General features: G+C 44.8%; 8 protein-coding genes and 1 long non-coding RNA gene across 28 annotated transcripts; 2 read left to right on the top strand and 7 right to left on the bottom strand.

Annotated features, from left to right (window-relative positions):
* Nucleotides 1–64,730: 64,730 nt before the first annotated feature.
* TVP23C (trans-golgi network vesicle protein 23 homolog C) lies at nucleotides 64,731–74,919 on the bottom strand. 2 transcript variants are annotated; one of them, XM_077327546.1, is made up of 8 exons: nucleotides 74,772–74,788; nucleotides 74,360–74,486; nucleotides 71,515–71,597; nucleotides 70,252–70,396; nucleotides 68,545–68,634; nucleotides 67,831–67,962; nucleotides 67,602–67,730; nucleotides 64,731–66,874 (listed from the first exon to the last, which is right to left on the bottom strand). In XM_077327546.1, the coding sequence occupies exons 5-8, from the start codon at nucleotides 68,614–68,616 to the stop codon at nucleotides 66,842–66,844; spliced, it is 366 nt and encodes a 121-aa protein (XP_077183661.1). In that variant the 5' UTR covers nucleotides 68,617–68,634; nucleotides 70,252–70,396; nucleotides 71,515–71,597; nucleotides 74,360–74,486; nucleotides 74,772–74,788; the 3' UTR covers nucleotides 64,731–66,841. The 2 variants fall into 2 exon arrangements, with proteins under 2 accessions (XP_077183661.1, XP_077183660.1); XM_077327545.1 differs by lacking the exon at nucleotides 74,360–74,486 and having other exon boundaries at nucleotides 74,772–74,919.
* Nucleotides 74,920–76,225: 1,306 nt separating this feature from the next.
* Nucleotides 76,226–114,314, bottom strand: FBXW10B (F-box and WD repeat domain containing 10B). Its single transcript, XM_077327530.1, has 14 exons — nucleotides 113,623–114,314; nucleotides 109,263–109,400; nucleotides 108,232–108,426; nucleotides 108,019–108,146; nucleotides 106,277–106,399; nucleotides 103,665–103,774; nucleotides 99,645–99,848; nucleotides 96,014–96,135; nucleotides 93,062–93,210; nucleotides 90,651–90,793; nucleotides 86,348–86,506; nucleotides 81,409–81,671; nucleotides 79,319–79,486; nucleotides 76,226–77,535 (listed from the first exon to the last, which is right to left on the bottom strand). Exons 1-14 carry the CDS (start codon nucleotides 114,161–114,163, stop codon nucleotides 76,655–76,657), a joined length of 3,324 nt encoding a protein of 1,107 aa, XP_077183645.1. The 5' UTR covers nucleotides 114,164–114,314; the 3' UTR covers nucleotides 76,226–76,654.
* Nucleotides 114,315–131,822: 17,508 nt separating this feature from the next.
* On the bottom strand, nucleotides 131,823–182,300 carry LOC143832720 (cytochrome P450 2C11-like). Of its 4 annotated transcripts, none has more exons than XM_077327542.1 (10): nucleotides 182,238–182,300; nucleotides 153,853–153,957; nucleotides 149,031–149,193; nucleotides 147,478–147,627; nucleotides 145,166–145,326; nucleotides 139,000–139,176; nucleotides 137,499–137,640; nucleotides 135,759–135,946; nucleotides 134,936–135,077; nucleotides 131,823–132,124 (listed from the first exon to the last, which is right to left on the bottom strand). In XM_077327542.1, exons 1-10 carry the CDS (start codon nucleotides 182,283–182,285, stop codon nucleotides 131,937–131,939), a joined length of 1,464 nt encoding a protein of 487 aa, XP_077183657.1. In that variant the 5' UTR covers nucleotides 182,286–182,300; the 3' UTR covers nucleotides 131,823–131,936. The 4 variants fall into 4 exon arrangements, with proteins under 4 accessions (XP_077183657.1, XP_077183659.1, XP_077183658.1 ...); XM_077327544.1 differs by lacking the exon at nucleotides 182,238–182,300 and adding an exon at nucleotides 157,946–157,960; XM_077327543.1 differs by lacking the exon at nucleotides 182,238–182,300 and adding an exon at nucleotides 154,156–154,174.
* Nucleotides 182,301–182,443: 143 nt separating this feature from the next.
* Nucleotides 182,444–310,893, top strand: ARHGAP44 (Rho GTPase activating protein 44). 9 transcript variants are annotated; one of them, XM_077327535.1, is made up of 23 exons: nucleotides 182,444–182,970; nucleotides 266,385–266,424; nucleotides 269,028–269,132; nucleotides 269,451–269,527; nucleotides 270,033–270,144; nucleotides 271,734–271,810; nucleotides 274,724–274,841; nucleotides 275,564–275,632; nucleotides 275,761–275,842; nucleotides 279,792–279,919; nucleotides 280,092–280,203; nucleotides 282,525–282,606; nucleotides 284,030–284,110; nucleotides 285,341–285,454; nucleotides 287,549–287,640; nucleotides 287,732–287,912; nucleotides 297,443–297,460; nucleotides 298,459–298,680; nucleotides 301,964–302,422; nucleotides 303,914–304,062; nucleotides 304,604–304,981; nucleotides 306,745–306,796; nucleotides 309,031–309,169. In XM_077327535.1, exons 1-22 carry the CDS (start codon nucleotides 182,918–182,920, stop codon nucleotides 306,750–306,752), a joined length of 2,757 nt encoding a protein of 918 aa, XP_077183650.1. In that variant the 5' UTR covers nucleotides 182,444–182,917; the 3' UTR covers nucleotides 306,753–306,796; nucleotides 309,031–309,169. The 9 variants fall into 9 exon arrangements, with proteins under 9 accessions (XP_077183650.1, XP_077183648.1, XP_077183647.1 ...); XM_077327533.1 differs by lacking the exon at nucleotides 306,745–306,796 and having other exon boundaries at nucleotides 269,454–269,527; nucleotides 309,031–310,893; XM_077327532.1 differs by lacking the exon at nucleotides 306,745–306,796 and having other exon boundaries at nucleotides 309,031–310,893.
* A 1,812-nt stretch (nucleotides 310,894–312,705) lies between these two features.
* LOC143832716 (testis-expressed protein 47-like) lies at nucleotides 312,706–333,441 on the bottom strand. Of its 4 annotated transcripts, none has more exons than XM_077327527.1 (7): nucleotides 333,139–333,441; nucleotides 324,620–324,692; nucleotides 322,946–323,052; nucleotides 320,112–320,173; nucleotides 318,717–318,921; nucleotides 317,338–317,494; nucleotides 312,706–313,510 (listed from the first exon to the last, which is right to left on the bottom strand). In XM_077327527.1, the coding sequence occupies exons 1-7, from the start codon at nucleotides 333,424–333,426 to the stop codon at nucleotides 313,464–313,466; spliced, it is 939 nt and encodes a 312-aa protein (XP_077183642.1). In that variant the 5' UTR covers nucleotides 333,427–333,441; the 3' UTR covers nucleotides 312,706–313,463. The 4 variants fall into 4 exon arrangements, with proteins under 4 accessions (XP_077183642.1, XP_077183644.1, XP_077183641.1 ...); XM_077327529.1 differs by lacking the exon at nucleotides 333,139–333,441 and adding an exon at nucleotides 330,376–330,668 and having other exon boundaries at nucleotides 312,707–313,510; XM_077327526.1 differs by lacking the exon at nucleotides 312,706–313,510 and having other exon boundaries at nucleotides 315,858–317,494.
* A 1,222-nt stretch (nucleotides 333,442–334,663) lies between these two features.
* Nucleotides 334,664–484,554, bottom strand: USP43 (ubiquitin specific peptidase 43). Of its 2 annotated transcripts, XM_077327524.1 has the most exons (16): nucleotides 483,587–484,554; nucleotides 460,360–460,500; nucleotides 425,189–425,295; nucleotides 399,003–399,095; nucleotides 393,415–393,550; nucleotides 388,822–388,966; nucleotides 370,803–370,965; nucleotides 360,466–360,577; nucleotides 350,366–350,428; nucleotides 347,841–347,944; nucleotides 342,985–343,062; nucleotides 341,873–342,002; nucleotides 341,284–341,611; nucleotides 340,085–340,243; nucleotides 336,823–336,981; nucleotides 334,664–336,167 (listed from the first exon to the last, which is right to left on the bottom strand). In XM_077327524.1, exons 1-16 carry the CDS (start codon nucleotides 484,139–484,141, stop codon nucleotides 335,152–335,154), a joined length of 3,489 nt encoding a protein of 1,162 aa, XP_077183639.1. In that variant the 5' UTR covers nucleotides 484,142–484,554; the 3' UTR covers nucleotides 334,664–335,151. The 2 variants fall into 2 exon arrangements, with proteins under 2 accessions (XP_077183639.1, XP_077183640.1); XM_077327525.1 differs by lacking the exon at nucleotides 350,366–350,428 and having other exon boundaries at nucleotides 483,587–484,551.
* LOC143832715 (uncharacterized) lies at nucleotides 448,709–452,780 on the top strand. The gene is made up of 3 exons (XR_013229376.1): nucleotides 448,709–448,931; nucleotides 450,702–450,839; nucleotides 451,172–452,780. It is a non-coding gene; the product is annotated as an uncharacterized LOC143832715 (long non-coding RNA).
* A 26,695-nt stretch (nucleotides 484,555–511,249) lies between the features above and the next one.
* Nucleotides 511,250–552,486, bottom strand: CFAP52 (cilia and flagella associated protein 52). Of its 2 annotated transcripts, none has more exons than XM_077327518.1 (14): nucleotides 552,345–552,486; nucleotides 550,211–550,410; nucleotides 549,260–549,396; nucleotides 546,727–546,855; nucleotides 545,316–545,415; nucleotides 544,928–545,044; nucleotides 531,725–531,825; nucleotides 530,504–530,674; nucleotides 520,934–521,082; nucleotides 520,267–520,412; nucleotides 517,248–517,399; nucleotides 516,281–516,383; nucleotides 516,007–516,118; nucleotides 511,250–514,914 (listed from the first exon to the last, which is right to left on the bottom strand). In XM_077327518.1, the coding sequence occupies exons 1-14, from the start codon at nucleotides 552,481–552,483 to the stop codon at nucleotides 514,739–514,741; spliced, it is 1,932 nt and encodes a 643-aa protein (XP_077183633.1). In that variant the 5' UTR covers nucleotides 552,484–552,486; the 3' UTR covers nucleotides 511,250–514,738. The 2 variants fall into 2 exon arrangements, with proteins under 2 accessions (XP_077183633.1, XP_077183635.1); XM_077327520.1 differs by lacking the exon at nucleotides 552,345–552,486 and adding an exon at nucleotides 550,787–550,934.
* A 3,780-nt stretch (nucleotides 552,487–556,266) lies between these two features.
* On the bottom strand, nucleotides 556,267–573,468 carry LOC143832713 (TBC1 domain family member 24-like). 3 transcript variants are annotated; one of them, XM_077327522.1, is made up of 8 exons: nucleotides 573,269–573,468; nucleotides 567,335–568,370; nucleotides 566,263–566,421; nucleotides 564,121–564,184; nucleotides 562,768–562,863; nucleotides 561,117–561,378; nucleotides 560,746–560,852; nucleotides 556,267–560,618 (listed from the first exon to the last, which is right to left on the bottom strand). In XM_077327522.1, the coding sequence occupies exons 1-8, from the start codon at nucleotides 573,399–573,401 to the stop codon at nucleotides 560,589–560,591; spliced, it is 1,887 nt and encodes a 628-aa protein (XP_077183637.1). In that variant the 5' UTR covers nucleotides 573,402–573,468; the 3' UTR covers nucleotides 556,267–560,588. The 3 variants fall into 3 exon arrangements, with proteins under 3 accessions (XP_077183637.1, XP_077183636.1, XP_077183638.1); XM_077327521.1 differs by having other exon boundaries at nucleotides 556,267–560,852; nucleotides 573,269–573,467; XM_077327523.1 differs by lacking the exon at nucleotides 573,269–573,468 and adding an exon at nucleotides 568,722–568,742 and having other exon boundaries at nucleotides 556,267–560,852.
* Nucleotides 573,469–576,716: the final 3,248 nt, after the last annotated feature.

Below are 576,716 nucleotides of genomic sequence, written 5' to 3'. Positions count from 1 at the left end.
CTTAATATCAGTTTTGACAAGACCAAACTACTAGTCTTTTCTAAATCCTGGAAGTGCTCGACTTCGAGAACTGAGGGCAGATAAATTGAACAGGTTACATCCTTGAGATATTTGGGGCTTCTTTTTCAATACGACTTAAAATGGTCTATTTATTGTAACATCAGCCTTAGCCTAGCCAACAATAAGTCCCAGGCCAACAGTCATTTCCACTACCAGAAGGGCAACCAATAGGTGCTTGTGGTTCTTCGGGTTTTCCAAGTCTCCACAATAACTCGACTTCTCTATGGGATCCCTTTATGGATCCAGTCTCTTAATAAAGAGGTTGACTGTGTGGCTGCGACCCTTTACCATAGGATTTTAGGCTTGCCTAATTCTGTAACCTATTTTACTTTATGTGCTGAGTTGGGCCTCCATACTATTGAAGCTTGAGTTTGGACTATATCCATTAAATATTGGCCCCATCTATTTTTAATCTACCTTTAAACATCCTCCTTGTACTTCTTCCACCTGCCCATTATAATGTGAAATGGTCTCAGGCCATGGTCTCTAAAATTAAATCTGTAGGTATTGACCTAGATTCCTTAGCCAACTCTGGAGAGGACCATATATTCCAAACCATTCAATGAAGAATCCAGGATATTGACCACCAGGTAATCTATGCTGGGGAAGGTGGGTCATGTTCTCCATGATCTCTTGATCTCTCTTATATCCTAACTCTATGGCACATTATTTTTCCAGTCTAATAATACCATCATGTGGCAGAGTGTTTAAGTTAGTTAGACTAAATGTATTTCCCTCTGCAGTAGTTGAAGGCAGGTATAGCAGAATTCCCCATAATTACACTTGCAGGTATTGTCGTATAGAACAGGGCTCAATTTGCCATATTATTTTCATAGAATCATAGAGTTGGAAGGGGCCATACAGGCCATCTAGTCCAACCCCCTGCTCAACGCAGGATTAGCCCTAAGCATCCTAAAGCATCCAAGAAAAGTGTGTATCCGACCTTTGCTCGAAGACTGCCAGTGAGGAGGAGCTCACCACCTCCTTAGATAGCCTATTCCACTGCTGAACTACTCTGACTGTGAAAAACGTTTTCCTGATATCTAGCCTATATCGTTGTACTTGAAGTTTAAACCCATTACTGCGTGTCCTCTCCTCTGCAGCCAGCAGCAACAGCATCCTGCCCTCCTCCAAGTGACAACCTTTCAAATACTTAAAGAGGGCTATCATGTCCCCTCTCAACCTCCTTTTCTCCAGGCTGAACATTCCCAAGTCCCTCAACCTATCTTCATAGGGCTTGGTCCCTTGGCCCCAGATCATCTTCGTCGCTCTCCTCTGTACCCTTTCAATTTTATCGACGTCCTTCTTGAAGTGAGGCCTCCAGAACTGCACACAGTACTCCAGGTGTGGTCTGACCAGTGCCGTATACAATGGGACTATGACATCTTGTGATTTTGATGTGATGCCTCTGTTGATACAGCCCAAAATGGCATTTGCCTTTTTTACCGCTGCATCACACTGCCTGCTCATGTTTAGTTTACAATCCACAAGTACCCCAAGGTCTCGTTCACACACAGTGCTACCTAGAAGCGTATCCCCCATCCAGTAGGCATGCTTTTCATTTTTCTGACCCAGATGCAGAACTTTACACTTATCTTTATTAAATTGCATCTTGTTCTCATTTGCCCATTTTTCCATTGTGTTCAGATCTCGTTGAACTCCGTCTCTATCTTCCGGAGTATTTGCCAGTCCTCCCAATTTGGTGTCATCTGCAAACTTCATGAGTAGTCCCTCCACCCCCTCATCTAGATCATTAATAAATATGTTAAAAAGTACCGGGCCGAGCACCGAGCCCTGAGATACCCCGCTACTCACCTCTCTCCAGTCTGATGAAACATCATTGACAACAACTCTTTGAGTGCGGTTCTCTAACCAATTCCCTATCCACCTGACTATCTGAAAATCCAGATTGCAGTCCTTCAATTTATCCATCAGAACATCATGGGGAACCTTGTCAAAAGCTTTACTAAAATCCAAGTAAATGACATCGACCAAATTTCCCCGATCCAGCAAACCTGTTACTTGGTCAAAAAAGGAAACTAGGTTGGTCTGGCAGGACCTGTTGGAGACAAATCCATGCTGACTTCCTTGGATCACCAAATTGTCCTCCAGATGTTTGCAGATCGCTCCCTTTAATATCTGCTCCATTATCTTCCCCACAACAGAGGTCAGACTCACTGGTCTGTAGTTTCCCGGGTCATCCTTCCTCCCTTTTTTGAAGATCGGAATAACATTTGCTCTCTTCCAGTCCTCCGGGACATCTCCAGTCCTTAAAGAGGTTCCGAAGATGATGAACAAGGCCTGTGCAAGTTCTCTGGAAAGTTCTTTGAGTACTCTCGGGTGCATTTCATCCGGACCAGGGGATTTTAACTCATCCAGTGCAGCTAAATGCCTCTCGACAACCTCTCTATCCATGTTAACCTGCCACCCAGACACTGTCCTTTGGCTATGGCCATCTCTAGATGTGCCTAAATACTTTGACCTGTGGGAAAAAACAGATGTAAAATAGGCACTAAGCCTTTCTGCTTTCTCTGCATCTTCCGTTAGAGTTTGTCCATCCGCACCCAACAGTGGGCCTATTGCCTCCTTTACTTTACGTTTGCTCCTCACATAACTGAAAAATCTTTTCTTGTTACAATGGGCTTCCCTGGCCAATCTTAGCTCACTCTCAGCTTTGGCCTTTCTGATGATTGATCTACAGTGCATAGTAACCTGTAGGTACTCTTCTTTAGAGCTCTGTCCTTCCCTCCATTTCCTGAACATTTTCCTTTTCTTTCTTAGTTCCTCTTGAAGTTCTCTGTTCATCCAAATAGGCTTCTTAGAGCTCCTGCAGTTTTTTCGTCTTTCTGGGATAGTCATTGAGCATGCAATAGCTCTTGTTTGAGTAGAACCCACCCTTCACATGCTCCCTTCCCTTCCAACATTCTCGTCCATGGTATGACACTCATCATGTCTCTGAGTTTATTAAAGTTTGCCCTACGAAAATCCAACATCCGCGTCTGGCTACAAGCTTCCTTGGCTCCCCATCTTGCGATTTTGCGATGTAATGTGTATTAACAGTGTATTAACAGTGTCGTGATCTGATTTCCCCACTTTTACCTTTCCCTAATGTTGCCGATGCATGGTCTCCTAATTTGCTGTTAGCTGATAAATGCTCAGAGACCACTGAACTGCTTGCCAAGTTTTTATCTATAGTTATGGTTAAAGTAGAAAAGGGTTCAGGTTCTGAGGCTTTTGTACCTACTTTTTCCTGCTCATGTGCAATTTTTATTGTTTTAAATTTCTGTGTTATCATAATATTGTTTATGTTCATTGTATCTTGCATGCCATTAAAGGGTCTGAATTGTATTGTATTGTATATTGTATTGTATTATATTTATATAAGATTTTTAGCCCGCCTCTCTCCAGAGACTCAAGGCAGGTTACATCAGACATTAAAAAAATCTTTAAAACCTCAACCCCATAAAACCAGACATAACCCCAGCACAAAAGACAGTTAGATCCCTCCCCCCACCTGCAGCCATCCATCACGGGGTTCACTCAATGGTACAGCGTCGTCTGAGGGGGGCCCCTAGATCTGAGTCCCAGCCTCAACCAAAGACCTGGCAGAAGAGCTCCATTTTGCAGGCCCTGCAGAAGTTTGACAGCTCTGTCAGGGCCCTCAGCTATATTCTATAGTTTATTTTTATTGTATTTATTACATTTATATACTGCCCTCCCCTAAGGCTAATTTAATATGAAAATAAACTAACATCATAACCTGTCTGTGCTTCTGTCTGTGCCAATAAATCCTTCATTGGATTAGGCATTGTCATTTCAAAGCTTCTGCAAACAATAAGTGTGTTGAAGATGCTGCCAAATTAGAAGCAGTCTGAAAGAATACAAATTATTTCCTAGTAGAAATACTGGAAGACTCATTGAGAGGATGTGGGAGGTTTCCCTGAACTGAAATCAATCTGTCAAAGCAAACAATGATGTACTTTTGGCATCTTCAGGGTGAGAAAAAAACAGATGCCGTTTGTCAATCCAGATTAAATCATATTTTGGCAGACTCATGGCTCACTCAGGGACTGTGTATGTATAATCCTGTGCACTGTTACTTCAGAAGTTACAAACAATTGGCAGGGAGTTCACCAGGGAAGTAAGACATCCAAAAGTCCATGCCATTGAGTCTCTCCCAGTACTGGGTGTCATTCACTTGAGATCCAAGGCTCTGAGTCAACTTGCCCCTCCTTGTGCAGGGAGCCAGGTGGAAGGCTGCCATTTCAAGTGCCAGAATACTGGGGTGTTTTCTCTCTTCCTTGCTTTCATGTAGCCTCTTCCCTTTGCGTAGGCCTGTGGGACATGGTGCATCCCATGGACATAGGCACTCATTCCTCCCCTTTGCTGTGTTTGCTAGCCATTCTTTATATTCTGTCTGATCAAAAAGCTCAAAGGAGACATTTAACATGTGTCATCAAAGCAACCAAAACAACAGCATGAAAATAAAACAAACTAAAAACTTTAAGAAACCCACCCACACATGTTTTTAATTGAAAAAAAGATACCTATAAAACTTTTGATGGCATATCTTATTAAACTATAATGTAAACATTTTAAAGTGTCCTAAAAGTTCTCCTTAAAATGTAGGCCCCTCTGGGTGATGTAATCCACAGCAAAGGAGTTCCCCCAGAAGAGGCCAAATTTTGTGTGGCAAAACAAATCTTACCTTCCTCCATGAGGCAAAAGGTTGAACTAGATAATCTATCAATAGTCCCTAAATGAAATGTGAATCTCTGATCTTGAAAGTTTGCTTTTGTGGGATTCTCAGAAACAGGAAACATTGAAAACTAAATGAATGTTTATAAGTAAACACTGTACCCTTGGGGAAACCAGCAAAGTTGTGACACAGCAAGTACTAGCAGGGGAGATTCAGATAACAAAAGAAAACACAGCAACTTTTTCCACACGATCACTGAAGGCTGGGCCAGCACTTGTCTGGTATCCCTGTTTCCAGATGATATCGTCAGCGGCCCAACCCTGCCCTGGGCCTAGCCCAATTCAGGCCCTCCGTTACCCCGCAGCAAGGGAACAAGGATATCTCTATGTTCCCTTATTTCCCCCAGGCGCCAACAGGGCCAATCTCAGGACAGGTCTGTGTGGATGGGGAAGAGTTGGGCCTTCCAAGCCTGGCTCTTCCCCCACCTATGGCATCCCAGGAGAGACAAAAAAATGCCCCAGTTGGCTCCACAGTACTTTGCAGCAGCATGGAGCTGCCTGGGGCATTACAAAAGTTTCACAAAAGTCGAATTGCATTGTAACACAATCCCACCTTCTTGAAAATACTACATATAAACAAACGTTGCACCGTCTGCCTCTTCTGGAGGCTGTAATCTGGGGCAGACCAGGTCCAGCAGGAAAACATTTCCCCATCTGGACCCAGTAAAATGTAGGGCAAACTGCCCTATTGTAAATAACCAGCGGCAGCCCAGTGTGGTGCCGTCAGTGCGGAATAGGTGAGCATGGAGCATTCCCAGCCATCATTAAAGCAGATTACTGTAGGGATGCCAGTCCCCAGGTGGGAACTGAGGATCCCCCAGGTGGGACTGGATCCCTCCAGTCAACAAAAGTTCTTTTCCCTGGGAAAAAAACGGCTACTTTGGAAGGTGAACTCCATAGCAGTATACTCCATTGAGGTCCCTCCCCATCCCAAATCTTGCCCACACCCCACTTCACCCCCAAAGTCTGCAGGTATTTCTCAACCCAGAGATTGCAACCCTAGGGCAAGGGCAAATGCAGCATCAGATCTTTATGCCCAGGCAGAAGTAATCTAGACATGATGGGTTTATTTGGAGAATGAGCATGCTCTCTGCAAAGCAATACCATGATAAAATTTTAGAATTTTAAGGACTAGTATCAACCTAAATTTTTCAGATGCAGGTGAAAAGACTAGATGTGCAAACTAAAATACACAGACTTAACATTCTACAGACTGAATTATGAGTTTTAAACATATTTGACTGATTTTTCTGATTGGTTACAATTGTCTAATTTAGTTCATAACAAAATGTGAAATATTGGGATAGGGTCAGCATGTTGGGGAGAAGAACAGATCTTGCATGGTTATGAAACCAGAAGCATACATGAGAAAGGCCAAGGAAGCACATATAGTTTTAAGGAGCTCATTTATGTAAATTATGTCAATAACCTATATAATGTAAAGGTATCTCCTCTAATTAGCAACAGCTCTGTTGCTGCTTAGACAAAGTTTTGTTTTCTAGCTCTACTTCTTTAAGTGTAGATGGCAGGGATTGAACCTTGGATTATCTCTGGGCAAAACACATGTTTTATCATTCAGTCATGTTCTCTTTCCCACTTAGAGCTTTTCTAGCTGTGTGTATTCAGTAGTATGAATTTACTGCAGGACTGCATAAAGTTTATTTTGCCTGCAACTGACTTGCAGAATATATGCTGACAACATCTGGGACACGGTCAAGGTACCAACAGATGTTTGGGACCAGACTACCATTGGGAGGTTTGGCTAATATTTAGCAGAATTTTGCCCCATCATGGAAGTGAGTACAGTAAATAAATTTCCTGAGAAGTATATTGCAAATAATAATAAACTTACATTTATTCAAGTAAATCCAGTTCACATTCAAGTTGCATTCAAAAGAAAAGAAAGAAGCCTAATCTAAAAAGTGCATTCCCTCCAAATGACCAAGTAATCCAGTATCATGTGTGTGGGAATATGAGTGCATTGTTTATACAGAAGAGACAGCAGAGACATTTGTCTCCATAAAAAGTCATGTGCAGAATTTGAGAGGACAAAGAGAGAGAGGAGGGGTCAGAGGTTCTAGGTTAAGACAAATACCTTTCCCACATGGGGAATTTGGCCTAGGCCAGTGTTCATCTCGTTGCAGGACTATTGCCAGTTTTCTGATGATGTCAGCACTGGACCAGTCTGGGCCCGGAGCTAGCCTGACTCAGGCCATTGCCCTGTGTCAAGGGAATGTCGATTCTTCCGCGTTCCCTTCCTTGCTGCAAGCGCCATTGGGGCCTTTGCTGGGCCAGGGCCACCTGGCAGGGAAGATTCGGGCCATCCTGGCCAACTCCTCCCCACTCTCACCAGACCTACAGCAACCCAGAAGAGTCAAAAAATGCCCCAAGTGGCTTCACAGTGCTGCGCAGCATCGAGGAGCCCCCTGGGACATTGTTTTTATTTTTAGGAGGTGGGATTGCATTATAATGCAATCTCATGTTTCTTAAAAATACAAAGGAATGCTCCTGGCAGTGGAGCTGCACAGTGGAACCTTGCTGGCTGCCTCATCTGGAGGCACAAATTTGGGGTGGCCCAGGTCCGGCACTGAAAATGCTCCCCTATACAGACCTGGGAAGAAGTGAGGCAACCTGCTCCAGCAGAAATACTTGGCAGCAGCCTGGCGTGGCATGGCTGGTCTGGAAAAGGTCAAAGAGAGGTATCTCATTTAAGGAAATAAGACCTATATAGAGTTAATGTGGTCCACACACACACATCCAAGCATGCTGAGTCACTCATTCCAACAACTATACCTTATGATTTTTGACATTTTACATTGGTGACCCAGACACGTTTAAAATCAAAATGTGACACTGGCCCTTGAAGTGAAAAATGTTGTGCTAATCCCGTACAGTTATTATGGTTATCATCTGTTCTAAAACTGCATGAGTCATAGAGCCTCCTATGTGGGCAAAGGAATAGAAATTCTGTTTGCTTTTCCAGAATAATTTGGAAATTCCCTAATCTTCTTTTTCTTCTTGCTGGTAACATTGTTTTATGTTGTTTTCAAATTATAGTCCCTTATAAAAGGAAAATGAAACTGGCTTTAGGAACTAAGGTGCCCCATTCCATCTGATATATAATTTTACCTCAGAGCTTTGACTCCTGGGAATTTAACCATAAGAAACAGAACTTTATTAATTTGTGTTTTTAGATAAAGATTCAAAATAATAATCAAGTGTGAGGCAGATGATTTCCTCCAATTGTTTGTTAAATTTTAAATAGATGTACTTTATTACTATGGGAAAACCTCACGGCCTTGAAGTAATCTGCAGTGTTAGAACTGGTTCTGGAAGACTTTTCCCCCTCAAGTATATAACGTTTCCTTCCTGGCTAGAGAAAGGTCCTCCTTTGACACAATTCCTCTGTGTAAGCCCTTTTTCACAGTTCTAAACCTACACAGAAAGCTGTCCTGCTCTTCTCTGCATTCAGATTCCTAGCTCTTTCAGAACGTGGGATTGGAATCCTTCTTTCCCCAGGAGACTATTCCCCTCTAGGTAATAGAGTTTGGTCCTTTCTCAAAACTCCCTCTCAATTTGCCCTTGATTGATCTCTTGAGCTCTTTAGAACACTTAGGTCCCCTTCTCCTGAATTCCGCCCTTCTTTCACTTTTTTTGGGAGATCTTTCCCTCCACTCCTTTTTGTGTCTCCCACCCCCTTCTTATCCTGTCACTCAAGCACACAGACTGCCATAAAACAGCAGCCCAGACTTACTGGGGCTGCCGTTGATGAAGCAACGAGGCAGGAAGAGACGGCGCTCAGAGCTAACACGCTGCATCAGGGAAAAGAGGGGAGGGTGGTATGTGGCGCTATAAAAGGCAGCAGGTGTGCCTCTTCATCAAAAAAAGAAGAAGAAAGGGAAGAGTACAAGGGGAGAGGAGGGGCCAGGATGCGGCAAGCGAAGAGGGCACGTCGCAGAGCTGCTCTGCGCTCCAGAAATGTGGGGAAACGGGGGCGCAGCAGCCCCAGGTGCGGAGGTCTGGGCCTCTCGGGGGCGGCAGGCCAGCACGATTCACACCCAACAGGCCGAGGGCAGAAGGGGCCTCAGCAGGGGACAAGGGTGCCAGCTCTCGGGCACACAGACACCAAGGTGGAAGGGGAAGGTGAGGGGTTCAGCCCCAAGGGGAAGGAGGCCACCAGAAAGGGGCCCTGGAGGGGAGCCCCAACAGGGAGGCTGGGTCATCAGCCGGCGGGCCCTCACGGGAACAGATCCCTCAGGGAAAGGATATGGAAGCGTACTGGGAGGGCTATGCAAGAGCAATGGCCCAGTGGGTGAGGCCTAGCTGCTCTCTGAGCTCCTTCAGTGACTAAAGCTTGCTAGCAGTGTCTTCCAGTTCAGAAAGTGCAAGTGAGGAAGACTCGACACCAGACAGGGTGCCGGCAGGCCATGGGCACAGGAGAAAATGGCACCAGGCATGTAAATGCCACTGCAGAAGGGGGTGCACCCACACATTGGGTGAGTTCATCAGGGAGCGGCAGTGATGAAGCACATAGAGAGGGCCAGTATTGGTTGGAGGGGGCATTCATGCCAAGCCTCCCCACATGGCTGCACAGCCAGCAGGCCAAGGCAAAACGCCTGGTGGAGGCAGGATCAGTGGCAGGGGGGATCAAGGAACTTCATGGAAAATACCTTGACATGGATGCTCCCCCTGGGATACATCTACCGCATAAGCTAAGGGAGAGGGCCCTGGAGGGCTATTTTGTGCATCTGTTCCTGTTCATAAAAACAGGAAAAGGGGGGGACACGGGTAAGAAGGAGTGGAAGAAATGTGAGGTGCCACAGTGAGTCCGCACTTTTTCCAATTGGCTAAGGGGTTTTGCAGAATTCGTGGCTGTAATAACGGCTGCATACCCGGACAGGGGATAGCATTTGGCCAGACACCTGTCGCATGTTCTGGAGGCCCGGGAATGTGGGGGCGAGGAAGCAGCCCTTGACTATGATCGGGAATTCAGGGAGATGGCCTCCTATAACCTGCTCTCAGGAGTCAGGGTTGCCACAGATTGAAGTCAGCCAGGGCCATGCCGCAGGTACTGCAGGAAAAATTGGCAAAGGAATGCACAGCCAGGAGAATAGCTGGGCCATTTCCCAGCCCCCTGCTGTCCAACCTCCGGGTGTCGCCACTGGAAGTGGTGCCTAATAAGGCCCCAAGGCAATACAGGCTTATACATCACCTGTCTTACCCAGCAGGCTCTTCCTTGAATGATTTCATTCCCGCCAAACTGTGCACAGTAAGGTATGCCTCTTTTGACCAGGCAGTGGCTATGGTGAGGGACTGCAGTCCTGGGGTCTTAATGGCGAAGTGCGATGTACAGTCTGCCTTCCGCCTTCTGTCAGTACATCCCAAGGATTTCTGACTCCTGGGACTAAAATGGCAAGGGTACTGGTATGTGGACAAGGCAATGCACATGGGCTGCTCAGTGGCGTGTGCAGCCTTTGAGGCATTCAGCACATTTCTAGAGTAGCCAGTGAAGGACAGACATGGCTTTACGACTGCCACACATTATTCGGATGATTTTCTTTTGCATGCCCTGGCGGGACGAGCGAATGTGCTAATCGCCTCCAGGCCTCTCAAGCTTTGGCTACAGAATTAGGAGTTCCCATGGCGGAGGAAAAAACTGAGGGGCTGGCCACCCATTGGCATATTTAGGCATACAGATCAACTCCATGCAGGGCACTTCCAGGCTCCCGGAGGACAAACTACAGTCCCTCCGGCAGCTATTGGAGACCATGCTGCAGCAGCAAAAATGCACATTGAAGGAGTTGCAATCTCTCCTGGGGCATCTGAACTTTGCCTGCAGGGTGGTGGCCCCTGGCAGGGCCTTCAGCGCCAGGCTGACTAGGGCCACCGCCAGGGCCAAGGTGGCCTGCCATCATATCAGGCTCACCAGTCCTCTCAAGGAGGATCTCACGGTGTGGTTGAATTATTTGCAGCATTACAATGGGGTTTCGATCTGGGTGACAACCCTCTGCTTGCAAGACACTCTATAGGTACAATCGGAGGCAGCGGGCAGCATGGGCTTTGGAGTCTTTTACAGGGGAAAGTGGTGTGCCAGGCAGTGGCCAGAGGACTGGGCAGAGGGGATCCGGAAGGACCTCACTTTCTTAGAGCTGTTCCCGCTCTTGATAGCCGTGGAGATATGGCAGGCTGAATTCAGCAACTGCAGAGTTTTATTCTGGTGTGACAACCAGGTGGCTATGCAGGTAGTTAACAAGCAGACGTTCAGGTCTGAACGGGTCATGTGGTTGATGAGGCGACTGGTTCTCACCTGCCTGTCAGTGAACATTTGCTTCAGGGCAAAACACATGGCGGGGGTAGATAATGAGTTAGCGGATGCTTTATCTCGTTCCCAGAATGAAAGATTTTGGCGGCTTGCCCCATGGGTGAACAAGGAGCCAGAGGACTTCCCAGAAGAGCTCTGGACGCTTGGGAAGGAGTGATCCTCCAGGGAGTGATGGAATCACTAGCTCCATCCACCCTCAGGGCATACGAGAGGGCAGCTGGGAATATTGGGAGTTCGTTCGCAAGATAGGGCTTCAGACACATTGGCCAATGCCTGAACAATTAGTGTTGCACTACCTGGCTCATTTGAAGGGGAAGGGCATATCGCCCGGGACAATGAGAGTGCAACTGGCTGGCTTATCATTTGCCAGCAAATTAAGAGGAGCTTGGGACCCTGGCACATCTTTCCTGACCAAAAGGGCATTCGAAGATTGGAAGTGGGGGGGCCTTCCATGGAGGGACTTACGGCGGCCTATAACAAGGCATTTATTGAAGTGTTTGTTGGGACAGTTAGGTACAGTTTGTTTTGATGACTATGAGAAAATTATGGCCGGGGCAACTTTCACCCTAGCCTTCTATGGGGCCCTGAGGTGCGGAGAATTCCTGGCTCAGTCACAGTCTGCCAGAACGGGCTACCCATTAGAACTGGGGGATTTGGTTTTGGAGGAGGATGGATTAACTGTTGATGTCTGCCACTCCAAGACGGATCAGAAGGGAAAAGGTGTAGTACTCCAGCTTCAAAAACGGGAGCCCGGAGACCCATGCCCATTCAGGCATATACGGGCATTTTTTGCCAGGCATCCTGAGTTGCTAGGTGCCTTGTTCATCCACAAGGATGGGACACGCCTTTCATGTTTCCAGTTTGTGGCCATACTGCGTGCTTGCCTATGAAGGTTGGGGCTGCCGGATGCCAGCTATGGGGTCCATTCCTTTCGGATAGGGGCAGCTACGCAAACCTACGTAGAAGGGGTGTCCGCAAAAGGAATCATGCGCATGGGTCGCTGGAGGTCCAGGGCATACAGGACCTATGTGAGGCCGGAGCTGGATATTAACAGTTTTGTTTTGTGACAGAATTGGAAAGATTCTCAGTTCGCATTTTCGGGCACAGTTACATCCGCATGGTGTTAGGGCCACGCTTGTTGAATGGTTGAAGGGGTTGGCAGTGTTGGCAGGAACAGGACTGAAGAGTTCAGTTCTGGTGGCAGGAGGCAAGGAAAAGGAGCCTGAATTGGATGAGGGAGAGACAAAAGTTAACAACTAGGTCTCCCCTGGTTTGGCAGGAGCCTCAGAATGAGGCAACAAAAGGAGTAAGGACTACCCGGATGGGGAGACCCGAAGAAGCAAACAGGTAGACTGTAGTGGGATAAGGAAGGTCCACACCTTCCAAGGCACTTCAGGGTACCAAATTGGGGTACTCAACAGCAAGGGTTCCCGTGACCCAGCCGGGGTCTGGCCGGGAAAGCTCAGGGCGTTGCTTGAGTAACTGGCGGGTCGAATGACCCTAGAAAATGGATTCAGGCTCCTAATTCCTTTGCATGCCAACACTTTGTTGTTAAAAGTTATAATAAAAACTGTGGCCTTTTTGCCAAATGTTTCAAAACAATGGTGTGCAAGCCTGCAAATCAATTAACCTTCATAGGCAGGGATCTGCATTGACACCTTGAATTTTCTTGGTTTCCTTTTACCATTTCTACTTAGCTTTGTCACACCTTCATACTATCCCTTTTCATGATTTAAGCCTTAAAGAAACATTGCCTACAGATTTTCAGATATGGGCGATAGAAAATTATTTGTTTTCTGGGTCAAATTCAAGATGCTGTTTTTTACTTTTAAAGCCCCAAGCTGGCTGGAACCATAATACTTGAGGGTCTGCTTCCCCTTTTACAACCCCCCCCCCCTTCAATGGCTGTGGACATCATTGCACGGCTTATTAGTTATGTCGCTGAGCCCTTAAGCTGCACATTTGGCATCCACCAAGCTAAGTGTCAGACGCACAGGAAACTCACAACAAAACTTATTCCAAAAGAAAATAGTTTTATTGATTAGCACTATACGCATTGGACTGAAAGTCAAATCTGACTCGAAGCCAGATTTGCCTCAGCTTATCAATACATTTCTCCCGCCCAAAACTTGACAGTTCCCAAGGAGGGGGGTTAGTGAGGAAAGACATATGTGAAACAAAAACAGGATTCCAAACTCCCATCCTTGAGAGAGGTGACAACAACCCTGTGAGCCCATAACAAGATAAGGTTAACATAACATCACTATTCTATTTTATTGCTTACAAACTACAAGGCCGGGGCTAGCAGGCGCCAGGCTCAATCAAGCAGTATAACTGACATGGAGGAACTCAGGCTAATTTATGACAGAGATTCTACAATCCTGACATCCCTCCGCATTAAAACTAACTTCACTCCCCCACCTAGCCGGCATCTACCGGACGAGGACAATCAGGAAATGCTCGGTGAAAAGCCCGGAGAAGGCGGGGTGCTTTCACATTCCCAGCCTCAACCCACTCTTTGTCCCCAGAGGGGAAATCTTTCCAATCGACCAGATATTGAAGGCGACCCTTATGCAAACGAGAGTCTAAAATTTGGTTGACTTCATAGTGGGTGTCTTTGTCGATGTAAATCGGCACAGGCGTAGCTGGAGGAGGGTGCCACTCGTCCGGGGCCGGAGCTCTTCGCAGCAGGCTGGAATGAAAAACCGAATGTACATTCCTATAAGTCTTTGGTAAAGCTAGCTCAACAGTCACATTATTAATCAGTTTTACCACTTTAAATGGTCCCACATATTTTGGGCCAAGTTTTTTGGATTTCTGTTGGCACCTCAGGTTCTTAGTAGACAAATAGGCCAGGTCTCCCACTTTCCATTCAGGTGCAGGTACTCTCTTTTTATCAGCTTGAGCTTTATAGGCTTGTTTTGCCTCCTTGAGGCTAGCAACAATTTCTGGCCAACCTGTACTGATGGTTGCTGCCCATTTATTTATGTCAGGAGCCTCAGTGGAGCTGAGCTCCCAGGTGGGGGCTGCCACCAAATCAGTTCCATACACCACCTTGAAGGGTGATACCCCTGTTGAGGCGTGGACTCCATTGTTGTAGGCAAATTCAGCGAGTGGCAATAAGGAGACCCAGTTATCCTGCTGGTGGTTGATAAAACAACGCAAATATTGTTCCAGGATTTGGTTTACCCTTTCGGTCTGGCCATTTGATTCAGGGTGATAGCCCGAAGTAAGGGCTTGCTCCACTCCCAATAGTCTTAAGAGTTCTCTCCAAAACTTGGAAACGAACTGGGGGCCCCGATCCGTCAGAACACGTGTCGGGATCCCGTGCAGACGTACCACGTGTTTAATGAAAAGAGAAGCCAATTTAGGTGCTGAAGGCACACCCGTGCAGGGAATGAAGTGAGCCTGTTTAGAAAAAGCATCCACTACTACCCATATTACGGTGTTCCCGTGGCTGGGAGGGAGGTCTGTGATAAAGTCCATAGTAACATCTGACCATGGGCGAGAGGGGGTGGGCTGTGGCTGTAATAGTCCCTTTTTCTTGCCCCCAGCCGGTTTTGAGGCAATACAAATGGGGCACCCCTGTACATATTTTTCCACATCTTTGCGCAGAGATGGCCACCAATACTGTCTCCTGACTAGGTGCAGAGTTTTTACGAAACCAAAATGTCCAGCAGTTTTTGCATCGTGGCAAAGTTTCAAAACTTTTCCCCTGACCGAAACAGGAACAAAGAGTCTCTCCCCCTTAAAAAAGAGCCCCCCCTTCTCCGTCAGATCAGGGCGGAGGGAGCAAAACTCCGGATCTTGTGACATCTCCTTCTGGACCCAGCCCCCTGGGATGGGCGTAACAGTCTTTGTGTGGCTACGCGTCACGGCGGCCATCCCCAGTTGGGCGGGGGTGAAAACGGTATCTACCAATGGGTCTCGTTTGCTGTTATACTGGGGCAGGCGTGACAATGCGTCTGCCAAAAAGTTCATTTTGCCCGGCAGGTGCTTTAGGGAGAAGTTGAAACGGGCAAAAAACTCCGCCCATCTCATCTGCTTGGCGGAAAGCGAGCGGGGCTGCTTGAGTGCTTGAAGGTTTTTATGATCTGTCCAGACTACGAACGGGATCGCGGACCCCTCCAGCCAATGCCTCCAGGTGGAAAGGGCCAATTTTACAGCAGCTGCTTCTTTTTCCCAAATTGCCCAGTTTCGGTCTGCCCCCGAAAATTTATTTGAAAGATAGGCCAGCGGGTGTAATTTCCCGTCCTCCCCCTCTTGGAGGATCACGGCCCCCATTGCTACGTCCGAGGAGTCTACTTGTACAGTAAATTGCTTAGAAGGGTCAGCATGGGCCAATACTGGTTCGGATGTAAACAGCGATTTTAGTTTGTCAAAAGCGTCTTGACAGGGGGGGGTCCAAAGCAGGGGCGCCCCCGGGCGGCTCGCCGTTTTACCCCCTTGTTTGGTCTTTAACAAGTCAGTGAGGGGCAACGCCACCTTGGCAAAGTTGGGGATAAAAGTCCTGTAAAAATTAGCGAACCCCAGGAAGCTTTGCAGCTGCTTCCTGGTGCGGGGAGGTTCCCAAGCCAGCAAATCACGCACCTTGCCAGGGTCCATCTCAATCCCCGCCTGGGAGACTCGGAAACCCAAAAACTCCACCGCATCGCGGTGGAACTCACATTTAGACAGTTTAGCAAACAATTGGTGCTTCCGCAAGCGGCTGAGCACTTCGCGGACCAGGTTAGCGTGACTCTCGACATCCTCTGAATACACAAGAATATCATCAATGTACACCAACACCCCCTGGTACAATAAATCATGCATAATGTCATTTATCATATTCATGAACACGCCCGGAGCGCCGGCGAGGCCGAACGGCATTATGGTGTACTCAAACTGCCCTAGGGGAGTATTAAAAGCCGTTAAATATTCGTGCCCCTTCTTGATCCGGACTCGGTAATAGGCTTCCCTCAAATCCAGTTTCGTGAAGATCCGCGCCTTCCCCAGGTGGCCCAATAAGTCTTTTATCAGGGGGAGCGGGTAGGCGTTGCAGGTGGAAACCGCATTCAACCCACGGTAGTCAGTACACAAGCGCAGCGAACCATCCTTCTTTTTTACGAAAAGGACCGGGGCCGCCAAGGAAGATGTGGCCGGTCTAATAAAACCCCTTGCCAGGTTTTTGTCCAAAAATTCCCTAAGCTCCGCCATCTCCCGCGGGCTCATGGAATAAAGTTTGGCTTTGGGGAGAGGTTCCCCTTTCTTTAATTCGATGGCACAGTCAGTTTTACGGTGGGGGGGAAGTTGGTTGCACTCCACCTCCGCGAACACATCAGCAAAGTCCCGATACTCGGGAGGGAGCGCCGCCCCCCCTGATCCCAAGGCGGCCACAATCCCCGCACTTGGAGGATCCCGCGGTCGAGCGTGCTGCTCGCAGGCGGGAGAGGTAAATTCCACAGTTCCTTCTTTCCATTTCACTAGGGGGTCATGTTCCCTCAGCCAATCCAACCCTAACACGCAAGGGAAAGCCGAGTGAGGGGCTACCAAAGGTTGGATTCGCTCCCAATGTTTTTTTATGTCCAAGTCCATGGGGCGCGTCTTTGCCGTGGCTTCCCCTCCGGGAGCACATTTCCCGTCTAATTGGGTGATTGGCAAGGGTTCCTTCAGTGGCACCTTTCCCACCCCCAAAGTCTCGGCCAGTGCCGGGCTCACTAGGGATTGGGTACACCCCGAGTCCACGATACACCGGACCCCCACTGTTTTCCCGGACTTGGGGTTGGAGAGATTGGCAGGTAGGAGTAGCAAGGGGGAATCACTCACCACGCGTTTGCCCCTGTTGGCGGCCTGCTGGCGGGGCGCCTTTACAGCAGACCGTCCTCGTTTCCCGACTGCTCCTCAGCTTGATCCTCGTCCTCCAGCTCGCTTCCCTCCTCCGAGTCGTCCACTGCCGGCACGGCAGCCACGGGCACCAGAAGAGACTTGGCGCTTTTCTTCTGAGTGGATTTCTTGGCCGGCTGGGCTTTCGGCGGAGGGCTGCTCACGGCCCTAGGGGTCGACGCCGCTTTCTTCGGGCAGTGTGCGAGGAAGTGCCCCGCTTGGCCGCAGCCCAAGCACAGCCCCTTTTCCATGCGCCGGGTGCGCTCAGACGGCTCCAACTTGGCTCGGGGCTTGGCTTTCGCCGGGGTGGAAGTTTTCGCCACGGTTTTGCCTGCCAAAACCTGAACCATCGAGGCGCGCTCCAATCGATTTTCCATCTCTCCAGCCAGTTGGACCCACCCCTCGACGGTAAGCGGGTCTTCCAGGAGGAGGCATTTATCTGCCAGGGTAGGATTGAGGCCCCCCACAAACGCCAGCACGCGTTGGGGTTCTGTCCAGTCCGGTACAGAGGAAGCCAGCTCTTTAAATTCCCTGGCGTACTCGACCACTGACAACTTCCCTTGCCGGTGGGCCCTGAGTTTTTTCTCCGCAGTCTCCCGTTCGAACGGCTCCACGTACATCTGGCGCAGGGCCCGCATAAAGTGGTTGTAGTCGCGGATGGCCTGGGGGTGGTAGCGGTACAAGTCCACGAACCATCTGGCAGCTTTGCCTTCTAGGGCTTGACCCACGAAACGCACCCGCTCAGCGTCGTCCTGGAAAGTGAACCCCATGTCCATCATGTAGGCCTGGAGGTGCACCAGAAATGTGGGAAAATCGGAGGGGTCCCCAGCAAATTTAGCCTTAAATTTATAGGTGTTCCGCAACTCCACTCCACGGAGGAGGGCGGGTAGGCGCCCTGGGCCCCAATCCGCCGGTGCCGGGGCCTGGGCCAGAGGTCTTGCGCCACGGCCGATGCCTCGTCCTAGCCCCGCTGCCACTCTTGCTCGTTCCGCTACCCGCGCCGCCTCTGCTGCCCGCGCGGCCGCCACCGCTGCTTCGCGCGCCGCTGCTGCTGCCGCCGCCTCGGCTCCCGCAACGTCCGCCGCCGCCGCCGCTGCCGCTGCTGCTGCTCCCTCGCCGCCATCCGCGCCGTCCCCTCCGGCTCCATCGCCACCCGCGCCGCCGTCGTCCTCTCGCTCCTCGTCCTCGTCTTCTCCTTCCCTCTGCGCTCTCGCCCGAGCCGCCGCCTCCGCCTCGATCTCTAGCTGCGCTCTGGCCCTGGCTACCGCCTCAGCATCTACCGCTGCTTGCGTGTCCGCCATGCCGTGTTCCCGCAGTGCAAGCCCACCGCTCGCTCTTCGCAGACTGGTATCGTGCGCACCACCACCGAGCACTTCCTTTAGCAGGCGTTGTGTTCGGCGTTTCTCCTCCGGATCCAGCCGACCCGAAAGATTCTGCAGCCAGTTAGTCACCCTGTCCAGCTTGTACTGCAAGTCCTGTGTCTCACCCACAGGCTCCAGCGCGTAGCTAGGCAGTCCCAGGTGCTCCGGCCACCGTTCATCCCCAGTAGGGCGGTCGTATTTTGACAATCGCCTGCGCTGGGTGACGTGTCGTTCCAAAAATTCCTCGGGCCCCGGGGTTGTCCCCGAGAGTGCCCGCATCATGCCCGAGCTGTGCGGCCCAGCACCAGCGCCGTCGCCCTGGGAGAGGTCCCAATCCAGGCCCTCTCCCTGCTCGGAAAAAGTATGTCCCTCGCCCTGCATTTTGCAGGTGAAAGGAGTTGTGAGATTTGACTTGATGTCAGACGCACAGGAAACTCACAACAAAACTTATTCCAAAAGAAAATAGTTTTATTGATTAGCACTATACGCATTGGACTGAAAGTCAAATCTGACTCGAAGCCAGATTTGCCTCAGCTTATCAATACATTTCTCCCGCCCAAAACTTGACAGTTCCCAAGGAGGGGGGTTAGTGAGGAAAGACATATGTGAAACAAAAACAGGATTCCAAACTCCCATCCTTGAGAGAGGTGACAACAACCCTGTGAGCCCATAACAAGATAAGGTTAACATAACATCACTATTCTATTTTATTGCTTACAAACTACAAGGCCGGGGCTAGCAGGCGCCAGGCTCAATCAAGCAGTATAACTGACATGGAGGAACTCAGGCTAATTTATGACAGAGATTCTACAATCCTGACACTAAGGGCTTTCTCAGTTGCAGCCTTATGCTGCTGGAATGCCCTCTTATTTCACATTCAGGCCCTGCAGAACCTCCCTAGGGCCTACAAGGGTGAACATTTCTGTCAGGCCTTTCCTAGGCAGAGTCTGCACTTACTTTCTTTATTCCATTGTAAATCCTGTTGAATTCAGATCGCTTTGAACTCGGGTCTTCCTCTCCCCCCCCCCCATTGAAACAGGAAAGTCTTCTGCACGTGGTTAGGGTAGTTCAGAAGGGGGGGGAGCCAAGCCTCTTTCTTTCTTTTCTTGAAGGGGGGGGAGAGGAGCCAGGCAGGGAGCCTCTTTCTTTTCTTGGAGGGGTGGGGGAGAAGATTGAAAAAGGCAGAGGAGGGAGAAAAACCCCAGGACTGACAGACGTTGAGAGGAATTAGGGGCTTCTCCTTTAAGGCAAGCTTGTCACATGACCAGGTGTGGCCTATCGGAGGTTCTCTACCACGGAGCTTGGTTTCCCAATCCGGATTCGAAAACTATTGAGCATTAAAAGCACTCTAAGATATCGCACAATAAAGGTAGGGTCACTCCGGATCAATCCTTCTTGCTTCAGAAGGAAAATTTAAATTTCCCAAAATCCAAACGGAAATCGCATTCTGTGTAGAGGGCAGGGACTGAATCGACCTGGGATTGGAATAAAAGCTCTGTGCAGTTTACACCCTAGTTAAGTGTATTTTGGGGGTCTAATGCTGGATCCGCTGCTATCAGTTGTAAACTGTTTGCTTTTTATATTCTGTATTTTAAATTTTAAATTTTATATTGTTTTATCTATATTTATTGTCTCTGTTTTTATACTGCTGTTAACTGCTCTGAGCCTCACTTTGTGGGGTATTATTATTATTATTATTATTATTATTATTATTAATAATAATTAGATTTATTTCCTGCCACTCCCCTTAGACTCGTGGTGGGTCACAATAGTCCTATCTCCAGTAAAATACCCATTAGGGGCGGTATATAAATTGGAAGAATAAATAAATATATTTTAACGCTAAACTGCCTTGTTGAGAAAGGGTTGGGCAGGCTTGGAACACTACTTGTCTTTGTACCGCTTACTTTATTTAAAGCTATACAAGCATAGCTTAAGCGGAAGCAAGGAAGCATTCTTCCAAAAGAGTTTTACTGCAAGGCTGAATATCCAGTTCCAGCTAATTCCCGCTGGAAACTTTCAGTTCTCTCCCTCTGTCTCTCGCTATCTGCCAACTGCTGGTTCTTGCTCATTCATGCACACAAATACATCTACCCCTCCTTTCTCTTATTTTAAGTTGGATTGGTCTACTTCAAAACCACAGAAAGATTCTCAGCCATCACCAGGAGACTGTCTTCATGTTATTGGCTGTTGCTAATGAAAATCAACCAACCGTTTTGGACTATTAAGCATCAATCCACTTAACAGAGGGTTCCATCATGATTGACCGGTTCCTGGGATTCTTGAAGCACCATCATTTCTGATGCTATGCCACACTGAAGAATTGCTCAGATGAACCCCTAAAGCCTGTGTCTTTTAGAAGACCAGGCTTTAGGGGTTTTTTTGTTTTTTGTTTGTTTGTTTGTTTTTGTTTTTTAGGGTAATGATTAATTTTGGGGATGAACTCATTTCAAGAATAAGGGAAACCAGCATTGCAAACTAGTGTTGCTTGTCTGAATTCTGCTGGGATCTGCAGTCTCACAGGGATAAGCAGTACCATTAAATGCTGAAGGGCTGCCAAGTGCTTCTTTGACTTCCAGCATTCCTGGAAATGAATAAGCTTTTTCCTTCTCTCCTGAGTGCTATGAACTGCAGAGACATTTGTTCCTTCTTTTGTTCTGGACTGAGGAAACAAAATAGTGCAAAACAATACAAGGCATTATAAATGAATTGCAGATTTGGGACATGGTGAGGACACAAGTGTGTGTGACTACTGTTCTGGGAAGGGGAACATTCCCATACGCTGGGCTCTTTGGCAAGATGTCTGCGTATTTGGAGGATATGTTAATAAGTGATTTGTCCTGAGATCACCATCAGTGTATCTCAGACCTCTATGTGTGACTGCCTGAAGGCTTCCCCTCCCCTTTCTTCCTCTCTTGGGTGTTGTCCCTTTCCCCCCAAATGCCTTTATGCTGTATGTCACTAAAGAACAACTGTTACATCATGAATCAGACACCCCAGTGTCCAGATCCTGGGCTGTTCCAGAGGAAATTCCAACATGTAGAGCACACTAGGGATGTTTGACTCATATCTTAACTCAGATTTATTCCATGGTGTTTCACCGTCTCCTGTGCTGGACTGTGAAAGAATTCTGTTGTGTCAACTTCAGTTTCCAAAAAAAGGGGGTACTTTGCCAAGTACCCAGCATATGGGAGTGCCCGTACTTCTCAGAACAGAAGTCATATGTGGCATCTGAATGTGGAAAGTCTGATGTGTGAAACAATCTTTGTACATGTTCTATTCTCCAGAATCTAATAGACATACCCTGTCCACTGGGCAAACATTAATTAATGAACCCACAATGAAAACAACCAAAAATACAGGGATTAAAGCAAATGCTACTTATTATTTATTATTATTTGTTTAAAACATTTTTATCCTATCTTTCCACCCTAATAGGACTCTGAATATATATATTCTTCAAACTATAAAGGGACTTCCTCGTCTTTTATGTCCCTCAAAATGACTAATGCTCCAGCAGTCAAAGTCTGCTAAAGGTTCCCAGCCCCAGAGAAGTAAAGCTGGCCTCAGCCAGAGCCATGGTCTTTTCAGCCCCGACACCAGCCTAGTGGAACACTCTCCTGGAGGAGATCAGGGCCCTGCGGGACTTTAAACAGTTCCGCAGGGCCTGTAAGAGTTGTTCTGCCTGGCCTAAGGTTGACACAGAATCCACCAATCAACCTGGCCTCCCTATGCTTTTATGGGTATTATGAATGCATATTAGTAGAGACATCATATACCATCAGAAATATTATTGAAATCAGAGTTTAGCACTTTATGCCCCTCCCCCATCTGTTGGAAAAGGTCAGCTGTCCCTAGGTTTAAGGGGGTAGAACCATAGGAATGGGTTTAACTGATATAAAAAATGTTGATTTCTTAATTTTAGACTTATTACGTTAAATTTTGATTATATTTTACCAATTTTACCATATTGATGAATTGTGGTGTAAACTGCCCTGAGCCTTTCAGACAGGTGGTGTAAAAATGGAATAAATATATATATAAACATGTGTATACATAAACAACAGCAACTGGGAAGACAAACAAATGGTGGTACCTCCATTTGTTGTATGCACTGTTCTGTCAGTGTTCATGTTCAGACTGAGCCAGGAGTTATATACACTACTATTGAAAGTATAATTTTGCATTCTGCAGCATACATTCCATCCAGCAGATATTGCATACCAGTCTGAGAGCTAAGTCGAGATCATGAACTTGGTGATAGATTATCTCCATATGTGGTATAAGAACCTCAGTTGTGGCAGTATTTTGGTAAATGGTGACTCTTTCAGTTCAGTGATCTGGCCTCTTATATTGAACAGGGCACTCAAAATTCTAAGGGTTGCTAAGTCAATCTTTATTTTCTAGCCACATTTCAGAGAGCATCAGAAGTGTGCAGCCCTGTGTAACCATATCTGTAGGATTCTCACAATGTGCTTTTAAGCTCTGGCAGTTGAATGTCAGTGAACTCCTGTATTGCATATTGCATCATGACTGGAGGATTAGTAGCCAGTCATGAAAGTATATTTTGTGGTTCCACAGTTGACAGAGCATTTCTGAGGCCTTGATGGAATATGTTGTCCCCACGTTTATAAATCATAAAGAATCCTTCAATGGCAGTAACTCTGGACAATGCAATGTAGGTGAGAGACTGCTCATGCCCCTTTTCATATTCATAGACTATTGTATCGAATGTGACTCCTTGCGATTTGTGTATGGTTAGTGCACATGCAGGCACAAATGGGAAGTGGTGCTGTTTTACTATTATTGTCTTGCTATTATTTAAGGGTATGGAAGCCATTCTTTTGGCTTTGGCACAAGATCAGTAGGAATGTTGTTTCTTCTGGCAAAATGTTGTATTACCCTTCTTGCCATAAGGCCATTTCTGTTGTTAGTTCCTGGAAACTTCATCCAAAGTCGTTTTGGTAGTCCAATTCTAGGTGATTCAAGTATCCAAGAGTGCCATTGGCCAAGCTGTCAGCATGTTGATATTTGTGGTGATCATTTTAGGTTTGCCAAGTGCCAGTGGAAGTTCATATGGCAATATGCACAACAGGCAGCCTGTGAAGTTTTTGATGAGAATAAGCTATCTGTTCAGCTTCTGTGCATCCACTAAATACGTCAGTTGAGACGGATATCAATTCTGCATCCTGTAGTGCCATTGAATTGTATTTACTGGCAGATGTGTTGTGTAGCAACAGTCATATGGCAATGGGGCATTCATGTTGAGCTCTCTAAACTGTCACAAAATGGGATTTGATCAATCTCTGTTCAGAATCAGCTAAATGCTCCCCATTACCAATCTTAGTGGGTGCATTTGAGAATTTGAGGTATAACTGGCTCACCGCTTTAGTTACTGGATAGAGTTGGGCTGGCAAGACATTGTTTGATTTGACAGTAAATAGGCATAGCAGTTGGAACAAATCTCCGACCATGATAATATTCAAGCCACCGAAATTATGACTCCCCTGTAATCTGCTTCAGTCTCCCATCCACTTGTTTCAAAAGCTCAGCATCGATCATACTCAAGTCATCAATGATGAGAACTTTAACATATTTAAGCTAAGTCCTGTACTGTTGAATGGCTTCATGTGAAAGTGGCAATGGTTTTGCAAGGGATAGTTTTAGAGTAATGTGCACGGTTGTGCCATTGATAGCAACTGCTGCCTTTCCTGTGGATGCACCGCAGATGTACGCATTGCAATAGCCATCAGTGGGAGTAAATCAATGGTTTATTTCCAATAGGTATTCCCCTGGTTTTCTAGCATCTAATAGGATCAAATATGTAACAGCTCCAGCCACCTATCTATATAACCTTGGGAACAGTACACAGAAAAGAGCTTTTACTCTTGATGCTCAGCCTTGTCTATAGCAGTACTAGACGGCCCTCCCTCAGATACTATGCCCCTACCCCAGAAATCAGGTTGAAACAAGGGAATGTGTTCTATTCCACTGCCCCTTATATGATACGTTATGTGACAAAACAATATGGATAACATTGGAGAGATAGTCAGGCCTAGCAGCAGAAGAAAAGGTAAAAAAAAAAACCCTTAAATGATGAGAACCCCCAGACCACCCTATGTACTGCCAAATTTTGTGCTGCCACCATTAAATTGTGTAAAACTTTTATAGGAAAATGAATTAATTTGCATTTTTTATAATAGCCATATGTTTATAACATAACATTGATCATTATTTAAATTGTTATTTTGTGATTCTAACATTTTATCTTGTGTTTTTGATCAACATTTGTTTTGATATCCAGACATTTATTGTACTGGTTGAAAAGACTGTAAATAAAATATTGTATTTCCAATAGGAGATCAATTACAAATGTTTTGCCACAGCCTGCCGGGCCAGTAAGGAAAATCTGCAAAGGATTAAATAAAGTTAATTATGTGTGAATCACATGCATTGCCAAGACTTTCTGGCGTTCATTTGCAATGTGCATTGAGGAGTTGAAATCTTCTTTATGACATTTTCACGATTTTTGGCAATTGCACAGAGAGAATTTAGGGTAGCTGTGGGTATGCCAAAATTCATTCCAGATGATGGATTGGTGTAAAACTCTGCAAAGGGAACGAATTTGCACCCACATCTTGTAATGAGTTCACCAAGATCTTGAGGAACCTGTTCATCTTCATTGCCTGCCTTGGCACACATCTGTCTGCATATTTTGAAAGGTGATGTCAAGACTGGATGCAAATTCTCACTGTCTTTGGAGTATGAATTCTTTGTTCTCATCATAAATCTAGAGATATCTCACTTCTGCCCAAATGTCAGTCTCCCCATTTCAGAAAGGAATGTGCAATATCACCATTTCATGTCTATATCCATCATTTTCTGCTGCCCTATCATAATGTGTGTACTGATGTACTCTTGGGAAAAAACATAGTTTCCACTGGCCAGCAGCATGTGAATGTGTTGGAATTGTGTAATGTGCAGCAATTTGCACGAGTATCTTATCCTCTACCTCGGCAAGATGGTGCTTGTTTTTATCAAACCATGAGTCTTTTCATATATCAGTTGAAATCTGTCCAATGTCTTCTATATTTTATGAATTCTTTGACGCTCGACCAGCCAGCATACAGCCAGATATTGTATAATGGCAGAACTCTTTGACATTGGTAATCGTAGCAATTGATGAGCTGCTCCTTGATTTGTTAACTCCACAAAATTGAGCAAATCAACACTCAATTTCCTTTTAATTTCAATTATAGCAAATTCAGGGTGTTCATCATCTCAATAATTTGGCACTGTAAATTACTTATGCAATAATTTGTCTTATTGACATATTCAGCTATGTAACTGGCACATGAGTATTCCTCAATAATGAATTGGATTTCCATATTTGAGCCCAAGAGACTCAATATGATGAGATTGAAAGGATTCGTCCATTTTTCAGATGGCAGTCAACATAAGGACACTTCAGGTCTTGTGATGCTGGCATGCACCACATTCTCATAGTATTGCTCCACATTTATTTATTTGGATTTCTATACCACCCATTTCAGCTCTGGGCGGTTTACACAGAACATTATAACTTACATGGAACATTTATGGCATTGACAGCAAAGAACATGTCTATAGGGGTATAGTCATTTTCTTGCAAATTGACCTAGTACCTGTCCTATGCAGTTGCATATTTTTGACAGGTGTCTGCAGTTGGCATTGGCAACAAGATTGTCATCTTTTTCATAGGCATAAATGGTGCACCAAATCGACAAACCTGCTTGTATTCATGGCCTATCTTTTTGTAACATGTAAAAGTGTGCTTATGCTGTTGGTGTTTTATGATGATTCTCTGTAGCATCTTTGCTGTAAGCTGATATCAATTTATAAATAAGATTACAAGTGGTTTGTCTTTGTTCATCAATAGCATCCAATAGTGCCGCTTCAAGCCACAGCGGTATATTTACATATGGACTGCCATGGTTGAAATTCAATATGCTTGAAGAAATTTTCCATATGATGATGACTAGCAAATCAGCAATGACTGTAGCAATGTCATTGTCACATTTACGGATTTGTTGAAATGATTTGAACAAGTTACAGAATCTTTGTTCACCAAAGCAGATTTCAGATGCGTTTGAGACAAACCTTCCTCAGTCAGCTCTACATCTGTTGGATTTCAAAGCTTGTGTAACATTTTCATCAGTTTTGGCCATCCAATCTCATCTGTACTCATGGTGAGGAAAAGCATAGGCTATCCGAGTTGTCTTATCATACCAAACAGATCACATTTGTGTTGTGACCAGTAATGCATAGAGTCTGGAACGGATGTTAAGATTGCCAAATCGTTTTCTATGCAGCTGTTGATGGAATCCCCTGATTCAATATGTTCTCTAGTTAATGTAGTGTCTCTACCAATATGCTTAAATGCCACAGTAAGTGTATTGTGAACTCACAATCTCATAATCTTCACTGCCATGTAAAGTAAGTGTTGCAGCATGAAGGCTCGACAATCAGCTTCTTGAAATTCACCAGTAGCCATTTGAAATGGTGATACTTTTAATCTTTCTTTAAAGACATGGAATTGTCCCAGGTATATGGATGGAAATGATAATTCCTCAGTGTGTTCATCAAATAACAAACTGTGGGTGAGATTGCTCACCCTGTGCTATTTGCGAGTAATTTTCTTCATTCCATAATAACGTCTTTTGTTGATAATGCAGACTATCTTTGATAGGAATGGTCTCGCTCACATAATCCAGATTAAATTCTGAAGTAGCGTACTTTCTCAAAATTCACTGTGGCATTGAATAGTTGGTATAATGATGTGTCCACCAAATATTTCAACCATTCTTTTACAACTTTCTTTTGAACATATCACATCAAAAACCTAAATTTATTAATCTTTTAACGTTTGATGTGGACATTTATGCAATAATCATCATCTAGCTGGCGGGGTAGTATGCTGACCATTGTATCACCTTAACCGAGTATTCCATATTGCCCGTGCCTAAAGCGGAGACAACAGATCTGCATGAAAGGCAATCTGAGAGAAATCAATTGCTCTGTAATGAGATCAAGCTTAGGCAAGTGTTCTGGTTTTGAAGAATACACAAAGCTGTTTAACTTGGATAGAAATGAAATATTTCCGACCTTCAATGACACTGAGCATAACAAGCACACTTCGATGTATATTCTTGAATATTTGAAATATCTTTAAATTCTTAAAACAGCAAACAGATGATCACAGACAAAGCAGATGATGCCAAATTCATCAGAAGTGAAGTGTTTATGAAACTCTCAGCAAACACAGGCAAATGTATCAGAACTGCTTTGCCTTGGCTGAATTATTATTACATTTTATATTGTTGGAATGATTCTGTTAGATGGCTCAGTAGCCTCATTCCAAAGTCTCTGGTGATGCAATCTCTCTTGTTGAAGTCAATTGGGCTGGTCTCTCTGGATTGGCATGAAGTCTTTTCAACTGTAATCTGCTTCTCTACATCGATGTGAGTGCTGGGACACATGGAACGTCTACAGATGCTGCAGCACACCTCTGTTGGCATTCTTTCTGATGTTGCACGGGCATCTTTGGCATTGTGACACTGAAAATTGTAACTTTGCAGCAGAAGCCTTGTCTTGAAAACCACAGGGCATGAAGGAATGAGAGACTTCCTGTCATCTGAGAACTTGGAAACTGACTGATGAAGCTGGTGCTTTCATGCAGGGATGAGAAACAACTAATTATATTTTCCATCAATATACATGTATTTGTAAGCAATTAATTGAAATCCCAACTTAGAGCAGTTTGACTGTCTGTTTAATCCTTTCCTCTCCCCCATACTCTATGAGTGGCTGGGGGGAATCTGGCAAGCATAGTCGCCTATGGCTTGATAATATCCAGACTGCATTGCATTCTGTGGAATACTCACCTCAAAGACAGTGCTGAAGCTGTTGATGTGGAATAGATGTATAGGCCATTTTTCAGCTTGACGCTCCTGGATTCCTTTCTGCCTCTAGGAAAACAGAAGATGGAGGTGCCTAGGTTTGATTTTCAACAGGACTTTATTTATCCAAGTTGGGGGGAAATGTGTTTGGCAGGAACCTGGGGAAATTCATCAGAAGAGATTTAAACTGAAGCCACCAGGGGAAGGAGATGTCCAGTAGTCAACTTGGAAAGGCCAGGTCAAATGGAACCAAGGGTGAGAGGTTTCAGGTGCCTATATACCAACGCCCAAAGCATGGGTAATAAAAGGGAAGAGTAATAAAAGGGAAGAGACAGAGTTTGGGTGGGCATTTCAGAGACTTGGTGGAATGATTCTCATGAGTGGAATGCAGTAGTGGATGGGCATGAATTGTTCCCAAAAAACCAGAAAAAGTTGAAGAGGAGGAAGAGTAGCGCTGTATGGGAGGAGAGGGCTTGCCTGTCAAGAAATACTAGAGCAACACTCCAGTTGAAACTATATAAGTGAAAATATGACAGGGAAAAAGAAAGACTGCCTGACTAAGGTGAGGACATGGATGCTGCCCTCCTTGAGCAGCTTGATAGAATATCCAGACAACAGGACCTTGTAATCAACTTCGATTTCCCTGATGTGTACTGGGAAACAAATTTTGCTAGGCATCCAGAGTGATGCAACTTTCAGACCTGCCTGGCCAACAATTTCAGTTATGAAATGATGGAAGACCTGCAAGAGGTTTGGCCATTCTTGACTTAATACTGACTAAAAGGCAACAGTTGGTGGATGGGGTGAAGGAGCAGAGTTTAATGAGATTTGAACATGCTGGGAAAGTGGTCAAAGGAGAACAAGATGCAATTCAGTAAGGAGAAGTGCAGAATTGTACATCTGCGTCATAAAAAGGAGGAGCATGCATACTGGATGGGAGATATACTTCTGGGTAGCAGTGTGTACAAACAAGATCTTGGGGTTCCTGTGAACTGTAAGCTAAATATGAGCAGATGGTGTGATGTGTGAGTCTCCCCCAGGAGCCCTGGACTAAGCAAGAGCCCCTCCCCTTCTACTCTTCCATTGCCAGCCTCTCTGTGTCTGTGTAATAAGAGATATTTTCATATCAATAGAATCTCTATATTAGTTGCATAATCTGTGACAACAGAAAGAAGGCAAACAGGGCTGATAATACCATCCAATATGTTAAATAATTGGAAACAGATGCACACAGGCAATCTGGTGACCTTGCTAACATTTGTTTGAATGAAATTGTTCATTTTTTTCCACCACAAACGGAACAAATAACTATTTAAAATGGCACAATTAAATGGCTTACTATTTATTAGATCCTGGCTTTTCCATCAGGAAATTGGAGTTGGTATAATTAATGGGATTATGTCTAATGTGCAGTTATGACTTGGGGGAGTACATCTGAACCTCACTCATATTCTTGAGTGATTAAACATTCCTTTTCAAGTGAAGTATGTGCACTGTCTGAGGAATGGCAAGGCCATGGGAAGGCCCCAAGCAGTTAAGAAAGCTGATAGCCACCAGTTATACTAATAACCCAAATGTCACCTTAGTCACATTACAAAGTGGAGACTGGGACGAACAGGCCAAAAATAAAAGGGACAGAAGAGCAATATGAGCCTTTGCCAATAGTCAGCTCTAAAATAGATGGGGATGTGATTATGTGCAGAAAGGGTCTGCCCTAATTACTTTGGTGTCATGGCTGATCTAAGTTATTATACAATAATTACTCTTTCTTACATGTGTGCAAAGTTCATTCGCTTCCCTATAAAAAATCCACACAAGATTATCACAGCAGAAGGTGCCCAATATGGTGAAGGGTGAACTATGTGCCAATACTATCTGGCACTAAACTCCTCTCTTCTTGTTTTGATATTGTGATACAATAATATAGTGCTCCTGGAGCAAAGTAGAAGCTGAGTGAAAGAAAATCTGCAAAACCCCAGTGCAAACACCCCCCAAATCTTTCTCCATCTTCCACCTTGGCAAGTCAGTCAGTCAGTCAGTCAGTAACCTTTTATTGGCGTAAAAAGTATAAGACATATAAAAATACGGTTTAAAATTTTAACAAAATTATAAAATGGGGTTACATGACCAAACAGATCTTAAAATGATTAAATAAACTATAAGAGATAAAATACAAGGTAGGCAGCATATTATAAAAGCATCTTAGTTAAAACTCTGGCAACTAAAATGGTTATCTCTGGGTCTTTGTCAGAGAGCAGAAATTGCAAGGTCATAGATTTACTTACAGAAGGCTTGTTTCCCAGCAAGGCAACAAAGCTGTCATCCCGACACTGCTCATATAAGGGGCAGTCTAACAGAATGTGTGAGACAGAGTCAGGGCAACCAGAACCACACGGACAGAGTCTCGCATGGTATGGGATATGGTGGAATCTTCCCTCTAAGACCTTTGAGGGGAAAGCATTCATTCGTGCGAGGAGAAAAGCTCTTCTCAGGGGTGGGACATCAAGGAGATGCAAATATGAAGGCATAATATTTCTCTGCATAATGATGCCAAAGAATGCTGGTGAGCAGACTCGAGGCTGGGTAGGTATGAGTTCCTGCTGCTCATGGTCTAAAATTCTCTGTTTAATAATCCGGAAGATACATTTTTCTTCCAGAGGTAGAAGGGAGTTCAGATCAATGCCAATGGAGACTAATTTTTGTTCAATAGCCTGGAACCATTGAAATTTAAGAGGGTCACTTTTTAGACAAGTTAAAAGGCTGCCAGTTTCTATTCTAAAAAACAGTCTGACCCAAAATTTAAAAGTAGCTATCCAGGCCCTTGTCTCTACCCTAATTTGGCCAAATTCTGCGCAAATGGCATGGTAGGAGACACAGTTGGGAACCCCTGCAATTTGCCTATAGAAAGCAGATTGAACACCCTCAATAGATTTATTAAAGGCAGGAACCCATAAGGGGCATCCAAACAGGAGCTGGGACATTACTTTGGCATTAAAAATTTTAATTGCTGCAGGGATAAATTGGTTACCTTTCACAGAGAAAAAGAACTGTTTTATCAAAGAAGATGAGGATTTGGCCAGATTGATAGCTCGTTGGCAGTGGGAGCTCCATTTCTGGTTATACTGGAAGGTAACACCTAGATACTTAAATGTTTTGACTTGTTCTATTGAAGTGCCTCCAATAGACCAAGTCATTGCATGCCAGCTCTTAGAGAAAACCAAAACTTTTGTTTTACCATAGTTAATTACTAACTTATTATCTTGGCAATATTGGTAAAAGGTGGATAAGTATCGTTGTAAGCCAACCCTTGTATATGAGAGTATTGTAGTATCGTCGGCATACAACAACAAAGGAATATGCTGGGAACCAAGTTTTGGGGGATGACCATTAATTGGTTCCAGTTTTAACGCTAAATCATTAATGAATAAATTGAACAACAAGGGGGCCAGAATACAGCCTTGCTTAACTCCAATGGTCATTGGAATCTTGGAGGTTAAGTCTCCCTTTGAAGAATACCGGACTTGGCAGGAGGTGGACACATAAAGTTTTTGGATGAGAAACACAAGTCTCGGTTCCATACCCATTGATCGCAATTTATTCCAGAGCATATCCCTATCTATCTTATCAAAGGCACTTTTAAGATCTATAAAAGCTGTGTATAGCCTCTTACCATTTTGGGACGTATATTTCTCGGCCAGGCATGAAAGAGTTAAACAATGATCTATAGTAGAGTTACCCTGCAAGAAACCAATCTGTTCAGGACCTATAATTCTTTGAGAGCGAGCCCAATCAGTTAGGCGCCGTTCGAGATGTTTTGCATAAATCTTACCTATAATTGATAATAAACTAATAGGTCTAAAATTATTAGGGTCATTATGGTCACCCTTTTTAAACATGGGAATAATGATTGAATTCAACCAAGAACTTGGGACAATCCCATGTAAGTCAATTAAGGTAAATAAGTTGGCCAAGGGAGGAGCCCACCATTTAGGGTTGTTTTTTAGAAGTTCAGCTGAAAGGGCATCCTGGCCTGGGGCTTTGCCTATCTTAAGGCTCAGAATTAGTTCCTCTACTTCGTCAGGCAAAACTGGGGACCATCTAGGGACATTAGTTGGGATGGAGTCATTCAGCAGATTTTCTGGAGCTGCTGGGACATTAAATAGAGCAGAAAAATGATCAACCCAAACTTGGGGGGCAATAATAAGTTCTAAATTATCAGTCTTCCCCCTCAAGGGTCCTCTTACAGCTGACCAGAATGCTTTGGAATTTTTGGATTTAACAATGTCAAATAGGCGGGCCCAATTATCGTGAGAGTAAAGCCGTTTTTTCTCTCGGATAAGACAATTATACTTCTCGGCCTTTTGGCTAAGATCAAGTGTAGTGTACCTTGGCAAGTCATGAAATCATTCCAGTCCCCAGCACAAGTACCCTGAGGTTGAGGGCTAGTGCTGTGGTGGCTAAAAGTGTCCAGCTATTCTCTGGAAGACACATGTTCAAATCCCCACTCATGCCATGGAAGCTTGCTGAGTGGGCCAGGCATACACTCTCAGCCTAACCCACCTCACAGGGTTGTTGTGAAGATAAAATGGAAGAGAAAATTACATAAGCCAATTTGGCTTTCCACTGGAGAGAAAGGCAGGGGATACATGAATTAAATAGTGTTTTCTATGTATAACCAAATGAAATTTTAACAGTGATTGGCTTGGTGATTTAACTCATGACTTGATTATATGTTACACTGCCACCAGGTTGTATCTGGACCCTGCAAGGACTTTGAGCCAGACTTGCACAGTGAATTCCCTTCTAGGAAGTCAATTCCCTAGCACAAAGGGAGCTAATATGGATTAGAATTGTGGTTCATTAGGAGAAATTCCTAAACTAAAAAGGCCCCAGGGCAGTATGTGCCTAATGGGGAAAACCTAGGTGTACCCTGTTATGAAACCCCAACCAAGCAAAAAGTGCTTCCCAGTGCCATCCGTTTTAGGTTAGGAAAGCAGCATAGATGGAAGACTTAAGTAACCTCTCTGCATCTGCTGCAATCCTGAACCACACTGGGCCTCCATGCTCCTGGAGACTGAGTCCTTGGCTGGAAAATTGTAGTACACACCTGGCTGAACGATCTCATGCCAAACCCAATGTAATCCAAGAATTATGTAATTTATGGTTGACACACTGATGAAGTTCACAAGCCTTTGGCAGGTAACCATTCAGTTAGCCTTGACTAAATATTTTTGGCTGTTGATTAAACTGGAAAATTTGATCACAAAAATTCATCTCATGAAATGGAAAAGATTAGAACTTGCCTAGAAGGACAGCAAGATCATTACATTTTTAAAAGGTTTAGAATCAACAAAATTACATAATTTGCAGACTTGGATAATTTTGGCGGAATCTAAATGTGCAAAGGGGTTGCGAAGAACCAGAATGCTTAAAAGAATAACATGGTTTTACTTAGAAGAGCACCAATTTTGTATAGAAAGATAGATCTGACTGTCTAACTGTTCTATTGTCTTCATTCAGTCTGATGTGTTCAATCTGGAGGCAAGCAGGGAGCAAGTGTGCTCAAAGGAGCAGTACATTGCCAATTGAGTCAATCAAGACACTGGAGGAAAGCATTTGAAAAATATCAGGAAATTCCTGATCTAAACATGCAAACTACACATCTTCTCTAAAGCTCCCTGTAGATTTTTAAAAATATATTGTTGAATCCTTTTTCTGGATAGCTTTAAACTGCTGACGTGGACTATCTGGTTGCTCTACAGGCACAGATGCTACAATCCTGAGCTCACTGATGGAATCACACTTAGAGACACATTAGGCTAGTTCTGGGAAGAACTAAGCATTTGGCATCCTTCACAAGCATCACAATATTTTCAAATGCTTTTATTAATGTCTAACCAATAAAACATAGGAACATTTTGTGCCAGAGTCCTCTGAGGAAGGGTGTGTGCGCAGGAAAGCTTATACCTTGAATAAAACTTTGTTGGTCTTAAAGGAGCCACTGAAATTAAACTTAGCTCTGTGTGGTTACAGGAAAGCTACCACTTGTTTTTGCCTTCTATGTGGCCTCCTCTTCATGATAATGAACAAGAGCAGCACTGATTCCTTTGTGCATATAAGCTTTACAAAGTAAGGCATCTCCATTGATACACATTCTACAGCCCAGATACATAAAATTACTGACAATTCCAGAGCTGAATTCTCCTCTCCTAAGGTCTCCTCTATAGATTTTATTCCCTGGATATTTATTGGGTGTCTGTTTATTCTCTCAAACTTATATTTCAATTTTTGGCTTTCAGATTTCAGTCATGAAATTTGAACATGGGATCCTATGGTCAAATATTGCCATTGAGAATTTGAGAATTAATGAGATTGTGAAATGTTGTAAGACTTCCTATGCTAGAAACATCTGCTAGAGAATGTTTACACTTCTCAACAAAATCAACCAGCAACATATATGCCATAAATCTAACTCGTATGACTATCCATAGGAAATCTCTGATCTTACTTGTCAAAGCCTCAGTTCTTGGGTGCTGCCTCAACAACTGTCCTCGGAACACGTCTGGAGGCTCTTGATACACACACTCACATATACACATAGCATTACATGCCACTGCCAAGTGCCAAAGACAGGTGGTTCTAAAGCAAACATAAGAGCTTCCAAATGGGATGACATTATGCTGCTAACATATGTGAATTCCTGTGGAAACTAACAAGCTAATGGAATCCAACGTAAACAGAGCCCAGCAGGGATGGAGTCCCAGCTATAGTTGGTTATGAGACATAAGGCACTAGACCATGACTGTTTACCTGGTAGATGTAACCGCCTTTCATCAAACAAAGTTAGAAATTGTCACTGTGGTTCCATTTTGGCAAAAAGGCAACACATTTAGGTAGTAATATGATACTCTGTAAGCAGACTGTAACAGTTTGTCAAAGCAAAGGTGCTACTGAAATCCTGAAGTGGGTTTACGCAAATGATATAGTGTCCCTCCTGGATAAATGAATATTAAAAAACGGATTGCTTTACTTTTGAGGGAAAAAACAGCCAACTTAACTCAAAGAACCATTTTATTAACTGGATCATCTTGTTAATAGAATGGGTTTTCCAATGGAAGTTCTCTTTATATATTAAATTTCTGTCCCGCCCCTCCAAGGAACTCCAATCATATATGGTCCCCTTCTCCTCCACTGTAGCTTTGTATCATCTTCCCTATGATCCACTCTCAATTCTCCAGGGCATTTCCCAGCCAAAAGTTGGCAATCCTACTAGCACATCAGGTTGATACAGGAATTCCCAGATTTGTTGAACATGTAGGCATAATTGGAACAGAGATACCACATTCAAAACAGGGGATCCCTTGAAACCCCAGATGTAACATCCATCTGTTCTAGGAATCACTGGAAACTCAATGGTTTAGCAGTCCCCCCTCATGCCCTGCTGGCTGTTTTGGATTGCTGAGAAAGTTTAAAGGCAGCATCAAAACATGGCTGTTACGAGTAAGTGGGACCAATAGCAGAAATCCTGTCACTGGGCATAGCCAATCACAAAATGGTTAGCATGGATAGCAGATTGAGGTATTTGCTTTCAAAGACATATGTTGTTTGATTTCAGTTTTCAAAGAAAGTATGAACTTTTTCTGTGTAGCCTCATGGAGAAGTTATCAGACCCAAAGGTCTGTATTGATGGCCAAGTCAAGGGCCTCAAGCTATGATGTGACTTTTCCAAGGTAAACTCAGTGTTTTGCTGGCCAGTCAGCTGGAAGGGAATGATCTTGGATTTTATCTACAAAAACAAGAAGTGAGAATCTGTAGGTGCTATGTTGCTTACAAGTATGAGATTTGGAATCACCAGAATAGAGCATTATAGATCCAGTGCTTTCATGAAACTCACTGAGAGGTATCGAATTAGTCATTGGCCTTTTATGCATTGGTGTTTTCCCACACTTTCACAGTACATATCTGTCAGAGATTTTTTTTTTCCATTCTGCATTTCCCTTTACTTTCACCACACACCTCTGTCAGGTTTTACTTGTTCTGCATTGATTTTCCTCCCTTCAGTGTTCAATTAACTTTCTGGTCAATGTTTACCCAGGGTTTCTGAGAGAGCTTTTGTGACAGTTTTCCCCATGGTTTTGCTTCAATTCTTGACTTCAGGGATTCATATGCTGGGAGGGGGACACAGGATTGATGTGTGGACAAAATGATAATTGCATACATCACTATAAGAAACACCCCAGAAGAACAATGATATAAAAATAAAGAAATTATGAAAATATGTTCATTTTGAAATCCAAATATACTGAACATATTTGGAGGATCCTTGGGGGATAATTGTTTAACATTTAGAATTAAAGAGATCTTATATATGTAAAGCCACTCCTCAAAAGGAGTAAATCTGCTCTGTTTCCCTTGAAAATTAAAGATAAGAAGGCTATGTTTGGTATTTATTATTCCCCTGCATTTATTGAAAGCCTCTTGCTTGGTTGTAGTTGCTCATTCAACATGGAAATATTTTTAGAATTGCAGGCAAAGCAGTGGGCTGTGTTTTCAACAGATGCAACCTTGTCTCAGTTGAGAAGCATGATGTCAATTTTATTGCGTTCCCCAATAATCTCTCTCTCAGACCAGAATATCAGCATTAGCAGCACGTCAGGGCTCACTTAAAAGCTGTTGATGCACTTCATGCTGGCATGCATCCACTGGGCCCCTGAGATTCCTCTGGCGCTCATTCTGAGGTCCATACACTTGCCAGCGCTTCTCTTTCCATGAGCTCACACAATAAACATTTCCACACACCCTTCCTCCTAATGCAGCATTCAGCAAATCCAGGCAGAAAGGGGCTCTTTTTCATTGACTGATGTGGAAGGATGGCCGATAGATTAGGCAAGGCTGTACTTCCTGCCTAGTTAATGTGCTAGTCCACTCTGGAGGTCAATCAAACTTTAGCCTAGGGTTACCACTCTGATTCAATTTTGCTGCTTAAGTGTGAATGGATGCCAGAATGGCATCTTCATCCTCTAATAGATCGTTTCAAAGATGACTTCAGAGTGGGAATTAATTTATAACATACACACAGAGCTATTAAATGCAGCAAGGTGTTGAAGGCATGATGCTTGTCTCAAAAATAATACAAAACTGATTAAGAAGGCCAAGAGAATTGTTATAAAACTAAACAACATTCCCCTCTGGAAAAATGGGCTCCTTTTTTTATCATATGTTGATTCTGGTAAGAAAACTGGCACATACACCAAGAAGCTTTTTCTCTGTGTGGGAGTATATACAACAATCTTCCTAAAAGTTATTAAAACACTGTCATTTTATGACATAAATAATATACTGGTTGTTAGCTAGTTCTTGCTACATTCTGTAGAACTGTTGAAATATATCATTTTGTGACTGAGAAATGTAATCATCTTTTGTCAACTTGTATTAAAGTTTATTATGGGAGGGGGGGATTGAAGAACTTTTATTTAAAAAGAGAGAGGCTGCCTATATACATGGGTAGGAAAAGCCACACACACCCCCCCCCACGGTGCAAGCCATAGCAAGCGGAAGTGAGACACACAGGGATGACATTCACATGCCCGTCCCCACACCGCTTGCTGCTGGCATCGGCCCCTCTACACTCACGTACTGTTTATCTATCCAGACAGTAGTGACAACCAGATGACAATCTTGCCAGCGGCACCCCGCCCACGCAACCCCGCAACTCAGCAAACCCGACCCCACACAAACAGCTGAGCCTTGGCTGAGGTTTTTTTTAAGTCATGTTAAATGCAGGACTGCCTGAGCTGAGTATTGCCAATTGAGGGCTGAGCTAACCTCTCTTCCCTGAATTGAGTGCAGGCACAGTTTTCACAGGGGCTCTGCCTGCAGCTAGTTTAAGTCATTGTTTAAGTCCAGCTTAATAGGAAAAGCCCTAGAAGCCCCCCCCACACACACACACACACACACACACACCAAACATACACACACTACTTAGAAAGGACACAGGGTTGGGTAGAAAACCCCAAATAAAGCAGGAGGATATGGGGTGGGGGGAATCCTTATTGGGACAGTGAGGGGAATATTTAGCTGCAGATAATGTTTTGTTGTCTTTTATGTCTATACTATAGTGACCAGATATACAGCTTTTGGCGGGACCACCCCAACTTTGGGGCACCTGCCCTGCGTCCCTCGGTGTTCTCCAAATGTCCCAATTCAGCTCAAGCGGATCCTTCCCATAATTCACCGAGAAGGCAGGGCTGGGCGAAGACCAACACAGGCAGGGCAGGGCGAAGGGATGGCCAGGAAGGGTCCCTCCAACTCTCCTCACAGGTGTCCTGGGACGGGGATGGGAGCAAGGCGCTGGGCGGGCAGTGCGCTCCTTGCTCGCTCGTTCCTTGCCTGCTGGGCTGGCTATGTCCGGAGAGTGTGTTGCTTGTGCCGACTGTCACTGGAGCGCAGCCTGGATGTGCTGCTCCGCACACCCTGCCCGCCACTTTCCTTCCCTGGCCCTGCTGCCAAACACGTGCGCCGCGGCGGTTCCTCACACGGAGGTAAGCCCAGCCGAAGCAGGACGACGCCAGGGTACTCGCTGGGAAGGGAGCAGGTTTCCTTTCCTCTCCCCACAACAGACACCCTGTGAGGTGGGTGAGGCTGAGAGAGCCCTGATATTACTGCTCTGTCAGAACAGCTCTATCAGTGCTGTGGGGAGCCCCCGGTCACCCAGCTGGCAGCATGTGGGGGAGTGCAGAATTGAACCCGGCGTGTCAGATTAGAAGTCCACACTCCTAACCACTACATCAAACTTAGAAAAGGTGACCATATTAGACCAAGTAGTATTATAGAGGGGTGAGAAAGAAATGGAAGTAATAAAATACTATAGTTTGTGAGCAAAAAGTTTTGGAACTGTGGAAGAGTGGTGGTTTTAGCCGGTGCTGGGCCTCTCAAACACCACTTTGTAGAGGTAAACTGTGAATTACGGAACCCTGTGATTACAACTCGCTTCACACAGACTATCTCCCATTAGGTTTCCAGCAGGCTGAATGCCAAACTCTTGTCAAGAGCAAAGAACATACCCATACCCAGATGTTAATAATTTGGAATATCCAGCTTCCTATGAAGGAGCCACTCCATCACTCTGTCCAGCATAATTTGTGTAAATTGTCTGCGAGCACCGAGTCATGTCTGACCCTTGGGTTGACGCCCTCTAGCGTTTTCATGGCAGACTCAATATGGGGTGATTTGCCAGTGCCTTCCCCAGTCATTACCGTTTACCCCCCAGCAAACTGGGTATTCATTTTACCAACCTCGGAAGGATGGAAGGCTGAGTCAACCTTGAGCCGGCTGCTGGGATTGAACTCCCAACCTCATGGGCAGATCTTTCAGACTGCATGTCTGCTGCCTTACCACTCTGCGCCACAAGAGGCTCTTATGGAAGCTATAGGATAGCACAAATACAGAAGCATAAATTCTGATTCATCGCTCCAGATTGCATAGTTGTGTTTTGCCTTGTTGCAACCCAAAGCTCTGCCATACCACACTCAGTGACTCCCAAATCATGCAGATCAATCCATCCAACATAACTGTATTTAGGGATGGCTTGGAGTTTGCCTTCTCACCTGCCTCACCGTCTCTACAGTCCAGCTGTGAACACTTACCAGTTGTTGACTGCACAGTCTACAAATTCTCTATAAAGCTCATTGGGTGGCCTTGATCAAGTGGTTGAGCTAAAACATCATTGGGTCTCTTAGCTTCCGAAACCACTACACCACATTGTAAGAAGAAATCCATTCCATAGGATAAATCTGCTACAGCAATACAAGATTTCTCTTATCTCTGATGGCCATAGAGCAGAAAAGCAGATATACATTTTGTAAATACAGTAAATAATAAATGTCACTTTCAGTACTCAGGCCCATTCTGCACGATGGCAACTCTACCGGGCCACTGCCAGTGCGTTGTTGTGGAGCTACATGCTCCTCAGTAGTCTATATCCCCATGGGGGATATATTTCAGCACTAGATCTGCACTGGTGCAGAAATGTGCCCCACGGAGGACACAACGGGCCACCTGGTGATCCGCAGGAATGTGTCCCCTGGGAAGCACAGCGGTGGCGGAATTGTTCTGCCATGTGACCGGGGGAGGGGGCAGTTATTTCACAGGAAGGTGGGATTGTGTGGAACACAATCCCACCTTCCTGCCAAATAAAAAAAAAGTGTACATCAACTAGGAATCTTATCCTTTAACTTTAGGCGAGAGGCTGTATTTTTCCTGTGGTTTGAAATGATCAATGTAACAATTTTAACAAAGAGCCATGTGAATGTTTAGCTTATCTGTCTTTATAGATAAAACTGGCAAGCTAAACTCTCATATAGTTCTTAGTGCTATATGATAAATAAATATATGCTATCTTCATTTCAGAATGGAAAACTGGCTTTACATGATTAAATTCAGATTTGAAAATTGATTCAGGAGGGTAACTATGTTGGCCAGAAACAACACAAAAAAGGTCTCACGTGGAGGCCGGCCTCCCTGGCTGGGGCACAGGAGGAGAACTGGCTGCTTCGGGATTGCCAGCACGAGTGGCCAGGAGACCCTCTCCCCTGCAGCGCCACGTCCAGAGCCAAGGGAGAGAGATGGACGTTGCTCTTTTGTTGGGGGGAGGTGCCAAGCAGCAGAACTGGTGGACAGACAGCCTGGATTTGGGGTATGGCATGCTATCACAGCCGCCCAGGTGTTGGAGGGGAAATAAAAAAGGCACACAAGCATTCTCCGAGGAGGAGAGGGAGAGAGCGAATGAGGGCAGCCCACCACCGTCCCCAGGCTGCGAGAGAGAGAGAGAGAAAGAGAGAGAGACAGAGACAGAGACAGAGAGAGAGAGAGAGAGAGACAGAGAGAGAGAGAGACAGAGAGAGAGAGAGAGACAGAGAGCAAGGGGCATGCTTGTGGTCTGCCTGCCTGCCAGCAAGAAGTGGCTCCTTCTCGACCCAGCCCCAGCTCTTCCCTACCAGCTGAAGCGGAGGCATCCTCCCCACCCCAGCACCCATGCTGGCATCTGCCTGGGAGGGTCTGCGGCTCATCCCTTCATGTCTCTCTCTCTTTCTCCCTTGCTGTGAGCCCCTGGTCCTTACCATGGGGTTTGTATTGGTTGAGTTTGCCATGTCCCATGAACCCCCCCCCCCGGGCAGGGCACTCTCCCTCACACCCACCCTCCCAGCAGCAGCAGAGTGGGCAGCAGCCGCGACACCCTGCCCCACCCCCCGCAGGCAACGGCCAAGTGCCGCCATCCCTGTCCTCCACAGGCAAGCAGGCAGGAAGGCAGGCAGTCTCTCCTGCCTGCCAGTCGGCCGGCCGCCAGACAGGGAAAGCAAATCAGCCAGCCTGGCCTCACGTGTGACCAGAAATCTGGGGCGGCAGCAGCAGCAGGCGGGCCCTCCTCCTTTCCCCTCCCTCCCCAACAGGCCTTAGGGTGGCAGCAGGCCAGGAAGAGCCCAACGGACGAGTCCAGGACAGGTCCAGGAAGGCGCGGAGGAAAAAGCCGCCCGAGCAGAGCTGGCTGGGAAGCCCCGCCCCAGAGCCTGGGCACCTGCGCGGGGGCCTCCTGAGCCAGGGCTACCTGCTGGGCAGCCAAAATAAATAAATAAATACATTTTAAATTTAAATATTTTTTTTGTAAAAATGGAGAACGCTGCGGGGCACACAGTAAGGACCAGGGGCTCAGGAGGGAGGGCGGGGGGAGGTGGGAGGTGACATTGGCTGCAGCAAGGAGGAAACAGAAAGAGAAATAGACATGAAGGGATGAGCCGCAGACCCTCCCTGGACACACGGAAAACGCCATGGGACATGGGGCAAATGCCCCAAATGCGGGACTGTCCCACCAAAGGCGGGACTGATGGTCACTTTAGAAAAGGGGAACCCCAGGAAAGGGAGGGAGAATGGCAATTGGCAGGTGTCTATTCTTCCAAGGGCACACCAGGCAGTAAATTGCCCCTGTGGAGGCCACACACTGAGCAGTGGGTGACACAGAGTCAAGACCTCTGGTCTGAAAAGGAAGGCTTGGAGTCCTGACCCTCTCAGTGGGCAATTCCATATGGAGATCAGTGATTTTAGTGATTACCTGAGACCGCGGGAAGAGAGAGAGAGGCCTCTTCAGGAACTCAGAACCTCCTGAACTTTGCAGGATAGAATAGGCCCTGCAAACTGAAGCAGGCCAATCCCACCACAGACGTTTTGACTATTCACTTTCAATAAAAAATATTCTGCCTAACTTAAAAGCACTCTTATTAATTTACGTTCCAGGCCTGAGAACCTTGGTGTTCAGGAAATATTCTCAGCTAACCCATGGCCAAAATTAAGATGCTTCTCCAACAGATATAATTTCAAAGTACAATTGCCATTTTAGACAAAAAAGTTGTGCTTAGAGGTTTGGAGCAAAAATTAATGATGCAAGAAAATATTCTGCATGCATTGCTGATTCTTGAGTTCATTTTAATGAAATTTCTTAGAAAGGCAAAACTATTTTCTTTTGACAGAGTTATTTACCATGGGATGGCTGTCTATCCCTTTCATTTCTTAGAACTGCTGCTCCCCTAGGTTCAAGGGACTAATAATGATATGTGATGTCTGATAACACAAAGAATAAACATGAGGGAAGAACTAGTCTAAAAAAGGAAAGGGAACTCAAGAAAGGATCCTCCCTGATCTACTAAAGTGTGGATATATGGAAATTTGATTCTAGGAACTTCAGAAGATGAGGAATGCTGGTATATTATTTTGAAGACAAGAAAAATAATGAATAAAGAAACTCATTTTGAGGAGGATGTAAATTCTTCAAAACAGTCAATCAAGTTAATGTTAATTAACAGTCCCTACTCCGAAATCACCCCCTTCAAGGATCGCTGCCTTGTTGTGGCAAGGGGGCTTGCGTAGTTCAGTGAAGCTATGAGCTATACCGTGCAGGGCCACCCAAGATGGACAGGTCATAGCTGAGAGCTCTGACAAAAGGTGATCCACTGGAGAAGGAAATGGCAAACCACTCCAGTATCTTTGCCATGAAAACTCTATGGACAGTTCCAATAGGCATAATGATATGACGCCGGAAGATGAGCCCCTCAGGTCGGAAGGTGTCCAATATGCTACTGGGGATGAGCAGACGGCTAGTACGAGTAGCGCCAGAATGAATGAAGCGACTGGGCCAAAGCCGAAAGGACGCTCAATTGTGGAAGTAACTGGTGGCGAAAAGAGTCCGATGCTGTAAAGATTTTTATTCCATAGGAACCTGGAACGTCAGATCCATGAATCAAGGTAAGCTGGACGTGGTCAAACAAGAAATGACAAGACTGAACATCGACATTTTAGGAATCAGTGAACTAAAATGGACAGGAATGGGTGAATTTAATTCAGATGACCATCAGGTATACTACTGTGGACAAGAATCTCGCAGAAGAAATGGAGTAGCCTTCATCATCAATAAGAGAGTAGGAAAAGCAGTCATGGGATACAATCCCCAAAATGACAGAATGATCTCAGTTCGAATCCAAGGCAAACCATTCAACATCACAGTGATCCAGGTCTATGCCCCAACCACTGCTGCTGAAGAGGATGAAGTTGATCAGTTCTATGAAGCCCTACAACACCTTCTAGAAGCAACGCCAAAAAATGATGTGCTTATCATCATGGGGGATTGGAATGCTAAAGTAGGAAGCCAAAAGATAACCAGGATAACAGGCAAGTTTGGCCTTGGAGTACAAAATGAAGCAGGGCACAGGCTGGTAGAATTTTGTCAAGAGAATACAATGGTCATAGCAAACACTCTTTTCCAACAACCCAAGAGACGACTCTACACATGGACATCACCAGACGGTCAACACAGAAATCAGATTGACTATGTGCTCTGCAGCCAAAGATGGAAAAGTTCTATCCAGTCAATAAAAACAAGACCAGGAGCTGATTGTGGTTCAGATCATGAGCTTCTTGTTGCAAAATTTAGGCTTAAATTGAAGAAAGTAGGTAAAAGCACTAGGCCACTCAGGTATGAACTAAATCATATCCCTGACGAATACACAGTAGAGGTGACAAATAGATTTAAGGAATTAGATCTGATAGACAGAGTGCCTGAAGAACTATGGACGGAGGTTCGCAACGTTGTACAAGAGGTAGCAACTAAAACCATCCCAAAGAAAAAGAAATGCAAGAAATCAAAATGGCTGTCTGAGGAAGCTTTACAAATAGCTAAGGAGAGAAGGGAAGTGAAAGGCAAGGGAGAAAGAGAAAGATACACCCAATTGAATGCAGAATTCCAGAGAAAAGCTAGAAGAGATAAGAATGCCTTCTTAAATGAACAGTGCAAACAAATAGAAGAAAACAATAGAATGGGGAGGACCAGAGATCTTTTCAAGAAAATTGGAGATATGATGAGAACGTTTCATGCAAAGTTGGGTATGATAAGGGACCAAAATGGTAGGGACCTCACAGAAGCAGAAGAGATTAAACAAAGGTGGCAAAATTATACAGAACAACTATACAAGAGCGAGCTTAACATCCCTGATGACTACAGTGGGGTAGTTACTGACCTGGAGCCAGACATCCTGGAATGTGAAGTCAAATGGGCCTTAGGAAGTCTGAGCAACAATAAAGCTAGTGGTGGTGACAGCATTCCAGCAAATTTGGAAAACTCAACAATGGCCACAGGATTGGAAAAGGTCAGTTTACATTCCAATCCCAAAGAAGGCCAATGCCAAAGAATGTTCAAACTACCGCACCATTGCACTAATTTCTCATGCTAGCAAAGTTATGCTCAAAATCCTACAAGCTAGGCTCCAGCAATATGTGGACCGAGAACTTCCAGAAGTACAGGCAGGATTTCGAAGAGGCAGAGGAACTAGAGATCAAATTGCCAACATACGCTGGATCATGGAGAAAGCTAGGGAGTACCAGAAGAACGTCTACTTCTGCTTCATTGACTATGCTAAAGCCTTTGATTGTGTGGAGCACAACAAATTGTGGCAAGTTCTTAAAGAGATGGGAATACCAGAGCATCTTATTTGTCTCTTGAGAAACCTATATGCAGGTCAAGAAGCAACAGTGAGAACTGAACATGGAATCACTGACTGGTTCAAAATTGAGAAAGGAGTTCGGCAAGGCTGTATACTGTCGCCTTGCCTATTTAACTTGTATGAAGAGCACATCATGAGAAATGCGGGATTAGAGGAGTCTCAAATTGGGATCAAGATTGCAGGGAGAAATATCAACAACCTCAGATATGTAGATGATACCACTCTAATGGCAGAAAGTGAAGAGGAACTAAAGAGCCTGTTGATGCGGGTGAAGGAGGAGAGTGCAAAAGTTGGCTTGAAACTCAACATCAAGAAAACAAAGATCATGGCATCTGTCCCTCTCAGTTCCTGGCAAATAGATGGGGAAGAAATGGAGATAGTGACAGATTTTATTTTCCTGGGCTCCAAGATCACTGCAGATGGGGACTGCAGCAAAGAAATTAAAAGACGCTTGCTCCTGGGGAGGAAAGCTATGGCAAATCTAGACAGCATCCTAAAAAGCAGAGACATCACCCTGCCAACAAAAGTGCGTTTAGTCAAGGCTATGGTATTCCCAGTTGCAATGTATGGCTGCGAAAGTTGGACCATAAGGAAGGCCGAGCGTCAAAGAATTGAGGCTTTTGAACTCTGGTGCTGGAGAAGACTCTTGCGAGTCCCTTGGACTGCAAGGCGAACAAACCGGTCAATCCTAGAGGAGATCAACCCTGACTGCTCTTTAGAAAGCCAGATCCTGAAGATGAAACTCAAATACTTTGGCCACCTCATGAGAAGGAAGGACTCCCTGGAGAAGAACCTAATGTTGGGAGCGATCGAGGGCAAAAGAAGAAGGGGACGACAGAGAATGAGGTGGCTGGATGGAGTCACTGAAGCAGTAGGTGCAAACTTAAATGGACTCCGGGGAATGGTAGAGGACAGGAAGGCCTGGAGGATCATTGTCCATTGGGTCGCGATGGGTCGGACACGACTTCGCACATAACAACAACATTCCGAAATCAACTCAAATACTTTGGCCACCTCATGAGAAGGAAGGAGATGAGCCTAATGCTGGGAGCGATTGAGGGCAAAAGAAGTAAGGGACAACAGAGAATGAGGTGGCTGGATGGAGTCACTGAAGCAGTAGGTGCGAACTTAAATGGACTCTGGGGAATGGTAGAGGACAGGAAAACCTGGAGGATCATTGTCCATGGGGCCGCAATTCGTCTTTGCACGTAACACGACTTTGCACCTAACAACAACAACATTCCAAAATCATTATTGGATTACCATCAGGAATTTACTGAGCTTTCCCTTTTTTATCCTTTTCCAGATTCTACCTCCCTTTCCACAAACTTCTGGTTCTATTCATTGTGGCATAATTGAAATCCAGAGAACCTTCTATCAATTAATTTCTCTGCAACCATCGTGAATGAAAAGCCATTGTTCAAGGTCCTGTTGGATTAGATGAAGAGACAGTGTTGAACAACTAATTAATGATGAGTTATTTTCTGTTATGTATTGTTTTGATTTTGAAGACTCAGTGTTACCAGACTCCTCCCACCAAGAAAAAAGTAAATTCTCACTACCGGGAACACACTGTTCTTACTGAGTTGAAATTCAAGCTAAACAGAAAAGTAAGGAGAATGGACTGAACAGTTTTATCTTTCTCTTTCTCCTCTTTTTAGCAAAATGGGGAGGGCACAAGTGTTCAAGGGGAGGAAAGGGGAATGCTTCTGTCTACTGGGCCAGTACTAACCATCAATACTGCATTGCATGACACATAAAGTTGGCCATTTGCTTCAGATGCATATTGTGTTTCTCCCAAATTCAGTGACAGCAGTGGGAAGCCTTTAATTGTTCTCAATGATGCTGCCACACAGCTACATCTAATTGGCCATTTGACATCATCGCACTGGCTATGTTGCCCTGGATCACAAAACAATCAGGAAAAAGCCAAAACAGCTGCTGGCAGAGGCTCAGTACATGTGCAAAAACCTTAATCTTTTGGTGAGGTTTAAAAAACACTATGGGTCCTCAAAGCCTTTTCACCAAATTTGCTCACCTGCAAAGTGGTGCATGAACTAAAACATCAATTCATTATGATCTGAATACATTATATATCTAATATTATATATAGTTGTGAGAACTACTGTGAAGGATCAGAGAATCGAAGAGCCTTTATGTTTGGGGATCGTGGTCTACGGCTATGCACAGTTTCTATACATGCAGTTCAGGAAACACTGATGATTTACTTCCTGTAATTTTAATGATTTAGTTCCCAAAATATTTCCAGGTTCTCTTTGTTTTCTCTGCTAAACAGCCCTGTTTTCAAATGACCAGGACAGAACAGAGTGTTACTTCTAATTGTGCAAAGAAAGGATAGAGCAGTTAGATGTGTGTGGTATGCAACAGAAGGGAGTTGAGAATCAGGAAATGGCATGGAAACAAGAGACACCATTACATGTTCTCTCTGAAAGAGCATAGTTCACGCATTGCAAGGTCAGTGATTTTGTTCCTTGGCAGAGACAAACCCATTTCCAGGAAGCATGATTCACCTTTGGAGTGGAAACATATTTAAAGAATTTGTGTTGATAAATGGCTTGCATAAGAAATACCTTCCTTTAGCCATATCCCGATACTACCTTGGCATGCCAAGGAATGGCAGTCAAGTATCTTTCTTCCCATCCAGTTCCTTTGTCAGCTTGATCCTCAGGCAGAGATCCCAAACTGGCATTCTGGTTGCAATTGCTACAATGCACTTTGTGTTCTGGCTAAGTGTTTATTTGCCCCAGAGTTTTAAGTCTTGTTTTAGATCGCACATAGCTGACAGGTGTGGTTTGAGGAGACCTTGTTGAAGCCACACAGGTCTGGGGCTGGTCAGTGCCTGGATGCAAGGTATCTGGGAAGCCACATGCCAGCTGCCTTGAGACTCTTGATGGAAGAAGGGTAACATAGGTAAAGGTAAAGGTATCCCCTGTGCAAAGCACCGAGTCATGTCTGACCCTTGGGGTGACGCCCTCCAGCGTTTTCACGGCAGACTCAATACAGTGTGGTTTGCCAGTGCCTTCCCCAGTCATGACCGTTTACCCCCCAGCAGCAAGCTGGGTACTCATTTTACCGACCTCGGAAGGATGGAAGGCTGAGTCAACCTTGTTTCATCATAATTTTTTTTTTATTTTCATAAAGATAGAAATATCATCATTTGAGAATATACGACCCCACATTGACTCCACAGTGATATAAACTTTTGCCCAAAACTCTAAGAGCCATGAGTCTAAGAGCCATCCACATTTCCACTACATTAAAAAAAAAAAAGGCCTGTTTAGATATACAAAAGAAAAGTTATTATTAATCAACTTACTTGAGAGATCGTAGACCTCACATTAACTGCTTGATACAATCTAAGAGCTATCCTAGCAGATATTTCTAGGTTTGAGTTAGATGCTTAACATTAAACATTTCTTATAACACAGTATAAGTTTTGGCCCTGTATCAATACCCTGATGAAGGGAGAGGAAAGTAGGGCTTTGCCTTAAAGATGTACAAAGAAAAAAAAATTGCAAAAGGATTTCATAATTTCTCCTTATCCTTAATACAGATACATCTACAAACCATTTATACTTGGCCCATTCTAAGAGCCATCCTGACAGGTATAAGTTGAGAGCTTTGCATTTTCTACAGATCAATATGAGCTTTGGCCCTATAACAATACACCAATAAAAAATAATAATAAAAGCCCCATTTTATATTTCCAACGCTAACGATTATATTACCTATATGCCTACTAAGAAAAAGAAACAAGAGAGAAAAAAGGCACTGCTTCCCCTTTTTCATAAAAATAGCAATGTAGGATACAGTATATGTTGTTAATACAGAGAATAATAAGATTTCCAGGTTTAGATTAAATGCTTAACATTAAACATAGAACAATATAAGCTTTCAGTCTTCTATAGCTTCTCCTTATCCTTGGTTCTGATACATCTACAAAACAATTTATGCTTGACCCATTCTAAGAACCATCCTGACAGATATATTTTCAGATTTAAGTTGAAAGCTTAACATTAAACATTTTCTACAAGTCAGTGTAGGCTTTAGTCCTAGGACAATTCACTAATAGAAGAAAGAAAAAATAAGGGGGGAGAACCCCATTTTACATTTTCAGCACTAATGATTATATTACCTATATGCCTATAAAAGAAAAGAGACAAAAAAAAAAAAACAAGAGAGAAAGAGACACTGCTTCCCCTTTTTCATAAAAATGGAAATATAGAATACAGTATAACATTAAACATAAAACAATATGAGCTTTCGGTCTTCTTAAGGGGGTCTCATCTCGAGGCTTGCTACATCTTGTCGTTCCCGTAAAATTATATTCTGTCCCATTGGCCTTTGGCGTAGAAAGTGCAGTTGTATTCTTTCCCGCAGAATATGCATCGATAAATCTTGAGGCCGTTGCACCTCCTGGACTCCAGTATCAATACAATTTTTTCCCCAGAGTGATCCTTTAAATCGGTTACTTTCACTGCAGATCCATATTTCTTTTGATTGATTTTTGTACACTGTTGCTTTGAGATGGCTGTATGTCTTTTTAAAAAGGGTGTCCTTATCTGGGCTGCAGAACTCCGGCATCCCATTTTCCGTCTCCAGAATTTCAGATTTCTCTTCTACTGTTGGTTTTCCACCTTGTTTAGAGCTGTCATCAGCCACTGTTATTGATCCATTATTCCTGTTAAAGACGTCTTCCTTGGCATCTTGGATCTCCTTGAAGATATGAATTTCAGATTTCTCTTCTGCTGTTGGTTTTCCACCTTGTTTAAAGCTGTCATCAGTCACTGTTATTGATCCATCATTCCTATTGAAGACTTCTTCCTTGCCATCTTGGATCTCCTTGGAGATATTTTTGATCAATCCATCTAAAAATACTTTGTAATCTTGGGTTTGTATCTCTATTAGATGAGCCAATCTTTTTAACATAGACATGATTTTGACTTTAAAAAAAACCGGCCCCAAACAATTTTACAAGTGGCCAGTAGAGGTCCTCTGTTTTATCCTCTAATGTTCCGGCACAGGCATGTGACGTATTGAAGCCAGTTAAGGCAGGGATTCTCATACTGGCACAAAGTTCTCGTGAGATTTTCCCATTCAGTGCTCTTATCTCTTATCTCCGAAAACCAAAACAATTACAATAAGAGCTTTTGCCAATTAATTCGAGTTGATTTGAGTCCTTCTTCTGCTTAGTTAGGAGAATTAGCCTGCCTCTTAACGAGGTGGCTTCGGGCAGAGCAGAGTAGGAGGAGGGGGGAAACAAAGGGCTTTGATGCAGGAAGAGAGACGGAGAAAAAAAAAGCGAGAGATACTTGCAGTAAATGATGTTTTGGAACTCAGCCGAAGTCCTCCCCTCAGTTCAAAGCGTTCATTTGTGGTAAATCATCATGTAGGGTTGAAGCAGATACTTTAAGATTAAAGAAAGAAAAGAAAGTCCGAGGTAGAAAATGGCAGTCGTCCTCTGGACCTGGAACGCTGACAGCCTATAATCCAGGGAGATATACTCCCTAAAGGATTGGAGACGGCCCCAAGAACTTCCTGGGTAGAAAGGTGAGGTGGGGTTTGCGTACCCCTCCTCTTTTCTGCCAATTGCTTGCACAATTGACCCCTGTCAGGCTTCAGAGATAGCAGAGCAGATGCCCTGCCACCCTCTCAGGACGACATCTTTAGCCACCAGGCTGAGTCAACCTTGAGCCGGCTGCTGGGATTGAACTCCCAGCCTCATGGGCAAAGTTTTCAGACAGCTGCCTTACCACTCTGCGCCACAAGAGGCAGGAAATAAAAAATACATTAGTCATTCCTCATAATAGTATTATTAACTAGTAATAAACTCTGTGGCAACCTTGAAGGTAACGGGCACTAGCCAGTGGTTGGTGTGTCTTGCCAATTTAGAGTGGAGACTCTGAGGCAGTCATCCACTGAAATTTAGGAATGCCAGGGATCCCCTGGAGTTGCAGGCCTTCTTCAGGCAACATAGATTAATCCCCCTGGAGAAAATGGCTGCTTTGGAAGGTAGACTCTGGGGCACTGCTACTGGCCTCCCACCTACGCCCCTCCTCGCCCCTGGACAGGTGTCCCAGAGGTCTCACCTGCAGCCTACCTTTGAAGACCTACTTTTGTGGCTCATGGCCACTCCACGGCAAGCCAGCAGGCCTCACAGTCAGGGTCTTCTGGTTTCCCAGGAGGCATTGAGCAACAGGGCACTCCACAAAAGGGGGGGTATAGCCATTGCGATCGCAGGTCAAAGCAGCCCAGCTGCCCATGGCCTGACCCCAGAGCGGCTGCCCATGGCCTGCCTGGGACACTGACACTGCTGCCCCAGCCAGCCTCTTTCAGGGGATGTCTGGCCTCCTGCTCCAGCTCCCCAAAGAAGGCTCGCCATAGCAGTAGCATCTTCTCAGGTAGACCATGGTCAGCCATTCCAGAGAAAGGCAGTGAACATTCAGGCCACTTTGGGGCACTGTCACCACCCCAGCCAGCCTCCTTCAGTCAGCAGCAGCAGATCCAGGGTGTGGCTGGCCTCCTCCCTGGGTTCCCAAAAGGGAAGGGCAGCATAGCAGTCATGGTGGCAGCCCAAAAGCAGCCTGGCTGCCCGTGGTTCACCTGGGACAGTGGTGTCACCACCCCAACCAGCCTTCCATAGGCAGCGGCAGCTGTTCTAGGGGGCAGCTGGCCTTCCCCTTGGGTTCCAAAAGGCCGGCCGGCCACAGTGGTGGCAACATCGCAGGCTCCAGGGACAGGCCGCTGGCAGCCAGGCCATTTTGGAGTGCTGCCGCTGCAGCTGGCCTCCTTCGGTGCTTCCTCTGGTGAAGAAGTGACCCACACGGCCAGTCTCGGGGGCCTGGACACAGCCTCCTACAGGCAGGTCACTCAGGGAGAGCAGCACAGCCACATGGCCCTCTGTTGGAACGGGGTGTGTTTTAACAGGGAAAAAGCAGTTCAGGTTGGTCAGCAGTTGCCAGGCAGAGTCCTCAGACTGCCTTTTTCATATTGGTGGGACACCCCCCGCTCCCCACTGAGGGGCAATAGCCTCCAGTTTTAAGGAGTGCGTCATTGCAGCCACAAACCAGGTATTATTAGGGGGGATATTGTCAGAAAAACATAACCAGACAGAAACATTAATTAAAAATTAAATTTATTATTATTGAAAAGATATATATTTGAATTTCTCACTTTTTCCTCTTCATCAAGTTCTTGTCATAATTCTCAACATCTCATCATCACATCTTTATAATATTTTTACTATTTTATTGTTTAACAAAAGCATACTGGTGCATTATTGCTGTATCGGCAGTTTCATTATTGCTACTTATTCCATTATATATCAAAGTATTTTCACAAATCCAAAATAGATATTAAAACAGAGAAATTATTATCCAGCACATATCAAATATCAAGGAAAAATGCAATAAAAACTATAAACTGTTGTAATACAATTTCTCAATCTGAAAAATATTTTTAAGTTATTTCTCATTGTATATCTAGCTTCTACATTCACAATCTCCCTCTTCAAATTTCAAAGTTGATTTATTTTTCAACTATGATGACAATTTCACCATTGCAGCATATTCAGCCATTTTATCATTCCCATTTTCTAAACTTGGACAAACAACATTTTCCCATCACACAACATAAGTCGTTCTAGCTGCAGTCACCATATATTCAGATATCTCTTTCAAGACTCTTGTTAGTTCATTAGGTAATAGTCTCAATAACATATTCCCTTGGGTCCATAGCAAAACTGAATTTTAATATTTTTTGCTTTCTTCCAAAGACATCGAAAATTACATATTCTCCCATGTAAAAATGCCACTAGACTTGCATAGACCTGAAGACCTTGTTGACATCACAAGTGTGTCATTCATAAGAATGGCTGCAAAACAGAAGCTGACGGCAAGCAAGAGGAACAGCTCAATTTGCATTAGGAATGCCAGAAAGCATGGCTACAGGGAGGGGGAGGGATATAGCTGGGCAAGATAAGTGGTGATGACAAGCCAGTAGTTCTCCACACACAGAGATTTGGCTGCCTTGCAAGCAAACAACACCTTACTCATTAAAAAAATTCTAGTCCCAGTTGCCTAATTGCTGGATGCACAGGAGATGCTGGGTTTTCTTCAGCCAAGGGATGTGCCACCTGGGAGGAATACAGTCGGACAGAACACCCAGCCACTCCAACTCAAAGGCTGCACAGGCAAAGACTGATTCTTAAGGAAGCCGTGTGAATGTTTCATTAAATGCACACATTCTTAGCTCTTCTTAGAAAACATCAGGAGATCCCTTTGGGCTTTGCTCAATGGAGATGCTCCATTTTCAGGCTGGCCTCTGTGGCTGCAACTGCAGGTGTAAAGACTCCCTAAGGACAGACTGATGGGCCATTAACTGTTCAAGAACCACCATCGTCTTCCAAGAAGAGAGGCAAAAACTGACAACCTGGCTGTAAAGACTGCATGCTTGGATAGAATGATCATAACACCCCTCAAAATTGAATAATGAATCATATGCCATTGAGTCCCAACCAACACATGGCAACCCCATCCATGGGGCACTCAAGGCAAGAGTTAAGCACAAGTGGTTTAGTTTGCCAGAATAGCAACCTCAGTTGCTTGGGAGGTCTTCCATCCAAGTACTACGCTTGGCTGGATCCTGCTTAGCATACCAGCTCTGATGAGCTCAAACTAGAGATGCCAGACCAATGCTTTGGGGTTTTCAGAAATAGGGGGGAAATCCCTGCCAAAAGTTGCTATTGCAGCAATCCTTGCCCCCCAGACCTCCCACACATGCACTCACCGGAACCAGGAAGAAGTGTCATGAGCACTCTAGGGTCATTGAGGAGTGATGCTCTGGGTTTTGGGCAGCACTCTATTGTTTGAGACTGATTTTTTAACATAGAGTTTTCCCAAAAGCCAGAACAATCCCCCCAACATGCCAACGTCACTTCCAGGAAATGTCAACATACTGGCTGCTTTTCTGGGTTCAGGTAAGTGCGGAGGAGTGAGGAGCCTGCCCCCCCCCCCACTGACAGTGCAGGGGCTCCTGGCAACTTTATCTCAGGCTAAGCTGGGCTATTCAGGCATCTCCTACAATCATTAAGTATTGTGAAGGCCCTAAGAGCAATTTTGAAAAATTGCCAGTCCTGAAGAGGTTATCCTGAATGGTTATGGAAGACAAGCACAAGGCTGTGCATTTTAAAGGTGTGCTACATTTTTTTCTATCTCAAAATTTCAAAGAAACTTGTTGTAATAAACACACACACACACATACTCACGCACCTTTTGTTCTGAAATTCTACCAAAATTGATATGGCATCAGTTTTCCCATTTTGAACGTCCTGATAGTTTCAGTGTTGCTATAAATGGTGCACATGAGCAAAGCTACCAGTGCAGGTCCTGGTCAATCTTTGGAGGGGAGACGGGGGGGGGGGGTCACAATGCAGGCAAGAAAGGCATGTGATTTGCCCCCATAGGAAGTATGAGCAGCCTTCTGCCCATGTTGGATAATGCACTTTCATTGTGATTTGGCAGCTGGATTTTCTTGTGCGAAGTAGGAAAATATACTTCCAAAGAGCATTGATAGTGTGCGGGATGGGCAGACAGAACCCAGAAGCTTGAGGGTGGACCAGGGGAAATTTCCTCACCAGGAAAACTGGAAGAGACTTTAGAAGACTGATGTGTACAAAAGTCTGTTTCCATGCACTTCTGCTGAATTAGATGGATTTCATAGAGCAGGCCCTCGAAGGTCACCAAGCTGTGCTTGTAAAAATGGAGGCACGTGGGTAGAAGACGGATCCCTGCCTCACAATTAGATCTAGCACAAAAAGGGGCTGTAAAATCTGGCAGAGCAGAACTCTAGTCTGCAATGTTTAGCAGGAGGCGTTAAGCAGGGAGTCACAGGCTTTGCAGAAACTGGAGGCTTCAGGCCTCACTGCAGCTCCAAACGTCTCCCAAATGGAGTCAGGCCTTGGGCCTGTCTCCTTCCCCATTACGAGAGAGCCTGGTTCCCACTTGCTTCTTCCCACTCAGCTAGCGACTCCAGCTCGTCATTAAGGGTGAAATCATATTCCTGCTACATCCTCCATCTCAGCGTGGATGGCCCAAGGGAAGCAGTTGGTGGGAGGCGATAGGAAGATTCTTGCTCGGTTTGTCAGCCATTTCCTGTCACGGAGGAGGCCCAAAGCGACTGGCCTGGAGGCGACACCCAGCTCTCAGACGACTTCTACTTGGATGCCTTCTCCTCCCTTCATTTTCCTCCCAAGAAACTGAAGCTGTGACTGGCAGGTTGCTGGATTCTTACGCTTCTCATACCAAATTGATTCCTGGAGCCATTTCAAAGAAGGGGAAAAGACTTCCCAGAAGACTTCCCTTGCCAGACGTTTGTTCATTTTGCACTGCTAGCAATGGCAAAAGAAAGAAGAGCCGGGGCTCCCTCTGCTGGTGACATTAAAAAGTGCTGTCTGATGGTAACGTCAGCTTCTGTAAACAGCTGCCAAAGGGAAGAAATTGCCCTTGCTCTGCTGGGATTTTGGAATAAATTGTACCCATTTTTCTAAGGCCTTAAAAGATGTTTCCCTGCTCTACTGTCAGCTTATATTTTTGAAAATCTGAATTGTCTAACATACACAGCAAGACACATATATAACTCATATCCAAGTGAGCATTTATTTATTTATTTATTATTAGATTTCTATACCGCCATTCGCTGTAGCCTCACGGCGGTTTACACATACAATTCTAAAACAATAAAACCCCAATAAAATCCCCATTAAAATAACAATCACATACTAACCAACTATGCAATGGTGACCATAATCTCTAATTATCCCTCTTTGTTCAGGGTGGGGCACTGATCTCAATCTAATATTAGTCTGATGTTAATCTAATGTAATGAGAGCTGGGGCCGACATGAATTTGGGAACCAGTTGGAAACCCCCTCCCCCGGGACTCAACCATACGCCTGGCGGAAGAGCTTACAGGCCTGCGGAATACTGGTAACTCCGGCAGGGCCTTTAGCTCTTCCGAGAGCTCATTCCACCAGGTTGGGGCCAGGACAACTATTAAATTCATACCCGCAGAGTGAAGGGCCCTGCAGGGAGCATAAGCAAGCAAGCGGTCCCACAGATAGGCAGGATCCAGACCACATATGGCCTTAAAGGTTAATACCAATACTTTGAACCTGACCCGGAAACAGACAGGTAACCAGTGCAGTTGACAAAGCACCGACTGGATATGGGCCCTCCAAGATGTCCCAGTGAGGACCCTCGCAGCTGCATTTTGTACCAGCTGCAACTTCCGGATCAAGGACAAGGGTAGGCCGGTGTAGAGCAAGTTACAGTAATCTAATCTGGAAGTGACCATTGCATCGATCACAGTGGCCAGGTGTTCTGAGGACAGGTAGGGCGCTAGTAGCCGGGCTTGGCAAAGATGGGGAAAAGCTGTCCTGGCTACTTTCGTGACCTGAGCCTCCATTGAGAGGGAGGCATCAAAAGTCACCGCCAAATTCCTGGCAACTGGTGCAGGTGTTAATTGCACCCCATCCAGGCATGGGTGGTGCGCTTCCTGGTCCTGCCCTCTTCTCCCTAGCCACAGGACCTCCATCTTGGAGGGGTTGAGTTTCAGACAACTCTGCCTGAACCATCCAGCCACCGCTTTCAAACAACTGGCAAATGTATGGGGGGGGGGAAGTCTGGCCGTCCGTCCATTAGGAGGTAGAGCTGGGTGTCATCCGCATATTGGTGACATCCCGGCCCATAGCAACATTTAAAGTCCTTGGCCAGTATGCAGGATCTGTCCTGCCACTGGATTGTTTGAATGGTCATTAGTTTAAACCTGGGAACTTGCCCAGCTTTGGCGTGAACCCTGGACTGGATATACGTTTGGGTGGTGGACTGTTGAGTTCAGTTCTTGGGCATGATCTAAATAGAGCTGATGTTTCACTCCACAAGTGACTCCACACCTTAGTGAACCCACTATTCAATATTCTGAATCGACAGTTATGTTTTTTCACAGCATCCTACTGCTTGTCTGGCTTCTTCTTCTGCATATCTCAATGTCTGATTAAAAACACTAGCCTTGTCACATACTTGCAGAACGCTGGTGTGGTATAGTAGTTAAGAGTGGCAGCCTCTAATCAGGAGAACTGAGTTTGATACCCCGTTCCTCCACATGCAGCCAGCTGGGTAACCTTAGGCCAATCACAGTTCTCTCAGGGCCATCTACCCCAAGGGTGCCTTTGTGGGGAGGAAGGGAAGGCCACTTTGAGACTCCTTAGGGTATAGAAAAGCCAGGTATAAAACAAAGTCTTCTTCTATTCCATACCTTTACTATTTCCTTTCCTATGTATTTCTCAGCTTACCCATTTAAAAGTGATGCTGGTGGACAAGAACTTAACTGTGTGAATTTGCACATAACCAATGTGTGCAATGGTGATCCAATGAATGGTTGCTAGGCCCCTCCTGACAACCAGAGAGGGAGGGGGGGGGCTTACCAAGAGTGGGAGGGAGACCCAGCCCACTTTGCAGCAATACGTCTATATCACTTCCAGTGTGACCCAGAAGTGATGTCATCATACAGCACTCTGGTATTTGGGCAAAAACTCCATAGTAAATTTAGCTTCTACCATAGAGTTTTTGCCCAAATACTAGAACACCGATACCATTGCCATCATAATCACATTTCTTCTGGGTCACAGTGAAAGTAATACAAACATGTTGTAGCAACATTGGCTGGTACTCTCTCTTTTTTTTACTAAATCCTCCTATGGCGGGGACAGTGTTACCTGGTGGCAGGAGATACCTGCCTCTCTACCCAGGGGTCTGGGAACCCTAGGTGAAAACCCAGCTTTAGCAAAACTCTGGTCATGTGCAAGAGTGAATGAATAAAATCTTCCTATGCACCAAAATTTCATTTAAATCAGATATGATTTTTAGCCTGACAGAAACAGTCAGGGTCTATATATATTATTGATATTTTTTTTAAATCCGATTCTTCTCCTAAGGAGTTCAAAGCCACATGTATTATTCTTATCTCCATTTTTTCCTTGGGTTGCCAACCTTCATCTGGCTGCATATGGAAGAGTGGTTGACTTTGGGCTAGTCACAGTCCTATTAGAGTTGTTCTCATACAGTAGTTCTGTCAGAGCTCTCTCAGCATCACCTGGCTGTTGTGGGGACAGGAAGACAATTATAAGCCACCTTTGAGACTCCTTCAGGCAGTGAAAAGCAGGATATAAAAACCAACTCTTCTACCCAAAAGAGTCTTTGTTCGCCTTCCCTTCCTCTCCCCATAACAGACACCTTGTGAGGCAGGTGGGGCCCAGAGAGCTCTGAGAGAATTGTGACTGGCGCAAGGTCATCCAGCTCACTGCACATGGAGGAATGGGGAATCAACCCTGGCTCTCCAGATTAGAGGCTGCTGCTCTTAAACACTGCAGCACACTGACTCTCCAAATAAAAAATTCTGTGTACACATATTTCCCCCCAAATGATGTCAGAGTAATGGTTCTCTCTCCCATTTGGTTCTTCCAGTAATGCTATAAAGTAGGTTAGGTTGAGAATGAATAATTGCCCCAAGGTCACCAGTGAGCTTCACGACTGAGTGAAGATGAACCCAGGGCTTCCAGTTTAACACCACAGTGGCTCCTTGGTTTATTTTATTTTATGTAAGAAATAGAACCACCAGAATAGATAACTGCAGGTTATTGATTGATATGTCTCATGCTGACTTAATGGGTTTCACTAAAAGTTGTCACAATTCAAACTCCTAACCCTTCAATCAAGTTGGACCTCTGAGAAAATAGCTTGGCAAATCCCCTTGCACGTCACTTTGGGAGGCAACATCCTTTCTAGGTGAACCCACAACTCCTGTTTCCTGTTACCCAAGAAACCTGAGACAAACTTTAAAGAAGAAATGTTTAATAGTGGCCCACATGGAAATTAGACAAAGGTCACTATACTGACTCATTCAAGAATCACATTAGGGAAGTTCTGACGGGGAAGTCAGGAACATGAATATGTACAAAGGGTATAAAAAGCACCAAAGTGTTTTGGATCTATATTTAGATGACATTAATAGGCTTTTACTGATCCTGAGGAAATTAATTGCAATTTTTCAGATACTGGACAAGTTGATATTCAGTTTTTCAGTCCTGGCCCCAGCCTGGTGGAACACTCTGCCAAATGATATCAGGGCCCTGTGGAAACTTTAACAGGGCCTATGGCTGAGGCCTAGAAATAACTTGGTAATTTCTTGGCCTCCTTGTCTATCACCCCTCCAGCTAAATTCAATCTGAACAAATGTTATTATTTCTGCCCCCTTTTTTCACTTGAGGAAGAGGAATTAAAAAAAGGGTCATTTAGGAGAAGGAAGACAGGCCTTATTACCAAGGATGAGTATAAACAAATAACCAATGATTTTAAATGCTAAACATAGGGAAAAAGTGTTCTTTAGTTATATTTCAAGGAAGAAGTAGAGTAGGGACTCTGTAGGACCACTGTGAGGGCAAGAAAGTAAAATTATAACAGACTAGTAATCAAGCCCACTGTAATTAAAATACAGCGGGCGCTAGCCAAGGGAGCCCCCGGCAGTCGCGCACAGTGCAGCTGCCGGGGGCTCCCTTGGGCGGCGGCCTGCCGGGCAGGGAGCAACTGCGAACCGCGCAGAGTGGAGCGCAGCTTGCAGTTGTTTCCTTGTCGGCAGGGCGGGAATCGGCCGGGCAAATTGGCCCGGCTGATGGTCTGTCCGGAGGAAGGGGCCAATTGGCACCCTTCCTCATCCCGGACAGAGCCCGCCCTAACTCCTCCCACTAAGCCCTTATGGCTTTATTTAGTCCGCGGTGCCGCGGGCTGTGTTAAGATGATGAAGAGAGGGCTGAACTGCTTAACTCCTATTTCTCCTCAGTCTTCTCTTGTGAGGGAAATAGTGCTCAATGTGGCAAAAACATGTTGCCACATTGGGCAATGGGATGGGAATGGTGAAGCCACAGGATCACTGTGGAGGCAGTCCATGAGCACCTAGTTTCTTTAAATGAAATGATAAAGTTCCACATGATATTCTTGTTGACAAGTGGGTAAAATGCGGTATGGATCCTAATTCTGTCAGGTGGAATGATAACTGGTTGACAGATCATACCCAAAGAGTATTGTTAATGGTTCAGCATCCTCTTGGAGAAGAGTGACAAGTGGAGTGCCCAAGGGATCTGTCCTGGGGCCTGTGTTGTTCAACATATATATAAATGATTTCGATGAGGGATTAGAGGGGGCACTTACTAAATTTGCAGACAAAACTAAACTAGAAGGGGTAGCAAACACAACAGAAGACTGAATCAGAATAAAGGATGATCTTGATAAGCTCGAGAACTGGGCTAAACTAAATAAAATTGAATTTTCTATAGGGATAAATGTAAAGTAAGAAAACCATTTACATAAATATAGAATGGGGGAGACTTGCCTTGGCAGTAGTATGTGCGAAAAGGATCTAGGAGTCTTAGTAGACCATAAATTGAACATGAGTCAGCAGTGTAACCCAGTGGCTAAAAAGGCAAATAGGGTTTTGGGCTGTATGCCACTTTTCTCTACCCAAAGGAATCGCAAAGCAGCATACATTCGCCTTCCCTTTCCACTCCCCTCAACAGACACCCTGTGAGGTAAGTGAGGCTGAGAGAGCCCTGATATTACAGCTTGGTCAGAACAGCTTTATCAGTGCTGTGACAAGCCCAAGGTCACCCAGCTGGCTGCATGTGGGGGAGTGTGGAATCAAACCCAGCTTGCCAGATTAGAAGTCCGCACTAACCATTACACCAAGCTGGCTCTGACATTACACAACAGGACTGACATTACCCGAACTCTGTTGTGAGAAGTGTCTTTTTTTCATTTTTAAATTGAGTACCATGTCTTCTTTTGATCTGTAGTACTTGATTACTTTTGTGTTCTTTAGATCAGTGGTCCCCAACCTTTTTGTCACCGGGGACCGGTCAACGCTTGACAATTTTACTGAGGCCCGGGGAGGGGGGGTAGACTTTTGCTGAGGGACGTCACCACCACCTGAGCCTCGGCTCCACTTGCTTTCCCGCCGGCGCCCCTTACTTCCTGCCACCCACTGGGCGCCCCTGACTTCCTGCCACCCTCTGTCTGCAGCAGCTGCACAGTGCCATGCCTACGGGGAGCCCCAACCATGGTGGCCACTGGAGAGCAGTGTGGCAGGGCAGTCCCCGAGGCAGCAGCCGAGGTGGAGGACAAGGAAAAGCCCAGTACTGCGGCCCAGTACCGAGTGATCCACAGACCAGTACTAGTCTCTGGACCAGGGGTTGGGGACAGCTGTTTTAGATGATACAACTGTTGCTGTCTCTTTAAGAATTTCAGTAGTGACTCACAGTAGTTATTTAAGATTTAGATTGTGAGTCCCCTCTTTGGAAGACCGATAAGCATTATGGAAGTTTAGTTCCAACAGCTTGGTCCCCCAAGGGAACAGATTATCATAAACAATATTATTCCTGTGAGGTATGTATGCTTTGTAATTCATATACTATTTTTGGTGAATTCATTCATATTACTAACAGATCATTTATTTCTTGCAGAATGTCTATAACCAAATTATGAATGGTTATACTTGTACTTTACTAGATTAATATGGTGAGTTGAAAATACTGTGTGTATCTGTTCCAGAATAGATTTTGTTGGGGTGCATATGTAGTAATTGACAAAAGTACATTTATATTATAGCTTTATTGAGACTTTGCTAGTGAGGAAGATTTCCTTGAAACAATTAAAGAATTTGTAGATCTTTCTGGTTGGACTGGGGGGAAAATCATTTATTTGGTTATTTCCATTTTATGTTGATTGCCTTTGTGCTCAGGCTATTTTCTGTTGGATGCTTAGCAAGTTAATGGGCCATGGTATTGTTGGTTGTACCCACCAGGGGTAGCCTGGTTGACCTGCCAGAATTACAAATGATCTTCTGCATACAGATGCCAGTTTTCCTATAGAGAATGGATGCCTTGGAGGGTGGAGGCTTTATAGCCTGCTGAGGGCCTTCCCCTCCCTTGGTTTCACCCCTTCTGTGCTGGCACCTCTAAGCCTCATTCGGATAGGCTCTAAATTCACAAGAACATGCAATCATCATGACCAGGTTATCTTAAGGATTTTTAATTTATTTATCATCTAACATGTAGATAATGTAGCCAGGAGATTCTAAAATTGTCTGGCAGCCAGGCAAGAGAGGTCTGGAGGTGGTTTGCCATTGCCTGTCCCTTCCCCATGACCCTGGAGTTCCTTGGAGGGTGGCCCTTCCAAGCGTCACTCAGGGCTGACCCTGCTTAGCTTCCGAGATCTGACTGGATTGGGCTTGCCTGGTTTATCCAGGTCCAGCTATCTTAAGGCTGTTGCCACACAGTGAGACTTCTCAGCATTGCTTCCAATACCACTGAAAATGTAGACTCATGCACATTGGTGATGGAGCTCCCCCATGTAGGAGTTTTCTGTGTCCTTGTTTTGTCAAGCTGCTACAGTCGTTTGCTCGGCCTTTTCTTTCCTTTTTTCCATTTCTTCTTTCACACATGCTCTGCATTGACTTCCTCTTGCATCTCAGGGGTATAGGCATCATAGCTGCTGTGGTGACCCTTTTTCTGTTCTTTTCTTCATATGTGCACCCTAGCACTGTAATTGCTCTACTGAAAACTGAAACAGATAACCAGCAAAAGATAGCTTGAGGCTGCACTATAGCCTACACTGTAACTAGCTGTCTTGTAAATTCCCTTAAGGAAAAAAAATTCAGAGGAATTAAAATCTGGGGGAGGGTCAGATAATTGGGAATTATTACAGCATTTGGTACAATTACTGCTTTTTGTTTTTAAAAATCCACAGAAAGCCCTAAGGTGGCATGGCAGGGGGGGGGGGAATGCACTTTCGAGGGATTTCCTCTCAGACAAATCTTGGAGAAAAGGGTAGGGGGATTTCATTGCTGCATGTGGCGTTGACAGATGGAAGACAACAGGAGACTTCCCAGTAGGAAAACACATCCTGACCTATTCCTTCCAGACAGGTGAGGTGCTAATGCCTTGGGGACTGCATCCTTTGCAAAAAAAAAATGAGATGGAGGCAGGTTTGGGAAAGAGCACACTGGAAAAAAAGGGGGGGGGGGTGGAAAGAGAATGTTCAAAGCCTAGCATTGCACAGAAACTCCCAAAAGGGTGGGAGGGGGGGGGGAGAAAAAGACAGCTCTCCAGCTTGGAAGCCAAGATGGAGACAAACTTCCATGTGGATGCCTGCTTGTTTACTACTGAATTCATTTTATCCCCTTTCCAAATACACTTGTTATACAAAAAAGGTTTAAAAGGTTTACAGTACTAAGATAGGCTGATTCAGCATCAACATAATAAATAAATCTATTTATTTATTCTTGCAATCTACCCCAACTAGAGATATCAAAAAATGAAAGGTGCCAGAAGATACATTCTAAGGGGCAACACACGATACCCATTGGATTCTAGCTGAGGATTTTAAACCTTGCTGACGCCTTCCTACTTCATCAGCTTTCAGAAATCACTCAGCATAGGCCACAACACTGGAGCAGGCAACTCTGTGCATACAATGTTTGTGTCAATTTGGGCCACAGGCAGTACGCCAGAAAGCTCTATACAGCCTTGTCCAGAGAGTACAGATCAACACTTGAATATACTCTAATGTATCGGATTCAGCTGTGGTTATGAATTCAGCCGAATGGGATAAGCCAAGCACCACTCAAATTTCTGATGGTCAGAAGGCCAAGCACAAGCTGCAGGAATGCGAATAGTGTGTACAGTGCTTATAGCAGCACACTGCCATCTAGTGGATCTTATGGAGATCTTGGGAGGCAGCTGAAACAAATTGCGGGGCCAAGGCCATCCAGCCTGTGGAGAGGGGAATCAAACTCAGTTCTCCAAATTAGAGGAAGTCTAAACTGGAGAGCCAAATCTTGCCCCTGTGCTGAGAAGCTCCAAGTCCGAATGCCACAGGGATGCTTTCTGCCTCATTAGTAGCAGACTTTTCAGGGTTAGTCAAACTGCGGCCCTCCATCTGTCCATGGACTACAATTCCCATGAACCCCTGCCAGCATTCACTGGCAGGGGCCTATGGGAATTGTAGTTCATGGACAGATGGAGGGCCGCAGTTTGACTACCCCACTTTAACAGTCTGGCTGACACTGTGTGAACTGATCCTTCTCAAGCATCAGGATTAACAAAGGACTCAGCTACATTGTAAAGATAAATAAGCCTGTATGACCCTGTAGATGTAGGAAATCTGATTCTTTTATACAGGACAGTTGATAAGAATCTATAAAAACCAATGGAAGCTAGCAAAACAAATCATATAGACAAAGAACGAGGACCATAGGAGATGTGGTTTGAAACAGGATTTGTTAATTAGCACACAAGACATTCCATATCACTGCCGACAAACAATGCCTGCAGGCCAATCAAAAAATTCCATTACACAACTCTAAAAAAATATATTTCTCTGAAAAACATCTTAATTTGAGGGATTTCACAAATATGTGCAATGCAGAGCAGAGCGATTTACGCGAATACACTGTTTTAGTATCCACTGAAAAGAAAAACCCAGCTTTCCATTATTCAGATATCCAAACACAAATGTAAATGATTGACAGTCCCTCATACTGAAGTTCGTCAGCTACAAACAAAGTATTCTTTTCTACATAAAAGGTCAGCCATCATTAGGCAGCGTTTCGATTCATTTGTCTTTACAACTACAGCATCTCTCTGCTACCTTTCCTTCCTGGAAATTAAGTACAATTCTCCTAAACTCCATTTAGACACACACAAGTCATTCATACACAAACTGAAAGTTTGGGAACAGGATTGCACCCTCCCAAGTAGCAACATCAATCAGCCGAACACGGAGTGTGAACACAGCCCTGCTAGACGTAGGGCCAATCTGCTTAGAATGAGCTCATCAAGCAACCCTTTGCTGACTGTGGCAGCAAAAAGGAGGGATTTTTCAGTGACGTGCTGAAATCCCAGTTCGGGCTGAACTAGTCCATGATGCTCCTGCTTCTTTACATAACTCTCTCAGGCGGACAGTAGTATTCACCGACCCTGAAGTTTAAAACTTCCTTTTGAATTAATTTTTAAAATACAGTTCTGGCCATGACAGTAGCATCTTAGGGCCTATTCTGAGAGAACTCTGGTTTGTTCATTCTAAGCATGATGCAGCATAAAATTATGCTTTATGCACTTCTAAGTGCACATAGTGTGAACTGTATAAATACATGTGGCTCGAACTACACCCTACCCACACACACGAGAGAGGGATGGAGTATCACACAGGCAGAGCAGATGTTTGTATGTCAGACAAAGCATGTGTTCATATAAAACAGTTCTGTGGATTGGATCTAGCCGGCCTTTTCCCTCAGTCTCATCCAATTCCCATCCATACCACATGTCTCATCTCACATGATTATTGCTCATGCAGGTCCCATTATTCCCAGCATAGCCTTTTTGGGTAGTCGAAAAAGATCTTTCATTTCTTTTTCCACTAGAAAAGCTGGTAGAATCCAAGCCCATGGACAAGAGCCAAGCTCATTCCTGAGTTCCACTGTACGTGCTGTGGGCCATGTGTGAACGGCTTCTTAGAATTATTGTGTGTCTATAACAGAAGCAGGAAAGATGCTCCCAGTCATGCAAACAGATATACTATTCCAAATCACAGATCATGACACCTGTTGATTCTCTCCAATGTCTAAGTCAAAGCACACTCCTAAAAGGGATGGTTAACTAGTCTGCATTACCATTTGTCACTTTCTACAGCAAACTGTATCATAAATACGGTATCTACTTTCACTGATAGCCCAAGAAAAGGACTGTTTCCGTTTGTGGCTCAACACACTAAAGCTCCCAGTGCTCCCAATAAGTTTCTAAACAACCTCACAAGGAAGGGTGAGTAGGGGGTGGGGTTAGATCCATTTCTTAGAAAACACACGGAGGGGGGAATCATAGCAGGTCTGACAAGCAGGAGAGTAACAGTCTTTACACAATGTCCATTGTGCAAGTTAGAATATTTGAGTCCTTCCATTTCAACTGTGGACCTGGAAGCCTTACAAAGCCTCCTTTTGATTTCTAGCCCTTTAGCTGAATTTTTCAAATGTTCTTCTCCATCCCATCCATTCATAGCACTAGGACTTTGAGATATAATGCCACAACTATACCAAAGGATATAGTTTCCTTCCACATAGTTTCCTTTATGCTATGGCATAAACAGCCAGTTTCAAGGAATTTTACTGGTGCCACCTGGCCTAAAGACTCCAGCACCTCTACAGATGACAGGAAGGGCTTTCCAAACAAGACCTGTAAGGAACAAGCAGCAACCTGCACTCTATAAGATTATTTAATTACAAAATAATAATAAACATAAGTTGTAAATCTCAAAGAGCCAAGGAAATATCTCCCATCCTCTAGAAGCAACCAAAACAAAAATAGAGCACTTTATGGTCTTCAAGATACAGTCTGCTCTTCTTTGGCCACAGTCTGCAAAAGAAAGCAATGTAGTGTCAGTTCATAAGACCTAAGAAGAGCCCTGCAAGATCAGTCCAATGGGTCACCCAGTCCAGCCACTGTCACCTGCTCACCCAGTTTGTGAAAGTTCTATTGAAACTCTTCACAGGCAGCCTTGGTTTTCACCAACATGAATAATTTTGTGTCACCTGAAAATTTGCCCACGACACTACTCACCTCCAGTTCCAGATAAGTTATAAATAAATTAAATAGTACTGGCCCCAATACCGATCCTTGTGGGACCCTGCTGCTAACTTTCCTCCATCGTAAGAATTGTCTGTTGATTCCTACTTTTTGCTTCCTGTCATTTGACCAGTTTTTAATCCATAACAGAAGCCACCTCTTATCCCATGGGTGCTAAGTTTCGTCAGGAGTCTTTGGTGAAGTACCTTGTAAAAACATTTAAAAGTCCAGGTATACAATGTCTACTGTGCCATTGTTGTCTACATGCTTGTTCACTTTTTCAAAAGGTTGGTGAGGCAGGACTTCCCCTTTGCAGAAGGCCATACTGATTGTCCTCCACATGCCTAATAGCACTGGGCTGAGTAAGTGACTAAGTTTTTGACTACCAAATTGCTGGATCTTTCTTATTGTTATTATTGGTTTGATGAAGGAAGGAAAAAAATATCAGATGCATAAATGCACACATAACACACAGTGATAACAGGAAAAGGGGTTATATAAACCAAACTGGAAGTACCTGCTGCAAGAACTGCCTGCCTAGGTAAGAAGTTGCCAAGCTGGTCAGATTCTTTCTGCTGCCCACTTTGCACCGGATGTAGCCGTAAAGATTAGCTCCTTGTAAAGTAACACCCAGGATCACGACTGCCTATGAAAGACATAAAACAGACCTGAAACCTCACTGCAATCTGCATCCACAGGGACTAATCTAGCCCACCATTTACCAGGCAACCATTGGCTCAACTCACCAACCACTTCACTTTGAAGGAAAACAAAGCGCTGAAAGCAAAGATGACCCACAGCAAAGGACATGAGATCAGACCTAACCAGAAGATTGTGGACTCTGCTTCAGAGGTAACTTTCTTCCTTGGAGCAGATGCCTAAGAATGTAAAGAAATAAAATTGTGGTGAGCTCCCCCTCACTGGCAGTCTTCAAGCAAAGGTTGGATACACACTTTTCTTGGATGCTTTAGGATGCTTAGGGCTGATCCTGCGTTGAGCAGGAGGTTGGACTAGATGGTCTGTATGGCCCCTTCCAACTCTATAATTCTATGCTGTTAGTCATTCAGTTGGCAATCCTATGGATTCAGCTGCCTCCACATTTTTCAATCTCGCACCACTTCTTTTAGTTGTATAATACTCTGGTCAGTGTCCATTTTGATCATGTCTAACCACCGTGTTCTTTGTCAACCTAGTTTCGTTTTACTACTGACCAGTCCTAGCATAATTGTTCTCTCTATTGAGTTGGATCACATGATATGGCCAAAGTGAGTGAGTCAGAATGCTGTCATTTTGCCTTCTAGTGATATATCAAGCTTTATGAGCTCCAGTATCTTCTTGTTTGTGACTTTGTGCAGTATTAAAAGCCCAAGAATTGAACATAATATGATTTCCTACAAGGATCTCATCATTGTGGTTTTCTAAGCAAGGAAGCAAGTCACTAATAATAGGGAGATCTTTACCTTCCTGGCTTCAAACACCCAGTGGCTTTTGCCGTCATCATCAACCTGGTTCCACCAACGGAGGCCAACCATCAGCCTCCCTGTGACGTTCTAGACGGAGAGATGGATATGATGTGAACGTATAGCCATACAGAAGCAACCACACAATTTTCTAAACTGAAACACTAATGTCCAATTACCACATGTCCTCTCCACATATCACCAACAAAGTGAGTTAATGTGGAAAACTATTACACTAGTATCAAAAACAGCTTGGCTATTGTCTTCCCAAAAAGGAAATTTCAGGCACTTGTACAAAAGATCCATCCAGGTATTTTATGGAGTGTATACTGCATGAGAAACCTGGTGCAGATACTCTGACAGCACTGTCAACATGCTCAAGAGAGAGAATACATGCATCTGCAAATATGACCAAATAGACAAAGAAAATTAATAAATGTGTTACTATATTTGAATGTTTCCAGTTCATTCAAAAACAGAGCACCTGTGCCCAAATATGAGATAAATTTCTGCATCATACAACACTTTGAAACCAAAATCCTGTTAAGCTAATAGATATTAAATTTAGAATTATAATAGTTATTTACACAGTTATTTCAATTAAGAGAAAAACTTGAATGTCAGAACTCATAATGTAATAAAAAGATCACGTGTGAGGCAAATTATATAGACGGTGAGTTTTTGGGAGGACAACCTGCGTGTGCACTTTTGAAAACAAGAGAGTCCATTGTTCAAGCTACATCAACCCCTGGAATGCACCGCACTACTCCAGGAAACATAATTCTCAAAGGCAGAGAAATTTTCCAAGTACCAGGAGAAGCTGCAGCCAGATGTGTGGACATAAGTATCTCTGTGCAACGATCATAACCATGAGGAACATCACACAGTCCTGTCATTCAGTCTGCAGTCTTTTCAAAGGACTGATGCTTCTCAACATGAGGAACATGTTTTATCATTCTTACTGTCTTATTAAAGTTTTGTATTCTGACTGTTGCACACTGCCCTGAGCCTGTCTGAAGAAGGTGGTCTATAAATCAAATAAATAATAATATTACATTGCTCAGGATTCCGGGGCATGATCCGAAACTTTCAAACCATGGTGCTCTAATACCAGCCTGCTATAGCTAATATTTATAACAGAGACTGCAGATTATTGCCTAAATTCACGAATGGCAGAAGATAACTAATTACAAATCAGCAGGTTTCATCTATTTCTAGAGAAGCTGAGTAAAGATGCAGTACACATACTCAGAAAGAAATCTTAGTGAAATCGAGATGAAGGGACTGCAAGAGTCACCCCCTCTCTTTATCTTAGTCACTGAACTTAAAAAGTGAATCTCAGCATTTGAACCTGTGTCCCAACAATATATGTTCTTAAGTTCCTCTGTTATTATTTATTAGGTTTATATACTGCCCTCCCTTGACGCTCAGGGTAGCTTACCTAGAACATAGGGGCAAGTACAGTGTAATTCAATAACTTTGAGTAGAACACAATAGTAACAGTGGTATCAGTAACTAGTGATAGCAATTCCAATAATATTTCCATATATGGTGACAGTTAACCTGTTCACTATGATCCCATAAGGCTGGTTGGTTCGGGATTCAGTTCATGGGGAGATTTCTGGGGGCCCAATAGATGTTGTTGGTTCAGTCGACCTCAACCAAATGCCTGTCAAAGGTCCACCGTGTATTGAAGGAATGATTTACCTTCACCGCCCAGAAGTCACATGATAGAAGGAGGATGATGGTCACCACACACGCAATGTAGCTGTTGCTGAACAATTCGCAGAGTAAATAGACAATCACTGCACTGACCCGGAAGAACAAATGGAAAAAGGAGGCTATTGGATGTCTGTGAAAGACATAGGAAGACAGCAACTTAGTTCTTGATTCCCATGTTTACTCATCCAAACAGCTTAAAATAAGGCTACTGCTTCATCATAATTCCGTGCACAGAGGCTCTTCATCAAGACAGCAGTACTCAGGCCAAGTAGAAAAAGAAATTCAGGCTGTAAGACAAATCCTTCTGGCAACATTTCCTTCCCAAGTTAAAACTTTGCTGTACCATGGCACATGCCTCTTTCCTTCTAACACAGTTAAAGCACATAGATGAATCATTCATGTGCTACACAGCCCAAGATGTATCATTTCTCATCACCAAAAGGGCACAGAATGCACACAATTAAGGCATCATCTTCTCCAACAGCACTCGTTGCTATTTCACCAGGAGTGGATCAAAGTCTTGAAGATCACACTGCTTCCATGCTAATCTGCACCTGAAGAAGCCATGCACCAGCCTTCAAGAACAAACTGTTGATTTCCCATGTACCTCACACAGTGTGTACTAAAACAACAGTGAACAGTGATTCTGTGCAAAAGCAGAGGACGCTATTTCAGATCACCAATTTTCACAATGTCTTTTCCATCTAAGCCACATCTACATGTTTTCTCCACTGATCACCTATTCTGCATTTATATGAAGTGGAAATTTATCAGGAAACATTACTTGCAGATTATAGACCAGAAGAATTATCTAGCCTTCACACAGTACCTTAATACTTTAATTTCGATTCATGAAAATTTTATGTGTATGTGTATAATTATTGAAATGTAATTGCATATTTCCTCTTATAGTCTGCAAAACAAGATGTACAAGGCAGTCACTGGCAGTCTTCAAGCAAAGGTTATACACACTTTTCTTGGATGCTTTAGGATGCTTAGGGCTGATCCTGCGTAGAGCAGGGGGTTGGACTAGATGGCCTGTATGGCCCCTTCCAACTCTATGATTCTATGATTCTATGATTCTAAGGTGCCTCCAGACAAATCCTGCATTTCCCTGAAATCATTACACTCCTACAAAAACAATGAAATGATACAAAAAATGCAATTATGAACTTCTTATAGCCTTAAGTAGGCAGCCTGAGGCAACTGAGCTATAGCATACACTTGGCCCTATTATCAATCACTTACTTGATTTTTGATTTCTTGGGTCTCTTGGGTATTTCATCATCAGCATCAAAGAGTGACACATCTTCTGTATCATCATTACTGTCCTGAAAAGGCAAAGGGACAGGGTAATAGAAGACAGGGATTGTTCCTTTGTTTGAAATTTTGCACCACAAAAATCAAATAAATGAAGTTTCAAGAAACCATTAAAACAATCTATAGATTTAAAGAGCCATGATTTTCTCTGTGCTGTAACAATAATCATTAATAATAATAGTAATTATTATATTTTATTTTTATAGCCTGCCCTTCCAAGTAATACACAAATGAATTTGCAAAGGAGACATTAGCCAACTGATTAAAACAGGAGTTAACAATCTTAAACAGCAGATTTAACCAACTACAGTTTTACTTGCAAGAACAGGCTAAATATTAATGAGGCTGAAACTTCAAGGCACAATTGCTTATTTTAAGGCTATTTTTTGATCCTGCTTACAGTTTAAAATATCACATTTCCTTCAATAAGTATTTAACTCACTGGCCAATTAATCAATTAAACTACAATTTCAGAATCTTATACATAAAATGTGATTCATACTTCTGACAACATACTGAAGGTTCCAAAGACTCCTTTTGGTGGAATCTCCCCTCCCCCAGGACCAACTGCTGCTCTTGCTCAGGATTCCACTCCTCCCTTCAGGCCTTCTGTGAAGGAAGCCTCTAACAGCCCCTGACTGAGGGGAGGGATACATTTCTAATACCAATGCAGGGGAGTCTAAGGGCATGCATGTGCATTCCTTCCGGCAGGGGGGGGGACTTTCCCGTTCTGCCTAATCGCTGGCTGACAGGGAGGCCACTGAATAACCCCTTCTCACTTAAAATACTGCTGTGGCCAGTCTCACTGCTCAAGGGCAGATGCAGCCAAGCCATGCATGTCTCTTCTCCACCAATCTCTGAATGTTTGAGGCCTACCACTCAAGTTTGTTGTGCAGCTGAAACTGTTGCAGAGGTTCTTTTGCCTCTTGTTTAATCTGCACAACAAACATATGCAGAAAGCCTCACGTTTTATCTCCACAACAACCTGCATGTGAGGCCTTAAATGTTTCTTCTGCACAACAGCCCTGTCCATCCCCCAAAGCAGCCATTTTCACCTGGGGAACTGATCTTTATCATCTGGAGATGAGCTGTAATTCCAGGAACTCCCCAGGCCCCACCTGGAGGTTGGCTAGCCCTGGGTTGGAAATATTCCTGGAGGTTTGGAGGAGGGCCTTAAAATGGTACAATGCCTCAGAGTTCACCCTCCAAAGTAGCCATTTTTGCCTGCAGAGCAGATCATTATAATCTAGAGATGAGCAGCAATAGTAGAGATGACAGTAGAGGCTTGCAGGCTGAGATTGGTACGGGTGTGTCCTGCCTGGGCTGCTTCAGCCAGCCCTTACCAGTGACTGTTTGTATTTGGGGGCAGAGGCAGACAGACGAGTGAGTCTGGAAAGCACAGGAAGATCTAAATAAAGAATATTTATATACTGAAACTGTAAATGGTAAACAAGTAAATGGCTGGAGAGACATAGGAACTGATGTAATTTTTCTGAAGCTTGGCCTGGTAAATAAAATTCAGTATTTGCCAGGAAGGTCCTACAAAATCAAAAGCATTGGTCTAGAATTTCAAGTGGAGTTAGTTTTACAGGAAAGTAGACAGTGAGACTTTGGGGAGGAACTAGGTGATCCACTTTTATCAAGCAATGACTTAGCCTTGCGGGCAACAGGGACTGCAATTGCCAGCAGTAGGCCTCAGGCATCAGAAGGGTAGAATCAACAGCCAAACAACAGACTGTGCTAGCCAAGGGGTGTCTGTGGCCCCGTGCATTCCTTTTGAAGGGACACATATGAGGGGGGGTGAGCTTTCCCTTCAGCCTAACTGCATGGAGATGAGCTATACTTCCAGGGAATCCTCAGACCCCACCTGGAGGCTGGCTTCCCTAAACCTCAGTGGAGTACAATGCTACAGAGTCACCCCTTCGAAGCAATCATTTGCCTGGGGGGCTAATCGTTATAGTCTGAAGGTGAGCAGCTATTCCACAAGATCTACAGCCCCCACCTGGAGGTTGGCTGTCCCTGGTCTGGAAATATTCCTTGAGGTTTGATGGTGGGGCATCAAAAGGGTATAATGCATCCGCAGCCACCTAACCAGCCACATAGCACCCCCTAATCTATTTCAGGTCAAGAAAACATTGCAGAGTGGAGATAAGGTTGCCAGATTGGTTCATGTGTTGGAATTCCACACTCCCTAGGTGTGCATAAACCTGACTAGGGTCAATACTACTGTGTACAGAGAGACCTCCTCTTAGGGTTGGCAGTTTCTATGTGAGGAACTAAACTCACACCAAACCATGAGCTAGCGCATCCATTGTATTGCAGAACGCAACAGGCTTTACTACTAGCCAATTATAAATTCTTTACAGCAGAAGAGAAACAGCCTTAAATACTTCATTGGCTTTATGAGACATCTTTGTCCCAAAGTCACTCAGACTTCACTTGGTATGGATAAAGAATAAATTTAGTGTTCCCAGTTATATGATGGGTAAAAATCTTAATTATTAGCATCATTACATATCTCAGCAAAAATTTGGGGAAATTTTATTACTAAAACTGGTGGCTGGACTCTGTTCGTTTGAGTATTTAACAATGCCTTATTGCCAAGCAGCCCTCAAAGGTCCCAGATAGAAGTTTTTTGTGTTTCCTGGTCGTTCAAATAATTGTGTCTCATGGCCCACTTTCTATATTTTATGGCACTCCGACTCAGCTCAATTCAAAGGCACCCCGACCCAGCTCATGCCAAATGTCTACCTAATGAATACCAATCACGCACCTGAGAGAAACTCGTCCACAAAAGCTTAATGTAGTGGGGGAGTAGTCTTTGAAGTTCCAGAAGAGCCCTGCTTATTTTGCCTGCTGCAGACACACTAAGCTACTCTTCCAGTCTAGTTCTGTAGAAGCTTTTAAACAACGAGAGCTAAAATGAGTAGAAGCAACCAAGACAAAGGAAGGGCACCAGGGCCAGAGGGAGAAGCGATGACCGGACTCTCCCCTCTGCCGCAACTTCTGCTGCCCTGTTCAAGAGCCGCCGCCGCCGCCTCCCACCACCTTGTTTCTTTCTTTCGCTCTCTCCCTCCCATCCCTTCGAGCTACCGCAACCCGCCGCCCTCCCCAGCATTTGGCTGCACCCTCTGGCCCAGCAACAGGTAGGAAAACATCACCCGCTTCTACCCATCCGTGCCCACCTGCCGCAACATTGCTTCCGCCACGTCACAACACCGTTTACGCTCCTCAGCTGTCTACGTCATCACCAAGCGACAGGCGCGCTGAGTGGGGAAGAGAAACAAACTGGACTTCCGGTCCAATAAATGGAAACGGCTAGCGGCGCCCCTGATTCTCTCGGACTCTCTAGCCTCTAATGGCTTTATGGTACAAACTCCCGTTTCAGGCATTTTGTTTGAGGCCGGAAGTGTGCCGCAGACTGCGACGGGGTGTGCCTCTCCCTCGTTCTCTCTCTGTGCTTTGTGTTGATTGGATGTCCGTTAATTCTGTTCTGAACAGGAAATGTCACAGAAGACAAAGCCAAAATCCGTGGTATTATTGCAATATGCTAAAAAGTCTACGTTCTGAAGTCCATACTCGTCCATGTGTCACTTTTTTGTTTATTTAGGTTTGATGGCTGTTTTTCATAAATTTTTGCAAAATTACAAATTAACGATCCTTCCTCTGCTAGAAGACAAACTGGTGTTATTTTCACTGTTCAGATGGGTGCCATACAAACCAATTATCTGACTCAATGTATCTCCATTTTTTGCAAACAGAATTTGATTGAATAATATGTTGTATATTTACCATTTAAAGTAGGATCTTTTGCTATTATAGTCCAATAGTTAACTTTTCTCTGTATTCTTGCAGTGAGCTAAAAGAATACAGCAAGGAATCATAAGATACTGGAGTAATTCCAGGCAAACCAGAGTTTTAGTCTAACTGATCAATGGCCAGTATTATGGGCAAAAGACCAAAACATCTGGGACAGAAAATATGAATTAAGCTAAAGTAAGTATATCACAGTGAACAAGACCTTCAGAAGACCACTGCCCTAGTCCATCAGTTGTAATTATTCATTTTGTCCTGCATTTTACTGATCACCACCCCCTGCTAACCTGAAGTACACAATTAGGACTGAGCCCTGTGAAATTAACAGGATTTACTTCTAGGCAAGCATGGATAGAATTTGACTGTTTGGTCTCTTTTTGTCCCACACTGCAAAAGGATGGTGCAATAACCTATGCCTCTTCCCCCCCCCCCCCAGGTAAAAATGAATTTGAAATATTTTAAATTTTCAAAGATAATCCGCATCCAAGCCTGTTGTCCCAAGGGGAAGAGAGACAAGTCTTGGTTTCTTTGGAATTTTCTGGCAACCAAATTGTAGATAGGAAATCAGTGCAAGATATATGTATACTGAGCAAGAAGACAAGAAATCCCCTGCCAGCCAGTCACAAAATGGAAAGCCTATTTTGAAGAGATGAATTTAATGATGCTGTGGTTAAGTGCTACAAAGGAGCTATACTGTGTGTGATGTCCATTTTCTGCTCTTTTTTAAATGTGTTTGACAGGTGAGAACAATACTTTGCAATCGGGGTAAGTGAGTCACCCAAGAAGGCTCAGTCCAAAACACAAACCAGAGAAAACCGTAGTAACTGAAGCATGTCTTTATTCTATGAAAATGTACCTATTGGTGATGCATTCAACCCCTTGGAAGCTTATCACAAGATTGCAGAGCCTTGGCATTTGTATTAAGGTTTGGTCTGGATTAAAAGCCTTTGAGAGTACACGACTCACTGGAGAAAAGCTTGCTGTACCGTTGCCATATCATGCTAAGAAGCCTCTTGCAAGTGACCAGGAGCAATTTTAAATATGCATGCATTTGTCTGGGGAAGGAAGCGGCCTCTGTGGGAAAGCACCTGCCTTATCAGCTGTACCAGTGTATGTATAACTGTGTACAATTTGTCGCGAAAGAAGGAGGCAGCAGAGGATAAAGCATCAACCAGCCCCAAACCCACCTGGTATCGTTTTTCCCCTTTGTGTTTGCTTGAAAGAAATAGCAGGTGTCATTGAAGAGCTGAGTTCAGATGAAAACATTCTGTCCAAGTTCAGGGGCAGCAGTTTTGCCTTTCATGGTGAAGCCATCTATTGGAAGACCTTTAATTTTCCTTAACCAGGCAATCTTGCACTCTTTTTGTCGGTCTGCTATAACTTTCGTCTTGTTGGCTTGATACTCAAGTACCTTAGCTTCTTCATGCTCTTTCATTTTCTGTGGTGCCAAGAGCTTGAATCCAACATCAAGACGGTATGGGTTTGGCACGTAAGTATAGAAATCGTTTTTTCTTTGTGAGACTGATTCAGTATCAGGTTGGGCAATCTTCATTGGGGGTACTTTGAGGGATTCTTTGGAGCTTGTAAAGAAACCAATGAGTGGCTGTCCCCCTACTGGTGGAGATGGTATCCTGGCATGGCCAGAACGTGCCTTTGTCTCTCCTACCAAATTACTGCATGACTTGGACTGTGTAATAGAAGGAACAGGAATGAGGGACTTCACGTTTTCCCCAAGCAGGGAGTTCTTTAAGTTGAGCTGTAGTGTTTTAGTTTCATAGGGGGTGGAAATCCTGTTGATACCTAGAGTGCCACTTGCAGCCTTCAGTTGTTGCAGTTGAGTTGATGGAGCCATGTCTTGAGGCTTTGGGCTTTTGGGAGCCAGAGTTGTCTTTGGCTGCTCTTTCCGAAGCTGAGTAGGCCCCCAGGCATCTTTTATTTGCATGTTGTATGCCATGTTGGCAGTAACAGGGTCAGCCTTGCAGCCATGATGCATTGTGCTGATCGTGAGCAATACCTGGTCTTTAGCTATGGGGCCACAAGCAATCCGATTCTTCAGGTACTTTTGCAGAGCCTCGGAATTATGGGCAACAAAAGAGCTGAGAGAGACTGTATTCTGGTGTCCTGTTTCATCATCTTTTCCCGATAAATAAAAAAAATGAAAGAACAGACATGGTTACACCCTTTGAGAGGTTATCACAAGGTAAATGCAGTGCAGATGAGACAGTCAAAAATTATCCCTAACAAAACAAGTACGGTTTCATCTTTTTTCTTCCCCATATTTTTATTTAACTATACATATATGAAAAGACAATAGATTAGAAGCTGATGCAAACAACAAAGTCTCTAATCATAAAACTGTATTTAAAATAAATTCAAATAGTAGTAATATATTTTAAAATATATTAACAAGAAAAACAGTAAAAGACACAGAAAATACTGAATTTTACTACTTGTAGAAAAATATTAATACTGTTGTTGAACAATAAAACTTGATATAAAATAATTAAAACATTATTATTTAGAAATTCCATCTCACCCTGATAATCCACTTCAAAGTGTGTGCATGGGCAGACTTTAGTTCTTATTGTTGTTAGGTGCAAAGTCGTGTCCGACCCATCGCGACCCCATGGACAATGATCCTCCAGACCTTCCTGTCCTCTACCATTCCCCGGAGTCCATTTAAGTTTGCACCTACTGCTTCAGTGACTCCATCCAGCCACCTCATTCTCTGTCGTCCCCTTCTTCTTTTGCCCTCAATCGCTCCCAGCATTAGGCTTTTCTCCAGGGAGTCCTTCCTTCTCATGAGGTGGCCAAAGTATTTCAGTTTCATCTTCAGGATCTGGCCTTCTAAGGAGCAGGCAGGGCTGATCTCCTCTTATTTCTTATATTTTAGGCTAATGAGAGTTTCTTAAGGTTTTCTCAGTGACTTAACTTCACTACAGTTCTGCGGGGCATTTGGTTGAGGTTGTCCAGAACCAGTAACACTGTTGGGCTCCTGAACCTCCCTCCCAGGAATCCATGTACCTGAACTGAACCATGAACCTGTTTGATTGTTATCCCGTTAAATTGTTATTCTCTGTTGTTATTATTACTATTGCTGTATTTTACTTGACACAAACGAGTTTAATGTATTGTTTTTGAACCACCCTGAGCCTCAGGAGAGGGTGGTATACAAATGCAATAAATAAATAAATACATTTTATTGAGAGACTTTTATTCCAGTGGTTTCCCCCAAACACTTCAGTACATGTTATGTGAATGTTTTCTAACTCTTCAGTTTTACATATGGCTGGTATAATCTTTCCAGTACCCCGACCACTTCTATTGAAACACCAGTACTCATCTTGTTTTCAACTGACTCTTAAAGTCTCTAAATGCAGCTTCTAACCACACCGTACCAGCAATCTCTGCAGTCTTCAGAGCTAACTCCCTGTTTGACTGGGTAAGGAAATTCTCTCACTAGAAGATCTATCCCCGTTCTTTGGCCTGAACAGGAGTCTTTGCCTACTTCCCAAATTTCCTTGCTGAATTTCCACAATTCTCCTGTGTTATACTACTCTGTCAGGGCTGAATTTTGAAACTGTCAGTACTCGTCTCTTCTCAGCTAGGGCTGAAATCTATCAAACTGAATTCTCAACACTCAGTTCAGAAGTCTTTCTTTGGTCAGCTGCTGCAAACCAGTCAGTTCTCTTGGAACAGCCTGTCACTCAAGGCTTTCTGGCTCTGCAAACAATTAACTCTTAGTCATTTAGTTGCTTATTCAGCACTTCTTAAAAGTGCAGTCTGTCACAACATTATTCCATTGCACATATATATACATATATATATTAAACTACCAGTATATATATTAAACTATATATTAAACTACCAGGGAAATCTGTGTAGTTGTTAATTTGCATATGCCAGTGCTTCTTACCAGAAGAGCCTTTCAGAGTTGACACAGATTCAGAGTCCTTTAAGTCATTCTTCTGCTTTGCTTTCTTGGCATAATAAAAGAGCCTATTTCTCTCAGTTTGTGAAATGTCCTGGGATCCTATAAGCCTGGTCCTGAACTGAGGTACTGTCGTCATTTTATAACAAAGCTCTGGAAGGAAACACAATAGTCCAAAAACATGCTTATTGTGAGTAATGCCTATTGAGCTTCTGAGTGAAAAGACATTGAATAGGCTGTACAGTTACAGCCTTTACATAATGTCATAGTTGTATTTTATAGAATAGAACTTGAATTAAAGACCGTTGTAGCTGATACAACGGGCGCTAGCAGGGAGAGAGAGGGAAATAGCAAAGAGAGAGGGAGGTAGAAAGGAAGAGACTGATTAAGATAGAGAGAGCTTGGCATTGGGAAGAGGAAGGGGAGGGGTTGTCCAGTCTGTAAGGGCATGAGGTTGAATGTGTGTGTTGTGTCTGGGGTTGTGGTGGCATGGTGACAAATGAGGGTATGGGTGTGGAGAGATGGGTGTCAAAAACCTGTGTTTTGGAATGTTAGTTGAGTGTGGGAGAGGACTGACCTTTGGGAATTGTGGCATATTAATTACAGATGAGCTTTCCAGAGCCATGTCTTCAGATATGTGAAGGGGAAATCAGATTGGAGACTCTTCTTAGGGGGAGACTGCATGGCAACCGATTTCTCCCAGCTCTGTATTCAACCTCATTTCCCTTCTTGTGTGAATTATGTCACAGACACCAAAATGTCCCCCTGCCCTAATCCACATGGGGCAGTCACAGTACACAGGTGTCCGCCCTGCTCCTTCTGTCTCAATTTTTTTACTTTTGATATAATGTTATGCGCATGCTTGCTTCTTTCACTGTTGCTCCTTAGAAGAAGACCTGGATTTTTGTACCCTGCTGTTTACTACCCCAAGGAGTCTCAACGCGGTTTACAAACATATTTTCCCTCTCCTCAAAATAGACAACCCGTGAGGGATGTGTGGCTGTGAGAGGTCTGAGAGAACTGGGAATGGGTCGCAGTCACCCAGCAAGCCTCAGGTGTCTCAAAGCAATTTCCAATTGCCTTCCCTTTCCCCATAACAGACACCCTGTGAGCAACAGGACATATTTAAAGACCTCAGATGGAACACATAGAAGAAGAAGGAGAAGAAGAAGGAGAAGGAGAAGGAGAAGGAGAAGGAGAAGGAGAAGGAGAAGGAGAAGGAGGAGTTGGTTCTTATATGCCGCTTTTCCCTACCCAAAGGAGGCTCAAAGCGGCTTACAGTCGCCTTCCCATTCCTCTCCCCACAACAGACACCCTGTGGGGTGGGTGAGGCTGAGAGAGCCCTGATATCACTGCTCGGTCAGAACAGTTTTATCAAAGCTGTGGCGAGCCCAAGGTCACCCAGCTGGTTGCATGTGGGGGAGTGTAGAATCGAACCTGGCATGCCAGATTAGAAGTCCGCACTCCTAACCACTACACCAAACTGGCTCACATATGAAGATGCCTCACAGTGAGTCAGACCATTGGTTTCTCTAGGTCAGTATTGTTCACTCTGACTGGCAGTGACTGTCCAGAGTCTCAGGCACAAGTTTTTCCCATCATGCAGTCCCTGATCCTTTCTGTTGGGGATGCCAGCGGTTTTAATCTGGGGAAGATGCTCTTCCATTAAGCCACAGCTTCTGTTGCTACTTAACCAGGAATGATTGTGTCAAAAATTTAATCAGATAATTAAACTAACCCTTTTAACCTCTTTTCAAGTATGTTTATTTGTATATTATATTTGATACATTGAGTATATCTGGCTGTGGCACTATCAATGAAAAAATGTACAGCTGTGCAGAAACCATCATCAGCTGGACAGAATGGAAATGGTGGATAGTCACAATTATCCCAATATTTTATTGAAGGTCAAAGGACGCAGATCAAATGCAGTCTCATATCAGAACAGAGGATTAATAACATGAATCTGAATAACAGATCTATGATGAACTGGGATATGCCATTCAAACAGTGTGTTTGGAAGTATTACAAGCTTCCAACTTCAGGGATTTAAGCTTAGTGGGGTTAAGCAGTACCTGGAATGCCACTGGGGCCTGTTGGCTTGCGAGTGATACAGTAAGAAAGCATCGTCTCCTCAGGTTTATAAAGCTTCCAGTTCTTCTTTTGGGCTTGTTTCTTCCATTCTGGGAGTGAGTAGGGAGATGGCGAAATTCTGAGTGGTAAGTCCTCAGTTTTGCTCCTTTTTTTTTTAAGTACTCTGTCTGTACTCAATGTGTAGTCCCATTCCACCTTCTCAAACTGGAACAAAACAACAGTGCCTTTTGCATTGATCAGCAGTCTAGAAGAGAGAGAGTATAATTAAAATAAACTCTGGCCACCAGAGGTAAAACCTGCAAGTATTAGTGGTTCAGGAGTGTTACTTTAGATCCAGCATTAAAACAGCTGCTTTATCGGGAGGGAAAAGTAGTAAGAGGTTTGCTGCCACTATGCTTTTTCACTGCAAGTAATTATCAAATATTTTAACGTAGGTCATCTAAGACCATTATTTGCTTCAGATAATGTACTATCATATTTACGATATTCATCACAATCTGTAAATCAGGGGATTATTGTAAGAATAACAAAGTTGCTGGAATTGGGAAGCTAATGAGAGATGCTTGAAGAGGCTATCAATATTGTTAAAGGGACAAGGATGGATATTTGTAATAATTAGCATAGCTGTCCATGAGATTATTATTATTATTATTATTTATTATTTATTTGATTTGTATGACCGCCGCTCTCGGAAACCGGCTCGCGGCGGTTCACAACATTTTAATACAATACAATATATTAATCATTAAAATTCCCCATTAAAACCCCATTAAAACAATGACTAAGTCACAATGATGGCGATTAAAACTATTCCCGTACAGGCCCACTGGATGAGCAGAAGGGAACGGAGGATAATTGGGCATAGGATGGAACACTCTGGGGAACCAGGTCAGTTTAGTACTGGTCTCCCCCCTCCGGGGAGAGGGGTCCGATCTTAGCCCCGGGCCATCACCCGGCCTTAGACAAACGCCTGGCGGAAGAGCTCCGTTTTGCAGGCTCTGCGGAACTCAGAGAGCTCCGACAGGGCCCGCAGCTCTTCAGGGAGCTCATTCCACCAGGTAGGGGCCAGGACCGAAAAGGCCCTGGCCCTTGTCGAGGCCAGGCGTGCCTCCCGGGGTCCTGGGATCATCAGCAGATTCTTACCCGCAGAGCGAAGTGCCCTGCGGGGGGCATAAGGAGATAGGCGGTCCCTCAAGTATGCAGGACCCAAGCCGCGTATAGTCTTAAAGGTTAGTACCAAAACCTTGTACCTGATCCGGAAACAAACTGGCAACCAGTGCAGCTGCTTCAGCAGAGGCTGAACATGGGACCTCCAAGATGATTTAGTGAGGACCCGTGCAGCTGCATTCTGTACCAGCTGTAACTTCCGGGTTAGAGACAAGGGTAGGCCCGCGTAGAGCGAGTTACAGAAGTCTAATCTAGAAGTAACCGTTGCGTGGATCACAGTGGCCAGGTGTTCCGGGGGCAGGTAGGGCGCTAGTAGCCGAGCTTGGCGTAGATGGAGAAACGCCGTCCGGGCTACCTTAGTGACCTGGGCCTCCATGGAAAGTGAGGCATCCAGAATCACTCCCAAATTCCTGGCTTGGGGCACAGATGACAGTTGTACCCCGTCCAGGCAGGGAAGACGCGCTTCCTGTTCCTGCTCCCTTCGGCCTAGCCAAAGGACCTCCGTCTTGGAGGGGTTGAGTCTCAGGCGGCTCTTCCTGATCCATCCAGCCACTGCTTCCAAACAACTGGCGAATTTTTCTGGGGGGAGATCTGGCCGGCCATCCATCAAGAGATAGAGCTGGGTATCATCAGCGTACTGGTGACACCCAAGCCCATAACTCCGTACCAGCTGAGCCAGGGGACGCATATAGATATTAAATAACGTGGGGGAGAGCACCGCTCCCTGTGGCACCCCACATGGGAGTGCAAAGGAGTCGGATAACTCCTCCCCCACAGCGACCCTCTGTGATCTGTTCTCTAGAAAGGAGGATAGCCATTTAAGAGCCACCCTTCCAATCCCAGTATCAGCGAGGCGGTGAACCAAGAGCTCGTGGTCAACCACATCAAATGCGGCTGACAGGTCTAATAGCACGAGAATGGCCGACCCGCCCCGGTCCAGCTGGCGCCGGAGATCATCTGTCAGGGCGACCAGCACAGTCTCCACCCCATGGCCAGGACGGAAGCCAGACTGGTATGGATCAAGGGCCGAAGTTTCCTCCAAAAATGCTAGGAGCTGGTCCGCGGCGGCCCTCTCAACCACCTTGCCCAGGAATGCAAGATGCGATACCGGGCGGTAGCTGGCGGGGTCCCGCGGATTCAGCGATGGTTTTTTCAGAAGAGGGCGAACCACTGCCTCCTTGAGCCGCTGAGGGAATTCTCCCGATGTAAGGGAGAGGTTTATAATCTCCCTCAGGGGAACACCTATCCGTGGGTCGCTGATCTTAAGCAACCACGACGGACAGGGATCAAGGGGGCAAGTGGTCGCCCTCATCGACCCTAGCAATTTGTCCACTTCGGATAAAGAGAGCCGCCTGAAGCCATCAAACCTGATCCCCCGTAACGGCCACGGAGCTTCTAGTTCACGAACTGTATCAACTGTGGCAGTAAGGTCACGACGGAGCGACAAGATCTTATCCGCAAAATAGCTCGCAAAAGCCTCGCAGCCTAGTTCCAATTGACTACTATTTTGATGCCCTCCTTCGAGGGCGGTAAGGGTCCGAACTATCCTAAATAATTGGGCTGGGCGAGAGCTAGCGGACGCGATTTCCGCAGCAAAGTAGTCACATTTTGCCGCTTTCACCGCCATCTCATACGCCCTCATAAGCGTGCGATGAGATGTTCTTGTAGCTTCGTCGCGGGTCTTCCGCCACACTCGCTCTAGCCGTCTCACCTCCCTCTTCCTCTCCCGAAGCTCCGCGGTAAACCACGGGGCCTGCTTGAGGCGAGGGCGGAGAGGGCGCTCAGGAGCTATCTCGTCAATGGCGGCCAACAGGCGGGACTGCCAGTCCTCCACCAAGGCCTCCAACGAGACACCGGAGGGCATCGGGTCCCGCAGAGCATTCAGGAATCCTTCGGATTCCATAAGTCTCCGTGGGCGGACTAAAATGCGTCCGTCACCCAAACAGGGGAGGGGTGGCATCCGTAGGCGAGCCTTCAGGGTATGGTGGTCAGACCACGGAACGATGTTGTTAGCCACCAGATCGATCTCAACACCAGCACCAAAGATCAGATCCAGGGTGTGGCCAGCCTGATGAGTGGGACCAGCAACAAATTGCGAGAACCCCAGTGTCGCCATGGCCGACACCAGGTCCAGGCCAAGTCCTGGAGCCGACGAATCCGCATGGACGTTAAAGTCCCCCAAAATTAATAATTTGGGGAACTGCAATGTCCAGGCGGCCGCCGCCTCCAGCAGGCCCAGCAGGGCATCGGGCGGCGCAGTGGGTGAACGGTACACCGCCCAGATGGCCACGTTCTCGACCGATTCCCACGTCAGGCCGACACATTCAACTCCTGGGATCGATGGTGCTGGGAGAGCCCTGAAGGCATAGCTGTCCCGGACTAGGATCGCCACCCCACCCCCCCTACCATGGAGCCGGGGCTGATGGAGGACCGAGAAGCCGGGTGGCGCAAGATCTTTAAGGGCGACTGTTTCACCTTCGCGCACCCAGCTCTCGGTGATGCACGCCAGGTCTACCCCATGCCCTGCGAAATAGTCCCGCAGGGTTGAGGATTTGTTCTTGATCGACCTGGCGTTGCATAGCATCAGCACCGGCTCCGCCCTAGCCCTCTCTCCTACAGATTTGGGGATGGGACGGAGGTTTGAAGGACAGCGAGCACATCGACCAGGCCACCTACCGTGTTTCCACGGTCGGGGCCTTTCTGGACCTGCGTGTGCCGCTCTCCCCCTATTATTGAACCTCCTCCCACCGCCATACCTCCCTTGGCCCAGAAGTGCTGGAATAATTCTCCCAGGTTGGGTTATAACCCCCTCTCCCCTTCCATGCCCACTCTGTCGTTCCTGTCTGGCAGACCATGCCATGTCTAGCCACGTCCAGTAGTGCCCTGTATATTGGCCCCAACCTTATCTAATTGCTGCAATACTTTGGGTAGAGCGGCTGTAGCTCCTCCCTCTCACTGGCCCTAACCAATCTAACTAATCTAATTTAACCTAGCTGCTACCAATTCCCTCCCTAACCCACCCTAACCTCACCCTCCCTACACAGCCCCCTACAAAAATCCCCCCTAGCCCACCCAACCCAACCTGACACCTAACAGCTGGTCTAACCTCACAGAGGAGAGGATCTGCCAGATCCCGCCTTTCGGGGCTCTCTAGCTTCCCCTCTCCCCCACAACTCCACTTAAGGCCACTCCAGCCGCCCTAATAATTTTCTCCCAGCATCTCCCACAGCTCCAACCACAGCTATCAGATTTTTTGGCTGTACTAGTTCTTCTTTATCCCAGAAGGATCTTTGTCGCCACAAGAGGGCGCCAAGGAACAAGTTCTTCCTCAGTTCCTCTCGGTCTATGACGCAGCAAGCTGAACTCTGGCAATCTACCAGTTCAGGCAGAAGAGACTCCGCCCAGATGGCCACGTTCTCGACCGATTCCCACGTCAGGCCACGTCAGATGTATCAGGTAAGGGGGGTGGATCAATCTTTATTAAAATATTTAAGTGAAGAGGCTCTCAGCTCAGAACTTCATATTCAAGGAAAAAGTCCGAAGCCTTAACATTCTGAAAGCAAAGATATGCAGAACCCTGCTAAAACTATTGATACTCTTAGCAAAATTCTTCTGAAATTTCTCAGGAGTTTTGTCCAGGAAATAAAGTGAAAATTTGTCAAACATGTGACGCGACTTGATATAGACAGCAAGAAACTATGGGTGTTTTTTTTAATTGTTATCTAGAACAGTAGCATGCTGGCTGCAGCTTACCTGTTTTCAACAATACAGAAGGACACCACAGGGTCACCTCTGCTATTGGCTCTCATAATTCTCAGACAGGCCCCACTGAGGAAGTTAAATATACGTATCTTCCCATCGGCACAGCCACTGATGACTCTGAGATACAGAAATCCCAGATAAAGCACCTCCCTACAAACAAAGGAAGTATTTTAAGGATGATTCTTGTTTCACAATGCTGTTGACACAATAAAACCTAAATGGTCCTCGGACAGAAATAGGCATGACTCAAAAGTACCAGTTTCCTGTTTTTGGGTTATTTTTAATGCATTTTTGTCACTACTACAACTGTTTCTATTTTTTCATATACGTAAGAGTATAAGACATCGGGAAAACCAAGAAAACTATCACTGTCCTACAATCTGGGGTCCCTGATAGGGTGAGGGTGGCATCCTCTTTAGAAGTTACTAGGAGGGGCTATGAGCTATTTCCAAGGGCTTTTAATGGGACCTAGGCTGCAAGAATTTTCTTATGTTCATTGGGTTTTATGGTATGTTTTAAATCACAGAATTGTAAACCAACTGAAAACAAGGGAAAGGCAGGATATAACTATTTTATTAAATGTAATGATATCCCTTAACTCAGTATTCAAACAAACAGACTAGATAATTAGTTATTCATCAAAAAGTCTCAGTGTTGTATATTGCTCAGAAATAAAGTATTAAGCTATTTTTTTTACCCCCCCTCATATATTACTGTAAGTACTTAGTACTTACACAACCTGTATTTTGATGGTATCCTCGTGACTGAACCTCATTGTTGGATGAATTTGGATACAGGGGGTGCCAGATGTCTTTAATTGTAGGGGGTGGTCTTTCTCTCAGATATAGCTCCAGAAGATGCTAAGCAATATGGTACAGTCACCAACCTCCAAGTGAGGCCTGGAGATCTAGAATTCCAATGGATCTCCAGATTACAAAGATCATGGGATTTTAGTAAAGCTTTTGACAAGGTTCCCCACGATGTTCCGATGGATAAATTGAAGGACTGCAATCTGGAATTTCAGATAGTTAGGTGGATAGGGAATTGGTTAGAGAACCACACTCAAAGAGTTGTTGTCAATGGTGTTTCATCAGACTGGAGGGAGGTGAGTAGCGGGGTACCTCAGGGCTTGGGGCTCAGACCGGTACTTTTTAACATATTTATTAATGATCTAGATGAGGGGGTAGAGGGACTACTCATCAAGTTTGCAGATGACACCAAATTGGGAGGACTGGCAAATACTCCAGAAGATAGAGACAGAGTTCAACGAGATCTGAACACAATGGAAAAATGGGCAAATGAGAACAAGATGCAATTTAATAAAGATAAGTGTAAAGTTCTGCATCTGGGTCAGAAAAATGAAAAGCATGCCTACTGGATGGGGGATATGCTTCTAGGTAATACTGTGTGTGAACGAGACCTTGGGGTACTTGTAGATTGTAAGCTAAACATGAGCAGGCAGTGTGATGCAGCGGTAAAAAAGGCAAATGCCATTTTGGGCTGTATCAACAGGGGCATCACATCAAAATCACAAGATGTCATAGTCCCATAGTGATCAGACCACACCTGGAGTACTGTGTGCAGTTCTGGAGGCCTCACTTCAAGAAGGATGTGGATAAAATTGAAAGGGTTCAGAGGACAGCGATGAGGATGATCTGGGGCTAAGGGACCAAGCCCTATGAAGATAGGTTGAGGGACTTGGGAATGTTCAGCCCAGAAAAAAGGAGGTTGAGAGGGGACATGATAGCCCTCTTTAAGTATTTGAAAGATTGTCACTTGGAGGAGGGCAGAATGCTGTTTCCGTTGGCTGCAGAGGAAAGGACCTGCAGTAATAGGTTTAAACTACAAATTCAATGATATAGGCTAGATATCAGGAAAAAAATGTTCACAGAGTAGTTTAGCAGTGGAATAGGCTGCCTAAGGAGGCGGTGAGCTCCCCCTCACTGGCAGTCTTCAAGCAAAGGTTGGATACACACTTTTCTTGGATGCTTTAGGATGCTTTGGGCTGATCCTGCATTGAGCAGGGGGTTGGACTAGATGGCCTGTATGGCCCCTTCCAACTCTATGATTCTGTGATTCATTTCCCCTGGAGAAAATGGCTGCTATGGAGGGTAGACTCTGTAGCATTATACACATTGAGGCCCCTCCTCTCCCCAGGCTCCTCCCCCAAATCTCCAGGAATGTCCCAACCCAGAGTTGGTATGGGTGTATAATTTTCAGTTCCTGCATGCACAATACCCTTTTCTGTTCCATCGTTCTGTGGAAGAAATCCAGCTGACTTTAAGCTTCCCATCTCGTGTCTCCCACCAGCTACACTGGCTTACCCAAGGCCTGCCAACAATGCAGCCCGTTGTCTGCATTTTTTATCAGCTCCTCTGCCTCCATTAACAATACTGGATGAGGCCTACTGCTAAAATAATACTCTGGAATTCAACTGTTCCTCAGGATCCTCTTACGGTTTTCAGCTTTTGCTGGGCACACGCAGGCATGCTCTTAACCCCACTTTCTCTATTGGATCTAATCCAAGAAGCAGGAGCTGTTTGTCCACATAGGTCTTTTCCCACAGTTCACAGAACGTCTAGGAAACTTTCTCTTGGTTGGCTGAAGAAAGTTCCTGTCACGTTGCTCAGTTCTGTCAACAGGAAATCTGCTGCTACAGCAACCATTGGCAAAATCTAACTTGAGTTGCCAGCCAGGCAGATTTCTACCAGATCAAGCAGAAAACTAACTTGCTCTAGCAAATCGATATTGGTATTTGCAAGGCCAGGGCTGCCATTTTCTGGCTGGGAGTGAGGGGTCTATTGCCACAGCTTTCATTTACTACCTAGGGTTGCTGTTTCACATTGGAGGAAACTGGGGGATTTGGAGGATGGACCCTGAGGAGGGCAGGGTTTGGGAAGGGGAAAGACTTAAATGGAATATAATGCCATAATCTTCCAAATCAGCCAACTTCTCCAAGTGAACCGATCTTTGTTAAACAAAGATCAGTGGTAATCTTATTAGATCTTCAGATACCACTTGGAGATTGGCAACCCTATATCAACCACTGCTCATATCCACCACTGCTTAGAACAATGGCAGGAGAAAGAGGTTACAAAACTTGCTGTCATGCCAAGGATGTGATGCCTGCACACTGGAAAAACCAGAAACAATGTCACAGAGACCCAAGAAGTAAGCAATTGAAGGAAAAAGCTGGACTCTCAAAGGCCCATTATGCACGGCCGCTGAAACGGCGATTTCGGGTCACATGGAAAACGCGGAGGGGGAAGACATGAAGCACACCAGTTATGCACGGGACGGGGCACGACGGTGGCAAAACCCAGAGTAACTGATTATGCACGCGGCGATCCCGGCACCGCTTCTGGTTGCGCCCCGGTTACCCGGAAGCTGCGCTTTCTTCCGCATTTCACTAACGCGGCTTTTTCGATGGCATGCACCGACGCTGCGGCCGGTTGCAGCCGGCTCCGTGCGTTATCGGTGATTTTAGTCGCTGCCATTCCACCCCGAATGTGCATTATTCCCCCCGTGCATAATGGGTCAAAGCTTTGCTGAAGGGCTGCACAGAAAGGCAACCTGAAGCTGAGCCTCTGAACTTCAAAGGGACTGCAGTTGAAATCCAGCAAACAGCTGAAATGCGGGAGTAAGCTACTCCAGCCTCTCTGCTATTTTTCTGATCTACCTGCTAATTCATGAATATATTCAAGATTTGAGGGAGATTTTTTTTCTCATATACCTTTAGGATGCCAAAATATACCTGAAAAATACTGATAGGGTATTTTCCACATATATTTTAAGATTTGGTAAATCCAATTGTATACCCCTAGAAACCACCATGCTACACTGGCTCTCCTGAAGAAGACAAACAGATTATTAAATTATTGTAGAAGAAGGTTTTTATACCCCGCTTTTCGTTACCAGGAATCTCAAAGTGGCTCACAATTGCTTTCCCTTCCTCTCCCCACAACAGAAACCCTGTGAGATAGGTGGGGGTGAGAGCTCAGACAGGACTGCACTGTGAGAACAGAACTATCAGGACTGTGAATAGCCCAAGGTCACCCAGCTGGCTGTATGTGGAGAGGTGGGGAATCACTACACCAAACAGAATTCTACGCGCAGCAGACATTTTCACACATATCTCCAGCAAGAATCAGATTTTTGCAACTTCCCCCCACCCCCTTGTAGACAGTATCCTCGCTGCATTACAACATCAGTATATATCACTGATTAAAAACATTAGAAGACACTGATGCAATTATTGTCTACAGGCCTTAAGAGTGCAATGAAAAATACTTACATGGGGTGTCGGAAGGCAATCAGACATCTTTTGTGTTTTCCTACCATGCTCCATCCCAGGACATAGCCATCATTACTTCCTGTCACAAGATGCCAGCTATCAAATGATAGGCACCTCACAGGGCCTAGGTGTCCTTCTAAAGTCTGGGAGAGGGGGGAAGAAATTGTCATTTTGTTTGCTATTTAGGTGTTTCCGGACATCATAGTCTTAAGCTAAGTTGTGCACTTCATCATTGTGGCTAAAATTTCAAAAATAAAGAATGATATGATGTCTAAAATAAGGAATACATGTCCTGCTTGCAAGTCTTCTACAGGCATCTGGATGGCCATTGTGTGAAATAGGATGCTGGACTAGATGGACCATAGATCTAATCACTTAAGACTGTTCTTATGTTACATATTAAAAAATATGAAAACAAAGGTCACAAAAATATCCTTCAGTATTTCAGAGGTCATGAATTAGTGCCAGAGCAAGTGCAAGTCACTATAACGGTCCAAGAACATAACAGTTGTGCCCTTTTCAAGTGCATGTCTCAGATGCTAGTCAAGGCAGATTGGGGTAAACAAATTCATCATTGCTCGATACCTCCTCATTCCTCTTACTGCAGAATTTTTAATCTACTGATTTTCATCTGTGTTCTCCTAGAATCCTCTGTCTTTGTAATCTACTCATGTCAAGAAATTACAAACCTGTCAACCTGTTACAGAAAAGATTGTGGAAAGCATTATTAAAGCAAGGCATAAGAACAAATTTTGCTGAAGAATAATCACTATGGTTTTTGCAAAGAGATGTTTTACCTCACCAGGTGTTCGGAATTCTTGGAAAGTATTATCACCTCTATAGATAAAGATGATCACATTGACATATATGGTTTTTAAAACTTTTGACCAAGTCTCTCACCAAAGATTCCAAGAGTTCTCATTTTTATTTGTTAACAAATGATCACCTAATGACTGGAATTTTGCGGATTTCCTTTCACTGACTATCCATACAGTCAGCAAATGCTGAAAATGCTTGATATTCTCCCTAATTTATGCATTTATTTCAGCAAGGGGAGATCCTGATCATCTTCAGTAAAAGTAGTTCTTTTCCACAAGGAAGGAGAAAAAGTTGACCAGGCTTCTTCCTCCCCTAGTTTTCTCTAGCTTCCCATATTGCTCTGATCCAACAAGGCAATTCTTACATAAGTGTGTCACACCACAGTTTGCAAGGAGTCTAAAAGGCCTTTACCAAATATTGGCTCAAATTTTGTTCAGTGCAAGTGCTCCTACAAATCCTGCTCCCAGTGGACTTCTTGAAATACCTGGGAAGACACAGCTTTGACTAAATAGTCTGGATTCAACCTAAACTGAACGTAGTTCTAAGACAAGAGAACTGAGGAATTTGGCAGAGTGAATTGAGTAGTGGATGGAAACTCCCAATCAGGCCAAAGGGGAGGAGAGAAATCTTCTAGGGAGAGAAGAAAAATCCCTGCCCACATAAATGGGAAGTTAGCTGTGAAGATTTCACTGGTCTGGTGTGGAAAGATATTGCTGTGGACATCTCAGAGTTAGTGGGAAACAGGCATTTCTAAGGAAGGGAGATTGGGGTACTGACAGACAGTAAAGAAACCTCAGTGTGAGGAAGTATGTAGGGGACTCATATTAGTGGGCTTAAAAGCTCAAGTGGGATTTTCAAAAGGTTAGGAAATCTGAAGGAACCTGAAAGACTTGTCATTCAGAAAGTATTTGTGGGAATTCCTAGAAACACTAATTTCCATATATTAGTTTTTTAGTAAGTTAAATTGGGCATAGTTGATCATAAATATCAATTAGTGCTGTCCGGTTCCCACCCACCAGTTAACTGGGAGGAAATGGGGGATAGGGTTGCCAGATCAAGATTGGGAAACCCCTGGAGATTTGGGGGTGTAGCTTGGGGAGGACAGGAACTTCAGTGGGATACAATGCCACCCTCCAAAGCAGCCATTTTCTACAGGAGAACTGATCTCTATTGTCTGGAGATGAGTTGTAATTCCAAGGGATCCCCAGGTCCTACCTGGAGGCTGGCATGCCTAACTGCGCAACTTCTTGCCTCAGAAAATAAATTATTTCTTGTTCTCATCCTGTACATTGAGGGCAGACAAGGTTATAACTAGGTTTTACAAAGACAGGGGTGAGGGTACCTCAGAAACACAGTCATTCTCTTACCCCATGGGTGGTGAACTTTAAAGACACCAAGCACCCGCAAGCCAATATATATATTTTTCTGGCCTCTCTGTGCCTGGTATGTGTGTGTGTGAGGGGGGGGGGGCGGGAATGTAGTGTGGGTTGTAGTTACCAAGTATTCCTAAAATCTTATATGCTGCCATAATGGTACTGTACTGAATGGGGGCTTTTCACACCAAAGCTGACATTGTTACATTAGAACCATACCTTGATCAGTACGCATGTTTTAGCATGCCATACTTTTACCAGGCCTCTGTCACAGGAACTCACAACATGCATGTCATTCATTTTAGCAGCCCAAACAATACCTTTGTGCCTGAAGGTCCTAATGCATTCCCCAGTCTCTATATCCCACACTGTTGGAAAAAGATGAACATACAAAAACCTTGCTGTTAATTTATCACAGGTCTTCACATCAAGAAAGATTGAATGCATATTCAAAAAGGTGATGTTATAGCTGGTTGCAGCTGTATTCTAATCTTCTTTTGAGAGTGCAACATATTCTCAATCTATTCTGAACTGATTAAAGGTTTTAAGGGGGGGTGTTATAGAAATATCTAAATAGCAGAGATCCTTGCATGAGAGCCTTTACACAGACATTCAGCATCTACAGTTGGAACAGAATGCTGCAGCCAGACCACTATCAGTGTCTGCATTTCACTCCATTTCTATAGATGCTCCATTGGTTACCATCAGTTACTGGGTCCAATTCCAGGTGCTTACTATCACCTACAAAGGCCTTAAAAGTACTAGACCCACGTATCTGCAGGACCACCTCTCCTGTTATGTATCACTCCAACAGCAAAATCAACTGTTCCCCATTTATTTGCATTCTGTGTGGTCTCTCCAGCAATGTGGAATGGTCTGCCTGAGGCTATTAGGTAGGTCCCCATACTTGTAATATTTTGCAAAACAGAACTGTCAAAAGAGCAAAACTGTAGTGCAATGATTCCTCTCAGAAGATGACTTTATTAAGCATAAAGTCTTTCCCATACGGATTGTCTTGCTACCTTGAACATCTCCCCCTCACACCCCCTCCTACAATTGCAACCTATTTGCATTTTTTAAAAATCTTACTGGGCATCTTTGCAGTTAGAGTCAAATGCTATTAAATCTTGTAATTGGTTTACTACTGCTGCCACTACTACTACTAATAATAATCTGAAGATCTAGGCAAATTTTCTGAGGTGAAATTCTTCCTTTTTGCGAATATGATAGGTAAATAAAATATAAGAATATGAATGATTCTCCAGCTGCAGAATTACCTGGTTAAAAATAATGTAAAAGAAGAAGAGGCGTTAGTTCTTATATGCCACTTTTCTCTATCCAAAGGAGTCTCAAAGCAGCTTACAGTCGCCTTCCCTTTCCCCTCCCCACAAAAGACATGCTGTGAGGTAGGTGAGGATGAGGGAGCCCTGATATCATTGCTCGGTCAGAACAGTTTTATCAGTGCTGTGGCGAGCCCAAGGTCACCCATCTGGTTGCATGTGGGGGAGTGTAGAATCGAATCCAGCATGCCAGATTAGAAGTCCACACTCCTAACCACTACACCAAGCTGGCTCTCACCAAACTGTATAAATTGACTTACCATTATATGAGGTTTAATCAAAGTTTATTGGCATTTCCTCAGTCTTTTGGCCTTCCTCAGTCTTTTAGCCTTACAAATAGATCATTCCCTATATACATAACTGTACCTTTGTAGTATTCAGAAACTAGTGGGGGAACATTTCAGTCTCCCTGGACACCCTATTCCTGACCTGCTCCATTGTGAAACTGCTGGGTTAGGATTCCTTATGAAGTTTCACATTCTCCTACCTCCTCCTCCACATTCACTCCTTGAAGAGGGACTTGTGTTTTTTCACCCATTACATAACTTAATTAGAATAGTGTAACTATTTCAGGGGCTATATATTTTTCTTGATGAGATTTCATAACTACTTTCCACTCTGCTTCTGCTTGGCCATTTTACTGTTTGTTTTTTATAGCACTGCCTAAACTAGCAGGGGTAGTCAAACTGCGGCCCTCCAGTGAATGCTGGCAGGGGCTCATGGGAACTGTAGTTCGTGGACATCTGGAGGGCCGCAGTTTGACTACCCCGGCCTAAAGTGTGTGAATAGTGAAGACCCGGGCCATTCCGCACACCTGCCAATGTAGCTAAATGTAAGCACTATTGTAAAGCACTACAATTAATAGTGGCAGATCTTGACAACGCACACAGCCATTTTTAGCGGAAAAAAATGCTCTCCCACTAGCGCTGTTTTCGTTACCCACAAGTTTCCAGTCTCGCCGGAATCACAACAAAGGAGGCGATATTTTGTTTGCGCTTCTTTCCGCCCCTGGCCATCAATCAAACAGAACAGCCAATGAACTGTTGTATTTGTGCTCCTGAGAAGCCCCTTTCCCTCTAAAAACTGTTTTTAAAAAAACCCAAAACACCAGTAGCAACAAATAATTGTTCATTCGATGTTTTAGAAAGACCTTTTTCACTGGCGTAGGAGCTGGCGCTTAATCGTTTACACACTCTTCAAGTTAAAAAAAAAATTCACCCCAATGGGTGCAATTTCTGGCCGAAATTACAGGCAGTGTCAAACAGGGGGCTGTATTGTGCTCAGAAAGTTTAAAGACAATTGCAGAAGGGAGCTTTGTTTTACTGTTAAGCACTTCTGAATTGCTTGTGGAGGGACTTCAGCCGAAAAAGTCTCACTTATTCGTTGCTTTTGCCAGTTTAAGGTGGGGGGGATTGTGATCGCGTCTCCGAAAGCTCAGGGGCGAGACTTAGGGAGGGACATTCTTTCTACCGCTATATTGAGAATGCACGTGTCTTTTTTGGAGTGTTGCAGGTTGTTCTCAGGAGCAAAGCGTTTTTTTTAGGGGGAATCCACTTTTTGCGATTTCCCAAAAAGCGCTACATCAAAGTGCTTTTTGCGGGAGTATTGCAGGAGTGTTGCGGATTGTGTATGACATTATGCATAATGTTAAAAAAATAGCGTTACACAACAGTTAGACTTCATTCCGCAACATTAACGGAATGGCAGCCACTCAAGGCATATGAAGTAGCTCATGGAAGTTTTCTGCTGGAATAAAATCATGTCAGCTTTTTAAGAGGCAATGTAAGTTCTATTCATTTTCCTGCAACATATGGATACCCTTCTAGCTTACTTTTTGCAGTGCAGTCTTTTGCTCCAGAAACAAATTTGTTCTTGTGCAAATCCAAGCAAATGATGGTCCCTGTGTGACCATTAAACATTTTCATACATGCTCCAGTGTTGATATTCCACATCCTAAAAATTACAGATTAAGAGAGTGTGAAAAACAACAACCACAACCAAAAAAGCCTGAAAGTTAGTAAACTGTTCACTGTTGACATCTACGGATGCTGACAGATACATCAGGATTTCACCAGTCACTGACTGATAGCTAAACATTCTTCAGAGTACCGGTGTTTGTTGTTATAAATGGATTAAACAATTCAGGTAACTTCTCCTATACAAATTGGCTTGATTGTTAAAATTCTATCAGACAAACCTGAAAGTTTGTCTAATACTGACAAAATAGTCCTATCCCATAGCTCATTATAGAGAGGGCAATAGAAAAAATGCTCCATGGGTTGCCTGAACTGTATGGTCTACTTTGATGCCACAGTTTCCCTTATCTATTATATAACATCTAGGAATGAGATTTTGTGGGGATATAATGCGACAAAGAGATAGCTTAAAATGTCATCAGTAAAATGTGCTATGTTGGAATGGGCATGAACTAGCTGATGAACTAAAGTTCATCACATTTTGTGAAATAATGTTCACAAACTGAAGAACCACCATGAGCTTTGATGAATTATGATAAGGTGACCAGATTGTCCCATTGTTGGAGGGACATCTGGGGGTACCTGGCAAATTGTACTTATGTTGAAATTTATATATATATATATATATATATATATATATATATAATAATACTATTTTTGCATTCTATGAAACTTTTATTGCTCCATATAGACCTAATTTTTAATCAAGAACACCCCCCCCTGTCAATGGTGTCCCGCTTCACCAATGTTAAAATCTGATCACCTTAAATTATGATGCAGTTTGTGAAGAGCACAAAGTGTCTGCTCTTCACAAAAAAGCAGCTGTTTGGTTAATATTTCTTTCTGCTCCTCATGAAAAACTGCAGGGAGCAGGGTTTAAACAGCTTTGAGTCTGCACTTGGCTATTCAAGAAAGCCCCTTTGAACAGTTGACACATGAGAACGGTATGCTCTGCACATCTATGGCCTTTCTTGGGCTGCATGAGTGGCCCAAGGAAGTCCTTTTAAACAGTTGGCTGGTGTCAAGCAGGTTAGCTGTTTAAATGGGAAACAGTTGAGCCGGGGGGGGAGGGGGGACTCTGTTCCTATGACTCAGGAATCACGGTGCTAGAAAGCCCTGTACAATCAATCCATACAAATTCAACAAAAATGTTTGCAAAAAGATATTCAAAATAATTTGAGAATTTTTAGTCACAATGCACATAAAGTGATAATAAATGAAGTCTTATCTTAAATGTCACCCTGTAATCCACACAAAGATCCGTTACGCTTTGTTTTGCCAGACTTTTGCTTCTTCACTAGACTCAAGAAATCAAACAGGAACAATGCCTGTGGTGCCCAAAAGCAAGGACCTCACAACAACAATGTTCCAGAAGAATTCTTCATAATTTTTGGTAAACTTTACCATGGATAATTCCTAAGCACCTAGGAAGAGAGATGTTTTTTTGACATTCAAAATATTTGAATATGAAAAACTAGAGGCAAAGCCCATTGCATGCAGGAATGGGCACTAGCAGTGAGCATGAGGTGGACCTGCTGGTGATCAGGGCAGGCTCCCATGGTGCCCTGGAGTGGCCTCAACATGCCTTTCCCCATTCAGTCTCAGGAGAGTGGCCGGGAGGGAGGGCTCAGCTGAGACCTGGGGCAGAGTAGAGGCTGGGCTCACTGTTGAGGTCTGGTGAGCAGGCTTCCTCCCCTAGTCTTGGGCAGGTGGGAAGGAGGGCTCAGCTGAGGCCTGGGGTGGAGCAGATCAAGTGGGCCAGCTCTCTCCCACCCCCGGTTGCGAGCAGGCCAAAGAAAAGGCTCAGCTGAGGTCTGTGGCAGAGGGGAAGCTGGCGAGAAGGCTGGCTCTCCCCCCCCCCAACTAAGGTAAGCAAGAGAGAGGGCAGGAAAAGAGCAGGGTGGCCTAGCCAGGGGAGCCAGACCAGTGAGGCTGGCACAACGCCCATACCACTGCAGAGAAACTTGGACACACTCCCCAAGGAGAGCTGGGAGCATGGCAGCCCAGCCACGAGGACTGGGCCACGAGGACTGGGCAGCCTCCTCCCCCCTTCCCTGCTTTCTTGCTGCCTGCTCTTCCTCTTCCCAAGTGCGAGAAACCAGTAGTAAAGAGGAGGAGAATGGAGGCAGGGAAGACTCACAATTGGCCTTCAGTGGAGGAGTACCCACTCCCTATTTGGGCCATATCCCCCACTGAAGGACAATAGAGTAGGGTGTGTGTCATCCATAAGACAATCTAATATTATTATTGTTGCTATAGATTCTTCTAGGTCACTGTAGTTGTGTGGAAAGACTCAGCAACAGTGCAACCGCAACATAGGCATCCGGCCTGAACACTTCCACCACAGCCAATATGGAGAAGGACACCCATTCAGTTTTCAGAACTCCTACCTTCCCTGTCTAGGGCCTTGACTGGCAGCAAAAGTGTTACCAACATACACCCATCCATTTACTTGTTTGTTTATTTTATTACTACATTTATATTCCGCCATTCCAAACACAACTGGTTCACGGTGGATCACAACAATCTTATAAAACAGTAAAAGTCTTAAAAAACCCTCATACCCTCCCCAACCAACCCCAATGGCCCCAACTACCTACCCACCTACCTTACCTCACTCCCCCTACCATATGTCCAAGAAGATGGTAATATGGCTTACCAAAAAAAAGGCCTATATCTTCCTTGTTCTTCCTCCCCCTGGCCTCAACCAAAGGCCTGGCAGAACAGTTCCATCTTGCAGGCCCTGTGGAACGTTGCCAGCTCCTGCAGCTCTGAACTATGTAATCCCCTCCATGAAAAAGTGTGGTTTTTTAGATTAAAAAACTCTAGGAGAGGCCTAAACTCACAGCTCCCATGCTCACAACTAGCATCCAAACTATTAGGCCAAGAAAGTAGGTCAAAGGGAGGCAGTAGGCACGCCACTGCAATCCTGACATCACCAACATCCACATGGAGCCAGGCTATTGCACAGATGGGCATGGTTCACTGGGAAGGTGCTGGAGTACATCACAGATGGGGAGAAAGAGATGTCTGGTCTCATCAGCCCACATATTAATCGGAACAGAGTTGTAGAACATCCCAGAATTTAATAAACAGCAAATTATGAAGAAGTCCAGTAAACTGTGTTATAAATTCTCTCCATCCAGCATGACACCTCTGCATTTGTGAGCTTTTCTCAGGAGCTATGGGGAGTTCAGGTCTAGATCCAGGGTTTTGCTGTGCTCCATTGTACTCAAGCCACTTAACCAACACTCTCATTGTCCACAGATGTGTTTCTACTCACTATTTAAATGCATATGCTAAATAGTCTATTCTCAGTACCTTCATAAATCAAGGGACAGAATACCAATAAAGTTAAATACGTGAACATACCACAAATATCAAATTCATAAGTTGCACTGATTTCAGTGAAACCTTTTTTCTAAAGAATTATTTCCAGGTATTTACAAGCACTGGAAAAACACTTGTAGCACCTGCACAGCTTACCTGATACTGAGATCATAGCTGCCACTTAGGAGGATCCCTTTCTGTTCATTGAAGTATAGGGCATGGATCCTACCAGCGTGGCCAGAAAGGACAGGAGGAACACGCTTCACTTCATTCACATCCATAAAACGAATTTTGCGGTCCACAGAACCAAAGGCCACCAGTTTCCCACCACTGTAGTGGATCACCCTACCTGGATCCTCACTGAGAGAAGAAGCAGAAGCTTCATTGGGGAGAAAGGCAGGATATAAATAAAGCAAATAAATAAATAAATAAAATAATGGATGTCAATTAAAACAGCATTTTCAAAATTGTTTTGTTTCCTATCACAAAAATATTTGTATTCTTGTATTTATGTTGCAAAGAGCATAATCTGGCAATGGGCCAGCAGTGGGACCCACTAAGGCTTGCAGGCATTTGAGGCAAACAGTCACAGTGACCCACCTAGAACAAAACAGGGAGGGTGGGGCTTCAGAGTCTGTGTTAAGTACTCAGGTTTGGCCACCAGGTGGAGCCTGTCACTCTGTCCAGTCCCACTGGAAAGAAGGCGCAACCCAGGAGGGAACTGCAAGCTCACATAGTGCTCCAGGAGACTTCCCAGATAAGTGAAAGATTGATGGGCATGAGACACCCCTGGGAGGGGAGTGGAAGGGGGGCCTATTTAAGGAGGATCTTAATTAGTAGGTCAGGAAAGATGGAGAAAACTTGCTCAGGCAGCATGTGAGAACAGCAAGTACAGAAAAGAGGAGGAATCGGGTGGTGCAACAACCCCCCTTCTTTAATCACAGACCTTGCAGATCCTCTGCTGCAGCGATTGGGGTGCCAATCTCCAGGTGAGACCCGGGGATTCGCAGGAATTGAAGCTCATCTCCAGACTAAAAAGATCAGTTTATAACAAAAGAGGGGAAACAAACACAACCCAAAATATTCCAAATTTGTCCAGACAACAAGCTAGACAAATAAAATTAATTAAATATTTATTATATAGTGTGCACACCTATAAAATTGAAATCATTAGGTGTCTGTATATCAGACTGTAAAATTTACAAACATAATAGAAGAGCATGTCCTATGAGCCACACAAAACCAGATCAGAAGATGTGGGCCTAACGCTAATACATTTAAAAGTTAAGTAAGATTAAGTTCATGAAATTTGACTCAGTTAAAAATCGGCTGTTTAATATCTTTTATGTAGCGGTATGATATGAGAAAGGCAGAATGTTTTAAGTCAAGTTGTATTCGAATTTGAAGAATTCATGTTGAGTCCTGTTAAGAATGGTTGTAGAGAGAAAATGCAAAAATCAATACCATAATGAAAGTTTTGATTATAATTTGTATTTTATTCACTTAAAAACATTTTTAAAAACATTAATAAAGTTTTAGTATATCTATGCCAATTTAAACAATAATAATTTGTTTTTCCCCCCTGGTTTCATTTTTAAAATTTCAGAGAACACCTAGTTGTGAAAAATATATAGGGCCATTTCGCACGGCTTCAAAATAGCACAATGGTTGCTATTTGGAAACGCTACTAATTTGCCATAACCCACGACGTCGTAGACAATCTGCAACAATCCTGAAACCGACCCGCAAAAAGCGCTTCGTTGTAGCGCTTTCAGGGGAATCCAGAAAAGTGGATTCACCCTCCGGATAGCGATACACTCCTGCAACCAATCTGCAACAGTAGCGCTAAAGACCTGTGCGTTACCACTGTTGCTGGTTCTTCAAAGTCCCTCCCCCTGGCTCTCTCCTCCAAACTTCCGGCGAAGCGATCGCCATTTTTTTTCTCCGAGCGAGCGGGGATAAACGCACCAGCGAGCCTCTTTCTGTTTAGAGGCTTCCCTGGCTTCAGTCCTTCACCTTTAGTCACTAAGCACAAACCACTGAAAAGCCCGTTTGCTGAAATAAAGTCCCTTTATTTTTTACAAATAAATTCAGCCGAAAATCGGGCCCGTGAGAGGGGGGGGAGATTTTTTTTTTATCACTCGAGGCAGCGTGCAAACGATCATACAATCAAACGACAGCTCACATTAGGCACCTGGATGGGTCTCTCCGTAGCAACGAATCTACCTAGATTCGTTGCTATGGGTCGTTTTTTTCTTTTTTAAACCTTTCTTAAAGGGAAAGGGGCTGTTTGGGAGCATGCTAACGGCTGCCCATTGGCTGCTTGACGGCCAGGGGCGGGACGAGCTTGGCAATAGCGCTTCCTTTCTAGCGATTTCTGCCGAGACCGGAAGCCTGTGGGAAACGCTAAAAAACGCAACTGATTCCACTACAAAGGCAGGTATGCATAACGACGAATTCCACTATTTTAAATGGCGATTTTTCATTCCGCAAACAATTTGCAACAAAGATCCCCGTGCGAAAAGGCCCATAATATTCTCTTAACTAGCAAGAAAGCCCATTGCATTGGATGCAAGGACCCAGGGGATACTAGCAGGTGCAAATCTCTCTCTCTCTCTCTCTCTCTCTCTCTCTCTCTCTCTCTCTCTCTCTCTCTCTCTCTCTCTGTCTCTCTCTCCCTCTCTGTCTGTCTGTCTGTCTGTCTGTCTGTCTCTCTCCCCATCGCAGCATGAGCCATAGCAGGTAATCAGGGCTTATTTGTAGCAGGGAAACAGGGCCCATTCAGTTTGGCAGGGTTCTCTGTCTCTCTGTCTCTTCTGCTGGAGGGAGGGCAGGAGCTGTAGGGGCAGGGCCAATCAGGATGCAGGCAGCTTTGCTGGCTGCACCCTGATTGTCCCTATTCCAACTCGGACACCCCGGACACGTTCTACCCCACAGGCTGTTTCACAAATATTAAGAGGAATAATGTATAAGGATGTGTGTTCTGTATATGTAATATATTTTGACCAGTGAAGAAGGCTGTATAGACATCTGATTTCATGTGGTTCATAGGAAATTCTCATCTACAAGGAATGTGGATGATATTCAGACACAGATATTCAAATTTACAGATGTGCACACTATATAATAAATATTTAATTTGTTATTTTATTTTATTTGTTATTTTATTTGTTGTAGCTTTACCCTCTGGATAAAATGGCTGCTTTGGAGGTTGGACTCCATAGCATTATACTGCACTGAGGTCCGTCCCAATCCCACATCCCACGCACTCCCATCTCCAGGTATTTCTCAGCGCAGAGCTGGCAACCCTATGCAGGGGAAATCATGTCAGAACAGAGACCATGTCACCTTAATGAAGGGTAGCATCACATCCCCACTTTTTCATCATGAAAGCCTCTGAAAACTAACCCTTTATGTGCTGGGGAAAATGGAAAACAAATGCATTCTTCTTTCAACATGGAATTAGCTTTTAAGAGAGTTTAAAAAAATTATTTATTGCATATGTGTCTGTATTCATATCAATGGGAACACTGTTATATGATTGCAATTATATAGAAGCTTGTCTGTCAAGGACTAGAGCCAGGACTTTCTCAGTCTTGACCCCCACCTGGTGGATCGAATTCCCAAACAACATCAGGGCCCTGCTAGAACTAAAACAATTCCGCAGGGCCTGCAAAAATGAGCTCTTCCACCAGGCATCTGGCCGAGACAAGTAAACAAGCCACCAGTCATCAACCTGAAGCCCCCCCCCCCCGTCATCTGCACAGACAGAAAAACATAACCACAGTACAGACAAACTGTTGACTGTTGATTGCTAAATTACACTATTTCATTACAAGTTCTCACTGTTAAATATGTTTATATTTGAATCAAGATGTTTATTGTACTGTATTTTTATGAAAGTTACAATGTAAATTGCCCTGAGGTGAAAAGGAGGGCAGTATGTGTGTGTGTGTGTTGTGTGTGGGTGCGCGTGTATGTATATATATTTAAAATATTTCATTTATGGCTGTAGCTGAATTAAATTGTAATATATTCATCATGCTTGAAATCATTTACTCTTTTCTTATATAAAATCCAATATCAACTTCCTCAAATAGTCCTAATGGAACCAGAAAATAACAATGAAGGGAATTGGTTCATTCCTAGGAAAAACGTGTTGTGCTGTATACATACCTTTCTATCAGAACACGTACATTGTAGCGGCTACAGAAGACATTCCTTTCTTCCAGCACAACATTATCCATTAGCTGGCCATGATATGCTTTTTGCATGTATTCAGCCTCCTTAGGACCAAGGGAAGATTAATGGCAAATGGTGATGAGAACAAGAATGCCACACATCAAATTGCATGCCTTCCTACTAGAGCTGGCAAAAGGCTTCATCCTGCCTAGGGTTGTTTCCTGCCTCCAGGGAGCCATACCTGCCAGCAGTCCAGCAACTGATGTGAGAAAGAAAAACTTCCAGGAAAAGTGGGAAGTGGCTTTAGTCTTCTGCAGGGATTACCAAAATCTTTATGGTTTACCACTAAGTTTCCAGAGATTCTTAAAGAGGTGTAATGTTACTTCTGAGTTTTCCCCAAAAATGATGTCACATATTTGTTTATAGCTGCCTCCCACATCCCTCAGCCTCCCATATCCATAGCAAGCCTGGCCCTGTAGCCCTAATTTTCCCACCTCAAAGAAGAAGAAAAAATAGAGCTGGCTTTTATACCCGACTTTTCACTGCCTGAAGGAGTCTCAAACCAGTTTACAATTGTCTTCCCTTCCTCTCCACACAACAGACAAGCTGTGAGATAGATGATGCTGAGAGTGCTCTGACAGGACTGCTCGATCCGAACAGCACTGTCAGGGCTGTGATGAGCCCAAGGCCACCCAGCTAGCTGCTTGTGGAGAAGTGGGGAATCAAACTTGCTTTGCCAGATTAGAAGCTACTGCTTTTAACCACTGCACCACACTGGCTCTCATAAGAACATAACAAGCCTTCCTGGATTAGAGCAGTTGTCCACCACCCTGAGACACCAAATGAGGAGTGGCATAAAAGTTGAACAAATAAATAAAACAAATAAATGTAGTCCATCATCTTTTTTCACCAGTTGCTGTGGAGGGCCAATAGTCATGGCATAGAAGCCTTCCTCTGTTGTTTCCCCCAAGCACTAGTGTCCTTCCTTCCTTCCTTCCTTCCTTCCTTCCTTCCTTCCTTCCTTCCTTCCTTCCTTTCTTCCTTCCTTCCACTGAATTATGGAGATTCCATTCAATTTCCATTGATGGGCCTATCCTCCATAAATCTATCTTACCTTTAGCTTTCCAGAATGAAACCCACTCCAGCCAGCATGCAATGTGTGCTGGGACACTCCAGGTCAATGTAGCTAGAAAATCATAGCCAGTTTAACACTCTAGCACATGCAACAGGCCCTGCACTTTCAGGGGCCTCTCAAGGTGTCTCCCCCGCCCCAGGTCATTTACCTCCCAGTGCTAAGGTCACGGAAGATAAAAGAAACTAATTTCTACAGTGGCTAATAGGAGACAATGCAAATAGACAGCCTGCTGAGCGTGCTACTTTCTGCTTCAGATTAGATATGGTAGCCGTGGGCCGGGAATTTTGGTTTCTTTGTTGCTGTGCATGGGAGATCTTAGACTGGCTCCAGCTTCTTTCCCCAATGCACACCTTTTCCCTCCCCAAGCTGCTTGCAGACAGTGCTGCATACACTCACACATTTATTATTGGTGCTGTCCTAGGGAGCACTAATGAGAGCTGCAAGTTTGCTACCCACATGCCAGACACCTTCCTCACTGCAAGAAATCTCTGTTCTAGCTTAGGAAACAAGCAGTCTTGCATGAGAGCAAGAATCTTCCTTCGGGTGGTGCTGTCTTGTCTTACTTCCTTCAGTGCTCTGCTGTGTATTTCAGCAGTAAGTAATGGCTACTGTAATGCATCTAGGGAGTAGGGCCTGAACAAAAGTGATATGCTCAATTGCTGGGGGGAGGGCAGGATAAATGTCTCCCCACCCCCAGCATATGTTTCGGGGAATCACTGTGTTGGAGGATTTCCTTCCTTCCATTTTTTTCATCTAAATCTGCCAAAGAATGGAATGGAATAGCTTCATTCCAAAGTGCCTCTCTTATACTGAAAAGGGATTATTTGGCTTTGAGAGAACGTCTTTGATGGCAAAGCTCAAAGTGAATCATTCTTTTCTGTATCTGATGAAGTGTGCATGCATATGAAAGTTTCTACCTTGAATAAAATGTCGTTGGTCTTAAAAGGTGCCATTGGACCTTTGACCTAGCTTGTTCTACCACATGGCTCTGTGGTGAAGGATGCAGTGTGATCCTAAGTATGTTTACCTATGCATTCATTGGTGCCTACTGCAAGTTAGTTTGGGTTGGGTTGTTTGTCTTAAAGCTGTAAGTGGATTGAACTTAGGAAAATAAATGTCTGCAGACAGAGTTGGATGATGGGCCTTCGCTCATAAAGTCATCATGAGTTAGAAATGATTTGACAGAACTTAACAACAACAAGTAACAAGGGCCCTGCTCTGGCTCTAGTGCTATGGGCCCAACAAATCCCCAAACTGGGCTTACAGAAAATAGTTTCTGCAAACTTGATCTATTTTTCCTTTGTTACAGGAATGGAAGAAGCACCACTTGAAGCTGACGCAGCTCCCCATTTCCATATTCAATCCATGGATTTTATCTGGGAGTCATCCACAGAGACTCAGCCACTGATGTCAGATAATCAAGCCCACTACCTACTCAATTCCGGTATCATGCCAAACACCCACAATGCACCTGAGGTGGCAGCTGATCCTTACGTCCTAGCACTGGAATAATTTCACCATCTTGGTTTATCTGTGGAATGGCAACCTTGACCACTTTGGCGTAATTGGCAATTGCTCCTTTAGGACATAATCCCTGCAACCAATAAAAGTGATTAGGATAAGTGAGAATGACAGTCCCCAGGTAACTCAGTGAACCTTGTGGTGAAGTAAGAATTCAAACCTGGGTCTCCCCAGTTCCACTACAACATTCTGACCCATACACACTATATTATGCCTCTGAAAAAATGGGCTTATACATAAGTTTAAATTTAAACCAGGGCTTTTAAGAAGCTGATGCAATCTGTTTGTATCTACTTGTGTGGATGTGAGTGAAGGAGCATTAATCTGGAAAGCCTGAATGAAAAAGTTAAATTATTTCTTCTTTCTTGCTGCATGGATGGGAAAAAAAATTGTGCTGGCCTTGATTTGTGTACCACATTCTACCCTGCACTGCAGCTATTGTTGGAGTTCACTGCAGTCTGGCCTCCTCAACTTCCAGCAGCCTGCCTCTGAAAGAAGAAATAAGGATTCTTCCCCCTGACAGTACAACCTACCCTGATATACATTACAACTGATACTGGTTGTCCCGGGACCCCGGGACGTACGCCTGGCCTCGGACCTGGCCCCAACCTGGTGAAATGAGCTCCCGGAAGAGCTAAGGGCCCTGCCGGAGTTACCAGCTTTCCGCAGGGCCTGTAAGACAGAGCTCTTCTGCCAGGTGTATGGTTGAGGCTGGGGCAAAGTCCCAGGGGAGGGGTTTTCCAACTGGTTCCCAAATTCATCTCGGCCCCGGCTCTCATTACGTCAGACTAATATTAGATTGAGATCAGTGCCCCACCCTGAACAAGGAGGGATTATTAGAGATTATGGTCGCCATTGCATAGTTGGTTATTATGTGATTGTTATTTGAATGGGGATTTTATTGGGGTTATATAGTTTTAGAACTGTATGTGCAAACTGCCGCGAGGCTACAGTGAGCGGCGGTATAGAAATCTAATAATAAATAGATAAACTAAGGTTTGTGCTTCTGTACTTCTTGGCTTCTGCATGTGAGGACAGGATCATTCTCAGTCCCTGCTTAGGAACTTGAGTTCATGGACTCCTAGAGTTGGAAGGAGCCATACATCTAGTCCAACCCCCTGTTCAATGCAGAAACAATCTAAAGCATCCATGGTAAGTATCTGCCCAGCTGCTGCTTAAAGACTGCCAATTCCACTGCTGAATGTGAAAATTGTTTTCCTGATATCTAGCTGGTAGCATTCTACATGTTGTTAAACCCATTATGGCAGGTTCTATCCTCTGCTGCCAACAGGAACCACTCTCAGACCTCCTCCAAGTGACAACTTTACAATTATTTAAAGAGCCCAATCATGTCCCCTCTCAAACTCTTCTTCTCCAGTATCCCAGTTATGCCAGCTTGTACCACCTGAAGCTTCAGGTCTAACAAAATAGCATAAAAACACTTGAGGTAAAAAGAATGCTTTATGGGAAAATGTGATTCCAGAAAACTTGTCATGATGCCTTTGAAAGCTATGGCACTCTCTTGGTGATCATGTGTAAGTTGTTTGTTTCATGCATATGCCATTGCATTAAATACCTTTTGCGACATTGCTTATAAATTCATATATCATATACATCTGTCCAAATGGCAAACATGAGGCAGAAGTGATTTCTCCAAATGCTGTATATAACTAGGAAAAAGGAGAGAAGTACCTGAAAGAAGACAATCTCCGTTCGGAGGATACGATGGCCTGTAATGTCCTTCCTAATCTCTTTGACCAGAAAGGCCCAGTGGGGACTCACATAGCAACAATGGGTAAGTGACTTTTGGTCCAGCATTCCTAGACCAACACAAGGAAAACCTGGTTAATTCATTGCAGCAGGAAGGAAGCATTAGATAGCTGTGGGAGGGAAGGAGATCCTTACTCAAAATGCGCTTAGACAGGTGGATAGGCAGACAGCGAATGAGGTCTAAGCGTAGAATAACCTTCTTGGAAGAAGGAGGCCAACTGGTGATGTCCAATGTGGCCAACCAGTGGCTGATTTTATCCTCACTCTCAGATTTCTCTCCAGATGATAGATCGGATTCATTTGACCAAACCCTTTTCACACGTGGACGACCTGTGGTAGGGAGAAGGAAGTCAGTAGGACATGAAGAGATGGCTATAAAAAGGGCAGAGCATTTGTTCCCAAATTGGGAGCAGTAGCCCAAGAATCTAGAAAGGGATCATTTTCATGAGTCTTTCCTCTGCCTCAGAGTTTGCACATCCCTCGATAAGTTTGTCAGAAAGTATATGTTTTAAATATATGCTGCGAATACACAACAAGAGTTTTAATCCCACTGTCTCACCACATGTTCCTGTTCTTGCTGACCCGACTCTTCCCTACCATTACAATGGTCTAGAAATTCCACAAGATAACTAACAAAAGCAAAGAGTGTGGGAACCATGCTGGACATGGACCTAAGATAGGCTTGGCCATGAACTCACCATGTAGCATTAGACAAAGAATGACCAGTGGTGTACAAAGCCTACTTGGTGCTTGGGACAGATAATTTTTTAGCCCTCCTGTATTTTTTTAGCCATCAAATCACAGCTGACTTACAGTGATGCCTAAAGGTTTTCAAGGCAAGAGGTGTTTGGAGGTTGTTTGCCATTGGCCTTCCTTAGCTTCTGATATAACTGGAGTTATCCAGATCAGGGCCCCACTTCTATACAACAAAATTATTTTCAGTCATAATTTTGTATGTTTTTGATCTTGAAATTGTAAATCACCTTGAGCCACAAGGGAAAGTAGGGCAATAAAAGCAACAAACAATCCAAATATATGTTGCAAACTACTTTGGCAGAGGACAAAGCAACAATTTAGATAGTCGCAATGGTCTTACAGAGTGATTTTACAATGATTTTATTAAGGAATCTGCATATTTGAAAGTGCCAGATGTAAACAAATAATACCCAAAAGGCTGGTACTCTCTAGCGAAAGAAAGCTTCCAAATTCTGAAGAACTGCTGGGAGATGGAAGACAGTTTGGACCATGGGAGCCAGTTTTTTGTTGCTCTTGCACAGAAGGCTCTTCTTTGTCTTTACCTTCATCTTAAAAAGAGAGATATTACAAATATGGGAAGAGGAAATGGTAAATAAAAGCACAGTAACACCCACACCCCCCCCCAAAAAAAAGTTCTATAGAAAGGAAGAAAATAGTCTCATATTAGGGAAGGGCTGTGGTTCAGTGCTACAACTCCTGCGTGGCTTGCAGAAGGTCCCAGGTCCAATCCCTTATCTCCAGCTAAAAGATCTGGTAGTAGGTGTTTAGAAAGACCTCTGCCTGAGACCCTGGAGAGCTGCTGCCAGTCTGCATAAACAATATTGACAATATTGACTTAGATGGACCAAGGTCTGATTCAGTACAGTATATATATGTGTTCTGTGTTCACTCTCTCCTGAACAATCAGGGTGTTTGAGTTTCATACATTTCAGGAAATATTAATCTGAGCCGTGGTCATTGCTGGTCTAAAGTCATGTGCATTTGTGCAGCTCCACAGTTGTGTTCTGTGACTTTCAGTGGGCTATTGCACTCCAATATTGACATAGAGGTAGGGCAGCTTACCATTCTGTGGATTGCACTAGAGAACTATATCCTTGGGATGAATTTATTTGTTCATGATAGTTTTATGTGTTCAGGTATAACATTTCACGGGTCCTTACAGCCTTGTCTTGCCTCCCATCAGTCATAGAAACATCTGGTGTGAGGTTTCATCAGATTTGACTAATGCCTCTCTACTCTTTTATTGAAAGCTTCCTAGGAAGAAGATCCCACAATCTCCTTTGGTTCCTTATTCTACTTCTGAAATGCTCTTAATTTCCTAAATAAACACATTGCTTCTTTGGTGGAGGTGAAACAATACTCCCAAGCACAGTAGTGCACTCATTGACCACACCTTGGCTACTGCCTTGCTTGTCCTCCCTCTTGTTTAAGGTGACCAGATTTTAACATTGGTAAAGCGGGACACCATTGGGGGAGGGGGGTTCTTGATTAAAAATTTGGTCTATATGGAGCAACAAAAAGTTTCATAGAACGCATAGAATGCAAAAATAGTATTGTAATATATATTTATTAATTTCAACATAAGTACAATTTTCCAGGTACCCCCAGATGTCCCTCCAAAAGTGGGACAATCTGGTCACCTTGTTGCAAATACACTCTTGTAAACCTCAGTGTGAGCCTCTTGTGGCGCAGAGTGGTAAGGCAGCCATCTGAAAGCTTTGCCCATGAGGCTGGGAGTTCAATCCCAGCAGCCGGCTCAAGGTTGACTCAGCCTTCCATCCTTCCGAGGTCGGTAAAATGAGTACCCAGCTTGCTGGGGGGTAAATGGTAATGACTGGGGAAGGCACTGGCAAACCACCCCATATTGAGTCTGCCATGAAAACGCTAGAGGGCGTCACCCCAAGGGTCAGACATGACTCGGTGCTTGCACAGGGGAAACCTTTACCTTTACCTTTAAACCTCAGTGTATCTTTCCTGAAACATTATTTCCCTGTAGATGAAAAACATGCAGTTGCTTTGATAGTTATCGATCACGCAACTGTGTTTTTCACTTTATAGGAAAACAGTGGGCCATTCCGCACCGGGATCCATGTTGCAAATTGTTTGCTGAACGAAAAATCGCCATTTTAAATAGTGGAATTCGTCATTATGCATACCTGCCTTTGTAGTGGAATCCAGTTGCGTTTCTATCGTTTCCCACAGGGTTCCGGTCTCGGCAAAAATCACTAGAAAGGAAGCGCTATTGCTGAGCTGTGTCCCGCCCCTGGCCGTCAAGCAGCCAATGGGCTGCCGTTATCATGCTCCCAAACAGCCCCTTTCCCTTTAAGGAAGGTTTAAAAAAAACAACAACATACACCTGTTGCAACGAATATGTGTTGATTCATTGCAACGGAGAGACCCATCCAGCTAGCAGGTGATGTTTAAGCTGCCGTTTCATCGTTGCCACACTCCCCCCGAGTGAAAAAAAAATCCCCCCCCCCTCACGGGCGCGATTTTCGGCCGAAAACAGTGTGAAAAATAAAGTGAAAATAAACCAGCAAACGGGCCTCTGCGATGCTTGTGCTTGGTGACTTTAAACAGAGGAACTGCAGCCGGGGAAGCCTCACTGGGTAAACGAAGGCTTGCCGGTGCGTTGATCTCCACTCGCTCGGAGAAAAAAAAATGGCGATCACTTCGCCGGAAGATCAGAGCAGAGAGTCAGGGGGAGGACTTTGCAGAAACCGCAACAATGGTAACGCACAGAACCTTCCCGCTAGTGTTGCAGATTGGTTGCAGGAGTGTAGCGCTTTCCGGAGGGTGAATCCACTTTTTGGGATTTCCCTGAAACGAAGCGCTTTTTGCGGATCGGTTTCAGGAGTGTTGCAGATTGTTAACGACGTTGTGCATAACGGCAAAACTGTAGCAATTTCAATTAGTAACCATTGTGCTATTTTGGACGAATGCGGAACGGCCCTATGTTTCAGGAAAGATACACTGAGGTTTACAAGAGTGTGTTTGGAGACACACACACACTTTTTATTGTCCTCATGGTTTTGCTGCTGATCCTTTCCAACTTGATTTTTTCCCTTAAACTTTGATGCCTGGAGTTAGATAGTTAGATCTACTTAGGACTTAATAGGTTAAGTAGAATCATAGAATCATAGAGTTGGAAGGGACCTCCAGGATCATCTAGTCCAACCCCCTGCAAAATGCAGGAAACTCACAACTACCTGCCTATCCACAGTGACCCCAATTCCATGCCCAGATGATGCCCTCCCCCCAAAAAAGCAGAATCCCTGATACTCACCTTCCCTCATAGCTCATAGAACCTTCAGTATGAGTTCAGACTCAGAAACGTGCATAAGTCTCATGCACATAAATGAAAAAGTAGATGTCCAGATGATTCCCCCTCCCCCAAAAAAACAGAATCCCTAGTACCATTAACTTTTGAGGTGGAAAATTATGCTACTAAGAATATAGCCTAAAATGGAATAATTCTGGGCCTCTACCACAAAACTGACCATTCTTCAGGTAAATCCATTCTAATCCCTAAACCTAAGTTCCACTTCCGAGTCCAACTTGTTATAACTGTGCATGATATGACTTTTCATACTGCAGTTATAAGTATAGTTCACACATAGCCCCATCTTTTAGCTGCACAGAAGCCTTAGCATGGAAGTGAACCCTGGGCTCATGCCGTCCCATCATGAGTTGAACTTTCAGGGCTGTCCAGGGAAAAAATTCCTATTTCTGTAGCTCATGTACTCCTTTTTCATGGAGGATCATTTATGTTTATGAGACTTACACATGTTTATGAGTCTGAATTCATACTTAAGGTTCTATGAGGGAAGGTGAGACTTCTCTGAATCTCACACATACTGCAATTCTGGAGAAGCCTTGGAGATACATCTGATTGCCCTGATTGGGGAGCCATAAAAGGGCTTTGTTCATTGCATTGAAAATCTGCAACCAATTCAGTAGAAGTTAAAGAAACAAACTGGCCTTAACCAGAGCCATGTCCTTTTTGGTACTGGATGCAAAACAACGCTGTTCCACCAACTGTATGATTGAGGCCTAAAGATAACATCAAAATACTGCTGGCCTCCCTGCCCAAATGCAACAAAACAAAAGCATTAAAGATTGTACTCATCTTTCCATTCCTCAGGATAGGAGACAAATTATGGAGACTGGTATCAATTATTGTTTAAATAATAAATTGTATTTCAAATTGAATAGTAAATTTTACATTTGTTATATGCTTATATTGTATTTTTTAACTTGTGTAAGCTACCCTGAGCCTTATGGAATGGGGAGCAAATAAATAAATACTAGAAAGACTTAACATCATTACTTTCTGAAGTTAATAATGCAATCCTAATTAGAGTTACATTTTTAAGCCCACTGCCTCCAAAGGAATTGCACAAATTACACTTTTTTAGATACACTGAAGAAACATTTCTCCCCTGGGGAATAAGCCCTACTGAATAACACGAGACTTACTTCTGAAGAGACTTGCTTATAAGTCCTAAGTGACTAGCTACTAAACACCTTACTCTGCAGTAAAAGTTAGAAATGCCCTGGGCCTCCAGACCTCTGACTTAAAAAGCTATACATCTTTTGACTACGATGGTTAACTGCATGCTATAAACCTGTCCCACTTTATCTCTCTAGAGATAAGAGCAGTCATAAAGGATAAGAGCATTCATAAAGGAAAGTGTACTACTTCTCCATGTATTATTTTGTTAAATGCTAGAAACAGCACTCCCTCCCCCCTGCCCCTTGCATTGTTACCGATTGTCAAAGTTTTGGAGATCTTAGCTTCTTTGACCAAGAGAATCCGGATCAGACTAGCAGCCATAAGCAGCAACTCTGAGTTGCACATCTGCAGCAAGAGCAGCATGTAGTTTGCTTTGCTCCAGAAGCTGGCATTTGAGAACCATTTCCAGAGGTCTGACATGGACTGATGCAGTGTCCGTGGATTCAGTGCCTTATTTAAGCTGGAAGATGTTTGGAAGCTGGAAGTGATGGAAGAACGACTATAAACAAAGTCCTTGCTGTAGGTGGACTTCAAGAGGTTCCAGGTATATTTCAGCAGGTCATGATTTTTGAATCTTCTTATGATTCCCACTACAAATTGTCGCTGAGTAGCAGAGCTGGCTCTCATAAACCATTCTCGAGTAGCAAAAGCCTTCCAGGACAAGACGCACGATTTGCAGCTTTGGCAAACAGGAACCAATTCTGTTTGCTTCTCACACCGTAGGTCAGGACTGTAGTCTAGTTTATACTCCAAGAGTTCTGGTAAGATTGACTCTGTCTTCTCTGAAATCTTCATTGTGCCAGCCCCTGTTTTGGGGGGGTGGGGACAGTGAGAGACACAGAGCTTCCTAGTTATGCCCGTTTACACTGTTCAGTGGTAAATCTCCTTCCAGAGAACAGACCAGGGTATGTAACAAGGAGTGGAGATACACACTACAACCCTTCTGTTTGTAGAATGCTCTCTTTTCAGAACACCTTGGAGATACTGTTGCTACTGTAATTCTCCTACAATGTGCTCAAGAGCAAAACTGTAACGACCATAATGTATTGTTTCTAATAGACAAACCACACAATTCTAAGCCATCGATGTAGGATTTCTCTGCAAAAGTTCTATTTCTGCATCAAAATTTGAGTAGAAAGACCAGCCCCGGTTTAAGGAGTCAGGGGGCTCATAGCACCAGAGCCAGTTTAAGGATTTGCAGGGCCTTAGCAGAGCACATCTGGCACTGTTACTTTTGCTGCATAAGTAGCAGAGGAGCACCCTTCCCAGGGATAGATAGTTGGACCTTCAGAAGCAACGGATCGCTTATTTTTTGATTCTTGTGATCCACAAGCCACAAAAGTATGAAGACCCCCCCCCCAAGAATCACAGTGCAAAGGCCCCCTAACCATACAGCATTGTGGGGTCCCTGGAATTACAGGTCCTGTCACAAGTGCTACATTTGCTACTAGAATAAACCACCTCTGGGAAAGACAGGTAAGGAGAAAAGATTCCTCTTGTTCAGCATAACTGCTTAGTAAGTTTATTTTTAAATCTAATATTGGGGTGCCAGTTCTGGCTTGAGAAATCCTTGAAGATTTGGAGCCTAGGAGGATTGGGGAGACAAGAGACCTTAGGATTAAAATGCCTTAAAGGTCAGTCCCAGAGCAGATGTTTTCTCCAGGGGAACTGAACGATTTCTGTTATCTTGAGATCAGGTGGAATTCCTGAAGATCCCTAGCCCCCCCCCCCCCTTAGAGGCTGGTAACTTGTATATGTGTAACTTGTGTATGTGTGAGTGCGATCGAAGCAGTCTGAAGTGCACAAGCACAATTCAAACACAATGTTTTATGGGCTAACCACCCAAACCTGTCCTTAGGATACATTTTTGGGGTATTTAAATGCCACACTGGACCCCATTTTTTGTGGGCTGTTCTTGTATCCACAACATGTTATGCTACTTCATATGGCTACTTCCCTCTTCATGGACATCTGAACATCATGGAAGATAGCTATCAATCTTTTCTGACTCAAAAATCAATCTTCTTTCACACTATCTCAAGTCTTTGCTTCTTATTGTATGCTCGTTAAGTTTTAAATGCATGAATATCTGTTAGGAACTTTTGTTGTTGATTTTTTTAAATTCAGAAAAACAATACAGAATATAGAAAAAGACACTACATATTTCATTTACAGCACTATGAATATTAAGCTGATATGTCACAATATATCTTGTATATTTTTCCACAGTGTCTGTTGTCATCCCTTGTTAGTATTACCGTCATTTACATAACAAAACAAAATCAGAGTCCAGTGGCACCTTTAAGACCAACAAAAATTTATTCAAGGTGTGAGCTTTCGAGTGCAAGCACTCTTTCTCAGACTATGAACTATCATGACAGTGGGAATATATAAGCAAAAGTTAATCCTGTTAAATTAGTAAATTGTGTCACAACATCCAAATACAACCACAATAGTTGTTACATATAGCTCTCAGTTCAAGACAGTACAACACATAATCAGTGACTTACAAGCTCTATTGGATAATGTCAGTTCACTTTCCCAAGCACTGGCGGGTAAACCTTTTCTTTCACATAGACAGCCCCCCAATCTTAAACAACTCCTCACCCACAGCAATGCAACATCTAATGTGAACATGGGCACTGGTACTAAAACTTGCAACAAACCCAGATGCCAACTTTGCTACCATATACACTCCAGTGCCACAATTACTGGACCTAACAACATCACCTACACCATCAAAGGCTTATACACTTGTTCTTTTTCAATCATCGTATATGCCATCAAGTGCCAATAATGCCCCTCTGTTCTCTACATAGGGCAAACTACAGATCAAACCCTCTGCCAAAGGATCAATGGACACAAGTCTGACATCAAAACCCACAAAACTGAAAAATCTGTAGGGGAACACTTCAGCCTTCTAGGACATTCAATAAGGGACCTGAAAGTAGTTTTATTGCAAAGGAACTTCAAGAACCGGCTAGAAAGGGAGATTGCAGAAATGCAAGTTATTACAACACTCAAAACAATGACATACTCTGGGCTCAACAAGGACATAGTTTTTTTATCTCACTATGCATGCTAACCTTGTTTAACTTGTGTATCCACATTCCTCACAATTTATTTTAATTGGGTCAATGTGACGGTTAGTAATATATAATGTAATTTTGAATTTAACTCTCTGGTCTCAGGACAAGATAACTGCCAGCTCAGCTTCTACTTGTAAGAATGTTTCACAACTGGATGGAGACAGATGGAGCAAGCAACAAATGGTAAAGTGTAAGCCATTAGTCACTAACATAGACAGTTTTATTTCTCCTACTAGTAAAAAAGCCCATTGTATGAAGAAGACAATGGGCGCTAGCAGGTGGGGACCAGAGCGAGCGGCAGGCGAGGGACAGAGCGAGGGACAGGCTACCTGAAAGAGGAGGCGGGAGTCCCAGGTGTGGTGCGCTGGGCTGTGGCGGCTCCTCTGCATTTTTTTGTTCTTCTGCGGCTTTCCCGGCGGCTCCATTGTGTTCTGGGGCCATGAGGGCAGGGAGCACCCAGCAGCTGTGCTGTGGGCGGCTGCCGGGGCTCCCAGGGCGCCGGCTTGAAGCGGCGAAAGGCTCCTACAGGGTTTTTTTTCTGCTGGCTCTCGGCTTGGAGCTGCGAAAGGCTCCTACAGGGTTTTTTTTTCTGCTGGCTCTCGGCTTGGGGCTGCGAAAGGCTCCTACAGGGTTTTTTTTCTGCTGGCTCTTGGCTTGGAGCTGCGAAAGGCTCCTACAGGGTTTTTTTTTCTGCTGGCTCTCGGCTTGGGGCTGCGAAAGGCTCCTACAGGGTTTTTTTTCTGCTGGCTCTCGGCTTGGAGCTGCGAAAGGCTCCTACAGGGTTTTTTTTTCTGCTGGCTCTCGGCTTGGGGCTGCGAAAGGCTCCTACAGGGTTTTTTTTTCTGCTGGCTCTCGGCTTGGGGCTGCGAAAGGCTCCTACAGGGTTTTTTTTTCTGCTGGCTCTCGGCTTGGAGCTGCGAAAGGCTCCTACAGGGTTAATGTTTTTCTGCTGGCTCTCGAGGGCGTGCCGGCTTGGGGCTGCGAAAGGCTCCTACACGTTTTTTTTTCTGCTGGCTCTCGGCTTGGAGCTGCGAAAGGCTCCTACAGGATTTTTTTTTCTGCTGGCTCTCGGCTTGGGGCTGCGAAAGGCTCCTACAGGGTTTTTTTTTCTGCTGGCTCTCGGCTTGGGGCTGCGAAAGGCTCCTACAGGGTTAATGTTTTTCTGCTGGCTCTCGTGGGCGTGCCGGCTTGGGGCTGCGAAAGGCTCCTACAGGGTTTTTTTCTGCTGGCTCTCGGCTTGGGGCTGCGAAAGGCTCCTACAGGGTTTTTTTTCCTGCTGGCTCTCGGCTTGGAGCTGCGAAAGGCTCCTACAGGGTTTTTTTTTCTGCTGGCTCTCGGCTTGGGGCTGCGAAAGGCTCCTACAGGGTTTTTTTTTCTGCTGGCTCTCGTGGGCGTGCCGGCTTGGAGCTGCGAAAGGCTCCTACAGGGGTGTTTTTTTTTTCTTTTCAGCTTCTCGCCGGCTGGAGTCTCGTCAGGCCGGGAGCAACTGCGAGCCGCGCTGCGCGCGGCTCGCAGTTGCTGGGGCTGGGAATCGGAGGCTTCCCTCCCCCCCCCCACCCATCCACCCCCCCGAGGCTCTCTGGAGCCTTCTGCCGCCGGCCGCAGCGGGCTCACAGCGTCTACGACGCTGTGAGCCCGCTGCGGCCGGCGGCAGAAGGCTTCCCTTCCCCCCCCCCATCCACCCCCCCGAGGCTCTCTGGAGCCTTCTCTCGGCCGGCGGAGCGGGCTCGCAGCGTCCACAACGCTGCGAGGCCGCTCCGCCGGCCGAGAGAAGGCTTCCCGGCCCACCCCCCAGCCGAGGCTCTCACCAGGCGGGCCGCCATTTTCCGAGCGAGTGAAGCAGGCAATGGGGAGCCGCACTTCGCGCGGCTCCCCATTGTCTGCTTGGGGCGGGATTGACACTCGGAGGGGCCAATCAGGAGCCGCTTCGCGGCTCCTGATTGGCCCCCCCCGAGTTTTTATCCCGGACCGGTCCCGCCCTAACTCCTCCCCACTACCCCTTACTCCTTTATACAGTCCGTGGCGCCCGTGGCGCCACGGGCTGTTTACAGATGTCTTTGTGAACTACAACTGAATTCAAGGGGATTTATTGCCTGTTTTAGCAAAGCATTATCATATGGCTGTATTTGGATGTTGTGACACAGTTTACTAATTTAACAGGATTAACTTTTGCTTATATATTCCCACTGTCATGATGGTCAGTTCATAGTCTGAGGAAGAGTGCTTGCACTCAAAAGTTCACACCTTGAATAAATCTTTGTTGGTCTTAAAGGTGCCACTGAATTCTGATTTTGTTTTGTTGTGCTTCTTCAGACCAACACGGCTACCCACTTGAATCTATCTTATTGGTTTTCAGTTTTGCTTCAAGAATTACAGGTTTTAAATTGGCTTCTTGAAGTTCTTTCTTTTCTTGATCTTGTATTTTGTCAAATTCTCCCTGTTTTTCCTTAATATCTGTTTGGTCTTTGTTCAGCTGGTCAATATCTTGTTCAGTTTCTTGAAATTTCTTGGTTAAATCTTGTAATACTGTGGCCAGGCCTATCCCATGAGGGTGTTATGAAGATAAAATGGAAGATAATGCTGCTTTAGGTCTAGAGTTTGCAGAAAAGCAGGGCATCAATTCCTGCCACTATCCCTCCTAAGACTGAGGCCAACTGGGAAATGATCCAGTGAGATTAATGGCCAGACCTTCCCTGTCTTCTTGATTCCCCGTGGCAGTTTTCTGTTTACTTGAGTGTAAACACTGGTAACAATTTTTTTGGCCTTGGCTCCAGACTGGTGGAATCAGTTGCCAGCTGAGATCTGGAATTATGCAAGTTCTGCAGGGACTGCATGATGGCACTCTTCCACCAGGGATGTGGCTGAGGCGAGAACAAGTAAATCAAGTCACATGGGCCTCCATTCCTTCCCACTGCAGAACAAAATCCCGCCACTGCACACAAGGAGAAGAAAAGGGGAAACGAAGCATTTCAGCAAATGTATTGTTTTATTGTTGTTTATTTTATTTTAAACTGAATTTTAATATGTGGTAATCTGCCCTGAGCCTGTTTGCACAGAGGGATAGTATATAAATGAACGAATGAGTGGATAAATGAAGAAATAAATAAATATTTTAGTCCAATGCCACTTTTAAGATCAACACAGATGTAAGCTTTCCTGAGACCCCTTACAGGAATTCCTCTCTTTCACTTTTATGAAGAAGAAGAAGAAAAAGAAGAAGAAGAAGAGTTGGTTCTTATATGCCGCTTTTCCCTACCCGAAGGAGGCTCAAAGCGGCTTACAGTCGCCTTCCCATTCCTCTCCCCACAACAGACACCTGTGGGGTGGGTGAGGCTGAGAGAGCGCTGATATCACTGCCCGGTCAGAACAGTTTTATCAGTGCCATGGCGAGCCCAAGGTCACCCAGCTGGTTGCATGTGGGGGAGCGCAGAATCGAACCCGGCATGCCAGATTAGAAGTCCGCACTCCTAACCACTACACCAAACTGGTTTAGTTTGTTAACAAAGTTAGATACCACAGGGTACTCGAGCATAGTGGTTCTTAACCACTTTGGGATGGTGACAGAGAGGTCCAAACACATTTTTAAAAACCTCTACATTCCTAAAAATAGAAGAAGAAATGGATCATTTTTCCTCATGGAGAAAATTAGTAAAGAAGGTTTAATTCTTGTTATCTAGAAAATAATCTGGAAAGGACTAATACAAATCACACCTTCCAACACAAAATTTCACATACTGTTGAAATGTTGTTTTGGAAGGTAGGATTAAATGCTCTTTACTGAAAGAGTCGATGACAAAATGCAGTAAAGGTTTTGGGTATAAATGGAGCAATGGGAAAGTATATGGAAGAAAGGTTTTAAATTTAAAGTAACTTCTAAGGGAAACAGTTATAGAATGAAGTTTACATGGTATATGATACCAGAGAAATTGAATATAATATATTACAATAGAAATGTTGGAAATGTGAACAATAGCCAGAAACATTTATCATATGTGGGAGACTTGTGCAAGAGCTCAAAAATTTTGGACACAAATACATAGTTAGATGCAAAAAATGTTAAAAACTAATACACAAATGAGACCAGAAGCATTTTTGTTGGTTTTAATGGACAATGATTTGGAAGGCAGGAATGGTACTTTGTTTAGATATATGACAATGGCTGCAAGAATTTTATCTGCTCAGAACTGGATAACTACACATCTGCCAAGAGTAGAGGATTGGATTGTTAAATAGTCAGAATTGGCCAAAATGACGAAGCTCAGAGCAATGGTTAGAGAAAAAAAATATCTCTGGTTACGAAGCACTGGAAAACATTTATTGACTTTTTATATGAAAGAGAAAGGATTGGATATTGACCTACTTTCAGTTTAAATACGATGAACGATATATATGACATCAAGAAAGTAGGATGCAGAAGTAACTAATAACAATAGTAATAAAAATGAAACTTTGTAGTGTAATGTAAGTGATGTAGGATGCCTGTTCTTTGTTCTATTCTAACTGCTTTTTGTATTTATAATCTGTGTAAAATAAAAAAAATATAACTGCAGCACAAAATTTTAAGAAACAGCTACTAGATAGGTCACGTGTCTGTTGCGGCCCAATGCAGTCACACACACACACAAACATATTGTACTTAACTTCTATCTTAAGTCCCATCTTCAGCCCGTAAGTCGACTTACAAATGATACGATTCTTCTCACAAAACAGATAAAAATCAACTAAGCAAGTAATAAGGGCCTAGGATAAAGTAGTAAAAGGACATACGTATTCAGAATCCATATTTGCTAAGGGGCAGACACAATGAATAAAGGAGAGAGTAACTTGCACAACCCTTGTCCATCATCTTCGAGACCTCTTTAAGGACTGGAGATGTCCTGGAGCAGTGGTCCCCAACCTTGACAATTTTACTGAGGCCCAGTGGGGGTGGGGTAGTTCTCTACTCTCAACCACTGCCCTAACACTCTCTGATTGCTGTGGTAATGTTTAAACATCCCTTCAAAATAAGATACAGACATGCCACAACAATGAACATAAGGAACATTTTATTTTCATGGAAATTCTAACTCATGACAATGACAAATCAATGGGAACCCTGAGCTTGTTTCTCTGCAACGAGATAGTCCCATCTGGGAGTGATGGGAGACAATGACACCCGAAGTGTGTTGTAAAGGGCCGGGGGGGAGGGATGAAGTAAAGGACCGGGGGGGGGGAGAAGGTGTCCTTCGCGGCCCACCTCCAATTAGTCGATGGACCACATGTGGTCCACGGCCCACAGGTTGGGGATCGCTATCCTGGAGGACTGGAAGAGAGCAAATATTATTCCGATCTTCAAAAAAGGGAGGAAGGATGACCCGGGAAACTACAGACCAGTGAGTCTGACCTCTGTGGTGAGTAAGATAATGGAGCATATATTAAAGGGAGCGATCTGCAAACATCTGGAGGACAATTTGGTGATCCAAGGAAGTCAGCATGGATTTGTCTCCAACAGGTCCTGTCAGACCAACCTGGTTTCCTTTTTTGACCAAATGACAGGTTTGCTGGATCGTGGAAATTCGGTTGATGTCGTTTTCTTGGATTTTAGTAACGCTTTTGATAAGGTTCCCCATGATTTTCTGATGGATAAATTGACGGACTGCAATCTGGATTTTCCGATAGTTAGGTGGATAGGGAATTGGTTAGAGAACCACACTCAAAGAGTTGTTGTTGTCAATGGTGTTTCATCAGACTGGAGGGAGGTGAGTAGCGGGGTACTTCAGGGCTCGGTGCTCAGTCCGGTACTTTTTATCATATTTATTAATGATCTAGATGAGGGGTGGAAGGACTACTCATCAAGTTTGCAGATGACAACAAATTGGGAGGACTGGCAAATACTCCAGAATATAGAGACAGAGTTCAACAAGATCTGAACACAATGGAAAAATGGGCAAATGAGAACAAGATGCAATTTAATAAAGATAAGTGTAAAGTTCTGCATCTGGGTCATAAAAATGAAAAGCATACCTACTGGATGGGGGATACGCTTTTAGGTAACACTGTGTGTGAACGAGACCTTGGGGTACTTGTGGATTGTAAGCTAAACATGAGCAGGCAGTGTGATGCAACGGTAAAAAAGGCAAATACCATTTTGGGCTGTATCAACAGAGGCATCACATCAAAATCACAAGATGTCATAGTCCCATTGTATACGGCACTGGTCAGACCACACCTGGAGTACTGTGTGCAGTTCTGGAGGCCTCACTTCAAGAAGGATGTAGATAAAATTGAAAGGGTACAGAGGAGAGCGACGAGGATGATCTGGGGCCAAGGGACCAAGCCCTATGAAGATAGGTTGAGGGACTTGGGAATGTTCAGCCTGGAGAAAAGGAGGTTGAAAGGTGACATGATAGCCCTCTTTAAGTATTTGAAAGGTTGTCATTTGGAGGAGGGCAGGATGCTGTTCCCATTGGCTGCAGAGGAAAGGACACGCAGTAATGGGTTTAAAATACAAGTACAATGATATAGGCTAGATATCAGGAAAAATATTTTCACAGTCAGAGTAGTTCAGCAGTGGAATAGGCTACCTAAGGAGGTGGTGAACTCCCCCTCACTGGCAGTCTTCAAGCAAAGGTTGGATACACACTTTTCTTGGATGCTTCAGGACAGTGATCCCCAACCCCTGGTCCGGGCAGCAGCCAGGCTCCTCCTTGTCCTCCTCCATGGCTGCTGCCCTGCCACTCTGCCGCCGGCCCACCTTTGGTGCTCTACAATGGCTGCCATGCCTTGGGTTCCCCCTCAGCATGGCACTGTGCAGCTGCTGCTGGCAGCGCCCCACAGTGGGCGGCGGGAAGCCAGGGGCACCGGCAGGAAAGCAAGCAGAGCAGGGGCTCAGGCGGCAGCAGCGACATCCCTCAGCAAAAGACTACCCCTCCCCCAGGCCTCAGTAAAATTGTCAAGCATTAACCGGACCCCGGTGATAAAAAGGTTGGTGACCACTGCTTTAGGATGCTTTGGCCTGATCCTGCGTTGAGCAGGGGGTTGGACTAGATGGCCTATATGGCCCCTTCCAACTCTATGATTCTATGATTCTAACAAACCTGACTGCCTTCCATGAGCCATCCTTTCATCCAAAGGTAAATGTTCTTTCCTCTGCACCACATGGAGGCTGTCAAAGGGGACCATGAGAGAGAACCTTACCTTCTTATAGCTGCTGTGCAGAGGAAGAACATCTTTCTGTAAAGCATTGCCCAGGAAGAGCCAAGGGGTGGGTCCTGGAGGCAGCTGGCTCTGCTTCTTGTACACCTGGAAGGAAATGAAACATAAAGGCAACAGCACACAGAGAAGGAGAAGAAGTCCGGCCCCTGTCACCAGCTCCATCTTCGTCTGTGCTTTTGTTTTAGGCTGAGGCCTGAGTTGCTACCGCAGAAAGACTAGTTAGGAAATAAGAACTGCCTGCTGGAGATGCAACAGGACCCCAACTCCAGTCTCTCTTCAACTTGCCTCACTCCTCCCTTGGGAGGAAACGGATCTTTGTCCTCTGTAATCAAAGGCAATACAAACAGTATGTTTACTCTGACCCCAGATACACAAAAAATATTGATATTTCTGCTATTGAACGCTTCAGAAACATGGTGTGTTGATAGTGTACGCAAAGGTATTTTAAGTATGAAACTGATGTAGCATTTCCATTTTTAGGGATTGCCCAAATTCACAGATGTGGGTAAAGAATGCCCTACTGGCTATGTGTCAACTTGTCTTTCCAGCAGCAAGGCTGGGCCCATCAGCACAGGCAGACTTTGCTCTGGGGGATCCAGAGCAACTAGCCTGACGGGAAGCTGGCTGACCACCCAACTTCATCCACCACCACCACCACCAACAACTGAGGTGAAAGAGTAAGGACAGCCATCTCTAGCTGATGCACAAGCCTGCTCCCTCTAGGGCTTGTTACCAATCACAAGAGCACCACCCCTAGCAGCTCACATGAGAGCCACCCCTTACTTGAGCCTGGGATGGCCTCCGAACATGACAGCGGGGAGCAGCTGGGGCTCAGTGTTTCTGTGGCCATCATTTGGACTTTTTCTGCTAAGAATGCTCTTGGTCTACAAAAGCCAACACCATTCTCTCTTGGACAGGAGGATCTAGTCCTTCTACAGCATAAGTCTTCTTAACTAGCATTATCTCCATCTTGTCAGTATTCAGCGCCAAGAGACAAAACGGGTATATTTGGAAGCTTAGATATCAAAATATACGGCTGGATCCCATCTGCATAATGAGTTATTGTTTATTAACAACCAGAGAGCAAAATATGAAATGTGAATAAGCCATAGTGATCGATGCCAGAGAAGGGCAGGTATACAATTCAGGGGAATATTTGTTCAAGGGATGAGCCCGTATTGAGTTTGTGTTTTTAGTTCAAGTCTCTAACAGTCTGAATTCCTCACCTTATAGGACAAACTAACCTTGTCACACATATACTGTTTTCTTTCTTTGAAACCAGCTAACATTTATCAAGACAAATGCAGCATATATTTTTACATCGTCAGTTTGCTTTTAAGGAACCAAGACTTTTGATGCTGTGCGATTTAACAAACTGAGTCCCATTATGCACAGTGGCTGCTACATCGGGCAGCTGCCATGCTGTTGTGGCGGGGTAGGATCCCCCGTCGTTCCCCGTGTACGCAAGGGAGCGTGGCGTACGGGGCTACCCCAGTATAGCGTGTGCAAATGCGCTGTGCGCCGGGGCCAGGAAGCCCAGGATCCTGCCGGGCATGGTAAGTGGCAGCGGCCAGGGGGGGAGGAGTGGGGGGGGCCGGGCCCCCTCCACATGCTATGGGGCATGCGGTGTCCCTACAAGGACACCATAGGTCTGGGCCGGGTGGGCCGAAAGGCCCGGAGCTGGCAATTATGCACAGCGCAGGCCGCCCCAGCCCCTGCAGGTGCCCACAGTATCCAGGAAACTGCAGAAGTTCCCACGTTTCGATAATGTGGGCCTTCCGTGGCCCTGGGCCGGGCATGTCCACGCTGGTGTGGGGGCTTGCATAATCGGGGATTTTCCCCAATGCCCTGATGCCACCAGCACGTGTATTCTGGCCCATGCATAATGGGTCTAACATATTTATTTTCCCCAAAGAATATGTCAAGTAACAGTTTGTTGAAGCTGGGACTTCAGTATAGAAGTCAGTAATATGATCAACAAAATAATAAAGTGACATTCACCCAAACTAAAGTATTTCTGGACCCATGAATGATTGTGGGATAAGGACAGAGAAACACAGACTGCAGGGTATTCACTGTTTGTGTCTATCAACAGGAATTTTAGAAGTCCAGCAAATATTAACTTGACCTTCCTGTAGGAGTAACTATTACATCATTTATTATCCCTGCTGATTTTGTAAGCTACTCAAGAGTTCATGCAATTTTCAGCTGTCAGTCAACTAGATTTCCTCAAATATATTTTAATCTTGGACAGTTAATTGAAGCAGTTACACAAAGGTCCCTGTTAATTAACAGGTCCCTGTTAATTTTTCCAATGAACACAGTTGGCATATTAGCAGAAGCAGTTTATTGCAGTAGCAATATGAAGCTCCTGATTATTCTTTCTTGCTGAAACTAAATTGATAGACAATACATTGATCCATACTAAAGCCAGGCATACCCAGCAACATTCCAAACTCCCCCTCCCAAGAGGAAGGTAGCAATAGACTACACAGCAAAATAATAGAGATAGTGAGAGTTTCGGAGGCTTCCTCCCCCCCCCCCCCCATGACCAGGCATTTCAGGAACCATACATTGACAGGGGCACTGACAGATTACAATTGATACCTTGGCAATACTTTAGAATTAACAGTCCCAAATGACCATGGCAAGAGGCTGACAAGCAGGCAGATCCTAAAGCTCCTTTTAAAATAGAATTAAGACAGGCTTTCTTGCTAGATCAGGTAAAACTCATATGCTGACTGCCTTATTTGCACTTGTGTTGATTAACTCATATTTAGTTAAGAACCAAAAACTTATCTAGGTCATTATTCTCATCTATCATGATTATGAACGAAGAGATTTTAAAAGGGAAGACGGAGATTTCCCCATAAATATGCACTACTATGATAAGGAAATCAGAATTACCTGGATAGAAGTCTCTAAAGATTAGGAGAGATTGGTGGGGACATAACTTGAGCTATTTAATAATGAAAAACCTGAAACCTGATTTGCTTTTTAAACTATTACAGACTATAATACAATTAAGCAATGTTGTGGACCTTGGTAATTGTAGCATTTTTATAGTAAGTGAGCCATGTTACAAGCCCTACAAAGGAACACAGACACAGACTTCTTAGGAATGGAATAGGCCACAGCTTTTATTGTTATGCACTTGAGCATTGATGAAATCCGGGTTGATCCTACCCCCTTGCGGCTAGCCGACTGCAAAAGGAGCCCCCCACACCTGCAGACCATCCCATGGGGACTGAGTGATGCACCAGTCAAGTTCCTCCTAACGAATAGGCCTGCTGGGTAATGGAGGGTGGCATGAGGAAAGAGCCCTGTGGGCATCAGCCTCTATTAGGGCTCCCCCAGCCACCCCCAATGTGAGGCAACAGCCTCGCCAGGCCCCCAATCTGGCAGAACCCGGCATGCAGGCATGGGCTGTGCCCCAAAGGATCCAACCACCCAGCATAACCACCAGCTGTGGCAGATTGAGTTCAAAATGCAAAGAAGTACAAAGAAGAGAAGGCAAAAAGTAGGGTGGGAGGATGGGAAGCAGCAAGGACAGGTGGGAAGGTGTGAAGACCTCTCCTATATGGGCATCTGCAGAGGCCTTTGCCATCCCAGCTCACCTCCCACTCAGGATGCCAGGCCAATGGGCACCACGTGGCCCAGCTAGCCTGCTGAGCCCAGTCAGAGGCTACTGTGCCTGCTTCTTTTCTTGGCCTGGAGAGCCCTGCTGCTGGAATCTGTGGCTGCAGGGAGGAAGGTGGCAGCCACGTTTATAGTTCATAGATCCATGTTCACTCCTTACTTGTTTACATTATCAGATTTAAAGGTTGATAATCATCCTCTAATAGATAAATCCTGGGGAACTATGCTGCTAAACATTGTGCATGGGCAAATCCTTTTGAAATTTTCTTTCTTTCTTTCTTTCTTTCTTTCTTTCTTTCTTTCTTTCTTTCTTTCTTTCTTTCTTTCTTTCTTTCTTTCTTTCTTTCTTTCTTTCTTATGGTTTTAGTGGAGGTGGTAGAAACCCTAGACAGAGGCCCCTCCAGGAGTGAGGAATCCTGAGGAGTGGGCAAGGTAGAATAGGGCTTGTGGAGCTAAAGCAGGCCTGTTCCATCAGCAAATTGATAGCATCTCAGCCCAAATCTCCAAGCTACCTGGGTGAGGTAATTCAGTATCTACATATAGATACTGAACAGCAATGAATGAATGGCTCCCTGCAGAACCCCATATACCAGATGTGCCCTCCCCCCGTGCTACACTCTGTCACTGACCTGAGAGAAAAGATTGCAGCCATTTGAGGGTGGCTCCTTGTATCCCCATGCCAGCTAGGTGATGGGCTAATAGCCCTTTATCAAAAATGTCAAATGCTTCTCTCAAAAGGGCCTATCCTTGTCCCTGACTTGGAAACTAAAATTGGTACAGAATGCAGCTGCTTGGGTCCTCACTAGGTCATCTTGGAGGGCCCATGTCCAGCCATTGCTGAGGGAGCTGCATTGGTTACCAGTTCCTTTCCAAATCTAGTTCAAGGTATTGTTCTTGACCTTTAAGGTTATACTGTATTTGCCGGTGTATAAGACGACTGGGCGTATAAGACGACCCCCAACATTTCCACTCAAAATATAGAGTTTGTTACATTACATCACAGTACTATGGGCCACTATGGGCAGCTATGTCTATCCCAACTGAAGTGCACCCGGCGTATAGGACGACCCCCCCCACACTTGGAGGCATGTTTTTCAGGAGGAAAAAGTAGTCTTATATGCCAGCAAATACTGTACATAGCCTGGGTCCTGACTATCTGCAAGACCCTCTATCTCCTTATGTCCCCCACAGGACATTACATTCTGTGGGTATGCATCTGTTGAGAATCCTGGGTCCCAGGAGGCCTGCTTGGCCTTGACCAGGGCCAGGGCCTTTTTGGTCCTGGCCCCCACCTGGTGGGATGAGATCCTGGAAGAGCTGAGGCCCCTGTTGGAGTTCTCTGGGTTCCGCAGGGCCTGCAATATGGAGCTTGTCCACCAGGTTTTTGGTTGAGGCTGGGCTGATCACCAGGTTAATAAGATTGGATCCTCCCCCACCCTTATGACATCTAGATCCCCCGGGGCCTACCGTCACTCTATAACTAACTGACACTGCCGGGAATGAAGAAGTTGAGGAATATGGGTATAGTTAGGGTTTGTGATGCCTGCCATCTTGTTATTTTAAATCAGTATAACTGGTTTTTGTATTATATTTATCAGCAGGAGAGTATCTGGTAGTCTTATGTTTTTACTTGTTATGAACTGCCACGAGCCAGCTGGTCTGAGAGTTGGTGGTGTACAAATTTAATAAATAAATAAATAACAACATTAGTGACTAAATTACACTTGGTGATGCTAATATTTGTAGACCTCTTTATAGTGGATACCATAGAAACATTTGGAGATTGAACCACATGCATATTACCATAGGATTAAGGTCATATCCTTCTGATATATGATAAGAATTCATTTAAGGAGGACTTATTATTAAAGGTTAAAGAGTATCTTACATCACTGACAAAGATACCAAAAATGAAAAAATACCTAGGAGTTTGTTTTGATGTTTTGGAAGTTTGAGGAATTGTTTATAGTGAAATAAACTGTTATTTGCCATCTCCAGCTTGAAAATCATTTCATTTGCTTGTATTACAGCTGATGGGTCTTCACCTGTTGTGTCTTTCTTAATGCAGATCTGCATGTCAAAGAATATTTCATTCTTCTCTGCCTATTTAGTTTAAATAGCATGAAAGTGTGTTAAGGACTTTTGTTTTGTTTTTCAATAAGAATACTTTTTAAAGTTTGCCTCTGCCTAAGATTTATGGGATACTTGCCCTGTACATGTAAATGGAAAAACTTGATTGTTTACCCCTCTCGCTCAACATATCTCTAGGAATTGTAAATTCTCCCAATATACATTTGGAAGTTTAAGTAACGATGGAATTTAAGGCATGCTGCTGTCCAGATAACCTTTTAAAAACTCAAACTATTTCAGGGTTCATAATCAGATTAATAATTTTCCAAATGATTGAGCTAAGAACTAGTATGTTGTTGGTACAGCAGGTGGGCCTTTTGTTTTCTCTGCTGGTTGTGATCCACAGAAGAAGAGTTAGTTTTAATAACCTGCTTTTCACTGCTTTTAGGAGTCTCAAAGTGGCTTACAATCATCTTCACTTCTTCTCCCACAACAGACACCCTGTGAGGTAGGTGAGGCTGCCAGAGCTCTGACAGGACTGCTTGGTCAGGGGTAGTCAAACTGTGGCCCTCCAGATGTCCATGGACTACAGTTCCCATTAGCCCCTGCCAGCTGGAGGGCCGCAGTTTGATTACCCCTCAGAACAGTGGTGACAAGTCCAAGGTGAACCAGCTGACAGCATGTGGAGTAGTGGAGAATCAAACCTGGCTCGCCAGATTAGTAGCCACCAGTCTTAACCATAATACCACGTAGACATCTCAGACTGGGACTGGGATAACTCAGTACTGGGAGACAATGAGCCAATCACATCCCCTCACTGAATGTTTTTCATGGGATTGTTAATGGAATAAGACAGTAATAGGAGGGTCATGCATAGCCATTTGAATACCTGGAAGTAAAGATGCAAAGAAATCCTAGCTTTGCCGTACAATTCAATTTGTCTCTCATTCAAATACACAAAGAAACCAAACTATCTAAATATTTCACTCAGAGGCCTACATTTATGAGACATTTGTCTTCTTTATTGAAACTATGGCTGATAATGAGGAGAGGAGCACCACAGCTATTCTACTACCACCTCTCATTCCTATAAATATCTATTTGTTCTGGATTTTTTGTTTATTTGTCTGTTTTTGATAATGAGCATTCATGAAAGTTGTTGTGATGTTGCAGACTGTCCATAGGTAGGATAATAGTATTTGTAACACTGCAACTGAGAAGGCTTATTGGGAATTGGTACGTTGCTACAGCTGGTGGTTGCCATGAAAGCTTAAGCATTCTAGAGTATGTGAGTCAGCCAGGAAATGGCTTTTGCTTAGTGTTCGTGGTCACTCGTAAGAGGCAACATATTGACCCCTATGCTGCTTCATGAAAAACTGGACTTTCTCCAAAAAACACACTTCATTTCTCCTGTTTTGATGTAAGGACTGCCAGTGTGATGGAGTAGCATGCTGGTTGGTTTTGAGAACCACTCTTCGTTGATTGAAGGCAGTGGGGCCTCCTTCTGAGTGAGCACGGTTAGAGCTGTGCTATTATAATGACCACACTTAGCCAAATACAATAGAAGGTACTGAGCCTCTCTAATTTTTGAAACTGAGTCTTCTAAGAGCAGATCCCAGGCAGAAGTAGGTGAACACTGTGAAAGAGGCAAGGAGTTGAAGAAACAGCTTCCTCTTCTTTCATCAACTAATCCAAGTTCAGAGGTTCTGCCCTACTTAGGCCTTAGGGGCAGATTAGCTATGGATGGCCTGGCAAAGCCTCGCAACCCCCCCCCTCCACTAGGTCAACCCAATCCAATGAGAAGGGTAGGTACTAGCCAGAGGTGCAGGGGGGAGGGCTCACACACTCTTGACTCACCTTGCTTGGCATCTTGGGAATAGTGTACACTAAGTCATTCAACTCCCAGTGAAACAGGTGAGGAACTGGGGCAGTGACACTGGTGGGTATAGTGGGGCTGTGTCTGTCCTTCAATTTGTCCAGGCCACTTTCCAGGATCCCAGACCCAGCCCTCACCTTCCGCTGAGGGTGACTCAGCAGGGAAAAGAAAGCCCCGAATGCCAAACACTGCCCAGAGGGGGAGGCTTTGCCACATGGTCAGAGGCTTGAGCCTTTGCTCTCACTGCCTCTGCAAGCTTCTAACATGCACTGCACAGTATGCTGGGAAAGGCCACTTGAACCCCCACCTCATGTTGTTCCTCCAGCTCCCGAAAATGTTGGCAGAGGCAGCAGTGACATGGAATTGTGGCAGATACAGCAAATGACAAACATCCCAGCATGTACCAATCAAGTCCACCCCACCAGTCCTGCCCACCCTGCACCAGGACTCCTGGGCAGAAGGTTCCCCAAACAAAATTCATTATGCTTTTAAAAACAGCACTGGAAAAGCAAAAGAATTCAAACACACACTTGGAATACTCCAAGGCAATGGTATAATCTGAGCTGATAATACACACATACCCAACTCTGAGTCTGAGGCACTTTATTATCAGTTTTCACATGAATTCCCATGAATATTTTTAAACTTAATAGTTTTACCACTCTTCTTACACCACATCAGTATTTTCTCTGCCACAAAATCATATAGAACGTTTAATGGCGTGCATTTGGGGGTATACACCCCCACCTTTGTACTTCATGTATGAAGACAATATGTCCTTCTCTGGATCCTCTGTAGCCAGCCGGAAGGTGAAGTTTTGGAGCAGAACACTAAAGAACAGGAAGAGTTCCATCCGAGCCAGTGCTTCCCCTGGACATGCCCGCTTTCCTGGGGGAGAGGGGAGAGAAATATATATTAGGTAATGGAGCTGGCGAGGGGGCATGGATTCACAACCAAAAGGAATGAAGCCTACATTTCATAAAAAGAGTGATGAAAGTGACCTTCAGCTGAAGTACAGCTCTCCGCATGCATGAGTTTGAAGCACATCATAGTTTTTATATACCGCCTTTCCCAAATGGGCTCATGCCGGTTTACAACAGTAAAAGAATAAAAACACAATAAGCCCCCATAATTTCCCTTAATAATATTACTACTACTAGTTTGGTGTAGTGGTTAGGAGTGTGGACTTCTAATCTGGCATGCTAGGTTCGATTCCGCTCTCCCCCACATGCAGCCAGCTGGGTGACCTTGGGCTCGCCACGGCACTGATAAAACTGTTCTGACCGAGCAGTGATATCAGTGCTCTCTCAGCCTCACCCACCCCACAGGGTGTCTGTTGTGGGGAGAGGAATGGGAAGGCGACTGTAAGCCGCTTTGAGCCTCCTTCGGGTAGGGAAAGGCGGCATATAAGAACCAACGCTTCTTCTTCTTCTTCTTCTTCTTACTACTACTACTACTAAGGCAGCAGGCAAAAAATGCCTGGCAGAATAGCTCAATGTTGCAGGACCTGTAGAACTTGGACAGCTCCACCAGGGCCCTCAGCTCTCCCAGGAGCTTATTCCACCAGGCAGGGGCCAGGGCTGAAAAGGCTCTGGCCCTGGTCAAGTCCAGGCAACATCCTGTAGACCATCCTGTAGACCCCCAATCTATTAGCAGTCACAGATCACAAGGCCCCACATGGGGCATAAGAAGTTAGGTGGTCCCTCAAATACACTGGGCCCAGAACACAACCAAAACCTTGATCTTGATCTGGTATTCAACTGATAACCAATGCAACTGCCTTAATGCAGGCAGAATGTGGGTTTTCCAAGGTGACCTAGTGAGGACACTAGCCTCTGCATTTTGTACCACCTGTAATTTCAAGGACAAGGGCAGGCCCACGTAGAGTGAATTACAGCCTGGAGGTAACTGTTGCATGAATCACGGGGCTAGGTGCTCCTATGACAGGGCGCTAGTAGCCTTGCCTGGTGAAGATGGAAAAATGCCAGCTGAGCTACTCTAGTGACCTGGGCCTCCATAGATAGGGAGGCATCCAGGATCACCCCAAATTCTTGGTGGTGTGCAAGATCTCCAATTGCATACCATCCAGGGAGAGTAAAGAGGCTTCCTAATCTGGCCCATTCCTACTGAAACGAAGGGCCTCCATCTTGGAGTAGTTGAGTTTCAGCCAGCTTTGCTTGAGTCAGACTGTCACTGCTTCCAAACATCTGACAAATGTATCTGGGGGAGAGTTAGGGAGGCTGCATCAACAGATAAGAGTTGGATATCATCAGTGTACTGATGACAACCCAGCCTGAAGCTCCAGACCAGTGGGAACAAGAGGGCGCATAGAGATGTGAAATAACATGGGGGAGAGTATCATCCCCTGTAACACCACGGGGAAGTTGGAAACCCTCTGTGGCTATCCTCTGTGTATGGTTCTGGAGAAAGCACAGCTCTTGAAGGGCTGTCCCCTAAATCCCAGCCTCAGCAAGGCAGCAGGATAACAACTCATGGTTGACAACAGGTCGAGCAGCATGAGGATGGCTGGCCCACCATGATCCAGCTGGTGCCGGAGATCATCAATCAGGGCAACCAACACCATCTCCACCCCTTAGCGAGGATGGAAGCCAGACTGGAATGGGTCAAGAGCAGAAGTTGCTTCCAAGAATGCAAGGAGCTGATCCATCATGGCCCTTTCTTACTCAGAAACGCTAAATGTGAGACAGGGTGGTAATTGGTCACAGGGATCAAGTGGTGGTTTCTTCAGCAATGGGTGAACTACCACCTCCTTAAGGCCCTCTGGGAATTCCCCTGAAGTAAGGGAGAGGTTGAAAGTCTCCTGAAGCAGCTACCCTATCCACCTGTCCCTTGTTCTCAGGAGCCAGGAATAGCAGTGATGCAGAGGACAGGTGGACAGAGGACCCAAGCTAGCAACTTGCCCACTTCAGCCAACAAAAGCCATCTGAAGCCATCAAACAAATCTCCACAAGATGGCCAAGAGGCCTCAAGTTCCTTTTTTGTATCAAGCAACCTAGCTACTAAGATTTCCTATCAACCCAAAAGTAAACAAAACAATCTATTTAGATTTCCAAAGAGGGATCTTTGCAAAATAAGGATAGTCACCTTCCCTTTCCCAGGCACTAGCCTGGGCTTGTTCTGGGCCTGTCCCTATTCAGGCCCTCCATTGCCTCAAGGCAATGGAACACGGATATATCTGCATTCCCTTTTTTGCTCCAGATGTCAATGGGGACCTAGATCAGGGGTTGAACAAACAGCAAGACATTTATTCATAACAAAAATCCTGGAATATCTCAAGAATGTTGAACTTTTGAAATGTGCACCTTCTAAACATACTTTTGGATAAAATTTCCCCTTTGAAACCTTCTATCATGCATGCATTTGGACTGTGGATATATGCAGATGCTTTTCTACCCCCCCCCCCCAAAAAAAAAACTTTACGCGACTGTGAAGAAATATGAATGTTTTAGTACTTCCCTTCAGTCCTTTACTCTTAACATGTTGCCTAACAATGAGGCCCAGAAGTCTGCATAGGCAAAGAGAGGAATGAAACAGCTGTTCCCAGCAGGTGCTAGCTGGCAGAATCCTGAGACAGGGTAACCCATAGCTTGTGACAGCACAGGATCACAGCTCCCTCCATCTCACACATACAACCCAGGATTCCAGCACACACTACGGAAGAAAGATCACTGCAGTTACCTGCTGAAAAAGGCATGAAGGCATCTCTCTTCCTGAACTCGCCCTTCTCATCCAAGAAATGTCCTGGGTTAAATTCCTCTGGGGTCTCCCATTGGAGCGGGTCAAAGTGAACAGATGCAATCAGTGGGATGACCATGGTAGACTTCAGGGAGATGAGACAGAGACAGATGGTATTATTTGCTTCCATTTGATGACTTTAAGAGAACCATTTTATAGAGGCAAAAAGGTGAAAGAACATTGACTGTTCTATGCCATAAAATGTGTGAGTCTGATGCCACCTTTAAGACCAGCATTTGTTTTAACAACATTCAAGGTATAATCTGTCATGTGCATGCCCACTTCTTCCGATACATTTCATATACATCTAGAAGTATGGACTGGTAAATTCCATTCCCCTTGTATCTGAAGAAGTGTGTATGCACATAAAAGCTTATGCCTCAAACAAAACTTTCTTAGTCTTAAAGGTGCCACCACCTCTCGCTCTGTATCAAGATTCCAAAGAGCATGAGATATCATGTAATTTTTCAGGCTATCAAATCTCTACAACTATAGAGAAACTGTCAACAGGTACCCATAGATATACAATTTTTGTCTAGTTTTATCTAGACAACCTTGCTTATCTAAACTACTAAACATACTCAAACTGACTCCCTTGGAATGCTATTAAACAAAAGCTATACTATCAAACACCTAAGTTTCTTCTTGGTAATGACAGGAAACAGACAGAAATCCTGCCTCACTAGTTTCCTTGGCTTTCCCACTACATTAGAACTTCTGGTTCAATGACATGGTGATAAATTATTCATTTCTCAAGTCCTCATACCTGGGGGATGGTGAAGCCTCTGAATGCTGTGTGACAGGTCATTGCCCGTGGGATGTTCTCAAGAGTCTGATTTTCATAACGCTGAACCTCATGGATGACTGCATTGGTGAAGGGCAGCCTCAAACGATCTTCCATGCCAGGGGTACGATTGGCACCTACCACCTCATCAATCTCTTCTTGGACTTTTGCTATAATGAGTAACATTCAAAAGGTGTATTGCTCAAAAACCAAGCTCCCTTCTGCCATATCTAACATATCTAACTTTGGACTTTTCCCATTTCTAAAGCAAAAGGTCAATTTTTCTCTTAAATACACACAACTGGCATAAAATGCATCCTTTGAAGTCTTCATAGTTGATTTACAGTATGGCCTATGTGGTGTAGCCTGGAGATCCTAGGGTTGTCTGGCAGCCAGGCATTGCCATTGCTTGCCTCTGCCTCATGACCCTAGTGTTCCTTGGAGGTTTCCCATCCAAATACTAGTCAGGGTCAACTTGCTTAGCTTACCTTCCAAGATCTGGCTTGCCTGGGCTAGCCAGGTCAGGGCTTTGAAATGAAGATGGAATTGTGGCAGGAAAATTGTGCTTCCCAAAGAGGAGTTGTTTGAAGCACCAAAACATTTTTTCAGCTTTTTAGCTGAGGAAAAGATCAGGGATATACTGCAGAGGTTTACAAAATTATAAATTTTGATAACATCAAATTGGAGAACTGATGCAGTTGGAAATCACTAGAACTGGGGGTCACCTAATGAAATGTATTGGCAAATGGTTCAGGACAGACAACTGAACGCACTTTTTATAGAATGCACAATTAGCAGTTCACTGTCACCAGATTCCTATTAACTTAGAAACCCTTGGCCCTGTTTAGAAAGCCTGGACAACTTCATAGATTATCATTCACCATTATCAATCAGTTTTGGTCTGACCCAGCAAGGTTCAGTTGATCTTACATACAAATATGTACCACATTTTAAACAGTTCAACCATTCCCACCCACTGATTCCTCTGCTGTTCATTTCCCACTGTCATAGGGCCTCACAAAATAATATATATCACATATATCAGCTGCCCTCTTGTGATATGTTTCCATGGATCAGGGTAGGAAACCACACAGTAAAGGCAATCCTGTATGGCAGCTATCCCCAACCCCCGGTCCAGGGACCAGTACCGGTTCGTGCATCAGTCGGTACCGGACCATGGCTCCTCCTCGTCCTCCTCCCCGGCTGCTGCCTCGGGGGCTGCCCTGCCACTCTGCCGCCGGCTCACCTTTGGTGCTCTCCAGCAGAGCTGCCATGGCTCCCCCTTGGCATGGCACTGCACAGCTGCTGCTGGCAGTGACCCCCAGTGGGTGGCGGGAAGTCAGGGGCACCGGTGGGAAAGCAAGTGGAGCAGGGGCTCAGGCGGCGAAGTCCCTCGGCATAAGTTACCCCCCCCCCCGGGGCCTCAGTAAAATAGTCAAGCGTTGACCAGTCCCTGGTGATAAAAAGGTTGGGGACCACTGCTATATGGTTCCTTTAATACAGTGGCCATTAATAACAGTCTCCTGGAAACCCTCAAATGGAGCTAAGTAAATGAGGAAGGTGCAGCATCTCAGAGCTCATATAGATGAAGAGTTCTCAAAAAAAATCTCTGTAAGGTTCCCTTTGATACTCCTGGCTCGGCAGTCTTTTCAGATCTTTGTATATTTGAGATATAGCCCAAAGCACTCCCAACAGCTTTGTGGTTTTCTGGAGTCTATATACCTTGAATGTGAGGGAGTTTGGCCATCAAAAAGAGGGAATAGAGCAAGGCCTTGCTTGTGGTCCCTGTCCCAGCTGTGAAAAGGCTAAAAACAGAGCCAACAATGTCTTCAGGCTTTAAAACGTTCTCAGCAGAGTGTTGTTCCTGTAAAATTAGAGATGAAAGAGGATTTAAAAAAATAATTAAGCAGAGATTGGGTATGGAAAGACAAATATAGTTGTTCATGGATTCTGTAACAAAGGAAATATAACAGTTGCATTAGGAAATCAAGTTAATAGTGGTTTCCCATAATTACGTTTAAAAATACATATTTGCCAGTAGCTTCCAGTTCTAAAGGACAGTAACCTGATTTCATTTTAATACTTGCATTATTGGACTTCTTCCTGAGTATAGAGAAACCCTTGAAATATTTGTATCATAGAGTCTGTTGGTTTTCCAACAGCATATAATGTACAAAATTGCATCAGCAGTTTATTCATATTTTGGTATTTAATTTATTTCATATATTTATGAAATGCCGCCATCCCAGCCCTAGCCTGGCACAGTGTCCCGGAAGGCCCATGGTAAGGGTATGTGGAATCTTCCGTGTTCCCTGGGATGCTGTGGGTGCCAGTGGGGGATAGGTTGGGCCAGCACCATGCATAATCAGCAGGGACACCGCACACCCCTGTCAGCTCTGCAGAGCCATGGAGCTGGCTGGAGACTCCCCCCACCCCCACCTTGGTGGGAGAGCAGCATGCTGCTCCCTGCTATCATGAGGTGGGGACCCCATGCGCCCCGCTCCCCCCTGCTGCTCCTGCCACCAGGCTGCATATTGGGCTTTCCAGCCCCGGCATTTTGAGCATGCACAAAAAATGCCGGGGCAGTTCGCAAATGCTGAGGGATTGCCCCCCCCCCCCCCCGTGCACACACAGAAAGTGCCAGGGTATGCTGTCCCGGGTCTTTGTCTGTGCTATACTATGCTATTTTGCTTTCCATGCTTTCATAGGTGATAACAGGGAATGGGTGAGCTTTGTTTGGGGAGTGGGTGAGCACCTGGTGCCTTGGGAACAAGCAACCAGAGTGGGAGGGGGATGGGTCTGATTCTAAAGCAGGGAACCTTTGATCTAGCAGTTCTGTCAAAGCCCTGAAGTATGCCTGTACCAATCAATAAAGACTTCTTGGCTGCTACAGGGGTCTTATCATTGGGAATGTTGATGTTACATAATATTCTAAGATGATAATTGACTTTTAGGGAGAAACTCAACCTGACCATATAATATATATTTGGTATAATTGGTAATAATGCAATTTCAAGATAACAGTCAGCAACATTACAACTAAAGCTAGTATAGCCATGTGCATAGGTTGCTGAAAAAGAGCACATAAGATAGTGGATGGGAAACTCTTTTTCCTCCACCCCCTTTTGATTTTTTAGCATCCAGCATGATGACGACTTCCAGGAAACACCTTTGACATCACTAAAAGTTGGAAAAAATTGAGAAAATGTTACTAATCCCTTACCTTCTCCACCTTGATCAAGAAGCAGTCAATATAGTCACGGGGGTTCTGAGGGTCCAAAGTTTGCTTGTGGGCCTCGACCCTCTCACGGAAGGAAGCAAATATTTTTTCACAATCTAATGCAAGGTTCTTATGAGGTCCAGGTAGGAGGTCCATTATTTTGGGGAAACTGTTATACATCTACAATGGAGATAAAACATATAGTTAAAATGTTGCATGTGTGTCTCCTTGGACATGCCTGAGGAGATTGTGGCTGGAATCTGGAAAAACAAAAGTTCAAAGACCACCTTTTTAACTGACTTCAGGAAGGAAAGTACATGGAGCTGGGGAACATAAAATTCAATACAGCCCATACCAAAGAGTCAATGGTTTCAAGATTCCAAGGCTTTTAAATGGGGAAAGGGGGTAACATGGTAATTAATGTGTCATAGGGCAAGACGTATGTGTGTGTTGAATTCTGTCAAGTCACTTAAGCAACCATATTAATTAATGACCTCCACAATTTCCTATCATTAACAACCCTGCTTGGATCCTGGACCCTGAGGGCCATGGCTTCATTAATTGAGTCAATCCACCTCATGCTTTTCCTGCTGCCTTCATTATTGTCTTTTCCAATGCATCTTGTCTTCTAAAAATGTGACCCAAATCCGATAGTCCACCTTCATCTACATCTAAGCCAGCTTTTCTTAAGATACATTTTGCATATAGATTGAACAGAGAGATAAAATACATCCTTGTTTGACACCTTTGCTAATTAGAAACCATTCTGTTTATAATCTGGTTGAACAGTAGCCTCTTGTCCAGAGTATAGGATGTACCTCAAGACAATCATATGTTTCAGGATACCCATTGCTTTTAAAATTAACCATTATTTAATGATCCACACAGTCAAAAGCTTTTCTGTAATCTATGAAACATAAGCCAATTTTCTTCTGAAATACACTCGTATCTTCCAGTAAGCAATGTAAATTTGAAATGTGATCCTTAGTTCTGCTTTCTTATCTGAATCTAGCATGAACATCTGGCAATTTTCATTCCATATATGGTAACAGTCATTAACTGACTGGTGAAATGGCTGGCAGCCATTTCAGTCTAACAGCAGGGCAGGTGCTAGGGGGAGAAAGTTTCAGTCCACGAGAGAACTACTGTGCTGTGATTGGTGGCTTGCTGTGGTCAGCAAACCAAGGAGTGGAAGGAGAATTTCATATTGCCTTCCCTTGCAGCGTCATCAAGAGGCAAAAAGCCTTGACAGGTCAGAGGGAAAATGTGGTGGGGGGGTCTCCCCAAGAGGAGGGCTGCAAACATGAGAATAACCATCCCACGTTTGAAAGCAGGAAGCCACTCACATTTTATCCGTCTGTGTGGAAATGGTCTAAGTGTAGTTTAGTAAAATAAGAGATTAGCAGTAATGTTACAGTAGGAGGCTGAGTTAGGGAAAGCCTGACCTACAACAGATTAGGCCAATGATATAGTTGGTGGGAACCAAGTTCAAGCAACCTAAATCTAAGCATGTCTGGGTCAGGTAATTGCCTCCAGTTTGCAAGACCTCCTAGGAATGTAAGGATCTAGCACTGAATTTTGTAAGAGAAGAAAGACTGGGAAAATCAATCTCCCATTTAAGGCAATGCAAGGCCAAGCTCAACATGGATGGACCTGTTTGACTTCAAGTTGGAGTAAGGCATTTGAATTGGAGAATTTGGAGCCTGAACCACCCCACCCATGCATGCGCACTGAAGTTCTAAAGTCCCCCCGGACACTATTTCATCATATTTCTTCTGCCTAGACAACAGCAGCTGAAGTTGTACACCATGGTATAATAATGCCCACCTTGAGAATGAAAGGGAAAAAAAATCTTAGAACAATTATTTCTGCTCTTTTTATGAATGGATGGAATTTGTGAAAGGAGACAGCAACTACAAGCTGCTCACATAGTACAGAGACCCAAAGTAAGAAAGGGGAGGAGTTCATAGTCCAGAGCTCTGCAACTTGGAATAAAGAGAATACAACCAGTCCTGAAGAGGATAAGGAGGTTGACCACAATAGGGAGCCTCTGCAGGCAATTCGGAAAAAGACTGAACGGCAAAGGGCGAGGCAGTTCTCGGGGCCTTTGGAGCTCCAGAATAGATTTCAGGCCCTTGCAGAGGAGGTGCAAGGGTCAACAAGGGAAGAGGTCCGAAAAACAAACTCTAAGACAAAGGGAAGAGGCCACGGGGACAGAAGGAAATGGAGTTGAGAAGAAGAAAAAAAGGAGAGTACTGGTAATTGGAGACTCCCTGCTAAGAGGAATGGATCGCCATGTGGCTGGGCCCGACCCCCTAACCCGAGAGGTGTGTTGCTTGCCAGGGGCGAAAATTAAAGATGTTTCAGAAAGGCTGCCCAAACTCCTAAAATCTACGGATCGCTACCCATTTGTGATGGTCCATGTGGGAACGAATGACATGTCCCTGAATACCATCGCTCCTATTAAAAAAGTCTATCAAGATCTGGGGAGGAAGCTCAAGCAAATGGGGGCACAAGTGGTATTCTCTTCAATCTTGCCTGTCAAGGGAAGAGGAATGCGTCGGGAGAGGAAGATAATGGAGGTGAATCACTGGCTGCGTAGTTGGTGCCGGCAGGAGAGATTTGGTTTCTGGGACCATGGGATAGGCTTTCTTGAGGAAGGCCTACTAGCACCTGATGGACTGCACTTGTCGAAACTGGGGAAGAATGTGTTTGGCAGGAACCTGGGGAGATTCATCAGGAGAGCTTTAAACTAAAGCCACGAGGGGAAGGAGACGATCAACATAGGGAGTGTATGGAAGGAAAACGATCGGAGGCAGCCCAACCGGCAAGGCCAGCTCATAGGGAACCAAAAGTAAAAGGATTCAGATGTCTTTATACTAACGCCCAAAGCATGGGCAATAAAAAGGAAGAGCTGGAACTTCTCATGCTGATGGAAAGGTATGATCTAGTAGGCATCACAGAAACTCGGTGGAATGATTCTCATGACTGGAATGTAATGGTGGATGGATATGAACTGTTCAGAAAAAAACAGAATAGATCGAAGAGGTGGAGGAGTGGCACTGTATGTGAGGAAAGGGCTTACCTGTCAGGAAATTCTAGTGAAGGAGAGCATATCGACAGTGGAAAGCATCTTGGTGAAAATAAGCGAGGGGAAAACAAACAGTGTGGTGGTTGGTGTCTGCTACCGACCGCCTGATCAACGAGAGGATGTGGATGCTGCACTTTGTGAGCAGCTTGAGAAAATATCCAAGCTTCAGGACCTTGTCATCATGGGTGACTTCAATTTCCCAGATGTGTGCTGGGAAACAAACTCTGCGAAGCGTCCTCAGTCATGCAACTTTCTGACCTGCCTGGCTGACAATTTCATTTATCAAATGGTAGATGAACCCACAAGAGGTTCAGCCATACTGGACTTAATACTGACCAACAGGCAAGAGTTGATGGATGAGGTGAAGGAGGTGGGGACCCTAGGGGGAAGTGACCATGTCCTCATAGAATACCTTTTGAGATGGGGAGCCAAGGAAGCTTGTAGCCAGACGCGGATGTTGGATTTTCGTAGGGCAAACTTTAATAAACTCAGAGACATGATGAGTGTCATACCATGGACGAGAATGCTGGAAGGGAAGGGAGCATGTGAAGGGTGGGCGCTACTCAAACAAGAGCTATTGCATGCTCAATCAATGACTATCCCAGAAAGATGAAAACACTGCAGGAGCTCTAAGAAGCCTATTTGGATGAACAGAGAACTTCAAGAGGAACTAAGAAAGAAAAGGAAAATGTTCAGGAAATGGAGGGAAGGACAGAGCTCTAAAGAAGAGTACCTACAGGTTACTAGGCACTGTAGATCAATCATCAGAAAGGCCAAAGCTGAGAGTGAGCTAAGATTGGCCAGGGAAGCCCATTGTAACAAGAAAAGATTTTTCAGTTATGTGAGGAGCAAACGTAAAGTAAAGGAGGCAATAGGCCCACTGTTGGGTGCAGATGGGCAAACTCTAACGAAAGATGCAGAGAAAGCAGAAAGGCTTAGTGCCTATTTTACATCTGTTTTTTCCCACAGGTCAAAAGTGTTTAGGCACATCTAGAGATGGCCGTAGCCGAAGGATAGTGTCTGGGTGGCAGGTTAACATGGATAGAGAGGTTGTCGAGAGGCATTTAGCTGCACTGGATGAGTTCAAATCCCCTGGTCCGGATGAAATGCACCCGAGAGTACTCAAAGAACTTTCCAGAGAACTTGCACATCCCTTGTCCATCATCTTCGGAACCTCTTTAAGGACTGGAGATGTCCCGGAGGACTGGAAAAGAGCAAACGTTATTCCGATCTTCAAAAAAGGGAGGAAGGATGACCCAGGAAACTACAGACCAGTGAGTCTGACCTCTGTTGTGGGGAAGATAATGGAGCAGATATTAAAGGGAGTGATCTGCAAACATCTGGAGGACAATTTGGTGATCCAAGGAAGTCAGCATGGATTTGTCTCCAACAGGTCCTGCCAGACCAACCTAGTTTCCTTTTTTGACCAAGTAACAGGTTTGCTGGATCGGGGAAATTCGGTTGATGTCATTTACTTGGATTTTAGTAAAGCTTTTGACAAGGTTCCCCATGATGTTCTGATGGATAAGTTGAAGGACTGCAATCTGGATTTTCAGATAGTTAGGTGGATAGGGAATTGGTTAGAGAACCGCACTCAAAGAGTTGTTGTCAATGGTGTTTCATCAGACTGGAAAGAGGTGAGTAGCGGGGTACCTCAGGGCTCGGTGCTCGGCCCGGTACTTTTTAACATATTTATTAATGATCTAGATGAGGGGGTGGAGGGACTATTCATCAAGTTTGCAGATGACACCAAATTGAGAGGACTGGCAAATACTCCGGAAGATAGAGACAGAGTTCAACGAGATCTGAACACAATGGAAAAATGGGCAAATGAGAACAAGATGCAATTTAATAAAGATAAGTGTAAAGTTCTGCATCAGGGTCAGAAAAATGAAAAGCATGCCTACTGGATGGGTGATACGCTTCTAGGTAGCACTGTGTGTGAACGAGACCTTGGGGTCCTTGTGGATTGTAAACTAAACATGAGCAGGCAGTGTGATGCAGCGGTAAAAAAGGCAAATGCCATTTTGGGCTGTATCAACAGAGGCATCACATCAAAATCACAAGATGTCATAGTCCCATTGTATACGGCACTGGTCAGACCACACCTGGAGTACTGTGTGCAGTTCTGGAGGCCTCACTTCAAGAAGGACGTAGATAAAATTGAAAGGGTATAGAGGAGAGCGACGAAGATGATCTGGGGCCAAGGGACCAAGCCCTATGAAGATAGGTTGAGGGACTTGGGAATGTTCAGCCTGGAGAAAAGAAGGTTGAGAGGGGACATGATAGCCCTCTTTAAGTATTTGAAAAGTTGTCACTTGGAGGAGGGCAGGATGCTGTTTCTGCTGGCTGCAGAGGAGAGGACACGCAGTAATGGGTTTAAACTTCAAGTACAACGATATAGGCTAGATATCAGGAAAACGTTTTTCACAGTCAGAGTAGTTCAGCAGTGGAATAGGCTGCCTAGGGAAGTGGTGAGCTCCCCCTCACTGGAAGTCCTCAAGCAAAGGTTGGATACACACTTTTCTTGGATGCTTTAGGATGCTTAGGGCTAATCCTGCGTTGAGCAGGGGGTTGGACTAGATGGCCTGTATGGCCCCAACTCTATGATTCTATGATTCTATGAGACTGTCCCAGCTCATGTTGATATATGAGAAAGAAATGGAAGAGCTCATTCCTTTTGGTTTGATAATATATCTGATGGAACTTAGGATATAATATTTGATTACTTTCATCCTCTTAGTGGTTCATTCCAAGGGAAACAATAGTATTCCAGCCATGGAACTAAGGCTGATTGGGACAGCTGCACATGGTTAGAGCATGTTGTGCCATGAAGTTCAACAGATGGCTTTGGGGTCCATAGTCTGGAAAAGATATCTCAGCCAGAAATCTTCCTTCAGAAAGAGATTTGGGAATGAAAATCATTCACCTCTCAATCAAACATATAATTAGAACAGATTTTGAGATTCCTCATCCAGGCACCATGAAGCCCACAAGTATTTAAATTATTTTAATGCATAAGTGGACTCCATGAAAACATTTTAGATAAGAAAAAAGACTACTGAAGATGCAACTTACCACTGCAAAGGGAGAATGAAAAAAGTTCATGAAGTTATCAATAATGTGCACATGCTCTTGGAAGACTGGATCTCTGTAGTCAAACCGAGTCCCAAAAACAACAGAGCAGATCACATTAGAAACAGCAGCGAAGATGCTTCTTGTTGGATTAAAAGCCTTTCCTGTAGGGGACCAAAATGACACAAAAGGAATTCACATGGGATAATACAGTAATCAAAGAAGAAAAATGTGTGATTCTAAAACCATATTGTTAAGAATAAGACTGCCAAATTCGCTTTGCTTGTGGTTTCTATAAATTACTTAAGATGTGAATCTAAAGCCCATAAAGAAAAAAATGTTTTTTTTTTCTTTTTCCTTAACACTGCACACACAACAAATATCTTAAACTGTATCAGCTAATTGTATCAGAAAACCACAGCCACTTGGGGCAGATGGTCATGGGGCTTGTTTTGTTTTTTGTTTTTAAGAATTGGGTGGAACCAGCTTCAATCTGCTATTGGCTTATTGTAGAATATTCTTAATTAAAGGACCATGTGAATAAATGGTCCTCTCAAACTATTTAGCTATTATTAAATATAATCTACATTATTTTGTTAGGGAAAAATGCATATTTAACATATAACATGGGACAAGATAGCTTGAATTAAAAATACACTCTAACCCCTCCTGCTTAACTTCTAAGACAGGATGTGCTAACAAAGGAACATTCAAACTACAAACAGAAGAATGAATGGGAAAGTCTCAGTTAAGACAAAAGCTAGTCAGAACCAGCCATAAAAAGGGAACACAGTAATTTGGAAGATTCCTAGTTACAAGTTCAAAAGGAAATGCTTAACTAGAAAATGCTTAACTTAGCTTATACGATTTATATTAAAACCTCCTTATAGAATCATAGAATCATAGAGTTGGAAGGGGCCATACAGGCCATCTAGTCCAACCCCCTGGCTCAACACAGGATCAGCCCTAAGCATCCTAAAGCATCCAAGAAAAGGGTGTATCCAACCTTTGCTTGAAGACTGCCAGTGAGGTGGAGCTCACCACCTTCTTAGGCAGCCTATTCCACTGCTGAACTTATCATGTTTCCATTTTTTTTTAAAGATTGCAAATAGGCAGTCGGAAAGATTGTGACCTAAATATTACTCAGTCTCACGGCAGTGTTTAACACAGTAGATCGTTGAAACTGGGATTCAAGGGATAGCCCTTCAATGGTTCATCTCTTTCCTCCAGGGTCACAGAGGGTAGCAATAGGAGAGAACCAGTAGTATTGCTGGCAACTCTACTGTGGGGTGCCACAAGGAGCAGTTCTTTCCCTAGTCCTATTTAACATCTTTATGTATCTTTATGTATCAGCCGCATTTAATGTGGCTGACAATGAGTTGTTGGCTGCCTCACCAGGGCTGGGATATTTGGGACAGCCCTTCAGTGGCTGATCTCCTTTCTCCAGAACCGGACACAGAGGGTTCAGTGGAAGTCGAGCTATCATGTCCCTTTCAACTCCCTCGTGCAATTGCCCACCCTGGCCAGGGTGCAACTCACCATCTCGCCCAAGGCCAGGAACTAGGACATGATTATGGATGCTTCCCTATCAATGGAGACCCATGGCATGAGGGTAGCCAGCCTAGCATTTTTCCATCTTCGCCAGGCAAAGTTACTAGCACCGTATCTGTCCTCAGATCATTTGGCCACAGTGTTCCATGCAATGGTTACCTCCAGGACTGACTTCTATAATTTGCTCTATGCTGGCCTTCCCTTGGGCTTGACCCAGACATTGCAGTTGGTGCAAAATGCAGCTGCTAGAGTCCTCACAGGTACACCATGGAGGGCCCATGCCTAGTCAGTGCTGAGGCAGCAACATTGGTTGCCAGTTGCGGCCTGGATCAGATTCAAGGTTTTTATATTGACCTTTAAGGCTATCTGCAGTTTGGACCCCACATATCTGTGGGACCCTCTACCCTCCTATGCCCCCCCCCCCAGGGCTCTTCACTCTATGGGTGAAAATTTGCTGGTGATCCCTGGCCCATGAGAGGTATGCCTGGCCTTGACATGGGCCAGGCCCTTTTTGGTCCTAGCTTTCACTTGGTAGAATGAGCTCCCAGAAGAACTGAGACCCCGTTGGAGCTTTCTCATTTCTGCTGGGCCTGCAAGGCGGAGCTCTTCCACCAGATCTTTGGGCAAGCTCAGGGCAATTAGACCTAACTTAGATATCTGTGAAACAGACTTCCTAGTGGCCACTATATTACTGGATCCATTTCTGATGCCCACTTCCTGCCCAAGAACAATGTTTTCTGTTTCTTTACAGTAAGTAGGAGCACCTTGCTTTGCTGAAATTTCCTCAACCAGGCAAACGGCCTCCGCCTGGACCCTCTCAGACATGGTTTTCTTTCCCATCCCAAAGTCTCGCAGAGTGGTAAGAATGAACCGGCGATGTTCCTTCCATTTCACATCTTTTGTTTTGGATACTTCTGAAATGATATAATTAGAAATGGATTTGTCTGTTCACAATACGTAAAAATATCTACCCAAAATGTCTTGATAAGTAATGAATTCTAGTGCTTCCCCACTTCAAACTTTTATTTTCAGGGGTGGCATCAAGAAGCCGTGGCTGGAACTTTGTGGCCTCTGTGGCTGGAAAGCAGAGCAGCAGAGGAATGCGTGGTCCCCAGTGGTCAGCCCATGTGGCTTGTGCAGGGGAGGGGTCTGTGGCGATGGAAGGATAGCTTGGCATGGGGGCAGGTGGCCTTGAGTGAAAGGACCTCTCATTCCACACCTATGAAACTGGCACTACCACTGGGATCTTGTCCCATTTGTTCCATATGGCTTTCCTCCCAGTCTCCTTTTGCTTCAGTTTTGATGGGTCATGTTTAATATTTTCTCTGCATTGTTATTGTCACAGCTTCGGGCGGTTTGGGCATTGGGGTAGATCTTCTTGGCTATGGAGGCAATGCCAGAATGCCTGCATTCTGGAGACTCCCTTAGGGGTCTTGGGGTGGAGCCCATTCAGTAGCATGCCCCACTTGGGGCTGCCAGGTGGCAAAATGAACCATGCGGGCATCCTGTAGTTCCTTGGGGTATGCCACCCAGCAGGAAAGCTGGAGCATGGGGTTCATCAGCTGGAAGGTGTCTTGTCCAATGCAGGATCCAACCCCATGTGGTACAAATGCTCCTGCAGTGTAGTCAATAAAGCTATGGCCTTTTTACCTCCAAGGTTATCAATGTTATTCTCCACCTGCAGTCCTCCACACTTATGCCCCTGGGTCTATAAGTCATTTCCCTGCTAATAAGTATGCTGAGAATAAAAGACACCAAACTGAGAATCACAGCACATGTTGCTCCACAGTCAGTTTACACAAATGGAAGGGAAAGGGGATTTTTTTGCCTTTTTTTCCACTTCCATCACAGACCCCTACTTTCCTTCTTGTGTTTTTTCCTGAGGGTCCCAAGTCTTCCAGAGGAGAATGGCAGGAATGGTTCATTCCATGCACAAAATTAACTTCAGGGGACTGGGACTGAATTTTGATTTTAACTCATTGTCTTCCATGTCCCTTCCTCCATGACACATTAAGGTGGTAATGGCATTTCCATATATCATAGTCAGAGGAAGGGAGGTCAGTGCAGTATTATTCTTTCTGATGTTAAACAGGTTCTATTTCTCATTGAGCTACACCCCTAGCCAGTAGGTAGGACAAACTCCTTCTTTTAAGGATGGTAAAGTTTTAATTTGGTTCTTTTTACTATGGTACATGAAACTGAGAAATCTGATTTTTCTAGGAAATGAGTTTTTCCCCCTTACTAGAGTATTACAGTTAAAAATTGCATGGTATATGAAAACAGCTGTTTAAAAAGAAAAAGAAAGGATAGTACCCACCACTTCTCTTGAATATTTGGTCAGTAACTGGGATGGGAGGTCGCCCACCAAACTCTTCAGAGTGATCCACCAAAGCATCTTTCACCACATCATAGCTACAGAGCACAATAACAGGCTTTGGTCCCCTCCAGATAGTGAAAACAGGGCCGTATTTCTTCATGAGCTGAAGACCAAATCCGAAAGATTGTTAGTCTTAAGGCAAGGAGCTCAGTTCAGAAGAAGTAGAAGAAGAAGATTTGGTTCTTATATTCTAACTGAGCAATGATATCAGGGCTCTCTCAGCCTCATCTACCTCACAGGATGTCTGTTGTGGGGACAGGAAAGGGAAGGCAATTGTAAGCCGCTTTGAGCCTCCTTCTGGTAGAGAAAAGCGGCATATAAGAACCAACTGTTTTTCTAACCTACCTCACATGGTCACTGTGAGGATAAAATGGAGGAGAGGACAGTGATATAAGACATTTTAGGACCACATTGGGGAGAAAGGTCACACAGAGAAGGTGGGAAATATCCGTTTTGTTATCAAATGGGAGGACAGAACTGGTGTGGTACAAAGACATGTCTTGGGTAAACTCTGTATGGAAGAGAACTATAAATCACATAGCAAAGCTATTATGAATGTATGTATTATGAATCTGTTTTGTGTGAAGAATTTAAATTTTTTAAAATCTATAAACGGGGGGAACAACTGGTTTGATATAGTGGTTAGACGCTCAGGCTAGGATCAGGGAAACACAGGCTTGACTACCTAGTCTGCCATGAAAGCTTGCTGGGAGGCTTTACGCCAGCCACACACTGTCGGCCAGGCCTATCTCATGAGGGTGTTATGAAGATAAAATGGAAGATAATGCTGCTTTAGGTCTAGAGTTTGCAGAAAAGCAGGGCATCAATTCCCTTAGGTCTAGAGTTTGCAGAAAAGCAGGGCATCAATTCCCTAAATTAAATATATATATATTTCAAGATCGGGGCAGATAAAAGGTTGACTAGTGGACAGAAAAAAAGGAAGCAGGGAAAGGAGAGGATATGGAGGCTGCCTGGAGGAAGAAAAAAGGAAACAATGTGGGGGATAAATGGAGTTCTTATATGGTCCTCACTGTACAAATGGGCTATGCTAAGTCCACCAACCAGAACTGTGCAGTTTCCCAGGAAGAGGCTGACAGAGGAAAGGAAGGAAAGCCAAAAGTGAGGTAGGTGTACAAAATGTGATATTGTTGAGTCTTACATGTGCTATGTAAGCCATCAACCCCTCCAGAGTTGAGTGGATGTGGCTAAGGATCCCCTTCCCCACTTCTGCCTTTCAGGGCTTGTCTGTTCCCCATATTTACTGAACTGAACATAAGAAGACCTATAAAAATGGGAACATTTTAAATGGACAAAACTGGAACGTGTATGTGAATGTAAGACTAATTCCCACTTTTTTATGGCATACCTGGTGGGAAAACATTGGAGATAACCCTGTACCTTTCAGCAGACTCAGAAAATTCATATCTCCTCAGTACTGCAAAAGTGCCTGACAGGCTCAATATTAACTATCTGGTACTAGCATGAAAAGAGCCTCTTGTGGTGCAGAGTGGTAAGGCAGCAGACATGCAGTCTGAAAGCTCTGCCCATGAGGCTGGGAGTTCGATCCCAGCAGCCGGCTCAAGGTTGACTCAGCCTTCCATCCTTCCAAGGTCGGTAAATGAGTACCCAGCTTGCTGGGGGGTAAACGGTAATGACTGGGGAAGGCACTGGCAAACCACCCCGTACTGAGTCTGCCATGAAAACGCTAGAGGGCATCACCCAAAGGGTCAGACATGACCCAGTGCTTGCACAGGGGATACCTTTACCTTTTTACCTTTTACCAGCATGAAACACATGACAAAACTTGCATCTCCCGATCCAGCCCTGGAACTTCCGGGAAATGTAGTCTTGGTTGAAGTAAGAGGCAGAGGAGGCATGCAGGTTCAAAATCCTATGTAGACTCCTTCCTGCACCTTATCTTGGGAATCCCCTCCCCTGAGTCAGCAGAAAAACAGCCAGGCTTGCTGATTCCTTAGGCTCTTCAGTTTGTGAGGGGCTTAACCTTTGCCTTTTAAACCCATTCTAACCAACCCCTGTGCATAAACACACACTATCAGGGCTGCAGACTTTATGAAATGAAAGGGTAGGAGAAATGTATTGTCTTACTCTCACTTCTGAATGCAGCACTGCCATCAAGAAGAAAGAATTCTTCTCTTAGCATTTTCATTCACAGATTCCTGGCAGGCCTAGCCCAGGCTAGCCTGATCTTGCCAGGCCTTGGAAGCTATGCAGGGTTGACGCTAGCTAATGGGAGACCTCCAAGGAACACCAGAGTCCTGATGTAGAACCAGGAAATGGCAAACCACCTCTGAATATCTCTTGCCTTGAAAACCCTACCAGTTGCCATAAGTCAGCTGTGATTTGATGACAAAGAACAACAAACCAGGAAGTAATGGCCATTCTCTTCAATGGGAATTAAAAAGGTAAAGGTATCCCCTGTGCAAGCACCGGGTCCTGTCTGACTCTTGGGGTGATGCCCTCTAGCGTTTTCATGGCAGACTCAATACGGGGTGGCCTTGCCAGTGCCTTCCCCAGTCATTACCGTTTACCCCCCAGCAGCAAACGTACCGACCTCGGAAGGATGGAAGGCTGAGTCAACCTAGAGCTGACTGCTGGGATTGAACTCCCAACTTCATGGACAGACAGCTTCAGACAGTATTTCTGCCGCTTACCACTCTGGGCCACAAGAGGCTCTTTCAATGGGAATTCCAAGTAATTGGCTACAATCCTAAACGCAGCCCTTTCACTAGGGAAGCAGGAGCTTTGGGACCAGTTTAAAAACACTGGATTTCTGCCTAAGTAACCTGGGCCAGAGAAACAGTGGAGCAATCTGAAAAGGAGTCTGCCCTTTCAGGCCAGGGCCGCTTCCCCTTGGCTGGCCTCTTGGCTTGGCTGGTCTCTCCTTCTACTCTGCAAAGGAGGGTTTCTGCCTGCTTGGACTGATGATCCCTCCAGGCTGCCACCAGCCCACCTAGGACTGAGGCCAACTGGGAGATGACCTTAAAGGCCAGACCTCCCCTGTTCTCTTGATTTCTAGTGGCAGTTTCCTGTTCCACTTGAATGCAAGTGATGAGAACATATAAAGTCCACTTGGCTTGTAATAATGATAAATGAATAGCTAAATTGGACACAGCATAAGACATCAAAAAGGAAAACATTTGCTTGATTCAAAACTGCACAAACTTTTGCTGTACCCAGAGAAGGTAACTGTCTTCGTTAATTTACAACAGAAAATAACAAAACTACAGCCTTACTCAGAGGCTCTGCTCTCTTTTTGAGGGTTGTGAAACAAGCTTTACCATGCTTGTCTTCTTGCTCAGAAGAAATCTTTTGTGCCCCCTCCCTCCCCCCTTCCCCATACCTAACTGTAGCCAGACAGGTAGTAAAAAGTACCTTGGTATTATTCTCTTAAAATCTTTGTCTTTTTATTTCATCAACACCCCCCCCCCCCCCCGAGGCAGGCGCGTAGACTGTAAACCTCCGTCTCCCAGGCAATGAGGACGGAGGTTGAGGGAATGCAGATGCAAAAGAATGTATATAAGCAGAAGATGCCTGTATAAACTGAGCACCCTATGCTGACATGCTCCCATATTAAATGCCTTGGAGTTTCAGTGCTCCAGCTGTAGGGGTGTGGCCCTTTGACTTGTGCATACCAGGGTCATTCTTAACACAAGCTTTGGTAACTTAAGCCTTTGCAGGGTTTCCTTCCTTCCTTTTTTGAAGTTAGTTCCTAACCATTTCTGTATAGCAACTCAGAAGTCCAAATTTATTTGGTACGGTGACCCAGCCAAGGCTGGCTGAAAGTGCCCTGGACTGTAACCTTGGCACCCATCTAATTCAGCAGTCCCATTTCTATAGTGGCTTAGCAGGTGTTTTTGAGAAGCCAGCAACATCACTCAAAGGGTGTAGCTGCCCCAGTATGAACCCCAAGCAAGAGGCATTCTGACATCGACAACCTTTGCCTTGGGAGCCTCTGATAATTCTTTCTTTCTTCTATGAAACTCACTCTCACAAAGCCTTTGTCAGCCTTTTGACTGTGGAACAGCCTCTGAAATAAGTGTTCAGGCTTTGAGGAGCCCTGGAAGGGTAACCTTTAGCAAGGCCTGACCCATTACTTTCTTCCATAGGCATCGCTACCCATTTTTGGGTCCTGGTCCACTGGTTGGGAAAAACTCCTATAGTTATGGGTGGGTAGGCAGGTTTGGGCAGACATTGCCTTCCCCTAAGCATCAGCAGAATTATGTAATTTTGTTGAAGATCCCTTCCTGCCCCTCCTGTTGTCCAATTTCTCTATTAATCAAAATGGAAGAAATGGATAATTGGTCTTCATGGAGAACACTGGAACAAGGGACTAAGATAATTCTTATTAGCGAGAAAATAATCGGGAAAGAGCTGGTACAAATCACACCTTCCAATAGAAAATTTCAAGAAATATATATGTAAATAAAATATATATGATACATATAATTTTTGTGATTGCACTTGCCTTCGATCTTACACCCTACTAGAGCCACAAGTAGATTGATGAATGATGCAGTTTCTCACAAAACAGATAAAAAGCAAATAATAAGGACCTGGGATAAAGTAGTAAAAGGACATACATATTCAGAATCCATGTTTGCTAATGGGCAGACACAATGAATAAAGGAGAGAGAAACTAATCTGACTGCCTTCCATGAGCCATCCTTTCATCCAAAGGTAAATGTTCTTTCCTCTGCACCACATGGAGGCTGTCAAAGGAGACCATGAGAGAGAGCCTTACCTTCTTATAGCTGCTGTGCAGAGGAAGAACATCTTTCTGTAAAGCATTGCCCAGGAAGAGCCAAGGGGTGGGTCCTGGAGGCAGCTGGCTCTGCTTCTTGTACACCTGGAAGGAAATGAAACATAAAGGCAACAGCACACAGAGAAGGAGAAGAAGTCCGGCCCCTGTCACCAGCTCCATCTTCGTCTGTGCTTTTGTTTTAGGCTGAGGCCTGAGTTGCTACCGCAGAAAGACTAGTTAGGAAATAAGAACTGCCCGCTGGAGATGCAACAGGACCCCAACTCCAGCCTCTCTTCAACTTGCCTCACACCTCCCTTGGGAGGAAACTGATCTTTGTCCTCTGTAATCAAGGGTGATAAAACCAGTGCTTGCACTCTGATCCAGGCTGCAAACAAACTATTGACCTTTCTGCTACTGAACTATCAGAAAGGTGGTTCATTATGAGCAATGGTTATCAGAGTGATTTGGAACCATGATTTGGAACCATGAAATATGCTGTATACCAAGAAGGAGGCAATGCCACAGGTCAGTAACACAGTAACTTTATTAACATGTACACTCTGTAGCAATTGGCAAGGATGCAATTGTAACTGGCAATTGGCAAGGATGCAATTATATAGCTTGCTTTTCCACTTAAAATTCTTCCTGCTCACAGAAAGGAAACCACTCAGCTAACCTTTAACATTCAAACAGTGAATAAAGGTAAAGGTAAAGGTATCCCCTGTGCAAGCACCGAGTCATGTCTGACCCCTGGGGTGACGCCCTCTAGCGTTTTCATGGCAGACTCAATACGGGGTGGTTTGCCAGTGCCTTCCCCAGTCATTACCGTTTACCCCCCAGCAAGCTGGGTACTCATTTTACCGACCTCGGAAGGATGGAAGGCTGAGTCAACCTTGAGCCGGCTGCTGGGATTGAACTCCCAACCTCATGGGCAGACAGCTCCAGACAGCATATCGCTGCCTTACCACTCTGCGCCACAAGAGGCTCATACAAACAGTGAATACACTACTATATATATATAATTTCACAGTAGATGAGTTATTACTATTTATAGAAGGACTTGCTTGTTTTTGGATGCTTCCTCTTCTGAACTCACATCCTTTAAAATTCATATAGTGGCATTTGAATGTTCTGTTATTGTGCTTTTCTCTCACCAAAATTGTGAGCCTTACATAATCAAAGAAACATGTTGCTTAGGACATGACTCTAATTAAGAGAAATGTGTAGTCAGCAATTTATAAATGAAGTGTCAGCCCCAACATTTCTCATTAATAAACCCTCAAAATATTATGAAGATAAACAAAATTATTTCTGATATTCAAGAGCAGCTGAAACCCTTCTGATCTGATTATTTATTGAGCCACTTATGGATCTCCTTTTCTTTCTTTGGCAATTGGAGGTAGAAGAAGCTGCAAGGGGAGAGAGTGATTCAGGAGAAATATGTAAGTCAGGATCATTGTCCTATCAACAGTGGCATACCTAGACTATTTGGGGCCCAGGGCAGATAATTTTTTAACATGACTTCATCTGTTTGGGGGATTTTTTTGCTTTCGTCACAACTGACTTATGGTGACCTGGACCATTTATGCACTGGGAACTTCACTGCCTCAGCTCTCATGCAGGAGTACACATTGGGGGCGGATGAGGTGCACCAGGCCAAATGCTCCCCCATGTGGGTGCAGGAAGAGGTGGGGCAACCTGCCACAATTAAAACTCCAGCCTGCAGCCAGGCATGAAACCTTCAGTGCATAAACGGTCCTGTAGAGCTTTTAAGACAAGAGAAGTTTATGTATTTTATTTATTTATTTATATTTACATTTGTTTACTGCCCTTCCAGGCCATTTTACATCAATAACAAACCAACTCCACCCCCTCTCCCCCTCTGCAGGTGGTTCTGCTTAGCTTCTGATGAGAACAAGCTAGGGTGGGGCTATCCAGTTTAGGTCCCCTTCTCTAATATATATCAGTAATAATCATGAAATAAAATGAATAATAATAATGGCCAAACTCGATTCAGGTGAGTGGTTGTGTTGATTTGAAGCAGCAGAACCCACTTTGATTTTAAAGGTGCCACAGCTGATGCACAAGCTTGCTCCCTCCATGGTTTGTTACCAAGCACAAGTATACCACACTTGAGGGCCACTCCTCACTTGGGCCTGGGATGGCCTCAGAACATGACAGCAGGGAGCAGCTGGGGCTCAGTGATTCTGGGGCCATAATCTGGACTTTTTCGGCTGAGAATGCTCCTGGTCTGCAAAAGCCCTCTCCACTTCCTCTAGGACTAGTGAACCCAATCCCTCTACAGCATCAGCCTTCTTGACCAGCATTGTCTACACCTTGTTGGGATTCAGCTTCGGCACCAGTTCAGAGCCAAGATTGGTATATCTGGATGCTTAGATGTCAAAATATACAACTGGATCTCATCTGCATATTTATTAACAACTCATTATAGATGGGAAGAAAACATGTGAAATGTGAATGAGCCATAATGTTTCCATGGCAGGGGAAGGCAAGTAAAAATATAGAGGAACATTTGATCGAGAGATGAGCCATCACTGCTCTTGTGTTTTTAAGTCTCCAAAGGTCTGACTTCTTTGCCTCATAGTGCAAACTTTCAACTAGCTTTTTTAACACACTTTTCTTAAACTATATTAGCCAGCATTTCATATTGCACTTGTAGCATACCATAGATAAGGTAGTAGTATTCTTAAAAGTATATTAAGAGAGTACAGATTGCTTTTCTGTTGGTTCAGAATTAGTACAGTAGGCTAAAATTAATTTTCTTGTCAAATCAAATGCAGCATATGTTTTTTTAATTAACATTGTCAGTTTGCTTTTAAGGAACCCCAAGATTTCTGTTGCTTTATGATTTAGTAGACTAACATATTTGTTTCCCACAAAAAATGTATTTTCCATGAAAATGTGTCAAGTAGCAGCTTGTTGTTGAAGCTGGAACCTCAGTACAGAAGTCAATAATGTGATCAACAAGATAATAAAGTGGCAATCTCACGAACTAAAGTATTTCAAGACCCATGAATTAATGGGGGATACGGACAGAGAAACACACACACTACAAGGTACTTTCAACAGGAATGAATTCGATTTGCAAAGGACCCAAAATATATGTTATTAAACATAGTACCAAAGAGTATTGAAATGTACAGTGAACTTGTTAAATATAAAGTAACAGCTGCTGGGTTGTTATATGCATCAAGATGGAAAAAAGAATCCTTACCAGATTTTACAGAATGGCTAAATAAATTGATGGAATATGGGTCATTGGCAAAAATTGATGCAGAACAGATCAAAATTAGATTTTAATAGAAAATTGATTCCAATATTATATTATATTGATAAAATAAGATGAAAAGAAATAATTGATTTATATGAGGTATATGGAAATGATGGAAATATGTAAGCTTGGGGAGGAAATACAATAGGTATTTTGCGTTATTATCAAGGAGGCAAAAGGGGGGACATGTATTGTGAAATGTCAACTTAATATTCATAGTTCTGTAAATGAACTATATAGTGTATTCTTTCTGTATTCCATACTTTGTAGTGTCTTTTTATTTTCTGAATAAATACTTCTTTAAAAAAGAGAAAAAGTCCAGTAAATATTTACCTGACCATCATTCATTCGTTCGTTCGTTCGTACATTGTCATGGATCAGCATCTGACCTGACCATTCTGCAGCAGTAGCTATTACATCATTAATTTTCCCCTGCTGATTTTGCAACTGAGAGTTCAAGCACTCTTCAGTTGTCAGTGAACTGTATTTGCTCAAAGTTACTTTAATCTTGGACAGTTAACTGAAGCAATTACAAAAAGGTTAGCTTAACTGCCTTTCAATAGAGGTTAGAATTGAGAATGGTGTTCATGTTGCTAAATAATTTCTATTTATGCTGACTGCCTTATTTGCACGTGTTGATTATCTCATATTTAGTTAAGAACCAATAATTTACCTAGATAATAACCACATGGTTATGAGAGATTTATGTTCCATAAATATGCACTACTATGTTAAGCAAATCAGGTTTCTCTGGATGGAAGTCTCTGGATGGAAGCAGATTAGGGCTGATTCTGCACTTACTTTGTTTTTTTTCCACTGTGGATCCTCCTGAATCCAGATCGATTTCAACTTGGTCTTCCTCCACCCCCCCCCCCATTGAAACAGAAAAGTGTTCTGCACGAGGTTAGGGAGGGTCAGAAGGGGAAGGGGGGGCCAAGCCCAGACGGAGCCTCTTTCTTTGCTTTTCTTGAAGGAGGGGGGAGAGGATTGAAGACAACAAAGGAGGGAGAAAAAAAAAGAGTTTCTGGGGAGAGAAAATTACCACTTCCCCTTTAAGAAAAGCTTACTGCCGAAGAAGGCGGAGCCATGGCACTTGGATAGCTCGAATACTTCGAGCTCCTGTTCCACTGAGGGTCAATTGCTGCTGTGATTGACAGAATCGGGTTTTGGGTACGCTAACCCACCTACAATCTTCTCAGAAATTCCTTGTGAATCTCTGGGGCCTCTCTGTTCCGCAGGGAAATTAATCTCCCACTGGAACGTAAGCTCAGTGTGCACAGGGTCCAGCAAGCGCCGTCCGCCATTTTAATATCCTTTCCTCCTTTTTCAACTCTGCAATCTACAAAGCTTATTTTAATCTACAAAGCTAATTGGATACCTCCCAGCAAGACCTTCGACTCACCACAACTCCGGAGTGAAAACATCTGGCAGACATCAGATCGAGCCTACAAACAGTGAGTGGGGTTTCCCCCGGCACCCTTTTCCCTGGAATGAACTCTCGGCGTGGAGAGTTGCTTTCGCTAATCCAAACAAGCTAGAGTGACAGGAAGACGATTTATACAACTGAGGGGGTGGAGACTGCCAAATTCCAAGATATTGAGTCATTAATCAACGCAGAGATGCAAGTGCTCTTCTGCTTTCCGTCTCTACTGTTTCCCCCGCTTCTGGCTCTGCTTGATGCCACCTCATTATGAGGCAGGCTAATTTTCTTTTCTAAGCAGAAGAAGGACTTAAATTAACTCAAACTAATAAGTAACAGCTCTTATTGCATCTGTTTTTGTCTTCGGAGATAAGAGAGATTAGAGCCGTGAATCTCGCGAGAACTAAGCTCCAGAGACATTGCTTTATCAAAACAGACTGTTGCTTTCGTTAGGACTCTGTAGGACCTCTACTGGTTATTTGCAAAATTGCAAATATATTTTGGAAACAACATATGCATAATTGATTAAGTCTAACAAAATTCCAAGCCTGGAACATGTTTTCGCTTAAAAAATTTGCATATCTTCTAGAGAAACAAACACAAGACCTGAAAGAATCTATAAATGGCTCGCTTAAAAATATGCTCATGGAGTCTAAAGGCATTAAGGAAGTAGTTTCTAATAGGAATGATGAACCAATAGTAGTGGCTGATGATAGCTCTAAACAAGGTGGAAAATTACCAGCAGAAGAGGAATCTGAAATTATGGAGATGGAAAAGGGGATGTCAGAGTCTTGCAGCTCAGATAAGGACACCCTACCTGAGAAGATATACAGCCACTCCAAAGCAACAGTACACAAGAATCAATTAAAAGACATATGGATCTGCGGTGAAAGCAATCGATTGAAAGGAGCTTCTTGGAAAAACATCTGTACTGATATTGGGGTCCAGGAGGTACAACTGTTTCAAGATTTATCGATGTATACTCCGAGGGAAAGACTACAACTGTACTTTCCCAGCCAAAGACCAACAGGACAGAACATTAGTCAATGGGAGCCACAAGACGTAACAAGCCTCAATATGAGACCCCCTTAAGAAGCTTGGGGAATGGAAATGTAACACAGTGGTTGAAATTCTTTTCCTCTTTTCCCTCCTTTCCGTAGCTATATAGGCAATATAACTAGTTAAGTAGTTAATCTGGGGTCTAAGATCTTCTAAGTAAGCTGAATTTGTATTATTAAATCTAATTTCGTAGTGTCTACCAGCCCAAAATTAAAGCATAACTAAAAGGAGACACCTAATGGAATGGGTTTACATTATAGTGTGGGGTTTTAGATTTCCTATGATAGCTGAATTTGAATTATCTAACATATCTCTGTAGTGACTTTCAGCCTAAACTTAAAGCATAACTAAAAGGAGGTTCCTAACTGAGGAGGTGTAAATGTAACTAACGAAGAATTTACTCTACTAATTAATGAAGACTCCACTTTATTATTTCTGGTATTAACAATGTACACTTATATAACTTAATAACCTTAGCAACCCATAAACATATATTTGTTTCTCTTTCCATACAACTAAGCAGGCTTGTTTTTTTTCCTTTTTCCCTTTCCCTAGTGGAAATGTGGAGGGCTCTAGGACCACGTTAAGTATAAACTGTTTATGATTGTTAAAATTGTCAGAAACTATGCAAACAAATGCTGAAATGATGGTAACAAAGTAGACTTCTTTTTTTAAATGTGGTGCAAACGTGAAAAAGTCTATAAAAAGTCTATAAGCTTTGGGTAAAAGTCCATAATATTGTAGCCAGTCTTATAATCTTAAATGAAGAGAAGAGGGTTTTTAAGATTGAAACGGGGAACCAAAATGTTTTTCCGCAGTGCTTCCCAACCCACATACAGAGCTTCTTCTTCTATGCGACGACAGCAGCAAGACTAGAATTGGCCAAGAAATGGAAAACGCAAGAACTACCCTCGACAGAAGACTGGCTGAATAAACTAGCTGATGTTGCCAAGATGGCCAAACTGACACTAATAGTTAACGGAAGAATAGAAGAGGCCTTTCAAGAACAATGGGGCCCTTACCCGAACTATTTACAAAGGGGATTAAAATGGGGAACCAAGTGTATCAAATGAAGAGCATAACTCTCCTTTTCTGTATTAACAATGTAGATTGCATGTATCTCACTGTCTTCAACTCTGGAAAATAAAATAAAAACTCTCTATAAAAAAAAAGAAAAGCTTACTGCCTGTGTACTTCTCTACCATAGGAGCCAGCCCTGACTAATCAGGGCTTCTCTACCACGGCAAACATGCTTTCTCAATACAATTCTGAAAATATTGAGGGTTATTTCTACTCCTAAATATTGCGGGGAAAAGCTAGGGTCACTCCAGATCAATCATGATTGTTTCAGAGGGAAATTTTAGATCAGACAAGATCAAAATGGAAATCACATTCTGTGTAGATGGCAGGGACTGAATTGACCTGGGATTGGAATAAAAGCTCCGTGCAGCTTACACCCAGGAGAGATTGCTGGGGACATAATTTGGGTTTTTTGATAATCTCTAAAAGTGGTGAGACAAAAACCTAAAAACTGATTTGCTATTTAAATTATTACAGGCTATAATATAATTAAGCAATGCTGGGAACCTTGTAATTTTAGCACTTTTAAAACAGTAATTGTAGGGTTAATTTGTACATCTTTGTATTTCCTAGAGTAAAAAAGAGAATAATTTATTTTCTCAATAAAAGATATACTGTAATAATCTTTATTTTTCAATTTCTTTTTCTGAAAACCTGAATACAGGTTTTCAAAATGGTTTCCTGGTTATAGTTCACAGCTGGTTATAGTAATAGAACTGAATTTGCTTCTTATTTGTATTATCAGATTTAAAGATTAATAATCATCCTTTAATTGATAAATCCTGGAGGAATATGTTGCTAACTAGCTTGAAATTGTTTAGATTCTCTAATTGGATGCAGGAATGGAACCTCTCATTACACTCCAGTTCCCTGCCATGCGACATATTTACTTTACAGTTTGGGTTAGACATGTCCATTCGGTTTATCCAAGCCAAAAAGAATACTGAAAAAATACCTGAGCAGTATCTTTTCAGTATTTCTAAACCACAGATTCTCCAATCTATCTCAGCTACCAGTATAGCGGACCCAAATAAATTATTATTTTGGCTTTTACTTGGGCATATTCAGCAGCTATACTGCTGAAATGGCTGCTGCCCATTTAAACTTAACCATTTGACCAGTCTGCTGATCAGTTATTGAGTTTAAATGCATATACCTAGTTTGGGTATTCTATTCAAGGAAAGAGAAAACAAAAGAAGGGGAAAATAGCAAAAAGGAAAATTTAACTGCTTTCCTCCAACTGATATTTCTAACAGATGAAACTCTGCTGGGGCAAAGTTAATAATTTTAAAGGATAAGAAGCTGGCTCACAAACACAGGCCACCCCAATGCATAACAATCATATTGGGTTAGCTAAGGATAAGAAACATGAGCCTCTTGTGGCGCAGAGTGGTAAGTCAGCAGACATGCAGTATGAAAGCTCTGCCCATGAGGTTGGGAGTTCAATCCCAGCAGCCGGCTCAAGGTTGACTTAGGCTTCCATCCTTCCAAGGTCGGTAAAATGAGTATCCAGCTTGCTGGGGGGTAAACGGTAATGACTAGGGAAGGCACTGGCAAACCACCCCGTATTGAGTCTGCCATGAAAATGCTAGAGGGCGTCACCACAAGGGTCAGACATGACCTGGTGCTTGCACAGGGGATATCTTTACCTTTACCTTTAAGGATAAGAAACGTGATTGGTTTTGTTCCTGTTATCAATATTTTCTTAGTCACAACATTTTGCAAACTGTGGAATAAGAACAATATGTTTTCCCAGTTATGATGATCTAAGTACACTGTGTGTGACCCATGTCCCATTCCCATGTTCATTATGTTTTCTTTAAAGAGTTCTCCCTACTTGCAGCAGCCCAGCAACCCACACACCTACTACTTTGTGTGGGTCACATGAGCCCAGAAATGATGTTCCCATGTAGGGTCTAATAAAATCAGCAGCATTAATCCAGCATTCTCTGGACATCATCTGTGAGAGCAATCAGAGATGTCTCCACCCAATGGCCAGGCAAGAAGCCATATTGGAAAAGATTAAGGGTCAATATTTCCTCACTCTTCGTGGCCTTCACTGCCATTTTATATGTATTCATAAGCTTTGTAGACATTAATGAGGCTTCATCGTGGATTTTCTGCCAAATTTGCTCTAGCCATCTCAGTTTCCATTTCTGCTTGTCCTGAACACATGCCTGTAGAGATAGTTTCTTGTTCTTTGACAGTGAAAGCCTAAAAGAGCTTTGCTGGGAGTAAGACACATTGCATTCTGAGTGGGTCTATTTAGGAATGCTCTCTAGGACTCATATGCTACATCTTCTTTGTGCTGAACGTTTAGGTCTATTTCCTCATCTGAAATGTTTACAGTGGTGGAATTTTGCAAGAATACTGAGTTTTTCTCAGGTTATTTTTCAGTGTTGTGACAAAAGTGAACTGATGATAAGCTTTGGTTGCTTCCCACACACCTCCCTAAGACCCATTATGCACGGGGGTTTTAGCGTGCGTTCAGGGTGGAATGGCGGCGACTAAAATCACCGATAACGCATGGAGTCGGCTGCAACCGGCCGCAGATTCAGTGCACGCCGCCAAAAAAGTCGTGTTAGCAGAACGCGGAAGAAAGCGCAGCTTCCCGGGCGACCAGGGCACAACCGGAAGCGGCGCCGAATTGACCGCGTGCATAATCGGGGAGGCCGGAGGGTCGGAGGCGGCGTGACCGCTCAAGCGGCTGCCGGAACAAACGGCGGCGCAAGCCTGGGGGAACCCAAGGGAACACGGACGGAAAGGCGGATGGAGAGCTCACAGTGGAGGGGGGCGAGGGGATCGCAGCGGCTAAGGATGGCAGAGAAGCTGGCCACCCACCTCCCACCCATTCCCAAACACACACCCCAACCACAAACGAGAACGGAGGCGAGGTCTCTAAGAAAATACAAAAACTTTATAAAACAGTGTGAATGAACAAAGCACAAATATACAATACAAAGCTTAAAGTAGGGGAAACAATATAAAGGGGCAGAGGAACCAGGGCAGCAAAGAAGGGGAGAGGCGAACTGGGAGTAAACTAAGGGGAAGGGGAAACATGCTCCCACCCCCTCCGTGCCTGCTTCCCCTTGGCTCCGCATCAATGCCTTGACACCCACCTCTCCAGGTTTTGCCACCGTTGCGCCCCGTCCCGTGCATAACCGGTTTGCTTCGCGTCTTCCCCCTCCGCGTTTTCCATGTGACCCGAAATCGCTGTTTCGGCGGCTGTGCATAATGGGCCTAAGAAATCTCCAGATCTTTATATTTATTATTTATTTTTAGATTTCTATACTGCCACTCTCAGTTGACTCGCGGTGGTTTACAATAAAATCATAAAAACACAGTTAAGCCCCTAAAATCACCCCTTAATACAATTAACAAGATGGCAGTCATTAGGAATTCCAAAACCAAGAGTCGACTGAAAATGGCGCCATAAAAAGCTGGACTTCTGTTCAGCTCTTAAGCCATGCCGAGGGTCAGGAGCTTCTGCACCTGGCTGACCTGAGCAGATACGCAAATCTGCTCGCCGGTCGCCCCAGGAACCGGGAACGGCATCCTGAGGGTCCTACAGATCCGTGGGGAGGTAGGGGGACCGAACTCCCCGGATTAATAGCGGCGTGTGCTCAAGGTCACGATGGCGCCTTTGTCGCAAACAACTTTACAAGCTTGAAACGACCAGCTGACCTCACATTCTTCCCAGACCATCTTTTACCAGATTGACAGGAGCGTTGAAAGAAGCTGAAGATTACAACAGTAAGGATTGAAAGCTTTCTGGCTTTTCTTTTTCTTCTCCCACAAGCTCTTTCTTCCCCCCCCCCCCTCAACCAATTCACAAGTGAATTCCCTCTTTCGTCGAGTGAGAGACTCCCAGCTAATTATACCCACTAACCAAACAAAGAGAGAGATTTGAAGATTTGTTGGTGAAAGTTCAGTGGGGGAATTTGACTTGATACGGAGATCGACAAACTGATAATTTGGGATCGCTCGTGCTCCCACGAGACCTCACGAGACTTTCTGTTTATAGTTTGTGACTGCCTAGAACTATGGAAGAATTAACTAAGGCACAGCTTTTCCATTTGTTATGCGAAGGAAACTCAAAGATACTGAAAGCAGTCAATAAGCTGGAAAAGGAAATCCGTGGGACTAAGGGGGAGCTTTTGGACGGAGCCCATGGTCCGGAGAGACCAGCTGATGACGTAGCTCAGCTAACAATAAATCAAACGAAACTTCAATGTCTGGAAGTTAATCAACTGGAGGGAGAGATAGCCAGAGCTGTAAAAACCCAAAGTACCTTTGAAGAACCTGGGAAAACAGATTCAAGGAAGGAAAGCACCGAAAACCTGGAAGTCTATTCAGAGCAGGAAATGATTTGGATCAGCAAAATAAAAAGAGTCTATTCAAAAGCGACAGCAACCAGGAAGCTATCAGGAGATATTCCTGCACGACCAGAGGAAGAGATCCAGATTGATAAAATATTCAGAGCCTACTCAAAGGCGACTGTAAGCAAGAATCAAGTAAGAGATTTCTTTGGCCCTGACAGAAGGACAATCAGAAACACTCTACTATGGAAAAAAACACAATTTCATTTTCTGCAACCACCTGAAGGATGGGTTGAATAATGGAGTATTCTCCTGGCTTCCTGTGGGAAAGACAGCAGCAGTAACTTTTAGGACAGGACCAATATATGAAGGGAACTGACTTTATATCATTTAAGACAATAATAGAATATATCCTTATAATAGATTATACTCTCATATGTATCAACAACTACTTTGCTAAGAAAGATGGTAATAACTTCTAGATCAGGATTAATATGCGATGGGAATTGAATATGTATGTCAATATGTATGCTAAAAGAGGATGACAAACCATACTTCATAGGCATTAACAAGACGGCAGTAGTAACTCTTGGGTCAGGGCCAATTTATGAAGGAGACTGACCTAATATCATTTAAGATAATAACAGAATGTATTCTTATAACAGATCATACTCTCATATGTATTAACAATCACTTGGCTAAGAAAAATGCTAAAAACTTCTAGATAAGGAATAATATTTGATGGGAACTGAATATGTATGTTAAAAGAGGTGGCAAACCATATCAGCTGGTCGCTTTTTCTTCTCAATTTCTCTGTAAATGCTTTATATAATAATAAATAATAAAATTATTTTAAAAAAAGGAATTCCAAAACCTCACCCCCCCACACACACACCCCTGGTTCTGCACATGGGTCAAAGCTCTTTCCCTGGGAGTGAGGGATCTGGCCTAACACACACATTAGGGATCCACCGATGGAAACTCCATCATATACCTGGCAAAAGAGCTCTGTCTTTCAGGCCCTGCGGAACACTGACAACTCCAACAGTGTCCTTAGCTCTTCCAGGAAATCATTCCACCAGATTGGGGCCAGAGCTGAAAAGGTTTGGTTTGCCCCCTTTATACTACTAATCTCTGATACTTTGCTCCTGTTCACAGAGCCTGTATCCAAGCTGAAGATATTTGCTCAAGTATAATAAAGATAACTTTCAGATTGTTTCAAATCCCCCAAATTGTTTCACATCATGTGTGGGCAAACCTTCAGCAATTGTGTATTGGGTCTGCATTGTCTCATATGGAGTTCAACCCTCTCTGCATTAACTGTTTCTCCTCCACCCCCTCTTTCCTTGCATTCTCAAAAAGCCACATAGTAACACTACAGAAGTAATAGTGACACCAGAAAGATTTCTTTATCTTTATTTCCTTTCCTCCATTGGGACACGTAGAATGCTGGAACAGCAGCCTCCAAAGAGCAAGGAGTAATAACAAGGATAGTTCTCTATGGTTTTTGACTGTGATAGAATAGAAAAAACACTGCTAATTTGAAGATTATCACTTTTAGAAAGCTTGTGGCTGAGTCCCTCATTTCAAAGTCAATGATTATCCAATACAGACATTTTGTCTTCAGTTTAGTTTTATCAGTACTGAAGATTCCTGATAAAAATTATAAGGCTTGTGACCTTTCATTTATTCTTGAAAGCTTGTATTAAGTAGACATCATAGGTGTTGTGCTTGAAATTAATTAAACCTATTCAAGCCATAATAAAAGAGTACCATGGACAGCTACTTGCACTGGATGAAAAAGAACAGCTCTTGGGTATGGATTCACTGCCATAGCAATTACAATTTCTTTGTTATTCTACTGCTAACGCATTTTCTGATCTTGGCTGTTTGTCCCACCATTTCATTCAGTCAAACAAGCAAAACAGAGACCACAACACAAGAGGTTCCTGGAGTGTATGCATATGTATTCAAAAAGCAGCCTCATAATAGATGAAACTGAGAGGTTCCTTGCTGTGAAGTGTCAAGAGAATTATCTTTCTTCAGGTAAAATTCCATATTCAAGATTTTTTTCCTCAGCTCAATGAGCACCAGGTGTTATCAAGAGAGTGAGAACTGTCCTCCCTGCACTGACCATTACCAGACCAGGGTTGTTCACAGGTATCTAAGAGGCCTGCTAATTAACTCACTGGGAGGAGACAGACTTTACTTGTCTTCCAGAAAGTTCTCCCGTGATAGTATCCTTGGTTGTAGGAGACAAGTAGAATAGTGGTCTATGTTTTCTGTAAATGCAGACCATACTGATAGGTCTCATCTTCCATTTGTATGTGCATCAAAAACAAGTGTACATACAGATTTAGCAAGCACAAGAGATTGGTGACAACCAAGGACCACATCACCTCTGTGAGTTTCAAAGCATTTCAAAATGCATAGGTATTCAATATGCACAGATATGTCCATTCATTTGTAAATCAAGATGACGATGCTTTTCATACTAAATAAGAGCATGTGGATGAGAGCAACCATCCTTGCCTTACCTACCTGATTCAAAAGAATCAAAATTACGGCTTTTAGAAAAAAGCAATAGCCAATTCAATTTTCTTTTTTGTGTGTGTCTATAGTAGAGAGTACAGTAACCTTTGAAAATGCAGGTGTTTGCCATTCTTGTCCAAGACAATGTCCACAGGCCATACTGGTGTAAGGGCAGGAGGATGCAATGGCTGCATTATTAATCTGGCTAGTGGTCTGAGGTTTAACAGCATATCTCTACCTTAATCTGAGGGTCTGATTATATAAATTTCAGGCATTTTGAAAGGAGTAGAGGTGCCAAGTCCATTCTGGCCATTTTGAGGGGCAGTGAAGAGAGGGGAAAACAATAAAGGACCAAGATATCCCGTATGGTTTGATTGTTGATCTCCAGTTGTTTGTTAATCCCCTAAATTCAATGAGGATTTTTATGTTGATCTATTATTTGTTAAATGAGGAAGAGTAGAGATCTGCTGCCCTCCAGTGCTCATTTTCTGAAAAAGGCTCCTGCAAACTGAGATTGGTCCAGATGTATTCCATCAGGGTAGATGTTATATACCCGCAACAGCTGCATCTCATCCCATAGAGACAGAAGTTGTTTTCAGACATATTTCTAGCACTCTGATCATGTATGCTGGGAGAGAGAGCTATGCACAATCATTTCCATACATACAATCACCATTTTGTTTGCAATGGGCAATTTACATATTCTGGAGCTTCGGCACATGTGAATGCATCCCCCTTTAGAGCTTGTGCTTAAAAGCCTGGTGCTGCCTATTGTGGCTGCCTGCTGGATCACCACCATTATGTACAGGTGAAAGAGTTGGAAACATCTGAGCAGTTAAAACAACAGCTAAGCTAACTATCTGCCCATTGTGCAGGTATTTGAAGCCTACAAAGGTGTAAGCCAGCATGGCTAGTAGTCAAGAGTGGCTGCTTCTAACATGGGGAACTGTGTTTGATTCCCCACTCCTCCATATGCAGGCAGCTAGGTGACCTTAGGCTAGTTACTAATCTGAGAGCTCTCTCAGCTCCACATACTTCACAAGGTGTGTGTTGCAGGGAGAGAAAGGGAAAGTGATGGGGAGATTGCAGAGAAACTGCATACATTCTTTTCATCAGTTTTCAGTGTGGAAAATGTAAAGCAGTTCCCCTGTCCCAAGCCATTGTTTGGGGGGAGGATGTAGAAATAACATAGTCAAAGAATATGAGTGATTATGTGGAAGAGCTTAATGAACACATTTAAAATGAATAAGCCACTGGGTTCGGATGGCCACCCCTTAGGGTTCTAAATCTAATGAAAAATTGCGGCTCTCCCAGAAAAATATTGCCATCCCTTCTAGAGAACTAGGAAATAGTGGTAACACCTTTTTAAAGAAAAGGAACATGAAGCAGATTCAAGAAATTATAACTGTGTTATTATAATGAATTATATTATAACATTATAACTGCTCTGAGTGAGGCAGCTCCTTGCTGCTAGCAAAGCACTGTGGAGTCAAACAGGGCATTTTCTGTCCCTGCCGGTACACCGTAGGCGGTGGAGGATCCAGGTCTTCCCCAGCTCTTCTCTGTGTGCCCAACATGTGTTGCCAATGGCACCTACTGCAAAAAACGGAAGGTGGAAACATCTGCATTCCCTTGCCACAGGGCACTGGAGGCCCTAAAGCATGCCAGGGCCAGGAGGGGGCCAGGCTGGCACTGGCAACATGTGTAAGTGGGGATTAGCCCCACTGCCATGCAAGCAGGGCCTGGCCTTTTCCTCCCCATGGGGAATTGGTCAGTTTCTTTCACCAGAACCTCCTGAGTAAGCTTTAATAGTCAAAGGATAAGAAGCTTAAAAGTTAGTTTGTCTTGGTGATTAGTTGAGAAGCATGCATTACAGCTGCTCTCAGGATCTCTTGAAAAGCAGATGTCATATGTTTAGTGTTGCATTTATGTATGTATTCATGTGCTATCTATTTGCCATTTCCATATTGCTGTACCTTGCTGTGCTTAAGTAAGGAATGGGGACAACTGGGAAATGTCTTAACTTTTCAACCACAGGGAAGCTCTGCAGTACATTTCCAAAGACCCTCCTTTGAATCTGCTGGTTATCTCCTGACTTTAAGTGACAAGGACTGCACTCTTGGTATTTCTTAGGCAGTCTGCTTTACTTTGTTTTGTCAGGCTTGTAGTATGACAATATTAAGTTATAGTTTTGGTAAAGAACATCATTAACCTGCTTTGCTAATCCTTTCAATAAAGAGATTTCTTCAACCAAGACAGTGCTTATTGGGGAAACCGACTGGGCACTGACAGCAGACCAATTATGGTCAGATAAGGAGTATCTATTTGCTCCAAAATCATCCTCTATGAGAAGAGGAGTCTTTTACTCACACCATGAGAAGGACAAGGCAGAGATGTCTCCAGCTTTTAAATTCTCTGTTGGTAACATCAGGATCTTAACAAGAGGATTGGTATGGTATATCACTTCACTCTGTCTGGATGTCTTTTATTCCTTATTTGCTTTTTAAGGGGGGAAACTTGCTTTGCTTACCTTTTTTCTTTTCTGAGCAAACTGAAATCTAGTAAAAAAATTTCAAAATCTGAATGATGTGACCAGAACAAGCTGCTGAAATTTGTGAGTGAACTCCATATATTTTAAAGCATCTACTGAAAACTGTATCTTTAAAAATCTCTCTTAAACTATTAGAACTTAGCCAAATATAAATTAACTAGATATTAAACCCTCTGTAGGCAAAATACAGCGAGCACTAGCGGGGTGGGAAAGAAAGAGAGGAAGGAAGAGGGAGAGAAAGAGGCTGAAAAATAGAGGCAGATACGGGAGAGAGAGAAATTAAGGAAGGAAGGAAGGAGGAAGGGAGGAAGAAGGAAAGAAGGACAAAGAGAATGCTAGGAGGAAGGACGAAAGGGAGGGAGGCAGGTAGGAGGTAGCTTGAAGGAAACGGGGCAGGGGTTGGAGGAAGGAGCCGGGCCTGCTCCTTTCACCATGTGGAAACCATTCCCTACCCCCTGATCACCCCTAGGGTACTCACCAGCGGCGAAGGCTCTTCACTTGCTGCGGCGACTCCCCGGCTGGCCCAGGCAAGGCCGGACCAACCAGCCAATGGGGAGCGACGCTTTGCGCGGCTCCCCATTGGCTGTTGGCCCTGGATTGACACTCGGAGGGCCCGATCAGGAGCCACTTCGCTTTACCCTCCGAGTTTTTATCCCGGACAGGGATTTCTTAAGTGCCACTGTTGTGTCACTGAACTAATTAAAGACTAAAGACTGACTGAATAGTATATATTTCCAAGTCTTTTAAGAATTTTAAAAAACTTTCTTAAGTTCTTGAATCTTAGCCAACTATTAATTACAACCCTGAAACTTGGAAATGTATATTAAGGCACATTAGATTAATTGCATAAAATTTCTAACTAACTGAAAATGTATTGTTTTGAAAGTTATTCATTATGGTTCTGGAATATGATTTAAATATTAGATCTGGTCTAAACTGGTCTGAACTGTTTATGTATTCCTGTTTTCAGCTCCCATTTAAGTGCTGCCATGTACTGTCTCTGCATTAAAAATGCCATCAAAAGCTTCAAAAGCTATCAAGTAAATAAGTCCTTTTTCATTTAACAATACAACAAGCATTTTTTAAATAACTGGATGAGCTTCATTAAGATGGATAATATTGATATTTGACAAATTTTCAGCAATTTTGGCTGCACAATTAAACACCTTTGCAACACAAACAAGAATATCATAAACTCTGTGCTCAGTTACAGCAAATGATGCAAAATCCCCATGATAACCAAAAACAGGACGTCATACAAGAATCACTGGAAAATCAAAGGACTTTGAACTTAGAAGGGAAACTGATGGCACAAACCCTTTTATGATCTGCAAACACCAAGTACTATACACCAAATCCAGGATGGAGAGACAACTGACAGAATGGATTCAATTGCTGAGGGAAAGACAGAATGCTGTGACTTCCAAACTGAAATTGAGAACATTTCATCCCATCAAGGGATTCAGGATGGGAAATAAAAGAAAATTTGTGATCCATGAACCTGAGAGAGACTTTTTTTTTTAACTACAAGAAGATGACAGAAATTCTACATGGGAATACACAATCAGACATGGAAGATACAGAAACACTTCCATATAGAAATGAGCAAATAATGGATTCATCTTCAAGGGGGTAGACATTTTTCTGGATAAAGGATGAACATAATATATTTAGTAGGGACAGATGACATTGAAAGTTATGATATCATTACTGATATATATTTAAAATACTGAAATATTGGAAAGTTAAGCTTATATAAGAATTTGGGGGGAAGGGGGATGAATGATTAATATTGGGAAATATCCAGGGGAAAATATATGTTAAGTATAATAGAGTTAGAAATATTTGAAAAGAAATTGTCTAACAATGGCAGAGATGATATTTTAACAAAGACAGATGATAGTTTTTGGGGGGTTTAGATGGGGAAAGTATTTTAATGTTACATTTTTGAAAAAAGTTAATATAAAGATTTAAAGATTGGTAACCTAATGTCTTTTTTAATTTAGATATGATATATAGCAAAAGGCCAAAATAGTTCAGCTCTAGGCATTTGCTGTAAAATATTGTGACAGTTAATGCTATAATGTAAACTTTATTTTATATTTTCACTATGAAACTATATATCTAAAAGAAAAGAAAAGCTAGGTATATGAAATCTGATGCAAAAACTATATTAAGTGGAGAGAAAAACTGAGTACAAGAGGGAGTATTTTGTTTTGTTTTTTAGTAAAGAGGTGTGTAATATCAAATAATTTTGATGATTGATGGCACTTTTGTTCCTTTTTCAGATGGATTTTCCCCTTTTCCTTTCCATGTCCACACCTCCTGCACCTTCTGATGAACCTGGGGACATGCTGGAGGCTGTGGCGGACTCAGATGCTGAGCCTGGATGGAGTGCACCACCCTCTGGGCCACTGGAGCCTGATGCCAATGGCTCTGGCTGGAGACTGGGACCAGCCAGACCCTCAAGACAAGGAGCAGCCTGGTCCCAGCCAGGGCCTAGTCTGCACACAATAGATAATGCACTTTCAATGCACTTTAGAAGTAGATTTTCCTGTTCTGCACAGGAAAATCCAGCTGCCAAAGCACATTGAAAGTGCATTATCCGATGTGTGCAGACTAGGCCCAGGAGTCAACTCAGCTCTTCATGCCTGTACCGCTGGGGCTATGGCAGCAGCGTCCCTCTAGCCCTGAAGAGTCACCAGAATGCTGAAGGCATGAAGTGTATGAGAAAAGGCAAAATAACAATGTATGTATTATAATCCAGTATTTTTTAATCTTTTCACATCTCCACCACATATGAAAAAAAAAACCCATTGCATCATTACATCTCCAACATTTTCCATCATGATCATTTGACATAAATTAATGGAAGAAATGTTGTGTTGTAAATTTCCATTGCATCCTGAATGTATGTTATTGAGTGTAATATCAGAAGGAATACCTATTAAGGCAAAATAATTCCTTTTTTATACCACCACAGCTGCAAGATTCCTAGCCATTCAAGGATGGGGTAAAAAGGACTTACCTGCTACATCAGATTGGATAGAGAAGACTGGTGACCTATGTAAGATGGCAAAATTAACTAGTTTGGTTAACCGTGGGCCATCTGAAGAATTTAAAGACCATTGGCATTATTATATGGAATAGATTAATAAGTAGTCCTCTATGGAAGGTACAAGATAGGGCAAATCTGCTGAAGACAGAATTTGGAGTAAAGATTGAATGATTGTTATGAGGCATATTTACATTATATTTTCAGTAACTGCTTTCTTCTTTTATTTCTATTTCTATTTTGTAAAAATCCAATAAAATAATCAAAAGAAGAAAATGCAAAATACCATAAATTAATTTTACACCATTAAGGTTTTTTTCGGGGGGGGGGGAGTAGACCATGTATGAGGAAAGGTAGAATATTTGAAGCTCAGATTTGAGCAGAATTTAAAGAATTCAAATAATTGTTACTAAGTGATAACATAAATGGATGTAAATCGAGAACATATCAATTCTATAATGCAAGTCTTATTATAAATTGTATCTTTATTTCTTCTCCCTTTCTCTCAAAATAAAAAAATACATTAAAAACTTATTTTGTAAAGTACAAGGAATTAGGGATAAATGTACAGTTCCCATAAAGGAGGAAAGTAAGCATGGGAATTTTCAGAGGAACAAGAACTAGATTAGTGCTATTTATTTTGCTAATAAATTGCCTGGAATCAGGGGTGAGCAACAAAGTTTCCAGGTTTGCAAGTGACACCAGATTATTCAGGATGGTGAGAATTAAACCAGGTTGTAAAAAAGGATCCCCAAGATCTTTCCTAAAAGATTTCTCCAAACTGGGTTAGGACACCCCTTTTCCACTCATATAGTTTGCCTACCACCTTCTACAATCTCTTTTATTCAGGTTATGGGTAAGTACGTAAGTTAAGATGTCACACTGGCCATCTTTGTCTCCAAGAGCCAGCTTGATGTAGTGGTTAAGCATGGTGGCCTCTAATCTGGAAAACTGGGTTTGATTCCCCACTTCTGCACAAGAGCAATCCCCCCGTATTGGTGCACTTAAAGGAATAAACAATACAAAAATTTTGCCTCCTGAGTAGATCCAAATTTCACACACCTTTACATCCTGGTTTCCAGATCCTCTTTTATTGTGATTTTTTTTCCCTTTCAGATCTTATCTCACAGTTTTCCAATGAGAAATTCGTGAATCTGAATTTGGTTTCCTACTATGCCACCATTTTGTGTCATCAATGAAGAATGGTTACCCTGTTTGCTTCCCTACTATCTCCACCCATGATGTCCCTCAGACAGCTGCCATTTTTAATATATTTTTTCCATTAACAAATAGTATATATCTGTGTTATAACATCGGGACAAAATGGGCAGTGAGGTTTCATTTAGCCTTCTCCATTCAATTTACTTGTCCATGAAGTTCCTTTCCTTTTTGTGGTGTGGGTAGGTTTTTATGTCTTGTGCTTGTGTTGTTTCTTCCTTCTCTACCACTTCTCTTTCCCTAGAGCTCCCTGTGTGTTTTCTTTTTTTCTTTTACAGTAAGGTGACCAGATTTTAACATCGGTAAAGCGGGACACCATTGATTGGGGTGGGGGGGGGGTTCTTGATTAAAAATTTAGTCTATATGGAGCAACAAAAAATGTCATAGAACACATAGAACACATAAATAGTATTTTAATATATATATATTTTAAAATTTCAGCATTACAATTTGCCAGGTGCCCCCAGATGTCCCTCCAAAAGTGGGACAATCTGGTCACCTTATTTTACAGTGTGATGCCATAACATTACTGCATATACCAAAAAAGAAAAAAAGAGGGTGGTTCGCTACATAACGCACATTTAGCATGCTTCATGATCATTGCATGACGGTGCTATGTATTGGTGTATCCAGTCCGATTATCACCAGCCATTTTCTTATTTGGCGACTAAGGAGTGGGGGACCTTTGAAATAGTGTTAACCATGTTGTTTCCCACAATACATCCAGCCTTTTTATAATGTTTTGATGCTATACTATTACTGCATATGCAAAACAAAGGCAGTTCAATCACTGATGAAGTCCATGATGATATGGCTGCACAATCCCTTATCAAAGGAAGTGTGAGACACATGGGATGGGTCAGATCTGAATTCAATAAAAAAATTCTGGGAATGACTGAAGATGGCGCCATAAAAAAGCTGGACTTCTGTTCAGCTCTTAAGCCATGCCGAGGGTCAGGAGCTTCTGCACCTGGCTGACCTGAGCAGATACGCAAATCTGCTCACCGGTCGCCCCAGGAACCGGGAACGGCATCCTGAGGGTCCTACAGATCCGTGGGGAGGTAGGGGGACCGAACTCCCCGGATTAATAGCGGCGTGTGTTCAAGGTCACGATGGCGCCCTTGTCGCAAACAACTTTACAAGCTTGAAACGACCAGTTGACCTCACATTCTTCCCAGACCATCTTTTACCAGATTGACAGAAGCACTGACAGAAGCTGGAATCTGCAACAGTAAGAATTGAAAGCTTTCTGGCTTTTCTCCTCCCACAAGCTTTCCCCCCCTCAACCAATTTACAAGTGAATTCGCTCTTTGGTCGAGTGAGAGACTCCCAGCTAATTATACCCACTAACCAAACAAAGAGAGAGCTTTGAAGATTTGTTGGTGAAAGTTCAGTGGGGGAATTTGACTTGATACGGAGATTGACAAACTGATAATTTGGGATTGCTCGTGCTCCCGCGAGACCTCACGAGACTTTCTGTTTATAGTTTGTGACTGCCTAGAACTATGGAAGAATTAACTAAGGCACAGCTTTTCCATTTGTTATGCGAAGGAAACTCAAAGATACTGAAAGCAGTCAATAAGCTGGAAAAGGAAATCCGTGGGACTAAGGGGGAGCTTTTGGACGGAGCCCATGGTCCGGAGAGACCAGCTGATGACGTAGCTCAGCTAACAATAAATCAAACGAAACCTCAATGTCTGGAAGTTAATCAACTGGAGAGAGAGAGAGCCAGAGATGTAAAAACCCAAAGTACCTTTGAAGAACCTGGGAAAACAGATTCAAGGAAGGAAAGCACCGAAAACCTGGAAGTCTATTCAGAGCAGGAAATGATTTGGATCAGCAAAATAAAAAGAGTCTATTCAAAAGCAACAGCAACCAGGAAGCTATCAGGAGATATTCCTGCACGACCAGAGGAAGAGATCCAGATTGATAAAGTATTCAGAGTCTACTCAAAGGTGACTGCAAGCAAGAATCAAGTAAGAGATTTCTTTGGCCCTGACAGAAGGACAATCAGAAACACTCTACTATGGAAAAAAACACAATTTCATTTTCTGCGACCACCTGAAGGATGGGTTGAACAATGGAGTATTCTCCTGGCTTCCTGTGGGAAAGACAGCAGCAGTAACCTTTAGGACAGGACCAATATATGAAGGGAACGGATTTTATATCATTTAAGATAATAATAGAATATATCCTTATAATAGATTATACTCTCATATGTATCAACAACTACTTTGCTAAGAAAGATGGTAATAACTCCTAGATCAGGATTAATATGCGATGGGAATTGAATATGTATGTCAATATATATGCTAAAAGAGGATGACAAACCATACTTCATAGGCATTAACAAGACGGCAGTAGTAACTCTTGGGTCAGGGCCAATTTATGAAGGAGACTGACCTAATATCATTTAAGATAATAACAGAATGTATTCTTATAACAGATCATACTCTCATATGTATTAACAATCACTTGGCTAAGAAAAATGCTAAAAACTTCTAGATAAGGAATAATATTTGATGGGAACTGAATATGTATGTTAAAAGAGGTGGCAAACCATATCAGCTGGTCGCTTTTTCTTCTCAATTTCTCTGTAAATGCTTTATATAATAATAAATAATAAAATTATATTAAAAAAAATAAAAAAAAATTCTGAAATAAATTATCTTTTGCAGAAGGGATACCACAAAGTTGAAGCGCTTGTGGCACCCCTTCAACTTGTCAAGAAACACAAACAACATTGAGGGATAGGTATTTGAATAAGTATCTGTGTGAAATCTTAACTTTCACATGTGTGGATAGTGTCTAAACTGGTAATGATGGACTAAGAAAAAGGTCTTGGGGGTTTTCATCTGAATATCATTGCTGGGAGTGGGACCACAACAGGGCAGAATTTAGCCTCTGAGTCTAATTTGCAAACTTGGCAGGAGCATCAAATGACCATCATATGAAAGATAACATGGTACCAGATGAACTAATGGTCTGATCCAGCCCAGCTACCATTATATCCTTCCCAAACTAACTCAAGACTCCAGGGAAGTTAGAAAGCAGCCTGCAGCAGCAGAAAAAAGACGATTATTTCCCATCTTTTCAGCCTGCAGTCCCCAATTGTGCATGTAAAGCATTGCCACCCTGAAATGCTTCTTTCAGTACATGCATGTTCTGCTAGTTTTGCTTCATGTGTTATGTGTAATTAGCATATCTTTTAAAACCCTTTAAAACATGTAAATTTGAACAGCAGAAAAATAGAAACCATGCATATGAGAAGTCGAAAGGAACAGAATGTGCTTGAAAATGCAAAGCACAGCTGGTAAGTCACCTAGGATAAACAGAAGGGGGGGAAAAGTTGGTGTGCCTTATAAAGATTTACCAGCAGGATACTGCCAGTCACTTAGGGCACAACAAAAAAAGTGCAGCCACAATGCTACTTTGCATTTCTACTAGGCATGTGCAAGCCACATACAGACATACTTTCTGTATTCAGTTTCTCATACCTCTGAGGTACAAAAGACAGCTCTTCTTCTATTGTGACAAGCACTATCCGTATACAAATTACTTCAGACTTCTTCCCTTACTAGTATAAGAACCTAAAGTGAGGTAAAATGCTGTTAAACTTGCTTGGCAGATGAGCAATTAAGTCCAAAATGATGATGGGTCCCAAAATTTTCCATGACCGAGACAAAGATAAACAAGGAATATTTGTGTAAAAAAGTAAAAACAGCACAAATCAAGTTATCAGAACTGGCTCCCAATTCCTGATGATCTGTGGATCCCTTTACTACCTTTGGGTAGCTGCACCATTAATGTTCAGGCCAAGTGGGTTTAGTAACATTACAGAATCTTTGACCATTACCAATCTGTCTTCCAGAGGCTGGTTTAGGAATGTAGGCAGTGATGGAATAGGAAAAATTATTTTCTAATGTGTGTGTGTGTGTGTTTTTAAGATTTGTTTCCTGCATTTGATATGGTTGATCATACCATCTTGTTGAAAATGATGTTCACTTCTATTCCTTAGTTTCAGTCTTTTCTCTCTGCATGATAGCAGTAAGTTTCCTGCAAAGAGATTGGTTCAGCACCAGGAGAAATGCCATGCAATGCTCTTCAGGATTCAGTGGAAGAAGAGGAATTGGTTTTTATACCCTGCTTTTCACCTAAAGGAGTCTTCAAGCAGCTTACAATCACCTTCCTTTCCCCTTACCACAACAGACACCTTGTGAGATAAGTGGGGCTGAGACAGCACTGACAGAACTGCTCTGTAAGAACAGCTCCAACAGGACTGTGATTAGCCCAAGGTCACCCAGCTGGCTGCATGTGAAGGAGGAGTGGGGAACCAGTCTCTCCAGATAAGAAGCTGCCACTCTTAATCACCTCACCAGGCTGCATTACTAACAACTGACTCCCAACAATGGTGGGATTTTTAACATGTGTTCTTTTTCCTATTGGATGGTTGCTTAAGAAAGTTTGAGACAAATGGCACCTTAAGACCTCAAAGGGTGAGCTTTCCTGTGCACTTCCTCAGACAATGAAATGGAAATCACCAGATGACACATAAGAAGAGAGTAAATTAATTAGCAAAGAGCATCATGAAAATATTCAACAAATATATGCAGTATAATTTAGATGCTCAAGCACCTCATTAGAATAACAAGCTAAGTTTATAAGGTTGCTTGTACATCCATATTCTGTGGCTATTCCCGCATGAGAAAAATGTTCCAGGACAGCCTTGGCATGTTGCTGGCATACAGAACCCCCCCCCACCCCATGTTTGTAAAACAATAAAAGGTTTGTTAAGGTTTTACTTGCATTTTGCATTTATTTCTGGAGCAAAGTGAAATGTGGTGATAGAATTCTGCCCACATAGTTGGGGCAAGAAAGGTTTGGGCAATCACAAGAGGAGACTAACTCAAAGTGCATGTTTGAGATGTCTGGGTGGGGAAGAATTAATTTTATTAAAAAGGGGATTGCGAGGCAATTCTTATTAAAACTGAATAATGTTTATTTTGCAAAACCAAAAAGGGAACGAAAACCCAACCTTAACAAAGTCAGGAACTCAAAAGTTGAGCTATAAAACAATATAAAATTTTAACAATTATCACAACACCGCCCGCGGTGCTGCGTGCGCCGCGGACTAAATAATTCAGTAAGGGGTTCTGGGGCGGGATGTGTCCGGGATGAGGAAGGGTCCAGATTGGACCCTTCTTCTGGACAGACAATTGGAGGGACCAATTGGCAGGCGCGAAGTGCCTGCCAACTGGTCCCTCTGATTCCCAGCCCCAGCCGACGCGTCAGCCAAAGCGCCTCCAACGCATCAGGCCGCCTGCAAGGGAGCCCCCGGCAGCCGCGCTCTGCGTGGCTGCCGCGGGCTCCCTGCTCGGCGGCCTGACGCGGCGAGAGGCGCAAAGCGCCTCTTGCCGCGTCAGGCCGCCGCCCGAGGGAGCCGCCGCCGCCGCAAGACCGCTGCCCGGGGGAGGCCCCGCCGACAGCCCACCGCCATGGAACACCCGCAAGACAGTAAGTACCTAGCGCCCGCTGTATTAGTCATACAGCGGGCTTGATTACTAGTTAAAAATAAAGTAAAAACTATATTAAAAGGCTATACAGATCTAATTGCATATGAACAATATTGTTGTTATTGTTGATTAATTGGTTGTTATTTACTGTAATTTTACGTTATTGTTATGGATTTTAAGGGAGGGGGTTTTATGTGGGCCGCCTCGAGCCTTCGGGAGGAGGCGGGATATAAATAAACAAACAAACAAACAAATAAATAATAGTTAGGAGCAGCACCTTCAAAGATACATAATATCTAGGAACACCACTCTCAGCTACTGTATTACTCTGCAAAGAGAATACATCTCATGGGTGTCAGAAAAGAACATGAGATGCACCCTCTTTGCAGAGTAATACAGTAGCTGAGAGTGGTCTTCCTTGATATTACATTTCTAGATATTACATTTCTTAGAAAGTCGTGCTCCAAAAAGAAACATCATACCAGTATTAGTTGGGGCTACACCTAATAGATTTCCCTTCAACACCCAGCTATACTTCATAATTGGTTTTAGATATAAGTGCATTATTTAATAATACTGACCACTGAGGAAGACCCAGTAGGGTCGAAATGTGTTTGTTGGTTGCCTGGTGCTGCAGTTTCCCTCTTAGAATGGAAACAATCTCGGCAAAGTTGCCTCTGGACATCCTGAAGTTAAGGATCCATTCGTCATCATTCCAGGTGGCCAGGATGAAGTTATCCCACTAGTTGGTGGTTCTCTTGTCCATCTACATCTGCTTTAGGAAACATACCTCCATGAGATCAAACCACCTTTGCCTTGCTGCACTCTGAAACCTTTGCAAAATCCTAATGGACTGGCAAAGCTGGAGATGAATCTATGAGGCTTCCAGCTTTGTAACAGCAGGAGCATCCTCACATAGAACAAAGCCGTGTCCTCTCTGATTCAAAGTATGGTGGCAAAAATTCTTTGCATGATGCATGCCACCCAAGCCAGTGCGTGACGAGGAGATTCTTCATTGTTAGTATGCTCCGGAAATGGTCACTCTCCAGAAACAACGGCCGAAAGGTGTGCAGCATGGCGGGCTTATACTGGTAGCATTTGGGGGTGTCATGGGTGGGTATGTACACTTGATGAAACAGCAAGCAGAAAAAGGAAAATTAATCAGCGTGGCTTAACACCATAAAAAGGTAAAGGTATCCCCTGTGCAAGCACCGAGTCATGTATGGCCCTTGGGGTGACTACCTCTAGTGTTCTCATGGCAGACTCAAAAAAAAATTAAATTTGGAGCTTGATGGGCCTTTAAAGACCCCCAAACCTCCACTGAGAAGGGATTGGTTGTCTCAAGTGATTGACAGACCAAGGAATGGCAAGTAAAGAGTGTGACTTCTGCCTTTTCCACCCACTAGACAGGAAGGGTAAAGGTGTGACGCGGCAACAAAAAGTAGTGGGAAGGCTTTACAGTCTGGATGGCTGAAATAGCACAATTTACTACCTGCAATTACAGGTAGGAGATGACACACAATTTTATTTATTTTATACTTCAACCGCCACTCATTGCCATCTTGTGGCGGTTTACAATATAAAAACCAATAAAATCACAATGAAAACCCATAAATCCTCTAATAAAATTATAAGGATAATAAGCATAAAGGTAAAGGTATCCCCTGTGCAAGCACTGAGTCATGTCTGACCCTTGGGGTGACGCCCTCTAGCGTTTTCATGGCAGACTCAATACGGGGTGGTTTGCCAGTGCCTTCCCCAGTCATTACTGTTTACCCCCCAGCAGCAAGCTGGGTACTCATTTTACCGACCTCGGAAGGATGGAAGGCTGAGTTAACCTTGAGCCGGCTGCTGGGATCGAACTCCCAACCTCATGGGCAGACAGCTTCAAACAGCATTTCTGCTGCCTTACCACTCTGCGCCACAAGAGGCTCTTACCATAATAGACTTTACTAAATCTCTCAGCCCCAGCTCTGCTATTCCAGCCTCAGGATCAATACAGCGTCCCCAGATGGTATAAACCTGGGGGTTGATCTCAACACATGACTAGGGCAGGACCCATAGTTGATAACTCTGGTTACTCCCCCCCCCCCCACCAAATGCCTGGAAGAAGTGGGGTCTTGCAGGCCCTGCAGAACCTAGATAGCTCTGTCAGGGACCTCAGCCCAGGCAAATGTCCCGGGGGCTTGGGAAAAGCAGCAAATTCATACCCACAGAGTGAAGAGCCCTGCATATACTTTTGCCCTCTGTGCTAAAACGGCCTGTGGAACTGCATGGCCTTACTATAGGGTCGCATTTTCAGTTCCATTGGGAAGCCGCTTCAAACATAGCCTCTTCACTCTTGACCTTTAAAGGCTGCCGTGGAGGCCTTCGGGGCCTGGAAGGAATCCCCATCTATCGCAGCATCACCGATACGAATCCTCGCTTCCCCCGCCCGGGGCTTTCGTCCCGACGAGGCCCTAAAGGCGCGGCGCTGCCTCCCATCCTCAGCGCACGGCCGGACCGGCCTGCGAGGTGCTCCGCAGCGCCCTCTCCCTTCGCCCGTCGGAAAGAGGCCGGCCGGAGGAGGGACTACAGCTCCCACAGCGCCCCAGGCCGGGCAGCCGCAGTGAGAGCCGCCGCTGACTCGGCTCCAGCCTGCAAAAACGCAGCGGGTCGGCATCGCGCTAATCAAGGAGGGAAGCAACGCCGAGCATGGCTGGCCCAGCGAGGGCCGGCGGGATGCGCTGAGCCGTCGGGGCCGGGCGTGCTCGCTCGGTGGTGGTGGTGGTGGTGGTGGCGGCGGCGCGAGCGACAAGGCGGCAGCAGCAGCAGCGCGCCCGGAGGATGCAGGAGGCAGCGAGGTTGCTGATTGGGGGCTGCCGCCCTCCCTCTCCCGCTCTGCGGTTCTAGACTCCTCCGCCCCCACCCCCCTTCTCCTCCTTGCAGAAGAAGGGCCATGTAACCGCCCCCCTCCTCCCCGGGATAGCCACCGATTCCCCCCTCCCCCCAACTCGGCGCTGTGCTCCTCGGCCAAGGGCGCAACCATGAAGAAGCAATTCAACCGCATGCGGCAGCTCGCCAACCAGACCGTGGGCAGGTAAGCCGGGTGGCGGTGGCCATGGGGAAGTGGCTTGGCATCTCTCCGGACCAGCCCTCCTTTCCCTGCGGCCGACGCCAGCGGCCCCGGGGCGAGGAGAGACACGGAGCACCTTTCGCGCCGATCCTTCGTCAATGGAAGGCTACGCCTGTTCCGCTCCCCTGGTTACATCCCTTGGTTTGCTCAGGTTCCCCCTCCCCCTCCTTGATCAAACCTTAAATACGCCTCGCTTCTGGCTCTCCGTGTCCCTGTTTCGCGCTGTCTCCCCACCACCACCACGCGATCAGACGCTCCTGTAGTTACACTAGGAGCAAGTTAGTAGTAACGCCTTGGTGCTCCTATTAGGACAGTCCGTGTTTTGGAAATGGGGAGCCTTCCTTCTCCCAGCGCTCTGGGACTGAGCCTTGCAGACCTCTGCTTGCCAGTTGGCCTTTGGCTGATCTGTTCGCAGTGTGTTCCTGCTGGGCACCTGCTAGGTTTTCGCCTCTAGCTTATCATAAATAGTTGCTGGCAGGAAGGACAGGTAGACGCATTAACCCAAAGCAACCAGGGAAGGGAGGTCATGACATCAGGGGGAGGGGGTTCTGATGTGAGGTTGGGAGGAGTAGTTTTCCAGTCCATTCCTCCAGTTTGAGAATCCCCATCTCCTTTCCTTAGGGCAGTTGACTTTTTGGTGAAGGAAGCAGGATGGCCACAGCATTTAGCTCTCACATTTGAGAAAACTGAGTGAGATTTGCAGGGCAATCCTAAACAGTGTTATGCTCTTCTCAAGCCCATTGAAGTCAGTGGGTTTAGAAGGGTGTGACACTGTCTTTTGCTGGGGCAAGGGGGGGGGGGCTGCTTTCCTATTCCTTGTGCAAAAGCAGAGGTGAAAGCAGTCTTGCTTCTTTGAGGATGAGCAGTTTTCAATTCTAAAAGACAGACAGTGATTTCTGGCCAGCCTTCTTGTGAACATTGGCTGTTTGGCAATGCAATGTTGGGGTCCCAGAGGTGAGCTTGTGGGGGGTGGCTTTTGTGCTGCGATGGGCATGGGGGGCTCTGGCTCCTGAACCCCCTTTCCAGCCTCCTGGGACTGGGAAGCCCTGCAGGACTCTCTCTTCTGCATTTGGTGTGGCTTCCAGGATCCGTTTGGAGTGGCGATAGCAGCCTGCAGGCTCTGCCGTACTGTATGGGCCTGTCTCTACACCTCGCTTTATTACAGTTGTATAATAATTCTCAGAGGGTTGTGGGTTTTTTGTTTTTGTTTTTTGCAGCTTGTAATCTATGCGGTGTTATGGCAGGAGGTAGGATGAAGGATTGGCGGAGCAGAGAGGAGTCATGTGGCTTTCAGGGAACGTTGGAACCTGGGAGGGAATTACAGCTGAGTCTTTGCAGTGAATTGGTTTGATTTGTGCTTCCCTTCTGATGGCTTTAATGGGGGATTGTAGGGGGCTAGCAGAGGAGCCTGACATCATTCATTCCTGCCAATCAATGAAGGTGATGGGTGTCAGCTGTGAGCATCAGTTGGCTCTGCAAGCCAGGCTGACTGATAATGGAAGAGCTTGTCTCACAAAAGGCTATCTTTAGATCTTGTTCCCAGGTCCAAATTCAGGATTCTTGGGGCCTGTAGTACTACAGCCAGTTTAAGGAACTGCAGGGTCAGAGCCCAGCACAGCTGATGCTGTTGCTTGTGCCACATCCTTTGGAAGCAACCGACAGCTTTATTTTGCTAAAGAGTATTATCCTGAACTTAAACTTCCTTTGCTTAAAAAGAAAATAACCTAAAAATAACCATACAGCTCCGTGGGGCTTGTTCCTCCTCTGAAGCTTGCAGATCGCCTAGCCCTCTTTCTGATTAGTTGTCTCAAACCTCTGGGGGGAGGGGGCTGAACTTTGCCAGCTTTGGGTTTCATTGGGCCCCTACTGTGTTAGCTGCTCTAAGTCAGTGTGCCTAAAACTGTCCCCTGCCACACAACACACACAAAGAGTTGTGTGGCTGTTTTATATCCCACAAAAATGACTGTCGGACCCTGAAACCATGTTGGGGGCTTGGCTTCTCCTCCTTTCTCAGTACTCTGCTGCTGAAGAGGCCATCTGCTATGTTTGTCAATGGATGTTGAAAGCCATGTGCATGTATGGAGGAAGCTGTTTAGTCTTCCCTGACCCCCTTCTGGTGGCAGGGGGGACTTGGTTTCACTGCTGCAGGGTCTGTGGATGGCATCCTGAAGCCCATAGGGAATAATAGCAGCCAATTTGCACAACAAATGACCTAGATTGTGAGGGAGGGATTGAGGTAGGGAGCTGCAACAGTGCAATATGGAAGGGTCATATGACAGAGCATAACATTCTTGTTTGTTGTGCTTTGAGACCCTCCCAGAAACTGATTGTGAGCCAGACATATATAGCTACTTATTTTGCAAATGTTAATTATGCATCATGACCATGTTTCGATAGGACTAGCATGATCCCTGGAGGTGTTAGGCCCTGCTTAAACATATTACATGTTTCCATTGTGGGTTTTTTGTCTAATTTTCAGCATGTGCAGGAGCTCCATGGGTGTAAGCAGATGAATAGAAATTAATTGTAGTCACCCAGTATTTATTATATGACATGTGTGTGTTATGTAGCCAAGAGATCCCAAGATTGTCTGTCTGCCAGGCAAAAGATGTTCAGAGGTGGTCTGCCATTGCCTGTCCTCCTGTCATGGCCCTGGTGTTCCTTGGAGGCTGCCTTTCCAAGTGTTAGCCAGGGCCTACCCTGCTTAGCTACTGAGATCTGACTGGATCAGGATTGCTTGTGTAGTAATCCAGTGTGTCCATATTAGTCATGCCTCTGCTTTGCATGGTGGTCAGTTTTACAGGGAGAAATGTTGGGAAGTATAAAGTGAAAGCAGGGATAGTTCCTGGTTTTGGGTGGTCCTGGGCAGAAAGTACACAGGGGCTGTGTGCCCACCTCTGTGCATCACCAGCCTCCGATTTACAGCATTCTTCTCACCCACTCCCTTGCATGCCCTGCACGTGCCTGTGCATCCTTCCTCTGCTTACTTACAAGCTCTTCTACTTCATGTGCTCAGAGCTAGCCACAGTCCCTTTCCTCAGTGGTGCCAGGCAGTGTGTGGCTGCCAATAGCACCGTATACTGTGTGTCCATTTGCAGCACTGGGCAGTTCACACAGCTGAGTGCCTGGGTCACAAAGTGCTTCCAAGTGGATGGGGGACAGGTGCTTGGGCAGGTGGCAAGACAGGTATGTGGGCAGAGAGTTGGGAACAGTAGGCCCTGCTGGAATATGGAGCTCTGGCCTGATCCTGGTCCTGAACTGAAAAAGAGATGCAGTCAAGAAACTCTCAGTGCAATTGAAAGAAGAGTTATACCCTTCTAAAATCACTTATGTCAATAAGTTTAGAAGGATGCAGCTCTGTTTAAGATTCCACTGCTGATTGGTTTAACGTCAGAGTTTCAGAATCCCAACTCAGCTCTTTAAAGTCAGAATGTGGGATTAGGAATCACAAGATTCAGAACATCAGTGTGTTTTGGTGTTTCTCCTGGCTTTAATTCCTAAAGAAATCACTGAATTTTTCAGCTGCGAGAGCTACCAGCTTACCAGTATAATGGAAGGGACAGATATAGCCTGTTCATTTGTGTGCCTGTCAATTATTGGTTCCTTTGGTGCTGTACTTCTTTTAGGATAGGATAGGATAGGATAGGATGTATCTCAAACATCATGCCTTATCTAGGTTTCTGCAGTTTCGGATATCAAAGATTAGCTTTATTGGAGCTTGACCATATGGCAATACTATCTTCATAGGGGCTTGCTCTGCCATTCAGTTTCCTTTGCTGAAATCAGCACATTTTGTGTTTGGCTTCCTCGGAATTTGTAGTAGATACCCTTTTGCCCTTTAGTCTGCTTGGAATTCAGAAGCTCTGAAAAGCAGCTGTGGGGGGAAAGGGGGGAGAGATGTGGCAGCTTGGCATGTGCTGGAGGCAAAATTGGAGACCAGCAGGCCTGTAGCCAGAAAAATTTTGTTAGGGGGGCAAAGTTTTTGGTAAGGGGGCAGTTTAGCAGAGTGGAGAGAAGCCCTTCATGTTTATTCTAGTTGCACATATAACCTGTGCTATAGGCCTTTTGGTTCCAGGGGTTCTGTGGAGCTGTATGGTTAGGGTTTTTATCACAGTCAGAGTAGTTCAGCAGTGGAATTGACTGCCAAAAGAGGTGGTGATCTCCCCCTCACTGGCAGTCTTCAAGCAGCGGCTGGACAGATTCTTATCCTGGATGCTTTAGGCCAGTGGTCCCCAACCTTTTTGTCACCGGGGACCGGTCAACGCTTGACAATTTTATTGAGGCCTGTGGGCGGGGTAAGTCTACTCTCCTCTCGACCACTGCCCTAATGCTCTCTGACTCTGGTCGCTATGGTAACGTTTAAACATCCCTTCAAAATAAGATACAGATACACACACACACAAAAAAACAAATATAAAGAACATTTTATTTTCATGAAAATTTTAACTTGCAATAACAACAAATCAATGGGAGCTTGTTACTCTGCAACGAGACAGCCCCATGTGGGAGTGATGGGAGACAATGACACCCGAAGTGTGTTGCTTATGTCCACTCTACTCCGTTGTTTTGGTTTGGTTGCTGTCACTGCAGAAAACCATGCTTCACACAGATAGGGTGTCAGTGGCAGAGTGGCAGGGCAGCCCCCAAGGCAGCAGCTGGGGAGGAGGACGAGGAGGAGCCACGACCCGGTACCGACTGATCCACGGACGGGGGGTTGGAGACCGCTGCTTTAGGCTGAGCCTGCACTGAGCAGAGGGTTGTACTAGATGCCTATATGGCCCCTTCCAAATTCATGATACTGTGACCAGATATACCCATAGAAGCTTATGGTGGGTAGACCAGCTCTCCTGGAGGCTGGGTTTGCCCATAAAAGCCCATGGCAAGTAGACCAGCTCTCCCAGAGGCCAGGTGTATACATAAACCTATGGCAGAAAGACCAGTTCTCCTGGAGCACAAGTAACACTGCCAGTGCTCTGAGGCTATGGGCCCCAAGAATTCTTCAACCAGGGAAAAAGAACACAGAAAAAGAATCCCAACTTCTCTTCTTAGTCTGGTAAGAGCTGTCAAACACAGCTGGAGTGTAGTTAAGTGGGAAGGAGGGAGTTAGAAAGAAGGGGGTGGTTGGGTAGGTAACAGGGTCTCTCACCAAGTCCTTCTAAAGTTAGGCTGGGGAGGATCAGCATTTAAAAATCCCTCCATTAGGTGGTCCTGCTAGGAAGGAGGTGCTTCTCCCCCCCCACCCCCGCAATTGCCAAACCTCTTCCTTGGACAGATTTCCTGGAGGGAGCAAAAGGGGCTGCACCACCAAGCCTCTCCTTGCTTTTCTGCGAAATCCACGCTGTTGAGCCACAAAGTCTTTGTGCCCCTAGGGCCTTTTCCTTTCCTTGGCAGAGCTTAGGGAAACTGAGCGAGCAGAACTGTTTGCAGGTAGATCAGCCCTTCTCAATTTTTTTACTGTTGAGAACTCCCTGAAAAATTCTTCAGGCTTCAAGAAAACCCAGAATATGGTTTATTAATTTAGCTGTATCTATGCCCACCAGAACCCCCTCCCCTCCCCACCTTTCCAGGCCCATCATTGGCCGTTTTAGGAGAGGGAGGCAGGTTGACATAGCCATATATGATCATATCACCTGATAAATGTTTAACAAATTTTAAAAATATATTTAAATTAATTAACCATTGGAGAAACCATCAAGAAACCCCAGGCTTTCATGATGCCCTAGTTGAGAAAGCCTGTGGTAGATGGACCCACAATACCCAGGAATACTTCAAAGTATACACTTCTGAAACAGAGACCATAGTCATGCTCCCTTGGAGGTCTGCCCCACTGGCTGCATGTGCAGCACATGGTAAGAAGGAAAGAGCAGCCTCTGAATCACCTTTCCTGTGGAGGGCAGGAGGAGGCAACAGCCAGTCAGATCTGGTGAGGAGGGCTGGAGAGTGCAGGACACGGAGGAAGGAATGGCATTAGCCAGGCAGTTCCAGGCACTGGCTGGGCAAAGGAGGGTAGAAGAACCGGTGGCAAGCAATGAGGCTTCAGGTCAACAGGTGAGAATAAGTGCAGACTGCTGCAGCATAGAGAGCATGCGGTTCCAGTGCACTCACTTCCTTGCTCCCACTGCTGCTGGGTCTCCGCCTCCATAGACCGCGTGTTTGCACAGCAAAGCTGCCTTCCGTCCCCACTAGTTTCCTCTGTTCTCCTTGCCCTCGGCTGATCCTGGGTGGGCACAAGAACTGAAGGATGGGCACCGTCCCTTCCTGCCCATCCATGACTAAGCCCTAGAGACCCATGGTGCCATCCTAAGCAGAGTTACGTTCTTTTAAATTTATTGATTCCAGTGCATGTAGAAGGATATCATTCTGTTTAGGATTGCCTTGGAAGGCATGGCCACAAAGAGGCAGTTGAGTGGCCATGCAGAAACTGAGCACTTTTGTCCAGAGGTTAAGATTCCCAAATACTTATTCGGCTCCCGACTCCATCCATAAGTACAAGAGGATCCTTCTATATGTATTTATTTATGTATTCGATTTCTTTATTTAAGGTGCTTGTCAATTTAGCTTCCATGGCTTAATGGTGTGATTGTCCGTTAACACAGTTAGGCATTACATGGGTATTCACACAGTAGCTGTGATCAAAGCTACCTTAGAGTTCCTCTTAACCAGGGTTTTGGAGCTGGTTTCAAATTCTAGTTGGCTCCTTAGCAATGAACATCATTGTCCCAGTAACACACCAGTGTAGCAAAGAGTGCTTCAGAAGGCTTGAGCCAGGAAATCCCAGGGCCCACCTTACTGTCTTCCAGTTGCCTTGTAGGCAAGCAGCAAGTTTCCATTTTCCCTGTTTTCACTGACTAATGGTGGCTCTTGTTGATGCAGACTGGTGGGCTAGAAAGAACTTTGTTTTGAGCTGGACTGGTAGGTTTTGTGCTGTTGTTGTGAGTCAGGAAAAAAAACCTAGTTCATTTATAATACTTGGAAAGGGGATGTCTGGCTGCTAAAGCTGGGATTACAGATTCATAAGGCACCCATTGTAGAGAAGAAGAGCTAAGGCAAAACTGATGTGTTGGAGATCTGAGCCATGCAGAAGTTGCCGTTCAGCACATGGTTTGCCTGCTCTGGTGTTCAGGATTAGTGTCTGTAATCAAGGCTCTGAAGTGCTGCCCAGTGAATGAACTGGATCTAGCCAGGTTTGCCCATGTGCTTTCTTCGTTTTCATCTTTTGGCACTTGTTCAATGGGAAGTCGTTTTCTGGAATGACCTTTTCTGTGTCTTTATGGCAGCCTAGATTGGCATGTAGACAAGAAGACTCTTCCGTCAAAATGGCCTCCTGCTAGGCTTTTGTAGACCTGAAGTTTGAGAGGAAACCTTGTGCACATAAATGTAGTAAGTTGGCACATGCCTGGCACTCGCAGAAAACATTGGCCTGTGTCCTAATTCTCCCAGGCACAAATCATAAAGCTTTCCTCCTGCTTTGAGAGCTTCCTCCAAAGGAAGAGCCAGTTAAGTTCAAGGAGGCTCCTGGCTGGCAGGATTGGGTCTGGCCAGATCTTGGCTACCATCCTGTGGGAGCACCATGAGCAGGTGTTGTCCTGTCTTTCCATGCTTTCTCTGGTGAGAGCATTTGGCCATTCATTGTCCTTTCTATCGAAAACCTCTGGCTACAATGAGGCCAAAGATGTGGGCATATGTTGATAGCACAGATTGTTCCTGTATCACGGTACAGAGTATCTCATCTTTCTATACCCCCTGCATCCATGTATTTCCAAAAAAATAATAACTAAAGACTCTCCCATTGAATGTTTCAAAGGCTGTAGTTGTATACTAGGCAGACATCTCCAATGAGCTATGAATTAAGAGGCATTGGGTGAATATTTGTTTCCTTGGGCTCAGCTCTCTCCCGGGAATGAGAAACTGAACATTTGCATTTTTAACTTCTTGACAGTGAACATTGTTTCTTCCCCCATCCTGGCACCTTCATTATCTCAGTGAGGAAGAGAACCCTCCAGTACCAGAAGCAAGGCTGGGAGGATAGGCAGTGTCACTCACACACCGGTGGAGAGACGCTTTCCTTCCGCTTGCATTTCCTGGGAACTCTGTGAAGTCTGCAGATGAAACGTCATTTGGGCTGGAAAAAAGGGATTGAGAGAGAGATGGAGGCAGAGGAGGCTGGGTTGAATTAATTCACATCCTTTCAGCTATGTGGTGTCCCAGAAAACAAGTTCATCCTTCTGGAAGGCTGGTAAATGTCTCCCCCTCCACTGCACTGGATGCGGAGAATAAACTAAAATAAGGCACAATGGTCCTTGAGTTTGTTTAGAGGTTCTAGCAGGGAAGCACATACCCTTGGCTGAAGAATAGTACACGCCTTCCTGGTCATTGTCTTCTGCCAAGCGTGCAGCTTTGGGAGGGATGTATATGGAGCAGCAAGGGAGGTAGGGGACAGCCACCCAGCCAGCCAGATCATCCTCACATCCTAAGCCACATCTGCAAAGGAGAATATGTAGAGGGGCTAAAATGTGTCATATGGAACAAGTAGTCATGATGAAAATTAACAATGTGGTGGTAAAGCAGATTGGTTAAAATATTTGAACTGACAACTATTTTGAAGTGTTTTTGTTAAGATTTTGGTGAAGAGGAGCTTATTACTTATCTTTCTCTGTAATATATATTATGTAATCCACAGTCATTTTTAAATGTTTTGTGACATATATAATCCCGCTCTTTTCTATTTGTCTACCTTAAAAAAATTTTTTTAATCTATTTTAAAAAGCGCACAATGCGTCATCTCCATTGCAAGCTGAATGTCCAATATGTTATCATGGAAATATGCTTGTCAGTTCCTTACTAGCCTCTGACCTTTCCTGTATAAATAGAGGTGGAAATTGCAACAAAGCAGGCCCTGGAAAGAAACCAGCCTCCCCTTGGTGGCGCTTGAATCTCTTTTCCAGTCCTGGTGAAATAGAAACCGTGGCTGGAATTGGTTGCAGTTAACGCTGCCGCCAGCCATGGTGTTTGGCGTACGGTTGCCAACATCCTGGATGCAAAGCAAGCACCCTGCCTCTTAATTAGAGGTTTAATGTGTGGAAGTGGCATGGTGAAGCATGGCATGGGATAAGTAGTATTGTCTGCTAAATAACATCCCATGAAATCTCTGTTAAAGGAGCAGGACAACTTTTGACCAAGCGGTGATGCTTGGCACCACAGTTTCATGAGAAGGTTTGCTTGGCACTTTGAGCTGGGAGCATATGACCCCACAGTCTGTTCTTTGTTTCTTAACGATGGTCAAGTGGGCTCTTGCATTCTGCTAGCACTGCAGTCCTCAGAGCACTTGAGGAATAAGCATCATCGAACAGGATTGAGTAGACTATGCCTATTCCCAGAATACCTCTGCGTACCCAGTGTTTGGATTAACATGGAGCTGGGACTAAGTTTTCCTTCCAGACAGTGGGACGTTTAGCCTTGGCCTGATGCATCTGAATGCAGCTACACCATGTAGATTTTGAAAAGTCATCAAGATTGATTTGATTCTCTGGAACTAGATTTGACGTGGCTTAGTTCCTTTGTTCCTACATTTCTCTGTTTTGTTTTCTAATAGAATTATTGTACACAAGAGGAGGGGGGGGGGAAATCTGAATTGATATGTTTGTAAAATAATTCACAAGAAGGAAATGGGGAGAAAGGTCAGCCAGTCAGAAAGGAAAGGTCTCTTAAGGAAGCAGAACAGAGGCCCCTGCTGCACCATTAAGTCAATCAATGCTCGAAAGTCTACCCAGCCAAAAAATGATTGGCCAATCTCCTGATACCTGGCCAGCTTTACCTTTGAAGAAGGCTGTCTGAATGTAGTACATTGGGGAGAAGGGGGGGGGTATGCTGTTTCTGCCCGGTGGATGGTTGGTTGCTATGGATTCTTATCTGTGTGCTGCTCACCCCTTCTTAATTCGCTGTTGTTTCTCCCTTTGTCATGGGTTGCTCAAGAATTGTGCTCCTTTCTACTTCGGCAAGCATCTCGTGTTTTACAGTGTTTACTATCGTAACTGAAACTGGTTAAGCCAAACATTCAAAAGTTTGCTGCCTGGAGATTATAGGATATACGTATATTTATTAATTATATTTATATACTCCCCTCCCCAGACGCTCAGGTACCACCTGTGTAGAATTTCAAGCTCCTGGCTCCACTTTTCCTTGATAGATGATGATGATTATTGGATTTATTTCCCACCACTCCCTAAAAGGCTCGTGGCAGGTAACAGACATCATTAACCCCATTAAAAACGTTAAGGTTCCAAACATGGCGGAAGAAAAAAAGAATCCCATTCCCATTCCCACCCTCACTACCAAAGCGGTAGAGGGTATGGAGGGGAGTGATGTATACTTCCAATCCTGGGGGGGGGGGGCGGATGGTGATGACTCTAGTTTGCTAACCCCCAGCCTCAACCATAGACCTGGTGGAAGAGCTCCGTGTTACAGGCCCTCCCTCCCTACAGATCCCACTCCCCCAGTTGTTTCTTAAAATCGTATTACTGTATCTATTGGGACTAGAACTTGGTTTGCTAGATATTCTGCACTCTAGTCTGTATATCTCATTGCTTCCATTGCTGGGGGGGAAATTTGCTGTCTGTGGGACTAACAGTTATCTCTCCAATAATGAACCAGTTCATGTATAATAGCAAATAATGGTTTGTGTTGATTTGAATGAGCACCTTTTCCTCTCCCTCTCTGTTTCAGGAGTCTCACAGCTTGAAGATTCATTCAAACCAGGGAACATGATTTGCCCGCCAAATGAAAACTAATGGTCTGCTGTAAAAGAGAGGGAATTTTCAGTGGTTTAAATTATACAGGGTTCCCATTCCTTCCCTGAGGTTCCTGTGCTGAGCAAACAGTGAAAATATACTGACACAGGGTAGGGCAGCCAGAAATATTCAAGAAAAAAAGAAAACAGACAACTAGGGCAGCGCTCAGTCACAAAAGGGAAAGAAAAATGGAGGGAAAATTTTGCCTCTGAGGGAGGAAAGTAGACAGGGATGTCATAACCCCTGACACCTGAACCCAAAACATGCTGTGACATACATAGATGTGGTTGGTCCAAGCTAAGTCCACCCATGGCACATGCAACACCATATGTTGAAGAAGTGACTAGAAGCCTTAAAAAGGATGTGGTAGGTGGCACAAGACCCTTGAGGCAGAAATAGATGTGGTGGATCAAAGTTCTGACAAAGAAATAGACATGGTGGATGTGGTGGACTAGTCCTGCTCTGGTCTGTGGGTTCTGTTCCACCCTGCCCTCTTGGGCTTTCACAACACCTGGACTTTTTTCTCTCTCTCTGTTTGGCCACTGCCACCACATGACCTTTGTAGGAATTGCCCACCATAATAGTCAGGACTCCCAGCTTCCCCTCCGAGTTGTGAGGCATTGTTTCTGTGTCTCCCAGTACCCAAACTGGCCAACTGACTGCCCTCCCGTTTCTCCTGATGCTTTTTTTCAAATAGTGTGTCCAAGATGATGGAAGTTTATGGGGCACAGAGAACCAATATAAGAATCCAAAGTTATAAAACATTTATTAAAGGAAAAGTGTTTGCAAACATACATTTAGAAAAGCACCTGACTGAGCAAAGGATTCAAAAGAAAAGGGAAGGATGAAATTCCTCCGTCCCTGCCTTTACACATTCCCCATCAGTTCTTAGATTATGAGGCAGGCTCCTTCACTTAGAAAATTACAGATTTTTACAGGAGTTCCATTGCCTTCAGGGGTATAGTCAAGCACATAGCCACCTCCTCCAGACCTCATTTAAGAGATCTGTCTGTTTCAACAGAATCAGCATCAAAGAGACCCTCCCTCTTTGTTTTAAGGAGTTTCATCATATCTGTTTCTCTACCAACTGGCCAGGTCAGGCTGGATCAACAAAGCTTTTCTCCAGGAGTTTCTAAAGTCCTTCTGGTACTTAAAGGTAAAGGTATCCCCTGTGCAAGCACTGGGTCATGTCTGACCCTTGGGGTGATGCCCTCTAGCGTTTTCCTGGCAGACTCAATACAGGGTGGTTTGCCAGTGCCTTCCCCAGTCATTACTGTTTACCCCCCAGCAAGCTGGGTACTCATTTTACCGACCTCGGAAGGATGGAAGGCTGAGTCAACCTTGAGCCGGCTGCTGGGATCGAACTCCCAGCCTTATGGGCAGAGCTTTCAGACTGCATGTCTGCTGCCTTACCACTCTGCGACACAAGAGGCTCTTTCTGGTACTTAACACCTCCAAATCTCTGTTCTCTGGTTGACCATCCCATTGTCTATCTAGTTCAATTAGCATTTCTTAAGAGTAGCTGAGGTGGTGCTGGAAAGCCATTCACCCTTTCTGCTTGTGCTTTGCCCAGAGAGAAAAACTTTTTAAAATTCCTGGTGAAGGCTTTACTAAGTTCAGACCTCCACCTCAAAATACATCTCTTCACAGTGAGTCAAAGTCCTGAGATGGAAGTAGACAGGGAGGGTAAAAGCCCTGAGAAGGTAGATATTGCAGCTCAAAAGCCCTGAGTCCAAACCTCAAAGCATGCAATGACATATGTTGGAGCCTGAGAAGGCAATGGATATGGTTGGTGGCTTGAAACTGACCTTCAGGAAGGCCAACTCATCCAACCCGGCTGTGTCCAAGTGGAAATGGTGGAGGCTGAGAAGGTCTCCCACGTGGAAGAACACCTGCTCACACAGCACACTAATGAGAAGGCAGGAGAGGAGATTCACAGGCACACAACAGAGGACAGTCTTGTTTGACCAGTATTCAAGGGGATCAGTTGAGGCAGGTTTTGTTGTTGTTGTTTTTAGGTGCGAAGTCGTGTCTGACCCATCGTGACCCCATGGACAATGATCCTCCAGGCCTTCCTGTCCTCTACCATTCCCTGGAGTCCATTTAAGTTTGCACCTACTGCTTCAGTTACTCCATCCAGCCACCTCATTCTCTGTCATCCCCTTCTTCTTTTTCCCTCGATCGCTCCCAGCATTAGGCTCTTCTCCAGGGAGGCTTAGGAGACTCTTATTTATTTATTTTTATATTTATATACCGCTGCTCTCAAACGTCTAACAGCGGTTTACAGAATTCATAAAACAATAATATCCCATAAAACCCATTAAGTGTAATTAAAACACAATATCACAGTGGTGGATAATGAATATATAACCCCTCCCCCGTCCAGCAAAAGTCTATTACTCTCTATCTCTGAGCGAGGGACTTAGTTGGTTTCAGCTAGAGATCCACAGCTGACAACTCTGGGAGCCACTCTGGGAGCTACTCCTTCACTATCACCTCTGCTGAATCCTTTACCACAAGACACTTTGCCTCCCCGTCACCACCACTGACCTCCCAGTTCACCATTGAAGGGGCTTCTGGGCGGATTTGGTGTTGCACAAGGAGTGGGCAGCCAGGCACTGGCAGGTGTCCAGCAGGGACTGCCACTTGAAGCTGGCATTATCCCAAACTGGGCCTCACAATGTTCCCCAGTGCCAGAATATCTTTCTCAACCAGGTGCAGAGTGTGCACTAGGCAGAAGCATGCAGCCCTCATGCTGCCAGCATGTTGGTGCTAGTGTCCATGACCATATGGCCACTTCTTGGAAGATTGGCCTGCCTTGAGGTGGTCCCAACTATGGTACATGGTGAGCCTTTCTTGGAGTGGCCTCCTGCTAAGTCTAGACTGGAGATGACCATCACATTGATCACTATGGCTAGATGTTCCAGGGCCAGGAAGGATGCTAGTAGCTTGGCTACCTTTGTTACCTGAGTCTCCATGGAGTGGGTCATAGGGACCATCTATGCTGGCTCCCAATCAGCTTTTAAGCCGGATTCAAGGCACTCAAAACCCTCTACATCTTGGCACCATCCTACCCCCATATGAACATCTCACATTCCAGTCATCTTCAGAGGCCCTGCTTCAGGTGCTCCTGCCATCTGAGGCTAAATATGTGGCAATCCAAGAAAGGGCTATCTCAAATTTTGTGAGTTTCATCTGACTCTATGATTGTTTTCCACTAGTAGGTAAGGATTTTTGTTTTGTTTGACATTCTCTCACTATTACTAATCTTCCATCTTTGTATGTTTTTCAAGTATTTATGTTATTTTTAGGTGTCTTAAATATTTTATATGCAGTGTATTTTATTGTAAATATATGCTTTAATAATGTATGGGAAATGTTCAATGAAGGTTCCTTCCCCATACATTGATTCAGGGGCCATGAACTGGGTCAAAGTAGTGATGAATTTTGGCCCATGAGCTGGCTCATGGCCATCCATAATAATGGAAATGCCACATTTTGCAATGAGTGAAGTTTCCAGATGGCTTCTAATGGAGAGGAGTAGTAATTTAGCTTTGTTTTCAAAGCAGGTTTTTTCCCGTAGAGGAACAAATATGAAACCTGCATTCCAGCTTTTCAGTGCATGTTTCCATACAGGCAAGTGGTAATAAACCAGAGCTCCACTGTACACATGTGCATGTGAAAGAAAACTGCATGAGCTTTTATTATAGTTCATTCATTTATTAACGGTCATTGATCAGTATCAGAACATAGGTAAAACCACAGCTTTTATTATAAGTCATATTATCTGCAAGTAGACTTGTATTCTGATTGGAAGTGCTTTCTGCATAAGAATTTTGTAAAGTATGAATGCCCTTTAATCTACAAACATAGAGAGACTAGGTATTTCATTAGTTGATCAGGCTCTCACATGTGTTCTTGGAATGGTGGTCGTTTGTGTCAAGGGCTTTTTTTACTGAGCACAGAGTGACATTTTGGCTCTCTGGGGATTTTCCTGATTCTGGCTGCTTACATTACTATGTCCTGGTCTCTGTCACAGCATCAAGGCAGTTCAGTATTTAGTAATATTGTTAAGAGTAAGTCCTTTATAGCAGGGGTAGTCAACCTGTGGTCCTCCAGATGTTCATGAACTACAATTCCCATGAGCCCCTGCCAGAGTTTGCTGGCAGGGGCTCATGGGAATTGTAGTTCATGCACATCTGGAGGACCACAGGTTGACTACCCCTGTTTTATAGTGCTTTAGGATTAAAATAACAGATCCCTCTATTTTTGATTTAGGCTATCACACTTGCTTGTCTTTTTTTGTTCCCAAAAGAGCCATGTGCTCTTGTTGCTGTTGGGTATCTAAAAAACTCTTTGATGAAAAATAAATTCTTAAGCAGGGCTGATTTGCCCATAAACCGAACCTACCACCTAGGTCTCCAGAGTCTTCAGAATGTAGCGAACGACTTCGTTAAGAATAGATTCAAATGAGTAGCCGTGTTGGTCTGAAGTAGCCCAATAAAATCAGAGTCCAGTAGCACCTTTAAGACCAACAAAGATTTATTCAAGGTGAGAGCTTTCGAGTGCAAGCACCCTTTGTCAGATTAATAACTGACCATCATAACAGTAGGAATATATAAGCAAAAGTTAATCCTGTTACATTAGTAAACGGTGTCACAGCATCCACACACAGCCACACTCGAAAGCTCACGCCTTAAATAAATCTTTGTTGGTCTTAAAGGTGTTACTGGACTCTGATTTTTTTATGTTAAGAATAGTCTTCTTAACCAAAACTGCCAAATAGAAATTATGCATGGCTTTGGATGGTTTGTGAAATTTACAAGAGTAATTTTATATTATGTATATTGCAGCAAACTTAATTTTCTTAATTTAATGCATTTTTATCCTGACTGTGTATCAGAGACATTCAATGTGCCTAAGAGAAATTTAAAGTTATAATTGCTGAAAGTGGCAACAAAACCGCTAATTAATGGGAAATTATGAATACTAACAATGTAACAAGACAAATAAATAGCACGCTTAGATATTTTCCACATGGGGGATTAGGCCCAGGCTGGCATTTATCTGGTTGCAGGGCTAATCCCTGCTTCCAGATTATGTCAGCACTAGCCCATGGCCAGCCTGACTCAGGCAATCAGTTGTGCCATGGAAGGAAATGCGAATTCATCCCATGTTCCTTTCTGTACTGCAAGCGCTATTGGGGGCTATGTCGGGCCGGGCCTGTCTGGCAGGGAAGACTTGGGCCATCTAGGCTCAGTTCCTCCCCCCACCTTGGGCCAACTACAGTGTCCCAGAAGGACACTGTGCAGTGCCGCCAAGCCACATGGGACATTTTTTTGTTTTGTTTAGGAATGCAATATTGCTACCGCGTTCCTAAACAGAAACACACACACGCACCATGATTACAACAAAACAATCAAGTTGATCTAAACTTTGAGGGAACAAGAAAGTTTTATCTTGCTACCCAGGCTCATGGTGGTTGGCTGTGGGGAGGCAGTTTCATAAACAGAAGTGCTGCCAAATGCTAGAGATCTGTCTCTAGCATCATCCCTTTGCTTCTGGAGGTGAAAAAACAAAAACAGGGCATCAGCTGAAATCTTTACTGATGGCAAATTTCATAGGAATGCTAGTGGCTTTTTAGATATCCTGGCCCCAGGCCATTTAGGGCAGCTGTCCCCAACCCCCAGTCTGGAGACCGGGACCGGCCAGTGGATCAGTCGGTACCAGGCTGCAGGTCCTCCTTGTCGTCCTCCCCGGCTGCTGCCTCGGGGGCTGCCCTGCCACTCTTCCGCCAGCTCATCTTTGGTGCTCTCCAGCGGCTACCATGGCTGGGGCTCCCCCTCGCCGTAGCACTGTGCAGCTGCTGCTGGCAGCGCCTCCCAGTGGGCAGCGGGAAGTCAGGGGCGCCGGCAGGAAAGCAAGCAGAGCAGGGGCTCAGGCAGCGGCGACGTCCCTCAACAAAAGACTAGCCCCCCTCCCCAGGACTCAGTAAAATTGTCAAGCATTGACTGGTCCCCAGTGATAAAAGGTTGGGGACCCCTGATTTAGGGCTTTAAAAGGTGGTAACCACTAACTAGCACTTTGAATTGTGCTCAGAGATGAATGGAGAGTTCTGTGGCAAAGGCGGCCATTTCTAAGGTTGCCACCCATCTAACCTAAGATGTCTGGGGTACCTGAAGGACCCAGTGTCAGATGTGATCATGAGAAGGAGGTCCTTTGGGTATGCAGGTCCCAAGCCTTATAGGCCTTTAAAGGTCAATACCTTGAATTGGGCCTGGAAGCAAATTGGGAGATGGGCCAAGATTGGAGTGAGTGATATGATCCCTGTAGGTGGAGAAATATGGTCAATTGTCATCAGATATCCATTCCAAATGACTTCTTCCATCAGTTCAATGCATTTTTTAAAGTATGGGGAACTGAACAGAACCCTAGAGAACAAATGCCAAGGGTTTGATCTTCTGATACTGATTAGCATGAGAAAACTGGAAGCACCTGGAATGTAGCACTCCCAACTCCTGTTTCATTGAACTAAGTCAAATACATAATATAATATCATTGAAAGCTTGCCTAGGGTCCAAAAGAACCAGCAGGGCTGTTCTCCCCTTGGCTGCCAAGGCAACGTCAATTCCAAGGCTGGGTTTAAGCAGAAAGCTGACTTGAAATGGGTCTAGATAATATATCTCATCTGAGAAATCCTCTGAGATCCAGGTATGGGCTGAAATTTCTAGATAAAGATTCAGTATATATGCCTACACATATTGGGACAATGATGTGCTGTGTCTATTGAATAAATGCAGTTGTAGTATATGTGCTTCCTCTAAGGACTTGTCAAGTCACTCACAGGTTAAGCCATGAAAATAAATGAGTCATATTGTCAAACAGGGTTTGTGTGCTTGGTTAGGATATGTGGACTTTTCACTTAATCAAGAGGATTTCTCTGTCAAAGGTGGATGGAATACCTTTAGTTGAATGAGAAAAGTGTATTTAAAAAGCCTCTTGTCACCTTCAGTGCATTCTTCATTCAACCATGTCCTCTTTCAAAACACGCTTCTTAATTTTAACGGCGTATTTGGATCTTTCATCTTAGGGTAGCAGGGCTTCTTCTAGCCATGAGAGTGGGGTCATCTGTCAGCTGAAATGGAACCCCAGCTTCCCTTTTCTAAATAAAAAAGAAGCATACAAAATTGCTGATGAAATATTAATGAGAGAGTTCTGCTTTTGCAGTTGCACATAAAACACAAACATTCTCTGTCTGCCTGGGGAAATGGCAGATGCAGTGAGCAGTTACAAATTAGCAGCTCCTTTGTGTGAGTGTGTTTGTGTGTGTGTGTGGGGGGGGAAGGACAGAAAGTAAACAGGAACCCCTCAGGGATACTTTCAGGCAAAGAGCTTTCCCAAGGAACTGTGACAGGAAACCCACCCTAATTTGGAGGATGCCCTGAATGCAGTCTAGATTTCTGATCAGAGTGAAACTAGAAATGCCTTTGGAGAACAAGAGGAAGAAACTCCTAGGGCAAAGATGCATTTTGTTGCAACAGATTGCCAGAGCTGTTGGAGGTTGGTTCTTGCAGAGGGTTTAATGGCTGGACCATTGTAGATGTGCCGTGTGCTATATACATTACCATGTAGTACAAGGAAGCTGTTGTGCAGCATCAGTAAAAAGAAGGGTGACTCCCTGCAGTAATAAAATTCTTGGGGTGTGAAGAATACAATCCAAGCTGTTCTTCCTTTCCCTTACTAAATCACTTACCACAGCTTTTGGTTAGGCCAAAGTGAATGAACCATTATTTACTCTTACCATTGTGTAAGATGAATATATCATTTAATTAAAATGCCATAGGCTGCAAGATGCTAAGATTTATTTTTGCGGGGTAAAATGTCATGATTTGTCCTACATTTTGTTTTAAAGGCCAGGAGGAGAGGCAGGATATTTATTAGATATTTCTACACATTTGGGGGACCCCTAGGTTTGGTTTGCAGAAAAATCTAATGTCTTAAGAAAAAAATATTCGAGGCATCGAAGGAGCCTGAGAGCTGTGGCAGATCCAGCAAGAAAGTTGGGGGAGGCCCCTTGCAGGTCTCGTGTCCCACTCTTGACTTTCTACCTGTTTCTCAACTGTGGTCATCATCTGCAGATAGTTAAATCCACAGATCTGGGCTGCACTTGATCTAAGCAGATGGTTCTGCAAACTTGGGTGATTCCACAGGTTTGCAGAAAAATCTGAAGTCTTTAGATAAAAAACCACTGGGAGGTTGAAATTTCCCCCAAAGTTAACTAGCATTCTTTACACAAGCACAGAGAATTCTGTCTCCTACCTTCAGTATGCTGGCTGGTTGCAGCAGTGGAGCGTAGTAGCCATAACTTACATCTGCTGTGGTAGAGTCCAAGGGCCACAGCAGCTGCCTCAGAGCCTGGGAGTCGTTGATGGTCTGGTAGTGGGGAAGCTCAGGAGTTGCTCTTGGCCTAGCAAAAAGAAAAGGGGGGGGGGAGGAGAATTGGATTCCAACACACACACAAGGTTTGCGTGCCCACACTTGTAAATATTTTAATAAGTTAAATAAGTCTAGCACCGGATCTAGGCTAAAAAATGGGTCTGGAAATTCTGTGTAGGGCAAATCTGGGTTCCTAACGCATTCATTCATTCCATTCATTCATTCATTCATTCATCCATTTCTCTATCATCTGCCATGTGTGTACTATAGGGAGGAGACCCCACGATTGTAGGATTTTCTGGCCGTTAGGAAAAGACATTTGGAGGTGGTTTCCCCTAGCCTGCCTTCGTGTAAAGCCCTCGTTTCCCTTGGAGATCTCCCATCCAAATATTAACCAAGGCCGACCTGGCTTAGTTTCTGAGAGATCGGGTGTGCCTGGGCTATCTGGGTCAGGGCTCCTAAGCCATAATAGCCAGTTGGAATTTCTAGCCATCTGAGTGGTAGCAGCTGGGCATCCATTCTGACAAGGGGAAAGAATGGCTTATTCCTCTGATTTCTTATTAGCTTTTCTCAGAAGCATCAATGAGTTGCAGTTGCCAGCAAGCAGTGCACACTTTTGTAAAGACCGTTGGCATGATTTTAAATTTTATCTTCTTGGAAAGTAGGCAGTCCAAATGGGGCCCTTTCCAATATGAACATGAGGGCTGAGCTGAACTTCATTTGGAGGATTGATTCCCCAATCCTCCACATGCAGCCAGATGGGTGGCCTTGGATCAGTCACCCTTCTCTCAGCCCTACCTACCTCACAGGGTGTCTGTTGTAGAGAGAGGAAGGGAAGGCAATTGTAAGCTGCTTTGATACTCCTTTGGGTAGTGAAAAGCGGGATACCAAAAAACCACACAACAAAAAACAGCTCAGCTCTTCAAATCTTAGGCAGAGCCCCTTTTAGATACTCTTGTCTTACCTCTTTGCAGTCCACAAGACTGGTAAAAGATCTGATAGAGGCATTCTCAGTCCCTTGTATCACCAATTTAATAACACTTGAGATTGTCCCGAGGGCAGTTATTAGGTTGTGTCTATTGTCATGGTGAATAAATAGATCGAACACATATAGCTGTCCGATGCTGAATCAAACCATTGGTCCATCTGTTGGATTATCAAGAGGAATCCATATCCATGGTTCCTCTACATATTTGTGAAACAGCTGGGGGGGTGGAACGTGTCCAGCTGTCCAGATTGGAATAGGGCCAATCAGTGGGCAGCCAGCAACGCTGGCCCTGCTCCTACATCTCCTGCCCTCCCTCCCTGGAACAGCCTGGGGGGTGGAACGTGTGAAACAGCCTGGGGGGTGGAACGTGTCCAGCTGTCCAGATTGGAATAGGGCCCTGATTGGCCCTGCTCCTACATCTCCTGCCCTCCCTCCCTGGATGCTAGCCACATTCCTCTCAAACGCACGAGAGTCAGAGAGAGACACACAGAGCCCTGCCAGACCAAACACGAGCCCTCATTCCCTCCTATCGCTCCTGCTGCAAGGGAGGCAGACAGAGAGACAGACAGAGCTGCCCTAAGCTCCTGACCAGCCCTGCTTCCCTCGTAAGAATGATCCCTAATTACCTGCTATGGCTCCTGCTGCCATGGAGAGACAGACACAGAGAGAGACGCCCCTGCGACAGAGGTAGAGAGACACAGAGCTGCCCCAAACTGCACACCAGTCCTGCTTCCCTCCTACAAACCAGCCCTAATTACCTGCTTTGCCTCCTGCTGCGAGGCACACCCAGGGACACACTGGGAGAGGGAGAGACATCTGTACCTCTCGGTGTCCCCTGGGTCCTAGTGCCCATTGCATTCCTGGTTGCAATGGGCTTTCTTGCTAGTATTCCCATAGTGCCCCCCGCAGGGTGTTATGCTTAGAGGGGACTAATTCATTTGTGGTTCCTGGCCCCCGGGAGGTGCGTCTGGCCTCAACCAGGGCAGCTCTCTCGGGCCTAAGGCAAAGGTGTTTCACATAACTTTCTACCTGGTCCTTTCAGCTGGAGGTTCTGAACTTGGGGCCTTCTCCATGCAAAGCAGATGTTTAGCCACTGAGGCATATTCTGTCCCAGATTCTTTGTGTCATGCCCTGGCTGTTGCTGTTCTTCTGTGCTTCAAATGTGTGATTTTTGGCCTTTGTCTCTGTCAGACACACTGCTGTTGTATACTTATATGAATTTTTGGCATATTTGACAAGGTATGTGGTCTGTACTTGGGAGCCCATACTGTTCAGCATGTAGGCGAATCAATGAAGGATGGAAGTGGGGGATTGACCATACATAGCGGATTAACATGGCTGCACATTAAACACGTCTCAGAAGCTTCCTGATCCATCACTGAGCTTGTATCGTACTAACTTGGAAAGTATACTTCATTGTAATTTATATATGCAATCTGGTTCTCCTCTTATTTTCAGGTTTCAGACTCTGTCTTGAATGTATCCACTGCAGAGCTGAGGGCCCCTCCTGTGTTTTCTTCCATTTCCATCTATGCAAGTGACTTTGCTCAACTCATCTCACCAACTGCAATGCAGCTATTAATTTCAGGTCACGCATGTCTGCATAGGGCCGTAGATCAGCCAGAGCTGCTTTGCCAAATGCTGCATACGTATCAAGGAGCATGGAGTCACTCCTCTAAATGAATCATTCACTTCCATTATTGATGGGGAGGAACCATGGCATAAATCCTGTACTGGGGACAGAGGAACAGCCTGCAGCAGTGGGCTTTCATAATGGTGATAGTGGGCTGGTAGTGTGTGTGTGTGTGTGTGTGTGTGTGTGTGTGAGAGAGAGTAATCATTCCTATTAGCAGGGCCATTTGGTGAAGCCAAAGGGATTACAGAGATGGCCCTATGGGATGTGGATAATTGGGAGGGGGCTGGTAGTTTTTTTATTAATCAGAGAAATTCACCCTCAAGTAAGTATTCTGTTCCCAAAGGCAGCTGTGATTTGTGTTGATGGCCTGTTGTCTTGTAACAATGGGGGGAGAAATTAAGACCCACCTTGACTTCAGTGGTTCTGAGCATGTGCTTGGTGTTAAAATACTTGAGGCGCAATAGCAATTGTAGTGCCTCCAGTACTAACTGGAAGCACAGATTGTCCTTTCTTACAGAAGTGAGCACTACGATTGGTTGTTGTACAGGCGCCCTCTAGAGAAATCGTAGATGTAATGCTGCAGTCATGGAGGCCAGCAATGAAATGGAGCTGCAACTACATCTGGCAAACTTCGAGGTAGTGGGCAGCAGACTATAAGGTGAACCCACTAAAGCCAGAGGTGACAGAAGTGGTTCAGGTTTTGTTCGATAGAGGTCTGAGACAGAACACCTTGGAGGGGCAGGTCACTGCAATTAACGAGACTCTAGGCCACAGTAGGTGCAGGAGTCTTGAGTTCAAGCAGATATGTCAAGAGATTCATCAAGGGTTTCACAGTTGGTTCCCCCAGTGAAGCACCATTTCCCTTCTTGGAAGCTTTCTGCAATCATGAAGGCACTCCTGCACTCACTGTTTGAACCTCTAAGGGTAGCTGAACTAAAGTGTCTGTTTTGGAAGGTGATCTTCCTACTGGCAGTGACCTTGGAAAGTAGAGTGTACAAGATTGCAGCACTGTCCTCATGAAAGGAGCTGTGCATCTTTTGAAAATATTCTATGGCACTATTCATGGATTTTGCCTTCATCCTCAAAGGGAATTCACATAAGCCAGCGTCTGACCCACATAAGCCAGAGTCTGTCCCATAGGCTTGCACACTTTGGAGCGCTGGCTATCTTGGAAGCCCAAGGTGGCCAGCACTGCGGTGCAGAGGCGAGAGGTGGTGTTGGCACACTAGCTGGCACCTGCACGCAGGCCCAGAAATCTGTGCCTGTGTGTGGGCACCAGCTGGCATGCCACCGGCACCGGTGACCCTCTCCTCCATGCTACGGTGCTGGCTGCCTTGGGTTTCTGTGATTGCTGAAGCGGTCGGAGTGCGCAACCCTCGTGGCCGTGGCAGAGACCCTCTTGGACTCCCATCTCTTTAAGTCTTTCTGACCACAGGTCTTTCTGACCCAACATACCTTTAAGTCTGTTAAAATTGGCTTTCCTGAAGTCCAGTCTATGCGACCTACTATGCAAAGGTTTTCTCTTTCCCACAATTGAAAATTCCAAAAACACATGGTCACTGCTACCAAGTGTGCCCACTACTTTCACCTCATCCACCAGTTCTGTTCTTCCCCATTAAGGCCACTTAAAATAATTTGAATATGAATAGCCCTACCTGAGCCAGTAGAGGCATGACCTAGCCATCTGTGCATGACTTTGCCCCACTGAAGAAAAGAAACTTTCCGGTAAGGCCAATGTTTCATTTACAATGCTGTTAACAATGGCCACAAGGACTCTTTGCAGTAGTGCACACAAGTTCGTATTCTGCTTGGTTTTTTTAATGGGGAGAGGGCTGGCTTTTCAACGTCGCTGTAGGATTAAGGCCACTCTAAATGGCATTGGTGAATTAGTAGTAAGAATTCTTGGGAAGAACACCAAGTGAAACCTAGTCTAAGGCCTTTTAAATTTTTGTTGTATATATTGACAGTGTTGCTGCTTTTAACATTATTACTTGTTTCACCTTGTTAACTAGGGTTTTTGTTAGTTTTAAAAATTGCATTGAGGACCATGTGTAGAACAATGGGAGAATTTTTAAAAATCGCATATTGATTATTCCTTGTGGAGCAAATAATGTGTTCTATCCAAAGATTGCAAAGGAAATCCATGCTTTTGTGATTTTCTGTTTTTATACTGTGGAAAGGCATGAATGGGAGCTGTGAAGACTTGGTGCCAACACTACTCCAGCCCTTATGCTGATGAAAGTAGCCTGGTTGTACCCTTTGTCATGCCAGCTTGCATTCTGGCTGCTGAGGTCATTGTTTGGCTTGTTTTGGTTTCACCCTGAAGCTTGCTGCAAATCTTGTGGAGCATCTGTGCAGCAGTATGAAGCTGATGTCTGGCTGCCTCAGAAAAATTGTCGTCATTGTGACAGTACAACTTAGCTTTTTAAATTCTTTCTGTTTTTTTTTTTTAAAGGATACCATGAATGCGGCTATTTGCCATACATCAGTCACTGTGGAGATGCAAGTGAAAGTGATGTGAGCTATTGGGGGTGGCAGGAAACAGGCAGAGTTTTCAAGAGCCGAGCTCTTGGTTTTGAGACCCGCCTTTATTTTCCAGGGAACCGGTACCTCTTTGAGGGTTTTATGTGCCTAATATATGGACAGGCTGGTTATGCTGCATATGGTCCCTTTCTCTCTCTCTGAATTTTCTTTCTCTTCTTTCTTCTTCCTTTTCTGTTGGCTTGCTTTTGTGTATTTGTGATTTGTAATGACTCACAAGGAAAGCTGTGTTAGATTTTGGTAATAAGGCACTATCTTTTCTGGAAGAAAGCTGGAAAAGTGAAGCCATATTCAGCTAAAACCATACTTGGCTCGTCCACCTAAGATGAGGCATGGCTTGCGCCAACTGTGTCTAGAATTTCCTGGAGTGTATTCTGGGTGACAGAGCTGATTCCTTAATGTCTGGAAATTGTTTTATCTTTTTTTGTTGTTCTCCCCCTGCCCCTCCTTGCTTGCTGTCAGACAGATATACTCCTTTGGTCCCAGAGAATGTCACATTCCTGAAATAAATATGAGTATTAGCTGATGTCTACTTGAAATTTATCATCCTCATTTCTATAGGTTTTCATATTGCCAGCCTGAGTTCTAAGAATTGTGATTTTTAGTTTCCTTATGTTTATTTTCTTGCCATAAACAGCAACTTAAGATGACTTACAGTCAGCAACATTAACATTTTTAAAAATCACAACATTAAACAATTAGCAATGGCTTATCCATCAAAAATATAATGTGCCTATTCAAAGACCCACCTGAAAAAGGGCACAGTCTTACACTGCCTACAGAGTGGTGCTGAAGTAGGGGGGGGGGCTTCACCCCTTCCAGCTAATCCTTCGAAAAGTCTCTATTGCTGCTGTAAAGGAGCAAGATTTGTGGCCAGATGGAAGGCTCTAATAGCTCCAGCAGAAGGATATTTTTGGATGGTGTCCATGTTGGTTTGAAGTAGAACTGTTAGACTTGAATCCAGTAGCACTTTAAAGGCCAAAAAGATTCATTTCTGAGCCAAAGGAACTTTCATGAATTGTTGAAGGCTTTCATGGCCAGAGTCAGCTGGCTGTTCTGGGTTTTCTGGGCTGTTCTCATATAACAGTTCTGCTAGAGCTCTCTCAGTCCCATCCACCTCACAGGTTGTCTGCTGTGAGGAAAGGAAGGGAAGGCGATACTAAGCTGCTTTGAGACTCCTTCAGGAACTGAAAGTTGGGGTATAAAAACCAACTCTTCTTCTAGGACACAGCAAGATGGGAATCTCTCCATGCCAGAGTATGGGAGTGTGTGAACAATTACTGGGCATTTTATTTATTTCTCAGGGGGTAACTTACAGCATTTTGTTCTTATCTTGGAGTCTCCCAGGGGCTCTACCTAATGAACTCCAGACACAGGAAGAACACTTCCTAATGGATTTGCTAATGAATCCCAGCCACTCAGGAAAAGAGCTTCCTAGTTCCTATCCAGATTCCAAGGTTAGAAGCAATATATGTTACAAACCCAAGCCCCCCAAAGAAGTAAATAAAATACCCAGAAACTATTCACACTATACCAGTGTTTCTTAACTTTTTTACCATTGAGAAACCCCTGAAACATTGTTCAGGCTTTCGAGAAACCCCAGAAGTGGCACGATCTTGCAGAATAAGGTATCATTGTGTACATGCCCACTGGGAGGTATCATTGTGTACATGCCCACGGGGCCTGTCCCCTTCCCACTCCCTCCAGGTCTATCATGGGCTCTTTTGAGAGTGGCAGGGTGGTTCAGCATGACCATAAGCAGCTGTCAAATGATTTGAGGAATAAAAAAAGTCATTTAGGAAATGGAAGGAAGGCCTTATTACCAAGGATGAGTATAAACAAATAACTAAGGGGAGTTTTAGAAAAGCTAAAGCTCAATATGAGCTTAGTCTAATGAGAAATGCTAAACATGGCAAAAACTTCTTTAGTTATATTTCAAGGAAGAATAAGAGTAGGAACTCTGCAGAGCCTCTGCAAGGAAAAGAAAGAGAAATTATAACAGATGATGATGAAAAGAGGGATTAACTGCTTAACTCCTATTTCTCCTCATTTTTCTCTTGTGAGGGAAATAGTGCTCAATGTGGCAAAAACGTATCACAACAGGGGATATGGGAATGGTGACCTAGGATTACTGTGGGGGCAGTCTATAAACACCTAGTTTCTTTAAATGAAAAAGTCTTCTGGGCCAGATGAATTGCATCCAAGGGTACTAAAAGAACTTGCAGATGTCACCTCTGAACCATTATTTTCGACACTTCTTGGAGAACAGGTGAGGTGCCAGATGATTGGAGGCAAACAAATGTTGTCTCCATCTTCAATAAAGGGAAAAAAGGACGATCCGGGTAACTACCGAGTCGTCAGCTTGACATCTGTAGCTGGCAAAATTTTGGAACATAACATCAAACAGTTGGTCCTTGATCAGCTGGAACAGAGAGCTGTGATTTCTAAGACTCAGCACGGGTTTCTCAAGAACAAGTCATGTCAGACCAACCTTATCTCTTTTTTTTGGAGAAAGTGACTACCTTGCTGGATCAGGGGAATGCCATGAACATAGTTTATCTGGATTTCAATAAAGCTTTTGATAAGGTTCCACATGATATTCTTGTTGACAAGTTGGTAAAATGTGGTATAGATCCTGATTCTGTAAAGTGGATCAATAACTGGTTAACAGATCGTTCCCAGAGGGTACTTGTTAATGGTTCAGCATCTTCTTGGAGAAGAGTGACAAGTGGAGTACCTCAAGGATCTGTCCTGGGGCCTGTGTTGTTCAACATATTGATAAATTATTTGGATGAGGGATTAGAGGGGTTACTTATTACATTTGCAGATGATACTAAACTGGGAGGGATAGTTTAGAAGACAGAATCAGAATACAGGATGATCTTGATAGGCTCAAGTGGGCTAAAATGAATATAATGAAATTCAATAGGGACAAATGTAAAGTTCTGCATTTAGGCAGAAAAAGTATATACACCAATATAGGATATAGATATAGAATAAGTATATAGGATATAGAAAAAGTATATACACCAATATAGGATGTGAAAAGGATCTTAGGAGTCTTAGTAGACCACACATTGAACATAAGTCAGCAGTGTGACTCGGTGGCTAAAAAGGCGCAAATGAAATAGGATGCTGTCTAGATTTGCCATAGCTTTCCTCCCTAGGAGCAAGCGTCTTTTAATTTCTTTGCTGCAGTCCCCATCTGCAGTGATCTTGAAGCCATCAACATTTTCTTGAGGTTGAGTTTCAAGCCAACTTTTGCACTCTCCTCCTTCACCCCGCATCAAGAGGCTCTTTAGTTCCTTGGCTCTTTAGTTCCTCTTCGCTTTCTGCCATTAGAGTGGTATCATCTGCATATCTGAGGTTGTTGATATTTCTCCCTGCAATCTTGATCCCAATTTGTGACTCCTCTAACCCCGCCTTTCTCATGATGTGCTCCACATACAAGTTAAATAGGCAAGGTAATAGTATATAGCCTTGCCGAACTCCTTTCTCAATTTTGAACCAATCAGTGATTCCATGCCCGGTTCTCACTGTTGCTTCTTGACCTGCATATATGTTTCTCAAGATACAGATAAGAAGCTCTGGTATTCCCATCTCTTTAAGAACTTGCCACAATTTGTTGTGTTCCACAAAATCAAAGGCTTTAGCATAGTCAATGAAGCAGAAGTAGATGTTTTCTGGAACTCCCTAACTTTCTCCATGATCCAGCGTATGTTGGCAATTTGATCTCTAGTTCCTCTGCCTCTTCGAAATCCTGCCTGTACTTCTGGAAGTTCTTTGTCCGCATATTGCTGGAGCCTAGCTTGTAGGATTTTGAGCATAACTTTGCTAGCATGAGAAATGAGTGCAGTGTTGCGGTAGTTTGAACATTCTTTGGCATTGCCCTTCTTTGGGATTGGAATGTAAACTGACCTTTTCCAATCCTGTGGCCACTGTTGAGTTTTTCTGTTGAGTGATTCTGTATCACCCAATAAATGATTAACAAAATTTAAAAAATATATTAAAAATTAACTCCCACCTAAACAGGAAACTTTTCCAGGACCATCAAGAAACCACAGGTTTTCATTATGGCATGGAGAGATTCTCTCTGTACTGTGTCCTGTCTCTGAAGATGCCCATCACAATTACTGTGAACTGTGAGGGATTAAAATTACCAGATCACAGCCACACAGCCTGGAAAACCCATAACAGCCAGGCACTTTGAATCTCCAAAACCTAGACTCTTAAAAACTTGATGTTTTCTAAGTTGCTACTGGACTCAAACCTAACCAATAGGAAGAGACTCCTATGTAGTGAGTAGACTGGTTGCTCGAGGAGGCAAGTCCCAAACAATATGGGGTTTAGAAGGTCAATACCATCGACATGAATGGAATTCAGAGGAAAATGAGCAGTGAAGCTGCATTAGGATGGACATAATATGCTCCCATCTTTGGCCTTTTGCTAACTGACCCTCACAACAACCCTGTGAAAAAGGCTAGGCTGAGTGAGCATGTTGGCAAGCTTCCATGGTGGAACTGAGATTTAAACCTGGGTTTTGCAGATCCTAGTCCAATACCTTAATCTGGGCACAAGAATGTGACTTTGAATGTGAACTTTGTGCTTTAATTCATTACATCTGGCAGCATAGTGCTTTGGAGGCAAAGGCTCAGTTTTGCTGACTTTGACTTAATGGGAGGATAGATAGAAAACCTTTGGTTGCTGTTGTGCATAAAAATTTTAAAACTGCCGGCAACATCCCTGGCAGTGCCTTGCTAGAAATGCACTTTCATAGCTGTGTCCCCCTGGTTTATGAGGAGCAATTTATGACTGCCATGTATATTTTATGCAGCTTTAGTGCTTTTCCTCATATGAAATGTATGTCACAAGGAAGGGCTAAAATGTTTCCGTGCATCAGCAGAGCAGATTCCCATAAGCCAGTTTGTACCAGGCACTCTGCAATGGCCATTTAGTAGTCTAGATACTTTTTCTTTAGAGGTCTGCCATAGTAACCACTGCAGGTGGCCATTCTGTCAAACAGTAGCTTTACCAGCTGCTTCAGGGGTTAAAAGCATTTTTAATGCTGAGTAAAACAGGCTTGTTTGGGAAGATTCTCCATTTCCCCCCAGTGTATTGTTACTGTCCAAAAGATGGATAAGTGTTGCCTTCCTCTACTACTAATGCTTATCCCAGCTTGTTGAATGGGAATGTTGGCCAGGCTCCTTCCATTGTTGTTTTATAATTTGTTCTCCATGATGGCTCAAAAACTTGGGAGTTCCTTCTCATATGTCCCAAGAGGTACACTTCTCTGTGCAAAGAGGAAGGCACTTGCAAGCCTCCATCTTTGATTTTGGTTCACTGTAAACAAGAATGTCAGTACTTGGCTCGTGGTTAATCCTCTCAGTGACCCTCCACACCTGCATGTATTGTCTTCCCTTAAAGTCCCTTCCTGAAGATGTCATCCCTGCCTGAAACTTCTTCCTGCCCTTAGTTGCAAGTACATCAAAATCCCATTAAGAAAGGGGCTGCCATGCCTAGGAATCCTTCCTGGCCGAAAATGCATATGTGGCTAACAACTAGGATCTACCTGAAGTATTATAACTCTGGAGGTTTCCCAATAAACCATAAAGATTTCTTGATCACCCATTATCAAAGTCTGTTTCTTTAGTACTGCCCAATTAATCACCTCAAGGCTTTGTTACAAGGCTTCTATGCCTTGCTACAAAACCCCAAATTGGTTATAAAAAGAATAGCCAACTCCATTATTGTGTTTGGGATTCCATGTATGAAACCTGACTTGTAGGTAGGTTGCCATTTCTTGTGAACCTCTTTCATGTCCAATGATAATTATACCTGTCATTGACCCAAATCTTAATCCTTTTTCACACCTTATCACTTCTTTTGCTTAATCCTTATATATTGTTGTTGTTAGGTGCGAAGTTGTGTCCGACCCATCGCGACCCCATGGACAATGATCCTCCAGGCCTTCCTGTCCTCTACCATTCCCCGGAGTCCATTTAAGTTTGTACCTACTGCTTCAGTTACTCCATCCAGCCACCTCATTCTCTGTCGTCCTCTTCTTCTTTTGCCCTCGATCGCTCCCAGCATTAGGCTCTTCTCCAGGGAGTCCTTCCTTCTCATGAGGTGGCCGAAGTATTTAAGTTTCATCTTCAGGATCTGGCCTTCTAAGGAGCAGTCAGGGCTGATCTCCTGTAGGATTGACCGGTTTGTTCGCCTTGCAGTCCAAGGGACTCGCAAGAGTCTTCTCCAGCACCAGAGTTCAAAAGCCTCAGTTCTTTGACGCTCGGCCTTCCTTATGGTCCAACTTTCACAGCCATACATTGCAACTGGGAATACCATAGCCTTGACTAAATGCACTTTTGTTGGCAGGGTGATGTCTCTGCTTTTTAGGATGCTGTCTAGATTTGCCACAGCTTTCCTCCCCAGGAGTAAGCGTCTTTTAATTTCTTTGCTGCAGTCCCCATCTGCAGTGATCTTGGAGCCCAGGAAAATAAAATCTGTCACTACCTCCATTTCTTCCCCATCTATTTGTCAGGAATTGAGAGGGCCAGATGCCATGATCTTAGTTTTCTTGATGTTGAGTTTCAAGCCAACTTTTGCACTCTCCTCCTTTACCTGCATCAACAGGCTCTTTAGTTCCTCTTCACTTTCTGCCATTAGAGTGGTATCATCTGCATATCTGAGGTTGTTGATATTTCTCCCTGCAATCTTGATCCCAATTTGTGACTCCTCTAATCCCGCCTTTCTCATGATGTGCTCCGCATACAAGTTAAATAGGCAAGGCGTCAGTATACAACTCCTTTCTCAAATTCTTATATGTATGTTAGCTTAAATTGTGTTTCTGTTGTTAGGGAACATTTTTAAAAATTAAAATTCCTTTTATTAATTTCTAAGTACTGATTCTGCTGAGATTTTTGGCCAAGGATTCCCCCCCACACACACACACTTAAAAAGTTGGAAAATCTCATTTGTTGCCACTTCTCATTTGAACTCAAAGAACTGATTAGTTCTTTTAGTAAAGAATTATCATACTACATAATTTGGATAATTTGGATATTATGACACAGTTTACTAATTTGCTACTAACTTACTTTTTCCTTATAGCTGTACTCTTATGATCCTTGTTCCATTGTCTGAGGAAGAGTGCATTCACTTTGAAAGCTCATCCTTATCCATTGTTCCTCTTAATATTTGTGAAACAGCCTGGGGGTAGAGAGTGTCCTGGGCGTCTGAGATGGTATAGCACCAATCAGGGTGCAGCCAGCTTGACTGCACCCTGATTGGCCCTACCCCTACAGTTCACGCCCTCCGTCCCTGGAAGCTAGCCACTTTGCTCTCAGATGCCCGGAGCCAGCAGCAGGTAAGGTGAGAGGGCCCTGGGGAAAGGGTGGTGGTAGAGGGGGGGAGCCCTTTTATTATTATTATTATTATTATTGAATTTATTTCCCGCCACTCCCTTGCGGCTCGTGGCGGGTTACAACAGTATAAACCCCATAAAATACATTAAAACCAATTAACATGTCAATATTAATGACTACCTGGCAAGAGCGGCTAATCAACTACCCATTCCCCCTTAGCAAGTGGAGAGGGGATACTGATGGTACTCATGTCTGATCCCAATCCTCAGGTCCCGGGGGGGCGTAGGTGTTAAGCCTGGTCTCAACCGTAAACCTGGCGGAAGAGCTCCGTCTTGCAGGCCCTGCGGAACGATGGAAGGTCCCGCAGGGCCCGCAGTTCTCCCGGGAGCTCATTCCACCAGGCAGGGGCCAGGACCGAGAAGGCCCTGGCCCTGGTCGAGGCCAGGCGTGCTTCCCTAGGGCCGGGGATGACCAATAGATTTTCTCCCGCAGAACGTAAAGCTCTACGGGGGGCATAGGGCGATAAGCAGTCCCTCAGGTATGTGGGTCCCAACTCGCGTAGAGCCTTGAAGGTTAAAACCAAAACCTTGAACCGGATCCGGGCAGCAATTGGCAACCAGTGCAGCTGCCTCAGCACTGGCTGGATATGGGCCCTCCAAGGTGTACCAGTGAGGACCCTGGCAGCTGCGTTCTGCACTAGCTGAAGTTTCCGGATCAAGGACAAGGGAAGGCCCGCGTAGAGCGAGTTACAGAAATCTATTCTGGAGGTGACCGTTGCATGGATCACCGAGGCCAGGTGTTCGGGGGACAGGTAGGGCGCTAGTAGTCGGGCCTGGCGAAGTTGGAAGAATGCCTGGCCTGCTACTCTTTTGATCTGTGCCTCCAAAGTTCGGGAGGCATCAATGATCACGCCCAAATTCCTGGCCTGGGACGCGATGGTAAGATGCGCCCCTCCCAGGGTGGGCAAGCGCGCTTCCTGATCCTGCCCCCTGCGTCCCAGCCACAGGACCTCCGTCTTGGAGGTGTTGAGTTTCAGACGACTCTGCTCGAACCATTCTGTCACCGCTTCCAAACATCTGGCAAATGGTTCCGGGGGAGAGTCCGGGCGGCCGTCCATGAGGAGATAGAGCTGGGTGTCATCAGCGTACTGGTGGCAACCCAGTCCAAAACTCCGCACCAGCTGGGCCAGAGGGCGCATAAAGACGTTAAATAATGTGGGGGAGAGGACCGCGCCCTGTGGGACTCCACATGGAAGTCTGTAGGAGCGCGAGAACTCATCCCCCACTGCTACCCTCTGGGTCCGGTCCTGGAGAAAGGAGCGTATCCAGCGTAAAGCTGTGCCCCGTATCCCCGTTTCGGCGAGGCGGTGGACCAACAATTCGTGGTCCACAGTGTCAAAAGCGGCCGACAGGTCCAGAAGAACCAGCACTGCCGACCCGCCTCTATCCAGCTGGCGACGGAGATCATCCAGCAGGGCGACCAGCACCGTCTCCGCCCCGTGGCCAGGTCGGAAGCCAGACTGATATGGATCGAGTGCCGAAGTTTCTTCCAAGAATGCCAGGAGCTGGTCTGCCGCGGCCCTTTCGACCACCTTGCCCAGGAACGCTAAGTGCGATACTGGGCGGTAGCTGTCTGGGTCTCGCGGGTCCAGCATAGATCTTTTCAGGAGAGGGCGGACCACTGCCTCCCTTAACTGCTCAGGGAACTCCCCGGAATCCAGGGAGAGATTGACAATATCCCTGAGCTGGCCTCCTATCTTCTGGCCCCCTCCTTTGAGGAGCCATGACGGACAGGGGTCGAGGGGGCACGTGGTCGCCCTGACCGAACCTAGCAACTCGTCCACTTCGGGTAGAGAGAGCCGTCTGAAGCCATCGAACGTCACCTCCAAAGGCGGCCAACAGGTCTCCAGTTCATTTACTGTATTAACTGTGGCGGGAAGAGCGCGGCAGAGCGACGAGACTTTGTCCACAAAATGGCTCATTAAAGCCTCATAGCCTAGTTCTAATTTTCTACTATTTTGGCGCCCCTCAAGGGCGGTAAGGGATCTAACTGTTCTAAATAGTTGGGCCGGGCGAGAGCTCGCGGACGCGATTTCCGCGGCAAAAAATTCCCGTTTTGCCACTTTCACCGCCATCTCATACGCCCTCATAAGCGTGCGATGAGATGTTCTCGTAGCTTCGTCGCGAGTCTTCCGCCACACTCGCTCTAGTCGTCTCACTTCCCTTTTTCTCTCCCGAAGCTCCCTGTTATACCAGGGTGCCCGTTTGAGTCGAGGGCAGAGAAGACGTTTAGGGGCGATCTCATCTATGGCAGCCGATAGGCGGGACTGCCAGTCCTCCACCAGGGCCGCCAGTGAGTCGCCAGGAGGCATCGGGTCCCACAGAGCATTCCGGAATCCTATTGGATCCATAAGTCTCCGCGGGCGGACTAAAATGCGCCCGCCGCCCAACTGGGGGGGGGTGGTATCCTGAGCCGGGCCCGCAGGGCATAGTGGTCTGACCACGGCACAGCCAAAGCTGTATCCAGATCCACTTCTATCCCAGCGCCGAAAATCAGGTCGAGTGTGTGTCCGGCATGATGGGTGGGCCCAGCAACAAATTGCGAAAGTCCTAGTGTTGCCATGGATGACACCAGGTCTCCGCCATGGACTGGAGAGGGCGCATCCGCGTGGACATTGAAGTCACCCAGGATCAGAAGCCTGGGGTACTGCAACGCCCAGGCGGCCGCCGCCTCCAGCAGGCGGGGGCAGGACATCTGGCGGCACGTTGGGCGGCCGGTATACCAACCAGATAGCCAAACTCTCGCCCGAGTCCCATCCAATACCGACACACTCCACCCCCTCGATTTCCGGCGCCGGGAGAGCCCTGTGGGTGAGAACCTCCCGGACCACAATGGCCACCCCCCCTCCCCTTTTGTGGGTCCGAGATTGGTGGAGGACCGAGTAACCTGGTGGGGCTAGTTCTCTCAGGGCCACTGTCTCACCTTCCCTCACCCAGGTCTCGGTCACGCAAGCAAGGTCCGCCTTCGACTCTGCAATAAAATGTTGCAGAGTCGAGGCTTTGTTCTTAATCGACCTTGCATTGCACAAGACCAATGTCGGATCCTTTACCCTAGCCTCCACCCTCACATTCCTGGGGATGGGCCGGAGGTTAGAAGGGGATCGAGCACACCCAGGGCGCCGACCATGTCTCCATGACCGGGCCCTATACAGGACACCAGTGCTCCCACCCCTTCTCTTGTCCAACCTCCTCCCCTCGCTATAGCGCCCCTGGCCCATGATCGTCGAGATCCCGGCCCCAGCATAACCCCCCCCCTCTCAGTTTGGGCCTCCATCTCCATACCCCTTGCTCCCAGAGAGATAATCAATTAATCTCCTATCTGTACTCCCACCCGGCTGCACTAATCCCACCCTAACCACACCCTACCCTATTTTACTAACCTCCCAACCCTCCCTCCCCCACCCTATTCTACCTAGCAGCTGGTGGGACCAAGCTATACTGCAGGGTGGGATCCCGCCTGCAAGGGGTTCTCCCAGCCCTTTAGTTCACTTCCCAACACTGCTAAGTTTCCCTAGCATCTAATCTCTCTGGTCGAAACCCTATCCTTAACCCCACTAACCCACCCTATTACCAAGAAGGGGGGGCTACCCCAGACAGCCACAGGTAGAGAAAGGACAAAACCAGAAAAAATAAAAAATAAAAATAAGGCCCCTAATGAGTTCCTCCCAGCCTGCTAATGATCTCCCAATGATCTCCCACCCACCCTGCTGATGAGCTCCTCCTGCCTGCTAACCAGTGCCTCCCAGCCTGCTGATGAGCACCTCCCAGCCTGCTAATGACCTCCCACCTGGCCTGCCAACTGCCTCCTAAGGAGCTCTGTCCCCAGCTTCACAAGTTGTCCAGCCCCCACCCGGCTGCGAGCTGCTCAAGCTACCTTGAGCTGCGTGGCTGGGTGGGGGCAGGGCAAGGCTCTTTCAAAGCCCATTCTTAGGAACGGGCTTTGCAGCTAGTACCTTGAATAAATCTTTGTTGGCCTTAAAGGTGCTACTAGACTCAAATTTTGTTGTGCTACTTCAGACTAACATGGCTACCTACCTGAATCTATCTTGGTTGAGTATCTGTCCAGGTTCTGGGATTGGTTAAGTGCTATCAGAAGGTTGTCTTGTGATCTTTGAGGCGTTTGTTTCATCTTGGAATTTCAAATAAGCTTGTGGCTGCTCGATTTTATTTGCTATAGCTCTGTAGATTTTTTAATTTTGACCAGAATTGTTCTTTAACTTCTGACAAAGACAGCAAACCTAAAAGAAAATAGTCCTTGCTATTTTGAAGGGTGTAGCTGCCCTCAACATGTTTATTGCTTGATTGAAACTTTACTGTATTCTGTGCCCCTAGGTTTACTCATCCCATCTGCAATCCACAACATATGTGCTTGATTTATGCTATTCTTTCCTCAGCCTTTAACAGAGTATCCATTTCCTGCCAGCCTTCCCACCCTTTAACCCTCTTAAGGTCATAGACCTTTTCATTGGTCACAGACTTTTTCATTTAAAAAAAAATTGATTTGAATCTTGGGATTAAAAGTATCTCATGAGAATATATGAGACAGAGGCTTTGGGAGAGGGGATAATTTTGTTTGACGTTGTAGCTTTGGCAGAGTTTTATTTCCTTACATGTTGTGCAGATTCTAAAGGTTGCTGTGACATTTTTAGATTCTTAGGTCTGTGGAGACTTGTGCTGGTAGTTCACTTTGCCTGATTTTGTAAGATTGCACATGTATCAGATGTAGCTATGAAGTTGTGGCTTATAATTTGAAGTGTGCCAGTTATTAGGACACTATATATGGGTCCCAGATTTTGGTACACGGCCTCTAAGTATACATGAATACTATCTTCTGTGTTGGCATGTTTTGCACCTGAGCAAGTATATACTAAATTCTTAAAAATGCACTTTTTCCTAGCATAAGAACTTACAAAAAAACATTGAAAGTGCTCATAGAATGTTTCTTTTACTAAGCGAGCCCCAGGCACACATGCCTTGGTAACGCGGTAGTCAGGCATCAGCAACCTGATACAATGTCTGATTTTTCCATTATTGGGTTGGCGATTATTGGGTTGTGTCACATTTTAATGCTTCCTGATAGCTTCCTAATTCTTATAACTTTCATCTGATAATTATTGGAAAAATCTCAAATTGGGTTTGGAGGCCTTTGTTCTCTGCAGCTTGCCCAGGAAACGGGAAGGATGAAAAAGGGATCTGGGGCATATTCAGGAGAAGGGGTCCCTTGACTGATCGGTCTATCCTGTGTAGGAGTTTCCTTCCCACTGCTTCTCATATATTCCTGGCTGTAAAAACAAAACAAAGTTACTTTGGAGGCCCTGCCTGAAATTTGATTGGAATATGGAGATCATGGTGAGGATCTTGGGATTCTATAATAGACTCTCTCCAAGACTGCAGGCTAGTTGGTTTCATTTTGATTATTAGTAGGAACTAGGTTTTTCCCCATGAGGGCTGGTTAGGATGAGGAGGGGAAGCTGATTTGCTTTTAATTCAGTATTGTTCACTTATTTAGGGCATTGAATGCCATTTAGTTAAAAAGCAACTGTTCCAGAAAATCCTCCATTCCCTTTTCCCAAAGAAACAGTGGGGGTAAAAGAATTAGTGTGGGCACCTTCTTCAGGGGTTCATAAATTTGGACTTCTTTGTCAAATGTACTTCAAACTGTAAGAGGAAGGGTTACTGAAGTGGGAGGACTAGGTTTGCTGAAAATTTGCTGCATTTGGTATAAAAAATAATCACTGTGGATAGCCTACCATTATCTTCTTTTGAAAATAAGGGGCAAACATATTATCTGACATTTATGAAAACTGATTTTTTTCTCTGACGTGACCTTTCATTATGACAATAAAATCCCAATACATAAAAAAATGACAATACTGTCCTTCCTGAAATTATGATGCAGAAATGAAAATATAATTTTTTAAGTGCACACCTGTAACATCTAGGTTAGGTGACTAAAATGTTGACCTTGTGGGGCTGCTGTTGAAGACTGTCTGGAAAAATTCTTCAGTGTTAAGTTGAACTTGCCATTATGAGCATATAGAACCATGCTGTGTCAGTTGTTCTAGTTTGCACTTTGTTTCTAAGCTCAGACCAAAGCACTGGTTTTGTATGGACAAGCACAAACTGCAGACATATGGTTCAGTTCGTGGTTTGTGGTCAAACCATGAGCCTAACTGCTTCACTTTCTGAGGAACCAGTTGGGTTTGTGCTTTGTGACTCCAGCAAACCTCATTTAAAGAGACCAGAGTCCTTTTAAATTTAGTTTTCAAAAAACAGCAAGAACAGCTGAGTAGTGGGAGTGCTCCCAGCTGCTTAGCACTTTTGGACCTTCTTGTGCAGATCTTTAAAGTTTCAAGGAACTGCACCGAAAAAACAGGAAATGGGGAGCAGCCTGTCTGAAGTTGGGTGCTACTTCAACAGGGGAAGCCCCCACCCCATCCCCAGCAATCAAGGAGAGCCCAGGTGCTCACCCACCATTGCCACCACTGCCAAACACTTGTAGTTCCTGGACTGGAGCTGCCTCCTTCCCTAATAGCACCCCCACCCCCACCCTGGGCTCCTGGTGTAAGCCTGGCAGCTGTAGTGCCCCCACAGTACTGCTGCCATTGTGTGGTTCACCACAGCAGTTTCCTCTGCTGATTGCCTCAACTGACAGCCTCCTCTTCCACTGGCTTCCTGGGTGAGTTCCCAAAGGAGGTCTGGGAGAGGGGCATCCTCAGGCACTGGGGAGGAGGATGAATGAGCACCCAGGCTCTCCTTGATTGCTGGGTGATGGACAAGGATTTCTCCTGCCAAAACGGTGCCCAACTTCAGATAAGGTGCTCCCCATTTCCCAGATTTCTTGTGCAATCCTTTTATAGTTTAAAGGCATACACAAGAAAGTCCAAGATGACTGAAAGGCAGGGAACGCTCCCAGACACTTAGCTGTTTTTGCAGCTTTTTGGTGAATTAGAAAGCAAAGGTTTTTAAGGCAGGGGTAATCAACCTGTGGTCCTCCAGTTCAGTCCAGTTCAATTCAGTTCCCAAACCACAAACGGCAAAATTTGTCACACGTTTTGTTTCATGGTTCAGTTCGTATCCATCCCTACTGTAAAGCTCTAAAAGGCTCCACCCATGATAAGCCAGCTGGGGATTTGAGATCTGCTGCTGGTGTCCCTCTTCAAGACCTTTGCTGCCTTCAAGGTGAAGCTCAGATGGAATATCCATTTGACTAACTAGTGCTGAGAATCCTAATCCAGTTATCTGCGCTAGCAACTTGTAGCAATGATCCTCCTAACCTAAGAACCCTCAAAAGCCACTGGATCCCACAGAGCTATCTTGGCTTCTTATTTCCATCAGAAAGAACATAGCAGCAGATGAGAGTAGGAGATGAGATGAAGAGCAGAGGTGGTGTGGGGGTGGCAACGAATGTCTCCAAAATGAGAGAACATTCTTGTTCCTAAGCTATCTACAAATATAGCTCCTAATAAAAACAAGCAAACACCTCTTCATTTGGAATTGCTGCCTTGGCAATGAGCTTGCTGCAAGTCCTGTTACTGAGTCCTCAAAGGGTGCCACTGGTCGAAATCCCGAGTCCTGCAGATCACAGCAGCAAGAGAAGCTTCTGGGATGGTGGTGTATTAATTCAAGCCAAGATTGTGGGTGCAAAAAGCTCCGAGAAGATGGAATATGCTTGGACTGCACTCCATAGAGAATTGAACTTAACTGTTCAGCCATTGATATAGCCACTGCATGATACCAGGTCTGTTGCAATAACCTGTGAACCATGAAAATGTGGATAGGAATGTGGCTCCCTGACAGAGCACCATTGCTTTGCATGCAGAAGGTCTCAGGTTTGATATCCAGCATCTTCAGTTGACAGGATCAAGTAGTGGGTCAGGTGAAAGACCTGTGGAGAGAATCTGCCAGTCAGAGTAGACAGTAGTGGCTTTGGTCGAGCAAGGTCTGGTATATAGGCAGCTTCAGGTGTTCATGTGCACTTAGCAGAAATTCAAGATGGAATAATTGCTCAATAAAGTTCCAGTTATTTCACACCTTTGAAATTAAAACAGTGGCAAAATTATATTTTAAAATTGGGATCATAACAAATAGCTGTGGTCTCTCCAGGCAAATTTCAGTGAAATGCTGATGGATTTTTTTTTAAATTTCTGGCATCTCTCTTTGAGAACAGATTTTTATTCTCAGGCTTCCCCCCCCCCTTTAGATCTAGGCAATTATCATGCTCAATTATCACCCACAGACACTTGTTTTCTATGCAAACATTCTGGGGGGGGGGAAGAGTATACAATGAATTAAAATCAAATGAGTCATTGCCCCAGTAACTGTTCAGTTGGCACCAGCTTCATGATAACTAGATTTTTTTTACCAGAAGAAATCAGCACCAATCAAGCCAATTACTGATATTTAAAAAGAAACATTACTTGATCTTCCTACATATTAATCAAACAGTGACCCTGAAAGATCTGGAGCTGATGTTCTCATTTCCCAGACTTGTCTGTCTGTACATTCTAAAGATAAACTCCTCAGATGCACTTGCCAGTCTGTGGGAACAGATATTCTTTGGATGCCCTGGTGGTGTACAAAAGGTACATGGGATTGATCAGCCATGTACAGGTGGTTTATGCAGGGTCAGTCGAATGACCCAACAGGCCTGAATCATATTCTTCTCTCCATTTACTCTGAACAAGATTAGCTAAAGACATATGAAGAAGAAGAGCTGGTTTCATCGCCAGTTTGGTGTAGTGGTTAGGAGTGTGGACTTCTAATCTGGCATGCCAGTTTCGATTCTGCGCTCCCCCACATGCAACCAGCTGGGTGACCTTGGGCTCACCACGGCACTGATAAAACTGTTCTGACCGGGCAGTGATATCAGGGCTCTCTCAGCCTCACCCACCCCACAGGGTGTCTGTTGTGGGGAGAGGAATGGGAAGGTGACTGTAAGCTGCTTTGAGCCTCCTTCGGGTAGGGAAAAGCGGCATATAAGAACCAACTCTTCTTCTTCTTCTTCTTCTACTTGAAGGGGCCTCAAAGCAGCTAACAATCGCTTTCCCTTCCTCTCCCTGCAACAGACACCCTGTGAGGTAGGTGAAGCTGAGAGGGCTCTGAGAGAACTGCAACTGGCCAAAGGTCACCCATCTGGCTGCATGTGAAGGAAGAGTAGGGGATCAAACACAGTTCTCCAGATTAGAGGCCACCGCTCTTAGCCACTGCACTACTCTGGCTCTCTATGAAGGTTTATGTAAGTCCTGCTGACAGCAGTGGGATTTATTCTGTAGTAAATAAATATCCGTAGGACGAGGCTTTTCATTCTAAGTATAAGAATGGAGGATTTTATGTAAGTGAAATTGTGCATGGATTTGTTTAAAAAAAAACTTTAAACATTTGTTTGGATGTGTGCAAAAACTCAGCAGACCAAAGATAGGTAACTGATCTGGCTGAGTATCACTGGCGTCATTCTAAGCTGCCTTCACAGTTAGATGCCGTTGTTATAGGAGGATTCCAAGGACAATCATTGTGACATTGGGCAAAATATTAGATCTCAAGAGAGCGTGGTGTAAAATGAATGTAAAATAGATGGCTGACAACTTACAATTGTTAGAGAGCCTCTGTGTTCTTCCTCCTTCCCTGTGCATCCTCTTGGTCTTTTTGGCTATAAATCATTGTGGAATTCATCACATAAGAGGATATTCTAGATCTATTCCATTTTACAGATCAGAACCATGAATACTGAGAGAGATCTTGCCAAGGATATCCGTGCTGGAGAGTTAGTAAGCAAAACCCAAACTAGCCAGGATAATCCATAGCAGAGTAATTGTTAAGCCTAATAGAAACCCAGCCAGAAAGCAAGGAAGAAAAGCATGATGAAGAGATAACTACCCAGGGATATTATTGAGAGGGAAATTTCTTTCAGTTGCCTCTTAGTCCTGTGGTTAAAGAAATAGCTGACTTAAGCTTCACACCCTGTCTAAGGTCATGCATCTAGTCTGGGTTGCAACACAGACATGGGATTGCTGACAAAATGGTGACTTTAAGAATGAAACTAGATAATAGTCGGTGGGGAACAATTAACAATGCCCAAGCACTCACACTAATATTAAGCAAATAGATTCAGATGGTTAGCTGTGTTGGTCTGAATCAATCGAACAAAGTTTGAGGCCGGTGGCACCTTCAAGACCAACAATGTTTAATTCTGCAGGGCCTGCAAGACAGAGCTCTTCTGCCAGGTCGATGGTTGAGGCCAGTACTGAGAGAAGATCAGATGGGCCCCCCTGAAAACCTGCAGTTTTGGAATAGCATCCTGGTAGTGGCCGGGTGATGCAGTCCCTCTGGCGTACCTAGCGGCAGTCATACCGTTGTAGACATACTTGTTTAGTAGGGGGTAGGGTAAGGCTGATGGATATCTTGTAATCAGGGAAGTCTGGGCTCACCTGGGTTCCAATCCAGAGTTTTGTTAATTTGAACTACTTGCACCCAAGCCAGCAAAAAACAATAGAATCAAAAGCTTTCATCGCAGGAATGCAGCTAAAATTATTGCAGGGTGATAAATAGGAGCTGGGATAACTTTGTTTTTAGCAAGTGGGGGTATAGAGATGCCTGATTAAGGATTCTTTTTATGGGGGGGGGTGTCCTTATAAATAAATGAGCTGTTTTGAGCATAATTGATCTTCCCCCAAGGAAATTTTTCAAGAATAAGTCACCTAGTACCAGCTTGTGACTCATGTTCTTGTGTCTTCACAGATTTGCTCCTCTCCCTGTCTTCTTTTATTTTTGCTTTAAGAATAGCAAACCTACAAGCAGTGTGGAGGAATAATGCATGTAGGCGGCGGTCTGGAGATTGTGGGGGTATTTAGAAGGGCACTCTAGTAGCACCTAGTAAACATGTCCAGCAGACTCCACTTGAGTGCTATAGCTATGTAAATGAAAGCATCCCCAGAACCGATCTTACACCCTGTCCTGTGAGAGACGAGCACAGAAAACTGAGCTGAGCCTGTATATTTTTTTTCCTTCCCAATTCAGCTAAACAACCTTTGCAACTCGTGTGTGCTGTAAGAGGTTTCACGGTGATATCCTAGCAATATCTGCAATGTGTGTGGCTTTTGAAAATGTCCTTTCAAGCTCTGTAGCTCATGGCTATTCCCCATGTTGTGCAAAGAGAAATTATTTCCCCCTGTTGTGATGCAGTTGTAGTGACATCCTGTCAGACTGGCTTAGTGTCATGCTGAAAGCGCTATGACATTCTGTCCTGCTTTCAGATGCATCTTTCCCTCCAGGCACATCGAAGCTGATATATCTAAGGAAAAGTGCCGGGCTTCGTTCTCCGCATCACAGCAGCAGGCTGTGGTTGGAAACGATGCTGCTTTGCATTTGGTAAAATTCAAGGGGGGGTCTCATGATCAAGGCAGCAGCTCCACCTCCTCTCCAGAGTGCGAAACCATCCATTGGCTATTCTGGGGGCAGGGGAATAAATTTCTTGCAATGCAGTACAGTTCTTCTCATCCTACTGCCCTGATTTGCAAGAAGCTGTCAGCTTATGCATTGGTCAGGGCGAGGGGCGGGGGTGGATTTCGGTCTATTGCCGATGAGTGCTTGGGGAGTTTATGCTTGTTCTGTCTTATTTCCTGAGCTCCTGAAATTGATCTTTGAATTTTACTCCTAACTTTTGAGCTGAGTGGATTTCACGCCAGTGTGGCTGATACTAAATGACAATTCCAGTTCTGTGGCATCCAGTGACATTTAAAGCAATGTAGCTGAGAACAAACTGGAGGGGGTGGGAGCAGAGGAAACACAACGTTACGCCATTTTAGTAATAGTAAACTGGGAAGGTTTCCCAGTTTTTGAATCCTCTGATAGTATGGTTTGAATGGCTTTGTATGTCAGAAAAGAATATTGTTTCTTCCTCTTTGGGTTACCCCCCTCCCTTCCAGGATTATTTTCAAGAATGTCTATTTCCTCTGTTCGTATGGCCAGAACTTCTGGAAAGCTCCCCGGCAATTCTGTGCCTTGTGAGGCTTTATGATTTGAAAACACATTTCTAATGGCACAACTGCTGTTCTGGTAGTGAACATTTCATTACCTCATCAACATGCTCAAGTTAATTGGCAGGTTTGAGGAAAGTTATTGTGGTCTCTCTAATGGGCCTGCACCATGCAGGCATGTGCAGGAGGAGGCTGATTCAGTCTCTGAATATCAGAATGCAGGTTGAACTGAGGTACCAACCTGACCCACATATTGGTTGTCAGCTACTTCCCACAGCCCCTTCAATTGCGGCTGGCATAAAATTTCAGACAGGTTGCAGTGATTTGCAGCCACACAAGCCTTGTCGTTAAGCATATTGCCACCTTGGCCCAGTTTTGTCTCTGGCATGCTGCCACAATGTTCCGAGTCCAAGTTGTGAGGGTAGCACAGCCTTTCTCTACATTTTTACCATTGAGAAACCCCTAAAACATTCTTCAGGCTTCAAGAAACCCCAGAAGTGGCATGATTGTGAAGAATATGGTTGGGAAGCACAGGTGTGGGGGGGGGGGCGAGAAACAGGTCGACATGATCATATCTGGTAATATCACCTGATAAATGTTTAGCAGATTTTAAAAATATATTAAAAATTAATTCCCTCCCACCCATTCAGGACACCCTTCCAGGACCATCAAGAAACCACAGGGTTTCATGAAACCCAGGCTGAGAAAGCCTGGTGTAATATCTGAACAAATACCTTCTCAAGGGCTGGTATGGTTAGAAGTTAGCAAGGACATGCAGGAGCATGTTACTTCTACTGGCTGAGGGTCATTGTGGGTCAGTCTGTGGGGGAATGGAAAATAGGTCATATTCTCCTTGAAGGGTGAATGCAAGTGAATTAGAAAGAGCTGAAATAATTCCAGTTGATTTTCATATTCATGGGCAGACATACCACCTTCAGCCATAAAAGTAATTTCCCTAGTTAAGAAGAGGTTCTTCTCTGGTTGTGCTGATTCTGTCTATCCTTTTGAATTTCTTTATTAGTTATATTCATGCACCTAATTACTCTACAATGCTGGAAAGATATTGTGCATTGGTGATTCCTGGATTCCCTGCTTGAGAGTAAAATTTTGGGAAGTTGTAGCTGTAATTGACTTCTTTGTATTCAACGTCTGTCAGTTCCAAGGCTCTAGATAAGCAAGGTGCTGATCTACAACTGTAATTTGAACCTCGCCAGTTCCCACCTGCTGCCTTATTAAGCAGAGAGCTTCTTTAGGCTTAGAATAGAGTACTTTTGCATGATTGTATGAGGGTTTCCCTTTTGAGGTGTGTGAATATGTTTGTAGCCTAAGAAACAACCATTTATAATGTAAATTCTGGTCTATAGAAACCTGACTTATAAATTCAAATGATTCTATGGGTGTGTGCTTTCTTCAACTGTATTCACATACATTCGTAAAGATTTTCATTTCTGTGTTTTTGCTATAGAGAAATGGGCTGCTTTACAGTGGGTATACATGACCTCTGTTTCTGAAACTGGTGACGGTGAAAATGCGTAAGATGATTAAACTTAAGCAGATCACGATAAATCCAGTAGTGTGGATGTACAACTGAAATCATAGTTTTCTTTAGGTCATGTTACTTTTCTGTCTTTTTCTTCTATTTTTCTGCATATCTGACCTCCTTCTGTTTAATCGCTGTTTCTTTGATCTGTCCTCAGCAATTCAGATGTAAATTTTATCAACGCCCTGTCAAACAGCTGTGCAAAGATTTGTACAGGAGCCACCAGTCTTTTGGAAGCATGATCATAAGTAATATCTCTTGCCTCCATGACACTTCTGCAAGAAGCTCACCCTATCTTTCAATGTCAGATACCCCAAAAGGAAAGAAAACTCTCAGATCAACTAAAAAAAAAAGGACTGAAACCATTCCTCATTTGAGTCAAGCACTGTAAAAGCAGATTCATTCTTACAATTCCTCTCATTGATCTAGTTGTTCTTGGAAACCAGTGAAGTTCTTTGAGATCTTGTCTGTTCTAAGATGGTGTTTTCTGATTTTTATATCTGAAATGCTTTAGCAATGATTGTCTAGTCCTGTCTAAAATTCATTGTGTTAGAAAATTCTAATTGTTACAATTAAACAAAAAGAAGCAGAGATAGAGAGAAAGGGGACTGAGATCTTGGCAAAGGGAATATTATCTCTTGTTCCTATATATGAAAGCCTTTCTCGTTGGAGGTTGGAACATCTGGGAAATTATAGTTTTGTTCCCAGTGTAATAGGATTTCAGGGACCATGGCATCTCAGATGATCTAATCACCACCATAATGGTTCATGTACATAGTTCTCCCCTCACAAGAATCTTACAAGGTGGGTAATGCAGAAGAGAGAGTATTTGATTGGGCTGGGATCACTGTATATGGTTCATTGGTTATGTGAGTATTTAAACCCATATCTTTCAGATTCTAGTGCTAAAACTCCCCCTCCACACTGTTTTCAGGTGTTTTTCATTTATGTGGGAGAAAGCAAGGGGCCTAATCATTATCACCATTAGTGTGTAGGGGGTAGAACTGTTCTTTATCTACTCACACTTGCTTGGAAGAGCAAGATCAGCATTTGCCACAACTGTGGACAGATCTTTTCTGCCCTGGAAAGACCATAGTCGGCTAAAAATGTGAAGCTGGTAAAAGGCACTCTTGGTCACAGGTGCCTCACCTACTTATCCAGCAGTAGGCCTGGATCCCAGAGCTATGGACTTATTGATGTGGAAATATTCTTAGCCATGCCCTCGGGGGAACTGCAATGAAAATCCTTATGGAAATGACATTAATCCCCCCCCCACTGCTGACCTACCGGGCCACACCTACTCGGCCAAGTTGTGCCGAGACAGGGGTGTGCAAGCCAGAAACCAGAGTCCAGTCCAGGAGGTCAGGAGCCAGAGATACAGTTCACACATTAGGCGGGACAGGGAGTGCAGTCAAGCCAAGCCGGGATCAAGAGCCAAATGGAAACAGTCAAAGCCAAATCATAGTCAGTCATCACTGGAAGCTGAGGGACTGGAGCTGGGAGCCAAAGCTGGGAGTTTGGAGCCAGGAGTGTCATCAAGGAGTCAGACTGAGATCAGGAAACCGGGAGTCAGTCAGGCAGAGCTTCGACATGGCAAGACAGGCAGGTAAATGCATGCATTGCACCCAGAAAGTACCTTGCCTCAAGGCTCTTCTGAAATACAGCTGAGCACTCACCCAGAGGGCTTGCAGCTGATCCTAAACTTGTCATAGGAAGGAGGTGCAGCTGAGCTCTATCAACCCTGACAGCAAGCTGACAGGTGTGTCAGTCTTCTGACAGCTGTCAGGGTAGTTCGCCTCCTCTGACAGTGCCGTTCGGGGGTCACTGGGATCTTAGTTTGAGAGTGGCAGAAACATATGCAGAAACATAGGGCTGGGGGGGCAGTCCGACTGGGACCAAGTTGGCCATCCTCTGGGGCATTGGGCTGGCCCTGATCCCCAACCTGAGCTTCACTGGCCATATCTCCAGGTGGTGCCACTGGAGTGCCCTCTGGAGGCTCAGCCGGAAATGCAGCAGGTTTGGGCATGATACCCCCGCACCCCCTGCTGCAACAGAGCACCACCCACTGAAGGTGGCCAAGACCCACAAGCAGGACAAGAAGGAGGCTTGTCGCTTTGGTGGTGGGACCTGCTGACTGGGCGGAGCCTCCTTTCCTTTCCCACTGCCATTGCTGCCCTGTGCCCAGGCTTGGCTTCTACCTTGTTGTATGGCTGCCCCTCCCTGCTCACCTCACAGGGAGGCACTTATCCTGACCATCACGGAAGGAGCTACTCACTCAGCTGCACTCAGCTACGGTGCTGGAAGGCATCTATTGCCACAAGGGGAGTGCAGCTTGATCTAGAATAAGTAACACCTTAAATTCTGGGTCAGACATTCTTTCCACCAGTATCATTTTTCTCTTGTCAGGATTAAACATAACCTTTATTAGCCAACATCTGATACAAAATTGCCTCCAGGCACCATTTCTGCAGTCTCCCTGGGGTCAGCCACAAGTCTAAATAGAGTTGTCATCCACGTATAGGTGACAACCAGGTGGTTTAATGTCAGTGTTAAAGAGTATAGGGGACAAAATGGAACCTTGTGGGACCCCACATGCCAAAAGGTTGAGCAGCAGTCCCCCAACACTACCTTCTGAAACTTACCCTTCAGATAGGAAGGGCACAGCCACTCTAGCCATCTCCCTTGTTTTTTTCATCACCTGTCAATAAACCAAGGGGCTTCCTAGTCTCTGTCATTTGACAGAGGGTCCCTAGGAGTGATTGTATCAACTGCCTATGTCATTTGTTCATTCCAGAGGTCAGCCAAGACAGTGAAAGGAGTACCACCTGTATCAAAAGGAAAATCCCCTAGAGCAGGGTTGGCCAAACTGTAGGTCTCGAGATGTCCATGGACTACAGTTCCTACAAGCCCCTACCAGCATATGGGCTCATTAAAAATTTAAATATTTATTCTTCAAATCAGGCACTGAGAGGACTTCTACAAGAGTGGTATTTTGAAGAATAAGTATTTTAATTGGAGGGGTCCAAGAGATATCTTTGGATACTTTTCATTAGCACCTCCATTCATATTGTTTACCGCCTTATAGTCCCCATTACATCACATGAGTGCATTTAAATATTAGATCACTGAAGAAGATCTCAAGGGGGTTCAGTGAACATTGCATTTTATTTGTAAGCAGGCTATTGCTGTCTGGGAGTATGTTGGAGGCTGCTGACACTGTTTTGTTCTGAAGTTAGTCTTGAGAGCTGTAACACATCGTGCTGATATTTTTTCGAACAGAAAGTATGTTGCCTCTGATTTCTAATATAGTGACAATTGGGGTTCAGACCAGCCTGCTGATCTGGAAACCCTTAGGGGGTAAACATTTGTTTACTCAGGTGTGGAAAAAGAACATAATGCACATGCTAAAAAGCACTTGCCTGTTGCAAGTTCATCCAAGGATGAAAAGTTCTAGCACTCTCCTTGCTGACCAAGCTTGCCCCTTTGCAAAGGGGAACCAAACCAAACCTTTATTTGGCTAAATAGATACAGAAACACATGCCAGATAGATAGATATACAGACACATGCCATATAGACCCAGTCAGAATTGTTGGAATACGTGAGATCTGCAGTGTGCATAATTCAATAGCATGAAAAGAATGTCCTGCAGGGGGTATCAGAGAAAATGTATATTTAGCATAGTTAGAATAGAAGTGTTTTTGAATTTTTCAAATACTGCCTTACAGTGTCCTGCTCGGCTCATGGGGGATTTCCAGCTTCTTTGATCATGCTTCCTCCCTGTTTGCCTCCAGAACAGACAGAATGGTTGCAGACAATAGTTAGATGGTTAGAACTCTCTTCTCTCCACTTTCTGTGCATAGTTGATTCTTTTCACAATAAAAACCTCTTTTATTCTTTAAGCAGCCTGGTGCTGTGTTCCTCTTTGCAAATTCAAACCCTGCCAACAAGAATAGGGGATTACCAGTCTCTTTGCTGATAGGCTCCTAAAAAAAAACCCCATATATTTTAAATATCTTCTCTGAATCCATTCACATGTAAATGGATATGTGTATGTACCCTTGATATCTCCTGCAGGGATGGAAGAGAGACCAAAAAGGCAGACTCAAAAGCAGTGGTATCTGGGGCCGCAGCTGCTCGTTAGGTGACTCACAGTGAGGGAACATCAGAAGATAATTCCAGAGGCATGTTTAACGTACTAATGAAATTCTGACAGACTTGGGGTGGGGGAATAAATCCTAACAACACAGGCGAGCAACCTAGCAACGGTATGATACACCAAAGGAAATGGGAGCAGTAAATTCATACTGGGAGGGGGGGGAAAGCAAATGGTTTCCCTCTGAAAACAGCACGGAGGAAATGAAGCAAGACGCTGTCCCTTCTACTCTTCTGGGTTTGTTACAGAAGCAGCATTATGTTGTGCATAAATATAGCAACAGCATTGCCGTCTAATGGCCAATTCAGAGAGTCCTTTCTGCAGAGAACGGTAATACTGAACAGCCAGATTCCTTACTGCTTCTGTATTTCTTGAGCTTGTTTGTGGAGTGTGTGTCAGGCCGGAAGGAAACTGTTTAGAAGGATGGCTTCCTGGATGTGAACTGCATTAGGAACAACTGGAGAAGCCTGCAGTGACCTCTTGTGGTGCATTCTGACCTGCTCCCCACTGGTGAAAGCAAGGATGGGGTCCAGATGGCATATGAAGGTGAGGTTGTTTCCTCATAAGCATGGGATGTCCTGGAACCCACAGTCACTAGGTGACAGGAGAGATTTCTTCAGTATAGCGAGGAACCCATTCGTTTGTCACACTGTTTTAGTTGTCAGGTTTAGAACCTGCTGCAAGGAAATGTTAAGGGGAAGAGGCTCACTGTGCTACTGGCTTTTCTCTAACGCCATGTGTCTCCCTCCTCTGCAGAAGCCTATGCATCAACTCCAGTCCAGCTGTTCTATGATTGCTTCCTACTCCATAAGCGATCAATGAATTTGGCCCTTGATGAATTTGGCCCTCGATGCTGCCTGAATTTGGTCAGGCACCATCAATGTCCTCACTTGTGTGTTGCTGTAGCTAGAATTACCTACCATTGTTTGCTGTGTGCAGAACTGTAAAGAGGTCTCCATTCAGGGGCTGAGAGGTCAGAGGTGGCTTATGGAGTGGCAGAGCACTCTGGAAGGGGCAGTAACTACCGGCAGAACAAGGGACAAGAGCAAAACAACATAGCAAAAATTCACAGCTTGTGCTTGACCGAATACCTGCCTTAAAAACCAGCTTGGTGGTAGCTTCTAATCTGGAGAACTGGGTTTGATTCCCCACATCTGCTCTGCGTGCAGCCAGCAGCTGGGTGATCTTGGGCCAGTTACAATCCTCTCAGAGCTCTCTCAGCCTCACTTACCTCGCAGGGTGTTTGCTGTGGGGGGAGGAAGGGAAGGCAATTGTAAGCCACGGATGGTACCAAGCCGAGTTGCAAAAGAAGGAGGGTGATCATTCCGCTGAGGTGACCAGAACTGGGAAAGCAGGGAGATCAGGCAAGAAACCACATGGAAATTCAAATAAATGGAATCAATAATGCTACCATGTCCAGGGCAGCCGGTGTGCCAGCAATAAGGAACCAAAGTGCTGGTGACAAGTGGGTTACTGGTCAAAAAATTAAACTTATGATACCAAAATCACAAATTTGGAGCGCCACCTGGAATGTATGAACTGGACATTATGTTGGACAAAAGGAAATCATAGCTATGGAATTGTCAAAATGCAAAATTTCAATTGCCACACTATCTGAACTGCACCTCACTGGTCCTGGAATGCTAACCACCAAAACACCGCTGATTGATGAAACAATGACACTATTTTACTCCGGGAGAGAAAAGCAAGAAATTGGAGTTGGCTTTATGGTGGACAGACAGGCGGCTAGGAGCATAATTGCCTTCCAACCAATATCAGATCGCCTGGCAGTCTTTACCATCAACAGCACAATCAAGACTCATATCCTGTTCACCTATGCCCCTACTGAAACCAGCACAGATGCAGGATGTAGTAGATTCAATCCCACAGACAGATTTGACTATCCTGGCTGGAGATTTCAATGCCCATATCGGTACTGACAGGTCCGGTTGGGAGGAAATAATGGGCAAATTTGGCAAAGGGAAGATAAATGGCAATGGACTGCACCTCATGTCTTTTGCTGCATCAGATAATTTTGTCATTGGGAACAGCCACTTTCATCATCCCACAAAACACCAACTAACATGAGAAATCCATCAGGCAAGGACTCAGCAATACTGGGCTATATCCTGGTCATCTCCAGGTTCTGTTCATCACTTAAAGATGTCTGGGCCATGAGAGGACATGACTGTGGATCTGATCACTACCTTGTATGAGCCAAGGTACAACTGCGACTACAACGAGCAAAATGCAGCAAGGCACATACACCAGCCATAATGAATTGGGCATGCCTGTGAGAGCCTGCACTCAGACAAAAAAATCAGATTGCTTTATCAAATAAATTTGCACTTCTTGAACCATTTTGACTATGTCCACTACCTTCTCTATGGAAGGTACTAGAAACTGAAAACATGCCCCCAAATATAATCATCCTCCTCCAAACAGCATATGATGCTTCAACAAGCCAAGTGCGAATTTGAAATGAGCTATCAGAGGAGTTCACCACCCAGACTGGAGTGTGTCAAGGAGATGTGGCCTCTCCCCTAATTTTTAACATCATAGTTGATGCCATTATGAGAAAAGTATTCAAGAATAGTCATGGAGTTCAGTATGGCCAAAACAACTTCCTGACAGATCTAATGTTTGCAGATGATAGTGCCATATTTGCTGATACAGATGCAGAGGTTACTAACGTTATATTGTCTGCATTGCCCAATCTTACGGCTTAAAAATAAACGTGGACAAAACCAAAGTCACAACCACAGATGGATCACCAACAAATGTATACCTCAATGGAACCCAAACTGAGCAAGTTAAAGAATTTAAATACTTAGCCTCTTTGGTGCAGGAAAAGAAAATGTCATCTACCACTGAAGCCCACAACATCAGCATTTGCCGCATTCAGATGGTGCCAGTGGAAGAAGACAAGCATCTCTCTCACAAAGCAAAAGTTCATCTCTTCTGGACACTATTCCTGCCAATCCTCCTATATGAATCCGAAACATGGACTTTACTAAAACGTGACATAAATAAACTTGAGACCTCTCCAAATACGATGTCTGTAGCAGATTCTGGGTATCTTTCTATATGATCATAATCAAAATGAGACAATTTGGACAAAATGTGACAACCAGCTGCAAATTAAAACGCAAATCCAAAAGCGCAGACTGCAATGGTTTGGCCATGTCTGCAGAATGAACACCAGCAGACTGCCTCATAAACTCCTCTGGTGAGAACAACCAACTGAATGGATGATCCAACAACTGGTGCCAAAGAAAATATGGCTTAAACAGATAGAGGAAGACCTTTGAAACCAGCAATTGAGTATCCCCATGGCCAAAACTACTGCCACCAATCGCCAAGAGTGGAAACGTATTATAAATAAGGCAAAAAATCCAGCGGCACCTACAGCAATGTATTGGCTGAGAGGATAACCTGTTCCACCAATCGCCGGCTAAAGGATAAAAATAATAAGCCGTTTTGCAACTCCTTCAGGTGGTAAAAAGCAGGGTACCAAAAAAACAAAACAGCTTTTCTTCAATGCTCATCTGCTATCAAAGGGCCTGTGGTGGGCTGTGGTGCTGCCTAGATGGACATCCTCCTACTAGTGATCAACACCTCCCTGTTTTAAAGGAAAGAAGTGAGTGGCATTGCTAAGGAACCAGACAAAATGCTATCTTATGGTATCCAACTCCATTGCTTAGATCCCTTGGAACATAGAAGCCAAATCATGATGGACAGAGACTACAAATGCAAAGGAAAAGCAAACTATTCTATAGAAAGCCAAATTGTAAAATCACAATCCTCCACTTAAGCTTTCCACTGCTGTCTGATGGGAGCTCTGCTTTCAAAAGCATTATTTGTTTACTGAATCTGTGATTCTGCATCAAGTCTTCTTTCTGTCTCAGGCTTGGATGAAATTATTCCTTCATGTCAAGAGTGACACGAGGCATTATCTTGACAAGCAAATATTCTGAACCAGTCATTTGCCAAGAGAACAGAAAGGAAAGGATGATGCAGGGCAGGTCTTGCAGACAAATGGGGGAATGCTTAACACACCTGCGGGTTCTTCGCCACAGATCTTGCCCTCCTCCTTCAAAGCCTGTCTCACTTCCATTTTGGGAACTTAACAGGGAAAGGGGGAACTCTGTAAATAATTGGGAGCACCTAAGAAGGGCCCTGCTAGATCGGACCAGTCATCCATCTAGTCCTGTGTCCTATCTCACACAGTGGCTAGCCATTTGATCTGCATGGCCAACAACAGGTCATTGAGGCCAAGATCCTCCCCTCTTGCTACCACCTGGCACCATTATTCAGACCTTTACTGCCTCTGAATGTGTAGGCTCCCTTTAGCCACCTTTTGCAGGGAAGAATCAGAGGATAAGGAAATGGTTTGTTGCTTCCCATCCATGCTATGATTTGGTCCCAGCCCTTGGATTAGCACTGGGGACTTTTGTTCCTTAAATAAAGTATAGTTCCGCTCAAGTTTATTCCATGCTGCTCTTGTTGTTTATCCCTGTGAATTGTAGAAGAATTTGCTCCACAAGTCATTTCTACTTATTTTGGACAGGAATGCAGAAAGGTTTATGGTTTGGGGTGCACTGTGTGTATTCTTCATAATCCTTTCATTTGCTGCTCAGTCTGCTTTGGCTGCAGTGCCTGGAGTGGGGAGAGACGAAAGAAAGCCTCCTTCATTGGTTTATTCCTCTTTAAGAGCATGGGAACTTGGATATACAGTACAAACACAGTACATTTTTAAGGTACAGACTGTTGACTTGCAGGGTTCTTGACAGACCCAAGGGCACAGCTCTTTGCCAGCTGCATGTGTAGGAAAGGAGCTCTGGTGATAGAGATGAGCCTCATTTAGAGGCATCTACTCTGCAGGCAGGAGCAATCAATGAGCCTTTAATGCTCCTGACTTCATGTTGTTGAGGATTTGGCAGCTCTCCCATTAATCTTGTCCAGTCAGTCCTCTTGATGTTATGCTTTTAGGCATTCAGGCTTCCCCTTGAGACTGACGATTAGTTTCTTTGGGCAGAAGTCAAGGGAAGCAATGAGGATAATATGCCAATGGTCAGGCCCACCCAAACACTTGGCAGCTGCCTTTGTATACCTGGATATTGTATTACTGTAGAGGGAAAGTTGCAGGCATCTGACTTGCATAACATCTGCTGTGGATTCTTAGATAAAGCTGGCAGTTGCTAGACTTCTACAAGGAAACTTGTGCCCTGCATGCAAATCAAAAGGCAATTCCACAGGCCAGGGAGAGATCTCTACTTTCTGTTTAATAGAGCTGGTACCTTGCCCCCCCCCCCTTTATGTGAAATGCACACAGCTCAAAAATACAAGTATTAGTCCCACAGTGTCACGTGTCATTCTTTTCTCATTTTTAAAGCCAAATTTTATTTTATTTTATTTTATTTTGGCTTTTAGGCCGCCCCTTTCCGAATGGTCTCAGGGTGGCTTACAACAAAGCATTTAAAAAGTCCTAGTACAAACGCTTATCAAACCTAAAAATTTCCTGCTAAAATTTTTTACACTGCATTTCACTATATTTTTTTAAAGATGGCGGCCAGAGCAGTCAGCCATGCTAACTACTCTGATTTAAAAATTACAAGTTATTTTACAAGTTATCACAAGTTATTCACAAGTTATTTTATATTTGGATTGGATTGGATATGTTAGTCTCTCTCTCTCACTAAGATATAAGGTATTCATATACAAGTTTGTTGGTGATACCATTTCCCTTGTCCCAACCTGGATAATGAAATGGACCAGGCTGGCTACGAAGAAATGTGGCATAACATATGGAACGACTTCCAATTATGTGTGAGACGACTGATCTCCCAGTTAACTATTGAGACAAGGCCTGAGGCCTGCCTCTTCCTTTGTGCCATCTTACGTTATCATGCACTTTCTCCCATAGAGCCTTCCCTTCACCAAGTCTTCTTATTTCTCAGTGTTGGCTCCAGTTCCATGGGCTGGTTTGTCTGAGGAAGCAGGGAGGTTTGCCTGCACTGGCAGCCTTTATTTAGAGCCAGTGTTCTATTTCCTGTTGTATAAATTTTAGGGTTGCATTATTTCAGTGTTGTGTTTTGTAGGATGGTCCTGTGATTACAAAAACTACTTTAGGGGCAAGAAAATGCAAGACAAAGGCTTTGAAAACAGAAATATTCATGTTTTAGTTTACAGGACTGTTATTCCTTTGATCTGATGTATATACCCCCAACTGGCCAAGCCCTCTTCTGCTGCTCCAGCCATTTCACCAGCTCTGTTCCATGTTTAAACATCCTGCCTTTGAGCCTCTTGATGCAAGTGGCAGGATGATCCCTTCATTGCCAGTCTTACCCTATCTCATTCCAGAGGCCCCTGTGCTCTCCACGTCTGTCACTTCTTTTCTTCAGCAGATGCCTTTGTCTGCATATTGGCTTATGCTATGAGAGGTCAGATAGCTAACATATGTTCACCAGAGTCAGAAAATATGCAACATCAGGGTGTTTTTTTTTAAACTGTTAATGCTAAGTAACTGCGTGTATTAAATGATCACCAGGGAGTTGATAATAACAAAGCTTATACTATTTGCAAACAAGTTGATGTGGGCCTATTAATTGATGGATGGGTTTGCCATGCAGTTTAGATGTACTGTGACAGAAGAAGTGCCTGAGCTGACACTTCTTTAAGTTGAATTATGGACCTAATGTTAAACAAATGCAGATTATTTAAACCTGGTTCATGAGATCCCTGAAACACTTCCAGGTCAATTCTAAGCAAAGTTAAACCCTCCTAATTGGTGTCAGTGGTCTTAGGAGGGTTATAAATCTATATAGAACTGCATGGACTTTTATCCTTGTAGTGGTTTGTTTCTTGGAGAGCCAGCAATGTGGAGAGATACTTTAGAAATCCACCTGCCAATAGGTTGTGTTGTATTCACTAAGAACGACATCACCTACCTGCCCTGAAGTGCTGAAGCAGTTGTTTTATTTGGGGTTTTTTGTTCTAGCTAAATGAGACATTCCTGGCAAATAGATGGGGAAGAAATGGAGATAGTGACAGATTTTATTTTCCTGGGATCCAAGATCACTGCAGATGGGGACTGCAGCAAAGAAATTAAAAGACGCTTGCTCCTGGGGAGGAAAGCTATGGCAAATCTAGACAGCATCCTAAAAAGCAGAGACATCACCCTGCCAACAAAAGTGCACTTAGCCAAGGCTATGGTATTCCCAGTTGCAATTTATGGCTGTGAAAGTTGGACCATAAGGAAGGCAGAGTGTCAAAGAATTGAGGCTTTTGAACTCTGCAAGTCCCTTGGACTGCAAGGCGAACAAACTGGTCGGTCCTAGAGGAGATCAGCCCTGACTGCTCCTAAAGATTCTGCCGGATTCTGAAGATGAAACTCAAATACTTTGGCCACCTCATGAGAAGGAAGGACTCCCTGGAGAAGAGCCTAATGCTGGGAGCGATTGAGGGCAAAAGAAGAAGGGGACGACAGAGAATGAGGTGGCTGGATGGAGTCACTGAAGCAGATTTTTGTGTATATTTTTGGTATCTTCTTTTCAATATTTTGTTGAACACCGTGGCATGTGCTCACTGACTACCATTTTTGTGTGTGTCACCTCACCATTTAGTCTTGATATAGTTTACCTCAGGAGAAAACAGATGATTCTTCAGTATTTATGGGACACAGAGATTCCATAGTCCCTTAAAGAAGGCAAAGAACTGTAACAAGAAGATTGGCTTTGCTCTGTCTTTTGAACATTTTATGTATTAACATTCCAATTAATAGTAACCTTGTTGTGCAGAAAGTGGTGTGCTGCTTTTCCTCTGCCTGACTTAATTGATCTCTCTTTCTGCCCCGTCCACATAAGCATTCATACAGCTCATTTTCTTAAGCCATCTATCTGGGTGCCTCCTGTATCACTCATTGCTTGCCTTTAATCCCAGCTGGCATTTAGAACATGCTGCTAGATTAAGCTCATTTGCATACAAGTAGGTTAGCTGGCCATTCTCAAACCCACTGAAAATTCAGCTGTTGTTCTAGAACAGACTCTTCCCCCTCCCCCCCCCCCCGTGCTTGGCATCATCACTTGGCTGCCTCCCCTTCCCCTGTAAGCCAAGTGACACAATGACTGGCGCTAGTAAAATGGCGTGCAGCTTGGCAGTTGCGGCACAGTGACGATGGATGTTGTAGAACTCATGCCTTTGTCATTGCATGCTCTCAAGTATTTGTTTTCAGATAAGGCAGAATTTGCTTGATGACAGTACCACAAAGCCAAGTTCTGCCATCCTGCTTAAAATGTCATTATCTGCTTGTGTAATAACATATTGTACCACATTCTTCTCTCATTGTGCTGAGTGCTCAGATATAATGAAAGCCACAGAGTTCTCGTTTTTAAAATCTGTTTGCCTCTGGAGCCTTTTTCCAGTGGCCTCAGGGTGAGGTTCCCAGGTGGGATTTCTTCCCTCTCCTTATTTAATTGTCTCAATAATCCTCTGCAAGAGGCTTCCATCCCAGTACTGAACTGCTTCAGAATTGCTTTGGTGTGACAACAAAACTGTTGTGTTGACTGTTTTTTAGGCCTGGTATATCTTTGTGGTCCTCTGACCACTTTCATTTAGGGCCTTTCTGTTGTTACCGCGTAGAGGCAGCCTTGACAATGGTTCGAGCATATGGTTAGCTGCGTAGTCCCTAAGTGCTCACCAGAGCTGAAATATGAAGTCGAAGATAAGAGGAAGTGGAAAGCTGGACAGCTCCCTGGCGGTCCCTAGTAGGGTAAAGCACGGAGCATCTTATTGTGTTCTCAATCAGCAGGGAAATAAGAACTATTTCATGGGTAGTAGCTCACATACTTTCTTCTGTTTGCTTCATTTATACTCTGCTTTTCTTCCCATTGGGGACCCAAGGCAACTTATTACTTTCTTCTTGGCCTCCACCTTATCCTAGCCCTGATACAGCAGCAGAATAAGATCTGATATTACAGCATGTTGCCAGGAAATAACCAGAAGCAACACACTGAATTATTGCCATTGGTGATTATTCTCCATTCAACAGAGTATGTATTATGTTTCCAGAAGGCTGCAGAAACTATGGAAGAAGAAAAAATACCCCTGGCATATGGCCATTTGAATATAATATAATGAAATATGGCCAAAACCGAAAACTACATGTTCTACCTCTGAGGTAGAGGACATTGCTCTTCTCAGCAGTCTTCCTTGTGCCATGCCCTGGGGGTGTCTTGCCCAGGAGGGAGGGGTCAGTCTCCCCTGGCAACAAGAAATCATCTTCCTCTTGTAGGCACGGCATTTTTGCAGGTGCAGCAGATGCACAGACTGCGAGGCACCTGCAGAGCTTTTTTTATTCACCTTGTGTATGTATCCATTCTTCTGGTGTTTTTCGTCCTACTATAGAGGTAATAGCTTAGTACTTCAGGCTTCAGTAATCCCCAGAAGTGGTGTGATCATGCAGAATTGGGTTGGGAAGCATAGCTGTGGACATGCCCACACAGGACCCCTCACCTTCCCACCCCTCCAGGCCCATTGCTGTCCATTGGGGGGGGGGGGACAGGTTGGCATGACCATATGTGGTCATATCACCTGATAAATGCTTGACAATTTTTAAAATATATATATTAAAATTTAATTAACTCCCACCCATTCAGGAAACCCTTCCAGGGCTGTCAAAAAACCACAAGGTTTCACAAAACCCTGATTGAGAAACCTAAAAGAGTTGTAACTCCTGGGTCTAGCTGGCAACAGACTGCAAGCAAAACATATTTCTGACTGAATCAATATATTTTTTTAGGCTAATACCTACTGCTTCTAATTCAAGGACAACTTTCTACTTCCAGCATTACTTTCTTTGCATCATTACTCATTCACAATCTATCCAAATCACCTTTGAGCCAGTGATTCCTACCAGTATGTAACCCAAGTACATTTGCCTTCCATGTGGAAAATATTCTGGGCTTCAAAAAGTACTGCTCTTCAGTGCCATTTTTCTTGTTGCATTTTCCTACAGCCTCCATTTCCTTCCCTGCTTCTCCAGATTTCTGCTGTATGCAATAGTGTTTCACAGCTGTGAACCTCCCATAAAGATAGATTCCAGTGGGTAGCCGTGTTGGTCTGAAGCAGCACAAGAAAACAAAATCAGAGTCCAGTGGCACCTTTAAGACCAACAAAGATTTATTCAAGGTGTGAGCTTTCAAGTGCAAGCACTCTTCCTCAGACTATGAACTGACCATCATGACAGTTATATATAAGCAAAAGTTGATCACTGGCATAGACAGTTTTATTTCTCCAATGTTTTTGTGAACTACAACTGAATTTGAGGGGTCTGATTGGCTGGTTTAGCAAAGAATTATCATATGGCTGTATTTGGATGCTGTGACACAGTTTACTAATGTGATAGGATTAACTTTTGCTTATATATCCCCACTGTCATGATGGTAGTTCTTAGTCTGACAAAGAGTGCTTGCACTTGAAAGCTCACGCCTTGAATAAATCTTTGTTGGTCTTAAAGGTGCCACTGGACTCTGATTTTGTTTTACAGTTGTGAACATCAGGGTTTTAACTGATGATATGGTGGTAGTGTTATGTAAACCTTGATTGGTTTGATCTCTAAGCCAACCCAGTACTTTACAAATTTAATGAATATGGATTTTAAATGTAGTAAGTTCAGCGTCCATGAAGGAAATAGGAAAAGAACATTAAGTATTTAAATACTCTTCAAGTATTTAAAAGGGTGCCATATAGAGGATGGAGCAGAATTGTTCTCTCTTGCCCTGGAGGGACAGAGCAGAATGAATGGGATGAAATAAATTCAAAAGAAATTCCATCTAAACATCCAGAAGAAGTTCCTGACAGAGCGGTTTCTCAATGGAACAGGTTTCCTCGGGAGGTAGTGGTTTCTCCATCTTTGGAAATTTTTAAACAGAGGCTAGATAGCCATCTGACAGAGAGGCTAATTCTGTGAAGGCAAAGGGTTGGCAGATTATAGTAGATGAGCGATTGGGATGTGAGTCTCCTGCATACTGCAGGGGGTTGGACTAGATGGCCCATGAGGTCCCTTCCAATTCTATGATTCTATGATTAACTTTTATCTATCTCCAGGGATAAGGGAATATGGCGATTTTTTAAAGACACAGAAATTGTTTACAGGTATAACTCTGTTTTGCTGGACCCATTATAGTCTCCTGAGACAGGACTTCCAGAGTCTGAACAGGACTCTGGAGACGCAAGCCTTATCCAACTAAAAAAGAAGATATTCTCTTTTCCTCTCCCTCCCATGTGTCTCTTTCAGCCTTCTTGATTGGCTGCTAGTTGCATTGCTCACATACCAAACAGGACTAAAGGGGGTTGTTGTTGGTGCCCCCCTCAAATGGGCAGGACATTTGTCTATCCATCCATTTATCTCTGCATTCCCAGCTTAATTCTTTTTTAAAAAATTAAAGGTTTCTAGCACTTCTGGTTGCTAGGATATATTCTATTTCCGCTTCTATTTCTGCAACAAAAAGTGCTTGAGGTTTTTAAAAATATGAAAGCTGGGGATCCAGAGAACCTAAGAGATAGTTGTAATGTGGCAATGCTATACTAATCTAGCTATCATCATCATCATTATTTAATTAGATTTATTTACTGCCACTATCAGCAAGCCATCTCATGGTGGGATACATAGTAAAAAACACACATAAAATACAAGAATTATAATGCCCCATTCAAATACCCCGGCAGCAAAAAAACTATCCTCCCACTGTCACACAACTCCCTCCCTCTCGGTGCCACCTTAGGGGAACCAATGAATGCTGGCAATCTACCACAAGGCAATGGTCTGGTGCTTATCTCTCCTGGAGGGGCCCATCTGATTGTCCATGCCCTGACCTCAACCGTAGACCTGGCAGAAGAGCTCCATTTTACAGGCCCTGCAGAACGTAAACAGCTCCTGCAGGGCCCTCAGCTTTTTTGGGAGGTCTTTCCACCAGCTTGGGGACAGGAATGAAAAGGACCATCATAGACCATAGAGACTATATTTTGGGGTTCTGTTTGTGTATAGGAAGGAGAATGGTTGAAGGGTCAGGTCACAGAAGACAGTTGCCATATTGGATGCCTCTGTAAATCACTTTGTTTGAAAGCTGTAATCCCATAGCTCACACTTCCAGTGCCAACTGTTTACTGTGGTGTTTGTCTTCTGGACATTTGTGCCTCTCCAGAACAAATTGCCTGGCCCACTTACTAATTCACTGAACATAAACAGCTTACTGTGTGATAGCAACCACCATAGGGAGCAACTTGAGAGTGACACTGTCAATCAACAGGCAGTCATGTGAGGACCCTTTTTCCTCACAAGCCCTACCTGCCGCATGTTGGAAGAGGCATCTTAATAAGCCCCCTCACAGCACTGTCCGCTAGTCTTCCATCTGAGCTAACAAATGTTTGGAGGGGGGAACCTATGAAACCTATGAATATATGTTGTTAAGCATCTGTCCAGAGAATCTACCACATCAGGCGGAGACCTTCTTTTATGCAACGACTTCGGTGAGAATGATTCTGGCAAAAGTATGGAAAGTTCCAACATTACCATTATTATCTGACTAGATATTAAGCCCGCTGTGGGCAAAATACAGCGGGCCCTAGCATGATGGGTGGGTGGAGGGATGGGGCGAAGGAAGGAGGAAAAGGAGAGAGACAGAAAGACAGAAAGAAAGGGAGGAAGATAGAGACAGAAGAAGAGGGAGAGAAACAGGTAGCCAGAAAGAGGCAGATGGAAGAGAGGGAGGAAGGGAGAAAGGGAAAAACAAAGGGAATGCTGGGAGGAAGGAAAGGGCAAAGGGAATGCTGGGAGGAAGGGAGGAACAGAGGAAGGTAGGTGGCTTTGGGACCTTCTGCTGGGCCCAGGGGCAGGCTCGGCTGCCCCAGGGCCCAGCAGAAGGCTTGGGAAGGCGGCGGCAGGCTTTGAGGCCTACTGCCGGGCCGAGGAGCAGTCTCGGCTGCTCCAGGGCCTGGCAGAAGGCTCGGGACGGGGGCGGTGGGCTCCGCGGCCTACTGCCAGGCCTAGGAGCAGGCTCGGCTGCTCCAGGGCCTGGCAGAAGGCTCGGGAATTCGGGAGTGGGCTTTGTGGACTTCTGGCAGGCCCAAGGGCAGGCGAGCATGCCCCAGGGCCCGACAGAAGGCTCCCTGGGCGAGGGGAAGCCGGCTGGAGGACTTACCGCTGGGGAAGGCTTCTTCCTCTGAGCGGCAACTCCCCGGCTGGCCCAGGCGAGGCTGGGCCAACCAGCCAATGGGGAGCCGCGCTTTGTGAGGCTCCCCATTGGCTGCTTGGCCCTCGAGTGACACTCGGAGGGCCCAATCAGGAGCCGCTTCGCGGCTCCTGATTGGGCCCTCCGTGTTTTTATCCCGGACAGGGCCCGCCCTAACTCCTCCCCACTTGCCCTTACTCCTTTATTCCTTTATTCCTCCCACTCCTCCGGAGTGGGGGGAGGGTTAAAGATTGGTTTGATTAGCTGGCAGAACTTTCCAAAATGGCCAAACTCACCAGCCAAGTTAATGGGAGAACAACTCAGGCATTTCAAGAGCAATGGGGCTTCTATACAGACTTCTTTGATAGACAAAGTAAACAACGGGGTGAGGGAACTAAAACTCTTACCTCCTTCGGGGTTTATTATGTCATATCTATTTTCTGTCTTTTTTGTATTATATCATAAAACTGAATAAAAGAACACTTTAAAAAACGTTTGTGGGGGAGGCAGTATGATATAGCCCAATCTTGTCAGAGTGTGGAGGCTCAGCAAGGTCAGTACTTGGACGGGAGATCACCAAGGAAGGTTCTGCAGGGGAAGGCTGTGGCAAATCACCTCTGCCTTGATAGAGCATTATTGGGGCCACTGTTAAGTCAGCTGTCTTGACAGTATTCTGTACACACACAGAAGTATACAAATTGTTTAGAGTGTTCTCAGAGATACAGAGCCATCACAACCCCGGCCCACAGGTTGTGGATCGCTACTCTAAATACTTCAAAATACATTTTTGAGGGTTAAAATCACATCTGTATAGTAAGGGTTTAAAATTCATAATGGGGGACTACTTTCCTTGTGTAGGACATTAACAGAAAGGGTTCCCAGAGGCAAAGAAACTACAAGAAGGCATTATGACATCTTGAGTTTAGGAAAGAAAGGTTGAGACTCAAGTACATATGGCAGCGGTCCCCAACCCCCGGTCTGGAGACCAGGAACAGTCCGTAGATCAGCCGGTACCAGGCAGCGGCGGCTCCTCGTCCTCCTCCCCGGCTGCTGACTCGGGGGATGCTCTGTCACTGTGCCGCCAGCTCACCTTTGGTGCTCTCCAGCAGCTGCCATGGCTAGGGCTCCCCGTCAGCATGGCACTGCGCAGCTGCTGCTGGCAGGAACCCCCTAGCGGGTCGTAGGAAATTAGGGGTGCTGGCGGCAGCAACGTCCCTCGGCAAAAGACTTACCCCCCAGGGCCTCAGTAAAATTGTCAAGTGTTGACCGGTCCCTGGTGATAAAAAGGTTGGGGACCACTGACATAAGGCATTAGTGCAAGAAGTAAATAAATAAAACAGGACCCTGAACGTAAGAGAACAAAGGTGGAAGAGTAGGTGCACTTGGGGAAAAGACTGGGCTAATTTAAAGTATTTAAGAGATCAAGTTGTTATGTGTACTGTGTGGGGAAAGGGAGATGGCGTGGCTGATGAACTGGAACAAAATGTGCAGTGGCCTATAAAGTGAGAAAATAATGGGGGGTGATGTCATGGAGTGGAAGAAAGGAAGAGGAGGCAGTCTGTGCAATTTGAGGGCAATCTGGCTGTGATATCTGTCACCCCATTGATTGCCGTGGCTGATCTGGCTGACACTAGATGAGTGCCCCCTTTCTCCCTTACCTCTCCACGTTCATATATCCATAAACTGTACACTTGGTGGAAAAGACCAGCTATTGCATATAGGTAGGTCTTCCTGCTTGGTGTAGTGAAGAGCAGTAGCCTCTAATATGGAGAACTGGGCTTGATTCCTTACTCCTCCATAGGCAGCCAGCTGGATGACATTGGGCCAGTCAGGGTTCTCTCCAATCTCTCTCAGCATCACCTACCTCACAGGGTGTCTGTTATGGGGAGAACAACAAAATCTGAGTCCAATATGAAAGTGTAAGCCACTTAGAGATTCTTTCAGGTAGTAAAAAGCAGGATACAAAAGAAACAGCTCAGCTTTCTTCTTCAGTGTCCAGGTAGCACCTGGAGATCTCTCACTATTGCAATTCATCCCCAGGTGACCAAGATCAATTCCTCTGAATAAAATGGCTCATTTGAAGGGTGGACTCTATGGTGTTATACCTGGCTGAAGTCCCTCCCTCCCCAAACCCTGCTCTCCTCAGGCTCCACCCCCCCCCCCCCAAATCTCCAGCTCTTTCCCAACTGAGACCTGGTAACTCTACAGGTAGGAAAATACCATGTTTTGGAAGAATCTTTGAGAAAGTTGGGAAGACCCTATAGCAGCCTTTCTCAACTTTTTAACAATTGAGAAACACCTGAAACATTCTTCAGGCTTCAGGAAACCCCAGAAGTGGCACGTTCATGCAGAATATGGTTAGGAAGCATAGCTGTGTACATGCCCACCTGGGGCACCTCCCCACCCCCTCCAGGCCCTTGATTGGCCATTTTGGGGGGGGGGGGTCAACATGACCAGATATGGTCATATCACCAATAAACTTTCAACAAATTATAAAAATATATTAAAATTAATTGACTCCCACCCATTCGGAAAACCCTTCCAGAGCTGTCATGAAACCCCATCCCATGGTTTCATGAAACGCTGGTTGAGAAAGCCTGCCCTATGGGGAAGTCTGGTGGAGAAAGTAGGTCAGAAAGTCAAAGAACCCTGACCCAACCAGGGGGAAGGGGGGATTTTGCTTGTTGCAGCAGATAACCCAGCAATCTGAAGGAGGCGAAAGACCAAAAAATGGGGTGGGATCACTAAATACATTTTGATTTCAGTTAACCATTCAGTTACTTGACTGCATGCTTCTGAGGATTCTGTTTTATGTCCAGTGAGAGGATATTACTTGTCCTTCTGTTAATATTTCACAAACATGAACGGAAAGTGAATCAGGGAAGGACAAAAGCCCCTCATTCCTTCCCTCTGCTTCTAATCACTTGCAATTATTTTTGGAAATAGGAAAGGGAAGAAAAATAATGGCTTATGTTTTGGATTCCTGATCAAGTTCATTGACCATTCACATTTGATTGCATTGCAAAACCCAGGCTGCCTTGGTGATCTGAACCCATCTCTTAATTAAGAGTGCTAATCGTACTCCACAGGTGTGGTGGAAAGGCTTTGTTGGAGCCCTGTGTACTGTATTCCTTCTCCTGTTGTTGCTTGTTATTGTATTATTGATGAGCTTTTGTATTTAAGGCTGATTTCGAAATAATGGTCTTATATGACTAAGTAGCTGCAAGTGGAGGAGTGCCATTTAATTTGGTTTTTTAAAGCAGCGGTCCCCAACCTTTTTATGGTTGAGGACCGTCTCCAGGGGTGGGGAAGAGCTGGCGGCCCGGGCGCCACGCATGCGCATTAGTGCCCCCTGTTGGTGAAAACGGGCATGTGCGGAGCTGCTGCGCACACATGTTTTCACCACCAGGGGCACTAACGCGCACACGTGGCAGCTCCGTGCATGTGTGTTTTGTGTCTGTCGGCATGCCAGCGGTCGCACCTGCCTCTCCCCCCCCCCCCTTGCAGCAAGAAGCTAGCCAGGCCACGAGCGAAGCGGCTGCTTTGGCGGCCACAAGCGAAGTGGCCTGGTTAGCTTCTCACTGCGGGGGGGGGGGGGGGGAGAGGCAGGTGTGGCCGCCAGAGGCCAGCTAATGAGGCCTTTGCGGTCCACCAGCGGTTGACGACCCCCGTTTTAAAGGATTTGATATCAGCTGTAGTGTAGGGCTAGGCACAAACTTCACCAAACAAACCCAAATGGGCCCCACAATAACCAAAGTGGTCCAGAAAGTTCAGTTCTCCCTTTCTCCCAGCCACGGTCCTGGAAGTGACTTACCTTTCACTTTCCTCCTGGCAGTGACTTGCTGGGGCCAGGAAAAAGTAGGGGATCACCCAAGAAAGCACTTCTCTCAGCCACAACTTGCTGCAGCCAGGAGAAAAGGGGTTGGGATCACCCAGGAAGGGGCTTCGTTTAACCTTTTATCTCCCCCCCCCACCCCTTTCAAAGCAACAGGGAGCAAAACCAAAGGGATAAATGGTTCACAGCCAGCCATTTAAACCTAACAGCAGAGCAGCACGAGGTCTGCTGCTCTGCTGTTAGGTTTAAATTGCTGGACCCAAACAGCTAAACTAGCCCAAAGTCTGGTAAATGTTCAGGGGAGGTGCTTTTCCTGAACATAAGTTCCCAAGCTTTGGACCCACCCAAGTTAGCCCCAATTTTTTGGCCTGTGAGCGAGTTCTTGCCTATCCCTACTGTGGTGCTCTCTAGCAGACATTGTACAGTGGCTTTCTAATTTGCAGAACAGTAATGCAGCTGGTTCAAGGTTGACTCAGCTTGCTGGGGGGGGGGGGGTAAAACAGTAATGACTGGGGAAGGCACTGGCAAGGCCACCCTGTATTGAGTCTGTCATGAAAACGCTGGAGGGCATCACCCCAAGGGTCAGGCATGACTCAGTGCTTGCACAGGAGATACCTTTACCTTTAATGCAGATGGATAGCTTGGCCATACTTCAGCAATAGTCCTTGTTAAAGGAATCCTAAAAATGTAAGTGATCTACCTAAACCTACCTAAATTTGAGGCAGGATTACTCACCCCAAAAGCACCCTCCACATGTGACAGTACAATCTTTTATTTCAAACCTACCCAAAACATTGCAGTCTACAACCTCTTTTTGCTGTGCTACTCTTACTGCTTGTTTTCGCCCTAGCTCTGAACCCCATTCTATCTTCTGACAATTTAAATCTGCTGCCCCTTCTCCTGTCCTTGGCAGACGATGGTTTGATATTTCGGTGCTGCCCCCAGCCCAGATCTGCCTCCTATGGCCTTTTGTTTTTCTTATGGCTGATCACATCCCTGTCTGCACTGTGACTGGCCTTCCACATCTGTTCTCATCCATGCTGTCTTGTCTCATTTTAAATTTCTCGAGATTTCTTTAATGTGGTACCCAGCAATAAATATTACTTGCTCTGTGTTATTTAGCAGTGCTAAGCAGTAACGAGAAATGCTGAACTTAATCCTTGCATAATCCACAGGGAAAAGAGCGTTTTCTTGGAGCCAGGAAATCCTCTGAACTGCATCCTGCTCTGTGCTGGTAACTGCTAGACTTGTCTGTTTGTTTCATTATTAATTACAAAGATTTGTTTATGATAATGTTGTAATTGATATGAAAATGAAACAGTTTCCTTAACTAAACATCCAGTCATGAAAAAGCCAATGGTTTTCCTTTATTTTGTTCTTCTTCTTTTGTTATTGCAGCATTTCTTTTGCTTGACTCTAATGCAGTGGTCCCCAATCTTTGTATCACCGGGGACCGGTCAACGCTTGATAATTTTACTGAGGCTTGGGAGGGGGGTAGTCTTTTACCGAGGGCCATCACCGCTGCCTGAGGCCTTGCTCCGCTTGCTTTCCCACTGGCACTCCTGACTTCCCACTGCCTGCTAGGGGGCGCTGCCAGTAGCAGCTGTGCAGTGCCACGCCGAGGGGGAGCCCCAGCCATGGTGGCCACTGGAGAGCACTAAAAGTGAGCTGGCGGCAGAGTGACAGGTATCCCCTGAGGCAGCAGCCGGGGAGGAGGACGAGGAGAAGCTGCGGCCCGGTACCGAATGATCTACGGACCGGTCCCGGACCGGGGATTGGGGACCACTGCTCTAATACTTTCACTTTTACAAGGCAGCCTGTGATTTCCTCAAAGAAATACGGGTTCTGTTCCTTTACATGGTGTGAGTGTGTGTGTGCACAGGGGAAGCTCTGGGCTTTCTTGATTAACTACATGCTGTAGGCACTAGGATTGTATGTGTAAGGTATTACAGTCCTCAAGGATTTGGGGTGAAACTTTTTGTCTTCAATTCTTGCCCCAGTGCCTGGCCTTGCTGTGTCAATTTCCCCTTGCACACTATGCTCCCCTGCTGTCCTCCCGGCTTTATCCCTCTACCTAAAGGGAGGCTGCCTGCCCAGATGTCTTGCCATCCTTGAACCGCTAAATGCCCTTGCCTTGTCAGTCTGCCTCGACAGACAGAAGGAAATACTGCTTTGTGCAGTGAGTGATTAAAATGTGGAATTGGCTGCCAGGGGATGTTGTGATGTGCAACCTGAGGCCGTTTTGGCCCCTTAGGGACTCACCTCAGACCCAGCCATCAGTAACATGGTTCTGAGAGGTACAAGTCAAGCTCTCAAATATGCTACCCTTGTTTGGGGAAAAACTGATCCCTAGGGGTGCGCTGTTGCTATTGCCTCATTGTGGTGTGGTGTCCCAAGCCACAACATGGTTTAGTTGGGCTGCACAAGAGCCAGCATGGTGTAGCGATAAAGAGCGGCGGCTTCTAATCTTGTGAGCTGGGTTTGGTTCTTATAAGATGAGCATGTGAATGAGCCTATGGTGGTGTATTTTGCTTGAAATATTAGACATACCTTCCTTAGCACAAAGACTTTTTGCAGACTTGCTTAATATGCAGTCTCCTAAGACCATTTAATATCTGGTACTTCTCTGAAATTCCCATGACATGGTAGAAATTCCTTTTTTCCCTAAAGACCACATCATGACCTGATCTTGGCCAGGTTTCAGTCAGTAATTTTGGGGCACTGGCTCTATCAGAATTTCTTTGACTCATAATTGAAATGCCATTTGGTTTACTGCTCCCAGCATCTACAATTTGTGTGCCCAGTTAAAGGCTCTTTTGCTTAAAGACAGAAAAGATTCAGCCTGTGAAAACAATGCAGCAGTGGTCATGATACTGGCATATCAGTATCACAAAATCAGATGCTGATTTTTAAGGGTATTTGTTAACATAAACCCATGTTTAGAGATCATAGATTCCTCGCACCAGAGCTAGAAATTGAAATGTCATGGCTTTTGCTCATTATTCTTTGAGGCCTCATTAGCAAAGAAAGCGAAAGTACTTTAGTAGCTTAATGCAAAGCTTTTGGTACATTAAAGCGGTTATTAGAACCGCATCTCTACTTTGTCTGTGTGATCTGTGATTACACAGAGAGCACAAAGTGAGAAGAGCAGTTATAATGCCCATTATTCATCAGTGGGAAAGCACATCCTGGCCACTGATGCATTTTTTGATAAATTAGTGAGCAATGTGGTCAGTATAGCTAATGCCATCGGCTGAACAAAACTAGGGGATGCTAACCTGGGTTGCAGTATGTGCGTGGGATGGCAAAGATTTCTGTGTTAAGTTTGAGTGACATAGCCAAGCTGTATGAATTGTAACTAGTTCCATATGTAAAGACATGCTGGAGGGCTTTGCTGGAAAGTAACCTCCAAATCTCTTCAGTCTGTGCTGCAGGCCAGATGGCAATGCTCACATGTCAGCAGTTGGTCCATCATAGATTTGAAAGACCTGGCCTTGATTTACTTTACCATTCTCCAGAATGACAGCCTAGAGGAATGAGAGATGCTTCTTTTACCTGTTGTATGCTTCTGAATTCTTGACTAGCAAGAAGGTTTGCAGTCAAACGAGGCGACCCTCTTAATATTCCTAGGGAGTCGCGTGTTCCTTGAGAAAACCTGGAGCAGGCTGTTTTAATATTCCCTCTGGCAGGTAGAACGGAAGATTATAGTAGCAAAAAGGATTCAGTCCTGTGGTTGATATGCAAATTTCCACAGACATTTCAGCTTTCTTCTGTGTTGATCTTTTTTAAAGGGCTTGGGAGAGGACTGTACGAGGAGTTGTCATGGAGCCCTGGCTACATATACCTTTTGGCTTTCTATTTTTGGCCCCCCTGGATTCTGTCTGCTGAATTTCCTTTCAAAGTCCATCCTTCTTTTCTTCCCATCATTGCAAATAAGTGTTCTCTCCTGGGTAACCGATACTAGTTGAACATTTTGCCACTTAGCAAACATGGCCTCCATTTGCATGTGCGTCACTCGGAGGGCTAATTCTGCCTGCTCATTAAGCACAACGTTTCAAAGCATGAATGGCTCTGAGCTCATTTGCTGTGAGGCTTTGGCCATACAACATTTCATGTGATTGAGCTTCTGTTTATATAAGTGTTTTCATTTTGGGATGCATGGCAAACTCCATGTCTCCTGGCAAGTTAGAGGGAATTAGGACTGGATAGTACTGTGGCTTGTGTATTTAAGCAGTTTATGTACTGTCTCTGCAAGTTTGTTTGAGGTGGTTTACTATAAGAACTAAAAGAGCCTCTTGTGGCGCAAAGTGGTAAGGCAGCAGACATGCAGTCTGAAAGCTTTGCCCATGAGGCTGGGAGTTCAATCTCAGCAGCCGGCTCAAGGTTGACACAGCCTTCCATCCTTCCGAGGTTGGTAAAATGAGTACCCAGCTTGGTGGGGGGTAAACGGTAATGACTGGGGAAGGCACTGGCAAACCAGCCCATATTGAGTCTGCCATGAAACCGCTAGAGAGCATCACCCAAAGGGTCAGACATGACTTGGTGCTTGCACAGGGGATACCTTTCCTTTTTTACTATAAGAACAATACCGTAAAATGAATTATTTTTAAAAAATATATCACCCATATAAAAAGAAGCAGTCAAAATAATACGTAAAAACAGCATGCTACGACCACTGAGTTTCCTGAAAAATATCCACGAACAGGTCTTGGATTAGTTAAAAGCCTAGGTAAAAAGAAATATTTGGACCTTGTGCTGAAAGACAATAGCCTTGTCCACAGGTTACAGGTGAACACATATACATCCTAGCTGCACTTGTTTGTAAGAAAGAGCCAGCTCACATTCACTGTTAGACCAGGGGTCAGTTTCTGGATAAATTTGGGGGTAAAATGACAATTACTCATTATGCATACAAAGAACCATCACTGGTACAGCATACATGGATTCTATATGCATTCATTATAATTTGTGAATAGGGATAGGATGGAAGGTGTCAGATGAGAGTGCAATTCAAGGGCAAGATGCCAGCACCGGAAACTTTATTTCTTTAGAAAATGTATATGCCTCCAGGGTATCTTACCAGTAAGATGATACAAGGCCTTTAAAACTCAGCCATTAAAAAACAAGACAGACACCATTAAAAACCAGTCAGGGCATTAACAGTAGCATCAAATGTGCACTGAGCATTCTAAAATGATGCAGATAAAATGATCCTTCAGCCAGAAGCCAATCATAAAACCTCTGAGAGGCTTAAGTAAAAAGGAATGTTTTAGCTCGGTGTCCAAATGAAAGCAAGGTAGATGCTAGGCAAGCTTCCCAGCGGTGGGCACTCGAAAGGCAAGGCGTCACCACAGAAAAGCCTTGTGTCTGGTTGCAGCCTGCCCTACCTCAGCAGGTTTGGGCACAGAAAGAAAGGCTCAGTGAGTTGGACAGTCATGGAGGAGCTGGTCTAGGAGGGACCTGAGGAATTACAGCTAATCTCCAGACTAGAGATCCATTCTGCTGAAGGAAATGGTTGCTTTATCTCTATGACATTGTACCCTATTGAGGTCCCAGTCTCCCACAGTCTCCATGTCCAAATCTTCAGGTGTTTCCCAGCCTGGATCTGGCATCACTACTCTCCCATCTCCTTCTGGTGGCCAGGGGGGACCTAGCAACCCTAAGCTAACCAGTGTCATGGCTTTAAGAACCAGCATTTTGAATAGTGTCCAGGAGCCACTGGGTAATCAGTGCAGATTTTTCAGCAGAGGAGTGATACAATCCTCAAGCAGTAGCCTGGCCATCATATTCTGGACCAAGTGAGGTTCTTAGGTTTTCAATTTAAGTCTATTAGAAAACCTGAGGAATATCATGGAACTATGAAAAAATTCTAATGAAATACATTTTTGTCTTTTGGGATGAGTAAAATGTGCTAAAATAGCATAGCTTGCAGCAGTTTAGAATTTTCTCTTGGTTTAGTATTGGGTGCATTTGCAGTTGTGCTTGCATTTATTTATTATTTAATTTATATACCACCATTCTCAGAAATTCTGGCTCATGGCAGTTTACAACATCCTTAACACGCCCGCGGTGCCACAGGCACCATGGACTAAACAATTAGTTAAGCCCTTGGGGGGAGGGCTTTGTCCATGATGAGGAAGGGGCCTGATTGGCCCCTTCCTCTGGACAGACCATCGGCCGGGCCAATCCCCAGCCTGCTGACCGTGCGGCTCGCAGTTGCTCCCTTGATGGCGGCCTGAAGTGGCGAGAGGCGCGAAGCGCCTCTTGCCGCGTCAGGCCGCCCACAAAGGGAACCGCCGGGGGCTCCCTGCCCGACGGCCTGATGCGGCGAGAGGCGGGAAGCGCCTCTCGCCGCGTCAGGCCCCCGACAAAGGGAGCCCCCGGCAGCCGTGCTCCGCGCAACTGCCGGGGGCTCCCTGGTCTAGCGCCCGCTGTATTTAGATTACAGCCGGCTTGATTACTAGTATACAATAAAACAATAAAACAGCAGTACATAAAACAAAAATATATGTTAATATTGCACAAATATTATAAGATGCCGGTCAATAATTAACTCTCCCAAACCTCTCATGCAGTTGAATCAGTGGCTGGAATAACTGGAGATGGAAAACACCAGGGGTAGTTCAATTGATGGTTCCCTGCTGGTCTAATACCTAGACATGGGAACTAGGGGGAGGGGTCCAATTTCCCCCAGTACTTATCACACTCAGCCTAAACTAAATACCTGGTGGAAGAGCTCTGTCTTGCAGGCCCTGTGGAACCATGACAGTAAATCCTATAAGTATGCCACTTAATGCATTTTATATGCTTAAATTGTAAATTATGCATTTTATGAAGTTTAAGAAGCAAAATAGGTTTACACTTGATACAAAAAATATTGTATAGGTTTGAAGTTCATAGAATCATAGAGTTGGAAGAGACTTCCAGGGATATCTAGTCTAACCTGCAGAATGCAGGAAATTCACAACTACCTGCCCACCCACAGTGACCCCAATTCCATGCCCAGATGATGCCCCCCCCCCCCAAAAAAAAAGAACTCCAGAATCCCTGGTCAGTCTGGTCTGGAAGAAGTTCACCTTCTGACTCCAAAGTGGTATTCAGCATTTTCCTGGGTATGCAAGGAAGGGTCACAATCGCCTAGCTCAGACACAGTCCCTTTTGCCCACCTACTTACAATCTGCCTAAGTTCACAGAATCAGCATTTCTGTCAGATGGATATCTAGCCTCTGCTTTAAAACTTTCAAAGAAGGAGAACCCACCACCTCTCGAGGAAGTCTGTTCCACTGAGGAACCGCTCTAACAGTAAAGAACTTCTTCTGGATGTTAAGCCAAAAATTCTTTTGAATTAATTTCATCCCATGGGTCCTGGTTCAACCCTCTGGGGCAACATAAAACAGCTCTGCTTCATCTTGTATTTGACAGCCCTTCAAGTACTTGAAGATGGCTTTCATATCACCTCTCATGAATCTTCTCTCCAGGCTAAACAGACCAAGCTCCCTTAACCTTGCCTCATATTTCTTGGTTTCCAAACCCCTCACCATTTCCATTGCCGTCCTCTGGACTCACTCCAGTTTGTCTACATCTTCAGTTGTGGTGCCCAAAACTGAACACAGTACTCTAAGTGAGGTCTAAACAGGACAGAGTAAAATGGTACCATCACCTCAGTGAACTGGACACTATACTCCGTTTGATACAGCCCCAAATCCCTTTTTAGCCACTGAGTCACACTGCTGACTCATGTTCAGTGTATGGTCTACTAAGACTCCTAGATCCTTTTTGCACATACTACTGCCACAACAAGTCTTCCCCATCCTATAATGATGCATTTGATTTTTTTTTTTAGTTTACCCTTTTGTGTTTTTGTTTTGTTTAAACTGTCTTCAAACTTTCTGGAAATGTCTTACATCTTTAGTTATAGGCGCAATCATTTAATGTATATAGTATCAAGTGCTGTATTGCATGTGTGAATCAACCTTCATAGATAAAGAATGCCTTGGACAGCACTTTCATATTGCTTCACCACAGCTCACTTGAAAAAATCCTTTGTTGTGAACATAATCTGCTGCCAATCATCGTGCAGAGAAATCAAGTGATATACATGCATGTGTGAACTGTCCTCCTGAGAATGATCTGGACAGAGGGCTGAATAGTACCACACTGTATACTCCTTCTTGGCTTGTTCAGTCCCAGAGCCTGGTAAGTTCCGCTGGTTTCTTAGAACCTTAAAATAGGGGGAAAGGCTCAAAATCAGGGAATACACTAGTCCCCTACAATATCATGTGGAAGAATTTCTTAATAGTACCTTTGGACATTATGTTGCTTATGCACTCTTGGGGAGCTATCATACAGTTACTTACCCATTCCTAGAGAAAGCCTTGCAAAATTATTTTGGGCCATCATTGTTGTTTTACGAAAAGGTGAAGTGACAGGACATGCAGGTATTTACAATCACTTTCTTCATCAGTCTCCCATCCTTGGTACAAAATGGATGTCTGCTGGTGGAGGCACTGGCTATGTGCCAGGCAGATGAGTTAATCTGCCAGGAAGGCAATTTAAGTTTATACTCTCTCACTGTCACCCTTCTTACAAGTGCTTCTGCACTATGCATAAAAGCATTGCATGCTCAGGGCTTTCAAGTCATAAATAGCAAATCTAAGAACTTGTATGTATGTGAATCATGTGGGTTGTTTACTCCTTACTGCAAATATAGTTCCTCGATGAGTAACTGATTTTATCATATTTGGAACATTGCATTATTAACTCAATTAACTCTAATAATCAGTTGAATTCAGATAAATTTAGTAAAAACTCAGTAATGCTTGTTATCTTCTGGAATGGCAAGTTGAAGCAAAATGCTTCTGATGTGAACTGTTGTTAGTTGTAATTTGTTTTCCATTTCCTTTGTGGTTTGTTTTATAACATGTATATCTCTTGATATCTGAATAAAAATGAAGCTGCCTTGAGACCTCTGGGGAATAGTGGGGGAAATCTAAAAAGAAAAGATTAAAGAACCAGACTATGCTTAAAAAACAGAAGAAATGACAGTTTACAACCTGACATGTCGTAAACACTTTACCCCACATTTGAGGGCCCTCAGGAATAGTCTTTGCACACTTCCAGGAGGCCAAGAATGAAATGGCCAGCTGGGTCTGGAGGAGGGTTACCAGTCATGGTCTGGTGACCATCAGGAGGGACATGGGGTGCAGCTATCAGTGGTTTTATGGCATGACTTCACTAATAGGGAAAAACCAGAAGTAACAGCATGCCAGTCTTGAAACCATAGAGTTTTGGGGAATTCCTAGAGTGACATTGCATCAGTTTAGAGTTTTCCCCAGATGTGATGTATTGTTGCTGCACCAGTGGTGATTGATTTTTTTTCCTACCTGCTGCCAGCATGGTGGCCAGCAATGGGAAATCCCCTGCCCCCAACTGAAGCCTAGTATCCTTAGTCTGGAGAAAATGCCCAAATTTGGGTATCACATCAAAGAAAACCTCCTGTGTGCACTCAGCAGCCTCATATATGTGAGGTTTGCAGGTGGAGAAGTCCAACTCCAACACATCTCACACTGCATACATGCCCATGTTGGTGTAGACACCTCCTCAGTAATTCAAGTTTGTTTAGGACAGGAGTCTCCAATAGACATGTCTAAAAATAAAATCCGGACCAATTCTACAAGCAGCCAAAGAGGGTGCCCCATCTGAACTCCATTGTTTCCAAAGGTGAGACAAGAGCAAAAAATCTTTTCTTCACCGTTCTTGAACTTGGGAGGTTCTTTTTGAGGAGAAAGGAGATCATTTCAGGGCTGTCCCCCGTATCCCAGTGTCGGCAAGGTGCTGAGCTAAGATCTCATGATTGGCTGTGACAAACACTGCTGACAGGTCTAATAGTACCAGTAGCACTTCCCTGCCTTGGTCCAGCCAGCAGTGAAGGTCGTCAATCAGGGCAACTAGTGCTGTCTCTACCCCATGGCCAGGCCAGAAACCCAACTGAAATGGGTCAAGGGTTGAAGTTTCTTCCAGGAATGCTGATACTTGGTCCACAACTGCCTTTTCAACCAACTTCCCTAGAAACACTAGGTGCGAGATGGGGTGGTAGTTGTTAAGTTCCTGTGGATTCAGGGATGGTTATTTGAGCAATGGACGTACCACTGCCTCTTGTAATACTTCCAGGAATTCTCCTGTTGAAAGGGAAAGATTGATTATTTGCCAGAGGGTGGCCCCTATTATTATATCTGTTGTTTTTAGCAGCCATGATGGACATGGGTCTAGTGGGCAAGTGGTTGGTCTCATTGCTGTTAGCACCCTGTCGTCTAAGTTGTCTGAAGTAACTCTCCAAAGATGGCCAAGGAGCTTCTAGTTAACTCTCTGTATCCAAAGTTGGAGGGAGGTCATGGAGGATAGTCGAGATTTTATCTGCAAAGTACAGACATGATGCATGTCAAGTAAAAGTTGTATTTCACTGACTTTGCCGCTGTCTCATAGGCTCTTAACTGCATTCTATAAGATGTTCTCGATTCTTCAGCATGGGTCTTCCTCCAAACTCGCTCTACTTGTCTCAGTTCCCGCTTCTTCCTGCAGAGCTCCTTGGTATACCAGGGGCCCAGCTCAAGACGGGGGAGGAGAGGACATATAATTGATGGTGGTCAGACTTCTGTCAAGCTAGTCACTGACCAGTCCATCTAGAGAAGTGCCGGAAGGCATTGGGTCCCACAGAGCATTCGGGAATATAGTTGGATCCATAAGTATCTGAAGTTGAGCTGAAATGTGCATCCCAACTGAGGGGGAGGTGACAACCTAAGGCGGGTCTTCAGGGTATAGTGGTCCAACCATTGCACAGCAGTAGCCATGACTGGATCTACTCTGAACCCTGCACCAAAAATGAGGCCCAGGGTGTGATCTGCCTGGTGGGTAGGGCCAACAATGAATTGCGAGATCCGGCCCATTGCCAGAGGGTGGCAGTTCCACATGGACATTAAAGTCCCCCAGAATCAATAATCTAGGGAACTGTAATATCCAGGCAATGACAGGCAGGGCATCTGGAAGTGCATTGGGCGCATGGTACACCTGCCAGATGGCACTACTCCTCCCCGCCCCTATGACTGATGGTGGATGGAGAACCCAGTAGAGGCTAGTTCTTTCAGGATGATTGTTTTGCCATCCCTAATCCAGATTTCCGTCACACACACCAGGTCTACCCCCTGCTCTGCAAAGTAATACCTGATAATGTGTGCAGTGTGTGTGTGTGTGTGTGGGGGGGAGCTTAGGATATCTTTTATTACTCAGAAGTTACACTCAAAGAAAAATTCGGTGACTCCCTTCCACCCACACCACATCTTAAGGTTTAAAAGGTTAAGACTAACGTATTGGATTTTATCTGAAACAAGTTAGAAGCTAATATAATTATCTAATGTAGGAGATATAAGATTTCTTCTGTATTTCCCAGTTAGCAATTTGGCTACTGCATTCTACACCAGCAGAAGTTTCTGAGTCATTTGAAAAAGCCAGCCCAGCATGTTTTGATGGTCTAACCTTAATTTTACTGTGTTGTGTAATCTGCAGTTTGAGGCAGACAAGTCAATGTAGTAAAGATGGATGGAGGGAGGGAGGGAGGGATGGAAGATAAGGCTCTCACTGTGAAATGTCTGAGTTCAATTTCTGTTGAGGTCAAGAGCTTCTGTAAACAGAGGAATGAAATCTTTGAAAGCTTCCACTTGTGGATGATTTCCCTTTTAAAGTCAAAAACTACAGACAAATACAGCTCTCAATAAGAATTTTATTTTTAAAATGCTTTTCTGTAACAGCCTGCCATTCAGGCTGGAATTCAAATACATAGAAACTTCATGATTCATGATTAGCATTCCTTCTATATTGGTTTCCTGATGCTTTGCAATCACAGCTTTTGAACTCATATGATAACTTAAAAAAAATTAGAATTGGCAGTCTTTGGGGGATAATAGTCCTAATGTCCATTAGACTAGAGAGTGGAGGAGAGAGCGAGAGAGCAAGTTATTACTTATTGAGAGATGCCAGTTTGGCAAACATCAATGTGACAGTTCTTCTGTTTTGAACAAGAGAGCCTACTTATCACAGCTGTGCAAGACAGAACTGACACAAGGTATTTAGAAAGCTTTTAGATGGTTAATGGGTCTTTATGCAGAGATGATTTCAAAAGCTGTCGATTTTATAGTTAAAGAAAAAGTTGTAACGACCTAAGAAAAGAAAGATCTGTTGGGAAAACATTGTTTTTGGTCTAAAGATGAAAAGGAGAGCTTGAGAAGCTATATTAGTATGACTCATTACTAAAAAGAGATGAAGAGGCCAGCAATAATTTGGCAACAGTAATCTGGAGTGTTAGATGGTATAAGTTACAGTGGGCTACAAGAAAGGGAAAGATGGAGAAGGGTCCATTCTTCCCCCAGCATTTGTGAACTCTTTCAGGAGTTCCAGTTCCAGTTCTATCGTAACAAGTAGAAGGTGATGCAATTTCCACCAAACTAGCAATGGAATACAACCTTTTTAGGCTATTTTGAGAGCCTGAATGAAATTGTACTGTTCTTTCCCTCTGTGGCAACTCTCATGATTGTTTAGCATAAGATAAATTATTGGTGTTTATTAGAGCAGAAACCAAGTTGATGTTTAAAATGGATATTGTTAAGAGATTGATTCAAAGGTCAAGTTTATTCTAAAAATACAAGATTAAATTCTGTATCCATCTTTAAACTTTGAAATTTATGTTTGCCCTCAGAACTGGTTTTCATTTATTACCTCTGACATTCAAATAACATTATTTTTCGTGTCGCATCCTATCCGTGAAAAATTGCTATTCAGTTCAATAGATTTTATTTCAGATTTGAAATATTTGCACGGATTGTGTAGATCAGGAGTCCCCAATCTTTTTGAGCCTGCAGGTCCTTTTCGAATTCTAACATACAGCAATAGGTACAATTAGAAAATGACTGCCATAGTGGGTGGAGCCGACAACAAAATTTTGGCATTTGAGGTTATATATAACTCTAATTGTAACTTTTCAACAATTCAGGCAGTAGGTCTGTTGCCTTTTACTCTTCACAGCCAATCAAAAGACCTGATGGGCAAAAGCCTCACCTAGTCCTGCCCACTTTCTTAAAAGCACTTGGTGAGTGTCAGGATAGATGTTGACAGGTGGGGGGGGGGGCTGTCATGAATGCTCTAGTTTGAGAGTATTTCTCAAGATATGGGTTAGACCCAGTTTCTGATCAATCCAGCCTTGGAAAGTGAGGGAAGTGGAGGTATCCAAATCAGCATGTAGCAACCCAAGAGAAGTCTGTTACTAGCTCTGGCCAGTAGCCAGACCTGATCTGAAAGGTTTATGGGCCCATTTGTATGAAGAGACTTTTTTGTCTGTTTGTCTGGACTGGCTACAACTCCCACATATCATGCGGAATTTGGTAGTGAAGCAGAGGGGGGGGGGGGAGGCAGAATGATACAGCTGAATTTCATCAGATCTCAGGTGAGATGGGTCAGTATTGATTCCGCATAGGAAGGCAATGGCAAACCACCTCTTCATATTACTTGCCTTGAAAGCCCTTTCCTGGAGTCATCATAAGGTGGCTGGACTAGGTGATCCAGCAAGATTCCTCTCCCAGCCTGAAGCCTAAATAGGCTGAGAGGGACTACCCTACTCTGGAAGGAGTACCTGGGACTCATCTTGTCCAGTGTTGGGGTAAGAATCCTGCAAAGGATTACATCCATGGTCTGGCCCAGGAGATGGAGCATAAGTTGTAATCCTGGCACTGCATCTCTGCTGGACCCTCTTTTGCCTCTGCAGATCCTGCTGAGTAGATGCAGATCCTACTGGCCTTGTGGACTGGGTCTTGGGATGGTGCTTAGTTGCCCCAGAACATGAGGGGATAGAGGGAAATTCTGGTGGAGGAGCTACAACTGCAAGCTCCCCAAGGGAAGTCTCTGGAACAGAGAGGCCAGGGTCAACTACCATGCTGGGGTCTCCCAGAGTTTCCCGTTTCCCCCAGGCCATGTTTCTGAATCTTCCTCTGAGGCATCTTTTGGAGCTCAGTGGGGAAATTGAGACTGTCCTTGGGCGACCTAAGCCCTTTCAGACAGTTGCTTTTTGTAATTCCTGTTCTATAATGCCATGTTCTGCATTGCTTATGATGGATCATGTCTGATATGTTTTTCTTTTTGCATTTTTTCTAATTGTCATTCCAATCCTATTGCATTATTTATTGGCTGCCTTATGTGGTTTAATTGCATTGTTTTATATTGTGCGATCTGTTTCCACTCTCAGTGAAAAAGGCAGTGATAAATAACGCAAATATATTTTTCATTTTCCCACAAAGATTTTAACCTAATAAAATATCACTTGGATCTTGAAATGAAACAAGTTTTAAGAGGTCAAAAGAAATGTTTACAACTCTGTCATTTTCTAAATTTGACATAGTTCACCCAGCAACCCAAATGTCACAGTCCACATGTTGTTAGTGCTCTGGAAGCACTGCTACGTGGCTGCAGTCCCACACAGGGCCCTCATGTTTGCAAGCCACTTACATTGTGTCCTGCTATGTTTGTATGGATAGTGCCTGCACCCTCCGCATGTTTTCCTTGAGGCTGCCGGTGCTACCATGGAGGCTGTATGAATTGTCAGACTGATCCATTTGGCAAGCAGTTGGCAAAAGTGGTGTGGAATTTGTGTGGAATTTGTGTTACGTGGGAAAGTTTCCAGAGCCCTCTTGGCATAGAGGCTTATAACACTCGGATCCCCGTAAGGATCCAAAGCAATTCCTTTCATGACATTCTCATATCCAGCCCCAGTGACATGTCAATCCCTCAAACCAGGGATTCCCAACCAGGGAGCTGTGGAGCCCCAAGGGTCTGTTGGAGATCCAGAGGGGGTCCATGGCATTGCCTCTCCTGGCGCTTCCATTGAGTTCTCTCTTGGTTTCTGTGCATGGGAGGGGGCAGAGCCTGCATGTATACTGCTGCCTTAAACCAGATCCTGCCTCCCCCCCTCTCAGTCCTCCTCAAGATTGCTTGCTAATGCAGGTGTTGATGTCACTCCCGGGCATAACAGGCAGGCATGGCCAGCCGACATCACTTTCGGGGTTCCTCGAAGACTGAAAACTGATTTCAGGGCTCCTCCATGGTCAAAAGGTTGAAAAAGGCTGCCTTAAACAGTGAATCACAATAGGTCACTCAAAAGGTTAAACTTCTTCTCTTAATACTTTCCTGTTAGAAGCTGTTGGGGGATTTTTCAAGTTTGCTGAAGCTCTTAAAACTGTTCTGCTCCAATTGGTAGTACGATTTCTCTTCACTGATTTGAGATGTGCTAGTATCCAAACTGTCGTGTGAGTGGATTAGGAGAGCTTATTTTGGGTACCATTCCTCTTCTCCTAAGGTGACCAGATTGTCCCACTTTTGGAGGGACATCTGGGGGACCCTGGCAAATTATACTTATGTTGAAATTTAAATATATATATTACAATACTATTTTTGCATTCTATGCATTCTATGAAAATTCTTGTTGCTCCAGTCTGGATTTTCAGATAGCTAGGTGGATAGGGAATTGTTTAGAGAACCACACTCAAAGAGTTGTTGTCAATGATGTTTCATCAGACTGGAGGGAGGTGAGTAGCGGGGTACCTCAGGGTTCGGTGCTCGGCCCGGTACTTTTTAACATATTTATTAATGATCTAGATGAGGGGGTGGAGGGAATACTCATGAAGTTTGCAGATGACACCAAATTGGGAGGACTGGCAAATACTCCAGAAGAAAAAGACAGAGTTCAACGAGATCTGAACACAATGGAAAAATGGGCAAATGAGATCAAGGTGCAATTTAATAAAGATAAGTGTAAAGTTCTGCATCTGGGTCAGAAAAAGGAAAAGCATGCCTACTGGATGGGGGATACGCTTCTAGCTAACACTGTGTGTGAACGAGACCTTGGGGTACTTGTGAGTAGGCAGAGTGATGCAGTGGTAAAAAAGTCAAATGCCATTTTGGGCTGTATCAACAGGGGCATCACATCAAAATCACAAGATGTCATAGTATACGGCACTGGTCAGACCACACCTGGAGTACTGTGTGCAGTTCTGGAGGCCTCACTTTAAGAAGGATGTAGATAAAATTGAAAGGGTACAGAGGAGAGCGACGAGGATGATCTGGAGCCAAGGGACAAAGCCCTATGAAGATAGGTTGAGGGACTTGAGAATGTTCAGCCTGGAGAAAAGGAGGTTGAGAGGGGACATGATAGCCCTCTTTAAGTATTTGAAAGGTTGTCACTTGGAGGAGGGCAGGATGCTGTTTCCATTGGCTGCAGAGGAAAGGATGCACAGTAATGGGTTTAAACTACAAGTACAACGATATAGGCTAGATATCAGGGGAAAAATTTCACAGTCAGAGTAGTTCGGCAGTGGAATAGGCTGCTTAAGGAGGTGGTGAGCTCCCCCTCACTGGCAGTCTTCGAGCAAAGGTTGGATACACACTTTTCTTGGATGCTTTAGGATGTTTTGGGCTGATCCTGCGTTGAGCAGGAGATTAGACTAGATGGCCTGTATGGCCCCTTCCAACTCTATGATTCTATTCTATATAGACCAAATTTTTAATCACAACACCCCCTCCCCCCTTGCTTTACCAATGTTAAAATCTGGTCACCTTATCTTCTCCACATATTAGTACTAATGTTACTGGAAACCTAGATATTCTCCTCACTGCAGTCTGCCTTCTGCCTCTACCTTCTCCAGGTGTATTTCCTCTCCATGTAGTAATAATAACAGAATTACATTTTCTAAGATTTTGCCTGTTAAGAGATTTGGTTTTCACTGAGTTCTCTCTTTTTCTTCAGGGCTGAAAAAACAGAAGTTCTGAGTGAAGATCTCTTGCAGGTACTGTGTTCTTCTTACGGCAAACAAGTGGATTGTTTCATCCTTTGGTATTTTACACCTCAAAAGATGTACATTTTCTGCAAGTCCCTCTCCTCAGGACTGAGGCATTCTTTTTTAAAGGGAAAAAAAAGAATCAGAAATCTGGATGGGAAACTGAAATCTATGCTTACTTCCTCATAAAACTAAGTTCATTTTACTGCTTCAAACTATTGATAAATTTGTAGGCATATAAAAGGGTACAATTTGGTATTTTTTTGAAAACCAAAGTTTCAATAACTGAATTTTGTTCAGACAGACTTGCTACAGTCCCAGTGCTAGAGGGAGAAATACAGATATGCACTTTGTGGCATCTTGTGCTACATAATACTATATATCTCATTTTTTGACATCTGAGAAGTCAAAAGGAATATAAGTTGAAAATACAAACCATAATAAGTAAATAGCATAAAAATCTACTGCCCAAGGAGGTGGTGAGCTCCCCCTCACTGACACTCTTCAAGCAGTGGCTGAACAGATCCTTATGATGGATGCTTTAGGCTGAACCAGCTTTGAGCAGTGGGTTGGACTAGATGGCCTTTATGGCCCCTTCCAACATTATGATTCTGTGATTATATAAAAAGGACTTAGAAACAGTCTGCTGCATGCCAGAGCCATGGCATCTCTAGCCCCCTAACACCCTCCATTAAGTATTTGCCCCTCCCCCTTCAGCCATGTTCCAGGCTGAGAGGGAGAGTCCTTCCTGTGACCCACCGTATGGGTTACTTATTATTAGTCAACCACATGGAAATATCATTGAAGTTCACCAGGGGATCTTCAGAAGCAGATGAAATTCTGAGTCTCACAAGCAAGACTTCTTCCTGAAGCATAGAAATCTGGCCTCATGTTCAAGGAGAGGAACCAGGAATTAAATAATTCCAGTGAAGTCTTGAGAAACTGTTCAGACAGGCTGGCACTGAAAATATTATGGATGATGATTTTGTTTTCTTTCTGAATTCCATAGAAACCATATCTAAAGAGAAAAGCACATAAAGGCTATGTTTGGTCAGCTGGGGCAGTTTCCCTTGCAAGAATAGCTTGAAACAGGTGATCTGTAGCATTCTGCAATACAGGTTTTTCCACATGCACGTTTCAGGGTGACTTCTGAATTGTACATCTCATGGAAGTCCAAAATATTTTACATTTAAATCACTATTTCAGCACTTCTTTGGAAACCCCAAAAGGAACCGAGCCAGTTTGGTGTAGTGGTTAGGAGTGTTCACTTCTAATCTGGCACGCCGGGTTCGATTCTGCACTCCCCCACATGCTGCCAGCTGGGTGACATTGGGCTCACCACAGCAGTGATAAAGTTGTGCTGAACAAGCAGTAATATCAGGGGTCTCTCAGCCTTACCCACCTCACAGGATGTCTGTTGTGGGGAGAGGAAGGAGAAGGCGACTGTGAGCCGCTTTTAGCCTACTTCGGGTAGAAAAAAGCAGCATATAAGAACCAATTCTTCTTCTTCATCATCAACAGCAAAGAGTCATCCTCCAGTTCTCTGGACCAGCACAGTGTAATTCTCTCAACCTTAGTCTCTCTTCCCTGGCCCATAGATGGATTCTGAGAAAGCTAATTTGATAGTGAAAGCAACAGCATATCTTATGCCACCACAAAATATATTGATTATGCCATAATCCCTGAATCTTATCGTTAGGTGCAAATCGAGTGAACCATTATTTGCTTGAAGGTTTCTAGGTCCTATTTTCACAAATTGTTACACCCCTTGATGTTAGTAGAGTTAAAAGGAATGGGAGCACTGTGCTTCCTCAGATACAGATGCAAAGGTAGGGTGGCAGTCCAAGGACGTCCTGTGCCCTTTCCCTGCCCCACCTCCCCTGGTAGTTTGTGCTGCTCAGACGCAGTGTTGAATGTGAGTCAGCCCTGACATGACTAGGTTCCAATAAGGCACAAATGATAGCTAAGGTTTAGTTCTCATGATGGCTGAGAGTGGCTGAAAACATGTGTCATGAATCCTGACAGAGAAGTGTGGCACACTTTTCTGTTATTTCCTGTACTTCCCCGCCCATTTCTCTTCCCTCTTTCCTCACAATCATGATTTAGTGTCTCTTGACTCATACTGTTAAGCTTACCATCCCTACTGACAAAACATCCTGAAATGCCAGTCCAAAAATTCAGTTCTGTAGATGTAATTATTTGATTTCCATCTACTTAACTGCATCAGGCTTGGCTTGGTTGACTCCTCCCCCCCCCCCAAAAAAAAGAGCAATAGACTAACATTAATGGTGAAATCATGACTCCCCCATTCTCCCCCACCAGATTTATTCACTAACCTTAACAGTTTGCCTGTGTATTATGGATGCGGAAGGGCAACCACGCCTGTGATCTTATGATTAGCTTGCTTTCAAAAGCAGGGTTTATCATAAAATAGCATTGGCCCACTGATTGATGTAAAGCCCCACATGTTAAAAGTGACTGTTTCCTTCCAGTGTACTCATAAGTGGGTTGTGTCTTCATTGGACCAGCTTTGAGATGCGCTGGGGACAGGCCGTTGGGAGCTGGGGGATGAGCAGTCATTCTAATGCAGTCTCTACTGTGTGTGTCCCCAGGTGGAGAAGCGCTTGGAGCTGGTGAAGCAAGTCTCCCACAGCACACACAAGAAGCTGACAGCGTGTCTTCAGGGGCAGCAAGGATCAGATTCTGACAAGCGTTCGGTGAGAGTTTCTGATATCCACCATGCGATAGGGCTGGGCTCATGTCTCTTCATGTTTGCTTTGAGAAGAGGTAGGAGAGGAGGGAAGCAAGCTGGGAATAGGCCTGTAGTGGCTTTTCCCTCCTTTGTGTGAAATTGCATAGGACTGCAAAACAAGGAATAAATAACACAGAGTTTGGGCTTAAAAAAAAGAGAGAGTGTTATGAAAATACTGTCATTTTCTAGGCGGGAGAGGTACTCACATTGTGTTGTAATGGAGTTTGAAAACAATAAAAAACTCTTTCCCCCTAAATTCATACAACAGTTGCTTTTGTTGCAGAAGAAATTACCTTTGACATCACTTGCCCAGTGTTTGATGGAGGGTTCTGCCGTTCTAGGGGACGACTCCCTGCTTGGGTAAGATATCTCCCATTGAAACACTTTACATGTACAGGTGGAAATGGCGTACCAATCTGGGTTTTTTTTTTTTGGGGGGGGGAGCTTTTTCACTCTGCTAAAAATCTGCCTTGGCTGGAAAACAGTTGAAACTTACCGAATCATAATTGTATTAAACCACTAATGTTTCCTGTGTCCCTTTTGAATAGCATTGTGATGCTGAGGTTCTCCCCAGCAAACCTCCTTGGGTTGGCTCCTGCCTGCCTTGCATATGTTAATGACTTCCTCAAATGGAGGGATAAGTAGTAATTTCACCCCAGCCATTTTTTGAAGAATAACCGGTGATCTGTGGAACTGCATGGAACAGGGTTGTACCCCTCAACTCATATCCAAGTGTCTGTCCAGTTGCTGTTGGGGGTTAGGTGTGGTTTCTGTCTCACTAGCTGCATCTACCCCAGTTAGCTACCCTTGGGCCCCATTACCATCTCTTTCTTTTATGTTGTTGCTTGCCTTTCTTCTCCTGCAGGAAGATGCTGAAGTTATGTGGGGAAGCCGAGGACAAGCTAGCCCAAGAGCTCATCCACTTTGAGTTGCAAGTTGAAAGGGACGTGATTGAACCTCTGTTTGTGTTGGCTGAGGTGAGAGTCAGCTGAGCAGTAAGTTGCCGCACTGCACTTGGTAGGGGGTTGCTCCTAATAGGAAGAGGTTGCGTAACAAAGGCAGTGTTGGGAGAGAGGAGGGAAGGAGCAGTACCATTTTTGCAATTCTGTACTTGCAGGGTTTGTCTGTTGGGAGACTGAGCTGGTGTGGGGGACCAGTAGGCCCTTGTACAAGCTCCTCTTGGGAGAGGGCAAGACTGCCTGCAGGGAGTAGGGAGTTGTCCATGAACAAAGAGCTCTGTGCAAGCAGTAGAAGTGGGGTGGAACTGAAATATTGCTGGCAAGATTTTGGAAAGAGGAAGGGGTCACAAGGCAGGAGCTGAAACACACAAACACACACATGCACAACTAGAGAAGGCCAAGCCTCCTCTGTTCAAATTATCCGTGGCTTACCTATTGTGAGCAGCATCCTTTGAATGGTTGAAAGAGCTCTCTTTTGCCGCCTCCTGAATTCTAAAGTGATGCGTTTGCTTTCTTTCACTCTTCCTGTCAGCACAGGCTAAGGTTCATTCTTCTGCCTGAGCATTGAAATGCATATTAGCAATTAAATAATGCACAGTTCCCTTTACTTAAAAAAAAAAACTTTAAATTAATTTTTTAATTGGTTGTGTTGTTGTTCCAGTTTCCAAAAGGTTGGTTTTCTGACTTTCTATTTATAAAGGTTACATTTATGTGGTATGTGCCCTTTCCTTGAAACAAACATGGATTTCCCAGTTATGTTGATTGTTCAAATTTTGACTCATGGGAGCTGGAGTAACACTTTTTGGGAACTATGAACTCATTTGAAAATATTAAGCAGTCAGCAAATATAGACTAGCACAGCAGCTGCCTTTTTTAAAGTACCCTGAAGAATATATACTGTGCAAGTGCAAAATGAGCTCTCTGTTTAATTTGTGAGCTGAAGACCATTTTCAGTGTCAAGGGAACTCTCCTCAAGTTATGCCTGGGAATTGCAAACTAGGTATATTTGTGTTTCTCACCCATTATTTTCCAGTTCTGGTGCTATTGGTAAATGGGTCTGTGAATTGGCTTAAGGAATATTCTGAATTCAAGACCATATCTTTCCTTGTCTCCTGTTATGTGTCTCTGTAACTATATAATCTTGGAAGATGTGACATGAAATTCTTTAAGGGAAAAAACTTGATCTGAGACCAGCCACACCAATAAGATTTTTGAGGTATAAATATATCTCTAAGATTTTACAGGGCTCAAATCTGGGTGTTCTATAGCAGGCCAACACGGCTACACTCTGAAACTGTGCCTTCAGGGGTGCATCTGAATGAAGGTGTGGATAGTTGCTAAGCGCTTCTTTGCACTTTTCCTTCTCTTCCAATTACCCACACTTAACAATATCACATAAAGAGGCAGTACCACCAAGTCGCTTTTGGGGTAAACTGGGGGGAGGGGGCACTTACATAGGTGCTGGGCGGCTCACAGGTAACCTGAGGTCATTGACCCCAGCATGTGAAATCCTGATAATTCACTGTGGGATTCAGTGAATGGGAGATCTTTGGAGATTCTTGCAGAATTGATTCCTGCTACGTTTTTTTCTTTCTAATTAATTTCAGGTAGAAATCCCAAATATTCAAAAACAAAGAAAGCACTTAGCAAAATTAGTTCTGGACATGGATTCTTCAAAAACAAGGTAATAGATTGTATTTCCCCCTTTGCTTTTTAGGGTTTTTTTAAATAGCTTAATTAAGAAATCTTAATGCTGCATTGCCAATTTTACAAAACAACCCCTGGTCCTGGAGAAGATTGTAATCTCTGAAAGTAACTCACCAAGACTTCCACTGTGAGAGAGTGGCCTGAAATGGCGACTAGATCAGGCCATTTCAATGGAGGAGCCTCCCCATCAAGTCCTCTAATTGGTGAAAGAAAGGCAGTTTACTGGAGTTAGTGAAAGCTTTGAGAATTCCTCAAATCCTAAGTCTCACACTCAGCCAGAGACAATTTGTTGTGTGAGCCATACACACAAGTCTATGGGCTAAGGTTGGTTCTTCCGGTTCCCTAGTTGGATGGGAACTGTGACAGAACCGCTCCTTTCCCCTTGCCCAGGGTGGTACAGGAAGCCCCAGTCACATTGGAGAGGTCCATCGTGTGGCTCCTTTACATATCAGCATTAACCCAGATGTTGACACAGGAAGGACTCTCTGCAATGGCTGCTACCCTGTGACCCAGGCTTCCCACATTGTGTAGAAAGGAGCAGCATTGTGGCAGTTTCCTGGCCACCAGGGTAGCATAATTACTGGGCTGAAGGAACCATGAAACCATTTGTAAGTGAAGATTACCCCAGTTTCTAACTCAGGACAGTGGTCTGATCCTGAAACCCATAAATGTTTCCCAGCCTACACTCCCAGATCCTGAGGGAAGTGTATCCGACAGCTTCACTGTTGATTATCTGGAGGCAGTTTTATTTAGACAGTTCTATATAGGACTGCGTTTTGATTGATTTAGTTTTAATTGTTGGCGACTGCTGACTGCATGTGGAGGAGTAGGGAATTAAACCTGGTTCTTCAGATTAGAGATCACCACTCTTAACTACTGCACCAAGCTGGCTAATGCGCCATCCCATGCACAGCCACATTTCCTGCATCTTTCCTCTCAGGCAAATATTGTTAGGAAGCACAGCCTTTAGGAAGAATGGGAGCTTTTAAACTGTAAGTTCTTTGAGTTTTCATGTTGTTTTCATAATTTGATAATATGATAAATAAAAAAAATAAAGAAGAGAGTCCTGGAGCTCCTATAGAGCCTGTCCCAGATAGGAGTTTGTACCGGGAAGCAGGAAGTTTTTCCATGCTTGCAGTATGGAAGTATTTTTTAAATCCCCTAATTCAAAACCTCCAGTCGCAGCAGTTAGCTGCTTATATATAGCCAGTCATAAAGGGGAGATTGTTCCCACAGCCCAACAGGCTCAGTTCGGCCATTTCCCCCCTGAAGCCCAGGCAGCATTAAGCTCTGCAGTACTGACAGGATGACAGCACAGTTTATACATGCCAGTCATGAAGAAAAGCAGGGGGCTGAATCCAGCTCCATCAGGCTTCCTTCACTCTTTTTGCAGGTCTTTTAACTCTGATCCAGCATGGTGGCTCTTAGCAATCCTCTGATTAAAAAAAACTGGGTGTGTGGGTGGGGGGAGAATAAAGAAAGTAGGAAATTCAGTAGGAGAAGGGGATTTCATCAGTGACTAATCACAAACCTTTCATTTGTGGCAGTGTGCACAAGAGCCACTTGGACAGCATCTGATTTCAGCTATGATTGATAGGTGGACCGTTCTTCCTAAAAGATATGCTTCTTAACAATATTTGTCTGAGAGGAAAGATGTGGGGAAAGGGACTGTGTGCATTAGCCAGCTTGGTGTAGTGGTTAAGAGCAGTTATCTCTAATCTGGAGAACCAGCTTTGATTCCCCACTCCTCCTCCACATGCAGCCGGCTGGCTCACTTTGGGCCACTCATGGTTCTCTCAGAACTCTCTCATCCTCACTTACCTCACTCGATGGGAAGAAGAAGGGTGTGTGATTGTAAGCTGATTTGGGACTCCTACAGATAGTATTAGGAGTATAAGTGGGGTATAAAAACTGAATCTTCTTCTGTCTTAAGACTGTGTACTCAAAAATATACTACACTGACCAAGTGGGACTTAATCCCTTTAACTGTGCTTCAAATTGCAGCCTTAGACACACAAAATATCAATAAAGACTTCTTACAGAAGACATCTTTCTCAATTATAGGCAGCATTGTAAATGGTTTCATGGGTGTTAGGTACAAACAGAGCTGGATTTGAGGAAGATTGGTCATAAGTATCTAATTTTAGAGTTCACCATGGTGATCCAGGGATATTTTTTCACCCTTTAATTTTTTTCCCTTCAGAAGATTTCCTGCTGAGCTCCAATTATTCCACAACTATTTCATTACCAGTGTATTAACTAGATTTCAGTGATGTTCAGGAAAATTTTCCATAGGATATATTGCTTCTTCTAGAGAAAGTTGAAAATTGTTAATTGAATTAAAATTCAGAATTATTGGCTGACCTTAAACAAATGAAACGTTGAGAAAAGAGAGGGAAACTCCTCTCAGGATGGCTTAAAAACAGGCAGGTATGATCTCCTTTCTGTTTGTTTGTTTGTTTATTTATTTTATTCATATTTCTATACTGCCCTCCCCGAAGTCTCAGTTTGTGGTTCAGTGGCTTTAAGCTCATTCTGAGGACAAGTGAGAGAGCTTAGTGACTTCAGCACTGAGAGATGAATGTCATCCTTAGTGTGTCAGTGTTGTTGTGCTAATTGTAGCTCAACGGCTTCTGCTCAAAATCAGAAGCGATATTCCTTTGTATTAGGATGGGGGTGCAACAAGAAATGCCACAGAACTCTAATAAATAATGCTCCAAACTTCTCACTTGGAAAGTCTGCTGAGGAGCTGATGACTGCAGCCATCTTCACTAAGGCACTACTTCACTTTGGCCCACGTGAGAAGAGTCAACGTGTATTGATTGGCTCATATGGCAAGAGGCTTCTGTTGTTGGCAATGTCTTTTTCCTCCTGTTTTTTTCCCCTGTAGGTGGCAGCAGTCGGCCAAGTCATCGGGTTTGTCAAGCAACTTGCAGCCTTCGGGTGCCAAAGCGGATGCTCTCAGGGAAGAGATGGAGGAGGCAGCAAACAGAGTAGAGATTTGCAGGGTATCTTTCTTTTTCCCACTCCCCACATGGTCTCAAAAGAGTCAGAATCCTTTATATAAAGTGATACAGGGAAAATCAACATTGGTAACTCACAGAAACAGAGTATGGCGGTGCAAAAAAATGTGATTAATTGGAGAGGACAGGGTTAACAGTTCCTGTTTCACCTTAGACCAGTGGTCCCCAACCTTTTTATCACTGGGGACCGGTCAACGCTTGACAATTTTACTGAGGCCCTGGGGGGGGGGGGATAGTGTTTTGCTGAGGGATGTCACCACTGCCTGAGCCCCTGCTCCATTTGCTTTCCTGCCAGCGCCCCTAACTTCCCGCTGCCCCTGGGGAGTGCTGCCAGCAGCAGCTGCACAATGCCACACCGAGTGGGAGCCCCAACCACGGTGGCTGTTGGAGAGCACCAAAGGTGAGCTGGTGGCAGAGTGGCAGGGCAGCCCTCGAGGCAGCAGCTGGGGAGGAGGACGAGAAGGAGCCGCGGCCCGGTACCGACTGATCTGCGGCCCGGTGCCGGTCCCCGGACCGGGGGTTGGGGACCACTGCCTTAGACTGCTGACTATAAATTCAGATGAAATCAATGTGTAAATTGTGATTTAATTAATAATCTCTTGGGGGGAGGTTATTTTGAGTTTCCAGGAAAGCAAGACAGTTTGCAACTTCAGTCTTTGAACAGGATCTGGATTACAATATTCTTAATATTTCTCTGCTTTCTGCAGGATCAGCTTTCAGCTGATATGTACAATTTTGTGGCCAAAGAGATAGACTATGCAAATTATTTTCAGACTGTAAGTACTTGGCATTTTGTTGCCTTAATTTTTCTTCACTTTTCCTTCCTCTACTTCCTCTGTCAACATTCAGTGGTCTCCAAGGCACACAGTCTTCATATCTGCTCCTAATTTTGTCTTTTTCCCAGTTAATAGAAGTGCAAGCTGAGTACCACAGAAAATCATTAGCACTTTTACAAAATGTGTTGCCTCAGATCAAAGCGCAGCAAGGTAAGTCAGCCTCAGTTTCTGTTCTGTTACCATAATCATTCATGATGCTGTGGACATTTAGTGCTACTTCTGGAGGCTCTGTGATTTCCATACTTTTCCATTGTTAGTCTCTTCTTACTCAAGTATCAGAAGGCCCATTGATCCGTGCCTTTCCAGTCTGCTGCACAAATAGCTATCTGTCCCCAGACTGGGGGAGGGAGTAGAGAGAGAGAGGGGGGAACAAAGAGTGAAAAGCAAGAAAAAGAATTATCACCAAGAAAATTTTCTAAGGTGTTGTCATCTCTGTAATTTGAAATGCTAGCTAGCGCTCACCTGGGCTGTCTCTGAGTTACAAAAGACTAAATGTTCAGCATTCTACTAAAGGCTTGCTGTTGGAAGTAAATTAGATGTGTATGCATTTGATCCCTAGTACAGCTGCCACCTGTCTGCCAAAAGATCTAAACAGTCCTAGCTTGGTAAAAATGGAAAATAAATTCTGTTTTCTTTTCATTTTTATGTATTTTCAACTTCCTTTTTTGGAAGGGAGTGGATTCATTTTCTTAACAATTATGATGTCCTCATATCTATGATTTCTGCCCTGGCAATGTAGCTCAGTGACAGAACATCTGCTTGGCATTCAGAAGGTCCCAGATTCAATCCAATAGGTGATGTGAAAGACCTCAACCTGAAGCCCAATATAAGCAGAAGATACTGACCTTGATGGACCAGTGGTCTGAAACAGTATAAGGCAGCTTCATGTGTTCATCTGAACTTGATAGAGAGCCAGCTTGGTGTGCTGCTTAAAAGTTTCTGGGTGACCTTGGGCTCGTCACAGCCCTGATAGTGTGGTTCTCACAGAGTAGTAGCATCAGGGCTCTCTCAGACCGATTATGTGCGGGGCGGGGAGTCCAGGCTGGTGGCGGCAGGACAGCTGGGCAAATCCCCAAATGTGCACAATGCTGACGCCATCCTGGCCCCCTCCCAATATTGGTCTGACTCAGGCCCTCAGACGGCCTGTGGTAAGGGAACACAAATTCTTCCACATTCCCTTTGGTGCCGTGGTTGCCATTGGAGGCTAGGCCAGCCCAACCCAGCCCTGTGCATAATGGAAGAGCGAGACCTTCAGACCCGGCTCCTTGCCCAACCTACGGTGTCTCTGCTGGGACACCAATTGTCCCAGTCAGCTCTGTGGAGATGAATAGGGTGATAGCCCACACCCACGATGGTGGGATAGTGGCATGCCGCTTTCCCGCCATTGTGCGGTGGGGCCTCTTGCCCCCCGTTCAACTTGCTGTCACCACAGAGTTCAGTGGGCTCTTCCATCCCTGGTATTGTGCATGCACTCACACAACATTGGGGCAGTCCCCATTTGCTTAGGGATTCCTTCCCCCATGCATTCTCTGAAGCGGCGGGGCACACTATCCCACTGCAAGGAACCGGCAGTGGCCCGGTGCAGCTGCTGCCAGGCATAATTGGTCTCAGCACCACCTACCTCACAGGGAGCCTGTTATGGGAAGAAGAAGGGAAGGTGATTGCAAGCCACTTTGAGACTCCTTCAGATAGAAAAAAGCAGGGTATAAAAGCCAAGCCTTCTTCAATCTGTCAACGTGCTAAAAAGCTCAGCATGTTGTATATGGTTCTCTCTTACTGCTTTATTCCCCCAGCAATCCTGTGAGGTAGTTTTGGATGAAAGAGAGTGACTGGCCTAAGGCCATCCAATATATTTCATGGCTGAGTGGAGACTTGGATTAAAATAATTCCAGTTTTTTGTCCGACACTCTAACCACTACACCACATTGTCTTTGTATATCTCACTATTCTACCTTTTTCTGTGGCTATTAATTTAATGTCATCATTTCATGTGCGAATTCATGACCAATTTTGGGCAGTTCATGGTTTGCAAAGTGACATTCATGGCAAATCAATCAGCCCAAACTTTCATGCTACTTGTGGACATTTGTGCTGGTTCATGAACTGAAATAATTGGTGCAGACTGTCTCCAGTCTAAATGTTTACCAAACTTCAAATCAGCAGAACTTGGAGAGCCTGTAGAGGAGCATCTGTGGGAGGTTCCCTACAACTTTGGTGTCTCTAGCTTGCATAGGATCTGTTCTATACACTCCTGTACCTCCTGAACCTGCACCTGTCAAAATGACTGCCTAGAGGGTTGGTCTAAACCTGTTGCTTCTATGTAAGTAGTAAGAGCTGGGAGCCATGATCTGTAATCCCCTATACCATCTGGGTCCTGACAAGAGAAAAGATTTGAAAAGACATTTATAGGAAAAACAAGGTGGTCATTGATAGCTGGTCATTTGACTAGCACAGGTTCAGGACTGTATAGAATGGATCCTGTACAATCCAGAGATACCAAACTCAGAAGGGATCTCTGGCTGACTCTCCTCTATCTGTCATCCAAGTTTGGTGAAGATTGGATTTTCAGGGTCAGTGTTATCGTACCCCAGGAAAGCCCTTTCTGTAGAAAGCACTTTCCACAGGACACCTTTAGGAAACTGCAACTTGGATCCTGTAGATCCAATCTTATCAAACTGGGAGGACAGTTAGAGGAGCTTCAGCCAGAGATTCCCTGTGAGTTTGGTGTCCTTAGCACAATGGGGGGCCTGTTTTATCAGGTCATGAATCTCACCCCCAAACTTTCATTCGGCCCCTAAAGGTTTATGGGCACAACATGAACTAAACCTGATTTTCACTGTGCCTGTCCTTATTCACAAGCCATGCATTGGTTTAATGTTTGACAGTTTTTTATGAGAACTATTGTTTTATTTGAGTCTTTTATCATTTCTTCTAATGTTATGAATCTATTTTAACTTTGGGTATTGCTTGGATCATTCTTATATAGGCGCAGCAAAAGCAATTCATCCATTTTATCATAAAATCTTGATCTAGAAGGAAAGTTTAGGATGGTATCTCTTTCCAGACCAGTAGCAATACGCATACACCTCTGTGGCAGTCCAAAGCAGATATGTAGCAGATCTTCAGAGATCTGTACATTAAAATACCCTGGATGCCATTTTCCAGTCTCTTCTAATGTAGCATAGAGGGTTGTTTTAAACAGTAACTTGCAGTGGTCTGGCATTGCTGCAGATCTCTAGTGTGCTTTGTAGTTTGTATAGACCAGGCTTCAACCATGCCAAAATGAAAGGAGCCATCTCATGAAAGAAATCAAGTATTCTCACAATGAAGCAAATTTTGCAAGCTGTTGCCATTAACTAACTAAGACAATCAGGTGCTGTCTAAAATAGTAGACTGAGGAGGGCCATGGTAACCAAGTAGAAAATAGTTTCAGAAATTACCAACTTGTGATAAAATGTTTGAAAGCTAAAAACTCCTTTCTTACAAATATGATTAGTTAATACATGTATTCATTTACCTGTGTTGTACTGAAGTATGAAAGGGGTGAACAAAAAGTCATCAAATGCTTTGCTAAACCTCAAATGTCAAGTTTTTTTTTTTTAAACAGTGACATGCCCAATTTACAGATATAAACCCACATAGCAAAATACAGCAGCAGACAATGGATGGACAGGTCAACAAGAGCAATGAGGAAGAGATTTCATTTTTCAGAATTCAGTAGCAAGGTATAACTATAATTCAACAGGACTGCGCTAAATAAAACTCCATAGGTAGACAGTTCCAGAGTTCAGAAGCTGCTGCTAAGAAGAGGAGGGCAAGTTGGTTTTATATGTACTTTCCTCTACCTCAAAGCAGCTTACAATCACCTTCCTTTCCCCCTCCTCACCACAGTCAGACACTCTGTGAGGTAGGCAAGGATGAGAGAGCCCGGTCAGAACAGCTTTATCAGTGCTGTGACGAGCCCAAGGTCAGGGAAGCAGATTAGAAGCCACCACTCCTAAGCAACCCTAACCTAACTACACCAAGCTGGCTGTCTAACAAAAGTTAACCAATGCCATGCCTGTTCTCTCATGCCTCTTATTTGGGCTCTCTTCTGCAGAAGCATGGATTGAAAAGCCCTCATTTGGAAAACCCCTGGAGGAGCACCTAACAGTCAGTGGCCGAGAGATTGCCTTCCCCATTGAGGCATGTGTTACCATGCTCCTGGAATGTGGCATGCAGGAGGAGGTCTGTACTGAGGCAGCTGCCTCCTCCCCTTGGCTTATCAGTTCACGCTGAGACCTGCCCTGTTAGCCAACATGGCACCCAGGGGCCCTCATCTCAGCATTCTGTGTTATCCATGTTCATGCCGCAATTGTGTGTATGTCAAGCAAGCTGAGATGCCTCACATCTGTTCCAGGGCCTGTTCCGGGTGGCTCCCTCAGCCTCCAAGCTCAAGAAGCTTAAGGCAGCCCTTGACTGCTGCGTTGTGGATGTTCAGGAATACTCAGCAGACCCTCATGCCATTGCAGGTAAAGGAAATTATTTTCTTGGCATACTGGACTGACTTTGTAGTCCATATCAGTACCTTGGTTTTGTCAGTGCAGATACACCGTAAATATTGTGAAGATGCTGTGAAGGCCACTGGTTTATTTGGATCCTTGTGTTTGCTTATTATTTGATTTTTATACCACCCCTCCCTGCAAGCGGGCTCAGGGTGGTTTACAACAATAAGCAAAGATAAAAACATGGTTAAAATATAGTTTAAAAACCCTCCCCTCCCTCCACCCCTTTAATCTAATTCACTAGCTAACCATACTAGATTGTATACGTACAGGGAGAGCTAAAGAGAGGAGGGAGGCCTGTATTTCAGACCACCATGGCCTCAACCATAAGCATGGTGGAAGAGTATTGTGTATTGTGGAGTTGGAAATCTTCTAAGGGGTAGTTGTGTATTCCACTATGCTGAGGGGGTTCTCCCTGAAACTTTAAAGAAGGAAGTGGTTAGACCACGGTTTTAAAAAGACCTTGTCAGATGCCCAAGTAATAGCCAGTTATAGGCAGCTTCATAATTCACCTTTTCTGAGCAAGACCATAGAGTGAGTGGTGACATAGCAACTCCAGAAAGACCTCAGTGATGCATCTGTCATAGACCTGCTTCAGTCTGGCTTCAGGCCTAGCATTAGGAAGAAAAGGCTTTGGTATCTCTGGTAGTCATACTCTTGTTTACAGCTGGATAGGGGGTTATACTTATTTGGAGACTGTTTTCTGGCCATTCTGGTCCCTGCTGCAGTAACTGTGAGGCTTGACTATTGTCCTGTGCTTTACATGGAGCCCATTGTCTACAGCGCAAGGGACTACCTATTTAATGTCACCTGCCACATATTACTAAAACAGACGATCACCCCAGCCTTTACCATGCATAATGGACAGCCACCCAAACTCGCCCCCAGAGACATTTGTCAGTTGTTTGGAAGCAGTGATGGTTTGGATAAAGCAGAGCAATCTGAAACTAAAACCCTCCAAGATGGAGATCTGGTGGCTAGTCAGGAAAGGGCCAGGAGAGAAAGCATGCTTGCCTTATCTAGATGGTGTACAGCTGACAGCTGCATCAACTGCTAGAAATGTAGGCATGATTCTTGATCCCTCCTTATCTATGGAGGCTCAGGTCACTAAAGTATCTCAGCTGGTGTTTTACCGTCTTCACCAGGTCAACCTACTAGCACCCTACCTAAGTCCAGCATACCTAGCCACAGTAACTCATATGACAGTCACCTCCAGGCTAGACTTCTGTAACTCATTTCATCAGGTAGGGGCCTTTTCAGTTCTGGCCTCTACCTGATGGAATGAGCTCCCAGAAGAGTTGCAGGCCTTACATGGACTTTCCCAGTTCTGAAGGGCCTGCAAGACTCTTCTGCCAGGCTTTTGGTTGGGGCCAGTAAACAACTGAATTATACTTTCTGAATGGGCCCTCCCTAGGAATAAGCCACCCTTGAACAGACTGGGGGAGGGACACAGGAACTAAAATCTTTGGTCAATGAGGGTTTGGAGTAATTTTTAATGTTTATTGATTTATTATCCTTGTTTTAAATGATGTGAATCACCCCAAGCTGTTAATACTGAGAAGGGTGATATAAAAAATTATTTTTTTAATCGTAAAGATTTTTAAATTTTGTAGTACTATGACCAACAAAGGAGGTGTAGTGGAACCCCCTACTACATTTATACACATTGGCCTCCAGACAAAAAGCAGGTAGTGGTCTGAATATGGAGTAGGTGTTATGTCTTCCTGGTTCCTGTTGGTTAAGAACTATTTCAGTAGTTTCATCACCCATCTTCTAGTGCAGTCTTACTCTGAGACTGCACTTGTCTAGACCAGCCATGGACACTTTCTAGCAAAAAAAACCTCCCAAAAAAGGGCACCCTGTCCTTTTCAGGGCCTGCACATGCATGGTATTCCCCACCCAACATGTCACGTGCTCTGATAGCAGCTTGTGATTCCATGAAAAGGGGCCTGTGGCAGCTTAGCAGAGACTGAAGGAAGGGGGTCGCCTGCCGTCAAAGCACATTATGCATTGGGTGGGAATCCCATGCCTGCACAGACTCTGTAAGGGGCAGGGCACCCACTTTTCAGTTTTTTAGCTAGAAAGAAAATGTCTATAGCCTGTCCTTTGCAGGCACAGTCCCCAATGTGCATCTGCACAGAAGATGTCAATGAACAACAGTTACAGGTAAGTGCAACTCAGTGATCTATAGCTATTCTCTGCTTTCCCAAACTAAGAAAATCTGTCCTGTAGAATAAGTAGAAAGCTCTCTTTGCCCTGGCCATGTAATGCTTGTGTTTCTTCCATAGGGGCCCTGAAGTCTTATCTCCGGGAGCTGCCAGAACCACTCATGACATTTGAGCTTTATGAAGAATGGATTCAAGCATCCAAGTGAGTTCTTTTAGGAATTCTCCCTTGGTGTTGTTTTCCCACTGAAAATTAGAAAATGGCAAATTTAGAGACACATTAGGTGAGAAGCCCCATTAAAGCCAGTGAAATTTATTTCCAACTAAACATGCACAGAATTGGGTTTCAGGCCACCATACCTATGACCCTACCAGGCAGTAAGAATCCTGAACAGGGGCTGAATACACTCCAATGGAAGTGAAGCAATCTACTAAAGAAAGAAGATGATTTTGTCTGTTTTTTTCCTTCACCAGAGCACCATCCAGTAACAACCATGTTCAAAGTGTTTTCCTCAGCGGCAAAGACTGTATGATAAAGTAATACAACAAAAATAAACATAAAGTTATAAATGCTTTTAAAAATGTATTTATTTATGTTTGATTTATTACCCACCACTATTGAAAATATTGTATTAGGTTACAGCATAAAAATAAACCCCACCACAATATAAACCCTCCCCCCCCCACTTCAGCACCTCAGGGTCAAACTCCCAGGATGCCAGTTGTCCCAGATGTAAGTTGTTCTTCAATATGTTCTCAAATTATGCATAATAACAATGATGGTAATGTGATGACAATTAGGATCATAGAGGACACCTACAAACCACAGGCTGCAATTATGCAAAAATCTATTCCCAGTTTTTGCCATACTGAAAGCAGGTTCCCCTAATCCATAATACCTCTTGAAGTCAATGGGATTTCTGTAGGACTGAAGCATGACTACTGCCCTTAGAATCCAGGGCCTGTCCGTCAAGTGCTTATTCCAACTTTCAGAACACCTTAGCAGATTCATACAAGGACAACGCTTGTTCGTTTGCTTTTGTTTGTTGGATTTTTTTTTTGTCCTTCAGGTTTGGTGCCCACACCAGAATAACTGCTTTGTAGCAAGACCAGGCATTTTATTCCAGTTCTAAAATCTGCCCTAAGGTTTCTCCATGAGAGTAGGGAATATAGCCCCTAAATCCTACTAGGTGTCCGTTGGCTCTTTAAGCTCACTTCATTCTTCTCTTGAACATGTTCGTAAATCATATGCTGAGATGAGATCAGGGAATTGTCAGCTTGGGCTAAGTGATTATGCAAACAGGCCCTCACTGTGATTGTTCTGACACAGCACGACAAGGGAGCAGTGGCTGCATTCCCAGTCAGAGGAAATGAAAAGCACCGACACTGGCCCAACAGTGGCTGTTCTGCCCACACCGTGACAGATTTCAAGTTTGGAATTAATGCTGGGCAAGTGCAATGCTTTCCTCTGGGTCTGTCTCAGTGACCGAGTCTGCATTGCTGCCTCTTAGTGTAGGCAGAAGAGGAGAGAGAGATGCTTTGCCCACAGACAAATGGAACCCTAGTGCCCTGAATACGGGACTGCACATGGCTCTGTGCTGCATTAATCCTCCTTTCTTGCCTTTTAGCATTCAGGACCAAGACAAGAGAATGCAGGCCCTTTGGAATGCCCTTGAGAAACTGCCCAAGGCCAGCTTCAGCAATCTAAGGCAGGTGTATGCAGCTGAAGGACAACCCTTTGCTGTCTAGCTTTTGTTGATTTTTAATTTTGTGGTCTACACTGTGGCAATAAAAAGATCCATCCTTTCAAGATACCTAGTAGCAGGGATTGTGGAAGCTCCGGGCAGCAGAGGAGTGTCAGCATTAGCAACCTATAAGGGATTTATACCCCATTGTAAAATGTTTTCCAGCCCTGTTTTTGCAGTTACCCTCCCACTTTCCCTTGCATAGTAGCTGAAGCCAATTAGCTCCAGTTCCCCATGAGATTATCAGAGATGAGTCCTCCTGCTTGACCCAGGAGTGCCAAGTATGGCTGCAGAACTAATACACAGGCCTCCCTCTCTTTCCTGTTCCAGAGAGAGGTAGATCAGGTAAGCCCAATCTCATCAGTTCTCAGAAGCTAAGCAGGGTCGACTCTGGTTAATATTTGACCGGGAAACCTCCCAGGAACAAGGAGGCAGGCAAGGGCAAACTACCTTTGCCTGGCAGTCGGACAGTTTTAGGATCTCTGGACTACATGTGTCCCATGGAAAAAATAGGAATTATCCGGGCTATTCAACATCCAATAAAGCAGTCTTTAATTTCTTCTAAACAGGTTCTCAGGTAAACTCTCCCCCGTTTTCCTTATCTTCATCAGTGATTGTGGCCCTTCAATGAGTGTGGATTTTGAATAGCCTGGATAATTTCTATTTTTTCATGGAACTCTGATATCACAAGGAATTGACAGTTTGATAAGGGTCTACACACATGTGTGCCATGCAATAAACAATAAATGAATAATTCCAGAGAGACAAGGACACTGCTGATGCTAAATAGGTTTTTTCTCCTCTTATGGAACAGAATAGAGATTGATTCCCAATTGGGAAGATGGACATGCACCCAGTGTGGTACCCATCGACATCCATTGAGAGGTAGGAAACTGGAACTGTGCTGCCAGTTCCCTGAGAGGGTGTCTTCCTCTTGGTTCCTACAAGCAGATGTTTAAGGTGGCTTCTGCAGAGCTCCTGACAATGTGATTTGTAGCCTATGATACAGTCCAGTTAAGCATCTCTGCATAGGAGGTGATGCCTGGAAATCAAAATTAAATTTGCCCCAGTGTCCCTTCTGAGAAATGGGTGAGGCAGGGTGGTGCTGGATTAGCATTTGTAGCTGAGCTGTTGCAGGAGATGCAGAATCCCTCCCTCCCCCTTAACACTGAGCCTTTTGATTATCTCTTGCAGATACTTGATCAAGTTCCTTGCAAAGTTAACAGAATACCAGGATGCCAACAAAATGACGCCGAGCAACATAGCAATTGTTCTGGGGCCCAACCTTCTTTGGCCTCAGGCAGAAGGGTGAGAGGCTGTGCTCTAGAACTCTGCCTTTAAAAACACTACCTAAAGTAACATGGGGGAAATAGGGGTAGGTAATAAGATCTAGTCCCAGAAGCTGAGCTTCTGATTTATTATCTTTGCATTCTTTGATCTTTTCACAAAACTTGAATGGTTTCATTAACTCAATGTGAATGTTTCAATTATTTTGTCAAGGAATGGGGTAGGAAATGTAGGAGAACAGTAGCCCCATGTGAACACTGAATTGTAGTAAGTATGTGAAAAGTAGAGTTGCCAAGTGCAGGTGGGAAATTTCCTGCAGATTTGGAAAATAAGAGACTGGGAAGGGAAGGGCCTCAGCAAGGGATAATGCCATAGAATCTACCCTCTAAAGCAGCCATTTTGTCCACAGGAACTGGTCTCTGTAATCTGGAGATCAGTTGTACTTCCAGGAGATCTCCAGGCCCCACCTGGAGTTTAAACTGAATAGAAAAGAATCTACAAGCTGCATAAAAAAGTTCCTTTCAAAATCCAATTTTTCCCTTTGTTTATTTAATGTAAACATTAATAAGGGTAACCAAGAAGAAACCAAAACAAGTTCCTACAGTACCCATTTTCAAAAGGAAACCTTCCTCAGCAGTTACTTCCTCAATTAATGGTGATAGCATACAATATTTTGCCCATAATATCACATTAGCATAAATATCACATGAGCATGTAGCTCTCCATGTATCAGGGTTTCCATTCTTTTCTGTTCAGTTTTGGCTTCCTGAGGAATCGATAGTTCTATTCTGGCCCACCTTGAGTTTGGCAACTCTAGTGACAGGTAGATGGCTGTGCTGTGTGCGGAAATCACTCGTTGAGAGCCAGCATGGTGCAGTGGTTTAAGAGTGGCAGGGTTCAATTCCTCAATCCTCCACCACTTGCAGCCAGCTGGGTGACCTTGGGCCAGTCACAGTTCACTCAGAGTTCTCTCAGCCCCACCCACCTCACAGGGGGTCTGTTGTGGGAAGAGGAAAGACAAGTGATTGTAAGCTGATTTGAGACTCCTTCGTGTGGTAAGTTGGATACAAAAAACAGCTCTTTCTTCTTAGACCCTTTCTGGATCACTGCTGTTTCTTGTATTTGCATCCTTAAAACGATGGATACCCAACAACAGAACTTGAAAAATTGATTCCATTGTCATAAACTTTGCTTATTGTTTCATAGATTCAGGAATCTGCTTTTAAAGTCTGCAGATTGTAACCATATGAATATAGCATGATTTGGTGTTTATAAATATTTCTGAATCCAAATTGCACATCCCAGCAGTTGTTGTCATGTACAGTGACCACTAGGGATGTGCAATTCAGATTCAGAAATATTTAGAAACACCAAATCATGTTATATTCAGTGTCCCATGAGCTGCTGTAGACATCCATGTGGGCTGCTTGCAAGAGAAGGAAAGTGAAACCTATTTATCGGACAGCTTGGCCTGGCTTATCAAGAAATGACACGCAAACATTCCCCAGACAGAGTGACCAAGCTAGCATCCCTTGTTGGTTGTTGCCATGATTTAGCCAATGATGGAGGGAATCGAGCGAGAGCAAAGCCTGGGAGTCATGTCTGTCTGCATTTACAAAATCCTGAAGCAGACTCAGACACAATAAATATTTGAACACTGGTCCCTTCCAACTACAAGGCTGGCCTAGGGGCAGAAGTAATAATACCCCTTCAGTCCTCTGTTTGCTCTGTCCATTTCTTAGCAGCTCAACCTACAACTGATCTATTTTCTACCCCTCAGCGTATATATTCGAAATAAGGTGGAATAGAATATAGAAGAAGAGCTTATTTTTGGTACCCTGATTTTTATTATCTGAAGGAGTCTCAAAGTGGCTTAAAAGAGTCTAGAAAATCATTCAGAATAGCATCTTTGTTTTCAGAGGTCCAGCCTTTTGTGGCAAAGAGATGGAAGAACCTGGGCATGGAAGAAGGCTATTGCAGGGTGTGAGTGTATAGGAGTAATGCTTCCTGAATCAGGAAAGGGAACAAGGCTCTCCTCCCACTCCATCACTCTACAAGTAGTTCTGGACTGCCCTGATTTGTTGTCTTCCTTTTCCCCCATCCCTTCCTTTTTAGGAACATCACAGAGATGATGGCAACGGTCTCCTTGCAGATTGTTGCAATAATTGAGCCCCTTATTCAGCATGCAGACTGGTTCTTTCCAGGAGGTAGGAAGCGTTTCTTCCCTCCCCCCCTCCCCCCATTGCTGATGTTGTTTTGTATGCCAGAGCTGACTGGCCTTTCGATCTTTCCAATTAGACATTGAATTCAACTTGACTGGGAATTATGGAAGTCCAGTGCATGTGAACCACAATGCCAATTACAATTCCATGCCATCCCCTGATATGGACCATGCTGACCGCAAGCATCCAGATCAGACCAGGCGACCTCTCAGTGTGGCTACGGACAACATGATGCTGGAATTCTACAAGAAGGATGGGTAGGGGGCGCTTTTGCTTTGCTGCTGGGAAGAGTATGAGTCTGACACATCATGGTATGCAAGCTGGAAAAGGCTGTGCTGGCCCAGAGTGCTGCCGCTTGGTAGAAGTAGTCTCCATATTCTCTAGCAGTGCAAATGCTTCACTGCCTTGCCTTGTCACTAACATCTCGCCTTGCTCTTGGTTTCATCATCCTCAGGCACCTGGCTTGTGGCCTTTTTGGAAGGGAACTGGGCTGTTGAATCTGGCCCCTTCCCATCTGCCTATTTGTGCCTGGCCCCTGCTAGCTGTTTCGCTGTTAGCCTGCATTATAAGGTGAGGAGAAGGTTAATCTTTGGGGAACCAACAAAGGATAGTCCAGTGATTCAAAAGCTCCACTGTGGCTAGAAGGTGATGGCAGCTCTGCTCTCATGTCAGACAGGGTAGGCTCAAGATGGGGCTTTTCCAGAGTGAAGTGTGTGCTATCTGGGTGTAGTGAATGAGTTAAATAGTTTGTTATTGGAGGTTTGCAGCCACTTTCTTGAACTGTAGCTTTACAGCTGTTATCCAGTGGATCATCGCCTTGAAACAGTTTTGTCATCCAGAGCTGCTGTTGTTAGGGAGTAAAGAGATTTGATCAGTTGTGAGAGAAGGTTCCCATGTCATCTTCTGTTGCCCCTCAAAGGGAAATTCCATGTTGGATTCAAGAAGTGGGGAGCAGTGCAACCACAGCTGAAGAAGCAAGCATTGCTGATGAAATGTATACAGGATACTATTGACTCTAGTTCCTCATCTGTGTAGCAATTCAGTTAAGTTGGAGTGTCTTTTACCAGTTCAGCAAAGTCCTCAGGGCAGTGTTCTTGTTCTTGTTCTTGTTCCCTTGCTATGGCAGGCTCATCATAGAGGAATTGGATTCAGATGGGTAGCCTAACTGGGTTGACTGACAGATGTAGGCAGGGAGATCAACTGAAATGATGATGTTCCCTAGGCCTCAAGCGTCTATTCAGCGGAACAGCTCCATCTTACAGGGTGAACAGATGGGCAGGAGCTGACCACTGAGAGAAGGGGCACCAGTTCAGTTGGTGATTCGCCTCACCTGATTGTCCTCTGCCTGTATGGTTGGGTCACTTTTTAAGCACCAATCTTGTTACAAGAAACTAAGAATACAAAAATCTAGATTTGAGATATCATTGAGGAATGTGTTCCAAATTGGGGGGGGGGGGCTTCATTGAACTAAGCTAACAAGGTTTAAACAAAAAAGATTTTATAAAAAGAACTTCACCCAAACAGTAATTAATTTAACAATCCTCTGTCATTCAAATATGACCAGCCATCTTCTCTCTGATTGGGTCATGTAAATATTACCCCAGACAAGTAGGAGCAACTGTTCGGAAGGTGGCTTCTATCCAGCTTTTAAAAGCCCCCCCCAAGTCACGTTCAGCTCATCTTCGGTCTTCTGGGCAGTTCCCAATGCTAGGCAGGCCAGCCACAGAAAAGATTCTTGCAAGCTAAAAAAAAGCTACTCCAATCCTCCCGAGGCCACAGTGGGGCCAAGGTCACGGGACCCTTGGGGGAGTATGCCTCTTCAGTTCCTTCTTCGCTGCCATTGGATTAAGTTCTACTTCTTGCTTCTCAGTATAAGGTAAAAGGTAAAGGTGTCCCCTGTGCAAGCACCGAGTCATGTCTGACCCTTGGGGTGACGCCCTCCAGCGTTTTCATGGCAGACTCAATACGGGGTGGTTTGCCAGTGCCTTCCCCAGTCATTACCGTTTACCCCCCAGCAAGCTGGGTACTCATTTTACCGACCTCGGAAGGATGGAAGGCTGAGTCAACCTTGAGCCAGCTGCTGGGATTGAACTCCCAGCCTCATGGGCAAAGCTTTCAGACAGCTGCCTTACCACTCTGCGCCACAAGAGGCTCTTTTTGCTTCTCAGTATATCTTCCTTTATTTTGCTGTTCTTAGAACGACTTTTTTTTCACTTGATTCTGTGAGTGTGTCATCTTCATTGTCTGTTTCCAAAAGAAAGAAAGGAAGTGTTCCTCGAGTCTTCTGCCAGGAGACATAATGAATCTAAGCATACATCAGGTCCACATTCCTCTCCTGTGAAGGATTCCCAGAACCATCAACACAAACCCTTCTGACTAGAACAGTTGATCCCATGTTTTGGGACAGTTTATGTCCATTTCTCCCCTTTTGGCAGTTGGGTTCTGTCTATTATAGCTCGTGGTTCCATGTTATAGTTTGCTGCCTCACTACAGCTTGAAATGTTTTCTCGGGTGGAGAATAACCTTTTACCCAAGTCACAACAGCAACCCAGTTTGGTGTAGTGGTTAGGAGTGCGGACTTCTAATCTGGCACGCCAGGTTCGATTCTGCACCTCCCCCACATACAACCAGCTGGGTGACCTTGGGCTCGCCATGGCACTGATAAAACTGTTCTGACCGGGCAGTGATATCAGCGCTCTCTCAGCCTCACGCACCCCGCAGGGTGTCTGTTGTGGGGAGAGGAATGGGAAGGCGACTGTAAGCCGCTTTGAGCCTCCTTCTGGTAGGGAAAAGCAGCATATAAGAACCAACTCTTCTTCTTCTTCTTCTTCTTCTTCTTCTTCTTCTTCTTCTTCTTCTTCTTCTTCATCATCATCATAAAGAGGCAATTGAAGTGAAAGGGGCTCTCTGAGCCATGGAATGAATTCAGAAGCCAACATTGCTCCACCAATTTGGAACAATTCCTCCTGAAGACAACTGAAAAATATTACCTCCTTTTTTGGTAACAAAAGAGAGACTGAGGGTGGGGACACTGCTGTGTAGAAACACATGACCCCTAAGCAGCACCCAGGTTCTTGCCCTAGCACACAGTGCCCTGTGGAGACTTTTAACTCTAAAGGCCTATCCTATAGCAGGCCTGTTCATATGCAGTGCCCACATGGGACTGCATAGAAGATCAATGATGAAATAGGTGTCCTGCAAATCAGTTTTAGCACACCAAACATTGTAATTTTCCTATACCTGCAGTAATGGGAGAAAAGGCAGCAATTGAATCCAGTGGATCTGACACAGCATCATATCCAAGTCTAGATGAGAAAGTTGGTAAGCTGTCTCCAGCATCTCCCACAAAGAATCTCCAAATGTTTGGAGGACAGATTATCTGTATGGCTCAGTCTTTCAAGATAGAAGTCATTACCTCAGAGCACAAACAAGCAAAAAAATAATGCTGAGTTGCATCTACTCAGAGTTTCCTGGGATTATTACATTTCCAGTGTTTGAGGGCCTTGAGTTGGTCATGCAGGATCTATGGCAAAAGCCTGCATCAACCTACCTTGGAAGGGGAGAACATTTTCATACGATCAAAAGGGAGCCTGATGATTTATCCTCCACCATTTTCCTTGGTGATGGAGAAGATGCAACTAAAGGGCTGTCAGGCCTATCAGTCCACTCTTACAGATAGAGAGGGGAGAAAGTTGGATGCTTTGACTGGAAAACTATGTTCCTCAGCACCATTAAATTTCTAAGTATCTATGAAGCCATTATGGCTGATTATCAGCTCTTCTTATGGATGAGGATTCCTCCATTCCTGGAACTCCTGCCTGGAGATAAGTGTCTCATCGTCAAAGATCTGCATACCAAGGCCATTAAACTGTGGAAACAGCAGATTAATGTGGGATGGCGCTCTGTAGATTTGGCTGTGTGAGCCATGGCAAACTCCATTGTGTTCAGATGCCACATGTGGTTAAGATCAATGGTATTAAAGTTTAATGTTGAGGACTTGCCTTTCAACGGTTCCATGTTATTCTCTCCCAAGACAGATGAGACGTTATCTCTGATAAAGTGTAGCAAGTAGACAACTGAGTCCCTGGGAGTGTCACAATTGTCCAAGTCTATTACCTCCAACTAGTGAGTTTCATCCATGGTTGCTATAGCGGATAGGAGGGCAGACTTCTAATGTTGTGAGCTGGGTTTGATTTCGCGCTCCCCCACATGCAACCAACTGGGTGACTTTGGGCTCGCCACAGCACTGCTAAAGCTGTTCTGACTGAGCAGTAATATCAGGGCTCTCTCAGCCTCACCTACCTTACAGGGTGTCTGTTGTGGGGAGAGGAAAGTGAAGGCGAACGTAAGCCTCTTTGAGACTCCTGGTAGAGAAAAACAGCATATGAGAACCAACTCTTCTTCTTCAGTTTGGTCACAGATTAGAATTTAAGTGTCTTCCTCCTTGCTCTTTACCTCTAAGAGTATCCAACCAAGCATATTTGGGTCTTGCCCAGGCTTTAGCCACACTAATTGATAAGGATGCCATTGAGGAGGTTACAGAGTCTCGGGCATCTGAGGGTTTCCTCTCCCATATGCTCCCAATAGATAAGAAAGACGTGGGAGTTAGACCCATTTTAGACCTCAAAAAATTATTTTTCTTCATGTTTTGTAGTTCCATATCCATTCCTTTGATTTTACAATTATTAAACTTTAATTGTTGGTTCATTGATTTGTAGGATGCTTATTTTCATTTTTTGATCCGCCCTCAACATTGCAAGTTCTTATGTTTTTCATGCAAGGAGAGAGTTTTTCAGTACATTGCCCTATTCCCAGATATCTCATAAGTTCTTTATTGTGGTGATATTCTCTGAATAATTTATCCTAGGAGATTTCCTTTGGAGTTATGAGGCCTTCCTGTGAACATGAGGTTCTTACTATGGATGGTTCACTCATGGGTTGAGATGCCTACTGTGAAGGATTGTTGGCTCAGGGTACTTGGTTAGAAGACAAGAAGCTGCTGTCCATTAATATTTTAGAACTGCAACACCTTGTTGTGCTCTTAGTTGTTTTTCAGAATTCCTCCAGAACTAATTCATTATTGTCCAAATAGACATTGTCCAAATAGACAATGTTACAAGCAAGGGGGCCCAGGATCCAGAGGTCTATATCAGGAGTCTATCCTAGCACAGCTCAATGCTCCTGTTGAAGCCAGCCACATCCATGGGAGTATAAACATGGAAACTAACAGGTTGAGCAGGTTTGGCATACTCTTTCACAAATGGTCCATAAAGGCCATTTACCTGGAACCACTTTTTACCAGGGGAGGGGGCGGGTTCAAGGCACCAATCTTTTGATGCCAAGAGAAAACTTGTAGTGTTCTCGAGCATGAGAAGGGATTGGTTCCCTAGAATATGTGTTTCAGCTGTGTTGGTAGCAAGCCCTTTTTAATGCATTCCCTCTGTTCCTGCTGTTTATCAGGGTTATATGTCAGCAGGTAGAGACTGAACATAATCCTGGTAGTACCCTTTTGTCCTTCTCAAATATGGTTCCTGGTCCTTATAGAGATCTCTCAAGGTCACTTTGTTCCCCTGCCAAATCAACCAGATTTAATCAGCATCAACCAGGTGTTTCATCACAGTCTAACTGCCTCAGCCTGATGGCTTGAAGGCTTCAGATAGAGACCTAATCTTTTTGCAGGAAGTTAATGACATTCTTCTGCAATCACTAGAAAATCCTGTATGTGTAAGTGGAAGCAATTTTCCCTCTGGCGTAATGAGAAGTGGTAGTGCCCTATTGCAGACCATATTGGATTATTTATTACATTTGAAAACTAAGGGCCTGGTATTTCCTCTTTGGCAATTCACCTGGCTGCTATCTCTTGCTATCACAATGAGTTTCTTAAGGGGCTAGGTAATCTTTGCTTGCCCTAGGATCCTTTAGTGCCCCAGTAATCCCAGAACCTGTCCTGATGGATTGTCAGGGCCATTAGGGAGTGTTATGGTTGGGCCAGGTGTCTATGACCTTTAAACATTCACACCCAGTCCTCTAGGACAATGGCTTCTTCAGCTGTTTTCTTGGATGGAATGCCTCTGCTTGTGACTGGCCTTGGCTCTCTGAGGCCTCTGGAAAAGCATGCTCTCTGACTCTCTTATATCACCCTTGTGTATGCAAAGCATGTGCTCTACTACTGAGCCATAGCTTTCCTGCAGGATTTCCTTCCTCTATTCCCATAGATTTGTAATGCAATGGCTGTCTTCCTTCCTCTTGGAAGAATAACTGCAGGTGTTTTAGTGGCAGGTTTCCAAAATCCACACGTTTCCCAAAAAACTTCCATTTCTGTTGGTATTGTAATGTTCAAGGTTGTGGGTAATGTTCAAGGCTCTTAAGATAGCCCTCAGACTAAGCATCCTTGTAGCAGCTGGCTATCCCTGTAGTTTTCAAGCCTAGTAATCAAATTGTACTCAAGCTCCGGTGCTCTGATTACTTAAAGAGCTGAGGAACTTTTGTACCCAGAGCCAACCTGTAAAACAATGATATCTTTGGAGGGAGCCTTCTCCTGTTTTTTAGGACTTTCATGGAGACCAAGTATGGTCCCATTTGAGAGGAGTTTTAAAGCATGAGGTCTCTTGCACAAGCCTGTGTTAAAAGTTCACAGCTGATCTTGGCTCCCACTGGGCTAGCACTAAAACTTCCATAGATCTATAATGCAAAGGCTGTCTTCCTTCCTCTTTGAACAATAACTGCAGGTGGTTTAGCTGGAGGTTTTCAAAATCCACATATTTTCCCCCCAAGTTTAGTTTATGTTGATTTTGTAACGTTCAAGGTTGTGGCTCTTAAGAAAGCCCTCAGACTAAGGCTCCTTGCCCAGGGGAACCTTTCTTTGGTGGGAAAAAAATAAAAAAATCACTCCTTTGCAGCTACCATGTAGCAGCTGGCTTTCCCTGCGGTTTTCAAATCCAATAAGAAAATTGTGTTAAAAATCTTGTGCTCTGATTACTTAAAGAACTGAAGAACACATGCACCCAGAGCCAACCTGCCAAGCAAGAAGGCAACAATGTCTTGGAGAAAGTCCCCCAAGACTTTCTTCTGACAGTTTTTCCAGACTTTTTCCAGGGCTAGCACTAAAACTGTGTTTCACACAAACAGGTGTACCCTTCCCAGTTTGTCTCTGTGCCCATTCCATGTGAGCATTGGTGTTGTCAGCAGCCCTCCACAGAGATGTGCCACTCCTGAAGAGCTGCAAGTCAGCCCTGTGGTCCTCTGCAGACATATTCACAAAGCACTATGCCCTCAACCTATAGTCAAGGAAGGAGGCAAATGTGGGGAAAGCTGTTCTACAGGCCTTTTCCAGCTAGATTCACAGATCACCCACTTCCTATCATAGAGCTTGGCAAAATTTCAATGAGGGGGGGGGGGTGCACAGAAGATCAAAGATGAAAATAGGGTTGCACTTATCTGTAAACATTGTTCATTAAGTTGTCTACTGTAGCGGCACACATTCCTCCCTCCTAAAGTTGCCAGCTTAGGGTTAGGAAATCTCGAGACTTTGGGGCAGAGCTGAGGGTGGGTGTGATTTGAGGCAAGGAGGAACCTCCATGTTGTATAATGCTGTGGAGTCCACCCTTCAAGACAGCCATTTTCCTCTGGGGAACTGATCTCCTTAGTCTGCAGTTGACCTGTAATTCCAGGGGATCCTCAGGTCCCACCTGGAAGTTGGCATCCCTACCCCCCCCCTCTTGCTCCACTGTGAGTTCTTGCTATTCCTTCCAAGGTGATTCATGGCAGCTCAGGTCGAAGAGGCACCCTCCCCCATGTATCTCACAACCATTTGGGCAGGAAATTGGTTCACTGTGACCTCAGAAGGATTGGAGTGCAACCTCTAGTGGCTTTTTTCCACAGCTGGCCTGTCAGCAGTCCCCAATGTGTGTGTCTGCACAGAAGGCAATTAAAAAAACAGTGGTTACAGGTAAGTGCAATTCCATTTTGTCTCTGCTAGACAAAATTACCTTTCCCCTCCTTAAATTTTGCTCAAGGAAGAGGCAAACATCATGTTGCCTGCATGTTGGCAGTTCCCCAAGTTTCTGTTTTTGCTTCTGTCACTGCCAGTTTTATTCAACAGCAGTATCTTAGCTGTGATTAAAACTTTGAATTGATTGATTAAAGACTAGTAGGGCCATGAAAACTCAGGCTACAATCCCTGGTTTGCCATGAAACTCACCCATGTAACATTGAGCCAGTTACTGCCTCTCATGAAAGCTATGTGAGATAAGTAACCTATTTCACAGGCTCATTCTGCACACATGTGCTTTTGCAACTGAATTTTCTTGTGCAAAACAGGCAAATCTGCTTCTAAAGGGCTTTGAAGGTGCATTATCCAGTGTTTGTAGAATGAGCCACTGGGATTTTAGAACAATTGGACTGTAGAAGTTACTATGAGTTTCTTCATGGAATAGCAAACTTTATACTAAAGGTAAAGGTATTCCCTGTGCGAGCACCGAGTCATGCCGTTTTCTTGGCAGACTCAATCCAGGGTGGTTTGCCATTCCCTTCCCCAGCCATTAACATTTTACCCCCTAGCAAGCTGGGTACTCATTTTACCGACCTCAGAAGGATAGAAGGCTGAGTCAACCTTGAGCCGGCTGCTGGGATCGAACTCACAGCATCATGGTCAGAGCTTCAGACAGTATGTTAGTTACCTTACCACATTGCGCCACAAGACTTTATACTACTGTATAGACTTTATACTACTGTGTACCAAATAAGTTAATCCTCCAGAGCTGCATAAATTAACTGTATAAAAAGTTCATTTTTGTTAAACTTCCTTGGTTAGTTTAGAGTTACCCTTTTTGCTTTGTTTGGACTTGCAACAAAGAGCTTAAAAGCATTCAGGTTAATTTTGAAGAGTGATCACAAGCACTTCTTTCTGTTTGCCATCTATATGCTCTCAGTTTGGATGGCAAGGAACTGCCTCCTCTGGGGACTCTTTAAAGCACATGCGATCCTCCTCAACTATTGTTGTCCTTTCTGTTAAGGGGGGGGGGGTCAAGGCCCAGGTGTTTAGAAATAGGTCGTTGCTAGTATGTTGTATCTTGGTTGGTCTGTAGTGAGTGGATGTTTTGGATCTAACTGAAAGGAGCACAAGCAGAACTGGACTAAAAATAAATATTTTTTCTTAAAACCATTTTGTCTTATTGACAAGGGAGAGACTCTAGCGCAGTGTGCAAGGCTGTGGTAGGTAGAAGATTAAGTGTGGTTTGTAGCCCTTCAGGAGTTGCAGTGTTTACGTAAGAGGAAAGTCTTATTTTATAGTAGTTCTTGTTTACCACAAAGAAGCAGAGGCAGAAGGACAGTGTAAATAAAAATTATTCTTGGGCATTCTCTGCATGCACTGATATCCTTTGATTCCCCACTACTGTCCTGTTGCTAAACACCAAATGTTAGCTGTACAATGCCTAACCTTGATTCTAGGAGGAGATTCCTGTAGAGACACTGAAGTCCCCACAGACTGGCTCCTAAGCAGCATAAGCTAGTTTACTCTCTCTCACACATTCAAATTCACAGACAGGCTACAAAATAATGTGACTTTCCCAGAATCATTTTACTTCCTTCTGTTATATCTTCCGTTGCTTGTCACCTGAGTGATGTGCTTCACTGTCACTGAACAGCCTTGATTCCCATGCTTGTCCCATGCTGCAGCCTTGGACTCCTCGGCCCCTTTTCCAAAGGCATCCGTGTTGACCAAGAAGGAGAGGCATTTGGCCTTAGTTTCTGCTACACTAATATCTGTATGTTTCTGTCCATGCAGCCTTAGGAAAATCCAAAGGTACGGTATCCTCTGGGCAGCTGTTGGACCATTCCTGTTATCACTGTCAAGACCCAGGCAGGACAGAGTACCTGCGGCCTTGCCAGCTGAAGCCCAGCCTTTCCGCTTTTAGCACCAGGGCAGGCCAGAGATCTCCCTAGCTTTCCTTGAGTGCAGCCGGCCTGTCCTGTGGCATGCACACACAGTCTGCTCCTGACTGGCCCTGGCACTCTGAGGAGGCCTCTGGAAGAGCATGCCCTCTGCCTTTCGTAAATCACCCTTGTGCATGCAAAGCATGTGCTCTACCACTGAGCCATAGCTCCCCCCCCCCTCCTGCATAATGTCCTTCTTTTGCTTCCATAGATCTATAATGCAAAGGCTGTCTTCCTTCCTCTTTGAACAATAACTGCAGGTGGTTTAGCTGGAGGTTTTCAAAATCCACATATTTTCCCCCCAAATTTAGTTTATGTTGATTTTGTAACGTTCAAGGTTGTGGCTCTTAAGAAAGCCCTCAGACTAAGGCTCCTTGCCCAGGGGAACCTTTCTTTGGTGGGAAAAAAATGAAAAAATCACTCCTTTGCAGCTACCATGTAGCAGCTGGCTTTCCCTGCGGTTTTCAAATCCAATAAGAAAATTGTGTTAAAAATCTTGTGCTCTGATTACTTAAAAAACTGAAGAACACATGCACCCAGAGCCAACCTGCCAAGCAAGAAGGCAACAATGTCTTGGAGAAAGTCCCCCAAGACTTTCTTCTGACAGTTTTTCCAGACTTTCCAGGAGACCCAAGCATGATCCCAAGAGAGAGGTTTTAAAGCATGATGCCTCTTTCACAACCTGATCATGGCTCTTAGTGTGTCAGCTCAGTGTCCTGCCAGGAAAGGGTTTCTCCTCACAACCCTTAGAGGCCCAGATGTAATAGTTAGGTGGTTCCTCCCCTGTGCCCTGCAATGCATATGTTGTTTATCTCTAAACACTGCTTCCAAGGTGGTAAGGGAGTATCTTTGTGTTCCCCCCCATAGCATGGGCGTCCGGGTGATGGACACCTCTTGGGTGGCCCGCAGAGGCACCTCCGTAGTTCGTAAGGCCTCCTCCACCCCTCCCGCCATGCAGCCCCCTGCTCCACCTTCTGATCTTGCTGCTACTCCTCAATCACCAATTCCTGAGCAATCTCTTGACATTTCAGCTACTCCCTCCCCTACTCCAACTAGCTTCGGTTTCCCACCAGGGGCTGAACGGACAAGGTAAGTTTTGGAGGCAGCATAACAGGCTGCTGCTGCTGTTTTCTGTGATCCTGAAGTCTCTGTGAACCTGTCTGCTACTCCTGCACTTGCATGGGCCCTCTTTAGTGTTGCTTTAGCATTTGTGGTGTGTGTGTGTGTGTGTGTGTGTATGGTGCACGAGAGAGAATTCAGGCACAAAATAATGGTACTGCCCACTTGAATGTCAGCAATGAGAATATCCACCCTCTGCCTCCCTGCAGAAGGGGTCAGATGCATACAAGACTGGCACTGAGAATACAAGGAAGACCTTGGTGGTGGTGGTGGTGGTTTTTCTGACTCTGTCCCATTCATAATGATGTGATAGCACAGAGAATGGACAAACCTTCTTGGTTCCTCCTTCCCTCTTCTGCTGGAATATTCACAAACATGGACGATACACCAAAGGAATATATTGGTGGCTTCTACTGAACCAGTACCTTTAAGCCTTGATTTTGGTGCCAGTCGTGCACATTACTCTTGAGTTCTATCCTTGCCTGAGTCAAAGGAACGGCTTTTCCTTACAATCCCATTATTCTGACACCTCCAATACTCTTGGTTCCATTGGAGAGCCCAGCTTCATTCAGTTGCTGGACTTCTTTTTTATGTCCTGAATTTGCAAATCCAAAGTTTCTGATGCATGTTATTTTGTGCTAAGGATTCATAGGTAAGGTCAGCTTTCTGGCAAGCAGGCCTCCCAGATGAAACCTTGTGTGTTTGCCATACTCACGTGTACAGAGAGAAGAGCTGCCCGTACAATAATCATGCATATGTTTGCTGGTTTGTGCTTCCGCTATAGATGTGCCCCCTGCTGAAAGCAAGTATGGAATTGGGCTTTTAATGTGCTGCATGTTGACATGCTCACAAGAGAATTGGGGTGGGGGAAAGGAGTGCATGGGATAGGTAGTTCCAGGGGAGGGATAATAATGGAATACCACATCTCATCAGCTTTGTTTTTTTATCACAAAACAAAGGCAGAGTTCTGAGCAAAACCTGGACTGAGCTCTTTAATTGTTACAGAATTGTTCTGTGCTGGGCAGAGAGATCCTCTGAGTCCTTTTCTAACCTGTGTGCTGCAGCAATAGCAGCTTAAAATCTCTGTTGCAGGATCTCCATTTGCAGCTTCTTCTGTTGCTTTTCTTTGGTCTTTTTGGTTCTTTACCATCTGCTATACCCTTCAGTTTGCTATTGCAGTTTTGACAGGCTTTTTCCTTTCCAATACATTGCCAGACATCTTTTTTCATATCCCCGTTGGTTCAACCTAATTTTTAATGAGCTAGCTGCATGACTTTACATTCACAACATCATGTGCCACTCTCCTGTGCGCAGCTACACCAGACAGGCTATTCTCTTGCCTGTTGGGCCCTTCCAACCACCCTTGTTTAGGGGCTGACAGGAGAACTGTGTGAGAATGGAAATTATGGCACACAATGCCCAGGCAGGATGTCAGGTCATCAGCCAGCACGCTGGAAACTGTGGTAATACCATAGATTTTCTAAAATATCAGCTGCCATCCTGAGGTCATGTGAAGATTTTTGCCTGGATGTGATGATGCATCACATGATATCCCATCTGCCCCCTGCCCCACCTGTAGGGTTTCCAGGAGTGCCAGGCAATGGTCCGACATCTCTCATCCACACTTGTCTAAGCATGTACACAGCACTTGCCAACTGGGTTAGTCTCCTCTAGTTGCAAGCTGATGGCATATGCCCATTTGACAAGAACTGTCTTGTTTCACATGGTTGTTGCTCTTTCGTAAAGGCCTTTGGCCATATACAAAAAATATACAGACATTGCAACTGCCTTGAATAGAAATATAGGATTTGGTTGGGTACAGGATTAGATCCAGCCTGTTTTTTCACTCCGTTTCATGTAATTAACCTATTTACTGCAGCCCTCTAGTACACTGCTTTTGTCCAAGCTAGCTCCATGAGTCTTAGCATAACTCTTTGGGTTATTGAGGGGGACTTTCTTTTTCCTTTTGGATTTGATGCATATACCAGAGTTGTGTCTCAGTTTGGGAATAAAAAATTAAAAGGATGTGCTTCAGCTTTGAGGCATTTGCATGGTAGCTACTCTTTTGAACTTCTCTTTGCCACTCAGACTATGTCTTACTTATCTCCACCTCTTCTGAAACAAGGATTTTCTTTTTAATCTGCCATGTCCAGTAATGAGCTCATATCAGCCAGGGAGAGCTGGAGAAAATGGTTGTGGCCGAAGTGAGGCCCCTGAGATGAGGACATGCAACTTCATTGGATCCCATTCCATGCTTTCTTGACCGTCTAGGGTTGGGCATCCCTCAACTGCAAATGCATGCCTAACACTTTAGAAGGAGTCACTTGAAGACCTCAGAGCTGCAGTTCAGTACATGGTTCTGCAGTTCTCTCTCTCCTTTCTACCTTGCCTTTCCTTCAGTGAGGGCTTCCTATACCTCTGTTGATTTTTGCATTGTCCAACATAATGGGACAGCATATTCTGCTATGAGAAGCCCTGTCATATTATTCCCCTTCCCTGTATCCAGGCATGTTTAGGAGAAAGAAAGGGAACAGTATGCAGATGGAGAGTGGGTTATAGTCTGAGACACAAAAGAAATGGGGGAGGGGGGATTCCAACGCTTGCCTTAGTGAGAATTTTGAGACATCATCAGTGCTTATAATTTGAGCTTAGAGATCGCTGACTTCTGCAGCATTGTTGTTTTCTAGTTGTATGACCTCAGAACCAGGGACAAATACACTGCTCTGGCTTCCCAAGTGAACCCCCAAAAGCCCCAGGCTTGGATATTTTAAGGATCTAGTATCTGATTCTAAATGTAGGAATTGCCAACTTAGAATTTTCCCTCTGAAGGAGAAGTTTTGGAACATGCAACTTCTCCTGTGCTCTAACCCTGAGTGTATATATTGGGGGAGGGGGACTCTGCTTGAGGAGAAATGGTGGCTAAGGTTAGAAAGAGGCAAGGCCATGAATAGCCTCACTCATAGGGGCCTGGCCTCCAGTGGCTGCTGTTAATTCGGAGAGGCTTATGGGAAAGAAAGCAGAAACCAGCTTCTGTACTGTCATTTCGGGAGACTGGGACCTTTTGCCTCAGTCCTCTGTATACTTTGTAGTTGGGAGCCCTTCTCTTCCCTGTATGTTTTGGCGGTGGTTCTTTCCTCCCTTCTTCTTTTGCTTTTGGCTGTTTTCAAAATTCCTGTTCAGTTCCTCCCTATACAAATGCTCTCTGCTCTTTCCCCCCTCCCCCTTTTTGTTTTGTTGTTTTGGACATTTGCAGCACGGATGGTGTGTCGTCTAGTTGGTCGGATTCCTGTTACATCTACCCATCCCCTGAGGACGACAAGCCTCCCCCATACTCCTGCTACCCATCCTTCCACCACTTCCACTCCAAGATCGGCCCAGGCGCTAGGCCGGAGCCTCCCTTACCACTGTACCGGTGGTCAGGATACAGCCAAACTCTGCCCCCTGCTCCTTCCTCCTCCTCTTCTTCCTTTCCCTCCCCTCAGCAACTGGACATTAACTCTAACCCTAAGCCGTATTTCCTGCACCTCCCAAAGCAGAGCTCCCTCACAGAGATGCATGGACCCGAAACTAACTTCCCCCCTGCTCACATGAAAACCTCCCTTCCCTTATCCAAACCTGATCCTCCTGGCACTCTTTACAGTTCCCATATGTCAGTCTCTCCCCCCTGGGTCAGCTGCACCTGTGCCAGAGACAGAGGAGCCGGGCTCACTAGGTAAATAACTGCTTATTTGACAATGCTTAGGTGTCATGCGCGGTTGAAGGGCAAGCATCATTTGCTTGCTTAGGTCCCAGGTCAGCACAGGAGAAAGGGGCCTGGGCCCCTTTTCTCCCAGCAAAGGAATAACACCTCCCTGTCTGCCACTGCCTTGCAGCAGGCCTGCTTAATGGCAGCGTTTAACGGCAAGGCCCTGCGGATGAAGCAGTTCAGTGAAGCTCTCTCAAAACAACAGACTTTGTTAAATTCAGTGACCTGCTTCATTCTCTTTTCCCAGAGAACTCTAGGAACCAATGTTTGGTCGTGGGACAGAAGAGATCCAGCTTGGTGCAGAGGTTAAGAGGAGCAGACTCTAATCTGGAGAGCTGTGTTTGATTCCCCACTCCTCTGCTTGCTGCCAGCTAGATGACCTTGGGGTCAGTCACAGTTCTCTCAGAGCTCTCGCAGCCCCACAGGGATGTCTGCAGTGGGATGAGAAAGGGAAGGCAATTATAAGCTGCTTTGAGACTCCTCTGGGTAGTAAAAAGCAGGGTACAAAAAAACCAGGAATGACGGTGAATCCAAAGACAACCAAATTTAGAGTGGCCCTTAATATGAGTAGTCTACCCAATCCATTCTCTGAAGTGGGGCAAGGCACTGTTTTTCCCATAGCTGCCAAAGTCTAATGGAATTTTTAATTGGCATTCCAGCCCATCTTCAGCACCAGCCTGTTTGCGACCATTTCAAATCCTCAGACGCTCACCATGTATAGTCCCAGGATATTTAGACTCCTTTCTTTTCCCAGGCTTCTAAACCACTGCGTTTAGTTGCCTAGCCCAGCTTAACTGAAGGAAGTAGCCTCTGTCTTATTTACCTCACGTCATAGGGCCACCCTTCCCTTAGCCCTCATAATGCGCATTTCTCATCAGTCATGATGGATGCAGATGCTGGATGCTGTCAGGGAAGATGCTTTCTTAAGCCCTTCCCCTTGCTCCTCTGTGGATTTCCTGGGCCAAGGGGCCAAATTGGCCAGCTGCTGGCCGTTACCGTTAGGTGCCGTCGCCGCCAACTTGGGCAATCCATATGGCCAACACACAGCTTTGTCAGGCTTTCCTTTTTGCCCCCCTTCCCCCCCACACACACACACATACATACAACAGTTAGGTGCAGACGTGGGCTCAAGGTAGATTTGGGAGAAGGGCGTTCCTCCATTTTGTTTTGTCTCATTGCTGTGTACAGAGTGACTGCCAGGGCTGCGGTGCCGTTCATGCGCTAGTCATGCTCACTCTGCTTTGAAAGTAGAAGTGCAAGTTTGTCCAGTGCTTTGGGTGTGTGTTTTGGAGTTGGGCATAAATCTGCTTTGCTTTGCAAGCATCCTTGGCTTATCCCAGCAAAGGGTCAGGGGGGGGGGCTGTGACCTGCAACTGGGGGCTGACGGGATGTGAAAGAGGTGCCCTTCTTGCAGAGGGACTCACAACTGCTTCTTGTTCATCTTCTGTTTCTCTTTAGCACGATAAAAACTAAAGAGCTTTCCCCTGTGTCTGGTCAGAAAGGCAGCCCAGCTTGTGGTCATATGATACCATGTGGGACTGCCCAACAACCACCTGGTCTCACACAGCAGCTGTCTACAGAGCAGAGCCCACATACTCTGCGTAAAGGTATGCTTCGTCTTTGCCCAGGAGGCTGGTGAGAGCACGTCCATTGGGTGTGAGAGTCACAAGGGACAGGCTTTAGCTGTGGTAAATTCAACTGGCCACCATTTTGGTCAGGGTTTGTGTTCTTTTGAAATCCCCCCCCCCAAATCCAGAGCTCCTGCTGTTGGGGAGTCAGTTCCTTGGTGACTACAAATGAAAAAGGGAATAGAACCAACTTCAGAAGTTTCCATTGCTGAGATTTAGAAATGAATAGCACTCAAAAATGCATGCCTGTTATTCTTTCTTGTTCTAGCAAGAAGCTAGCCAAAACTTGGTCCCTCTCCTAAAGATGCCACATTAATGATGACTGCGCCAGTTTTGCTTTGACTCCATCTAGCTGCTGCCTTTCAAGTGCAGAAGTTGTAGCTAGGCTTGTACCTTTGTTACGGAGTGCTAAAGAAGGCTCGTCTCTGCCATACACAGAAAGCCATAACGTGAAAGACCTTCAGACCTGCTCTGATGAATGATACTCAACTTTATCTGTCTCTTGTTTTGTCTTCTACAGTTTCAAAGAAGCTGACCCCAATACCTGCCAAGGTTCCTTATGCCCAGTCCGGCAGCATGTCCGACCAATCCCCAGGACAGCCATCCCCCGCCAGCCTATCTCCCACCCCACCCAGCACCCCTTCTCCTTATGGACTGAGTTACTCGCAAGGCTACTCCTTGGGCTCAGGCCCACTTTCCCCAGCCACTGCCCCTTCCCTGTCTTCTCCTCCTTCCCTGACAAGCACTTTAACTAAATCGCGACCCACCCCCAAGCCACGACAGAGGCCCACGCTGCCACCTCCACAGCCTCCCACTTCAAATGCATCTGGCTCCAGTCCACAGTCTGTGGAGCACACCCTACTAGACAGCCTGTCCCCTGGGGAGAGCATGTCTACAGGTAATGATCAGATGGAACCAAGAGAGAAATTGTGGGGGGAGGTTTCCGGGATTAGTGGGAAGGGGTGACTGGTTTACAGGGAGTTCTGGGCTCCATGCTTGATTATCTTTTGGGTTGCTTAATATACGCATGCTGACAGGCTCTACAAAGAAGAGTAGAGGTAGAAACAGCCATTGCAGAGTCAGGCTCTGAGCGGACCAGCTTAACATAGGCTCGGGTGATGGTGTAGATTTCTTTTTTCCCTTTTTTCATGCAGAAGAATCTTTTTAATTTTGTGCAGAAGATTTTGCCTATTCCAAGAGGTGGAGTAGCATTCAAACTTTCCTGGCCTGGGTAGCAAGCCTGATTCCATCAGCCCTCGAAAACTTAGTAGGGTCAGCCCTGGCTAGCTCTTGGAAGGGCAACCCCCAAGAACTACACAGGGCAGGCAAAGGCAAAGCACTTCCTATAGTCTCTTGCCTGGCTGCCAGATGATCTTAGGGATCTCCTGGCTACCGTGCACGCATACCATGCTGTAAATAAAAATAATCACTCAAGCCATGTAGTAATCCGTACTTCTCAGCCAGTAACCTCTTAAGCAGGATAGAGACCTGGCCCAGGATGCTGTGCAAAACAAATACTGCACACAGAGCAAAATTGCAAGGTATCAGCACACTAGTGCATTGCTGCATATCCAGTATGGACATCACCACCACTCCTCCACTGTCTGGATATTGCATCCTCCTGGGGAATATAGTGAGTGCATGAACTGAGCTAAAAGAAAAGGCTTCTTGAGAAGGATCTTGCAGGAGATGCTGTAAATGTAAGAGCTGAGCTCACTAAAGACATTTTGAACCAGGAATGTTCTCTTTGGCCCTTTTCAGACGCTGGCCATGTGACATGGCTGCACTCGCAGCCCAAGTGATACTTTCCCAGCAAGCACCAGTACCCTTAGCAAAGTCACTTCGCATAGCACTGGAAGCGGTCACCTGGAAATACTAAAGCTGCTTCAGGTGCAAATCTCCCTCGTGTGGATAACGGTGGTGCTAGTCTCATGGGCAAGTCCTTTCCCTGCACAGCTCTGCTTGTTGGATGCCATTTGACAACTCACATTTGCTGCGTCTGCACCCCACCCTGCCTCCAAAACAGGGGATGCATATCTAGCCATTTAAAAAAAAAAAAACTTACCAACCCAGCTTTTCCTACAGCAAGGCTTTTTGTATGACAGCAAAGATCTGGGAGCACCTGGCAAGGTTCAAAAGGGGATACACGGTGGTCTGTATGCAAAAGCATATCCGGGGCAGATCGAGGCCTGGAGCGATGTCTTCACACACATGGGATTTTTCACTCAACACTGCAGCCTTTTGATGGTCTCTCCAGCTTGAATTCTACTTTGGATGGCCTGGCAACTCTTGACTGCAGGCTTGAGGCATCCCAGTGGCCTCTGGAAGAGCAGAGTTATGAATTCTGAAGTACTTTCTGCTATGGAGGAGAGAGTGGCCTGGGCGTTGGAGGGGATGGCAGCTCCCTTGCTGCAGCCTGTGAGGTTGTAAATGGCCAGTCTTCCTTTCTGGTCATTTCTGCTTCCTAAAGAAGGCCTTCGCGACCACTGAGGGAACCTCGTGTCACTGGGGAAGGGCAGGTGGGGAGGAGATCCCAGCAAGGGGCAAGGGGCAGACAGGGGCTGTTTTCTGACTGAAGTTTGTGTTGTGTACTACTTCTGTCTTGTTGCTGCTGTATCTCTGCTGTGCCTTTCTCCCAATCCTATTATTGTGTCCTTGCAGCTGTTTGAGGCACGTGATGCAATATTGAATAGGTGTGAGGGGAATGCTCAGGGTAAGCTGGAGCCCCGACCCTCTCTCCTGAACCCCTCCCCCTCTGCCACCACACATCCCCCCCAGCCCACCTAGCCTGACCTGCAGCTGTGCCTTCTTGCCTCCAAAGTCACCATTCACCATTTTGCTGGCCTTGCATGGGGCACGCTGATTCAGAGCTGCATGGCTGCTGGAGCCTGCTACCCTATCCCAAGCCTACTGATAACAATGTTATTAGTAAATTTGGGGATGTGCTTCTGAAAATCATTGGCCTTCATACCTGATACCTTTTTATGTGGAGACAATTAAGCCCATTGAACGGTCCTCTCCAAACCACAGGATTCATTGGCTCCTGACCTTGCTGGTCCTTCCTTCCAGTACGGCTCTTTCCCTCTGCCATTCCATGTGTTCTTCTCCAAAGGGATGTCATGATATTGCCATTAATATGTGTTAATGGCCCTCGTAGTAGAGAAGGCCAAGTCTTCTACAGCTGGGGACAGGCGACGGTCAACAATGAGACTCAGTCACAGGATGCAGGGCTCTCGTGCAGGAAGGACACTCAACCTTCTGGTGTTGTCAGTTCAGCTGTTATGTAAGGCTTATTCCGAATCTTCTGCACTGCAGTGCATCTTCCATAGGCAACCAATAGTCTAGTGTCTAAATGGTGTTTTGGGGTGGGGGTGGGAAATTATATCATCATATGAAAGAAGTCATTGTGTGGATAAGATTTTCTGTTTATGAAGCAAATGGCTCATTGCTTAGGGTGTTTTGGCACATAAGTTCCTTTTTGCTTTCACAAATAACTGCTCATTTACCATTCCCGTTTTACGCAGCTAGACATAAATATCCTCAGTATGGAAACATGAAATGTTTCACCATTCAACTGAAAACACACCCATACCTGTGCACCCGCATAGTCCAAGCAAATAGCTGTTCTGTAGGCACTTTGCCCCAGACAGATCACTGCTGTCAGTCAAGCCAATCCTCCAGCGGCTTAATCTTTCCAAGAATGGTGAAAGGCTTGGTCCTCTAAGTCTAGTCCTGGCTTCTTCCTTTGCATGCATCTCCCTTCTCTTCTTATTGGCTTTCAATTAGAAACGCTTTTTCAAGCATGTTTTGCCATGTGGAGTTCCATGCTATAAGGTGTTGTAAAGGCCAATAGCAGATGAGTGGGTTCAGAAGAGGGGTTGAAGCAAATTCAATTCTATTAGTCAAGTGGTAAAAGCTGCCTTTGTGTCTAGAATGTCCCATGGTCTTTTTCTGACTGTTATGTCCTAACAGTGTTGTGTCTAATACATGTTTTCTGGATCACGTGGAATTTTCAGTATGGGATATTGTGTTTGTCCAAAACTACCTGGAAGCTTTAGCTGATTTACAGCTAAGTAAACCCCAAGTCCATGTGTTCTCCAATCTCTCCACTTTATAAAACAATTGAGCAATGAGCTTGTTCTTCAGTTCCTAGCCGCTTCTAGCTACAGTTTTGAGTGCCATTTTGGGGGAATTTCTCAGAATAGAGGTATTTATAGTATGTGGAGACATGCTATGAACAATGTAACATTTGGAGACAAGATTCTTTTTGTCTTCTTGGTTTAGCCATGTTCACAGACATTCTTCGGGGCGGGGGATCACTCACATATCTTGAGCAATGACCCCACCTTAGGAGACAAGTGACTTCATTTGGTATATCTTCTAGTGCACTGGATTAAAACCAGTTCAGAGCTCAGCTCACTCCTGATCAAAAATATCACTGATCACAAGAAGAGCCTCTCTTGGGAGGGTAAAAATCGTTCACTGTTGATTGTTTTAGTCTGGTTTCAGCCTGACTATCTCGATATCCTTCTTCTTTGTCATAGGTAACCAGACAAGCTATTTACAAGTTTTAATTTAAGACTACATACTAGCTTGTTCTAAGCCCTACTGGACAGATCGCGATCTACTGTCGTGTTTCCAGAGCCTGATTTCCATGATCAGCTACACTTGAGTAGCACCTGTATATTATTTTTATAATTAATTGGTGTTTGCAGGAAAACCTAGTTCTGAAGAATGTCGAAGCAAAGATGCAAACCAAGACTATATTATGACATCCCTTTCCCCCCCACACCCCGACATCAACAGCTACTAGGCCCTTGAGAGTTGTACCTAGTGCTTAGTTAAATTAAACGTGTCACTTTCACCTGTACATGTGCTGGTGAGTGGAATGGGTTTGAAACACCATGATAACATTTTGTCTTTGTATGTACCTGTGCCTGATTTCAGATCTTGCCCGCCTTGATATCCCATCCATCCATGTAGAGGTTGAAGCTACGCTGCACCTGGACCCACTGGGACAAGTCCAGAGACTCCCAGTACCAGGAAAAATCAGTTCAGAGGAGGATTCAGAAAGCACCGCCCTATGACACAGAGACCTCTTGTCCTGTAACTTGTTCTCTTGTACATATCGGTTCCCCATGAACACTGCTGAAGGAGACGTTTCCAGAGACCTTGTTGAGGGGTGTCTGCAGGAGTTCTGCTTGTCAGCTGCTGGTGCAAGACTCACAGCCTTGGGGGCCTGGTGCTAAGCCTGTCTCTGAGGCAAAGGGCACTGCTGGTGCAATTTCCATTTAATTTATTTTTTGTTCTCCTGTTTGTTTAGCCTTATTCAAACTTTGCCTTTTTGACGTGGTGCCTACTTATCTCCCTTGAAAGCTTTCAGACCCATTACAAGGAAAATGAAATATATATATATAAATTCCAGTTTCTCTACTTAGGTATTTCATGCCAGCATTGTATGAAGGTCAGGATAGGAGGGCAGCAATCTTTCTCACTGGGTACATTTCACAGAACACACCCGCTGGGTTTGGCTGGTTAGCCTTGGCAAGTGTTTTGTTCCTTCCCTTCTCCTTCTGTTTCTTCCACTGACTGTGCTCTGCTCACCAACCAAGTTTCCATCCGTGTTGATTCACATCCTAGTCCCCTGTAGATTGGCCAAGGAATGGAACTCAGTTATGGGGGGGGGGGTACACTACATCTTTCCCCATTAATCTTTTAACAACCAGGAAAAAGTGTTAAGGTGGGGTGGGCCCTGTCTACCCAAAAGCCTCCAAATGGAAGGGGTGTTTGGCCCTCTGGGATCTTTTACAGTCCCTTGTTGGCAGGGTTGGCCCTGCCTTTTGTCCCTTTCCTCTGACCCCCTTTGGTTGGTAGAGGAAGCCTTGTGGGATGTGAAGAAGAGGGGTCGCAATTGGGAGAAGCGTCTTATTTCTTTGTTTGCCTGTGGTGCGGAAGAGGAGGGAGCAGTAGTTTCAGTGTGGACCAGGCGACGCCTCCTGCATGCAGAGAACCCATTACTTGATTAGCAATAAAAGTGTTCCTAACCCTGCCCCTTACAGTGTGAGGGTGGAACTGGAATGGAGGCCTCATTCCCCCATCTCTGTGCGATATGGCAAGGAAGAGTAAGGTGGAGGCCGCCGGAAGGATATGTATTAGCAGCGGATGTTTTGCAGTTCCCCTGAGTGGGCTTGATTGAGCAGAGTGGGGCTTTTCAACTGTGCATGCATAGACCTTTTATCCTTTTAAAAGAATTGAGGTATATATATATCTGTCAAGATAGATATATATTTGTATATATAAAGTCTATAAATATATATATTTGGTTTATTTGGGGCCATTCCATCCAGACTGGTGTACAAATGTACGATGCAAATTAAACACTTATAACTGTTCTTCCCTGACCAACCCATACAGTTTCCTCCCTCAGACTTATGGTCACCGTCTACCAACTCGTCTTTTCCAGCAGCATTTCTGCAGGTCTGGGTGTTCTCGCTTTGCTACAGGCTGTGATAATGTGCAGTTCTTCACCCAACATGGAAGGGGCAGGAAAGCAATGCAAATGTTTACAAAATGAAACAAAAATGGTATTCTAGCTGCTCTTCCCTCCCTTCCCCCCAATTTCATTCTCTTGATGTATTTGCTGCTGAAGCAAGGGCATTGCCCATTGGTGTCTTGCACTACAGGCTTATACTCCTGGCGAAATACCACCACTGGGCAGTTCCTTTCTTCGGGCAGCCTCCTGCTTTCTCCATTCCTGTCCTCTCCCTTCCCCCTCCCCCATTCAAGGTCTCATTAAAATACAGTTAATTACTTTTGTGGTATCTCTTTCTCTTGTGTCTCTTTAATGAGCCTGTTGGGGGTGGATTAGCTAGGCTGGAAGGATACTTCCATGCTCGAACAAAAGCTCAGTTCAGCTGTCCTGAAGCATAAGCCACACTTTAATGAAGGGGCAAGCATCTTCAAGAATCAGGCCAGAACTACGGGGGAATATTAACAGTGCTTAATAAAGTATGTTTTTCCTCCTTTGTGTGTCCACCCACTGCCATTCTGCTAGCCCATACTGCCCTGCCATGGGGTGTGCCTACATTCTGAATAAAATACCACCAAGACATGGTTGCTTATAGTCTGACCCATCTCAATCTCTCTGGTGGAATACATTGAGAGCCACTGCGGTGTCATGGTTAAAGAGTTGCGGGCTCTAACCTGAGAACCGGGCTTGATTCCCCACTCCTCCACAGGCAGCCTGCTGGGTGACCTTGGACTAGTCACTTGGAACAATTAGAAGTCTCTCAGCCCCAGCTGCCTCACAGAATGTCTGATGTGGGGAGAGGAAGTGAAAGGTGTTTTGAGACTCCTTCGGGTAGTGAAACGTGGGGTATTAAACAGCTCTTCTAAAAACAGCCTGCCTAAGTCCAGCTTCTTCATGCACACCACACACACAGAGAGAGAAAGGAATTTTTTTCCAGTTATGGAGAAAGGCCAGCTCCTGCTGCTAAGATGCAATTTATCCAATCCATGTGCAATTTCCCTCCCATGTCTCCAATGTTTTCCTGGTTGCCAGGAATTATTGGACTTGGGTCATTTCACAACTGTCACAGGTGAGCCTCAACACCCAAGCAGCCTCTTTGTGTACACACAAACACACACACACACACACACATATATTTCTGTGTTCATTTGTGGTCCATCTTGATTGTCAATTTCCCTCCTATATCAAGTAGCCATAAGCTCAAAGCTCAGCTTCTGTAACTCCTTAATGCAGGAGGCAGCTGCACACTCGGTGGTCTTGTGAGTTGCTGCTGTGTGTTTCTGTCTGCCTATGCATCTTAAGAGTGCCATGTTCAGTTCCCTGATTAGCCATTGGAAATGGCATCTCTTCCCAGGTGGGCAGGATGGACAATGGCCTGACACTGCAAACCTATTTCAGCCTGGATAATACTATACTCTTTGGTTCCAGCCCTTGTTCCTGCTGCACACATCGGTTCCTAGATCAGTGCATAGAAAGGTGTGATGCATTCGTTTCTCACTGGTGCCCTAACATGAAAGTGAATCAAAAGCCAACTGGAACCAACTGGATCTAGCTGAGGGTTTGAATGTTCCACTTTCACCATCTAGTAGAAGTGCAGGGAGGGGGGAAGTATGTGTCATTTCTGATTTTCCCTGCCTGTAGGATCCAGCAAGGCTGGTACCACCACAGAAGACTGTTTTCAACAGCAGCCATTTTGTTCTGGTGTCAAGGGAGAGAGTTTGGAAGGAAGAGAAAATTAGGTGCAGGTGTGTTTTAGTTTAACAGTGATCGTATCTTAGCCTCTCATGTTTGTGCCCCCACAGATCCAGGCATAGCCGCCTCCATCCTTCTTGCTTTGCCTTAGACATCAGCCAGGGGGCAGTGGACTCCATGCTCCTCTCCTAAAGCAGAGAACTCTCTTGCTCCATTAACCTGAGCTTGTCCTGGCAATTACGACTGGCAATAGCAGCTAGTTGATTGGTTGGTTGGTTTTTGGGAGGCTACTTGCTGGGTTGGTTGGTTTGTTATGGAATGGTTGCACAGCAAAAATGGGACTTCTTTTGCTTGAAACTAGGCAAAATATATCAAAACAAAATCAGAGTCCAGTAGCACCTTTAAGACCAACAAAGATTTATTCAAGGCATGAGCTTTCAAGTGCAAGCTCTCTTCCTCAGACTATATATCAAATATGTCAATGTTACTCTAGACGCCCTGTGAAACCAAATGTGATCTTTATACAGGCCTATAAACGCCACCTGCCCTTATTTCCATTTGTGTGGTGGGGGGTGGGGGGAGGATTCCAACACAAGAAAACTCTTAACTGTTGTTTAATAATTTTGTTGAGGGGAATATAAACCCTCAATGCATTTCATTCTAGGGACAATAATCACAAAAGTATTGAGTTACTTTGAACAAGTTATCTGGACTTCTCAAAGTACATGCTTCTAGGTGGACCAGCATGTTTAATTTTCTGCCTGCCTTTTAAAGAAAATCTTGACTGTAAGAACAGAGTTCGTAAAGATTAAACGTTTCACCAACTGTGAAGGCCAATGAATTGTTTGGCTTCCTGGGAATGCATCTCATTCAGGAAGTATCTGCAGCAGGTCTGAGGACTGTAGAATTGAGCCTGTAGAACTGAAACACTGTGTGCACTTGTTATTTCCACAATTACAATTAAAAAACAGACCACCACCTCCTCCCTCCCTTCCCTTGCTCTAGTGTTCATGTGGAAATCTTTTCATCATGAAGGTCTCTGTTAAAACCCCAAGGATGCAGTCATGGCCTTCCAGTAACTCTCGTGTGATAGGTACGGTGAACATGATCTTCACAAAATGCTCCTAACGGGAAGCCGGTTCCCTTTTCATACAGCAGCTCATGCAAAATGTGGCTTTATCCACTCTGGCAAGGGCCACACTACCTCTGTTTTGGAGAGAGAAGACATGGGCTGTCAGAAGAGCCTTCGGACTGCTGGAGAGTTGTGCTAGGGGGACTGCTGTGCTATGGCGGGTTGTGTTTTCTTGCTAAGGCAGAGCTGGTGCCTAAGGCACTGGACAAACCAGTAGCTTCTTGGGCTCAGCTGAATTTCCACCATTCCCCAGTTTTGTGGCTCAGTAGATTTCAGATAACAGATATACACTTGCCTAAACATGAAAATGTGGGTGTTGTGTACTTGTATACACAGAGGGCATATAAAACTAGTTCTCCTGGTGGTAGCTCTTCTATTTAAATGTCATTGACATGTGCAAAGGTGAACTGATGCTTCTGTAGGGCTAGATAGGAGTACATTCTCTGTGCATGGCTAGAGGCTTCTGTCCATGACCATTCTAGAGCTTTCGCAAAAGCAAAGGACTAATTCTGCACCCCATGTCTACACACTCAGCCCTCTAAAATGAGCATTTGCAGGCAGTCATGTCTTTGCCTCTTACTCCAGAATTCTTAAAGTGCAAAATAGTGTATCCAGTTTATGAACAAAAGGTATGGGGGGCATATCTTTTCCATGCAGAAATCCCTGCCTTTGCAGACATAGTTAAAGTTGTTATGATCATGATGTAGCAGTTTGTGTGAACAAAGTGAGAGAATGCCAAGCCAAGGGGGCACTTTATTCTCTTGCTTAAATACAGGAAGAGCAAACATATAAACTAGGTCTGATTTTTTTTTTGGCTCTCTTCTTGTGTAATCTACCTGTACTTTAAGGGCTCGTTCACTCTGGTGATAGTGGATGAACAAAACCAATCTGAACTAGAAGCCCTGTTAGTTTCTCCACTTAAGCATTTAGTGGCATAAGTTTGGGAAAGTGCATAGGTCTTTTTTAAAAAATCCTTCCAGATCCTGGGCCTGCCTATCCTGAAACAAAAACAAGTTTGTAGTTTCATTTTAGGATCACAAACGGAAACCAGGTTTAGAGCCAGGTAAGGTGTTCACACAAATCTGCCCTCATTGCAGTGCAATGAATACGGAGTAGAACAGTCGGTTCCAGCACTATTGCCCCCAACGCAGCAGGCAGGACAGCTAATGCAGCAGGTAGATGTGGATAAGGTTTCTCCGGGGCCCAGCTGACGGTGTTCGTCTAGTTTAGGGCTCGGATACCTGTGAAATGGCTTATGCCCCGAGAAGCATCATGCAAGTGCCAGCATGCACCGCAGAGTAGGCAATTCATTGTACTGTACCTTTTGTAGTACACGAGGATGTTAAACTGATGTTGGGTCATCACTTCGAAAGACAAGCCCTTCAACCAAAACAGGTGCCACATCATTTCAGCATTGACTCCCCAAGGGAAATCGAAGCTTACGAAAGGCAAAGGCCTTCAGTAGTTTCCATAATGGAGTAAAGGGGGGGGGACACCAAATGAGTGTTTCTTTGGCTATGAGCCCTTCGCCCTTGCTCTCTGACACAGGGCAACAGCAAAGAAGTCACTAGGCAGTCCTTTTATTTCACAGGTGTGGAATTTCGCTAAAGTATGTAGTGTCTGTAGAGCATCTATTCTTTTTTTTCAAGTAAACCTCTAATCATATATCTAACATATACTTTAAAATGAGTCTTTGCAATCCCTAAGTTTGCAAAGGATCAGAGATGAGCGATAGGGTTATGAGTGTCCTGCATAGTGCAGGGGGTTGGACTAGATGACCCAGGAGGTGCCTTCCAACTCTATGATTCTATTATTCTAAGACACTGTATTCCTACTGCTGCTCCCAATACAGCTATAGCTTACTGTCTAGTTTGTACTACAGTAAAATGCATTGTAGACACAGGAAACTACTACTTTATGAGGAGGAAGGATGTCCCTAATGTGCTCCTCGCCTCTCTTTCTCTGGCTGTTCTTATTTTCTGTCCCAGCTACTGGAGTGAGATTGCTTGATATGGGTATTGAAACATCATGAGTGTACCAAAGATGAAGGTGAGGTTGTTTCCTTTCAGGCAGGTCAAGCCAAGCTGGGAGTACTTGGCTGCACTTGTCTCTTGAGTACACCCAGGCACCAAACCTTCCTGCTGGTGTTTTGTCTCACTAGAAATAGGTTGCTCGGGAAGGCCTCTTAGCTTAGTAGCTGGGGCTAAATGTATTTGCCGGTATCACCAGATCACAGCTAGCAGAGCTAAGAAGGCCTTTTGCATCAGATGTTGGAAAGGAGCTGCTATTTTGATCAAGCTGGATATCTTGGGAACTTCATATCTTGTTGTAGTGGTTAGGAGCCAGCTTGGTGTAGTGGTTAGGAGTCCAGACTTCTAATCTGGCAAGCTGGGTTTGATTCCCCTCCCCCCCCCATGATTCCCCTCCCCCCCCCCCATGCTATCAGCTGGGTGACCTTGGCATCGCCACAGCACTGATAAAGCTGTTCTGACTGAGCAGTAACAGGGCTCTTTCAACCTCACAGGGTGTATGTAGTGGGGAGAGGAAAGGGAAGGTGAATGTAAGCCACTGAGACTCCTTTGGGAAGAGAAAAGCGGCATATAAGAACCAAGGCTTCTTCATATATCCAGAGGGCATTTCCACACATCCTTAAAATAAAATCACACCAGCTTGATAATACTATACTTTTTGTAACATTAAATATAATCCTGCTTCCCATCCCCTCCTCTCTTTTTTGCTGTCTCACTCTTCTCTGCCACCATTTCATGCTTCTCCCTCTCCACAAGTGCTGCTGGAAATGGTGGAAGAGAGCAACATGGTTTATATGTAGCTGTCTTCTCCCTGTCAATCAAGCCAGGCAGCCAATCCCCTTTCTCCATGCTTTAAAGGGCCTATAATGCCTGCTCATTTTTTAAAAATCAATACTTCTCCATTGAAATGCCTATGCATCTAATCTTGCATAGTGTTTCTTTATTGCCACCCCTTATGGAATCACGAGTCTCGCTGCTTTTAAAAATAAATCTTGTTCTGGATTTGGGGGGGAGATGCTTGGAGAGGCATGCTTTGTACTACAACTTTAAGGGGGAAATTTTTCCTTTGCCTGCATGATTGAACACCTATTTGTTGCTCCAGGCAGTTCCCTTAAAAAAAAAAACTCCCGTCCCCAGGAGAAGGCGGAGGGAGGCAGGTGCAAGGGCGGGACACTGGAGGTGGAAATAGTGTTTCTTCGCCTCTGTACATTTTTTTTGCTGGTGGCCTGCTGGTTGCTCTTCATTAGCTAGCACTACATATGTTGGTGAATCCACTTTTTGGAATTTACCAACTAGCGCTTTAAAATGGAGGAAGTAGCCAGCTATTTACTGCTCAGATGCTGCATGTTGACGACATCATATGGAGGGGCCGGAATATAATGACAACGAAAGGTCAGTACCTCACTATTTTTAAAAGGTGCAGAAATTCCCAGTCCTTTGCTGCTTTTCCTAGTTGCTACATTAAGTATCAACAGGAGCTGCAAACTTGTCCTAGCATCAACTTATCCAGACTTAGGGAAGTATATCTTGTGATGGAGCCCCTGGTCATTCCACACTTTTAATTCTGGGCCCTGGCTAACAGGGCACTCAGTCGAACAAATCCTGTCATGTTTAAAAACGGACTTCCTCCTGTCCCCTGACAGCAAATTAGCTATAAACCTCATCTGTATGTCTCTTCTGTTTGGTTAGGTGCCTAGCCTCTCATTACTGAGTAACACATTTGGTTTCTAAAGGTGTTCTGCACAATAATGAAGGACCCTGTTAATAGGAGAACTGCTGAGGCTTGTAGGGGATCGAGTTTTATGATGGTTCCAAAGGTCCTGAATCACCTATGAACTTCCTAATTAGTCTGTAGCAGAGGTTGGCTATACCTGAGTCCATAAGGATGTCCACTGGAGAGTCATAATAACGCAGGTATTGGGCAGGGGTTAGCAACTCCTTCAACTCCAGCAGGTGACAGATGGTGTCCTGGGGAATAATGAGCTCTGGTACCTTAGCCAGGATGGTGTCTGGGAGGTTCTGGGGGCTCTGAAAATGAGAAAATGGGGGAGGGGCACAATGTGTCTTGGCACATTACTTAGAAGAGATCCCTACAATATAAAAGTCCCTCCCACTCCATATCAGCCACTCCTGCCTTCCCCAGCATTTTTTAGAGCCAGTTTGGTGTAGTGGTTAGGAGTGTGGACTTCTAATCTGGCATCCCAGGTCCAATTCTGCACTCCCCCACATACAGCCAGCTGGGTGACCTTGGGCTCGCAACAGCACTGATAAAACTGTTCTGACCAAGCAGTGATATCAGGGCTCTCTCAGCCTCACCCACCTCACAGGGTGTCCATTGTGGTGAGGGGAAAGGGAAGAAGACTGTAAACTGCTTTGAGCCCCCTTTGGGTAGAGAAAAGCAGCATATAAGAACCAACTCTTCTTCTTCTTTTATTAATGTATTAAAACACCAGCATATCCCTCTTGTTTACGCTATGTTTCCAGTGGGCAACTGTCCTCTGACACCTGAACTCACACCAAAAACCAGACATTAGACACCTTGCATGATGAGGAGAGGGATGAAACACAAGCATGAAGCATACATTTACCCTTTGCCACTGATCCTCCTTTCGTTTCCCACCTCCTCAAAGTAAAGCTAGGCAATAACTTTTATCTGATCATTCTACTCCTTTGACGGTAGACGTTTCCACCAGTGTCAGGAGGTTTCCACAAGAACTGAGTCTCATCTGCCCAAGGAAAGCTGTGCTGTTAGCAGGTGAGAGGTGTAGGAGACCATCCATTGTTCCCACAGGCTGTCATTCCTCAGTGGCAGAGCAGTTGCTGCTTCCCAAGTCTGGGGCGAGTGGAAGGGGGTCTTCTCTCACTGCAGACATACATAGCTGGTAGCAACAGGAGACCATCTCATCACGTGAGTTGCTTCAGCCATGACTGCCCACTCTTCTAAATTTCCCCCGCTTTCCCAATCACATCCTGGCACCTGGAGGCAACTGGAGAGAGGAGATTCTCTGGATTCATTCTGCACTTTAATTACACATGGATTTTTTCTCCTTGCCTCACCTCAGGTTGGTGCTGGTCTTGGGGCCACCCTTTAATTGCCACAGGGGGTAGGAGGCATCAATAGAACCTGACTGGCCCAAAAATACACTTTTTGGGGGAAAGATCATGCACAGCCTCTCCTAACTATGGGCATGTGACTGGACAGAATAAAGTCAAGCCCAATCCACACTGGTGGTAGCTGTCTGGCTCATACCTTGGGGTACTTCAGAAGGTGCTTTCCAAGTTTCAGGAGCATTGCCAGGCACTCCTGGATAACAGCCTCCACTGGCTCTTCATGGACAGAGTCATAGCTCAGATGTCTCTCTGGCATATTCAGCACTTTGTAATTCCACTGTTGGAAAAGTCGGGATGGGAGATTATGGGACATCACAAGGATCTTCGCATCCAGGACCAGCAGTCTGAAACAGGCCAATAAAGCATAGCTCAGGAGCCACACCTTCCTCAATCACTGGGAAGAGAGAGGATAGAAAGGCTGCCCTGCACAACAGCCAAAGTTTGGCTTCACATTCCAACCATTCAGGAAAAAGGATCTTTAAGAAGCTCCATACAAGTGGGAAATTAACATGGGTGGGCGTGTGTTAAAGCTTTGCCTTCCCTTGATGTACAGAAATTAAGGGAGTCGTTTTGAACCCAAAAAGAGGCACAACATGAAAATATGGACGTTTAGCTAAATTGTCAATAGTCAAGGGTAGCACTATTCTCAGAGAGAACCCCACTAAGGAGGGAGGCTCATACAAGCAGGTATTTATCACATAATCTCTCACTGCACAGTGAATTATCACTGGATGGTTCTCATCAGGCCATGCTTGCAGGCTCCATTAAGAAGTATTGCCATGACTAACCCTGTGTCAGCTCATTCACACATCTTCTAACTGAGATACTGGAAGCTGCTGACATTGACTAGCAAGCACAGTTGGGTCAGCTGTCCTCAGTTGCCCAGCCCTTGGCTCTTGTAAGGTGCTTGCAATGCTGGCAGAAGCTGAGAGAATTCACTCCTTTCATTTAGCCCATAAAAACATCGGTTGTGTCAGGTTCAGTCCTGCAACCCACAAAGTCAAGCTGCAGAGCTGTCCTGTCAAACCAAGCAGGTTAATTAGAACTGTGCAGCTCTCTTCCGCTTTATAGGCTCCCCTAGCCCAATATTTATAACTTAAATAGGCTTCCTCCTTGGACTACAACCACCCACACTCCCTGTATAAATGGAGAAATGCTGACAAGCCATGGGAATTTGTGGCTGGCTGCCACCTCCTGTCTCCACGGCTGACTAGCAGTTTCTCATCTGCCTGGAAGCCTATGGGAAATGGAGGGAATGACATCTCAGCAAAACGGCTGAAAAGAAATTGAGGTCAGAAACTAGTGTAAACTCTTGAGTCCACTGTTTTCTTCACATGGGCATGGATGTGCAAAACAGCTTCCAAAGTCCTGAGGACAGAGAGATCATTGAAACACTGCTGGATATGTAAAACAATCAAAGATAGGACAGCTTTACCCTGCAGTCTTGCAAGACAGAATACAAGCAATTTACAAGAACTGAAGAAGCTGCCTTGAAGGGGTGGGGGGTGAACACACAATCCCAGTGCCTGCTTACCTCTGCTGCTGTTCTATGTCTCTTAGATCCCTCAAGACAGAGTAAAGCATGTCAGTGGATGACTGAAAGAAAGTGAAGAAATCTAGCTGAAAAACAAACTGGCAGATTCAGAGATAATAAAACAGGAGAGCCCAGCAGTAGAAATGTCTGGACCTTAGCCATGGATTTAGATATTGTGCTGGGCTACACAAATACATCATGAGGCTGGTGGGGGAGCAAGTGGAGCTGCGTGGAGGCCTGGACATGGCGGTTTCCTGCTGCTCTCTAGCTTCCCAATCAACTCAGCATCCATCAACAAAAGCAGAGGAATGTGTCAACGGACTGTGTGCTGACCTCATTCAACTCTTATATCCACATTCCTTACAATCCTCTCCTTTTTATTTTATTTAATTCGGGACAATGTGACTGTAACGTGATGTTAATAATAAGTTATGTTCTTCAGTTCTACAGCCACTAAGAGCAAGTTAATTCAAAGAGAGAGAGAGAGAGAGAAAGAGAGAGAGATCACAATGGGGGAGTAGGGAGGGAAATGATATATGCATTTTTATAATTATATAAATTATACTAGTAGCTTAAGCCCGTTGTAGGCAGAAATACAACGGGCGCTAGAATGGTGTGAGGGTGGAGTGTAATGCGTTGACATTTTGGGTTTGAAGGGCGGGAGGAGAAAGATGCAGTGGCCAGAATACTGGAGGGACCCCTGGCATAAAACCCCCACTGGCATAAAGCCCCCAAATTCGGTGAAAGTCCACAACATATAAAGCTCCCCTGTGCAGGCGAGGCTTTGCAGAGCCCAGGGAGGTCTGTTTGTCCCACCGTCTCTCCTCTGTCCCTCTGCAAGGTCTGCTTCTACCTGTTGGCTGAAACAGTTGTCAGATGTGCCTCAGGAAAGAAGACAGCCAAGGCACAGGAAGTTGGGTGACACAGATGTTTCCTCTCTGGATAAGACTATCCCATCCAGGTGGAGGCAATATGTTCAGGGGGGAGGGGAGTGTCTTCCCATCCCCCAAAAGTAGGAGCAGGGAGGGAAAAGAGCGAAGCGCGGCTCCCCATTGGCTGCTTGGGGTGGGATTGACACTCGGAGGGGCCAATCAGGAGCCGCTTCGCGGCTCCTGATTGGCCCCTCCGTGTTTTTATCCCAGACCGGTCCCGCCCTAACTCCTCCCCACTACCCCTTACTCTTTTATTCAGTCCGTGGCGCCCGTGGTGCCACGGGCTGTGTACAGATATTTACGTATATGTGTGTGTGTGTGTGTGTATAGATAGATAGATAGATAGATAGATAGATAGATAGATAGATAGATAGATAGATAGATAGATAGATAGATAGATAGATAGATAGATATACGTAAATATATAATTTATAAATTATATATATAATTTATAAAATATAAAAAATATATATATGTAAGAGCCTCTTGTGGCGCAGAGTGGTAAGGCAGCAGATATGCAGTCTGAAAGCTCTGCCCATGAGGCTGGGAGTTCAATCCCAGCAGCCGGCTCAAGGTTGACTCAGCCTTCCATCCTTCCGAGGTCAGTAAAATGAGTACCCAGCTTGCTGGGGGGTAAACAGTAATGACTGGGGAAGGCACTGGCAAACCACCCCGTATTGAGTCTGCCATGAAAACGCTAGAGGGCGTCACCCCAAGGGTCAGACATGACCCGGTGCTTGCACCGGGGATACCTTTACCTTTACCTTTATATGTATGTATGTATGTATGTATATATATGTGTGTATATATATATATATATATGTGTGTATGTATATATAACATTTAACCCAAGAAATATTACTCCCAATTTGCTTTGAGAACAATTGCCATGGTCTTTCAAGCCATGCCTGAATGTTGAGAAAAAACTGGAGGTAAGGCCACTGGGTGAGGGCTTTGTTTTGGCAGGTGCTCAGGAAGTTTTTGAAATATAGAGATAGGCTAGAAGGGTGGAGTGGGATCAAGGATTTCAGAAACAGGCCTTAACTGCCAAATGAGTAGCATCACCAACTGATTAAAACAGCCTGCGTAAGGGTTTGGATTGGGGGGAGTGTTCTGCTATATGTTGGAGCAATTACCTGAAAAGCAAGAAGTAAATAACATATTCTCCTCAGTCATATTTTCAGATCCTCTCCAGCTTTTGCTCTGGACTTTATCCTCCAATCTGACTACAACTGGATTCCCCCCCCCCCATATCTCCAAGCCTGGGGTCTCCCCAGAGGCCTTGCCCAGTTTAGGGTTGCCAGTCATGAGTTGGGAAAATCCTGAAGATTTGGGGAATTGACTCTGAGGAAAGGGTGGGAGGGGAGGGGGATGTCAACAGGATATAATGTCATAGAGCAGGAGTGGCCAAACTATAGCTTTCCATATGTCCATGGACTATAATTCCCATGAGCCCCTGCCAGCATCTTGACAGCAACAGTTTGGCCACCTCTGCCATAAAGACGACCTTCCAAAGTGGTCATTTTTGCTAGGAGAACTGTCACTTTGCAGTGTTTTGAAATCCCAGATCTCCAGCTACCTCCTGGAGGTTAGCAACCTTATCACACTTGTTTATTTCGAAAATTGGCACCTGAGGTGATCCTGTCAGATATATTAAATAGGTGGGAAGAAGGTGATTGTTCTTGGTTTAATATTGCTGAATTTGAGGACAAACTGATGCACCTTGCCTTTGGGGAGCAGTAGCAGAGGGAAAGCAAACTCTGGAAAGGAGAACAGGATGAAGGGCTGATATTTCAACACAAGAATGGTAGCAATCAGAACCAGTTGTCAACTTCAGAGTCCTCCCCAGAGATCTTTCAGACTGCACCAGTCTTGTACTGTTTGCATCCTCAAACAGCTCACCTCCAATATGTGGACGATGTATGCAGGATAGATCAGCAGCAGGCCTGTGACCCCTTCCTCCTGATAGTAGTGGCGTTGTAAACTCACAAACAGCTGCTCCCAGTGTTCTGAGAAGAAATGAAGCAGACAATAATTGAATCTGGTAGAACCCACCGAACACCACACTGTGGGGACAGGCTGGATATGCTGGCATGGATCCTATTCTTATCTTGCCACTTCATTGAGCAAAGTTGAAGCATTCCTCCCGTCTAAGGAGTGTTCCTCTAACTTGTGATTCTTCTTTTGGTGGAGGAGCCACTTAAGATGAAAGAAGGCTTTGAGCTTTGCTCAGCAAGGTGGTAGGAAAGCACTACACCAGTAGGCCACCACATCATCAATAGCTTGCCACTTTGCCATCAATAGCTCCTTTGCCCTCCTATCTACATTGGATAAGAGTTAAAAAATCAGTTTATTGCTGCAGGATGGATTGGAAGGAGGGAAAGGCAACAAGAGAACCAGCACAGCAGAGAGTATAATGTTTTTGTTCTTAGTTTCATGTGTTATAGGAATATGACCACTAACTTAAGAACACAAGCCCTTCTCATCGATCCAGTCCACTGGGGGGCCAACCAAGCAGGCTATGGAAACCTTCCCCTCATGTTGCCCCTCCCAGCCTTGTTATTCACAAAGTCACTACCTCTGAAAGTGGAGGTTCCACTACGGGCCAAGCTAGACAATACAGCATTCCTGGTGACACACTGCCATATTGTCAAGCGAGTTCCCACCAGGGAATGCTTATAATGGTGCTATAGGGGCCTCATTCTCACTGGGAACACTGTGGCTCAGGGAAGGAGGGGCAAATAATGTCCCCTGGCACCATGTCATATTTAATAAATCTACCAACAAGGATTCTTGCCCCTTATGTGGAACATCCACATCAGTGACAAGAGTCCTTGTTCCCCAACCCCTCCCTCCTCCCCCCTACTCTCCCCCCTCTCCTTACCTGGTGGCGGGTTGCGCTGGACTGGCCCCGCCCCTGCCAGTCTCCTGAGGCTGCCCCCACTCTCCAGAGGGCAGGTGCAGCCTTGGAAGACTGGCAACAGCAACAGCAGAACACTGAATGCACCTCAGTGCTCTTGCGCCACTGCCCATCTACTGCTGCAGTTCCTGGGGGCAGGATTATGGATGTCATGTCCATAGACTTCCATTGTGGGAATCGCGCCAGTAGATGTTCCACATCAAAAATTGACACAGGGGATAGTTGGAAGCTTCTCCTCCCTGCCCCCACCCTCCACACATGTTGTGGTTGTCCCAAACAGAACTGGGTATCTATGGGGCTCTTAAAAGCAATTCCTCAGCAGAACTCCACAAAATGGCAGTGCATATCCAGGAAGAACTTGGAGACATGTTTTTGGGTGACTAGTTGTCATCATGGCAAATAGCCCATGACAGATTTATCTTCCTTGAGTTATTCTAATCTTCTAATGCCCTCTGAGCTAGTGGCCATTCCCTTCCCCATGTGGTAGTGAGTTTCACAAGATGGTTCCTAATTGGGAGATTTGTACCAGTCACCAGCCTGGTCAGCCACATGGTACAATGTAGGTCATACAAGCTTTAATTAGTTTAACCTTCTGTCCTCTAGCAAGGTTCCTGTTGATGAAGCCAGAATTATGACTCCCCCCCCATCCCCCTTACCGGCTAAGTCTCTTTTATCTGCCAGGTGTGGGGAGACCTTCGCCAGGAAAATCAGCCTGTGGAGAAGAGATTTCTAAAGAAAAAGAGGAAGCATCCATTTATTCCCGGCAGCCACTTATCAAAAACAACACTATCTGCAGTCTACAGTTTTTCATATTTCATAATATTTCATAATTAATGTAGAGTGACATAAAATGCTATGATTTACTGGGCTGGATCCAAACTGAATCTCCCATCCGCAGAATGGATTTCTCCTGTCTTCCCTCCCCCCCCCCACGGCCGCCCACTGATCGTCATCCGATGCTGTTCCTGGGGCACCCTGAGGAATAACATGTGGAGAGGCCTGAGAAGGAAAGACGGTTCAGTAGACTGCTATTTCAGTCTGAATCCAACTCACTGGGTATTATTATCAGGAAAAAATAGCACACACCTGGTATTAACATTGGTATGTCCTTGAAGATGAAGCCATTTTTCTGGGGCACCAGGCACAGTTCTTTCTTCTTCCTGCCTTGTTTCCTTGCCAAACTGAAATTCAAATAGCCAGTGGACTGCTAGTGCTTCTTTGAAATATAACTTGCTCTGAACAAAGGCTCCCCTGATGAGTTGCTTTTGAAATCTGTTTTGTACCTTCTGGTATCAATGCCCCCATTCTTCTCTGTTACTTCCTGCCTTTCTGCCAGGTACTTCCCTCTGAGGCAATGCTGTACTGTTGCACAAACTTCCTTATCCCATTGTTCTTCAATCATGCAGAATGCTTAATTAAGCACAGAACTCACTGAGGTAAGCTACTTTATTTATCTACATGCCATGTAGTGATGGTTCAAAGGTCATAGGCCATGAAACTCCTTTTTCCTTCAGTTGGAATTATTCTGTTCTAACATAATAATCCTTTCCAGCAGTATCAGCTTGGACAGGATAAAAATGCTTTAAGCAACCCTTATCTACACACCTCAGTTTCATTTTAAAAGAGATGCCCACTGTCCACTGTTTGGGGAGCCCAAGGAAGGAAGAAAAAACAACAACAATAAGCCAATTCTTGCCTCCTGATAGCGGTTGACCAGACAGAATTTAAGATACGTATAAAATTGTGACACCTTCCTGTATGTACCTGTAATATAACAGTGAAGATAACAAGAATGCAGGGTGCCATCCCCTAATAATTTCCTTCTCATCTGATTGCTAGAGCAGCGGTCCCCAACCCATTTCGGCCTGGGGACCGGGGGGGGGGGGAGAGGGAGGCCCGGGGACTGGGGGAGGGGAGAGGGAGGCGTGGGCCAGCCGGCCTGTGCGTTTACAGTGGGCCCGCTTGCCTGCCTGCGCCTCCCCCCGAGCTCACCTGCTTGCCGGGTTGCTCGTCCACCCACCCGCCACTTCACCCGCTCTATTTTTGTATTGCCTTGGACTCCTGCCCTCTTTCTTCCCAAGCAGTTCTGAAGCAAGGGCGGTGCCACCCAAACCACTGCCACCTCCCCTGCATGCACATACACACACACTTGCTCACTGGTTGTTCACCAGTAGCTCATGTGTTTAAGGGCAGTAAATCTACTTTCCTGGATTAACCACTTTGCAATTTAAAAATGGTGAAATTGCAAGCCTGCTACTGGACAGCCTCATCATGTGGAGAGGGCTGAATATGCTGCCAACATTCGGAGGCTGTCCAGCTACATTTTGGAAGTGCAGAAATGGCCCGAGAGAGCGAGTTTGGTGTAGTGGTTAGGAGTGCGGACTTCTAATCTGGCATGCCAGGTTCGATTCTGCGCTCCCCCACATGCAACCAGCTGGGTGACCTTGGGCTCGCCACGGCACTCATAAAACTGTTCTGACCGAGCAGTGATATCAGGGCTCTCTCAGTTTTACCCACCCCACAGGGTGTCTGTTGTGGGGAGAGGAATGGGAAGGCGACTGTAAGCCGCTTTGAGCCTCCTTTGGGTAGGGAAAAGCAGCATATAAGAACCAACTCTTCTTCTTCTTCTTAGCAGCCCCATTCTTTTCACTGAGACAGCGCAATCCTATGAAGAGCTACTTTAACTGAAATTTGTGAAATGAGTGGGCTTAGATCAGAGAGACTTGGCACTAGATAACACTCAAAGACACCCCCCCCCCAATAGCAGCAGGTTTCAGCGCATCCAAATCTGTATTAGGATCAGGTTGTACATCCCCTGAAAACTGGTTTAGATTTTGCCACTTTTCTCTCAGCGCAATAATTTTAGAGTGGGTGGAAAAACCAGTTAGCTCTACAATTGCCCAGTTTATTTTCAGACTATTAATCCTTTCAATTTCTCAGGCTTCCTTGAAAGAAATGAAGTTTCTCAATTGAGACTTGTTCTCTCTGCATGATTAACAATCATACCTGAGTCCCATGACACCCAAAGCTTGCTTTTCTGTGTTATTGTAAAATATTTCTCTGTTAAACCAAGAAGAGAAACTTATAGGTAGATGTTAAGCAGGCTTACTGAGAAGGGTTAAGGTGTTTTCCTTACAGGGACTGGCTTCTGTGGTTTCCCTTTTGATACAGCAGCAATGGGGCTTCCAAACAGCAGATTTTGCTGCATTTTCTCTGCCCAATCCCTCATTTCTTTTTCTTGAAAGAAAACAGTTTATGTGTCGTATCACATTCTCTGAATTCTCAGCTTTCATTTTTTCCCTGTTGAAATAATGTGGGGTTGCCAATTATAGTTTAGGAAACTCCTGGAGATTTGAGTCTGATGCTTGGGAAGGAGACTGTTTGGAGAGGGGAGAGAACTCAATAGGGATGTGGTGTTATTCCAAGACTTCTACAGAATGCCCTGAAGCCCATCCTTTGAAGCTACCATTTCTTTTGAGGGATCAGTTGTAGTTCCAGGAGAACTCCAGGCCCCAGTATGAGATTGGTAGCCTAGAAGATATATAGGGGAAAGGCATATTTTTGTGAAAAAAGGAGATACTTTGTTCAAAAAATTAAAGCTGGAAATTCAGAGAACCTGATAGATACCATTATAATGTTTCTGCTCTCATCCTCCATCGCTTTCAATGGAGGGCTGTTAAAGTGACCATGTTCCCTTTAAATACATTAAGAAGAAGAAGAAGAAGAAGAAGAAGAAGAAGAAGAAGAAGAAGAAGAAGAAGAGCTGTTTTTTTGTACCCCACTTTTTATTACCTGAAGGAATCTCATAGCTTACAATTGCCCACAACAGGCACCCTGTGAGGAGGGGAGGTTGAGAGAGCTCTGAGAGTACTGTGACTGGCCCAAAGTCACCCAGCTTGTAGAAGAGTGGGGAATCAAACTTGGTTCTTCAGATTAGAAATTGTTCTTAACCAGTACACCCAGCTGGCTCTCAGCAAGCTGCAAGCCTGCAAGTGAACTTTGAAGGCACTTAAAGGGCTTGTAGTCCCTTTAAATGTCTTCTCCAAGCTAAGACTGAAAGCCCTTTAAATGCATTTAAATTGTGGGTATCCAACAGTCCCAAAAATCCCAAATATTTTTGAATTTTTTTTGAGCTCCATCATTTCAAATAGCCAAATAAATACTGGCCATATATATCTGGCTGAAAAAAATATCTGGGAAAAATCAGTAAAGGGGGGGGGGGCACTGGTAGACCAAATGCACATCCCTATATGTCACTTCACCAACTGTAATTACAGTCTCCATCCAGGAGCTGACATTGGTCTGACACTGGTTTATTAATCACAGTTTGTCATAACTATTATTTCACGTGGCATACAAATAGGGACATCTGGGGTTTAATGCAGCTCATGCTACAGCTCCACCATCTTGCAGTAGGCAAGTGATCACTACAAAGTGATAGTGACGAAACCAACAATTGTTGAGATAAATTGGGGTCTGAATGTCTGAAAGCCAAATCCTTTTGCAAACTGTTTTTTTGTTCCAAATAATAGAAGTAACAGAGTGGTGAGCTAGTTACTTCCATGAATGAAGTGACACACCTCAAACCATGTGTGGGCTGACTCCCCCTCGATAATGAAATTTAGAAACTTGCATTATTAAAATAAAATTGCATTACCTGTAAAAATGTAAAACATGCAAATTTGGATATTTTCTCTGCGCCACATTACAATTTCCACAATGTCTTCAACAAGTAATCTAAGATACAAGTAATCTAAGAGGGAGCTCTTCCACCAGGCATTTGCTTGAAGCCGACCGACTCAGAACACCTGCTGGTCCCCCCGGACGCCTGCCCATGACTCTCCCAAAGTTACTGTTAATTGTTATTATATTATAAACTAAAAATAAAGCCCATTTTAGTCAGGCATAAAATGGGCGCTAGGCCCCCGCTCCCCGGGGAAGCCCTCACAGGGTAATGAAGGGGCGAGCAGGGGCGTTGTGTGGGCGGTGGGAACCGGCTGGCCGTGTCACAGAGGCGGCCAGGCTGTTCCCGGAGAACGGCGGCAAGCACTCACTGACCGTGGAAGGACACGGGGCCTTCTCTGTGGCGTCGGATCAGACTTGACACGGCAGCAAGGCGGCGAGGCATTGATTGTTGGCCACAGAAGGGCGGCGGCGGCGAGGTGGGGAGGCGGCCAGGCGTGGCCGAGTGTTGAAGTTGGCGCGCCATGTATGGGGCAGCGGCTGCGGCGGCGAAGGGTGATCTTCGGTCGTTAGGGGGAATGGTGGGCGAAGGGCGGCGGCACCATTTGAGCTGCGGGCGGCAGCAGCGACGGCCGGGTAAGGCCGGCGGCGGCAGGCGAGCTAAGGGTGGCGGCAGCAACAGGCGAGGAAGGGCAGCAGCGCTGGGGGAGCTGCGGGTGGTAGTGGGCGGCGAAAAGGGGCGGTGACGGGCAAGCTCCGTCCGGCACCGGCGAGGAGCGGCGGCGAAGTGCGTCGACGAAGTGCGGCGATGGCTCAGCGCGCCTGTTTGTAGGAGGGTAGTTGGGAGGGTGGGTGGAAAGGAACAGGGATGCTGCGGCATCCCTGCTCCTCTCCCAATGGGGAAGAGAGTTCTGTGGGCGGACTCACCGGCTCAGAGTTCTTGTGAGACTGAGTGGCGACTCCCCTGGTGGCCGCTTGGCCCCCGAGTGACACTCGGAAGGGCGAATCGGAAGCCGTGGACAGGGCCCGCCCTAACTCCTCCCCACCACCCCTTAGGGCTTTATTTAATCCGCTCCGCAGGAGCGGTTAAAGATGTGGTTTTGTAATGTTTTGATGTTTTATTGAAAGTTGTTTTGATGTTATAGTCTGTATAATGTTCCATTTAAGTTATAATGTTCTGTGTAAACCGCCCAGAGCTGCAAAGAAATGGGCAGTATAGAAATCTAAATAAATAAACAAATAAATAAATAAATAAATAAATAAAAATACATAGATACATTCTAGCATAGTATGCTGAGAAAACAGGTACTGCACATAGCAGAAAATTAAGCCCTGTTTATATGCTACAGTGACAAATAGTTTCCCCAAAAGTAGAATTGTAGAACAATCAGTTGTACAGGTCCTGTTTTCATTAGAATATAGAAAGCTGTTATATAAGCCATTTTGTAACAATTGAACTCTGTAAATATAAATCCCAGATGCTGAGTTTTCTTACAGGAACTGTGGTCTCTGTGCCATATGAGATAATAATGTATGGCCAAAGGGTGGCAAAGGCTCACACATGCACCCCTACTAATGGCATCCATCACAAATCTATGCTACTAACCCAGTTTACACCCAGCTCATCCTTGTTGCTGTGTGCTGCATTTATAGATTCAAGCCCTGCTGTCTCTCTTGCTCTCTCCTAGCTGGAGTGGAAAATTAACTCTCTCTCTCCTGAGATACTCACTGGTTCCTTTGTGCCACTGAGCGCCTTCTCATGGAGGAGCTGACTGAGTAAGCTTGTCCTCCCCTCAGATGGTGGAGTTTCTGTTGTCTCCCAGATCTCCATGTCTTGCTCATAACTTCTCGTTGTTAATTTGCTTATATTAAACCCCAGCATTATGACCAGGATGCTGTGAACCTGGAGAGTTGGAACTTGTGAAGCAATGAGTAAATCAGATGAGGCTCCTAGATCCAGTTATCTTCCGCACCACCCATGAGACAGAATTCTGGGCAAGCAAAATAGCTTTGTTTGTGGTATCATAGAAGCAGCATCAGGCATGCTCCTTTGGCACTCAACAGTTCATTGTCTTCTGGCAGTTGCCTGGATGGGGCAGCTGTTCCCCAGGCAACATTTTATGTTTATTGATAGTATTCCTTGTGTTGAGCTGACAAAAGGCCATTCAAAATGCCTGCATGGGCAGGAAGGGCATTTCTAGAGGCTTGTGTTACCTGGGAGCCAGTTTGTGTTACTTATTCCTACAGGTGTATTAATAGGTGAATAGAGGGGGAAATATTTTGTTGCAGGAGTCCTTCTTGGTCTGGAATCATGAGGCATGTGTGTGCATAATACATATATAGGGAATGGTAATAGGAAACAACCCTGAGCCAGTATATAAACCAGGGCGTTCATAATTCAGCTGAGAACTGGTTTGGATGCTGGTCATTCAGACAGTGAAATTTCAGTGACTTATCCAGAAATGTTAGTGAGCATACCTTGGTGCTAAAGATGACTTTGTGCAGGTGCTTAAGTGCCCTCCCGCCATTCTCCCCTGTCCTCAACCAGGAACTGTAGATGCTGTTGTTTACCACGGGCAAGCTGGGTTCTGTTTTGTGTCAAATTCCATTGCTCCAGTCAAACCACCGCGGTCACTGTAGCATCTCACCCCATCACACACATGCATTCTAGGAGATATGAGTAATGAACATTCAAACCTTTCTCCTAGCGTTGCACATCCAGTCATATACACAAATGGATAAAAGCACCGGCTCTGTAGAGGCTGCTCAGAGTCTAGGACCTGGGTGAAAACTTCAGATGTCTGAAACCAAACCTCTCTGAATGGTTGTGTGGATTTAATTTCAGTTTCTATTTCAAAGCCTGGTGCGACTCACCTGGGTGCTGGAAACAGTCAGGTGATGAGAATAGAAGTCTATGGAAACTGCCAGTGTCATTGTTTTCTCATGCATTGTAGACTGGCATGCTGCCCCTAAGAAGGTTGCTACAATTTGCCTCTTTCCAGACGGCAGGTGGAAGGCATTGCAAAGGGAGTCCCAGTTACCAAGTTGGAGTCTAGGAGAACTATCTCAGACCCACCTAAGCAGAGTTCCTGGGGATCACCACAGCTTGCTTGGTGATCTTGGACTGGTCACAACCTGGCACACAACCTGGCCTATCTTACAGAGTTGTCATGGGGATAAAACGGAGGGGAGAACAATGTAAGCCAGTTTGGGTCCCCATTGGCCAGAAGGGCAGAGTATAAATAAAATAAGTTGCCTGGGACCACCTAGGATTAGTTCCAAGGGTATTTCTCTTGTTCCACATTCATCTCCTTTCAGCAGCTCCACCTCCTGCTTCAGCATCTCCATCAGACAAGTTCTCATGTTAGCCCCCCCCCCCCAACATTACTCCCTCTTAAAGGTGGGAAATGAATGGGAAAGAGAGAAAGCAAACTCCTGAGTATGTATGGGATGCTCAAGGACCCAGCAGGGGCAGTGTGTGTGTGTGTGTGCATGTGTGTGCATGCCTGGAGCTCCAGCAAAATGTGAATGTTTGCCCTGGGAACAGCATGCTCTGTGGCATACCTGACAGCTGCACATGGAAGGCTTTGGGTTTCAAACTGGATAAAGATGCGTCTTGTATGTTCTTGACTACTTCTTGGCCAAGGGAGCACTAGCCAGGCCATGTGATTGGCCTGACAGGCTCTCCATCCAATCAAGGAAGTCTCCTCCACAGACACATGAGGTTTCTTTTTCCTACATTGGCCTTTTGAGGGGGGAGGCGGAATAACATCCTCCATTTTCCATTCTGAAGTTTTCCAGGAATTACAGACAAGAGTTGGATCTTATATGCCACTTTTCTCTACGCGAAGGAGTCTCAAAGCAGCTTACAATCGCCTTCCCTTTTCTCTCCCCACAACAGACACCCTGTGAGGTGGGTGAGGCTGAGAGAACCCTGATATTCCTGCCTGGCCAATTATTGCTCCTCTTGACCAAGATCTGATGGCCGCTTCCTCCAGCTGTCCTTTGACATGCAGCTTTTCCTGGCTCTGCTGGCAGGAAGGTGAGGTTTGAGGCCTCCATGTGCCCACATTAGACTGGCTCCATTCCCACTGTATGCTCTGGGTGTAGACAGGGAGTGACTACCATAGAATTCACAGTATAAACCTCTGCAGAGTTAGACCCTCCTAGTGATCTTAGGAGGTGTCTCTGTGCTTAGGAATGCATTGCTGTTTTGAAATATTTAAACCTTGCCCCTCCCTCTAGATGCACAGTGGCCGTCTTGTAGCTCGGCAGCAATAGCACAGAGGGGCCTAAATTTCAGCTTTGAGCCAACCACATTAACTCATCTTGTGGCTTCTTTAAGGCATTCTATGTTAAAGCTACTTTTGCCTGTGAGACCACTAAGCCCCTGCAATCTCAAAGCTCTGGGGAGACCCCGCACAGGAGACCCCAGAGGTGTTCTAAGCACCCTGAACGTTCCTTCTCCCACCGCCTTTCCCCCAGGACAGACCTTCCTATCGTCTCTCTGTCTCTTCAGCTGCAGGTCGTACATTGAGCTCCTCTCTTCAATGGTGAAGTCATCTGTCTCGTAGGCAAAGCTGCCTTCTTCGTTTGTCTGGGAAGACGCCATTGCTTGCTCTGCTCCGGCTGCTGTTGCTAGGCAATGGCTTGACAAAAGAGCCCCCAGGGAGGAGAGGAGATCACTCACTCCGTCCCCTCTGCCCAGCCTACAGAGAGAACGCCCTTCTCTCTGGACCACCTTCTCTTGACAGTCATTGGGGCTACACAGGAGATACATGACTGCACAGCAAGGAAAGCAGACCTTCTTATGGACATCTACACAGCAGCTTTCTGAAATGCTGCGGAATTGCAATGAGCAAGCTAAATCCAGGACTTGTTTTAAAATCTAATGTGAGTACTCGATTTTGCAGACTGTATCACCTAGATGGTTTACGCACTAGAGGCTTCATGCTGGGCTGCAGGCTGGAGTTTTAGTCATGGCAGATTGCCCCACCTCTCCCTGCACCCACACAGGGGAGCATTTGGTGCTCCTCATCCGCCCCCCCCCCCATTTGTGCTCTTCCACGGGAGCTGGGACAGTGAAGTTCCCGGTGCATAAACGGTCCTACAGAGGATACCAACAACAGAAACCAGCTCTTTTTTGCCTCCTATGATCTGGCATCCACCGGAAGTGCCCTTGCCACAGTCACTGATGATTTCTATGTTGCCAAACTGAAATATCTCTGATCTGTCTTTATCCTCCAGACTGCCTTCAAAACTCCTGATGGCTCTCTCCTGCTTACCTCCCTTCACACCTTGGGTTTCCATCATTCTGTCCTCAGTGGTGTCTCTATCTAATTTCTGACTGGGATTTTTTTTGGGGGGGGGGTTGGGAAGGGAGTGTTTCCTCTGAATTCCCAGAGATCATTCAAGGGCTTCACAGTCCTCTGTTTTGCCCCCTGGAAGCTTGATATGTGATCCTCATCCGATCACACACACTCAGCCTAACCTGCCTCACAGGGCTGTGGTAAGGACAAAATGGAGAAGAGAACAAGGTAAACTGTTTTGAGAGAAAGTCAGGGAATAAATGAAGTAAATCTCTGCTCATTATCCATGGGTGCCCACAAACAATACATGCAGTGCAGGTACAGGGAAGAAACCTTCTGGGTCATGAAAACCAGAGTGGATAATATATTCAACGGTATCTAATGCAGACTTTCTGGGAGGGGGTGTGTTACCAAATGACAGAAGGCCACAGGTTGCTGAGATAGCTCACAAAACAGTTTTGGAAATGCCACAGGGCACAGGAGCTTCATAAGCTGGTGTGGAGGAAGACACTACAGGAAGAGCCCCCAGGGGACACTACAGGAAGAGCATTCCTGTGGATTTAAAACATTACAGGCTTCCAGAAGAATGTTGTAGTCTTTTGTTTCTGACCAGTCAGAACACCAGAAAAAAACAGTCTTGCCCCTTAGACAAGAGAGGACCCATCCTTATCCCCAAGACCGACCCGTTTTCAAACACAGAGGTTCACAAACATTTGAGACATTTTTAATAACAAATAAGTCTGTAAAACTGAATGGTCTGCACAAAATAGAAAAGTCAGGATTATTGCATAGAGCAATGCTTAGATTTTGTTCTCCATCCTAATATCCCCTTCCCTCTAACCAGATACCAAAATAATCGCTGTCTCAGAACAGCGTGTCCTCTCATCAGCATCAGTAAAATTATTTCTCCGTACAGAATAAATACTTTAACTCTAAGACTCTCCATATAACTCTCCATACGATTTCTCTCTTTATAACCCCATCGTCCACAAGGTCCCAGTTTCACCCTCAACCCCTGGCAAGGCAAAGATGTCATTGAATAAAACAGCTCTTGATTGGGAGAAGCCTCTTCCCCCTGAGAAAAGCACCAGTCGAGCCTCCTGGCAAGTGACAGATTTTATCCCTAGGTCCTGAGACCCTATAAGCACCAAGGATTGGCACTCTTTTGGCACTTCCAGCTGTAACCCCTGGCAAGTTCAGAAGCTGGACTCTGGTACAGCTATCCGCCTGCCCAGGGATGCCGTGTGGTACCTTGCCCGCTGGAGAGTGCCACAAGAAGCCCCATCCAGAGCGAGCGGTTGTGTATAACCCTGCAAAGGTATGCTATGGGCTGTTTTCCCCAGGGAGGTTGACCTGCTCAAGACCCAGTCGCTCTTCCCTTTACTGCTGCAGGAGCTCTGAGCACGCTTGATGTCCAGCTCAGAACGGCAAATCCGCCCATTGGGCAGCCCTTCAGTCGAACTGCGGCCTAGTGCACTGCTCGCCCTTCCTCCAGTGCTGGAATTCAAAGTGCCGTTGGGTAGCGATGCCTGGGAGGAGCCCACGGTCTGTGTCAATGCGCCATGTCTGTCAGACTCACTATGCCGCTTGGGGTCCCTTCGGAAGAAGCCACTCTTGAAGAGAGCCAGCTTCCCCTCCGGCTCCCTCTCCCCAACACAAGGCATGACCTTTTGGTCTTGGGCCCCTCTGCCCTTGGATTGATAGCCAGGTAGGGGCGTGTTTGTGCCAGTGCGCAAGGTCCCATTGATGCTTGCTTTGCCTTTATGTTCCTCATCTTTTGCAGAGGGTACCGTGCTGAGAGGAAGCACCAGTTTCTTGGGTGTCAGTGGCTGCTGCTCAACCACGTCCTCCTTGGGCTTCCCTGTCCTCTTCAGGGTGCTAGTATTTTCCACAGCAGCAGGGACTTTGCCAGCGCTCTCAGTGGTGCCCATTCCTGTCGGTACAGGATTTAGCTTGGCTTTGGTGACCGGCAGCCCACTGTCCTCCCCTTCCCTGGTCATTAGAGGAACAATGGATTCCTTAGTGAATCGAGGTCTGCGGCCAGACTCCAAATACTCCACCAACTCCCCAGAGGGCTCCACATCTTTGGAGGTGAAGGACCAACGCAAGGGCAAAGGCTTGGGGACCCCCAGTTTCATCTTGTTGGGGGATGCCTTCAGGCTGACGCTCCTTCCCTGGACACCCCTCACAAGGGGCCGTGAATCAAAGCCACCTGGAAAAGAAAGCAAATAAGGTTGTAGGCCACTAGAGGGGCCACCTGTGCCTATGGGAGGCCCAAGCATCAAGCTCCACGTGGTGGAGAACGAGGTCATGGGGGAACAAACATCTGCTCTGGACACTGTGCAATGGAGCCAACTGAAAAGTGCAATGGACAGCCAGCCATAGGACACAGGAGGAGAGTAGGTTTTTATACCCTGCTTTTCATTACCCAAAGAAGTCACAACGCTGCTTACAAGCGCCTTCCTGTCCTCTCCCCACAACAGACATCTTATGAGGTAGGTGAGGTTGAGAGAGCTCTGAGAGAACTGTGACAGGCCCAAGGTCACCCAGCTGGCTGCATAGGAAGAAGTGGGGAATCAGATGTGGGTCTCCGGATTAGAGGCCACCAATCTTTAACCGCTACACATATAAATCATGTACACCATGCTGGCTCTCTATGATGTACATGTGTGGCTTGATGGGCTTAGCTTTTGATCTGGCACTCAAGGAGAGCAGTGGTCTCAAGGTTGTGTCCAACCTGATAGTCAGAAAAAAGCCAGACACCTGGGACAATGTGATGGACTTTGGCCTTGAAGGATTGTGCACGTACACTGTACACACACACACACACAAACACACACAGAGTGCAATTAGTGGAAAGTATGCACCTTTCTCATGCACACGCCCAGGACTGGTAAGGGAGGGCGAGTCAGACATTTTGGGCAGAGATGGATATGTGGCAGAGCTCCGGGACACCAGGCTCTCTCGCTTGTTGCTTCTCCCGAGCCGGGCCAGCCAGTGTTCGGAAATGGAGCAGCTAGTAGAACCTGCAAAAGAAATCCAGAGTCAAAGGGTAGCGAGAGCCTTTCCAAGGGACTCTGTCACTACTGGTGTTGAGAATTACCCTCTACTCCCTTATAAACCTGCCTGAAAACTATGGTCATCTGTGGAGGTAGGTGGCAATCCAGGAGAAGTCTTCTCGGTACTAACACTCTGGAGCTCTCTCTCCAGGGACATTTGCCTGCCTCCTTCTGCTGCCATCTTCCACTAGCAAGAAATGACTTTTTCCTTTAGTTTGGTGTTCCCTCAGTGATCCTTCTTTCCCACCAAATGTTTTAACTGTTGTATTTATGGTATGTTTGTTTTAGCTCTGGCTTTAATTATGTGGTTTTGTTGGTTTTAGTTGTTTTCATAATGTAATTCTGTTATGTATATTTTTAACTTATTACCTGCCTTGGTGGTCCCTAATAGTGCAGAAAGGCTGGATATAAATTTTGTAAACAAATATTGTAAATAATAATGGGGGGGGGGGAGGTGGCTACAATTTCCTGACCCATGACTGCATTTGCTCCGGGAGTATTTACTATTGAATAAGCACTGAACAAGTGTATGAGCTCTGATTGAGCCATCAATATGAAATGCTAAACAGCTTGGAATCCCAGAAGAATTATTCCCCCCTGCACAAACAACAAAGTTCTAGGCACTACTGAGTCATGCTGGCAATGTCCAAACCAAAGGAATTATGGTGGCAGCCGCCCATTCTCAGCTGGGGTCTTTCCTCCCTGCTTAGCCACTGTCTCTCCACTGTGTGGCTCCCCCGTTTAAAGAAACAAACCTTAAAACTGTTAGGATCCTCTGTGAAAAGTCATTATAATGATAAATTAATGATCACTAGTTTTTCTCTCCAGTAGTTTTGGAGTAACTTGGTCTACACTAAAGCAGTCTTTCTCAACTTTTTAACCATTGGGAAACCCCTGAAACATTCTTCAGACTTTGAGAAACCCCCAAAGTGGCCTGATTGGGAAGCACAGCTGTCTGCACACCCACCTGGGGCCCCTTCCCATCCCACCCCCTCCAGGCCCATCATTGGCCATTTTGGGAGGGGAGGCTGGGTCAACATGAACATATCTGATTGTATCACCTGATAAATGCTTAATTCATTAAAACATATTAAAATTAATTAACTCCTACCCATTCAGAAAACTCTTCCAAGGCCATCAAGAAACCCCAAGGTTTCATGATTAAGAAAGCCTGGTCTAGAGTTTGCTGATAGACTTTGCAATCCAAACCCCTGACAATCTCTGCTGCATCCTGGACCTTTTTTTGAAGGGCAAAGCCGAAATCCAAATGTCATCTTCCCACTGAGGCATCTGTGTTTTAGCTGTAAGAGAAGACTGTTTTGCCAAACAGAGCAGGGCTAGCTATTATGCCTTATATCAAATGCTGAATAATCCTATTTTATTAGTCCCAGTTCTGTGCTTTGCATAAGTCTGAAAGCAGAAGCTTCACTGCTGGTCTGCTAAGCCCAGGATGTTGTGTGTTTTTCCCTCTTAAGGTTTTCATCTTAAGGTTCCTCTAAAAGTTTTCATCTTAAGGTGGTTCCTCTTTCCTCTGCGGAACTGGAGATGACTCCAAGGGAAGATGAGATTTAGACAAAAAAGTTTATACCTAAACAATGTGCGCTAGAATCAATTCAGTACTGGCTTGAATTTGTATTCACAGAGGCAAAAAATGAACATGCTTAGGACTGGAAGCATTACTACCCCGAAAGTCTAGGTGATTTAGTGGATGTGCTCCCTAGGAAGCTGACCTTGGGCCTGTCTCAATCTCTCAGCATAACCGACCTCTTGGGAAATCCCCACGTACACTACCATCAGCTCTTTATAAGACAGGCAGGATACAAATGCCATAATTACTATTGTTAATATAATCAGCTGTCAAATGGGTTGGTGACCTTGGATGCGATGCCTTCAGCCTTCTCTTAGAGCATCTGGCATTTAGTTACTGAACTCGTTCTTTGTCCTGCACTGTTATGCAAATTAGTTTTTGTTGTCCTTTGTGGCCCTCAAAAGGTACACTGGGGGACGGATCATGGCCCAGGAGCCAGCTGTTGTTTGCATGGTAAGTGATAGCTGTTGAGTGGTTTCTGAGCAGTGATACTGCAAAAGGCTCTGAGCCAACTGCTCCATAGCACTGGTCCAGCTGATGGGGCCTGGCTCTGCTTCCTCCTGGCTGCCAGTGGCCCTCCAGGGACTTTGCCTCTAAGTTAAATAGCTGATCTGCTCCTAGTGACATTTACAAGCCAAGGCTCACTAGACTGCTGGATATGGCCTGTCCTGCCCAACCCTTTCTATAGGTGGGTCTGCAGATTTTTTACACCAAAAGCAGTGCCTCCTTGACTAGCAATGTTGTGATGGAGAAGGAGCATTTGGCAATCATTTTGCCTCTTCCCCCATGACATACACCCTCCCCCAAATGATTTTGCACATCCCTTTGCAAATGACTGTACAAACAAAGGGGTTGGTGGGGATGAACCCCATTTTGTCTGTTTGTAAATCAACTGCCATAGCTTCCAACCTGTATCCAGGCCCAATTCAAAGTGTCGGTGGTTTAAAAATTCAATGTCACTGTTGATTGATTATGAATCTTTATTTTAATATTGTTTTAGGCTTCCCTGGTCACTTTGGCAGAAGGGCAGGGCTTAAATACAACAGATGAATAAACGAGTGGGATCACACAACACAGAGCTCTTTTGTGTATTTAAAAATGGGGGGACAGCTGTAAACAGATGTGAAAACATGTGGAGATCAGTGGAAGGTACCGTTTTATTCATAAATGCTTTTGCTCCCCTCCTGTCCAAGGCATTGCAGCAGCAACCTTTGCAATGGAAAATGAATACACAAAAGTTTAGTACTTAAGTTCCTTAAGCTCATGATGCCTAAAAACTGGAGGATTTTCTTGTGGGACCTTCCCACATAATGTTGACACAGGTTTGCAAACAGTCTCTCTATTATGTACCCCAGCATAAGTCTCATTCAGAACTTTTTCTTAGGTGCCCATCAGTGTCGCTGCCATGAGCTGATCAGTATCAAAGAAATAATAATCAGTAAGACCTAAAAACAGGCAGGGCTCCCCACCATGCCAACCAACCTCTAAGAGAACTTCCTCCAGACCAGCCAGGAGCCAGACTGCGTCTCTGGTAGAAGAGGATGTAGGCAGCTCGCGTGCTGACGTCGTCCTCCCGGACGGGTTCCACGGTGCTGTCATCATAGCTGTACCAGTGACTGTCCAAGGCATTGCGGCAGTAGGCTGGCGAGCAAGAGAGATGCCAACACATTAGCAGGGGCAGTGGCAGGTAACCACTAGCTGACTACCGCACAGCAGATTCAAAGTTGCCTCCTCCTTAATGCAAACAGTGCATAAGGCTTCTACTGGAGTAGGAGGAGGGGAGCTCACAGGCATGTAGAATATTTTCCTAGCATGGAGTCAGTCAGGCCAGGCCAGTGGATAGAACACCATATGATGTGTCTCTCCTCTCTCCTCCCTCTAATGCAGTGGTCCCCAACCTTTTTATTACCGAGGACCAGTCAATGCTTTACAATTTTACTGAGGCCCGGGGGGGGTAGTCTTTTGCCAAGGGACGTTGCCACTGCCTGAGCCCCTGCTCCACTTGCTTTCCCGCCAGCACCCCTGACTTCCCACCAACCGCTGGGGGGCGCTGCCAGCAGCAGCCGCACAGTGCCACGCCGAGAGGGAGCCCCAGCCATAGCGGCCGCTGGAGAGCACCAAAGGTGAGCCGGCGGCAGAGTGGCAGGGCAGCCCCCAAGGCAGCAGCCGGGAAGGAGGACGAGGAGGAGCCACGGCCCGGTACCAACTGATCCACAGACCGGGACGGGGGTTGGGGACCATTACTCTAATAGATGAATGGGGGGGGGGGGTTGAAGGTACTGCCATCTTATCTGTTGTTGATGACTATTGTTGTTGTTATAGTTCTTTTAATGGGGGTTTGATGGGTTTTTAATGGGGTTTTAGTTGGACATATGTGAACTGCCATGAACCTTTGGGAGTGACGGTCAATAAATCGAAGTAATAAATAAATAAAATAAAAATGTGTGTGGGTGTGCTTGTGTTGGCAACCAACTTGCAAAATTCAACTTGATAAATGAACTTCTTTTAATATTGAATTCAGATTCCACCCCCTTTGAGCTGACTGCACACCACCCTGCTCAAATACTCAAATACTAATTCTAGCATCCAGTAACTGCCTATGAGGAGGCAATGCCCACTTTGGTCAAACTCATCCCTTTAAGCGCCGCTTGTTCAGTGCTGCCCGCTCCCAGCATACGCACCTGTATAATGCCCACCCTGCAGGCTGCCGTGGTGATTGCAGACGGCATAGAGGTCGTACAGGAAGTGTCCCTGACTGCTTTCTGGGTTGGCGTGTTTCCAGGGCCCCCACTTACTGCCACGATAGCGTGTGGCCACATGGGGGGCCATGTCGAGCCCTCGCAAAGGGAAGTGCACGAGCGTGGTGAGCTTATGGCGCTGCTCGCCCACCTGCCGGAAGCGCTTCAGGTGGATGACAAGGATGTCGGGAAGTGTCCACAGGCTAAGCTTCACAGTGCCTTGCTGGAGCACCTGGCAGTGAGGGCAGCGCCAAGCATCATCAGGAGCCAGCTGCAAAGAAAGAGACAATCTAGCCTCCTGGAACAGACTTAGTGACCACTTGTATGAGAGCAACACAGTGTGCTGAAGTCACTATTCACCTCTCCCAGAGTTAGTCAATACTAAACAGAGAATACGGCTAAGAATTTTGGGCACCCCAATGGGCACTGTCCTTCACCTTCAGAACACCAGTTGCTTTGGCACTACCCAATAGGGATCTACCTGCTTTTGCCATCTCTTGCCTGCATCCCAACAGGCCTGGTAGATGTCTACCTGTTCTTCCTTGGTGTAAAGCTGGAAGCATTCGTCCAGAGTGCAGCTGTGCTGCTGTTGATGGAGCTGCTGTTTCAGTCTCACACTTTCTGCATCCTCAACCACTTCCTCCTGGATGTTTCCAAACAAGCTGCAAAACCACAGGCAAACAGGTCAGGAGTGATTCAGTTATGGACAGGCATTTGCTCTCATAGCAATCCGTAGCCCCATCCCAGGGATGCATTACCCCTTAGCATCCTGAAGCAGCTGTCTTTGTATGATGAAACTTCAGTGCCAGGCACTCCAGCCAAGACCTGCAACTCCCTAGCAAAGGCACCTGTCCAATAAAGGTGAATTTAGATCCTGGGATAACAGTGCTTCGTTTTCCATGATGGGAAGGGATTTGGGGAGCCCACTGAGGACCACGCTAACTCTCTTTTCAAAGTCAGGTTTTCTTTTTAATGAAGCTTCAGATACTACCTTCTTAAAATGCCAAATTCCCATTAAATCAACAAAATGTTCTACATGAGTTCTAAGCAATATCACTTCACTAGAGGGGCATGGAAAAATCACAGGACAGGGAATTTCCATACAGCCAGTTTTTTTTCCAGCAAGGATTCATAACCCATCCTCAGAAGGAAGGTCTGGTCCATGCAAAAAGCAGCTGTGATGATAAACCTGTTCTTGAATTGGGCCGCTTTAGCAGGAGACTGCATAACTGAATGCACGCATGATCTATGCAGACATACAGCTGTCTAAATTATTATGGGGGTAGCATCCAGCTGTGCAATTGCTCCAGCTGCAATCTAAGAAAACTCTTATCTTCCCATTTGCGTGAAGTCAGCCTAAACAGTGGCGCTCAGGCTGGACATTCGTATGGTGAGACCTTTGGAAGATCAAAGGCAGACAGAGGATGAGCAAGCAAAACATAAGGAAAAGTACACTGAAGGGCCCACATTCCAGCTGATGAGATCCTACCATAAGATACAGAACACTTAAGTCAGTAAGGCTGGCTCAACGCGATTTGATAGCAACTTACAGTTAAGAAAGAAAACAACTGTATCAACACCTCTTTTGGAGGCCACCCCCCAGAGAAACCACCATCGGCCGTCTCCAGAGCCAAACCCACTCACCATTCCTTGGTGTTCACATCCCACTCGACCACCAGTTTCACATGAGCAGGGCCACCTGGACCACCAAACCGCAATGCTCTGCAAGAGGAGTGGGGAGGGAAAAGGGAAGCTGTCAGGGATGGACAAGTGTGGGCCCGTGAGCCTTCTTGGGTTCTGTTGCAGCCAGGCTCAGTGAAGCTCCTGGGCTCTGCCAGAGCGGCTGTCAGCACTGCCCCACTCCTCTGTGGCTGTTGCCAGGCCCCAAGCAGCTACTGGGTTCCACTGCAGACAGGCTCAACACACGTCCAGGCCTCTCTGGCTACTGCTGAGACCAGCACAGTTCCTGGGCTCAGCTGCAGCCACCAGCAACCATGCAGGAAGTAGGCTGATCAGCTCCGAATGGTGTACGGCGTGGCTTACCCCTTGTGAAAGCTAATGCTAATATTTGAAGACCAGGATACAGTCACATGATTGGTTAAAACAATACTGTGTTTTCTATGACAAAAGGGCTACAGCTTGAGCCTGTGCACCTCTCCATAGGCATAAGAGTCCCAAAATAATGTACACATTGTTTCATTGAACAAAATGTATATCCTGCGTTTCTGCCTGTAAAAGAGCCAAGGGCTGCTAACAAAATAAAAACCACATCTCAAAAACCACAAAATTCAACAAAATATACATCTTAAGAACAATTAAAACCATAGGTAGATTACATACAAAACTGTAAAAACAATCATTAAAGCATTGGGTAGGAAGTAGGATCACTGGGGGAATGCCAGATTAAAGCGAAAAAGGTATTTTCCAAAGGTGGAAGAGAGCAACAAAAGGGGACAGACAAAGCTCCCTAGGGAGAGAGTTCCAGAGTTTTAGAAGGCCCTCTTCCAGCTGGCCACCCACCTAATCTCAGAAGGCCAAGGAACACAAAACAGGGCCTTGGAAGATGGCCACAGTAGTTAGGTAGGAAGGTTCATGAGGCAATCCATCTATGGCTTTAAAGGTCAATAGCAGCACCCTCCATTGTGCCCAGAAACAGACTGGGAGCCAGTACACACAAGGCCAAGACTGGAGTGATATAGTCCCTGCGAACCACTCCAGTCAACATCCTGGATAGACCAATTGAAGTTTTTGGACACTTCTCAAGGGCAGCCCCACATGCAGTATACTGTAGTACTCTAATCTAGATATAACTAGAACATGCAGCATAATGATCAACTTAGTCTCCTGAATCTTTCTTCTGCAGAGGGGGAGGTGTAAGAAGGCAGCACTGCTGCTAGACTAAGAGTACGGGAAACACAGATGCTTTTGTTCCTTTGCCAAAAGGCTACAGCCAAAGGCAAAAGTTGTACTCAAGTGAAAGGATAAGAGGTTGCCTTTCCAGCCACTACCCAAGAGCTAGATAAGTAAATAACTTGTGAGTGGCTGGACTGTGCAAAGTCCCAACTGTATCCAGCAGGGGGCAGGCCCCTCCCACAGAAGCAGCAACGTGTCTCTTCTCATTTTTGAAGGCACACAGGTTGCTCTTAGAGGTGGGAATCAGGTAAGTGGCTATCATGCAACTCATCTGCTTCTTCTTCACAGTACTGAGATGTTAATAAGTAATTTGGAGATCAGAGTTTGTTTACTGAGGTATTTTCCATCCATCAAGGGAAGTAGTATTTTTAAAAAGCCCCATTTCTGCCACACACATGATTCTGCAGCAGCTGTATTTATTGCAGGGATCCTCCCTTGTGATATATTAAGCTCTAGAGATTACGCCTCTTCCCTAAAGTAGCATTTATTGTCCCCAGGGCTAGATTAGAGATCCTCAGACTCAGGGATCTCTATTCCAACTTGTATTTCAGAAAAGGATTTTTTACCTTTGAAAGCTCATACCCTGAAAGTCTTGTTGGTCTCTGAAGTAGCAATGAACTCAAATTTAGCTCTTCTACTGCTGACCAACATGGCTGCCCCCTGAAACTGTCCCCAGTGCTCACTTCAACCCTAGGATCTGTCGGTAGGTCCTCATCTTCTCAGCAGTAGCTGCAAACTACTTGAAGCAGGAGCACAGTTTCCCCAAAGAGTGTTCAAGGCAAATAGCCCATGACATATTCAGCAAAAGCTTAGACCACCAGCAAGCAGAATTAGGCAAAATCAACTTTGTTCCAAGGGGTGGAATGAGTGCCAACAAAACACTCAAGTGTCAGACCACAGCAGGGGAGTTTCAGGTGAGCAGCTCTGTTGGTTTGAAGCAGCAGAACAAAGTTTGAGTCCAGTGACACCTTTATGATCAACACCATTTTATGAAGGGAATTGGGAAGACCTGTGAATAGCAACAGATTAGCATACAGCACAATAAAAAGTTTACAAACAGAGAACTGAATGCCATTATCATGTGTAGAGAGATAAGAAACCAATCTCTGTTAAACCCTGGGGGTTCCATTGACCTGAGTGGTGTAACAACTTGTGACTCAGCAAACTCTCATTCTAGTATGTATCTGAAATTCTTTTTTGATAAAACAGCTACTTTGAGGTCACCTGTTAAATGTTCTGGGAGACTGGAGTGTTCTACAGGTTTCTCACTTTTGATATCAGACTCGTGTCTATTTATTATTTGGTGTAGGGTTTGACCTGTTTGCCCTATGCAGAGAATGGAAGGACACCTTTGACATATAGAATGTGTGAAGCGGAGCAAGTGAATGAGCCTGAGATGATGTAGTCAATGTTGTTAAGTCCAGTGATTGTGTTGCCTGGGTGTGCGAGGCAGCAATGCTGGCATCTGGATTTGTTGCAAGCTCTGGTGCCCCATGTCCATGTGAAAATGGGATGTTGCATTATTGTGGGTGAGGAGTTGCTGGAGAGTGGAGGGCTGTCTAAAGGCAAGAAAAGGTGTGCCTCCCAGTGCTTGTGAAGGAGCGCTGTCATTTTCCAGCAGAGGTTGTAATCACTGGTGAGGTGCTGAATTCTTGAGTTGAGAGCTTTATGTGACCTGTGTTCAAATCCCTGCTCTGCCATGAAACTGGGTGACCTTGCTCCAGTCACAAACTTAACTTATCTCATAGGCTTGTTGTGAGAATAAAATAGGGAATGAGCAAATGTATTGAGTGGTGGATACCTCTCTGATCCTTGCAGAGGAAAAGCAGGATATCTTTATAAGCTAGTAGGAAATGATAACATTCAGACCACACTTAAAAATGAACCTCCTTCCTTGTGTATGTTTACAACAGACACCTTGCCCTGGCATGGACCTCTCACACAGCACAGGTGACAGGGCCCGCAGAAATGGCCATCTGGGATCAAGGAGAAAGTTTCTGATGGGCTGAATGGAAGGAATACGTAGCTTAGCAAGCCCATCAGCTGATTCACTCCCTGCTTCCTGGGGATGCTATCTGAACTAACATGATCTCTGACGAGAATCCAGCCAGCAGCGTTAAGGCTTTAATAATTCACTGCCCCCCTCAGTGAGTGTTCGACAGCAACGTGCATCCGGCTGTGCACATTGCACAAGCAACACTGCTGCTGCTGCTGGAAGACTGAAAGCCATGGTGCCCAGCTATAATGCGGGGGGGGGGGAGGAGGAGGAAGAAGAGGAAGAGGAGGATGTAGAAGAAGCTTACAAACACCTTTCCCTTCCTCTTCCCACAACAGACCCCCTGTGAGGTAGGTGGGGCTGAGAGAGTTCCGACAGAACTGCTCTATGAGAACCTCTCTCACAGGACTGTGACTAGCCCAAGGTCACTCAACTAGCTCCATGTGGAGGAGGGGGGGAATCAAACCTAGCTCTCCAGATTAGAGTCTGCCACTCTTTATCCACTGCTGGCTCCGGTTACACCATGCTGGAATGGCCACTCTATTTCAAAACTACTGCTTGAAAGGAAAAGTAATATCATTCTTAAGGTATAAGAAAAATGAATGTCCCTGCATCCCTCTGCTTTTTAGGTCCCATCTAGCCAGCATGAGTCAGGGAGCTTCAGCTACAAATGGGTAACCCTGCAATGCCTCCCGTCCATCCAGGCCTAAAAACTGGATTTGACCTAAAAACTCTCAAAGGCTTGATATACCTAAGACAGTGCTTCCATGTTTACATTCAAGCATCTTCTGTCAATCAAGAGCACTCTCAAGACATATGCACCCCTACTTGCAATGAGGCTGGAAGCAGGGTTCGAATGGCAGGGCCAAGCAACCCCCCCCCCCCTTCAACTTTATGCTAGAATTCTTGGTTCAACTATTACATTTGACACTTGATATGATGGGAAAGGAGGATATGGGACTTACTCCCTAACTTACTCCTGAGACTTACTCCCTAACTCAGCTTACTCCTGAGACTTACTCCCAGCTCAACAGAGTTGAGTATCGCCTGAACAGGCCTCTGGATCAACACCCCATTGGAAAAACCACAATCATGTATTCTTGGCAGCTGACCCAAGAGCAGAACTCACTACCTCTCGACATGTACCAAGCTGAGCATCTCCCAGAACCACTGGAATGGCCTGCTTGTTTTGGTTCTGTGCTTTAATGCCAGCAGAGGAATGGGCTTTTGAGCATGCACCATTTTTATGTCTTGTTGGAACTGAATGGGGTCATTAAGCGCATGCAAATCACTTATTCACTCTGATGGCCATCCTCTGGGAGTGGGCAGCCTAAAACGCTAAATAAATCTGATCAATAATGATCCAAACTCTCTCACTCTCCTCGGCATATATAGAAAGAGATCCGGGGTCTCTTCTTGACAGGACAAAAAGGAGAATACATTTTGTACAAAGTTAGAGATGGAGGTGCTTAGGGAGCAGGACTCCCAGAGTTCGCAGGGGATTGGGCTCTGTTAACATCCTCAGGTCTCTTCTCTTTGGATACATACCGACCTCAGTCCTGTCTAGCTGGGTCTTGGTGTTTTCTCTTACCTGTCCACAGCTGGATGGTAGAGAGGCCAGCTGTCTTGAGGAGAGAGATAGCTGCACATTGCAGAGCTTCCAACCACTCGCAATCTGAACAGGCTCCCGGTTGCCTGAAATGACAAATGGGGTGGGGGGAAGGTGAGCCAAAGGATTCCAATAAAGAAGATCTTTATTGAAATCAAGGACTTGGAAGGAAGCAGACAAGCTCTGGAAGAGGATCAAGGAGCCACCTGCCTCTTGGGAAGAGCATTGCATCTAAATTTTATGCCTGCCATTTTTCAGGGACCAAATCATGATGTTTTCACCAGATAACTGAGTGTTTGTCTGCTTACTATGTTTTTATACCGCCCTCCTTTGCGGCTCAGGGCAGTTTGCAGCAAGAATTCACAGTACAGTACAAAGAAGTTGAACTCAAACATGTGTTAACATTGTGGACCTTATAACATTGTAAACATTATAAACATTTAACCGTTAACTATATAACTATATAACGTATGTTATTAGAGTCTGGTTAACAAGGTCTCCTGTACAAGTGAGCAGGTGCTGCCCCTTCCTGGAAATTGCAGGGGAAATGTGAGGGCAAACGCAATTGTGCAGAAATACCCAGAAGAACAAACGCTGCTGGAGTTCATTTCACCTCTCTCCATTATCCTTACAACTGCCAAGCACCTCACGGAAGATCCGGGAGTGGGCCAATATTACAGTTTTTGGCTGAAGTGAGATTTGAACTTGAACTTCAGAGATCAGACTCTCAGCAACTCTACCAGCTCCCATTCTGCTGTCCTGGCAGACATTCCATTCTAGAATTTCTTCCAGCCATTTTGATGACTGGAAACACTGTGGGTTCTCCCAGGTACCCAATAGCACGTTTATAAGTAAGGAAAGAGGAGCAGCTGTTCATGTGTAGAGAAAACCAACTAAGAGAGAACTGGTCCTCCTACAGAGTGAAATCCCACCTTTTGGAATGCAGTCCCAGGGAAAGACATTCCACTGGTTACTACTGCTGTGGAGTTTCAAAGAGCAGATGCATGGCATTTACACCTTATAGATGGTCAGCAAGAAAAGGAAAGCCTATCTCAGGACTACAGCAGGTGTGAATCCAATTCTGAAGTAATGCTGATGCAAATCCTAAAAGGGATCTGTGTTTTTTAAAAAAAACATGCATTGCTGTGCAAAAAGGACAATATCACACCTCCGGCCCATAAAGAATAAACATTTCCCCTTGACTCACCCAGCCATTGCACATCCCTCTCTAGTCCACCCTAATCCTATGCTGCCCCCCAATGAGAAAAAAAAACTGATAAAATGATACATCACTTAGTTTTCCAAACATATTCTCACTTTACTTTTAAAAATGAAAGCATGTTTGGATATCGCTCCAGAGACTAAAGATGAATACAAACACACTTCTCTGAACTTATCTATCTCCTCTCAGAAACCTATAACCTTCATGGCTGCTCCGATAATACATGGGTTCTTGTAGCAAAACACTCAATAGAAATGTTTTAAGCGAACTTTGATCAACTGCCTTGTTATAGATTATTTGACACTCGATCAATTGCACTGAACAAAAGGCCCTCAGGCTTTCAACAGAGGAAGCCTCCTTATGCTGGAAGTCTGCGTACGGATGTATCTAACACCACACTGTCAACTTCAACCGGAGGTGACCCTTGCTCAGCCTTGCAACCAGAGGTCTTGTTCCATGGCAATGTTGGGGATTGAACCTGGGACTCTTCATACGCAAAGCATGTGCTATGGTTCCTTACTTTGCACATGATGGTGTGCGCGTGCTCTACATTTTTGATTCCCGTGTGTCAATGGTCTCCTTGTCATGTAGGAAGTGGCCCTCATAGATCCTGGGGCACTGGTATGACTCATTTGTGCTTCTACACTCGTGCAAATTGTGGCTTGCAGTCTCCTGCTATTCTACTCATGTCTGAGTCAAATGGAGAAGAGAATATACGCTGGTTTCTCTTCAGATCGCTCCTGTCTGAGTCTTTCCCAAATGCAGCTCAACACATCCAAGATGAGTTCTCAGTATTTAAACAGAAGATTTTCCTCATCTACAATCAGACTGGTGCTTTGCTTTGTTCCCAATATAGCAAGGCCTGATTATTCCTCTGTATTTTTACTTGTCTCTATGTAATCTGTAACTGTGTATGTTAGTTCTAACTGTTCTAACATGTTAGAACTAACGTACATACATACATGCATGCAGATGCCTGTTTGTAAGAAAGAGCCAATTTGCATTCACTTCACAAATGAAATCAGGGGCCAGGACCTGGATAAATGTGGGGCTTATATTACTTCTTTAGCTGTACACATGCTGACTGTGACTTAAGAATTACTCAACCTATGTACGATCACTATGCATAGACTGCTATAATTTGTGAGCTCATTACCTCTTCTTTCAAAGTTCATTGCCAAGAATATATTAGCAAGACAACAAACTGGGCCCATCTGCAGACAACCTTCTTAAAGAATTCCCTAGATATGCAGAAAAATATTTGTTTGTAAATTTGAAACATCACCTGCACCCCGACCTGATAAGGATGAGGCTTTGCGGAGGAGGGCTGAATGGCTCCAAATGAGTCCTGCGGGAATGAAAATGGGCCCCAATAAGCTGTTAGAAGAAGGGCAGAAACAGCTTCCTTCCACCAGGCACAGCTTTATTCCCTGCTCCAACAACGTCCCTGAACTGAGTTTCTCTTGCAGAAGAGAGCGACTGCCATTCCCACCAAAGGAAAAATGTGTCACACTTCGAAACACTATTGTGGCAGTAATAAACCCTGCCGCTGACACAAGGGTGTATGAATGCCACCTGTGGGGAAGGTTTTCTTGCAATAGATGAGCCTGACTTATGGCCCTTTCTCAGCCTTTCACGGCATGATGACAGGCATTTGCTTAATTCAGGTGCGCGAAGCAGCAGAACAAAATCAGAGTTCAGTGCCTAAACCCATCACGCTGGCCCTCCTCTGAAGAATATTGCACACACTGCCCCCTCCTCTTCTCTGGACATGATAATACCAGGCGGGCAGTTTTGTATCTCAGTCATAGGAATTTCCATTTTAAATAATTGAATGAATGAATGAATGAATTAAAACTAAAATTACACCAACAAAGTTTTAGTCAAAGTATAAGCTTTCACATGCATGTACACTTCTTCAGATAGATGACTATATCTGAAGAAGTGTGTGTGCATACAAAAGCTCATACCTTGGATAAACCTTTGTCGGTCTTATAGGTACCCCTGGACTCATTCGTTGTTCCGGTATTTGCTTGATAACTAATACAACTGAGAGCCTCGTGGACAGATGTTTGCCCAACCCTGATGCCTCACCAGGGGTGCTCACGTGTTTGAAACTTCTTGCGGATCACTCAAGCTAAGTGGTTAAAGAGGGGCAAAACAGGAAGGAGGTTCTCTTTCTCCTGGGCCTGATCATTAGTCAAGTAGTGATTTTCACTTCTGCACAGAACTAGATGCTGATCGTAATTGTGAATTAATTCCCCTAAAACGAAGACTGGGAGCCTGATAATGCACTCCAAGGAAATCACATGTGCACGCAGGCAGGTCTATCTCACACTACAACCACAATCTCAGTTGTCTGCTGCTCCATCAGAAAATTCTTTCACGTTCTGCAACCTTACCCTGGTTGCCAGTTGCAATTTCCCAGTTGTCATACAAATGGACTAATTTACTCCTCCCTCCCGCTCTGTAATGCTGTTTTGTCATTAAAATCAGAATATGATTAGCCAATACATTCTGGATTTCATTATGTTTTGTGTCCGGCTCCCTTGTCCTCTTGACAGAGACTGTAATGAGTCCTGATGAAGGGACAAATATGCATCCGTTATCCTGACACCATTCAGATCAGAATCCATAGTATTTTTTAGGCAGATGTCAGTGAGAGTGATATGCCTCCCCACCCTAATGCTATATAGATGTTTACTATGTGGGTAGGAAGCAACCGGCAACTTTGCCCTTCTGCCCACGACAATTTTCCTCCCACGGCTTCTGCAAGAGGGGTTCAGTGTCAGTTCAAAAAGAAAGCAATTAAATTCGCAACAGAAAACTTTACTTTTGTAAATCAACAACCTCTGCTGCAATGGAAAGCATTGCTACAGCACACCGGATATCACACGGAAAGGTTGTTAGGGGAACAAATTCCCCCACTCCCTTGTCTATATTACTTAAGATATCATATGCTCATTCAGCATGCATGCATCTTTATACAAATGACACAGGTCAAGTACCTCAATGAGTTAGTCCAAAAATAGCCATGGGCACCTGCTATCTATTCACCTGCACAGGCAGCAGTTGTGCCTCAACAAAAAGGGCTGGGACCCTGGAGATCTGCCAAGCCCTAAGGGAGCATCCAGTTGCCTCTGTTGTTCTGCCTCGTTCATCACCTGGAAGGAGAATTCAGGCAACTGGAAATCACTGGCCAATGGAAGACAGGCAGTCCCCAGTAGAGGAAGCACAATACCCCACTAGAGGTTCCCCTGTTCATTTTTCCCACATGACACTGCCTTGGAAGCAGTATAGAGCATTGGGCACACTGGGGACTGGAGAGGACAACTTTGTCTGTTCCCCCTATCCAGACAGGGTGATGCTGAGCTTTTTCCTTCCAGAGCTATAGCAATAAATGCAGTATATTACTCGTCAACAGCCCTGAAGAGTTAGAGAGCAGTGGTTCTTAACCTTTAATCTATCACTGTCCAACAAGTGTATATTTTCATCAAATGTAATCTAAGCCACAAATAAAAGATAAAAAATAAAGACATAAAAACCGCACTCTGGACAAAGGAAACAGGATTGCACTTGCTGTCTTTTGTGCACGCATACACTGGGGGACTGAACATGCATGGGCCTCCAATGAAGAACTCTTTTCTAGCTTCTCAGGAATAGAGAGGGTGCCCTTCCCCTTGGCACATGCACAGTGCATCCCTGCCAAAACCATGCCAGAACAAGGGATGCCATTTCCCCTTAGTCCTTCCTGTACCACTGAGCGCCCCCTTTGCCCCCCCCCCCACAGCACAAAGCACAGCCACAGAAAGAGCTCACAGTGGGACAGGAGAGAGGGAATGTGTATTGCTGCATTGGAATCAGTGCATGTGGATCTGGAGGCAGCTTCTCTCATGTGGCAACTCAGCTGGAATTGACATGGGTTTGACTGCTGAGTCTGAACCAATAGGGTCCTCAAAATGCGACAAAGGTGTATGAGGAATCAAGGGGGTATCTTTCAAAATTATTGGTTTTGGTGAATTGTGGAGTGGAGTCTTGGACAGTGTCCCTCTTCGCTGGACATCAAAAGAAGAACTAAGGAAAAATGGCACTCCATGTTCTCAGTGAGGTTTTGGGGGGAATGCACTAGGTATATGCTAAGGGGAGGGGTGTCCTCTGTATTCCTAAGCAACTAGAAAATATTCTCCATTGGCAGACCTGCATATGCATAGTCCACCAATGTAGGACTGCACAGAAGACCAAAGATGAAACTTAATTTTAATAACTGCATTATAAACAGTGCCTAGGATAACACAGTTCTCAAGCATGTTCAATGAGATCCTTGTGCCAACTCCAAAATGCTGGGTTCTAAGGCTATTTGCTGTGCTCCACTTTTTAAGGGCCTAGGAAAGGGACCCACATCTGGCACTTTATCCATAGGGTGGAGTGAACAGTATGAAACAATTAAACTCTGCTGTCAGAGAAATGATTTCTAGTGGGGAGAACATGCTACCTAAAATTCTCCTGACCCTGCCACAAAGTTCTGAATGCCCCCCTAGATTTGTGAAGCATGCCCTGGAGGGGCTCTTGTTAAGAATCAGAAAGTTAGTCAGTTTCTAAGGTGGTGGTTCGAGGTACAGTATTTGCTGGTGTATGAGACTACTTTCCCCCCCTGAAAAGCATGCCTCCAAGTGGGGGGGGGGGGTCGTCCTATACGCCGGGTGCACTTCAGTTGGGATAGACATAGCTGCCCATAGTGGCCCATAGTATTGTAATGTAATGTAACAAGCTCTATATTTTGAGTGGAAATGTTGGGGGGTCGTCTTATACGCCCAGTCGTCTTATACGCCGACAAATACGGTAGGTATTTTGTCTAGGAGTATGTGCTTTAAAAATATCAGAAGTTTACATCAAAATAACTAAAATCCTGTGCCAAGGTAAGGGGAATCCCACAATCCGTTTATGGCTTTGTATAATGTTCTGCTTATTTAGGGAGAGACAAGCAGCTACACAGGATACATATGCTGTGTCCTTTGCCAGTAAAAACCCTGCTCAGTCTTTTCTCCCGCTCATTCCCACCCTGTTCCTTGCCATATTTTATTTATCAGGTCTGTACTTCCCCCCTATTTCAAAACTGTGGAATATTCTGAGCACTATCTTTAGTTAATCTGTTTTTAATAAATGTCCTTAGGGATCCCACATTCCCCCCCCCCCATGACATCGAAGGGGGCCGCATAGTCTCACCTGCCCTCCATTTCCCCTGGACCTTCTCTGGACTTACGCCTCGATCTCAAAATTATAGGGCAGCAGTCACAAACAGACTTATCTACCTTCAAATGGCCAGCTGGTGCTGTTAGTTAGGCTTCTATAAATATCCCCGGGCAGCCATGAAAGCAGCAGAGGGCCACAGAGTTAATTAAATACCTGCGTGTTTTAATTAAACCTAATTTAAGGAAAACAGCTCTTCACAACCACGATCACCACGATCCCATAACAAGCTGTGTTAAGTTACAAGGGGCCTTGTTAACTTCTTAAGTTGATGGCTTCTCTTTTGGTGAAAACACGAGAATAAGGGGAAGGAGGAATTATAGCTGCTGATGTGCATCATATATTAAGCACAGCCACTCCTGGTGGTGGGAAGTGGAAGATACATGGGTGTGCAGATTAAATCTACTCTCTTGCCAGTCTTGTTCCAAACATCTTTCCTTAACCACTATTTACTGTGTGCAAATGACAATGCAGGAACAGCACAAAACAAAGGCACCACACACATCCTGAACCCTTCTTTACTCCTGAGAAAAGCAGGCAGCAGCCGCCGCCTTATAGAAGAATGTTGTTTTTTTACACTGCTTTTCACTACCTGAAGGACTCCCAAGGCCCTTCCCTTCTCTCCTCACAACAGGTGGGGCTGAGAGAGCCTAAGCGAACTGATCTGTGAAAATAGCTCTAAAAGAACTGTGACTGGCCCAAGGTCACCCAGCTGGCTCATGTGGAGGAGTGGGGAATCAAACCTAGTTATCGAGATTAGAGGCTGGCACTCTAAGGCCTTGGACCCTAAATTATATTTGGGGCTACCGCTCCTGCAGCGCTCTGTCATGACAACTTAGCTCATTGGAGCAAAGACATCTGAAGGCACTGCCCTGTAAATGTGCTAAGATCCATAGATGCCTGTATTCCCATTGGTGGTTGTCCTTTTGGAGAATGACTTGCCTGAGGAGGTCAGGGAAGATCCCACATTTCTGTCATTTGGCATACTGTGTAAAATAAAATTGTTCAGGAGCGCATTTTTTATGAAGGGATTAGAACTGAAGTATAACAGAATGATTTGGGGGAGTGTGTTTCTAGGGACAGCAGGGGCTGCCTGCATGCTTCTGGGCCTTATAAAGGTTGTTGGTGGATGCCTTTAAAGACTTCCATGGCCGATGATCAACAAACATTACAAGCGGCCCCTCTCCCATGAAATCCACACAGGTTACAACCCTTCAGTTAGGCTGTGTGCTGTTAGGGCGACCTGCCAGGAGCAGGGCCTTTGCTGCAATTACCCTTGGAGCTCTGGCATAACCTCTCTTCAGCAAATAGGACAGGCTAGTCTCTTGTGGCTTTTCAGACAGACTGTCTGTTCCAGGCACAAGTCAGCTTGAAGGAAATGCTACTTTGACTGCATGTGTCTCTTGGCAGCTCAATAACTAATTTCCTTAAATGAAAATACGGTGCCCAGTGAAACCAGCAAGTCCAGTTTTCCCTAACCCCACTTAAGGAAACAGCTTGAGTTACACAGCAAAGAACAGGAAACACACTCTTAGTGGGAGAAGGGGAGCCCAACAAGCTCCCTAGGAATTGATATTAACCACACAGTGCATTGAGGGGAACTGCATTGCACCGGAGAGTGAATTTAATGCTGCTGGAAGGGCTGGCTTCTAAGTCTGATGTTTTCTGCCTTTGAGTCTAGTTATCCACGACCTTTCAAGGTGACAGAAGGGGCACGGATGTCGCTGGGGAGCTTTCCTATTCCAGCACCTGCACTGTACCAAGGTGAGGGGGTTGGATAAGTTGTTTCACAGCATATATTGTGAAGCCAATTCATTAAGATTTCATGGACTGCCAATTTCCCCTCATTGGCCAGCCGGCACTGGGGAAAACGTCTGGCCTTTGATGCCTCCTGCAAGGAACATGGCCTCGCTAGGTAGTTCCATCTTAATATTTCATGACAAGCAGCCAGCGGATGGCTCCCTTGTGGATGAACTGGGCCGCTGGCTCACCATTTGTTGTGACCCCTTTACAAGATGAGCTCTTCCTTCCGTCCTTCCTTCCAAATAGGAGGGGAGAACCAAAGGCAGCACACAACAGAAAGACCCAGTTATTCCTAGGCAAGTTAAAACCATAGTTGGAAGGGGCTATCTAGTCCAACCCCCCCACCACCAGGATCAGCCTAAAGATCCATGATAGCTGTCTGTCCAGCCACTGCTTGAAGACCACCAATGAGGAGGAGCTCCCAATCTCCTTAGCCTATTCCACAGCTGAACTACTCTGATGGTGATTCCCACAACCCCCCCCCAAAAAAAAATATCTAGTCGGTATCATTCTACATGTAGTTTAGACCCATTACTGCAGATCCTGTCCTCTGCTGCCAACAAGAACCTCTCCCTGCCCTCCTCCAAGTGACAACCTGTCAGATAAATACAGGGAGCAATCATGTCCTCTCTCAACCTCCCCTCCTCCAGCCTGAACATTCCCAAGTCCCTCAACCTTTCCTCAAAGGGCTTGCTCCCCAGGCCCAGATCATCCGTGTTGCTCTCCTCTGCACCCTCTCCTTTGCCCATGGCCTTTTTGAAGCGAGGCCTCCAGAACTCCATGCAGTACTCCAGGTGGGGTCTGACCATTGAGGTATACAGCAGGACAAAACAGCCACATGGCTATGCCTGGCAAGCTTAATCTAGTATCTTTGCAGTTCTTTTTTTAACTAATCACAGAGCACATTAATCCTGTCTTCCTTACCTTTGAAAGGATGTGAGGAGTACCCAGTAGCCTTTCTCAGAGGCATGGGTCCTGTAGGCTGGGCTTTCAGATGGCCCAAAACCTGTCCCGAGATTGCTTTCTCTCTGGCTGCTTGAAGAATTGCTCCCTGCAGGAAGCTGGTCATGTATAAACTGCTCAGTGTGCCAAAAACCCAATCCTTCTTTTGGCGCTGCAAACACAGCGCGCTTGAAGTGGCACGTTGAGCCTGCTGCACAGCCTGAGCTCAACACCACAAGAAGCAGCCTCCATGTGGCTGTTTTGTCATCCGAGCCCATCCAAATTCAACATCACAAAGGCAAGGACGAAAAGGTGGGCAGGCAGTCAAGTCCTATTCTGAGTCAGTCAGACGGATTGCCAGAATGAAGGCAGCACACATGCCAGCAATACGTTCCTGCAGGGATCAGAAAGGCTTATACAGGTCTGCATATACTGATTAGTTGCCTGGACCACAGACATTGGGGACCTCTTCATCTTGCCAGGAGTTCATTATTATTGGCCACTGAGTAATGGACTCAACAGATCAATGGGATATGCTCATCTGAAATATCAATATAACACTTCCTGAGATACTGAAAGGTATTGATGAAGAAGAGGCGAGACGCGCACGGCCCGACTGCCCGCCTTTACTCAACAGCAGGCACCTGAAATCGCTGAGGCATGACAGGAGTCTCTGAAATAATATCTCGGCATTCACCATGGCCTCAATGGCTGCTGCTGTTAATCTAAATCAGGTCACATCAGGGCTGAGCCCCAAAGCGTGTATTCAATGCAAGTAAGCCTATCATATAAACATGTGCAGAGTGGCATTCATTTACCACTGAACAGCTGCAGCCAATTTATGCACATCTGAGATTACCAGAAAGAAATATCACCCTCTAGTATCTCCTCGGTTACACCAGGACAAGATACTGGGATGTAGGTTCCATATGGCTTCTGTGTTCATTTCAGTCTTATCCCTCCCATTGTATAAATTAATTTCCTCTGCCAGGAAAACATTGGGTGTTGTGATTTTGGGGCACGGCAGTGACTGCTGAGGACAGTGCTGCTTTTTAGGTAATATCCACATGTGGAGTGATGGCTAAGGCAGTTTACATGGGGTGTTGGAGGGACTCAGCAGCCAGGTCCACACAACTGAGCCAAGTGCATGCTGAACAGAAGCCTCCTACCCCCTTTCAAGGCAACCCACGCTGGAAATAATTGCCTTCAGAGCTGAATCTGGCAATGAGGTAGCTGATTAGTGCCATTCACCGGGGCACCAAATAAACAGGCCATAGATGCTAAAATGAAATAGGTGTGGCATAAGACTAGCACATTTCTCAGATGGCAAAGGAGCTATATCAGTCTAATATCTGAGTATGTAAAAAGAGGGAAGGGAGTGTACAGCAGGGGTGTGCAATTTCCCCCCTGATATTTTCTGGTTCAGGTCTATTTGACACCCCCCCCCCAATTTCAAGATGTCCAAAAATTCCATATCTCAATAGGCCTGAGTAGGAAAAAACTGAGGGTGGGGGGTGGGATTGCACACCCAAAGCTGTGCCGGCAGTAAACACTGCATTCCCCGCCAGCACAGTTCATCCTTGAGCTGGCTTCTTGTGCAGCCCTATTAAATGGGGTGTCATGAGAAGTCAACCCAAAGCTGAGCAGGAGGGGAGCAAAGTACTCCCCGCCAGCACAACTGATCCTGGATTCTTCTGCAGCTCTGTTTTGGGGCTGCATAAAAAGCCAGTCTGAAGCTGAGCCAGCAGACAGTGGACAGCTCCCTGTTAGCACAGCTGACTCTTGAGCAGGCTTCTCTGGCAGCCCCATTTGAACAGGGCTGCAGGAGAAGCCAGCCTGAGGTTGTTCCAGTGGGGAGGTGTCTGATCCTCAGGCTGTTTTCTGCAATCTCTTTAAACTTTAAAAGGACTGCAGGAGAAGTTTGACAAACAGCTGAGAGGTGGGAGCAATCTGCTCCAGCCTCTACCCAGTAATTCCTGAATATATCTGGATTGTGTTGATTCTCCTCAAAAAAATCCTGGATACTTTTGGGATGCTGAAATATTTTTCAGGTATATCTTCAACTCGAATAGATCTGAACACACACACACACACACACACACACATACACAAACACACTCGCACACACACGCACACCAGTGCATGGATCCTGCTCAAGAATAAAATTAATGAAAATTTACTTCCAAAGGCTCCTGCTAAATCCCCAGTAAACAAATGAGAGGTGCACCAGACACAGGGGATCATTATGGGTACAGGAAGTTCCCATGTAAATGAATGGCTGCTAATGAGGAAAAGTAAAGCTTTTGTAAAGAGTTCCATAGAAAGGCGACTCGACTTGTGCTTCTGATACTGTGGCTCAATCCAGACACGGTCGGTTGCTGTGCTATCCTTGCACTGTAGCAATCATTTGCAAGTGAATTGTCCTGCATGAATGAGGCAATCGAGTTGCAAATGATTGCTGTAGTGCAGCAATATCCAGAGATGGGTGGCCTAGACTTGGCAAGCAGCATGAAAAAAAAAGACACGATGTAACCCCATTGGGATTCATGCAGCATACAGACCCTGCTTTTACATACAGCCCGCTCCCCAAATGGATGGCAAGGAATCACATCTCTCCATTTATGTTTTTCTAGACAAATGCCAAATATTCAGTTTAAACAACAAAAGAGGCAGGAAAAAAACACGAGCTTGTTTATACCCTCGAAGTGAGTGTTTCCAATCTATAATGCTTATTCTTATAATGCTTTATTTCCTGCACTTTAGTTTGGAAGAACCTGAGGGGACTAAGGGGCCAGAAGCAGGACTCTCCCTCCCATTGAGATGATGGTTTGATGTTGATCATGCAGAGGGAGAAACCCTCCAAACATATGCAAGTGACTACCCAGGAATGCAGATGTTATGATCAATCTTCATTTTGCTCCAGAAATTAATGTTAAGTCCCTTATGGCACCTGATTAAGATTTAATAAACTGTAATTTAATTAAAATGCTACCCGTTTAGAACAAATCTGAAAGGCAAGTAACACACACGCATACACAAATTAATGTAACATTTGAAATTAATCATTTGTCCCTGTGCGGGATTTAGCATCTGCAGAATTAGATCAAAAGTTTATAATCGAGCAACAGTCAAGTATTGGGGAAGAGGAATGCAGTCTTCGTGATTTAGGGAAAGGCAGCATGTTTTAAAAGAGGGGAAGAAGGAGTTGCCAAGTGGTTCATCCACTGGCCACAAACTCCCCAGTGACCCTTGGCACTTTGTTCCTTCTTTGATCTTGCTGTGAACATAGCATTCCTCTCCAACCTCTCTGCAGGATATTTCTCCCCTTTGCCAACACAGAGTGGGAAAGCCAAGTGGGATATACTTTGAGCCTGAAATCCAGGAGGTACTCACCTGTCCTTGGGCCTCTCTTCTCATTAGATAGCGCATTTTGCCCAGGATGCACTGCTGAAGCTGATCCCATGACATGGCTCTGTCTTCCCACATCAGCAGTGGAGGCCCAAACCTGAAAAAAATACATTGTAGAATAATTAGGCAATGCTTACTGCTGCAAGGCCATGGTGCAAGAGAATCTGCCTCCACATGTCTTTTATTCACCTGGTGGAGCTGGCATTATACATGGACCACTTGGGCCTTGGCATCTTCTTAACACATAAAACGGTAAGGCCTTGGGAGGCGGGATGTGTCCGGGATGAGGAAGGGTGCCATTGGCCCCTTCCTCCGGACAGACTATTGGAGGGACCAATCGGCAGGCGCTTTGCGCCTGCCGATTGGTCCCTCCAATTCCCCGCCAGAGCAACTGCGAGCCGTGCACAGCGCGGCTCGCAGTTGTTCCTTTGCCAGCAGCCTGATGCGTTGGGAGGCGCAAAGCGCCTCCCGCCGTGTCAGGCCGCCGGCAAGGGAGCACCCGCCAGCCGCGCGGGGGCTCCCTGCCCGCCGGACTGGGCTCCCTGCCCGCCGGCCTGGCACGCCGAGAGGCAAGAGGCAAGGAGGCAAGAGGCCGAGAGGCAAGCGTAGCGCGGCTGGTGGGGGCTCCCTGCCCGCCGGCCTGGCACGCCGAGAGGCGCTTCGCTGGCCTCTGGCGACGGCGAGAGGCTCGATGCTGGATGCGGCGGCGAGGAAATGGCTGGCCCCACCAGAAACCCGCGTGGCCGCCGCCTCTGCAGGCCACCCTGGGCTTCTGGCCACCCCAGGACCACGGCTGCGCCGTTAAGGGACAGGAGCGTCGCGAAGCCGGTGAGTGGGCCTGGGGTTCTGTCTCGGCTTTGCAGGGAGGAGCGCGGGGTCACATTTGGGGGGGGGCTCTGGAAGAGGGGGTGGGTGGGTGGGTGCGTGTGTGGGAGCGTGTCCCTTACCCCTTCTCCCCTTTCAAAGCCCATTTTTATAAATGGGCTTTGAAACTAGTTTCATTATAACTTTAGAACAGTTCTCATGTTTTTTCAGACACAGACTCAAGGCTATACATTGAAGTCCAGAAATCTGGTCCACAGAGCGTCCAACCTCCTCCCACTTTTAAGAAAAAAAGTAGAAAATCAGCACTTCTTCCCCCAACAAGGTTAAAAGCACACTTCAACATGGTTACGTTACTCTCAGACAAGCATGGAAGTTAGAATTTGGTTTTGAAAATGGTGAAAGGAACCCAGATTGCAAGAAAAAGAAAAATCTGAGTATGGTGGACCATTTCTCTCTAAACTTAAAAGGTTTCTTGGTAAATAGCTAAAGGATTTCCTGGTCATACAGACAGCTGAAGCTTGGTAAGTAAATGATTCATGACACTGATGGGAAAAGCCTGAAAGGGACAGAATGGGAAACCTTTTAAAGTCACTGGAAGGGAATACCTGTGGCAACAACAACCATAACCACAAAATGGCATCTGCTTTGCATGCACTACTTCTCACATTCATTCCCTGTTATCACCAGTTACAAAAACCAGGGAGCATGGCCTCTAAACTGAGACTCCGGAGAGATACTGCCAGTCAGATAATACTGAACTTCATAGACCCATGCTGCAAGGCAGCTTTATATATGCATGTAGAAAAATAAGATGTTGTGTAATTCCATAAGCTGCTTTCAGTCAATTAAAAAAACAAAAGTTCAATACAGATATAATCCAATGGAATAGGAATTTTCTTTTTTAAATGGAACATGTACCTGGCAGTCAAAGTTAACTTTATCCCTGCACAGAACATGCGAGGCCTCACATGAAATATCGAGGATAAAAAATATTTCCTTTGCAAAAAATCTATTTCGATACCTGTTCTAGTTCATTATAGTGCCCACTGAATTGTTTAAGGAGAGCAGTTTTGGGTAATAAGAGATTAGGATATCTGGGGCTGGAATTTAGTGGTCTAGGTCAGGGGTAGTCAACCTGTGGTCCTCCAGATGTCCATGGACTACAATTCCCATGAGCCCCTGCCAGCAAACTGCTTTAGGATGCTTAGGGCTGATCCTGCGTTGAGCAGGGGGTTGGACTAGTTGGCCTGTATGGCCCCTTCCAACTCTATGATTCTATGATTCTAGTCCATGGACATCTGGAGGACCACAGGTTGACTACCCCTGGTCTAGGTTACCATGAATGCATCCACATACTGTGGGTGTACCATGAATGCAGAGGCATTTTCACTGACAGTGGGGTATTCACACAGAATATTTGTGTTTTTCCATCAACCAGATTGGTGTATGGGTGAAGAGTGGCGGCTTCTAATCCGGTGAGCTGAGTTTGATCCCCCACTCCTCCACACACAGCCAGCTGTGTGACCGTGGCTTCATCACAGCCCTGTTAGAAGCTGTTTTCACAGAGCAGTCTCTCTCAGAGCTCTCTCAGCCTCGCCTATCTCATGGGGTGTCTGTTGTGGGGAGAGGAAAGGAAGGTGATTGTAACCCACTTTGAGACCCTTTGGGCAGCGAAAAGTGGGATAGAAAAAACAACTCTTCTTCTTGTCCCCACTGAACTGGTAGAGGAATTTTCCCGTTCTTTTTTTTTTTTTTAGGTGACTATTGTTATTGTGCTACAGTATTCTAACTATCTCTTGACATAATCTACTAGTTAGTCTGAACTCCCATCTTTCATTTTTTAAAAATCCACTTTCACTGTGGATACATAAGAGAAATAGTGTATCTCTGCAAGACTACTTTTTAAAATGAAAGCTGCAAATTCAAACAAATGACAATGAAACTCTATGATGCTATCTCAATCTAGTAATTTCTGATTTTTTAAATGACTGCCATGGGGTGTGTGTGCAGGGAGAAATGGCAGCCATGGAAGACAGGTTGATATGGGCAGGGTCTTAAAAATGCAGATCTACTTGTTCACTCAGCATACAACATATGATCATTGACTATGACTTTCTAGTCTAAGCGTGAAGACCTAGGGGGTATTTGCCAGGAATGTTATTTGCAAGACCAGTAGGATGCAGGGAAGTCAGAGGTGAGGGGGCTCGGTATGTGGTTCTCTTGCTCTACAGGTATTGGATATTTTTAAGTACCATGTGGAGCTCTTTGATTCCAGAACAGCACAGCAGGAATCAAATCCCATTGCTTCTAAAATCATTCTCTTAGTTTTGCAGAAGGGTAAACTAACAAATGTTGGAAGTATTATGATAACATATGTTTTAAATGCTTTGGAATTCCTTTCCTAGGGGTTCCCAAACAATGCTAAACCAGTTTTTCAGCATTCTAGAACAACCTGTTTCTTTCAATGTAATCTACCTGTGTTTGATTAGGAGCCATCTCCTATTAATCCAAAGATCTAGTCACTAATACCCAACTCTCAACACCACAGTTTCTCAATGCAATTTGTTTGTCTAGAAGCCTTGCATTTGAATATAAATATTTGCTCAGAAATTTCCATTAATGAACCATTCTAGACTGAAGAGATGAGATGTTGTAGTCAGAAATTGAGCATAAAACAGAGGCAGGAAAACAGGAGATTAACAAAATATGGTTTAAGGGCAAACTGGCTTGAAGACTATGCAAATTGAGTAAAAGGAAAGTTAAATCTTATTTCCACTTCAAAGCTACAGGCAATTATTTAGAGAAATCCTGCCCTGTCCAATAGTCCATGAGACTGATTTAGGGGAGGCAAGACTGCCACTCTCTTTAGTGGCTTTCTTTAGGTTTGTTTGGAGGAAGGATTATAATATGATATGGTATGGTACTAGCAAGAAAGCCCATTTCAAGAAGGGATACCTGGAGGTACAGATCTTGCTCTGTGTCTCTTTCTCTCTCTCTAGCTGTCTCTCCCTGTGCCTCACAGCAGAAGGCCTAGCAGGTAATGATGGCTCGTTCTTAGGAGGGAAGGAGGGTTGGTGTGCAGTTTGGGGCAGCTCTCTGTTGCTCTCTCCCTCCGTCGCAGTAGGGGAGGCTCTCTCTGTGTCTCTCTCTGCCTCCCTCGCAGCAGGACCAATGGGAGGGACTGAGGGCTCGTGTTTTTATTTATTTATTTATTTATTTATTTATTTATTTATTATTTATTTATTTATTTAGATTTATATACCGCCCTCCCCGAAGGCTCAGGGTGGTTTACATTAAAACTAGTCAACGATACATGAAACAGTCTTCGTTAAAACATACAGTAATTAATAACAGTGGTTGTAACCATATAACAGAATGTAACAGTATAACAATATAATAAAATAATATAATGATGGAACGGTGCAATACCACAACAGGTCCAGAGCGCTCTGGTGGAGTTCTGGGAGGAAGGGGGGGAGAGGGGGGAGGGGAATGAGCGGGGGGGAGTGGGGGCCCTTCATTCGCTGTTGGTTGTGCCTGGTCTCAACCAAATGCCTGGCGGAGGAGCTCTGGTCTGGCAGGGCTCTATGTGTCTCTGGCGCATCTGAGAGGAACGTGGCTAGCGTCCAGGGAGGGAGAGTGGGAGCAACCAGCATTGCTGGCTGCACCCTGATTGGCCCTATTCCAACTTGGACAGCCGGACACCATCCACCCTCCAGGCTGTTTCACAAATATATAGTGGAACCATGGATAAGGATAATATGATATAATATAAATAACTTATCTCCCCTCTATTCTATAACAAAAGGTAGGTGTGTTTGCTCTAACATGTCAGTTCCAAGACCAGGGTAAATTAACATATTTGTTTTTAGACTTAAGTTTTCTATGCTGAAACTATTTTGCTTCTTCCTTTTTTATTTTTCATAAGCTCAAAACATATATTTTGCCTGGGAGTCAAGAGACCATAAAAACTGCAACTTCTGATTTGAAATGCTTGATTTCACATTTGAAGTGGACAGTGGGGAGTTTAAAAACTCTGGCAAAAACAGTGTAACTCTCAGCCAGATGACAAGACTGAAAATCCTGGCTTCTTTGGCCAGCTTGTGCAACTCACAAGAACGGGTCCCCATAAACATTTTAAAAAGCAGCTTTGTGGAAATCATAAAACGAAAAGCCAGGAATTCCACTGGCTGCTTTGAAGGCCCTTGTGAGTCAACATATGGCACAAGAAGAGTAGCAGAAATAAAACCATTCCATGCAGCACCATTCTCACAATCGTTGGCCTGTCTCATGTATGTCCTACCCTTTTCTCTGGTCCTGGCCAAGGTTAGGGCACAACTACTGACCTCGGTGATAGATCCCCTTTCTACCCCATATCCCCATATCTCTCCAAACCATTGGGCTGAAAAACTAGGGTATACAGAAGTTCAGCTTTCACAAGAGACCAGTTTTCTAGGAGGTAGTTCATATAATTCTTCTCCCTGGAACATCAATTGGTGAGATGAGGGGAGGAGGGAAGACAGGATGGGCTTGCCTGCATAAAATGGAAATATTGCTAGATAAATTGCCCTCCATAAAGCTCAGCATGTTACAAGCTGTTTCCCAGCCGATGATGGTTTATTAGCCGCTGCAAGCATGCAGAGTGTTACTTAATGGCATTTGGGATGTGCAATGTGAATTCATTACCTGCCTACAGTGCTTTTGCATCCAATTGCCCTTCTGCGAGCTTCTCGCAGGCATCGCTACTGGGAAACGGAGTGCCCATCTCCAGCATGGGAACAAATGAACTTTTTGGAAGGAGAGAAACACATACTGGGCAGAATAACGGCTGCAGGACAAATGGTCCGAAGCAGAGCGAGAGGGTTGGCTTGGGATCCTGTAACAGACCAGATGCCCAGGCTGAGCAGGCATACTGCTGCCCCAGTCCCTTTGTCGTAAGCAAAGACTCGCCACTGGGCTTTCTTTCTCAGAACCAGCATTAACATTACAGGGACCAGATGTTGTGCCAAATGACACAAGAAAAACAGAGCCCAGCTGCTGCTAATCTGAGAGCTTCCCGCTATTCAGAGATGCTGATTAACAGACTAAGAAAAATGCCCTGAGATTGAAATTTAGAAGACAAGGCAAGTTAAAACTCCCAGCTCAAAGTACCATAATGGACTTGAACAGTATAACAAATTTAGAGTCCAGTGGCACCTTTAAGACCAACAAAGTTTAATTCAAGGCAAGAGCTTTCATGTACATGCACACTCTCATGCCTTGAATAAAACTTTGTTGATCTTAAAGGAGAGACAGGAATCTAAATTTGTTCTGCTGGTTCAGACCAACATGGCTTCCCACTTTAACTCCATCAGAACAAGGGAAACATTTGTTATTGTCCACGTGGCTACAAATGACATGTCCATGAATACCATCGCTCCTATTAAAACAGACTATCAAGATCTAGGGAGGAAGCTCAAGCAAATGGGGGCACTAGTGGTATTCTCTTCAGTCTTGCCTGTCAAGGGAAGAGGAATGCGTTGGGAGAGGAAGATAATGGAGGTGAATCACTGGCTGCGTAGTTGGTGCCGGCAGGAGGGATTTGGTTTCTGGGACCATGGGATAGGCTTTCCTGAAGAAGGCCTACTAGCACCGGATGGACTGCACTTGTCGAAGTTGGGAAAGAATGTGTTTGGCAGGAACCTGGGGAGATTCATCAGGAGAGCTTTAAACTGAAGCCACAAGGGGAAGGAGACGTTCAACATACAGAGTGTAAGGAAGGAGACCGATCGAGGGCAGCCCAACCAGGAAGGACAGCTCATAGGAAACCAGAAGTAAAAGGATTCAGATGCCTTTATACTAACGCCCGAAGCATTGGCAATAAGAAGAAAGAGCTGGAACTTCTCATGCTGATGGAAATGTATGATCTAGTAGGCATCACGGAAACTTGGTGGAATGATTCTCATGACTGGAATGTAATAGTGGATGGATATGAATTGTTCAGAAAAAACAGAATAAATCGAATAGGTGGAGGAGTGGCAACATATGTGAGGAAAGGGCTTACCTGTCAGGAAATTCTAGTGAAGGAGAGCATGTCTACAGTGGAAAGCATCTGGGTGAAAATAAGCGAGGGGAAAACAAGCAGTGTGGTGGTTGGTGTCTGCTACCGACCACCTGACCAACAAGAGGATGTGGATGCTGCACTTTGTGAGCAACTTGGGAAAATATCCAAGCAGCGGGACCTTGTAATCATGGGTGACTTCAATTTCCCAGATGTGTGCTGGGAAACAAACTCTGCGAAGCGTCCTCAGTCATGCAACTTTCTGGATGGAGTGAAGGAGGTGGGGACCCTAGGGAGAAGTGTCCATGTACTCATAGAATTCCTTTTGAGATGGGGGAGGCAAGGAAGCTTGTAGCCAGACGTGGATGTTGGATTTTCGTAGGGCAAACTTTAATAAACTCAGAGATATGATGAGTGTCATACCATGGACGAGAATGCTGGAAGGGAAGGGAGCATGTGAAGGGTGGGCGCTACTCAAACAAGAGCTATTGAATGTTCAATCCATAAGTATCCCAGAAAGACGAAAACACTGCAGGAGCTCTAAGAAGCCTATTTGGATGAACAGAGAACTTCAAGAGGAACTAAGAAAGAAAAGGGAAATGGAGGGAAATGGAGGGAAGGACAGAGCTCTAAAGAAGAGTACCTACAGGTTACTAGGCACTGTATATCAATCATCAGAAAGGTCAAAGCTGAGAGTGAGCTAAGATTGGCTAAGGAAGCACATTGTAACAAGAAAAGATTTTTCAGTTATGTGAGGAGCAAACATAAAGTAAAGGAGGCAATAGGCCCACTGTTGGGTGCGGATGGACAAACTCTAACAGAGGATGTAGAGAAAGCAGAAAGGCTCAGCGCCTATTTTACATATGTTTTTCCCCACAGGTCAAAGGGTTTAGGCACAAATAGAGATGGCAGTAGCCAAGGGAGAGTGTCTGGGTGGCAGGTTGGCATGGACAGAGAGGTTGTCGAGGCATTTAGCTGCACTGGATGAGTTCAAATCCCCTGGCCCGGATGAAATGCACCCGAGAGTGCTCAAAGAACTTTCCAGAGAACTTGCACAGCCCTTGTCCATCATCTTCGGGACTACATTAAGGATTGGAGATGTCCTGGAGGACTGGAAGAGAGTAAACGTTATTCCAATCTTCAAAAAAGGGAGGAAGGATGTCCCAGGAAACTACAGATCAGTGAGTCTGACCTCTGTTGTGGGGAAGATAATGGAGCAGATATTAAAGAGAGAGATCTGCAAACGTCTGGAGGACAATTTGGTGATCCAAGGAAGTCAGCATGGATTTGTCTTCAACAGGTCCTGTCAGACCAACCTGTTTTCCTTTTTTGACCAAGTAACAGGTTTGCTGGATCGTGGAAATTCGGTTGTCATTTACTTTTTGATAAGGTTCCCCATGATGGTCTGATGGATAAATTGAAGGACTGCAATCTGGATTTTCAGATAGTTAGGTGGATAGGGAATTGGTTAGAGAACCGCACTCAAAGAGTTGTTGTCAATGGTGTTTCATCAGACTGGAGGGAGGTGAGTAGCAGGGTACCTCAGGGCTCAGTCTAGATGAGGGGGTGGAGGGACTACTCATCAAGTTTGCAGATGACACCAAATTGGGAGGACTGGCAAATACTCCAGAAGATAGCGACAGAGTTCAACGAGATCTGAACACAATGGAAATATGGGCAAATGAGAACAAGATGCAATTTAATAAAGGTAAGTGTAAAGTTCTGCATCTGGGTTCGAAAAATGAAAAGCATGCCTACTGGATGGGGGATACACTTCTAGGTAACACTGTGTGTGAACGAGACCTTGGGGTACTTGTGGATTGTAAACTAAACATGAGCAGGCAGTGTGATGCAGCGGTAAAAAAGATGAATGCCATTTTGGGCTGTATCAACAGGGGCATCACATCAAAATCACAAGATGTCATAGTCCCATTGTATAAGGCACTGGTCAGACCACACCTGGAGTACTGTGTGCAGTTCTGGAGGCCTCACTTCAAGAAGGACGTGGATAAAATTGAAAGGGTACAGAGGAGAGTGATGAGGATGATCTGGGGCCAAGGGACCAAGCCCTATGAAGATAGGTTGAGGGACTTGGGAATGTTCAGCCTGGAGAAAAGGAGGTTGAGAGGGGACATGATAGCCCTCTTTAAGTATTTGAAAGGTTGTCACTTGGAGGAGGGCAGGATGCTGTTTCCATTGGCTGCAGAGGAAAGGACGCGCAGTAATGGGTTTAAACTACAAGTACAATGATATAGGCTAGATATCAGGAAAAAAAAATTCACAGTCAGAGTAGTTCAGCAGTGGAATAGGCTGCCTAAGGAGGTGGTGAGCTCCCCCTCACTGGCAGTCTTCAATCAAAGGTTGAATACACACTTCTCTTGGATGCTTTAGGATTCTTTGGGCTGATCCTGCATTGAGCAGGGGGTTGGACTAGATGGCTTGTATGGCCCCTTCCAACTCTTATGATTCTGTGATTCTGAAATAGGGTATGACTGGATTTCATCCTATGGGGTAATCACCATATCCATGGAAAATTCATGCAGCCAGTGGGTGTTTGGGGTTTTTTTTAACAAGGCTGTTTGTGCCAATGCCTGTACAACTGCAGGCTCCAGGAGAAGCAGTGCCTGTTAATATAACAGCTAGAATCAAGGGTCATGTCCATGTATTCATACACAGCAACCATATGAATCAGTGTACTGGGAAGACCAGAGCTGTCAGCTCTGAGCCTTCAAAAGCTTCTTTTGAGGGCTTCTGAGATTCGGCAGTCTTCCTGAGCAGAGGGACGAATTTATCCGGGACCTTGCTGATGGACACATTTAGCATGTGGGTCCAACCTTGGCATGTAAAGCTGTGCGATTCAGCCGCCGAAGCAGCCATTCCTGCCTATAGCAGCCTGCGCCGCGGGAGGGGGGAGGCACGGGTGGCAGCCTGATGGCTGCGCCTGCGAGTGTGCGCCTGCGTGTGTGCATCGACCGGTGTGCCAGCATCCGTGCCTCCCCCCCTCTCGTGGTGTGGCGCTGGTTGCTACAGGCGGGAACAGCTGCTTTGGTGGCCAAATTGCATAACCCTACGAATGATCGTGCTGTCAGGGCTGCCTAGAACAGTGGTTCTCGAGCAACAGGTTGCAAAAGTTGTCTAGGCAGAACACAGGGGCTTCAGAACAATGTCTAAGAATATGCTTTCCTTTGGCTCCCAAGACCACCTGCAAATGAAACATGCTGTCTTCTCCTGACGCTACCACCTACAGACTATCCATCTGTGACTTTTAGCATGCTAGCAATAATCTTGGGCACTAGGGGTTACTCCTAACCCTCTATTCCCCCTGCCCACCAGCAAGCATTATTGATGTACTACTTTCTGTGATTCATAAGCCAGGCTCCTGGCTAACTGCACTGGTTCTGCTGCATGAACCCAGGTCAGGTGCTTGTTTTGGAAAAGACTGAGCAAGAGTTCTTACCTTACAGCCTCCTGCCCAGACCCAGCCACATTACAGACAAGGAGTAGAATTCTGCCCCCTCCGCCATGGTGTAAAAAATCCGATGAAACGGCCCCATTATGAGCCAACTGCTGGCCTTCAGGCTCAGAAGAGTTGGGAGAAGATGGGAGACTGTGCGGACAACCTGAGGCAAAAAGAAGACAATAAAAGTGAGTGAATCCCCAGGTGGAGTCTTCCCTGTTGAGCATCTGTTTTAGGAAATGGGCTTCAATGCAAGGCTTGTGGCACTTTTGAAAAATTCTTGTCACTACCCAGCTGAAGAAATAAGCACCTTGCCAGAAAGACAATGTTGGGGGCATGTGTATTTGAATAAGCCATAACAAGAGGCATATATATAAGGGCTCTCTTATACACACATACACCCTTCACACACTTGTGCCACAGTGTTATCCCATGCGGACGGGGAACGTAAGTGACTATTACAACCACTTGGGCGGGGTTCACTGGGAAGTCCTTCCCACCCAATCAACATTCTACTAGGAGGGAGGATGCTGCTTTGGAAAAACCTACCCACCACATGGTTACAGTGTTCACACATGTTCACCAAATCTACATGGGAAAGTGTTTACACACGTGAAGGCCAGCCAGATATTCCCAGCCTGTTCCAGCAATTTAAATACATTCCATGTGAACTGCTTTTAATGAAGCTTGGGACAACTTACATAAGTCCGTAACTTATTGTGTGGTGCGGGGGGGGGGGGGGTGGGCAACCTCCAGTGGGAAGAGGCGTGTGTAAATACCCCCTCTTCTTGCCACTGCTCTTCTCTTTTAAATGCAGCACCACAGGTTGCTCAGGATAACTGTGTTTTTTAAGCCAGCCCAAGTAATCACAGAAATGTGTATTTACACCCTAATTCTGCTCAGTACCGAGGATGACAAAAAACTGAACTTATATTAATTGAAACACAGTGAAGTGATGGCTGCAACAATTCACCTCTTGAGAATTCATTTCTTGAGAATCGGTTTTTGTTTAAAATGAAGAGCTTGTTTCCTATTGCCATGTCTGTAGAAGAAATATCTAAAATGGTATGGGTGGCGACTGCATAAGATTGTAGTGGTCAAGGGATGGGACTTTAGTGTCCTACATACCCCATACAATAATTTATTTAAGACAGTCAATGCTGTAGATGAATGCAGAAGAAAATATGCAAATAAGTTTAATTTGCAAAATACAGAGACATTGCAGAATTCAGCTTTTTCTCAGTAGCGAATCTGGGTTACCTTGGCACAGAATTTGATTTAAAAATACTACTAATAATACACAGCACAGCAGACCTAGATTTAGACAAAACACTGAACAGGAGAGAAAAATGCTTCATAACTATAACAGTAGTTTACAATGGAACAAACTGACTAGAGATTTATGGACTTGTTCCCTGGCACTTTTCATGCAAACGCCAAATACAATGCAGTGGGAAACTCCCAGAATACAGGATATCCTACTTGGAGGATGTCAGAGCTTTAACTAAATGGTCCAAATCAACTCCTTCCAACTCTGTGATTCTGTAGGAAAGAATGAACTCTGACACCCCATCTAGCCACCTAAGGAGCTCCCTAAGTCTGGCCACTAGCCATGGGCTCTCAGGCATAACCAGACTAATCTGCACCCCCAATTTGTAGCTCCACCTTTCCACCTCCCCAGATTCTGGGCTGCACAATTCATCAAAGCCACCTGGCAACGGGGCTGTCCAAAAGACAAAATCTCCACAAAATCTTCCGGATCTGCACACACTGTCTCCTCTGATGTTTTTCAATTAAGGCCTCTTGTTTAGCCGGGAGAGGCAATAAATCACTGCCATGGCACTTCAGGGCCAGTCTTGCTCCTCACTTGGCATGCACAAGTTAATTGTTCCCCAAACACAGTCATCTGGCCAGACTCCCTGCCTGCTCCAAGGCTCAGATCTCCTCATCTTCCTTCTCACCTGCTGAGCTGTGAACCGGACTTCACCTCCAAAGTGCCCATTAAGGTTCTGAAGCCTCAGTTATGCAGAATCCAGACACAGGCATATATCACAGAATTCAGCAATATAATGTCCACACGAAAGCTCACATCTTCAATAAATTTTTGTTGGTCTTAAAGGTGCCATTGGACTCAAATTTTAATGTCCCTAAAGGGCACTGATAGCTAGTTCAAACAGTCAGCAGAATCAAGTAGCAAACAGTTTGCTGGGCTGCAGTTCTTTGCAAGTGGAGGGTTGCCTGTGCCATGCACTTTGCCCCCTCCTGGGTTGTCACCGACTTCCACCATCTTTGTACCTCAGACCAGGAGGCAAAAGGGTGAATTGCTCCAAATCTTCTTCCTGAAAGGACCACATTATCTTCATAGGCTTCTCTGGCCTCCCTTTGGAGCTTCTTTTTATCCCCCTTCCTCCTTACATTAACTGTGTCCCCATCCCACTGAAGAGGGTTGCCTGGACCCTCCTTCCCTTCCTGGGGGCAGCGTCTTAGTCTGGCTTCTGCCCTCTGCTGGGTATTGCCCAACTGTTCTCTCTGCCAAGTATTTTCCTCCTCCTCTTCATTGTGGGGATGCTACATGGGAATTGCTTCATTTGGTGATCTCCCTGAAGTCCACTTCTGGGTCACTGGAATGTGTCCTGGGCAGAAAGGCGGTCCCATTGGTACACTTATGGCATTAAAGGTGATTACCAGGATAAGCCTGATCCAGAATTCAACTGGAAGCCAGCACAGCTGCTTGAGAGGACAGAATGTGGGACCTCCATGGTGTTGCTGTGATGATCCTGGCTGATGCATTCTGAATCTGCTGTACATGCCAGATCAAGGTTAAAGGCAGGCCTGCATACAGCAAGTTGCAGAAGTCCAGTCTAGAGGTGACCATCACATGGATCACCATTGCTAGGTGTTCTGGGGCCAAGTAGGGGGCTAGTAGTTTAGCTTGGTGAAAGTGATAGCATGCCAACTGCATTACTTTCATGACCTGAGCCTCCACTGAGAGGGAGACATCAAGAATCATGCCCAGATTCCTGGTGGCGCGAGCCACTGATACCTGCACTGTGTCCAGGTTGGGTAGGTGCACTTCCTTGCTTGGACCCTTCCTACCCAGCAACAGAACCTCTGTCTTTGAAGGGTTGAGCTAAAGACAATTCTGCTTATCACTTCTTCCAAGCAGCTGGCTAATGTTTCTGTGGGAGAGTCAAGGCATCCATCCATCAGGAGGAAGAACTGGATGTCATCAGCATATTGCTGATAGCCCAGCCCAAACCTGTGCACCAATTGAGAAAGAGGGGGCATAAAGATGTTGGTGCTCCCTGAGGGACTCCATATGCAAGCGGGTGTCGGCTTGATGAACTCTCTCCTATTGCTAACCTCTGTCTGGGATCCTGGAGAAAAGATATTAGCCATTGAAGGGCAGTCCCCTTAATCCCTGTATCGGTGAGGTAGAAGCTCATGGTTGACTGTGCTGGATGCTGGTGAGAGATCTAATAACACGAGCAGTGCTGACCCACCCCAGTCCAACTGGTGACAGAGGTTATGTTTTGGGGTGACTAGCACTGTTTCTATCACATGGCCAGGCTGGAAACATGACTGAGATGGGTCTAAGACTTAAACTTATTCCAAAAATATTGACAGTTGGTCCATGACAGCCCTTTCAAGCATCTTCCCCAAAACCGCGAAATGCGAGATAGAACAATAGTTGATAGGTTGTCACAGGTCCAGAGATGGTTTTCTGAGCAGCACACGAACCACTGCCTCTTTTAGCCCTTTCGAGAATTCTGCTGAGAGGTGGCCGATCTAGACAAATAGCATATGCTTGCTTATGTTCTCTTATAAAAACCTTCACAGACATGCATCTATGGGGCAAGACGGAGCTCTTCCGCCAGGTTTATGGTTGAGGCCGGGGCTGATAATAGATCTATGCCTCCCCTGGGGACTCGGGTTCTGGACCCGAAGCAAAACATCATCAGGACCTCCTCTCCACCCGCTAGTAGTGGGAGGGAGGGGGGGGAGTTGAGCTGCCATTCTTGCCATGCCGGCAATATTGGCAATGTTATTATTGTTTTATGGGGTTTTAATGGGGAATTGTGATATTGTTACCCGCCACGAGCCGCAAGGGAGTGGCTGGCTATAAATCTAATAATAATAATAATAATAATAATAATAATAATAATAATAATAATAATAATAATAATAATAATAATAATAATATTTTCTATTTAGCAGGAATTCAGCTAGATTACTGTTACTGCCTGATTTTTAGTATCTTGCTCCCAATTCCAAAGTGGCAAATGAGATTAAATCACAAGACGTTTTAAAAGAAGAATCCTCAAAAGACAATCAGTAGAGAGCAGAAATACCACATCAAGCTATTGGAAGACAAAAAGCAGGACAGAAATCAGCCAGCACAGGTTAAGGCTGCTTCAGTATCAAAATGTTGGTGGTCTCCCAAAAAACAAACAAGGAATGTGTAAGGAAAGCCTCATAGGAAATATCATCCTTGGGGCCATCCCATTGATGGCTGTGTTCTATAGCAGTGGTCCCCAACCTTTTTATCACTGGGGACCACTCAATGCCAGGGACCACACGCCGGGGACCACTCAACGCCTTTTACTGAGGCCCGGTGGGGGGGGTAGTTTACTCCTCTACTCTCAACCACTGCCCTAACGCTCTCTGATCACTATGGTAATGTTTAAACATCCCTTCAAAATAAGATACAGACACGGCACAACAATGAACATAAGGAACATTTTATTTTCATGGAAATTTTAACTCATGACAATGACAAATCAATGGGAACCCTGAGCTTGTTTCTCTGCAACGAGATAGTCCCATCTGGGAGTGATGGGAGACAATGACACCTGAAGTGTGTTGTAAAGGGCCGGAGGGGGGGGGAAGAAGGCGTCCTTTGGGGCCCACCTCCAATTAGCCGAAGGACCACATGTGGTCCGCGGCCCACAGGTTGGGGATTGCTATTCTATAGTACTGCTCATGAAAATTTAGAAGCCAAGGGGAATGTGAAACAAAACCTCTCTTGATTTGCTCAGTGGTCAGGTAAGTTTATACTAGAGAAGGAGGTCCCTAAAGTACCCTGGTCTCAAATCGTTTAGTGTGGTGGTTTAAATGTTGGACTATTTAGGATATCAAGGTTCAAAACCAGCACTTAGTACTGGGCATGGAAATGCACATGATACAAAAGATGTATTAATGGTAATGTACCTAATCCAATTTGCCCCCATCTAAAGCCAAGTTTAAGTCCCTTCCTTGGTTCAGACAGGATAAATGTGCAAGCACGGAGTCATGTCTGACCCTCTAGTGTTTTCTTGGCAGACTCAATACGGGGTGGTTTGCCAGTGCCTTCCCCAGTCATTACGGTTTCCCCCCCAGCAAGCTGGGTACTCATTGTACCGACCTCGGAAGGATGGAAGGCTGAGTCAACCTTGAGCTGGCTGCTGGGATTGAACTCCCAGCCTCGTGGTCAGAGCTGCAGACAGCATGTCGGTTGCTTTACCACCCTGCACCACAAGAGGCTTCCAAACAGGATAGTATCTACTAAATTATTAAGATGTTTTTGGAAAAGAAAACATGAAGAAGGAACTAGGGAGGTAAACTGTCATGGACACAGTATGCTCTTTTGAGGGACAAAAGGAGCAAAGAAGTAACATAATACCTTTGATGAAGGCATGTACATGATCCACAGAAATGCTGAATGAAAAAACAGCTTCAAGCACAGCTTTGATTGGAATTTTCAACTGGGTCAAACAGACCAAGGTGAGTTCCTTGTGCCATCTATATCTCAGGGGTGAGAGATACTGACCAGAATGATTTTTCCTAAGCTACATCCACATTAAAAGCAGTGCAAAATTATATTGTATTAATTCTATAAAAGTGACTGGAGACAGTGACTGTTGTATTCTGCCCCATCTGGAGAACAGTGGGACTCTAAACAAAGCCCCAGTAAGTTTAATAAAGAAACACATATTCTTCAGGCTCCTACAGACTGAGGTGAAGAACCATCGCTATAACTCCTTCCAACAAGGAACCATGTAAGCTGCTTTGGGAGTCGGTTGGGGAGAAAGGCAAATTGTAAACAAAGTAAGTAAATTTTTAAAAACTTGTCTCCAGTTCAGGCATGTAAGAGTAGTTGAACATCACTTAAGAGAAGGCAAAAACAGAATAAATTCATCTGCTTGAGCTCCTAACAGATTGAGGCTGGTATCGTTTCCCTGCCCAGAACGCTGTCAAACACTGTGCAGAAGAGAGTTAAACTTCTCTTTCTCCCCATACCATGAGATTGGGACCTACAGCCATAACTTCCAGTCACCTACTCCTGAATCTCAGCTGTCAGAGCTCTCAACCAGTTGCAGTTCACAGTTCAACTAGTAAAGGCCAGGTTACTAATCTGGAGAACTGGGTTTGATTCCCCACTCCACCACATTCAGCCAGCTAGGTGACCTTAGAGTTGTTCCAACACAGCAGTTCTCTCAGAGCTCTCTGTCAAATAAAATGTATGCAGATATAATGACACAATATTACAATAAATGACAGAAATGTGGGATCTTCCCTCAATTCCTCAGGCCAGTCATCCTACAAGAAGAGAACCTCCACAGGGAATGCACATATACAGGCAGGTACTGATCTTAACACATCTGCAGAGCGGTGCCTTGTCATGACAGAGTATTGCAGGAAAGGTAGTCCTGAAGATATTTAGGGTCCAAGGCCTAAGGCAGCCAGCATGGTATAGTGGTTAAGAGTGGCTGCCTCTAATCTGGAGAACTGGATTTGAACCCCCCCACTCCTCCACACGTAGCCAGCCGGGGGAACTTGGGGCGGTCACAGTTCCCTCAGGGCTGTTCTTGCAGAGCAGTTATTTCAGAGCTCAATCAGCCCCACCTATCTCACAGAAGGGAAAGGTGCTGGCAAGCTGCTTTGGGACTCGTTCTGGTAGTGAAGCAGAGTATTTAAAAAGCACTTCATGTTCTTGCCTCCCTGCTCAACTCCAGCTTCCTTCAGTGTCCTTTCCTCAGTGAAAATGACAAGGGCAGAAGGAAATCTCACTTTGTTAGTTTCAGCACAAATTTGCTTCACCCCTCTGGTGAAAGGGTTAACGCCACAAGAAAGGATGGTCCACTTCACAGGGTGCCTGGGGGGGGGGGGGGAGGTGTTAGCAAGCCGCTTTGGGAATCCTCAGGGTAGTGAAAAGTGGGGTATTAAAAAACAGCTCTTATTCTTTTTGCATTGTTCTGCTCCTCATTCTTCTCTCGGCAAGAAGGACCTGCAGGATTGTACCAAATCTGTTGAGGTTCATTTTCATTGTCCAACCTTTCACAGCGGCTTCCCCTTTGTCTCTCTGTGTCTTCAAGCTGCCCCTAACTGTGTCCTCCTGCCAATCCAGGATTCACATCTGTCCCTGACTTGAGCTCCTTGAATCTCTAGTGGCATTTAAAGACTGAAAAGCCAATTTATCTTGATGCAAGCCTGACCCTTTGAAGGAGGGATGGCTTGGCTGCCGGCCAGGTTCAGGGAAAGCTAAAAATAACTTATTGTATTAGTCACAAAATAGAAGCAAGGCTCATTTTGGCAAACTGTAAAATGCCATTGATGGCAGGTAGTAAAATTCTAGAGCAGCCAGACAGAATTTGAAAGTGCCTGAAAAATTACAGCCCAAAGAGCTGTGGTAAGTTCATATCAGTTCACCAAGCCGTGTCAGGTCAAGGTCTCTGCTCCAGAAAAGATATGGGAAGATATGGTAAAGATACAGATGACCTTTAATGGCATAGATATGGTACATTTATATGGGTTTTTAGCTTCCTTGGGACTCCTTCCTCAGGGACCTTAAAGCATCCTGTGTACCCACATCTTATGTCTTTGATTTCTCAGCACATAACTGGTTTAAAACTGAGTGCAAGCAGACTAACTAAGGGTGGGATCATATGCTGTGTTCTGCTTGTGCAAGCAACACTTCCATTTGCATGAAATGTATGCCAATTCCCTCCTCCCTCTGCTGCCTCTCTCCCAAGCTCCCGCCCCCCCCCCCCCCCAAGCAGGATCAAGCAGTTACTGCAGGCTTCAGAGAAAGTTCTGGGTCACAGTGTTTAGTATCCATCCTAGGTCTTTATTTTACTTTATTGTGCTTAACTATATTTGGAAATGTTTGCTTGGGCTTCTGAGCTTGCTATAGCTACAGCAACAGCTACACTACAAACCAAAATCTCAGCTTCACCTACCTCACAGGGTGTCTGTTGAGGGGAGAGGAAAGGGAAGGTGACTGTAAGCCGCTTTGAGACTCCTTCAGGAAGAGAAAAGTGGCATATAAGAACCTCTTCTTCTATAAATGTCCAGTGTCTGCAAATGCATCTGGAAATTATAACAATATGGAAGTGCTGGCTTTTTAAAAAGTTGCTGAAGATTCCTAGCCAGTGCTTTAGAGCAGTGGTCCCCAACCTTTTTCTCACTGGGGACTGGTCAACGCTTGAGAATTTTACTGAGACCGGGTGGGGGGTAGTCTTTTGCTGAGGGACATCACCACCGCCGCCTGAGCCCCTGCTCCACTTGCTTTCCCGCCAGCGCCCCTCACTTCCAGCCACCCACTGGGGGGCGCTGCCAGCAGCAGCTGTGCAGTGCTACGCCGAGGGGGAGCCCCAGCCATGGCAGCCGCTGGAGAGCTCCAAAGGTGAGCCAGCGGCAGAGTGGCAGGGCAGTCCCCGAGGCAGCATCCGGGGAGGAAGATGAGGAGGAGCTGCGGCCCGGTACCGACTGATCCACAGACCGGTACCGGTCTCTGAACCAGGGATTGGGGACAGCTGCTTTAGAGTTTAGGGGCAGCAGTTTCGGGTGCATGCATTGTCTGCATCAGTGCCTGAGCACTCAGTCAGGTGCTAAGAAGCCATGATCTATACCCTGCCTTTCTCCCCAACCGGGACCCAAAGTGGCTTATCATTCTCCCCTCCCCCATTTTATCCCCACAACAACCCTGTGAGGAAGTTTAGGGTGAGAGCATGTGACTGCCTGAACGTCACCCAGCACACTTTCGTGGGAGAATGGGGATTTGAACCTGGGTCTCCCAGATCTTAGTCTAGCACTCTAACCAGCACACCACCCACGAAAGGATCCCCAGACTTAAAAAAAAAAAATTCTGTATCAAAATGTGGTCAGGGCCCTGCATTTTATCTATGGAAAAAAATAGAAAATCTGCAAGCAAATCTATTTCAATGAATTATTTGTTGCAAAGTCTTTCAGTATGCAATCTTTTATTTATTTTGCTTAGCAAACAAGAAACTATGAAGAACAGACGGTTAGCAATAAAGGGTAACTTCTGTGAACGGACACAACTGGGGGTCGGGGCAGGAATAAAGAGATGCACAGGTCATGATAAACTGTATCACCTCTCCTGCTGAAGCATCAGAAAAAGAGAAATTGGGAGCTAATTAAATGTTTAGAAAGCAATCCTCTGATGGGCCAGGAGGACTTCAGAATGCACAAGGGGGACTTGCTGGATTCAAGAAGTGCCTTCAGATCAAAATTGCATTGCCTATGGACAGTCATGGCATAAGGTGCCTGATGTATACAATTTCCATAGGCAGATGTTGCCAGAGAGCATTCTAACAGCATAATTCTAGCCTATAAGGCCAAGGACTGACAGCTTCTCATGGCTCTGCCCTGTTTGGCATTCAATTTCCCTCTACCCCTGTGGATTCACTCCAGTGATCTCCTGTCAAATTTTAAAGGACTTGGTGGAGCAGAACCTAAGGTGTGAATAGAGAATCTTATACACATACATACAGGAAGAGGATTTCCCCCTTCTCGTCTTGCTGGGTGTTTGCAGAGAGATCAGGATATTTTTTCTAACACTCACTTATAAAATTCCATGGTCCATGATTACCAGAAAAGTGCACCTAGATATTTACTAAGGTCCCTGGCTATCTGAAAATTGTGGACACAAGGGAGGGGGGGATGGCAGTCTCAACGTGTGCATTTCTTCATTTCAGGCATTAATAGAAAAGTACAGTCAATTCTGGAGAGTTTCTTCTTACCTTCCTGCATCACATCAGATGCCATGTATTTTAATGTCACATCAGAGAAACCAGAGGCTTGCTACAGACACGGTTGGCTCTGCTCTGCAGTGGGCTATAAATGAAGAACAGTCCAAGGGGGAATGGAATGGTCCCAGATCATGAAATGCACTCTTAACCAGATTGTGCAACCAACCCTGAACAGCAGGAAGTATTTATTTTTAACCAGATATTTTATTGGCCGGGGGGGGGGGGATCACAGAGCGAGGATTGAATGTGACCCAAAACAAATGAAGCTGCAGCCAGAAAATTATTGAAATAACTGTGGTTATTTAGCTAGAGGTAAAAGGACAGGAACCTGAAGTTTAAGCAACAAAATATATAAAATTAAAATACAAATATTTATTATTACCTGCACATTAAGAAGATGAAAAACAACATTAAAACATAATAAGCCAACTCTGTACAATACTGCTCATAGTCTTAATAGTTGAACTTGGTATGACCACAGTCCAAGCCCATTTCACCCGAGGGTGGTCAGATAAAACGTATGCACACATATGATGCAGCATTACAATAAGACCTAGTTGGTGGCCAAAGAATTAAAAAAATGTGAAGCTCCCAATAATATATAGTAACTAGGGGCCAAGCCCGTTGCATTCAGGAATACAACGGACGCTAGATTGGGGGGGTGGGGGTGGAAGAACTCTGTGGATGGCCTCTCCCTCCCCCCAGGACCTGGAAAGGCTGCAGGCTGGAGGCTCCCAAGAAGGGAACTCACTAGCAGGGGCAACTCTCACGTGGCAGGGAACTGCAGCCTCTGAGCCTCAGAGGGATATGGAAGGAGTGGTCAGGGGTGGGGAACGGAAAGCGATTGGCTGGCTGCTGGACAGACAGGTAAGCCAGGAGGAGACACTCAGGGGGCGGGACAGCCGCCCTGAGTGAATGTTAAGCACTGAGTGGCACTTAAGCCATGAGACTAGCTTCTCCTCTTAGGCCTTACCAGAAATATATTATGTGGAACAGATAACTCCAGATGCAGAGCTCACAATAAAAATACATAGCAGTCAAGAACCACCCCTCTGTCCGAGATCAAGGTTCAATCCTGAGTGTTCATCCTCATGTGTAAACAAAAAGAAACAAATGAATCTGTGACCAGAAAGCTACTCAACTCACTATGATTACTTACTAGAGGTCAAAGGAGCAAGAACACAACTCCCTGGGGGAGGATCCATGGAGGCATCTGGTTCTTTCTTCCATTGCTTTCAACACTTGTTTGAGGTTGCCTCAAAAGATTAGTGGAAATCCCTCAGAGGGGAGGCAAACTAGCAGATTGAGCATTACAGGGAAAGGGAATGCTGGGCTAGCTAAGTGTCACTTAGGACACTCTTTACCAAAGCTGCCACTCAGTTTGTAACCTTACACTTAGCTCCGATTACATGCAATCAGCATCTTCTGCATCACTTCAGAAATTGCCAGAGTTTTTCTGGAGAGATGGCTGGTGGGCTAGCCAGCCAGCAGGCAGACAACAAAAATACGAGGAGAAATGACTTTGCACAGTAGGCAGCAAAGCTGCCCAAGAAAGAGACATTTCCGACTCTGCAGGGAGAAGGTCTTTCCCAGCGGCCTCATGATGCAGTCATCAGGCCACAGATCTTAATAAGGGGCTGTTAAAGTGACAGACTCTCTGTGCTCCAAAAGCCCACTCTTCTTGAGGCTGTCTGCTGCAATTGGACTTGTGCTAATATGTGCTGGCTAGGAGCACCAAGGGCACGATGATGGATAGCCCCTGCCTTTTGGTTAAAGATACAGGCTTTACATGATCCCACCTTTCTATATCAGACTTCAATCCTTTCTTTCACACTGCCTTTGGAATGCTGCTGTGGGAAGCATCGTGACATTTACAATGGGAAGCCACAGGCAGCTGGCATGCCATCTTTGAACAAATGCTAGTCTTAGGGCCACTGGGCAGGCACACTGAGCTAAGTGCCAATTCTTCCAGCAGGTATGTTTGGCAATAATAACGCAGCTTGACCTCTGGATATGGGAAATGTGCATCCTCGGAGCTGCTGTTAGCCACCGCAGGCTGCAGACCTGTGTATTTAACCCCAGCTATACTGCAGTCACAGAGAAAACTGAAAGCAGGTGGGAAGGCATCGGAGGCAGATGAGTGAGGAGAACAGACTCCCACCCCTGAGCGCCACAGATTAATTTTATTTATTTATTTATACGGGGGTTTATACCTATACCTTCCTCCAAAGGGAGAGTCACAGCAATGCAGAATAAAATAATCTAAAATATGTATAGAACATTTAAGGTATAACCCCCCACACCTCCCTCCCTCCCTTCCTGGCAGGACAGCACACAAACTAGATACCAAAGGACTGGGTAAAGAGGTGTGTTTTTACCATGAAAACCATATAATGCAGGCACCTTCCCGCAGCCACTCTTGCCTGGCATTTTTTCCTCTGGCTGTAGCTCTCAGCTGCAGGAAACATGCTTGGGTAATGGGGAATGATAGGAGAGGAATGGAACGGAGTTCAGGTCCTCTGAGCCACACACCTGTTTCACTTCTTAAATCAAACCATCCTCCTACCTCCCACATGACTGTGGCAGATCCTGGTTTAAAATACAGAGGCCTGCTGCTAAGTCATCTAGCTCAGCCCTCAGGCAGGAATGAATGTGGAAAAATTGCTGTTAATCTCAGCAGTGAGAAGATGAGACAACTTTTTGACTTTCCTGTTCATTTGTCTCTTCCATTTTATTTGCCTCATAGTGAATTTTATTTAGAAGGGGAAAAAAAGAAAATAAAGTCCAGCATCTATTCTATAACATATGATAAAACTTGTATTATAGTATTGCTTGCTATATTCTTTGTTAATATCCATTTTTATTATACCATAATAACAATTTGTTAAATTCTAGTAAGATCGTAACACAGAAACAGGTTTAAACAAAACAAAACATACTAGCATTCCTAATGCACAATCTATCCAAATAAAGAGAGTCTATTTCCAGATCAAGTTCATGGTTTTGGTTTTAACCTTTAAGGCTATACACAGCTTGGGTCCTGCCTATATGAGGGATCGCATGTCTGTCTATGCTCCCTGTAAAGTACTCCGCTCAGCGAGTATGAACCTACTGGTTGTCCTGGGTTCCCGAGATATCGCCTGGCCTCGACCAGGGCCAGTGCCTTTTTGGCCTAGGCCCCAACCTGGTGGAATGAGCTCCTGGAAGAGCTAAGGGCCCTGATGGAGCTGTCAAGGTTCCTCAGGGCCTACAAGATGGAGCTCTTCCGCAAGGCATTTGGTTGAGACCGGGAGAGGAGGACCAGAGTTACAATCTTGGGGTACTGCCCAAGATTGCAACCAGATAGCTACCTATGACAACTATGGTATGTGAATATAGCTGGAGTGATGGAGTTGGGGGATGTTTGTATTTTTGTATTTTTCTGCCATCTTGTTTTATTGTGTTTTGTGGATAAGATGTATTTTAATAGGGGCTGGTTACTGTGTAACAATTGATATGTTTTAATGTTTTACTGTTTTATTGTGAGCCACCTCAAAAAAGGAGCAGCTCCACAACCCAGGTCTCCCAGCCTCAAGTTAATATATGCTGTCAAGCAGCCTTTCAGTCCTCACTCAATGATGACTCACAGTCTTCTGCAGTCAGCAATTGTCTTGCTAAGGTGGTCTGGTGCCTTTTAGACTGGTGCTCTCTTCTAGTACATAGCTGACATTGCTTAATTGGCTCAGGTGAGCCAAGTGGGCTGACAGCACAGGGAGCTGCAGCTGGAGGCTGGGCAGAGGAATGAGGAACTCCTGCAACAACTTTGGAATCTAAACCCTGGTTGGTTTGCAACTCCATTCCCTCCTGCTCACAAGAGCTCTCTGCCAGCTGAGCATCTGGCTAGGCTAAGGTCTAATCCAGCTGAGGCTTGGTTAAAGCTGGGAGCTCTTGGCAAGGGAGTCCTCACTAACAGGACCTTGGCTCACAACACCCCCCTTGGCCCTGCAGGTGGCCATCAGAGCACTATTTTCCTTCCCCACTCTCCTTCTCTTCAGAGGCATTGTGGGGGAGGATCCAGCAGCCTTCCCCATCCAGACTGGCCCTTTGAAGATGTTGGGAGGATGGGAAAGAAGCAGCAGCCACTCAGCCTTACCGGTCCAGCCTGTCCTTTGGGAGAGGTGGGGGTGGAAAAGAGGCAGCCCCGCCCCGACCTTTCCTGCCTGCCCTGGCCTTTGGGAGATCATGGGGTGCATGAGAAGAAGGCCTTCTCTGAGTAACCTGGCCTTTGGGAGATGTGAGGGAGGTTGGGAAAGAGGCATCTCACCTCCCTGTGGCTTTTGGGAGTTGTGGAGGAGTAGGTGGGAAGGAGGCAGCTGCCCACAGCCTTCCCTACATAGTCCAGAATTTGGGAGATATGGGGGGTGGAAAGAAGGCAGCCCACCCCCAGCACAGCCTTCCTGGCTGGGACTACCTCTGTCTTGCAGGCCCTGTGGAACCACAAAAGCTCCTGCAGGGCCCTCAGTTCTTCCATAAGCTCATTCCAGCAGTTTGGGGCCAGAACTAAAAAGGCCCTGGTTAAGGCCAGGTGAACCTTCCAATGGCCGGACACCACCAACAAATTAGAACCCACAGAGTGCAAGGCCCTGAGGAGGACATAAGATGACAGGCAGTCCCTCAGGTATGTGTGTCCCAGACCATGAAGGCCCTTAACTCTTTTGATCCTATAAAAAAATAAATAAAATTTGTATTGTAGCATTAATTACTGTATTATTGTAAGGTTCGGGGTTTCCTCAGATCCCTGGGAAGACTTCTGCCTTAACTGTAGAGGCCGTCTCTCGCGAGGCTTCAGGGTGGACCTGAGTATGAGGGGTTCCGGGTCCACAAATGCCTTCAGGTGGGTCAGGGAGCGGAGTTTGTGGAGAGCTTCAGTGGTGTCGGTCCAGTAAACTAGAGGACAGTAATAATCTGCGGAGTCCAGCCTCCTGCCCTGGAGGCAGGGTGGGGATGGACAACTATTTATTTATTTATTTATTTGTTTATTTATTTGTTTATTTATTTATAATTTAATTTATACCCCACCTCTCTTGACTGGGGAAGGCACTGGCGAACCAACCCGTATTGAGTCTGCCATGAAAACACTTGAAGGTGTCACCCCAAGGGTCAGACATGACCCAGTGCTTGCACAGGGGAAACCTTTACTAAGTCATCTTGAGGCGGCTTACAACAATAAAGCAGTATGCCTCATAAAATTCATTAAAAACATTAGAATCTACATTTTCATACAACAATATTTATCAAAACCATACATCCCCAGATGGCAGTAAAAACCAGCAGTTACCCTCTATTCCGGTCAGCTGTTACAATATTCCAATTAATCTACTTAATTTAAAAACTCAATTAGGCTCAGATCTATCGCGCCAGGCGTGCAGAGCGCCAACTTTGGGTGGGACCTCAGTTCATAACTCCAGGTACTCCCCCAGCCTCAACTAAACACCTAGTGGAAGAGCTCCATTTTACAGGCCCTGCGGAGCCTTGATAGCTCTTGTTAGGCCCTTAGCTCTTCCATGAGCAAATTCCACCAGGTTGGGGGCAAGTCCAAAAAGGCCCTGGCCCTGATTTAGGCCAGGCAAATATGCCGGGGGCCCGGGATCACCAGCAGATCCGTATCCGCAGAGCGAAGAGTTCTGCAGGGGCCATAAGCAGATAAGTGGTCCCTCATGTAGGCAGGATCAAAGCCATGTATAGCTTTTAAGGTCAAGAACAATACCTTGAAATTGAGCCAGAAGCAAACCGGCAACCAGTGCAGTTGTTTCAGCACAGGCTGGATATGGGCCCTCCAAGATGTCCCAGTGAGGACCCTCACAGCCACATTCTGTACAAGTTGTAATTTCCAGGTCAGGAACAAGAGTAGGCCCATGTACAGTGAGTTACAGAAGTGTAATCTGGAAGTGACCATTGCATGGATCACTGTGGCTAAGAGTTCTGAGGACAGGTAGGGCGCTAACAGCCATGCTTGGCATAGTTAGAAAAATGCCATCTGGTGATCTGAGCCTCCATGGAAAGGGAGGTATCAAAGACCACTCTCAAATTCCTGGCTGCTGATGCAGGTGTTAGTGCACCCCATCCAGGCATGGGAGACACACTGCCTGGTCTAGGAGGGGTTGCGTTTCAGGCAGCTCTGCCTGAGCCACCCAGTCAAGGCATCCAGGTAAATGGCAAATGTGTCTTTTTTTGGGGGGGGGGGGGGCATCCACCCAGCAGAACGTAGATCATTGATTTCTCAATCTCATGCTAAAATTGAAATATTCTGACCTTTTATTATACATCTTGGTAAATAAAAATACACAACAAATAGACTAAGAAAAAAAAAAAAGAAATACCAGCCAGGGTTGGCCCTGCTTAGCTTCCAAGATCTGATGGGATTGGGCTTGCCTGAGCTAATCAGGAAAGTGTTATCCACAGGCCTAGTTACGTGGAAATGGTAGGCCTGTGTCTGGAGCTCCCTGGCCTCCTGGCCAGGAGCTCATACTTTACTACCCTATCCCCATCCTGCTGCAGGGGGACTAGATGCTGCCCCACCCCCTCCTGCAGTCCTGGGGTCCCAACTTACCGGTAGGCTGGAACAGAAGGGACACCAATGTCCGGGGAGCCCGTTTGACAAGACCCTTGGAGCCTCGCCAGGCAAAAGGAAACACTGCTTGTGATGGAACCAGCCCACTTTTGCCTCGCAGGCTCAGTTCCATCTTGCCCACCCCATTGTGGCTGGTTGTCAACTCCAGGTGGATGGCAAAAAAGGACTGTAGGTAACACTGACTGCCACCACCTGGCTAAAGTACAGGGTCACAGCTGGGAGAGCCAGGACTCCTAGCTGCCCTTTTCACACGGGTAAGGCCTTGCCTCTGTAGTCTCCCACAGCCCCAGGACGTGGGTGCTATGGGGGCAAGTTACTGCAAGGATGCATCCTCCTGGGTCTTCGCTTTGCACTGGTGTAGTATTTCTGAGGTGGGGGAGCAATACGTGGATCAAAGAACCATGGCTCACTTCCAATTTATAAACAATTTATTAAAAGAACAACGTTTCAAAGCACATCTGTAGCATAGCACAGAGTTATGCTAAAGAGACAAAAGAAACTGGATGAAACACAATCCTTCTGTCCCTCTGCTAAAACATAACTCATCTGATGTTAATACAGGGTTGGCACCTTTGATTAAGCAGTTCCTAAAGTCTCACTGCTTTGTCCATATGTCCAAGACAGCTGCTCACCTCTCCTCCCAGGAGCAAGGTCCTTCCTCATTGATCAGACAGTGAAAGAGCAAAGACCGTTCCTTCCTGTAATCAGCATCATATATACTATCCTGTCCCCTCCCACAAGAAGCCCCTCACCTAGGAATTCTGGGAAGAAGAAGCTTTCCCCCCTCTCCACTCCAAGTACATGCTTCCTGGCCAGATCAATTAACCTTTGAAAGGAAAGATGAGCGTGGGCTTTGCGGCCCCTCCCCGCTCTCCCCAGCCAAGAGGAAACCCCCCTTGTTATTTTGAAATAGGGATGGAGGCATTTCATCACACTGACTGCCACCAACAAGCCACTATCAGAAGCATGCTTTGGGGGCTGTGCCAGCCCCACGATGCTGAAGACTGACAGGGCAGCAGCAGGACTTCTCCACAGACCCGACTAGCAAGGCCGGTGGGCCAGGGATGGGGCAACCAATCTGGATTGCGTATGGCTGGCCTTTGGGCATGATGAGCCCAGAGGAGGGGTTGTTAAAGCCTCAGGACCAAAGCAAGTCTCCCACAGCCTGCCTTTCCAGTGCAACATTCCTGGCCTCAGTAACATCATATCAAAGTATAGAGGAGGGCAATCCAGACATATCATAAGGCACAATACAGCAGGACAGAATTTTGGACTTGACATGTGGCAAAAGGTTGGCCACCATAAATGACAACAAGAAGTAGTACCTTGTTTCCTGGACACTGTAAGGATTCCTGAAATTTCCACCACCACATACCTGAAAGGCGGGAAGAACTGGCTGAATTAAAGGGGAGAGGAGCCTGAAAAGCATAGACATTGTCACCCTCAGCGATGGTGGTCAGATCCTCATCATCTGAGAAGGAACACTGGAACCCAGACTGGGTCAGTTCTGCTAGGATCACCTGCAACATAAAGCAAGAGTTATAGGCATCGGGCTCTTATATACCTGAGGTATTTATCGAAAGGGAAACCTCCCAGGTTTACACTTGCAAAGCTAATAAGAGATCAACTCAACTCAACTTGGTGACCTTTTTGAACAATAATGAAATTCACCTTCCCAAACTGGCATACTGACACATATCACTATTATTATATGTTGATGATACATTATTACCCTCCAGAACCCCTATTGGGCTGCACAGAGCTCTAAGAACATGTGCTTTATACTATAAAATCAAACAACTTATCATACATCACACACACACACACACAAAGATTATGGCATTTGGGAAAAATCCAAAGATCAGACATTGGGAGCTGCAGAGAAATCAACAAGAACTACTTCTCAACTTTAAATATCTTGATGCAGTCCTGCAAGCCTCAGGTGCCAAAACCATCCAGAATAACTTTGTTGCTGATGCTGGTGAAAGAACATCAAATAGCATATTAAACTCATGACGTTTCAACACAGGCAGAAGTGGGAGAGGACAAGAAGAGAAGGGAACTGAGAACAAAGACCAGGAAGTTCCAAATGAACATTTTGTCCCTACTTGTCACTTGGCAATACTTATGGCACTTCTAGCAAAACATATACTCCATGATCTATTGTAAAGTCAAGTATTAAACCAACCACAAAATAAAGAGGATTACTGACATATCCAAGCAGAACAGTTGGGCAATCAGTTCCAGTAAATAACACAGTTAACTCTAAAGGCTGAAAAATGATCTCTGTTCAGACATAATACTGGGAGTGAACTGGGGGAGTGAAGCCTTTCCAGCTTGATGAAGCTCCAGAACTTATTTTAAAATTCTACTTAAATAGCAATCAGCAGCCATTTCTTTTGTTTCAGCTGATGTGTGGACTTTTTGCTACTCAACAGAGAGGCCTGAGAAACTGACCAATCTTTCCACCTTCATATTTCACTACGGGGTAAGTGGGGGAGAGTGGGCAGGGCCCCTCACCAGGACAGACAGCAGTTCTAGCCAATCGGGTGAGGGCACAATCTAGGCCCTCACCAGGACAGGCCAGAAAGTGACGAGGAAGCGGCTGGGGAGTAAAGAAGGAAGCCTTCCCCTCAAGCCTAGAAGCACACCCGGGTTCTTGAAGAGGCCCTGGGTGTGTTTCTAAGCCTGAGGGGACGACCATGCAACTGCAGGGGGGGAGGGGGAGAAGCAGGCCTTCCCACCAGGCCTAGAAACGCCGCACCCGGGGGCAATGCCACCTCTATGTGTCTGCTGGGCAGCCACAGCGGGGGGGGGGGGGGCTTTCAAAGCCTGTGCTCATGAACGGGCTTTGAATCTAGTCTAGAATAAAATCATGGAACTGAGTCTCAAAATTAAGTAGGAAAAAATGGGGGGGGGGATAGATTTGTATTTTATCACTTGGTCACTGTTGCAGAATGTCCCGCTGACCCATGGGAGCCATTCTACTTTAGGTCCTTTGAGTGGTAGAGACATTCAGTGGCCATACCAGGCCTCTGCTCACCGCTAAGAGGATCTACCTTGCCCTCAGCTGGTAGAGAAGAAAAGGTTCCACTAAGAAGGCCAGTGACAGACTCTGCCCAGACTCCCATCTGCAACTTTAACTCCAACTTTCTCAGGAACTTTCTCTTACCACACTTTGGAATCCCTTCTTTTTTTTTTACTTCCTAGGAAGCGATACCATCCAGCATTTGGAACCCCCAGCCTCTGTCACTTCCAAGGTGTCCCCTCTCCTGCTTACTGTCCTGGAGGTTTTGTAGCCCTATAATTCTCCATAGTGGGATGTAGCTCAAAGTTTCTCCACAGGGACAATACAAAAAGACACTGATGATTCATACATAGAAGACTGCCTCCTCAAACGAGGTGTAGATGTTAGATGGTTGGTTGGACTAGGATGTAAAAGACCCTAGGCCAAATACCCACTCTGCCAAGGAAGCCTGTTCAGTGACTGTGGGCCAAGCACACCTTAAGCTTCCTCGCAGGGTTGTTGTGACAATAAAATGGAGAGGAGAACAAAAGGTGGAGTTTAAATGGAAAAAGTAAATCAATCAATCCATTAAATCCTCAGGATAATTTAACATCTTTTCAGTCACAAAAGAAGGATAATCTGTGATGAAAGGTAAGTTACTCCTCTTTAACTGAATGCTTCACAGAACTGCTTCATACTATGCTTGGAAGCAGCAAGAAGGGTGATTCTCTCAGGTAATATGCAAATATCAGAAACAGATGGAACGCAAACAAAAAACCTCCTGGCATCCATGGTGGTAACCTACTTGCTAAGAAATACTAAAGAGAAAGGGGGGAGTGATTATCCTTCCAGGTCCCAGAATGGCTCCACTCCTTCCCTTTTCCACCTTGTTTTTTCTTCCTGACCTGGTTTAACATAATTCCAGGTTGGGATTTGAGACTCTGCATTGATAACATGCCCATGTAATTCTCAGTCTCTCTCTTTCAGTGCCTCTGCTTGTCAGCCTGCCTGCCTATGTCTGGTCTCCCTGTCTCTTGCCTAGGTGACTCATAGAATCATAGAGTTAGAAGGGGCCATACAGGCCATCTAGTCCAACCACCTGCTCAACGCAGGATCAGCCCAAAGCATCCTAAAGTATCCAAGAAAAGTGTGTATCCAACCTTTGCTTGAAGACTGCCAGTGAGGGGGAGCTCACCACCTCCTTAGGCAGCCTATTCCACTGCTGCTCTGACTCTATCATTGTACTTGAAGTTTAAACCCATTACTGCGTGTCCTCTCCTCTGCAGCCAATGGAAACAGCATCCTGCCCTCCTCCAAGTGACAACCTTTCAAATACTTAAAGAGGGCTATCTTGTCCCCTCTCAACCTCCTTTCCTCCAGGCTGAACATTCCCAAGTCCCTCAACCTATCATCATAGGGCTTGGTCTCCTTTCCAGTTTTTCTACTTCTATGCTCACCTTCCTGATTATTGCTTCTCTTGATACCAATTCTAAAGTCCACCCAAAAGAAGATGGTTTCTTCTTCAACTGAGATCCTGATTTTACCTCTAGATTAGTTATTTTGTGTCATACTTATACCACCTTGCTTCTTAATTCTGCCTGGACCTCCCAACATGTCAGATCCAGTACTCTATCCATTTCCAATCCCAATGGGACTCATACTTGCAGGTTTCTTTGTATTTGCCTTCCCATAACTGAACCCATTCATTTTCCTGTTCAAGATCTGTAGTGTGCATGATTCAAGAGCATATGAAGAATATCCTACAGGCAGCATCAGAGGAGAACTGTAACTAGCATAGCTAGATTAGAAGCTTTCTGATATTTTTCAAATAATATCCTCCAGCATTCTGATTAGCTCAGTTGGAGACTTCCTGGTTCCTCCCTGCTTGCAACAGACTGAATGACGAACAACAGGGCAGCTAAACAGTTAGTTAAGACTCATATATTGAAACCTGCCAACACACAATAACCTCTGAAACCACCTCTAGAATCCTGTGCTCATTCCTTTTATCCTGGTTGAATTAAGAGATCCGTATGTGCTTGCACATTTTCAAATCCAGATGCACATTGTTTGTCTACCAACCATATTACAAGTAATGAGCAGCTGAGACAAACCTCAATTTCTGGAAGGTAACAAGGTGCAAACGTTCAAGCTTTTTCCAATATGCACCCGGATGCCACTTACAAAAGGAAAGTAACAAAATATCCTTGAAAATGATTGGAGAATCACTGTTTGCTCTTCAAATACACTTAAAAGAGTACAAAAACTCTACTCTTTGACCATCTTAAAAGCATGCTGTGAACAAGAAGTAGCATGCATCATGTTGCATTCTATGATTCTTCTGTGATGCTGCTATTGCTGTTACTGTTTGCCCACAAGTACCAACAAGAGTATCCCCAGGGAAGTTTGGCTGGCCCTTGGCAAAAAGATCTTGGCTGTTCTTGTCTCAGTGAACCTCTTCAGCTTTCTTCCTATGTGCTGATTCCTCCTGTTGATTTAACAATGTGATTGCAACAAATGCTTAACAAAACACTTAACCATCATTTTTGGGGAGCTCTTCTTCATTCATTTTTTTTCCTGGTGGGTGCACTCTAAAGACACACTTGGGTGGCCCATCTGACATTCAGATGGTGGCAGCTGTGTTCAATTTTGAGCCTGTTCAGAGCAACAATCTTCTGAAAAAAACAGTCCTTCTGACCAGTGAGACCATCATGTAACCAACTTAGTTCTGGCTCTCAACCATGTGCCAGCTACTAGAAAAACACAGGGTTATTTTTCAAATTTTAATAAGTGCCCAACTGCAGGGCTGTAAATAGCAGGGAATCGGTATGAGAAAGATGAGCTTTTGAGAATTAGGTCATGTCCCTCCCAATTCCTTTTTTCCCACACCAAAAATATTACGTGGGGAACACTGAGCTCAGCTACAGCTATAATACCCATAGGAAAAAAATTCTGATTTACCTGATCAGGTGAAATATTGCCTTCCTCTGCCACCATTTCTCTGAACTTTTCCACTTTGCAAAAGAGAGGCACGGCCAGACCCACACGCACAAATCGCTGACTCTTGGATTGGAAGACGAGAGTGATGTTCAAGGGTCTATGACAAAAGGGAAGAATCTTCACTACAATCCATTTAATTCTTCAGGCAATCCCCACCTCACACACAGGCATCCAACTCTGGGCCTGATAAATTAAACAACTATGCATTAATCTACTCAAATGGCTGGTTTTATTTATTTGGATATGCCATCAAGTCTGTAGCAATTAATACAATTGGATGCCCATAAATTGAAAACATTTCATTTTTAAAAAGTGACCTTTTCTCTGCAGGAAAGGTAAAATCAAATCTCGAGTTACTTACATGTTCCATAATACTGATAATGATAATAATAATATCTATGTCTTTAGATCTATCAGTATTTCTTTGAGTTAGGCAAAACCATGCAAAATTTATGTCTGACTATGGAGAGTTGATTAATGTTGTCTCAGCAATAGAACTGACAAACTATATGCATATCTGGCCATTCAAAAGTACAACTCAATGAACACTAAAGATCTCTGTAAAATGCAGGACTGAGAGAAGGATTAAAAAGAAATGAAAGTGAAGATTTTTAGTTCTTTTCTCCTCTACAATGCAAACCTTGTGTGGCTGTGTCCTTCTTATGGAGTCAGCCTCATTGTCTTCAAAGTCCAATCAAAGCTAAAGCCCCAAATCTGCAGGGAGTCCTGAGGGTTTATACAGAGACCGGATAGACCAAAAATGTCAAGGAGTAGGAAGCTATGCCAAATCTCCCCCAAGGGGCCTGAAAGTGACAGTTAAATGAAGTTCCTACTAAAAGTCATTTTGGAAATATATAGATTCCAGATAAATAGCTAGGCAATGAGCTTTTGTAGGCAAGAGCCTACTATACAAAAACATGAATTAGGAAAGTGCCTGGTATATGTGGCATGCAGTACATGCACACACACACACACTTGAGGTACAGTCAAGATAAAATTAAATAAGCAAGGTGGAACCAAAAGATAATAAAGATAAGTTACGCTGGGCCCTTAAATCCCATCAGATACCACTAGCAGGATGAATTATGCTTCAATCAACACGGTTCAACTGAAGTCATGCTTAGCTGTAAAGCCTTAGGGAAGGGATGTATATAAATGTAATAAATAAATAATAAATAAAATAAAGCTTTCCTCAGCCTGAAACAGAGATTATCAGAGATTTTAGAAGAAGTTGGTTGAGTTCAAACATAGCAAGACCAGTTTGATGCAGCCAGTTTGAAGCCTGGGAATGTTTTTAAGTTCTTCTCATTCCAAATTTTGAGTAGCCTCATTACACCCTAAATCAGCCTTTCTCAATGGGGGTTCTGTGAAACCTTGGGGTTTCTCAACGGCCTCCAAAGAGTTTCACTGATTGGGTGGGAGTTAATTCATCTTTTATATATATTTTTAATTTTTTTAATATATTGGTTGATATGACCACATATGGTTATGTTGATCCCCCCTCCCCCCCATGGCCAATGAGAGGCCTGGAGGGAGTAGAAAAGGGAGGATGCTCCAGTCATTAAAAGCCTTGCTGGCTAAGGGATGGTAGCACATGGTAGCAACTGGAGTCCAGAGAGGTAAGTACTTTCACTGCATTGGGGGCTGGCAGGGGGTCAAGAAGCAGCAGATGTCTATCCCAGCCCTATTCCTAGCCTAGCGGAGTAGGCTGCTGGACTGCTTCTGGTGCTGGGGAGGGCAGAGCGGCGAAAGAGCACTCTCTTGGGTGCAATCCCAGCTTCTTCCAGCCACTCTTGGGGGAGTTAAAGGGGAAGTGCCACAGCCATCCCCTTCCAGGCATAGCTTTGGGATGGGAAGGGATGGACAGGTGAGGCACTTGACCTCATTGGATGTTGCTGTGAGTCTGGCTTTTAAAAATATATATCAGAAATCTAGGGGATGAGAAGTTGTTTACGACAAACCCAGCTGGCCAAGGTGAGGAGTCAGAGTGGCTTATTTTTGCCTGGGCAGCTTCAGAAAGCCTGGCCCAACTTTATTCCATTCATTGCAGGGGAGGAAAGGGAAGTGTGAGGGTGGCACACATGTGTATGGATGCGGGGGTTGGGGGGACATCACTGTCGTTTTTGCCCTGAAAACAGGAGAAGCTCCCTGCAAGTATGAGAAAGGGAACCCCAAATCCTTGCCCCATCAGCCTGATTTCTGCTTTTTCCTCTAAGCTGGAGCTGGCCACCCCCAGGCAGCCAAGGCAAGAGGACCTCTGGCTCATGGCAGCCCCTTGTGAGCCAGCCTGGCTGAGCCCTGTGATCACAGCAGCCAGCTAAGCCACATGCAAGAACCGCCTTTCTCACCAGCATGCCTGGAGCTTGGCAAAGGGGGCAGACAGGCAGGCAAACTCCAAGGCCAGGGAGGTCAGCCCAGCATTGGGGATGGCATGACAAAGTGATGGAGGCCGGTCCTGACCCTGTTCCCAGCTCAGCAGAGTAGGCTGCTTGGTTGTTTCTGGCATTGGGGCAGAGGCGGGGGGGGGGGAGGACGATGGGGTGTGATGTCACATCTGGTGAGAGTGTCTGAGTGATACCATTTCTGTTCTAAACAGAAAAAGGGGGTGTGGCAGGAAAGTGTAGACTTCCAGGGTTTCTTGAAGACTGAAGAATGCTTCAGGGGGTTCTCAATGGTAAAAAGGTTGAGAAAGGCTGCCCTACACTAAAATGACAGGCACACTAAGACATTTGTTTGACTTCAATTGCTTAAAGCAGTAAATTGGGTTTCTAGCTTCCCATATTAGTCTTCCCCAGGATTTCTAGTATATATATTCAGGACACTCAAAATAATCAATTGATCTAAATGAAATTTGGATTTTTTTTTCACCAGCTGTCTCCTTCCTACTGCACACATCCATCACATCAATCCTTAGGATCCCCCCCTCCTCTGCAGATCAGTGGGCTGCAGTGGGAGGGGAGAGGAAGGAAAATTTTGGAAAATTAATCTGCATCCAATCCAGTGTCATAAATGAGATGGCATGGCAATAAGAGAGAAGACTAAGTATCGCAGGAAGAAGATACACCCTGCAGTATTGCTCTATTTCTTAATTCCGACACAAATTCAAAAACACAAAGAGAAATCCTGTGAATGTTTACTAGGGTGTTAACTTCCACCCATTTCAACAGAACTTATTCTCCAGTAGGTGTGTATAGGATTCAGAGTTCAGAATTTTGCTAATTCATTTTACCTAATTAAGACTTCTTCAGATTCAGATTTCTGTAAAAAGATTTAAAGTCTTTTAATTATATTTCTACCTCAGGAGAAATAGGCCTACAAAGAAACAGTCAGCACTACTTTGTTTATTCTACACTTCTTAAGTAATATCTGGGAATTCTAGGAAAATGTTTACTATAAAGCTGCCAGTTTCTTATTTCCCATGCTTCTAACTTCCGTGGTGGATGGCAGTGGGATATGTGCTCAGGGGAGAAACAGCTTGAGGTGTTGCTGGTTTTAGGCTTCTGGCTCCCTGCTGTGCATAAACAGCTGCCAAAGCAGCTATTTCCAATCCAGAGGCTCCCCCACCCCCCTTCTGACGCTGATTCTAATTCACCTTGCAATGCTGAAGTCACAAAGAAAACTCTTCTCCAGTCCCCTGCTGTTACCTCCACAACTTTGGCCAGCAGACAGCTGAATGGAAGGAGGGAAGCTCATGTTCTCCTTCAGTATGGAGCAGCATATTTGCTGTTGCAGGAAGATAAATGAAAAAGAGAGGCAGAGGCCTGGATTCCCAACTCTGACCCCCAGTGAACTGCAGGCTCTTTGCAGGATGCTGAAAAACTACAAATGTCAGCTGACCTGAGACCATCCTAGGACAAAACCGAGATCACTTCCTGGCCCAGATGTGAAGCAACCATAGGAACCACTTGCTGTACACAGACAGTGTTTACAATCTGTTGGCCCCTAACAATCCTGAGGCTTGCCATTTGGAAATTTCAGTTCATGCTGTTGCAGAGTCTGGAGGATTTGTAATTCTGAAAGAGAAACCTTTGTTCACAGCAACACACAAATAAATAAAATCCCAGGGTGACTAAACCGAGAACCTATGTGTGTGTTCAGGGACACTGGAGAACACACTCAAAATTGCTACAAAAGATGAAAAGAAATTGGTACCTTAAAGTCTAACAACATTTTATCCCAGCATAAGCTTTTGTTGGACTAAAACCTAATTCTTCAGGTAGAACTTCAAATAGCTATGTGCTTGATGAGCATCTCCCTTTTCAGCAAACTACTGATAAGGGGTCATGTGACTATTTAACACTCTTGGTTTGCTGAAGTTTAGCTTAGATCAGCCTCTTTAGATGCACTATCTGCTGACTTCTCTGTGCAAAGACCTGGGCTCACATGTGTGCACACAATCCTCTGTTCACTAACAAAGAACAACTGGGATCTCTGAGAAGACTGCTGTAAGCATGAGCAAAAAGGATAGCATAGGACATCAGCCACAATATCCTTCCTGAAAAGGAGTGACTACCTATAGCTGCAAGTCTTCAGCTTAGCAGAAATCATTGCTTACTTATCTGCAGCTTTAATGGGACATATTCCGTCTGCAGCAGCATTACCGAGCACAGTATCCCGCTGCACAAAATTACCCATATATACTCAAGCATAAACTGACCTGAATTTTAGCTGAGGCACCTAATTTTACTACAATATAAACAACAACAGGTAAGTGGGACCCTCACTCGAGTATAAGCCTAGGGGGGGGCTTTTTCAGCATTTAAAAATGTGCTGAAAAAGTCGGCTTATACTTGAGTATATACAGTACCTGGAACTGACTTTATACCTAATACCCCACCCCCAACATCATGTCCCATTTTCCCCTGCTGGTTTGTTTTTATTTCTTCCCAGTGCTGACTTTTGCAGAGATGAGTTTCTGCCCGGAAGGAAGAAAGAATCTGCAGAGATTGCTTCAAGCACAGGTAAACAGAGTTGTCTGTGCAAATGACTACTGAGATCCTTGCAATTGTCCATGGACTCCAGCAGAAGAAATTGAAGCCTGCTTGCTCTGATTTCAAGGAAAATTGGGTTAGATGTGGATAAAAGGAAAGAAAGGCTGCTTTCTCCTCAAGAGAGAAAAGCAAAATGCATCTACCTCGATCCCCAATTGTTTTGAATGGAATGAACTGACAGGAACATAACAGCTTAATCTTGTGGACTGCCTAATTGTTTTTAAGAAGACTGGCTGTTGCTTTAGCTGTTTTTAAGTGTCATTGTGCCACATTTTGAACACGGAATTGTTATGTTTATTTATTTATTATTTGGATTTCTATGACCGCTCCTCCCGGCAAGCCAGCTCAGGAAGGTTAACAACATAGTTAACCACTTTGGAGGGGCTGAGAGGATGGAAAGGTAGCACACAAATCCTCCAAATAAGTAAGAGAGAATAGGAGCTGGCAGGAGAAATTTACAGAGAAAAATATGCAGGCTAATTGGAGTGTTAAAGGTAACCCATCTTCATCTTGTTTACTAAGAGATGGCCAAATTAGCATGTTACATGGCTCACATACCTGGTTTGACGCAAGGGTATGGGAAGCGAGATGCACAGGAAGGGATCAAAGGTGTTGCTCTGCTTCAGGCAATGAGGGCAGGTCAAGGAGGACCTGGAAAGGAACCAGAAATCACAGTCAAATCCCATGTCAAGGGATACCAAAGTCAGCACAAAAAGGAGGACTGGCTTACCCCAGGGGATTCTACTATGACATTAATCTCTGGCCACAGGGCTTAAAGGGAATCCATGGAATGTAGAAAAATGTGTTCCTGAAAGTGTGTCTGTTGTCAGGCTCACAAATCAATGTTTATGTAGAAGTAAGTATCACCTAGGTCAATAAGACTCAGGAAGTATGTTTAAGACAACCACCAAAGAGTACACTCCTAAATAGAGTTGTATACTTCTAAGTCCACCAAAGTCAATGAGTTTATAAGGATGTAACTCTGTTTAAGACTGTCCAATATATCGCCTTCAAAGTACTACAGCATTACTGTGTACAAACTGCCTTTCAGGATCCTATATGTTTGACCTCCTATATGGGAAGTTACAACCAGTTGCACTGGTACATATTTTAAAGCAAGAATTTAAGTCATGCTGCTTAACTTTCCTACAGGATTGGATAAGTAGTCATTCAAAATTATTTGTATAATTTTGTATTATTTGTATTGTATTATTTGTATAAGTGGCTTACTGCAACACAAATGTAAAATGATAGTTCTTCACCTGGGATAGATGACAGCAACCTTAACTACAAAAATACTCAATCTCTCTGTGGCCAGTTCTATTCCAGAGCACCTCGGGGTTTAAAATTGCAATAAATTTTAATTTCAGTTGAGTAGCTTTGTCAATCTGTTGCAACTAAAGACAAAACACATCTGTGACAAAAGACTAGCCAAATTACTGAAGCATAAACTTTTAAGAGCAACAGCCCAGTTCATCAGATTCATCACTTGCATTCCCAGTAGCCAGAGAGAGAGAGAAACAATTAGAAACAATTAAATTAAAACATGTGAAATGTAGGAAATAATTGTTTGTAAAGTCGCTATGCAACATTAAAGGTTGTACAAGATAAGCACAAATTCCAGTAGGGTGGCCTTGTTAGTCTGTTGACACAACACATAAAAAAGATTTTATAGTATAATCCTAAACAGATTTATACCACTCCAAACAGAGTTAAATCTGTTTAGGACTGTACTATTAACAAAAAGGAGGCTTGTGGCATCTTAAAGACTTATAAGCCCTTATTCTAGAACAACTTTTTGTGGACTGTAGCTTGCTTCTGATAAGGTATGTTTTACTCCACAAACATTTACGCTAGCATAAAAACGTCTTTCAGTATGTCACTAGGCTTTGTTGGTGGTAGAAAAATATATTTTAAAGGTTTTGTTAGGGGATGACATTTTTCTTACACAGAACTGAGGACCTATCTGTGTTTTTTTTCAACACAAATATACACATGACTAAGCTTTCTCTCACAGCCCACACTGTAATAATGAGATTCCATTTTGCATGTCCAGCAAAACCCTCTCTATTCTTCATTCCTAATTGCAAAGAGTTATTAGCTCCAACTAGAAGTAGTAAGCTTGAAAATCTTTGCCAATTTATGCACTCTCCCTTGCTGGATGTGGGAAGAAGAGCCTAATTTTCCACTCCTCCACTGGAAGCCTGCTGAGGGACCTTGGGACACAGCTCTCTCAGGACTCTCTCTGCCCCACTTACCTTACAAGGTGCTTGTTGTGAGGAGAGGAAGGCAAGGCAATTATTAGTAAGGGTATAGAAAAGCAGGTGTCCAGGGCTAAACTTGGGATTTCAAAATGACACAGTTGGGCCCACAGTGGATCCATGGACCCCGTCTCATCTAGTTTAGGCCTCAGCATTGGTATTCCACACAGTCTGTTTCCTCTGGATATGGAAGCTCTCTTTGATAACCATGGCTAATAGCCACTGGTGAACTTCTCCTCCACAAATCTGTCTAACCTCTCTTTGCTAACACCATATAAATGCTTTATTGATGTGGAACATCTACTGGTGCGGTCCCACAAAATGAAGTCTTTGGACAAGACGTCCGTAGAGCCTCGCCCCCAGGGACCGCACCAGTGGATGGACAGCGGCAGGGGTGGCAGAGCACAGAGGCACGCTCAATGCTCTGGTGGTGGCGATGCCACCAGTCTTCTGAGGCCACTCCCGCCCTCTAGACCTGCTAAAGCCAGATTCTTTGGGAAAGCAGAAATTCACAGCTTAGGTTTCTGAGAGGAACACCCCCAGACATGTTGTTCTGGTTGCTGCTAGTATTATCACTGCAGTGTGATTAGTCGCTATTGTACTTTATAACGAATGTAACAGCTTCCCATTTAAATGAAGGCTTGACAGAAGGGAGAGAGCAGAGGCAATGGAAAAGAAAGGACAGGAAAATAAAATAATAACCAGAAGGAGGAAACAATCCTTAGACAAAAAGAGTTTCAACCTCTCTTCCTCAGACAAATGAACACCAACTTGGTATGATCCCGCAGGAAGACCTTTAGCACATGAGAAAGCAGCTTAAACCTAGAAGGGAAAGCTTTTCGCCTCAGCAGAGGATACAGCTGACCAAGAGAAATGAGAGCAGTTCTTAACAAGATTGGTCCACTAGAAGTGCTAGCCTGTTAATGGGATTGTACCTAACACGATTACCTGGGAGATCAAACTCCTCTCCCGGACACACAGATACAAGATTTAAAAAGACCAGCAGGGTGTAAAAGAAATCAACACAGACAGAACTCACTCTAGAAGGGGACCAGAATTTGCACCCTAATTATAATTACACGTTTCACACTTATTCTAGTCTTCTGTGAGCAATCTATTTGCACATTTAATCATCAGGGTGCATATTTGAGGAGTAAGTGCAATTACACTGGTTCCACTCCTCACATCTACACGAGCTCCAGTTTGTGAGCAATGCATAGGACTGAAAATTCCAAAACGCAGCATCCCTGATTATGGAGAAGGAGCACTTGCATATACCTTTTCCACATGTAGGTTAAATTTTATATACCGCCTTTGTACCATCACAATGACCACCAATGCAGCATAAAATCATATTTTATAATCACCAACATTAACACAGAGAGACACCACAAACCCACAAGCATAATTAAAACACTTAAAAACATATCTTAATACATACAAATACATAAAAACAGCAAAATAATGGCCAAACTAAAACAAAAAAAAAGGTCCTCATTAATTGGTGTAAGATGGCAACAGAAGTATACAGATGAGTCTCCCTGAACAGATAACTCCAGGGTTTTGGGACCACAATTCAGAAGGCCTCCCCAGGTGGCCAACCAGAAAGTAGGGAAACCTGAAGGAGGTCTTCCACAAACGACCATAGTGGTTGGGCAGGTTAATGAGAGAATAAGTTCTTCTGGTATGGTATGTTGGGTCCAAACTGCATAGTGGCTTGAAAGACAAAACAAGCACTTAAACTGGGCTTACAAACAAAGTGGGAACCAGTGTAGTTTGATTAGAGCAGATATGGCTCCTATGACCCACTCCAGTCAAAATCCTGGCTGTAACATTCTATACCAAATGAAGTTTCCAAATGCTTCTCAAGGACAGTCCCATGGCCAAAAGGGTTGTTAGCAGCCATGAAGCAGCTGAGTTCTTGTAGAAAGATAGGGTTGCAGGCCTCATTTTCGGGATACTGGAGGCGCTGCTGAGTAGAGGATCTTATAACCAAGGAGGAATATATAAAACTAGGGGCAAAGCCCGTTGTATCCAAGAATACAATGGGCGCTAGAGCTTGGCAGTGGGAAGAGGAAGGGGAGGAGTTGTCCAGTCTGTAAGGGCATGGGGTTGAATGTGTGTGTTGTGTGGGAGGTTGTGGTGGCATGGTGGCAAATGAGGGTATGGGGTGTGGAGATATGGGTGTCAAGAACCTGTGGTGTGGAATGTTCATTGAGTGTGGGAAAGGACTGACCTTTGGGAATTTTGGCATAGTGGTTACAGATTAGCTTTCCAGAGTCATATCCTCAGATATGTGAAGGGAAAATCAGACTGGAGACTCTTCTTAGGGGAAGATTACATGCAACCAATTCCCCCCAGTTCTGCGTCATTTCCCTTCTTGTGTGAATTAGGCCACATTCACCTAAATGCCCCTCTGCCCTAATACACATGGGGTAGTCACAGTACACAGGTGTTCACCCTGTTCCTTCTGTCTCCCATGTTTTCACTGTTGGTAAAATGTTATGTGCCCACATGCTTCTTTCATGGTTGCTCCTTAGAAGAACGGATTTTTGTACCCTATTGCTTACTACCCAAAGGAGTCTCAAAGCGGTTTACAAACACCTTTTCCATTCGTCTCTCCACAATAGTCAACCTGTGAGGTATGTGGGGTTGTGAGAGATCTGAGAGAACTGGGAATGGGCCGCAGTGACCCAGCAGGCCTCAGGTGTCTCAAAGCATTTTCCAATCGTCTTCCCTTTCTCTCCCCATAGCAGACTCCACATGAGGGAGGTGGGGTAGCGAGCCTCACAGGGAAGCTGGCAACCCTAAGAGGAAGACTCTCTGTGCACAGCAGTCTTGACCTTAGTAAGGTTTTTTATACTGCTTTTTTAATTTGCCAGGCCAAGGTTATTTGCCAGGCCAATAAGTCATTACAGTTACTATGTGTCTTCAGACATTTACTTGTTCTCTATTTACAGTTTCAGGCTGTAAATATTTATTTAGATCTTCCTGCACTTTCCATACTCACAGGACTCATGCTGGTCTGCCTGTCTGCACCCCAGAATACAAACAGTTGCTGGTAAGGGCTGGCCATAACCCATAGGCCAGGAGGGTCATTCCTGCACCACTCCCTCCCAACTGCAGGCAAAAATGGCTCATTTGAAGGCTGGACTCTGAGGCATTGTATGATTTTGACATTCCACCCCCAAACCTCCAGGAATATTTCCAACCCAGGGGTAGCCAATCTACAGGTGTGGCCTGGAGAGCTCCTGGAATTACAGCTCACTTGCAGAGTATAAAGATCATCTCCCCAGGCAGAAAGGGCTACTTTGGACAGGGTTGTGGTAGAGAAGAAACATTTAAGGCTTCCCACACAGGTTGTTGTTGAATTGAAAAATTTGAGGCCTACTGCACAGGGTTGTTGTGCAGATGAAACAGGAGACAAAAGAGCCAGTTTCCTCTGCAGAATAACGCTGTGCAGTGGCCTCAAATCTGCAGAGAGTTGCAAAGAAGAAAGACTTGGCTGTGTCTAACCCCCGGCCAGAGCAGTATTTTAAGTGAGAAGGGGCTTTTCTGTGGCCTTCCTGTCAGCCAAATGTTTGGAAGAAGGGGAAAGTCCCCCCCCTCAAAAGGAAGGCCCTCAGACTCCCCTGCGTTGCTCTTGGAAAGGCCTCCCTCCCCTCAGTCAGGGCCTGTCAGAGGCACCTTCACAGCAGGCCTGAAGGGGGGGAGGGGGAGCACTCTGCAGCCTCCTGCCAGCTCTGTCAGGGTTCTGAGGCAATTTACAGTAGGACATGACAGTTAGGACAGCCTTGGGGCGAAAAGGGCTGGCACAGCCTGTCCAAGCCTCTGTTCTCATCCCTCTCGGCAGCCCTACTGACCTCATCTCCCTGTGGTGGTCAGGAGCAGACTGGCAGCCAGACTGGGCTGGCTGAATGGAATTTTGGTCTGTCCTGGTGAGGGGCCAATAGGAAGGCGCTTTGCGCGCCTCCCCATTGGCTGCTTGGCCCTAGATGGGCCCTCTGAGTTTTTATCCTGGACAGGGTCTGCCCTAACTCCTCCCCAGGTGGCCTTACCCTTTTATTTAATAGGAGTGGTTAAAGGGGAGCAGTTAAAGATAAGCAATGAATGTATGGAGATTGTTAGAAAAGCTAAATCTGAGTATGAGCTTAGGCTAGCAAGAAATGCTAACAACAACAAAAAAGAGTTCTTTAGTTATATTCAAAGTAAGAAAAAGAATAGGGGTATGGTAGGCCATTGGCGGGACAAGAAAGTGATATTGTAAACTACAAGGGCTAAACTGCTCAATTCCTACCTCTCCTCAGTCTTCTCTTATGAGGGGAATCATGCTCAACGTGGCAAAATCATTTCATGTGATGGTGGGAATTATGGCCTAGGATAACTGTAGAGGTAGTCTATAAACATCTATACAATTTCCGCACAAGGAATTATTTGTGTCACAGCTCCCTAATGATGTTGACTTATTGAGTCCCCTCCAAATGACATTGACAACATTCGGAGGCTGTTTTGCGATGCGGCCATTTTTAAACCATGATGTGGTAAATCCTGGAAACTGGATTTACCACACTCTATTGCGCGAGCAAGAGGTAAGTGGTGAGCAAACAGGGATAAGAACATATGGAGGAGAAAATGTGCTATAGTCTTGTGAATGCTGTCCCACCCTCTCTGCTTGCTCACCATTTCCTGCCATCTTCATCTCCAGTCATCCTAAGTAACTGCCACCGCCTTCGCCCCACCCCCTGCACATGCACTCCCCATGAGGCCTCGCTACTGCTGCTGTCACCACCACCTCCCCTGCACACACATATGCATTCCCACATGGTGTGTGTGTGTGCTCGCGCAGTGATGGCAGTGGCGGTGAGACTCTGTGGGGAAGCATATGCGGGGAAAGCAGCACCCACGCTTCAGAAGTGCTCGTGGAGAAAGAGTCCAAGGTGAGTGGGGAAGGCTGAGTGACAGACGGACAGACCAGTGGGGGGGGGGGAAGAGGAGCAGAAGGGACAGAAGGTTGACAGCTTGGGGTTGAGATGGCAGTAGGACAACTGGAGATAAAGATGCTAGTTGCAGGGGTGGAAACCTGCCTCCCTCACCTTGCTGTATTTGTTTTTGTCCTTTGTCTTACATGGCAATGCATATTCATTGCCACACATAGGCTTCTGATTGGTTGCCTCCATTGACTGACAGACTGAGGAGCTGTGACTAATAGAGAGCGTTGCTCTCACTAGTACCTTTTTCGGAGCCAGAGAAGGGGAAATGCAACACCACGGCAGAATGTGGAGAGGAGAACTGGCTGAATTTATTATACTGCAATTAAGGGTAGGAGACATCATGACATTTTGCCCCACATGGGGAAGTGAAACAAAATCCTCTAGCCAGATGGACTGCATCCAAGGGTACTAAAAGAACTTGCAGATGTAATTTCAGAGCCTCTGTCCATTATTTTTGACCATTCTTGGAGAACAGGTGAAGTGCCAGAAGATTGGAGGTGGGCAAATGTTGTCCCCATCTTCAAGAAGGGGGAAAAGGAGGATCCAGGTAACTAGTGACCCGTCAGTTTGACATTCATAGCTGGCAACATTTAGAACAAATCATCAAACAACTGGTCCTTGAGCAGCTAGAGTGGATGGCTGTAATTACTAAGAGTCAGCATACGTTTCTCAAGAACAAGGCATGTCAGACTAATCTTATCTCTTTTTTTTTTTTTCTTTTTTTTGAGAAAGTTACTACCTTGCTGGATCAGGGAAATACTGTGGATACAGTTTACCTTTTTAAAAATTATATTATTACATTTATATAGCACCCTAACCTAAGGCTCATGGTAGTTCACATGAGACACAGAAAAATAGGAATAGTACAGAGAAATCAATAACCATAACCAACAATAAAATAACAATCGACCAATAGTAAACAGAGAGAACAGTGAATTCATAACTGTATCATATTGATAGACCTATGATTGGCCAGTTCAGGCACTGAATTTCATGGGAGGGAGATTCAGGGGCCCAGTGGAAGGTGTTGGTTCTGGTCAACCTCAACCAAATGCCTGGCAGAGGAGCTCCCTTTTGCAGGCCCTGTGGAAATGTTCTAGTTCCAATAGGGCCCAGATCTCCTCTGGGAGCTCATCTCACCAGGTGGGGGCAGGGACAGAGAAAGCTCTGGCCCCAGTTGAGGTCAAGCAAGCTTCCTTGGGGCCAGGTATCACCAGCCGGTTGCAGGTTGTAAAGGTCTTTGAGGGGTATAGGCAGAAAGGCAGTACCTCAGGTACACTGGGCACAGACAGTATATGGCCTTAAAAGTGATTACCAAAACCTTAAGTCTGATCTGGAATTTTACTGGTAGCCAGCAAAGTTGTTAGAGAATGGGCCAAATATGAGACCTCCATGGTGTGAGGATCCTGCACTCTGGACCAGCTGTAGTTTCCAGATCAAGGTGAAGGGCAGGCCTGTGTAGAGAAAGTTGCAGAAGTCAGTCTAGAAGTGACCGTCATGTGGATCACTATGACTAGGTGTTCTGGTCCATGTATGGCTTAGCAATGGTGGCAGAAAGCCAGCCACACTACTCTCACGACCTGAGCTTCCATTGAGAGGGAAGCATCGAGGATCACACCCATTGTTCCTGGTAGAGTGAGTCACTGATAGCTGCACTCTGTCCAAGTTGGGTAGGTATGCTTCCTCGCTTGGACCCTTCCTGCCTAGCCATAGGACCTCTATCTTTGAAGGGCTGAGCTTCAGACAACTCTGCTTGAGCCACCTCATCACTGCTTCCAGGTAGCTGGCTAATGCTTCTGGGGGAGAATCAGTGGGGCCATCAATCAGAAGGAAGAGCTGGGTGTCATCAGCATATTGGTGACAGCCCGGCCCAAACTTCCACGCCAGTTGAGCAAGAGGGCATATGAAGGTGTTGAATAGGATTGGAGAAAGAACTGCTACCTGAGGGAATCCACGTGCAAGCTAGTGGCGGCTTGATGGTCTCTCTCCTATTGCTACCCTCTCTCTGCAATCCTGGAGAAAGCAGATCAGCCATTGAAAGGTTGTTCCCTGTATCCTGGCATCAGCAAGGCAGTGAGCTAGAAGCTCGTGGTTGATTGTGTTGAACGCTGCTGAGAGGTCTAGTAGAACAAAGAGCACTTACCCACCCCGGTCCAACTGTTGACGGAAGTCATCTGTCAGGGCAACTAGCATTGTTTCTACCCCATGGCCAGGCCAGAAACCTGACTGGGTATAAGCTGAAGCTTCTTCCAGGAATGCTGACAATTGATCCGCAACAGGCCTTGCAAGCATCTTTCCCAGAAATCCTAATTGTGAGATGGGACAATAGTTGTTTGGGTCTCACAGATCCAAAGATGGCTTTTTGAGCAATGGGCAAACCACTGCCTCTTTTAGTCCTTCCAGGAATTCTCCTGGAGGAGCAGCACCAAAGGCCGCAGACCACGACCCCTGCAAGCCCTGGCCATTCACCGGAGCGGCAGCAAAGGCAAAAGTGATCTACCTTGACAGCTGTCAGAAGGTCAGAATGATTGGTAGCTCACTGCCAAGGTAGATGGTGTCCAGCTGCAGCTCCTTCTTCTGACAAGGATTAGCTCCAGGTGCAGGCCCTTTTGGCAAGGTTCTTTGTAGGGTCAACACGTGTGTTACCCTGCCTGTTTCTCCACAATGAAGCTCTGTTCCTGTGTTTCCCAGATCTCCGTCCTCTGGTTTGTCTTCCACCCCCGCTCTTGCTCTTTGACCTTCGGCATTGTCTTCTGCCCACACACCGGCTCTTCAAGCTTTGGAATTGTCTTCTGTCCATGCTCTGGCTCTTTGACCTTCAGCATTGTGTACCAGTTCTTCGACTTCAGCTACAACTGACCTCACTTCCTGCTCTGCTGTACAGTAAACTCTGACTTCCCTGGCTCCCAACCTCTGACTGAACTCTGGCAGGCTCTCTGCTCTGGTACAACTACCCAGCCATGCTGGTGCAGCCCAGCAGAGCAGCATAGGAATAGATGAGGTACTTATATATGCACCATAACTCTAGGAAAGGTGAGAATTGTCTTGGCAGTAGTACATGTGAAAAGGATCTGGGGGTCTTAGTAAACCAGACACTGGGCATGAGTCAGCAGCTAAAAAGGCAAATGGGATTTTTGGTTGTATTAAAAGAAGCATAGTGTCCAGATCATGTGAGGTAATAATGCTGCTTTACTTCGCTCTGGTAAGACCTCACTCAGAGTACTGTGTTCTGTTTTGGGCACCACAACTGAAGAAAGATGTAGAGAAACTACAGCATGTCCAGAGGTGGGCTACAAAGAGATGAGGGGTTTGGAGGCCAAGTTGTATCAGAAAAGACTGAGGGAGCTTGGTCTGTTTAGCCTGGAGAGAAGACAACTAAGAGGTGATACGATAACCATCTTCAAGTATTTGAAGGGCTGTCATATATGTTCCCCAACCACCAGGCCACGGTCCAGTACTGGGCCATGGAGGCCTCGTAACTGGGCTGCGACAGGGGGGGAGGTGCGGGTGTAGGCACCAGCTCGCTAGCACCCGCGCCTTCCTCCCCCCCCCTGGTTACCAGCCTGAAAAAGGTTGGGGAGCAGTGATAGAAGATGGAGCAGAGTTGTTCCCTGTTGCCCCAAAGAGTCAGACCAGAACTAATGGGTTGAAATTAATTCAAAATAATTTTCAGCTAAACATCCAGAAGGAGTTTCTTGAGAGGCTTCCTTGAGAGGTGGCAGGTTCTCCTTTTTTTGGAAGTTTTTAATCAGAGGCTAGATAGTCATCTGACAAAAATGCTGATTTTATGAACAGGCAAATTGTGAGTGGGTGGGCAGGAAGGGATGTGCCAGTGTTTGTCTCTTGTGGTCCTTCCTTGCATAACCAGGGAATTGCTTATCTCCACTGTATAAGATGGTGAGTGAATTTCCTCCAGGCCAGGCTGGATTCTGGAGATTTTTGGTGGTGGGGAGGATCATTTGGGCATGAAATTGGGGTCACTGTGAGTAGGGCAGTAAGCTGTGAGTTCCTGCATTTTGCAGGGGTTGGACTAGGTGACCCTGGAGATCCCTTCCAAGTCTATGATTCCCCCTCCCTGCACTGGTACAATGCACAGATGGGTCACATGTAGAGGGCTACTGAGTCAGACTTGATCCCACTAGTACAATGCTGTCTGTTTTGACTAGCTCTCAGGTAGAGTTCTCAGTCTCAGGTAGAGGTCTTCCACATTCCTTATCACTTGATCCTTCAACTGAGACCTACAGGCAAAGCATATGATCTACCACACAGCCTCTTCTCAAGCCCATAAAAACTAACCCTAAAGACAGCTACATTTAAACTGAGATTGTCTAGAGAATCTAAGGTGGGTTTAGATGCAGAGCAAAAGACCTTTAATTTCCATATACTAGGGACCAAGCCCATTGCATTCAGGAATACAACAGGCGCTAGATTAGGTAGGCTGAGTAGAAGAACTCTGGACAGTCTGCCCCCAGGACCAGAAGGAGAAGGAGGGTCTTATATGCCACTTTTCTCTACCCAAAGGAGTCTCAAAGCAACTTACATTCGCCTTCCCTTTCTTCTCCCCACAACAGACACCCTGTGAGGTGGGTGAGGCTGAGAGAGCCCTGATATTACTGCTCGGTCAGAACAGCTTTATCAGTGCTGTGGCAAGCCCAAGGACAACCAGCTGACTGCATGTGGGGGAGCGTAGAATCGAACCAGACTTGCCAGATTAGGTCCGCACTCCTATCCACTACACCAAACTGGCTCTCTGCAGGCAGTTGTTAGGGAACTCATTGGCAGGGGCAGTTCTCATGCAGCAAGGATCTACAGCCTCAGAGGAAAGTGGAAGGAGTGGGGGATGGAAGGCAATTGGCTGGCCTCTGGACAGACAGGCAAGCTGGTTGGAGGAGGAGGCACTCGGAGGCAGGATAGTGGGTGTCCCGCCCTGAGTGGGTGTTATGCGCTGAGTGGCATGAGACATGCTCCTCCCCCAAGGCCTTACCAGAAATATATAGTGGAACAAAGTGCATCCCCACAGAAACATATAGGATTGACTCATTCATGTGTCACACTGTATTACCAAAAAAGCAGTCTTGCAAAACCTTTTTCTGTAATCTAAGTTCTGCTAAGCATTTTACCTTGAAATTACTCTTTTGGACATACATCTGCCTGCAGTGGTCACTCACCATGCATATCAAAAATAACATAATCTGGCCTGGTATCCAAATGTTCAGATCCATCACGTGCAATTACCAGTCTGTGGTATAATTGCTAGTACGAAACATCCCTTACCAGCATGGTTTAATTGGAACCTGGATTCAGCTTGTGAACGCGTTTGTCTGGCCTCAACCTTTACACATGACATAATGAAAGAAGAAAGGGCATTTGAAAGCATGCAGACTGCCTTGCTTTCACAGATGGAAACACCAGCCAGCATCTACAAACATGCAATTAAGGAGCAGGATTTCTGGGTCAGAGGGCACAACTTGCAATAGGCTTGAACCGCAGCACTCTGCATTTTAAAAACCAATCATTACATACCAAGTACACTTCACATAAAACTACAGCTTTCCTAGCAAAATATCTCTTTCCCCAATGTTTAAGCCACCATCTCTGAATCAACTCTTTAAATATTCAAAAGAATTACTGAGCCCTATTTTTATCTTCTTTTTTTTGCTCCCACTCACACAAATGTGATATTTATACAAGCAGTCCCACATTGCCAGGAGTGAAATCATCCAAAGGGCTGCCATTCCCCACACAAGGCTTTGGGTAGAAAGGAAACATCCATATCCCAACCTTTGATATTAAACAGACTGCTCTGCCATTCAGAAACTGACACAAAACACAGAATTTGAATGACTGTATCCCTCAATTTTCCTTTTCTCTCCCCTTAAAGTAAAACATGTTTCTGGTCCTTATGTTGTTCTTCTCTGAGGAGAGGTTTGTGAGGTGCAATAGTTTGGGGTGAGATTTTTATGTGAATGTACAGTCTAAGCATTATCCTCTGGCACTTATGGGCATGCATTTGCTATTGAATCAAATATGCCAGACATTCATGCTTATAGAAATCCACAGTGGCCAAACCCCATCCCACTGGGAATCCCATGGTGATAGACCGACCCCACAGCTGGCAAAACCTTTCCCATTCAGAAGCCCAGCAACATCACAAGCTGGCTGGCTGGAGAGGTGGAAATGGGCACATGCAGTTTGAAGGCGTAGGAATATGGTTGCTGAGGGGGAGCAGCTTCCTCCCCAGGCAATGCCAGCTGAACATTCTGTATAATCAAGCACTGGATAACCAACTTTCCAAACAGGTAGGTCCTCACATGATCCCACACAAAGACTGCACCATTCAACAGACACATGCCTGAAGTTGCCTTAACTGCAGTTCACAAATCATAGAGCCAGAATATAGGGCAAAGATGGTGATCCCCCCCCCAATTACAAACCCAGAAAAAGTTTTGAAAAAGTCCGTTGTCAAAGCTGTACATCAATACTATTAAGTATTTAATGGAAACAACTAGTTGCTTATGCTCAGATCCAAAATTCAAACCAAACCAACCTCTAAAGCCCCAATTTTTTTTCTTTGTGGCACATCAGAGCCAGCAAGCTCAGAGCGAAGCGGTGTTGTGCATTAATAGATCGTTTGCATATAGAGAGGCTTTGACGCACAGATCTGAAGTTGGCAGTCTGAGACTGAAAGTGGCTATTTTTTAAATAAGCAGTAATAAGGAAGGAATTAATTGGGGAGTAGAGCAGTTCTGCACGCCTAGCATGTCTGTCTCAAAGGACCCGAATAGAAACGGAGCCTTATGGGGATACATCAGCTTGGCGGGTGCAGGGGAGGCCAGCTTGGCAGGAAGAAACCCCAAAATGCATAAATAAATAAATAAATTCTAAGCTTTGACTATAGATATTGTATAGAATCTTAACGCAGTCTCCAATCTCATGCAAATCAGAACTCCTACAAATTTAGGTAAAATAAGGCAACACAGTTTCAAAAGAACAAATATCCAACTGGTATCATGTAGTTGGGTGGGGACGGGGGGGGGGCAGCCTCTTCTAACCCAGTATAGCATTCTACCTCTTCTGCACATAAAAATCAAAATTCTGTACCAAGAAAAGCTAAGTCATCTATCATTTATGATATCTGAAAATATTTGCATATATATGCTTTTCTTCTGCAATACTAATCCAAAAATCGGAGGAGAGATGACCCAGGAAACTACAGGCCAGTGAGTCTGATCTCGATTGTGGGGAAGATAATGGAGCAGAACTGCAATCATCTGGAGAACAATTCATTGATCCAGGGAAGTCAGCACAGATTTGTCTCCAACAGGTCTTGCCAGATCAACCTGGTTTCCTTCATTGGCTGAGGGACAGGCTTATTAAATCATGGAAATGCAGTGGATGTTGTTTACCTAGATTTCAGTAAGGCTTTTGACAAGGCTCCCCATGATGTTCTGATGGATAAACTGGAGGACTAAAGGTGGGATTTTTGGATGGTTAGGTGTATAGGGAGCTGGCTTGAAAACCTCACCCAAAGAGGGGTTGTCAGTGGTATTTTATCAGAGTGGAGGGAGAAGAGCAGTCGAGTGCCACAGGGCTTGGTACTGGTCCAGAACTTTTCAACATTTTTATCAATGATCTGCCCAAGGGGGCGTGGGGGGGTCTCCTCATTAAATTTGCAGATAACACCAAATTGGGAGGAGTAGCAAACACTCCAAAAGATAGAGCTGAACAAACTGGAAAAGTAGGCAAATGAGAACAAGATACAATTCAATAAGACGTGTAGAGTTCTACATCTGGGTCACAAAAATGAGAAGTATGCATAATTGATGGGAGATACACTTCTGGGTAGCAGAGTGTGTGAACATGATCCTGGGGTACTTGTGGGCTGTAAGCTAAATATGAGTAGACAGTGTGATGTAGCGGTGAAGAAGGCAAAAGCAATCTTGGGCTATATCAACAGAGGCATCACATCAAAATCACAAGATGTCATAGTCCCACTATATACTGCATGGGTCAGACTCCGCCTGGAGTACTTTGTGTGGTTCTGGAGGCCTCGCTTCAAAAAGGACATGGACAAAATTGAGAGGGTTCCGAGGAGAGCGACAAGAATTATTTGGGTCTGGGGACCAAGCCCTATAAAGAAAGGCTGAGGCCTTGGGAATGTTCAGCCTGGAGAAGAGAAGGTTGAGAGGGACATGATTGCTGTTTGAAAAGTTGTCAGAGGAGGGCAGGGAAAGGTTCCTGTTGGCAGCAGAACATAGGACCTGCAGTAATGGGTTTAAACTATGTGGAGAATGATATCAGCTAGATAATGGGGGGGGGGGGATTTCACAGTCAGAGTAGTTCAGCAGTGGAATCAACTGCCTGCATAGATGGTGAGCTCCCCCTCACTGACAAGTCTTCAGTCAGCAGTTGGACAGATCCTGGATGCTTTAGTTTGATCCTGTATTGAGCAGGGGGTTGGACTAAATGGCCTGTAAAGACCCTTCCAGCTCTATGATTCTATTCTACTATTCAACTCTGCTAGTTACGAGAAAGGCCAAGGAGATATACAAGCATAGAAGCCCTGTCCCATGACCAACTCTGCCCATAGCTCATCAGATCCACAACACAAACCTTCCCTCCCTCACAGATTTCTGAATTTGCACCAGTCATTGGCCACACATTTTAAAGCCCACCTTTGCTATCATAAGGCATCAAAATAGGCCTGTTTTAAAATAAACACAGATCAAAGAATGCCCATGGCACTAATGAAAATCCATAGCCAGTGACTGCCTTGACAGGGCAGATGCAAATCTATCTGTTCTTGTGTGATTGTAACTCTCATGAGAGGAAACAGAGACCCAGATATGGGACACTTGGCCCAGTCTGATTCAATTACTCTTGGGGGGGAAGGAGGGGGAGAGGCAAACCACTTTCCTGACACAACATTTGTCACACAGGAACCATTCAATTTCCTTCCTGGATCATTCCACCAGCAGAAAATGAGGTGGGAGATACCATGTGGCACAAAGCTGTGCTGAGGGAAGCCTCTAGCATGAGTTGCTTGCTCTCCAGGAGAGGCTCCTTGTGTAATAGGGGAAATACGAAGCTGAAGTAGTGAATTCCCAGAGTCTCCTCGAATAAATGCTCATGGATGTGCTCCTACAGTGTTTGCCTATTTACCACCAAGCCAGCCACCCTCTGAAGCCATACAATGGGTTGCCATGGAGACGGCTGCAATGTCACAGCGGAGGAAGGCAGCACAAGTGTGTGTGCGGTTTGGGAATAGGAGCTGGGGATTGGGGGCTCTCATCTCCTATATCTGCTCCCGACAGTGGGTGTGGGGTTAATGTGATTTTTCTACTCCATGGGAAGCAACTGACACACTACACTAGATCCCAGTACAGCATGAGTCACTCCCAGAACACCTTGGTTGGGCCCATTTTGTGATGAACAAATACTCATTAATCACAACGTTTCCATTATTGTGATGGGTGGTGTGTGACCGAAGGAAAAAAATGATTTACATACTATTTAGACCTCTTGGTTAGTAATCTTGCAGGATTTCTGTCAATGAAAATGATCAAGCTTGCAACAAAACATTTGCCATAACTGCAGCACTTTACATGGAGTGCTTTGCTTTCCCCCATTAGGAATGCATGTCAATCATTACATGCTGAATTTTGCAGGCTCCTCCCCATTCATTTCTATGACCACCACAGTAGCAAAATGTATTTATATTATTATTTATTATGGGATTCTATCTTTGGGAACTCAGGCCCTGGAAAGGGCCCCTCCCCCTTACAGAGGGAGACCTTGCCTTGGTGAGTTGTACATGGTACCCAGCTTGGCTGCAGCATAGCCAATAGAGTTATACAGCTGAGGTGAAGATCTGGGCTGATCCTGCATTTACTTTGTTTTTTTCCATAGTGGATCCTGCTGAATTCATTTTGATTTGAACTTGGGTCTTCCTCTATCCCCCCCACCCCAACTGAAACAGGATGTGTTCTGTGCTTGATTGGGAAAACACAGAATGGGGAGGGGAACAAAGTGCAACAGGAGCCTCTTTCTTTTCTTGAAGGGGGGATTGGAGACAGCAGAGGAGGGGGGAATAAATCCAAGAAGAAAATCTCTGCTGATAGAAGTTAGGGTTTCTAGAGCGCAGTCACTTTAAGACAAACCTTGTAACTGGGAACCAGGAAGTCTTTGAACTAACGCACTGGCCAATCAGGGAAGACTGCTTTGCTGCAAGGCACAGAGAAGGGAGTTAATTCACAAAAGGCAAAAATCTGCACACTTACTGATGCCAGGTTTTCAAATATGGAGGTTTATATCCACTTCTGGATATTGCAGGCGAAAGGTAGGGTCACTCTGGATCAATCACACATGTTGCAGAGGGAAAATGTAAAGCCCTCAAAATCAAAATGGAAATCGAATTCAGTGTAGACAGGAGGGATTAATTCGAACTGGGACTGGGTAAAAAGCCCCATGCAGACTACACCCTGGTCTGGGCTATTCCGCAAGTGGGCACAGTTGGGCAAGCTGCTTTGCCAGACATGCAAAGCGAGTGCCAAGTCATCCGGCACTTACATCTTCTCCACCCACGGACACAGTTCAAGCAAACCGGCAATCATGCAGTGATGGCTGTGAAGCCAGCAGGGATAGACTGGAAGGAAAAAATGCCCCTGGAAAAGGGCTCCAGAAGGCAGGATGAGGCCCAGGTATATCCTTCCCTGTCCCACATGAGGTAAGGGCTACCAGATGGCAATGGCAACTGATAATGCCTTACACTTGGGTCTGAAATGGGCTCCCAGGAAATCATCCCACTTGAACTTATCCAGGTTCTGGCTCTGTTTCTAGATTGTGATGGGACATTGGGAAAGCCTTTTAGAAGAAGTAGAAGAAGAAGAAGAAGAAGACGACGAAGACGACGAAGAAGACGACGAAGACGAGTTATATGCAGCTTTTCCCTACCCGAAGGAGGCTCAAAGTGGCTTACAGTCGCCTTCCCATTCCTCTCTCCACAATAGACACCATGTGGGGTGGGTGAGGCTGAGAGAGCGCTGATATCACTGCCCGGTCAGAACAGTTTTATCAGTGCCGTGGTGAGCCCAAGGTCACCCAGCTGGTTGCATGTGGGGGAGCGCAGAACTGAACCTGGCATGCCAGATTAGAAGTCCGCATTCCTAACCACTACACCAAACTACCTCTTTTAGGGAGGTAATCACTTGAACACAAGAATCTGCTTTACACAGACTGCTAACTCATCTAGCTCAGCATTGTCCAGTCCAGTCTGTGCCTGACGGTGGCTCTCCAGAAGCTGAGGTAGAGAAAGTCTTTCTGTAACAACTGTTATCTGACAACCTTTTAACTGGAAATGCCAGTCCCCACTGTGCACCACTTAACAGGAAAAGTCCTTCAAAATCTTTTTCTTCCTTCTTTGCATGTTCACAGTGCAAAGAACTATTATCCCCCTTTTATGAGCAGGCATCCAAGGCTTAGATAGCATTCTGATCTTAGCAAACTTTAGTCAAAATATGCACGAGTGCAGGTTGTTGCTGGGCTCATGAGCGTGCATTCTCCTTCTTCCCATCTTGCATAGTACACAAGGAATTCCATTGAGACAGTCCTCTAGTTATCTACAAGGTAGAAATGCAGGTACATGAATCAATCAAAGCTTATTTTTTCCGCATTAACAAAGACTCTAAGCCAGAGTTTAATCTAGGCTTAGAATTCTCATGAGTGCAGGGTTGTGGTGGTGGTAATTTTTCCTAATTGCTATAGGGTATGATAAGTCAGAATCACTTTCTACCCACAATTCCTTCATTGCACTGATTGAAATAATTGAGGGGGGAGCGGTGGCATGAGACTTGTACATGAGCCCAGCAACAAACTGGGTTTGCCCTCCAAATGTAGCTTTAGGGTCAATGTAGATGTGATTAGGATGATTCATGCCTGGGAGCTCCTGCTGTTCATTGGTTGTTTTGTTTTGTTAACTCATGAGAAGTCCAACCTGACTGCTTTGAAAATCATAAAGGTGAGACTGAGGAAGAACCCTTTCCTTGCACATCCTGATGTTTTTCATATCCTTCAAACCTGCAATTAGGTTTATAAAGAAAAAAGACAGGCACAGCATCTTATTAGTTGTTTATTTTTAAAGCAGGTGAGTCTTCTCACAGAGCTCCTATTTGACCCTGAGATCCAGGCCTATTATGACCAGGTGTTCTTACTCGCTTTCACCGTGCATGTCCACTGAGTTTTCTTTGTCATTCTGCATTAATTTTCCTAACTTCAGCGCTCAGTTCACTTTCTGTTCATTGTTTCCCTGGGTTTTCTGAGAATGCTTTTGTGCTGATTTCCCCATTATTTTGCTACCAGGTAATTCAAAAGCATACAGATTCTCTTAGATTCCCCCCCCCACGCCTTTTTTCCACCCGTCAAAGATCACTTCCCTGCCCACACTGAGGTGATTCCCTTGGATTTTCCCTCTGCCCTATTGCCATCCCACAAAGGTCACTCCCCCACCTACATCAAGATTGTTACACCCTCTTTGCACCTTCCACCATCCTCTTCCCTTCATTGGTATTCACGCTCCACGTTTCCCTCTTTATTTTTAATTTTTAAATACAAGCAATATGGATTGCTGATTTTTTTTTTTTAAATTAAACAACAGGGGGAAAGTTTAAAAGGAGCTGTGTGAGGTTTAGTTCCCTTTCCCTTCCCTTTCATTCAACAAACTTATGCCAAAATGCATGGGCAAAACCTTAACCATGAGATATAAATGGAAGGTACCTGTTGGATGCTACTGCTGTGATGTGGCAATTGTGTGATATTTTTTAAACTTTGGATGCCACCCTCAAATTGTAACAGCAGAATAAATACACTGTAGGGGAAAGAATGGTGTATAAGGAAGGCACTGAATCCAAAGTCATTTTACTGCTTTGAAAATCTGAAGATGTGCATGCGCAATGGGCCACAGTTCTCACTAGAGAAGTGAACTTGTATTTGAGTTATAGCACTTCAGACTTCAAGGGCTGGCCCACATGACTGAACACTCTGGCAAGGGAAGAAAAATCACTAAACTCAGAATATTGGTATTTTAGGAAGGGGACTGGCTATAAACTTCTTTCTGACATCTAGTTTTCTGCAGGAGGGAACTTTTCTTTTTTTTGTATGAAAGAACATTTATTCTAAAATAGTCCCACCTGCATTTTAAAGTGGAACAGCCAAATACAGAGCTTACCACCTCTGTGAGAACTAGGCCACAACACAGCAGGTGGTCTTGCAAATCACTCAAGACCCAATCAGTTAGTGAAAATGCAGCACTGAGCACACATTCCAGCTGGCCTCACAGCAAAATAATCAATTACCAGTGCCGTCCAAGTTACACTCTACTAAGTCCACTGGCTTAAGTCGACTAAGAAAGGTGTACCTCCACTTAAGATTGCACTGTGAATCTCCGGCACACATCTAGTTCCCTTCTTCAGTGAATGACATTGTCCCACTGACCACAGTGCATGGACAGCTATCTGAATGTGTAATGGAGACTATGTGGACTGCTGCAGTACTCATCTCATTCCCCATGAGGACACCGTATGTGGAAGATTACTGGTTGCCCATTGCTAAAAGTTGAGCCAACCACTGGGCCTCCTCTAAAACAGGGGGGAGGCACCTTGGAGAGCTGAATCTGTCCCCCAGCTAGTACAGGCCGTGTGCAGAGTCAGTGACTGGCCATTTGCTTAATAAGTGACATGAGCCAATGCAAAAAACACTGGCAGAACAAACAATAGTGAGAAATACAGCACGCAGACAGATGGAAGGGATGACTTCACCCAACTCCCGTTAGCAACAAGGGACCAGGTACTCCAAAGAGGACACTGAATGCCAACTCAAAAGAGCTTGCAAGGTTTCCAGCAGCAGCAGCAGCAGCAGCAGCAGGAGAGTTCACTTGAGGCCACAGTTTCCGCATTGACCAGTGATATTATCTGGCAAGATTGCCCAGATCAGTTCTCTCCCTGTGTGAAGGCTTCAGTCTTCTAACTACAAGCGACAATAGTCCGTATGCAAAGGAATAAATTTAACACACAGTCTTTAAGCCACTTACTCTACCAAAGCCTGTCTGACATTTCATCCTTTAATGCAGGTACCTTTTTGGTTAACTCCTGTCAGTTTCAGTCTGGCTCCTCAAGTGTTATTGGCTCAGCCAGCTGGCAGGGAGAACAATCCTCAGGTGAACAGCCTTTTTACTCTTCCAAGATCTACTTACTGCATTCTTGTTGTCTCTCTCACACATAAACACACACAGAGGACTGAAGAAGAGTTGGTTTTTACACCCCACTTTCCACTACCTGACAGGGTCTCAAAGTGGCTTACAATCACCTTCCCTTCCTCTCCCTACAACAGACATCCTGTGTTTCTCTCACATCCATATTAACCATTCTTGCTCACATCAAGAATATAGGGGAAGCATCTTGGGTATTTTGCAACTTCCCTTTCTTACTTGTCCACCTCTGGAGATAAATATGCCACATGTGTCATCCAATCCCCTGCCATGTCTTGTGGCAGCACAATGTCTCTTTGTCGCCTGCCATATATCTCTGAGGAAGGAATTGAGTACAGATGGGTATTTCATGACAAGCATCACTTTAAACACTGCAAAAGAAGGTGCAACTGGGGGAAAGAGATTGCCAGTCCTTTTTTCCCTGATGCAAAATCCTTGCTGGTGTTCTTCAAACCCTTACACACCAGACCCCAACCTAGACACCTTCCTTTGTTCCCACATAAGATCCAATGGGAGCGCGTGATGTCCAAAGGAACACACTTAGCACAGCCTTGTGGCCTTAGAGGATAGTACTTCTGTCAGTCTTGGCTATGCCATGACAGATTTGGCTAGTAGTGTTTGCTTTTCCTCCTCTCTCATTTGGAATATACTGAAGACTCTGGTGGGTGCAAGCACCTAATCTACTGTCATGAATCAGCCAAGCCTGAACCCTGTGCAGCCAGCCCAGCACAGGCAGAAGCCGACCAGCAGAGAAATCAGGTGCAGGCATGCCCAGACTTGCAGCCAAGAGAGGACTGTTCCTGAGCTGGGCCTGCGGCTATAAAGTCTCCTGAGAGACACATCTGAGCATAGACGCAACACATAGGACCCTGCAATACTGACACTGCTTCGATTAGTTACTGGAAGACTGACCTTGGACTGAACAACACTGGACTTCTGAAACCTCCATGGGTCTTAGATTCAGATGTAGCCATGCTTATTTGAAGCAGTAGCCAAAGTCTGAGTCCAGTGGTACTTTTAAGATCAACAAAGTTTTAGTTAAGTTGTAAGCTTTTGTGTCCATTGCACACTTCATCAGACATGAGGGCAAGTGTCTGAAGAAGTGTGCTGTGCACACGAAAGGTTATATCTTGAATTTTAAAAAATGTTGGTTTTAAAGGTGCCACTGGACTCAAACTTTGCATTACTGCTCTGTTCTACTCCTCTGGCCTGGTTATCTTTGGAAAAAAATAGAAATGCTGTAACCCAACACCAGAAGCCAGCAAGCCAGTACATGTACTTAGGAGGTTTCTGAACTCTCCCTGAGAGAATGGGGCTTAACGGAGGACAAAGCATCCAAGCATATGTAATTCTCCATGCAAGCCCAGGGCCTCCTAAGCAATATGGACACAAATCAATGCCCAACTGGACAAACAGGCTTCACAAACAAGACAGACAAGTTAAGAGGGAAAATGTGGGGGTCAAACTGAAACAGAAAGAGCAAGATTGCCCCAAAGCCTCTCAGCAGCACGTGAGCCAAGCACCAAACAAGGCCCCACCTTGTCTCTCTGAATAGACCTGCATGTAGCTGGAGACCACTATTCTTTGTCAGACACAGCAAGTGTCATTTGTTAGAGCCAGTGTGGTATAATGGTTAAGAGCACTGGCCTCTAATCTGGAGAACCAGGTTTGAATCTCCATTCCCACTCCACATGCAGCCAGCTGGGTGTCCTTTGGCTAGTCACAGTTCTCTCAGATCTCTCTCGGCCTTACCTAGACAATTGTAAGCCACTTTGAGACTCCATCGGGTAGTAAAAAAGCAGGATACAAAAATACAGGTCGTCTTCTTCCTTTCTAGATACAAAGACAAATTGCAACATTTTGCTACAATCTTATTCTAGACAGACCACATGGTCAGTCATGTCAGCATTTCTAAATGTCTTAATCTGTATTCAGAATTTTTAGAATCTGCTCCTGAGTGTTTACCAAATTCTAAATGATATGCCTTGTTGATGTGAATTAATTGCCTGGCACTGTGTCTGGGCTACTGCAGCAATGGGAAGATCTTGTCTCATTTAATTTTGGTCCAAGTGCTTGACTTAAATTAAACAGAGACTATAACATAAAACTAAGCAAGCTAAAATTCCAAACTGGAAGGGTCAGGGTTTGCTGAACTGCCCTTCAGAGTGAAAACTGCATATTTAGAAGAAGAAGAGTTTGTTCTTATATGCTGCTTGTCTCTACCAAAAGGAGTCAATCAGCTCCCCAGGGACAAATTGTTCTTTGGGGTTAGGGGGACTCTGCAATGACAGCTCATCTCCAGGCTCCTGGAGATGAAAGGGCTTTCTTGGGAGGGGAGAACTATGTGGCACTGTGCCCCAGAGAGGTTGCTGGATGCCAATCTCCTGTTGGGACCTGGGGATTTGCTAGAATTGCAGGTCATTTTCAGGCAACAAAGATCAGTCTCCCTGGAGAAAAGGGCTACTTGGGAGGTTGGACTCTGGCTTTGGATCCCATGGAAGCATACCTACTGGATGGGGGATACGCTTCTAGGTAACACTGTGTGTGAACGAGACCTTGGGGAACTTGTGGATTGTAAACTAAACATGAGCAGGCAGTGTGATGCAGCGGTAAAAAAGGCAAATGCCATTTTGGGCTGTATCAACAGGGGCATCACATCAAAATCACAAGATGTCATAGTCCCATAGTATACGGCACCGGTCAGACCACGCCTGGAGTACTGTGTGCAGTTCTGGAGGCCTCACTTCAAGAAGGACGTAGATAAAATTGAAAGGGTACAAAGGAGAGCAACGAAGATGATCTGGGGCCAAGGAACCAAGCCCTATGAAGATAGGTTGAGGGACTTGGGAATGTTCAACCTGGAGAAAAGGAGGTTGAGAGGGGACATGATAGACCTCTTTAAGTATTTAAAAGGTTGTCACTTGGAGGAGGGCAGGATGCTGTTTCTGTTGGCTGCAGAGGAGAGAACACGCAGTAATGGCTTTAAACTACAAGTACAATGATATAGGCTAGATATCAGGAAAAAAAATCACAGTCAGAGTAGTTCAGCAGTGGAATAGGCTGCCTAAGGAGGTGGTGAGCTCCCCCTCACTGGCAGTCTTCAAGCAAAGGTTGGATACACACTTTTCTTGGATGCTTTAGAATGCTTTGGGCTGATCCTGCGTAGAGCAGGGGGTTGGACTAGATGGCCTGTATGGCCCCTTCCACCTCTATGATTCTATGATTCTATAATTTCTGGGTCTCCCACACCACCCCCTCCAGCTCCATGCAGGGGCTCATGGTAATTGCAGTTCATGGATATCTGGAGGGTCACAGTTGGCCACCCCCTAATGTAGACCCCACTCATGTGCCACTGTAAGATTTGGAACCCAGTAACCACCAAGGCTTCAGTGGTATCAAAACACAAGGTGCAGTTAGGGCATGTGCACTAAGGCTGGACCATGACTGCAAATCAGAAGTCCATTTAAAATTGCCTCCCAACTGTGAGAAAGCAGCTGAAGAACTCTTTTAGCAGCCCATGGGGAATTTGGTTGTCCTGGTAAAGCCAGAGTTCTGCGGGAACTCAGATCCCTTCATTTAAAGGCAGGACACAAGTGGTAAGAAAGCCCACTGCCCTCAGAATACTGGGAAATGTGAAACCAATCAGCACATGCTTCCCCCTCCTTTCTGATGAGATAGGAACTTGTCCACCTCGCTTGCTCCCTGCCTGCCACCCATATGCTCTGCTGTGACATGGAGTGAGGGAATACCTTATTCAATACTCATAGTGGAGCCATTGAGGATCAGCTGAAAGTTCTGGCAGACATCAGGCATCAAAACTTTATCTCAGAGAGCAGCCTCACTGCCAGGAGCCTCAAACTTCAAGGCTAAGCCTTTCCCCCACAGCCAGAGACCAAAAGCAGCAGACGTTGGAACCACATGTCGCCTCTGTGTGTGTGTGTCTACACACATGCACATATGCCAAAGAAAGTGTTTGTAGCCTCATCCAAACTGAGGGTGTCATGCTTTTTCTTGTTTATGTCTGATGCAGTACAATTAGAAGACAAGAGCTGGTTTTTATACCCTGCTTTTCACTACCCAAAGGAGTCCCAAAGCAGCTTACAAATATCTTTCTCTTCCTCTCCCCACAACAGATACTCTGTGAGGCAGGAAGGGCTGAGAGACCTCTGTTCAGCAAGAACAGCTTAGAGAACTGTGAATAGCCCAAGGTCACCCAGCTGGCTGCATGTGGAGGAGTAGAGAATCAAACCTGGCTCTCCAGATTAGAGCCCGTCACTCTTTAGCCACTACCCCATGCTGATTCTTAGCCACAAATGGCCCTGACCACAAAAGCAAAACATCTTCACCACGCTTCAAGAGCCAGACTTGCTCCTTTCCCACTGCATGTGGTTATGTCGGGACAGAGGGACGCCAAAGAGAAAGAGTCCCTTAATGGATGATATATCCAATCTCTGTCAGCTAAGAAACCCAGCATACCCCTGACTATGCAACTGCACAATGGGGGAGAAGGACACTTGCTAGGTCCCTGCAACTTTGGCAGCCCAGAGAACTAAATGCACCAACGAACACGGACAAAACTAAGGTGGGGCAGGAAAATGTACAGCCAGTTCCATTTCAGAACTCCGTCCACTAGATTGTCTCTGCCATCGGCACAAGGCTGCCATGCTTGGGAGCACTGCCATTGCCACCGCTGACCGTGCTGCAATCCATCCTTCGGGCACCTGGCAAGATCTCGCCAAAGGACAAGCAAGTCAGTGAGTCAGCTCCGGAGTGTCCAATCTGAACAATTGGTTTTCACCTACCTAAAGCTTCCTCCTGTTGTCTGAGAGGGATATTGATGCCAGCAGAGTACTCAGTCTTCTAAACCCATGCCTTCCAAGTCTGCCTGTAACCCACCCTCCTCCATTCTCTACACCAGAGAGGGGTGAATATTCAATATAAGGTTTAATGTCGAAGCTGGAGCCATAACAACCAGAGGAGGTGACTTTTAGCTGCCAGTGATGAAAGGCAATATGTTGGCAGCATTGCAATACTGATAGTGAAGATACATAAGAATGTAAGTATAGCCTGCAAGTACACAGCACTGGTCTATCTAGTCCAGGATACTGATTCACACCATGACCCACCACTTGTCCTGGGGATCCAGGACAAACAGGGCACAGAAGCTGAGGCTCTCCCCTACTGTTGCTACAGGAAGGTCTGTAACTGGACCCCTCGGTCCATGATGCTTACCTGTACTGGGCTTGGAAGTGATTCTGTACGAAACTCTGACCCTTGAGAGGCTGGATGGCCGGCTGGACGCTCCCGCTGCTACTGTTCTCCTCCTGTTCAGGTGGAGGCTGAGGGGAAAACAGAGGCAGAGGCTGAGTTGGGGCTGCTGAGACACCTTACAAACCTAGATGAGGGCACCTAGCCAAATCTACTTCTCATAATGGGCTCAGTTTCAAAATCCTGGCTGTACCCTTCGCTTCCCTGCCCACCACCATTTTCCTCACTTTTCACACTTCCCACTGACTTTCCATAGCAAAGCAGTTTCTAAAAGGGGGAATGCAGTGTTGGCTAGGTGACCACGTTATAACCTGACAGTTTGGGAATCAAGAATTCTGGAGGCGTGTTTGTATATTTCAGTTTTTACAAATATGTCCTCTTCTATACAGTCATTATGATAAGAGAAGAAACTACCAGCTTCAGAGAACCCCTTTTATTTTGTAAATCAGAAGGCTGGGGCAGGGACCAAGTATCAAATAAAGCAGACATATTACCTTCCCTCAGAATACCCTGACTGGGATAGCCCAAGCAAGCCCCATCCTGCCAGATCTCAGAAGCTAAGCAGGGTCAGCCCTGGCTAATATTTTGATGGGGAGACTCCAAGGATTTGGGTGGTAATTCCTCCAAGGAACACTAGGGGTCATGGTGCAGAGACAGGCAATGGCAAACCACCCGTGAATGTCCCTTGCCTGCCTGCCAGACAATCCTTGGATCTCCTGGCTCTACTACACACCAGCCTTTCTCAACTTTTTTACCATTGAGAAACCCCTGAAACATTCTTCAGGCTGTGAAAAACCCTAGAAGTGGTGCAATCCTGCAGACTGTGGTTGGGAAGGTCTTTCCCCTTCCCTCCAACCATCACTGGCCATTTTGGGAGAGGAGGATGGGCCATATATGGTGATATCACCCGATTAAATCTTTAACAATTTTTTAAAATACAGTAAAAAATAATTAACTCTTACTCATTCAGGAAACCCTTCCAGGGCCATCAAGAAACCCTGGTTGAGAAAGCCTGCTATACGCACAAGCCATACCACAACTGTGCCCCAGGGTAACGGCAACATCCAAACTGGGCAGCCACCGCCTCACAGTTCAGGAGGTGGTGCTGGCCATACTCCCCCCTCCCTGGCCGCCATTAAGACAAACAAGATTAGCGTTTTAATGGATTTTGCAAAAGTAGCAGAATGGATGAAAAAAAGATTTGGGGCATCATTAATCAAACCATTCGCCCCGTCAAGGAAAGCAGTTTCTCTTTACAAAAGCAAAGGAATTGGATACCTCCTCATGCGAGAGGAAGAACAACGGATTTAAAAAGTGATTACTTGCTGGCTTTACCAAGCAAGCAGTTTTTCTCCAGCCTTAAATGGAGACTACTTTTGAACATCAGGCTGCCAGCTCTGGGTTGAGAAAAACCTGAAGAATTTGTGAAAAGAGCCTGCAAAAGGTAGGCTTTGAGGAGGGACTTCAATGGGCTGTAATGCCATACAGTTCACTGTCTAGGCCAGTGGTTCTCAACCTGGAGGTCAGGACTCCTTTGGGGGTCAAACGACTGTTTTGCAGGGGTCATGGCAGGGTGAGCAGCTTGACGGGGGTACTGCTACTGTTGCCACTGTTCCTGAAGGCACCTGCGCTTGGCTGCCAGTCGCTCCAACAGTGCCTCCATCGCAGTGCAGTCTCCCACCAGGCACTCCAGGTGGGGGCACAGCTCAGTGGGACAAGAGGCAGAATGAATTGAGAAACCCTGGAAAAAAACCAATTTATATACAATCATGAACAATGGATTTTCCGTGAAAGAACACTTGCATAATTTTATGGTTGGGGGTCACCACAACATGAGGAACTGTATTAAAAGGTCGCAGCATTAGGAAGGTTGGTCTAGGCAATCATTTTCTCTAGGAGAACTGATCCATGTTGCCTGGAGATGAGCTGTAATTCCAGGGGATCTCCAGGTCCCACCTGGAAGCTGGCATCTATATCTGAACATGGCTGCACACTGGTTCATAAAGTGGTTCAAATGTTCACAAAATTCTACGCAAAACTTCTTTGTCAAACAGAATGCACTTTTTCTCTTACACTGGTGTAAAAAGGGGGAAGACATAAAGCAGTTAATTGATTTTTTGTTTTTAGGCTGCACTCTTATATGGACACAGGTCCTACATTCTGATGCAGGTCCAGTTTAAGTATTAGAGTAGTCATGGCCAAGCCACATTCCTGTAGAGGTGTTCCAGGTTGTAGTTTCACTTAAACATTCACAGGCAGTGGTCTATGAAAGTTTAACATTGGTGTGACAACTATTACCGGCCACAATGGCTGTTCCACCAGCATGCTAAAAGAATATCCGCAGGCTGGACTTTACTTGAGTTACTCCTTTGCCAGCAGTGGCAATCACATTTAAATTCTTTTCTATATGTACACCCAAGTGTCTCAAAATAACCATGACATAACAACACCATAGAAAGATTGTATCCTCCTGACCCACTGGAAACCACCCCCACTCCATCTGTCTTCCATTCCCACTAAAAGCTAAGTGGGGAAGCAAGTTAGATTCAGGTGGGTAGCCATGTTTATCTGAAGCAGCAGAACAAAGTTTTAGACTCTAGATGCACGTTTAAGACCAACAAAGTTTTATTCAAGGCATACGTTTGTCTGTGCATCCACTATACCTTAAATAACACTTTGTTGGTCTTAAAGGTGCCCCTACAAGCTTTGTTCTGAGGAAGGGTTTGTATAAAATCTTAGTCAAAGAGAAAGGATGTGTGGGAGTCTTCAACGAAAAGAACTTTGAGGCCTTGGGACTAGAGAGTATTTGAGAGCTGGTGTGAGGTTTGTGCAATTCTGCCTATGGGTTCTGCAATGGGGCAGAAGGCAACTTCAGAAAGTCCTTAAGCTCTAATCCAAACTATACCTACATCAAGAAGAAGAATCACAGCCTCAAATATCCACACACCGGCAGCATTTCCAATTAAAAATGACCTTAAGTGACAGGCCTGGGGAAGACCTTTGTGTGAGATGTGGGCTGAGGAAGCTAGTCAGTCAGAGCACAAAACACTGAGCTAAATAGACCAATGACCTACCTCAGCATAAGGAAGCCTTCTGTGTTTGTCTGGAAGACGTTATTTTACAAGTCAAACAGATAAGGTTCTGTACAAGGAGGGAACCCAGAATGTAGCTTGTGCATTTCTGCAAAGAAAAAAGGGAATGCCCAGCCTCCGTGTGCATATTTATTGGAAGAGTGTGACAGAACTGGAGAACAAACAAGGTAATTAATTAGTTTGCATCAGACAATGGAAGCTCTGTGAAAACTATGGAACTGCTTCAGGGTCAGGATGACAGCTGGCACAGGGCTCTATCGTTACACAAACCAGAGTTATAAAAAGGCCACGGAAGCAGTGTGGAGGAGAAGCAAGACAAAAGTGATTCTCTTGTGCTGCCACACTGTTCTTATAGTGAGTTTATTAGTAATGGGTGTGGCAACCAAGCACAGGTGGGGGATAGAATCAGGTAAATAAACATGGCCTCGAGAATGTTTGCGTTATGCCAATGACTTCCTGCTCTTCGCAAGCAATAGCTGACTCTATATAGCTCCTATAAATATAACCTTTGCTACTTCAAAGGGCTACTGGCCTCTTTGTCCAAAGGAATGCACTGAGGCAAAACAATAATGTTAATAATAATAATACACTTTCTTCCCAGCCCTGGTTGCAGAATTGAGCAGAAGATGAAGCGGGTGCTTCTTAATCCTTTCCTTCCTGGATCTTTTCCCTCTCCAAATCATCCCCCCCCCCCCATTCAAGCTGCTTTTCCACCTGCAAGGGAAAGATAAGGGTCCCCCTTTGCTGGTCCTCCATTCAAGAGATCCACCTCTCTGCTTTTTAGAAAAATAGGTAGCAATATATATGCGTCACATGCAATTTCAACTCTGACTTGTTGGCATACAAATCAACAAATCCAGAACACCTAAAATTCCATTCCCTCCCGGGCCAGGTTCCCTTTTAGATAACTGCAAGGACATTGCCTGCAACAAAATGACCCTTTCCATTCCAGGGAATCTAATTTATTTATCATATGGCAAGTGTATTATGTAGCCAGGAGATCCTAAGACTGTCCGGCAGCCAGGCAAGAGACGTTGGGAGGTGGTCTGCCATTGCCTGCCACCACTTCACGGCCCTGGCATTCCTTGGAGGTCACCCTGCCTAGTGCTCGCCAGGGACCACCCTGCTAAGCTTCTGAGATCTGATGGGATCAGGATTCCCTGGGCTATTCAGGTTGAGTCAAGTGGACTTAAAATGGCGTGAAAATAAATGTGCAGCCTAGTTATCAAAAGCAACGCTATTAACAGCAACATCAACCAAAAGTATTTAAAAAGCAAAACTGTTCCATATCTGCCACCATATCTGCAGTAGACGTCACCAGTACACCGATATTGTATCCTTCTACATTACCAAAATGTAACTCAGGGCTGGGGACTTCAACAACTCTACATATGGGGGGGGGGGGGAAGTTTCCCATATTGTTATCAGAATTTTCAGGAAGAGATTCCCCATCCTCCACATGATTTGATCATATTTTCTTGTTTGCATGAGTGACTGTGGATGCTACATAATTCTATAACTATGTATGTATGCAACTTTACTCTTAAAAAAATGAAAGCAGCCTCAGGGGACTGTGAATTTAAATGCAGGAACAGCTCTCCCTCCCTCCCTCTGTGTATGTGTGTGAGAGAGACAGAGAGCAAACTCACTTCTTTCTTTCCCTATGGACTATTTTACCAGTCAAGACCATCCTCTAAAAGCTGCTTTTTTTTCCCTGGGAGGGGAAAGAGTCAGTGCTCTCCTCTTTATTCCCACAGAGGGAAAAGCACCTAGAGGGTGATTTGGGAAGCAGCCAGGAGGGAAAGGTTTAAACGCTACAGCCGCCATTTCTCTGTGACCTTTGGCTGGTCTTAATTTTTCTTTTTAAAAGAAAACTCAGAGAAAGGCTGTGTGCAGCACCCCGTCTGGCCTTGTGATGCCGTGGAACCACTGCTGCCCTGATTACACCAAGGATGGCAGCCTGGTACTAGTGTACAGAGCAAAAATATTGTTTGCTAGGAAAATGCAAAAAGAAGTTATACCCAGTACACAGCACATAACTATTCCAAAACGAACTGATAGTGAGTTAGAAGCTTATCAGGAGTTTTTCAGAGAAAAGGTCCACAATAATGGATTACTGTCTGTACAAAAAAATCAGAGGAAGTGAGTTGCTTACTCATTGGGTATTTGCTCTTCAAAAAATCTTTGCTTTCCCACATTGTTTTCCTACTTTTCAACTTTCCCCCAGTTTTCCTGTGATCTTTCCTAAACCTTTTCTACAGTGATCTTTTAGGAAATATCTCCATAAAGCTCAGATTGTTGCCATGTTGGCAGGGTAGCCGAGCTATTTCCTGGTCCTAAACACCCCAGTGCCATTACTAGAGCAATTTAATATCTGTCTAGAGCTCCTCTGAATTCCCAGCTTTCATTTCCAAAAGAAAGTAAAGTCTCTAAACCTTTTTATTGTGATGCTATATCTGTATCTCCAAATGAAAGGGGCTAGGGACTTACGTTTTAAAATTAAAGGTGAGATTTCAGAGGAACTAAGTGAAAGATTGCTATATTTCTATAGCCAGGCATCACTTATTGATTTTTTTTCAAATCGTAAAACCCCCAAGTAGCACAGCAGCCTGAAATCTCCTTAGAAGCTAAATGCTTATGCTGAGGCTATCAAACCTTGGTCACATTTTGAAAAGACACAAGTCACTAGAGAAGACAATAATGCTGGGAAAAGTGGAAGGCAGCAGCAAAAGAGGAAGACCCAACATGAGAAGGATTGACTCATTAAAGGAAAGCATGGCCCTCAGCGTGCAAGTCCTGAGTAAGGCTGTTCATGACAGGACATTTTAGAGCAGTGGTCCCCAACCTTTTTATCACCGGGGACTACTCAATGCCGGGGACAACTCACCGGGGACCACTCAACGCCTTTTACTGAGACCCGGTGTGTGTGGGGGGGTAGTTTACTCCTCTACTCTCAACCACAGCCCTAACGCTCTCTGATCGCTATGGTAATGTTTAAACATCCCTTCAAAATAAGATACAGACACGCCACAACAATGAACATAAGGAACATTTTATTTTCATGGAAATTTTAACTCATGACAATGACAAATCAATGGGAACCCTGAGCTTGTTTCTCTGCAACGAGATAGTCCCATCTGGGAGTGATGGGAGACAATGACACCCGAAGTGTGTTGTAAAGGGCCGGGGGGATGAAGTAAAGAGCCGGGGGGGGGGGGGGGGAGAAGGCGTCCTTCGCGGCCCACCTCCAATTATTCGAAGGACCACATGTGGTCCGCGGCCCACAGGTTGAGGATCGCTATTTTGGAGGACATTAATTCACAGGGTGACAGCTGGATATGGGGAACTCAGGCAGGGAAAATACAGGAAAACTTGTCATAAGGAAGTCCTGCTGCCACTGTCCTGCTGAACTGGCAGCTGCAATGGCAAAGATATATAAAATGTATTGTACCAAATACGAGACTGTAGCAGGAGAGTTGCTATCTAGAACAACTGCAAGCATACCTCCTGCTCCCAATATTTCAAAAGGAAATCAAGCAACAGATATGGTGCTCTATTAATGCCTCAGATTATGGAATCTTCTGAAGCTGCAGTAGCCTTTCCTGCTGGTCTGTCATTTGTTGGGAAGAGGTGGCTACTCCATTCCACTATTTAGCCAAATATTTTAGCTTTAGCATCTGGTTTAGAAGGAGGGCCACTAAGCATCTGCCACAAGTAGCACAGAATTAAGCTGTGTTTACTGATCACCAACACTCCAGAAGAATCTGATGAAAAGACAAGCTGTAGACCATGTATGTATCAACAGAGTAATTTGCCGTCAAGGTCTAAGGAAGTGAGCGAGAGAAGAAACATCAATGAATAGTGTGGCAACTAAAAAGGTGGGCTGATGCAGAGCTCAGTGTCAATACAGCTGCTGTAAGATAAGGATGATGATGATGATTTATTACATTTCTTATCTGCCACTCTCAGGACACCGACTCATGGCAGGTTACAACATATAAAACTCCACATTAATAAAAACTGCATTATATAAAACATTACCCAAAACAGCATCAGCATGGCAGCAAAACCAAACCATCCCCCATAATGGTACGTCTGCCCCCGGGATGGCAGAGGGCAATGTCAATGAATCTTCACCCGTAACTTCCTGGGGGAGGAGACAGATCTTCCCCCAACACCAGCCTCAACAATAAACCTGGCAGAAGACCCCTACCTCAAAGGCCCTCTGGAAAGCCGACAACTTCCGCAGGCTCCTCAGCTCTCCCGAGAGCTCATTCCACCAAGTAGGGGCCAGGACCAAAAAGGTCCTGGACCTGGTCGCGGCCAAGAGTGCTTCTCTGGGGCTGGGAGCAACCCACAAGTTGACACCCACAGAGTGCAAAGCCCTGAGGGGGACATAGGGCAGCAGATGGTCCCTCAGATACATGGGTCCAAAACTGAGAAGTGCCTTAAAGCAGTGGTCCCCAACCTTTTTATCACTGGGGACTGTCAACACTGGAGAATTTTACTGAGGCCCCGGGGGGGGGGTACACTTTTGCCAAGGGACGTCGCTGCTGCCTGAGCCCCTGCTCCACTTGCTTTTCTGCTGGTGCCCCTGACTTCCCACTGCCCGCTGGGAGGCGCTGACAGCAGCAGCTGTGCAGTGTCACGCCAAGGGTGAGCCCCAGCCATGGCGCCCGTAGGAGAGCACCAAAGGTGAGCTAACGGCAAAGTGGCAGGGCAGCCTGAGGCAGCAGCTGGGGAGGAGGATGAGGAGGAGCCACGGCTCGGTACCAAATGATCCATGGAACGGTCCCAGTCCCCGTACCGGGGGTTGGGGACCACTGCCTTAAAGGTCAAAACAAAACTATGAACCTGATCCAGGCTGCAACTGGCAACTAATGCAGCTGCCTCAGCACAGACTGGATGTGGGCCCTCAAGATGTTCTTGTGAGGACCATAGCAGCTGCATTTTGCACCAGCTGTAATTTCCAGGCCAGGAACAAGAGCAGGCCTGTGTAGAGTGAGTTTCAGAAGTCAATCCTGGAGGTGACCGTTGCATGGATCACCATAGCTAGGTGCTCCGGGTACAGATAGGGTGCTAGTAGTCTTGCCTGATGTAGATGGAAAAACGTCTGGCGGGCTACTTTCCTAATCTGTGCCTCCATAGTCAGCGAGGCATCCAGTATCACCATCAAGTTCCTGGCCTGGGGCGTGATGGATAAGAAAGACATGTCGGCTGAGTCTTCTATAATTACTGTCAGAGAATAAAAGACAATTCTAGTGTGACTTTTAATATACAAGCACCGGACTAAGCTAAATGGCCTCCACCCTGGCACTTAAAAGGTAGGTAGTAAAAACAAACCTATTCCTTACCCAGCTGATTTTTATTTATTTATAATTTGATTTATATCCTGCTTCTCCCGACGAAGTCAACTCAAGGCGGCTTACAAAAACCCATTAAAATATACCCCATAAACCCCCATACAATTTTGAAACCCACAGTTCACATACAATTCACATTAAAATAACCATACTCCTACAGATGGTCTTGGAGGGGTTGAGTTTCAGATGACTCTGCCTGAAACTCCAGTCACTGCTTCCAAACAGCTGGCAAACGTATCCAGGGGGGATCCAGCTGCCCATCCAACAGAAAGTAGAGATGGGTGCATCCACATATTGGTGACAACCCAGCCCAAATCCCCAGACCAGCTGGGCTAGAGGGCACATGTAGATGTTACAGAGTGTATATATGTATATACAGCAAAGAGTGTATACACAGCTATGTACTCAAAAGCAACTCAACTAAGGTTCTACAATCCCATTGAATTTCATGAACACAAAAAGTTTTCCAAACGTATAACCTTTTCTGAACAAATAATATTGAACACTTAGTGCAGGGAACTGGAGATTAGATGTCTGAATGGGCTTGTGGCAGAAGCAATATTCACATATTACAGTTGACAAATGAGCATCCTACAGATATGTATATACATTGGTTTTTAAGAACGAGTCAGTATGTGTTCATTTTAGAAACAAAACCTGAAAAATATGTGGTTTACATTAAGTAGCCATAGTAGAACGATTGTACGTGCATTCATTGAGGAGCTAACGACAGCGAGGTTCCATTGATCAACCAGAACTGTGGGCTGGGAAGCAGCAGTCAGCTAAGATCTCGACAGCTGAAGGCTGGAAGTTGAGACATAATTTAGTGAAAAGGAAGTTTAGGGAATGGGTTAGCACAACAGGAGAGTCTGTTAAGGAAAAGGGACTCTTCTGCATTCTGTTTTTTGTTGTTTGTATGTCCTTATTGGTTCAGGAGAGGGCCCTTCTGCAGGTGTTTTGTTCCCTCTACTGACTGATTCAGAATTACATCATAATACGTCCAGCACAAAAGCCTGCAGATTTAAATTGTGGAAAAGGAAAAAAAAACCTGAAGCAATAGGATCACAAAAGTGACAAAAATGAGAATGCAGAAGCACCCAGAAACCTGGAACAGTCCTGGAATTTAAATGGTTACTGTAATACAGCTGAGGTTGGTAGATTAAGAGGAATATTTTAATACGAATCTAACACAGTAACAAATCCCCTGAATGGAAAGATTTATTTCCCTGGCAGGTACTGTCTAAAGCAGTGGTTCTTAACCATCCTAATGCCGCAACCCTTTAATGCATATTGTGGGGGCCCCCAGCCATAAAATTATGCAATCGTTCTTTCACAGAAATTAAACCGAAACTGACCAATGGCGTGAGGATCCATTGTTAATGATTGTATATAAATTGTCTTTTTTTGGGGGGGGTTTCTCAGTTCAGTTCTGGCTCTTGTCCCACCATGCCGATCTCGCTCTTTTCCGCTGCTCGAGACAGATGAATGCTCTATCTTGATCTACCCCACAAGGCAGTTGTGTGGATGAAATGGAAGAGGAGTGATATTGGCCACTTTGGGACCCCCTTGGTGAGCTGCTGGAGAAGAAGGGCAAGCTGCGGGAGCTGAATTGCTGCTTGCGTGCCTAAGTGGGGCGGGGGCGGGGGCAGGGACGGATGCTGGAGGAGAACAGGCGCCTGGTGCGGGAGCTAACGGTGCAGCATGGGCAGGAGTAGCAGTCCACGGAGGAGGTGGCTGAGCCGAGCCAGGCCTGTGGGGAGGTGGTGCTGTGTGGTGAGCGGGCGTACCTGGAGAGGCTGGGAACACAGCTGCAGAAGCTGCACCGCCACCACCTGGAGCCCAAGACTGCAGAGCTGAGCTGCCACCTGGAGCGGCTGGCAGGAGACTGCACCACACTGGAGGCACTGCTGGAGAAGCTGGCAGCCAAGTGTGGGCGCCTGCAGGAGGAGCGGCAACAGTGATGGCGCCCCCCTCCAGCCAAGCTGCTTGCCCTGTCGCAACCCCTGTGAAAGGGTCTTTCGACCCCCAAAGGGGTCCCGACCCCCAGGTTGAGAACCACTGGTTTAAAGATTACCGCCCCATTTCTCTATGGTCAGTGGTTATATTTATTTCAGTTTGTGTTATTTTAGATAAACTATCCAGTTTTAAAAGGAAACTTCCCTTGTCTCATTTGGTTTACCTCATCCCTCTGAACTCAAATTCCTGTTATCTGAAAATTCAAAGCATGGAAGGCAAGAATGTGAAGGAAGATCTTTGGCATGTTGTCTATCTCCAAGGAAACTGTCACAGGGCTTATACCCTGTCATCTGGCAAAACGTGTGAACTTTTTTTTTAACTAAACAAAGTAGAACATCAGGCAAAAAAGAGAAAATGAACAGAAATGCTAGTACACAATCAGAGTTTATAAATGATACAGAAGATTGAAAAGCAATAAAGGTCAGATATTACAAGTGCATAGAAATGTTTAATCCATTAGGGACCAGAGTCTGGGTCTTCCGCAGCAAAAGAAAAACAAAGTCTTGGAAACGAATTCTCAAGCAGAGAATGTCACCCAAGCTGCAATTTCTATTCTATCCATGTATCATTTGTAAAATCAGAAAGTGGAGATTTGCCCTACAAATGGGTACAGCAACAGGAGATTTTTGTTTGTTTGGAAATCAACCAAATCATTTCGGTTTAGAATGAACACTTATTTAATATGAAGATTGGTGCCCAGCTGTTCATCAATGGGGGAGGAAAGACACAGGTGAGAACTATTTTAGGACAACAATTTTCATAAAATGCTGGCAAACCTGTAAGATGGGGGCAGGGGAGAAACTGCTTGATCCAAAAGCATTAACACAGTGCATGCCTATGTGGACTGGCTAGAGCTGGCACTTCACAACCTCATAATGCAGCTATAAGCTCACAGAGCATCTCCACACTTTCCAATATTACTTCCTGTCCAAGGAATGACCTTTAACAGTAATCATATACCCAACTCATGAATAGGCACTGGAGCTTCATATTTACTTACATATTCATTTCACTTATACTCGGCCTTTCTCCCCAGTGGAGAACCAAAGCGTTTACATCATCCATTTCTCTATTTCATACTCACAACAACCCTGTGAGGTGGTTTAGGCTGAGAGGGTGTGACTGGCGCAAGGTCACTCAGTGATTGTTCCTGGCAGAGTGGGGATTCGGACCTGCGCCTCCCAGATCCCAGTCTGACACTCTAAGAACCATAACCAACAAAATAGCTGCATGCCTCTCTTGCTTAATTTGAGCAATTAAATTTGCCTTTGGGTTTCGAGACTATGGTGGTATAATCTGTGTGTGTTGAAAATAAAATTATGCCTTTACGGGAAGTTATCAGGACCAGCTGCAGGTTTTTATGGTCCACTGAGCACAGGATGTGTCTGCTGCAGATCCCTTCCCCAATAGTGGATCCCATCTTCTGCTGCTCTGTTGCAGCTATGCGATGTCCTCTCATACTCTTTTCAGTGCCTCGGTATCAGCAAGTCATAGAAACTCGGGGCTCCACCTCCCCCAGTACTTCCCACAGCAGTAAAAGACAGACTGCCCCAGAGGCCGTTACAATGTCACCAGGGCCACATTCACCTACTTCTTGATAAAATTATCCCTGGAAAAGGCAAGAGAGAATGACTCCTTCCCAATTCTTCTAGTCCGTTAAATCCAGTGGGATGTAAAGAAGTCCAAAAGGCTTTGATCTCTGGAAGGGAAAAGGATCAGAAGTGTTCCAGGGTTGTCTGCACAGCCTCCCATTTCCAAATAAGAGGGATGCTTGGAAGAAGTGGCAGCAGGTATGATCCTCCAGCTCAGGTGCAGACTCATGGCAAAGGAACCAAACTGCTCAGGGGCACTTGTGTGAACCAGCTGGTTTACTGTCTAGTTAAGAAGGCTATAATGCCTACTTCCGGGGAAAAGACTCACAGTGCTCTCCCTAAACAGAATTACACCCTTCTAAATCCACTGAAGAGACTCTTATGGCGCAGAGTGGTAAGGCAGCAGACATGCAGTCTGAAGCTCTGCCCATGAGGCTGGGAGTTCAATTCCAGCAGCCGGCTCAAGGTTGACTCAGCCTTCCATCCTTCCGAGATCGGTAAAATGAGTACCCAGCTTGCTGGGGGGTAAACGGTAATGACTGGGGAAGGCACTGGCAAACCACCCCGTATTGAGTCTGCCATGAAAACGCTGGAGGGCGTCACCCCAAGGGTCAGACATGATTCAGTGCTTGCACAGGGGATACCTTTACCTTTTTACATTTAAATCCACTGAAGTCAATAAGCTTAGAATGATGTTAACGATGCTTAGGGTTGCACCCAGCCTTACCTTCTTCAGACTTCCCAACAGCATGAGCAATGTCACCTAACTTTCATATTTTGATTTCTTATTATTATTTCTGTTTTATGTATTCATAATCCTAATTCCAAACAAATAGCCTTAAATAAATTATACTTTATTTTTTCAGGGAATTTTAGGGTCCCATTCTCTGAAGTTTAATTATTGATTTGTTAGACTGCTTTGATTTTTTTTTTAAAGAAAACAACAAGAATGGATGAGGAAAGGCCAAAGAGTTTTGTTCCAAAACAGAAAAGGGATTTGCTTTGTCTTTTCAGTCTATAAACACACATCCCTGATGCATCTTCAAGACTGTCCATCTCGTTGTGTTTGTGTGAAACATATACTGGGCCCACTTACAGGAGGCTCTCTCATGCATTTATTTTTCTGCAATTTCCGTTAGCAGCATCACAGTTAGTCTGCTTGGATCAGGTTCCCATCTGTGACAACAGGCTCTATGTATCTGTTAGAATGATGAAGCAGATGGTACAGGCTTACTGGAGACACATACAACAATTGGAGCACCCTACATAGTTTCCTCAAATGGCCATAAGACACCAAGAGAAAAGCTTGAAGTGTATTCCTACAAGTACTATCCTACAAGTGTATTCCTACATTATTAAAATGTCTGTGTGCTAGTTTTCATCACAGTCAATATCAGTCGTGGTAATTAAGATGAGACTCCTTTTTCTCTGCCATAGGAAGTAGGTCCTTTTCTTGGGGGCGTAAGACCCCATGCTCTGTCTAATGCAATTCTATTCCTTGGTTTTCTTCCCCTTCCCCTTCTCTGTTGTTTGCCTCTTATCATTCTGAACAGTTCCACCTCTTCTAGCTATAAATCTTGATCTCATTCCCAAACTCAGTTCAGAATTTCTCCAGCCCCAAACAAAAAGGAATCCCTGCAGAGGGGTTATAGCTAAGCAGAACTTGAAAGAGTAAGAAAAGGAACGCACCACCAGCAGCAGCCGGCAAGATGCCTTACTCAGCTTCCCAAATTACAAGCCGCCCAATGTTATAACAACCAGGTTGATAATACCAGTCCTAGCAGCTAATTATTACGCAGCAGGTGGTAATTTGGGCACACTGCAGCCAAACACAAACACTCTCCCGCCCCATTGTGCTTTGTGGTATGTGCACACACTTGTGCATAAAAAAGTAGAGCCTCTTGTGGCGCAGAGTGGTAAGGCAGCGATATGCTGTCTGAAGCTGTCTGCCCATGAGGCTGGGAGTTCAATCCCAGCAGCCGGCTCAAGGTTGACTCAGCCTTCCATCCTTCCGAGGTCGGTAAAATGAGTACCCAGCTTGCTGGGGGGTAAACGGTAATGACTGGGGAAGGCACTGGCAAACCACCCCGTATTGAGTCTGCCATGAAAACGCTGGAGGGCGTCACCCCAAGGGTCAGACATGACTCGGTGCTTGCACGGGGAATACCTTTACCTTTACTTTAAGGTAAGGTACGGGGACTGATAGCTAGCATCTGCAGGGGTGTTTGAGTTATATTGTCAGTGATGTCATGATAGCGCTCCTGGGATTGTTAACTTAGAGGTTCAATGGGCCTGCGGGCCTTCACCCCTCCCTAACCCCCACGTTCCTTTCATTTTTTTCTGTGCCTTCCCTCTCCTCCTCCACCCCATGGTTTATGACCAGTAGAGGCTATCTCCCCCTCACTGGAAAGAACTCTCTCTTATCTCTCCTCGTCCTTGGTTCACATAGCAGGGTTGGAGATTTACTGCCAGGGATGGCAGAGAGGGCAGACTGGATGTCTTCTGAATCTAAGCCTTTTTAGATCAAAAGCCTCCCCTATGGGAACTGTTTCTCCCACCTAAACTACCCTCCTATATACAGACCAAGGGAGGCGATCTGTGCTTGTCTCTGTCAACGTTCCTGTTCTTGCCATGCTTTGTCCCGCTTTGCCCTATGGAACCCTTCAATAAAGACTGACTTCTTTTTCACCACATGTGTATGGAGCAGTTCTCTTTGAGGGGGTCTTTTCCGGTCAGCCAGACCAGCCCACAGTTCATTACAACCAAGCTCCCAGGTGGTCAGTATATGTGTTTGGTATGCATACTACTATATTTCATATACACAGAGTGTGGTGTAAGGGTTAGACTGTCATATTCCTACTGGGAAAATTCAGGCTCAAATTACATTGCTGGAAAGCTCATTGGGTGATCTAGGGCCAGTCACACACGTACCCCACCACTGCCTAATCACTGGACTGTGGTGAGGATAAAAATGCTGGGAGGTGGGGGGGGGAGAGGCAACTTGTATGCTGCCCCACACACTTCCAAAGGAGGGCAAGATAAACACATGAAACTGCCTTATACTGAATTAGACCCTTGGTGTATCAAAGTCAGTATCGTTGACTCAGATTGGCAGCAGCTCTCAGGCAGAGCGCTTTCATATCACCTCTTGCCATATCTTTTAACTGGAGATACTGGGGATTGAACCTGGGGCATTCTGCATGAGCCATAGCCCATTGTTTTAAAAGGCAGAAGCAGAATGGGGAATTGTTAATATACATGACATTTCTTTCTACCGTTAGATTCCCTCCCCCCATTCATTCTTCATACACACACTCACATGTACAGCTGCAATGATTATAAGGATGATTAAGGCAAAAGAGTTACCATGAGGGAGAAAAACATGGAAAAACATATTTTTAGCAAACAGGCAAAATTTTCTGGGCAGGGGACACAACGTGTTGATATTTCTATATGACTGCTTGTCTGGAAAATATCTCTTGCTGTCACTATGACCATAGCGTGGACACTCTGAAGTCCCTCATCCTTTGGTTGCCCTGACTGTGAAACATTTACAAACAGATATCTACCCCTATATGCTACTGCTCAGAGGATGAAACCCTGCTTTAGTCACCTCCCTTATTTCCTTCTCCATTTCACAATCAGCCTCAAGGGTTGGATCAAATGGGTGACAGTACACCCCCAAATAAGTTTTCCAACTTATTTGATTCTGTACTCTCTTTGATGTTCTGTGCGACACCAACAACAACCCCTCCCTCCTGTCCTGCCTTATACCCAGGAATGACAGGCACTCATGGATTTTCTAGGCCATTCCATAACTACAGACGTACAAACTGAAAAAGCTCTTGCCTGAACTGAGGAGCACATGAAACTCAGAGAGTAAACAGCAAGGAGGTTGTCACAGGAGGAATGAATTGGCACAAGGGAGTATATCAGGGGATACAGTCCATTACATATGAAAGTCCTAGGCTGTGAAAAAATTTATGGGTAAGAACCCATAAATTGGCCTGGAAGCAAATGGATAACCAATGCAGATGTCTGAAGTACATAATTTATACGATCCAGCTAGCTAGTTCCTGACAAAAGTCTGTCTCCTGCATTTTAAAAGCACAGGATGCTTCCAGGACATCTTCACATACATACCTACCAAGCCTCCAGAGAGGAACAAAAGAGAACGCTGGAGCTACAATTATTACTGGATAGGTATCCAACTGGCAGCTGAGCACTGGCCATGAAAGGTCAGTGGCACATTCAAAGAAGCTCCCTTCAGATACAGCCCTTGTCAGGTCCCGTGGGATCAGGAAGGCCACCATCCAAAACTGCCAGCATCTCGGGAAACAAAGCTTTTTCCCACTAAGAGGCAGCATACTCTGACATTACTGATTTCAGGCAGAAGACCTCACCGGGCATCCTCTGGCTCCTTCTCAGGCTGCAGGAACAAGCCCTAGGAGTTGCCAGACGACCTCACAGGATTTCAAGCTTTACAGAAAGAAAGAAACAAACAGACGAAGAACCTTCAAGAATGAACTTTATGGTTCAGGAGAGTTAGAATTTATTGACAGAGTAGCATCCTCCTGCAGAGAGAAGTGCAAAGAATACATTTTCAGTACAAGGTTTCATATAATAAAAGGAGACTGAATGTGCAATTTTGCACCATTGCAGTCTAAGCCCATTGAAATCCAGGAACTTTGACTGGAGAAGCTCTGCACAGGATTGCAGGGCTAGTGGATAAATTCACATGACTTGCTCCAGTGACTTACTTGCATATATCTTCGTCTGCCAGGTAAATTCAGTAACTCACTTACCTCTTGTATAAGAAACATTGTCAGTTCTAGGGAGAAACATATGTAGGTATCAAGGATGAGATAAAGATGCCATGTTGTATTAAGCCCTGATCATATTAAGAGATCAGTTGATTGTCGGAATAAATTGCCAATTTTGCCATGTCATCTCCAGAACTGAGGCCATGGCATATGCTTAGCACTGCTTATAATCACTGATGTAGTTTATTATGGCAAAAGGCAATCAATCATAATCTACATACTTATTTATTTTTACTTTGTTTATACTCTGCCTTTCTCATAGAGACGGAAGGCAGATTACAGGATATGAACAGTGCAATCAAACATCATAAGGCAGCCAATGAACAATGCAATAGGACTAGGAGTAAAGAACTAGAGAATGAGAAGAACAAATCATCTTAAGCAACATATCTTTAAACCGCCCGCGGCACCGCGGGCACCGCGGACTAAATAAAGCAGTAAGGGCTGGTGGGGAGGAGTTAGAGTGGGCTCTATCCGGGATAAAAACTCGGAGGAGCAAATCAGGAGCTGCGAAGCGGCTCCTGATTCGCTCCTCCGAGTGGCACTCCAGGGCCAAGTGTCCAATTGGGAGGCGCGCCATTGGACACTTGGCCCGTCTCGAGAACAGCCCGCCGCTAACTCCACACTCCTCCCGAGCCGCCATCCTGCCTGGATGGCCGCCAGGGAGGAGGGTCGCCCCACTTCCCTGGACGAGGGGAAAATAGATTCCCCTCGGCCCAGCGACTGCCCTTCCCCGGACCTGCTGCCTCCGCCGCCGCCCTTCCCACCACCCTCCCTCCATGACACCGACGATCCCAACTGTCCAGCGACCGCCGCCACCGCCCGCACTTCCCCCCACCAACCCAGCCCCGCCGGAATACCGCCTCGCAGCTTCCCCGCCTGGCCCTGACCTTCCCCGCCACCACCGCACACACGCCCCGACATCTCACGGCCCCTTAACTGCTTGCCCTCCTCTCACGCACCTTCGCCGACGACGCTCCCCCCCGCCCTCCGAGATTCACGCCGACACCAGGCCGCCGGTCGGGAGCTGCTGCACGCCGTACACGGTCACCGCAGACTACAGGATGCCGCGGCCCAGCCACTGCAGCCCCGGCCCACCCTCCAAAATGTCCGCCGAAACCACGCAGCCCAGGACAAGCCGACGCCCGTGCTCCGACATCGCCGCGCCAACAGTAAGCTCCCCTCCCTCGCGCTGCCCTCGCCTCTTCTCCAGAGCTCTGCCGGCACCCATGCAAACCCTGCTAGCGCCTATTGTATTTTGGGTACAATGTGCTTTATTCCTAGTACTGTAATAAATAAGCAAAGAGGACCATTTCTGCATTTGAGACATACCTTGTTTTAGCCTTATTTGGGATTTCCATTTGATGCTGTGAATCGACACCAGGCTTTTCACACCTGGCCATTCCCCCCCCCCCCACAAAAAAAATTCCCAGACTGAAATTCACCATACGTTTTCCGCATTTGGTTCAAAGGGAGGCAGCCTCCCATCACACTTTCCTCCTGTTCCCCCTTTCCAATAATTTTTTTTAGTCTGCGCGTGGTGCCTGATTACACCTTTCTTTGCACCCATCACTCCGCCATTCTATGCCCTTACCAAATGCCTTCCCCCTTTCCCCCAAGTATACGAAATGTGAATTATTTAAAAACAAATAGTTTATCACATTACAACACTGTGTTAAAATCAAGACTGCCACTATTTTTTGCTTAGAGCCACTAATGGTGGCTGTGGAAACAAAAACCCAAATGAGAGTTTCCCCACTGGACAGCCCCAAATTAGGACCTACCTCAAAAATTGCTATATGCAGGGATTCATTTGTCGCAGCCTAAGTAAGCTGGCAATTCAGGTCTGTGCCTGGAAAGGGAGATTTAAGTGCAGAAAGAGATGCAAATTTCAGCCCTTTAAAGAGACCAAACCAATGGATATCACAAGGTGAAGAATACAGTAAAAGCAGGTAATACCCACAATTATCACTGCAGAAGATGAAATCCTATTCCATTGGTGCCCTCATGGACTGTTAATTCTAGTATAGTTATCCCTTTATAAAATTGTCCTCCTTAAAAATTTCTATTTTGCATAGTCTGCAGCATGAATGAAGCATGGGAGCCTTCCTGACTTTCTCAGGCAGTTCCTTAAATAGGAAGACACCACCGAGAAAAAAAAGCACATGAACAGACAAATGCCAGTCTTACCCATTTGCAGGGGGATACAGAGGGTTTTTCTCAGATCAGCAAAGCTGTCACACTGCTGCACAGCAGGAGAGACAGGCATGTGAATGGAAGGCCATTCAGGGCTTTGTAGGAAATAACTGGAACCTTGCACTGAAGAAAAATGGAGTATAAGGTATGTTCTTTGGTAGGTGTGGGAGCCGTGATGACTCGAGAGAGATCTGTAGTAGTCAAAGAGGCTAGAAAAATCTGAGCCGTGCCATCAATATGGATGCTGAAATCACTGAGCACTATCAATCTGGGAATCTCTAGCATGAAGCCTGAAATTACCTCTGCCAGGTCAGAAGGTCACCTGGTGGGGAAATAGGTGGTCAGTAAATAAGTAGTATGCCTAATCCAATCCTAGAACCTGAAGAATGAATAATCCAAGTCAGGTACAGTTTGTAGGGAATCTACCTCCTGTAAGCCCAGATACTATGGTAGCCTACTGAACCCCTCCTGAAGTTTGGCTTTCAGGCCAAAATTTACATGGATGTGGAGCTCTCCACTGCTACACACTTAAATCTTATAGATTATTTTAAATCATGGACTGCCACAGCATAATGCCCTGTCCTGGTGCCACCAATTTTGTGTCTAAAACAAGAATAGTTTCTCATATGTTTTCTTTTCTTATTCCTTTATTTGTCAAGATTTCTACCAGAACAGCATCCTGGTAATGTCTGTTTTCAATGGAAAACAACTTTCCTCAGTGGGAAGTCCTCCAATTAGTCAATTTTCAAATACAATGGATCTCTATCCAATAGCTTATTTTAAACCAGTAATAATATACAAACGGTCGCCAGTTCTAAGAAGTTTGGGGAGAAACGTGTCAATTACTACGTCCCCCTGATACAGGGAGATTCCACCCTATATTCTTGTTCCTAAAAATTATGGCCCTCTTTCTGCCCCACAGGGCATTCAAGGCCTCTTAGCTACTATAAATGCAAACAATATAAACCAAAAACAATAGGAAGTCCGGCATCAGTAAAAATTGCAATGGCAGAGTGGCTGAAGCATCAGCAAGGAACACCATGCAATAAACATCCATGCAAGCTTCAGCACCAAAAGCCTGGGTCAACAGAATCAACAGATGGACCATATAATTAAAATGGACTGCAAAGCTGAAGCTGGTGTGGAAACTCTTTTTGCCAGGAATCTCTCAAAGAAGCATCAGGGTAAGTTACCAAACCAAAATTCTATAAAAGGTCCCCTATATGATTAACATAATGTGAATTACAATGTGATGGGTAATAGGTTCAAGACAGACAAAGTATTTCTTCATGCAGTGTATCCTGTAGAATTCGGTACTAATGACTGCAGGTGTTGATAGCTTTAAAATGGAATTAGACAAATTCCCGGAGGACAGGGCTAACTGGAGCTTTCGTTTTCCGAGGTAGCTCTCTGAATGCCAGTTGCTGATGGAAACACCAGGGAACAGCTTCGGCCACAATGGAAAACAGGGTGCTGATCCAGCAGTGACCTTCTTGTGATCTGAGGGATCTGTATAAACATCTTAAGGTGGCAGCTAAAGCAATGAAGCTTCCTAGAGTTGAAAGGCTTTTCTGTAGGATGGTCACTTGTGTGAATGCAGAATACTCACACACATACATACAGGTGGCTTTCCATCAAAACTTTTTGTCTCAAAATCAGCGCATGCACACGCGCACACACACACCCCTTCATTCTCAAAGGCAGAGAATTCCCACTGTTCGATCTCCACAGGGATCCCTACCCAAGCCTTCTCAGGGTTCCCCTAGCACCAAAGTCCTTGCCAAGGAGTTACAGAGACAAACCTGTCACTTCAGAATTTAAAAGTCAACGTAGCTACTGCTCCCTTTCCCATGCTTTTGGAACTAACAGCTTGAACAGGCAGCCCTGTTTGAGCCATGACTTCAGAGTGCCAAGGCGATCAGGCCAAGGAAAGGAGCAGTGAGGGCTAATGAATTCTACCATCTGCCCAGCACAGAGACAGTTATTTAAAGGATGTGTACGGAGGATGGGGTCCTCTGAGGATGCAGCTGAGACAGCTGTGGTTGTTGAACTTTTGAAAGTCCAGGCTGGGCAAAAGTGGAAATGCAGCATGAAACACACACACATACACATACACACACACACACACACACACACACGAAGCTGCTTTCAGTGTGGTCCACTATTCCAAGCCAAGTATGTGTCATGTTAAAGAGTTCCAAAAGGGTACGCATGGGCCTCCTCAGGGAACCATGGCCTTTTGCCCAGAAAGGCACGAGTTTCTCACAGACCTGGTGCCCCAGAGTGCCCCAGGTGCAGATAACACCGAAAATGCATCCTGTCCACCCCATATGCATTCAATGTATTCCTCATTTACTATAGTCATCATTAAGTTTTGTTTTTTTTGGGGGGGGGGAGAGCACTTACTATGCCTATCTATCCAACACAGGAACCTTGAAGTAAGTTAATGAACAGGGGAATTGTCCAGCAGATGAAGGTAACCAAGGACTGGTGCCAGGTTGAAAGACTCAGCTGTTGATATAGATGAGGAGCTGTCTATGAACTAACTACAAGCCAAAGAAATAGACCACACAGTAATTGAACTAATGGCTTCCAGACAGTAAAACAATGATTTTACGGCAGACTTCACACCTAAAAACCCTGATCCTGAAAGCACTTACATCAGAACCTCATCTACCAGAGCTAAGTTTTGACAAGTACTCTACCATCTAGCACTGGACCCCTTATAGATTATCAATCATTGTCAATCTGAAGGCTGGAAGTAATTATAGTGTGTCTTTGACTGCCTCCAAGGAACACAGGCCTTGGTTTTCTTGCCACTGCCATCTACACTGGTTTCCAAGCTGGTCCTGGAGGCACTGCCCATATGTGGAGCACCTCATACCTCACTGATATCTGGGCCACTCCCGCCTGTCCCAACAGTTGATGGAAAGTGCAGACCCTTCAAGCCAGCCCAGGTGATGGAAAGGGTACAGCAGAGGCTCCTGGACGGCTAACAAGCAGGCAATGGAACCTCCATGCAGCCAACCAGCTGGCTGCCATCCGGATGGGAAGCAAGGGCATATCCCACTGACAATGTAGCAGCATGGGAATGTCATGACCCCACAATTCACTTCCAGACATATAAAACGATTTTAGGCAGAAAACGACTTTAGTACAAAGCCCATAATAAGTTTTATTTAGCCTAGGAGAGGAATAATGGGCAAATGATCACAACTGGCAATCATTGTTAAAGACAGAATACAAGTGTAGGGTCAAGATAAATACAGGCTTCAGCCCACCCACCCCCCTTCACCCAGCCATTTTTGTGCCAAAAGTCATTCCTACCAGAATAGCTCTTTCATCCCCCAAAGTGAAAGTAACTCAGGATTTTGACACGTGCCTGCTGAACATTCCCCAAGGACGTTTATTCCCCTTCAGACACCACACAAGCCTCCTTGAGAGATAAGCTATAAACAATATACCTAGTAACCTAGGAATCCAAGAGAGAGAGGTGTGATGAAACATTTACAGCATGGAAAAATACCAAGAGGCCTCTCAGACCTCTAATGAGCGGGAGTCCTGCTGGTTGATGGTATGGTACCAATGGGGCAGCCTGACAGGGGATAGAACAGAGTGGTGGGAGAGCCTTCTGTAAGGCTCTGAGGGGTAGGGAGGAAGAGGTTACATCCCAGGAATGCCTGAAGCTGGCTCCTAACCTCAGAGGATCCCACTGGCCAGGGGGGCTCTGAGACTAGCCACACAGGAGGCATAGACAGAGAGGGGAGGGATGGGGGATGGGGGATGACAGCCAGGCTTCTGAGGAAGCAGGTCACATCTCTCGAGGAGGAGAAGGAATCAGACAAAACAACCCCCTTTCCCCTTCCAGTTCTAAGGGCCTTGGACTCAGTTCTGTTGCATGGAAGGACCCAAACATGATGCAAGCAGTGCATGGAATCAAGAGGATCCAAAGATAGACTGTCACCCTTAACAGTGCTTCCTGAATTACCAGGAAAGGCTACAGAGCTTTTCTGGGTCCACAAATGAGCTGCCCCCCTTCTTCCAAGGAGTTTTCCTCAGGATGAAGAAACAAGCAAGTCCTGACACTATCTTTGTCTTCCTTATGGTTCCACTGTACCTCTTTTCTGCATGCCAACCAAACTCCCAAGCCCAAAGACACATGTGAGTGATTCCCAGCAAGCCATCTCATCTGTTACTCTTGGGAAGGTTGAATAGTGATTTTGACACAGAGATGCATGCCTCAGAGCTGACAACCTTGTTCTACGTGAGCCAGTGCTCACTCTGAACAATGCCCTGAAGCACATGCTAGGTCTGCTGTGTTAACTGTTATAACTTGCATTTTGCTAGCTCCTTCAAAGGTACTTTCAACTGATCTCACATTTTCCTACCCTCCAGCTTCCCCACTCCACAAATGTTTTCCCACTTGTGCTAAAATCAGGTTCCAAGAGCTTCTTCTTCTGAGGGCTGCGTCTCCACCAGCAACAAGAGGAATGCAGCTCTTTGTGCAGGAGGAGTTCAGTGCTCACCGCACGCCCTCACAAACGGCACATTTTCAAACTGAGATAAGTGCCAATTAATTCTCACTTCAACTGCTCGGTAGCTTCACGGATCTTCTACAAAAGCAGGTGCTTTCCTTTTTGTGAGACTTTGTGTGTGTGTGCGCGTGCAGGCAAATTGTGTGTGCGTGGGGTTGGAAAATGAGTGTGCGCGTGGGCACAAAAGAGTCTGCATATGTGATGAGGGCTCAGTGGAAAGAGATGTACCTACATGTGTGTGAAAGAGTAGGAGTGCAGGAGAGAGTACAGGCTAAGCATTGGAATGTGCATGACTTAAGAGATGTATCTGTTCTTGGTAGAGAATTTTGCTCTTTTGACTTCTGAACTTGATCCACTGTGATCTGCCTCATGCAGGCATCTTGTGTCTTCATTAAAGGGTAGGATTTTTTAACTAGGACTTGACAGGGAGTTAATGGGTAACAACAAACCTGGACATTTTCTTTTTTAGTTTTTCAATCCTTCAGAGAAAGAAAATTAAACTATAATGGATGATAGTATCTACAGAATGTGCTGTTAGGCTTTAAGCATATGCATTCAGTTCACCCAATCCCTCCCCCCCAAAAAACCCTACCCCACCCCCAAATACTGGTATTTCTAAACCCAAAGGTCTAGCATTGCATGGTGCATATTATGTTATTACAATGGCGATGATTATGAGCTTTGTCCATGTTTTTAACTGTTTAACTTTATACATTGTGCAAATAAATCTGTAACCATTGGCTACGTAAATAAAAATGTTGAGTCCTCCTGGGCAGAGCACCTGTCCAGACTCCAGACCAATCAGGAAGTGCACAGCTTCCTGATTGGCCTGGCCTCACTACTGACCACCCCCAATAGTCCTGGCCAGGAACACTTTGGCAAATTTGCTGCCATTGAGCTCTTGGCCATTGCACAGAGGCCACGGGAGGGCTTTCTGGCCCATTTTTTCTTTCTCTCTATTTCTGTCTTTTTCTCTCTCTCTTTCTTCCCCTCTCTTTGCTTACTTCTCTCCCTCTCTTAGTTTCTATGTCTTTAATTCTCTCTCTTTCTCTGTACTCCTGTCTTTTCCCACTTCTCTTACTCTCTAAATTTGTTTGGTTCTCTAATCTGGTTCAGCTTCCAGTATAACTGACTGGTATTAGGATTCAAGAATATCAAGATATACCAGTATCTTCTGAGTCCAATAAATTACCAGGGTGTTTTTCTTTGCACATGACTACTAAGTTTTCATCCTAACATGAAAAATAAGCTCAATGAAAAGGAAACTCAAAGGTGCTGCTATGATATCACAGTTCCCCAACAAGACCTTGAAAAAGAGGGTGTACAAGACACATAACACTGCAGCACTCAAAAGCAAGAATAAGCACACTGCATCTCAGCAAGCAGACTTCTTCCATGCCTCAGTGCTGGTGGCTGCAGCAAAAAACAAAACGAAACACCCCACCAGAGGGGGGAAGGCAGTGCTACTGTTGTAAGGAGAGGCAGGAAAGACTAAAATATTGCCAGGCCCAGCACACTACAGGAATCACACAATCCATTTTCTCCAGGGAACCACCAGAGCATAATCACAGCCAGAGGCAGAGCAAGAGATAAGGATGCACAATCAAACACTTATCTCAGCATGTAGGATTACAGCGCATTCAGCCTCTGCAGGAGTAATATGCCCAGCCTGACATCGCTAAAGAAAGCAAAGCACTAAGATATAGGATCTTGTACAAGATGTAAATGAACTGCCAAGATCCAAATCATGTTACATGATTGGAACTAGTTAAAAAAAAAGGTTATCTTTCCTCTCACTTCTGGTTTACTTTCCTAGCTGGACTGGTGCCTCACTGCTTCTTCTATTGTGTTCCTGAACAGGTTCTGTGTAGGAAACTGCATGAAAGCCATCTCACTATGTGTATGTATGTAGCATAAGATAGCTAGGGAGCCAAAACAAACTGGAGGAGATCTCTTCATTCTTAAGGCCAAGTTCAGAGGCCTCCTATATGAGATCAGGTGAGTTCTTTTCAGACCCCATTTCCTTCCCTGAACTGTTCCATCCTAAGTATCAGGACAGCCCATAAATGGAGCTGGTGAACAACAACTGAAAAATATAGCTCCAAGCCTTGCTAAAACTATTCTGTCCTGGGTTTCAGAGACCATATTCTGAATGCCAAGAGCGGCTTTCAAATGCCACCTACCTCGGAAACCACTGTCATACACGGAATTTAGCATCCATTGTTAATGCTCAGTTTATAGCTAGATCTTCCTCTGATGGATTAACTACTGTTGTTAGGCTTCCACAATTGGATTATTAATTTGCCTGCCTATGTTTGTGCTATTTTCAGAAACCACAATAATAGCCATTCTGGTGTCTCTCAAGAGGACTACAGAGGGATTCTCAACTAGATGGGGAACAGGTTTGAAGGCGCCTGCCTAAGAGTGTGGAAGAATAAGCCTGTCCCTTTGGTGGTTTGTCACCCTTGCCTAGGGGCAACTGCCAATCAGATTTTGATAGCTGCCATGAACACAGACAGGCTTCTAGACAAAAATACCTGATTAGCATTAAAACAAAAATGCATCAATATGTTTATGCCTGGTACCGTATGATCTGAAGCTTCCTTCTCCTTCTGCAGCATAACAGATAGCCATAACTAAAGGTCTATCAGGGTGACAGGGACAGTATTGGAATAATATAGAAAACTGGAAAGAAATATTGGAGAAATATTATTTTATTCGTATTTGTACCATATTGTTTTAATTGTGCTTTGTAATGGCCCTTGGCTATATACAATAAATGTTATCGTATCATAGAAAACTGGATAATGGATACCTGCCTACTCTGATTTGCTTCCGTGAGATAATTAACTAGACAGAATGCCATTTCTCCCCGTGGCTAATGGACACGAAGAAGAGGAGCTGGGGTTTTGTACCCTGCTTTTTACTATCCAAAGGAGGCTCAAAGTGGTCTTCAATCACCTACCCTTCCTCTCTAGGAAGCTTGGTTTTGATATTTTCACCGTATCATGGAAATGTCTTAATTTACATCTAAATAGGATCCTTTTGCCTTCTCACAGCTCCCCTATTTCTATTATGGATCACTAATCTTTTAATAGTAGGTCAGTATCTAAGGTTTTATTAAATACTATTTCAGATTCTTAATTGTTAAGATGGTGCATGGAACAAAGCAGCAATAAATACCTTCCTTGGACTCCCTAATGTAGGCAAAGCACTACATAAACGAGCCACTTTTTCTCCAAGAACTTGTGGCATTAAACAATGACATTCCTGTACCCTCCAGCAACAGATAATGAGAAAACACACATTAAACTTACAGCCTGCTACACACAAATATATAAAAGGTCAGCATAAGCTATCACTATGCATGCTGTCCCCTTCAATGTATTCCAAAGCATGGTGTTCTCCAGAGATTATGAGATTTCAGGTACCCTATGGCTAGGGTTGATAGTTTTAGGTTGGGAAATACCTGGAGTATTTGGGGGTGGAGATGAGAGTGGGCAGGATTTGGGGCAGGGGGAATCTTCAGTGAAATATAATGTCATGGAGTCCACCCTCCAAAGCTGTCATTTTCTTCAGGGGAACTGATCTCTTTAATCTGAAGATGAGTTATATATCCAGGAGATTCCCAGGTCCCACCGGGGGACTGGCATCCCTACCTATGACCCTCCACTGTTTACCCTTACATGACCAAGTTTGTCCCTCAGTTCAGAGGGTGTGCACCTCGATTGTATGGTCATAAGTGATTGTCATAGTGTCACCAACCTTATGGAATGATCTGCCACGAGATGCACAGCCAACTTGGTCAGTGACAGCATTTAGGCAAGGGCCAAAGATCATCCTGTTTCAAAAGGTTATTTGCCAATTACTGGAGGGGGCTGTTGAGTCTGTAGAATTGTTTCCTGCTAAATTGCCCTCAATCTACTGTGGGTTATTTCTTCCTACATGTATTTTTATAACAGTACTAATCTTAACAGATATTCTTGCTGTGTTCTAATACCACTGAACTGAAGCATTAGACTGTAAACTGCCTGATGCTGGTTTTGGAAAGGCAGGATATGGAGGAAATGATTCAGAAAGGGAAGGGGGTGGGGAAGAGTTGAGTGCACAATCCTGCAACCTGGTCCCAGACCCTTAACTCGGTGAAGAGAGTCCCAGATCTTACTTCTATGCCAGATGAGGGACAGCATGATTGAAAGGACGATGACAAGATGCTGATGAGATGAAATGAGAGGGTAATATCATCTGCCAGATGCCACTGATTTTAATAGCATTTCCATAGCACATTTCAGATACTGAAAGCTCTTCACAAAAATTCTTTCTGCACTGCTCTAAAAACCCTGGAAATGACCCTGGGTGCTTTCATAACTGAGGCTAAGAGCACTTTTAAATATGGAATGTGTCCCTGTAACACACCCAGGTGGCTGGGGTACACAAAAGGCCCCCATGTACTAGAGATGAAAAGAAAAAATCCAAAAACTTCCAAGTACTTCTATCGGTTTGGGAATAATACACATCCTTGTCTGCCAGAGCTGCCTGGCACCCTTTATTCAGGGCCACAGCAGCCAGTTGACCAGCTACTTCTCTGAACATCCGTCCCCCTCAAACATGACACCTGTGTCATTCTCTCTCTCCATTCCTAACATGCACCATCAGACATCCTAGCTTGTCCAGCCTCTAAGGCCCTGCCCTGCCACAGGAATTCCTGACCTCTCCTTGAGGTGGAACCAAAGAGGGCCCTAACCACCAGCTTTGTAGCCCCCAGCTGACTGTAACCACAGAATCAGCAGCCCCAAGATCACAAGGCTCATATCTGGTGCCAGGTACATCCTGGATAACACCAGGAAACTGTCCTGGGCAATGGGGGATGCCCACTAGAGCTGGGGACACATTCCATGGCCTCATAGCAGGTTTCAGGTACTGGACTGGGTTGCCCAGCATAGCCTGGCAACCAGTGAAAGTCTGGGAGTCAGGGACATAGGGCAGTGTTGTCACACAACAGGGAAAAGCCATAGGCGACACCATGCCGCTCCAGGAATCACCAGAAACTCTATAGTAAAACCAAAGAGTTCCCAGCCATTTCTAAAGCAGACTGCCATCGCTCCTGGGTTTTCCCCAGAAGTGACATCATGCTACAGCCAACAGTTATTCTTTTCTTTCTGTAGTTTTTCTCACACCAGACATAAGAGCAGTGGTGGGAAGCAAGTGCAAGGGAGGCAGGATCCCCACTTCCTGCAGGAACCTGGCGGCCCTAGTCCCAGATATCATGAAGTGACAGAGACATTTTTAAAATTGTGTCTGCGTGTATATGCAATAATGTATGCACACAACATTTGTAAAATAACATTGCTTCATCTGATGTACTGGTATGAAAAAATGCACATGCTGATTTATATGTCATTTGTAAAAACATCACCACTTTGTTGCCAGGTTTTTGAAACAATGCAGTACATTCCAGCATGGAAGATAGCCTTGGACTTTATACATTTCTTTCCTCCTCCTCCTGCTCCTCCTCCTCCTCCTTTACACTCTGAAGCGAGGCAGCCCTGATTCCTCCCCCGCTGGTACACACTCCTTCCTTGTAGGCTTGCAGATGCAGAAAATGTCCTCGGGCGAGAGAGGGGTTTCCTGCCCAATTGGTAGATTGCAAATCCAAGTGAAAGCACAACTGGTCCAAAATTTATCAGAATGGAGTCAGGCCTATTGCAGCTTTGGCATGGAACAGCCTGCACTCAGCCACATTTTGAAATAACTGTATGCTGAGATTCTAATATTAATACAACTACCTGACACAGTAATATTTGGCTCATTTTGAGTGTTCCAGGCATTTCACAAATATTGCCTTAGTAATTTACAATACGCCTGTGGTTATTATTATTAATAGTAGAAGAAGAAGAGTTGGTTCTTATATGACACTTTTCTCTATCCGAAGGAGGCTCAAAGCTGCTTACAGCCACCTTCCCTTTCCTCTCCCCACAACAGAGACCCTGTGAGGTGGGTAAGGCTAAGAGAGCCCTGATATCACTGCCCGGTCAGAACAGATTTATCAGCCATGGCAAGCCCAAGATCACCCAGCTGGCTGCATGTGGGTGAGTGCAGAATCGAACCCCTCCTAACCACTACACCAAACTGGCTTCATTTTGTAGAATTGGAAATCATGGTGGATGTTGTCTAATTAAAATCTGCAGGGCCAAGAGAACCACTCCAATCCTATCACTACCAGAAGTTCCTAGCGTACAAGAAATAAAATAGTGAATTTGTCTCCTTTGCAATAATATGAACTGACTAGCTCTTGGCTTAAATCCAGTTATGCACAAGCAGAAATGTAAATGTATTCCAGTGCAGTTCTGCTTGTGCAAGATCATGCAAAACACCTAACACTTTCCTTTCTACTTTATTTTGCATGGAAATTGCATGTGCAACATCTTAAGCAAGCAGAAAAGTAGTTTGAGGCACAGCTGGTTTACACTTAGTGTAAAGGGCTAGGGCAAAATTCTTCACGCTGCTGATTACACAAAGACATGCATGCACAGAAATCTTCTACATCCAAGTTGCCCTTTTCACAGTATGCTTCCAATGGATGTAGTAAGGCTGGAGCCTGAATGAAAACAGCATTTTTTATTGTTATTTTTTTAATGTCAGTACTCAACTGTAAGATTGCACTGGTTACACCTCCCCCTTGGGAGAGCTTCTCCTTCAAAAAGGTATCATGTACTACCACAAAAAAGCCCCAGGACAGTAAAGTCCCCACAAAGACATGGCACATAGCAGCCATAGGAGTGGTCCTGTCTTAAGAAAAAGAAGAGTTAGTTTTCATAACCCAGTTTTTTCCTACCTGAAGGAGTGTCAAAGTGGCTGACAATCTCCTTTCCTTCCTCTCCCCATAACAGACACCCTGTGAGGTAGATGGGGCTGAGAGAGCTCTGACAGAAGTGTAAATGGCCCAAAGTCACCCAGTTGGTTGCAGGTAGAGTAGGAGTGAGGAATCAAACCCGGTTCTCCAGATTAGAGTCTGCTGCTCTTAAACACTGCACCAAACTCCTCTATGACCAGCTCAAGACCGGCATTCTGGTTCAAAGCACAGGAGCTACACATTCTGACTCATTGGGGCATTTTCTGCTTTTCTTAATTACTGTTTTAGCCAGCAACAAAGCAGCTGCCACTCCATTCTGGAAAGCTGACTGTCAGTGCAATTAGCGACAGATTAGTAGTTGTACACCAACAGGGTTGGTGCTGGTGAGATAAAAGGGAGATTGCCCCCATCCCCATAAGCCTATGATTTATTTGACACACTTGGGACCAAATCCACAATAAAGTTGCCAAGGGAGCAGTTGAGCATTCTGTGGAGCCATTAGGTCTTTCCCTTGGGCACTGTGCTGCAAATCCTCACTGCTTTGCCCATGGCAGGCAGTTCTTCACAGTATGCAGCAGACCTGTGCTAGCCCAGACCACGTTAAAGATTCAATGGTCAGGAAGACCACCACACTGAATCATTAATGCTGACGTCTGAGGGCTCTAAACTGTTTGCTATTTAGGGGTTTTCTATCAACTGAAGAGTTTTGAGTTGATTAATCATCAGCCTTTTAACCAATTAATCAGTTAACCATAAATTCACTCAGGAGCAAGAGACAGCTTACAAATTAATAAACAAAAGCTACTCATGGCTAGAAGTAAGTCGCTAACATTTTACTTTTCATTCTTAGTTAATAAAAGTGACAAAATCAAAACAGTCTAAAAATTACACTAATGTGTCCTTATCCTTTGAGCCCTACCAGTTAAAATTTATTTTCACTGATTAACATGGACTGTAATGATTGATTTCTGAAATATTTACTAGTTAGTAATAATAATTCAGAGTTTTGGGAGTTATGTGTGCTGATTGGATAAAGGGGGAAATGGAAGAGCTGATCACTGGGTTCACAGTGAGAGAGGCTTCGGGGTGTGAAGAAACTGAGGGAGATTCTATGAAAGGAGGAGCAAGAGAAATGTTTTGAGAAGGAAGTCTGGGGAAATGGTTGTTTGGCTGAAGAATATGCAACTGAGGGTTCCTGTGTAGAATATAGTAGAGTTCATACCTCCCCAAGTGTGGGGCTCGTACAAGCACAATAAACAAAGAAAAAGAAAATTTTAGAAAAGGATCTTTAGTGTCATCCCTCTAACCACACCTATGTGCTGGCCAGTCTGTCACACAGACTTAGAAGAGATACTCCATATATTGATTAAGAGGGACAGAGAGGGAATTGGTGAGGTGGATGCCTCTGGTAGAAGCAAAAACCCAGTCTTAAGCAAAAGAGAGCAAAGTGAGAGCTCCCTTTCTAACACCTCAAAAATGTAAAACACAAGATGGAACCTTACCAATTAGTCAATGTTCACTTTAATGCAGTGTTACCCAACACAACACCTGCAGGCACCATGTCACCCACTGGGGCATTCCCAGGAAGCCACCATGTTTGCCAGCACTGCTGCCTGGCAAGACTTGTGACTGGTTGTGGATTCCTGCCTTCATTCAAATAACAGATGCAGTAGCATCTGCCACCAGTGGATCAAGAGAATGGGTGAGCACTAAGCAAATATTCTGCTTCTCTTATGCATGTCACCCCTCCCCTTCCCTTCGCTCTGCCATTTGGCAACCATCCTCTAGGCTGCATCTGGCAGCTATCCCAGAGGCACAGGCCTTGTGCAGTGGAGACGGTAGGTGCTGTACCTTCATTGTCACTGTGGCCAGACACCTTTACCCACCAGCTGCCTGGGAGCTGAAACAGGAGATATGCTTTGCCTCCTTGGGGAGCACCCATGTGGCTGTCAGCTAGAGAGTGTACTGACAGATGCCAAAACTGGGAGTAAACCTCAGCCACTTAGCTCTCTCAAGTTTTGGCAGAGATGTATTGGAAGGAGCTACAGTTTCCAATTGATCTTTATAATACATATGTGGGGGGGGGGAAGCAAAAATAAGAAAACTTATAATGTGTACTCACTGAACAGTGAGCAGGAAAGGAGAAAATAGTGTTATAGGAAAATATATAAGAAAATGCTCTAAAAATTAACAAGAGAAAAATAACTAATTAGAAAGCATATCTGACAGTTCCAAGGCATTTTTGTATGTGGTGTGTTTGTTAGGTGGTATTTTTTTCTAGGGTATAACATTCAACACAGAAAGAAAACATATTTAAATGATTAAGAATTTGTAGTCATGTTCTGAATGAAACGTTCACCTTCATTTATTTAGGAACTTTGAGCACAAAGCCTCCTCTGCTATACACTCATCTCTCACTGGAAAGGAGCACCAGTGACTCTAGGAACTAGATGCCAGCTACAGATATTCTAAGGTCTTGCATATGCCACTAATGAGAGACTGTTGCTGTGACAGGAAAGCCAGTCTCTGAATCCTGAGGGCAAAAGATGAGCAATGAAATACAGTAACAGAGGCAATGCCGGGACATTCTGACACTACCACACCTCTATCCTGGTAGCATATCTATGAGAAAACCTAAAGAACTTGTTCCATCTTCTCCCTCTAGCAGTAGCTCCAGGTCCTTCCTACTCAGTTACAAGTTTTAAATGCCCACACCTGACAACTCATCTAAATGGAACTTCTAGCACCACCTCCCTCCCACTGCCCCGGAGGAGAAGGATGGGCAAAAGGAAGGCTGCTGATTTCACATCATCAGCCCCCGGTTTCCTGGACCATTCCAAAAGTGTAGGAGGGGAGCCTCTGAAATCTGTGTGAGAAGAGGAAAGGAGAACTAGCATTGTAAATATTACATCTTTTGGCCAAAAAAAATGAATTCGGGGACATCCAAACCAAGAATGCTATCCTCACTTGTAATGGAGTACATGGGAGCTCACTCTCCTCCATCAAACATTCACCTAAATATGGGCACAGTATTTAAGCCATTACAGAAACTGTATCCATGTGCAGTGAATGTATGTAGGGGGATCTCCCCTTCTACTTCATAGGCCCTGTGAGCTGCCCTGCCGGGTGGCACCTACATGGCAAAGCAGTTTTGCCAGAGAAGAGCGCTTGCCCCAAAGTCCAGAGTCCAGTCCAGGAGGTCAGGAGCCTGGAGAGAGAGTTCACAGGAATGCAGGGTGGGGAGTATAGTCAAGCTGAGCTGAAGTCAAAATCAGAGAGTGAGGGACAAAGGCAAAACACCAACCAGAATCAGGAATGGAGCTGAAAGCCTAAAGAGTCAAAGAAGGTCTGATAAACCAGAGATCGAAGAGCTGGGACAGAAAGATCAGGCAAGTGAGAGGTTGCAGAGCCAAGAGTCACAGGAATAGAGCTTTGCTGTGGTAAATCGAAATAGGAATTTCAGGAGATGGGCAGGGTAACACACACATTGACCCCAGGAAAAGTCTTGCCTCAAGGCTCTGCTGAAATAGCCAGAAGCAGGGTGGGGCAGCCCTCAGGCAGACAGCCTGCAGCTGAAGCTAACCCTTGTCAGAGGAAGGAGTTGCAGCTAGATCCCATCTACCCTGACAGCAAGCTGCCAAGCATGCTGATCTTCTGACAGCTGTCAGGGTAGATCACCTCCTCCTCCGCTGACGTTCAGGGCTTGTCCTGAGACCACTGGTGCTGCTCTTCTGGTGATTCTTCTGGACTAGTGGCTGCTTTATCCAGGGGGTTTGACATAGTAAGGATGGGAAACCCCCTGATTAGGCCCAGGATGCTCATCAGTGGGCTGATCAGAGATCACATCTCCCGCTGGCACTGGGAGTGGGCTGGGTACATCCCCTACACAGGCACCCCTTGGCACCAGCTCTGAAGATGCAGCGGGCGTGATACCCTGTATACTACTATGTCCTGTGTACAACACTACTGGGTTGTGGGGTACCTTTCATGCACAATGCCTTTGCCCCCTAGGAATGGCAGTATCTTCCCTTGCTTTAGAGGAGCTTATCAGTGCTGTATGACAGTGGTCCCCAACAGATTAGTCGGTACCGGGCCGCTGCTCCTCCTCGTCTTCCTCCTCGGCTGCTGCCTTGGGGGCTGCCCTGCCACTCTGTCGCCAGCCTACCTTTGGTGTTCTCCAGTGGCCACCATGGCTGGAGCTCCCCCTCAACGTGGTACTATGCAGCTGTTGCTGGCAGCGCTCCCCAGCGGGCGGCAGGAAGTCAGGGACACCAGCAGGAAAGCAAGTGGAGCAGGGGTTCAGGCAGCGGTGGCGACGTCCCTTGGCAGAAGACTACCCCCCCCCCACCCCGGGCCTCAGTAAAATTGTCAAGTGTTGACCGGTCCCTGGTGATTAAAAGGTTGGGGACCTCTGCTCTATGACACCAATAGCCAATCCCCACTCTCACTCCAAAATTATATCTAGCAACAAGCACACTTCCTATTAGCAAGTCATCTGAAAGCAAGAGTCAAAACAGGCATATGGAGTTCAGCAAATCCAGCACAACAACGTCATACACATTTCCACTATTTGGTACTCACTGTTTGTTAAGGTAATTTACAATCCACATAAATCTGAGAGAGCATTCAGGGTAAAATCACAGATTTGTCCTATCAGACACTGACCTTTCCAGGGACCTTCCCTTTCTGATTAAGAGACACAGAACACAGGTCTTCATGCATGCGGTCCAGTAGCCATAGGAGGAACTCCAGGGCATCATGTTGTGAGTTTCCACGAAACTGAGCACCATATTTAGAGACGACATTCTGTAGTTAAAATAAAAGAGGTAGCTTTTAAAAAATGGAAAGAGGGGGTGGGGGGAGACTACAGCCAAAGAAGAGGCAAAAGGGATTCATACACTGTATAAAGTTCATTCATTTCCTCCCCCCAATTGTTTATTTTTGTATACATTGTATACATAACTTCTATTCTGCCCCATCTCTATAAATTCAGGGTAGATTACAACACAGGGAACATTAAACATAAAATTCTTAAAAATAAAAAAAAGAAATCAAGATAAATCTGAATTAAGATTTAAAACATCATAAAATGATGATTTGTTTATCATATAAGGAAAGGGTTGTCATAATAATGTAATCCTCACTGGGGAGTACAGACAGAGAAGCCGGTGGATTTAGGTGTCAGTTTGGGTCTTATCCTTCCTTGATATGAGATAGAGTTGGGAATAATCTAGATCCAAATTCTATGGTATGGTCATCAGAAATGCTGCAACCAGAACCAGAACCTTGCTGAGATACCACCTGAGCTGTAGCATTTCAGACCACAGATGGGATCTCTCATGACAGCATGTAGCTCCCTCCCCAAATCCTTCCACAGTGAAAACTGGCATTTTTTTAAAGGAAAAAACTTAAGATAGAATCTGTCCTCCGGAATTCTATCATAAGAGCTCTTCCTGCAGTCTGAAGTGGCATAGCCATAGAATCCCCATTCCAGCAAAGGCCTGAATGGTATAGAACACATTGGCAAGACTGCTTTACATAATTTGATCTATATAATTTAGACTGGCTTCAAAGTGGCAGCTTCCAAATAATTTTTGTCAAGAGCCCAAGGTCATTCACCAAGCTTCCAAGGTCAAGTTGAGATTTAGATCTAGGTCTCCCAGATCTTAATCTAACACTCTAGCCACAACCCCTATTTTTTTCTCCCAAGGGAACTGATCTCTGTAGACTGGAGATCAGTTATCATGCCAAGCTCCACCTGAAGGTTGGCATCCCAACTTATGCTAGCCAGCTACAAGGTGCTTAGCATAAGCATGAGTACTAGGATCTGGTACAAGAACTGTACCTCCTTCCTGCCTAGCCAAGGAGAAAGCTTAGAAAAATTACTCGTGCTAGGCCATGTCAGTCAGAGGGAGTGTCTAGGTGTAGAAGGATTAAACAGATATTAAAATAGTCACCTTCACGGAAGTGCAAAATAAAAACAGGATGGTTTTGTTTGTCATTTCCTTAATCAAAATAAATGAGACAAGAAAACAGGTTATTAACCCAAAGGTAACATGGGCACTCCCAAAGAGGAAATCAGGTTACTGGCAGAAGAAGATCCTGCTGGTTTTGCTGCAACAGACTAACAGTTCACTGAAATTGGGGTCAAAGATGAAAACCTCTGAACATTAGACAAAGGTTTTCCTGGCCCATGGCTCAAAGCCTGGAATCAACCAAATTTGTTTTTTGTTTATTTGTGGGTGGGTTTTGTTTGTGGTTTGCTATAATTTGGATTTTTTCCCATTTAGTAAGTGGCTTTGGGTCCCTCTGCAGAGAAAAGTGACCTAAAATGCTTCAATAAATTGAAAAAAAAAATAATGTCACATACATTAAGCATATTTACATATTTTATATAGTTCACAGCTCCACCCCACTTTTTAGATTTTATCCAGAACTGTGTGAATAGGAATACTGCTCTGTTTTTGATACAAGGGCTTTGAAAGCTTCAGAAGCTATCGAACTCTGCCTTTGAAAAGCATGTTACTATTGTGTGGCCATTTTTTCATCAGATAGAATATTTTACACAAAGGCCTTCATTCTTCTTACCAAAATTAGAATCATTCACTTTGTGCATTAAAAAAGCCCTTAAATCACAGGATTTACAGAGCTTTGTCCCTCCACAGCTTAACCATGCCCCCCCCCCCCCAATAAGAGGAGAAAATAGTTTGTCTATGCCTTGCGACAGGCACAAATGCTAAAGGGATCCCTTCACGTTGCTCTCCGGGAGACAAAGGGAGGCTCTGCTTGCCATTGAGATGCCAAAGTGTTGCTATGGAAACCAAAGCAACACTGTTGAGAACCCAGGAGGAGGGCTGGAGCTCAGGGTCTCTTTCCGTGGCCTCAGTCGGTGGAGGCCGCTTTGCTTTGCCCTTTTCTCCCACGGGCTGCGTTGCAGCACCCCAGTGCCACAGACTTCAGCTGCCGGGCGAACAAACCCTGGCACCTAGCTCATAACGAAAAGCTGTGCCTTGCCAAAAGAGGGGATGTTTAGACGAACGCAACAGACTACTCTATAATGAAGAGTCTGATTTAATCACACCCTACCTAACAGAGAAAGCTTTTCTTTTTTTTTAGTCTGGCATCTTTAACATTCTTAGAGCTATTCAGCTCTAGGATCTTGTCCAGAAACTCCTGATGAAGCCATTCCCTTTTGGTTTCCCTAGCAAGATCCCTGTGTCTTTAGCAACTCTGTGGCAAGAAGAGATTCAACAGGTGAAACTTTCCCCAAGGCTGCATCTCCATGCAGGGTAAGGCTGCCCTTTAGAGATCTGGCTTTACTGGGCAGCTCTTAAAGACACAGAGGCCCTCTGAGAGGGCAGCGGAGTAGCAGCCAGCTGAGTGTTTGTTGACTGAAAGGGAGGCTGCTCCTCTAAGGCAGAGCTGCCTGCATGCCTGACAACCAGGAATCTTCCAACCACCCCCACCCTGCCTGCCTGCCTGCCTCTCTCCTCAAATTCATGCTGCAAGCTTGAGGAAGTGAAGAGCTGTCACTCTTCCTCTGGGGGTGGGAACTCAAGATAAGTCCACATGCAGGTAGCCTCAAAAAGGCAAAACATAGTTGTAACAGGCTAAAGCTACAAGTCAATTGGGATGCCATAATAACAGAGATAATGCCCTTTAAAAAAAAAGAGAGACAAAACAATCACCTTGCAAAGGGGCCTCTACACCAGCACTCCCTACCCCCATTCCCAGATATCAGCCAATTACCTTTAGGAAATTTAAGAACATAAGAGAAAGTGTGTTTGATCAGGCCAGTGGTCCATCCAGCCCAACACTCTGTGACAGTGGCCAAAACCCAACAGCCTTCCCATGGTTGCCCCCCAAACACCACAAATACATCTATACCTTGTGGCTAATAGCCACTGATGGACCTCTGTGCCATCCAGTCCCCTCTTGACACTGTCCATACTTGTAGCCGCCACCAGTTTTTCCAGCACTGAATTCCACATGCTTATTATTAATTGGATTTTTATACCGCCATTCTCCCAAGATGAGGTAAAGGCGGATTTGGGTGAAGAAGCACTTCCTTTTATCTTTCTTAATAAGTTTACTGATTAATGTTATTTTTTTATTTTGGGATTTATTTATATTCCTCCATCTTCAGTTTGAGTGTCTATGAATTCTTGTATTGTGAGAAAGGGAGAAAAGCATTTCTTTCTCTACCTTCTCTATCCCATATATAATTTTGTAAAACTCTATGTCACTCCTCAATCATCATTTCTCCAAGCTAAAGATTGATACAGACTGGTATCCCCATACCTATGTGAGCCTGTGGCCAGTATTATACTATTAATATATATATAAGGACTTGTCACTGATGAAAGAACTGAAAACGGAGATTACCTGGATTCCGTTTTGACAGGTCCTAAAGAATAAAGAAACAAGGAAAACCACAAAAATAGGACATTTTTCTTTATTTATCATATTGCCAGTGGATAGGTCTGTTTCTCTCTGTTTGCTTTAATTATTAGACCGTCCTTCTTATACTCTTGTATGATATTTGTATGCCAGCTGAGCCTGGTGATTTGTCAGTTTTTAATTTATCCATCAGTTGGAGGGCCTTCGCTCTCATCAGCTCAATAACACTCTGGTCTTAACATCAACCCTCCTGACATCGGCAGTTCTGGAGTGGGCAAGCACTTCCTATCATCCACAGTGAAGACAGAGGGGGGAAATGCACTCAGCTTCTCTGCCATGACCCTGTCATCTTTCAGTAATTCTCTTACCCCTTGGTCATCCAATGGTCCCACTTCCTCCCTGGCTGGTTTTCTGCTACTACTGTATTTGGGGGAAAAGAAACACTGGCCTTTATGTTCTCTGTAATATGTTCCTCCTAGTCCTTTTTTGCCAGTCTGATCACTGACTTACTCCCTGGGCTCACTTTTATTTACCTCACTTTGACTAGCCTTTAACACTTAAAGGGATCCTTCTTACTTTTACTGCTTCCATTACTTTGTTCATTAACCATGCGGGCTTTTTTTATTCCAATTCATACCTTTCCTAACCTGCACTAGACATTTTATCTGCGTTTCGTTTTTGTAGTTCTAAAATAGTCTCCAAGCCTCCTGAAGGGATTTGACCCTCTTTTCCTTTCCTTTCAGTTTCTTCTTCGCAAGCCCCCTCATTTGAGAGAAGTTACCCCTTCTAAAGTAAATGTGGTTGTGTTGGTCTTTGGGGGCAACTCCCTATATACATAAATGCTAAAGTTAATAGTATTGTGGTCACTGTTCCCTACTGGTGCTGTAATGCTCACATCGCTCACCGGGTCCTGAGCATTACTACGGACCAAGTCCAGGATTGCCTCCCTCCTGGTACTTTCTGTGACCATCTGCTCCATGGCACAGTCACTGAGAGTGTCTCCTGACTTAAACACATAGTGACCCAATCAATGTGTGTTAAAATCAACCAATGACAGAATTATTTTGTCCATCTGCTTCCCTTAATTCTTTTGCTGTTTTTAAATTATCCTCTAACCTTTAATCTGGTAGGTGATAAACTCCCAGAGTTACGAGTCCTTTTGGGAACACATTTCCATCCATAGAGTTCTGTAAGCAAATCTATTTCTCTTACATTCTCTATTTTACTGCCCAGTATGTCCTCTCTGACTTGCAGAGCTATTCCACCTCTGACCCTTAACTCCCTGTCCTTCCAATATAATTGATTTCCAGGAATCACTGTGCCCTACTGATTATCCTCATCCCACCAAGTTTCTGAAGTGTCCACAGTGTCTATGTTCTCCTATGGCACTAAGTATTCCAACCTCCACATTTTACTCCAGACAGCTCTAACATTTATAAATATCTATAATTTCCAAGTTGTGTTAGGCCTGCAACTTTCCTCTTATGGCCTTTATACCTTGCCAGACATTCGATATTGTTTGTGGCCAGCCTTAATGCATTTCCCTCTAGAACAGTAACAGTTGCCTCTTCATTTTTTAGAGATGAGCCATCCAGAACCAGAGACATTTCATCTCCTGTCCACCTTCCCTCAAGATTTTTTAAAAAACTGCTCTACCATCTTTTTGCCCAGGTCCTGCTTGTTCAAAAAAGTATCCCAGTGCCAAACAAATTTAAACCTTTCTTTCTTACACCTTGGAGAAACCTACAAGCAGGATATGGAAATCAATGGGCATTCCTTGTATGTTTCTAGCAGTTGGCAATCAGAGATCTATTGCCCTTTTTCAGCCCCCCCATGGTTTAGTCTGAAGCACTTCCATTCCTTATAGATTCCTCTCCAAAAGGTACATGCCCATGATTCTTCAACTCATCAAACTATCCTCTCCCACAAGTCAGTCCCTAACTATTACGGCCACGCTTGTTTAAGTAGAATGTTCAGAATTCTCAGATGGGAATTCTAAGTACCTGGCAATAGATGGCAAAGGCGTGCATGAAAAAGAAAACAGAATCCGTGCCAAACAGGGGCATTGTGCCAGACAGGGCACAGAGCCAGCTGTGCTGGAATGCAGGTATACTGGGCAAGGAACCAGCTACGGAACTGCCACACCACAACAACCATTTCACAGAAATGTAATCAGACACATGGAACGCTTGATACTGGCAGGTTTTTTTGAGCCACCCAAGAGCAGCAAGGAACTGGCAGCTTTTGAGTAGCAGGGTGCATGTGGGGGTATGCATGCAAAATACCATCTCTCTTGTGTCAGGATTCCAAAGTCCACACTCTGTTTTTATTGGATGTGTACCCCACACTCTCTCTGAGGATGTGGTTTCTGCTTCCATCCCTTTGTAGCCTAACCCCAGCCCTGCTGGTTTGGTTAAGCTGAAGGATACTGGCAGGCCCAAGGTCACCCCATGAGTTTAATGGAACCAAGCCCCCCTTCCGAGTTCTGAGTTTAGCATTCTGTTAATTTCTATCTTATATTGACTGCAACTAGGATCTATCAAGTGTCAGTTTGCCCTGACTCCTAGGAGGCATGGCCACTGTTTCACCGAGAATAATTCCCCAGCGTCTCTATGAGGAATCAGAAAAGCACTGACTAATGAAAGAAGGCAACAGTGCCTTGCTGTGACAATGTCGAATCTGCCCAACATAAATATTTTGTTGTGGGGAAGAAAGGCTGGAGAAACTCAGGGTGGGAGGTATGTATCCTCCTGATCTGCTTCTCCGTTCACCATTTTCCTCAGCATTCCCTCACTGTTGGCTGGCAGCCTTCTCAGATCTACCAAGGCCCCTTCACCTTGGGACACTCCTCATTCCCACACAAATATCAACTGAACAGAGTTGGAGTCCAGTGGTTATTCTGTTGCTTCAGATCAACGCAGCTGCACAATTTCTTTCCAAGAAAGACTGTGTCTGAAACCCATGCACTGGGGTCGCAGGGGCAATTAAACAGAGGTTAGTCTTTTAAGGAGGACAGATTATATGTTGCAATCGACTCTTACCTATTATTGCTCAGGGCCAAGCCTTTGAAATCACCACATGCTATCCTGGTGGCTCAGTTGCTAAACAATAATATTTCCACAGTTGGGAAAATGGGGGAGGGCAGCCAGCCAACGGCCTGGAGCTCCAAGACAATGCAGTTGCACTGCATCCAGGAGCCACAGCCCCAGAGGAAGTGCAGGCGAAAGGAGAACAAAGAACAATCTTGAGATGTACCGTTCTTTTGTCCAGAAAGTCCAGAGCAGCTGCAGATATGTTCTAACACACAAAAAAGATGCAATATCTTTCTGATTGTACCTGTAGCTATGAATGGCAATGACTTTACCATCCATACAGTGCAATTACCCAGCAATCCTTAACAGGCCCAGCCAGGGCCAAGCCAGAAAACTGGTTTTCTACCTCCCAAATCTGATTGGCGGCAGAGGATGGAAAATTCTCAGCAAGCATCAACATTTGGATCAGAAAAGATGTAATACAGCAGAATGAAACACTTTCCGATCTGCCTGATTTCCAGTAACGTCTGGATGCATGCGTGCAAAGATCTTAAAAAGCCAGCGCCTGGCAAATCTCAACTGCAGTACTACTCACTTGCTGCAACTGCTTGGGGATACGGGAGGGGAGGTAGTAAGTGTATGCCCTTCCTACTGCATTCAGCTTTAGGTTCCACATAGGCTGACCACTTTCAATAGTGGACAGGGCTTTTGCCCCTTTATATTCAGGCAGAGGAAAGCATTGCACAAATGTTGCTTTTCTCAGCCTTGCAACCTGAGCCAAATGAAGCCCTTGCCTTGGGTGACCGATTCTAAAACCCTTCAAAGAAGAGCAAATGATCCCTCCTGCAGGCAGCTACATTCTGTTTACAAGGCTTGCCCCCAGGATCACTGGACCCTGACAAATTGGTGGTCCATACCAGGATTGTGACCTGCCTTTGTCTACTTCTGCCGATTCCTACTGCGTGAAAGCCTGGTCATCCACTGCTCGCTCTGGCTACATTGCAACCTCCTTCCACAGAGACAATGCAGGAGACACCTGCTAACAGCACACACTTGGACCTGCCCAATTCAGGCAACGGCTGGCTGAACAACTAGGCAAGCTGATGTGAGACTGCATGTCTCACCAGCAGAGAGTCTAAGTCACAATGATAACCTATGCTGGATGTGGGAAGCTGCCAGACCACCTAGAGGAGTGGAGGTGCCCACAGCCAGAGGGCGGCTGCCTTACAACTCACCAAGCTGATGCCCAACATAGAAATGAACCTGGAAATATCTGAAAGGACATCAGAGATGGCAAGTATCCTTTGGCTCAATGGTCCTATATATCAGGGCCCTATTTAGCAGGATGTGTCCAGCCTGCTCTGCGAGCCTTTCTAAAGGAACAGGTGGCCAATTATGAGGTGCTCTACTGGTATCATTGAGCAGTGTGACTTCACAGAGGAAACCTTCCAACAATTCTGGTTCCAGCAGTCAAAAAAGAGCAACCAGTCCAGCTTGTTATTGCAGAATTCACAGAACTCGCTAATTGTTGGCTGGGTCCAAAAACACTGAGTGGAAAAGGTGGTGGGTTTAGAGATGCAAACTCACAACCCTGAAAGACTTGACAGGACTGTTAGAGAATTGTGCAGCGGCTAAAGTAATGGCATGACCCAGCAAGGGACCCAAGTCACTTACCGAAGGGGGGAACTCTTTCTGTGCAGGGGCAACGTCTAGGTTCCATCATCAGGGGCCACTATGCCTGAATGCAGACTCACAGCCATCACTTGGACCAGACCCTTAGGACTGGTCCCACCCCACCCCACAGTACTGGACATCAGTTGCTGAAAGCCTTCTCCTTGGGGAGCTGAGACTGGGACTAGAAAGGGCCCTTACTACACCTGCAGGCAGATGGACTACCTCCAAAGGGACTGCCCATCCATGGAATGCCATGCAGGTTGGGGCCAACCTGGTCCGAATACTATGCTGGTGTAGTAAGGCAGCTGTCCCCAACCCCCGGTCCAGGGATCCGTGGATCCACCGGTCCGTGGATCAGTCATTACCGGGCTGCGGCTCCTCCTCGTCCTCCACCCCAGCTGCTGCCTAGGGGGCTGCCCTGCCACTCTGCTGCCGGCTCACCTTTGGTATTCTCCCGCGGCCGCCATGGCTGGGGCTCCCCCTTGGCCTGGCACTGCACATCTGCTGCTGGCAGCGGGTAGTCGGGGGTGCCAGCGGGAAAGCAAGCAGAGCAGGGGCTCAGGCAGCAGCGGCTGTAACATCCCCCGGCAAAAGACTACCCTCCCCCGGGCCTCAGTAAAATTGTCAAGCGTTGACCAGTCCATGGTGATAAAAAGGTTGGGGACCACTGTAGTAAGGGATCCAAGTTTCATATTTTTTCTGTCATGCCTACTGCTGGCCTGTGGTCCTGGTCCCAGTGATTATTCAAGGTTAATTGCAAGATCTCATGGTACCAAAGTGGATAATGTGTCATATCCTGACCTCCGAGGCCAAGACCTTCCGGGCTTCCATGATCTTGTCATTCTGCAGCATATACAGACCATCAGTTCTACAGAGGAGGAGGAAGAGGAACCCACTTGGATTCTTCATCTCAAACAGCATAATGCCTTAAGATAATCTTAACACCCCCAGAAAGGCTGAAACAGGAGCGACCATCTGCCAGAATGGGAGAAGTCACACCTGATGAGATCCTCCCACACAATGAAAATGAAACTTCTGAGGGGCCTTCCTTCAGAAAGACATGGATGTCATGTCTCCACTGCATCCCAGTCATATCCTGCTGCCAAATTCCCAAGTATGGGCCATATCAAACACGTCCAGAAAGGACAGTCAAAGCAGTTGAAGGCCCCTTCTGCTCCAAGCAAAGTCCTTTGTCCATGCTCTTTGGTGACTGAAGACCAATTAAACAAACACAAGCACTTGAGTAGTAACAGTTTTTCCTAACATAATGAGCATTAACATTTCTGCCATTCGGATACTCAGATTCAGTAACATGTAGTAAAACCTCAGCAGGTAACCTTACCACTGAAGCCTTATTGCTTATAGCGGCTTAATAATGATCCTATTAAGCACAAATTAAATATGGGATTGCTTAGGAACATTACTATAATAAAACGGCATTCTCTGCCGCCACCGCCACCCCCAGCCTACTCCACACATCTGAAAAGAGTGGGCAGAGATTGTCAGAAACTACAGTGCTTAACCACAAGAAAGCTGGGTTGGCTAATCTGGTTCACACTAGAACAGAGACTACAGGTGCTGTACCTACAGAGGCTTAGTTTCCATGAGAGGGAAAGACAATCTCAACTTTTTGTGTTCCTAAAAGATTTCAACAAGGTACTCCCCATCTTTAAATTACAGAAGGGTGTGTATATATGTGTTTAATTCAGGGTCACCATTTTTGTTTGTTTGTTTTTTAATAGCTCTGCTCCTCTTCCTTTAGCATTTGGCGTTCAGCAGTACAGCAAGTGAAGCTTTTCCTGGCATGCAAATAAAAGAGAAAGATTCACTTGTCCACAGAGAATCAATGATTGAATTTGAAAATGTGGCCAATGAAAGCCATTGGCTGCTTCAATCAGTATTTGACCATAGAATCATAGAATCATAGAGTTGGAAGGGGCCATACAGGCCGTCTAATCCAACCCCCTGCTCAACGCAGGAACAGCCCAAAGCATCCAAGAAAAGTGTGTATCCAACCTTTGCTTGAAGACTGCCAGTGAGGGGGAGCTCACCACCTCCTTAGGCAGCCTATTCCACTGCTGAACTACTCTGACTGTGAAAAAGTTTTTCCTGATATCTAGCCTATATTGTTGTACTTGAAGTTTAAACCCATTACTGCGTGTCCTTTCCTCTGCAGTCAATGGGAACAGCATCCTGCCCTCCTCCAAGTGACAACCTTTCAAATACTTAAAGAGGGCTATCATGTCCCCTCTCAACCTCCTTTTCTCCAGGCTGAACATTCCCAAGTCCCTCAACCTGTCTTCGTAGGGCTTGGTCCCTTGGCCCCAGATCATCTTTGTCGCTCTCCTCTGCACCCTTTCAATTTTATCTACGTCCTTCTTGAAGTGAGGCCTCCACAAGGAGTTCTGCTTGAAGTATTCAAATGTGAGATGTAAAAGGGGGAGGGGCAACACTGTTGCTCCTAAAGTAAAGCCCTTGGAAATCTAGAATAACTATCACTTGCCAACTGACCTCTATTTTGTCATAAGTGTTGTTATAGAAAAGGCATCACTTTTCTGTCCTTTTCTTTCTGGTATCTAAATAGCAAACCAGATCTTTTCAACATGGAATAACTGAAACATGATGCTTGTAGGAAGTATTTGTACCTTCAGCAGGTCAAGATGTATATTTTACCTCTAACTGTCTCTATACATAGACAATGAACTACAAGACACTCATTCGTAAGATTCACCAAAAAGAAAAATCCCAGGTATAAAATATAGAAGTAACATTCAGAATCAGATTCTTCTGAATTATGGCAAATGCATTCTGGCTATTTCAAGCTGACCAAACATTTATAATTGAACTATTGCTGGAAAGTCGCTTTCCCTGCAGAAGTTAAATTTCTGGAAAGAATATCTGCCTAACAGTTAAAACAAATGGATGTGGAATTTGCATAAAGCATACATAGACTTCCAGGTCTAACAGGTTCACAGCTTAATGTCTGACAAGGTTTAATAGTGGCCATACTTCGGTCAATATAATACCAAAATTGATATCCAGAGCAGCACTAACCCTGAAAACCCAGGTCTTTAGCTTGGGGCTGCTGGTAGATTCACAGCTATTTGTGGATGTCTATGTGGTGGCGGTAGCAGTTACAGCTGGATCTAACTGTGGCGTTTTTGCCCTGTTGACTTACAAACCAGGCTATTTTAACATGCTACCTTTGAAGGCTGACTGTTGCTCCGCTGATGCTATGCCTTTTCCTCAACAGCCAGTCAGCAAGATTCAGTGGTTAGGATGAATATACACTAACACACATTCACCCATACGGAGTCCAACAAGGTCTATCCTAACTGGGAGCAGCTCGTCAGGGACTCAGGGTTTTTCACATCACCATCACCAGAACAATTTTTAAAAACCAAAAGTCCAGGAAATGGCATTTGGGGCTTTGTACATAAAATTAGTTGCTTTCCCACTGAGCTATGGCCGTCCCCAGGTTGGAGTGTCAGACTGGGGAGAGGGGGTTCGAATTCCTGCTCTGCCATGGAAGTTTGCTGTGCGACCTTGGGTTAGTCACTATCTCTCTGTCTAAGCTATCTCAAAGTATTATTGGAAGGATAAAATGGAGGAGGGAGGACATACACCATCATGAACTCCTTAAGGGATGGCAGGATAAAAATGCATTAAATAAAATTAATGCTTTTATTATACTGAAAGTATGTGTTTTTCTGCCAGTCTTATCTGTTTGCTTTTGACTGCTTCATGTAGTTTAAAATTATTTGTAAACAACCCTGGAGATCTCGTGTGGGATGGAAGAGAGATGCAAAAATGCCTTAAAGAACTACATATGAGTACCTTCATTGCAGAAGCATAACTGCAGAGGGAAAGCTGAATAACATATATGGACTGCTGCCTTAAGCTTTTCTACTTTCTGGTGACCAAACCAAAGAATGAGGGTTTAAGGCAATTTAGTCATGTTGATCCATGAAAATAAGTTATCTCAGATTCAGGTACTTCTGATTAATCAAGTTCTGGGATTGAGTTGAAAAGGTCTGTTTCCTTCATCTGGAATCTGAATGCCTCGCTGAGGGCTTTATTTCTCATTCCCCTCCCTTCATTTATTGCTGATCAAGGATCTGTCAGGAGAATGAAAAAAAGGTCAGTAGCAGAAGCAGCAAGGTAGAAATGGAATATTACTGGCATGGGCACCCAGAAATGTGGGCAATAAATAAACATGAGCTGAACAATCTCAGATCAGATCAAATCGACAGGCCCCTTGGACTGAATGAAGAAAAACCGTCCATGCATCTAACCCTGACCTGCTCAACAGAGATGCCACGACTCCAGAAAATGCAGAGATGATCTGCCAGCCACTCTCAGTGATGACTGGGGGAAAAAGAATGGCTCCAGACACCCACAGGAAAACACAATCTCCCCTACCCCCAGGTGTAACTGTTTAGTATTCTCCCCCTTCCCCATCACCATAATGTCCCAGAAGGAGAAGAAAGCTCCCCAACACCCACCAGCAAATGGGAAACTGGTACTTGAAATATCGGGGTGGGGCTCCTACAACATGAAACTCTGTTTTCCAGATTTGGCCAAGGTTGTCCCATATGGCCATTTTTGTAAATGAGAGAATGTTTTAGCACACAGAAACAATATGAGGAGGGAGTCCCTCACACTTCTCCACCCTAGATTCCTTTGCTAGGTTCTCTCCCTCTTCCCAAAAATGCCACAGGGGTTCCATATGTTTGAGAAAATGGTGGTTTTGCACAGCTAATTTACACAGCAAGGTGATATTTTAATATAAATTAATGAGACTAAGTAGTATGTACGGGATGAGATAACCTTATTATTCTTAAAACTAAAGGAATAAAAAAGCAGAGAATTATGTTCTAGTATTGAGGACACATAATGGAAGGGAACATATATAAAGATATTTTAATTGTTTCAAAAAGTAAGTATGTTCACAGAATTGTATAGGTATGTAATAAGAGTTCTTCACTAAGGCAGATAGCAATGGATGCTCATGTCACTGGAACAACTTCTATCCACACAACGGTCACAAAAAACATGAATAAAGTATGAATCCGGTGGTACCTCCAAGACCAACAAAGTTTTATTCGAGGAAGTAGAAATAAAGCCCGTTGCAGTTGATACAACGAGCACTAGAATGGGGAAACGGAAGGCTTCCCCCCTGGGCTTCTTGTTGAGGCTGGAGGTCTTCCCGGCCCAAGGGGTAAGGGAAGGCTTCCCCCCCCTTCCCCCTTTCTTTCCCTTCCCCCAGAGCTCCCACACACACACACTGTCAAAGGTCTCATGCGGCCCGGTAAAGCCTGCTTGTGTGACCCTCCGAGGGGTTGCTGAGCCGCAGAAGGGAAGCCCCTTTCCCCGCACCGTTAAAGGCCTCGTGCAGCCCGGCAAAGCCTGGGGGGCCACTTGCACACCTGTCTTTTCCCCTCCCCCCACCTTCAAAGCTCTTGTATGAGGCTTCGCCGGGCCACGGAAGGCAAGCCCCTCTACCACCTCCCCCTCACCACAAGCCCCTCTCCTCTTACCTGTGACTCTGTCAGCAGCCAGGGGCAAACTGTTGGCTGCACGCCTCCCGATTGGCCCAATGTCCAGACAGACCCCAGCCACTCTCCACCCACCTAGCCCTTACACTTTTATTTATACAGCAAAAGCTATATTAAGATAAGCTGGTGTTACTGGACTCAAACTTTGTTCTGCTGCTTCAGATCAACATGGCTACAAACCTGGATCTAATAACCATGAATGTTTCATTTGGGGAAAGAAGTACATTTTCACAAAGACAAAACATACTTTAACGAGTACTTGATGGGAGAATGGAGAAGCAAGCGGTCCCCAACAGAATTCAACCCTCTGAGAATCACTAGTTGTTGTTTTTGGGGGGTTTTCTTTTAAGCTTCTAGCCTTAATGGCTAAGAAGGAGTGTTTGGAGGTAAGCAAGTGCAATGCTTGCTAAAAGTTTTGAAGATAGTAAAGCAGATGTATAGGAGCCAAGCCCTGCATACTGGACAGAGGGTCTGAGAAGGATCAGGGGCCAAATTAGAAATGACATCGCAATAGGTCCAATATGTGGAAACCACTGCCATTTAAAAGGATTTAAAAATGCTGCATGGGCTACAGCATAATGGGCTTAAGCACTCTTTTTTTCCCTCCTGCACACATTTTCAAGTGTTAAAATGGCTGTATACAACCCCAGGAGAGGAACAAGGGGGGGGGGGTACAAGAACATCTCAACTGGCTGGTCAAGACTGAGCCCTTAAAGTATTATTATATCCCATTATTATTATTATTATTATTATTATTATTATTAAGATTTATTTCCCGCCACTCCCCGTAGGCTCGTGGCGGGTCACAATAGTCTTATCCCCATTAAAATACCCATTAAAAGACTTTAAAACAATCCCAACATGGTGGAAGCTCTCATTATTCCCACCCCTGCCATCAGAGCGGCAGGGAGGGTGGGGAGGAGATCTAACTTACTAGGTCCGGGGGGGGGGGGAGAATGCTGGCACTCATTCGCTGACCCCGGCCTCAACCAAAAACCTGGCGGAAGAGCTCCGTCTTGCAGGCCCTGCGGAAAGCTGGTAAGTCCTGCAGGGCCCGCAGCTCACCTGGGAGCTCATTCCACCAGGTAGGGGCCAGGACCGAAAAGGCCCTGGCCCTGGGGCCAGGACCGATCAGGAGATTCTCCCCCACTGAGCGTAAAGCCCTGCGGGGGATATAGGGCGGTAGGCGGTCCCTAAGGTATTTGGGTCCCAACCCGCGTATAGCCTTAAAGGTCGAAACCAGAACCTTGAACCTGATCCGGGCAGCAATTGGCAACCAATACAGCTGCCTCAGCACAGGCTGGATATGGGCCCTCCAAGGTGTACCAGTGAGGACCCGAACAGCTGCGTTTTGCACTAGCTGGAGTTTCCAGATCAGAGACAAGGGTAGGCCGGCGTAGAGCAAGTTACAGAAATATATTCTGGAGGTGACTGTTGCATGGATAACTGTAGCCAAGTCATCAGGGGACAGGTAGGGCACTAGTAGTCGGGCCTGGCGAAGATAGAAAAACGCCTGGCCCGCTACTCTCTTGACCTGAGCCTCCATAGTCAGGGAGGTATCGATGGTCACCCCCAGATTCCTGGCCTGGGGTGCGATGGTAAGTTGCGCTCCTGCCAAGGTGGGTAAGCGCACTGCCTGGTCCTGCCCTCTGCCTCCCAGCCACAGGACCTCCGTCTTGGAGGGGTTGAGTTTCAGGCGACTCTGCTCGAACCATTCAGTCACTGCTTCCAAACATTTGGCAAATGGTTCCAGGGGGGAGTCCGAGCGGCCGTCCATGAGGAGATAGAGCCGGGTGTCATCAGCGTACTGGTGGCAACCCAGCCCCAAACTCCATACCAGTTGGGCCAGAGGGCGCATAAAGATGTTGAATAATGTGGGGGAGAGGACTGCGCCCTGCGGTACCCCACAAGGGAGTCTGTAGGGACGCGAGAACTCTTCCCCCACCGCAACCCTCTGGGTCCGGTTCCAAAGAAAGGAGCGTATCCAGCGCAAGGCTGTGCTCTGTATCCCCGTACCAGCGAGGCATGGATCAGAAGGTCGTGATCCACAATGTCAAAGGCCACCGATAGGTCCAAAAGGACCAACACGGCCGACCAACCTTTGTCCAGCTGGCGACGAAGATCATCCAAAAGGGCGACCAACACCGTCTCCACCCCGTGGCCAGGACGGAAGCCCGGCTAATATGGATCGAGTGCCGAAGTTTCCTCCAAGAATGCCGAGAGCAGCAGCCATGTGTCAAGACTGCAGGTGCTATCATGTCTAGTTTGGCCCTGGGAGACCCAGGTTTGAAATGAATCTCCACTTTGCCATGAAAACTCACTAGGTGAACTTGGACCAGTCACTCATTCTCAGCCAAACCTACCTAACAGGATTGTCGTGGGGATAAAATAGAGGAGAACTATATTATCAGCTACTGGGGGGGGGGGGGCAAGGATGACAAAAGCAGGGTATAAATTAGGTTTGTGCACAAGGGCCCAATCCGGATCAGTTCTGCTTCAGTGCCCATTAAGGTCAATGGCACCATTGATTTTAATGGGAAATCCAGCATTCCAACCTTTCCTGGGGCCTGGGGGGGGGGTCCAGTTAAAGCCTCCAACCTTTCAGGGTAGCTCCAGGAAGCTCTTCCATGCCCCCCCCCTGCATTTCACAACGATTGGGCCACAGGATCCACGTCCAGGGATTCCAAAAGGGTCTGCCCCCATCCACACCATTATATCCAATGGGACAAAATATCTAAATAGGTAATTATTTCCAAGAGTTGGAGTTTGGACTTCTGTGAACTATTTATCTTCCCTCCATTACCCATGGATAGGACAACCATAATGCCTCATGCAGAATAAGTATTTAAAGTATTTAAGTTAAATTAATAAAGTTAAGTAGATCTATTTGGTTATTTACACACTTGACAGAATTTGGATTAACTAGCCACAGGTTTTTGATTTCCCCACATACACATGTACAAACCTGAAGAATAAACACACACTTATTGCACCAACACAAGCTGATGGTTCAGTATGAACACATAACAGCTCAAATAGAGATGTGAAAACCTGGAGGGAATTTTTTGTGGGGGTGGGAAGAATTAGAAAGAAAAAAAAACATTGGTTTGCTACAAAAATTCTTCTCTAATTTCAAATTAATTTTTATCTACCTGATAGATGGGTAAAATTAAATGTTCATATGCTAAGGTGCAGTAAAGTATAACAGTTTGCAACTCTCTCTCAAGTATTGGATATATTAGCAAGTTTATTCGTAGATAACTAAGGAATCAATAGATTTTAAATCCATAAATATTTCAAATATTACATTTTATATGCAAAGGAATACATTGTGCATTTTATGTTAATAGAAGACCAGTAGCAAAAATTTAAGTAGGAAATTAAGTACTGCATATATTTCATTTCTCCCCCCTCAAGATTTCCATTTCTTTCCTGGTTCTCTTCTCCCCATTTTATCCTTACATCAACCCTGTGAGGTAGGTTTAGGTTGAGAAACATTGACTCACCCAAAATCAACCTGAGCTTTATATCAGACAGGGACATGAACCCTAATTCAACACTGTAACCATCACCATCTCTCTGACCCAAGGTCACCCAGTAAGTTACAAAACAGAGTAGGGATTTGAACTCAGGCCATTCTGAAAACCACACCACATGACCATGAAAGCTATCCCTTCCTGATGAAAGGCCAAATGTACCAATGTTATAAGGACTGAACAAAACAAGCATTCCAGGAGTGCAGGAGGGTCCGAGAATGGCTAAGGTAGTTCAATTAAGACCGGTAAAGCTGAAGGATAGCACTATCTTTCTTATGCTTATCATGCCCTGATTTTTAACATTCTGCTGCACACCAAGAGTCCTGGGTGGGAGTTAATGTCTCAACATGCCTGGATACTGGGAGGCACTAGATCATTCTAAGGGTGTTTAAGTGTTATATCCTTGAATAGGATGCCTCTTTTTCTTAAACTGGGAGCTGCCCTCTGACCTGCCCCCTCCCTGCGTCCTGTCACTCCCTCTTTGGATGGCCTTATCTCTGCATGTAGATACAATGCCCTCATATTCCCACTCACACAATGCAGGGCAAGCTGGACATTTATGATAGGGAAAGTATTCTTTAGATTACTATTTTTTTCTTTTTGGACTGCCATCTGAATGTGAACTGGATCCATTTGAATCTATCATTTCAACAACTGTAAGTTTTTACTTCTGCAATATACTACTTGAGAGATTTATCACAGTTCTATGACTGGGCAATATTCTGCCCAGGTTTGGAATTTTTGGCACGAAAAGGCTGTTGCAGAAGCAATCCAGCTGAGCCCAAATCGCACAGACTAGTTAAGGAGTCATAGCTTGGTTTCCCTGCCCACAGTCAGAAAATCCTCTCCACCTGTACATCCAGGACGAAAAGGAGCTGAATGAACAACAAGGTCTTCTTAGTGTTCCCAGGCCGGCTCTCAAGATAGAGTTACCAAACACAGCTCCCAAGGCGATCCATTCCCAAGTGACTACACAACAATGGATTTGTGTGTGCCTCCATGTGGCTGCTTCACTCCCAAACTCTTTGTAATCCAGAAGTGTGTGAGAGAAACTAAAATGATACTCAAAGGGCACTGATTTTTTATCATAGGAATGTCACTGGCACAGACATTTTCCCCACAGGATTCTCATTTTCCTTTACAGCTTCCCTCCCTGTATCTTCTGCTGTGTTGTTTCCTAGAAACACAGCCTCAGCACACGCAGCACCACACAACATCACAATAAACCAACTGAGGGTGTGTGAGTACCAAAGGCCTCTCCCACCCCGCAGCCAAAACCATGGAACACTTCAGAGAACTGAACAGGGAATATTACTTCCTTTCATCTTTTAGAGAACGGTGGGTGGATGGGGAAGCACAAAAATGTGTCCCCAATGGCTGTTGCTTGGCCGAGAAATGGCCCAGCCTGAACTAGTTTTCCAGCACTGGGGAAATTAATCCATCCTTCAGACACATTTAGAAATGGGGAGTGTTGCATGTAGTTTTATATTCACACCTGGCACCTCACAAAATCTTTCTTTGGCTGTTTTCATACGGACATGTGAAGCTGCTTTACACTGAGCCAGACCCACTGGTCCTTCTGGGTCTCTACTCAGACTGGCAGTGACTCCAAGGTAATGCTGAGGTCTTCCACAACACTAGATCCTTTAAACTGGAGAGGCCAGGGATTGGACCTGGGACCTTCTGCATACCTAGCAGGTGCTCCACTACTGAGCCACAGTTTCTCCCTCTCCAAATTCCAAATGCCAGGCCTGCACTTCAGTGGATAATATGAGACACCGGTGTGGGCCCAAGCTGAGCGCAAGAGGGATGATGAACTCACTCATAGTCTGAGGAAGAGAGCTTGCACTCGAAAGCTCATGCCTTGAATAAATCTTTGTTGATCTTAAATGTGCTGCTTGACTCTGATTTTATTGCTTAAACATGCTACTCATACTTGCCAGTGAACATCACAGCACCACTTGCTGCATGACTTTCTCCCTATTTATTTGAAAGTAAGTCCCATGGGAAGTACTCCGAAGCAATTCTGCACAGGATTCCAACCTATGTCAAAAAGACATGCCCAGTCAATGGCCATATGTCAGTCTGTGATGTCACCAATTCTTAGGCACAGAACACATTTGCCTTTTATCCTTCCCAGAAAAAGTGGCTCCCTGTAGTCCTTAGTAGCCCTTGGGGTTTTAATAGCAACTCTGCAAAGTAGGTCAAGTGTTGTTATCTCAGTCCTGCAGACATGGGACAGCCAATGAAAAACAGCAGAATGCCTGAGTCCGCCTGCAAAGCTTGTGGTAAAGGTGAGATTTGACTCATTCCAAATGTTTCAAATTCCTCTCTCCGCAAGGTCATCATCGCTTTCCAAGAGAACCTCCATAAGCATAAGTGCACAACATGCAAAACTGACAACATTACCTTATAGTTCTATGCTGATGGCAATAGGACACCTCTGTTACGGCTGCCTCACCACGGACTAGCAGAAGGCAGGATGGGCCCTCCAGAACCATCCATGTCCTACTCACTCAGCAGACCATCATTAGAGTGAACTCATAGCTTTTCACGCGCACACACAAAACCAAGCTTCCTTTTACAGCCTTTAAAGGTCAGCGTAAAATTTAAAACTCTGTAGAGAGGTTCACATTTACTCTTATGCTACTCTACGCAGAGTATCATAATCTTATGAAGTTATTGGTGGCTTATGAAGAATCCTGAAAACATGCATCCAAATTCATACATGTTTCTAGTCCTTGTGATGTGAGCAAAAATAAAGAAATAAACTGGCAGATTCTGTCCACTAACATTATGACCACGAAAGGAACATATGATTGTCTAAAATGGTTCAATCCCCAGCCTCTCCAATAAAAAAATATCTATCCAGGTGACTAAATAATAGATATTTCCTTCTATAGAGTTAGATCTGTGATCATCATTTATGTCTGTAAGTTCCACTTGATGTTGCAGCTACTAAGTGAGAATGTGTCATCCTGCTTGGACTCCAGCTTCTTTTCACCTGCATTTACATGAACACTGTGCCTTTTAGAATCTCCACTATATCCATAATCCTTGTCAGAAACTTGCAGCTGCTGGAGAGGTGACTAATTTTGTAAAAACCAGGAAGTTTGTATCAGCTTAAGAAAGGTTGCATCATTTATTTTGAAACAGAACAGCTTTTTATAAAATGTGTCATCTACGCAAATCTACCTCCTTGGTTACAGTTCCACACTTGCAAACACATAAGAGCATATATGGAGATCATTTGGATATTCTAATTTGTTTCATATTCTCCTTGGAGGATTTCTTCTTTGCAGAGCCTGAAATCCTATAATTCTAGAAACAACCACAAAATGAAAGATTGAAGGACACTGGACTCTAATTCATAATCCTCTAATCACATGAGGTTCCCTCTTTAGCCCTGAAGACTTCTCAGGTGGTTAAAAAAAAGATATCCACATAAATCAGAAACAATTTTACTTTTGACAGCAGATGCAGCACCTACAGGGACACAGCCTCCCCACCCTCTTCTCCTTCCTCCGAGCTTGGCAGTGGCAAAACTGTTGAAGAACTGAATTCGTAACAGGAGATTTGCCAAACCCATGTCTCAGGCATTTGGTTCAAACAGCCTCAGAAAGCCAGCAGATGAAGATCAGAGACTGGGAAAGCCTCACCAATCAGAAAAGCCTCTGCCAACAAAAGGGACCAGATAATAGCTCCAAGTTTCCATAGCAGGAAGAAATGGGAAGCCCTTGGTCTATAAGGCCTCTTAGCTCCCCCAGGTCTACTTTTGTAGGAAATGCATTCTGAGGTCAATCCCCAAAGAGAGAAAATTCTGTCCTACAGTCACAGCTCTTCCCCCTCTCTTCTGGGAGGAGAGGCCTATCCTTCAAACATTGATATTCAAGTCTTCTACGATGCACACTCTTCCTTTGCTTCAGGGCAGCAAGCTCCAGAAATTTAAACAAGCCGCACTGGAAAACCACAGCCTCTTATTCAGATTTGGCAAACTACTGAAGGTTCTCATCCTGAGATACTGGCTGTGCACTCCTTCCACAACTTACCAAACATCCTGACCACGGCTGAGAGTTAGAGGGAGGGCATCTTGAAAGCAATACCCAGAGCCCTCTCCACAATGCCTTCTAGCTCTCCTCCAGTCATACATGTGGCCTCATGCCCTAGAGTAGTTAGAGGTTATTTATATTTCGTATGACAGAGTTACACACCAGAAGCAATATAAATATGTAGCCAAGTAGGTACAGCGGTTATGCAGACATATTGGGCAATCCCCCTAAATACTAATATCTAATTATTCAATCCACTCACTCATTGCTGGAGAGAGTACAAAGAGCTCCACTGCATCTCCCTGGAAAGCACGACGGTCACACTCCTGTGACATGTGGAAAACAGTTTGGCAGGCTGAACCACAATCACACTGAGGACTTGGCATTTTGCCCCATTTAAACAACAGGTCTGCAGAACTGCCCAAGCCTGTTTGTAGATAAGCATGGTGTAAATGTGATGGTCTCTCCTACAGACTCTATGCAGCAGCTCTAAACTCCGTCTCATATCTGCTGTTCTCCTCCACATGATTTCCCCTTCCTCCTGCTAGGGCAGGCGCCAACCTCACAGTAGTGCCAACAGACCACATCAGGAGAACATTATTCTCAGGTGTCCCAGTGGTGCTTGTACAGGGAGACATTTAGCAGAGAGAGAGGAGAAAGTTCTTTACGGTATTGGCATTGACAGCATCTCATTCCTTCCCAACACAAGGCATGACACAATGCTCTACCGGAGTCAGGCAGGGCAAGCCAGCTCCTCTGATCTTTGTTCCCCACCTGCTGGTTATGTTCAGTTCAGTGACCATGTCACCCGCAAAGGAGGCTTTCAGGAGGGGAAGGCGCCCCACCGCAATGCCCAGTACAAATGTGGAGCACCATGGAGTTCAGCAGGGCTTCCCAGACCCCCGAGACTTCACCAGTGCCTCCCCCCTGCATAGAGTTTGCCAGAGAGGAGATGACTTGGGTGAAGCAGCTGGCAGGATGCCCTTGGTCAAAACTCCCCCTTGGCTCTTTCACACAAATACTTCTCTGTTATTCTCCAGGAACAAAACCCCGGAACTATATTTCCCTGGAGACAGAAGGTGTCATCCCCCTCCCCCAGCAATGACACAATCAGGTGTCCAACCGAACAACACCAGAGACTGCTCCACAGCACGGCTATGAAAGCAGATCGGGAGGCTGTGCCTCGGATCACCGTCAGAACGACCCTCCAAGCTGGCCTGGCTCGCCCCTGAAAACAGATCTCGCCCCGGAAACTCTTGTAATATTTCGCTAGCCCTGCTCCGAACTTCTTGGTCCTGCTGTTGCTCCCCCCCCCCTTCGCCTTCGGCAACAAAGCAGCCCCCCCCCCCCCCCCGGCGCCTCTCCTAGCGCGAGGCTGCTGCCCAGGAATGAGAGAGTCCGAGGGGGCTGAGCGGGAGGCTGGGGAGAAAGCGTTGGGGCCTGACCTGACAAAAGACTCCACTGAACAGCCAGGGCCGGAACTAAGAGTCGGCACTACTCGGGTGTCAGCGCTGTGGAGTCCGAAATGGGAAGCCCGCCGCCTACTTCAGGGCTGGGCTACAGGTGGCTCGGGAAGGTTTCGAAAGCGCGCCTCCGAGATCCGACCTCCTCCCCGCCCCCCTCGGGAGCCCCCGCGCGCCTACCTTGAAATCGGCAGAGAGCTGCGGCGTGTACTCCAAGGTCCAGAGCGCCCGCACGAGGGCCGCCAAGTGCTGGGTGACCTCGCCGGAGGCGCCGCCGGCCCCGGCCGCCGGCCCTTGCTGGTCGGGCAAGGCGAGCAGGAGGAAAGCGGCGAGCAGTTCGGTGTGGCTCAGGCACTGCACCACGGCGTTCAGGAAGCACGTGTTGCCGTGGTTCTTGAGCCCCTGCGCGCCCGGCGTGAGCGGCCGGGGGTCTCCGGCGCCGGCCGCCGGGAGCGGGCACGAGAGCCGAGCGCCTCCGCCCCCGCCGGCTTGGCCGCGCTCGGGCCCGGGCGGCCGCCTAAAGCCGCCCTCGTCGTCCTCCGGCTCGCCGCCTTCCCGCCGTCGCGGCCGCACCCCCCGCAAACTTTGCAGGAGGCGCCGCGCCAGGCGGCTCAGGGCGCGCACGCCGGTGCGCCTCCGCCCGGCGCCGGCGTGGGGGCGCTCGCCGCCTCGGGCCCTGGCCGAGGGGGGCTGCGTGCCGGGCCCGAGCTTCTCCCCCGCCTCGAGTTCGCCCATCGGGGCCAGGCTGCGGCGATCGGGGCTTCCGCCAAGTGCCAGAGCCGCCGCCGCGTCCTGCCTCTTCCGCGGCGCCCTGAGCGCTCTGCCTCGCCGGCTGCTCCCGGCCTCTCCGCCCGCCCCCCGCGACTGCCGTCTGGGCTGGGCTGGGCGGAGGGGAGCGGGCCGGGCTCATGGCAGGGGGCAGGCAGGCATCCTGCTGCTGCGCCCCGCCGGGAAGGGTATGTCGTGCTGGCGGCAGCTTTTTCTTTCCCGCCTCCCTACTTCTCCATTGGATCGCGGCAGCCTGGGGAAGTAAGGCGGGCAGGGCAGGGCCGGGCGGGGGGCTGGCCGCGCGCGTGGAGTTTGGAGGTGCGGAGGAGCCCGCCAAGCGCCTCCCTCTCTTTGGCGCTCGCTCGCTCGCCCGGTTTAGCGGCGGGGGTGGGGGGCTGCGTTTTGGAGGCGCGGCAAGGCGCTGCTGCTGCTGCTAAGAAGCGGCTTCTGCGGGAGCCTGGCAGGCGCGCGCCGCGGGATCGGCTTGACCAGGTTGGGCGGGGAAGGGAGGGTAGCGGCCACGGCAGGTGCTGCCCGGGAAGGTGGCGGCGGCGCCGGGCTCTCCGTCGCCGTGCAACCTGCTTATCTTCGGCTGGGCTGGGCACAGGGGGCAGCATGACGCGATCTCTTTTCGGTGAGCTCTGCGACTGGAGCAATCTCACCAAAACTCGCCCGGTCACCTCAGCATCGTGTGTGCCAACTGGAGCTGAGCATCCCCATCCAGCTTAGGAAGCAAAGGCCTTCCTGCTGTTCCCTGAGAACTAATTCGGCCTCTCCCTAGGGCGGCTCTGTCACCTGAAAGCCAGAGGTGGAATCGGTTCACTGACAAGAGTCATTGAGCAGAGAGTCTATCCCCTCTTCTGTTCCAGAAACCTTTAGACCTGGTCAGTTCTCCTGAGGTGCCATCCACTTTTTGTAGGAAATTTCTTGATCACACAGATTCCATCTGTTGGATCTCTGGTGGATCTTATGGGTTAGTGACTCACAGTCTCTGGAATCTGCAGCTCTTTATTGGTGCCAGAACATGATACAAGCTGTACCAAGACCATACCTAGAAACCCCACAACCCCCCCCCCCATTTATACACAAAAGGAGTAAAGGGATAACCCACGGCCGCATGTGATTGGCTGGATCCTAAATGATTGATTTAAATTGATTGGATACCGCAGCCGAGATCCTACGAGCACATTGGTCAAGACCATGCTTGCTTCAATCCAACCTGGGACCTCAAGCTCAGTGATCCATAGGATCATTAGCATGGCCACTTACATAACACCAACATTACAAGAAGAGTATTTTATTGATCAATTCATTCATTCATTTTCTACTACTCTTGACATGCGGCTCGTGGCAGGCTACAAAATTGATGCCCAATTACAATAAACCCCCAATAAAATCCCATTAAAACAACATACAACAATATATAAATCATGGTGATAAAAAATCAACCCTCACTCCACCATGGCTGACTGCCAGCCGGGCGTCAAGGGGGACAGCATCCACTGGTCACCAGTATGGTGGTAGATCATCCTTGGGGGGGAGGGCCATCTGATCTTCTGATTGTTCTGACCTCAACCAAATACCTGGCTGAATAGCTCCATCTTACAGGCCCTGTGGGACGTCACAAGCTCCTGCAGGGACTGTAGCTCTTCCGGGAGCTCATTCCACCAGGTGGGGGCCAGGACTGAAAAGGCCCTGGCCCTAGTGGAGGCCAGGCAAGCTTTCCTGGAGCCGGGTACAACCAACAAGTTGGTACCCGCAGAGCACAAGTCCCTGTGGGGGATACGGGGTGACAGTCGGTCCCTCAGATATGTGAGTTCCAGACAGCAAAGAGCCTTAAAGGTCAAAACCTTGAACCTGATCCAGACTGCAACTGGCAACCAATGCAGCTGCCTCAGCCCAGGTTGGATGTGGGCCCTCCAAGATGTCCCCGTGAGGACTCTAGCAGCCACGTGGCAGAGGAATGACCAGAGGTGGATGGTTAAGGCACTTTGGGTGGGATACGGCAGCATGCAAAAACTGCACTTCCATAAATGGATGGAGACAGCAAGCAAGGAACTGATAGCAGACATGAATTCTAGGGTACATCTCTGTGTCTTAGATTAGAGCATTTGCACCCCAAGAGAACACAGAGCAATGTCTGAATCAATGTAGAGTTGGGTTCAAATTTTGCCACACCCATGAATTTGCTGAGCTGCTTTCAGTCTGTTGAGCACATCCCCTATGGGAAGTAATAGTAGTGACCTACCTTAATAGACTGTAATAAGTACCATGTAATAAGTATGTGCAGTGCTATAAATGCTCAGGAAGTTCTCTGTCAATAGAAATGATTAGTGCTTCAGCACACCCTGAAGGCATACCGTGACTGAGGGCTTCAGTGTACAGCTTGATCCACACGACAGTGCAGTAAACATGGGTGGAGAGAACTGTACACTGGGTGTGTCTCCAGACCACTTTGCCAGCCGCCGTGATCTAGTCACATCACTTGTCTCATAACTCACATGCTGTGGCTTGAAGGGGCTATGCTGCCATTGGCTATGTCACATATGCTGATCTGGTCTTCACCAGCTGTGCCCCAAAGTATTGGTTACTGACCATCTGAGACCCTTGAGGAACTTCAGTTGTTTGTGACAGACTGGAATGCACAGAGCTCTCCATCCGAAATGGGCTTTCAAAAGCCACCTTGAAGCTGGAAAATCTGCCTTGTGGATCTTTCCTTTAGGGGATGATTCCGGTTTCCCCTGAGCAATACAATAAAAAACCTCTCTTATTCCTTTACGGACACAGCAGTAGCTGTAGGACTTAGCTCAGCATTTTTGGACTGGTTTTGAGGGGAACAAGGATAGATATTTATGGGAGGCTATTCCTGCAAATAGTAGGGTCATGGAGACACTCTGTTGTAGTCATTCCTAAATTATATATTGGTCTATCTTATCATTATTTAAGCAAACAGCTAGTTTTACCATATATAATAAAGGCTTCTTCCAGGATGCCTCCTGTGATGTCAGTAATTCAGTATTATCTGTGTACTAGATACCTGGAGTAAAGATTACCTTCCCCCAGAGGAAGTCACCTGCTGCATCTCTGCATGAGTCACTGCTCTGGGTTTGTGGTTAGGGTGTGAATGTAGACATGTACTGGGCTGAAGACTGTTGGTAGGGTTGGCCTAGACTAGAGGAAGTATTTTTCTGACTCAGGAGAAGATTGTACTTAGAGTAGATCAGGCAGTTAAAAAGCTTCCTGCTTCCTGCTCGTTTAGACATGGCTCTGCTTTCTAAATGGCCCTGTCTTCACAGGAGTCATTTGGGGTTTCCTTCATCCAATTGCTGAATTATAGTGGACAATTTCACTGCTTAATTTAAAAAGAAGAAAAGGGAGGAAGAGCCCAGGAAGAAGAGGCATGTCTATGCTGTATGGGTATTTTGTTCATATGTTTTACTTTGTTTTATGTATCCGAGATATCTGTAGAGTACCTTTCCTTCACAGTTCAAAGTAGTTCCCAACAATAATACAAGACAGGACATAAATTCATTTAAAATCCAAAGCAGCAAACCCAGAGAGCTTAGAACTAATAAAATCAATGGAAATATCTCTAGGACAGCTCTGCCTTTACCAAGCCAGCAAGGTGTAGTGTCTAACTACGATCTACAAGAGGCTTCCCCTGGAAGGGTTTCCTGAACGGGAGTTAATTAATTTTTATGTATATATATTTGTTAAACATTTATCAGGTGTTATGACCATATATAGTCATGTTTACCTGTTTCCCCCCCCCCCCGCCAAAATGTCCAATGATGGACCCCGAGGGAGTGCGAAGGGGAAGGGCCTGGTTGGGGCTTGTTCAGAGCTATATAAGTAGGCTTGTTCAGAGCTATACTTCCCAATCATATTCTGTCCAATCGCTCCACTTCTCCAAAGAATGTTTCAGGGGTTTCTGAATGGTGGAAATTTGAGAAAGGCTGATCTAGAAGCCCTGGGTTTTAACCCTTACTCACCTAGGGAAGTTTGCTGGGTGACCCTCGGCCAGTTCACTTACTCTCTCAGGCCAATCTAATACACAGACAGTTGTGAGAGTAAAATGGAAGGTGGGACGATGATGATGTACACCACTTTGGGTCCCCATGGGAGAAGAAAAGCAGAGCAAAAATATCAAAATAAGTAAAAACTGAATAAGGGGCTGCCCTAAAAGAGGCCCTTGTAGTGTCTCAGTTCATTATTTTTAACATTCCACAATTAAAGGTACCCGTTCTTCTACAGATCTGATATATTTATTTCCTTCCCTGCCCTGAGTCTGCTCTAGTGGAGACGGTGATTTATAAATCTAAATAAATAATAAATGCTTCCCCCACCCAGAATTTAACCCAAACAAATATAAACTAAGCTTGTTATTTCTGCTCAGTCCTTGAATCTGTTAAACATCTTCATTATGCTGTATGCTAATTTAGTGCTTACCTTCTACCTATATGTATGAGCTGGTAACTTTCATTTCAACGTATCTAAGGATGTGTGCATGCAAAAAATGGCTTATAACTTGAATAAATCTTTGTTGGTCATGAAGGTGACGCTGGACTCAAACTTAGTTCTGTTGCTTCAGACCAACATGGCTACCCACCTGAATGTACTTTGCAAAGCCTGTTGCTGATCCAACTTCCCTCAATGAGAAGGTAAAGCAGAGCTTCTCACACAGACTCATCTGTATCTGTACCAAAAATAAAGCCCGACTAGGGTGGTGGGAGGAGTTGGGACTAATTGCCTGTCTGATTAGCCATCTGCCCAATGAATGGCCAATTAAGTAGGCTGTCCCACTCCTGGCCGCATCCCCCTCCAACTTCTTCCCTGTGGAAGAAGTACTAGCCTATGGTAAGCCAGGCAGCAAGCGGGTGCGGGGGGAGACCTACAACTGCAGGTTCGGTTGGGGAGTGGGGAGAGGGCGCCCCAGCCAGTGCTCCCCTGGCCCCAAGCAGCCCTGGTCGCAGCCTCGCTAGGCCTTGGGAGAGCTGCTCAGGTGGGGGGGGGAGGCAGCCCCCACCAGCATTCACCCTGCCCCAAGCAGCCCCAGCCATGGCCTTAGCAGGGTTGCCCAGGTGGGGGGGGGGGAGGCTAGCAGCCATTGTATTGTTCGTACAATGGGCTTTTCTGCTAGTATGGAATACAATGGTCTTCTGCTTAACATACTGCCCAGCTTTCTCCCATGTGCTTGTTTCCATTGTTGGAAGTGTCTGGAATAAAATAAGGCAGTAAAAAACTAAGGTGTTCTGCCTTGCCCCTTCAAGCACTACCCTGTGACCTTTTGCATTTGCTACGCCAAGTTCTGACTTCAAGGGTGGAACTTTCAGGACTGTGCTTTTAAAAGCTTTGAAGCAATCAGGATGCAAAATTGCCTCAATTCCCAGTCACTTCTTCCACTATTCCTGTTTTGTAGTCACTTCCCTTGATTTCTCCAGAACTTTGTAGAAATGCCATCACTGACACAAAGAGGAAGATGGGGGAAGAGACTGGTAAACAAACAAGCATGCGTGCTTGCAGTTTTCTTTTCACAATAGAACAAAAAGAGGAGGATTAGCAGTCCTAACTAGAAATTATATTATCAAGTGGAAGGCCTAGTCTGGGTTGCAGAATGGATTAAAACCCCAAGACAAATAATAGTAAAACTTGAATCAACAAATATGGAAGAAGGCTTACACAATTATTTATGCATTAAGAAATGAGAGATGGACTTTTGAAAATTTGGTTTATGGGCTGGAATGTACTGATCCCTTCAAATTCTTCATTTACTGTATGTCCCCAGTAGAAGCTTATCATGTAATGATAAATGCATGAAAAATAAAAACAATTTTTAAATGTATGGTAACATGGTAAATACTCAGGAGGAAATCAAGACAATATATTAAGGACAAAGGAATAAGTATTCAGTGGTTCATATCAGTATCAAGACTAAATAAGATTATTACTATGGAAGTGGAACTCTAAGATGTGAATGACTTTGAACAGTTGATTGATAAACAAAAAAATCATTTACTGTAGTGGGTATACAGATTACCCCAGCTGGAAACAGAACAAGTGAAAAAAATGTATGATTAAATGGATGCAAAATTTTAGAGAACAGATATCTATGCATCAATAAAAAATTGTTATGGGGAAAAGAAATTAAGTGCACAGCCAGACAGGCATTAATCGAAAATTGATAATTTCCCCCCAATGGTATATAATTCCAAAGGACATTGAGAAAGCAGACAAATACTAAAAAGGAAAATGCTAGAAAACCCAAAATAGAGCTGGAACCCTTTATCATATGTGGTGGACTTGTAAAACAAAGACAATTTTGGAAATACATGAAAAAATGCAGAACATATTAAAAGTTAAGCTCCATACGGAAGCTAACAATATGGTACTAGATATATAGCCTAACAAATTACCAAAAAATCTGGAAGAAATATTCAAATACATGAATATCTAGAATTATTCACGCAACAACATGGAAACTAGGTATATGTCCACGCCTAGAAGAATGGGAAAATAAACTTGCTGAATATGCAGTAATGGCAAAATTAACAACTTATCTGAGAAATAGATCAGTTATGACATTAGATTCTGTCTTATGCAAGCAAAAGACAATTTAAGAGTGAGAAACAGTTTTTACAAAATTGTACATAAATATATTGCAAATGTAGAAGCAGAATGAGAATAAGGTTGAAATGTAACATCTTTAAACCGCTCCTGCGGAGAAGATTAAATAAAAGGGTAAGGGCTGTTGGGGAGGAGTTAGGGTGGGCCCTGTCCAGGATAAAAACTTGGAGGGCCCTCCAAGTGTCCATCCAGAAGAGCCTTCCCACCTTACCGCCACACCGATGCTGTTCCTGGGGCCGTCACGCGCTCCTGCCTCCATACCCGGCGGCCTTCTCCCCGCCCCCAGAACAGGCTCGCTGCATCGCTGACGTGGCAAGCCTGTCCCTGCCCCCAGATCGCCGCTGCCTGCCTGAGCCACCCCAGGCCCCGGGAAGCCTTCGCCCTGCAAAGGCTTCCCCAGGCTGCAGTCCCTAGTGCCCATTTTATCACAGATTAAAATGGGCTTTAGTTCTAGTCTTGAATATAAATGTATAAGGAAGTAGATCTTGAGCAGAAATATCTATTTTCTCATGGGATAAAATAGATAGTATTTTTGTACTCTGATAGATTACCTATTTGTTAAAAGTTATACTGAGTAGTTAGAAGTGGCAAAATATGCAGCACTGAATATGTAGTTAAGATGAAACCAATAATGTTGAAATAAAACACATCTTTAACCGCTCCTGCGATTAAATAAAGCCCTAAGGGCTATTGGGAAGGAGTTAGGGCGGGCTTTGTTTTTTTGGTGATAAAAACTCCAAGTGCCACTCAAGGACCAAGCAGCCAATGGGGAGGCGCGTGAAGTGCCTTTCAATTGGCCCCTCACCATGACACACCAAAATTCAATTCACCCAGCCCAGTCTGGCTGCCAGTCTGCTCCTGACCACCGCAGGGCGAGGAGGTCAGCAGGGCTGCCGAGGGGGATGAGAACAGAGGCTTGGACAGGCTGTGCCAGCCCTTTTTGCCCCAAGGCTGTCCTAACTGCCATGTCCAACTGCAAATGGCCTCAGAACCCTGACAGAGCTGGCAGGAGGCTGCAGAGTGCTCCCCCCCCCCCTTCAGGCCTGCTGCGAAGGAGTCTCTGACAGCCCCTGACTGAGGGGAGGGAGGCCTTTCCAAGAGCAACGCAGGGGAGCCTGAGGGCCTTCCTTTTGAGGGGGGGCACTTTCCCCTTTGGTCAAACAGTTGGCTGACAGGGAGGCCACAGAAAAGCCCCTTCTCACTTAAAATACTGCTCTGGCCGGGGGTTAGACACAGCCAAGGCATGTGTCTTTCTTCTTTGCAACTCTGCAGATTTGAGGTCACTGCACAGCATTATTCTGCAGAAGAAACTGGCTCTTTTGTCTCCTGTTTCATCTGCACAACAACCCTGTGCAGTAGGCCTCAAGTCTTTCAATTCAACAACAACCTGTGTGGGAAGCCTTAAATGTTTCTTCTCTATCACAACCCTGTCCAAAGTAGCCCTTTCTGCCTGGGGAGCTGATCTTTATACTCTGTAGGTGAGCTGTAATTCCAGGAGCTCTCCAGGCCCCACCTGGAGGTCGGCTACCCCTGGGATGGAAATATTCCTGGAGGTTTGGAGGTGGGACTTCAAAATCAAAATTAATATGGTCAAGACTGCTGTGCACAGAGAGTCTTCCTCTTAGGGTTGCCAGCTTCCCTGTGAGGCTCGCTACCCCACCTCCCTCATGGGGAGTCTGCTATGGGGAGAGAAAGGGAAGACGACTGGAAAATGCTTTGAGACACCTGAGGCCTACTGGGCACTGCGGCCCATTCCCAGTTCTCTCAGATCTGTCACAACCCCACATACCTCACAGGTTGACTATTGTGGAGAGACGAATGGAAAAGGTGTTTGTAAACCGCTTTGAGACTCCTTTGGGTAGTAAGCAATAGGGTACAAAAATCCGTTCTTCTAAGGAGCAACCATGAAAGAAGCATGTGGGCACATAACATTTTACCAACAGTGAAAACATGGGAGACAGAAGGAACAGGGTGAACACCTGTGTACTGTGACTACCCCATGTGTATTAGGGCAGAAGGGCATTTAGGTGAATGTGGCCTAATTCACACAAGAAGGGAAATGATGCAGGACTGGGAGGAATTGGTTGCCATGTAATCTTCCCCTAAGAAGAGTCTCCAGTCTGATTTCCCCTTCACATATCTGAGGACATGGCTCTGGAAAGCTCATCTGTAACCACTATGCCACAATTCCCAAAGGTCAGTCCTCTCCCACACTCAATGAACATTCCACACCACAGGTTCCTGACACCCATATCTCCACACCCATACCCTCATTTGCCAACACAACCCCCCACACAAGACACACATTCAACCCCATGCCCTTACAGACTGGACAACTCCTCCCCTTCCTCTTCCCACTGCCAAGCTCTAGCGCCCAATGTATTCTTGGATACAACGGGCTTTGCCCCTGGTTAGTTATAAAATTTGAAAATTAAAATATTCAATATAAATTACTCTGAAATACTATTGTATTCTATAGACAGTGTTTTAAAAGCTATAATGAAGAGTTGGGGAGAAATGCTCTCTGTTTTATAAACACTGCAATATATAAATGTTTAATCTTATAAATAATTTCTGATTCATACCTCTCATGACATACTGAATGTTCAAAAGACGCCAGGGCGAGCCCTGCCCGCCAGGAGCCTTCTGAACGTTCAGAGCACCGGGAGATGTCCCCTGCTCCTGTGGAGCATAGGGAGAAAGCTCCCTGCACTCCGTGGCAGCGCCGGCCAGGGAGCCAGACTGCGCATCTCCCAATTGGGGGAGAGGCTGGCTGGCACTTCCTCTCCTCCCCCCCCCCCCAAGATGCAGAGACAAGTGTCTCTCGGGGGAGAGAATCACGCCCTGAGGGACCCCGCAAGGGAGTCGATAGGGGCATGACAACTCATCCCCCACAGCAACCCTCTGGGTCCGGTTATGGAGAAGGGAATGTATCTAGCTAAGAGCTGTGCCCCGTATCCTCATCCCGCCGAGGCGGTGGACCAGCAGTTCATGGTTGACCATATCAAAAACGGCTGACAGAACAAGCAAAGCCAACCTGCCTTGATCCAGCTGGCAATGGAGATCATCCATCAGGGCGACCAGTGACCGGGATGGAAGCCAGACTGATATGGGTTGAGCGCCGAAGTTTCATCCAAGAACTCAGGAACTGGTCCCTTTCAACCACCTTACCCAAGAACGGCAAGTGCAAAATGGGGCAGTAGCGGGCCAGGTCCCACAGGTCCAGCAATGGTTTCTTAAGGAGAGGGCAAACCACTGCCTTTTTACTTTGTGCTTTGTCTTCCTTCTACTCTGAGCTGCCTCATGGATCCCTTTCTTCTGGCAGCCTTCTGGCAGCCTGACCCTTGACTTGATTTTGCACTTCCATCCTGCCTGCCACTCACCTTCAGGCTGGCAGGCATTCTGGGAAAGGCTGCTGATGTGGTTGTAAAGAATATGAGATGGCTGGGCCCCCCCGAGCCTCAGCAGGGGAATAGCCACATCGCCCACCCAAATAGCAGGGATGCTGCAAATCTTGCAGCTGATGTATTTGGCAATTGACGTGAAACTGACCACTAGATCTATTCTCTATGCAAAGTTAGGCATTCATAAAAACCTTGCTGAGGTACACAGACAGACAGCCATTAACATCTCTGATGCTATTCAAACAAATACTGAATGGAAAGGAGAGGATCTGGATTCTCAAAGACTGAAATTCTGCAGTGGGCTTGCCACTGAAGAATGTACATGCAAATTCATCAGAACTTTTTAGCACACTTTTAAGCACCCCTGCAGTGCCACATTTATCAGTCTTTATCGATGTTAGCACTAAAACCCACACAACATTTATGACTGATTTATATTACGTGTGATTGATTAAACTGTCTATTTGAAGCATTACCTGCCAAGTAGAGCAATGGCACCACAAGGATGAGGTGAGGAATAAAATTCCATTGGGATGTGTGAGTTTGTGCACGCATGAAAAGGCAATAGGGCTACACTGTACTGTTAGGAAGGAACATGCCATGCAACCTGTTGAATCAATTGCCCATCCCCCCCCCAAAGAAGACTGCCTGAGCACAACTGGCAAAGATGATGTGAGACAAATGGCTGGGGTTCAAGCATCCCTACTTCCAGGCATTCAGCATGACTATTGATTTCTGGAAGCATGAACACTGAGCCCTTTGTGGTGTAAGCAAGAGCAAACAGCTCCAAAATCTTGGTGGTGGGAAGAAAGGCTGACTGGCTGATTGACTCTGAGGGAAGATGTTTCCATGGATGGGATGGCTTCTGCTAACAGATGTGGCACACAGGATCCAACCACTTTGCTAGTCAACCTCTTTGCCCCCCTTATGAATTCATAAAGATTTCAGTCCTGTATGTGTGTGGGAAAAGGCCTCCTTCATTGGGGCCTGGAGTAAGCCTTCCTAGTTAAGTCTCCACAAAGTGTTTCGCCCCTCCGGGGAAAGAGGAAAGGTGTAAGTGCACACACACTACTTCAGATACAGCCAGCTTGGTGTAGCGGTTAAGACCGTCAGCTTCTAATCTGGAGAGCCTGGCTTGATTCCCCATGCCCTACATACAGCCAGCTGGGTGACCAGGGGCTAGCCACAGTTCTGTTAGAGCTGTTGTCATAGATCAGTCCTCTCAGAGCTCTCTCCACCTTCCTCACAGAGTGTCTGTTATGGAGGGAGGATGGGAAGGCTATTGTAAGCCACTTTGATACACCTTCAGGTAGTGAAAAGCAAGGTATAAAAACTAAATCTTCTTCCTACAATGAAATGGGAGTTACCAGTTCATACATAGGTAGGGGGTGAGCAGTAAATTTACAGCATACTGTGTATGTGTGTGCGTGTATATGTCTGTGTAATTCCCATTTCACTGTATCTGTGTGTGTGCACATGAAAGAAGTGTGTGTGCACATGAAAGCTCATACCTTGAATAAAACTGTGTTGCCACTGGAGTCAAACTTTGTTCTGCTGCTTCAGACCAACACGGCTGCCCACTTGAATTGTATTCCACAGTTACTAATTTAGCCTTGAATCCTGGATTTGATCCTTGATTCAGGCTAAATATGTAAAATTCTGCCTTATAATCATAAAAGAGTCATGTGTGTATATAAACCAAGGTGCCAGTACTGCCCATGGAATTATTGATGATTGCAAAAGAAATATTTTTTTTATTTATTTATTTATTTATTTATTTATTTATTTATTTATTTATCATACTTATATACCGCCCTCCCCGGAGGCTCAGACGCCAAGAAGCAGCCAGGCAACTTTTCTTATTTCTTTCTGGTCATTGTACTGGTGCCTGGTATCATTGCTTAATCATAATGTCAGTACAGGAATAGGAGCTGAACTAGAGCTGCTAAGTATTTTACTCTGACAAAATTACTGTGACAATTGTTGCATGGTAAAGATAGGACTTCACACAGAGTATGGTTTAATTTGGAGGATCTCTGCTACTTACACGGCTGTTAATGCACCACTATATCCCTGCAACCCTAGCTTTAATGTGGAGGTACTCTGGGGTAGATCTCATATTTTACATGCAAAAAAGTTACAGACTGATTTATAGATCTCTTCCATTAAGGATCTCAGGTGCCCAGTGTCTGTCTCCTCTGGAGAAGCATCCTTCCCAGCCTGGAGACAATGGGAGACAGTATGCCATTTTCTATGCTGATTTATATGAGCTGAGAGTTGATACAAGTAATACACACATAATTCCAACATTCACTATAATCTGCTTCATTCATTTTAATTAGACTGGTTTTGTAAGGTTTGTTTAGGCTTGAGCAGGCTAAAATCCTACCTAAATGAGCACAAAGTAATTATTCCAAAACAGAAAACATGCATGGAAATAATTGCAGAATTGTGACATATCAGTTGAATGTGTTAAAATAGCTCTCTTGTTTAGCAATCTGGTTTCCCAGTGTAAAAACCCACATTGTATTATCTTTAAAATGTATTTTTCTTGGATAATTACTTTTCTACATTTGATCTTTGTTAAGACGGATTCTGAAGAAAAATGGAATTCATTTAGGAATTTGATGATAGAGCTGAAAGAAATTAATTTCCATCTTGACAGTGTGTCAGATAAACCACCCCCTGAGAACCTCAGGGCCTGCAGGCAAGATTTCCTTGAAAGAGCAGCTGCGTCTCAATCTAAGGGAAAATGGAAGAACAGCTTGCCTGATGTGGTCAGGAAGAAGGAAACAGAGAAGGAGAACAAGAGAAGAAGAGCTGTCTTGAAGAGCTTTTAAATTTTTATTTATTTTTTATTTCTAATATTTATATAATGCTTTCCCCTGTGGCTCAGGGTCGTTTACACGTGAGAGAACATGGAATAAATCCAACATAACTCAGTAACAACGTCTAATAAAACCATGGTGGTAACAATAAGAACAGTGGTTCAGTGATTGGTTGAACAACATTAACATGATAACTGTTCCAAGGTTGGTCAGTTCAGAGTTCATAGGGAGGGGTTCTGCTGGGCCCAGTAGATGTTGTCAGTTTGGTTGACCTCAGCCAAATGCCTGGCAGAAGAGCTTCATTTTGCAGGCCCTGCAAAACTGTGCTAGCTCCGGCAAGGCCCTGATTTCTTCTGGGAGCTCATTGCACCAGGTGGGGGTCAGGACAGAGAAAGCTCTTGTCCTGGTTGAGGTTAGACGAGCTTCCTTGAGATCAGGGATCACCAGCCAGTTGGAAGCGGCAGAGCAAAGAGCTCTTTGTGGGGTATAGACAGTGAGGCGGCCCCTCAGGTATACTAGGCCCAGACTGCATATGGCCTTAAAGGTGATTACCAAAACTTAAGTCTGATCTGGAATTCAACTGGTAGCCAGTGCAGTTGTTGGAGAGCGGGCTGGATGTTGGACCTCCATGGTGGTCCTGTGAAAACTCTGGCCACTGCATTCTGGACCAACTGTAGTTTCTGAATCAAGGTTAAGGGTAGGCCTACATAGAGTGAATTGCAGAAGTCGAGTCTAGAGGTGACTGTCGTATAGATCACTGTGGCTAGGTGTTCCGGGGCCAAGTACGGCACTAGTAGTTTGACTTGGCTTGGTGGTAGAACACCAGCCGTGCTACTCTTGTGATCTATGCCTCCATAGAGAGGGAGGCATGGAAAATCACACCCAGGTTCCTGGCCAAGTGAACCACAGATAGCTGTACCCCATCCAGGTTAAGCAAATGCGCTTCCTCATTTGGACCCTTCCTGCCTAGCCATTGGACCTCCATCTTTGGAGGGATGAGCTTCAGACAACTTTACTTGAGCTATCTTGTCACTGTTTCCAGTGGCTAAAGTTCTGGGTGTGAATCAGGGCAATCATCCATCAGGAGGAAGAGCTGGGTATCATCTGCATATTGATGGCATCCCAGCCTGAACCTCTGCACCAGCTGGGCAAGAGGGTACATAAAGATATTAAACAAGATTGGAGAAAGGACGCTTCCTGATGGACTCTGCATACGAGTTGGTGGTGGCTTGTCTCTCTCCAATTGCTACCCTCTGTCCATGACCCCGGAGAAAGGAGATCAGCCATTTCAGGGCTATCTCCCATATCCCAGAGTCAGCAAGGCAGTGAGCTAGGAGCTCATGATTGACTGTGTCAAATGCTGCTGTGAGGTCTAGTAGTATGAGCAGCACTGACTCACCTCAGTCCAGCTGACAATGGAGGTCATCCATCTGGGTGACTAGCGCTGTTTCAACCCTATGGCCAGGCTGGAACTAGGACTAGGATGGGTCTAGGACAGAAGCTTCAACCATGAATGCTGATATTTGGTCCATGGCAGCCCTCTACCATTCCCCCCAAAATGCTAGATGCGAGATGGGTCAGTAGTTGGCAGGCCCCTGCAAGTCCAGAGATGGTTTTTCAGCAGTGGGTGTACTACTGCCTCTTTCAGCCCCTCCAGGAATTCTCCAGTTGAGAGAGAATTCTATTGTCCAAAGTAGTCTCAAAGCAGCTTACAGTCACCTTCCCTTCTCCCCACACCTTGTGAGGCAGGTGAGCTTTGAGAGAACTGTGATTGAAGAGCGCCCAGTTGTTCTTCAGATTAGGGTCCTTTGCTCTTAACCTCTACACCAGTGGTCCACAACCTTTCTTAGGCTGCGGACCGCTGTGCCGGGGTGCGCGGAGAGGGTGACCCGGGCCCCCGCGCATGCGCGGCAGCCCTGGCGCAAATGTGCATGCGCGGACTTGCCGTGCGTACGTGTTTGCGCCACCGGCATGCCGGTGGCCGCGGCTCCCTCTCCCCGCCCCTCCAGGCCGCAAGGAAATCGGCCGCCGAAGCGGCCGACTAGCTTGCGGCCCAGCAAGCTTCTCTTCCCATCCCCTCCCAAAGCAAGAAGCTTGCCAGGCCGCAAGCTGATCGGCTGCTTCGGTGGCCGATTTGCTCGCAGCCTGGCGAGCTTCTCGCTGTGGGGGGGGGGCGGGAAGAAGGAGCCGTGGCCTAGCGCCGAGGCCTTTGCGGCCCGGCACCGGGCCGCGGATCGGGGGTTGGGGACCACTGCTCTACACCGCAGTGGCTCTCCATACGTTTATCATTTCACAGAATGTACAAATTAAAATGTTCAGGAGGGCATGTTTATAAAGGGATTAGGAGGGTGTCTTTATATGAGATAGTATTGTACTTTATTGCAATATTTATCACCTCCCTTTCTAGTAAATCTCTTCTACCTTTGCCAACTCCCTTTTGTCATTATAGTATGTCATTTCTGAGACAGAATTTCATTTTTGTATTTTAGTTTGCATTGTTTACCAGTTTTGTAATCCTACTCCTACTGCATTGTTTATTGGAGGTTTTGCTGTATTGAATTGAATTTCATATTTTACAATCTGCTATGCATCTCAGTAATAAAAGACAGTTATAAATAAAGTTAACAACAACCATTATCATTATTTGCTTAATTTCAAACCAGGCCATAGAACATAGATCCGCAAAATGGAGCTTGGTGGAGCTGTGGGGCTACCTCTACAAACTGAAGGAAGTCCTAAACGTTCAGAAAAATCATACCTCTTCCCAATACATTGGGAGATTATACCCCCACACACAAATAATAGAAACAATGGCTGTAGCTTTAAGAAAAAAATACCAATGAACTCTCAGTGGCCATTTTGAAGGTTACTAGGCAACCACAACAAAATTACTGTGCCTTCCAAGCCTTGTTTTCTGCATCTTAGAGGCCAAAACAGTCCTAGAAAGGTCCTGTCCTCCTCCCCTGCTGCTTCCTTGATGAAGGAAGTCTCACTAGGGACAGGTCCCACAGCAACCCCCAGAGACTCAAGACAACTGGATTTGCCCTAGTAGTAGTGGCCATTGCACAGCTGAGCCTGACCCCACAGTGACAGACACTATGCAACTAGGGCTGGTCCAGTGGCAGTGAGCAATGCACAAATGGACCTGGTCTAGTGGCGACAGCCACCATACAACTAGGGTTGGCCCAGTGGTGGTGCTCACTACACAAATGACCCCATCCAAGTCTGCTGGTGATCACCATACCACTTGGCTTTGCCTAGCAGTTCACCATGTAACTGAACCTGACCCATCAGAAGCTGCCACACAACTGGCCAGCTGGTCCCTGTCTGACAGCAGTGAGGCCCCTGTGAAACTGGGCCTAGCAGCAGTGGTTTGACAATAACAGTTTAATAGTTTACACTGTTTCTTTTAAAAACATTTCCTTCAACTTTCATGGCTTCTTACATATGAATGCTCTCCATCTTATGCATAACGAAATCTTCCATCAAAGAATTCAGGATAGTTCATGGGGATAACCAGAGATTTATACAGGATAATATAACATTTGGATATCACTCAGTGTATGATATGATGCCTTTAAATACCCACAAGCTCCTATCTGGTGACACTTGCACAGAATAATCACACATATCTTCAAAGATGTATACATGTACACCACTTCCCAACAGCATTGAACTTGGGCCAAAAAAAGGTGTGAAAAAAATGGCCATCAGGTGTCCTGAATTTCAGGGCTGAGTGGTGATCTAGAACCAAGACTTCCTAGATTTATGAGGTTTCTAACCCTTTGATCTTGGATAAATTAATACCTTTAAAAGTATGAGTGATTCAACATGCTTGGACACTGGGAAGTACTACATCACTCTTAAGTTTGCATAGGTGTTATCTCATTGAATAGGGTGCATCTCTTTCTCTTACCCTGGGAGCTGCCCTCTATATTGCTATAATAATAATACTAATTAATTATTATTAAAATGTATTGGTGATCCCTCCTTGGCAACAGGCTGCTAACATCAGTCAAAGCATATTCAAAGTTGGTATAAAACATTTGTAAACAGCAATTTGGGCTGATCCTGCGTTGAGCAGGGGGCTGGACTAGATCGCCTGTATGGGCCCAACTCTATGATTCTAATTTTAAATTTTAAACAGCTGAGTGCTCTGGCTCTGGCCATCAAAATCAGAGAATTCTGGCACTGATGTAATAACCAGCTTTCAGATGTAGAGGGAGGTGGAGAGGGAGGGAGGGGGCCTTTCTGATGCCCTTTTGTTTTTGTGTTGGCCTCAAACATACGCCTGGTGGAAGAATGCTGTCTTGCAGGCCCTTCAGAACATTGTCAGGTCTGATAGGGCTCAGATCTCAGCTGGCAGCTCATTCCAGGAGGCTGGAACCAGGGCCAAGAAGGCTCTGGTTCTGGTCGAGACCAATCACACTCCTCTTACTTCTCCTCCCTCCCTCCCACTCTCTCTTTCTGTCATCACTCTCTTCACATGGCCTTTCAATAGAGACAGATGTCTCTGCAGGTCTCTCCTGTAGATTCAATGCCCTCATACTCCTATGCACATGATGCTGGGCAAGTTGGCCATATCTGATAGAGAAAGTAGTCTTCTTTCTCTTCCTTTGACTGCAACCTGAATAAACTTGAATAAATGTACATTTTTCTTTTGTGCAATGTACTTCTTGGAAGCTTTATTTATTGCACTCAGTATCACACTTCTATGACTCTGCTGCATTAACCAAATACCTCCGTTAAAAGTACACATTTTCACATTCTGTTTCAACTAAGAGAATTCCAGGGTTGGTTGTTTTCTAAATGGGAGAATTGTGCTTCTGGGATCACAGTGAAAGGGTTAAAAGCAAACCTCTATGTTTCTTAAGAGCAGTAAATTCCTGGCCCCAGGGAAGCGTGCCTGGCCTTGACCAGGACCAGGGCCTTTCTGGTCCTGGCCCCGACCTGATGGAATGAGCTCCCGGAGGAGCTGCGGGAGCTTTCAACGTTCTGCAGGGCCTGCAAAACAGAGCTCTTCCACCAGGTCTACGGTTGAGGCTGGGCAGCCAGATAGAAAAGGGCCCCGCCTATAGAAGCAGCAATGGTGAATTCCATCTGCACTCTCTTCCTCCCTCCCCCTCTAAGATGATATTGGGGTATTGTTAGAGCTGGGGTGAGTTTGCCACCATGTCTTATGGGTTTTTATGTATATAATCTGATTTTATGTCTGTTTTTAAGGGGATTTTATTGGGGTTTTATTCAGAGGATTGTAACCCACTGTGAGCCTTCGGGGAGTGGAGGGCAATCAATTGGAATGAATGAATGAATGAATGAATGAATGAATGAATGAATGAATGAATGAATGAATGAATGAAAACCCTAAATGATCATGGAGAGATTGTGAGATGTTTCCCAACTGCTCAAGTAAGGCAGTGGGAGGGAGGGAAAAATGTTCCCAGACTTGTGCATTTCAATAAAAACTGGTAGACTTCCCTTCCATTTGGCCCTTCAAACACTGGAGATCCAACACAGTAACCATCAACAAGACCTAGAAATTAGAGAAGGAAGTTGAATGGTGAAGCTGGAATTTGATGACTAAAAAGGCTCTTTGTTAATGTCAAGTTAAAGGAAAACCATTAGAGTCTTTCACATAAAGGCCAGACAGCCGGGAGGTACAAAGGTAAGTGTGGGTTTGGGTTTAGAACAAGCCTCACAGCATTTCTCCCTCTAATCCATATCCTACAAAGAGGGTTAAACATATCCCATTTCTTCCCTGGGATGCTGGTAAATTGTAATCCAAACTATTAGGACTTCTTTGGGTTTATTCAATTTTGTTCTCTAGTTCCTCCAACTCTCATTCAGCTTCATTCATACAAATGTCTGTTCTCTCAGCCTGCAATCATCCTAGAACTACAGGCTGTTACTTATAGCTAAACCCACATTACCATTACACCATTTACTGATTTTGTTTAGCTCACATGAACTTGTAGCTCATTGAACAGCACCCACCTGCTCAAAATAAATGCAGAGAAAACAGTGACCTTTTCCCCGACATCACTAGCAGTATTCCTCCTGGTGAGTTGATCTTCCTTCTCTGTTTATTAATGGGAATAAAATCATCACGGGTGGGGGGGGGTTAAACCCCCTCATTTCGAGCGATATAAGCTCCATGACAAAAGTGAGGATGCTTTCTAGAAGGAAGCAAATCTATATGTGAAATACTAAGAAATGCTCCCCCTTCAAGGATCGCTGCCTTGTTGTGGCAAGGGGGCTTGCGTAGTTCAGTGAAGCTATGAGCTATACCGTGCAGGGCCACCCAAGACGGACAGGTCATAGCTGAGAGCTCTGACAAAAGGTGATCCACTGGAGAAGGAAATGGCAAACCACTCCAGTATCTTTGCCATGAAAACTCTATGGACAGTTCCAATAGGCATAACGATATGACGCCGGAAGATGAGCCCCTCAGGTCGGAAGGTGTCCAATATGCTACTGGGGATGAGCAGACGGCTAGTACGAGTAGCGCCAGAATGAATGAAGCGGCTGGGCCAAAGCCGAAAGGACGCTCAGTTGTGGAAGTAACTGGTGGCGAAAAGACAGTCCGATGCTGTAAAGATTTTTATTCCATAGGAACCTGGAACGTCAGATCCATGAATCAAGGCAAGCTGGACGTGGTTAAACAAGAAATGAGAAGACTGAACATCGACATTTTAGGAATCAGTGAACTAAAATGGACAGGAATGGGTGAATTTAATTCAGATGATCATCAGGTATACTACTGTGGACAAGAATCTCGCAGAAGAAATGGAGTAGCCTTCATAATCAATAAGAGAGTAGGAAAAGCAGTCTTGGGATACAATCCCCAAAATGACAGAATGATCTCAGTTCGAATCCAAGGCAAACCATTCAACATCACAGTGATCCAGGTCTACGCCCCAACCACTGCTGCTGAAGAGGATGAAGTTGATCAGTTCTATGAAGCCCTACAACACCTTATAGAAGCAACGCCAAAAAATGATGTGCTTATCATCATGGGGGATTGGAATGCTAAAGTAGGAAGCCAAAAGATAACTGGGATAACAGGCAAGTTTGGCCTTGGAGTACAAAATGAAGCAGGGCACAGGCTGGTAGAATTTTGTCAAGAGAATACAATGGTCATAGCAAACACTCTTTTCCAACAACCCAAGAGACGACTCTACACATGGATATCACCAGACGGTCAACACAGAAATCAGATTGACTATGTACTCTGCAGCCAAAGATGGAAAAGTTCTATCCAGTCAATAAAAACAAGACCAGGAGCTGATTGTGGTTCAGATCATGAGCTTCTTGTTGCAAAATTTAGGCTTAAATTGAAGAAAGTAGGGAAAAGCACTAGGCCACTCAGGTACGAACTAAATCATATCCCCGACGAATATACAGTAGAGGTGACAAATAGATTTAAGGAATTAGATCTGATAGACAGAGTGCCTGAAGAACTATGGATGGAGGTTCGCGACATTGTACAAGAGGTAGCAACTAAAACCATCCCAAAGAAAAAGAAATGCAAGAAATCAAAATGGCTGTCTGAGGAAGCTTTACAAATAGCTAAGGAGAGAAGGGAAGTGAAAGGCAAGGGAGAAAGAGAAAGATACACCCAATTGAATGCAGAATTCCAGAGAAAAGCTAGAAGAGATAAGAATGCCTTCTTAAATGAACAGTGCAAACAAATAGAAGAAAACAATAGAATGGGGAGGACCAGAGATCTTTTCAAGAAAATTGGAGATATGAAGAGAACGTTTCATGCAAAGATGGGTATGATAAGGGACCAAAATGGTAGGGACCTCACAGAAGCAGAAGAGATTAAGCAAAGGTGGCAAAATTATACAGAAGAACTATACAAGAGCGAGCTTAACATCCCTGATGACCACAGTGGGGTAGTTACTGACCTGGAGCCAGACATCCTGGAATGTGAAGTCAAATGGGCCTTAGGAAATCTGAGCAACAATAAAGCTAGTGGTGGTGACAGCATTCCAGTTGAACTATTCAAAATATTAAAGGACGATGCAGTAAAAGTGCTACACTCAATATGCCAGCAAATTTGGAAAACTCAGCAATGGCCACAGGATTGGAAAAGGTCAGTTTACATTCCAATCCCAAAGAAGGGCAATGCCAAAGAATGTTCAAACTACCGCACCATTGCACTCATTTCTCATGCTAGCAAAGTTATGCTCAAAATCCTACAAGCTAGGCTCCAGCAATATGTGGACCGAGAACTTCCAGAAGTACAGGCAGGATTTCGAAGAGGTAGAGGAACTAGAGATCAAATTGCCAACATACGCTGGATCATGGAAAAAGCTAGGGAGTTCCAGAAGAACATCTACTTCTGCTTCATTGACTATGCTAAAGCCTTTGATTGTGTGGAGCACAACAAATTGTGGCAAGTTCTTAAAGAGATGGGAATACCAGAGCATCTTATTTGTCTCTTGAGAAATTTATATGCAGGTCAAGAAGCAACAGTGAGAACTGAACATGGAATCACGGATTGGTTCAAAATTGAGAAAGGAGTTCGGCAAGGCTGTATACTGTCGCCTTGCCTATTTAACTTGTATGCGGAGCACATCATGAGAAAGGCGGGATTAGAGGAGTCACAAATTGGGATCAAGATTGCAGGGAGAAATATCAACAACCTCAGATATGCAGATGATACCACTCTAATGGCAGAAAGTGAAGAGGAACTAAAGAGCCTGTTGATGCGGGTGAAGGAGGAGAGTGCAAAAGTTGGCTTGAAACTCAACATCAAGAAAACAAAGATCATGGCAGCCGGCCCTCTCAATTCCTGGCAAATAGATGGGGAAGAAATGGAGATAGTGACAGATTTTATTTTCCTGGGCTCCAAGATCACTGCAGATGGGGACTGCAGCAAAGAAATTAAAAGACGCTTGCTCCTAGGGAGGAAAGCTATGGCAAATCTAGACAGCATCCTAAAAAGCAGAGACATCACCCTGCCAACAAAAGTGCGTTTAGTCAAAGCTATGGTATTCCCAGTTGCAATGTATGGCTGCGAAAGTTGGACCATAAGGAAGGCCGAGCGTCAAAGAATTGAGGCTTTTGAACTCTGGTGCTGGAGAAGACTCTTGCGAGTCCCTTGGACTGCAAGGCGAACAAACCGGTCAGTCCTAGAGGAGATCAGCCCTGACTGCTCTTTAGAAGGCCAGATCCTGAAGATGAAACTCAAATACTTTGGCCACCTCATGAGAAGGAAGGACTCCCTGGAGAAGAGCCTAATGCTGGGAGCGATCGAGGGCAAAAGAAGAAGGGGACGACAGAGAATGAGGTGGATGGATGGAGTCACTGAAGCAGTAGGTACAAACTTAAAAGGACTCCAGGGAATGGTAGAGGACAGGAAGGCCTGGAGGATCATTGTCCATGGGGTCGCGATGGGTCGGACACGACTTCGCACATAACAACAACAACAAGAAATGCTACTGTAGACATATGAAAATTTTCCTCAGGCATGAAGATTTCAGTTCTTCAGGAGCCATTTCTTCCAACTGTTAAAAACATTTACAATCATCCCACCATTTCCTATGCTTCCTTTTAACCTGGAATTCCCTACTATGATAGCTACGCATTGTTTCTCTCCCATTTAAAGTCCTGCCACTTTACTAACTTCCTTCACAGAAGTTAGACACCATTATTTTCCTGATTGCAGGTCTCCCCTTCTCTGTCTTTATTCCCCAGTACTGTAACTAAGGTCACATTAATACCGGCACTTTCAAGCCATATCGGTTTCCACATTTCACAACTCCAGTCCTTGCCCCCCACCCCACCCCTGGTCTTCCATGACACTGACGCTGCTATCCTAAGCAGACTTCTGACCATTGAAATCAACAGGCTTAGAAGGGTGTAGCTCTGCTTAGTATGTGGTACTATGAGTCATCTAATCTTCCCCATTAACTCCAGTAGTTTACTGATGGTAGTAATTTCTACCAGTGTGGAGAATTAAAACACCTAAAACAGAGGCAATGTTTACTGCTGTATGCCACCGGGAACAATCAAAGACACAGACTGTCATCACCTTAGGAGTTTACCAAGCATGGCGTAGAACTGGGCTGGGGGAGGGATAATACTATAGTATTACCACACCTTCTTAACCTTAGCAATGGTAAGCAACATAGCCAGGCAAATTGATACTTCCCAGTATCTCAGTCAGTCCTGCTGCTGCTATTGCAGTCAGAATTTCTCACCCACCCAGTAATTATTTTGTGGACAGAAAAGGACAGTGTTCACTGTGGACAACAAAGGAGAGAAGTTTTATGTTTGGTTTCCTCTTCTTCCTTTCCCCCTATTTTTGTATTAATTACTGTATTTGCCGGCGTATAAGACGACTGGGCGTATAAGATGACCCCCCCAACATTTCCACTTAAAATATAGAGCTTGTTACATTACATTACAGTACTATGGGCCACTATGGGCAGCTATGTCTATCCCAACTGAAGTGCACCTGGCGTATAGGACGACCCCCCCACTTGGAGGCATGTTTTTCAGGGGGGGGAAGCAGTCTTATACGCCAGCAAATACTGTATGTAGTCTGCATGGACAAGTATCCATCTTTGTATTTCATGTAGCTATGGCTTTTAACCAAGAGAATGGGACATACTGAGGTAGTTTTACAATGAAGTACACACACATCAATGGACATTTACAATACCCAAAGAAGTAATGGCTGACAAACTCATAATGCTTGAATGACTGGAGACTCCTAATGAATTTGATCAAGACTAGGTTAAAAACAGACAAAAGTACTCTTTCACTCTGGGAATGGATAATTGGGAGAGCTGCTTTTTCATACCATATTTTAGGCTTTCTATAGGCATCTAGCCAGCAGATCTGGCATTTAGAATCACAGCACTGGATCAGATGAGTACTCTGACTGATCTCCTGCTCTACACAGTGCTGTGGCTTCTAATCATGATGTATCATAAGAAAAATAAGGAGAAAGTATAGCTCATATTAAGAAACTTTCAGATTACATAAAGAGGACTGTGTAAGAGATTAAAAACAATTATTTTTCAACAACAACAAAAATATTCGAGGAAGCTGAGACTATCACCTGGCACCAGATCCCTCTACTGAAGCACCAGTATCCCCGTGAAGAGAATAAATTAAATGGAATCTATTGAACACCATACAGAGCTATTAAATCTGAGATGTGCCTTTTAATTTTCAAGGCAGTACCATAAACCAGACAGATACTTTAAGCTTCACCCAGATTTTTTACCTTGACAAAGTCTCTTTATGCCTGTGGGCAAAGAGCTGGTTAGAGTGTTAAGAGCTTGGACTTCATTACTCAGCAAGGGGGGAATAGACAGGTTTTGTATGTGCACTACATTATATCTATCTTTTGTGGAAGCTCCTGTCAGATGCATACACATATTATGCATCTTCCTAGATAGATATTAAAGATTTTATCAACAAACTTTATAAGCGCTTCATATTGAGATATTTTATTATCATTCTTGAACTTTAAGAAGAGCTGGATTTTTATACACTTCTCTTGACTACCCAAAGGACTCCCAAACTTGCTTACAAACACCCTTCCTCTCCTCACAATAGATATCCTGTGAGTTAAGTGGGGCTGAGAGAATAATATCTTAATTCTAATTCACTAAAATAAAATCCAGATTTATAAAATCAAGATTCCAAATCAAATGTGGTATGCAACAGAATTTCAAAAATGCAGTTTGGTCCATTTCTTCCCACAATGTGAAAGTATTGAACTCAAGAAAAAAAATTAACTTCCTGAGATTTTTTTCTTAAAATGTTTTTTAAAGCTCAGTATAGCGATCCCTAAGTCACCTGCCAATGCATTTCATGGTACCTTCTTGCTTTTAACTCTTGGGAATGAAATCCAATGGGTCTTTCTTGATTTGGACAGCTTTCTAACTGTTGACAAATGAGGTGCTGAGCTCATCCAAGGCACGAAGGTCACACTTACTTCCTCAGCTTGACCATACAATGATCTCTCCAGGCCTGGCAACCTCCCCCTATGGCCACTTTGTGATTGGCCCTATTATGGCAGGTCAGTTGGCGGTTGGTTGGTGGTGTCCACAACCCTATTTTAAAATTTCAAGGTGTGAGCTTTCGAGTGCAAGCACTCTTCATCAGACTAAGAGCTGACCATCATAACAGTAGGAATGATGGTCAGTTCTTAGTCTGACGAAGAGTGCTTGCACTCGAAAGCTCACGCCTTGAATAAATCTTTGTTGGTCTTAAAGATGCTACTGGACTCTGATTTTATTGTGCTACTTCAGACCAACTCAGCTACTCATTTGAATCTATCCTCTGAGTCATTGTTTGGGTTAGGAATAAAGGGGATACAGTTGATTAATGTCCGAAATAGCTATGCGAGTGTCACAGTCTGTGTTGCTTGCATGTGTACATGGCATGCTGGGACTTTCTATGTTCAGTGCGTTATTAAGAGCCTTGTTGACCCAAACACCAACTTGCTAATAATCCAGTGACATCTCTGAGAGGGGGAGGGGAAAAACACCTGAATTTAAAAGCAAGGTCTCCTGCCATTTTCTTAACACTTTCCAGCACTGTTATGTCTCTTTCCTTTCTCTTTAAGCCTTTGTTTGCAGCTAAATTATACATAAAAGACAGGCTGGTTAGTAATTGTATTAAAAGATGGATGGGGTGCAAGTCTGAGTGGCAGAGAGACAGGTAAGTGCTGCTTTCTTGGGGAGCGCTCATCAACCGAAGAAGAGCCCTAGACACGCTCCACTGATTTCCAACATGAAAGGTCAGCTGCTAGCTCAGTTACCCTTCTGCTGCTGCAACTTATGCACCACGTTTGCCATGATTTCTTCATTCTGCTTGTGATGAATATGTATGGGCCCCAGCTGTTCGGCCTCCACAGAGCATGCCTTTCTCAGCTTAGTGCTGTGCTCATTCCTTCAGAACTGAGAATCAAGGACTCATGTATGAGGTGATGGAGGATGGCATACAGGTGGGGGGATGGGGGTGGAAGGAAGGAAGGGATATAAATTGGAAACAGGACCTGATTGCAGCCTTCCCTTCAGCATGTTGAGCCTCCCCAAATAAGACCCAGCCCCCGTCTCTCCATCATGGCTTTGAAGGGCAATGGGTGGTCTGTGCCCCTTGTATAGTCAAGTCCCTGTAGCCATACTTTCAACTTACTTCATTCCAGGTCGGTCTTCGCTTTCCACATAATGGTTTTATACTGCTGGTGCGATCAGCCCAGACAATACAGTCTCTAAAGCAGAAGTCATGCAGTGAACTAGCATTAAGAACAATATCAACAAACAAAACAGCATCTGCTTTTCAACACTGCTAATGCAATTCCCTTTCTGCACTAAGCCATAGTCGGAGAACACTGAACAAGCCTGGTCAGACACAGAGCAGGATGGGGCTCCTGCACTTTTACCCATCGCACTGGGAATTTCCGCAGAGGCAGATTTTCTTAGCCCTGGCCAAGCAAAATGTTTCTGTCAGACTTTTCTTCTACACAAATGCCAACAGTGTACATGCCATGCCCCCCTCGACATGGGTTACAATAATGTGGACAAACACAATTTGCCAGGGGTTCACTCTTATCTGATGCATAGGGCAAGACAAATCAGTGGGGGAAGCAAGCAGCCCAGTTCTTGAAATATTCCACAGAAGATGCCCACTCCCCAAAGGAAACCCTACAAAAATTCACTGATTCATTGCTGCACTGGTCTGCATTGAATGTCGCAAGGCATGCAAGCTTGTGAAGCAACAAATAAACTTCCATGAGTTGGAGCTCATTTAGGCACTACTGTACAATGGAAACAGTACTGAAAGTTCAGCACAAACCTCACAACTTGAACACTCTGCTAGCTTGAAGCCTCAGTTTTCCATCCATAAACATGGAATGTTACGAATGCCTTAGACCAGAGTGGTGTAGGTCAATAAAACAGGGTTTGTAAAAGACTTTTCACATTACAAATGTGAGGGATTCATAACAACACAAAAAACTTAAATCCCATCCAGAGAGTTGTATCCATCTAAAGAGATCTGTTGGCTGTCTTGCTGATAGTACAAATAATAAGGTTTCCAGGGGTCTCCCATATAAGAAGTAATTTTGTTGTTTAAAATCAAAGGTGTGTATTCCATAAAATCCCAATCCAGGTTTTCCCCAAGTGGAGCAGAGAAGCCTTTGTCTGCCCTCTAGTGGGCAGATTAGCAAGTAACATAAATAGGAATACTTTTAATTCAATCAATTTTATTTATGCGGTTATCGACCAAAGTACAAGAACAATACTTTTAATTCATATAGGCTTCAATCCTAAAATTTTGGTTTACAGAACAACATCTCAGTGGCATTCATGAAGTCCTATCAAAAAAGTGCTGAGCTGTAACGAGTAAGAGAACTGCACTTCATGTTTGAACATGTGATTGAATTGTACAATTCCCCTGTTTATTTAGATTTGTACCCTATTTTTCTGTTAAAGAATAGAACACAACCTGGTAGAATGAGTTGCCAGCTGAGATCCAGGCCCTGATGGAGCTGTCAAAGGTCCACAGGGCCTGTAAAGTGGCACTCTTCCACTGGGCCTATGGTTGAAGCAATGGAAGACCTATGTTTTGATGGGCCTCCCTCCATCTCTTCCTTCTTGGCTCCCCCTACTTGTTATTTATTGGTGTCATCTCCAGTGTGGGTTAGCTGGCAGAAGGAGCAAAGATGTAGGGATGGGGGTTTTATATTGTATTTTAGTGTAATATTAACTTAAATGTGTTTTATCATGTGAACCACCCTGAGCCTATATGGGGAGGGGTAGTCTAGAAATTAAATATTCTATTCTATTCTATAATACATCTTGAATCAAACATACCTTTCTTCAGAAAACCTAGTAGCAAAAGCCAGGGGTATTCCTGAAATGAAAGGGAGCTTTTAACCACTAGCTCCAATTGAACCACAATTGTGCTTAAAATCAGAGTGCAAATTAGAAGGCAGAATTTAGAAGGCAGAACACTGACAAAAGATCTTTTCATGCCCTCGTGTGTTATGCCTGCAAATCAAGGAACTCAGCTCTTTTTCATGGATATGCTGTGATGATAGGCAAGTGAGGAAAGACAGACCAGGAAAGGTTCCTATCAAGGCGACAAACATTGGTGATTCCCAGGTAGGTAGCAAACACAAGACCCCACAAACAAGGGAATTAGGGTGAGAGTCACACATGGACACAGTTTATGCACTGGGAACTTCACTGCCCCAGCTCCTGTGCAGGAGCACAAATCAGGGGCGGACAATGTGCAGCAGGCCAAATGCTCTCCCATGTGGGTGCAGGAAGAGGTGGGACAACCTGCCACAACTAAAACTCCAGCCTGCAGCCTGGCATGAAATCTCCAGTGCATAAACGGTCATGCAGGAACATCAGTTGAGGACCTGCTGCAGAGTGGATGAATTCCCTTCACTCAAATCTTGTCTTTGAGCTGATATGAGATGACATAAAAACCTGTATTTGTATACTTGATCTGCAATGGTTGTTTCATGCATGTATGCCACCAGTTGATGGTACAGTAATCACATCATGAGCATGTGTGAACTTACCCTCTCATCCTCAATCAATAATATGAATTCTTTAATACAGCTACTACTGGTGGATAAATCCAGCTGAAATACTTTTGAACCTGAAGCATACATTAAAATAGCATTCTTGGAGCTCAGTTTTTAAATGCTGTACAGAGATTAAGATTAGAGGCAGGAAAATGCCACCTGTTCTGAAATCTGTCACTCAAGGCACACTGATTTGGGCCATAAAAAGCCCATGTTCTCCAATTAACCTGGAGAAGGGAGGATGGCCTGATCAGCTATATCCTATTTCTTACCAGGAAGAGCATTGCTATGCTTGAAAAACTAGCCTAGGGAGCTTTCACACACACTAAATAACACACTATCAATGCATTTGCCACTGGGTTTTACTGTGTGAAACGGCAAACAGTCACCAAAGTGGGTTGAAACTGCATTATTTAGTGTGTGTGAAAGCACCCCTGGTCTAGAACTCTTCTCTGTATTTCTTTGCTGGGGTAGAAGCAGTCAATTATGTGAGCGTTCCCCACCCCCCAACCCCAGGGATACGTGGTACACTCCGGATGCACGTTTACCATTTCAGCTGCTGTTTGTAACCACTAAGTTTATATTCTTATATAGTTTGCTTAGGTTCCTTGCAATACTAATTTCCCCTGCTTTGAGGAAAGAGACAGCGTAGCAGTCACCTGCCCCAGCACTAACCCAGCTGAGCGCCATACATTCCCAAGAAGAGATTGATGAAGTGAACATGCAGCTGCAGCTGGCACAAGCAGACAAAAATAGCAAAAATTATGCCAAAAACAAGAAAGTATCTCCTGTCATCCAGAAGTCCTACATGACATCATTTTAAGCCACTGCTGTTGAAGCCAGAGTTTCATTCTGTCCCTCTAACTGAGTCAAAACTGTTCACTTGTGGTTCTAAACCAAATGGTGACATTGCCTCCTGCTATAGTTATGAACATACTGCAGCACAGGAAGGCAAGTCATGCATAAGAGCTATCTTGAGACGTGCTGCAGTGTGATGGATGCTTCTTCAAAAGTAGGAAATGCTCAGAAGGAAGAATGCTTCCACAGATACTGAACAAATTTTGAGTCCAGTAGCACCTTTAAGACCAACCAACTTTTATTCAAGGTAGAAAACTTTGTTGGTCTTAAAGGTGCTACTGGACTCAAAATGTGTTCTGCTGCTTCAGACCCACGTGGCTACCCACTTGAATGTTTCCACAGGTGCCATGCCTGTCAATGGTGAGGCTGACAGTTAGACCAAATCCTTGAATTAGCCATACTGGAGCCTGTGAAATGGGCTAGTTGCTCCTCACAGGCACTAATCATACCAAAGAGAAAAACCTTTACCTGTCATACCCCTGCCAGCACATTACCAGATACAAAAAGATACTAATCATTGCTTCTTGTATGATACAGAGGATACCTGTCTCTTGATAGGAAAGAATTTCTTATGTCCTTCCTGTTTAAAATAAGGACATGCTGCATTTGGCCCTGTTTACCATCATCTTGCCTGGTCTACACTGCATTTTTTTCCCTTGGGGAGAATCAGAATTAAAACAATTTACAATTTCTGAACTTCACAATAATTGGCAAATGAAAAAAAGATTTGGAAAGAATGTTAGGGCTGGCATTCAGTAGCAGCTTGAGAGAGGAAGATGGATAAGTAACTTGTCAGCTTCAGCTGGGGAATAGCATTCCTGCATCATTGCCGACAGCATCGCTCTTACGATAATTGGCAGGAGCCCTTCCAAAATGTTGAATGACTGTTTAGATTCCAAGCCTTTTGCTTTTGTAGGAGAATTAAAGGTGCACAGAGAAGACTAGTGATACACAACATGAAGGAGTACAACATGCTTTACTGAAATTTTAAACAGAATAAATCACCAATGTGAACACATATTTGTAAGCCTAAAGTTCATGGCGCTGAGGGACTGCACATCAACTGAAATCAGTACAAACAACAAGCACTTGGAACTAGGTACAACAAGATCAGGGAAGGTCTGACGATTTTAGAATTACTCCTTTAACAAAACCAAACCACTATCTCCCTGGGGAGTAGCAAGGGTTGCTAAGCTTTAAAATCAATGTCAACTCAAAAAGAGTATTTTAAAGCAGGGTTTCTTAAAAGTTCAGCAGTGGCTGCTGCCATATTGAACTATCATTTGGAATGAGGGTACTTCCAGCGGAGAATGGCACCGTCAGCGCTTACACTCACAATGTATCTGTTGTTAGGGCAGATTTTCAAGCGGGTGATGCTGCCACTGTGGCCAACCCCAACGTAAGTCACTTCGCCCTCATTATAATCCCATACTTTTACCAGGTGGTCATCGCCTCCTGCGGAAGAGGAAGGAAAATAGGTACAGTGAAAGGCTGCTAAGTTTTCAGTTCAAGGAGACAATTGCATAGAGTTTCTAGGACTGAAATGGAAACCAGATGAAAATGGTGACTGTCCAAAATAAACGGGGATCGGAACAAATTTGGGAGATATGTCTGAAGGATAGACTGTTGGGTGTCACCTAAACTGCCAGTGGTTTCAACCTAAGTGGTCAGATCTGGAGCACTCAAGAGGGTTTTTAGGGTAAGAATTTTTAAAATTAGTGTTGTATGCTTTTATATTTGCATGTATATGGACATTAGCTGCCCTGAGCCTAGTCTATGGAGGGGCAGCCAATAAATCCAATGAATACATATAAACAAACAAACAAACAAATAAAAGCAGTCACACATGGTCATATTTCAGATTTTGTCTTTTCAGAGACTACACTTGTTCTTTCAGTTTCCCATACTGTAATTCTTTCATGTTCCTATAGGCAAAATCCCATCCATTCTCTTTCCAGAGCATTTTTTAACTCTTTGGAAGAAACCTATACCAAAAGATCTGTTGTCAAGCTCTTGACTTGGTTACAATTGTATTTATTTATTTATGAGGCACAAGCTTGAAGAGGCTGAAAATTTGATTGCATCAGTATGGATAGGGGAGAGGTTGTTTAATTATTTTCTGTTTGGACTGCTTTTGTATTCTCTTCTCTCAAATGCCTATTTCCACCTGCTGAAAAATCTATACTCCCCACCCCATTGTCTGAAAAGTAGCAAGGGAAGAAACAATGTTGACCATAAAACATGATCCATGGTGAAAAGGCTAAGTACCCCTCCCACTTATCACTGCTGTGATCAAAACCCAGTATGCACTACACAAATGTGGACACAATAATAATAAAATAATGTAATAAAAATGTAAATTTTTTATAAAGTTGAGACATAGATCTTAGGTCTGCCAGGACTGCATAGTTTCAGCATTAGCCTCATAATGCTAAATCTTGCCAGCTTGCAGGAGTGAAAGAGGGAGGGAGGCCATTTGCAGAGGAAAAGCAGAATGTCTCTGACACAAAGGAATCCCAGGGTCACTTGCTCATTCACTCAACTCACCAGTAACAAAGAAGGTTCCATCCGCTGTGATATCCATCCCGTTGATGGAACCAGACAGGGAGCCTTCTAAGTCTCTGATTGGGGATCCATCAAACACTTCCCAGTAACCAATCTAGAAGCCAAAGGAAATTGGATATAGTAAAGCTGTCTGCAGTTTTCCCTGAGAACAAAGATGAACCTGTTTCAAATCTTTTGCTTATGATCTGAACCAGAGAGAGAGGCTTGGCTGGACCTCTCTGAAAGTACTTCCCTTTGCTTCCACCCAGCCACTCACCTTCCTGTCTGTGCCACTTGTGATAAGCTGGTGCTCATCTGGATGGTAACACACACACTTGAACAAGGTGTTAGCCAGGATCATCTGACGCCTCATGAAACGACTAGAAAAACAGAAAACCCAGTCCCAGAAGTCACATATATGTATGATCAGATTTAGCCACATCCCCTTCATCAGTAAGCAGTGGCTGTTCAGGCACTGATCTACTGATCTGGAGACTGATGGCACTTCTCTGCTATTAGGTGAAAATAGGTTTTCCAGGACTGAAATATCTGGAATCCCTGCTATTGACCCACATAGCCAAGCCTTAACTTCAGACCTTCTGTTGGGCTTCTCTGGCTGCATTCGCATAATGAGGATTCTCCATTCAGCATGGCTGTGAGGGCAGAATCATAGAGTTGGAGGGGATCTCCAGGGTCATCTAATCCAACCTCCTGAAAATGCAGGAAACTCACAACCACAGAGAGGCATGTGTGCTGGCTACAGAGTTTTCACACAGGAGTGTTCCTCTACCAGTCACTATTTTCCTTCCATTGTTCCCTGCTGCATCAATGAAGGATTTTTTTTTACAGCTCTATAGTGCAATGCCATTGTAATGCTATAATAATGACCAGTTGCTTTTTTAAAAGCCCTCTGGTAGTGCCATAAGGAAACCAGCAGCCATGATGGAAGTAACATGATGCCAATGTGAGTGGGACCTTTGAAAAAGCACACCTTCTCATCCGGATGGCATGATAACATAATTGGATTGCACTTTCCTCCCAAAAATTATAGCAAAGCAGGGTTGGGAAACAGTGTGCTGAGGAGAGGGGGAAAATGACTGGAGCATGATTTTGTGTGGATGCTCCCCAAAGCCCCATTCACCCCCATTCAGATGCCAAAGCAGAAAAAAAAAACCTCTCTGTGGAACAGCCTCTGTAGAGGAAGGAATACTGCAGTGCTGTGGCTTGTTTGAAAGTGACCATACACAAGATCCCAGATAATGCATGTTCCATCGATGCTGGCAGTGACACATTCCCGATTGTTCTTCTTGATCTTGATGCACGAAATAGAAGATATATGCTCTTTCATGACCTCTTCCAGTTTGCGTGTGCTCTTGGTGACCTCCCACACTCTCACCTGCAACCCAAGAGCAGAAGCAGCAGATACACATATCTTGCAAGTAAAAAGGTTATAATATCACCTAGCATTTCTAAGTACTTAAAGTACTTCACATATATATTCCCAGTAATGTGTGCAGTAATCATTCCAGAGGGATAACCATGTTAGCCAACTTGTCCTTATAGTTCAGCCTCTATGCAAAATATTAAGGGTCACAAACGTGACATTAAACCTAGTACCCAATACATGCCAAAGAGGCACTGTACTATTCAGCCTCCGAATGGCCTCCGAATCAGATAAGTGGATTAATTCATACATGTGTCATTCAGCCTTTAATCACCCACACCTATGGGGCATTTTCTTCTTTCTTCTGTAATGTTGCACATTTTATGCTTGTGTTTCCTTAATGCTTAAAGCTATGTAAGTGCAGGTGCTCCTGCCTGCTGCTGTTCCAGTCTCTATTTGAGCTGTAGCTGCCAGACACAGGAGAGAACATTTTGCTGGCATATGCTAGCTATCATCTATTCTAGACAGAAAGAGCAAACAGTATCCAGGGAGTGGGGAGCAAATGAATACTAGCTGCCTTCCCAGAAATAGGCAGAATATGCCAGGCCAACTCAGTGAATGATATTGCAGGGACAGAGACATACAGAGACAGACAAACCATGACATAACCAGACATGATGCAAAAGATCAGTGCAAAGGACAGATCTGAGATCTCTTGATGATTTCATTTCAAAATATACCTTTCCCTGAAGACAGCCTCACCCACACTGCTATTAGAACCTTACTTAACAAAACTAGGGGATGAGAGGCAACTATGTTTAAATAAAAGAGGTGCTAAACCTTGTGCCCCGGTGCTGCTTCACTGAGCTCCATTTCCACTCCACCACTTTTCTTTCAGTTTAAGGTTGCTTCTGTCATGAGCTCTCGTGCCACACTGCCTGCCAAACTGCAGTGGGCTTTTTTTGGGGGGGGGTCTCCTGCATGACATCACTGTTCGGATGTTCCTTGTCCAGATTTTCTCTAGCCCTGCTGTGACTTGTCCTCAACCTGCTTTGGTATGATCTTTCCTTGACTGAGTCATCTCATGTTGGGTCTTCCTCTTTTCCTGCTGCCTTCCACTTTTCCTAGCATGACTGTCTTCTCATGATGAAGTCAAAGTACAATAACCTCACTTTAGTCATGTTAGCTTCTAGGGAGCGTTCAGGGTGGCTTTGATCTAGAACCCACTGATTTGTTATTTTGGCGGGCCATGGTCCAACATCACCTTTCAAATGAATCAACTTTCTTGCTGTCAGCTATCTTCATTGTCCAACCCATACATAGTAATGGGGAAATACTATGGAATGAATTAACATGATCTCGGTCACCAGCAACATATCCTTACACCTAAGAATCTTCTCTTGCTCCTTCATGGCTGCCCTCCCTAGTTTCAATCGCCTTCTGATTTCATGGTTGCAGTCTCCCTTTTAGTTGATGATGAAGCCAAGAAACAGAAAATTTTGAAATATTTTAACTGATTTCTGCCGGTAATGTTGATATCTCAAATGGTTAATGTTCCTTCTACCAGTGTTCAATTATGTTACCTGAACCAGATTAAGAAAAAAAAATTCAAGCTCTGATTAGCCCCAGGGATGAGCAAGAGTGAAAGATACAACTCCTTTCACTCATACACTCTAATTAAACACAGATACCCATCTCTTCCCCTGGCTTAGAAATACACAAAGATCTCCCTGTTCAATACCTGCTCTCTTGAATTGTCAAGAGTTTGCCTTGGTGTGCTGTTAAGTTTTAACTTTCACTGCCTATAAAACAGGGATCCTGAAATTTAGCAGGGAGGAGTTCCTGAGAATTTCATATTGCATGGATGGGGGCAGTTACGGCTAGAAATGAAATCAATGGAAAGGAATAAGGAACAGAAGAAAGAAAATGAAGATATACGATTGCTATGCTAAAGAAATGGAATCTAACAAATGTATCAAATGAGGTCTTGCTCCTTTCCCTCCTATAATGAAACACTAGCTTCTGTGATTCTGCACAACTGTATGTACTGTTCTCCTGAAGAATAAATAAACAAAAGGTCCTCACGAGGTCATCTTGGAGAGCCCATGTCCAGCCTATGCTGAGGCAGCTGCATTGGTTACTGATCGGCTTCCAGATAAGGCTCAAGGTCTTGGTACTTTCCTTTAAGGCCATCTGCGGACTGAGCTCCACTTATCTGAGGGACCACTTGTCTCCTTATGCCCTTTGCAGGGCTCTTCACTCTGAGAGTAAGAATTTGCTGGTTGTTCCCAGTCCAAGGGAGGTACATCCATGCCCTCAACCAGGGCAAAGTCCTTTTCGGCCCTGGCCCCAAACTAATGGAATGAGCTCCTGGGAGAGCTAAAGGCCCTGACGGAGCTCTCAACGTTCCACAGAGCCTGTGAGATGGAGCTTTTCTGCCAGGCATTTTGTTGAGGTTCGGGCCAGGAAGAACTGTTTCCTCCCTGTGCAGGTCTGTAAAAGCCTGCCGGGACACTCTCTGAAGCTGCCCCCTGGAGGATTGGCAGCTGTTGGGTATGGGGGTCAGAGTGTATGTGTGTGTGTATGTTTGCAATGGGTTATCCTGTATCTGTGATTTTACCACCATCTTGGCTTTGTATGGGTATTGTTGTATGGGACTTTAGATTTTATGTAAATCGCCATGAGCCAGTTGACTTTCTGAAATTTACTTGGCTTCTTTTTTAATTGGCTTCTCTTTTAAACCTTAACAGCCAAGAATGACAATCAGAGACAGAGATCCTCTCACCTCTAACAAAATGTCAGAGACACCATCCAAACAAGGTTGTCTGTCATTTCCAGTGGTACCTAAATGTAACATGGTGATTTCAACTTTATGTTACCTGGCCTTCACCTCCTCCACTGATGATTCTTTGGCAGTCACTTGTGGAAGCCACAGCTGTCACACCCATGCTGTGAGCATGTTCAATCACGTACATCAGCCGTCCAGTCTCCGGAGTGAAGGCGCGAATTTTCCCATCATTCCAAGCTAATGCCATAGAAAAACAGTTCATTGAAGCCAAAGTATCTTCTCAACCTACTAATACATTTGTCACTTTGTCAGCTCAGCTGGTTACCATATTACAGAACTTGCCAATGCCTAAATTATGCAGCTTTGATCATGTATTTCCAACAAAGAAAAATAGATGTCAAGAAGACAGTAAATGGACCATATTGTATTTCTCTTTACCATGTAAATACGAGTGGTTCTCATAGCTGCAGGGTTTAAGTCAGTGTAACTTTCTCCTATATCTCTGTCAGGGCTTCAAACTGAACAGAAAAGTGGGATGGGTAGCCTATACACTGCATTTATTAATAAATAAATAATATGACTACTTCCTCTGAAAGTCTACCTAAACCTTATATCTTTACTTTCCCATGCTGTAACAGTATCATTTCTGCAGTGGACAAAACCTTCAGATCTACTGGGCAGAATGTAGGGCTCAACTGAGGTTAAAGCAGAGCGCAACTGAGGTTAGAGTCAACATGAGAAATCCAAAAGCTATTTACCTGAAATGATGCTCTTGCCATCTCTCATGAAGTCTATTGCATGGCAGGTCATGTTGGGAACTGTTATTCGTAGCAGCTCCCTGTTTTCCGGTGTATACCACACTCGGATGTCACTTTTGGAGCTGGTGGCAAATAGGTCAGATGTACCACTGTGGAAGGCAGAGAATCAGGCATTTATTTATTTATTTAGATTTTTAAACCAACCTTCCCTATGGCTCTGGGCGGTTTACAGAAAACATTTCAGAACGTTTACATGGAACAGTATCAGTATCAATGTAACAATATAACAACAATAACATAACAACTAGAACTAGAACAGTATTTCAACAACAGTAACTTTGACACACCCTTGGTAGGTTCGACCTCTCAGTCTGGGGGGGGGGGGACCTGTAGATGGGAAGGTCTGAACAGTAAACAGGCTTCTTGCTAGGTTTTGACTAGAGAACCATCTGATACTGAGTAGCAGATGCTAGGGCTAAGCCATACTCCTCCCCGAAGTGTGTGTCTCATTCAGATATTATCATTGTCTTCCTTTGCTCAAAAGTGAATGTTATGTTGTTGTTAGGTGCGAAGTCGTGTCCGACCCATCGCGACCCCATGGACAATTATCCTCCAGGCCTTCCTGTCCTCTACCATTCCCTGGAGTCGATTTAAGTTTGCACCTACTGCTTCAGTGACTCCATCCAGCCACCTCATTCTCTGTCATCCCCTTCTTCTTCTGCCCTCGATTGCTCCCAGCATTAGGCTCTTCTCCAGGGAGTCCTTCCTTCTCATGAGATGGTCAAAGTATTTGAGTTTCATCGTCAGGATCTGGCCTTCTAAGGAGCAGTCAGGGCTGATCTCCTCTAGGACTGACCGGTTTGTTCGCCTTGCAGTCCAAGGGACTCGCAAGAGTCTTCTCCAGCACCAGAGTTCAAAAGCCTCAATTCTTTGACACTCGGCCTGTACTTCTGGAAGTTCTCGGTCGACATAATGCTGGAGCCTAGCTTGTAAAATTTTGAGCATAACTTTGCTAGCATGAGAAATTAGTGCAATGGTGCGATAGTTTGAACATTTTTTGGCATTGCCCTTCTTTGGGATTGGAATGTAAACTGACCTTTTCCAATCCTGTGGCCATTGTTTAGTTTTCCAAATTTGCTGGCATATTGAGTGTAGCACTTTTACTACATCGTCTTTTAAGATTTTGAATAGTTCAACTGGAATGCTGTCACCACCACTAGCTTTATTGTTGCTCAGACTTCCTAAGGCCCATTTGACTTCACATTCCAGGATGTCTGGCTCCAGGTCAGTAACTATCCCATTGTGGTTATCAGGGATGTTAAGCTTGCTCTTATATAGTTCTTCTGTATACTTTTGGCCAACTTTTTAAAATCTCTTCTGCTTCTGTGAGGTCCCTACCATTTTGGTCCCTTATCATACCCATCTTTGCATGAAACGTTCTCATCATATCTCCAATTTTCTTGAAAAGATCTCTGGTCCTCCCCATTCTATTGTTTTCTTCTATTTGTTTGCACTGTTCATTAAGAAGGCATTCTTATCTCTTCTAGCTTTTCTCTGGAATTCTGCATTCAGTTGGGTGTATCTTTCTCTTTCTCCCTTGCCTTTCACTTCCCTTCTCTCCTTAGCTATTTGTAAAGCTTCCTCAGACAGCCATTTTGATTTCTTGCATTTCTTTTTCTTTGGGATGGTTTTAGTTGCTACCTATGTACAAAATGTTGCGAACCTCCATCCATAGTTCTTCAGGCACTCTGTCTATCAGTTCTAATTCCTTAAATCTATTTGTCACCTCCACTGTATATTCGTCGGGGATATGATTTAGTTCATATCTGAGTGGCCTAGTGCTTTTCCCTACTTTCTTCAATTTAAGCCTAAATTTTGCAACAAGAAGCTGATGATCTGAACCACAATCAGCTCCTGGTCTTGTTTTTACCGACTGTATAGAAATTCTCCATCTTTGGCTGCAGAGCGCATAGTCAATCTGATTTCTGTGTTGACCGTCTGGTGATGTCCCTGTGTAGATTCGTCTCTTGGGTTGTTGGAAAAGAGTGTTTGCTATGACCATTGTATTCTCTTGACATTCTACCAGCCTGTGCCCTGCTTCATTTTGTACTCCAAGGCCAAACTTGCCTGTTATCCCGGTTATCTTTTGGCTCCCTACTTTAGCATTCCAATCCCCTGTGATGATAAGCACATCATTTTTTTGGTGTTGCTTCTAGGTGTTGTAGGGCTTCACAGAACTGGTCAACTTCATCCTCTTCAGCAGCTGCAGTTGGGGCATAGACCTGGATTACTGTGATGTTGAATGGTTTGCCTTGGATTGGAACTGAGATCATTCTGTCATTTTGGGGATTGTATCCCAAGACTGCTTTTCCTACTCTCTTATTGATTATGAAGGCTACTACATTTTTTTCTGTGAGATCCTTGTCCACAGTAGTATACCTGATGGTTATCTGAATTAAATTCACCCATTCCTGTCCATTTTAGTTCACTGATTCCTAAAATGTCGATTTTCAGTCTTGTCATCTCTTGTTTAACCACGTCCAGCTTGCTTTGATTCATGGATCTGACGTTCCAGATTCCTATGGAATAAAAGTTTTTACAGCATTGGACTGTCTTTTCACCTCCAGTTCCATCCACAACTGAGCGTCCCTTCGGCTTTGGCCCAGTCACTTCATTCATTCTGGCGCTACTCGTACTAGCCGTCTGCTCATCCCCAGTAGCATATTGGACAACTTCCGACCTCCGGCGTCATATCGTTTTGCCATTTGAACTTATCCATTGGGTTTTCATGGCAAAGATACTGGAGTGGTTTGCCATTTCCTTCTCCAGTGGATCACCTTTTATCAGAGCTCTCTGCTATGATCTGTCCGTCTTGGGTGGCCCTGCACAGCATAGCTCATAGCTTCACTGAGCTACGCAAGCCCCCTTGGCAAGGCAGCGATCCTTGAAGGGGGTGAATGTTATAAACAGGTTCAAATCAAGTTCCCACAGTGATAATTAAATAACAAATACCAGCAAATGAAACTTAGTCAATTGAATTGCTTTAAGTGTATCTCTGGGCCAAAACCTGCTTTTTAGATAACTCAGAAAATAAATTAAAGTTTCTTTGTCACAGAACAGGAGATCTGTCCAGGGAGAAAAGTAAGTAAATGTGTATCAGCCAATGCACCAGAGAACAATGCATACCCACTCAGGAAACATTTATTACAGAACCTAGTAATATCAGCCATGCTATCTGGGGATGATTCACTTGCTCATTCTCCAATATATCTGCAATAATCTGTCAACGATGCCTTGGCTGCCTATATAATACAAACAGGTCAGCCTCTACGCAAAACAATAAATGGACAGGAATCTGATACTGAAAATTAAAGCACTAAGAAATCTGTGGGAGAACATTTCCATCTGCTGCTGTCCTGAAAGCCATCATTTCCCAACAAAATAATTTCAAGAAGTGAGAAACCTCTGAACTAGAAGTCGAATGAATGAATGAAATCAGATTGAGAAATCTGATGTTCTCTCATTCCAATGGATCTCTACACCAAGAAGCTTAATGCATTAGTTTAGTGCATATAGAAAGATGACATTACTACCTGTTAATCAAACAGTGACTTGTCACTGTGCTCTTCTGATAAGTAACTGAATTTTACCAAGAACGCCACAAATGGTCTCTTTTGCATTTCTCTTTTGATCTTACTGCTTTACATTTTTTTCTTCTACCATATGCCTGTATTTCTTTCAACTGAGGACATAGTTCACATATGTGAAAATGTTCTAGCCCATGGAAGTATATGCCACAACAACTCTGTTTGTCTTTAGTCCATGAGACCCCATTCTGTTGTTATTGCACAGGTGTGTTACCCACCATCCTGTCTGACAGCATACTCAGGTAGGAGCCAGAGTTGTAAACCTGACTAGATCTAGATGACTCTGATACAGACTGGAGCTCAAAAGGACAGGTAACCTTCCAAATTGGAAAAACAATTTTTCCCACCCCCTCCTGGCCTATCACTGGCCATTTTGGGAAGGGGTGGATGGGTCAATATGATCATATATCATCCAGTAAATGTTTAATCCATTTAAAAATATATTAAAAATTAACTCCCACCCATTCTGGAAACCCTTCCAGGGCCATCAAGAAACCCAGGGTTCATGAAACCCTCATTGAGAAAGCCTACCCTATTCTATGTGCCTCCTGCCTTCAAAGATGAGCTGGGTAACAACTGAAGGCATGGCATTTTCTATACAGGATGCCCTTTCCTTTCACATTCACCAGACACTTTTTGGGCAGCATGCCAAAACATTTCATTTTACTCGGGCTATTAATTAGGGTTATTTTTCCAGCTGTTCTATGGTCTGTTTCTGGCCTGGGACCTGTTTTATTCATACTTTAATGCTATTTTTATATATCTGGTCTTGCTTTAATGGCTTGTTTTAATTGCTTCTTTGCTCTTATATTGATAATTTATTATTTTAATAACTGTAAGCTACCTCAACCAGGTGGCATAAAAATCTCCTGAATAAATAAACCTGTCTGCTGGTAGTGTCCTGAAGAAAACCATTAGTATCACTAAAAAGAATAATAGCTACTTTGATATAAAGGGAAAAAATCAATAGCATGGTCCAGCATTGTATAGTGGTGAAGAGCAACAGCCACTAATCTGGTGAACCAGGTTTGATTCCCCACTCCTCCACATCAAGCCTGCTCTCAGCCCCATTTACCCCACACGGTATGTGTTGTGGGGAGAGGAATGGAAATGTGTTTGTAACCCCACTGGGACTTCTTCGGGTACTGAAAAGTGAAGTATAACTCCCCGCCCAACGCACACACAGCTCTTATTCTTATTCTTCTGTCTCCTGTCCAGAGCAAGTGTGTGTGGGAAGGAGGAGGAGGAGAGGCAGACATGAAAGGGTGCTGGTGCTGTTATGTTCCTATGCAGAGCAAATGGTGTGTGAGCACCTCCCCGCTCTCTTTTAAATGAATAGGAAGAGAAGCTACTGCAGTAGTTTGTAAGGATACATAAGAAAGTGGCATTGAAGACAGGGCAGCGAGTTAGATTTATTGTTTGGCAGTGATCAGTCCTGACTCACCCTTCACCCATCCCTGATGTAAATCATTCATGAAAGGCTAGTCCTTCCCTGTTCCATGAAAGGGACTCGGATGATGTTCTTGAGCATCACTGAACACAAGCTGCATGATTTACCTTTTTTTTAAAAAAGGCCCTTATTAATAATATTTACCATGTGAAAGTGTTGGGATAGGCAAAGGAAAAACATTGTTACTTAATGTTCTATTGAGCGTTATATGGTTTCATTTTGGAGTCTACCACATGAATGTTGAGTATGAATGTTTTTGCTTTACCTCTGGACACGCAGAAGAGCAGTTCCTTTACAGTTCTGAAGTTTGGAATTGGTTTTCTAGTTTGGTGAGCTCTAATGCTGAAACACTAATAGCCAATAAGTTGCTACAGGAATGACATCTGAAAATAATCCAATAACTGGGTAGTAAAGGAGAGAATTCTATGATGTTTTTTTAATCAACACAGCCCAGGAGAAAACAAAGGAAGGCTCATCAAAGTGTTTTTCCTTTTGAGTCACACATCCTACGGATTATATGCAGCAGAATTACGCCAGCTCTTTGAAGTATTTCAGAATGTCAAGACAAAGAAGAACATAAATGGGTTCAAAGATTCAGTGCCCCTCGGTTTTTCAGTTGATGAACTGATAGAAGACTGGCATGTCCAGGTCTCTGAAGTCAGTGACAAATGACTCCCCCCCCCCCATGCCCTCTACACTCCCAACACAAGCTGGCTTCCTGGTATACCCATGAATAGATACGGGAGTTGAGATGGATAGAGCAAGTTTGACAGAAAACTCATGACAAAACCACAAGAACATCTTATAAAATACTTATGAGTGCTTGTAAGATGGCAGTGAAAATCATGAACAATGAATACTTTACAGCCTCTACTGCAGCTGCTAGCTCTCACCCAGCACAATTCTTCAAAACAATTCAGTCATTGATGTTCCTAGTGAACAGACCAGAGATTCCTAAACTGACTATCAGTTGTGAGGCATTTGAAAGATTCTTTGTGGAGAATCATTCTGCCAGGACTTGTTAGTCTGTCAGCAAACTGGAGGCCTCTTGGCCGTCTCAAGGTCCAACTTTGGACTGGAGTTTGCTATCCCTAGGTGATGTGGACAGAGCTCTGTCAACAGTTTGGTCCATCACTTGCTCCCTGTATCCATGCCCCTCATAGCTTGTATGGACATCAGGGATTTTGCTAGAGAAGCAGAAAGAAGCAGTGGTAAAGCTGCTTCGGAAAACAACAATGCTGGATAAAACCAACCAAGCCAACTACCATTCAGTGTTGGACCTGCCGTACCTGGGTAAGGTAGTTGAGTGTGCAGTCATGGAACAACTACAGAGCCCTTGACTCTTTACAATCTAGCTTCTGGCCTAGTCATGAAGTGGAGATGGCCTCGGTCACTCTTACAGATGACCTTCAGAGGAAACTGGATCTAGGCGGGTTGGCAGTGCTGATTCTCTTAGATCTCACAGTGGTGTTCAACACAGCCTATAATGGGCTGCTTGCCCAATGCCTAGCCCATGTGCAGATACAGCCTTGCAATGGCTACAGTATTTTCTCCAAGGTTGGGGACAGCGGGTGTCAGTAGGGAAGTGTATCTTCCAGCAGTATACCCTAACATGTGGGGTCCTGCAGGGAGCAATTCTCTCCCCAATGTTATTTAACATCTATATCTGCCCCCTCACCAGGTAATCTGGAGTTTCAGCCTAGGGTGCCATCAGTATGCTGATGATACTCAACTGTATCTGTTAATGGTCAGCCATCCATCGACACCCCCGAGAGCATTGACCAGTTGCCTGGAGGTTGTAACAGATTGACTCAAGCAGAGTCAGCTGAAGTTGAAGCCAGCAAAGATGGAGGTCCTCTGGCTGGGTTGCCATTCCCCAAATGAGGCGTTACAACTCCCAGTCCTTGATAGGGTTCAATTAACCACTTCAGCCACCAACCAAAGCCTGGGTGTGATCCTGGACACCCCATTATCTATGGAGACCCAGGCATTCTACCATCTACACCAAACAAACAGGGCAGCTAATGCCTCATCTATTGGCATCTGACCTAGCCACAGTAATTCATGCAATAGTCACCTTCAGCCTAGACTACTGCAACTCGCTCTACACAGGGATATTCTTGTATCTGATCTGAAAGCTTCAACTAGTCCAAAACACAGCAGCCTTACCGGAACCAGGTGGAGATAGCATATTCAACCAGTGCTCTCCCAACATTGGCTTCAAGTTGAGAACTGAATCAGGTTCAAGGTATTGTTACTTACCTTTAAAGCCCTAAACAATCTAGGACCTTTGTATTGCCTTCTCCCATATTCCCATCAGAGGAGTTTATGCTCCAGCACTCAAATTCTGCTAAAGATCCCCAACCCCAGAGAAGTAAAGCCAGGGCCTTCTCAGATCTGGCTCCAGCCTGGTGGAACACTTTCCCAGGTTAGATCAGAGCCCTGTGGTACTTAAAACAGTCCCTCAGGGCCTGCAAGACAGAGTTGTTCCACTGGGCCTATGATTGAGGCCCATAGCCCATCAACAAACCTGGCCTCCCTATGCATTCACAACAAACACACATAAGTAAATATACCAACAGCTGAACCATCACCATTATACTCTCACTCTAGCACTTTATCATCTCCACCATTATTAAGGTAGGCAATATGCACCTATCCTGGAGGGATACTGTTATCAGATCAGTTTTATTCAATATAAATTTTTAAAAATAATTTAACTATAATTGTATTATATTTGATTATATGAGCTTTGATTATCTTTTCTTATTGTAATATGTATCATGTAAACTGCCCTGAGCCCTTGGGGAGCATGAATCACATAGGGATTGGGTTACTACAAATCTCAGGGAACTGTCTCATTAAATGGGAAATATGTCTCCTGGTGCTTGATGACAAGGGTGACCTGCAATTTTTTCTGACATTTGTTTTGATGTAACTCAGTAAAATGTTTGATGCTGCATGAAATGTAGGGCAGGGGATACAGCTGTGGCATACAAAGCCCATCGTGACTTACATTTTCTGAAGACAGCAACTGAATCATCATTTTAAAGAAATGTCATGATCTCAGTCCAGCCGGCAAGCAGGAATTCACCCACTTGCTAAATAGCAGAATGTAAACAGATGAAAGGCTAGTGCAAACGGCATTGCACAGTGCCTACCTAGGGTACAGGAGCATCACCAGGTACATGGTAGTCTGCTTCTGTAGGCAATACCAAGCATGGATTAAATACTGTTCCTGGTATTAAAAGGAGAAGGGGCCACATCTGCAAGAACCATACCACCATAGTTTTCTTTCAATACAGTTTCAGCTGTGGGAAAGTAATTTTTCTGTGAACAGGTCCTGCACAGCTGTGGGATACATCTGACTCAGCCATGTGGTTGAGGCTGATAATGTGGCTCTTTCCCAAAGGATTGTTATAACTTTGTCCACCTCTTTGAATCAGTGAGATGCAGTTCCCTAGATACATGGGATCCGTTCAAGGGAAAAGGCCTTTTAGTTTGCTTGGGACAATGTGTAAAGGTAAAGGTAAAGGTATCCCCTGTGCAAGCACCGAGTCATGTCTGACCCTTGGGGTGACGCCCTCTAGCGTTTTCATGGCAGACTCAATACGGGGTGGTTTGCCAGTGCCTTCCCCAGCCATGACCGTTTACCCCCCAGCAGCAAGCTGGGTACTCATTTTACCGACCTCGGAAGGATGGAAGGCTGAGTCAACCTTGAGCCGGCTGCTGGGATCGAACTCCCAACCTCATGAGCAAAGCTTTCAGGCGGCTGCCTTACCACTCTGCGCCACAAGAGGCTCATGGGACAATGTGTAAAAGGCCCTAAACCAGGAGTGGAGAAATAGAACTATTTCCTCTGAATCAAGTTGGCTTCCAGAATTGCCCTTATTGCCTCACACCTTCTCATGGAATAGGAAAGTACATTGCTCTTCCTTTGTGGGTATATTTTTGTGTGTGTGGGTGTATGTGTTTATATATACATCTAAAGATATTAATTTCCCATATGCTGATGTTTTTAACTTTATTATCAGACAAAGTTCTAAGGTAATTTTCAGTATCTATTCTGCACTGAACATTCTACCAAATATTCCAAAGCACAACATATGTATTCATGACGGAAAAACATGATAAACTTATGTCAGGGAGAAAGAGAGCTCACAAAAAGGATCAGGCAGAAAGAGAAAATTCCACTGCTTGCCTGATCTGATTCTTTTACAGGGTGATCCTAAACAGGCTTACTCACAAATAAGAACATTGCACTCATATAATGCTAGGACTGCACCCTTAATTTCTTGCAAAAGGAAGCACAAAAATGGCTGCAGTTTACTAGCTGATAGTACTACCATTAAATGATTGCTTTGTAAATCAATGAATAATAGTAAAGTTTTATTAACATTATTTGATTGGTAGTGTCTACCATGCTTGCTTCTCTCCCTGTTTTCAAAGATAAAAAGTCTGAGTCACACTTACTATGGGAAAATGATATCATGGATGGCCTCACTGTGACAGGTGGCGATGAGCTCATCCTTAAAGTCCGAATATGAGAAGCGATAGATCTGCGCTTCAACGGTACCCACAAAAAACTGGTGGCCCTGCCCTCGTGGCGTGATGGATGTGATGGCACCTTGCAACTGAACTTTTCTGTAAAGCCAAAGACATTTTTGTATTAAAGATTAGGTTTTGCCTGACCACCTTTCCCCCTCAGTTCTTGCTATTCAGTTGACTACTACTTTATCCTTCCTTCCAGCAATGGCTCATAGCAGAATCTGGCTCTGGTAACCAGAAAAAAGAACTGAAGCCTAGAGGACGATTTTTATTTTTTAATGAGGCTTCATAAATTGAAAGAAATATTAACAGAATTCACCCAAATAAAACCATTTGTCTTTAATCTGTTAACAGAAAATGTTCTCAATCTGTTAACAGAAAATGTTCTCAAAATCTAGCTATCATTGGACTATCATTCTTACACACTGGCATCACTATACTTCAACAAATCTACATTTAACAGTTGAATTTTGTGAATGAAAATGCATCCAATTAACATTCACATGGAGCCATGTCCGAAAGGGACTAGAGGGTCAAAATGCTAAGAAGGGCCTGTTCACCCTGGGGCTCATAGAGCTGGAATGGTTATATGGTTCACTTTCACTTTTAGGTGGGATCACCTGAATGCTTTGAGGGGGCAATCTCTTTGGGGGCCTGCAGTAGCACTCAGAACCTCTGGGCAACATGGGACTGATACATTATTGACAAAAATGCACCTTCTTATTTACCAATCAAAAGTTCTCTTGACTAGTCAAAACACTACAGTTGGTTGCTCTGCTTGCAAAACTGCACAAAAGGACAGTGCATCCCTCTTGCAATAGATTTGCTTGGTCTGGTGTAAGAGGCGGGGGACAAAAAAGTGACCTCTAACTATGAACATATACAGTGCAATGGGATTAAGTCCCATTCAGCTCAATGGGAACTACTTCCTAATTAATATATGCAGGACTGGTTTTGAGATTTACTTACAAAGCACCTACACTAGAAAAATCTGATCAATCATCTAAAGCATAGTACAGTCTAATGATACACATTAAGGACCCATGCAGTTATAGTACCATTTTGCTATGTATTAGTTTCATAATGTCATTATTTGAATGTTCATTAAGCAACAATATCCTTACCTAGGAATGATCAGAAACTCACTTGATTATTTTATAGTTGGATCCTGAACAGTGAGCTACAATTCCAGCTCCAGTACCGATGACCAAGTCGCCTGTCTTCAACAAAAGCAAAGCCGTGACCCCCTAGGAAAAAACAGCCTAGCATTAAGGCATGCATGTTCTAGCCAAATCATTGCATTTGCGCAGGTTGACTTAACAACTCAATTGAGTATTTGTCTTGCTCCCTGTGTTGGTATGCATGCAATTAAGATTACTGCTTTATTAATACTCTGGTTTCAAACCATGCAAAAGGAGGTAACCTTATCAGCCTGAAGTATGAAAATATCTAGACAAGAAACAGACCTCAGAACGCTACAGTGAGCAGAGCTGTCACCCCAAACCACCACCATCACTAACAAAGTAGCATTGCTTCCCAGCCATGCACAACTGGTACCCAAATGCATCCTCTTTGTAAATAGGAATAGCCCTAAGCTCTAGGAAAGTAGTTGCACTAGACCTAGTTCTCTCAACCAGGGTTCTGTGAAACCCTGGGGTTTCTTGATGACCCTGGGAGGGTTTCCTGAATGGGTCGGAATTATTTTATTCTATAAATAGTTTTTAATATAAATTTGTTAAAAATTTATCAGGTAATACAGTGGTCCCCAACCTTTCTGAGGCTGGGGACCGGCAGGGCATCGGGCCGTGCCCGTGGCCCACAGGGGCCACGCCCATGCATCGGCCACGCCTGCGCATCGGGTTGCGCCCACGGGCCGCACCCGCGCATAGCGGGCCACGCCCGCACATCACGGGCCACGCCCGCTCGTCGCGGGCCACGCCCATGCATCGGGCCGCACCCGCGGGCTGCAGGCCACGCCCACGCACTTGCGGCCTGGGAAGTTTTTTACTGCGGGGGGGCGGGGAGAGGGAGCCACGCCTGCGCATCGGGTTGCGCCCGCGGGCCGCACCCGCGCATAGCGGGCCACGCCCGCGCATCACGGGCCACGCCCGCTCATCGCGGGCCATGCCCACGCATCGGGCCGCACCCGCGGGCTGCAGGCCACGCCCACGCACTTGCGGCCTGGGAAGTTTTTTACTGCGGGGGGGCGGGGAGAGGGAGCCGCGGCCCGGCGCCATGGCCTTCGCGGCCCGGCAGCGGGCCGCAGCCCGCAGGTTGGGGACCACTGAGGTAATATATGGTCACGTTGACCTGACCCCCCCCCAAGTGACCAATGATAGGCCTGGAGGGGGTGTGAAGGAGAGGAGTAGGCATGTACACATCTATGCTTCCCGAACAATCAGAGCACTTCTGAGGTTTCTCAAAGCCTGAAGAATGTTTCAGGGGTTTCTCAATGGTAAAAAAGTTGGGAAAGGCTGCACTAGACTGTTGCAGTCATATTAATCTATGGCAACCTAAAGCCTAACTGACTCTAATGCTGTATAAGATTCCATAAGTAATACTGTACTTCATGTGATGGATAAAGCAGGCACAGTGAAGGAGGGTGTGCATATACATAAAACTGAGGTTCGGTAGCAGAACATGTTAACGATCCAGTAATTGTAAAATGTAGATACAAAACAGTCTATATTTGTCAGAGCCAATTTTTGATCTTTTACCAGATTGGGGAAGGAACTGCTTTTTGTAATGACAGAAAACTTAAAAAGCCATTTCACAAATCCATGTCATTGGTTGCATGCCTTATGAGATCTCTGTATCCCAAGTCATCTCTTCCTTATGGGTATTCATCTTTTATTGCAAAAAAAGTGACAAAAACTGATTAGTACTACCATATAGCAGAATAGGAAGCTAATGTATCCACAGGTCGGGAAATTCCAGCTCGTTTCTCATATCTAGTCACAAACCTCCCATGTTCACAAGTAATTCAACCTTTAGGATTTCAGGTTGCTTAGCGAATAATTGTGGGTAACATTTAATCACCCTAGGCTGTTTTCTCATATGTACCTTTTCTTCCGCACCACACAGAAAGGATTCCACTCTTTTTAAGTTAGTGCCAGTGAAATGCAGCTAAGGGACCACTTGGCATATCACAAAGAAGCTGCTGGATAATATTTTCCCTTGATCTGTACCTGTCTGCATGGTGGGAAGCACGATGGGAAAAGTCCTCAAGCATATATGGTAGACACCATAAGATCCGCTTCACACTGCACATAGCAGTACATTTGTGTTGGTTGCAAATAACAAGTATGAATGGAAGACATAACCTCCACCTGTGCTGTGGACATGTGCCAGAGAGCTGAAGACAGCAACAGCTCCCTTGTGCTTGTTAGAACTACATGTTAATGATCTTTTCTGTAAATTGGAAGACTGGGCCTTTACAAATAAGATATTTATTGATGAACAAGTAGGATTTAAACCTGGCTGGCTGAACTACTATGGATAATTGTTTTGAGTTAGTTCATTTTATCCCAACGTATGTCAACAATAAAAAGGGGGGAACCTGATCAATGTTGCTTTTGTGACATGTGCTTTTTGGTAAGATAATCAGAGTACTATTATGGGGGAAATTCTCCAGAACTAATCTGGATCGTGCATGACTTATATTAATTTTAAATATTGTGGAAAGAGTTATGGATTCATCCTGCTCCCAAAGGCTACTTAACAAATGTCCCGGTAAAGGGGTAAAGTGAGGATGCATTGTAGCTCTTTTTCTGTCTAATTTTTTTACAATGTTATTTCAACTTTTAAAGTTAAATGCATAAACTGTTGTACAAAGGGAAATCACTTTTAGATGTCTAATTTCTGCTTTGGATACCTGGAAAATATCTTTTAAAGCCAACAAAATTAGGAGGTGTCTCTCAACAGAACAAACTTACCAACCTTAGGAAGTAAATGGGCATGGTATGAAGAAGACTAGATGGTAATGCAAAAGAATGACTGTGGACCCAAGCAGATAGGCACTAGGTGTTTCATATCCAAATCTCCCAGCAATTTTTAAACTCCATTTTCAATTACACAAGTCCCAGTGTGAAATGGGAGTGTGATTTAAGCTTTCCTGATTTTCCTTATCTGAAACTGGTCACAAATTTAATTAGACTTAATGCAGAGGCTTGGTAGGGCTTCATACACACTCACACCATGATACCCATACATTTTTTGGCCCCACAGCCTGAACATTGAGGGGGTGGGGTTAAGCAAAACAAATAATTGGGAACTCCAAACTCTAAGCCCATGTCTGATTTGGCCATCAAAGGCATTTAAAGAGAGGAACATATCAGGAGCCAATATTAATATTGTATACATGAAAACAGGGTGCTTTTTCTGAATCCCTCCCAAAAGAACTACCTTCTTAAATCAGAGTAATATCTTATCAAGTCTAGCATTTTGTTTCCTTCCAGGAAGGTTTGTCTCAAATATGTTGCAAAATAGAGAGCTAATTAATTGTTCTTATAGTTCCTGATTATTTACATTTTTTCAGAGCCAAACACTAGATGAAATTATGCTTTATACGATTACCTTAGACCTGCTTTATGTAAGTAGATGGTCACTTGTACTGGAACCCATGGCTTCATGTGGTAAACCATCTAAATGATTTTTATATAAGAATAGCTTTCAGACATACAAGCACAAACCCTCAAAAGTTAGCTCTTGGAGGCTCAGAGCCCTTAGAAACAGATCTTCTCTGCTTTCTCCCTTGTTCAGCAGCATTCTGAAAATTTTCTACTGAGGGTCAGGGAAATTTCATAAACAAAATGCAGTATGGTACAGGGTGCTGCTAGTGAACAGGCTGTTGGAATAAGCATATGAAGCATATGAAGACTATCGAACAGGGGGCATGGGATGACATATGTATTTAGCATAGTTAGATTAGAAATTTCCTGATATCTTTCAAATAGTCTTCTTCTATGCCCTGCCTGCTCATTTGAACATACTTGCCTCCAGAACAGACTGAACAGTTAGTTAGGATTATCTCTCTCTGTCCATTCCTTTTTCTATACAAAGTTTGTTTCTTTTCTTGAAAAAAACTATTTTATTCTTTTAAGCATCTTGATGCTTGACCCTTCTTTGCACATTTAAACTCTGCCAACACAGGAATAAGCAAAATGGCTTCCTCAGACTTCTTTCACTGTCAAAGAACTTGTTCCTCTGCTGGCAATTTAGGAGATGGTCAGCGGTGAGAGAAACAATTTAATCTGATTCCATCTCCTCACTGCAGCCTCTAATATTTAGGGCTTGCACAGAGGTACTGAGGAATGCCTTTGTGAAATAAATATAATTTTATGACTGATTTGGGTGAAATAAACATTATTATGGCAGCCTCTTTTCATGCAGATATAATTAGGAAAATGTTAAGTACTCCTTCTCTCCAGAAACTGCTACCCAGACATGGGATTATTTCTAAACACAAAGCTTTCTTGGGTGTATCAGCAGCAATTTACAAGCCCCTAGATAGCAAATATCCATCAGCTTTATCTTTTAACTTTACTGTTGAATAGTACTTTCTAAATGGGTACTTGATTCTAAACACCCCTTGGGTTTAGACATATGACAGCTGGTAGGATTACAAATAAATGCTCCTACTTCTAAGAAGTTACATAGTGGCAGCTTTTTACTACCTTGCTGGCATATCTGGAACATTAATACACTCTTTATGACAGAGTCATAGTTTTCCAGAATAGATTGGTAATGCTACTCCCAAATATGCTTCTTTGAAAGTAAATTTAATTGACTGCAGTGGAATGTTACATTTCAGCCTTAATCAGCCTAACTTAGAATTAAACCAGATACCTCTAATAGCTTTAAAAACACCAACTTTGAAGGGTCACAATTCATATTAAGATCTCTCAGCAGCACAATACATTAATTTTAGCCCTGTTTCTTTTGTGCCAAGGCTGTCCTCTGAATCACTGTGACAGATTTATAATCTACACATCATTCGTAACACTGAGCGGTTCATATTAACGATGCAGTACTCTGTTTTACTACTTGCATTTCCCTTGTGAGCAAAACAGACAGGCTACTGGAAGGTTTAACACTTCTTTCATTATTCACTTATATTATGCAAAGAAATCACAGTCCTGATGAATCCTGACTACAAAAATTAACTCCCAAGTCAAATAACAGTCACTTTCTTCCCACCAAAGAGATACGATGCTCGTCATTCTGCTCTAATTGCTTTTATTTAATGTATTTATTTTATTTGTATTTATATACCGCCCTCCCCTGAGGCTCAGGGCAGTTTACATAAAACTTAGTGGAACAGGGAACAGTACAGATAACTCAGTAGTTATAAATGGTAACAATGCAGTGATAACAAATAGAACAATATGATAGAAGAGTAGAACAATGGCGAGAACGGTAATTCAAACTACAGCATAATGACGGCCCCGTGGGTTGGACGAATTGGCAGTGGTTTTCATGGAAGGGAGGCTTGGAGGCCAATGGAAGCTGATTGGTTCTAGTCGACCTCAACCAAGTGCCTGGCGGAGGAGCTCCCTTTTGCAGGCCCTGCAGAATTGTTCAAGTGCCGTTAGGGCCCTGATCTACTCTGGGAACTCGTTCCACCAGCTGGGGACCAGGATGGAGACAGCACTGCCGCCCTGGTTAAGGTCAAGCAAGCTTCATTGGGGCCAGGGATCACCAGGCAGTTGGAGGTAATGGAGGGTAAAGCTCTTTGATGGGTGTAGGCAGAAAGGCAGTCCCTCAGGTCTACTGGGCCCAGACCATATATGGCCTTAATGGTGATTACCAGAACATTAAGCCTGATATGGAATTTGACTGGAAGCCAGGGCAGTTGTTGACCTCCATGGTGTTGCTGTGATGATCCTGGCCACTGCATTCTGGACCAGCTGTAGTTTCTGGATCAAGATTAAGGACAGGCCTGCATAGAGCAAGTTGCAGAATTCCAGTCTAGAGGTGACTGTTGCATGGATCACTGTGGCTAGGTATTCCGGGGCCAAGTAGGGCACTAGTAGTTTGCTTGGCAAAGGTGATAGAATGCCAGCCATGCTACTTTCATGACATGAGCCTCCACTGAGAGGAAGACATTGAGAATCATGTCCAGGTTCCTGGCGGAGAAAGCCACTAATAGCTGCTGGATTAGACTAATTGTCTGGCTCAACAAACTGAAGTGATTTTTAAATTTTTATTTGTAGACTATTTGCTTTTATTATATTTGCTTTTCTAGTGATTTCATTTATACTCTTTCATTTCAATAGCTGAACTGCACTTTGTTATTTTTCAAAATCATTGGGTAGCAGTAATGAGACAAAAATTTGAGCTCCTAGAAGTCAACGTATGGTTCTCCCTGCATGACATTTGCTATTTTCATGTGGGAAATGTCAGTGATAACATGTCACAAAGTTGGGTCGTTTCAGTCTTTAAAAACGAATTCCCTGACCTGTCAGCAACTCAGGGCCATTCCGCACGATTTCAATGTTGCAAAAGGCTTTCAAATTTTAAACGCTACTAATTTGCAGTTTTGCAAGATGTCGCACACAATCTGCCACACTCCTGAAACCGATCCGGAAAAAGCGATTCGTTGTAGCGCTTAAAGGGGAATCCAGAAAAGTGGATTCACCCTCCGAAAAGCGCTACAGTTTTGCAAGCAATCTGCAACAGTAGCGAAAAAGACCTGTGTGTTCCTATTGTTGCGGTTCCAGCAAAGTCCCTCCCCCTGGCTTTCTCCTCTGAACTTCCGGCGAAACGATCGCCATTTTTTTTTCTCGGAGCGAGCAGAAAGCAACGAACCGGCGAGCCTTCATTCACCCAGCGAGGCTTCTCCAGCTACAGTCCCTCCACAGAGCTGCTTTAAAGCTCCCCTCAAGTCACCAAGCACAACACAGCCTCGTTTGCAAGTTCCCTTTATTTTCGGCTGAAAATCGCGCCCGTGCACAGTTCCACCTGGGGGAGCGTGGTAACAATGAATCGGCAGCTCATACGCCAGCTGCCAGCTAGATGGGTCTCTACGTTAGGAGGAGTCAAGGAATATTCATTGCAACATGTGTTTTTCTTTTTAAAAAAAAACTGTGCTTAAAGGGAAAGGGGCTTTTCAGGAGCATGATAACGGCCGCCCATTGGCTGTTCGTTTGATTGACGGCCAGGGGCGGGACAAAGCACAGAAAAAATTGCTTCCTTTCTAGCGATTTTTGCTGAGACCAGAAACCTGTGGGAAACGATTGAAACGCTACTGGATTCCACTACAAAGGCAGGTATGCATAAAGCAGAATTACACTTTTAAAAATAGCGTTTCCGCTGTCAGGAACCAATTGGCAACATTGGTCCTTGTGCGGAATGGGCCTCAGAATTTTCCTGCCTTCTGTTTGTGGCATGCTACAATCTGGATGATGTGGGCTATTTGCCTAGAGTCAATAATCTAGAGAATGATGAGCAAGAAATTCATACACGAATACTCTGTAAGGATATTTGGAATGTATGTCTAGTTTCATCACAGTGGATTGAATGAGGATGTTCATTTTCTTGCCTTCCATATCTACATTTCTATTATTATATGATATTAAATCAACTACACCTATGAATATGCACAGGTTACAGAACTTATTCTCTAATCCACAGACAATGTACATTAAAAGGTCAAATCTTTAAGATTGAGACACTGGTTTGGATCCTGACTAGTGTTTCTACAGGCACAAGGACTTCCACCCAAGGAGTGTGATTCCCCCTCCCTTATGGAACAGCACAATATGCTTCCTGAAATCCCGCTCTTGGAGTCCCCTAGACCAGTGGTCCCCAACCTTTTTATCACTGGTCAACGCTTGACAATTTTACTGAGGCCAGGGGGGGTTAGTCTAGAAGACCCATCATTGGATGGTGCTGGAGGGGTGGGCTTAGCTGGCGGCCACTATGCCTCCTCTGATTGGGCAAACAGACGAGAAGGATGGGGGAGCAAGCTGGCATCTGTTTCTTTTCGCCGTGGTTACTGAAGGCAGCGGGCAGGAACGTTGCCGCAGAGTTGTGTGGGCTGCCCTGGAAATAAGGCGCTCCTGGACGTGAGATTAGGGAGTCATAGTCAGAGCAGGAATGGAGAAGGGGAGCTTTGTGACCTGGACTTCTGCAAAGTTGGTCAGCATTGGTGAGCTGAAGCACCTAACTTCTTAGACAGAGCCACGGCCTGGTACCGACTGATCCACAGACCGGTCCCGGTCCCTGGACCGGGGGTTGGGGATCACTGCCCTAGACCAGAAAGGGATTCCTAGGAGCAGTATGGCTGCTACAGGAGGACAGCAACAAGAAAATCATTTTCTGCACGTGGACCTTGTAGTAGTAGAAATATTAGCCTGGAATCAAGCAGTGATGTCACAAAATATATACTAACTTCCTTTTTTTGTTATTAGTTTTCCAGGCATAGAAGTAGGGCAGGGCTCAATAATTATGAATATTTCAAAACCAGAATAAATTTTCATTATGAAAGGTTTTTAAGAAGCTAGCATAAAGATTAATTTACATACTTCTAATCAAATCCAAATTTTGTATCTCACACAATCAATTAAGACAATAATGTTGTGGGGGGCAGATAAAATATGAGAAAGCTGTATTACAGCATATTAGGTTTTCCTGTTGCTCTTCCACTAGCCTGGGTCTCACCACATCTAACCCCATTATACATTCCTACTCGAATATACTCTTAGGATTAAAAGCACACAACCTATAGAGAACACATGGCTGACTTTCAAGACCAAACTGTACCACTGATCTTCTGTGCTGCACCTGCTATTGGGTATATGTGAATAATGACGGGACCATGCTTACACACGATTCCTTCGATGATTACAGAATATTGGCCTCAGGGAGCCTAGTCCAGTAGGTTTGGGAATACTGTTTCAATCACCTGTTCAATTTTCATGGTTTGTCATCTTTGAAGGCAGGCTCACCACAGCATCCAAAGGACAACTATGTTTTATCATTCTGCCTTTATACTTTCTCATCCTGCTCATGGATTCTCACAGATTCTCTCATCCAATTTACAATCATCAGCAAGGGAAAATTTCGGGAAGGTGAAGAGTACTTTGAGTGATTTTGCTATCTAATTTTCCTCAGTGCTATGTGCAGAATTATAAGTCTTTTTAGAACTTTAAATGGATTCCAAGAGAAAATATATAGGAAGGAAGGCTCAAATTGATTAGCTTAATGGATTGGATCCAGCACAAGGACCTTACAAGGTCTACACAGGTATCCCCAGTCTTCCCTGCTTTTTCCTGCCTTCCAGCAGCATTTTCAAGGAATAGCCATGTGGGTCAGAAGACAGTAGTTAGGACACTCAGTCAGCGGAGTTCTGGCCAAGCAAGAGCCTGAACAGAATCATCTTGCACCCTTCTTTTTGCATCACTGCAGCTTCCTGACCAACATGGATCCACATGGGTTGTGCGATCCTCAAAGTAACCTCTAGCAGGGTCAGAAATGACTGCTGGGGAGAAGGGAGAGCTGAGAAAACCTGAGGCCATCAGCATTTCCTATTGATAGATTGTGGGAATCAAACCAAATTCTCAAAAATCTCAGCCGGTTTTAGGAATACAAGTATTGCCTCTTCTAAATGGGAACTGGATTACTCCAACAGAAAAATCAAAAGAAGTCAGACATGACAATGGACACAGTACTCCCTTGATCACTGCGTGCCATAGACAATAATGTGCCACATTGATAATAACCTGATGAGGTGATATGGCTTGGAAGTATCTTTCACTTTTATCCTGCAAACTTAAAATGGGAAAGAAAGGTAATCCTTGTTATGTATTCTTACACCCTCCATAACTTCTTCCAATAGCATTACAGTCTATTCAAAGCCCAGGTTCTGTTCCAAATAGCCTACTTTTCTACATCCATCTTTTGTTTTCCTTCATAATTATTCTTGATCTTTTCTCATACCACAAGCATATCTGGATTATGTTACAAGTAGCAAGATGCTCTAGGTAAGCAGTTTGCATCCAAGTACCTGCCCAGGTCTATTAGACTAGGAGGCTCCCTGGGGCTGTGCGCCCCCCCCCCCTTACCTTCTGCAACATTGAAAAGAGATGTTGCATTAGTGGCCATAACTGCCATTGAAGCATTCTTAGAGAGTTCATAATCTACACAAATAAACCCACGAGGGAAAAAGATAACACATTAGTGAGTGAGAAATCAAATAAAATGAACCAGGCTTTGCTAACAGAGCTGGACCTGAGAAGGAACAGAGAAGGTGGAAGAAGCCATTCCCAGGATTAAGGACCTAGATGGTAAAAGACATAAAGGTAAGAATGAAGGAAAAGGGGGTTAATATCTAGCAAGAAAGAAAGGGCAGAAAACAGTAGTAGGAAAGAATGGTGGAGAGCTTCTAAAATAGACTAAAACATTATTAACTAGTAAAAAAGCCCACTGCAGTCAAAATGCAGTGGGCGCTAGGAGGGCACGTCATGAGGCCGGCGGGGCTCTGTGGGATGGCTTGGGAAGGCCGGGTTTGCGCTGTGGGGCCGGGGGCTCGCGGCCTACCTGGATTGCGGTAGGCTGGCAGGCCATGGTGGAGGGCGTCGGCAGCGTCGGGGGGGGGGCTCCTGAAGGGTGTCAAGGGGGTGATGTCCCGTGGCAGCGCATCCGGCGGCGACTCAGGAGGCGGGTAGGGAGCCCCCGGCAGCCACGCTCTGCGCAACTGCCGAGGGCTCCCTCGGGCGGCAGCCTGACACGGCGAGAGGCTTCGCGCCTCTGACGCGTCAGGCCGCCAGCAAAAGAGCAACTACGAGCCGCGCTGCGCACGACTCGCAGTTGCTCAGGGCTCAGAATTGGAGGGACCAATCGACAGGCGCTTCGCGCCTGCCGATTGGTCCCTCCGATTGTCTGTCCAAAGGAAGGGTCCAATCCGGACCCTTCCTCATCCCGGACAGATCCCGCCCAAAAACCCCTTACAGCTTCATTTAGTCCGCGGCGCCCGCAGCACCGCAGGCGGTGTTGTGATACTGGTATAAAACATGCCTGTGTATGTACTGAAACAGAAGGGTGTCACAGCTGTCGTGCTGAATTCAGATAAGATGTTCTGAATTGCTCTCACACAGATATTCAAATTAGGTACAGGGGCAACCACTGCTAGCATCTTGAAATATGAACCAGTTGAGTCTCAGTGAAAATGATTGTACTACATCTTTATGACCCAGGGCATTTCCACACCCTTTAAATATAGTGTAAGGCTTACCTCAAGTAGTCGTTATATTTTGGCTCCTCCACATGACGTCGCCACCATCCAACATTTAGGCAGCATCTGGCCAGCTACATCCTCCATTTTAAAGTGCTAGTAGATGAATACCAAAAAGTGGATTCACCAACTTTTGAAGCGTTTGTAGCACTACCTAATGGAGAGTAGCCAGCAGCCCATCAGCCAAAGAAAGGTATGGAGGCTCAAATGCACAAGGCACCTGCCTCATCCCACCCCTCTGTTCCAGTGGACAAGCGGCAGAAAGAACTTTTCTCCAAATGCCTCCCCATCAGAACACATAGGGGAGTGTGCGTGCATGTGTGTGCGCACGCGAGAGGAGAGAGGTAGCGGCAGCAGAACAGAGGTTTTGTTTTTTCAAGTGAACTGCAAAGGTAAAAGAAAATTATCCCCAAAGTTGTAGCATAAAGCATACCTCTCTAAGCTTCCCCCAATCAGGAACGAGATTTATCTTTAAAAGAAGCAAGCCTCGTCATTCCATAAGTGGTGGCAATAAAGAAGTGCTATGCATCTATGATTAGATGCATAGTTATTTCAACGAAGAACTACTGATTAAAAAAAAAATTAGCGGGCATCGCGGCCCCTTCAAAGCATGGAGAGAGGCTGCCTGGCTTGAGTGACAGGCGGAAGAGAATTCCGTGTAAATCTCATTGTTCTCTTTCACTATTACCAGCAGCACTTATGGAGGGGCAGAAACACGAAATGGCAGCAGAGAAGAGACAGCAAAAAATATGAGGTGGGGCCAGGAGGTGCTATTATACGTAGTGTTACGCCACTCAGCTGGCATGACGATATTTTTACCCATGTGCAGAAATGCCCCCAATGTTGCCTAACAAACAGTAAATGGTGTATTTAGAAAACAAGTCAAATCTTCTTGTTACCTAGAGTAAATATTAAACTGCCTGCCATATATTCTTGATCATTTGTAGAAAAGCTTCTCTTTGTGTTTTCAATCCACAAGAACACAGGAGTGAAGACAGTTTCTGAATCAATAAGGGGAACGCACCCTTGGCAGGAGAGAAAATCTCTCCATGTGTAATTTGAAAGAAGACAATAGCTAGTGGGAAACACGTTATTTGATTAAGTGACATTGTTAGGTCCTACTTTTGCCAGCCAGAACACATTCCAGTTCTTATATAATTTTACGCCTTAAAACAGTTATGTGATACTTGTAACTAATAATCCCATTTTATAACAGAAACATAAGATCCAGTGTCTTGTCTGAAAATTGACTCAAGTGAATAGTTGTGTTGGTCTGAAGCAGCAGAACCAAGTTTGAGTCCAGTGAAACCTTTAAGACAAATGAAATTTAATTCAAGATACACAAAAGCTTATACCTTGAATACAGTTTTGTTGGTCTTACAGATGTCACTGGTCTCCAACTGTGTCTGAAAATGCTTAAAGATATCATAGTTGCTTGCAGGCCTATATTTACACATCTTCTAAGTCCATTAGGTTGGCCAACTGGACGAAGCAAGGCACCAACCAAATAGTTGAGTTCCCCAGCAAGCAGAAGAGTATGGCATTGTGGTCAAAGTGTAAGGCAAGGATTTGGGAGACCCAACTTCAAATTCCCACTCTGCCCTGAAGCTTGATGTCTGGCCTTTGACAGGTGCTCCTTCTACCTATCTTCTCTCTCACAGTTGGTGTGAACATAAAATGAAGGAGAAGAAAATCTTGAAGCTCGTACTGAACTCCATGGAGAAAAGGCAGGACAAAAATTTACTAAGTGCATAACCAATTCCATAGGTAAGTAGGGGTTATCTTTCAGAAAGCAACTCAGTCTGTACTCAATACATTGGTCAGTCCAGTCAGAAGCTTTATGGACCAGATGGAACCCTATTAACCCCATGAGTCATCCAACCTCTGCAAAGCTATCAGTGCAATACTACTAATATATTCCACTAATCCATGGTGGGGTCACTGCAATGCGACAGAAAGAAAACAGGCAACTCTTCCTAGTTGACTAGGCACAGATTGTCAGGTGCCTGGACCCCAGTGCCGGAACCTCCGCTGTCTTAAATATCAGCTCACAATTCACTGGATTTTGCTTGTTCTGCTAGCAAGATGCATAGCATAGCAAAGCAGCCACTTACCAGGCTGAACTTCTCTTTTATTGGACCGTAATCACTCATCAGGGTGCTTTTTGTATTGAGTTTCAGGACATCGCCAGTGGACGTGCCTATATAGAAGTAACTGTCATCCTCTGTCATCTGGGAAAGGATGAAGGAGGAAAAGGTTAAGAGCATAGATCACACCCTTCACTGTGATGAGTTAATAGCTTTGAACCAGCCCATGAGAAATCGATTGCAGTTTTCCTTTTGAGTAATATGGGTAAAGATTGAGGGCCATCTCATATAAAAGAACAGCAAGTTTGAAAAGTGTATGCTTTCCGTGATAACTAGCACAGTTGTAAATTGATCTTTTTGGCCTGAAGTTTAACTTGGCTTTATTTTGTAAATGACAACTCAGTAGACAACTTACCATAACACAATTGCCTATTCTTTTCAGCTGTCCTGTCTGACATTCAGTAGGTCGTATTTTTCTGTTGGGTAAATCCAGTTCCCATAAGCGAATAGTTCCGCTACAGCCAAACAAACATATTTTAAGATCAGTCCCAATGAGATCAAGATCAAATAAATATTTTTGACAGCACAGTGTTCAAAGAGGCACTATTTTCTTTCCAGCCTACCAATATCAAAAGAAGTGTATAACAATTTCCTATACATTCACTGAGGTGTATTAGGAACCTAACTATCTCTCATTATTAAAGGTGTAGATGGAGTTTTAGGTCATTTCAGGCACGATTCAGATATCTCCCGCCTCAGCACCCAACATGCTCAAACTACACTGTTTTCTATTGAAGCTGCCTGCAATTTGCTAAATGTAAGTAGTAATCATTCAAGATAGAGCAAGTCCCAAGGAAAGTGCAGGTGCCTGTTTCCTCTGCCTCACTTTCCATTAAAGGCAATGACTGTAATGAAAGAATGGAACAAACTAATAATTTCAAAAAATACCTTTCTTCCGTTATTAAAAGGCACAATGCGGAGAAATCTTACAGTGCTCTGCCTTTTGCAGACCTTTGGAGGTAAAAACTGTATATTTTATAGGAGGAACCTGGTGTGTTGGTCCACTTGCTAATCATAGAATTTAAGGATTCCACTCTTGTGCACTGCTTTCTAAACATACTGTTAGGTGTAAAAGGGGCAGAAATGCCAATAAAGAATGTTGATAATCACAAACCATTCCACTATGATCCCCAAAATATTAACAGGACAACAACTCTCTCACTTTTTCGGTGAGTTTGCCATTCAAGTAAACAGCATGTGCACAATTACATAGATGGATCCAGGCATGTAGCTGTGTTGGTCTGAAGCATCAAAAAAAGTCTGAGTCCAGGGGCACCCTTAATACTAACAAAGTTTTATTCAAGTTACTAGTACCAAAACCAGTTTTAAAAATGGGCTTTGAAATCGATGGCGGGCAGGAGGGCTCCCACAGAGCGTGGCAACCCAGCAAGTAGACCAGCAGGCCATCATGGCTGGTGTAGTGATGCAGAGTGCAGCCAGACAGCCTCGTCTGCTCCCTGGGGCCAGAAGGCTAGGAAGTGCAGTAGCCAATCACAGGAGCTGGGCCACCAGGTCTGGCGCTGCACCTGCGGGGGCATGTGGCCTGTATGCACATGACAGCTTATACCTTGACCAAAACTTTGTTGGTCTTAAAGGTGCCATCGGTATCTTATGAACTGTGCATGCACAAAAATGCTTGTACTTTGAATTAAACTGAATTGGTCTTAAAAGTACTGCTGAGCTCAAACTTTGTTCAATTAAATAGATGTTTACAGTATATTTTCAAAATGGAATGGAGATTTCCCCCCAGAAGAACAAAGCCTTACTTTCCAGCACTAACAAACATCTCATCCCTGCAGTTGGAGTACACCAGTGTGGTTGGATTCCCAGCACTACGAGCAGAAGCAGGACTGCCACAAATGGCTTCTTTCTTTTGGACACTCCACACCACCATGCTGCCAGGAGGAGGAGGAGATAATTTGCATGAATTAACTCCCATGCATGCATTTTGCAGAAGCAAAACCCACTGAGTTCAAGTCCACATACATTTACGACCCTTTGAAATATAAGATATCCATGATGAAACAGAGCGCAATGTTCTTCCCCAGAAAATAGATTCAGGTGATTAGCGTGCTGGTTTGAAGCAACAGAACAAAGTTTGAGTCAAGGGGCACCTTTAAGACCAACAAAATTTAATTCTGGGCAAAAGCTGTTGGGTGCGTGCATACTCCATCAGATTTGATGAAGCATGCATACCCATGAAAACTCATACCCCAAATTAAACTATGGTGGTTTTAAAGGTGTCACTGGACTCAAACCTTATTCTCCCCAAGGTGAAGTCTAATATTACAATTTATTGATTGATTTGTTTTGATTTGTTTCCCACTACTATAGGAAAGAGCCTCTTGTGGCGCAGAGTGGTAAGGCAGCAGACATGCAGTCTGAAAGCTCTGCCCATGAGGCTGGGAGTTCGATCCCAGCAGCCGGCTCAAGGTTGACTCAGCCTTCCATCCTTCCGAGGTCGGTAAAATGAGTACCCAGCTTGCTGCTGGGGGGTAAACGGTCATGGCTGGGGAAGGCCCTGGCAAACCACCCCGTATTGAGTCTGCCATGAAAACGCTAGAGGGCGTCACCCCAAGGGTCAGACATGACTCGGTGCTTGCACAGGGGATACCTTTACCTTTTACCTTACTATAGGAAACTGTCTTGCGGCAGGTTACAATCATAGAACATAAAACCCACATATAAACATATCCCCCCAATTAAAACCCACAGTTAGTAAAAACCCCAGTGACATAAAAACTCTCCTTCTCCCCCACCCCACCCACCAACCTTCACACACCCAGTGCTTCAAGGGTGGTCTCAGGTCCCTGACACAGAAGAGTTGATATATATGTAAATATATGTGCGTTTATGGAGGGGCCCTCTGATCTTCCACACTCTGGCCTCAACCAAAGACCTGATGGAAGAGCTCTGTTTTACAGGCTCTGTGGAACCATCAAAGCTCCTACAGGGCCCTCAGCATTTCCGGGAGCTCATTCCACCAGGATGGGTCCAAAACCAAAAAAGTCCTGGCCCAGGTCAAGGGCTGGGAAGCACCAATTGATTTGCGCCCATAGGGTGTGAATACATTTCAAATAGTCAATCTCTTAGCATGTCATACGCCAATACAATTGTTATCATAAAGTGCAGCCCAGCTCTAAGACTCAATATCCCAGCTGACAAAAGAGTGCATTGAGAGTAGCACCACCAGGTCAGAAAAAATGAATAACTCAAATGTATTCAGATGCAGCAACAAGATATGCAGACCCCAATATCGAGGTACATGCTGCCACTAATAAAATTCAGGGCAACTGACACAAGCTTGTCTAATATCCCTTTCCTCATCTGTAAGCAGAAAACTGGTCCTATCAAATTCAGTCTCTCAGTAGAGTTTTGCTGAGTCAGATGAGGGTGCAGCTTCTTGCCGAGAATATGCTTTGTATAGCATAGTGCTGTATAATTGTTTTTCAAAGGCAGCACTTCATTCAAGATAACAGCTTCTACCAAGCATGGAAAACTTGTGACCCTCTAAGTCCCTGCAGGGCAGGAGGGAGTAGAAAGAATTTCTATATTGTGAGACACTTTGAGTCCCTCTAGGAAGGAAAGTGGGATAAATATCTAGAAGAAGAAGAGTTGGTTCTTATATGCCGCTTTTCTCTACCCAAAGGATTCCCAAAGCAGCTTACATTCACCTTCCCTTTCCTCTCCCCACAACAGACACCCTATGAGGTCGGTGAGGCTGAGAGAGCCCTGTTATATTACTGCTTGGTCAGAACAACTTTATCAGTGCTGTGGCGAGCCCAAGGTCACCCAGATGGTTGCATGTGGCAGAGCGTGGACTCAAACCTGGCTTGCCAGATTAGAAGTCTGCACTCCTAACCACTACACCAAGCTGGCTCTAAGGAGATTAATGAATGCAGCGTACAACCTATACTGTGGCCTATCAAGTGCTTGGCAATCATCATCTTTTGGGGTCCATCAAAACACAGAGGCCAATCTCCTGGCAGTCCCTAATGGTTGGTGAGATGCATTCAGCATGGTGGATCACAAGTTGTACAAACCTCCTGAAATGGTGTCTCTTGAATACGGTTCTTATCTTTTCTGTACTGATAATTATCTCATCCCACTAGCTCTGAATGGTTTATCATCATAATTCCAGCATCACAAAGCTTCACAATAAGGAATAGTAGTATTGGAAGGTCTCAACATCAACAGAAGACTCTTAGTACTCCATTCTCTTAGCACTCAACAGTGCAATGGCCATTTCCACACTTGGCATAAAAGTTGAGAGGAAACCACTAATTCAGTTACCGTTACCTTCCATCATCTTGACCTCCCAGTGACACAAGGTACAGGTCATTTGGAGAGAATGCGAGATTTTCAATTTTGCCTTTATGAAGAGACAACCGAGCCAACATTTCTCTTTTTTTGTAGTCCCATAAAATGATATCTGCCTGGGGCAGAAAAAAAGGGGTCAGCATGACAATGGTACTTAGGACAGCGCTGAAGTTTGGGAGGTAGAAGATAGCGAGAGCAAAAGGAAATCAATTTAAAGAGTCATAAACATGCCTTTTAAAACAACCTTTCAGCTTGGTCACCCTTGATATCATATAAAGCTTCATTGAGCCCGAAAATGTTGATTTTGTCACTCTTCTAAAGGGAAGAAGAGCTCAAAAGTCTGACAGGTGCATTCCACTTAACAGACAAATGGCAACATCAAAAATGAACCAAGATAGGGCAAAGAACTTAAAAAGGGGAATGATTAGGCATTATCCACATTTTAAAGTGTAGACGAGCAGCCGATCTTCTGTCCTGTGGCACTCATATTAAGAAGTTAAGGATCATTTACTTCTATAAAAAGAAGCCAAGAGGCTCTAAGTGATTTGACCAGAATCACATATACATTACACTAGGAGGCAATCCAAACCCATAGCACTGATGCCTCCCTTGTACAGCTTTGAAGAAATCTATAATAGTTCAGCGCTTATGTTACCTTTCTATCTCACAATGCAATGCTTAGACAAAATGTCCATCAGAGAAACAACACAGACCTAGTCCTAACAATTAGCCTATCAATTACAGAGGAATAAAAAGGTTGTAACTACAACTGTAGCTCACAGGTATAAAGCATGAGATCTAAATGGATTCAACATATGCTATTTAATGCCTACACAAATAAGAACACAGTTGAGAAAGTATTATATCTTTTTCATCTCAACATAGGTACTCTCAGGAAACATATAGTTTTTAAAAGGGGCCTTTGTGTACCTTAAATCCCATGAATGTGATCTGACCAGAAGCCACATAAGATCCGCTTGAAGAAACTGTGACACAGGAGACATTGTTGGTATGTCCATGTAAGAAATCCTGAGTGCGAATGTTTATGCCTTGTACAATAACTGTACAACCCAGCGGATAGATGAAGTGTTCCCGATCTGGATGGCAGATGAGACCAGATGGAACATGCCCTGAAAAGCAAACGGGGGCCATTATGGAAAGAACGTGAGGTGCTCTGGAGTTTAATTACATGCACTGTTGTTCCAGGATGAAGACAGTCTTTCGATGTACTTTTGTATTGGTTTCCAACATGCAGTGAATAATGGCAGTTTACAGGCAAGCCCCTTAAACCATGCTGTCCCACATTAACACATGTTCATAAAACATACCAGTTCTTTGGTACTTCTTTATTTGATTTGTATCCCAAAATGATTCCGCCCCATTGAGATTCTCTCCCAAACCTTCTTTTTTACTGTTTTTATACAGACTTCAGGCAGAACAAGTTGAAGTTGAATTGCAGTTATGTTGGTAGGGGAGACTGATGGTTTGAAAGGATTCTAGACCTACCTGCTTTGGAAAGAGTTGGCTACAGAGCAGGTTAAGAGCTTGGGAGTGCTCGTGGACCAAGCCTGGCTGTTTGAAAAGTGGATAGGCAGGCTGCCCAAGAGTGTTTTTTATTGGCAGCTGATTCATCAACTCTCTCTGTTTTCAGAGTCAGCCAATCTGGGCATGCTAACCAATGCTTTTATAGACTTTTGGTTGGACTACCATAACACGACCTGCGTGGGACTGACTTTGAAGACAATCTAGAAACTGCAACTAGTTGAGAATGAGGCTGCCCAACAGCTGGCAGAAGACAGCCAATAGGAACACATCTTGCCTGTGTGAAAACAGCTTTATTGACTGCCAGGCTGTTTCTGAGTTCAGCTCAGTGTGCTTTCATAACTAAGGATTCATATATTTGAAAGATCATCTCTGTCTATCTGTCCTGATGATCTAATAATAATATTCTAGCTGGCACTACTGATTGTTCCCCCACTTAAGGCTGCTTCCTTGGCATCTATCAAAATCCATTCATTTTAAACAGTGACTCCTATCTTGTGGAACAGGCTCCTTGACGATGTGAGTTGGGTATCATTTCTAGGAAGTACTGTATGGCTGTTTAATGTTTTAGGATTTTTAATGGGGTTTGAGCTACAGGGATTACTGGGTGATATTAGGAGGGCTTTGTTGTAGGCTAGATAGTTTTATGGTGAATGGTAGGTCACCATGAGCTACAGGGCATAAATATTGTAATAAATATGCCAAACTAATGTTGAATTTGGTCTAGTCTGTAGTTTTCAAGCAGAACTCAGAACTCAGATTAATTTCTGTGTGCTTGAAGAACTATGTGAGAGTAGGAATGTGTTCGTAAACCATTTAAACTATGTAGCCCAAACTCTCTTGGCCAGAAGGCTTTTGGGAGAATGTTGAAAGATCCTGAATCAGATGCCTCCATGAAGAACTCAGGGACTTCTGAACCTTCCAACATCAAACCCAAACGTCCTACATTTCAAATCCTACTGAACCTCAAGCAAGACTCACTAAACTCAAGTGCCAGAACAGAACCTATTGAAAGCCTATGAATAATAAAGAGTGTGCTCCTGGATATGTGCAGAGTGTGGCTGTTGCCCAGAGAGCAACCAGAAACAACTGCCAGCCTTAGAGGCTTCCCAGGCATTCCACTCTGCCTACAGGTCATCAGTCACATTTCTCCCAGGAATTTAGGGTAGCATCTGTGTCTCGTTCCTCGCCCATCAGCAGGGTTGCCAGGGGCATCGGCTTGCCAGACCCAGGTTTGAAAACTCCTAGAGATTTGGAGATGGAGCCCAGAGAGGACAGGGGTCTCACTGGGGTACAAGGGCACAGAGTCCACCCTCCAGAACGTGCATTTTCTCCAGGGAAAAGCGATCTCTGAGATGCAATTCCAAGGGATCTCCAGGTTCAACCTGGAGGCTGGCATCCCTCTCTGTGTGGAAGGGTAGGATGAGAGACAGCGGGACTACCCCCAATAGTAACCCCACGGCTGAAATGGAGATTTGAACCCAGCCACTTCCTGCCCTTCCTCGAGCCCGCGGGCCGCTACCATTGAAGCCGATAACCGCCTCCAGCTCGAGCCCGTTCAGGTGGTCGTTGGACGACTCCGCATCTCCAGCCGCCATGGCGAACGCCTCCCTCCGCGGTTGTGTACGCGAGTCGCTATGGGAACGGCGCCTGCGCTCCATGGGCCCGAGCCCGCAGCGCGTGCGTCGGGACTCGCGAGGGAGTGGGCGTGGCTTGATGATGAGGGTTTTGTCGCCGGCTGGGCACGCGAGCTTGGCATAGTGGTGAGGGATGGCCGGCAGAGAGGTGGCTGCGGGTTAGAGCGTCGCTGAAGAATGCTCGTGCACAGTCGCCGGCGGGGCTGGAAGGGGTCCTTAAGGAGCGCGCGCCGGTGATGACCTTGAACTGGGCCATAACGCTGGCGTACCTCCGAGTCATGCCTCAGTTTTACTCAGCAGCGGTTCATGATTCGATGGGAGGAAGCTTGATAGGTGACTGCCACACGCAAAAGCTGCAACTTGGAATATCCAGACAAAGCGGAGTCTCTTAAGGACGCCCAGGGATAAGGGAAGATGTGATTTTGTAAGTCAGCTCCAAGAGACGGAGGCCTGTTCGATTAAATATGTTCCAGGTAGGGATGTCAGTCCACAGGTGGGCCTGGGCATCCCCTGGAATTGCAGCTCATCTCTAGGCAACAGAAATCACTTTCCCTGGAGAAAATGGCTGTCTTGGAGAGTGGACTCCATAACATTACACTTCACTGAGGTCCCTCCCCCTCCCAAGTCCTGCCCAACCCTGGCTCTGCCCTCAAAGTCTCCAGGTATTTCCCAGCCTACAGCTGGCAACTGTAGTTCCAGGGGACATGGATGATTGAGTCAGTTAAAAGGAAGAAAGTGGGTTAGCTTACTCATATCTCGATGAGCATATGGAATCTTGGCTGTAATGTCCCCTTTTGCCTGTGGGTTCTCTGGTTATAATACTCAGCCCCCCCCCCCCCTTTAGGTCCATTTGACAGAGAAAAGCTGGCTCAAAACATCAGCAGTTTATTTGCTAGGGGATAACTCCAGCAGAAAGATCTTCAGCTAACAAACAAACTGGAAACTGAAACAAGAACTCCACCCAATAGAACCAAATCACATAAATCACACAAATACTGGGGAGGAACAGACTGTCCCATTACATGGCTGGGTGATATGAACATATATGGTGATGTCCACCCACCCTGCTTTCAAAAGGGCCAATGATGTGTATGGAGGACGAGGGGGGGGGGGTTGGCCATAGAAATCCTTGCTGGCTTGAGGCTCATTGCACAGGTACATTTTAATTTACTTCAAGGGTAGGGGATGGAGATGCATAGGCCTGTTCCAGCCCTGTTTCTGCATGCTCCACCTCCCAGATGGAGGTGATGGAACAATTTGGGTCTGCTCTGTTTCTTGGTGTAGTGGTTAAAAACAGTGGCCTTTAATCTGGAGAACTGGGTTAGAATCATAGAATAATAGAGTTGGAAGGGACGTCATGGGTCATTAGTCCAACCCCCTGCACTATGCAGGATACTCACATCCCAATTGCTCATCTACTGTAACCTGCCACCCCTTTGCCTTCACAGAATCAGCCTCTCCGTCAGATGGCTATCTAGCCTCTGTTTAAAAATTGCAAAAGATGGAGAACCCACTACCTCCCAAGGAAGCTTGTTCCACTGAGAAACCACTCTAACTGTCTGGAACTTCTTCCGGATGTTTAGATGGAATTTCTTTTGAATTAATTTCATCCCATTCATTCTGGTCTGTCCCTCTGGGGCAAGAGAGAATAATTTTGCTCCATCCTCCATATGGCACCCTTTTAAATACTTGAAGATGGTTATCAGATCCCCTCTCAGTTGTCTCCTCTCTAGGCTAAACAGACCAAGCTCCTCCAACCTTTCTTCATGTGTCTTGGTCTCCAAACTCCTCACCATCTTTGTTGCCCTCCTCTGGACACGTTCCAGTTTGTCAACATCCCTCTTCAACTGGGGTGTCCAAAACTGAACACATTATTCCAAGTGAGGCTGAACCAGAACAGAGTAAAGCGGTACCATCACCTCCCGTGATCTGGACATGATACTCCATTTGATACAGCCCAAAATCCCATTTGCCTTTTTAGCCACTGAGTCAACTGCTGACTCATGTTCAATGTATGGTCTACTAAGACTCCTAGATCCTTTTCGCACATGCTACTGCCAAGACAAGTTTCCTCCATCGTATATTGGTGTATTTGGTTTTTCCTACCTAAATGGAGAACTTTACATTTGTCCCTATTGAACTTCATTTTGTTCAGTTTAGCCCACTTCTCGAGCCTATCAAGATTATTCTGTATTCTGTTGCTGTCTTCAGTTGTGTTTGCTACCCTTCCCAGTTTAGTATCATATGAAAATTTAATAAGTATCCCCTCTAATCCCTCATCCAAATAATTTATAAATATGTTGAACAACACAAGCCCCAGGACAGATCCTTGGGGTACTCCACTTGTCACTCTTTTCTAAGAAGATGCTGAACCATTAACAAGTACCTTCTGGGTACGATTTGCCAACCAGATATTGATCCACCTGACAGAATTAGGATCCATACCACATTTTACCAACTTGTGAACAAGAATATCATGTGGAACCTTATCAAAAGCTTTACTGAAATCCAGATAAACTATGTCCACAGCATTCCCCTGATCGAGAAAGGTAGTCACTTTCTCAAAAAAAGATAATTCCAATGAGTAGCCGTGTTGGTCTGAAGTAGCACAATAAAATCAGAGTCCAGTAGCACCTTTAAGACCCACAAAGATTTATTCAAGGCACGATCTTTCAAGTGCAAGCACCCTTCGTTCTTCTTCTCCCAGCTCCTCCAAAGCACTGCCTTCCTCTGGCAAGCAAGAGCCTTTTATAGCACAAATGCCTACTCAGCAGAGGGCGGAGCTAGCAGTCAGTTCCTGAGATAATGTTCTTCTTTTCCCAGCTCCCCCAATGCACTGCCTTCCTCTGGCAAGCAAGAGCCCTTTATTCCCCATTTGATTCCCCATTCCACCTGCAGCCAGCTGGGTGACCTTGGATCAGTCAGAGATCTCTTAGAGCTCTCTCAGCTCCACCTACCACACAGGGAAAGGAAGAGAAGGTGATTGTAAGCTGGTTTGAGACTTCTTCGGGTAGTGAGAGATGGGATATAAAAACCAACTCTTTTTCTCTGCCGTTGGATGGGATGGATGCAACAGTTCAGTATAGCCCTACCCCAGCCCTTTTTCTGCAGGCCCCCACTGTAGGCTCCCTTTGGTGAAGAAGAGCAAACTGGTACTCATCCCAGAGTGCAGGTATAGCTCTGTTCACAAAATATTTCTGCCCTGTTACTTCCTGTGGTGTGGGAGTGACCTGATGATGTCACATCCTGTAGGAATGTCTAGGTGATGGCACTTCTGGTGGCATGTGACTTCTGAGGGCATGACAGGAAGTTTCTCAATGGTAAAAATGTTGAGAAAGGCTGAGCTGGGGAGCAGGATTTCTGCCTTTTCCCCTCCTTTCTCCAGTCCCTCCTAGCCCCCCACCATCACCACTTTTACAGATAAAAAAACAAGTCTCTGATATTTGACTGACATCAGGGGGGGAGGGGTCAGCCATCACCCTGAAAGGCCTAGGATGTATACTATTTTCCTCTGGCAAAGAGGTTGTGTACCAAAGATAAACGCAGTTCTTATTTACAGTTAAAGCTATCTGTTGCTTAGCTTGGAGATGGGGTAGACAAGCTACTTGCAAAGATCTCCCTAGTCCTGGCATCCTAGTGACTGGTTTCTATACCATCATTAGGGTATGTAGGATAAAACACATACCAGATGTCATCTTGCAGAAGCATCAGGTTTTAACCTCTCTAGATGCCACAGGCTCCTTAGAAATCACACATACACAAACATGCCATCCCTTATAATGCTAACAAATGAAATGATTTTCAAGCTGGCGATGGCAAATAATAGTTTATTCCACTATAAACAATCCTTCAAACTTCCAAAACATCAAAACAAATTTCTAGGTATTTTTTGTTTTTGGTATTTTTGTCAGTGGTGTAAGATACTCTTTAACCTTTAATAATAAGTCCTCTTTAAATGGATTCTTACCATATATCAGAAGGATATGACCTTAATCCTATGGTAATATGTATGTGGTTCAATCTCCAAATGTTTCTATGGTATCCACTATACAAAGGTCTACAAATATTAGCATCACCAAGTGTAAATACTCTTTAGTAGTCTTCACCTGTTGGATCCATTATAATGCTAACAAAAAGAACTCAGGGAAAGGGTGGGTGATTACTGTATGGACAAAGTGAACTTAAAGCCACAATGGCTGAAAAGGGGCCCCCAAACTGTCATATGAGACAGTGTTAATTTGATGCCCCTTGCAGCAGACACCTGATTCATCCTCCAGGTTAGAAAAATGTAATGCCAGGCAGCCCTCTGGAGAAAACATCAGTGCCCATGGGCCATGGCATAATTCAGGCCACTGCACTTCTTTGATCCTGCCATAATATTGAAGCTGCAAAAGAGGGAACAAACAGTTGGCTTCTTTTGCCATCTTTTAAAAATTCTCTTGAAAGTAATGTGGGGATCAAATATTTATAGAAAGACTGCTAACAAATTCAGCCGAAGTGTCACTTAAAGGGAGCCTGGAGCATGATGGAGCTCTTAGCCGGATTCAGTGGTTCATTGTCAAAAGTATATCCCGGGTTCTTTTCCTTTCACATAGAGCAAAGCAGTCATTTTAATAAAGTGAAACATCTACAATTATGCTGCCTTTCCCTCTCTTTTTTTCCAGTTGACCTGTCTCCTTTGTAAGCTACAGTGGGGAGAGAATCCTGCTTTTGATAGGGGCTGTCCTACTTTCAGGCTAGCTGCCACTTTTTGCTTTTCCTCAGATAGGACAGGCAGCCAATTATGCTATCTTTGGCAAGTGCTAGTGTGTATGCCCTACTTTATGAGGTATCTGTACCTGTTCTAGTGAAAGGTACATTTTCTCAAGCATCTCTACCATTTTGTGGTGATTAAACAGCCCTTATCCTCCACCCCAGCTACTCTACATTATTTTAATATCTCAATATACAGTGTGACAAGTACACTGGTTATGAATTTGTTTGCAGATATTACTGGCTTTGAGCACTTTGTAGTCTGTACAGTCATTAGAAAAGCTCTGTATGCCTGTCTGTATTTGATGAGGATTAATAAAGCAAGTTCATGATTGGTGACTAAACTCTGAGAAATTAAAATAATCAGTCTACAAACCGGATGTGAATGAGAAAATTATTTAGAAGATTTACTTGAATCAGTTTTTGAGATTATTATATTTGATTGTACAACTTATTCCATGCACAGATTTTGTAGTTTGTATTTTGTTTTGACCATAGAGTGTGTCCTCTTTCTATTGTTTGTACTCAAGAACTGTAGCCAGGGCAGGTGTAAGGACAGATACCCTTGACAGTAGACCAGGTTTCAAATAGCATCCACGTCACCTTATTTGAATATTTCGTTGACGGCTTATGGTTCTGCACCAAAACTTCCCAGATGTCCCTGGAAGAGGAGCCACCTGTGGCTATACTTTCCCAGCTATAAGGTGCTGATGGGAAATACCATGATGGAAAAGCGGGCTCAGAATCAACAGGTCTGGGACCATGAGGAGAGGAATGGACACCCTTTTGGATAACCCACAAATCAAATTTGGCAGGGCCAAAAGGAGGTGATTCGGATTCCTTGTGAGTGGTCTGAATTCACCCTCCCTATTACCCTGCCTAGGAGGGGAGAGGGAGGGAACACATAGACCATTGTCTCTGACCAGTGGAACTGAAAAACATTTCCAATTGAATTTGGATTGCTGCTTGCCAGAGAACAGAACAGTAGGGATTTGTAGACCCCACAATAGAAAATGGGTCCACTGCTGGATATGCCTATGCATCAAACACCTCTCTAATGTAAAAAGGATTTGTATACACTCTGATGAGGGTATCCACTTGAATGTTCAACATTCCAGCCCCGTGGATGGCTCTCAGAATACTACAGAATAGGGATGAATGATTTGGCTTGGCTAAGCCCAAAAATTCTCAAGTCAAGGCAAATTCAATAGAACTATGAAAGTGTCCATGAGATTTAGGACTGAAAACAAATCTCCTTTTGAGAGAAACTCAATATTTGATGAGAGGAAGATGGTTCAGAACTTTAATAAACTTACTCAACCTACGTAAATCCAGAATGGGTCTTAACCCTTCATCTTTTTTCAGAACTAGGAAGAACCTGGAAAAAACGCCTTCCACATTCAGTACCCCTTGGGTTTCTACAGTCCCTTGGGTTTCTACACCATCCCTTTCTGAATAATTTCCTTCAGTGTTATCAGGAGTTCTTGATAAGGATGATCAACTGCAACACAGGCTCAGGTACAATTAGGAAGGGAAACAAACAGTAACTTATACCCTTCAACAGCAATATTAGAAACCCAAGCAATACTTTGATTTTAAGATCTGCTCCTTTCTCAATAGTTAACCATTGTGTTGGAACTTGCTTCTTTCTAAGCTATCTATGTTGTATTGGTTACATCAAGTATGTAGCCTTCAACTCAGTGGCATTTCTGCCACCTATCCACAATCTCTGTAGTTGTCTATTCTACATAGCCTTAGTTACATATTGCCATGGCACATCTGACAATGTCGCCTTGGGATATATTGATCATTTCTGTGCTTCACAGATGGAGAAAAGCACAGGAAAATCAGCAATAATTGGGGGAAAGATATATTTAGATTCATTTAACATGTTGGTTATCTCAGGAAGCACAGTTCTAATGAGAAAAAAATCCAAAACATATTAGGAGACATGTATCTTAACCCTATTAACATACATAGACTCAGTGCTTGGATAATGATGTACATGCTGCTTTGAATATCAATGATGTTTGCTAGCATGTGGCGACATTCATACTACATCCCTGGTGGTAAAGAGAATACCAGGCAGCATTTTTATTCATTGGTGCAAGCTAGAATGATACTGGCATGTGGAATAATAATTGACAACCCTGACTACTGAAGGCAGTTTTCTTTTAATTTTTATGGGAAGTTTGGCTTTTCAATTCCCATCCCTGCTCTAAAAACACTCCATGGAAAGGAGCATTATTTTTAATAGCGAATCTTCTACTGACATTTCTTAATTTTATTTTACAGAAAAGAACAAGATGCCTGGAGGGTTTGTACAACTGATAAAAAGCATTTCATCTAGAAAGACCCCCAAGTCTGTAGATTTCTCCCACCTTTTTCTTGAGAAGGTCCACAATGGCTCGAGGGCATTCTGAAATTTTGTTTTAACCATAGGGACAGACTGTCCCTATGGTCAAAACAAAATTTCAGAATGCTTGTCGGTACGGGTATACTATAGAAGACAGAAGGAGTGCTGGTGAACAAAACAAATTCTACTAATGCTGCAGTTTATTTTCCAGTGTAACACCTTTAAAAAGGTGCAAAGATGCATCGCCAAGGAAATAGTATTTCTAGCTCTCTAGCAACTTTCTAGAAATACTACTTTGGCCACCTCATGAGAAGGAAGGACTCCCTGGAGAAGAGCCTAATGCTGGGAGCGATCGAGGGCAAAAGAAGAAGGGGACGACAGAGAATGAGGTGGCTGGATGGAGTCACTGAAGCAGTAGGTGCAAACTTAAATGGACTCCGGGGAATGGTAGAGGACAGGAAGGCCTGGAGGATCATTGTCCATGGGGTTGCGATGGGTCGGACACGACTTCGCACATAACAACAACAAAGCAACTTTCTCTATTGGCAAACGCAGCCATGCTTCAAAACCACTTGAATATTATATGAGAATCAATGTCTGCTATTTCTTATAGTATATGATGATTTTAAAGATGTTGGTGGGTCTGCGACTGAGTAGCATGGCACTGGAGATTTGGGAAAGAAGATATATACTATAAGCTTTCAATTACCAGAATAAAGTTTATATCCAAGTACTGGCTTCTGCTAGGGTGAGACTCCTGCAAAGCTTGTAAGGAGATACAATACAAGAATACAGCAATAAAGCAGCTGTAAGAAGCATCTTGATTTAAGTTGTAAGTAAAGAGTTTATTCCGGGTCTTAGTCATCTGTCTTCATAGCCCTTCCCCCCCCCTCCATTTCCAATTGTACACACTGTACATAATAGCACAAATGCCAATGAAAGAGATTTCCAATATGACACACTGCACTGAATGAAATCTACTGGCACCGTCTTGTGGGACCATCATTGAAAGTTGAGCGTTTCATCTGATGTCTCTTATTTCACTTGGTTGCTGTAGAGAGGAAACTCAGTCTGAAATGTTGTATCGCTTCATAAGGAGCCAAAGTATTTCATCTCTTCCCTTGGCCCAGAGAGTATCCTCAAGAGTTCTGAAATCCCCATACTTCTAAGAGCTGTACCTGAAAGTTTTCTTGGCAGAGAGGGGAGTTATCAAATGTTTCACAGTGTTCTGTTCTCCCGTGGTGCAGATCAGCATCAATAAATAGGGCCTGCCCACCTCCACCACCTGGAAAACAACACCATAGATGACTGATAATTGTATAATAAGCTATCATGTCTCCCCTTGATTGACTATTCTAAACTGAAAAATCCTCATACAGAAGGTGCTCCAACCCTCTAGTTATCTTGGTTGCTTTCCGTTGTACTTTTTCCACCCCTATAATGTTGTTTTTACATTACAGTGACCAGAACTATAAACAGTATTCCAAGCAAGGCTGCTGGTATCATTATCAACTCTGTGGCTGGTATAAAATTAAAAGAGAATAGTTACCAATGACAATTCCATCCTGAGTCCCAGACATGAACATAGATGCTGTTTTGGAAGGCAGCTTGAAGTGTCTAACAGCCAGGAATGGAGAGAGGCGGTATTTAATCATGTCTAACTTTGGTACAGTGAGGTAGTTTGAGCTGGTTGTGCGGCCTTCAGGAGAGAAGGGAGATGGAGAACGTTGTCGTGGGGAGCGAGGCATGGCTTTGGCCTGTTCTGGCTTCTTAATGAACACCCACTCGTATCGCTCCATTTCAGGCTTCACCTTTAGAACAAAGAATGTACATCAAATGAACTCTATCAAGGCAGTCCCTGACTTAGAGAATTAGGCTGATCTACAATACCACATCTGGAAGGAAAGACTGAAGACATGCTAACCCTCCCTTCCCCAGTACCAGTGAAGGACTATTGATGGAACTCATTCTGGATGAACTGCTGAAGGATAAATGACGATGTCACACAAAGCACTGCTAAAGGCTAGCACCCAACATCCCACCCAAAGGCTGTGTAGAAATTCTGCTATTAATATTGCTATTCAATATGACATTACCAAGTCTTATTACATGTCCAAACCCACCTAATGAGTCTCCAGAATTGGAATTAGGGATGCCAATCCCCAGGTGGGACCTGGGGATTCCTTGGTTTTACAAGGAATCATCTCCAGGTGACAGAGATCAAAGCAGAAAGCATCTGCTTTGGAGGGTGGACTCTGGCTTTCTACTCCATTGAGGTCCCCCCCCCAAAAAAATTCCTGCTTATTCCCAGCTCCACCTCCAAAGTCTACAGGTATTTCCCAACCTAGAGCTGGCAACCCTAATTGGGATGCATGTGTGAGTAAATCTAATTCCCCCATTACTTGGAATTGCCAACTGCTTGGAGAGAGAAAAAAATGACCAGTCCCTCCAGCAGAGATTTAACGGGATGGTATTTTATCAGGTAATTTATTTATGTCCATACTTCCCTTTCCCACATATAAAGGGCAGGACATTTTTCTGCAGGCTCGTTGGCAACCCTACCCATCCTTATTTTGCTGTGTTCTATTGTTGAGGCATATTTTCTCCAGGCCAGGATCTACCACAAAAAGTCAGTCATACTGGAAGAAAAATGCTAATGGCAAGGTCTTTGGGGTGAAACACGGTTTAGTATTCCTCACCTGCATAGTCCATCTTTTACCCCACAGTAGGGCCTGTACCACCAAAGGTGATATGTATAGTATAGTATACATATGAGTGAGCACTTCTTGTTGTTTTATACTCCATCCAAATATCAGAATGCTTATGCATTTTTTTACCTGTCTGATATTTGGATGGTGTATGTTTTGGATAAGAGGTACAACCCCAACTATGTGTGGGGTGGTTACAGCGAGAAATATATTGTTCATTAAAACCAATAGAAATGACTATTGGATTGAATTCCTAATATGGCTAGATCTATTATTAAAGAACTCAACTCAAGTTTATAAAACAACAAGAAGTGCTCACTGGCAGCACATATACCAAACAGCAAGAAAGTTCAACAAGAATCTGCTTCCCCACCCCCTTTCTATTTTGCACATCCCTAAAAATAGTCATGTCTGGTAGATAAAGAGGTTTAAAATAGATAAAAATAAAACAAAATTATTCTCCTTGATGATGGCAAGTAATCTTCGACTCACTGTGAAAACAAAACATTCTCCTGTACCAAAGAAGCTTGATGCTCCCCCGCTTTTTTTCCTTTCACTCCAGTCTGAGGAGAGAAATGCTCCACATACCTGCATGTGAGGGAGGGAGAAAATAAGAACCTTCACAGTCTATGGTGACTAGACACCAGAAAGAGCTACAGTGCCAAGAAAATGTATTTTCACAAAGGCTTAGTAGATTTTTTTAAAACAAACTTTCAGATTATTAACAACCCATTTTAAAGAGATGGGGCTGTACACCATGAGATAAACCAAGCACAATAGCATGACCTGCTGATAAACTGGTACAGACAATTAGGCTCAGGATATAAAGGCCTTTTAATCTAGAGAGTGAAAAAATCTGTTCTATATAATTATGATCTCTCTTCACAGTAGTTGGAACACAGAAAAATGTATAAGATAACAGACTTATTTTATTTATTTATTTATTTAGATTTCTATACCGCCCATTTCTTTGCAGCTCTGGGCGGTTTGCTGTCATGTAATTTGTAAAGTAACTTAAACTTCCAGTTCTTTCTGTTTCTTCCCAGTGATATACAGATGTACACTAACATTTGAAGTAGTACTATCTACTCATCCCCTTGTAATAATTACATAGTTTTTATTCCTTTTCCCTGATTAATTGTCAGTAGCCTTTAACTATCTCAAGAGAGTAAAATGGTTGCCTCAGGGAAACACGATTGAATTCTCATCACTTGATGTAGTGCTTAAGAGCAATGGACTCTAACCTGGAAGGCTGGAATTGATTCCCCACTCCTGCACATGCAGCCAGCTGGGTGACCTTGGACCAGTCACAGTTCTGTTACTGCTATTCTCACAGAGCAGTTCTGTCTGAGCTCTCAGTCCCACCTACCTCACAGGGTGTATGTTGTGGGGAGAGGAAGGGAAGGCAATTTGATACTCCTTTGGGTAATGAAAAGCGAGATATAAAAACCAACTCTTGTTCTTCAAGTTCATAGCATCCTCCTGTTATTCTCCATATCTTAAAGATATCCTGTTCTAGGCTTTTTAACCTAACACGTTTGAGTCATGTCTCCTTATCTCCTTTTCCTGTAGTTATTTCCATCTCTTCAAATAACTTTTCTGATTTGGTAAACCTCACCGTATATACCTCAAAATGAGTTCTGTATGTCAATATTGAATTTGTATATCAGAGTAAATGAATGCAAGTTTGTTTTCTGCAGGGGTAAGCTCCAGGAGCTGTAGACTTAGAATTTATTCTCAGTACATGGAACTCTGCATGAGGTGTCCTCTAGCTATCTTTTGATCTCGGAACCTCAGAAACAGTGCCCCACCTACATTTCTCTGGGATACTTAGAAGACACTTACTTCCCCCAGTGTGGTTTTTAACAGCAGCACGGTTGGCTCGTAGCCTTCACAGCAGGAATAAAACCTGCAGGAAACAAAGAAGGAAGTGAGATGATCTGAGTAGGAGTGGAGTATTATGTGTAAGCACAGCATATTGGACTTTCAGACCTTGGGGGAGGGCACAGAGTGGCAAGATTTAAATCAGCCAGAATCCCCTATTACATGAGGTTCAGGTGTCTAGGAGGCTTTCCACATGTCAGTGTAATACTCCTGTCAGTGTAATACTCTGAGTTCTCATTCAACTAAATGTATGATTTTCTGCTCTGGGACCTCTGTTGAATGTCCTTGAAGGAATCACTATTGACTCCAAGCTCCTCTTGGCTTCCCTGGGATTCCAGCCTTTGAATCAAAGCAAGATTATTGCACTCTCTTGACAACAGAGGCTATTTCTGAAGTGCATAAAATAGGCTTGTGCTTCTTCTATAAAATGACATATGCATATAAGCTCATGCTTATATACACATGCTTCTTTTTTCATATCCCTTCCTTCAGTCTTGAACCACATTCTTTTGGTGCTTTGCACTTGGGTTTTGGGGAGGACATTAAAAATCAAGTGCATTCCTCCTGAAAGCCAGAAATGTATTACAGGAAATGGTGGCTCCCATTTAGAGTAATAACACTACAATACCCACAAGACATCTACAAAATCCAGGTGTTGTTTCCTCATTTTGGTATACCTTGCATCACAGAAAAATAAACCTCTCTCCCTTTTAGGATTTGATTTAAATTAGCTGAGGGAACAGGAGCCTGTGATTACTGCCAGCCTTTTGGTAGAAACTATTGTTGTGCAAACAATATGTTATGCCTATGCAAACCTATAAAAGGCATAAAACATTCCTCCATTTCTTTCTGATATTATTCAGGGTTATGTAATAACTGGTAAAGTTAGGAAGCAACAGGGAAGAAGGTACTTGCTCTTATCAAACTGACATAACAATGTCAGTAGCACATGCAGGATCCAGGTCTAGAAATTTGGAGCATTACTATGATTATGAATATGTTTTTTCAGTTTGTAGAAGTCCCTTAAATATTAGATTCCACTGGCCATTAATATTGCAATAGCTCTTTAGGCAATATTCAAATATGCATCTTCTAAAAGCACAGGACGGGGGCTCATATATATTTCTGCCACCAGTTGACCTTCCATAGTATTTTCGCCATTATTTGTTGCTGCTATTGTTATTGATGATTACGATGTGATGCTGTGCATGACATTTATTTTCCTTCTTTAATTGTGAATTGGGGAAGAGAAAGCAGCATGCTATAGCATGATCTGCTCAGATCTCAGAAGTAAAGTAGGATCAGTACTTGGAAGGGAGATTATGCAGAGGAAGGCAATGGCAAAACACCTCTGCTTCTTATGTACCTTAAAAGCCCTTTGCTGGGGCTGCCGTGAGTCAGTTGTGACTTGACAGCACTTCATAAACACACACACACACACACAGGAAATTGGACAAAAGGTATCTAGAGTCATATTTCTTTGCAAGACAGACTAGCCAGGTGTGAAGTGTAGGTTAATGACATGGATCCCATGTTCATATTTCACCCTTCTGACTCCACATTCTCCATTGCTCTGCCATCTGTGGCTGATGGTTAGCAGCACTCAGAAGGAAGGGGTGGGATAGCATGCTACTGGCCACAGTCAATACAGGTCCTTTCCCAGGTTGTGACAATATGAATTATTGGTGAGCCAACTTGAGTCTACACAGTTGTCTGCCTATGTGCACAATATATGGGGATTACCCTAGAAAAAGGTATTAGGAAGTTGGTTGTACATAGTTACATTATTAAAAGAAGATATTTGAAGTATGGTGTTTGAAGTTACAAGATAATTAGTTAGCCAAGAATGTGTACCCTTATCAAGAGGGTTGGCTAACTATTATTTGGAGATTATTATAAAAACCTAGAAATTTGAGATGCAGAACTGATTGGGAGCTTTTACAAACGGCCAGTTCTATTGATAATAACTTCAAAATTTATCTTCCTCTGTTCAACATATTGGTCTATTTCTTTAGCTGATGTAAACCACTATAGCCTTATTCAGTTCAGCTTATCTGGATAAATCTGATTGCTTGAGATTAATTTCTTCAGATACTGCTTTACCTTTTCAAGCTATACCCATCTTTAGAAGTTGAGAATAAGAGAGCAGGTGAGAACAAAGAGAATCGTTCAGGGATCCAGGACCACACAATGCGCATCTCCTGAGCAGTGACAATAGTAGAAGTGAAATTATGGGTATTCACAGTAAGGTGGAATGATTGCCTGTGCAACAGAGGAAAGGAAGATAAAAGTCAAGACTGCAGTACTGCTAAAGATTCCACAGAGCACCCTTCCTGCAAATATTCTAGCAGCAGAATATACGACCAGCTCTTGGAAAGTTGTTTGCATTGATCTGTACATCTTTAATTATAGTGCATTGTGTTGCTTTCAGAGAATGAAATGCAAAATAAAGCAGTAATCTCCATAACTCTGTAATGCATTAATAAAAATACACTATTCAGCTAAACAATGTTATTATCTTACCATTATGTGCCTTTGTCCATTTTAAAATTTATAATCACAGGGCATTCCAAAATTGGAATTTTGCAAGCACCTTAACTACCAACAAAATTTTATTCTTTCATATATTTTTGTAGATTAAAGCCCACTTCTTCAGATGCAAGAAATGATGAAGCAGTCATGGCCTCATAGGCACTTTTGCACTAAGCACAAATAGAGCTGGAAAATGTAATGGGCATCAATGGGCATTAAATGATTAACCACTTATTTTTATTATTTCAAAACAGGTTTGTATGGTAGGTCCTGTCAGAAATACAGGCAAAAGAAAAGCCATAATCTATGGCCATGGCCAGTCCATCACTCAAGCTGCCTCTGTTTATGGCCACAGAATGTTGTTTATTTAGTGTGTAGATTTCTCACTTTAGTGACAGGTGAGCTGATGTCACAGTAAACTAGAGTGAGTTATTTCTGCGGCACACACATGCCCTTGGGCTTCAGGCAAAGGACTGGATTCAGATTCCAGATACCAGGCAGATGATATTAAGCCCTCAGGACCATAACTGTATTATTGTTTGTATTAGCTGGAAGAATAATCTGTTGACATAAATTTATCTGGAAGACTGTTCTCAGCAGGGAATGCAACGTGTCTAAAGAGGAGATAATTAGAATTTTGTACCTGTGTTGCACCATGGTTACTCCTTTCTCCACCAGAGCCTTCCTGTTAGCCATTTGAAGCAGCCAGATTTCTTTGCGAGAGAACAGCCGAATAGCAAAGGCCTTCTCTAAAAGCTTTTCTGCACTCATGTGCTCATGGATGTCCCACATAAAAGTCTGCAAACTCCCCTTGACATCAGTCACATCCAGTCCTTTAGAACTCACTGAGACCTGGAACTGTTTCAACAAGGCCAGAGCAATTCGGTAGAGGACTTTCTGGCCCTCCAGAAGATATACGTCAAAGATGCGGATGACATAATCAAATGGCAGGTCATCAAACAGCCACACCAACCACTCAGAATACACCTCAAAAATGTTATCTGCTGAGCTGGCTATGAGCCGGTGGGCAGCTGGGCAGTGCTTGTTGGCTAAGTCTCCAAAGGTCATGCAGGAGGCCTTATGGCTGAGGAAGGAGTAATCTATGTAAGAAGTATGGGAAGCATTGCAATAGAGGAGTCGGCAGGTGTTCTCAAAACATTCAGCCTCTTCCTGGTTGTAATGCAGCAGCAGAGCAACCACAGCTGGAAGCAGGGGGCAGTAGGTGATGTCTGGGGACAGGTTGGCAATGCAGAGGAGTATCTTTTTCATAGCAGTAACTCCTTCTGTAGTGAGGCAGTATTCAGGCATGATGCTCCCTGCTAGGAATTCAGGCAAGGGGTGAAAGTTGTCCCTCTGGTCTTCGAACAGCTTGACGGCAACATCCCTGTAGACAGAGGCATCAGGGGTCATGCGCCGACATGGTATGTGCTGGATAATGTGCTGGTAAGCCTGTGCCCTTAGGGCATGACTTTTAGCCCAAAGTCCTTCCCTTGCCAACTTCTTTAGCTCTTTACCAGACTTGCCAATGAAATGTTCATGAGTATCTTGCTGCTTGTCCAACTTGGGGATCTTGTTGTGATCTACAAATTCACTAGTGCCTAGGCAGGAGATTGCATCGCTGATCCACATCTCAGTCTTTGAAGGGATTTCCAAAGAGACTATAGATGGATTGGCTGTTTCTATAGAACAAAGACACCTTATTCAGTGATTTATCTTTCCACTTGATGGATGTATTTTTTAAAATATCTCCTATAAAGTTTAGAAGTCTCCTATAAAGTCTCCTATAAAGTTTAGAAGTCCATTTGCAGATTTTACTGTTGGCGTTGAGAAAAATAGCTAAGCAAACTGCTAGGAAGAACTCTTGTCACTTTATGTTCTTTTGTTTATACGAAATATAAGGATGTACATTGTTTATTTAAGAAGACCCTCAGCATATTCCTTAGTGATGGTGGCATCTTATATCCTCTATCATGACACAAAAAGCAATCAGATATTTATATGGTGGCAGAATTCTAAGAGTTAAAACTTACATAATTCAAAGTAGTATCTAGGACCCCAAACTGGCCAACAGACCTTGTTATGCCAAAGTACATGTTCTGCAAGACAGCAAAAAGAACAAGACCCAGGAAACTACCCTGGAGTCACAGTCTTCAGCACAGAGAACGCCAACTGATTCTACAAATAAGATTTGAATTTGCAGGACATTAACTCTACAAGTTACATGATGCAAATAAGGAGAATTGCAAAGTTTTGACTCCCTCTATAATGGCAAATCTGTACTGCAAAACACATTCTGAGAAAAAGACTCCAGCGACCAGACCCTACAACTTATTTTTTCTCTCTGCAGAAGATTTTTTCTTTTTGGTATTTTTAAAATACCATAGCAATTAAGTAATGACTGAAGTACAATATAGGCTAAATAGTTGAGGCTGGGGCTGTCATACAATGGGCGAAACAGTCATATATGACTGCAGATTTTGCGTCGTGCCACAGGTGGGAGAAATAGCTCAGCACAAGCTTGCTGTTGTGAGTCTGGAGCAAATAAGAGTTCAGAGCTGTTCTCCTAGAATCCCTTGGAGGAGCCGCAAGTTACATTGTGTTAATGCTTAGCATTCACTTAGCACCTGTCGCCCAACAATTTATAGCATTGTTATATTATTAATTTGTACTGCAGAGATGCTACGGAAATAGAAATGCCAGAGCACGTCTATGGGTGTCAGCTGCAATGGCTCAGTGCTGAAAATAAAGAGCAGCCAATAACCGTCTCACGCAAAAAACCAAACCAAACCAAAAAAACACCCATCTGGATGTTGTTGCTTTGCTCTGTGTTGAAGACGGCACTTTGAATTTGGCAGTCTTGAACAGATCTAGTATTACAAAAGCACAGACTAAGGTGGGTGCACAGACTGGGATCTTACACTGTGGCCCTTGGTCTGGCTTCCAAGTGGTCAGCTGATCATTGGCAATGAGCCTCATATGGGTAGTACACTTGTATTTACTGAGCCACTTCCGTGGCATCAGGCCCTGCTTTCTTGTTAATTAAATGAAACTTAGATATCAAAGAAGTTGCAGGTAACCACATTAGTCTAAAGAATTTTTTAAGTCACTTAGTACTTTTTATTAAGAACAAAAGATGAACCACCCTTGGCCTTTCAGAAGCAATATAAGCATTTCATTAATACTAATACTAAAATACCTCAAAGCAAAACAAAAAACACCCACTTTTTTGCTTCTTTTAATTAATAACCATTTGTGTTTCTTCCTCCCAGAAGGCCAGCTTGGTGATCTTGTTGTGGAGACTTGGGGGGGGGGGGACCAGGGGTGGGCAGAATCTGAGGTGGGGCGGGACCTCAATGAATCCACTCTTCAAAGCAACTATTTTCTCCAAGGGAGAAAAAGGAACTAGAGATGAGTTGTAAGCATCTCTAGTAGGCATGCTGTTCTTATAGAATCTTAGAACTAGAAGGGACCATACAAGCCATCTAGTCCAATCCCCCACTCAATGCAAGATCAGCCTAAATAATTGAGGATACGTATCTGTCCAGCTGCTGCTTTAAGACCACCAGTTAGGGGGAATATACTACCTCCTTAGGCAGCCAATTCCACTGCTGAACTACTCTGACCGTGACCCCCCCCCCCCCCCAACATCTAGCCAGTTTTGTGTTGTTAGGGTTGCATGGTCTTGACTTTTATTTTTAGACACTGAAATAATTTTAGATGGCATGTGGGACGTGGGACTTGGTCAGAGTCTGCACTTACTTTGTTTATTCCATTGTCAATCCTGTTGAATTCAGATCGCTTTTAACTCGGATCTTCCTCTCCCCCCCCCCCATTGAAACAGGAAAGTCTTCTGCATGTGGTTAGGATAGATCAGAAGGGGGGGGAGCCAAGCCTCTTTCTTTTCTTGAAGGGTGGGGGGAGAGGAGCCAAGCAGGGAGCCTCTTTCTTTTCTTGGAGTGGAGGGGGAGAAGATCGAAAAAGGCAGAGAAGGGGGGGGGGAAATCCAGGACCGACAGAAGTTGAGAGAAATTAGGGGCTTCTCCTTTAAGGCAAATTCATCACATGACCACCTGTGGCCAATCACGGGTCCTCTACCACAGAGGAGAGCCCTGATTCAAAACAATGCGATTTTATAATATATTCAGGATTAAAAACACTCTGAGATATGGCACAATAAAGGTTGGGTCACTCTGGATCAATCCTTCTTGCTGCAGAAGGAAATTTTAAATCGCCCCAAATCCAAACGGAAATCGCATTCTGTGTAGAGGGCAGGAACTGAATCAATCTGGGGTTGGAATAAAAGCTCCGTGCAGTTTACACCTTGGTCTAGGATCAGTTTTTTCTCCGCAACTCTTGGTCGATAGGCTATTTTATCTGTATTAGTTTTTTACTGTTTTAGGGGTTTTGGGGGGATTTTATGTGATTGTGACTTGCCTTAAGCTTCCAGGAGGAGGCGGGAAATAAATACAACAACAACAACAATAATTGTTGGAAATGCAAGAAAGCAGAGAGCTAGGGTGGAGGGAGGTCTAGATTGCTGGAATGTAGTTCTACACCATGGGAGCTACTTGAGAACAAAACAGTCCTCTGTTCAGAGCATAAGTTAAGCAAAGCATGCTGGGAGACAAGGCAGGCTAGGAACCCCTTCCCATAAATATAGGGAGGTCAAATTGGATCAGGGAAGATCATCATTAATTGTTGCCAGTCTGCTCTGTAATTTAGTGTGTGTATTTTGAGTCCAGTGGCACATGAGCTTTTATGGGCACATACACTTCCTCAGATACAATGTCACGGAATACAAGTATGAACAGATTATTTCCATTCCACGACACTGTAACTGAAGAAGTGTGTTGTGCACACAAAGATTCATGCCTTGGATAAAACTTTGTTGGTATTAGGTGCCATTGGACTCAAAGTTTGTTCTGTGGCTTCAGACCAACAGAGCCACCCCCTTGAATTTGTGTGTACATGACAGTTTTACCACCCACTGTAAACTTTAGGGAAAATCTGCCTGTGGGTTCCTTCAAACATTGCAATTTTAAAAGGCAACCATCCTCCTACGTGACTGCATTCAATCCTTCCTTGTCCCCTGCCCATTAAAGGGACTGTTGTTGTTATTCTATTTCATTAAAATTGTGTGTGCGGGGGGGGGGGCAATATTTAATAGCGTCAAAAAAATAAAAAGGCAAAATACAACATAGCTGGTTTTGTCAAGCTGGCAGTTGAATTTGAATGCCCTCTGGAGGAAATGGTGTGCCATTGCTGGAAATAATTCCCAAGGCAGGTCATGTGTTCTCCCCTGCCTTTCTGTTCTCACTACTAAGGCCACCAAGGCTACAGCCTCTTCTACGCTGGATTTAAGGATTGGAGTCGCTACTTTGATCAAACCATCACATTCTGTTGCATGTGCACTTCTGGATTTCCTTTTCCAAGCTATATTTGGACAGGAAGCTCTCACCATGATTGGCCCCTGTTTGTTCTGCCCTCGCTCCCTTTGCCCGCATTGTGGAAAGACTGTCTGGAACAGTAAGAACTGTAGAGCTCTTTTCTCCTATCTGCACCCTGACCCTATTATACTTCAGAAAACCAGTTTAATGATATGGTAGAAGGGAAGCATTCTTCAAACGTATGCATGTTGTGAATATCATGGTTGTCCCACCTACCACATTCTTGAGGAGCATTCTAGCTGGAAAGCCAGGAGCAACCCGCTGCAGTTGTACAGTACTCAGGGTGTTCCCCTGAACTGGTTTTCAGGAGGTGACGGTGGCAGATGCAGGGGCCATCAGATACAGAAACAGAAATGGGACCTCCCCCTCCCCCCCAAGGTGCTTCATATAAGAAAACAGATACAGCTGCAAGGAAGGAAGGAAAAAATTTTCACATCTAGATTGACACTAGAGGAACTCTCATTTGTCATCCCATTAAAAATATTATATTCCTAGCTTGTGGCTAGAATCTAGTATGAATTTAGATTTGTATTTCTTTCTGTGTCAGAACCCAATGAGGGATCGACAGTTTAAACTGCCAGTCAATGACCTTCCATCCATTCATTGATATTACTCTTCTCCCCCCTCCTCATACACTGATATGTATTTTATTTAGATTTTATTCTATATAGCATTTCTGCAAAACGTCTTTAACATAAGCATACACAGTAGTCTATGAGGGACATTTCTTTTGGACTGTGTAGCACAGGCATGAGGGGGGGTAGTGAATGTGTGGGATGCGGCTCCCTCAGTGCACACACACAGCAGCAAATACATACCTGCTACCTAACAATATGAAAGTCTCAACCCTTATAAGACGACACTAGATCCTGAATCTCCAGCAGCCAGACTCAGATCCCTGTCCATTGCATAGCCTAAAAATAGCTAGAATTAGTTACCCATCAAAGTAACCATTTCTTCCAAATGCATAGCATCCCAGATGTACCAGTCGAGTGATAATTTGGCCGTTAGGTGCTGGAATTGCAAACAGTAAAAATCTTAAATGATAGCATACTTTATTCCCCTCTTTGTGTGCCAGGATTATTTAGTTGTTGGTCCCTGTAGATATGACCCCTTGGGAAATGGCTTACCTTGTGTGGCTTCCTGGGTGCTTTCCTTTAGATCATCCATCATAGAATTTGCTCTTTTCCGTATCACAGTCTTGTCCAGATCCATTCCAGGGCCCCCAGCAGGGCTGATATAATTCAGCCCAACCTTTAGCATCCCTTGTCCTTGCTTGAATGACCTGACAAAAGCTCTGCTCCTATGTCTAATTTATTGGGCCTGAAGCCTCCTTTGTGGTCAGTGCCTCCCCAAAGGAGATATTTATTTGGTGTAAACAGTGGTAAAACATTCCTTCCACCTACTCGCTCACCCAGGCCTGCCATATGCCCCTTTAGTGAGCGGGATGTAAATAAGCCAGATAATGATCAAAACATCAACAGGACCCATTAAAAAGGATCATTTATTTTTCCAAGGGTAAACTTTATTTACCCGTACCCTCTTGCAACGTCACAAGAGAATGAGACCCATGTGTACCTGAAAGACAAACACAGGCATATTGGAGAGAGAGGTGCCAGTATTGTGTGTGTGTGTGTGTGTGTGTGGGGGGGGTGATTTCTGTCCTTCTGATAATTCCACGTCCTTGAACTGATGAACATAAACACAGGGGCTGGCTCTCAGACTGCTTCCTGCTGGATCCTTTGTTTCTATTTGAAGACAGAAATAGAATCACATGAACAGGGAATGCTGAGTGTTGAACAGACAACTCTATGCCACTTAGTGTGTGTAAAAACAAGGGGCCAAGCTGCTATAAATTTACAATGGGTTTGGTCTGTAGAGCTTCTGCTGGTTAGCAGGTCATGTGCTTAAAAATTATGATGAGCTGAGTTCATACAAGGCAAACACTTTGGAACCGAGTATGCCACTGTCATTTGAAATCTGCTTAACCCAGGGAAGCAGGCACTGGAGAGATTGCACTTGGAGATTGGAAACTAAACTGAGCTTTATGTCTCTCTAATTTGCTGTATTATCTATTTATTATTCATTTAAGACATTTCAATCCCACCTTATTTCATCACACTCAAGGTGACTGACAGGTGGCAAGGGCCCAAAGCCTAACTGTCCAATGAACAAGATTTTTTAAAATGCACATATTAAAAATACTGAATTTTTAAAATGCATTTATTACAGATCAGAAAATGCACAGGATTTTAAAAATCCCACATAGTTAAACACAAAGATTAGAAAAAAATAACTCACTGCATCTCGTGTGTTTTAATGTCTGGCAGCTTTCTTTTTTTTCTGAAAGGATCCTGCTACAACACAGGAAACCATATAGGAGTCTTTCTGTGGAACTCCACATACCTGCTCCATGTCTCTAATTTACTGGCAAGAGCACAGAAATGTATTTCAAGGAAGGGGTGGGTCACCAAAGGCCAGAAAAAACCCAACCATTTTAATAATTACTAGAATTGTTCATATTTTATCATAATTCCAGTAGATCAGAATCTTTAGTAGATCCAAGCAAGGTTTTACTTATGGCCTTTTGTGCAAGCTAGCACATAGGACAGCTGCTATGAAGGATTTTGGTAGGCTCCTTTCTCTTTGTTTTATACTGTTTGTTCTGAAAAAGTTATTCTTTGTGTATCTAAGAAGACCTTCATGAGTGATAACATCTTATATCAATAAAGTGGAATGAAACGATTAATGAAAAATTCCCCAACATGTTTTGTAAATCTTCTTTAGGAAAATTTTTAAAAACAGGCATTAACTTCTTCTGGTAAAGACATGTTGTTGCAACATATTGACATGGCCTACTGTGATGGTTTGCTTGTCCAGAGAGACACAACATGCTGTTGGCAATACACATAGTATGTAATTTAAGATACTATCTGGTGTGTGGGTGGGTGTTATTTTCAGTGACCTTTCCTGGCAAATGTAATCTGTGTTTCAGGCCTAAGGTAGAAATGATGGTGTAATTTAAACGTGTCAAGGATTAAATAGCAAAGAACTAGGAACATATACTTTGACAATATCTGTGAAACTACTGATCCAAAAGGGATCCTTGGTACTACAGACAAGGCATAGTGGTTGGGAAATACCTGGAGATTTTGGAGGTAGAGGCTGAGGATAGTGGGACTTTGGGAAGGGAAGAACTTCCATGGGGAAAACTGCCATAGAGTCCACAAGGAAGCCATTTTCTCCACATGAACTAATTGTTGGCATTTCCTTCATTGAGATTCATGATTCATACCCAACCTCCAAGAGCTGGCAGTAGAATAAAAAAATATCCAGCTTGGGTTGCTCAAACTGCAGACCTGTATTTTTTGGTCACCGTTTTGGACCTTCAGACCTTCTTTCCCTATATATTTTATCTTACCAACATGGCTGGACAATAAGTTTTGTCTGCAGCTGTGACCAGCTTCTATAACAGAGAAATCTCAGGTTGGTCTTGGCTTCCTGGAACAGAATGCTAGAAGACATTTTAACTGTTCTTTCATTACTGTCTTTTTAGTGGGCACACAAAGCTGTTCTATTTCATTATAGGCCATTTGACTGAAAATAATGACTGATTATGGCTCTACTTATTCTGAAGTGAAGCTGATTGAAATTGCTGTGAGGTATTTTAATTGGGTTGTTTTGTTACCTGAGCATGTTTTATTTTTTGCTTTGAGAGGTTCAATATAAAGGTTTAAATATTGATATATATGATATAGATATCGATATAGATGTGGGACACGACTTCTGGGATGACCCCTGGGATGGAAATGGATACGGATGTAATGTCCAGAGCCCCATCCCAGGGAGCATACCAGAAGAGGCTGGAGCAGCTCTGGGGTTGCCACACTAGACAGCCAGCTGGGGCAACACGGGCCATTATGGGAGGAGGCTGAGCCACTGCTGTGCTGCCTGGGAAGGCCTGGGCAATCATGGGGCAGTGGGGCAGCCGGGCAGGCCAGTGCCGCCCTGGCCAGCCAGGGCATATCACGAGGCAGCGTGGAGGCTGGGTGGGCTAGCTCTGCTGCATAGGTGAGGAGTGGGGGAGGGAGCAGGGAGTCTGGGTGGTGGGGAGGCCTCTGGGGGCTGGGGCAAAGCCTGTGCAGGAGGGGAGAGACCAGGGAGTAGGTTGGGGATGAAAGAGGGAAGGGGAGGGGGGAGTAGAGAGGTAAGGGTTTTGCTTGTGTGTGTTTGTGTGTGTGTTTGTGAGAGAGGGAGGAAGAGAGGGAGGGGGATGGATTAAAGAGCTTAGGAGCAGGTATGTGTCCCATGTACCTGTTGGAGCCTGGGTGTCACTGCTTTTTTTTTTAAATAGCATAAAAAGATACAAAAGAAAAAAGGATTACATAACACACACACACACACACAGATGGGTATATGAAACAGAATATATATCTCCCTAACATCCCCTCCCATTTAGGACGTTTTCTATAAAATAGAAACATTTCAAATTTCACAATGCAGCTATTTTACAACTGCATTATTTATTTTGTCATTTATACATACTAGTTATAGCTTTTAACATAACCAAATTTGAAA

Source organism: Paroedura picta, chromosome 3, assembly GCF_049243985.1.
Source record: "Paroedura picta isolate Pp20150507F chromosome 3, Ppicta_v3.0, whole genome shotgun sequence".
Lineage (NCBI taxonomy): Eukaryota > Metazoa > Chordata > Lepidosauria > Squamata > Gekkonidae > Paroedura > Paroedura picta.
The sequence above is the reverse complement of the archived record's forward strand: the minus strand, read 5'-3'. Positions and strand labels throughout refer to the sequence as shown.

Coding starts and splice junctions, on each gene's coding strand:
- TVP23C (XM_077327545.1), bottom strand. Junction 67,963..68,544: donor GGGTGTTTGAAGCCAGGAAG/GTAAAGATCTCC, acceptor TTACATTCTTAG/GCATCTGCTCCAAGGAAGAA. Junction 67,731..67,830: donor CCTTCAAAGTGAAGTGGTTG/GTGAGTTGAGCC, acceptor TGTCTTTCATAG/GCAGTCGTGATCCTGGGTGT.
- FBXW10B (XM_077327530.1), bottom strand. CDS start 114,163: ATGAAGATTTCAGAGAAGACAGAGTCAATCTTACCAGAACTCTTGGAG. Junction 93,211..96,013: donor AAAAGACTGCACTGCAAAAA/GTAAGCTAGAAG, acceptor TTTTTCCAACAG/TGTGGGATATAGAGACTGGG. Junction 90,794..93,061: donor AAACATGCGTACTGATCAAG/GTATGGTTCTAA, acceptor CCCCTCTCCCAG/ACTTTAGAAGGACACCTAGG.
- LOC143832720 (XM_077327541.1), bottom strand. CDS start 154,032: ATGGAGCTGGTGACAGGGGCCGGACTTCTTCTCCTTCTCTGTGTGCTG. Junction 149,194..153,852: donor TGCACAGCAGCTATAAGAAG/GTAAGGCTCTCT, acceptor TTTGGTCTTCAG/CTCATGAAGAAATACGGCCC. Junction 137,641..138,999: donor TCTTGATCAAGGTGGAGAAG/GTAAGGGATTAG, acceptor CTAATTTTACAG/GAACAACACTCTGCTGAGAA.
- ARHGAP44 (XM_077327532.1), top strand. CDS start 182,918: ATGAAGAAGCAATTCAACCGCATGCGGCAGCTCGCCAACCAGACCGTG. Junction 275,633..275,760: donor ATGCAAATTATTTTCAGACT/GTAAGTACTTGG, acceptor TCTTTTTCCCAG/TTAATAGAAGTGCAAGCTGA. Junction 285,455..287,548: donor CTTTGGCCTCAGGCAGAAGG/GTGAGAGGCTGT, acceptor CTTCCTTTTTAG/GAACATCACAGAGATGATGG.
- LOC143832716 (XM_077327526.1), bottom strand. CDS start 333,426: ATGTATCTCCTGTGTAGCCCCAATGACTGTCAAGAGAAGGTGGTCCAG. Junction 320,174..322,945: donor ACATCGTCCACATATTGGAG/GTGAGCTGTTTG, acceptor ACTTTCTTTCAG/TCATCCACTGACATGCTTTA. Junction 318,922..320,111: donor GACATAGAACAGCAGCAGAG/GTAAGCAGGCAC, acceptor GGCCTGTTTCAG/ACTGCTGGTCCTGGATGCGA.
- USP43 (XM_077327524.1), bottom strand. CDS start 484,141: ATGGGCGAACTCGAGGCGGGGGAGAAGCTCGGGCCCGGCACGCAGCCC. Junction 347,945..350,365: donor CTTATCAGGTCGGGGTGCAG/GTGATGTTTCAA, acceptor TTGTCATTTCAG/GCAACCGGGAGCCTGTTCAG. Junction 336,982..340,084: donor TGGAGGAAGTTCTCTTAGAG/GTTGGTTGGCAT, acceptor TTTCTTTTGCAG/GTTCTACTAGCTGCTCCATT.
- CFAP52 (XM_077327518.1), bottom strand. CDS start 552,483: ATGGAGCGCAGGCGCCGTTCCCATAGCGACTCGCGTACACAACCGCGG. Junction 545,416..546,726: donor ATGTTTGTTAGTGCTGGAAA/GTAAGGCTTTGT, acceptor GTTTGGCTGTAG/CGGAACTATTCGCTTATGGG. Junction 521,083..530,503: donor CATGATATCATTTTCCCATA/GTAAGTGTGACT, acceptor TGCCTTCCACAG/TGGTACATCTGACCTATTTG.
- LOC143832713 (XM_077327521.1), bottom strand. CDS start 573,401: ATGCTAAAGGTTGGGCTGAATTATATCAGCCCTGCTGGGGGCCCTGGA. Junction 562,864..564,120: donor TAAAAACCACACTGGGGGAA/GTAAGTGTCTTC, acceptor CCTCACATGCAG/GTATGTGGAGCATTTCTCTC. Junction 560,853..561,116: donor TCAGGATGGAATTGTCATTG/GTAACTATTCTC, acceptor GTTGTTTTCCAG/GTGGTGGAGGTGGGCAGGCC.